The following is a 507,309-nucleotide window of genomic DNA, read 5'->3' as shown; positions in this document are numbered from 1 at the left end:
AACCATGTCCACAAATACCTTCACAGCAACATCCAGGTACGCGCTTGATTGAATCACCGACACGACAGCCTGGCTCAGCCAACACGTAAACCTGACCATTCCCGGTCCCAAACTTGGCATGGGACCCTTCTGCCCTTCCTCTGAGGGCCCTTTCTTGTCAGCCCTGTTGGAATTCTGCCTGGATGCACAGCACTCAGCACGTCTGACATTTCCCTGCTCCTGGTCTGTGTGCCTTTTGAATCATCGGCTCCCAGTACAGTGTGAGCTCCGGAGAGCAGGGAACTTGTCTCTCATTCGCAGCGGTCCCTATTGTTCACAGTGAGCAAGTGGATTATGAATTCATTCCCTCTGGGGCTTTGCACACCCTCATTGCCCACCAGATGCTAACTGTGATGGTGACACTGGAGATGACTGGGATGTGCATCGTGAGGCCAAGACACTGAAGGGCAGCACCCAGACAAGCCCTGAAATGGAAGCAGCAGGTCGAATCTGGCATCTTTCCAGCTAGGCCTCATGGGCTGGAGTATCTCACCTCCCAGGATGGCTGAGGGCTTCAGTGTAAAATGGTTCAAGTCCCAGCCCTACACCTGCTAGCTGAATGACTTGGGCAAATCACTTGTCCTCTCTGAGCCTCACTGTTCCCATCTGTGAGTTGGGCACAGTAATACTGGTAACCCCCAGGTTGTTGGGAGGGAGAATGTGATTGTGGGCTGGGTCGCCATGGGCAGGCGGCCCCAGGCAGAGGCCAACGGGGGCTGTTTGGGAAGCCAGAGGTGGCTGGTGGGACATTTTCTGCCTGGCTGAGAAGAGCTGAGACAGAAAATTGGAAACAATGAGAAAGATATTGCAAAGGAAGAACTGATGACTGAAAGGGAGGGACAGATCAGGATTTGCTTTTTTATTTTATAAATATCTGGGTTTTGATAATAAGAGAAACCCATGCTCATTGCAGAAAATCTTAAAAAGACAGAAAAGCAGAAAAAGATAAAGGCCACCCATAATCCTGCCATGCAGACATCCCTCTGTGGGGTTGCTGTAGCCAGCTCAGTCTTCACTCCCACCCCAGACACAAGGCTTTGCTTCAATTAAGATGATTTAAAACTTCTAATAATTATATTTTAATGCACTAGTCCTCTACTTTGATGATTTTATTTTATCAATTCTAGATAAAGTGCTCATATCTAAATATGCATTTATATTTAAACCCTGTGGAGTGGGCTGCTGCTGAGCCATTTCACAATGTTCTCTAATTTGCCATCATGGATCTCTTCTGGAGATTCCAGGGGTGACTGGCAAAGGTTAACAGCATTTTCAGGGCTACAGATACACATCAAATTGGCTGCAGTCACAGGCGTGAGTGCATGGGCCTGTCTCTGATGCTCCAGCCTCCAGGCCTTCCCAGGAAGCCCTGTGATGGGACCAGGGGATGGATGATGGCATCTCTGATATGAGTTTCAGTAATAACACTTCCAAGGACACTGCTTGTTTTAAAGTATTTAATTCTGATCATCATCCCCATGAGAAGGGTACTATTATCTGAATTTTAGCAATGCATACACCGAAGCTCAGAGAGGTTAAGCAACTTGCCTTAATGGCACAGCCAGTAAGTGGTGAAGTCCCATCTGAATCCAGGCAGCTGGCTGCAGTCGGTCTTGAACACGTGGTGTGGGAGTTGAGGGTGTCTCTCTTTTCCTCCATCAGCCCACTGAAAGAGGGCCCAGAGATTTGCCTCCAAAGGCTGGAACTTTGGGGTGTCAGTTCTGGAACCAGGAATCTGAGCTTGGGGACATGTCTTTTCAGTCTCCCAAGCGAATGGCTACTGACACCTATTTCTTGAAGGTGTCTTAGTTAAGAAGAGAGAATATCTAAGATCCCAGGGACTCTGGGAGGGTTGTATGACTCTTGTGTGACCAGAAAAAAATCCTAATGCTAGCCTCAAGCGGTCAATGCAGTTAGATGGGAGCAAGAATGAGATCATGTGTGTGCATATGTGTGTGTGCATGCATGTGTGAGTAAGCATGGGTATGTGTACCTATGTGATCGAGCATATAAATGAGCATGTGTGAGGGTATGTGTGCATGTGTTAGTGAGCATGTGTGTGTGAATGTGTCATTGCTGTTATCTCTTCCTACATCTACCATGGAACTCCCAGCTAGTGCATGGTAGGAGCTCAGTGCCTACTTCTGGGGTGAATGACAGCATATCAAGCTCTCATGGCTCAGTTTTCCTGTAGCTCATGAGAGCTGAGGACACCTTGGTAAGTGGACAGAATGGGTAACTCAGGGGCCCTGGGGTATGAGAGGGCTCATGAGAGGTGGGCTCAGATGTTTGGCAAATCCACTGGACCTCCACTGGGCATGTAAATCGCTTCTCAGAGTTTATTGGTCAGTGGGTGCTATTTACATGTTACAGACACTGGGACTCTGCAAGGAAGGATATAAACTGAGCATCTGCAGACAATTGGGAGTGGGCTGGAATTTACTGGCTGGCTTCTCCCCAGTAAATGGCCCCCACCCTCCCTGAGCCTGAGGGTGAGATCTGAGCCCTAAACTCCTCCAAAGTACCCCCCAAAAGGAGCCCAGCAAAGGTCACCCTGAGACCAGCAGGCTGGTCACCCCTAGGGAGGACTATGTCAGGGGAGTAAGAATCCAGTGGGTTAAGAAAACCAAAAAGCCTTGCAAAGAAGCATCTTCTAGCCTCTTCCCCACATGCTCCAGTTTATTAAGGAGAAAGCAGGAGGGAAGCCAGATGGAGACCAAGAGTTGGTTCTTTGCCCCCAACCACAGCCCAGTCTGTGTCCCCAAGCGTGCAAGGCTGATTTCACTCAGATCCCTCTTAGCCAGGCAAAAGCAGGGTTAAGTGTGTGCGAGGGGAGAGGGAATCCCAGACTGCCTGGAACTTGAAACTTCCCCGCTGAGCGCGAGCCAGTCCAGGAGAGCAGAGTCAGCGCCCTGCGGCTACTGCGGGCACCTGGGCCAATGTAGTCAGGGAGGACGCGTACATAGCTGACCCGCTACACGCCACACGCCCCACAGCAGGACACGCGGCAGACACCCACCGCTGCCTCCAGGGTAAGTGCAGGCTCCCTAGCTTGGGAGCCGGCTCTGGCACTAGCCGGGACATCGGAAATTAAGTGCTTTCTTTAGGAGTTTGGATATGATGCTATTGGGCAATGCACATTTTTAAATTATTATTAATGCATTCAGACTTGCCATGAAATTATGTGACAAATGCAGTCTGGGAATATCTTTAAGCAAAACAAAGCATTGTTTTCCCGTTGAAATTCCGAGTGTTAGACAAAATGCAGGAGCTCAGAAACAGGGATTCATTTGGTAGGAATAGCGATCTGTCTGCAGTTTGATCTGATGCAGTGAATGCTTCCTTCTTCATTAAGGTTTTCTATCAATTACTGCTTTATCCTTTCCTTTTGTGACATGTCCCTGGTGACAGGCTTGTCTCTCGGCACCCGGGTTCAGACATGCCACAAACAAACTCGATTAGTTAGACTTTTTGTTTTGTTTTGTTTTTTGCTAAATGTGCATCTTGTTACGGCTTTTCTGACCAAGCATGGAGGCAGGGCTGGGTCCCCGCAACTGACCAGGAACAGAATTGGGGTTCAGCAGCTTGCAGTTGTACGCAAGCTGCCGTAAGCATGCTTACGTACTGATAATAAGCTGCCTTTACAGTGTGTGTGAGCTTAACAGCCGCTTTATCTGAGCAAGTTTTCAAAGCAGGTCTCTTCCTGGTGCTTATTGACATGTCTGTTTCCCATTATCAGCTGGGCAGTGAACGAAAGTGACAATCGTGGTTTCCGCACATAAACTTCCTGAAACTCGCTGGTTCTTCCATGACATGCAAGCTCAACCCAACGCTCTCACCCGATGGGGGCGGAGGATGGCCGTCCTCCCCGGGCCTTGAGCTTCCTAGCGGGGAAGGATGGTGGCTGCATTGTTAACAGGGATGCTTGGAGGGAACTTGAAAGTCAGGACAGCAAGGGAAATGGATGGGATTCGCCAGGGCGGTTTCAGAGTTCTCCCCAGTGTCATTACGCTTTGTGTAAAAATCTGGATGATGCGAAATTGTGGTGAGCTATTGCCATGTGTTGGCGATGCCTCATGCCTTCCGCGGCCTGAGCTGTAATGGGAGTGAGGGCGGAAGTGGCTTTTTGGTTGTTGAAAACATTGGTAGGATTTCCCGCCCCAGTGTGGACCGCTAAGAACTCGGGCTTCCTGACCGCCCTGTGGCATTGGTCCCATCTGTCCCCACTGATGGTCAGGCTTCCAGACTGGAAAATGCCGTCTGTCATTCCCATTGGACACTGAGGAGACTTCCTCCAGACCCGGAGCTTGGTTTAGGCTGAAAAGACAGAAACGAGGAGCTGCCGGGACCGTGTATTCGTTCCCACATTGGTTGCTGGGATCCTGTCCCCTAGGTTTGGTGTCCCAGGGCCTGTGCCTTGTGGCTGTGGCCCCAGAGGAGGGAAGCTGCCTGGCTTGGGGCAAAGGCACTTTTTCATGGTTTTGTTTTTTCTTGAAATGGTCTAATTTGCAAGTGTCTGAAGGCTCTGCAGAAGAAGGCGTGGCTTGCCTCCAACGCTAGAATCCTGAGCTCAGAGAGGCCTTCAGGGGCTCAGAGTGCCCTCAGGCACCTGGGTTGGCAGTTTCTAGGGGAGCCTTGTTTCCCCCTTATGTGACTCTAGAAGGAGGCAGTCACCGCTCACCGGGTGGGTGCTGTTCCTCTGAGGAGCGTTTTTCTTGAGAACCTCTCATGAAGGGGCTCCTGGCTGGATACTCTCCACGAGAGTTTGGGATTTGGTGATTGATTAGTGATGTCTGCCGTGGCCCAAGGAACCAGGTAATAGGAAGTGTGCTATGTGGTGTCTGGTGCAAATTTGCTAAGAAGGGAGTAGTCACTGGATCCCAGAAGTCAGGACTGAGGCAAACTGAGAGGACAAGTATTTATACCAACTCCTGTGTGTATGTGTGTGGCCTGAAGGACACGGCCTTAGACCCAGCCGTACAGTCCCAGGCCACGTTTCAGTCAAGCAGGGTGTGTGCGGAGGCCCAGCAAGCTGGTTTCAGGGAGTCTAGGAAGAAGTCATGCCCCAGGTCAGCCACCTCTGAGTAATCGAGGATTTAAAAACCAGAATCCACTGCCTGGTCACATCTGGCAATATTTGGGCCAGCACAATGCATTTCCTTCTTGGCCAGTGGGTCCCGCAGAGGGAGACAGTGTGGATGGGTGCCAGCACCATGGGCTTGGCTCCAGCCTCCCACCACATGTCCCCACACCTCTGAAGTCAGCTTATTCACAGGAATTGCAAGCCGGTCCTCCTCCCTGCACCGTCCGGCCCCCTGCACCTCCCCTGCTCATAACTAACAAACAGTCCTTGGCTGATAGGCGCTCTGGAGGAATTTTCTTCCAACAGAGAGTGAGTTGAGTTCAATAAACTCTCACAATGAGGTTGGTTGCCTAATGGGAAGAACCCTGTATACTTTCCCAAGGGAGTAGGGTGTCTAGAAATTCTAGAACTTTCTTGATTGTCACCTAACTTATCTCCTTTGTTTGCAACCTCTTATTTAACTCTCTTCTTGTGAAAGATCCATTTTTTTTTCCTTAAGAACCAATCCAGAGAGCAAACACCAACCAGAGAGAAGAGTGAATGGTCGGTCCCTCCATATCTGGGTTGGCCAGAAGCTCCTCTTCATGGGTGTGGAGCTGGAGTGTCATCCACCATCTCGTAGCTCAGTGGGCAGGTGGGCTGAACTGGCCCAAGGCTTCTCCTGGTCCCAAGAGGTGGGTATTTAACCTGAGCAGGCCAGGGGGTGGGTGGCTCTACCAGCCCTGAGAGTGGACACTTGATGGCCACCAGCTGTTGATGTGGCAGTGCCTGCGCTCAGGTCGGCCGCCATTCCCACTGCCCTTGTTGACCTTTACCAGGTCCTCAGGGGGCACGTGGCTCTAGGAGCTCTGCCCTCTCAGGCCCACGGGGGGTGTTTTATGACCCCTGTTTAAGATAAGTGACTGTGGTTAAGTTGAAAAATGTCCCCCAAAGTTATCCACGTCCTAATCCCCAGAACCTGGGGATATGTTATCTTACATGGCAAACGGACTTTGCAGATGCAATTCAGTTAAGGGTCTTGAGATGGGGAGACCTTTCTGGACTGTCCAGGTGGGCCCTATGTACTCGCAGGGTCATCATAAAAGGGAGGTGGAGGGACATTTGGCACAGACAGAAGAGAAGGCCAAACGGCCTCAGAGGCAGAGGCTAGAGCAGTGTAGCCACACACGAGCCATGGGTCGGGGCAGCTGCCAGAAGCCAGAGGGGCAGGAGCAGACTCTTCTGGAGACTCTGGCAGGAACACAACCCTGCTGTCTCCTTGATTTTAGCCTCTCAGGGCCCACTGCGAGGAAATCAATTTGTGGAAACCTGTTACAGCAGCCATAGGAAACCCATGCAGTAACTCAGGAGGTCATCAGCTAAGAGCCAGGACCCGAGTGCAGGCTCACTGACCTCGCACCGCTTTTTGTTAATCAGCTTAACAATAACCCACAACCTTCGGACCAACTTCGCACCGCTTTTTGTATCATTTGGAGATGAATGCGTAGAGGAGAAAGAACTTTTTTTCCTAGCATTTTTGTTCCCTTTTCTGTAAGAAGAAATGAGGCCCGAGATCCTCAGCTTATGAAGTCATTTCTGATGGGGAGACCCAGCCACGCGGCTGGGCCGGTGTGAAGGGGACAGAGAGACCCAGCCCTGGGCTCTCCAGCTGCCTGTCCCACTGGTGAGTGCCAGCATGTTGGGGCCGAGCAGGCCCTGTTATGGAGGAACTGCGGCCGTAGGCCAGCCCTCCTTTCCCCATGCTGCCTTAGAGATGGGCGGGGTGCCTCCTGCACCATCGGGGTTGGGGGCCATGAAGAGGCTAAAATGAGAGAACAGGAGAAGCTCTGGAAAGTTAGCAGGGCCCAGTTATTGTGCGAACAGCTTCAGTGAGTTTTGCGGTTAAGATAGGGAAATGATTCCATTTCTTCCTTTTTAGAACATGAACTGCACAAGATGTCACTGCACGGGTTCCTAAAAATAAAGAGCAGTGTGTGAGTGTGTGTGTGAGTGTGTGTGTGGGTGTGTGCACAGCTTGTTTGGGGGGACAGCTCCTCTTGAAGGCCCCCCAGGCTCCCAGACACTCTGTTCTTGGCTCTGGGCATCCCAAAAGCTAACTCTCTAGAACCGAGTCAGTACTCAGCTTATTCTGGCCTGTGGTCTGCATTTTCCCTTGGTTCTGAGCCTGTGTGTTGCGAATTCCAACATGAAGTGGCTCAGGGGGAAGAGGGTCCTGTGAACACAGATGAACCCAGGGCCCAGCCTAGTGCTGCATGGCTGTGGACGAGCGTCTTAGGCTCCAAGACTCACTCTTCTCATCCGAAAACAAGGGCAGTAGTAGTGCAGTTTCCAAGTTCAGCACCTTCATCATTAAAATAATACTGCCCCCTGGGATGGAGGCTCACTAACAAGTCCAAGCGTCAGCACATCTGGTTCGCCCGGCCCGGCCCCGAGGAGGGCACTCTGCCCAGAAAGGCTGGGCTGCCACCCTTGGGAGGTACAGTGCAGCCTTGGGGCTGGGGTCCACAGTGGCACCCACTATTTATCATTCTACGTGTGCTCATGGAAACAGCCGCCAACGGCAGGATGGGAGAGCTCAAGGCAAGGACGCTTCCAGGTTAGAGTTCGCACCATCCCACTGGCTCTGCTATCAGTGTGGAACCTCTGGGGCCCGGGGTGGGGGTAGGCAGGGGGCGCCGAGTAGGGCAGTGCTGGGGAGTGAGCTTCCTGATCATGCCAAATCCTCCTGTGTGACAGGGAGCTGGCCGCTCTTTTAACAGTGAAGACTGTCATACAAGACTGTGGGGAAGGGCAGTGCTTAGGACGAGGAAACTTCAGGGCCAAGCAACTGGAGTAGAGACAGCCTGGGCTCCTCCTGTCCTCCGTCAGCCTGGACAACCTCAGTTCAAGGGTCTCATCCTCAGAAGACTTTCTGGAGAGTGGATTGTGGGTGCTGCCCTGTGGTATGCAGATGCCCCCCCAGGACTGGGAGATGCCTTCTCTCTGGGAGGTGGCCCCAGATTGCTCTTGGTGAGCCTTGCCTCCCATGGTCACACCACACAGGGGAGGCACTGAGGCCCAGCCAACAGCCCTGTGAGGGGGCCTCCTCCAAAGTGGATCCTGCAGCCCCAATCCAGCCTTCAGATGACCCCAGCATGACGTCTTGATGGCGGCCTCCTGGGAAATTCCATGCCAGAGCCAACCAGGCAAGCCACACCCAAATTCCTGACCCACAGGGGCTGTGAGATAATGAATGACCATTGTCTTTTCAGACACATAGTTACACAGCAACAGAGAACTGATCTGCCAGTACACCCAGGTGGAGGGAGGGGCTGATGGCTACAGCCAAGTCCCCCTTTGGAAACTGCTGTGTTGCCCACAATTATGCCTTCCCTGGGGCACTCCAGGGAAGCGGCTGGTGCATGACAGTGTAAGTGTAAGTCATGCCTCTACTCTGTGTCCCAGCTTCAGAGCCCAGGAGAGAGACTCCGCTGAGGCCTCGGGCCCAACCCCATGCCAGCCCACGTGTGCTGTGCCCAGGCCCGCCTCCCTCACTCGCTGTGCACGTGGCTCCTGCGAGCACCCTCTGAGGAACGTTCCCGGCCTCATCCCTGCCTCCATTCATGTGCTGGGCCCCAGACCTGGCAGCTGCTCTAGGCCCTCTGACGTCGCAGTGACCAGATCGGATTGGGCATTTGTGTCCGTGTTCCTTCTCTTTCCTCCCTCCCCGAGGACAGGGGCTTTGTCAGCTCATCACACTTTACCCCCAACACGTGGTGGATTCTAACACATGTTTGGTGAGTCGATGTGAACAGGTGACACAGAGGCGGCCGTCCACAGGGCGATTCAAGAAAACATTCTGTATGGAATAGTGTTCCTCACATGCCTGGAATTTTCGCTGTTAATAATCCATCTTTGCCCTCATTAATCATCTATGGGAACACTACAAAGAAGAAACCAGATGAAATGATTAACATTGGCTTTAGGTGCGAATCTAACCAGCCTCCTGAAACCACCTGGCCAGAGCCTCTCAACCAGAGTCTCAGAGTTCCCTGGGGACCGAGGTAAACGGTGGCAGGTAAACAGTTACAATCAGAAGCGGAGGGGTTTCCATTGGGCCGGTCTCAGGCTGGCCTGGGAATCTGCATTTCTAATGCGTACCTAGTTGTGCTGTTGCTGCTGGCCGGGGCCCCACTTTAAGACCCCCTCGAGCTCCTGGTTCAGCCACTACCCCTCTGCGATTTCCACTCCCGGTTCGGGGACAGGGCCGGCGCTAGGAGTGGCACTGGGTGTACCCAGCTGGTTGTGATACAGGTTATTACAAGGTCTGCCTTTAAGACCCGTGGGCCAGGGCACAAATGAACAGTTTCACAGGCCGGAGAGTTACCTGCTTGAGGTCATGCAGCCCTGGAACCCGGCCTGCTGCCACTGGGACCTGGTGGTTTTCATGTCATATCCCTCTGCCGCAGTCTGAACCGCATGGAAAGTTCTCCTAGCGTGTGCGCTGCAGCTCTCAGCTAAGGATCTTAAAGCACACTCACTGTAAGGAAACTTCTCCGGAAGAAACAGCTTTTCCACCCCCGGTGGGAATCGGAGTGGCTGGACATTGAAGAGGGGCCGTTGCGGCCTCGCAGCCTGGAGAGGAAGCTGTGTGGTTGGCCACCCTGGTGAGCTCACCCTGAACTCATTGTTCTCCACGGGCCCAAGGGAGCTAAGAAGAACACACTCGTGCAGGTGCTGCCCCTCAACCGCAGACCTAGGGGAGGGTGCTTCCTGCTTTTCCAGCTCCCGGAGGCTCCAGGCATTCCTTGGCTTGTGGCCACATTGCTCAGGTCTCTGCCTCCATCTTCACGCGTCCCCTCCTCTTCTATCCAAGCCAAATTTCCCTCCTCCTTCTCTGATAAAGACATTTGTGATTGCAGTTAGGGTTCCCCAGGGTAATCCAGATGGTCTCCCCATCTCAAGATCCTTAACTCAGTCACACCTGCAAAATCCCTTCTTCCTGGTAAGGTCACGTTCACAGGCGCCAGGGGTGAGGCCCTGGTGTCTCTGGGGCTGTCACCATCCTGTGAGTTGTTTCTCTACGAAGAGCTGGCTGGTGCTCCGCAGGCCCGCAGGCCTGGCTGTCCCTGGCACTGCCGGTCAGCTTGGGCAAGAATGGCGGGAGAAAGAAAGAGATGACCCTGAGAAGCCCTCTGCACAGGGTCTGGTGCAGAGAGTGCGACACGCAGCAGCCCATTTTCCCGTTATGTGTCCTGCACCATGCTGTCTGCATTTTCCTTCGGTCAAAGGTTCTATGAGCCACCAACAAACCACTTAAGTTAGACTTATTCTGAGAAGAAGCCTTTTCCTCACTTCTCCACCCTCCCTTTAAATAATTCTGGGAAGGCAATTTTTACTTAAAAATGCGACAGTAGTCTCTCCTATAATGGGGGAGGAGTTCTCAAGGGGGGCTCAGCCAGCAGCAGCACTGGGGAACTTGTTCAAAATGCCTGAATCAGAAGCTCTGGGTGAGGCGGCCATCTGCATTTTGTGGGCCCTCAGGTGCCTATAGGTGCAGGAGTTCAAGCCAGGCTTCTAAGGAAAGCTTCCTCCCACGCCACGCCCCGCAGGCACAGCCGGAAGGAGCAGCAGAAGCGGAGGAAGCCTGGGAGAGACTCTCTGGGCTGGCTGTGTGAATGTGCTGGGGGGGGGACAACTTGAGGAAGCCAGCATGGAGGGCCACCCAGAAGGCCGCGTACTAATTCGAAACATGAGTGTCCAGGGAAGTCCAGTGTTTAGCCGCCCAGAGCTCTGGGAGCCTTGAGGCACCACCAGGCAGGGGTCGCAGAAATGCCCGAGAGAATGCAGGTCGTTTCAAATGCTTATGTGAAAAGGAGAAAGTAAGAACCTAGCAAGAATCCTGTCAACATAGACACATTTACACAGAAGGGCGAAGAACCTAGAAGAACTAACAGGATTTTGGAAAAGAAGACTCAAGCAAGAAGAATCACTGTGCCTGATAAGCCAGCACATAAGAGGGACGCCTTCGAGGCTATGTGGTGTTGGTGGGGGGACAGGCACAGAGATGGATGGGACAGACTAGAAGGCCCAGAATCGACCCGCACAGACATGCCCAGATGATTCTCTGTGAAGGTCAGAGGCTCCGAGGAGGAGAACAGCCTTCCCACAGCTGGTGCTGGAGCGGCCACATCCGGGGCAGAAAATGAGCTGCAGGTTACCCTGCGTCTTCTCCCAAGACCAATGCACAATAGGCTGCGGATTTAAGTGGAAAACGGTGAATTACAAAACTTCAGAAAAAAGAAACAGAAAAATCTTTAGAACCTAGGGGCAGGCTAAGAGTTCTTAGATGCTCAAAGCATGTATTGAAGTCCATAAACTGGACTTGATCAAAATGAAAAACTTTGCTTATTGACAAACTCCGTTAAGAGGATCAGAAGACAAGCTAACTAGTGGAGAAAATATTTGCAAAACAAATGTTCAGCAGAGGGCCTGGTCTCCAATATATAGAGAACACTCAAAACAACTGGTGAAAAAAACAAACACTTAGAAAATGGGCAAAAGATATGAACACCCAGAGAGGAGATACGGATGACAAATAAGGCCACGAAAAGGTGCTCTGTGTCACTGGCTGTCAGGGAAACACAGTGAGATACCAGCACATACCAGTCAGCATGGCTGCAGTGAGAACCGTTAGCACCAAATGCTGCCAGGATGCATCCTGGGAGTGCAGAATGGTACCCCACTCTTAAAGACAGGCAGTTCTTTCTAAAACGGAACAAGCCACCCAGCGATTACACTCTTGGGGCATTTATTCCAGGGAAATGAAGCCCTATTGTCATACAAGAACTGTACACAAATCTTCGTAGCAGCTGTATTCCTAACAGCCACAACCTGGAAACAACTCAGATGTCTTTGATCACCATGGAATACTACTGGACAATAAAGAGGAACAAACTCTCAGTAGAAAGCGAAACATGCACACACACACACACACACACACGTGCGCTCGCACACACACACATGCACACACACACATGTATGCACACAGGACTGGTAGAATCTGAGTTCCTCTGGGGACTGCACCAACCTCCTGGTGATACTGATGTTGCAGTTGTGTCAGATGGTAACACGGGCGACAGGCGTAGGGAAAGGGTGTGTGGGACCTGCTGTACATTTCTTTTCAATCTCCTGTGAATTATTTCCAAATTGAAAATAAAGAAAGGGGGAGGGCAACCAAAGAAAATGCACCACCAATTCTTTTGTCCCTTTACTTTTAAAACTTGGAGAACCGACTGAGATCTTTAAATAATTAGCGTCTGAGTCACTAGAGGGCTCCGGGAGGCCCGGCTGCTGGGAGTCAGGCTTTTCCCAGACAGCGATGGGGAGTGGTGGGACTTTCCCCGGAAGGTCGTGACCCTCCCTGAGCCTTGGGAACTGATGAGGAACCCACGAAGCTGTCAGTTGTATTACTCTCTCTCCCTTTCCTTTCGCAACCTCCCTGTGGCTGGATGGAAACGCTGCCCCTGAGCTCCCAGAGGCGATAGGTTCCCTCCAAGTGGAGCTTCTCTGGCGGCACTTTGACTTTGGTCACCACGGCCCTGAGGAGTGAAGGCTGTGGGCGGCGGCCTCGAGTCAGCTCCTCAGAGACAGACAACGGCAAGGGCAGCGGTGTCCCGTCCACTCCACGTGGAGGGGCCGGCTGTGGGGGCTGACCGTGGATTTAGGAGCAGAACCTTGCTGCTCTGGTTGATCCTCTGCTTCACTCCTATGAGCTCATCTGCAGAGCGAGGACCGAGGAAAGCACAGGTGGCAGGCACATCATGGACCTGCCAGACAGGCTCCTCTCCTCTTTCCTCTGGGCGGAGTGGGCTGCGCTGGCTCAGATCCCCGCTCTGCCGTTTACTAGCAGTGGGACCTGGGGGGAAAGGATCGTTTTTAAAAGAAGATAAAGTTCTGACTCAACCAATGTGAAATGCACACAAGTCAGAGATTTTATTTAACTCACGAGCTATGGAGGGGTCCAGTAGCTGTTGCTAGCTTTTCAAAGGAGGCAGCGAGGAGTGCTGGGGTGAAAAGCTGGCCAACCCAGGGCCAGAATTCACGTGCCACCCACACAATTCGTTTGCATTTTTTTTTTATTTAAAAAAATGTATTTTATTGATTTTTTTACAGAGAGGAAGGGAGAGAATAGTTAGAAACATCATTGAGAGAGAAACATCCATCAGCTGCCTCCTGCACAACCCCCACTGGGGATGTGCCCGCAACCAAGGTACACGCCCTTGACCAGAATTGAAGCTGGGACCCTCCAGTCCACAGCCCGATGCTCTATCCACTGAGCAAAACCGGTTTCAGCTCGTTTGCATTTCTATGGACAAGGATCACTTGCATTATCACCCCTTTCTATCACGTAGACTTGTCAAATAACTGAGCTGATCAAAGGCAGAGACAAGACAGGACACTCAATCATTGCTGTCAGCCCATTCTTAAGTCTTTTACAAGTTGTCCTGACACTTGTAACTGTTGAATAGTAATGACTTCTCTCCAATCCTGAAATTGTGAGGTGAAAGAAGGGCACATAGGGAGGATGGGCTTTGCAGAGGCGCCTTTGTGTAAGCTTTGTGCAGGCTGGGGTGGTGGTGAATGCAGTTCTGGCTCTGGGTCCAGGTCAGCTCTGGGTTTGGCTAAGACTCCCCACTCCCTCTCTCCAGTGCTTCTCCCTCTCCTCCTCTCCTTCTCACACCCTTCCTTTAGAGGCATGACCCCTGGCCAGCAGCCTTGCACACAGCCTATGGTGCATCTGTCATTACTAAGTGCACTGCTGGGAACAACACAAGCGAATTGCTCCTAGACCAGATTCTCAGCAGCCCCTCACTCCAGGCGCAGAGATGGACAACCCTGCTACCTGGCTCAGGGGCCAGCACCCGGGGTGTGATTCCCACGGAGGGTGAGGCTGAGGCACTGGAGATGCAGGTGTTGGAAGTTAGCCCGTGAGAGGTGGCTGTCCACCGTGCGGGCGATGCCCGTCAGCCCGTCTGGAGGTCCCAGGGATGTTCTGTCCCTAACTGGTCTCCTCTCCTGGCCTCTCCACTTGTCTGGGAAGCGGGGAGCAGGTCCAAAAGGAGTGTTGGCTCCACTCCCTGAACCCAGGCCTTTGGCAATTGGGAAGATGGGGTGAAAAAATATGGACACATGGATTCTGCTCTGACCACCGCGGTGGAGCGACTTGAGAGTTTGGTCAGACCCGGACTTGCCACAGTGGGAGTCGGCTTGGAGAGCCTGGGCCCGGAGTCCTGCCCCAGCTGCTCCCCATGTAGAAAGCCCCTCTTCTGCAAAGAACTGGCCAGCCTTTTCCTGGGTCTGTCACTAACAGAACCCAGATGCCCCCCAGGTCTGCATGGGGGTCTGGAGAACAAAGCTAATGTCAGCTGGTTCCATGGTGGGTGGACGCGGCCCGTGGAAGGTGGGGAAGCGTTCGCCCCAATCCATTCTCCAGCCCTGAGTTTCCAGAGAATGCTGGATGGCCAGATTGGCTTTTGAGGATGGGAACAATCTTCAAAGGAAGCCAGAGCCGGCCAGGGGAGCGTGTCCCTTCCTTGGCGGTGCCTCTGAATGCTTACTCTCCCCGGGGGCTCTCGAAGGAAGCCACGGCCTCTCTCTGTGTGCACTTCACAGCAATGGCAGCCGATAAAGCGATCTGTGCCTCGAAGCTTTGTTTTCATTCCACGTGGTGATGTCATCGGGCCCTTTGGGGCGGTACTTTTAGCTACAGAGCTGGAAAGGATACTGAGGTGACTTTCCCCAGACCACGGGCGGCTGGTGGAAGTGGCCGGATGTTATAATGGTCATCTGAAAATGCATTCATGGCAGGCAGCTGGGCTGGAGGCTGGGCGTCCCCGGGCTGTTGGCTGCTGCAACCATGACCTGACCCTGAAGTTGGTGGCCAAGTGGAGGTGGGTGTCAACCCTGGGGAAAGCACCACCCTCGGCGGCCACTCAGCTGGGCTCATGGTCTCAGTCCTCACCCCGCAGAAAGCCTGTGTCACCTCCTTCCGGGGAGGACACGTGGTTCCCAGGCTCCGCGGGTTGGCTCCTGGCTGCGGAAGGCACTGATCGTTGGCTGGAAAGTGCTGAGGAAAGGGGTTGGAGGACAGACGCTGTCACTGGGTCTGGTATTGGTTGTGGAGGAGACGAGCCTGTGGGGGCAGTCAGACAGCCAGGCCTAGCCGCCAAGGCACCCCCTGCAGCCTCTTGCCCTGGGCCTCGGCGGGAATCGGTGTGGTCTTTCTTGGATCGCTGCCAGGGGGGTTTGTTTTTGAGGTTTGGAAAAGCCTCGTTATAAGGTGTTCGATGTTTGTCTCCTCTCCACTGAGTACCAGGCATTGCCAGTGCCGAGGTTTTCCTTCCTCTGGCCTTGTCAGCACCCTACTAGAGCCCTGGCCAGGGGCGCGTACGGGAGGCAACCTATCGATGTTTCTCTCACACCAACGCTCCTCTCTCTTTCTCTCTCTCTCTCTCTCTCTCTCTCTCTCTCTCTCTCTCTCTCTCTCTCTCTCTCTCTCTCTCTCTCTCCTTCCTCTCACTCTGAAATCAATAAGCATGTCATCAGGTGAGAATTAAAAAACCCTCTTAGAACCCCTGGGCTGTGGGCCAGGAGACACCTGATTGGTGGTGTTACTTTTATATCAATCAGGGGCAAAGCAGCTATGCAGTCCTTAGTTCATCCTAGCTTGATGCCTGTGTTGGTGGCCAGAGCTGTTTCATGCCTGAGGCAAATTAAAACAAAAACAAAAACAACAACAACAAACCCCCCCACAAACCTCTAAGAGGTTAACTCTATTATACATTTTTTTTTTTTTAAAGATAGGCTCAGAGTTTAAGAGATTTGTTCAAAGTCAGAAAATAGAAACTAAGCAATGCAGTTAAAGCCATATCATGGGCTGTAAATTTCAAAACTGTTGGTGATGGCCATGGGGTGGACTAATGGGCTCAACAATCAGAATGACACTATCAGCAGAGAAACAAAACTGTCCTTGAAAGGAATTCAACTTTGGCTGCACAGCCCTTGAAGTCTGGCTGTAAAATCATGATGCTGGCTCATATATTTAAATCTGGCCCTCGGCCTGAGTGAGAGTGAGTAGGTGAAATTCCACAAATAGTTAAGCATATCTATGTTTTATTCCAATGACCTAAGAATAATAAATCATTTTGCCTGTTGTTCAACAACCTTTAAGTCTTGCCTTCCTAATCCCTAATTGGCAAAGCAGTTGCCAGACCAAATTACATAGTTCTGATGTAACTACATAAATATTAACGAGCTAGGTCTCTGCTTTGGTCAAGTTCACCCTTTATCATTCTGGCTTTATTTTGTCAAAATATGTCTTTTCTTTCTTACCCCACCAATACTGCTATCCTCCCCATCAAGGCTATTTCCCTTCCTTTTTTCAAACCTACACAGAAGTAAAGCAAAGAATATGAATGAGTAACTCCATCACCAGCTGCAACAATGATCAGCAGGTTGCAATTCCGTTTCCCCAATCTCACCCCCCCCCCCCGCCCCGACCTCCCATGCACACCCAACTCCTCTACCTGAGTATTTACAGCAAATCCCAGCTGGGCTCACGGGCAGGTTGGAATGTTGGCCTGCTCCGTCCATTACAACATCCCTCCAGCCCTTCTGGATATTCAGCAGCAGGTGTGCGTGCCTGGACCCATAGCTGTGCACAGGGCTGCATGACGGTGATGGTCTGACTCTATCATCCTTCTGTGTGTCTCAGCTATGGTTCTTTATGGAGAAGGACTTTTCTCCATTAACCATGAGGCTGCCCAGTTCACACAGGATCATGCTGGGTCCTAGCAATTGGTAAAATTGGGAGAGGGTGACCAGGAATTTATCCTGATGAACCTCCAAAAAGCCAAGCACATTTTAATATGATTTTGACATGAGGGTTTGTATACACGTGTCTGCTTTCATCTATTGCCGTTATTGCACCTTTGATACTCAAGTGGCTCCATTGTTGGCCAGTGGGGAACCCTTCAAGATTCTACTGGGTCCTTTTAAATTCCGATTTTCTTATTTTTTTTAATCTGAAATACTTTTAATCATTTGAATTATACATATTGACTAGAGGCCCAGTGCACGAGTTCATGCACCAGTGGGGTCCCTCTGCCTGGCCTGCAGGATCGGGCTGAAACTGGCTCTCCAACATCCTTTAGGGCTCCCAGATTGCAAGAGAGTGCAGGCAGGCTGAGAGAAACCACCAGTGCATGATCAGGGCTGGGGAGGGACATGGGTGGGAGGTTGGCCAGCGGGAGAGAGACCACGGGAGGGCTCCAGGACATGTCTGGCTTATCTCACTCAGTTCTGATCAGCCGGACCCCAGTAGAAAGCTCACCTACTGGTCAACTATCTGTCCCCTGGTGGTCGGTGCACATCATAGCAAGTTGTTGAGCAGCCTTAGCATATCATTAGCATATTATGCTTTGATTGGTTGAACGGCTGACTGGACACTTAGCATATTAGGCTTTTATTATATAGGATGATTTTGGACAAATTTATACATGCATGTAGCCAACACCACAATTGAGATAAATTATTTTCATCATCCCAGCCTATGGCCACATGCCTGCTTTCTCTCCTATACATTAATATCTTTCTAGAATTTCATATCAGTGGAATCAGACAGTAGACACTTTTTGGGTGTCTGGCTTCTTTTACTGCATAACATTGAGATTTATCTTATAGTATTATCAGAGGTTTATTCCTTTTTATTGCCAGTAGTTTTCCATTGTTTGGATGTATGACAACTTATGTGTTCACCTGCTGATGGACATTTGGGATATTTCCAGTTTTGGTCTATTAGGAATAATTATTATGAGCATTCATGTACAAGTCTTATTGTGGACATGTGTTTTCATTTCTCCACTTTAGGAATGCAACTGCTGGGTCTTATGATAAGCATGTGCTTAATTATAAGCTTTTCCAAAGTGGCTGCTCCATTGTGTGTTTCAACAACAACACACCAACAGCAGGGCTCAGGCTAGGGCGAAGGTAGGAGGCACCTTGCGGCAGAATTTAGGGAGGGTGCAGGCACATCGGCCTGAGAGGGTGTGCCTCTTTAAATGTTCACCCTAGGTACCTCCTTGCCCCACACTAATTCTGGTGCTGCCAGGTGCCCCACGTTCTTGCCAGCACTGGGTATTGCCAGTTGTTTTAAAATTGTTTAGCCATTGTAATAGATGTGTAGTGGTATCATGTGATGGTTTTAATTTTCATTTTCCTGGTGACTAATGATTTTGAGCATCTTTTGATGTGCCCATTTGCAATTTTTGATGAAATGACTACTTAAATCTTTTACTCATTTTAATTGGGGTATTTGTATCCTTATTACTGAATTTTGAGAGCATTTAAATGTAGTCTGGACACAAGTCTTTCATGAAATATGTGTTTTGTGAATATTTTCTCCCAGTCTGTGGTTTGCTTTTTTAATAATATCTTTTGAAGAACAGAATTTATGATGTTCAATTTATCAATTTTTTAAATGACTTATGCTTTTTGTGTCCTCTCCAAGAATTATTTGTCTAAATAATTTTTCTTATGTTTTCTTCCAGAAGTTTTATAAATTTAGCTTTCCCATTTAGTTCTATGATTCATTTCAAGATAATTTTTGTATATGGTAAAGTAAGGGTTGAGATCATGGGTTTCTCCCACATTGATATGCCCTGTGTCAAAACTGTTCATTGAAAAGACCATTCTTGCCCTGGCCAGTTTGGCCCACAGACTGAAGGGTCCTGGGTTTGATTCTGGTCAGGAGCACGCACCTCGGTTACAGGCTCGGTCCTTCTCTGGCCTTGGTTAAGGGGCATGTGGGAGGCAACTGGTTGATATTTCTCCTCCTCCTTTCCACTCTTCTCTAAAAAAAACCAATGGAAAAATATCCTTGGGTGAGGATTAACAAAAAAGAAAAGACGATTTCCCCCCCCCATAGTATTATTTTTGTAACTGGTTGAGAATATTGATCATTTACTTGTGGGTCTATTTCTGATTCTCTTCCTATATACCTGTCTTTACACTAATATCACAGTCTTTATTATTGTAGTTTATAGCACATTTTAAATAGTATGTTTTCTAAATTTGTTCTTTTTTCAAAATTCTTTGGCTATTACACACCTTTTTTATCTCCGTAGAAACTTTAGAATAGGCCTGTGTGCTTCTACAAAAACAACCTGCTTGTCCTTGACTGGGATTGATTCAAATCTCAATCTGCAAAGAGTTGTCACTTTTCTATATTGACTGTTCCATTATCCTTGAATATCGTTGGCCTCTTCTTTTATCCAGGTTCTTCCTTTATTTAGGTCTTCTACAGTTTTTCTCAGCAATGTTTTGTAGTTTTCATCATCAAGTCTAGCACATATTTTGTTGAATTTATCCCTAAGCATTTTATGATTCAATATTCAGTGTTTTTTAATTTCTAATTGCTTGTGCTGATATTTGATATTGACCTTTATCCTGTGACCCTACTTAGTTCTAGTTCTAGTGGCATTTTCCTTTTCATTTCTTGCGGTTACCTAGGTGGATGTTCACACTGTCTGTGAATAAAGTTTAACTTCCTCCTTTCCAACCTGCATGCCTTTTATTGTCACTCTGCACTGTCCTCCACCTCCATATAACATTAAACAGAAGTGAGGAGAGGAGACATCCTTGCCTTGTCTGCTTCTTAGGTGAAGCCCAATATTTCCCCATTAAGGATAATCTGAGCATCAGAATTTATATATAAGTCCTTTATCTGATTGAGAAAGTTCTCTTCTATCCCTAATTTGCTTGGAGTTTTATTATAACTGCATGCTGAGTTTTGTCAAAAGTTTTTACTACATTTTAAAAAAGGATCTTATTGTCTTTCTCCTTTCCTCCCCATTTGTGTAGTGAACTAGGCTGATTGATTTTCAGATATTAAACTGACCTTGCATTCCTGGGACAATCCCCATCTGGTAATAATGTGCCGCCCTTTTCAAATGTTTCTGGAACAGATTTGCTCATTCTATGCCTATGGTCGTAAAGGGTTTTGGTCTATTAATTTCTTGTAATAACTTCATCTGGTTTTGGTATCATAGTAATAGACCACATAAAATAAATAAGAAAACATCCCTTCTTCATTTTCTGAATAAGTTTGTATAAGTCTGGTTATTTTTTCCCCTCAAATGATTGGCAGACTTTAGTGCTGAATGCACTGGATCTCAGGATCTAGATAGAATTGAATAGTATCACCCTGCTTTTACCTTTATGAGTACTTACTGTTTAGTCATTGATTCCGATGTTTCATTTGCAGTGGCAATGTCATGGTTGATTTCTGTACACATAGGGTGTTCCAAAAAGTATAAGCACACTCTGAATAATTATAAAGGCAATTTTTATTAAAAAACATTTCATTTTAAAAATTAAGCCATCAGCTGTTAAAGTGTGTCAACGGTTTTGGGCTTACACCTAAATCTGTGTAACGTAAGAACGATAGCATGGGGTGTGCAGATGAGATAAGAGTTGTGCACAGAGATGGAAAAATGAAGGGAGAAGATACTGAGCACGCTGAGCCTTGGGGGGTGGGAGGCCTTGGGGATACCCCGCCTCCCAGGTGGAAGCACCAGCCAGGTTCGGGCTGTTGGTGGGAGAGGGCCTCCTTCTGATTGGATTCTATATTTGAGACGAAGAAGATTAGATTTGGTGACAACCAGACTGTGTTTAGGAGGAAAACTTTGTCACTTGAAGCAATGCTTTCCCCTGATTACCAGAAGATCTTTCTAACTCCTCATCTCAGAATAAAGGGTCTTAAAGGGGCTGTCTTAATGCTGAATGTTGAAGCTGGTTCCTAAATGCCTTCCCAGCACATACAAGCATGAAGCTCATCTGTGTAAAGGTGATGACACACTAAGCTGCAGTGTGAGACATGTGTGTCCTGGGAAGGAGGGGCTGGCACCCCCTCACACACATGGGAGTGAGGGTGTTACCGCCCATGCCCAGCAAGGACAGAGGTCAGCGTCTGTGCAGTGACCCCTATGGCGATTTGGGGCCACTGGCTGGTGCAGCCCTCTGCAATAATAGAATTTCTTTAAAGTTTTACATTTAATCCCATCAGACAGCCATAATTTTTAACATATAAAAACAATGTTTAAAATAACTGACAAGTTGAATGTGTTTTATTGTTCTTACCCTCCAACTGTCCAATACAATGATGCTCTGGGAAGATGCATCACTGTTGTTCATGATGCATTGGTCCCATTTCACCATGCTGGCTTGGAACATTCTGGAAGTTCTCTACACCCGTAGGAACCTGAGCTTCTAACCAAGGACTGGGCGCACCCTCTGTGGTGTGACACCCTTTCCCCAGGGACTCAGGGACTCCCGCTGCCCGCCTAGGCTCCTCTGCCTGTGAATGCGAACATTTGCTCTGGCTCTCTCTCTGCCACCTGAGAAGGTTGTGCAAACCCCTCTAGGCCCTGTGTTCTCAAGGCTCCCTGGCGAGGGGTGCGTCCTCTCCTGGAGGAAGGGACACTCCTTCAGGAGAGGACGCACCCCTGGCAGCCTTTCCCAGGATCTGCTGCCCCTTCCTGTTCGGTCACGGGCAGGGTGCTCGCTCCCCGGGCTGCAGGGCACCTCTGAGGGCAGAGTGAGCGGGCTCCATCTCAGCAGCATCGCTGCCCTCTGAAGGGCACGTTCAAGGCGATGAGGTAAAGGACGAGAGAGTCCTTCACTTAGGGAAAACTCGCACCATGAGGTGAAAACTCAAGGTACATATTTTTGCTTCTAACAAGGTCCTGTGCTTATAAATATAGTGTAAGTGGTTAAGAGTAAGCAAAACGAGTTACTAAAAACAACTGTAATGTAGTGATACCGTGTAAAATCTCCCAAGGACGCGGGCCTGACTCGTTGATTCACGGAGAGCTGTGTTCAAGGCACTGCTCTGCCGCTTGCTCTGTGTAAATGTGTTCAAGTCCCTGAGCCCCCTGAGCCCCCCGATCCCCCCTGAGCCCCCCTGAGTCCCGATCCCTCACCTTGTGCTGGGGTCACTCAGGCTGTCACAGAATGTCAGTGGCTGGAGGGATGGTGTGGGCGGAGTCTGGCAGTGGCAGGAGCTGGTGACTCAGGGGAGGCAGACTCGGTGCTCTCTGCAGCTGAACATTGCACACCTATTATTTATTATCGCAAGTGCTAGGTTGTGTTATGTTAATTTATGAGAGCTCCTGTTTCTCTGTCTAGACTCTTGATCTGGCTTGATGGCCGGTGCTTAGGATGCAATAGGTGATAAATAAATGCTTATTCAACTGAGTTAATTGCTTAAGCAGCTGTTGAAGTGACTCCGAGTGAATCCTCAAGTTCTTTGGTCTTTGAAGTTGCCAATTTGGGGCTGAGCTCTTCTTACTTTTCATCAAAACCCTGTCAGGTGGCAGAAAGAGAGTTTTGTTGTTTTTAGTGGAAAAGGCTTGCATGTCAGATTAAATGAACTACTATACAGTGTATCTGAGGGGCCCTTTACCTACTGTTATACAGAAGATAAATGCCAAACTGCAACCTGTGTCCTCAGCAGTGAATCAGGGAAAGGGAGCAGATTGCCATCCCCCACCCCCAACCCCAAGGCAGGTGCCAGGAGGCTCTCTGGGTCCTTAGGGAAGATGAACCAAGGGTGTTTGTTCTCTAGACCAGTGTTTCCCAACCTTCTCTCATGATGAGAATCACCTGGTGGAGTTGTTAAAATACAGATTCCTGAATCCCAACTAAGAAGTGCTAAACTGGAATTTTTGGGAACATATAGGTAAAATTAGAGCACTAGTTATGTATACAGTTTTATTTATATGTTCCCCAAAATTCTAGAAACACTACTCTAGACAAACCACCCATCAACACACGTAACATGGACGGTCCCGCTATAACGTAATGAATGAGTTCCTAACCATCACCCAGCTGTGCAACGTCTCACAATTAAAAGCCACAGGGTTTGTGGGGAAAATGGGCACTCATCGGTGACATGTAAACATGGGAACCTAACAAACACGGCAGCCAGCCTCATGCGTTAAATGATTAACTACACATCCAGTACAATGAACTACCTGGGAGGGTTCCTCTGTGCGGTCAGATGCCCAAGGTTCTGGGATCCGGAAGCGGAGGGTGTGGCCCTCTCCCTCGGGTGCCCTGGGGCCACCATGGGCTTTGCCGTGAGCAGGTGTCACGGTCTTGTCCAGGGCTCGTGTGCCGATGTTTCTGCCAGGTGGAACGGTGAAAGGGAACGTGCCATCAGTGCTGTGTTTGAACTGCTCCCTAATGGAGCAATCGTGTTGGAGCAATTCTCATTCTCACAGGCTTTGCAGCAGGCCCGCTGTGCTGGGGCCCGCTGTCTTTTCCGGTCTCTTTGTAGAGTGAAAAGTTACTGCACACAGTCATGCGCTGTTGAGTGATTTAAGAGTGACCACTTTTCTCAGCCAGGGACTGTTGAAAAAGTGAAAAGCAAAACATAAGAAGGCAAACAAAACACAGACTTGGAGCACTGTCGACGTCTGTGACCCGGACACATGCAGCCCCAAGGCCAGTCGGTGCCTCTCTGCCGTCCACTCCTGGGAGGAGGGGCGTTCCCGACCCCCCCCCCCGCCCCCGACCTCCCCCCTCTCCCCAAGGTCTCCTGACCCCTGTGGCTTCAGGTTTCTGAAAAGCATACCAAGTCCCCCCCGCTGAGTGTTCTGCAGACTCGTGGGGAATTCACACTGGTGAGCGAGGCGGGCTCAGTGAGGTTCCTGCAGATGGGGCATGTTTGGTGGGGCGTGGGAAAGCAGATGAGAGAGGCAAAGTGGTGTCCACGGGGCATCTTAGGGGACACTCCTCCAGGAGAGGGACACAGACAGGGGCCAGCCTTGTCCACTGCTGATGTGCAGGAGGACATACATTCCCTTAGACCTGCCTGTGGTCAGGACCCACCTCTGTGCCCTCCTAGAGGGTGGTTTGGAGCTGCCAGCTGCCTGCCTATGACCTGTGGGGGCAGGACCTTGCTGCTGCCCGTCCCTCCGCCCATCTTCAGGGGAGCTGAGGACAGTGACGCTCACTCTTGGCCCCTCAGAGGCCCATCAGCTGTTGGAGGACACTCCTAGCCTCCCCATCTGCTTTGCATCGCGGCCCGGAGTGATGATGTGTCCTCGTCACGCTCGGCCACATGTTTTGGAGATTGCCCTCCCCAGGCTGGCCCTGTGATGACTTCAGCTGGCCGTGCTCCAGTGTGGTAACGGCACAGGACCCACCGCCTGCCGCCCGTTCTTGCTCAGAACTGGGAGGGTGCTCAGGCCCCACAGTCTCCCCTCCAACAGCCCTGACCTCTGGCTCCCTGGCCACAACCAGCTCCCAAAGAGAGTGCTCGGCTCCCATGTCCTAGGTCATCCATCCACTGACTCAGCCATGAGGCACACTCCACATGGGTGTCGTGGACGGGCTGGCTTACCGCTTCCCTCCCTCCATCCCTGGGACGGAGTCATGACTCAGCCCTTCCCCGCCCAAGGTTTCTCGCGTGAGAGCTGGATTCAAAGCAGCACATGCTCAGGCTCTTGGCAGATGCTAGCATTGCGTTTAGTGTCTCCATGTGTTTGTCTTGTCCTCCTGGATGGACCTGAAGATCCTCAAAAGCCAGGCTTTGGGGTTAACACTGGTGACAGCCAGAGCCCGGCCAGAGGACAGGCTGGGCCCCCTGCCACGTGCTCCGTTGGGGCAGCAGCCTAATGGAAAGACTGGACCCCGGGCTTCCCAGATGTGTGTGCCCCGGGCACTGGGCTGCCCTGATTGCAGGCTCCTCATTGTGGGTGGTGGGCGGCACCTGCCTGGCAGAGCCCGTGTGTGCACTGGCCTCTCTCAGAGCCCCGCCCAGCAGCAGAATAATGGCCTGAGGGCGTCTGTACCCTGACCCCACTACTTGTGGACTTGTGGTTACATAGAAAGAGACTTTGCAGGTGTGATTAAGGGTCTGGAGATGAGGAGGTGATCCTGATCCTATAAAAGGGAGGCAAGAGAGTCAGGGAGGAGAGGAGATAGGATCAGAGCAGAAGAGTTGAGAGATAGACAGGAAGGTGCTACACCTCTGGCTGTGAAGACGGGGACAGGGGCCACGGGCCAAGGACTGCAGCACCCATAGAAGCCGGAAAAGGCAAGGAAATGAGTGCTCCCCGGAGCCTCCAGAGAAACCAGCCCTGCGACACCTTGGCTTCAGCCCAGGGGGACTATGTCCGACTTCTGCCCTCCAGACCGAGAGAAAATCTACTGTTGCTTTAAGCCACTCTGTGGGCATTGGTTCCAACAGGCACAGGACACTGAGCCACCCCCCTCCTCCGTTCCCTCTCTTTTCCGAGACTGTAAATACCAGCCAAGGAGCAGGACTGTGGAATGCTGACTCTGTCACAGCTCTGTTCTCCGATCAGAGGGTATTGGCTAAGACCTACTGCCCTCAGCTTTGCTCTGGCCGACAGACGTCGTAACGCCTGTCGAGCTGGGTGATGTTCCGGTGCCTGGTGCTCGTGTTGCTTCCAGTTCACCTAAGTGTGCCTGTCCCGTGTCAGACCGGCCAGGACTCCCAGGGCAGCTCCGAAGCCGCCCGCTCACCCCAGCTCTACTGCCACTTACCAGAGTATTTTTGGAATCCTTAAAGCATCCATATTTCATTCTTTTGGGTGTTCTCAATGGTGACAAACTTTTTAAAACATTTTTTATTGACATGTGTCTCCTTTCCCCCCCATTGACCTCTCCCCAGCACCACCCCCTGTCCTAGCATCCCCCTAGTGTCTATGTCCATTGGTTATGCTCATGTGCAAGCATACAAGTCCTTTGGTTGATCTCTTATCCTTTCCCTCCACCCCCTTATCCCCCGCCTTCCCGCTGAGGTTTGACGGTCTGTGACAAACTTTGATCTCACAAGGGTGGATTCAAATTTCAGGACAAAATGGAAATGTCTGGAGTGGAAATTCACTGAGGGCCCTTGACAAGGACCGTGCTGTCCATCCGTTTCTCTGGCCGCCGCCTGGTGGCCCTGAAGGGGTTATTGCATCTGGACTCCCCACAGGTCAGCAGGTGCTCACATACAGCGGTCCCGGCGGAGCCCCTGGAGCCGGTGGAGGTTTCCTGTGGCAGCTGGTGCGGTGGGTGCCCCGGGGGAGACGCGCAGGCCCTGCAGTCCAGTTCCCCTTCGAGGTGTGTGCAGCTCCATTAACAGATGCAGCTTCACGCCCCCGCTCCCAGGCACGGCGGGCCACACCGTTTGGCCTCTCCACAGCCGCGTAGGAGATGGAGGCTCTCTTCCTTTGTCCTCGTTTCGATGCCTAAGAATGAAGTGCTCTTCCTGATGTTTCCTGCCACCAAACGATGTTGCCAGTAGCCCCACATTCAGCAGCTCTTTCCCTTGGGAGCATTTTCACTCAGTCCCTACGTTCCCTTTTCTCCCCTCCCTCTCAGCCACCCCCGAGCTCCATGGGGTCAGAGACCAGGGACCTGCTGGTGGGGAAATGCAGGCCAGCCTCGGGATCCAAGTCGGAAGGAAACACTGTGCTTCTGAGATATTCAGGCGATACCATAATGCATGTCCCATATTGGAAATGTCTGTCTGGCCTTCTAATAGAATGATATTGATAAAAAAATTGAAGCAGCACGCTGGTGCCAGTGGCTGAGTGTTGAATGCATCCTTTCTGTACGTCTATGGGTGCCAACGGGTTACTCTGCCCACTGCCCATGCACTTCGCAGTCGCTGGGCACCGTGGCCGTCCTTCCCAACAGGACGGAACCATGTCTGTGAGACCTTTTCAGTGGCCGCCTGGTGAAACCTCTGGTATTCAAGCTTTCAGCAAACGTGGGTGGAGGGTCTCCTAAAATGCACCAGGCACTTTCTGGGTCTGAGGATACAAAAATGAAGAAGAAAGGTAAGACCTGCATGGGTGCACATTTACTTAATACACCCCAGCCAGTGGGTTTGGGTAATCCAGTGTCAGCCAGCTACAATGAGTATCTTTACTCATCCATCTTGTTTAAATGTCCTATCGCTGCCTCAGGATGAGCTCCCAGCAGCGGGGTCACAGAACCAGGAATAAGCCCACTTACAATTTGGACACATATCCAAGTAACTCCTAAAAAGCCTGCACTAGCTTCCATCTTGCCAACCCAGTGTGTCCCCACCCTGTCACAGGGCATTGGCACCGAGTGGCTCTGCTGTCTCCCTCAGGACATGCCTCATGTCAGGTACCCGTTGTCCACGGTTAGTCAGGAGTGGTGACTGCTGAGTCTCCCTGTGCTTCCTGGCGTGACTGTGGGAGGAGGCCCTCCCCCCCCACCCGGCCCCGGGAGGGAAGGCTGAGGCCAGGCGGGTGAGCATTCCTTGGCACCGGACCATAGCAGAACCTCTCAGGTCCTCAGAAGTGCCCTCGTCTCTCCCTCCTTCATCTCCTAGGCTCCTTGTCCTGAATCCTATCTGCTGGACTTGTCTCTGGCCCAGGCCTCCTGGTCAGCCACTTTGTGCCCCTGTGCCAGGTTTGGGGTTTCAGCTCACTCAGATGTCATCTGTTGGGAAGAATGTGAGGCGAGTTGACTTTTGTCAGTGACACCACTGAGCGAGTTCAGGCAGGTGCGTGGAGTCGGAAGGGGCCTGAGGGTGGGAGGAGCTGTGCTTGCCTGCAGGGCTTGGGGTGTCTACACTGCTGGGAGCCGGGCCCGCGCATTCCCGGCAGTCGGTGCTGCTTATTCCTGATTATTTGGTTGCTCAGCAAACGCTGGCTGAGTGCTGGGACCTCATGACCAAAAGGACACGGGTCAAAGGGGCAGTGATGTGTCTTTGTATTCCACGTGGTCAGCGACAAATGGCCCCACACGATGTGCCAGGAGCACAGACAGTGTGACCGGCAGCAGCGCCTGTCTGTGATGAGCTGCAGGTCCCTGTGTTGAACAGGCTTCCCTGCCGCTCCGGGGAGGCCCATGAGCAGTCCCATCTGGTCCCCTTCCCAGCCTGGCCTTGCCTCTCCGCCTCTCCTCCTGCTTCTTTCTACAGACATGGCACCCTCCCTCTTGCCTCTCTAACTTCTGTGACTTCAAACACCAATGGCTGCCATAGAACCAAGGCCTCCCAGGTGCACACCTGCCCTGGGGCCTCCGGAGGGTGGGGGCAGAGTCCGCTCCAGCTTGGCCACGAGGCTAGGTCCACGTGGAGTTTGTTCTGGCTTCTGGTCTGGGCAAAAGGTGGGTTGGGAGCCCGTGAGGTGGGGGCTGGATCTCTGTGGGGCTGTGTCACCTCCTCCCTGCCTGCCGTCTCTCGGGGTTCCAGGAGGGCCTCAGTTGTTACTTGGGAAGAGAACTGCGTGTCTGGGCGCCGTGTGCAAAACCAAAGCACTTCTGGAATGTGAGTGGAAGCCAGTTGGTTGCAGGCTGATGGGAGGCTTGGTTTGCAGGAAAGCAGTTAACCAGACGCGTGCCTGTGGATGGAGAACGAGAAGAATGCTTTTGGACCCTTCAGGTGTGCCTGTGTCCTGGCAGCCTCAGCTCAGGAGGCGTGGAGGTCCAGGATTATGGTCCCTCAGAGACCCCTGAGGACATCCGTCAGCTACGTGGCCTCTTGGGCCCGTGAGTGTACTCTACTAGCCTCAAGCTCTTCACCGCACAGGGGACCGCGACTCCCGGGCCCAGGCTAAATGCGGAGGGCTCACTGTTTGGTGCAGCTTCGGAGGGTCTGTCCAGTGCCCCTTGAGTAGTGCTGGGGAGACCCGTTTCCTACCCACATGGAAATAGACCACTTTCTCTTTTACTTCCTCTGGCTGAATCGATACTCTGGGGGAAAATCAGAAACACTAATCCTTAATTTATTGACAGTCTTATTTTGCAATTTTTTATTTTTAAATCCTCACCCAAGGATTCCTCCCTCCCCCACCACCCCCCCCCATTGATTTTCAGAGAGAGTGGAAGAGAGAGGGAAAGACAGAGAGAAATATCAATGTGAGAGAAACACATTGATTGGTTGCCTCCTGCATGCATCCCTACGAGGGCCTGGGCTGGGGAGAAACCTGCAACCAAGGTATGTGCCCTTGACCAGAATTGAACCTGGGACTCCGGTCCACAGGCTGATGCTCTATCCACTGAGCCGAATCGGCTAGGGCTTATTTTGCAATTTTCTCAGCCACACAGCTTCTTGAGTTTCTTATTAAAGGGCTGAAAATATAGATAAATTCTGTGTTCCTGGCAGGCAGTACAATAAAATTAAGCCGGACAGATGCATTGTGGGCACTTCCACTGAAGACCAATTTACATCTGCTAATTGCTAAGTGGAGGTGGAGACCTGGGTGACCACCCTGACACCGTTAATCCAGCCGTCTTCTCCTGCCCACCGTAAGTGGGTCTCCTGGGCAGCCGCAGCCAGCCCACCCCTTAATCCATTCTATTTCCCTTCTTGAGAGGATTAAATGGTCTTAACGTTTAAAAAGGCCTGGTGCAGAGCGTGACACTTGATAAGTGCTCAGACTTTTGGTGCTGAATTAAGATAAGTGCATCTGAGTGATGACTGTGGGTAAGCTTTATCTTGAGCCTGGCCACTGGCGAGGAGGACGTATAGATGAAATCTGCCTTCTGAGCTCAAAGACCTCAGCATCCATGGACACACTTGTGTATGTATAACTACCAGTGCTTACCACACACATGCCTATAATTTCAGGTGCCTGCAACTACGGGCACCTACAACTATGGGCACCTACAAGTATAGTGCCTGTAACTATGGGCACCTACAACTATAGTGCCTGTAACTATGGGCACCTACAACTATAGTGCCTGTAACTATGGGCATCTACAACTATGGTGCCTGTAACTATGGGCACCTACAACTACGGGCACCTACAACTACGGGCACCTACAACTTCAGGTTCCTACAACTATGGCACCTACAACTACACACGCCTAACAACTCTGAATGCCTATAACTGCAAGTGCCTACAAACCTCGGTCCCGTCAGGGACCTGGGCAGATACTGTAACGTGGGCTGAAAACCTCTGCTCGTCAGCCTGGGGAAGTGATGAGGAAACTTGTTGTCATCCAGGGATTGAGCGGAGACAGGCAGTTTGCCATGAAAAATAAACTCAAACCTGTCCTGTGTGTGGGTCTGGTGACTGCATTTATACTGTCTGCATGGCACAGAATCATGAAGACAGGAATTCACATAAAACCGAGGCCAGAACCCGGGGAGCTGGTAAACACATATACATTTCCTCCGTTCTCCATCCCGGGGACACACCCAGAAAAGAGCTTCTTCCAGAGAGAAGCACAGGAGAAAACCGTATGAAGAAATAAACTCTCACGAGGAAAAATTAACCAACACAGGACCGATGCTCTGTCAATAACAGAAATAACAGAACAGTATGAAATAGGTGTGTTCATTTAAAATGATGACACATAAAAGGGGTCAGAATGAAAGACCAGAACAGGAGAAACGGTTTTCCGGCAGAATTTATTTAAATGAAAAAAAATGTAGCCATTAAAATTAACAAAGCTGACGAGAAAAGCAGCCGACTTGGAAGTCAGACCCGCGAATATTACAATACAGAAGAGAGAAACAGACACACGGGAAAGCAGACAGACCTTTAGAAAGAGGAGGACGGAGCGGAGAGTCAGCTCCGGTGGCCGGAGCGCAGGAGAGACAGAGCCTGGGAGAGGCCAGGCCGGAAGACGCGGGGGAGGCAGGCGCCTGGCCCTCGGAGTCATCACGCCGTGCTCAGGTGTGCACAGCCGGAAGCAGGGTGCAGAACACAGGTAGGTGGGCTTTTAAAAGTGCATCGAGTCCAGCATGCGATCCTTGAAAGGGGAGAATTCCATTTAGGAAATCTGGTCACATGTCAAGTAGAGGAAGGATGATTCAGAAATACTGTTGGTACAATTAATCCACCTTTTGGAAAAACAGGAAGTTAGAGTAAGGTGACCAGACGTCCCTTACGCTTTTGGCGTTATTGTTAAATATCGGGAATGTCCCGTCAAAAGCGGGACGTCTGGTCACCTTAAGTTAGAGCCCTACCTCACACACAGAATAAATTCCAAGCTCATTACCCTGCCATCCCCCGCACGCCCTCCTTACGGTGGGAACGTCCCTGGACCGTTTCTCTAGAAACCGGCCTCACTAGGGCGCCCTGTGCCTGGAGCAGCATCTGCAGCCTCTGGCGTGGGTTCCAGTCTCCTCCGCTCGATGCCGTGTGACCTCGGGCACATGTGGTCAGAACAGGCCTCCACCCTGTTTATAAGGCGGGGAGAGGTCCACTCCAGCCCCGTAGGGCCGTGTGGAGGGTTGACGCGCCTGCGTGGCAGTGGCAGTCTCAGTCCTGCCAGCTAAGCTGTTGATTAATTCTTCAAGCCGGGAGCTGCTGGGAGAGTGTGAAGTTTCGGTCCTTTTCGGAAAATGCTGACGGCCACCACGCCGTAACATGTGCCGGGCACGGCCAGGGCCCGTCTCGTGAATGGGCAGCGTGACCTCAGCTGGGGAAATACTCTGGTAATTGTCTCCAGGCCCCCGGACGGCCTTTGATCAGGAAAATCTCTGTTTATTCTATGATATAAATATGGAAGAAATCCGTTTGTTCCAAACTGGACGCAAATAAACCAGCGGATATGCCTGCTGCCGAGCAGCCAAGAGCAGGAGGGGAAGGGCATGCTGAGCTGGCCTGGGACCGGGGCCTCTCGCCCGCAGCTCAGATCCGCCTGCCCTGCTCACGCCACCGGCCCTGGCCTTGTCCCTGAGCTGCTCCAGCTCATGATCCCGGCCCTCCTTAGGCACCGGGGAGGGTCACTGGCATCGTGTGGGTCCTCAGCCAGAGCCGGGACCTGCTGCTATTTCTGTGTGTGTATTAGCTGCCTGACTCTCCCCAAAGCCCCTGATAGCATCTGGCCCCAGGCTGCCCATCCTCCCTGCCTTTGTTCTTTCCACTCCAGACATTTACCAGGAGCCGGTCCTGTGCCAGGTGCTAGAAAACCAGCAAAGGCTCAGAAGCAGAGCCAGTCTATTTGGGGAGACAGATGAGCAGTCACACCAGGAGGGGCGAGATGGTAGAGATGAGCCCGGGCGGTAACGGAGAGAGGATATGGGAGCAGGGGAGCACCGGGTCTGGCCTGTGGGAGTAAGGAGCAGCAGGGAGGGCAAAGAGGGGGCAGTGGGAGCCAGGGAGTGTGGGGAGGACAGCCGGTGGAAAGTTCAGCACAAACTGTTAAGCAAAGAGCAGAGGGGGCAGGTGAGAGGGGCAGCAGGGCCAGAACTGTGCAGGCCCTCGAAGGCTTCAACGCAAAGAAGCCCCGACTCTGTTTGTTGGGCTTAGAGGAGGCTGCTGTCAGCCATTTGCACTTTAGTATGAATTGAAGCCAGGATGTTGCTTTCCGTAGGTCGATCTTCGTGTTACATTCGCTTCCTGGTTGAGGAACGAGAGCTCTGTGCTTCCTGAAAGCATTTCAACAGCCCTGGATCGGAGGGGGCGGTGTTTGGAAGGAGGAGAGGGATAGAGGATCCATGGTCCTAACGAACCGGGGTGGTTTGGCTCCATGGCGGAGCCCAGGTACCTTTTGGGGGGGAGGCCAGACCGCGGGGTGCACAGCCCAGGCCTCTCCGGGGTGGTCCGGGACAGGCCCTCGCCCCTGGGAGCCAAGCTGTGTTACCAGCCGCAGCTGTGTCTGTTTGTTGATCGGGTTGTATCTAACTTCAATAACCACGCACGGTGTTGCCATGAGATGCTGTAAATAGAATAAAATATTACCAAATATTGGCTCGGCGTCAGCCCCGCTCTGTGAAGTCCTGTTGGGGGGCAGTGAGGAGATAAGGGAGCACACGTGACGGATGCTGGCTGCCGCTGCGCTCTCCAGGGGCTGAGATCCGTTTGCCCCGCCAGCTACCTCCACCGTTCCTGCTTTCCGTGTAAGTTCTTTCTTGCTATTCGAGGCTCATTTTTCTATCTCAGTTTTCAAGCACAGATGAGATAATAGGTGCAACACGTGCTGCAGTTGAAATGTCTCAGGCTAGTTTTTGCCCTTGATCCCAAAGGCTGTTTAAGATATGCGTTTTCTGAGTTCACCTCTTTGGCCTGGCAAAATCTATTCGTTCTGATGAGAAGGCAGAAGTATGCCCTTGTTTCTCAACCTAAGATAATGAAAAGAGAAGTCCAACCTATTGGACTTGGCAACAGTTTTCATGTTCATTTCTGCATGTGTCCCTACATTTTGGACTAGATTCCCTCGCCTCGTCAGTTAAATGCCATTGCTGCCTTTTTTTATTTATTTTATTTATTTATTTTTTTTAATTTAAGTGGCCTGAAGTCCCAGGGAGAAGGGATGAAACATACTGTAGGGGACAGTGTGGCTCTGTAGTTGAATTGGTCAGGATGAAGGAGACAATTATTTGGGAAATTTCAAACGTCTGTGCACACAATGAACGCATGTGCATCTATCACTCAGATGCTGGGTGATCACCCCATGCTCCCTGCTCCCCCCACCTCCCCTCCTGCTGGGCCACGTGGGGGGGGGGCGGGATCCCAGACACCCTTCCCAAATAGCGCACAGACATCCTGGCTTCTCCATGCAGGTGCAGCCCAGCTTTGCCGTCTGCCCTTCGCCTCACGTGGCCACTCTGTGCTGGCGTTCAGCTGGCCTCGAGGGTTTGCTGCTGTCTTCACAGAGGCACCTGGAGAGACTCAGGGCGTGGCTCCTGCTGCCCTGTCTCATCTTCCAGAAGTCTGAAGGGAGCCCCACCCACATCCCCAGGGCCAGGCCTGGGCTGGGCCTCTGTGTCCCAGAGCACCTCCAGAGCCAGGTGACGCCAATGCTGGGAGTTGAAGTCCCCCTCGTCGAAAAGGCCTGTTTTTATTGAGCTCTTGCTCTTCCCTTTATGTGCAAAATAGCAAAATGTGCAAAGACGGCTTTCTGTGGGGAGGCAGAGGAGGGGCTGGCACCCAGGGGTCCAGAGGCTGGCAGGTTAGCGGTGAGCGTGTGGCCCTGTGAGCATGCCCGCATGAGAGGATTGTGTGGGAGCATGCTGTGCGCTCAAGCAGCGCCTGGTGCACGGTAGGTGCTCGAGAGGGCTCTGGCTGTGGTGGGTGAGAGAGGGACACTCGCGGGCAGGCCCCTGGCAGGCCTGTCTCTTCAGAGTGAGGTCACACCCCTTCTGGATTCCCGGGTGCTTGCTCAATTTATTAACTCAAATTCTCTGCCTCCCCTGGGGGTCAGGAGAGGCTGGAGCTGATTCTGTTGTCATTTTTGGAAAAAACTGAGCTCATGTCAAGGGGAGAGTTCTCCAAGGTCACACTGTCTGCTGCCCCTGGCTGCCAGGGGTGAGAGCCAGGACGTCCCCCAGCGAGGCAGCACCCAGGCCCGCTCCTCTGGCTGCTCCTGGAGGGAGAGGTGCAAAGGCCACACAGGACACCTGCCCGTGGCTCTCCCAGCTCTTCCTCGTCCAGTCACTTTGCCCGGCGTCTGATGGGTGGGTGGGTTGGCTCTCACAGAAAGGACCACAGCCGTCTGAGCGCCCCTCTCACCTGCTGGGCTGGCACGTCTGTGCCTTGGCAGAAACCATTTGTCCAGTCCCTGCCCTCCTCGGCCCTGGAACTGCGGCACCTGAGCAGAGATGAGAGACCCCCTCGCTTTTGCTCTCCACCAGCTCGGCTGTCCTGCAGGGCTCGGCCCAGCTGCAGAGGAGTTGAGTGAAGATGAGGTGGGTGTGAGACTGAAGCTAAGAGAACACCTTCCACCAGGAAGCAAGAGGATGGACTTGCCAGGTGGTCTCTCCTCGAAGAGCTGCCCCCTCCTGCCCACAGCTCCCCTGGACGCAGGTCATGCTGGGTGTTGGGATCAGCGCGCAGGTCCGGTCTTACCGCTAATACGTGCTGGGAAGATTCTTTTCTCTCTTGAGGCCCCAGATTCCTTCTGGTAAAACAGGAGGCAGAGCTGGTCTTTAAAACCTTATACACAGCCGAAACCGGTTTGGCTCAGTGGAGAGAGTGTCAGCCTGCAGACTGAAAGGCCCCAGGTTCGATTCCGGTCAAGGGCATGTACCTTGGTTGCGGGCACATCCCCAGTGGGGGGCGTGCAAGAGGCAGTTGATCGATGATTCTCTCTCATTGATGTTTCTAACTCTCTATCCCTCTCTCTTCCTCTCTGTAAAAAAATCAATTAAAAACAAAGCAAAACACAACAACAACAACAAAACCTTATACCCAGAAAACTCCCACATTTCCTTCAAAGCCCCACTCAGATGCCTCTTCTCTCAGGGTAGGCTTGTTGGCCCCTAGAATCTGCCACGTGTCACGTACCGCTGTGTCTGTCACTCCCCATGGGCGGGGGGGTAGGTAGCCCCTCGCCACGTCTGCACATTCAAAAACCCTTTATTGACTGAACAAACGCAGAGAGGACAAACTACCTCAACGCGGGTGGTCTCCTCAGGGGTCCTCATGGAAGGGGCCTGTGTTTATTGAGCTCTCATTCTTAATTTATGGGCAACGAAGCACCTGCCAAGGCGGCTTTTGGGGAGGAGTCTGTGCTGTGCGGCTGCAGCAGCACGTCCCCGGCCCCCCTGGAGGGGCTCTTCCCCACGCCGGGCCTGGGCCTGGGCCTGCTTTCAATAGGCCCAGATGAGCCCTCATACACTTACCTTCCTCCGGCGCTTTGGTCCGGTCTCCGTCTGACCTCCTCACCCACCAGCCTGCCGGGTTGGACCAGAGTGCTTGCTTGCTGCTAACTAGATCTGGGTTTCCGGGTGAGGGCCACTCATCAAGAGAGAGGAGGAGAATGTCCTTGCGGGGCTGCTTGCTTGGCCAACATCCCTGAGAGGTTGACGGGGTGTGGCTGATACCTTCTCAACTGCCTGACCACTATCCCCCGCCCCCTTCCCTGCAGGCAGGAGGCCCGGTGAGATCGACCCCCTGAATCCAGGGGAAGCTTACACTTCACGGTGTGGCAGCCCCCCTGCCCCCACCGCAGAGGAGCTGTGACTTGGGGCCTAGGTGGGTACCGAGAGCAGCAGGTGGCCCTGGCAGCAAAAGTGCTGCGTGAGCAGGACTGTACTGGGCTCCAGCTTTGTACTGTGGCCTGGCGGCCTCGCTGGCAGGTGAGAGGGCTGGTCTCATTGGCCTCGCCTGAGAAATTTAGTGATTCTATACATTTTCGCCACCAGTCACTGTTTAAGAGTCACCTCTAGATCAACACCTTTTACAAAGGTTATGACAGTACAGAGACCTGGGGACTTAAAATATTACTGAGTGTGCTTGTGAAAAGCAATTTCGAGTGGCTTTCCTGTCTGGGATTGGACCAGAGCTGGGTTTTGGTTTGTGAATCAACATTTTGAAGGGCAATCTGGGTAAAGGATCTGCCCTCTGTTTGTGTGGGCATGAGAATTATGCAAGGTGCTTGCTACAAAGCAATTGAGCCCCTCCACTCTGAGATCTATTCCTGGTGCCCAGGAACCTGCATTGTTCATCACCCCCAGCGGACTCTGCTGGAGGTGGTCTCTGACCACACAGTGAGGATCCCTGCTCAGACCTTAAAGGGGCCACGTGAGCAGGATCATTGCTCCCAGGGTGCCAGGCGGGAGGGAACCTTGGGCTTTCAAGCCCCCAGGGTTCCTGAGAGACACTTCATACATCCAGGCTTAGGTGGGGAGGACTTTGTCTGAACTCTTTGGTTTATCTATTTTTGCATTTTTATTGTGGTGAAATACACATAGCATAAAACGTAGCACGTTAGGCATGTTTAGGTGGACAGTTCAGCAGCACTGAGCACATTCACACTGTTGTGCAAACATCACCACCATCCACCTCCAGGACTTACTCTTCTGCCCAGACCGAAGCCCTGTGCCCATTTAACACTAACTCCCCACCTCTCCCCGCCCCTGCAGACCCCCGTTCTGCTTTCTGTCCCGATGACTCTGACTCTTCTAGGGCCGTGTCTGAGTGGGATCCTGCACTATTTGTCGTCTTGTGATGGGCTTAGCTCACTCAGCATCATGTCCTAAAGGTTCACCCATGCTGCAGCCTGGGTCAGGATTTCCTCACTTTTTAAGGCTGAATAATACACCATGTTGTGTTTTTTCATTCATCATATTGGTCTTGGCTATTGTGAATAATGCTGCTATGAACACAGATGTACAAATTTCTCTTTGAGACCCTGCTTTCAATTCTTTTGGATATTTACCCAGAAATAGAATTGCTGGATTGTATGGTAATTCTATTTTAACTAGAGGCCCGGTGCACAAAATTCATGCCCTTGGGGGGGGGGGGTCCCTTAGCCCAGCCTGGGCCCTCTTGCAGTCTGGGAGCCCTTAGTGCTGCTGCGGAGGCTGGAGAGGCTCCCGCCAGAGCCGCTGCACTCGCCAGCCATGAGCCTCACTTCTGGCTGAGCGGTTCTCCCCCTGTGGGATCACACTGACCACCAGAGGGCGTCTCCTGCATTGAGTGTCTTCCCTCTGGTGGTCAGTGCACATCATAGCAACCGGTCACTCTGCCATTTAGGCTATTTGCATATTAGCCTTTTATTATATAAGATTATATAGGATAGGATCTTTTGCGGGAGCTGTATTCTTGGTTTACTTCACACTTGGCATGCTCTGCGACATTGGGGAAAACCTTCCCTGTCACCTGTCAGAGGCGTAGTCCCCTTGAGCCTCAGCAGAAGGTGTTTACGCCTTGGTTTTGCTGCTGTGGGGCTTGGGCAGAGGCAGAGGGTGGGGATTCCTCAGGCCTCCAGAGGCGACTATGGCCATCGGTTAAAAACTGTGCTCTTGGAACACAGGAGGAACATGCGTACAAAAGTGCTTGGGACACACGGATTTAAATGCACAGAAATGCAGTTTGGACCTGGAACCGGTTTGGACCTTTCAGAGTGAAACCCTGTGGGACGAAGCCTCCGGAACCGGAGCGCTGCTCAGCTGGCCCAGGCCAAGGGCAGACCCTGCGAGGAACACCGTCTTCGATGGACGCAGCACCAGGTGACCCAGACACCCCGGACCCCTGGCTGACATTGACCGCTCAACTGAGTGAGGACACATCACCCGGGCCCCACTGCCAGCTTTTTCTTTTATTAAATGTGACAAAGGAGACACATGGTGTAAGAAAGTCAACTAATTGTCATGATGTTTATTCAAGTGATGGATATTAGCCTGGACGTTTCTTGTTATCCAACAACAAACAAGAACAAAGCAGCAAAGAGATCTATTTTGCCCCAAGTAACTTCAGCCAGTTATTGGACACCAAGCACGCCCCACCCCTCTAGGTTAGTAGTTCTGAGAAATGGCATAGAGTCTTGGTCACTCAGCTCGAGCTATTCAACTACTTGGCAACAACTTAGAATGCGGCACCTGGAGGACACTGGGAGTTTGAGAGTGTGCGTTCCTGGGGGAATCATGCAGCAGACGGGCCCCGGATTCCCCTGCTTCAACAGTGCCCCTGGGTATGCCTAGTACTGCAGAGGGTTCGGTGCATGGAAAGTTCACTGAAATGTGGGCGGAGACTCTGCCCCCTGGAGAAGGCCTGCTCAGGTGACAGGTGTTCAACTTACAACTGCTCAAGTCATTGTCACAGTCACAGCGATCACACCACCATGCCTAGTATCTTCCACATGGGTCATCGGTGCCGACTACGCGCTGTGCTCATTCATTAGAAACAGCGGACATACTCTGGTTTCTCTTCAGATCACATAAATCTTTCACCCTGTGCTAAAGATTTCTGTGGAGAGGAATAATTAAACACACACACAACACAAAAGTCAAACAAAACAGCTAACAATGCCCTGTGCACCCATTGCGTTCTGGTACCGGTTCTCAGCAAGCTGACCTGCGGTGCAAGAAGATCCTCATTCGGCCCCCCTCCCCTCACTGGAAACCTCAGTTCACAGGAACAGGAGCCAGAGCGGGGTGGGAAGCAGCAGATAATTTTTAAAGCCTTAGTATGGGTGCTCCTGAGTTAATCGCGACTCAAGCACAGACGTTGCTACGAGTGACAGAGTTGTGGGACCCTGGAAACTCAGAAAACTCTTGACTAACCAACACATTTACAAAAGACATGCTTCTGCAGAGGAGAGAACTGTCCCAGAGCAGCCGGAGATTTTCTAAGTTCCCTCAGACAGTGAGCATTTTAAAAGTTAAAATTCCTGCTTCCCCAGCTCTCAGGGGCTGGGAGTGGGTGAACCCAGCTGAGATCCAACTTGAGAGAAAGCTGGCTGAAGGGGTGAGGAGGTGGGAGGAGGGGGGAGTTGATGGAAAAACAATTCTAAGAACTGCAGCAAAAGGAAGGTTTCATCTTTAAATGGGCTGAAAAAATTACCATTTGGCTACCACCAGGCATTGCTTTGCTCTAAAGCCGGTTAAAACCTTTGGAGGGGCTTCGGCGGGGAGCAGACCCCAGGCCGGTCTCCAGGCTCCGCTCCGTAAGGTTCCCCACGTTCCTGCAGGGTATTCACTCCTGTGGGGTAGGGGTGTGGAGCACTCTGCACGCCGGGGTGCTGGCCGGCTGAGGTGCTGGCCGGAGCTGGGGCCGCAGCAGCTGTGGATTTTGGCTGCGTCGGGGGCCCAGGATCCGTGCGGCCGGTGTCTGCCCGGCCCGCTGACACCACACCGGGATTTCTCCAGGCCCGTGATGGATACCATGTCCGCCAAGTCACAGGGAGAGGGCTGCCCTCTGAGACACTTCATCCAGAGTCTGTGCTAATTGGAAAAAAACATTAACATCTACCTGGGTCTCTGGGTGACCTTGGGGGTTAACTGGTGTGTTTCTGGTTAACGTGAATCACTTAGGAAATGGTAAATCCCTTCCCTCCATTCAAAACAACTTCCCTTCCAGAGACCGTCACTCCGGGAACTCTAAAATCCATTTCCAGAAGACCGGCACGCAGCGCTGGGAGGCTGCCTTTGCTGTGACCACTCATCACACGTTTCTTACACAAGCGGCCGTCTGATGCGCTGCCAGACTTAAACCATTTGGGTTTTCAATGATGCTTTTGGACCGGGGGCAAGTTTCTGTCAAGGGGATTTGCTCCAAATGCTGTTCCCTGCATTTGCCTGCTGCGGAGGCGTCCCAGCACGGTGGGTGCCCCCAGCACCGCCGGCCCCTGCCTCCCCACCAGACGGGGAGCATGGAGAAGGCGACCCAGTTCTCACAGTCAGGTTCCTGTGATATGATCCCTGAGCCCCGGGTGAGGGGACAGAGCAGGTGTGCCAACAGCCCGGCTCCACACAGTGCTCTCCTGGCGCCCGGAGCCTCTCTCACTGTCCGAGCAGGATCCCGGGCTCCACACTGGTTCAGGGGGTTCTCGGCTGCCTCTTGTAATGCTAGCACCTTGGAGTCAGCGAGGCTACCTGGTGTTTGGGAAGGAGAAAGACAAGTGGGGAAAGAAGAGGTATTTGCGGGTTGCCCTGAAGATTTTTCTCCCATTGGGCAGACAGACGTACCCTCCTGTTGCAGGCGAGGTCGATCTTCGTGTTTGCATTTTGAGAGGAAGAGTGAGGTGTGTGGGCCTGGAAGGGGATCACCACCATCAGCAAGATTCCGGATCAGAGATTTAGGGCTACATCGGTTTAGCTGTGGCTGCCACTACAGAATGCCACCTACTGGGGACTTAAACAAAAGACACTGATTTCTCACAGCTCCGGAGGCTGGAAGTCCAACATCAAAGTATCGGCCAGGTTGGGTTTTCCAGAGGCCTCTCTCTGCCTTCTCTGTGTGGCTTCACATGGCCTTTCCTCTCGAAGAATGAAAGCTCTGTGTCTTTTCCTCTTTGTATAAGGACACCAGCCCTGGTCAACCAGGGCCCCATCTTTATGACCCCATTTAACTTGGATCTCTCCCCTCAGGCCCCATCTCCAAGTGCAGTCATGTCGGGAGTCGGGACTCCAATGTGCAGGTTACAGGGGACACAATTCAGTGCCTAACACGCGAGGATTTGTGTTTTCAGTCTGTCGCCACCACAGCACAGAGCTCTCTACTTTTCTAAGTATCTTTACAACATGCCACCATCTCAGCACAGGCCCCCAAGCCAGCATGCATGGGCAAACTGAAACCGGGTGTCTTTTCCGTTGGTCTAAGGAGAGACAGATCCAGGCAGGAGCTAAATTCTCTAACCCACCAGCCTGGCACCTTGAGGACCCCAAGGGGCCCTACTGACAGAGCCCAGGGTGAGAAGAGGTATTGGAAGGCTTGCTGGTTTCTCTATTCTAATGCTATAGCGAAGTGAGATTTGTTGAGATTGTCATATTTGTTGAGATTGACAATATTTGTTGTTTTGGGTAAGTCATCTATGCACCAGACAGAAATTCAGGGGAGGGAGTCTCTCTCTTTAAAATCCCCCTCACTTCTCTCCTGACTCCTTTGTCCAGAGATCATCTATACCCGTAAAAACCTACGGTCACGTAGGTTTCCTCTAGTGCTCACACCCATGCCACCCCTGCTGCTTCCATCTAGCTTATCCCCATCAGCTGACTTCACACTTTTGCACAGCTGTGGCGCATTCCACAGTGAAAGTGACCCATGCTGACTTCACCCGGTCCCTGCTGGACACTGGGGCTGTGCCCATATCTTTGTAACACACATACCTAGGAAGGCGATGCTGTGCCCACGTGCCTTTTGGATATTGGTGCATGCGGTTAGATCCTCAGTTGCAAGGTTGTCTGCACTTCTGTCGACACCATGCACCAACTTTCCTTCTGATCTTTGTTAGTCTGACGGGCACACGTGGCCTCTCCTGGTTTGGGTTGGCCTAATGGCAGTTCTGATGCTGGGATGACAGGTGATGGAAGGCCGTCTGTTCCCGCCTACGGGGAGTGTGTATCTCACGGTGCAGGTATCTGTGTGCCTGCAGTCACACGCGCGTGTGTGTGTGTGCGCGCGCGCACACACACACACACACACACACACACACACAAACACACACACTGGGTTTGGTTGGTCTCTGGGAAGGCGCATCTGTCCCCGTGTTGGACAGTGGGCTGGCCCATTCTGGAAGAATTGGGGGCTCTGCTTGAAAGAGGACTTCCAGGGTCCTCTTTGTGCCATTGTGTCTGGCTGTCAGCAGGGGCTTTGCACTGGTGTGTGTGTGTGTGTGTGTGTGTGTGCCCCTGCACATGTGTGGAGGGGATGCTCACAGTGTCTACTCCCAGGAAGGCAGAGGACATGTAAACTGTGTGTGCATTTGCAGTGGGAAGTTCCTTCCCAAACCCGTCACAGAATCAGAGGGGGGCTGCAGCCCTAGCCAGTTTGGCCCAGTGGATAGAGCTTCGACCTACAGACTGAAGGATCCCGGGTTCGACTACAGTCAAGGGCACAGGCCCTGTTCCAGGCTTAATCCCCAGGAAGGGGTTTGCAGGAGGCAGCCAATCAATGATTCTCTCTCATCATTGATGTTTCTATCTCTCTCTTCCTCTCCCTTCCTCTCTGAAATAAACAAAAATATATATATATTTTAAAGAGTGGAGCTGCAGAGAGCACTGGAGGCCCAATAGGGAAGTGGCTCCTCTTTCAAAGCAAGGGAAGCAGGGCACCGGCCGCAGCCCCTGGAAGTGTGAACAGGAGCGCGGAGACTTGTGGAGGCTCACAGCCCTGCGGATGGTGCAGAGCTAGGTGCTGCCTGCTTGGAAATGGGAGAGGCCACTGGGAGCCATAATTTCTGATCCTGATGTTCCCGAAGTGGAGTTCGGACAGAAAATATGAAGGAAAAGCTCCTTGTTGTTCCCAGGTGCCTCTTTAATCAGAAGCTGTTAACATGTGCACTTTGGACTGCCCTGATGGCGGTCTCGTTCTTCCATTTTTCTTATTCATTCATTTGAGTCGCAAACATTGACCGAGCTCTATTCCATATTAGGAATGGAGGAGAGTCCTCTTCGGAAACATCCACTTATGTTCCTGCTCATGGCTCACTGCTTTTCACAAAAGAGAGTAGACTCTACTGGAAGAAGCAGACTGTCGTATCCACTTCTGCATTTTTTTAATGATTGTTCAATGACTGACACACAGTAGGACTTCAAAGCCACTTGCACTGGAGCCTCCATCAGGCACACATTTAGTTAGCTCCCCGGTTGAGAATTTGCCCTGCGCCATAGGACACAGCTCCGTTTATTTTCATCCACTGGATGAATGCTCCACCTGTCCACGTGTTACAGGATGGGAACTCGGCAGGGACAGAAGCGAGTGAGTTTTCCTGGTGAGCAGGACAAGGATTCTCGTCCCTGCATCTCCATTCCCCGTCACTCCCATTATATCTTCTTAGGCTTGGCCAGTCCTCTGCAAAGAACGGCTCAAATGCCCACACCTCGGCTTGCAGCCTTTCCTCTGGGCCCGTTCTTTGCCTGGCCCTGGGGGTCTCCACCTTCAGCGTGCCAGACTTAGAGTCAGGGATGTATACACCAAACCACTGTGCTCTGCAAGGAAAATAGAAAGGGCTGTCAGGGAACACTTAGACTGCATGACGGTGACTTAACTCGCTGACTTTAGAATCTCACATGTAAGATGTGACTCCGTGGAGCCGAATGAAAAGAGGAAGAAAAGAAATCATTCCTTTCCTACCCTTGTGGGTCATTCGTTTCCAATATGTGGTGAGTTAGATTCACATAAACCTCTGCCTACAGCACATGGCTCTGGGGGTTAGCGTTGCACATTGATGTGTGTAGCTGAGGCATGGTAGGAATGGTTAGGACTGGAATCACAGAGGAGAGTAGCTTTTGAATTTAGTCTTGACAAGGTTCAGGAGGAATGGGCCAGAACAAAAAGGGGATGGGAGAGTAGTGCTAACAAAATGGTTCTAATGTTATAGTAATAGTAACAGCTATTGTTTACTGTGTATTCATTATGTACCAACTGGTTCTAATGTTATAGTAATAGTAACAGCTATTGTTTACTGTGTATTCATTATGTACCAACTGACACATTTACTTATTTAATTCACAAACAATCCTTTGAGGTAAAGCCTGTTGTACTATCACTAGAGGCCCAGGGCATGAAATGTGTGTACGGGTAAGGTCCCTAGGCCTGGCTGGCAATCAGGGCTGATCAGGGCCTTCTGGCTGCCGGCCGGGGCCTTCCTTCCCCGGCTGCCAACTGCTGGTATAGGCCTTCCTTCATTCCGGCCACCCTTTCATCCCATGCCACCCCTGGTGGTCAGCGCACGTCATAGTGAGTGATCGAACTCCTGAATGGTCATACTCCTGGATGGTCATACTCCTGGATGGTCAAACTCCGAAGGAGACAATTTACATATTAGCTTTTTATTATATAGGATATACATGAAGAAACGGAGGTCCAGGGAGATTAAGTAAATACTGAAGTACAACTATTGAAGTGTCAGGATTGGAATGTAAGCAGCTCCAGAGCTCGTGATGTTAGCCAATTTCCAGAAGCAAGGATGGACTAAATTGTGAGAATTTAAAGAGAACTGCAATAATGGTAGCTCTGATTTTAAAAACACACTTTTTTTAAAAAAAAGATCTTGATATGTAGGACTGATAACCTTTCTTTCAGAAAGGGCATTTGTCTAGAACAGTGGTTCTCAACTTTTCTAATGCTGTGACCCTTTAATACAGTTCCTCATGTTGTGGTGACCCCCAACCATAAAATTACTTTCATTGCTACTTCATAACTGTAATTTTGCTACTGCTAATGAATCATAATGTAAATATCTGTGTTTTCTGATAGTCTTAGTCAACCCTGCTAGCGGTTCTCAACCTGTGACCCACAGGCCTCCACCGGCAGTTGGCAATCTGTGACCCACAGATTGAGAAGGGCTGCTGTAAAGTCTAAGACCATTGGAAAACACAGATATTTACATTATGATTCAGAATAGTAGCAAAATTACAGTTATGAAGTAGCAACGAAAATAATTTTATGGTTGGGGGTCACCACAACATGAAGAACTGTACTAAAGGGTGACGTCATTAGAAAGGTTGAGAACCACTGGTCTAGAAAGATGAGCTGAAACCGGTTTGGCTCAGTGGTAGAGTGTCAGTGTGCGGACTAAAAGGTCCCAGGTTCGATTCCGGTCAAGGGCATGTACATTGGTTGCGGGCACATCCCCGGTGGAGGGTGTGCAAGAGGCAGCTGGTCGATGTTTCTCTCTCATCAATGTTTCTAGCTCTCTATCTCTCTCCCTTCCTCTCTGTAAAAAATCAATAAAATATATTTTAAAAAAAAAGAAAGGTTGAGAACCACTGGTCTAGAAGGATGAACTAGCTTTCAGTAACAAACCAAAGCAGTCTATCAGTGGATGGGAGCAGACAATGGGGGATGGACAAAGACAAAAATGGGGGATGCTGCCAAGAAAGTAATTTATTTGAGTAAAAAGTCACATTTTTCCATTGCAAAAAAAGATACCATCGTTGTCTTTTGACTCAAGCATTTAGTAAGTTTATATATATATTTTTGGATTTCACAGTTTATTATGAGTATCACTTAAAAAACACTGATCCATTAAATCATGTAGAAATAAGTATGCAAAAAGTTTGCAAAACAAAGCATACTTTAAACATGTTTAAGTAGAGAGATTATCTGCAATTCCAGATTTTCAGTCACTTCATTATGCTGTGGCAGCCAAGTAGTCCTTAACTTCAGTTGGAGTGAGCCTCCTAAATCCAGCTTCATTGCCGAGTCCAACTTCTATGTTACCTTCTGTCATCTGCCCTCAAAGCTTTCCTTTAGGGTTACTATGGATGTCTGAATGGCATCTGCAAGTTCTAGCTCTTCATCATATCTTTTCTCAAGAAAAGTTTTTCCATTCACATAGCTCTTCCCCATCGCTGTGGCTTTCCTGGCAAAGTAAGCTCCTAATGGATCTGACTGAAATAAATATGGTCGCTCCTCATTCCAACTACAAATTAGTAAGGAAACTCCGAATGGACAAACACCACCTGACTGGGCATATTCTTGCATCACAGAAGCCACTCTCTGCACCAGCTGAGCTGAGGGAATGGGCTCTTGGTAAACAAGTAATGTTGCTGAGCTAGTCTCCGAGCTCTGTGCTCAGCGCTCTGTAATCTGGGCCCAGGCCACTATATACCAAGCCTACGTGTTTGATAATTGGCTACACTTTGTGCACACTTCCCTCATCATACAGAATGGATTTCTGTTTCTTCTCTGTTGCTAATACCACGGAGCTTTAATTCCCACTGAAGGGGCTCCTCCAGCTACAGCAGCCAAAGCATATTCAATCTGAACAAGTTTACTGTTTGGGCTGAAAGTAGTCAGTGAAAAGCGATAACCACGCTCCGCCATCTTCACCTGGAGAGCTAGTTTATATTTAATGTGATGACTGACATATTAGAGATTTTATCTAGCATTCCCATCTAGCTAAGTTACTATGTGCTTTCTATTGATCTCAACCACTGTATGTTGCTTTTTCTCTTCTCTCTTGACTTTATAAATGATAGTTGTTAGTTAGTTAGTTAATGAAGTGGCACAACTGGAACTTGAAACCAGCTCTTTTCATTGCAAATCAGTGTGTTCCTCACTACCATGGTGACCCATACCACAAACAAAGAATAGTTGGCGACTCCTTCTGAGGCACTTATATGAGGAAGTGAGGGATGTAATTAGCCCCTTAATGTGGATATGAATTTCCTGTGGCTCCAGTTAAACTGCAGATTCTGGTCAGCCGGTCTGGGTGGGGCCTGAGATTCTGCACTACTAACTGGCTGGCAGTGGCTGTCCATGCTGCTGGACCATGCTGAGAATATTCTGGGGCTAGGTCAGCAGTGATGAGGAAACCCAGGGGTGAGGGATCTTACAGGGGAGATGTCAGTCAAGAAGAGGTGATAAAGAGCTTTGACCTGAGGGCTTGAGTCCAAGTCCTGCCTCTGCCCTTTGTGAATGGGGCCCATTGATGACTTCCCTGAGCCACAGTTGTTTTTATACAGCCTTATTTAAATATTATTTACATACTTTATCATTCACCTATTTGAAGCATACAATGCAATAGTTTTTAGTATATTCGCAGAGCTGTGCAACCATCACTACAATTAATTTTAGAACTTTTCATTACTTGGAAAGGAAACCCATTAACAGTCATTCGCCATATCTCCCTCCCTCCTGACCCTGCAATCTACTTTTTGTCTCTAAGGATTTGCCCTTTTTGGACATTCTATCTAATAAAAGAATAGTATGCAAATTGACTGTCACCCCAACACACAAGGTGGCTGCCCCCAGATGGCCAGCAGGAGAGGGCAGTTAGGAGGGACCAGGCCTGCAGGGGAGGGCAGTTAGGGGTGATCAGGCAGGCAGGCAGAGGCAGTTCGGGGCGATCAGGGAGGCAGGCAGGTGAGCGGTTAGGAGCCAACAGTCCCAGATTGCAAGAGGGATGTCTAGTTGGAGAGAGTGCAGGCTAGGCTGAGGGAAACCCCCTCCGTGCATGAATTTCATGTATTGGACCACTATTATGTAATAGTATAAGAGTAAACTCTGTTTCACATATTCAAACTATAAAATTACTTTTTCCCACTGTGTATTCATATAGTTCTCCTTTTATGGCTTTCTGCTTGTAGAACAGGCAAAAAATCAGCAGGTTTTCAAGTGGTGGATCCTGAAGATGGGCCCCAGGGATTCACTTTCTTTCCCTCATGAGGTTGTGTTTCAGCTTCTGTCATCTTTTGATCTAATTCATCCAATATTGGCTTGGTCAACTCCCTGCCCACTGGGGGAGCTTTTTAGCTTCTTTTGACTTTAGGTATTTTTCTCCTTTGCCAGGGTAGGGAAATTTTCACCATTATTTATTCAAATAGGTTTTCTGTCCCTTTCTCTCTCTCTTCTCCTTCTGGTACTCCTATGATGTGAATATTAGTATGCTTGATATTGTCCCAGAGGTACCTTATGCTATCCTTATTTTTTAAATTCTTCTTTTTGATCTTCAGTTGGGTGATTTCCACTATCCTGGTTGCTGGTCCATTCTTCTGCGTCAACTGACCTGCTATTGATTCCCTCCATTATATTTTTCATTTAAATTGTTACATTTTTCAGTTCTGACCAGTCCTTTTTGTAATTTCAATCTCTTTGTTGAAGTCCTCAATGAGTTTATTCACTTGTCTGCAGAGTTTGATAAGCATCTTTATAACTATTTTGAACTCTTTATCTAGTAGACAGCTTACCTCCATTTCATTTAGTTCTTTTTTTCTGGGATTTTGTCTTATTTCTTTATTTCTTTTTTTTTTTTAATATATTTTATTGATTTTTTACAGAGAGGAAGGGAGAGAGATAGAGAGCCAGAAACGTTGATGAGAGAGAAACATTGACCAGCCGCCTCCTGCACCCCCCCCCGCCCCCCCCCCACCGGGGATGTGCTCGCAACCAATGTACATGCCCTTGACCAGAATCGAACCTGGGACCTTTCAGTCCGCAGACCGATGCTCTACCACTGAGCCAAACCGGTTTTGGCTTATTTCTTTGTTTGAACATAGGCTTTTGTCTCTTCGTTTTGTATCTTTGTTTCTAGGTATTAGGTAGGTCAACTACATCTCCTGGTCTTGAAAAAGTGGCCTTATTTAGAAAGTGTCTTGTGTGACCCAGTGGTGGAATCCCCCTTGTCACCAGAACTAGATACTGCAAAGGTATTCCCTGAGTGGACTAGTGTGGCCTCCTATTGTGGACACACTGGCAGGCAAGCTGGTCCCTGGCCCACTGGCTGGGAGGCCTGGCCAGAACTGCTGTGGGCTCACTGGTGCACTGGGCAGGCCTGTGGTGTAGCTGGCTGTGAGCCCAGCCACACTGTTGCAGACACACTGCTGTGTGCTGGCGCCAACTGAGATGTCCACCAGATGTGTCAGGGAAGGAGCTACCTGGAGGGGTGACAGCCTGACTGGGTCCTCAAGGAATGAGGTGAACAGTGTCAGCAAGGTTAAGGTGCCTGCCAGGGTCAGACCAAGTAGGTGGAGGAGAGTCAAGATAGAAGACATAATGGTGCCCAACAGCAGACAGTTCTAATAGATCCTTGTTCCTCTAGCACACACCCTAAAATTAGTCAGTGCATCACCTTTACGAATGACCAAGGTGATTTTCTTTATTTTTTATTGATTTGAGAGAGAGGGGAAGAGAGAGAGAAAGAGAGAGAGAGAGAGAGAGAGAGAGAGAGAGAGAGAGAGAGAGAGAGAGAGAGAGTCATCTATTGTTGTTCCACTTACTTATGCATTCATAGGTTGATTCTTATATGTGGCCTGACTGGGTGTCAACCTTCAACCTTGGCATACTGGAAGGGCACTGTAACCAACTGAGCTACCTGGCCAAGGATGACCCAGGTGCTTTTCAAACTGCTGTCTCTGTGCTGGGACTCAGAAAGAGAGCAGCCTGAGTTTCTTAGAGCCTTTTGGCTGTCCCTGGTGTAAGTCCCACTGGTTTTCAAAGCCAGATGTTATAGGGGCTCCTCTCCCTAGTGCGGATCCCCCAGGCTGGGCTTGTGCTCCTCACTCTTCACGGACAACCTTGCAGTTGTAATATCCCTCCCACCCCCTGGGGAATGGGGGCAGGGTGGTCCTGACCGGACAGTCTCTACCCCTCCTACCTATCTCAGTGTGGCTTTTTCTGCACATCTGTAGTTGTGGAAAATCTGTCCTGTGAGTCTTCAGGTTGTTCTCAGAGACAGCTGTTCTGGATGAGCTCAGGATCTTCTTAGTCTGACATCTTGAGCTCAAAGCCAGGAGCCTTGCTCTTGAATGCCAATTTAACTTGACCATGAGAAGTTATTCCTCTTGGTTGGTACCCTGCCCCACAAGAAATGTGTTTCTGGATTGCCAAGTTACTGCCCTCTGTCTTTTTACTGTTAATGATGTCATTTGCATAAAAAATTTAACTGTTGACTAAGTATAGTACATCTATTTTTTTTCTTCTTGTTGGGCTTTTGATGTTGTATCTAAGAAACCGTTGCTATCAAAAGAGAAACCACGGCTTAATCCAAAGTCATGAAGATTTGCTTTCTGCTAACAGTTATGGTTTTAGCTTTTACATTAAGGTCTGTGAGCCTCTGTGAGTTAATATTTGTATGTGCTGTTTTGTAGGGCTCAAACCTTATTCTTTTGCATGTGGGTGTCCAGCTGTCAGCACCGTTTGTTGAAAAGACTGTCCTTCTCCCACTGAATTGTCTTGGAATGTTGTTGAAAAATCAATGGACCATACGTATGAGGATTCAGTGCATCAGATTTTTATCTTTGAACTCAGGATAAAAATTAACACCAGCGTCCTATTGCTATTCTGAGGGTTAAGTGGGATAATTCTTGTAACGAGCTTCCTGTACATGGCCTGGCACCTAGAAGGCACGCAGGCATCGGACAAGGATGCGGTGAAGAGGGAGACAGTGTGGGTGCAGGCGGTGGGCTGTTCTCTCCTGGGAGGAGTGCACTGCTCCGGAGCCACAGGCTGAAGGGAGGGGCCGGGGCCGGGGTAGTGGGTGGGCTGGTGGGGGGGAGGCTTCACTCCTCGCAGCCCCACGCGTCCTTGCCATGCCAGCAGGACCTGGCCCATCACACCCAACCTGGCCAGCAGGCATGGAAAGAATGACTCGTCTTTTCACGAAGATGGACGATGATCTCAGGTGAGGGGTAGGGGTTTGGAACAAAACGTCCTTGGTAACAAAGGCTTGGAGAAAACATGGCCCCAAACAGTGGTTTCCAGGGAGGCCCCTTCGCCCAGATTTTCTCACTGGGCCCCTGGCCTGCGGAGCAGCTGCAGGAGGCATTTCTTCCCTCCACTGCCTGGCTCACCCTCAGGCTTCTCCAATCCTTGGTGAAGTGTGTGAGGGCACCCAGGTAGTGTGTGCCAGTGCCGGCTCAGGGCCGCACTCGCGTTGCTCTGCTGTGGGCTGGGGCTGAGGCTGAAACCGCGTCCCCCTCCCTCCTTCTCCCCCCCTCCCCCCCAGCTTTCTCAGCCATTTCCAGAGGCCTGGCATTTCCACATTCTCTCTAGGAGAACGCTCTGTGCAGCTGGACTAGATGGAGTGCCTCCACTGAATGGGAACCCATGTCCTCTCTGCCCCACCTCCTGGGCAGAGTGGGTGCCACCTCCTTTCACATGGTGACACCATGCCTCTGGCCTCAGGGAAGACCTGGATTCTAAGCTGCTTCTCCTACTCTGGGAATCCTGCTTGCACCGAGTTCTACTTCCTGTGCAATATCACATGCAAAATTAATGAGCTAGCATCCTGGAGAATTATTCTTCCATCTGAGCTGCTGCTGCAGCCTCTGTTGTCCCCTCAGAAGCAGGTTCTCGTCCCTCGAGGGCGGGCAGTGTCCTTCTCTCAGAGGCTCCCCCATCTGCTACCCGTCCTGAGCCCTTAAAACCTGGCTCTCTTCGTGACCACATGCAGACCCTCTCAGGGACCAGATATCGCAGTGGTGGCACTGCTGGGAAAGTCCGACGTGGGGCTGATGAAGAGCCCAGGTCCTCCCTCTGGGCAGTCCTCCTTGGCCAGAGTCCCCACGGCGCCGGCGCAGTGTGCCAGCCAGCCAGGACAGGGTGTCAGTCTGGCCTGTCCCATCTTTTTTTTTTTTTAATGTATTTTTTTAATTTTAGAGAGGGAGAGGGAGAGAGAGATAGAAACATCGATGATGAGAGAGAATCATTGATTGGCTGCCTCCTGCACACCCACTACTAGGGCACAACCCAGGCATGTGCCCTTGGCCAGAATCGAACCTGAGACCCTTCAGTCCGCAGGCTGACGCTCTATCCATTGAGCTAAACCAGCTAGGGCTGGCCTGTCACATCTTCTTCCAAGATGCAGCCCTTGCCGCTCAGGGTCAGGTAGCCTCAGCCCTGCAGCCCCCGTGTCAGTGCCTCTTGGCTCTCTGTTGTCATTACGGGGTCGTACATGCCTGTGAGGGCTGGGACTGGCTGTCCTGGTCACTGCTGAGTGGTGGCAGCCGGTGAGGACTCTGGGGTCTTACTGAATGACCACTGGCCATTGTCAGGTGTGGCCCCTGGAGCCTGGCTCTTCCTGTGCATTCTGTCCCTCCCTTCATCTGCTAGGGAGGGACTTTTGTAGCACCTTCCTCACCTGATTCCTTCCTCCAGGATAATATATGCAAGACCTCCACTGCCTCCCACTGGCCTAACTCCATCCCAGGGAGCTGGTCCTGCCCACTCATCCACTTGGCCTGTCCCGCACCTTTGTGGGAGCCATACCTGCCCACTGCCCTGCCCTGCCCTGCCCTGTCCTGTCAGGATGAGACTCCGGAGCAAACAGTCTGGGCCGTGGTCCCTGAACGGCCCCGGTGGCTTGGCCTGAGGGGAAGGGCATTGTACAGAGGCAGCAGGGGCTGACGCTGGGCTGGGCACTGGCCTCAGTGTACTCAAGGGTGTGGGCATAGTCGTTGTCTACAGTGGATACTGTGTACGGGGAGAGAGCAGGATCCCTGCTTGTGCCTGGCCTTTTAGGAGAGCCTGGGGGGCTGGCCATCATGTCACCCTGGCACCTGTGAGGGGCATGGCTGTCTGCCCACTGTCCCTGGAGTTGCTAGGGGACAGTGTGCTCACTGTGGGAGCTACTGGGAAAGAAAGGACTGAATTGATGAATATGGGATCGTGGTTTGGGGGGTAGGTGGGACGGAAAGGATGGCTTCTGCCCATATGTTCTTGCATCCAACTTGGCTTCTTGAAGCAAAAATAGCAGCTGAGCCTGTTTTTTCAGCTTCTCATTTTCCTTCAAAACAGAGCTGCATTTCATCAAAACCTCTAAATATTTATTTTAACATTCCTCCTATAATTTAAAATTATTTGCTGTATTCATGTTTGCTGTTGGGCAATGGCTTTTTATCTCCAGCAGTCTCCGTACCTTGTCATGAACAGTGGGGGCAAAGCTGTCATCTCCCAAAGCCGGGGCGTCCCCTTTGCACGCAGGAGCTTCAAGAATCACGACTGGATGGCAGAGGCGAGGCCACCTCTAGTGTCCTTGGGCAGCCTATCGGGGGAGGATGAGGATGAGTAGGGTTCCGGTTCTACCTGGGTGGCCTGGGGTAACCTGCTTTGCCTCTTTTTATTTTTTCCCCAAAAAATTTTACAAGGGAGAGAGGGAGGGAGGGAAGGAGAGAGAGAGAGAGAGAGAGAGAGAGAGAGAGAGAGAGAGAGAGAGAGAGAGAGAGAGAGAGAGGAGAGAGGGAGAGAAGGAGAGACACCCAGGTGACACTCTCAGCTGCCTCTTGTATGCACCCCAACTAGGGATTGAACCCGCAACCCTTTGGTACACAGGATGACACTCCAACCAACTGAGCCACACCAGCCAGGGTCCTGCTTTCCCTCCGGCAAGTCATTTTCTTCAAGTGTCCACTCCTGGGGTTTCCCACATCCCATCCCATCCCATGTGGTGACTTCAGGGTGCAGCATCCAAATGCCCTGCAAACAATCGGAAGGGACCAGCTTCCTGTTCATTCTAGTGCCTGGTTGTGGCCAGGGGAGAGTGGCCACAGAACAGCGAGGAGCGTCTAAAGCTCACGATCTCCCTTTTAAGCAAAGAAGCAGCACATCTCAGGCAAGAGGATCTATTCTAACTAGAATTAAGGATTTAAAAATGATTTTTTTTTTTTTTTTTTTTTTAGGGTGTGAAGCCCACTGTCTTGCCAGCCTCCGGTTCCTGGGCCCTGTGCCATCCCACCAGTGGCCCGCGGGACACAGGGAACCCCCGGCTGGCAGGGGCAGTAGGGAGCCTAGGAAATATAAAAACGTTTGTTGATTCAGTTAAAAGTTCAATGCTGAAGGTACAATGATTTATTCTTGCAGAGTTAACATAAATTCAAATTTTGGTGGCATAGTAAAAACAAGATTTTTGCTGAATTCGAACATCTATGAGGCAGAAATATGCTTGGAATCAATGCTGCCCCACAAGCAATAATTGCATTAGAATGTTCTCCCAATCACAATAGAAGCTGAGGTTGTCCAAACGTAGAACCATTAAGTAGAGAAATGAGACCACAAATCCGTGTGATGAAGCCCACATGGCGTAAGGAGCAGAAGCAGCCTAAGCCAGCAGTCCTGCTCGCTCCCTGGGCTGTCTGCCCCCCGTGGGTCCAGAAGAACCCCAGCCTGTGGCCTACAATGGCTTTCAGTTGCTTTGGGAACGGGTCCTTACATTTTGTTTGCATTTTGTTCAAAATTTACTGGAAACATCAAGTTTTTCCGTGAATGTTGTACTAGACAAATGCAGTTCCTGAAACTTGATGAAGTGCTTCATGGGAAGATGCTGAATCGCTTGCCCTACCAGAGCCGGGGAGGGGCGGAGGCTGGCACCTGGGGCCGGCTCCCTGGGCAGTGCCACAGTCTGGCTCTGGAATGTCCTGGGCTCAAGAGTCTTCTGATGAAGTTCACATTTCTTAATTGGATACATTTACTAGTATATCCTCTACGCAAATGGAATGTAGCTGAGACAGCCCAAGATTTTGAAATATTTCAAAAATATCCTAAGTTGATGAGTTTTGGCTTGTGGAATATTTGTTGATGAGACGTTCTCTGAATGGAGACAGACAGACAGCACCTGCTCAGATATCCAGGCGGCAACAGCCACAGGAGCCCACATGGGACAGCAGAATGGAGAAACCCTCCATCTCAGCCACATCTCCTCCGCGCTCCCCAGGTCTCATCGGTGCTGCACACTGCCGATAAGAAGAGCAGCTTCTCACCCTGGCCGGGTGGCTGGGTTGGCTGGGCGCCCTCCTGTGTGTGGAGGAGTTGCCAGTCCGATTCCCACCCGGGGTCCATGCCTGGGTTGTGGGTGGGTGAGGGGCATGGGGAAGGCGGCCAATGGGTTGTTGTTTCGCTCTCACATTGATGTTTCTCTCTCTTTCTCTTCCTCTCCCTCCTTTCTCTCTAAGAATCAATAAACTATTCTTTAAAAAATTATAAAAAGGTAAGTAGGCAAGGCTACTTATTCGTATCCAGAACTTAAAAAAAAAAGAGCATTTTCTCAATAAAATATTACACTTTACACAATCAGCCAAAGGTTTCAACACTTTTGAATTTATCAATGACAAAGTTCAACACTGAAGGAGATTGAGAATAATTTATGAAAAAGAAAACTAATAACTAATGAAAGCAAATTCTTTAAAAAATACCAGTGACATAGTGTTAGAGGCAGATATGCTTGCATAATTTATTTTTGATAATAGTTTAAATAGACCTATTTTATAAGTCCACCAACAAAGAAAATAAAAATGTCAGGCAATAGTTATTTCCAAAAGTGTATATTTTAAAACTTACTTTTATTTTTTTTAATACATTTTTATTGATTTCAAAGAGAGGAAGGGAGAGGGAGAAATAGAAACTTCAACGATGAGAGAGAATCATTGATCAACTGCTTCCTGCACATCCCCTACTGGGGACTGAGCCTGCAACTTGGGCATATGCCCTGACCGAGAATCAACAGTTCATGGGTCAACACTCAACCACTGAGCCACACCAGCAGGGCTTACACTTATTTTAAGTGCTGCCTTTTACTCTCCCACGTGTCTTGGTTTGCTTGATAAGTTGTATTGTCACGTGTTTGCATAACATCTCCTCTGTGGCATTACTCTTTTGTTCCCTTTGTTTTCCTTGCTCCTTAAAGATACACAGATATCTTACTCATTTTTGTTCATTATTTACATAATCCAAATGTCCAACAAATACTTAGTGCCTACTCTACGACATATACTGTAACTCTGTAAACCCAGGAACTAGTAGGTTTTAGCAATGTAAGGTTCTTTAAAGTTGGATGGAAGGAAGGGTACATGGAAGGATGGGTGCATGGCTGGCTGGCTGATCTTCGGTGTGTGCATCGATGGATGAGAGTGAATTAAATGTAGTAATTAGTGAGGGCATCACTGATACTTTAAAAATGAGTTTTCTCCCTTTCTAAGTCTGAAGCATGTTCTCTTGGCTCATTACAATGCAATCTCATGGTTGGCTGGATCATTTCAAATGTGAGCCCCTGTTCATCAGAGAAAGTGGGTGAGAAACCAAGAGTGTGTCAACATAAACCTCCCAAACCCTCGCTAGGAAACAGATGGACTTTGGTTTTCTGAATGGTGGTCTGTGGGATGCGTTGTGAATAGTCAGGATACTTGCAGGGGCTGGACAGGGGCCCTTTCAGTGAGACAAGATCATTCTGTACACCAAATGCGGCATCCAGATTGACTCTGAGCAGGTAGCAGGCAGCGGAGACTCACCACACTAGTGGTTGAGAACCTTATCTCACACAGCATCTTTCACCCAATCTGGGACCCATGACCACATACTGAATACCTCTCCCAAGAGGCCGCCCATCGCTTGTGCATATACAACACCCCTCCGCCTGCCCCGGGCTCCCCCAGCCCTTGGCTCACACTGCCTCAGGTGACCATGGCTCATCTTATAGTATTCATCCCGGTCCCCATGAGCTTGGTGTCCCCTGGTGCTAGCGAAGGTAATTGAATGAGGGTGTGGCCACAGGATCGGCTTCCTCTCCTATTTACCATTTCGGTGAGGTGCTCACTCAGGAGTCCCACGTTCAGAAGCTTTGGAAATCCAGGCCTTTGAGCTGTGTAACCAAGTCAGATCCCAACTTCTCAGACTCTGGAGTTTTAGGAGGAAACGACTGGTCAGAACACTGATGATTCTGAGCACTCGCTGTGCTGGGACTGGGCCCAGTGCTCTGTGCACATTAGCTCTGTCACCCACACAGAGCCCAGAGCGGGGCTGCCAGCACTCACCATTTTTAGTTGGGGGAACTGAGGCACAGAGAGGCGAAGAAGCTGACCAAGGTCCCACAGCTGCTGGAACGGCACGGGCAGGATCATAACAGACTGGCTCGCCCCACAGCCTGCATTTGTTCTTTCTTCTTGCATTTTATTATGAAAAACTTCAAACACACAGAAAAGTTAAAATAAATTTACAGCAAATAGCCACCTACTTACCCACTACCAGATCCCATCATTAACAGAGAGCTGAAATCACTTTATCATGTCTAGCCATCTCTCCCTCTTCTTTTCATCAGCAAATCCATCTTATTTTTGTATGCATTTCACAAAAACAATTGCCTTCACCCCTAAACACTAGAGCCAACATTTCATCAACTACAGTTCAATATTTGTTTATGGTTTTAAGTAAAATTCCCATGCAATGACATGCACAAACCCTGGGTGTACTATTCTCTGAATTCTGACAGAAGCAACACCCATGAAAAGCCTTCCGTGTGTGACCTGGAACTTTCCCGTCACCCAGGAAAGTCCCCTCATTTACAGTCAACCCCTGTTTCCCTGCTCCCACTCAGACAACCACTGTCCGGGTTCTTTTCATCAGAGGTTAGCTTTGCCTGTTCCAGAACCTCATGTAAATCAGAATCTGCACTTCTAATCACTAGTGTATGCTACCACTTGAATGTGTTTCAAGGGCCAGCCTTGTGGAACTGGTAGAATTTTGCTTTCTCTGTGTATCAGCCAGGGTTCTCCAGAGAAACAGAACCAATAGGATATCTATCATCTAACTCATCTCATCTCATCTCATCTCATCTCATCTCATCTCATCTCATCTCCCATCTAACATCTGTCTATCTATCTATCTATCTATCTATCATCTTTATATCATTTGAGAGATATTTTCATTTGAAGGATTGTGGGGCTAGCAAGTCTGAAATCTGAAGAGCAGGTCAACAGACTGGCAGCTGGCAGGATTCATAGTCCTGAGACAGAACTTATTCTTTGGAAAATCTTGTTATTTTTTCTCATAAGAACTTCAACCGGTTGAATGAGGCCCACTCACCTATAACCGCCCTTCCTCAGAGCCAGCGGACAGTAGATGCTGACCACATCTACTGAATACCTTCGCAGCACCATTAAGACTGGTGGTTGACCAGACAACTGGGCACCAGAGCCTCTCCAAGTTGGCACATGAATTAGCACTCACTGGTGTAATGCTTCTGAGTTGATACCTCCAGCCCTGGCCCTGGCTGAGAATGTGGGATGGTGGTTCCCAACAGGAGGAAGGTCCTCCCAGAGACCTAACTGGAAGGGAAAAGCCATGGCCCTGGCTGGGAATCTTGGCAGTCATTGGGGGGAGCTTTGCTGGGCCAGAGCCAGGCGGCATGGAAGTGGTGGTGGAGGTGGAGGTGGAGGTGGTGGTGGTGATGCAGGTGGTGGTGGAGGTGGTGGAGGTGGAGGTGGATGTGGTGATTGAGGTGATGGTAGTGGTGGAGGTGGTGGAGGTGGTGGAGGTGGTGGTGGTGGAGGTGGAGGAGGTGGTGGAGTTGGTAGTGGTGGTGGTGGTGGAGGTGGAGGTGGAGGTAGTGGTGCTGATAGAGGTGGTGGAGGTGGAGGTGGTGGTGGTGATGGTGGTGGTGGAGGTGGAGGTATTGGAGGTGGTGGTGGAGGTGGAGGTGGAGGTGGAGGTGTTGGAGGTGGTTATGGAGGTGGTGGTGGTGGAGGTGGAGGTGGTTGTGGTGATAGAGGTGGTGGAGGTGGAGGTGGTTGTGGTGATGGAGGTGGTGGAGGTGAAGGTGGTGGAGGTGGTGGTGGTGGAGGTGATGGAGGTGGAGATGGTGGAGGTGGTGGTGGTGGAAGTGATGGAGGTGGTTTGGTGGAGGTGGAGATGGTGGAGGTGGTGGAGATGGTGGAGGTGGTGGAGGTGGAGGTGGTGGAGATGGTGGAGGTGGTGGAGGTGGTGGTGGTGGAGGTGGAGGTGGTGGTGGTGGTGGTGGTGGTGGTGGTGGTGGAGTTGGTAGTGGTGGTGGTGGTGGAGGTGGAGGTGGAGGTGGAGGTAGTGGTGGTAGTAGAGGTGGTGGAGGTGGTGGTGGTGGTGATGGTGGTGGTGGTGGAGGTATTGGAGGTGGTAGTGGAGGTGGAGGTGTTGGAGGTATTGGAGGTGGTTATGGAGGTGGTGGTGGTGGTGGAGGTGGAGGTGGTTGTGGTGATGGAGGTGGTGGAGGTGGAGGTGGTAGAGGTAGTGGAGGTGATGGTGTTGGAGGAGATGGAGGTGGTTTGGTGGAGGTGGAGATGGTGGAGGTGGTGGAGGTGGAGGTGGAGGTGGTGGAGGTGGTGGAGGTGTTGGAGGTGGTTATGGAGGTGATGGTGGTGGCGGTGGTGTCTAAACCTCCTTCCTCAGCCCCACCGAGCGCGCAGCTGTTGTGTAACCAAAGGGATTCTTTGCGCCGCTCTCCAGGATGACTCGCTAGTCCCAACAGATGATCTGATTGTGTTTTAATGAGAATAATATTTGCTTGGAGGAAGGATGAACCAGCCACGTTTTTATGTCAGCCAGATGTCTTCAACTATTTACCCCCTCCCGACACTGGGGTTCTGGCAAAACCTGCACTGACGTTCGGTCCCAAGGATCCTCTCCCCGGACCCCACCTCTCCCGCCACCCTTTAAGTGTTTCCAGGGAATGTACACCATGTGCAGCTAATTCATTGACACGTTGCTCATCAAAATAGAGACTTTTGTGAGAACTCATTGGCGCCTGTGTAGCATTTTAAATCTTTTTTATGAGCCTCTTACTGAGCCTGCTGTTGTGAGCCAAGTGTTAACAGAACCTCAACTTCAAAAGACTGACGTTTGGTCCGAAACACGGTAGCTCTGGTGTTGGAGTGGGCACTGAACTTGGCCGCACATTTTGAGTGATTTTAGGCTGAGCAAAGCCAGGCGAGGCGGTTGGGAAAGCCTGGACTCAAGGCAAAGTTATTAACTGTTTTTTCCCCTTTATATTTTTCAGGTCGACAACAGGCGTTGAGCAGGAAATCCAGGGCCCACAGCTGTGACAGGTAGGACTCAATGCCACTCATTCCTCTGTGGGTCGGGATGCCCAGTGTGTGGCTATGTTGCCTTGCGCCGGGCCTTGAGGAGTCTAGGCAACTTCTATTTTTCTAGCCTTTTTTTCTTCTGCCAAAGAGTGAGATATAGAGTAGTAATTTTGTCTGTTTCTTTACTCTAGAACTTCATTCTTCATTCACTTCTTCATTAATTTTATTGAACACCTATCACGTGACAAGCACCATAATAAGGGCTGAGCATCAGTGATCACCGTGGGGCATTATGTGTGTCCTCCTAGAGCTGACACACACGTGGGGCAGATGGGTGACTAACAGGGAAACAGCTAAACGAAACTGTGATTGCAACAAAGGGGAAGACCCAAGAATGACAAGACCAGAGGCGCCTCTGGCAGGTGGTGGGAAGGCTGACGTCTGAAGCTTGAGGAGGAAGGTGTGGGGAGGGGAGAAAGGAAGAGCATTCTGGGCGGGGAACAGAGTATGCAGGGTCCTTGCGTGTCTGGAGGACTGGGTATGTTCAAGGACCTGAAAACTGACAAAAAGGAGGAGGCAGGCTCGGCTCAGAGGCAACTGAAAGGAGTTTGCATTTTACCCAAAGAGTAAAGAGAAGATATTGACACGTCTGCAGAGGGATTTGGTCCCATTTTTGTTGTTTAAGTCAGGTGTGTTGAGATGTAATCCACATCGGTAGAATCCACCCTTTTGCCATGCTGTTTTGAGTTTCCACAAATGCATACAGTTGTGTATCCAGCATCACAATCAGGATCCCGAGGGTTGCATCACTCCTCCCACCCTCTTCACCACCCTCCCCTCGCTGCCTTTGTAGTCAACTGCTTTCCATCCGCCAGCCCCTAGCAGCCCTCATCTGATTTCTGTCACAGCGATTAGTTTTGCATTTTCCAGAACGTCATCAAAATGGAATGATACAGAACGCAGCCCTTTGAATATCTGTCTTCCTTCACTTGTCACAGTGCATCAGACGGTCAGGCTGCTGCAGGCATCGATAGTTTGCTCCTTTGATCACGGAGTGGTAGTCCGAGATTCAGACGCCCGAACATCAGCTTATCCAGCCACCTGCTGAAGGATGTCTGGGCAGGTGCCAGTTCTTGGCAGCCGCGTACAGAGCTGCTCTGAGCTCTGTGCTCAGACTGGTGTTACTGCTCCTCTCTCCCACTCCTTGCCAATGCTCCATTCATATCTGCAGGCGGTGCAGGGCTGGATAGTAAGAGTATAGTTAGTGTCATAAGAAACAGCTGAGCCATTTTTGAAAGAGGTTGCACCCCGAGGCATGTCCCCTGGTGACGCCCACAGCCTCACGAGCTCGGTCTCTTCGGTGTCTCTGTTCTTGGCCGTCCTGTCGGGCCATCCTGTGCGGTGGCTCCTCCCTGGGACTTCTGCCGGAGAATGGGGGGCAGAGAAGTCATTTTACATTTGTGTTTCCCTCGTGACTGATGTATTGAGCATCTTTCCTTGGGCTTCCACTGTTGTTTTAAAAAGGAATTTGTATTGGAGCCCCGGAGGGAGGGAAGGGCGGGGGGCGGGGGGCGGGGGGAGACAGAGGTCTGAGTCCTGGTTTTCCCTCAGCTGCTAACCTGCTGTGTGATGTCGGGCAAGTGCCCTCCCCTCTTCCTACCTCATTCCCTGCAACTGTCCCGGGGATGACAACGCGTCATGAGCTGTTGTGAGGACAGAGGCCACGGCAAGAGGCGGGAAAGAGCCACAGTTTCCTGCTCGTTCCATGGTCGTCGTTAAGATTCCTTGTCATGCTATCACTTTCTGGCTTCCTTTCTGTCCGCACCCTGCACAGTAATCATGATGGGATCAATAGCCAGGACGTGGTTAACCTAGTGCAGTACTTTTAAGCTAGCTGCTCCCTCTCACATGCCCGTCTATTCTATTTCTGAGGAAAGGGAGGAACGTTGGTACACAGGGACCCATTCTCTCTGGAAAGCTGTTTGCCTTCTCCATCCTCAATCCCACCTCCAACCACCTGCCCCCTCCCGCGCCTCCCATGAGCCCCCTCCTGAGCAATCCCACGCTCCCACTTTCTGGATCCAAGAGCCTTGGGATCAGACTGGACTCCACCCCCTTCTCTTTCGTGCCCACATTCAGTCCTTCAGCAGGGCCTCTGGCAGCATTGTAAAGATAGAGCCAAAATCTTGTCATTGCTTCCATCATCTGCACCCTGCCCGTCCAAGCCCCTCCTCTCACCTGGACGATTGCCATGGCTTGCTGACAGGTCTCCCAATCCCTCCTGGCCCCTCGGTCAGTTCTCCAAATTGTGGCCAGAGAGGTTCCCACCCGCTGCCCTTCCCTTCTGCCCAGGTGGGCATGCTAGCACTCTGGGTGGGGACCTTCTGCCCAAACCCATCATTGCCCGCTCGCTCCTGCACTCAGTTCAGGCTCTGCTCACTCCCCGCCCGCCCCCCCCGCCCCTCCCCCCCCACAAATACACACACATCTTCTGTCCACCGCTGCTGATTACCTGCTGTTTTCCTCCTGGCACACAGCCCGCCAGCACTTCACTTACCTCCTTAGTACTTAGGGTCTGTCCTGCCTCCAGGATATCAGGCCTGGGCTGCAGGGCTCTTCTGTTCACCACTCGATCCCAAGACCCACCTTGGCACACGTGGGGCCCAGGAGCACTTGCCGAACAAACAGACACAAGCATGACTTGAGTCAACCCAGAGCCGGTACAGCCCCGAGCTGCGGTAGACCCAGGGGGAACTCAGTGTCAGGAGGGCAATGCTTTTTCCGAAACCACCAAGGAGTCGGAGGTGGCCCTGGAGGTTGCGGCATCCCCGTGCTGGGCTGCTCCTGAGCAGTCGTTTCCATGGGGTGCACAGATGCCCCACTGGGCTGTGAGAGAAAAGATGAAAACGTCTATGGCCTTTTGGGTATCGTTCTTCTAGCATCTCAGTGTGTGTATGTGTTTCACAGCATCTGCAGTGGCATGTGTGTATAACTGATAAAGGAGACAACTTTGATTACCGCTGGAAATGTGCAATTAGCAAGATTGAGAGATTTGTTTTAGAGCAGGTCTCTTAATGGGGCAATTTTTAGGGCTGCCAGATAACATAGAGAAAGGCTGGGGAAGCATAAGTATATCCCAAATATTGCTTGGGACATACTTATACTACAACTTATTTGCTGTTTATCGAAAATTCAAATTTGACGGAGCCTCCTCCTATATTTTTGTTTGCTAAAGCTGGCAGCCCTGCCCCAGGAGACATCTGGCAAAATCTGGAGGCAGTTATGTTAACAAGACAGCCCCATTCTAAGGTGGTGGGCCTGCTATGGCTACAGGTCTTTTTGAGACTTTGATGTGGTAATGAGATTTGGTGCTTACCTGGGCACATCCAGAGGTGTGTGGAGGCCGCTGCCCTCAGAGCATGAGTGCCTGTTTCTGATGGTGCTCTTGCCCCCCGCCTTGCCCCCCGCCCCCCCACTTCTCCCCTCTCTGGCCCTGCACATCCAACAGCTCCCAGGCAGGGGCTTTAATTCTGCCAGGGCCACACATGGAAGGGACAGGCTCACATCAGCTTCAAATACACACATCTAACAACAACAACAACAATGTTTCAAACCTCCTATTGCCAGGCATTGTACCTCCACCATCTCTAATTGATATTGTCCTTGTATGTCAACCTATAAAAGGTGTTTATAGTCTGTGGTTAAATAAGGAAATTGCAGAGAGTTTATAAATTGATGTAAGATTCTTAGGAGAAATGCCGTTTATCCTGATGTTATGTACTTCTTCTTATTTGATGAAATGATAATAGAGGGTAATGACTTTTAGGGTTTTAAAAAATATATACATTTTTATTGATTTCAGAGAGGAAGGAAGAGGGAGAGAGAGAGGTGGAAACATCAATGATGAGAGAGAATCATGATCAGCTGCCTCTTGTATGCCCCCAACTGGGGATGGAGCCCACAACCTGGGCATGTGCCCTGGAATGAAACCGTGACCTCCTGGTTCACAGGTTGATGCTCAACTCCTGAGCCATGCCAGTTGGGCTAGAGTTTTTATTTAAAATATGTAATAAAAAAAATACCATGCATACATTAGACCAAAAAACTCTTCTGGAAATTTTACTGAGTTTTTGACATCTGACTCCGGCCAATATGGAGTAACAGGAATGGAATCTACCCTTTGCTGTAAAAAAAAACACACACAGAAAACTGGATGAAATGTTCAAAGCACCATTTTCACACATTGGAAAACAAAGAAGGCCCCGTGATTGCTCACTGCAGGGAGGGGATGAAACAGAGGGGGTGGTCTCCCTGAGTGGGAGAGAGAGAGGGTGGAGTTCAGGGAGAGCCAATTTAGCAAGAACTGGAGGACAGGGTGCTGGAGAGGAAGACGCTGCCAGGCAAGAGCTCCAGGGCCTGCAGAGAGGCCCGCAGGCCGTGCGGAGAGCTGCTGTGCGTGTGGGTGTCGAGGAGGCTGGGAAGGCACTGCCCGAAGGAGTGGGCAGAACAGTCCTTGGGCTGGGATGGTTGTATTTACACTGGTCAGGGCAGACAGACCTCACCATACACTGGGAATTGGTGGTGCCTCAGAAGAGTCTTTTCTGAATAATGGTGGTAAATTAGCTTTAGCCTGTCTGTCCTGGACCCATCCTAATAGCAGATATTCAATTAAAAAAATTATGCATGAAAAAGGCAGAAAATTAAGATCAATAATCAGGAGGAAAAAAGAAATAAAAAGAAAGCTATCCACAAGTGGCAGAAATGATGGAATTCACAGATTAGGATGTTAAAATAGCTATTAAAATATGTTCTATGTGTTCAAAAAGGAAGAGGAATACATCATAATCATGATTACAAGCGAGATAAGAGATATGAAAAGTCACAAGTGGAACTTCAAGAAATGAAATTTTAATAGTATCTGAAATGAAAAACACACTGGATGGGATGCACAGCAGACTAAATACTATAGAGGAAAAGATCAATGAGTTTGAAGGTACTGATATTCAAATCAGAACAGAGATTAAAAAAAAGACTTAAAAGAATAACATGACAATACCCTGGTGGCCTGTGGGGTAATATCCAGTTGTGTAGCCTCTGTATAAAAGGAGCTCTAGAAAGAAGAGAAGCAGGGATTTGAAGAATAATAGCCAACGTTTTCTGAATTCGACAGAAACTATAAACTTACAGATCCAAGATGCTGAATAAACTCCATCTATTAATACAAAAAAGAGAAACATGCAAATTGACTGTCAATCTGCTACACCCGCCAGCCAATCAGGAGTGATTATGCAAATTAACCCAACAAAGATGGCCACAGCCATGGAGCTGGAGCAAGCAGGAGGCTTGGATTTCCCTGGCAATGGAGGAAGCCAAGCTTTCAGCCTGCCCTGGTTTCTGCTGAAGGAGGGGCTGGGAGCCTGGGTCATCTGGGGGCATGGCGAGTCTGAAAATGGCCCTCAGCCCCTTACCCAGGCTGGCTATACCCCCATGGGGTGAGGGTCCCTGTTTGGGGGCCTGGCCAGCCTGCAAACAGCCATCAGCCCCTCACCCAGGCTGACCAGGCACCCCAGGGGGACCCCCATCCTGAAGGGGGTGTGCCCAGCTTGAAAACAGCCCTTAGCCTCTCACCCAGGCTGGCCACACACCCCCAGCCGGGACCCTCACTCCATGGGGATGTGGCCAGCCTGCAAACCACCACAGGCCCTTTACCCAGGCTACCCCACACCCCAAGGGAACCCCCACCCTGATCTAGGACACCCTTCAGGGCAAACCAGCCAGCCCCCTCCCATGCACCAGGCCATTTTTCTGGACAAAGCCATGGTGGCAGGGCTGAGGTTGAGGCGGTTAGAGGCCAAGAGGGAGGGCAGTTGTGGGTGATTAGGCCAGTGGGGGGGGCAGTTGGGGTGAGCAAACCGGCAAGGGGGACAGTTGGGGATGAGCAGGGCAGCAGGGTGGGTAGTTAGGGGCAAGCAGGCTGTTAGGGGGGCAGTTGGGAGTGAGCACACTGGCATGGGGGGGCAGGGAGTTGGGGGAGATCAGACTAGTAGGGGGCATTTGGGGGTAAGCAGGCCAGAGGTGGAGGAGGGGGGCAGTTAGGGGCAATCGGGCAGGCAGGCAAGTGAACTGTTAAGAGCCAGCAGTTTCGGATTGTGAGAGGGATGTCTGGCTGTCAGTTTAGGCCCGATCCCTGTAAACATCCTTTGTTGGACATCCTTTGAAGGGTCCCATATGGGAGAGGGTGCAAACCAGGCCGAGGGACCCCCCCCCACACACACACATGAATTTTGTGCACTGGGCCACTAGTGTAAAATAAATATGAGGAAAGTCATATTGAGGCACATTATAAACAAGTTGCTGAAACCAGTGCTAAAGAGAAATCTTAGAAGCAGAAGGATAAAATGACACACCATGGATAGAGGGACAGCAGACGTCTGGACAGAAACCACGCAAGCCAGAAAATCATGAGTAAGCATGTTTAAAGTGCTGAAGTGGGGAACCTGCCAACAATGATTATATTACCCAGTAAAAAATATGCTTCAAAATTGGAGGTAAAATGAAAACTATTTCAGACAAATAAAAAGTGATAGAATTCATTATTTGTTTCACTGTCAGCAAATCTGCTGTACATGATATGGTAAAGGGAGTTCTTCCAGGAGAAAATAATTCCAGATAGAAATTTAGATCAACACAAAGTTGTGAAGAGTACCAGAAATAGTAATCACATAGGTAAATGTAAACGGTATTTTCTCAGTTCTACATCTCTTGAAATGACAATTCTCTGTTTAAATCAAAAGCAATTAACCATGTATTTGGGTGTGTGTTTTTATTCAGTATACATGGAAGTAAAATATATGACAATAATTGCACAAAGTATGGGAAGAGGACATAGGAGTATATTTTTTTGAGTGATTCTTACATTATATGTGATGTGAAATAATGTTATTTGAAGGTAGACTGTGATGTTATAGATGTATAACTCCTGGAACAGTAAGTAATAATAAATTTTAAGGTATAGCTAATAAGCCCATAAGTGGAGATAAAAGAGTAACATTAAAATAAAATTCTCAATTAATCTGAAAAAAACATGACTATACCATGGAAATAGATGCAAATCCAACCTTGTTTATTACAATTATAAATAATTACAACAAATGTAAATTGTCTAACATTCAAAATTAAGGCAGAAGCCTAGAGATAGGATAAAGAAGAAAGGTCTAAGGAAATACTGCCTGAAGAAGTGCAATTTAAATAGAAAGGCACAAGTAGGGTCAAAATAAGAGGATGGGGAAAAGATTTACTATGTTAACATGAATCAATAGACAGATGTACTGACTGTGTTAACCAAAGTAGATTTTATACCAAGGAAGGTTTCCAGGGATAAGGAAGTCAAGTCTGCAAGAAGATACAAATGCTAAATGGATATGTTTCTAATAATAGCTTTAAGATATATGAAGCAAAAACAGATAGAACTGAAAGGATAAATAAATAAATAAAACAACCATAGCTGGAGGCATCAATATTCCTGTATCAGTCAAGGTTCAATCAGAGGAGCAGAACCAGTGGAAGGTTTGTATGTATCAAGAAATACAAGAAATTATTGGCCCATGTAATTGTGGACTGGCCATGAAAGTTCGACTTGAGTGTAGGCAACGCCAATGCTATTCTTCAAAGGAGCAAATCCTTTGAAACCAAAGCCCAGTTTTTAAGGTCTTTCTACTGATTAAATCAGGCCCACTCCACATCATCCCCCTCACTGAAAGTCAACTGATTAGGGACTTTAATCACATCTGCCAAATCCCTTCAAGGGCATGTACCTTGGTTGCGGGCACATCCCCAGTGAAGGGTGTGCAAGAGGCAGCTGATCAATGATTCTCTCTCATCGATGTTTCTAACTCTCTATCCCTCTCTCTTCCTCTCTGTAAAAAAATCAATAAAATATATATTTTTTTAAAAAGATGTCAGGAGAGTTCTCCAAGACCAGGCAGTGAGGAAGTGCTGGATCTCGGATTTGAACACAAGCCTTTCTGGCTTTTTAAAGTCGCACCTACTTCCTGCTACCCAGGCTGTGACTGGACTGCTAGAGAGGGAGTGGGTCTACTTCCGGGGCCTGGAGACATCTGGCATCCTGCACCAATTCCGTCCTTACTTCTACATGTTATAAACTCTAAAATACATTGCTACCATCTTTGCTTCAGATAGTCTCTCTTCTTGTTTATGTTTTTGAAGTCTTTATTGAGATACAATTCAATGTAAAGTGCACATAAGACACCTAATGCTTAGAGTGCCCAGAGGGAACCTTTTAAAATGCTTAAACTTGTAGTGGTACTGTGTTATTAGTACCAGACTACACAAACAAATGCATGAATTTCAGCCTCATGTCCATCACCACAAAGGGCCTCATGTGCTCCACCCCTGGGGTGTTTTTGTCTTCAGAGACCCCAGTGGGAACTGACACGGGGGCGGTTCTCCCTGGAGGACCCAGAGATGCAGTGCAGAAAACATGATGGTTAGCCAGGGCCCAACAGGGGAGCTGGCTGGGGAGCCTGTGTCCTTTCGGCCAAAGTTCAGAGGCCTAGGAGAAGGAGACTGGTTCTGCAATGGCAAGGAGCTTGGCCTGGATCGTCCAGTATCCTCCCGGCATTGCCAGCATCCTCTCCAACAGAACACGGGACAGTAGGGGTGGTGGTGCCCCGAGCCAGCGTGGACAGCTCCACCCACCACCCTCTCCCCTGTGAAATAACAGAGCAGGTCCTGCCCCAAATATCTTGAACTTGGAACTTGAAATAATAACTGAGGGAAGTGTTAAGGTGGGGAAGTTTTCTATTGTTATCACTGTCTTTGTCCCTGGGCAAGTTTCCAAGCTGCCTGTGGTAGGTAGTTCTGGGACCTGACAGTCCATTCATCTATCAAAACTCACAAATGACCTTCTCATCATCTTTCTTACTCATCTGCTTTGGTAGTAAGTTAGGGTAAAAGCGACTTTGAAAAAAAGAGACAATGAAATCCCAGCAGATGTTACATGAAATATGTATGTAAACTGTGGATGATAAACTGACGGTTCTCATGTCCAGCCATGAGAGCTTGAGTAGGACAGGGCTCCCATTTCAGAATCCTGCGAGCCTTACCAAGGTCACAGAAATCTCAAAGCAAAGGAGAGGGCTTCCATGTCCTTATCCGGTGATTGACAGGTGATAATGCTTTATTGGAGCAGAAACATTTCCAACTAATTTATTCCTTCACTCATGTGGACAAAAGGGGGGGCTGCAGGGGGAGAGAATGAGAAAATAGAAGCAGATTAGGGGGCTAAGTTGAACTTGCTTGCCAAACTACACATACCCTGTGCCCAACTTCCACAACTAAAATGAAATGTTGAATTAGTCACAACAAATTAAAACACTATTTATTGAGAGATGGAGGGTCCAACTTTTTGTAACTTGTGGAATTTCCTCCTTCCCTCCTATTCCTCTCCCCAGTCCTCGCTCCCCTCTGGCAAGGGAACTTGCTTTTCTTGCCATGTGAATTCATCAAGATCAGAATACGCGTTCTATTGGAAACATCATTCCCACAGCGCCTCTGAAGGAGATAAGTGTGTCAGTTCTCCATCCTGGCACTTAGCATCCCAAACATAGCCCCGGGGACTCGCCACGGCGCCCTGCTTGCAGCTTCTCCTGCCACTGTGGCAGCCACGGTCACAGCTTTGCCAGTTGTTTTCATCGGAGCGAAGTAAGGCGCACTCATCAGATTTCTTCCACATTGAAACTGCCACTGGCACAGTCCTCACGGCGGTGGCATTGGCTCTTGGGATCCAGAGCTCCTGAAAGTTCCTGGGCTGCACCGTAGGCGACAGGCGAATTTGACAGTTAATTTGCTCTTGTAGGAGTTTTGTGACTTTTTATCCGATTTCATTGGACAAAGCACTGCCCACCTCCCACTGACACGTGATGCAGAATTGGAGATGGGAGGGGAGAACTGGAAGTTATAGAAGAAGTGGGTAGAAATTCAGTAAGGTTGTAGAAGTCCTAATCACAATATCACCCAAGTTGATCTAATTGACATTAATTGGACAATCCTCCCCCTCCATATCAGTAGAATACACATTTTTGCAAGTGCACATGGAACATTCACCAGAATGGACCATATTCTGGACCATAACACAAAACTCAACAAATTTTTAAAAAGTGAAATACATTATTTGGCCACAACAGAATTAAAGTATTTAAATCTATATCCAAAATTTCCAAATGTTGAAAGTTAAACAATATACTTTTAAATAGCCATGGGTCAAAACATAAGAAAAGAAAGTAGAACAGAATTTAATTGGGAAAAAAAGAAAACACAATGTATGACAATTTGTAGAATGCTACTAAGTTCACATTTAGGAGGAAATTTATACCATTAAATGATATATTGGAAAGGAAGAAAGTTCTCAAATCAAGCTTCCACAGTTAAGAGACTTGAAAATGAAAAGCACAATAAATTCAATAAGCAGAAAAAGAAAACTATAAAGGTAAGAGCAGAAATCAATGAACTTGAAAACAGAAAAACAATAGAGAGAAAAAAAAATGCTGATTCTTTGAACAGAACAACAAATCAACAAGCCTGAAGCCAGGCTGATCAAGAAAAAAGGGAGAAGCCACAAATTACCAATATCCAAACTGGAAGAGGGACATCACTACAGATCTTACAGACATAAAATGGAATAGTAAGGAACTATTATTATTAAGGAACTATTAATTTTATGACAATAACTTTAATAATTTTGATGTAATGAATAAATATATTGAATGACACACACTACCAAACTCAACAAAGAAGAATTAGGTGTGTACTTCAGAAAAGAGGCCATTATGGCTGCCCACCTTGTCTATTTGGGGGCAACTAGAAAGGAATCCTGTAGGAGAAGAGGACCGGGTGGATGTGGATGAAAAGAGGTGGTCCAGACAGAGGAGAGATGCCTGCCAAAGGCAAGGAGGTGGGAACACTGGCAACGCCGTCTGGGAGAGTGTGTGCTGGGAGGCATTTGGGGCCCAGGGAGGGAGGTGGGACTCACTCCTTGAGTTTCCAAGCTCTGATTACTATGGTAAATGGTGGGGACTATCAGAAGCTCTTAAACTCAGGGCAGAGCTAAATGTCATGCCTCTTGTGGTGCAGCCAAGATTTTAGCTGTCTCCTAACTCACTCTCATCTCCATCCAGTGGCACTGCTGTGTCCTCGGGCACAGCCCCAAGATATCTCCTTGGAGAGACAACACAAAATCTCAATAGCCTTGACCACAGGCTGGATCTCTGTGAGCCAAGACTATCCTCCGCCCCTGTTCTGAATTTGTCATAGACCAAGGCAGGAACAGCAAGCAGGCTGCCACACCTGTCAGAACTGCCTGTAGAGAGAGGAGGGGAGGATGGTGTCCCTGAGCTGCTGCTGGGAGAACTGGAGGCAGCAGTGTGAGGGGAGGAGTGCTTTCCCAGGAGCAGCTGAGGAGTGGAAGTGCACACAGGAGATGCTGGAACAAGACGGCGTAAAATGCTCAGATCCACTTACACATGGATCTTTAAATGGCACCGTAGGTGTATTTTCTCTATGATTTTGTCAATAACATTTTCTTCCCTCTAGCTTACTTTATTGTTAGAATACAGTACATAATATATAAAACATACAAAATATGTGTTCATTGACATGTTATCAGTAAGGCTTTCAGCCAACAGCTGGCTATGTGTAATTAAGTTTTTGGGAAGTCAGAAGTTAGATACAGACTTTTTACTGTTCAGGGGGGTCGGCACCCCTAACCCTCATGTTATACAAGAGTTAACTGTATTTGAAAGCCATTTTCGGTATTTACTTAAGCAGGTACCATTAGGAGACAGATGCTGAACCCCAGATACTCGAACTCCCGCCAGGAGCACCCCATCCTTTTCCATCCAATCTGCCTACAAACACATTTCCTTCTTACCCATGTCCTTTCCCAACTTTCTGCTCTGAACTAGGAGGTGGAGATTTCATTCCAGGCTTTCCAGGGAGCTCCAGCCGCAGGTGGGAAGGGAGCCAGATGTGAGGACTTGTCCAACTGACCGTGCCCCCGAGAGCTCACCTAATGTTAAGCAAACTTGTTTTCCCAAAGATGCCAACCTTCCTCCTCCCTCCCTCCCTCTGGCCGAGCTCTTTGGCAAAGCAGGGTGATGTCATGGGAAACAGAATTCAAACGTGTTGTATCACTGTGTGAGGTGCAGCAAGAGGTTTCGTGAAAACCGGGGCAGGGGTGTGGGGAGACGGTTAAAGGAACCAGGCGGGTGCGAAGACAGGATGGGCTGACAGAAGGGTGAGAGTGGCTCAAGCAGGCTAGTGTTTGAATGGAGCCCTAACTACTTTGGGGAGGGGCAGACAAAGAAAAGCTCCAAGTCAGCACGCATCTGCCCCGCCTCTGGCATAGACGGCCAGGAAGGCGGGCATGCCCCTGGTCCTCCCTTCCTGGGAGAGGCGGAGTGGCACGTGGCCTTGATAGATTAGCAAGGCTCCATCTTAAGAAGGGCTGCTCCCCACCCAGGCTGCTGGGGTGATCGCAGCCTGACACAGCCCCAGCCTGGCAGTGTGGGCAAAGGGCACCAGACCTCCCAGAGACACAGACAGGAGCCGCTGATGGAGAAGGGCAGGGCTGCCATCTGCCTGCAGCTGGAAAAGCTTTGAGAGGAGGGGACTCAGCTCTCTCCTGGGTTATGTCTGTGCCCCCAGTGAGAAGGCTCTTTCAGCAAGAGACTGGAAGGAAAAGGGCAATTTCTCTTGGCTGCGGGGTCTCCTTTTCCTCTACTTTGGCGATGAGTCTGTTTTCTCTCCTCACTGTGGGCGGCAGCGGTGCCGGGGCCTGTGGCCTGCAGCAGCGGGGGCTCCACCCAAGCCCTTGTCATCCTCCTGCCAGTTCAGTCACCTCTGAAGTTTGCAAGGAAGCACCGCCGCCCACACCAGCGAAACAGTGGGCGATGGAAGACAAGCACAGGGGCACTTCAGTGGGTGTGCCAGGCTGGGCAGCGCAGACATGAGAGCTCAGTGCGGTGGTTTCCACGACCTTGTCACTAGGCAAGTGCTGCTAATTCCCTTCAAGGGACACACCCTCTTGCTGGTTCTCGTGTGCACCAGCACATGTACACACACAGGCACAGGCTCACACACAGACTCACATGAAACACACATGCACACACACATGCACACACTCACCGATTGATATGAAACACAATGATAGACACATGCACACACATGTACACACACACTGAGACACACACAAGACATACACACTCACTGTCATACACTATCTCAGACATACTTCAACAGACCAGAACACTCTTGCTCACACGTTCACGCACATGCACACGATCACACACACGCACACTCACAGGTGTTGTCCTGCGGCTAAGGGAAACAGTGTAAATGCCCTAAACTCGTAAATTACAATATCGCTTCGACAGTAGATGCTGCTGCTGCTGCTGCTGCTGCTGCTAAGGAAAGCACAATAGATCCCAGCGACACCAGCAGGGCGGTGCTTTTGAGGCCCCGGGCTGCCTTGGTGGCCTTCCTCTGGGAAGAGAGGTCTCAGTCCCGGCTCTCAACATCCGAGGCGCCCTGTCCTGGTGGGACTGTGTTTGTCAGAGGTTCAGGTCAGGCCCTGCTGGGGGAGGTCTGAGCTAGGCCTTCCCCCGTCCCCCATAACTGGGCCAGTGATGGCAGCTCCTACACTTCCTTTAGGAGCCTGTGCAACACGAGCCACTCTTCCCCAGACGCCCGGGGTGAGGATGCAGGTCTGGCTGCCCAGCCCGCTTCCCCCAGGCTTGTTGGCGGGAAGGTGAGCCGGGCTGGTGTCAGTGCAGGAAACCTGGTTTCCGCGCCACCTCTTCCGAACCGTTTAGCCACAGGGTCGCTGGCCGTCTTTGCTCCTGGAGGACCAGCTGCGGTGAAGAGTCAAAAGATGGCTCTAAAAATATGTCCGGCCCTGGTCCCCCCAAACGTGGTGGGGTGATTTCTCTTGGCCCTGTGGTCCCCGTGTCCTCTGCTCTGGCGTTGGGTCTGTTTTCTCTGCTCACTGTGAGCTGAAGGTATCTATGTCCAAGAGGCACGGCTGCTGCTAGAATATGTCAGGGAGGGCTTTGGGCTTGCACGTACTTCAGCTCCTTTGTGTGGGAAAAAATGTATGCAAACTAGAATAAACACTGCCTCTTGGGAGGGCTCCCTGTCAGGGTCTGGTCTGCTGCAGGGTGGGGTTAGCTAAAGGATCGGAGGAAGCAGCTGTGACTGAGGGGGGTCAGACCCAGAGGCACTGCCGTAAGACAGACCCTCAGGGACCCTGGGCTGTGGACATCCCCAGGGCTCCCCGGGGCAGAGTTGGGGGTGGTAGCAGGATTTGTCATGGAAGAAAAAGGTGGGCAGTGAGAGGTGCCATCTGTCCTAAGGGGGAGCCAGGGGGAGTGTGGCTGCAGGCCAGCTGAGGTCTCTGCTGGAGGTCCCCCAGGTTTAGCGCTCCAGGCAGCTGAGCCCTGAGCAGATGGAGTGGGGTGTGGGTGCCCAGGAGGGTTCCTCCCCGCCCTGCACCCGGCGTTATCCAGGAAAACCCGTCAAAACAGAGAGCCTCGTGGGCTTTGCCAGGATCCCCAGCAGCTCAGCGCCCTTTGTGCCCACAGCCCAGGGGACACCGGGCCTGCCCTGGTCATCTCGGCAGTCCTGTTCACCGAAGAACGCATGCTTTCTATTAATAATCAAACTCTGATAAGAATACAGGCTGTATGGAGGAGGTGAGGGAATTTCCATGTCTCCCAAGCACAGCATTTCACAGCGGTAATTAGAACAGCACTCAATCAAAGTAATGAAGGAAAGTCTGCCTCAGGCTGTGGGATGATGCTCTTTGTGGGAATAGATTACACAGCATGGACCCGACAACACCCCCCTTCCCCAGAGCTTATTTAGTTGTGCTTTTTTTACTTGAAGAAGTCTCTGTAAACCGAATCTCAGCAATGCTGAGAGAATCCCAAATGTGGTTTATAGAAACAGTCCAAAGTAGTCCAACTTCTTTCCAGAGTGCCTGTGTTTTTTTTTTTTTTTTTTTTTTACATCTGTGAAATCAAAACCAGACAGAATTCTTTATTAAAATGCAGTGCCTAATGCTAATTTTTCCCCCCATGTCTAATATAATAGGTCCTGACTTTTCAGTTTCGCTGTGTGTTTATCTTGGAGTGTCTCAAATCTTGTCCATCAATGCTCTTTCTCTCCACCTCCCCCGCTTTGCTGCCTGTCCCCTTCCCCCTCAGGGGGGTCTCAGGGCAGACAGGCAGAGTGGGCGGGGCGGCCTGGATGGCGCAGACCCCCCTGCACGGACTGTGGCGTCCACCCCGCTGGGCTCTGCCTCTCTCACACAAGGCTTCTGGATCCTGTCTCACCATTCCTCCGTCCCTGACCCCATTTCCACTTTGGAGCTCCGGTCTGGCCCTAAACTGATTCACACTCACTGTTTCCAAGCAAAGCATGAGTTTGTACCCCCCTTGGCCCATATGCTGCCCCGCCCCAGTCCTTCCCTGTCAGCCTGGGGAACTCCTACCCGTCCTCCTAATGTCCAGTTCCCATCCCCTCTCCTTGGCGATACCTTGCCCACCTCAAACACCACGAGTTGCTCCCTTCCCCAAGCTCCCATGTCATGGAGCATCCTGATATTTTAGCCTCTGTCACATGGTAGGACCCATCTGGTGTGTTTACTGCACCCAGAGTGCCATGGGTGGCCTGGGTTGCTGTGCTAAAAAGGATTCTGGGGCCGAAACCGGTTTGGCTCAGTGGATAGAGCGTCGGCCTGAGGACTGAAGGGTCCCGGGTTCTATTCTGGTCAAGGGCATGTACCTTGGTTGTGGGCAAATCCCTAATAGGGGGTGTGCAGGAGGCAGCTGGTCAATGATGCTCTCTCAGCGATGTTTCTAACTCTCTATCCTTCTCTCTTCCTCTCTGTAAGAAAATCATTAAAATATATTTTTTAAAAAAAAGGATTCTGAGGCTGAGAGTGACGTTCTGTTTAGTGATGTCATCGTGTGCAAGGAAGGAGGAAGTGGCAGATCCCGGACAGACATCTGCCAACTGGTCTAGACCTGCCGGACTCATGCCGCTAGAGCATCCGACTCCACTGGAGGGCTTGTCACGCACAGTTTCCTGGGCTCCACCCAGAGCTCCCGACATAGGGGTCCGGGGAGGAGCCCCACCGTGTTCACGCTAACAGGCTCTCAGGGTTGTCAGTGCCGCTCGTCCCCCCCGAGGGACACTGACACTTGTTCCAGGCTGGCCACCTCCGCCTTTCCAGACATGCAGACCCTCACCCTGCCCAGACCTACTGCAGAGACTTCATTTTAAAAAGAGCCCAGGTGGCTCCTGTGTGTATCAGCGTTTGAGAAGCGTGGGGTCTCAAGTCCCTGCTGCCGGTACGGTTATTGCTGTGTCCTTGTGTCACGAGTAGCTCTGCACATGGGAGGCTCATGCATGCTTACAGCATGAATGTTTGGTAACACGTGCTGCCTCATCTTCCCATTTGAAAAGGGAGGCCCTTCTTTACAAAACCTTATGTATAAAGTGTTCCCCGATGAGGGGAATCTGCTCTATTAAAAATACTAGAAGCCACCTTAGCTGGTTTGGCTCAGTGGATAGAGTGTCAGGCTACAGACTAAAAGGTCCTGAGTTTGATTCCAGTCAAGGGCACATGCCCGGATTGTGGTCTCAATCCCCAGCAGGGGCGTGCAAGAGACAGCAGATCAACAATTCTCTCTCATCATTGATGTTTCTATCGTTCCCTTCCTCTCCCTTTCTCTCTGAAATCAATAAAAATATATTTTTTAAGCCGGGACCGGTTTAGCTCAATGGATAGAGCGTCGGCTTGGGGACTGAAGGGACCCAGGTTCGACTCCGGTCAAGGGCATGTACCTTGGCTGCGGGCATATCCCCGGTAGGGGGTGTGCAAGAGGCAGCTGATCGATGACTCTCTCTCATCGATGTTTCTAGCTCTCTATCTCTCTCCCTTCCTCTCTGTACAAAATCAATAAAATATATTAAAAAAAAAAAAAAAAAAAAAAATATATATATATATATATATTTTTTAAAAATACCAGAAGCCATTGCTTACTCAGTAGCTCTTTTTACAGTTTGTGAGGGTTGGGGGAATTGTAGCTTTAGCAAACAGACGTAAAATAAAATCAGGCCTCACTGATTCCATTATACCTTTATTGGACCTTCCAGAGTCCAGAACAGCACTGTCACTTGTGACTGCAACAGAACCTGAATGCACTTTTTAGAACAGCAGCAGAGAGGAGAGCTGCAGATAAACATGGCAGTGCCTGGATGCTGCACCCGAGCAATAGAGGGGCACAGAGGTCGTGTGAGGGTCATGACCCTTAGTCTCAGTTGTAGTCTCCTGGTACCATCTGATCAGTCAGGGAGGGATGTTGGGCCACGTGGACGTGTGTGCCTGCACAGGTCAGGGAACTTTTCTTTGGAAAGCACTGGATGTGCTCATCCACTCAACACACATTCATTATGCTCCTACTGTATGCAGGGCACTGGGCCGGGTCCTGGGGAACCACTCAGGAGGAATTGTTCCCTGTGCTAGTTGTCAATGAAGGAAAGGTCCCAGAAGTAGTAACCACGCAGGAAGGACACAAGCTCCAGAGGAATCTCATGAGCCTCATGCACAGTTCCTAACTCCTGGAAGCTGCTGCCTGGACTATCTCTCTCTCATTTCCTCATCTTGACCCTTTGCACTATAAGGTGCTCACACATGGGGTTTTGGTTTCGTGGGTCAGAATCCACATAAGTAGCAAATCTGGGTATATCAGGCCAAAACCTTCCCATTTTTCTGTACAATGTACTTATTTTCTTAATCTGAAAAAAAAAATTTTAAATCTTCATTCAAGGATATGTTTTGCTTGTTTGTTTGTTTGTTTGTTTACTTGGTTGTTTTAGAAAGAGAGAAACATTGATGTGAGAGAGAAACATCGATTGGTTGTCTCCCATACTCTGCCTAATCAGGGGTCATACCTGCAACCTAGGTATATGCCCCAACTGGGAATCAAGCATGCAACCTTTTATGTTGTACTGGACAATGCTCCAACCAACTGATCCCTGAGTGCCATGAACTGTTTTGAGCATTGTGGACTTGCAGGAGCTGGGAAGACCTCTGCAGGCTCCTTTCAGATCTAACACTGACTTTGTTTTAGAGGAGAAAAGAGGAGCCCTTAGGTGCCTTGGCTGAACCAAGGCCATTGGCTTGCTCCTCTCTACAGCCCCCCACTTGTCAGGCACTGACCTGGCATTTTGCACTCCCACCCTCTTAATTTGCACAATGGGAGAGATGACATGCTTGTAAAATTAAAGGAGGTTTGTGTTAGCTGGAGGAGAGAGGGTGGGGAGGAGAGGGTAGCAGAGACTAAAGAGAAAAGTAAACTGGGATGAGATTACATTCCGCCATATAGTGCCTGTTTGAGATTAGTTGTTATGGGCAAGAGGGGGCCATGGAAGACTCTAGGTGGGAGCAACACTAGCAAAACTGTGTGTTAAAGCATCTCTGTTGGGTTTGGCGGGGCTGAGATGGAGGCTGAGGCACAGCTGCTGCAAAACCAGGGAGAGGAGTGGCGTTGGCTAGAACCAGGGAAGTATGTATAAACAGGTGTGTAAATTATTGCAAATTGTCAGTCTGACTTTCCAATTGACTTACCTGGAATATTAGTTTCCTGTCACCTCTGGAACAAAGTACCTCAGTGGCTTTAAATAAAGGAAATGTATCCTCTCACAGATCTGGAGGTCACAAGTCTGAATCAAGGTGTGGACAGGGCCACATTCTCTCCGGAGGCTCCAAAGGAGGAACCCTCCTGCCTCTCCCAGCTCCTGGGGTCCAGGTGTCTCTGGTTTACGGCTGTGTCACCCTGCCCTCTGTTTCCATGGTCACATGATCTTCTTCGTGAGCGTGTGTGTGTGTGTGTGTGTGTGTGTGTGTGTGTGTGTCCCATCTCCCTCTGCTTCCCTCATATTTTTTTTTTTTTTTTTTTTTTTTTTTTTTTTTTTTTTTTTGTGATTGCATTTAGGCTCACCCTGACAATGCAGGGCAATCTCCTCCTCCCAGGAGTTGATCCTTGATACCCAAATCTGCGATGCCTTAGCCATGTGGGCAGCATTGCAGTTTGCAGGGATTGGGGCCTAATATCTTTGGGGCCAGTGTTCAGCCCCGACCTGTGCCGAAGGCTCACCTCTATTTAGTGGCTCTCCAACAGGTGGAAGTGTGGTCTCACCAGACCTTGACTTTGGGGAATGCTTCATGGCCTCTGATCCTCCCAGGAACCTGCCAAAAGGGGCAGGCAGCTGGCAGCTGCATTCATGCCTGGGCAGAAGTGCAACTGACAGAGAGGGTAAGCAACTTGCCCAGTGTGCCCGGTCAGAGAGGCACCAACAAATGCAAGCCACGTGCTCTGATGAATGGATTGCAGGGGGGAGGGGGAAGGGCTTAGAGGCAGGACCCCAGGTGGCTGGGCCACCTGGAGAAGCAATTGCAGAGGAGCTAGGCAACCCATCGTGATGGGGAAGCTAAGGGACCTTTTGGCTGCCAGTAAAAGAAATCCAGCCCAGCTGCTTCGAGGACAGAGGGAAAGGCTGATGGGGTGGCTGGTTTCGCAGCTCAAAGGTTTGATGGGCATGTTTCCAGGCTCTGCTTTCTTCTCAGGGGGACCTCTGGAAGGTCCTGGTTTACAGCCTGTGTGGCATGAGCTCCTTCTCAAGGACCCCAACCACATCCCAGGACTCACCTATTGGGCCTGACTCGGCCCCTGCCCCTCTGGACCAGTCCCTGAGACCAGGCGATGGATGTTCTGATGGGCTAGACCTGTGGTTGGCAAACTGCGGCTTGCAAGCCACATGCAGCTCTTTGGCCCCTTGAGTGTGGCTCTTCCACAAAATACCACCGCCTGGATGAGTCTATTTTGAAGAAGTGGCATTAGAAGAAGTTTAAGTTTAAAAAATTTGGCTCTCAAAAGAAATTTCAATCATTGTACTGTTGATATTTGGCTCTGTTGACCAATGAGTTTGCCGACCAGTGGGCTAGACCATGTGCTGTTAACCAATGAGTTTGCCAACTTCTGGGCTAGCTGCTGTTCACAGCCCTGCCCAGTTCCTGAGGAGGATTAGGGGCTAGGGGGGGCCATCACCAGAACTGGGGCGTCAGTGCTGGGTCGAGCTGTGGCCAGCAAGCGAGTATCAGAAGGGAAGGTGGAGTCTGTGCCCTCGGGAGTATCTGTGACACGGGATGCTTTAGTCTTGAGACTCGGGGTGGCAGAGCCTGTTTCAGAACCTGCCTCCTGACGGTATTGATGATGCCTGTCCCCTGCCTGGCAGAGTCCGAGGAAGCCCCACTGCAGTGGGCATGCCAAGCTTGAGCAGGCCCAGCCTCCACGTAGGTGTTCCCTCCTGAGCGTGGGGGACAGCGCATTTGGAAACAGCTACAAACGTTTAAGACTCCAGCGACCACATCACATGTGCATTGCGAGAAACCGAGGGAAGTATCATGTAAATACAATTTCACATGCCTGCCTTCAGCTCGGTTCTCTGTAACATCAGCGAAGCTCTGAACTTTACAGGGAGAAGGCTCAGCCGTCTGTGTTCTCAGGACAATCCTGTGCAGGAGGAGGGGGAGGGCGGAAGTGGGGGCGTAAAGTTGTGAGCCTTCAAATCTCGCCAAGGGAAGGCAGAAGGGAGTGAGTGTTCATTGAGCCTCTGATCCGTGCCAGGTACTGGGCATCTGCCAGACATCTCACTTAACCCCCAGCAAGCTTGAGAGGGGGTGTGGTCCTCTCATGCATCGATAAAAACCCCCGAGGCTCAGAGCGGACCAGCTTTGTCCCAGGATGCCTGCAGCGGGCGCGGAGCGGGGAACGTGTGCTATGCAGTTCGGATCTCCTTTCCATCAGAAGCTTTTCCTTCCTGTGTCCTCAGATGCTGCTGGATCAGAATGCCATCCCTTCCAGACAGTCTCCCAAGTGTCACCCCTTCCCGGCACAGGCGCTGAGTGTGGGACTGAGAGGCTCTGGGTTCCCTGTGAGGCTGGGAAGAGAGTGCAGTGGGATGTAGCGCACGCTGCATCTAAGGGGTCTCCTTGGGGAGCAGGATCTGAGTACCCTGAAATATTTCCCCATCTTTGAGGACGTCATCCCTGGAGTTAGCAGGGCTGCCTTGGAGGCCAAGTCCACACGCTCCCCTCTCCTGGGCTCAGTGCTATGATCCCACTTCACAGACCTGGGCATGGGATCAGCGGGGACCCCACAACCCAACAAGGTGGCTGCCCCATTTCACACACAGCGACCCCGGACTCAGGTCCCACAGCGAGAGGGCCGGGCCAGGGTTCACACTCAGATCTTTCGACTCCTAACCCGCTACTCTTCCAATGCCCAGTGGCTTGTCCTCCGAATGAGCATGGTGGCCTCACGTGATGTGAAGGTGCTTCTGCTTTGCTTTGTTTCCTTGTCCAGAGATTTCATTTTCTCCCCTGTAACGAGCGCCCGGAACACCGCTGCCCCCCTCGGCTCTGCAGGCTCTAGCGTGAGATTGGAACACCGCTGGGGACTAGCTTCCACGCACATGGCCCGTCTGGCCCCCACAACCTTGTGAGGTTGACATCACTATCCCCGCTTGGCAAGCAAGACCCCTGAGACCTAGAACACTCGGACCGGAAGTTCAGCTGCCGCCCAGGCCAATGCGGGCTACCTCTGCAGGGGGGCCGCTGTCTGGCCCAGTGGCTGTGTCAGGTCTCACAGGCCAGGATAGCATGTGCGCTATGTGGGTGTGCCATCCGAAAGCTAGCTCCTGGGCAGGGTCTCTGCCCCTTCAGGGTGCTGTAGCAGACCTGCCAGGCCCCTTCCCCCACCCCTGAGCTTCCTGTTGGAGGTGCTGTGTCATCAGTAAGGATAGATATGGCCATCCTGCACCTTCTCTCCTCTGCCCTGCCTGCCCCTCTCTGTCCAACCCCTCCCTGCCATTCCTTCTACCCATTTATTTTTTCCCTTCCCTTCTCTTCCCTTCCCTTCCCTTCCCTTTTCTCCCCTTCCCTTCCCTTCCCTTCCCTTCCCTTCCCTTCCCTACCCTTCTCTTCCCTCCTCTCCCCTTCCCTTCCCTTCCCTTCCCTTCCCTTCCCTTCCCTTCCCTTCCTTTCCCTTCCTTTCCCTTCCTTTCCCTTCCTTTCCCTTCCCTTCCCTTCCCTTCCCTTCCCTTCCCTTCCCTTCCCTTCCCTTCCCTTCCCTTCCCTTTCCTCCCTTCCCTGTCCTCCCTTCCTTCCCTTTCCCTTCCTTTCCCCTTCTCTTCCCTTCCTTCCCTTCCCTTCCCTTCCCTTCCCTTCCCTTCCCCTCCCTTCCCTTCCTTCCCTTCCCTTCCCCTCCTTCCCTTCCCTTCCCTTCCCTTCCCTTCCCTTCCCTTCCCTTCCCTTCCCCTCCCTTCCCTTCCCTTCCCTTCCCTTCCCTTCCTTTTCCATTCCTTCCCCTCTCCAGCCCTTCCCTGCCCTCCCTCCTCTCTCTGAGGAGAATGGCTGGCATCCTCCTTGCCTCGGGAGGGGGTTGTCGGGCAGATTGCCCTCTTGCTTGTGAAATCAATTAGTTTGGCCTCAGCGCCGCAGTAGTTGTCCAACTCATCCTTCATTGTGTCAGGCTCACGCCAAGCACAGCACAACACATTGCTGGTGAGGGCCTGCCAAGAGTGCGAGCCACCGAGAATGGCCAAGCGGTGTGGGTCCAGAGGGCGAGGGCAGGGAGACAGTGCGGGGACTGTCTGCTAGTGAGGGGAATGTTTGTGCCTCAGCCTCAGCATGTGCACAGGTGGTCCTGAGAGAGAACGGTGTCTGCGATTGTTGGGGAGTCCATTATGTGAACTGGGGGCAGCTAGCAATTCCCCTGAGGGGCCACTTCCTTTCCTTCTGGGTCCTTCTCTCCTTCTGACTGAAAACCTCCGAGGGCCCCTGTCCTGCTCTCCCCGAGGGCCCCTGTCTGATCATCCTGAGTCTGCTGAGGCCCTTGGACCAGTAGAGAGTGTTTGGAGGGTTCTTGAGGAAAAGCTTGAAAGTTACACACAGGAAAAAAAAAAAAAAAAAAAGATGTTGAGTGGATAGAAATCGGTGTATAAACTGATGTCTGAACTGCCTTCTGTAAGTCCTCACTTTTTTGTTCGTTTGTTTGTTTTTTGTTAATCCTTACCCGAGGGCATTTTTCCCATTTCTTTTTGTAGAGAGTGGAAGGGAGGACACCAATGTGAGGAAGACACATCAATTGGTTGCCTCCCACACACATCCCCACCGGGGCCAGGGATCCAGCCTGCCACCAAGGTGTGGGTCCTCCACTGGAATCAAACCCTCGACCCTCCAGTCCACAGGCCTGGCAGGGCAGCACTCGCTATTTTGAAAGAACATCTCCTCACAGGTACCAAGTCACTAGCTGGGGCACTGCTAAATTTTTCACTAGCAAAACTATGTAAACTTTTTAATATATTTATTATTTTTTTCATTTCTTTTTTTTTTAATCTAGTCACAGAAAAGGAAAGGGCTGAGGGATATAAAGCAACAAGAGTAGGAGACAGGCAGCATTGAGGGACAGGGAAAAGAAAAGGTATGCACTGGGGCAAAAGGCAGAATTCCAGCAGTCTCCCCTGAGAGCCATTTGGGAGGCTTCATTCATTTATTCATTTCCTAGACAACGGGACAGGTACCAGGCCTGCTGAGGATGTAAAAGGGGAGAATAAACCCCTGCTCTCACAGAGTGGAAGCAGATAGGAGAAACGATTTGTTCAAGGGCCCAGGTGATGGCTTTGGAGCGTTACTGGTCACTCCTGCAGGGGTCTTCTCGCTGCGCAGGGAGCTCAGCGGCTTCTCTCAAGGCTGCCTCTTTGAGCTTAATGTTTGCCTCCCCCTAAAATTCACCGGTTGAAGCCCTGACATCCAATCTGATGGCAGCTGGGGGTGGGGCCTTAGAAGGCAGGTATGTGGTCATTAGTGTGGGGTCCTCGTGATGAGATTATTACCCTTAAGAGAGGAGGAGGAAGTCTCTCTCTGTGTCTCTGTTTCTCTTTCCCGCACCCTCCCCGCCATGGACAGGTGAGTAGGCACCATCTACACACCAGATCCCACACCAGAACTTGGCTCTGCTCAGCTGGCCCACCCACCCAGGCTTCTGGTTCTTGAGGGGCAGGGAGCTGAGAGCCAGTAAAAGCTAGAGACACTTGTGAACTCAGATTTCTGGGATGAATCCAATCCTTGGGCCTCCCACCGTCTTTCCCTCATATAACTTATCACCTTTACCTGCAGGGTGGGCCAGAAACATTCTGTCTCTCTTGTCTCTTTTTCTTAAGGTACCGGTACCATAGTGAGGACTCCACCCTCTCACACACCCCACTATCCCCCCACTCCCCAATCACCTTCCAAAGGTCCCACCTACAAATACGATACTTTGGGGATTAGGGCTTCAACATGTGAATTTGGGGGGGAAACTTTCACCCAGCAGATGGTGCTGATGGTGCTGATGATTATATGGATGGTGATGGTAACTATAGTGCTGCTGACAATATTGATGAGGGTCAATATCTGTTGAAGCATGGGATTTATTCCAGACACTTTTCCAAGTTCTTGATTACTTGGTTATTTCCCCTCACAAATCTGTGAGGCTGGGGTGATTAATGATTCTCTTCTTCCAGATAAGAAACTAGAGGCCTGGAGATGAAATAACTTGCCCAGTCACTCAGCCAGCAGGTGGCAGTGTGGAGGCCAGTGCAGAGTTCTCTCTCAATCCCACCAGCACTGTGTGGTCATTCCAGCGAGGAGCCAGGGAGTGACGGCTTTAAAAAGGAGAGGGGGTGCTGATCTGGGCACCACTCAGGTTTGGTAGAGGTCAGTCCCTTTGCATGTACTGGGCAGTGGGACGAGGGAAGAAACAGCCCGCATTCACTCCTCTCATCTGCTCTGCGGGATGCTCCCAGCTCCCAGGCCTGGTGGCTTTGGGCATCAGGTGCCACCAGAATCTGGGAGCAATGAGCTCACACAGGAGAGACCATTGGCGCTTCCCATCTCTGCCTGGGCCGAGAACGGGGCAGCCTAGGATTTCTCGATGCCTCTTCGCCTTCCCCACGCTGTCGTCGTTTGATCTGGGGCAGATTTATGCTGCTCATGATTTTCCAATCCAGTGGTTTGTCAACATTTCAGCGAAGTTGCATAAATCTACCTTGCCCATGCCAGGACAATGCCGGTCAAAAGGGAAACGCCAGCTGCCTTCCTGTCCTCTTAAAAGGGATGAGAACGGGGTTGTCTTTTGCGATTTGAAGGAAGCTAAGCACATTGCGTGGAATGGGTCATGCGGTAGGCGGTGGATCTGGAACACTCAGAGAAGTTTCCAGGGAACAGCCTGCTTCTCTCCCAGGGAATAATTCTCTCTAACTTCAGCCCCGACGGAGAGCCAACTTGGGCACAGGCTTCAAGGCATGGCGGCCTAGCGGCAAACTGCCTCTTCTCAGAATACAGCTGGGCTGTGTCGTAATCACACACAGGCCTCGGCAATAAATAACGTGCACACGGACGTGCTTTCAGATGAGTGTGAATGTTTATAGTGTGTACAGGCGAAGCCTCCCAGCCTTAAGGAAGCTGAGAAAGCCAAGAGAGGTGGCAGGGCCTACCCGCCTGTCTCGTCTTGCACAACGTGCATCCTGTGGGCCAGGCCTGCGCTACGAAACGTGGTTGGTTTGGGGGCCTCCGTGAGTGCTTTTCTGGAAACCTATGACTCAGTTCACATTGGTGGTCTGAGAGGAGGCTGTGATGAGGGGTGGTTTTCTGAGGAAGTGAGAGGTTGGTTGGGAGGAGTTTGGAGGTGTGGCTATGAACCCCTGCAACAGTCCAGGGATGAGGTTGCAGGATTGGTTCTGAAAGCCAGGCCTGATTTACAGGGTGGGGCAAAAGTAGGTTTATAGTTATCCATATGGAAATAATACAATAATTCTATATAATAAAAACAAAGTATGCAATTGTCCCCTCGACCCAGAGGTCATCTAGGAGTTTGACCAGGAGGCAGGGCCAGCTGGGGGAAGGGAAGGAGTACCTGGCCAGGAGCCGGCAGCCAATAGGGGCCCTTGCAGTGCACAAATTTCATGCACTGGGCCTCTAGTTAATAAGTAATAATACAAGAATAAACTCTGTGTTTTGTGTACACACAATTGTAAACCTCCTCTGACTCAGCCTGTATTGTCAGGGCCTGGCATACAGGTGCTGATGGTCCTCGCCAAATGGATGGAACCAACAAGCTACAGCATCTGGAATTCTTTTAAAGAAAGGGTGGAAATGGGCAATTGCTCTGACAGCCTGGGTGCGACAGAGGTGCAGACAAGAGCAGAGCTGGGCCCAATGACTGTTAATGGTTTTTGTACCCTGAGCTATCTAAACAGAAATCTCTTCCAAAGTAATTTATATTCTGTGTAAACTGGTTGAGGACATCCTCTGTGGGTTTGGGAAGACAGGACAGAGCTCCAAAGAGAGCTGTGAGGATGATTTGATGGCCGGATAACCAGTCCCATGATAACTGACTGGGAAACTGGAATTACTTCGCCCAGAGGAGGCTGCGGCACCAGCCACAGACATCGCCCATGTCTCGGGCCAAATCAGCAGTAATCTATCTTCACTTCAGATTTGCGCTCTGACTCGTCCCTGTCTGCCCAGCTACACTCAGAACACTGGCACCTCTAAGGCCTTCCCCACCCTTTCGGTTCTTTGGGAAATTGAGGCCCAAAAAGAACAGGGGTAGGGCTCACCCAAAGTGACACTGACAATGTGAAGTTGTGCTCAGAAGCTGAATGCCCTGAATCCCAGTCTTTATTTGTCTAGCTGGCACCCAACCTTGTTGGCCATCAACTTAGAGATGTTGGCCCAAGGTCGGGGCTGCTGCTATGACCAGCAGGCATGGTGGGAGCAGGGCATGGTGGGAGGCTGCCGGGATCAGGTAGGAGGAGGCCCTGAATGGGATTTTTTCTCATTAGTGATCTTACCAGGAAAGGGGCCAGCCTGTTCAGCTCTCCCTGGGTCCTCCAGAGCCATGGCTGGGGAAACTGGTGCTCTGCCAAGCACGGATCCATGAGGACTTGAACAGTAGGAGAGGAGGGTTTGGAGGATTCCACTGAGACTCAATTGTTGAAAGCAGCTGGAAGATGCCATAAGGGAATGGAGTGTGGCATGGACCAGTTGCCTGCCATGGATATGAGGGTATCTCGCACTTGCTCTCTTCCTGGGTCCTTCCACGGCCCTTTGCACCGTGGTGTCATCTGCTTCTTGTAGACAGGAAAGTGAGTCTCAGCGACAGCAACAAGTGGCCCATGGCCACCCTTGCACATGGTTTCATCCCACACCAGGTTTCTCTCAGAGACCATGTGGGCTCGGTGCTGAGCTTCTCCCCACTCTTTAGGGACAATAAGTACTGCCTGTGTGTGCTTCTAGCGGGGTGTCCCAGAATGGACAGCTTGCTTTTCAAAAGTCAGTTTCTTTTTGTCTGGGTCACGTTCAACTTGGGTTCTCCAGAGGAGGAACATTCTGTTCAGCTAGTCATAATTTGTCAGTTGGTTTCTGCCACCGAACATCTTCAGACATGGCTGCCGCCCATTCCATTGTGATTTACTGACCTTGAATAACATCACTGAGGCCATCACATCTAGGAAGCTGGCTGTTCCCTCTCTTGAGGTCTTTGGATAAGCCTTGCTTGTAGGAGGGAGCTGCCATTTTGGTCTCCTCAGGCAGCAAGAACACCAGGAAGTACATGCAGGGAGAAGACAAGAGCCTTCAGGAGTCTTGCCTCCTTGTTCAGAGAGATGGGGCTCCCTGGCCACCGGAGCAGAAACTGGCAGGGACAGCCTCTTCACACTGAGTCATGCACAAACTGGTTTCTTATTCATCTGTTCTCCGTGCTGTATACTCAGCAGGCATAGTCAATGTGTGTCACGTGGGATCAAATGCAGAACAGAAAGTGGATGTCTTTCCTAAAAGCCTGAGGACCACAGTTTGGTGATAACATGACCATGTTTATATTTCAGAGAAAGCATTTCCCATTGCGTTAGTTGTCATTGCTGCATTGCAAATGACCCAAAAACACAGCAGCTGAACACAATCGAAGTTTACCATCTCATGGTAATTTCTTTGGGCCAGGAACCTGAGAGCAACAGCATGGAGCAACAGCTGGCTTCATGGTCCCTTAGTCAAATTGTCAATTGGCCTGTAGTCATTTGAAAGCCTGCCTGGGCCTGGAAGGTCCAGCTCCAAGCTCATGCCTGGAGAACTCATGCACTGGCTGTTGGCAGGAGGCCTCACTCACCACCACATGATATCTCCACGAGGCTGCTTGAGCATCCTCACAACATGGCAGCTGACATATGCCAACAGCAAGGGATCAGGAGACCCAGGCACAGCCTGCAGTGACTTTGATCTCATCTTGTAAGTCACATAGCATGAGCAGTGAGTCAATAAGTCTAGCCCATATTCCAGTAGAGAAATAGGCTCTGTGTTTTGAAGGGAGGAATGTCCAAGAATTTAAGGGACATTTTAAACTCACCACATCCATCAAATCTAGATAGAGCGAGTTCATCCATTCATTCAAAAAACAATGCCTGCTGTGTTCCGAGGACAGAGCAGACATAAGTGGCCACCATGCCATAGTGGGTGAGATGGACAATATATGGTTATATTCTATATCATATGTGCTGAAGAAAAAGCTGTTTAAAGGATGAAGAGTGAGAGTGGAGATTCTATTTTAGAAAGAAAGGGCAGGGAAGCCTTTGTGGTAGGTGACACTGGAGCAGAACTTGAAGGAAGTGATTGAGCATGTAGATCTCTCCTTGCCATGTTTAAAGTCTCACTCTGCCTGCTGGAGGGGTGGGGGGAGGGGGAGAGGAGACTGCAATGAGATGCAAATGCAGAAGCAGAGACCAGTTAGAGGCTGCAGTGGTAGTCCAGAGCAGTGCCCTTCAGTAGAACTTACTGCCATGGTGGGCATGTCCTACACCTGCTGTTGTGATCGCCCCTAGTCACATGTGGCTACAGACCCCTAGAAACGTGTCTTGTGCAACTGAGGAACTGAACTTTAAATTTTATTTAATTCTAATCACTTTGGCTTTAAATAGCCATCTAGGATTGGCAGTGACCACAGGGGATGGTGCTAGTCCAGATGGCAATGACTTGGGCCCAGTTGGCAGTGGTGAAGGAGGTAAGACATGGCCAAAGCTATTTTGAGAGCCGGGCTGACAGATTTCTCGATATATGGGTGATGAGCAAGGTGGGTCATAAATGGTCCTGGCCTCAGGATTGTGAAATCTGGTTTGAATTCTGGCATTTTCATTAGTAGTTCTGTGGGCTGGTCAAATCCCAAAACCTCACCACGTCTAATAAAAATAGGGGCAATCAACTTGCTTCTTGGGGTGCAGGCGACTCTAGCAAGCAGCCACAATGAGAGCCCCACCCACCCTTTATCAGTACTTGTTCTGTTTACCAAGGAACATTGCTGCCTCCTGGTATTCTCATGGTGACCTGTGTTGGCAAGGTTCTTTAGTGCATTTGGGGGAGTACCAGGATCTGTGGTAAGCCATGGCCTGATGGCCTGATGGCCCAGCTCTGACCCTCCGCCTCCCACAAAATACCTCTGTGGACTCAAACTTTTATTCCACCTGAGAGAGAGACTTCATGGGGCCCATCGAAGGCTTTGCTGGTTCTTCTGAAGTGACTGCAGAGATTTTCCAAGGGCAATCTGTCAGCTGCTATGCACCTGCTTGTCATGTTGATAGGGGGTCCCAGGCCACACCAAGGGCTCCTGGCCAAGCCCCTGGTTGCGTGCCCCTTGGGGTCCTAGTGTAGGGGGAGCTGCCGATGAACACAAGCTTCCAAAGGAAACTCTCCTGGCCCGCCGAGAACCTCTGCAGTGTGTGAGTGTGTCCCCAGCATGTCCCCCAGCCTCCTGACACCTGACAGCCCCCAAGACAAAAGAACTATGTGAGAGCAAACAGTGGAGCTTGCCAGGGAAAGATGATACCTTTTCATTACAAAAAGGTGGTTTGGGAGAAAAATTCCAGCCACCACGGGGCAAGTGTCTGATAGCTGAGAGTAGATCCGCTTGGCCCTGCGGTGCCCTTGTCTGTGTGGTGGGAGTGGGCCAGCAGGAAAGCATTCCACCTCGAGCCTCAGGTCTCCAAGGATGCGGAAAGTATGTGGATCTGAGCGGTCATCTCCTGCCTCCATGCCAACTGCTGTTTGAATAAAGGCGCCCTTGCACCCACCTCTGTCTCCTCGGACATTCTTTGGTGAACGTCCCATCTTTTTCTCAAGAACCAGTCGGCCCAGACCACCCACATATTTTCACAGCAATGCAAGATCTAATCGCAGGGCTCCTGCTATTTACAAATGGCTCTTGTTTGGGGATGTCTGCTTAGGGGATGGTGGCCAAGCGTGGTGCAGACAAGGGCAGCGCATGCCCACAAGGCTGTAGAAACCCTTGGCTATCCCATGTTCCTGCATTGTTTCTCTCCACTCCCAACAAGCTGGGGGCCTTGAACAGGAAATGATGGGAGCAGAGTTGCCCACCTGGCATCCGTGGGAGTGAGGAGCCGCCTGTCTTTAATCGCCCAAAGCAAGCTGTCTGAGCCCTCATCTCTCTTCAGTGGAGATGAGAAGCAGACACAGAGCTGGTGTCTGCTTGGTTTTCAAAGTGACCCTGGAAGAGATCCCTTCATGTCCAGGAACTGCTTCTTAACCCTAACCCTAGCCCTGACCTTAACCTTGACCCTGACCCTGACCCTAACCCTAAACCTTCCCTTGAGGAAAGCTGAGAAATCATCACTCTGACTTTCACATTCCAGAGGGTAAACCAAGGGATTGCAGAGGGGACAGGACCTGCCCCCTGTCACCTGGAAGAGAAGGTGGTTTTGGGAAGAGAGTGCTTTCCACATACTGCATCTTTCTGCTCCCCAGCTGAGCTGAAGCAGAAAGACCTTGTCCCACTGTGACCAATGGATGATCTGATACAAAGAGAATTTCCCAAAGATTCGTCCTAACTCCGCTTTGATGTGTGCTGCTGCTTCCTGTCTGCCTGGCTCCCGGCTGGATGTCTCCACCATGGCCAGGTGAGGGTAGCCTGGGCTAGGGAGCGGCAGCTTGTTTTCCTTTGCCTGGCCTCACTGTCAAAGCCCTTGGAGCGGACCCACATCAGATGTGACTTTTCAGAAGAATTCTAGTGAACAAGGTATGTTTCCAGTCTTCTGCGAGCCGTCTAAGACTCTTTCTCGCTATGTGTGAACCACTGACCTCTTTACTGTGCTCCCACAGATGCCCTCCTTCCACTCCAGCCCATGCTTCCCGTGCGGCCCCCGCTGCTCCAGCTGCGGAGAGGGGTGGGCAGCTCTGACCTTGGAGACCTCTGGCCCTGCCAGCATGGATCCCCTGTGTGTGTGGCGAGGTGGCCAGGCTGTGCGAGCTCACAGCCTTCTTTTCCAGCACATTGTCACTTGGGCAGGGACCTGGGTGGTTCAGTGCTGCCAGGAGAGGGAGGGCCCTTTGGGTTCACCAGCTCCCTAGCTCTGTGACCGGCTGCGAGCCACTGGCCCGCTCTGTGCCTGCTACCATCTGACCAGAAGTGGCAAGCTTTTCTGTAAACTATTTAGCCAGATGGTAAATAATGCTACTATCACTTAATCTTGCTTTGCTTATTCTTTCTTTATGTCATTTAGAAGATTGGTAGAATATTAATCTTCGTTTACAGGTCACACACATACAGATTTGGTCGTGGGCCACACTTAGAATCCCCCCAGAGTAGATAGCAGGGGTGAAACAGCGGCTGCCTCAGGGTCGCATGAAAGTGCCTGGAGCAGTACCTGGGACTGGGAGAGTATTAGCCCTCATGGTCACTTGCATTGTCCTGTGTTTTACCAATGAGTAAACAGAGGCTTCAAAAGGGTAAGAATTCCTACAAAGTGTGCTGGCTTTTGGTCAGTAGGGGCTCCATCCAGGCTGGCCCTGCTACCCCGTCATCTGTGCTCTTGACCGACACACGGGTTGTGCAGAGGCCTCTGTGCTGTCACCAGGGGCTCGGCCTGCTCCCCTCCTCTCCTTTCTCCTTCTGGGAGGAGACCACTCCCCAGACTAGGGATTCCAGTGACTCCTACAAGGTCGATCAGGAAAATTTGCATCTCAGTGACTGCCAGATTGTTATGAGAATGATCACCTCGCACGCCATACACCCTTCACATTGTGGCTGCAGAGAAGGTCAGCACTCACAGCCAGTGCTTCACTTGGGAAATGAGGCCCAGAGCTACCAGGCCGCAGGAGGCAGCCAAAGATACAGGTTGGAGATCAGGGGTGTTCCAGCCATCCTGCCCCTGTGTTACCACAGAGGCTCCTCTGGGTGGCAGTGTCCATCTGTCCCAGCAGTGGGCCCACATCTGGGATGCTCCTGGGATTGCCACCTGTGCCAAGCAAGGTGGGGCCATGGCTCAGAGCCCAATGGGGACTTCATCCCTGAATGCCTCGGGAGCAGGTGACATCTCATCTTCCACTTCATCACCCTCATGGCAAAGCGGGCAGCACTGGGGAGCACTTCTAATCCAGCTTCACTTTTCCTTAGAACCTGAGATTTGGATCCTGAGAACCTGAGATAGGCTTCATGGCTCTGGAGAGGAACTTTGGAAAACGAGTTCCCACTTCCAGGGTGGGGCCTGATGAGTGTGTGTCCTTCCTCACCCTCCTCCCACTCATGACATTCTCAACCCCCCACCCTGAACTCTCTGGGCCAGCACCTGGGGTGCGGAGGGGGATCCTGAAGGGTTTTGGTGGGCTCCAGCAGCCCAGGCTGGGTGAGGTCCCCCAGGGCAGGCTTTGAGCAGCTGCTTGTGCGAGGGTCCCGGGGCCTCTGTGCCAATGACCACAAACCATGGACTTTAAACCACAGTTTATCCTCTCACAGTCCAGGATGTCCTGAGGGATCCAGGGGAGGATCTTTCCTGCCTCCTTCAGCTCCTGGTGCCTGCTGGCATCCTTTGGCTTGTGGCCACATCCCTCCACCTCTGTCTCTGTCCCCACCCGGCCTCCTTCTCTGTGTCTCTCTGCCTCCAAGTTCCTCTCTTCTTACAAGGGCACCAGTCACTGTGCCAGGCCCGCCCTAATGACCTCATCTTGACTTAGTCACATCTGCAGAGACCCCATTTCCAAGCAAGGCCACATTCACAGATACTGGGGGTAGGACTTTATTATTCGGCATAACTCAACCCATAGAAACTATAAACTGTGAAATTAGAGGAATTTTTTAAGAAGTGTGTCATAAGCTCCATAGAGTGGCTAGCAGTGACCAGAGCTTTGGCTCTTCGGTTCCTGGGAACGAAGCAAAGTAGAATTTTGAGCTCCTGTGAGCCGGGCGGGACCTGGTAGAGCCATCGCTGGGCTCTACCGCCTCCTCCAGGCCCTCCTCTCCCCTCGTTCAGAGGGAGACGGGTGGAGGAGAAAAGATGCCTATTAAAACGGCTGGAAACCAGGTCAGCCAAAACACAGGCGTACCTTTTCGAGGGGAAATCAGGCATAAGGTGAGGACAGAGCCTGGGCAGCGGGGCATTTTGGGGTGGTTACACAGGTCTCTGCTACCGTCCCCACGTGATTCAACTCGGCCTCTGACGGCTGAAGGTCGTAGGTGGGGCGTCGTCGTATTTTTCCTTGAGAAGCCTGCAGCTTTTCACTATCACTCGGGAGACCTGGAACCAACCCGACATGGAAAACGGAGTCATTTGCTATGAAGTTAGGTCGGAGTTCCAACTTGGAAGCTGGCAGCCCGACTCCGAGCGTCTAGGAAGTTGGCGAGCAGCGTGCGGCCGGCGTCCAATAGCAACCTCCGCATGTGCCAGCTCTTTATTTATAATGTAAAAAGCAGTGAAGCACATTCAAAGGTGTCATTGAGGGAGCAGAGGCCTACCGTATATCATCGGAATGCTCCGGACTGGCTCTCGTGTGGCGTCCTTGCACGAAGCACGCAGCCTTTCCCAGCACCCGGATTTCACCGCAGACGTTACTGGAAGCTCCTTGCCACAAGAATCCGAGGGAGCTGATAATTTTAAGAAAATAAATGGTGAATGAGGAACATAATATCCAAATACATAACCTCAGACCGCATGGAGAGGCTTCCCAATAGAGAGTCAGCATCTAATGACCCCTGCTGATTTCCCTGCTCTCTCCACGGCCTCCTCCTGGCCCCGGACGGAGGGAGAGCCCAGAGGTTTCCCCACGGGTGTGCAGGAGCCCCGGACAGCGGGCTGGGAAATTTGATTCCTGGCGGAGTTCCCCATTTCGGCTGTATTTTGCGAGGGCAGTGTTTTTTAGGGTTCTAATCCTGTGTTCCAACACCCTTAAAAGCCGGCCGTCCACCTTATAATCTTTCCCTTCACATCGATGGAACGGGCTGGGCTCCAACATGGCAACCCTGAAGGTGGAACATAGATCCCGGAGTTCTGCCGGAATTCTCCATAAGGCTTTGCACAAAGAAAACACCCCGCTGGCCCCACACAGAACCCAGGCCGGGCCCCGAAGCTCTGCGGCCTCTGCCGCCTCTGCCTCAGCGCCCGCCATGGCCTTGACGAAGTGTCGGAGAGGCGCTGTCCTGTCAGACGCTTTTAATGAAGAGGAAGCTGGGTTTTCCGAGCCCCGGGAAGGGGGGGGGGGAAGAGTGATGTGTGTCAGGACGCACGCAGGCCAGGAAAGTGATGGCTTTAACATGGATCTGGAAAGGAGGCCTGCAAACCAAGGAAAGCGGGGAGGGAGGCCAAGCCTCGGGAAAGTTCCAAGAAGGAGAAGGAACAGGGGCTGGGGGCCTTGGAGGGTCCTAGACGGAGGGAGGGCCCAGCCACGTGATAAGGCCCCAGGTGGCCTTCAGGCGAGTTTGTGTGGTCAGGGCAGGGGGCGCTGCCTCCCCCCAGGATTCCAGGAACTTGGAGGGCCCTGGGCAGCAGCCTTAGGAAAAGCTGACGGAGCCCGGCACACAGAACTGCAGTGCAGACAGTTTGTTTTTGCCCACAGCGTGCGGGGTCGGACGGATCTGTGACTTGCTCTGGTCTTTGCTGCATTTTCAACCCCACACCCAGCCCTGGGAGGAGCAGAGCCAGCCCCACTCTGAAGGGAGGCTTCCTGCTGCTGACCTGGCCCTGGGCTCAGAAGGAGGGAATGGAGAACCTGGCCAGCCCGGGCCTGGCTGAGCAGATGTGTGGCCCAGACGAAGCGGGGAGGTGGGGGGAGGGCCAGGGAGCCTCACCTGGAACTTTTCGTTTTATTCTCACTCCCCCCCCTCCTCCAATCCTTCAGGTGTGTTTCCTAAGAATAAGCATAGTCGCTTCCATGGCCTCCCCCTCCTGTCTGAGACCTCCCTTTGCTTCCTGCTGTAAGGACGTGAGTGGCTGCCATTAGGCCCCGCCTGGATAGTCCTGGTTTCATAGGATGTGGAGCATGAAAACATGTGCTCATTTGCCATCTGTTATCTCTTCTTTGTTGAGGCATTTGTTCTGGTCTTTGGCCCATTTTTAAATCAGGTTATCTGTTTTCTTTCTTTTTTTTCTTTTTTTTAAATATATTTTATTGATTTTATACAGAGAGGAAGGGAGAGAGATAGAGAGTTAGAAACATCGATGAGAGAGAGTCATCGATCAGCTGCCTCTTGCACACCCCCTACCGGGGATATGCCCGCAACCAAGGTACATGCCCTTGACCGGAATCGAACCCGGGACCCTTCAGTCCCCAAGCCGACGCTCTATCCATTGAGCCAAACCGGTCCTGGCAGGTTATCTGTTTTCTTATTAGCTTTAAAGATTCTTTGTATATTTTGAGTGACAATCCTTTACCAGATTTGCCTTTGGCAAATATTTTCCTCAGTTTTAGCTTGTTTTCTCATTCTTTTGAGCAGAAGTTTTAAAATTTTAATGAAGTCCAACTTATCAATTATTTCTTTCCTGGATTGTGCCTTTGGTGTGAAAAAAAAAAATCATTACTAATCCCAAGTTTATTTAGGTTTTCTCCTATGTCATCTCCTATGAATTTTGTAGCTTTGTATTTTACCTTTAGGTCTATGATCCATTTTGAGTTATTTTATATTAAAGGTGTAGGTCTGTGTCCAGATTATTATTATTACTAGAGACCCAGTGTATGTAAAAATCAGGCACTGGAGGGGGCATCCCTCAGCCAGGCCTGCCCTCTCTCACAGTCCAGGAGCCCTCAGGGATAGGAGGCCACCCCATCACACCTCTGCTGCTGCTGCTGCTGGCAGTGCAAGCCTTGGCCAGCCCTCGTTACCTCAGCCTCAGGCGGCCCTGGGTTGCTGGGGGGCTGAGGGGACTGGAGGACTCCAGAGGCAGGTACACAGAGTGCCAGGGCCTGCCCCTAGGCCTTGCCATGTGCCTGCCACCATGGCGGGGCTGAGGGGACTGAGCACTACCATCTGTGGCTGTGGGCATTGCCATCTTTGAAAGTGTGACAGTCATTTAGCATATTCCCTCCCTATTGGCTATGGAAGCTGCCATCTTTGAGGTTGGGGCAGTTATAATAATTAGCATATTCCTTCCTTATTGGCTATGGGGCGCTTCCATCTTTGTGGCAGCATGAGGGTCAATTAGCATATTCCCTCTTTATTAGGCCCATCCACGCCAGGTGTGGAATGCTTGACTCATCACCGGGGTGACAACATAAGCCTTCCTTGCCTTGGCCTGGCTAGAGGCCCACCCACAGCTGGGCACAGAACACTTGCCTTGTTATCATGGCAACAAAGCAAGCATTCTGCCAGGCCACTCGCATTGTGCACTCTCAGTGGCTGCCCTCTGGGACTCAGGGGAGTTCAGTGGGGCTGAGAAGACTGGGCACTGTCTTGTGGCAATGGGTGCTGCCACCTTTGTGATGGAGTGATGGTTAATTTGCATACTACCCTTTTATTACAGAGGATTATTTTTTGCATGGGAATGTCCAGTGTTCCAGCACCATTTGTTGAAAAGAATACCTTTGATCCATTGTATTGCCTTTGCTCCTTTGTGAAGATCAGTTGATTATATTTATGGGAGTATAGTTCTGGGCTTTCTATTTTTCCCCATTGATATATTTGTCTGCTCTTTTGCCAACACCACACTGCCTTGATTACTGAAACTGTAATGAGTTGTAAAGTCTGTAGTGTCAGTCTTAGACTTTGTTCATCCCCTTCAATAATGAACTGGCTATTCTGGGTCTTTTGCCTGTATATATAAACTATAGAATTAGCTTGTTAATATCCACAGAATAACTTTCTGGGATTATAATTGGGGTTGCATTGAATCCATAGGTCAAGTTGCAAAAAACTAATATCTTGACATTATTAAATCTTCCTCTCCATGAACTTGGAATATCTCTCCACTCATCTAGTTCATTGATTTTGTTCATCAGTATTGTAGTTTTTCATATATCGGGTCTAGTAATAATTAATGTCGTTTATAAACATTCATTTAAAATCTTGCTTGGCGTTGACTTGTATTGACATAACCTTCAAACACGTGGTATCTACAGAACGTGTGAAGTGCAATTAACAAGTTTTGCTTGAAAAAGTTTGTGTTTGGTTTGGTTTTTGTTGCAAAACTAGGGCTAAGAAGATGGCGGATGAAGAGCATATTCGGCACTGCATGCTTTACGAGTTCCAATTAGGAAGAAAAGCAAGTGAGGCTGCAAAAAACATCTGTAGTGCTCTTGGTCAAGATGCAGTTAGTGCCAGAAAATGCCAGCGTTGGTTTGAGAAATTTTGCGAGGGAAATTTTTCGTTAGATGACAAGAGTGGTCGAGGCCGTGTGTCCAATTTTGATCAAGAAGCTCTTCAAGCTCTTTTGGTGCAAAATCCTCAAATTACCCAACAAGAGCTTGCGACAACTTTAAATTGTTCACAAAAAACAATTTCCAATCAATTGCGTGCACTTGGCAAAGTCCAAAAGTTTGGAAAATGGGTTCCTCATGAGTTGACCGACAACAACCGTAATCAAAGAGTCACAATTTGCAGTTCGCTCCTCTCTCGTCAAAACCGTTTGCTGTTTTAGAGCAAATTGTTACCGGAGATGAACAATGGGTGCTGAATGTTAATTTGAAAAGGCGGCCTCAATGGTTGGACAAAAATGAGGCTCCGCAGCCCACGCCAAAACCTGACTTGCATACGAAAAAAGTGATGTTGTGTGTTTGGTGGAATTTTAAAGAAATTCTTCATTATGAACTTTTACCATCTAACCAAACCATTACAAGTGCAGTGTATAGTGCCCAATTGGAAAGGTTAGCCCAAGCTTTAAGAGAAAAAGAACCCGCGCTGATTAATCGGAAGAGCGTAATTCTTCACCACGATAACGCACGACCGCATACTGCAAGAATCACTGCTGAAAAACTGCGCCAGTTGGAATGGGAAGTTCTCCCTCAACCTGCATATTCTCCTGATATTGCCCCTTCCGATTACCATTTGTTTCGTTCTTTGCAAAACTTTCTTCTTGGAAAAAAATTTAATAATGAAGAATGCCTCAAAAATGCATTGACCGAATTTTTTGCATCAAAATCACAAGAATTTTACAACAGAGGGATTAAAATGCTTCCTGAGCGTTGGGCACAAGTAGTAGAAAACAACGGCAACTATATTGTTGATTAAATTTTGTTGTATTGTTTAAATAAATTCGATTTAAAAAAGTATTAGAAAACGACATTAATTATTACTAGACCTAATAGATCTTGTACCTGTTTTGTTAGATTTATACTCAAGTATGTCATTTTGGGAGTGTTAATGTAAATGCTATTATATTTTTAATTTCAAATTGCATTGCTAGTATTTAGGTGATGAACTCTTATGTACTAACCTTGAATTCTGCAACCTTGTAATCACTTATTAGTTCTAGGAGATTTTTTTTTTTTGTCATTTCCTTCATGTCACCTGCCAACAAGTACAGATTTATTCCTCCCTTCTCATTATGAATATATTTCATTTCCTTTATTTATCTGAATGCTCTAACTTAGGGGTGTCGAACTCAATCAGAGAAGGGGCCAAAATCTAAAATTCAGCCTAAATCGCGGGCCGAATGGTTTACTGAACAGTCATAAACTGTCATTGTGATGGAAACGCAGCGGAGTGCAGTGATGACAGCGCGGTGCGGGCCACATTGCAAGGCCTGGCGGGACGGATTTGGCCCGCGGGCCTTGTGTTTGACACATGTGCTCTAACTAGAACTTCAGTATGATATAGAAAAGGAGTGGCTAGAGAGGACATGCTTGCCTTGTTCCTGATCTTAGTGGGAAAGCTTTGAACTTCACATTATTAAGTATACTAGAGGCCTGGTGCACAAAATTTGTGCACTGGGGATTGTCTCTCAGCCCATCCTGCACCCTCTCCCATCTGGGACCCCTCGAGGGATGTCTGACTGCTGATTTAGGCCCAACAGGGATTGGGCCTAAACTGGCAGTCAGACATCCCTCTCACAATTCGGGACTTCTGGCTCCCAACTGATTGCCTGTTTGCCTGCCTCATTGCCCCTAACAGCTTCTGCCTGACAGCCTGATCACCCCCTAACCACTCCCCTGGCAGTCTGATCAATGCCTATCTGCTCCTCTGCCAGCCCGATTGCCCCCAACTGCCCTTTCCTGCCAGCCCGGTTGCCCCTAACTGCCCTCCCCTGCTGGCCTGATCACCCACAACTTCCCTTCCTTGCTGGCTATCTTGTGGTGGCCATCTTGTGGTGGCCATCTTGTGTGAGGGTGTGACAGTCAATTTGCATATTACCTCTTTATTATATAGGATGTTAGTTGTAAGCTTTTGTAAATAGCATTGAAAAAGTTTCCTTTAGTCCTAGTTTACTGGGAGTTTTTATCATGAATATGTGTTGGATTGTGTCAAATGTGTTTTCTGCAGCTATTGATATGATCATGTATTTTTCTTTTTCATCTATAGATGTGATGGATTACTTTAATGGATTTCTAATGTTGGAACCAGCCTTCTGTATTCTTTTATACTTTGTTGGATTAAATTTGCTAATATTTTGTCGAGGATTTTTGAGTCTATGTTCATGGGAGATATTGATAATGTCTTTGTCTGTGGCTGGAGAGAGTGATGCTGGCCTCACAGGGTGAAGCATTACTTCTGCTTCTGTCCCCTGGAAGAGCTTGTAGAGAACTGACATAATTTCATCCTCAAATGCTGGTAGAATTCCCCAGTGAGCCAGTATGGACTCATGCTTGCTGATTTTAAAGGTTATCAATTATTGATTAAATTTCTTTAATAGATATAGACATATTCAGATCATCCATTTTTTTTACAGTTTTGGCACATTGTGTCTTTCAAGGATTGTTCCATTTCATCTAGGTTATAGTCATTCATAATATTCATTTTTTATGCTTTTAATTTCCTTAGGACCTATAGGGATTCAATTCTGATATTAGTTATTTTTGTTTTCCTTTTGTCTTAGTCACCCCAAGGCTTACTGATTATAACGATCTTTTCAAAGAGCCAACTTTGGGTTTGTTGGGTTTCTCTATTGATTTTTTTTTCAATATCATTTATTTCTGCTGTAATTCTTATTATTTCTTGTCTTCTGGTTACTTTGGGTTTAATTTGCGCTCTCTCTCTCTTTAGTTTTCTAAGATAGATATGAATATTGTTGATTTAGATCTTTCTTTTCTAATACTATGCTATATACTTCCCTCTAAGCACTGCTTTTTTTGCATCCTACAAAGTCTGATAAGCTGTGTTTTCATTTTCATGCAGTTCAAAATATTTTTAAATTTCTCTTGAGATTTCTTCTTTGACCCATGTGTTATTTAATCACATACTCGAAGATTTTCAAGTTATCTTTCTGTTATTGATTTCTAGTTTAATTCCATTGTGGTCTGTACTTTTAAAAGATTAAACATTTAAAACATGACTAATGTGCTGTATAATATTGGATTCTGCAATGTTCCTCTGATGTGTGTTGATTTTTTGTGTCTGACTTAGCTGAACAGGTTCATGCATAGTTCAAGTGTCACAGGGATTTGGGCAGAGTTTAATGCACAATTTTGGTCTCTCTCTCTCTTTCTCTTTTCCTGAATTTCCTCATTTACTTTCCAGCTCTATGATTGCTAATGCTCTCCTTCGTTTTTTAAAGCCAGTAAGATTGTGTGTCTTCTACTAGAATGTCAGCCATTTGTGTGGTGCCAACTGGGTCATTAGGCAAACACCATAAAAATGGAAGCTTACCCAGTGTCCTTCCCTTCATCCATGTGTAAACTCTTTTCATTCCATTTTCTGCTTCTTTTAGATCCTCCCAGTTCCTTCAGGTGTCTAGTGCTTGTAGTCATTATTTGTGGGAGAGTTAATCTTATGGGAATTAATTCTACATGAGTGTAAATGGAATTTCAGTTGCCTTGCTTTGTGTATCACTTGGTGCTATTCTAATTTATTTATTTATTTAGTCTTTTAAAGTTATTTGATATTTTTCTCGAAGGACTTGGGATTTTTTCTTTAACTAGAGGCCCAGTGCACAAAATTCATGCATGGGGGTAGGGGGGGTGTCCCTCAACCCGGCCTGCATCTTCTTCAATCTGGGACCCCTTAAATATCCCTCTCACAATCTGGGACTGCTGGCTCCTGACCACTCACCTGCCTGCCGGCCTGGTCACCCCCAACTGCCCTCTCCTGCCAGTCTGATCACACCCAACTGTCCCCCCTGCCAGCCTGATCACCCCCAACTACCCTCCCCTGCTGTGATCTGCCTCCTCAGTGGGGAGCCGCCTTCTCCATGCTGCTCAGAGCTGTGGGACCCCAGGCCTCACCATGCACAGCGGCCACTGGACCCTGTCTCCACTGTGCGTGATGACATTGTGTGAAGGCACCGCCCAAGGGCATGACACCACCTAGGCTTTTATAGGATGTCTAATAGTTAACTGAGATATGTCTGAGAGTTTTTATTCCAAGTGAATTTTTCCAGGTTCCTGCTGGGTCCAGGTGTGTAGATTCACATTTTCTATTTCTGAAAAATTCTATTAAATTTTAGGTTTTTCTTTCGGTGACTCCAATTATTCATAGTTGGCTCTCATTACCTATTTTCTATTTTAACTTCTTTCTCTCTGACACTTTGTGTTTTTTTACTTCATCTCATTTTCATTCCTTTGGTTGATTTTCTGTTCTCTATCAATTGTATCATTCCATTTTCACTTAAATCTATATTTGTTTGCTGACCTTTTAATTTAGTCTTTATTTTTTATGTGGGGTTTTTTTGTTTTTTTTTTTTGTCTTTTTCTTCTATTTCTTAAGTTCAATCAATGTTTACTTTCATTTCTTCCTGCGAGTTCTTTTCTCTTTGGTGTGCACCCATTTCTGTTCTTAGTTTTTAAATTTATATCTCAAGGTGAGTTTCATATATTCCAATGCTTTTTTGAGAATACATAATGTAATTTGGAGTGTTTTTTTTTTCTCTTTCCTTCTATTTTATTTTTAATTGGAGGGCCCAGTAATATTTAATCACTTAAATGTTTTAAGCTCTAATAATCTGTTTTATTTTTACAATAACTTTTTCCTTTTGTTAACATTTTCCCAAAATCTCAACTCTTCCATCTCACAGAGAGAGTGTGTGTGTATACACGCATGCATGCACACACTGTCTGACCCTATAATGGCTCTGAAAGTAGTGGAGTCAGGATGAGAATAGAAAATCTGGGAACTTGGACTTCTAGATTATCTTTTCTTTTGACCCCCTTCAAAAGGGTCAAATTCTTCATTTTGTGGAGTAAGACCTTACATATTTGCATGTTATGAACAGGGTTGGCAAGTTGGGGTGGTGTACAAGATTCTGCATCCAAGAGTACTCTCTTTTGTCACTATAGCCAAGAGCCTTTGGGGTGAGCATGGAGAAGGGATTCCTCCCTTCGTGTTTTGTGTGATCCTGTGTTTCCCTCCTGCAGTCATTCCCTCGCCATGCCCTCTCCACAGGGCACAGTTCCTTCCCCCACAGACTTGCTTTTCTGAGGCAGCACCTCAAATCTCATGTGCACATCTAAGCCTTTCCTGTCGTCAGTCAGTGCCTGATTTACCAGGACTCTGGAGTTTTCCCATTTATGATGGATTTTCTCTTTCTGGAAGTGCTCTTAGCTCAGGTTCCACCTCTGTTTTCCATGCAGCCTTTCCAGACTCTGTGCCCACCCAGCCTTCTGCAGCAGAAGCTGGAGAAATCACGCTATTTGAAATTAGTGTTTATTTTTCAATCTGAAGGTAATTTTACATGTTTAGTATTCTTTGTCATGTAGATACGCTGAAGTCATGGAGTCTGTGTGGCTTTGCCTGTCAAGCTGCATGCTGCTTAGAGGACTTTGGAAAGATTCAGATGTAGGTGGCCACTATTATCTTGGCTGCCAAGAAGTCCCAACCCCTAGGCCCACATTTTTTAAATAGGGAACTGTTCAGGCCTTGAAATGAGTAACCTTGGGGAAGTACTGAGGTTACTTTTGAATGAAAAGAGCAATGAATTTGGGCACAGGAATTAAATACAAGGGAACGTGTGTCCACTCAAAGCTAGCCTGCTCCATAAAGAGGCTGTGTTCCTTCAGAAAGGATTCATTGATCACCTCTTGACAAGAGCATGCCCAGGCTTTCTCAGTGAGTGCCCATCTACAGTTGGCTCGCAGCAAGGATTTCTGATGGAGAGGATGCTCCAGGGGAAGCCTGGGTTAGCTTTTTGCTTAACCTTTTTAGAAGTTAAGAGTTTGTAAGTGAAGGGACCAGCATCACTCTTGTGTCCTCATGGAAGTGTGTTAATATCCCCACTATGTAGGTTTCTCTACTTGTCCTTCTGGTTCTGTTGACTTTAATTGAGTAAATACAAACTTAAGATTCTAATATGTTTTTCTGGTGGATTAACCATGTTATCATGAGGAAATGTTCCCCTGTGTCTCTGGCAATGCTTCTGTCTGTAAAGGTTAATTTATGGAATATTTGAACAGTGGCACCAACTTTATTTTGGTTACTGTTTGAATGATTCTTTCATTCCATATATTTTATTTTTAAAACTTCCTGTTTTCTAACTAAGGTATATCTATTATAATAAGCAAATAGATGGATGTTAGTGTTTATATTTTTAACTAGTCTCTAATAATATTAGTCATTAGATTGCAGTAGACTATTTACATTTAATGAATTACTCCAACTATTTGATTCATCTCTTTTATTATATATGCTCCCCTTTACATGACTTGTCTTTTTTTGTTTGTTTGTTTGACCACTACATTTTTTAACTTCCATTATTTCCATCTATTAACTTTTACAAGTCAGGGAATAAAACAGACACATTTAGCCGAGACCGGTTTGGCTCAATGGATAGAGCGTCGGCTTGGGGACTGAAGGGTCCCGGGTTCGATTCCGGTCAAGGGCATGTACCTTGGTTGCGGGCATATCCCCAGTAGGGGGTGTGCAAGAGGCAGCTGATCGATGACTCTCTCTCATCGATGTTTCTAACTCTCTATCTCTCTCCCTTCCTCTCTGTACAAAATCAATAAAATATATTTAAAAAAAAAAAAAAAAAAAAAAAAAAAAAAACAGACACATTTATTTATTACAATCTAATAGAAATTATTACCTTTGTAATTTGTAACTCCCTTATAATATAAACTTAGAATAAACTCCTTTTAAAATCTACTTCCTTTTGTATTTTTGTGGCCATGCATTTTAATTCTACATGTACTTAAACCCCACAATTTATTTTATTGTTGCTTTGTGCAGCCAATATTCAGGAAATACTTACTTGTGTTTATTCATATATTTGCTCTTTCTGGTGCTTTCTATTTCTTCCTTCAATTTCATGTCTTTCTCTGGAGTCATTTTTCTTTTGTCTGAAAAACTCTTGTTACTTTTTTCTGTAGCATGTTTTCTGGCAACAAAATCTCACCTTTTCCTTGCCTGAATATGTCTTTATCTCACGTTCATTTTTGAAAGGTAATTTTAAGTAGGCACCGAATCCTAAGGTGGTACTGCCTTTCAGCACTTCAAATATATTATTTCATTGCCTCTGCACTTCCATCCTCTCTGTTGAAAAGTTGGCTGTCCATCTCACTACTGCTCCTTTGAAGGTAGAGCTTTTTCTCAGGCTTCTTCTAAGATTTTTGTCTCAGTTTTTAAGAAGACTTAATATGATGTGCTGAGATGCATCTTTCTTGGTCTTTATCATGCTTTGGATTTTATGTGTTTGGGAGGGCTGGTTTTGTTTATTATCTTTCAAATATTTTTTCTTCTTGTTCTTTATCTCTTCTCTGAGACTCCAATTACTGCATGTTAACCTTTAACATGACCCATTTCTCTCCAAGATTTTTTTTTTCTATGTTTTTCATTAGTTCTTTCCTCTTGCTTCAATTTGGTTATATTCTAATAACCTATCTTCTAGTTTGCCAACTCTGTCTTCTGCTTTATCTATTATGTGTTCTTCCTCTTCAGATATTATATTTTTTCTTTAGTTCTAGAGTGCCCTATGGTGAATTTCTCCTTCTTCTCCTCTATTTTCTTGAACTTATTCAGCATGCTTATATTTAAAGTGCTTTCTTTCTAAATCTGATACCTGGATTATTTCTGGGTCTGTTTCTAAGATCTGTGTTTCTTCTTGGTTTTTGATCTTGTGGTCCTGTATTTTGTCACACAAGTAATTTTTCATCTAATGCTAAACATTTTGAATAAAGTGCATTGTAGAGGCTCCTGTTGGTGCTACTTCCTTAGTTCTATCCTCCCCCCTGCTAGGATGATCTTATTCCCACCAGGCACTCTGCTGAGTCCAGTCAGCTGCAGCTCTGGCATGCTCAGTCCCCCTCTGGCTGCCCACTGGTCCTTCAGGATTTTCAGTTGATAGTCTGATGTGTCTTTTGACCCCTCCCTTTGGTGCATCCTGAATTCTAAACTTTTTTGTGACTACTTCTCTTATATATCCCATTTCCATATAATCCAAAACTCACCATGTGACCCCAGGGGAACAATTGACAATATCTTTGAAACCCTCCAAGTTCCACTGATTTTCTGTCCCCCAGCAGTGGCTCCTGGGCATAAGGCCATGGGGATTCTCAGTCTCCCTCCAGTGTAGACAATTGGCAGATGCCCCAGAAGAAAAGGAGCAGCATGGGGTAGCACACTTCCCTGGTCCTTCCCTCTTCAAAGTCCTCCTCCTGTTCACAACACCTCAGCACCTCCTGGTGTCTTCCTACACACAGTTGTGTCCTATAGAGTTTTTTGTTTTTTACTTGTTCTCAGAAAGAGGATGGCCCGTGCTATCTCCCATTCCCACCTGGAACCTAATGTTGGGATCTGGAAGCCAGCAGCTCTGTGGTTCCCTCTGATAGTGATCCTCCAGTGAGACCTGGAGGGTGCCTGCTATGTGGGCCAGTGACATTCCACCACGTGCAAAACCTGGAACATTGCTTCAAAATGGAAAAACCAATGAGGTCTCAGCCTGCGGAGATGAGTTGGGATTCACACTGGGTAGGGGGCATAGTGAATCTTGCACTCCCCACTGCCAGAGAACAACAACGCTGGCTGCTTTCTTGCCCCACAGAAATGTGGTGGACAGGCCAGGGGTGGCTCTGCCACAGGGTGCCCTCTCTTCCTAGCCTTGGTTTCCTCATCCTAAATCTATAAAACCAGCTTCCCACAGTTGGGAGAGGTCAAGTGGGTGACGTAGAGGAAATGCTCTGTCACTTGTAAAACGCTCTCTGTAGGCTGTTATCACTCTCTGTCTCCTCTCCAGGCCAGCAAAGGCCTCACTGGTCACGTGGATATTTTTCTCTGAGGGGAGTATAGGGCCAGAGTACAGGGTTTTGCCGAATTGACGAATGGGGCAGTATCCAGAGGGAAGGGAACCTTCTGCATGCCCCCTCCAATCTGTGGCCCAGGAGGGATCTTGCCAGAGCTCTGTCCCAGGTGAGAGCCACTGTCCATCCAGCCTGCCAATATCTGCCACCTGAGGTCAGCTAGAGCCTGGGTATTCATTTCCTGTGGCTGACCATAACTGGGGCTGATGGTGCTTAAGACACCAGAAGTTTACTTCCTCACCGTTCTAGAGACCCGGAGTCTGAGATCAAGGTGTTGGCAGGTTTGGTTCCTCCTGGGGTTTCTGCAGGTGAATCTGTTCCTCATCTCTCTCCCAGCTTCTGTGGTTCCAGGTATTTGTTTGCTTATAGATGCCCTTCCCTTTTCTGCTTCCATTGACCCAGGCCTCTTTTGTGTATCCTTTCTCTTCTCTTATAAGCACAGTAGAGGCCCTTGGCCTGGCCTGCACCCTCTTGCAATCCAAGACCCCTCAGGAGATATCAGAGAGCTGATTTCAGCTCAATTCCCACAGGCCAGGCTCAGGAACCCCACCGGTGTACGAATCTGTGCACTGGGCCTTTAGTGTGCATATAAGATGTTTGGTTAATCTCTTCCCATCCTTCCCCTTCGAGAATTATCAGTCTGTTCCATGTTTCCATGCCTATGCATTGAATGTCTGCCTCCTGGTGGTCATTGTGTATCATAGCTACCACAGCTGGTTGGCTGGTTGGCTGGTCGCTTAGGCTTTTATATATATAGATTGAATTTAGGCCCCACCCACATCCAGGATGATCCCATCTCAATACCCTTTACTTAATTACACCTGCAAAGACCCTTTTTCCAAATAAGGTCACATCCACAGATTCTGGGGCCTGGGCATATCTTTTCACCTTCGATACATTGCATTATGCTTTTAAACTCTCAACTGTCACTCACCCACCTACCTCCCACACCCCACCGCTGCCCAGGAATGCATGCTGCATGAGTGCAAATATCATTTGTCTTCTTGTGACACAATCTGGAGCTCCACACAGCCCCAGGTGTGGGGCCCAGCGAATGTTTGTTGAATGATGGAATGACTGAATGACGGAATGACTGAATGACGGCTGGGCGATGGTTCGCATTCCCCTGTTTCCCTGAGCATTGATAATGTGGATCGTTATCTTTCAAATGGCAAGAGTGGTGCTTATGTATCTATGCTTGAAACAAATAAAATAACTAAAGAAGCCGCTGCTTCCCTACACAGGTGCCAGAAGGAAGCTGAGTTCCCTCCTGAGAACAAGAGATCCTGAGGAGGGGGTTGGAAGGACAAAGCTCCCTCCACACACAAGCCGCTGGGTGAGTGATGGCCCTGGGATGCCAGCCTGGGCACCGGGCTGGGCCGCCCTCCCCATGACTCTGGCTGTCCTTTCCTGATCCGGAAGCCCAGGGTCCGCGCAGTATTAGGACGCCACGTGGACGGGATTAGGACACGAGGACCGAGAGACGCCACAGGGGTGAGTCGTCACTTCCCATTTAATGTGACCACCAGCACCAATGCCATGGGCATTGAGTCTCAAGTATGTGATACTGGCTCATGGAAGGAACACCCCTTTCTGTCTGATTCGTGTCACCAACAAACACCAGAGCACACACCACGAGGACTCTGGCGGGCCCTCCTCAGCCTGGAGGAGGCACTGCTCCCATGAGTCACACATCCCTGGCCTTGTCCCAGGGAGAAAACAGCAGCTCTGTTTTAGAGAGGATGAGGTGGGCTCAGAGAGGTTGAGGGGCTGGACAAGGCCACACAGCAAGAGGGACTGAGCTGGGGCCTGGAGCCCGGGCTCTGCAGTGCGGTCCCTCGCGATGCCTCAGCAGGTCTGTGCAGGCGGTGACCTCTGAGTTCATCCAGCTCCTCCTGTTTTGTGCCTTTCCCTTTCCTCCCATCCCTCACCATGTGCTGGGTGTCCCATGGCTGAGGGTGTAATGGGGCGATGAGGTCCCCTGTGTCCTGGCAGGCGTCTAACCTGGCTGGGCCTCAGTTCTCTCAAGTGGGGCTAGAGAGTGCCTCCCCAGGGCAGTCAGAGGGGAGGGTTAACGCCCCAGGGCATCCTCATTCATTCATTCATTCATTCACTCATTCACTCAGCAGGGACTTTGGGGCTGACCTTGGAGGCTGAGGACTGGGCTACTGCCCCCCAGAGCTCAGAGACTTGGGAGGGGGCATTGGTTACACAAAAACAGGCTGCAGAGCAAAGGAGGATGCGTCATTGTCAGTAGGCGCCAAGTGACAGGCTGGGAGGGAGTTCCAGGCAAAGGTCCAGTGCAGCCAGCCCACCCTGGAGCAGCTCCGTGGAATGACCCATCAGTTGACGACGCACAGTCCACGGGCCATTCCCAACAAATATCTGGGTATAGCACCAGAACTGGTTCTGCGGCTGTGCCTTTGAGTGGAAAAAAAGAGGGCATTTTAGAAAAAAATGTGCAGTGTTATATGGAAAAATCATAATGATGGGATGTTGGGGGAGAAGGGCAGAGGAAAGCATCTGTGTGAGTGTGTGAGCAGGGGTGAGTGTGTGAGTGTGAGTATGAGTGTGTGAGCAGGGGTGAGTGTGTGAGCAGGGGTGAGTGTGTGAGCAGGGGTGAGTGTGAGTGTGAGTGTGTGAGCAGGGGTGAGTGTGTGAGTGTGTGAGCAGGGGTGATGAGTGAGTATGTGAGCAGGGGCCAGTATGTGAGTGTGAGTGTGTGTGCAGGGGTGAGGATGTGAGGATGTGAGTGTGTGGGGTGAGTGTGTGAGTATCAGTGTGAGCAGAGGTGAGCGTGGGTGAACCTGGTGTCTGTGTGTGTGAGGACTGACTGAGAAAGTGTGCATGTGGCTCTGTGTGCATGTGTGTGTCTGTGCACAGGTGTGTATGTGCCTCTGGGCTCATGGATTTTGACTCCTTTTACAAGACGCCTCCTGCTTTGGCCCTGGTCACTCTGGGAGGGGAGGCCACATGGCTGTCCCTGGCTGGCTGTTGTCCCCATGCCATGCCCCTGCTCCTCCCACAGCACAGGAGCCTGGCTCTCAGCACTCCACCCCACTCCTCAGTCCCCTTTCCCGGATTCGAATTTCTTTCAATATTTTTAAATTCACTTTTGATGGCACCTGGTGAGTCTCTTCTGGCCCAACTCCCAGCAGTTACTCGATTCTGATTTCCCCAAAGTTAAATTCAAGACCCGTTCTTTACCCTCATCCTAAAAATCTCCCGCAGTGTACCACACTTCGGGGCCACTTAGATAAAGGAGCCTCTCCTGGGTGAAAGAAGGGAATCGGTGGGCACGGATGGGTCAGGGCCGGGCTGAGAGCAGGGACTTTTGCCTTTTGTGGGGAAGTAAGTGCACACAGGGGAAGGAGGAGCAGCTGGGTGCTCCCTGGAAGTCTGCTGGGCCTAGTGCTGGGCCTGGGGCTGGGCCTGCTGCTGGGCCTGTACTGGGCCAGGTGCTGGGCCTGGGGCTGGCCTAGCCTGGAGACTCTCTCTCTAGCACCGGCGATGGGGTGGCTGGGGCTGTGGCGTGCTGCTGTGACAGTCCTTTCCGGGCTTGTACAATGGTCACCCATGAAGCCACACCAAGGGATTTCATGTGTGGGGTGTGGGGTGTGTGTGAGTGTGTGTGTGTGTGGGGGGGGGGTGTGTGTGTGAGGGTTCTAAACATATTTGAGCTCCTCGAAGTCCTGACTCTTGGTGGACAGTTATTGTGGGTTGAACTGTACCCCCAAAGGACATGCTCAGTACTCACACCCTGCACCTATGAATGTGACCTGGTTGGAGATAGGGTCTTTGCAGGCCCTGTTGACCAGGTTAAAGGGAGATCATAGGGGGCGGCCCTTATAAGACCAGGAAAAGGCACACAGGAGGAGAGGCTATGTGACAAGGAGGCATAGTGGGTGACGCATCTCCCAGCCAGTCGCACAGGGATCACCGGGGCCCAGAAGCTGGGAGACACAGGAATTGGTTCTTTCCCCAGAATCTCCGGAAGGAACCAGCCCTGCCCACGCAGACATCTCAGGCTTCCTGTGCCCAGAGCTGTGGGAGACCAGGTTTCTGTTGTTTTGGCCGTCCAGACTGTGGTGCTTTGTTATGGCAGCACCGGGCACGCATGTGACAGGCCCTGAGTGCTCACCCAGTGCCCTCCGTGGGAACACTCACAAAGCACATGAAATGAACACCCTGCTGCACCCCATGCTTGCTTCTGTTTACTTCTCTTTCTTTGTCCTTCGGTCACTTTGCATTCTATTTCCCATCCCTGCTCACCTCACCTTGGAGTTCAGAAGTGTGGGTTTCAAAGCAAAGGACATTTGGAAAATAATTACTCTGCAGGGTTGCAAGTTGAAATTCCAGACCTCCACAGAAAGCTTGGAAAAGGAATTCTCTCCCCCCAGAGATGCCTTCTCCCTCCTCGTCTCTGGAGCCCCCACACTTTACAATTACGCCCAGATGAGGGCTGCAAGCTCTCACAGTGGGTGTTTCTGAAACCCACTTGCTGACCTTGAGTATCATACAGGCAGGAGCCAGGCTTGTCTTACTCCCCCCAGGGCCTGGGACCATGCCTGACACCCCGCTGGGCTTATGTGCCCATTTGTGGAGGGAAGGAGGAGGAAATTCATGCCTCAGAGCCATGCCTGACCTCTGGGCTCCCTACTTCTCTACTATTTTCCATGTGCCTGGCCCAAGGGGCCTGACACCTGGTATCTCACTCTAGTTCCCACCCTGTCATCCCTAAGGGACCATCCCCCCACAATCACCAGACACCAATAGAGGCCGAGAGTGAGTTGGTGTCCCGGGGCAGCCCTCGCCAAGGCCCACAAACCTCTCTGGAAGTTCTGGAGGCAATGATCTGAAATCAGGTGTCAGCAGGGCTGGCTCCTCCCAGGGCTCCGGGAGGATCTTCCTGCCTCTCCAGCTCAGGAGGCCCAGGTGGCCCTGGGCTGGTGGCCACGTTGCTCTGTCACCTGGCACATGTGAGCCTCCTGGGACCTCGGGCTTCATCTTCCTGTGACAATGGGATCACAGCGCCCACTCACAGGAGCCCGGCCCCTGGGGGCTCAAGGGACCCTTTGGTTCTTGCTCTGCCGTGACTTAGCCCAAGCAGAGAAGTAAGTGCTCTCTGGGAAAAGACATTTTTGTAGCAGATTTTGGAAGCTGACCCTGAAGTTTCTAAACCTTCAACTTCTGTTTTTGGTAGCACATTCCCATTAAGAAATTGGAGAAACTGAAAAGTCGATAAAAGGGCAAGAATGAAAAACCACCCAGAGACAACTACTTTTCGTGTTTTATTATTTTTACTTTCAGATTTTTTATTTTTTATCGTGAATTATTTTAATAGTTGAGATTGATCTGGAAAATAATTTTCGAACAGCCCTTGATTGCTGGGAGCAGGGGTTGGAGCTTGTACCGGAGGACAGACCAGCACGTGGGTGGGGAGGGCGCGCTGTCCCCACGCTGGCCGTGGGGGCTAGGTGGGAGCTGAACCATCTGCCGTGCTGCACAAACAGACAGCACCGAGCCAGCCATTTCTCCAAGGGTCGCAGTCTTTTCCGTGACTTCACACATAAACGGGTTTATGTTCCATCTCACTAAAACGAGTCAACCTGCAGGAAAATAACAAGCCAAGCCAGGATAAAGAGATAAAATCAATGTAAACATTTTCACCAATTTTCCAGTATTTTTCCTCATGAAGAAATACCCGAGAGGCTTTGCAAAGGCCTTGACTGAGCAGTGTTTGCACTGAGTTCCCAGTTCACCGGAAACCAATGTCCTGTTAGACGCTGGAACAAACCACTTCGGAAGTAAGAGATGCGCTGATGGGAGCTGCCTGCTTCCGCAGACATGACAGACGTGATCCGAGGAAAAGGAAGCAAGCAGCTTGCTTTCCATCCTGCGATGAGCCATGTGGTGGGGTGAGGACACGTGGACATCACTCAACAGACAAGTCAGCTGGCAGATGTGGAGGGTGTCCACGTGGACATCACTCAACAGACAAGTCAGCCGGCAGATGCCCCCGGGCACGTGTTGGTGGCTGTCTGGCGTGGTGCCCGCACACTGCTGGCCTGACAACCTCACCTGTTTCTGAGTGAGCAGAGTTCTCCCTGCTCCAGCTGCAGGCTGCAGTGAGGACAGGCTGAAGGGCAGGGACAGGCGGGAGCCCTCCTGAGTCCAAGGTGGGGCTCCTTGTAATGCAGTTTGTGCCTGAGAGAGCATGAGCGTATATGCTGTGAGTGAGCGTGTGAGTGTGTGTGAACATGTGTGTGAATACCTGTGACCATGTGTGGTCGATGTGTACATATATGCTGTGAGTGAGCATGTGTGTGGTATATGAGCATTGTGGAGTATGTGCACGCATGTGGTATGTGCACATTTGTAATACCCGAGCATGTACGCACACACACGGCGTATACATATATGTGGTGTGTGCCACACACACATGTGCGTGGTGTCTGAGCATAAGTGCACATGTGTGGTGTGTACGTACATGGTATGTGTGCACATGTGTGGTGTACATGCACACGTGTGGTGTGTGCTCACACGCACGCAGTGGCTGTGCACATGTGTGGTCTAGTGTGTACATGTGTGTTGTGCATACACACGTGTGGTTGTGTGTTGTGTATGCACATGTGTAGCGTGTGTGTGTGCACATGTGTGGTGTGTGTGATGTCCTCCCCCCTGTCTCCCCACACACTGCTTCCTCCAGCAATGGCATCTGCATGCTTCTTCTAGTAACTCTTTGTGCCCAAAGTATCCAGTGACCACCCAGCCACCCCGCACATCTCAGACCTGCTGTCCCCGATGGGTCCCTGAGAGAATTTATAGGAGGTTGGCCCTTCCCCTGGGCTCACACTCTGCTTGGGGAACTGTGGGCTGCATTGGTGGGATCGGGACCCCCAATGGTGGAGGCCCTTTCTCGTGGTCCTTTCTACTTCCTGTTTGCTGTGCCTTCATTTGGAAGGGGCTCCCCATGTCTTACATTTTGAAATTCTGGGTGTTTCTAAGCGTCATTGACAGTGGAATTGGGATCGTGGATTCTAGTCCCACTTACTGGTTTCCCTGATACTTCAGGAGGAGAGGACGGAACTGCCTCCACACCTATGGCTGCACCTGGGCGTGGTGGGGAACAGCCCATCCAAAGGTGCGGTCGGCAGTTTGTGGAGAAACCACAATGATGGGTTGAGTTGACCCTGAAAACACTCTTCTTGGCAGATGGGTCAGGCAGGTGTGCAAAGTTACCCAGAATGCAACTGACATGTCCTTGAGCAAAGTCCATGTGTCTTTCCCTCTGGACCCCCTTGACCACCTGACCAGCTGCTTCCCTGGGCTCTGTGCCTCAGCCCTTCTTAGATCAGTGGCAGCTAGGAGGGCATGGATGGGGTTTCTGCTTTGGTGGGAGAGTAGGCTGGCATGGCCACAGCCCCGCCAAGTGCAGGCCCACTGGGCCACAGCTGCCCTTACCTGCTGCATGTTTGGAAGCCTGTGTGCCTTGTTCTGGAGGTTTCTGCAGGAGGGAAGCTGTACCCCTGTCCTCGTAGCTCTGTCAGCCTTCGCAGACCCAGCCCTTCCAGTCATCCAAGGAGGAGGCTGACGGCCTGCGGGACCCACGCCAGCACAGTTAGAAAAGACTGAAGGAAGACCTTGACCAAGGTTTTTGCAGGAGGGAAGCTGTACACACAGGTGTCTGAACGTGAGCAGTTAGTTTCCCTAGTGACAGGTGACTTGAAAGAGGGTTGTTTTTTTAAAATATATATTTTATTGATTTTTTACAGAGAGGAAGGGAGAGGGATAGAGAGTTAGAAACACCGCTGAGAGAGAAACATCAATCAGCTGCCTCATGCACACCTCCTACTGGGGATGTACCTGTAACCAAGGTACATGCCCTTGACCAGAATAGAACCTGGGATCCTTCAGTCTGCAGGTGGACGCTCTATCCACTGAGCCAAACCAGTCAGGGCAAAAGTTTGTTTTTGTTTTTGTTTTTTTAAATATATTTTATTAATATTTTACAGAGAGGAAGGGAGAGAGATAGAGAGCTAGAAACGTCGATAAGAGAGAAACATCGACCAGCTGCCTCTTGCACACCCCCTACCAGGGATGTGCCGGTAACCAATGTACATGCCCTTGACTGGAATCGAACCTGGGACCTTTCGGTCCGCAGACCAACGCTCTACCACTGAGCCAAACCGGTTTCGGCAAAAGTTTGGTTTTGATAAGAGAGTTTGATTAATCTAAAAAAAAAAAAAAAAAATTCTATCTGGCAGAGGTCGGAAATGGGAGTCAAAACCGGAGCCTTTGATTGGCTCATCTCCTCCTGAGGGGAAGGCGACCTGCGGAAGCAGTGCTGGTCTGAATGTGCCAAGATGCTCAGGGACAAAACAGCCGGGGAATAGTTTGGCACATCAGTGCGGGGACTGTCCCTGCCCGGCAGGTGGAACGGAGCCGAAGCCGGCGAGAGCCTGGCCTGCTTGTTGGCATGGTGCGGGGCGCGCTGCTGTGGTCTGCGCAGCGTGGTCTGTGCATTGGTGGACCTTCTGCCTTCTCACTCTGCTCTCTTGTCCCCCAAACCCTCAGTGCCACATGAACCCTCTGCAATTCTGAACCTCGGTTTGGGGATTTGGCCCGTTCGTCAGTGGGTTTTCCACATCTGGTTTCCCTGGGAACTTTTGCTGTTTTTCTGAAACATGAAATTGTCTTTTTTCTGTGGGAGTGAGCTCACTGGTTTTGGTGGGGCTGGTCCATCTGAGGGGTCGTGTGCTCCTGAACCCAGAGGAAGATGCTGTGGAGCCTGAAGGTGCCGGGATACCCACCCACCCAAGCAGCGGCGTCAGAGACCCTCCGTGCCTGAGATCACTGTAGATTCCCAGTGAGAGCCCCAGGAGAGGTTAGCATTCGGATGACAATGATCTCAGCTTCCCTCTCAAGTGATTCACAGGATTAAACTGTCAACGTTAAATATTAAAGATGGGCTGGGGCTTAATGCCCCACAGAACCAGGCTTCCCAGGCACTGAGGAGCAGCTTGGGGGCAGGAATACCCTCAGCTCAGAGGGGCAAGGAGCCACACTGAAGAAGGACTCAGCTCTGGTCACCCACCGAGGGTGCCAAGGGGCTGCCCGGGCCAGCTTATGGGGCCGGCCTTCTCTTCTGGGTGTAACAACTTCCAGGGGACCCTCCTCATTGGGGAGGTTGAACTACAGCGCCTCTGGGTGGCCACGGCTGGGTTAGCTGGTGGGTGTTTAATAAGAGAGGGAGGGCAGCCCTCTCCCCGACAGAACGTGGAGTCTAGTCATCGCTGGTGTTTATCTCTCTGTGTCCTGAAGCCCTCCCAAACCCCGCGTGGCTGTCAGCAGGGCCCCGTGCCAATCAGATAAAGGCTGGGATGGTCTGGCCGGAGTGCAGATTTATCCCAGCCTGACTCACAAGGAAGGTAAAAAAAATCAGGAATTTGGGCAGAAGTTAGGATGCTTTCCCCCCTGGACCTTCCCTGGGCTCTGGGAAGCAAGTGAGGGATTGACAGCTGGGCCTCGCACTGCCCCCCCCTCCTTCTCAGCACTCACCCGTGTCCATGTGACAAATGCCTGCCACGTGCCCCAGACTCTGGGACAAAGGCAAAGAAAGAGGCGTCAGCCCAGGCCTCAGGTGCCCCAGGGCACGGGCTGCTGTCCTGGGTGAGTGACAGGAGGCCAATGCCCGCACCCTCTTGGAATCCTCAGTAATTGTTGGTTCTGCACCATGAATGACGAAGTCCCGAGAGTCACTCCTCAATTCCTCACTGTCTCTGTATGCCCCTCCCTGTCTGCAGAATTTGGGATGTTAACCTCTATTTCTGTCCATTATAATAGCTCATTTGTTTGAGTTGTCTCCTGGCAAGATTGGCTCAAGAGACGGGTCTTATATTCCCATTTCCCTCCTTTTGCATGCGAGTGTCTCCCCCTTCCCCCACCTCCCAAGCACACGCTGGAGCCCATACAGGGGCCAGCCCTTCCTGGCCGCCCGCCCTCCCCACGCCCTGAGCTGGAGGCTTTGCACCTCCTGTTAACCACAGATCAGACCACAAAGCTGGGCTTGAAACCAGCCCCGTCAGACCCCAGCGCTGTTTCCCCTTCAACTGTATCAGTGGGTTTTCAGAAAAAAGGAGACGGGACTCCAGAGGATGCTCCGTCCTGTCTTTAATCTCTGCCTCCTGAGTGAGCACTTTGAAGACCAACATTTCAAATGAATTTCGATCTAAGCAGAGAGAGACACCAAACCATGGCTCCCTGACGGGACAAGATGAGGGGCATCGGCACACACCCCGCCTCCTTCGTTTTCTTTACTTAACAGATCTCCTCTGTAGAGCGGTTTTAGGGTTAGTCCCCCTCCTTCTCTCTCCACCACTCTCCCACCCCATCCCTCTGCTGCTGAAGTCTGGTCTTAGCATAGAGCACTTGTTGTCCTCAATGAGTCCGCAGTCTACATTCGGTTCATTCTCGGTGTTGTACATCCTGTGGGTTTGGACAAATGTGTATTCACCATCACAGTTTATACAGAGCAGTTCCACTGACCTAAACTCCCTCTGTGCTCCATCTGTTCATCCCCACCCCCAAAATCCCGGAAACCACTGATCTCACTTGTGCATAGCGTTGCTCTTCCCGGAGTGCCATGGAGTTGGAGTCACACAGTGGGCAGCTTTTTCAGATTGCTTCTATCCCTTAGGGCCGTGCCCTTACAGTTCTTCCCTGTCGTTTCAAGGCAGATGGTCATTTCTTTTAGTGTAACTCATCTCACATTGTCTGGATGTGCAGCTTATTTACCTGTTCATCCCGTAAGGACATCTTGGTTCTTCCAGCTTCTGGAGGTTTGAATGAAGCCACCCTCTAATCTTTACCTGCTTGCTTCTCTGTGACCATACCATGCTACAAGTCCCAGGGGAGGAATTTTGGCCCATTGGTGTCCATATGCCCAGCAGCACCCACCCAGAGTGAGACACAGTAGCTGCTCCATCAATAGTTGTGGAACTGGATTGTGGGGGATGGCAGAGAGGGAAAATTCTGGCCAAGAGGAAGAGAGGAATTGGCCCTTATCCCTGTGGAGGGATGGAGAGCCACACTATAACATTGGGGGGAGGGGGGAGGAGGGTGTTGCCAGGGGAGGCACAGACCCTAAAGAAAGGCCACTTTGTCCAAACCCATCTCAGACTGCTCAAGGCCTCCCTTCAGATCTCTTGGGGTTAGAGGCTAGGGTTTGCAAATATCCGCTTAATTTAAACTCTTTAAAATGTACATATCTGAGAATGATGAGGACCAAACTGCAGTTGAGTGAAGTTGACATTTTTTATTGGTCCACTCATGATCACTGAGATCCCAGTCTTCTCTGGAATTTAGGGCGTGTGACCATGACCAAGATCACACACCAGAGCCTCCAAAAGCCCATCTTCTTTCCTTCTTTGAAAAAAGCAAAACGCTCTGCTGTAGCAGAATCGTTGTATAAAGAACAAGAGGCAAAAAAAAAAAAAAAAAAAAAAGAACAAGCGGCAGAAGGTTCCTATTGTTAGTCTTTCATTGGCCAGGGCACTTCTCCTGGGGACATTGCCCTCTGCTGGTGCCGGTCCAACTCCCTGTGTGAGTCACCTCCCCTTTCTGGGATCAAATGAGGTATGAGTGACAGGTTTCCTCTTGCAAGTCAGCTGGGATTGATTGGTAATGACTGCCCAGAACACTGGATCCACACTCCATGGTGGGTTAGATATGTCTGCCATGGTACAGGAGTGGACACTGGCTAACGCTCAAGACTCTGCCATTAGGTACTGCATGCTCTTGGGCTTTTGCTATAGATCCTCCTGATTTCTGTTTACTTTACAATCCAAAATTGTGAGTCGGTGAGGTAGGCCAGGGAAAAAAATTGAAAAGTGGTTAATTTCATTTTTTTTTCTTTTATTGATTAAAAAATAAGATGAAAACGATTCTTTACATTTTTAACATTGACTTGTAAGAAAGAAAATAAATGTCCATGAAACTTTGGGATTCTCTAATATGCTGCTTTGCCTTTAAATAAGACCTGGGACCAGTGATGCGAAGGCTCGTGTTGGAGCTGGGTCTGCCTGTGAATTTCTGTGTTCTCACTGGCCCCTGGCAGGCTCTGAGCACTCCCACCTTAGGTCATTTCATGACTCAGGTTGCCAGCGGGCAGGTATTAGGCCCTGGTATCGAAAAGGCAGGCTGGCTGGACCGGGACGCACCTGTCATGGATAGGATCTTCTGTCCCATCCTCAGAGCCATCAGCCCCCCACGCCGAGGGGAGCCCAAGGCCAGTGCACTGACTGTCCTGGGTGGTGATGCCAGCTGCCTGTGACAGTGTACGGGGTGGATCTTAGTGCCCGCTCTGCCCAGCCTGTCCCAATCTGCTGGGGGCCGTGCTGCGAGTCATCTGTTCTCAGTCACTGTTCCTCCTGGCATTTAGAAATGACCCTCCTGAGGAACAACAGGACAGATTCCAATATTTCCTCTAATAGCTGTGTGTTGAGGAAGAAGAAAGGAGAGAGAAAGGGATGCAGGCGAAGAAGGATCATAGCCAACAGCTGGCAGTAGCCAGGGTAGGGGTGCTGGGTTCCCTATGAGCTCAGCTGTTGTGTGCATGCCAACCACTCAGCCTCAGCACCCAAATACACACACTGCGTGCCAGTACTGAACAAGGCCCATAGTGACGAACAGGGCAGAGCTGGAGGCTGCCAGCATGGGGATATGGACGCGTCCGCCAGGAAGCGCAGACCAGCATTTCTGAGCCGGAACTGGGGCTTGAGACCTGCAGCTGCAAAGAGGGGTCTGCACACCCCAGAGCATGGGGGCAGTGACCCTGTTGGTGGACTATGACGCAGGGACATTTTGGAGCCGGGGCATATCCCCAGCTGCTCTCTATAGCCAAGTGGCTCCCTCCCGCTGGTTCAGAGGAAAGAGAGGGCACGTGTGGTGTGGAGAGCTCCCCCGTGGCCCTCAGTGTTCACCAGGGACCCTCAGTAAGTCCCTAGCACAGCCCCTGGCCTCTCAGTGGGTGCAGTGATGGGTGCGCCAGCCCTTCAGCCCAGGCCCACCAGAGGCTGGTGCAGACCCTCTCCTCCTGCAGACCTGCTGGCACCAGCATTCTCACGGTCCTGGAACAGCTGCTCACACGTCTGCACAGCTCACACATCTGTACACATCGCATACAGTACTTCTCATGTACATGTCATATACGTGCTCACATATGTCTTGCACATGCTCATCTGCTCACATAAACATCTGCACAGCACATGTCTGCTCACACATTCGATTGGTGAGCCATCGTTCACTTAGGCGGTGGTGTGGGTTAAAAGCACTTCACTGTTGCATGAGAAGTTTATCTGGGACCTGGGAGGCTCTGGAGAACGGGTCCAGGTGCCACACCCAGAGCCACCACACCAGCTGAGGCCAGGGACATAGCCTGAAAGGGGACAGGTACATGCCTGGGCCCCAAGGGCAGGGATAGGTGGCAGCAGGTCTACAGACCTCCAGACAGAGTGACTCATGTCCCACACATCCTGCCACACATGATATGAGCTCTGCCTGCAGAGCCGGAGCTAGGGTGGCCAAAGCCGTCCTCAGGAGGAGAGCAGGTGGCAAGGAATACGGGCTGTGCCACGTAAGTGACTGAACAGGGGCCCCGTCTGCCTTTGTCTAACTCTCAGGAGGCAGGCAGATCAGGAGCCCAGTCCTGGGGCCGCACAAAGCACCCTCCGCACTGAGGAAGGTTGAGAGGGCTCCGAGCAGAGCAGCAGGTCACGCTGGGACACAAGGCTGCGGGGAGGCAGAAAGGCCAGGGAGGAGAGGACTGAGGGGCCTGACATTCTGGAAATGCCTGGAGGCACAGGACACACAGGAGGGGGAGGAGCTTCTCTGTCTCTGCTTTGATGAGACGGAACAGGGGTGGGGAGATAATCTGGACTGTGTGAGCAAGGCCCATTCCAGGAGCCCTGGCGCCCGGACAGATCTGCGGTGTGCCTCCAGAGGAAACACAGCTGGACTTGGAGCCAGGAAGGTTTTTCCCAGAGATGGCAGACACACCGCCACCCAGAGGCGCCACCCAGAGGGGCCACACCAAGCCAGGCCCTCTGGGCAGTCAGGGCCTGGGAGCCTCAGTGGCCACCCTCTCCTGGGACTCTGTGCTTCCCTCTCCACTTGAAGGGTTTGCTGGAGGCCCTTGTGGCCTTCCACGAGCACCCCCTCATTTCCCTGCAAGCCCTGACCCTTTGCCCCCACAGGCCAGAGAGAGGTGACATCAGAGCCTCCCTCTCATCTCCCAGCCCTCCCTGTGCACAGGAGCTGTGGGCACAGGCCACGCCCAGGCAATGCATATCTCTTCCCTGCTGGTGTCCTGGTCCGTTTCTGAGGGGATAGGGTGTGTGTGTGGGGGGGGGGGGGGGGAATGTGGCAGTGAGCCCATTCCTGAATACTACCCCTTGCACATCCCCACTCCATAGCCCTTCGGGCCTGACAGCCGCTCAGAACCCAGACAGCGCTCTGTGCTGGCAGCTGGGATCTCAGGGCACTCAGCAGGGTTTGTGCAAGCTGGACAAAAGGGCACCTTCCCCCGACACCACACCTGTCAGGAATTCACCCACGAGCCTTCTGGTAAACACCAGTCACTGTCACTGCTGGAAATGGCCGCCGTGACTGTAAAACGCCCAATGGGCCCGAAGCTGGGAGCTTGTCCAGCGCCTGCCTTCACGCCACCACCCGGGGCTTCCCTCAGCGCATCGTCACAGCTCAGACAGTAGCTGCCCTAAGCCCAGCCTTTCTCCCCTTGTCCTTCCATGCACCCGCCCGAATGGGGGGCTCTGAGGACAGCCCTGCCCCTCCTGGCCCTGGGCCAGCCCACAGGCCTCGGCTGTGCCCCCGCTCATCACCACAGTGGCTGCTGCTTCCCGAGCCCCATTTCCCCACCCCAGGCGCTGAGTGCACATGGGGCACGCACGAGGCCACTGCCCTTTTTGAGTTGTTGCTCCACTGGAAGGACACACACATATACACATTCATAAAGCACACGCTCACACACACATACTAACACACACACTCTTCAGAATGCACATATACACACGCACTAAAACATACGCTCTTCAGAATACACACATACACGCAAACACAGTGTTACACACACAAATCATACACAGAGACCCTACAGAGTCTAAGAGCTTTAATAGGGCTGTTAGCAAAGTGTCAGGTGAGCACAGAGTAAAAATTAAACATGTATGCCTGGCAGAGCCTCTACGTGTTCAGAGGAGGTGACAGTCCACCAGGGTCTTGAAGTGATTGCTGACAGAACGAGTAGGAAGGCCAGAGGGAATGTCCAGGGAATGCGAGCAGCTTGGTCTGGTCAGGGCCGGGGCTGTGCTGCTCCAACATCTGTGGGTACAAGGGGGCCTGGGGAGCATGTTTAAGTGCAAATTCAAGGTTACTTCTCCAATCCAGGGGTGTCTGGGGTGGGGCTCAGTACACGGCATGTTTTGTGAGCACCCCAGCCTATGGTGATAGGTCCCTGGCCGCACAGTAAGACATGCTGGCTGGGTTGAGGGTGGGAGGAGAATAATGAGATGATGCTAGAAAGGCAGTTTGGGGCCAGGTGTGACATGCCACGTCCTCTGGGGTCTGTACCCATGTCCTGCAGGCCACACAAAAACCAGGGCGTCAACACAGCAGCAGTGCCTGACCCCCTTGTCAAAGGTGGCCAGACTCCTCAGGGACAAGCTCTTCTGGAAGGTTCCTGGGGTAGGCTGCCTGTCTTCCTGGAGCTCACAGTCTGGGCACCAGGACCACCAGCCCCGCCCCGCCCTCACTGTCACCCGGAGATGGACAGGCTGTGGGGAGGCTGGAGTTTGGCCAGCCCCAGAGGAGGCAAGGCTGGACCCGGCCTTGAAGGAGAGCTGTGTGTGACAGGCGGTCTTCCTCCACCCAGAGGTCCAACCAGGGCAGTTTCGTCCCCAGGGGACACAGCATGTGTGGAGGCAATTTTGTTTGTCACAACTTTTGGGGGTGGAGGTGCTCCTGGCATCTAGTGGGTGGATACTGCTCTACATCCCACAGTGTGCCCCGCCCCCTCCAGACAGAGAATTATATGGCCCTTGTTTCTTGTAGCTGCTACAGGTGACCACAAACTGGGAGCTTGACACAGCAGAGCCTGCTCCCTCCCGGGTCTGGAGGTCAGGACGCAGATGCAGTTGTGGGCAGGCCAGGCTCCTCTGGGGCTCTCGGGGGGACTCTTCCTGCCTCTGCCAGCTCCTGGGGACTCCAGGCGTTCCTGGGCTTGTGGCTCATGACCCCAACCTCTGCCTCCATCACTGCGTGACCTTCCCCCTGTGTTTGTCTGGCCACATTTCTCTCTCCAAATACAAACACATCCTGAGGTCCCGGAGATTAGCACTTCAACATATGCACCGGGGGTGGGGGCAATGGCATGATTCCGTGAATGACAGATGGGTATGAAGTTCCAGCATGGCCATGGCTACCTTCCCAGGCCTGGGCCCTCTAAGGCTTGGTAACCAGCAGACCTTGCCAAAGGGTCAGCCTGGTGCCCCCCGCAGGGATGCCAGCCGTTGCCCAAAAGCACGAGGAGTCTCTCACCCACGAGGTTTGGCAGCCCAGCTTCAGAATCCCTGGGTGTTTACACATTCCTGTAATGAAGGAAAAAACCCGAGAAGCAAAAACCCAGGGCAGTTATTCACTCTTGCTTTCTTAAGCTGCAGAAGGAGCTGGTTGGGAAATCATGAGTCAAACGAAATCCTTTATGGAATGAGCAAAAACAAAAGGAACAAAAGCCGTTTGACTCACTCGCTGAGCCCCCCATGGGGAGCCGCTGACTGGGAATGTTTACCATCCCAGCTGCTCCCAGCTCGCTGCCCTGCCCGGACCCTGGCTGTCTGCATTCCCCTGGACCCGCTGTCCAGATGCTTAAGTCACTGCTTATAATGGCACAAGAAGTCAGGAGGTGGCTTTCGGAGGCTGGAAAAACAGTCAAGTGTCCTTGGCCAGCAGCTGACTCACTGGCTCCGCACAGAAGCTCTGCTTGGTCCCAAGGCAGCCACCTGGGGCAGTCTTTGTCGGTGCCAGGGACGCTGGAGTGGCGAGTCTGTTCTCAGCCTTTGAATGCTCGTTTGTGGGCCTGCCCATTCATTCATGCTGGTCCTATAGAACAGTTCTGTGTCCACACAGACATATTCCAGTCCCTCTATGGAAGTGGCTTCTGACCTCAGTTGGGATGCAAGACATACACAAACCCTTCTGGAAGTTTTTCTCATTCCCCTCAGATAGAGTGGGTGCTCATCAGTGGTATCCACACTTGGCACTTTCCCCTGCTCTGCAGTTGTCTGCTGGTGGACAAGGAGAGAGGCAATCCACCCAGCCTGTGTTCCCAGGAGAGCAGAGGGAATGCAGCACCTCAGGCAGCCCTGTGCTCCCAGTGCGGGTATAAGGAGCAGCACAGAGAAGCTGCTGTGTGTGTGGTTTTTGGATGAATGGGTGGTGGGTGGATGAGTGGGTGGGTGGGTGGATGGGTGGATGAATGGATGGGTGGGTGGGTAGGTGGGTGGTGGATAGAGAGACAGGTGGGTGGATGTATAGATGGGTGGATGGATGGATGGATGGATGGATGGATAGGTGGGTGGGTGAATGGATAGGTGGATGGATAGATGGGTGGGTGGGTGGATGGATAGATGGGTGGGTGAATGGATGGGTGTGTAAATGGATGGTTGGGTAGATGGATGGATAGATGGGTGAATGGATAGATGGGTGGGTGGATGGATGGGTGGGTGGATGAGCATAAAGCAGTCACCTAACTGTGACAATCTGGCCATGTTATCTGCCCAGTGTTATGGCTTAGAAAGCCCATAATCTGGGAAAGTGGAAAAACAGACCCTCCCCAGGAGGCCTGAAGTTTACTGCCAATGAGAAGAAGAGATCCCCTACCAATAAGTACATCACTGCTAAAGGGAAGATCATGAACCAAGCCAAGGACTTGCCAAAAGACTAGGCTTTGCCCAGGCATTTGGTCTTTGTGTGATACTGGCAGCTTCTCTGAGAGCCCTGCTGCTATTGGGGAACAAAGGGAGAGGGCGACACCCTGAGGGCACTGCCACCCTTCCCGATGAGGCTGTTCCTCTGGGGTCAGCAGGGGCCCAACCACGGATGCACGGAGCTGGCTCACTGTAGCACGAGAAGATCAGGGCAGACAAGTAAGAATTTCAGGATGTGAGGATGGCTGAGTCCACAGGCTGCAGGGGCAGGACCATTTCTCAGAAGTGGGAGAGAGGATGTGTCAGATCCTGGCCTTTCCCACCCTGGATCCTATCCTCCCACGGCTCCCTGCTGTCATCTCCTCTGAGTCCTGGTGATATGTCCATCCCGAGGCTGGGAGGTCAGCTGCCCGGGAGAAATCAAAGGCTGATGGCAGTGGTCATCTCTGAGAGTTCCCAGATGAGTCACCGCGTGACTGTCACCTTCCTCATCCTCCACAAACCCAAACAAGTCATCCCTGAAGAGGGGAAATTCTCATCCCATGTGTCCCTCCCCCCATGAGTCAAACCTCCCCGCCTATTTGTAGGCTATTTCTCCCGAGCATTGCTGTAGGCAAGGCTTATTTACCCTGGAACAAAGCTGCCCTTCGAGCTCTCTGTCCCACCACGGGCTCCAAAACAAAGAGCAGTGAGGAAGGTCAACTGCCGTGTGCCCTAGTGACAATGGCAGCCTGACCAGAGCACAGGGGTGGGGCCGGAGCAGCCACTTGACACCTGGACATCCTCCAGCCTGGGACGCCACCAGCATGACTGCTTTGGCTCACCCGCTGACAGCAGTTAAGAAGCACCCATCCAGGCACTGTACAAAGATCCCTGGACACCAACAAGTCAGCAGTGCTCAGGGAGCAGCTACCTGAGGTCAATCCTAGCCCATGGACTGGCTTCATCCATTTCTCCCCCCTCTTACAATGGACTGAGAGCACCCCAGGCGTTTGAACCTTGTTCATAACACCAATTCCTATGCCAGAAAAGGCTTGATAAAGTCTATATTCATTCACTCATTCGCTCATTCACTCATTCATCCACCCATGTAACGTTTGTTCTGCACCTGCTGTGTGAAGTATGAGTTTCATCCTCAAGGAATTTGCCCCAAGACCAGCAGAAACATGTACTGTGTGTGTGTGGGGGGGGTGTTGAAGGGGAGCTAGCAACAGGGCAGAGGGGATAGGAGGGGATGTTCTGGCACAGTAGTTCCCACCCTTGAGCTTGCATTGAAATCTGTCAGGTGAAGCGCAGATGACTACCACCCCCAGCCTCTGACTCACAGGTCAGGGGGAGCCCAAGGATTTACATTCCTAACAAGTTTACAGAGATGCTGGTGCTGTGGGTCCAGGGACCTCACTTTGAGGCAGAGAGAATAGCATGTTTGAAGGATAGAGGTGGAAGTGGGAAGTGTGAATGAATGAATGAACGAATGAGTGACTGAATGAGTGAATGAATGAGCAATCTTAGAGTTGCTTTCCCATGATGAAATTGGGCCTACAAGGATTAAGCTTATATCTTATAGACAAGGTCACGTGTATATGGTCTTAGGCCTACAACCACGTTCATCACACAATTGGAAGATAGCCTTTACTTGGTCTCCTCACCCCATGGATAGGGGCCAGGGCAAGTGCAGAGAGGGTGCACAAGTGTTTCTGTGATAAGCCCAGAGAGGATCTCTGTGTGGGTGACCCCACAAACATGTGGTGCTTCCTCCCTGGGTCTCCTCCAGCCTGACTCTCGGCTACTGTTTATCAAATACCATCCCCTCCCTGTGCCAGTTACTTTCTGCAAAACCAGCTTCATGAATATTATTACCAGTTGAGGTGGAACCTTGTGGGAACATTGTTGCTCCTGCTTCCCCAGAGCAGGAGGACCACTTGCTTCCCAAAGATAGAAGCCGGTGAAGGCAGAGGGGCTCTGGTGAGGCCAATGGTCAGGGTCCCTCCCCCGCCCCCCAAACCCTAGGGAGTCAATTCAAGTAACCCCTGAGCTCCAGGGAGCAGGCTGTTGGCTACTGCGTAATTTGTTAGACTATTGTTACTTCTACATTGAGTAGTTCACTGCACTGAGCTCCAAAGTTCCTCAACGAACCACTAACAAAAACGGAGACTAATCTGCATTGCCCACAGGAAAATTGGGCTGAAATGGCATGCTCGTTTGGAAAACCCAAGGCAGAAGAATTTGCCAGAACTTTTAAAAAATGGCTATGTTGGGGGCACTACTTACTTGTCACGGCAGACCCTGAGCGACGGATGAATGATTACTCTGACGCACGTTTCTGTGAGAGAGGGCTAAGGGACTGCCCCATCCCCCTGCCTCCTTAGGTGTTTATTGCAGCAACAGCTTGAACTAAAATGAACTATCAGATACTATCAGCAGGGTAAGCATACTTGAGAAGACACATGCATCTGCAGTGTTCTTTAAGCAAGGACATTTTGAAGTCTAAATATAAAGATTCCAGGAAAATACCCAAGAGCTCAGACGTGTTTGGAAAAGTCAAGGCAGGGGTTGCCCCCTTCAGCGAGGCCCCCAACCTTTCAGAGATTCCTTCTTACAGACTTTCCAACCAAGTCCTGTGCTCCCCTACAACCCTAGAATGGACAGCTGCTATGTCGATCACTGGCCATTCTCAGAGTAGGAAGCCCACAAAGCTGGGTGCTACTAGCCTCCAAGTGGGTAGCTGTGCACTGAGCGGCCTACCTGAGGGCAAAGGAAGGAGCTAGAGTCTACCCCAGGATGTCAGGAGAAGGTCTTAATTAAGGCAGCAGCAAGCTGATGCTCCCTCTTGTCACTGAGTAGAGACCAAGCAGGCAAAGGTTTAAAACCTGTCACACCTTCAAGAGATGGGTCTAGTCTATGTCTAGGTCTTCTCCTTGAAACTGGACCACATATCTTCTCTAACACGTGTGATGGATGACACAGCCAGACTGTGGAGGCTGGGGGAGCAGTCGGCTCTCTGTTCACTGGGACTCGTGCTGGGGCCTGGGCATCTGCATGAGAAGCCTGAGTATTCTGGGGCCACCAGGCTGGAGGAAGTCTGGCTCGGTGTGGGACGGAAGGGTGCCCCATCAGCTGGGGGGTCATCTCAGCCCTGCTAGAGAACCAGAGGAGGATCCCCTGCCCTGATCATTCCAGCCTCCTAGGGGAGTCATCTTGGCCTTCCGGTCTCTCCGGCTGGCCCCAGGTGTCCACCTTCTGACCCCCAGCATCTGTGAGCATCATTCAGTGCAGATTCTAGGCTGGGAAGTAATTGGGACAGAGGCTGCCATGGCTGGCCAGCCTGCCTTGCCCGGTAGGGGGCCACTTGCACTGCCTGGATGGAGTCAAATGGACCATTCAACAGCCAGGTCCAAATCTGAACAAGACCTAGTCCGACTGGGGAGCTTCACTTAGACAGGGAGAGACATTTAAAAACCACTATGGAAGGAAGAAAGTTCATGTATGAATCAGGCTAAATATTGCAAAACGTGCAAAAGTGGGTCAACTGGATCTGTCTGATGAAGCCTTTGAGCAGACGTCTCAGATTTTGCAATTATCCTAATATTGCTCCAATTTATCTCTCAAAGAGTTGCAGTACTCTTGAAAAATTCTTCCCAATTAATTTTAATCTACGTCAAGTTTGTAAAATTGAATGCATGCTAGAATAGTGCCATTTGGTGTGTGTGCGGGGGTAGGCTAATTGTGAAATCAAATAAAAGAAAGGGTGTTTCTCTAACATGTCTATAAGCTCAGTATGAGACCTTAGAGTTGGGAACCTTTGCGATTATCAATTCCTGTGTGGGGCAGACAGGAACCTCAGGTGCCAAGAGAGCTACCTGTGCAAACGGAACAGCTGGGCTCTGGTGGAGCTGGACTGGAACCCGGGGGGTGGGCTGAGGAGGTGCCCTCCTCTCTACCTTGAGCTGGTTTTCTTTTGCTCCCACCCCACAGTCTTGCCAGGGGCCCACCCACGCACGCCTAACCCTATTTCTGTGTGTGTGTGTGTGTGTGTGTGTGTGTGTGTGTGTGTGTGTATGTGTTAGTCCTTGATCTCTTGTCTGCCTCTCTTGTCTTTGCAGATCACTGTTTGTGTACAGACTGATATAGAGGCTCACTTTCTTCCATTGGATATTCAGTTATCCCAGCACTTTTTGTTGAAAAGACCTTCCTTTTCACATTGAATTGCCATGACACCTTTTTAAAAAATAAATTACATGTATATTTGTATTTTATTTCTGGATCCTTTATTTTCATTTTATTGAACTATCTGCCTCTCCATACGCCAATACAATATTTTGTGCATTATTGTAAATTTATAGTAAGACTGAAAATCACATAGTATAACTCCCTTCATTTGTTCCCTTTAAAGATCATTTGGCTATTCTAGATTGTTTGCATTTTCATATAACTTTTAGAAACCATTTATTGATTTCTACCCCCCAAAAAGGAAAGTCTCTGGTATTTTGATGGGAGCTAAATCTGGGGTAAGGTTGACAACATAATGAGATTGAGTGTTTGAATCCATGAACATGGTATATCTTTCCATTTATTTAGTACTTCTTTAATTTCTCAAAATAATGTTTTGTCATTGCAATGTAGAATTCTGCAGAAGCTCCTTAAGACATAGACATCTAGGCCATGGATCCTGTTCTCTGGCTGTTGGAAGTCTGGTAACAGAGAGAAGCTTAAAACTTAGACATCAACTGCACCCAGTTTAAGACAAGTTGTCATTCATGGCCGAGTTGTGGGTTGCTCTTGCTGTACACATTGTCTCAATCATTCCTCAAACATGTATCAAGCATTGGCTATGTGTCCAGACCTGGGAATGTAGTGCCAAACCAGGTGCAGTCCCAGGGGGAACAAAGCTCAAAAACAGTGATAATTAAATAACATCTGATGCTCCTGTGCTAGGCCTTCTCTACCTGTTTTCCATGTTCCTTCATTTACTCTCTACCAACCAAAAAGCAAGTGCTTTTTTGATGCCATTTTAGAGATGAGGTTTGGGGAGGTTAATAACCTGACAAAGGCCCCCAGTTGGTCAGCAAAGGACTCCAAACCCCTGCTCCTTCCCAGAGGACTAAGCTGGGCATAACTTTGGGGGAACTCAGTTATGTATAAGACTCCATGGAAGTCTCTAGATTCGCTTCCTTTTTAAAAAATACATAAATACATAAATACATAAATACATAAATACATAAATAAAAAAGCTCCCTTCCTTGACTCCAGAATGAGAAGAACGGAATGATGGCCAGAAGCTTCCTTTCATTCTGCATTCTCTGACCACTATTCTCAAATGCCCTAGAGCTCTAGTGCCTTCTATGGATTATAAAGAAACAGTCATAAAATAACTAACTGCAATTTTGCTCCAACCAGAAGTCACTTTAATAGAATCTTGTACAGACCAATGAAAGTGGGCAACAGCAATTTAAAGCAAAAGTTATGGGAGACAGCCGAAACCGGTTTGGCTCAGTGGATAGAGCATCAGCCTGCGGACTGAGGGTTCAGTTCTGGTCAAGGGCATATACCTTGGTTGTGGGCACATCCCCAATAGGGGTGTGCAGGAGGCAGCTGATCAATGTTTCTCTCTCATCGATGTTTCTAACTCTCTATCCCTCTTCCTTCCTCTCTGTAAAAAATCAATAAAATATATTAAAAATTTAAAAGTCATGGAAGACAGACATAATTGACAAAGTTAATTTGCGTGTGCATTAGGGAGTGGCCACTAAGCTCCACCTTTAAGCCCCAAAGTTTAGGTCCCAGAGGGAGGGTTCTCAAGACCGCTTGGATGATGATGGATTATTTTGTCCAAAGAAGGTTTCCTGGAAGGGCCGTTCGGCTCAGCAGGGCAAAGAGTCACACTTCCATGCTCAGGGCTCTGTCCCACTTCGCTGATCAGCTTTCACTGTGTCCGCCGGGCCCTGTAGCCATCGCTGGAGGAGTTCCAGCTCAGAAGGAGTCTGAGTTCATTCAAGGTTCTGGGCTTGAAATCTCAGGCAGTAATGTCGGAGGGCAGACGTAGATCTCGTTATGGGATGCAAAGCCTGTAGCATTTGGCATGAACCCACTGTTTCTTTTAGAAACTCGGAGGTTGAAGAGTTTGGGTTAATAATAATAATAATAGTCACTATGGTGGTGACAATAGCAACTGCCATTTCAGAGAGCGGGCAGCAATGAATGGGAAAGACAACTCCAGGGCCATGGACTTGCATCCTAGCAGAGGGTGATGTGCAAGGAATCGTTCTGACAATAATCCCGAGACACAGATGTTATTCTTATACTGTTTTACCCTTGAGGAACTTAGCCTCAGAGATGTCTGGAATTTTCCCAAATCACACAGCACGCAATGGTGGAGCTGGCCCGAAGCCCTGCCTGGGGAGAGCCGAGGTGCAGGCTGAGCACAGCTGCTGCGGGAGCTTCGCTTCGTGGGAGCAACTCTCCAGGAGAGAGCCAGCCAGGGCTTCTTCTTGTTGTTGTTAATCCTCACCTGAGGCTATTTTTTCTATTGATATTTTTAGAGAGAATGGAAGAAAGGGAGGGAGGAAGGGAGAGAGGGAGGGAGGAAAAAAGGGAGGGAGGGAGGGAGGGAGAGAGAGAAAAAGAGAGAGGGAGGGAGGGAGGGAGGGAGAGAGAGAGAGAGAGAGAGAGAGAGAGAGAGAGAGAGAGAGAGAGAGATTGAGAGATTGATTGGTTGCTTCCTATACATCCCAAACAGGGCAAGGATCAAACCTGCAACCTAGGTACAGGCCCTTAACAGGATATCAAACCCATGACCTTTTGGTGCATGGGCTGATGGTCTCTCTCTCTCTCTCTCTCTCTCTCTCTTTTTTTTTAATATATATTTTATTCATTTTTCTACAGAGAGGAAGGGAGAGGGATAGAGAGTTAGAAACATCAATGAGAGAGAAACATCGATCAGCTGCCTCCTGCACACCCCCCACTGGGGATGTGCTCATAATCAAGGTACCAAGGTACATGCCCTTGACCGGAATCGAACCTGGGACCTTTCAGTTTGCAGGTTGACTGCAGGTTGCTCTATCCACTGAGCCAAACTGGTTTCAGCGTGGGCTGATGTTCTAATCACTGAACACACCACCCATGGAGAGCCATGTCTCTCTCTTTAAAAATAAATAAATAAATAAATAAATAAATAAATAAATAAATAAATAATTCTTCGTTGTTGAAAGTATTACATATGTCCTCTTTTTTTCCCCTCCCATTGACTCCCTCCAGCCCACGCTTGAGCTAACTTAGCTCAACCCTGAGAAGGACCAGAGAACAGTGTACGTCTGTTGGGGACCCTGGTACCTGGAGTGAGCGAAGAGCAGGGTGGGCGAGGGTGAAAGAGGTAGTGGTGGGGCCATGGCACTAAGGGCGTGGCTGTAATCGTGGGGTCACAGGAAGCAGGAATCTGGGGTCTTTCCGAGGCCTGGGAGCAGGGCTGTGTGGAGGCTTTCTCTTTCACCAAACTATTAAAAAAAAAAAAAAAGTCATGCCCACAAGCCAAGGAGGGTCTTGGGAATAAAGCTGTTAGCGCTCAGCCTCATGGCCACCCACCGGCCTGTGCGGAGAGGCTTGCGAGGCAGTTTTCAACAGATGCTCGCAGGGCAGGTCCGATCCCGCAGGCAAGAGCAAGCTGCCCCCTCCCCCCCCCAAGGCAGGGGCCACAGCAGGCCCCGGAGGGCAGGAGGCCAGGCACCTGACCGGCACCTCTGCTCTCCCCGCACCTCCCACCAGCACCCGCACCCCGTCTCCCCCAGGAAGCCAGCCAGGGGAGCCTGTGAAACAAAACCGCCATTGTTTCCAGGCGCTCCTTCCCGAAAAACAACAGGTTTTTCCACTTTGGAGCCTTTATAGGTTTAGATACACTGCATGCTTTCTCCACACAAGAAAGCTGTGGTCTTTGTTCATGTCGTGAGGAAGCACAGGACACAGGAGGCCTACCCCTCTCCTCCCCTCTCCCCTCTACCCCCGCCCCTCCGAACTGTCTCAGGGTGACAGCTGCCAGGGCCCTCCAGCCTCCACACAGCCCTGCTCTCCAGGCCCCGGAAAGACCCCAGATTCCTGCTTCCTGTGGCCCCACGATTACAGCCACGCCCTTAGTGCCATGGCCCCACCGCTACCTCTTTCACCCTCGCCCACCCTGCTCTTCGCTCACTCCGGGTACCAGGGTCCCCAGCACATGCCTCTGCATGAGGTGCCCTCCCAAACACCTCTCCTCACCGCCTTCCCAGCAACAGAGCTGAGTGTCCCCACGGAACCCACAGTCTAAGGACTCATGATGACTGCTGTCCCGGAAAAGAAAAGGACATTAGGGGGAAACTAAGGAAATCTGAGCAAACCATGGACCTCAGTTAACAACAGTGTGTCGGTTTCAGTTCACTGGCCGTAACAAATGTACCACGGTTACAAGGGGTGTTCACAGGAGGGGAACTAGGTGTGGGGCATACCATTTTTGTGTAAATGCAAAAATGTTGTAAGATGAAAGTTTATTTAAAAACACCACGCTACATGAAGGGACGAGCGGATGTGTGATGTGATATGTGCCAGCTGTGCCGACAGCCCTGGGGATAGAAGGTTCTCAATAAGCGTTTGCTCTAGCTACCGGGTGGTAATTGCATTTCTGTCCCTGGCGCCATTGCCTTCTCACCTTCCCAGCCCTCCTGGTGGTCAGTTCCATGCGCAGCATCTCTGACTCGTCCCTGTGTCAGATCACCCCGGACCATGGGGCCACAGAGCAGGAGGGGTGGGGAGGGCTCAGGCCAGGCAAGGAACTGACCCCTGGTGGCCTTGGACTGGCCAAGGACGCTCAGCTGCAGGTGGGCCCTGGTACCTCCTGCTCGATGTGCTGTGGCCTTCAGCAAGGCCCTGACACAGGGACCGTGCTGTCTAGGAAGGACATGCAGCCAAAGCGTTGGGGTTTGAGCCATCTCTCCTGAGGTCCATCCGGTTCTGAACCTCACACTTAGGATTGTCTAAAATGGCACACAACCCTTTGGGCACCACACGCGCCCACTGTGTTTGCTGCTGGAATGACACCTCTCACAGGGCAGGCATTGAGGAAACACAGAGTTGGGGTGAGGATGGGGGGAGGGAGGAGGAGGGGCCAGCTTTTATGCATTCAGGGGTCCAAGCTTTCAGCAGATGCTCGCAGGGCAGGTCGGATCCGAGCCTCGGCCCCCGGCTGACTTAGGGTCACACAACCACGGGAAAGGCTCCCTGGAGGGCCACAGGCTTCTCCCCACCCCTGGACCCTTTCCAGAAAATCAGCGCCTGCTGCTCAGAGGAGCAATCCCTGTGCTTCGAGAAACTGGCCGGGATTGGGGTAGAACAGAGACGGTAGTCTTTCACAAAACCGCTTGATTTTTAACATTTTTCTTCTCAATAATATACAGTGGTTCCTATTTATTATGATACTAGAGACGCGGTGCACAAAATTCGTGCATGGGGGTGGGGTCCCTCAGCCCGGCCTGGATGTTCTTGCAATCTGGGACCTCTTGGGAATGTCTAACTGCTGGTTAGACATGGGGCCAAAACCAGCAATTGGACATCCCTCTCACAATCCAGGACTCCTGGCTCCTAATTGCTCACTTGCCTGCCTGCCTGCCTGATCACCCCTACCTATGATGTCTGCCTGATTGCCCCAAACTGCTCACCTGCCTGCATGATTGCCCCTAACCACTCTGCCTGCATGCCTGATAACTCCTAACCACTCCGCCTGCCTGCCTGATTGCCCCTAACCACTCATCTGCCTGCCTGATCACTCTTAACCATTCTGGCTGCCTGATCACCCCTAACCACTTTGCCTACCTGCCTGATCACCCCTAACTGTTTGCCTGCCTGCCTGATCACCCCTAATAGCCTTTGCCTCAGCCCCCCTGCCGCAGCTTTGTCCGGAAGGTCATTTGACTGTCTGGTCTAATTAGCATATTATGCTTTTATTATAGATTGACCTAAATATCATCTTTTCTTTCTTCCAGTATCAAAGCCCTAACCCAGTGTTTTTCAACCTTTTTTAGGCAAAGGCACACTTGTTTCATGAAAAAAATCACGAGGCACACCACCATTAGAAAATGTTAAAAAAATTTAACTCTGTGCCTATATTGACTATATATAAAGTAATTCTCTTGAATAGGAATCAAATAAACACAAAGAAAGTATTTTATAATTACTTTATTATGAAATATTAAGTAAACAAAATAGTGAAAAATTATAAAATTCTTGTCTTGTCTGCACCTACGGCACACCAGGCAACATCTCGCGGCACACTAGTGTGCCGTGGAACAGCGGTTGAAAAACGCTGCCCTAACCTACCTGTAATGACGTCCCAAGATATCAGGTCATATCCCGGACCTGCGAGTGTGACCGTGTAAGAAGAACAGGTCTTTGCAGAAGTGGTTGAGTTAAGGATCCCCAGGGGCTTCCTTATTAGAAGGAGACAGAGAGATTTGAGGTGCATAGAGAGGGAGAGCCCTGAAAACAGGCAAGTTGGAGTGATGTGGCCACAAGCCAAGGCTTGCCTGCAGCTGCAGGTGCTGGAAGAGGTGATCTTTGTCGGGATTCAGCTGAAAATGGGGGTCTTAGCTGACATATGGAGGGCCTCCTGCCTGCAGGGTTTCCGGGTTCTGTAAGCTGGGGGGAGGAAGGGAGGAAAGGGTGCAGGTTCTGGAAAGGTCTGAGCATGCTGTGACCAGGAGGTCCCTGGAGTTCTCCTGCATAAGAGGAAAGGAGGGGCACAGTGGGCCACTTGGGAGCCATGACCCCTGGGGGGTGGAGATGTGGGAGCCTCGGTCCAGGATGCAGGGAGTCCAGACAGGTCAGTGCCTCGAAGATACTCCTTTTCCCTCATGAGACCAGTGCTGGGCCTGCCTCGCACCCACTCCCCTGAGCCCTCCCATTGCCCTGGTTTCCTCTCCCCCTAGGCAGCCTTTACCCACACCCAGTCAGGGTGGCATCCCCATCCACTCCGTTTTTGGGTGGGAGAGGCTCGTGGTACATGGCGAAGGGAGTGCGTGTGTGCCCACCACCCCCTTACATGGCCTTTCTCACAACCCCTCGGGTGAGGGATACGATGGCCCGAGGCCACGGCACTGTCTGAGATCCCAGAGCTTGACCCCTCACCTCACACGTGAGTTACAGACATGTGGAGAGGACCCTGCCCCTCCCACCAAAGACCTGCTGCAGGTCACCCCAAGTCCTTGACCTCGTGGAATTATAAACCTACCAGATGGGATGGAGGCCCGGCGCCCCCAGAGCCCAGACCACTGTCCTGGCCTTGAAACCAGCTATGATGGGATTGAAAATACCGAGGAGCAAAGCTCACCAGCAGGTCCACGGTCCGCAGGCTTCCTCTCCAGCCTCCTGTGTGTCCTGCTTGCTGAGGGTCCCCCTCGGGGGCATATCGGTTTGATGTGTCGCGGGTAGGAGCAGGGAACACGGGGACCAGAGGATTCCATTGGATCTCCCTCCGGGAGGGCACCGCTTTCTTGGAGGCTTCCTGCTGGCCACGAGGAGGCGTCTGTGGGGGCCCCTGAAGTCAGCCTGTGCTTAAGGACTTGGGGACCATCACTCTCAGGGCCAGGGGAAGGCCTCACACCCGGAGAGAACCGCAGATCAGAAGCCAAGACAAAGGCTCTGGCTGGAAACACACACACACACACACACACACACACACACACACACACACACACACGGGTCGGCCACTCCTCTGATCCGGCCTGGAGTCCCAGGCTCGCCTGCAGGTTCCATGGGCTCATCCCAGCCCAGGCCGGGTGACCTCAGCCCTGTGCCAGTAATTCCAACCACGCAAGCTGCCCACCCTCACATTCTCTTGGATCACATAGGCTGTTTCTGCCCCAAACCACACTCGGCTTTATTTAAGCAGTCGGAATCTTGGGATTGTGGGAATCGGATTGGGGGGGGGGGGGGGCTTTTCCATCCCAGTGGAAACAGAATGGAAATCTGGGCTGAAAGTAAAACAACCTGAAATAACAAAGGCCTGGGCCTGCTGCAGGGGCTCCCGGAGACAACATTCCACAAAGCGGGTGTGTGTGTGTGTGTGTGTGTGTGTGTGTGGCCACTCAGAGGCCAAAGGGCGGGTGCTGGGGAGGGGGCTGTGCCTCAAACCCAAGTAGCGGGGTAGGCCCTGGGCTTTCTCGGGGGCAGGAGGGACAGACCCCATCCTGAGCTATAGTTGGAAGGCAAGTTCCCGTACAGGATTTAGGGAAATGGGCCCCTCTCCAGTAAGCTGTCCAGGGCCCATGACAGAACTTCTGTTCTGGAAAAGGCAGCCACGAGCCCGTGTGGGGCCCCTCCTCCACCCGGTCTGGATCCCCAGACTACGGGCAGGCTGATGGTGTCACTGCCCAGCCGAGCTCCCCAAGTGGCGGTGCAGGGCAGGGAGGAAGCTTCTATGAGTTCTAAACACTCTTAGCGGATCAAAGATTCTCATAAACAAAGGCCTAAGTGCTTACAAGGAAACTCTTGAGGGTTTATCTTGGGAAAGCATTCAAAGCACAATAAAACAGCGTCTTCTGGCAAAAAAAGATGCGCATCAAGTGGTGGCATGACCAGCACAAGGAGCCCTGTGTGGCCGATCTGACTCACGCGTGGGACTGGCCTCAGTGTGGAGCGTGTTCCATTAGAGACAGCATCGCGTTCCACAAGTCGTGGCCTCCCAAGTGTCGGGCCTGTGGAAACCCGTCCTCCCACTCGGGAAGGAGCATCAGGACTGTGTACGCTCTCGGTCTTCACTAGGATTTGTGTTAGGGTTCCTCTCACCAAGGGAGCAGCTGTTCTGTTCCCCTGAAATTACAGAGATTCAGGGTACATCTCCACAGCATCATGCAGGACCACCCCACCAGAGGGCCATGGGGTCATCGGGCCATGGAGTAGGAGGCCATTCACTGGCCTAGTCCCAGAGGGCTGGGGTCAGCCTGGGTCCTACTCTTTGAGTTGGACTCTCTACTCTGAGCAGAGGGACCTTCTGGGCCATTGCATGGAGGATGGCAACACAACAACAAGGTGGGCGTGGTGGGCAGGTGGGAGCCCATCCGTGCAAGCAGAGAGGTCCCCGCATTCCTAAAGTTCTTGGCTCTCTCCTGATGTCAGCAGCTGGAAGTTACTGAAGAGTCAGGAGAGAAGTGGACAGCTTAAAGTTACCTCCCAGGAACAGGTCTGGAACCCGTCAGACAGCCTGAGCCTCATCCAGCAGGAGTAGCGGACTGACACCAGTTGTCATCCTCCATGGAGGAGCTGGGACAGGGGAGGAAGGCCCCTGGACAGGGAGCTTGGCAAAGCTCAGATGGCAGACCTTCTTGCTTTTGGCAGGACTCAGCGCCCTCCCTGTCCAGGGAAGCTGGACATGTAAGTCATGGCCATGAGACTTGGCGGGGGCGTGCTTGGGGAAAGTTCTGGGCCTTGGTCAGGCTGGAAGCCAGGCCAGGCTCTCGGCTTCCTCAGAAGTTCTTGTGCACACGGTTCGCCCTGGGATGTTTTGTTGGTTTGTCAACATGAGGAGCCGTGTTTTCCTCCAGGGGGTGACTGCGCCTCCCTGATTCCCTATCTTGTGCAGTGACGCGAGATCGCCGTGGTTACGGGAGGCTGCGGTCCCTGTGGGAGCAGGCGTGGGCACAGGCTGGCATTGGGTGGTGGTGCATCGTGAGAGGAGGACCGGAGGGCCCTGGCAGGGGTATGGGTGGAAGGCCTGGCCTCTCCAGTGCCTTCCTGGCCCCCAGGGAGCCTCCATTCCCCGCCAGCCTCCCATCTCACTTGACATCAGCACCCAGGGGCCCAGGTCCTTCTGTTTCCCGGGTGGAGATGTCCCTCCACCTCCGTCTCCCAGCTCTTACTCACCCTGCAGCTTCTAGAACTTGGTGCCCAGCCTCATCTCAGCATTGGGGACCTAACCAAGCTGGCTCCTGCTCTTGGACCCACACATTGGTATTTCTTGGATGCTCCCTGGGCTGCATTTTCAGTAAGTTTTGGGGGGCAGGTGACATAAGCCATGGCCTCCTCTTTCCTCCCTTCCTCATTAGGGACAGAGGCAGGATTGGCCTTTCTGTCTCACCAAGACAACTCACTCCCCTGCAAGGCTTTCGAAACCCCAACACTGACCACTCAGAAGTCTGAAGGTCCAGGGGTCAGGGTAGGGTGGGGAGAGACCACACGTTTCCGCAGCCACCGTGCCACCCCTGTCCCTGCATGGGACACATCAGGCCGACGCTCTGTTTTGGATTCCAGTGGAGTGATGAGGAGCTGTCCTTCTGATGGGTTGCCCCCCCCCCCTCTCTTTCTTCCCTCTCACAGCTGAGTCACCACTCCATCCTCCAACAATGACCGCATGACTTCACCAGGTTTGGCTCTAGGACCCAGTATCTTCCCCAGAGAGAGGAAAACAACCCGAGGATGAGTGTAGAGTAAATGGAGAGCACACCAGGGGCACCCAGGACCCTTGGTGCCACAGGGAGGCGCCTGCCAGCAGACCAGCCCCAGGACACAGCCCCCTGAGGGCAGCGAGGGCACTGCTTGAGTCCCCGCCTAGGGCCTCAGTGTTCCCATCTGCAGTGGGGCAGTGAAGCCCCATGTGGTGGGGAGGGCCTGGGTGTGCCTGCGGCCCAGCTGGGTGCATCCCACTCAGCTTCTCTGCTGCCTGCACTGGGTCAGGCCCCAGAGGCACTTCCACATTCCTTGGTTTGGACGAAGTCCAACAAGCTCATCTGACCGGCAGTGATTTGCCCAGTTACTCCTGTGGGGTCCTGACTGCCTGGTTAGTGTCCATCCCCAAAGATGGATCTGCCTCGTCCCCCGGATGGCCAGGCCTCGGCATGTACCACCATCCAGGATGGTGAGAGCCGCCATCTACACTGACCAAAACAAGGGGTGCTCTGGAGCTGTGCAGCCAGGAAATCAGGGAGCAGGGCACACCAGCTGCTCCCTGTGCAGAGATGGCCAGGGTCCCGTGTGCTCCAGGAGGCGGCGGCATCCAGTGTGCACACAGGGACCCAGGCTCAGAGAGGCACACTGATCCCCCTGAGGACACACAGCCATTTGAACTCAGCGATGGATGTGCTTTTGCCTTCTGCTCTGGGACCCCTCAAAGACAGGTCACCATTTTGTCCCTCCATGTAGCTTGGGTGCCTCTGCACACCAGCCACTGGGTGCTGGGTGCTGGGGCCTGGAGTGCATGAGGTGTGAGCCCAGCCTCAAGGACAGCGAGCAGTAGCACTGTTCGGGTGGCCAGGTGGAGAGGAGAGAGGCAGGGGTACATGGGGAGACTGGGATCATCAGAGTTCCTGTGGCAGAGAGGGTGCCACGGCCTTGTCCCAGGAGCAGGAGGCCTGGAGCTGGAGCTGGAGACCAGGCCCCGGCCACCCTGCGAGAGGAGCAGGGCTTCCTGTCAGCGCCAGGCTGCCCAGGGCACAGAGTGCCACTTGCTCGGTGTTTGTGAAATGTGGGGATGAAGTGAGAAGTAAAGGACACGGGCCATTCACCCCAGCCTGGGGGTTCGGGTGGACTCTGCATGTGTCCCTCTGGGGGCGTGCTGGTGTGGTGGGCCCCTCACTGCAGTGTGAGCAGCCAGATGGGCGGGTGCTGGCCAGTGGGTTGACTCACCCATATCCACGGGGACAAATGGCTGCACTCAGAGCCCTCTGGGGAACAAGGGAGCCAACGAGCTACTGCTCCCAGGCCTTGCACGGCTTGTTCGCAGGCGGCTTTCTCCCAAGTGTGCGCCTCTGCACTCTTTCCTCTTGCTCGCCTTCTTCCGAGGAGCTCTCAGAAATGAAAGGTGCAGCCCTATTAACCAGTGGCACCCCAAACAGTGAGTAAAAAACTCTAGGTGCATTTTCACAGCAGCCCCGCCTGGCAGTTATGGGACGTGAAAGGCTCACGGGCGGCCCAGCTCCTAGCTTCCTCGTAAAGCAGTCTTGTGGAGTGTCAGTCACATACGAGTTCACTCCTCATTACAGATACAAGCCTCTGCTCGGTCTTCACGGGGTTACACCTCCGTGGCCTCACAGCCTCCCAAAACCTCCCTGTGGCCCGGGGGTTCCCTCCGGTCAGTCAGCCCGGCCCAGCCTCAGGCGACCACTACTCGGCTCTGTTTCTGTAGAGCGGCCTTTTCGGGGAATTCCATGTGAGCGGAATCCTGGGGTTTGCAGTTTTCTAATGTAGCTTCTTTCACTTAGGATAACGCGTTTGCAGCCTCTCCATCTGTTCTGTGTCAGATGCTTGCTCTTTGTCACTGTGAGTCCTATTTATTCCCGTGGATGAGGCAGCACACTTTGCTCATCCATTGCCAGCCAGTGGGTGCTGGGGCTGCGGTCAGTTCGGGGACGTTCTGAATAATGTTGCCAGGAACCCGCGCACAAAGATGTCCATCTGGACGGTTTTCACTCCACTTGAGTGGGTTATTAGGGGTGAGACGGCCAGGCCCTGGCTAAGTGTCTCTCTACCATTTAACACCGCACCAGCTACCACCACGGTCCATGCAGGAGCTCCGGTTTCTCCACAGTCTTGCCAACTCCCTGTGGTGGTCGCTGTGGTTAGAGCTGTTCCAGCAGGTGTGAGCTGGAATCTCTGGACGGTCTAATTTGCATTTCCATGGTGGGTAATGAGGTTTTCTTCCCTTTCATGAGCTTATCTGCCCTTCATATGTCTTCTTTGGCAAAATACCTGTTTGAGTCTCTTCCCTATTTTTTAAAAACAAACTTGCTATTTTGGAAAAATTTTAGACTTACAGAAAAGTTGCAATGCTGGTACAGAGAGTTCCTGAATACCCCTCACCTGGCTTTCACGTTCAGGAACATCTCACGTCAACATTCGGAGAACAACACTGGCACTGAGTGCCAGTGAGCTGAGTGCCGGTGAGCTAAATGCCGAACTTCGTTCAGGGTTCAGTAGGTTTCCAGCTGCCGTCTTTCTCCTGTTCCAGGATTTCATCCAGATCCCACATTGCACTCCGTCCCCCAGCCAGCTCTGTGCTCTGACATGGCTCAGGCGTTTCTGTTTGTGAGGACCTGGGTAGTGCTGAGGAGTCCTGGTCAGGTATTTTGCAGAATGCCCCTCAGTCTACATCTATCAGATAGTTTCTGGTGGTTAGACTGTGATTGTGGGTTTGGGAAGAACACACAGAGGCTAAGTGCCCATCCCTCCCTATCGGGGACACACTCCGTAACCGCGACTGCCACTATTGATGTTGATCTTGGTCACCTGGCTGAGGTTGTGCTGCCAGGTTTCTCCACCCTGAATTGCTCCATTTTTAGAAGCAAGTGACTAAACCCAATCATGCCTCAACTTTGAGAAGAAGAAGATGAGAGTAAGCCCCACTGCCAGAGGGAAGGAACCTGCATACATCATCTGGAGTTTCTTTGAATAGGAGATGTGTCTCTTCTCCCTGTGTATGTAGGCCCTCAGTCTTTTTCTCGCTCAGTGCGAACCCACAGAAGCTACTTTGCACATTGGGCCCTAGTCCCATGGCCTCTATTTTGTTATCAGGTGTCCCAGCTTTGCCAACAGGCCTTCCTGCAGGTTGGCTCCCATGTGCTTGGGACACACCCACTCTTTTACTCTTCCAGCACTGCCTTACTTACAAGATGCTCCCGGCTCATCTCGTCTATTCACTGATCCAGCCCTAGAGTCGGCTGTTCCTCTCTGGCACCCTTTATGGAAGATGGCATTAGAACCCAAGCTCTGAGCATCAGGAGTGCCCATTGCTACAGCATGTCACGCTTTCTAGGCCACCTGAGCAGATGGCACCAGGGAGCATACAGAGCACCTGTGTCCTAGCCCAGGAACACAGATCTGTAAGTTTTTCTGTCCATCCGTATCTATTAATATATCTATCTATGGATAGATTGATTGATATACATAAAAGTTAAACATGGCCCTGACCAGTTTGACTCAGTGGCTAGAGCGTCAGCCTACAGATTGAAGGGTCCCAGGTTTGATTCCGGTCAAGGGCATGTACCTTGGTTATAGGCATGTCCCCAGTTGGGGGTGTGCAAGAGGCAGCTAATCGATGTTTCTCTCTCCATGTTTCTAACTCTCTATACCTTTCCCTTCCTCTTTGTAAAAAAATTTTTTTTAAATAAATATATATATATTAAACATGGGTTTATGCTGATGTCCTTGACTAACCCAGTGGATCATTCTGGCCTCTCTTCCTTGCTCTCTGCAACCTCCTTCTCAAATAACGAGACCCATGGTGCCCACCACCCACCATTTGTTTCCTCCTTTTCTCAACTCCCACATCCATGTCAAACAGTGTGAAATGACCCTATCTCCTCCTGGAAGCAACTCCACCATCTCCGCAGTGATGTTCAGTTAGTTCCTCTGTCTGTACGTCAGTGTCCAGCCTGACTTAGGTCCACTCCTTTCTTCTCCACTTTCCTCTGAGGCTGTGTCAGTGTTTGTGATACAATCGATTCTCTGGTCTGCTCTGCATCCATCCTGGGACCGCAAACCATCCGGCCCATTTACTTTTAATTAGCGTACATTAAAGTTCACTCCTTGTGGCATGACGTTATCTCTGAGTGGTAAATACCTGGAGTCATGTATCCACACCCCCTGGACCATGGCATCCACCTACATGTCCTCTGGTGTGTGTCTTGTATTCAGCCATTGTCATCCCTCCCAGCCCCAGTGATCACTGACCTGATTTCCATCCCTGTAGTTTTACCTTTTCCAGATGTCATAGAAAAGGCATCATACAGATGTAGCATGTTGGTCTGGTATCTTTCACTTATCAAATTGCATTTGAGATTCATCCATATTCAATAGTTCATAGTATTCCTTGCTATCACTGGATACCACTCTATTGTACGGATGTACCATGCTTATTTCTCCACAAACTTGTTGAAGGACATCTTGGTTACTTCTAGTTTGGGGTAATTATGCATAAAATGGCTATAAATGTGCATACACAAGTTTTTGTGTGAACATGTTTTCAGCTTTTTTATTAAATACCTAGTATACATGTACTGGGTTGTGTGGGTGCGTTGATGTAGACACTGCTGAATTGTCTTCTGATGGGGCCATGCCATTTTGCCTTCTCACCATCAATGCGAGAGTTCCTGTTGCTTCACATCCTCGCCAGCATTTGGTATTGTCAGTTTCTTGAATTTCAGCTGTTCAGATGGATATACAATGGTATTTCCATGTTTCAATTTGCATTTCCCTACTGACAAGTAATGAGCATCTTTTCAAACACTTGTTTGCCATCTGTATATTTTCTTTGGTAAAGTTCAGGTCTCCTGCCAGTTTTTAAATTGGCTTGTTTATTTTCTTGTTAAGATATATATATATATATATATATATATATATATATATATATATATAAATATATATATATATTTTATTCTAGATAAGAAATATGGTTTGCATATACTTTCTCTTGGACTGTGACTTGTCTTTTCATTCTCTTAACACTGTCTTTCACAGAACAAATTAAAAAATTTTATATAGAATCCATCAGCTTTTCTCTTTCGTGGATCATGCTTTTGGTGTTGTATCTAAAAACTTATTGGCAAATTTAAGTTCAAAGGGAATTTCTCCCTTGTTCTCTTCTATGAGTTTCTGCTTTGCAGTGTGCATTTAGGTGTATAAACCGTTTTAAATTGCTTTGTATCTTTGTCAAAACCAGTTGACTATTGTGTGGCTCTATTTCTGATCTCTATTCTGTCCCATTGATCTCTGTGTCTATCTATCCCTTTGCCAGTATCACATTGTCTTTATCCCTGTAGATCTGCAGCTTAGTACACGTTAACTTGCATTTCATTGGTTAGGAGTGAGGGTGAGCCATTTTCCTTAACCATCTGCTCATATCCTTTACCCGCTTTTTCACTCACTCACGGTGTTTTAGAGGAATATATGTTTTAGAGGAATATCTGTTCTCTCCAGTTCAGTAGCCATTTACTCATCCCGCTGATGCTCGGGGTGTAGGGGTGGGGCAGGGGGCTCACTTTGCAAAGAACACACAGGTTTGCTGGCCTGGTCTCTCCAACCAAAAGCTTTTTTAAACATCGCGTGTCATTTATAAAACCTGGCCAGGGCACCAAAACACGAACGTTGCTGCCCTTGTACCATCCCAGGGAAAAGGTGGCCGCAGTCGTGTCTGCCCGTCCACCCACCCCCACCAAGACGCCGTGGTGCCAGACAGCAGATGCCTGAGCGTGGCTCTGTGGAGAAGCAGGGAGGTACCGGGCAGAACCACAAGAAGCAGGCGCATCACGCTCTTGGCTTAAGCACAGCCCCTGAGGCTGTAGCCGGGGAGGCATCTGCCAGGCGGTGGCAGCATGACAGACATGCTTTCTCAGAGACTCCGGGTGTCGGGAGGGGTGTGGCGTGCACCCTCACACCAGCTCACTAATTTGGCAGTGGGACTTCAGAGAAGTCCAGGGGGAGCCAAGCAAGGCCCGGCAGCTGGTGCTGCCCACAACCTGGCTCCCACTGCACCCACATTTCCCCTGCCTGTGAGGCCGCCTGCCCGATGCTGGGACCTCATCCCCACCACACTCGCCCTCACTCGCACTTGCATGGCAGCCACACCAGCTTCGTGGGGCCTGGGGACCCTCCCATCTGACTAGGGAAAGCCAGTGGAGGAAGTGGCAGTGGCAAATAATTGTTTTATTATTTTTTTTTTTTAACCAAACTGACCCCTGGGCTTCAGGCCAGCTTGGCTACAGGGTGAGAGAGGAGGGGAGAACATAAATGGCACCCAAATCTGGAATTGCCTCACTGGTTCAGGTCTGACATGCTCTCTGGTGGCCCTGTCCCTTGGTGCACTGGTTCCAATTTCATTGCCCCAAACAGAAGGGGGCAGTGGGTAGCTCTGTCTTTGGGGAGGAAGCCCTGGGGTCCTGCTGGGGAAGAGACATGGGCCTGGACACAGGGGGGGTGGACAGGCACAGCCCAAGCAGAAACAGGGGCCACAGGGACTCCTAAGGAGATGGGGCCCTTGAGGGGAGTGTGACGGCTCAGGGAAAGGCGGTCCCCACCACCTGCTGCCTGACCCAGTGCCTCCCTCCAAGTCTTACTTTTCTGAATTTTCCAGCTTCAAGGCTTTGAACTTCAAGGCCTCTGTCTGGGGTCTCTGACCTTGGCAAGCTGCCTCCCACATTCGTGCTGTAGTTGTTGTTGCTTTTGCTTTGGCTTCTTTTGCTTTTCTTGATGTTGTCTTCCCAAAAATGCCTGCTTGGCCTCGGCTACGGCCTGTCTGGTCTTGCAGACTTTTTAACTTTCGTCTTCTATCTGGACCCTTTGGAAGGCTGATGCTTTGTTGGCTCATCGGTATGGCTCCGTGTGTTTATGCTCCCAAACAGCCATCCCCCAAGGGTATGAGGGACCCTCCCAGCCCAGTAAGGTTTGGCAAGTGTCCCCAGGCTCCAGTGGCTCCGGGTCCCCTTGGATTCCCAGGAACCAGGCTCCTGCAGAGCCCGCCTCTGAGCCCGAGCAATCCGCCCGTCCGCCTAAAGCGATGTGGGGAGACCTTTGCCTCTCTGGCAGTGCAGTCCCAGGGGCCGGAGCTCAGCTGAGACAGCAGAGCTCCGGGAGCTCTCTCTGCTTTTCCAATCCTGTGTCTCCTTGATCCTTGCTCTATTCATTTGACATGTTACTCAGCACAAAGAAAATGAGAGAATGAAGGTCTCCATTAATAAGAAACATGTACCCACCGTAGTCACTGACCCCTCACCGTCTCTAGGCCTGCATCTTCCTCTAGTTTCTGCCCGTCACTCCCTTCCCCTGCAGCCATCCACCCTGGTCCCAGGGACCTCTGTAGTGAGAGCCGGGCCTCTGGTTGCCACAGACACAGGGCCAAGGGAGAGCGGCAGCTCCCACTGCGTGCAAGGTGGGGACGCCACGAGGCTGTAGGGGCATCTCCTAGCAGCAAGCCCTGCACCAGGAGCCTTTAAGCAAGACTGGGACCCTGCTGGTTTGGTAGCTTGATGGGTGGCGTCCCCTACGAGGAAAGGACTGCCCCTTGGAGCACCTGCAGGAGAGAACGGAGGACAGGCATCTGCTCAGCACTTCGCTCTCATTCCTACTGGCTGGGTGGGCTCCATAGGAACAAACCTCCTGCCCATCCACCAGGGCCCCTCAGGAGCAGACTCCACGCCCAGGGGTGCATTTTATCCACATCAGAAAGCCCGGGGAGACTGGTGCGAGTGGAGAGCTGCCCAGCACAGTGGGGGAGGCAGGAGGCAGGAGGCAAGAGTGCTCAGGTATGTCCCCTCCTCTACCCTCAGGTCAGACTCACTCAGTGTGAACCCAGCTCTCTGTGCTCCTGACTGGGGCGCACCACAGCTGTTTTCCCTGGAAAAGTGCTAAGAACCCTAAGGTGGATGAGGTGGGTTCTCCCACTGCATGTTGCACTCAACACTCACCTCACCTCATGGGTCCAAAGGGACCCACGACCTGTTTCTGAGACTTCCCATGCCTGAGCTGCAGTGCTCTAGCTGGGAAGACCTATGCCAGTGGTCGGCAAACTCATCAGTCCACAGAGCCACATATCAACAGGACAACGATTAAAATTTCTTTGGAGAGCCACATTTTTTAAACTTGAACTTCTTCTAATGCCACTTCTTCAAAATAGGCTCGCCCAGGCCGTGGTATTTTGTGGAAGAGTCACACTCACGCGGCCAAAGAGCTGCATGTGGCTCTCAAGCCTCAGTTTGCTGACCATGGGCCTAGGCCCTGGGGGAAAGAGCTTCCCAGCCCCAGGCTGGGGGTCCCCTCACCCCTTCTTGAGGAGAGAGGATTCTGTATTCGAGACACAGAGTGTGAGCTCTGCGAAGGCTCATAACCCCGGACCCGCCGTGCCTTCAGAGTGAGCGGAAAGCAGGAACCGCCAAGGGTTCTCAGGACCCTTGGGCCTGTTTCTCAGGACCTGGGCCTCCACGGTGCGCGCTCCGATGAGCCCTGGTCTCATCTGCCTGTAGCAAGTGAGAGAGAACACAGTTCCCGACCTGGTGTGTGGGCATCTGCACCCAAATTCCAGATATCCAACACAGTCACGCTCGCCCGGGGGAAGTTTCCAGGGCTATTTTTCTCTGCTTATTTTCTCTTGGCTTTTTCTTTCTCCACTTACTGCTCTTGTGGAGGAAGGAGAGTCTGTGTTACTGGGCGGTCTGGGTCAGGTTGGAGGGCCCTCCATTAGTGGCCAACTGCTGAGCCCTTCTGGCCTTGATACCGTGCAGGGTGCTTGAATTCTCCCCCGACCTTTCACTCATCTATTCTGGTTTTGGCTCATGAACGTGAGGCCCTGTCCCCCGTGCAGGGCGGGCATGCACTGGGGAATCGCAGAGCCAGCCCATCGCTCGCTCGCCTCATGGCTTGGGCACATTGCTTTGCCTCTCTGAACCTCAGACAGAGATCTCAGTAGAACCCGCTTTCCAGGGTGTTAGGAGGAGTCAGCAAATGCTGCATGGAATGCTCTGGACCAGCCTTGGCTCCCAGCAGAACTCAGCCACATCAGTCACTACCATCATTGTCGTCATTAATAATGGATTCCATGGAAAAGCTCCTGGCACAGGCTTGGCAGGCACCTGGGAGCACAGAGACAGGTGTGGCTCATTGTTGCCAGGGAGGGGCAGGGAAGGGGCTCAGACAGCTCAGGGCTGAGGAAAGTGGGTTGACTGGAAGGAGAGCCAGCCAGGACCAGCACAGGCAGGCTGTGAGCCTGAGTGTCCAGCTCCAGGTGAGGGGTGTAAGCTCATGGCGGGCCACCTGTGAGGGCCTCCTCTGCCCTGGGAGGGAGCTGGTACCGTGTGTAGAAAGGAAGGCTCCTGCCATGGAGACTGCTGCTGCTTCGACTTAGCTGTGTCTGAGACACGAGCAGTGGGGTGGGATGGGGGCTGTGTCAGGCTGGAGATGTGGCAACTGCTCTTGGTTGTGCATGAATGAATAAATGAGTGGACGGATGGATGGATTTGCTAGTGGAAGCCATTTCCTGCAATCTGCATGATGCTGTATTAGTGGGAAATGATCTTTGGAGAAAGATAGTCATAGCTCTGGCCTTTATACCATTTTCTCAATACGTATTCATCCAACAGAAGACCTTTATGCAGAATGTGTTTTTAGAAACATCTATAAACCAATAGCAAAAAGACAAAGACCCCAACATAAAAATGGTCAAAAGTCTTGAATATATACACTGAGTAGTCAGATTATTACCATCTCTGAACACATGAAAATCTAGCCACTCAGTGTATATCCAATATAATAAAAGGCTAATATGCAAATTGTCCCCTAGACCCAGAGCAGGCAGGCCAGCCAATTGTCCATGTTCCCTCCCCCTGGCCAGGCTGGCTACACTCCACCAATGCAAGAATTCATGCATTGAGTCTCTAATACACACACACACACACACACACACACACACACACACTGAGTGGCCAGGTTATTATGCGGTCAGAGATCATAATAATCTGGCCACTCAGTGTATTTCACAAAGAAGGCCAAATGGACAGTAAATATTGGAAAACATGCTCAGTTATATTAGTCATCAAGGAAACATAATTAAAACCCATGAGATATGGCTGTCCATTCACCAGAGGTTCTAACGTGAAACCCCTGGGCCACAATGAATGTCCAGAGAGCACAAAGCTCCGGGAAGGTGTGCACTGGGAAACCCTTCGGCTTTCTCTACCCACAATCTAGCGACTGCCCTCCTGGTGGGAATGCTCACCTATGTTTGCAAAACACATGGACTGGAACCTTCTTCAGAGCCCAAGCTGGAAACCACCTGAATGCTCATCAGTAGTGGACTAGACAGATAAACTGTGTTCACACAATAGAATTCACACAAAAATATGGACAGCTCTTACCCAGGAAAACATCATGAATCATCACAAAATGCAAATCAAAACCACAATGAAAAGCTACTTTATACCCATTAGGATGGCTACCATCAAAAAGAAAGAAAATAACAAATATTGGTTATTTTGAGGATGTTGAGAAATTAGAACCATTGCGTACAGTTAGTGGGAATGTAAAATGGTACAACCACTGTGGAAAATGGTACATTTCCTCAAAAATCTAAACATAGAATTACCATATAACACAGCAATTCCACTTTTGGATGTAAATCTAAAGGAAGTGGAAGCGAGTCTCAAACATATATGTGTATACCCACGTTCACAACAGCCTTATTCAAAATAGCTATAAGGTGAAAACAAACTCAAGTGTCCATTGATGGATAAACAAAAGATGTGTATGCCTTTCATGGAATATTACTCCGCCTTAAAAAGGAAGGAAATTCTGACCCAGGCTACCATGGAGATGAGCCTTAAGAGCATTAAGCTCAGTGAGATAAGCCAATCACAAAAAGATAAGTGTTTTATGGTTCCACTTACATGAGGGACCGATAACAGTCAGATTCATAGAGACAGAAAGTAGGATGGTGGCTGCTGGGGCTGGGAAGAGGAGCGAGAGTTTTTGAACAATGGGGACAGTTTCAGTTCTGCATGATGAAAAGAGCGATGAGATGGATGGGATGATGGCTGTACAACAATTGAATGCACTGGATGTCATGAATTCTAAACGTAGAGATAGTTAGGATGGTAAATTTTATGCTATGTATATTTTATCAAGTAAAAATAAAAATGTGATGAATCTCATAGGTATAGGGTGAAATGTAATGAAATCTCATAGGCATAGAATGAAAGAAGCCGCACCCTGTGATCCACCAATAAAAGTGGCCCCGCTGACCGGCCCCTGAGCTGTCAGCCAGGCCCCTCCTGGGCAGGTCCAAGGAAAAGGGGCCATGCCTGGCTCGATGGGGCTCTGCTCACCAGTGTGCTTGAGTGGAGTGCAGGGAGCTGAGGCTACGTACTCACTTTTCCGACTCTGTTCTACTTGGAGAAAAGATTTAATAATTCGGAAGGGCTGTGCTGGGATAAAGTCAACAGCTGCATGGAGGACTCAGCAGGCTGCCTTCAGTCTTCCCTGGAACACAAGAACCTCCTCGGAGCCCCACTGTGGCCCCAAGACCTGTGCTGGAGAAGGATAGCGTCAGGGGTCCCACTGCCCCGTGCACACGGCCAGGCCATTTTACAAATGCACGTACACTCACGCACACACGCACACCTGCATTCTCCAATGTAAAGACTTTTTAAAACACACACACACGAATGCTCCCTAAAGGGAGAGTGAGCGTGGGAAGGGGGGCATTCTCCAGAAGGCCTGTCTGTCGCTACGTCGACATCTGTGCGGGAGAGATGGAGGCCAGATGTTCCCACGGGGCCACCATGACCTGGAAACTATTCATTAGACGGCGGATGAGATAGGAGCGTGTGGTGTTTGGCCACGGGAGGCAGCTATTTTTTATGTTTTGCTGACAGTCTAAAACGATCCTACATAAACCAGAGGATGGAAGTAGCCAGCGAGCACCTGGAGAGGATAAACCCAACCAGCTTCCGGAGAACACAGCTGTGGCCGGGAAGCCCGAGCCGCCAGCACTCATTTTTAATGAGAGATATCAGCGGAGGGTAGGAGCACATCTCTGTGGGGACCCCTTCAGATTAGTGAGAGCTTGTTCTGATCATGGATGCCACGGAGGGCAGAGAATGGGAGCCATCGCCCGGAGGATACCCTTGGAGCTTGTAACCCCTGCAGCCATTGGCGTTCCCCGAGCGCAGCTTCGACAGCTGGGGTGGGAAGACACCTCCTAGGCCGATGGCGCGAAGGGTTTCTCAAGTCCTCACAGTGTCAGTCCCCCGTTGTGACAATCCTGAAAGGAGGGCACAGTCTTTATCTTTGGGTTCTAAACGGACCAACTGAGGCACGGAGAGAGAGGGCGAGTGCCCGGGCTCCCTGGAAAGTTAGCCCAGAGGCTGGGACGGTACCAGGTCTGTTGACTGTGGATTCGGCAGTTTTTAAACAAATGTTTGTCGCAGCTTTGATTCTTCTCTTCCCCAAATGGCTGCAGCCTGTGGGTGGGAACGGGAGAGTCCTGGGCTGCCCATGGGACTGAGAGGGGATGAGCACATTAACAGTCTGAGGACCAGCCGTGAGGCCAGGCAGGGGAACAGAGAGGGGAGGGCAGGGCACCGACCACGAGCTGCCGGCAGAGAGGTCCAAGGTGAGACCCAGCATCCTGCAGGATGAGGCCAGAGGGGCTAGAGCGAGCAGCAATGCAGACCTATCAGGACGAGGGTCCTCTCCCGGAGCCTGTGGGAGAGACCCACTGCCCCACAAGGTGCCTCCAGCAACCTCAGTTAGCCCTGCTCAGGGCAGTAAGTGATGCCATGGTGAGGGGACAGAGGGTCACCCCTGCCTGAGTGACACCCTCCTCTCGGGGACACCATGCAATGACCAACAAAAGCACGTTAGAATTGGGCCCCTTGACTGCAAAGGGGCATATGGGGTGGGAAACAGAAGGAAGGCACCAAGGAAACAGGGGCATGCCAACCTCGATGGCTGTGCCCGTCGATGACAATGAGCACATCTGACCATCCCTTGGGCGTGTGGAGAAAACGGAGACACACTGGGTGTACACGTGGGCCTGGGGTGGGCCCCGTAAAGAGGACTGTGAGAAGGATGGGAGGAGAGCATCAGACAGCCTCTCCCCATGTGGCTTCACAGCCCCCGCCCTCCCCTGCAGCCCAGGGGCCTGGATTACAGTGGCTTCCTGAGAGGAAGCCCTGGTGCCGCTTCTTCATGTCTCTGTCTAATCGCCTGTTTGTCCTCTGCAGAGGCTGCAGTGGCTGAGAGGGAAGAGCTGCAGAGGGCGAACCAGCGGGCAGACTGGCAAGTCCTTCGGGGTGGAAACAGCAGCCTGAGAGCAGGTGTCAAGGTAAGAGGCAGCTCTCTCTTCTACTTAAGAGTTTGATTTGACGCCACATCCTGTTTATTTTGCTCCTGCTGTTCCCGCAGGCTCCACGGACTGGGCTGTGTGAGGGTGTTAGTGCTGCCCTGACGATGGTGCGTGGCTAGCACTGAGCTGGTGGTAGTGCACCGTTAGCTTTGAGCTGATAGAGGTTCAGGGGGGTTCATTATTTGTCAATGTCGGCGCATGGTTAGTACTAAGCTGACACTGGTGCACCATTTGGGGTGGTCGTGGACAAGAGATGTGACCCAGGCATTCGAGTGGCTCTTAGAATGGACCAAAGACAGGAAAATTGTCTTCAGCCAAGTCCAAGCCTTCGAGGCAGTGGCTCAGGGGGCCGTGCTGGCTGTGTCCACAGGGGGGCGGAAGGCAGCACTGGGTGAGCGGTGTGTGTGTTGAGGGTGGTTAGAAATAATGCTATCTACCTTCACCTTGTGCTCCGGGCTGAAAAGTGGGGTCACGTCTAAAGCCAGAGCTGGGCACTGGGTGGCAGCCACTGGGTGGCAGCCACATGGTGCTGCATTGAGGAACTCCCCGGGCTGCCTCTGGGCCTGGCAGAGAAGCCCCTGGGAGCCACGGGGAGGAGAGCAGCCTGCGGAGCATGCCCATGTGGCCTGCTGTACTCTCGGCCCCGCCTTCCCATTGTCCTTGGGAAGAAAGTGATCTTCTGATGTCCACGCTGCTGAAGATGCTGGGGACATCTGGAGGCAATGTGTGCAGCGGCGCCTGCGCACGAGGTGCGGAAGGCGGCCAGGTCTGAGCAGAGTGCGAGCCCTTCTTGTCCAGATGTCAGCTCTCCAGCCCCGACCCTTGTCTGCGGGCTGTGACAGAGCACCCTGAGAAAGAACCTGACCGTAAACTTGTAAGGTTGTCCTGCCCACAACAGTAACCCTGTTACAAGAACCAGCTACATCTGGCGTCTCCTAATGAGATTGGGGAGGCGGGGGGCGGGGGGATGCTACGGCTATAAAGTCGGCCTCTGGAGAGTGGCTTCCTCTGAGTGGTTTCTGATAAGTTTGCATCTCTCTCTGGGCGGGTGTCCCAGGAGCGCACGCTTCCCAGCAGCCCCAAAGCCCCGCAAACAGGCACGCAGAATCCACTGCAGATGGACATGGAGCGTAAAAGGGACAGCAGGGCCTGTGCAAGTCCTTCAGGAATGTGGCCAACACATTATGTCACGAGATCCGCCATCCATTTTCTCATTTCTGGTGGCTGAAGACATTGCTGCTCACATTGTTTATTGTAGCCTTTGACGTTTATTGGAGCAAACGTTGGGTGGTAAGCGGTTGGCTGTGAGAGGGGCCAGGAGATTGATGGGGAGGAGGCGTGAAGGGACTTTCTGGAGTAATGGAAGCCACATATATCTTGACAGGGTTTGGGTCACACTGGGAGATGCCTTTGTCAAAACCCACTGGATGATATAAGTAGGATGTGAGCATTTCATCGTATAAATTAAAAAAAGCAAATGTTGCACTCTAGTTAATGCAATTCATGCTGCAGTGTTCAGGGATGGTGTGCATGGATGTCTGCTTTGCCTTTTAAAATGCCTCAAAAAATAAGACGGGCAGATGTAGGGAGGGTGGGGGGCAGGGGAGAGAGGCAGGCACATTTGTAATAAGATGCACAGCGAAATGTGACTAATTGTGAACCAAGGTGACAAATCTGTAGGTGTTTGCTGCTCTGTTCTTTCAGTTTTTCCGTGTTTGAGAGTTTCCCTAATACAATGCTGGCAAAAAAAATCTGGGTGGGGTGGGCGGAAGGTATGGGTACCTGTTATATTATCTTTAGCCGTTCTGTACTTGTGATCCACAGGGATTCATGGAGTCGATATGGGTTCTCAGGCAAGCGCCTTTGCTGATCACTTGCGAGTGAGCCGCAGCCCCAGGTTAGCTGTGGACAGCAAGGGGAGGCGGTCCCAAGTGCACCCAGCTTTGCCAGGTTCCTTGATGCTTTGATGATGTTGCTCCAGGGGTCTTGCAGCTCCACAAGCAAACACAGGTCCAGACTCACCCTAACAACAGGCTTCAGCAAGGACAAGCATGAAATTGACCACCAACAGCCGAAACCGGTTTGGCTCAGTGGTAGAGCATTGGTCTGCAGACTGAAAGGTCCCAGGTTCGATTCCGGTCAAGGGCATGTACCTGGGTTGCGGGCACATCCCCAGTACGGGGTGTGCAAGAGGCAGCTGGTCGATGTTTCTCTCTCATCGATGTTTCTAGCTCTCAATATCTCTCCCTTCCTCTCTGTAAAAAATCAATAAAATATATATATTTTTTTTTTTAAAAGAAAAAGAAAAAGAAATTGACCACTAACAGTCCCAGGGTGGGGGCCCCTTCTAAGGAGAGCCAAGGGGTGGTGGGCAGGTACCGAAAGGTGGGAAAGGGACACCTTCCCTGAGAGGGCCCTGTCCTTCCCCACAGAACCCTTTACAGGTTGATGTGGCCCACCACCCCTGAGGCAGGATCAGAGCCTGGACCAGCAGTTCTGGTGGCTGACATCTGCTATCATCAGAAGAGTCAGTCCCAGGTGGTGGCCAGGGCTTTCTGCACCTGCCCCTTTGTTCTAAGCCTCCGGCACATTCCTCTCCCTTCCCCTTCCTCTGCCCATCCGTCTGTCTGCAGAAGCCAGTTCCTCATACCACCCTCTCACAGCCGGGCACCTGGGGCCACTGATCTGGGCTGCAGATGGCTGTCCTCTTCCTCCCTGACCTTCTGTTCTCTCCTGGTGCGGCCTCTGCCAGGGCTTTGTCTTGAGCCGATGTGGGAGGGAATGCAATGTCAGTGCTGATGAGATGGCACCTCTCACCTGGGGCTGAGACAAAGAGGTGCACTGTTGACCTCAGCTTCCTGTCCATGACACAGGGGAGCTCCCAGTGTTTCGTCATCACCAGTGAAGCTGGTGTGAGCATCCTGAGCTCCCTTGCGTGCAGAGTTCTCTCTAGGTGCGAGCATGCACCTGGATGTTGCACATGGAGGAGGGGCATGGGCAATGGCACCCTCAGAGCCAGGCATTTCCAAAAGGGCTGCACCACTGTCCATGCCCACCAGAGGGCAGCCCTGGCTCCAGGCACCCGCACAGCCTCCGTTCCTCCTTGTCTTCATCAATTGAGTGGTGGCAAATTGTATCTCACTTTTTATTTTACTGTTTCATCGTATTATAAATACACATCATTTATCAATAGAATGCTAAATAGTCCTATTAGGCCTGTATGAGAAACAAAGCCCCTCCTAGGCCCTCCATCCATCGGCACCACTTCCTGTCCTTGAGTATTCAGGCCCAATTCATGGAGCTGCTGCTTGGGGCCCTGCCTCTGGCACAGAGGATATTTGTATCCTGGTACCTCGTGACGCTGTTTTAGACACCATGTGTTCGTCCTCCACACTAGACCTTTTGCACCCACGCTGGTTAGCTCCGTGTTGCCTTCATGGCGATCACATAGCCATGATTCATGGTCGAGTTTTGTCATGTGCACAAGTTCCTTTTCTCACGGCACATTTCGTTGTAAGTGTCTTGGCATCTAGGCTGGTTGGCTATGGTTGTCTGGCTTGCATTCCTGTGCACTCATCACTAGTTCCATCCCAAACTCCCTCCCAGCCACCTCATCCCTGGGGGCTTCTGCTGCCCCAGCCTGCCTGCAGGTCCCCATGCCTGGGCCCCTACTGATGTTCTTGGAATTTCCTTCCCATCTTCCTGGGAAATATCCTCACCTGCTCTTGTGTGGAATCCTCTACTTCCAAGATCCGCATCTTGAGCTTTTTTTGTTTACTCCCTTGTTTTCCTGGAGTGCATTCCCCTATAGCTTCCCAACAAGGATTCCAGGGACATACGTTTGCTGAGAACTTGCATGTCTTCAAATATGTTTATTCTTCTTTCTTTTTTTCCCCTCCATTGTTCAGAGAACAATAAAGATTTATTTAAAAATAAATAAATAAATAAATAAACAAAAAACAAATATGTTTATTCTACTCTGTCACTCAAGCTTCTCAGTGGCAGGACCTCTTTGGGATTTAGCGTTTGTTCATTCTGCTTCTCTTGCTTAGAATATTATCTCCTCCGCTTCCACCCACCCAAACTTTTTCCAATCTTTAAGGTTAAATCCACCTGCCTCCTCCTTCAGGAAGCCTACCCGACTTCCTCAGTCCTAGGTGATTGCTTCTTTCTTCTGTCCCTTATGCTGTTTATGATCTGCATTATAGTTATTCATTAATTCAGCACACTTCTTGAGCACCTATTATATGTGTTGAAGGACTTCACAATGAATCAAAAACAAATTCTAGAAGATGCCTAGAATTTGGAGCGAGAAGGGACCCCCGATACCATCCCATGTAAGCCCTTGTCATGTAGGTGGAGAGACAGAGACCCACAGGATCATAGGACTTCCTTGCCCACCAAAGACCCAACCCAGTTCTCCTGACTTCCAGATGCTGGTACCCTGATAACAACTATGAGCAAAGGCAACTTAATGTAAAAAGGGGACAAATATTGTTAAAAGAACAAATACAAAAACCTACCCCTACTTCATGGTGGACGGGGGAGTGTATTGTCATTCATTTGCAAATAAAGAAACTGAGGCAGAGAGAAACAAAGTGGCTTATGAGGGTGGAATGGGGATCTCACTCCAGGCAGTTGGACGCCAAAGAGAGGTGTGTGCGAACGAGTATGTGCTGAGCTCTCTCTTGGCCCATGTGCCTCCAGATCCTCATAAGTGGTGTTAGAAGTGCACCGACGAGCAGGCTTCCATTAGGATTCATGGACCAAATACGCAGCCTTCCGGGTCAGGTGTTTGTTGCCTTTCTCATATGGAGAGGGTGACTCCCTGTGACATCGCCTCACCACGAAATAGCTTCTGTGGCCAAGAAACCTCATGCCATAGCTCAGGGCACTGGACATTCAGAAGTGTCCGAAGCCTGGGGCTCTGTCACAACACAAGAGAGACAGACTGTCTGGGCGTTGGTCGGGACAGCTGCTTGTTCCCGGTCCCAGTTGCGAGGCACACAGCGGGGCGCACACAGCGGCTGTCTACCGGGCAGCTCCATCCCAGAGAGCTGAGGCACTTACCGCAGACGGAGCCATCACCACGGGCTTATTCACACCAGCAGGAACCAATCTGTGCTCTGAGCTGCTGCCCGGCATCAGCCCGGCGATGCGTTTCCTCTCCAGCGGATGGATTTCCAGATGAAAGGCGAAATTTCCTGTGCCATTGATCTCAAAGTTGTCTCTTGGATACTTCTCACTTCCTCTCAAACAGGGCGCACAAAGGGGAGAAATAAAGATAAATTTTTTGCAGAAAAGGGGCGGACGTTGGGAGTTCTTTGAACAGGCTGCTCCCAGCTCGGTGTGTGAAGCCCCTTCCTCCACAGGCAGTTCCTCTGCAGCCTCGGGGATGTGACTCCTCAGGGCCGTGTTCAGTGTCATGCAATGAGCGAGTGGGATTTGGTTCAAAGAGCCCCAAGCAGCATCGCCTTCGCAATGCGCAGACATTTCCTTCCTAAGAGATTCCTAAGAATTCTAGGGCTCCATCCTGTCATATTCAGTTTTACATTAATAAAGGTTGAGAATCTAAACAGCCTTAACTCTGAGCGTTGTACATTAAGTAGAACTGTTGCTATTGGTTCCTATCTAGCCATCCCCCTCCCACCTCTAAACTAAATCACAACAGAAGCTCTCCAGGTCTGCTCTCCCACACCCTTGCAATCATCATGGTTGTTTTTTTTTATGCTGTGGGTTTTCAACACATGTCTGCTGAATAAATGAATGAATGAGTGCAGGAGTAAATGAATGGGAGAGTGAATGAATGAGTGAGTGAATTAACAGCTACTAAGTGGCCAATTGTTCAGAATCTGATAAAAAAAAAAAAAAAAAAAAAAAAAAAAAAAAAAAAAAAAAAAAAAAAAAAAACCTGGTGGATATCAAGCCAACCCTGTATTCAGCATGCCATGTTTTCCGTGGGAACCCATACCCTCTGCCTATTCCTGATGTGAGTGCGGAATCGTGTGTTCCCCCACTGAACTGAACTCCTCCCTTCTTAGGGGGCACCCAGGGAGTGACTTCCAGGTGCTTCTCCATCCAGGAGCTTCCGTTTCTCTCTCGGAGAGATGCCCAGGCTGAGCAAGCCCAGGTGCGTGACTAGAGTTGCTGTCTGAGAGCATTGCTCTGCAAGTGAGCTGCACGACTGTACACACAGACATGGTACCCAGTGCACACATGAGGGGCGCCCAGGGAGGGACCAGACGATGCCAGCAGTTCGGTCTCGTCCATCTCTGTGTTCTGTGGCTCTGGGAGGGCTGAGCTCTAGAGAAGCCATTTCTCCCGGAGGGTCTGGTGGAGACAACAGGACCATCTGTGCTCCTGCACACGTGGGACATGGCTGCCTGTGTGCCTGTGCCCTCTATGTGCACATCACATTGACACGAGTGAGTCCTGCAGCCAGCATTTGCCCGTGGGTGCCCGGTGTGGTAAGCCTCACCTCCCTTGCACTCTGCAGAGGACACTGCCTTTGAGGGGCAGGAAGTGACTTGCCTGGTGGTACCCTGTGGCCTCCCCTTCCTCCGCAGGTCATTCCTCCAGCAATTTCCCCTCCAGATCAGCCCTTGCAGACCTAGGTGTTGCAATAGCCTCAAGGCCATGGGGCGGGGGTTCTGATAACTGGTCCCAGACTCCAGCTGGCAGGCCAGCGGCCTTGGCAGGGATGTCCCTGTCCTCCAAGGGCCCAGGGCTCTGGCCGCATGGGGATGGGACGGAAGGCAGGGAAGGGCCGTTCTGCCCCCAGGCAGAAAGATGGCTCTGGTGTGGCTCTTCAGTGGGGTCGTTTGGTGCTGGTTGGGTCAGACTTGAAAACAATGGCTGTGGAAAAGTGATGTGTTCAACAGGCATGTCTCCCAAACTTCAGAAAAATCATTTTTCTGTTAGAGAGATGGAGCAGACATGTAGCCAACACACATCTACCTCCCTGCCCACGACCACAGCCCCAGGTCCCGTCTCCTCCCGCGGGGATTGCACTTGGCACGAGTCTTGCAGCCTGCATGCAGTCTGCTCCTGAAGTATGGAGGCCAGTCTGTGGCCCGGCATGGCTTGGGACAGCAGCTGGCAGCAGGTGAACAGGTCACCTGATCATGTTAACAACCCAGACGCTAAAGGTGTGTTTCCAGGTTCCATCAAGACGTGTTTCAGTGCCATGTGAGGGTGATCCCACCTGGGTGACAGGCCTGCTCTGTCCACACCAACTTTGCCCTGCTTCTTGTTTCCTTTTCCTTTCACCTTCTGTCATCACACTTACTGTGAGGCACTCTGTCTGCCTCCATGAGGGGCAGGGCCCACAGGCCTGCCCAGGGCCCTCCACGTCTCTCACGGTGCACAGCAAGCAGCGAGGAGGCAGTAGCAGATGATGAGATGACTTGCCACCTCCCATGCCTGACATCCTGTTCACACCTCTTCTTGGAGCTGTGACGCCCCCTGACCAGGGATGTCCCATGAGCAGGAAGGAAGCTTTGCCTCTGAGTTGAGGGGAATGAGGGGGAGGAAGATGCAATTGGGGTGAGGTGGGGACCTCCAGGACAAAGTCCCTGCCACTGGGAAATCAAGTCCCTCTGTGTCTTCAGATTCATAAATGGTCCAGGTGCTTTGAATCACAGTTGCAAACAGGGCTCTGCCATCTCCTTTACCGTTCCCCACCAGGGCCACAGCCCACAGGGTTGGGGCTGGGAGAGCTGGCTTCCAAACACGTGAACTCCTGCCCCTCACTACCACCAGTTCCATCTGGACTTCAAGGCAGGGGCTCTGGACCGGTGGCTGTCCTCCCCTGAAGGCGGAGCTGCCCTGCGATGGATGAGCAGGAGCACCCCAGCCAGAGGCTCTTCCTCAGGGCTCCCCCCTCCTCCTGGCGCTGCCACACAGAGGCGCCTTCAGGGAGACAGGCGGGCCTGGCACCAGAGCCAAGTTTCCCCCGGTCCAGCCACTGGGCTCTGCGAAGAGCCTGTCCCCTCCGAGTCGCCCACGCGGGAAGTTCTATTTGGAGCAGGGCTGATGGGCGGCAACCCTGGGTCAAGGCGGCCCATGGAAGGCAGAACCGAGCATGTCTCTGTTGTTTTTAACGTTTCATGGTAGGAAAATGTAATAAAGTGCACAGGGTGTGAAAGCATTTACGACTGTTATGACTTGGGGTTTACACACTCTGTGTATCAGCCCTGCACCCCGAGAGAGGCAGTCTCCCAAAGGTCACAGCACCCCTCTCCTCTCCCCTGGATGGCCCCTCTATCCCACCCTCCTGAGAACTTCTCCAGACTGCGTGGGATTTCCTACTGAGATAGAAATCACAACTATGCAGGCAGGAGGATGTTCTGTCTTTACGTAGACAGGCGTTCTGGAAATTTCTTCCATCCTTGAAGCCAGACCCCACATCCTTGCAGGGCCCACCCACCTGGCCCCGTGGACCCCTTTGAGGGCAGGCCTTCTTCTGCATCTTGGCAGCTCTTCCAACATTGACCTTTGACCGTGAGCTTTCCCCAGAGCGAGATGAGTGGCTGGGAGATATAGGCACACAGCAGCTATCTGGGGAGTGGAAAGAACCCAGGCCACCCTCTAGGAGTCCCCAGCCCACAGAGTTATAGGCAGGTGGTGCTTGCGTAGCAGCAGGAAGGACCCTGCAAGCTGGGGCTGGGTGTCAGGGAGGAGGTGAAGCCTGGGTGTCCAGATAGATGAGAGGGTGGGGCAGTTCATGGTGCTGGCAGAGATTGCTCCGGAAGTGGGAGCGAGAGAGCAGGGACCAAGTCTCATAGCTCTAGATGCCATGAATGTGCGAAGGACAACATCTTGGACAATCCAATGGGGGCTCCTCTGTGGCTGCAGCTTTCTGGGGCCACAGGACGAACCCAGAGAACAGTCTGAGCAGAGGGTCCTAGAGGCAGAGCAGGCAGATCTGCTCCTGGGCGGTGAGTGTGGGTTAGATTCTGCAGAAGCCACCCAGCTGGGCACCAATCCCTCTGGATGCACTTGGTGGGCTATGCCCAAGCCTGAGGTCTTGCCAGCATTCCTGGTGCTTCCACTGAGCGAGATGGAGGAACAGGCTGGTGGCCCTAGGCCTTTCCCTCTGGGGGGACTCTGTCAGGGAGTTGCCCATCTGCCAGCTGTGCCAACTTGTACACCAGGGGCTGAGCACCCTGCCTGGAGCTTCCCCCTCTGTGTAGGCCAGCACTGCCCGGGGGGAGGCGGGGGCAGTGTCATGGGGACTCGTCTGAGCAGGACCATAACTTTAAGTGGCAGTGTTTGCACAGTCCCTCACCAGACGCCTCTCGGTGCCGCCTGATGTCGCGGTGGAGACAGCAGGGCAGGGCCTCTGCAGAGGAGGAAGGAACTGGGTGGGTCCTGGACGCCTGGCAGCCCAGCCAGGAAGGCCCAGCTCCAGGCGGTCTGGCTGACATCACTTGACCTTGGTTGTTTGACCCAGGAAAACGACACTAGAATTTCTCTGCTCTCTGTCATTAGCCTGCAGACACTTTGATTTCAACAAGGCCGATTCTCCCCCAGCAGCCCGTGGTCCCCTGGCAGCACCTCCCCATGCTGTGCAGACATGGAAAAGGGGATCATGGAGGGACACTGGGTCTGTCACAGGGAGACCCACTTTCAGAGCTGGGCTCCACCCCCAGGAGCCAGTCACCTGACCAGCGGTCTCAGCACCTTCAGCAGAGGCTGGTAGAGACATGCCAGCGCCCATGCAGAGCACAGGGCACGGTCCCGTGGGCAGTTTTGAGAGCCCTGCTGGCTCTGCACTCGGTGGCGCCCTGGATATTTTATCCCAGCCAGGAGCCGGCCACCCCCCAGCGGGGGCTGTCTTCCCAGCGGCGGCACTGCTGTGCACAGAGGGAGCTCGGGCTAACGCTTGCAGAGTGGACATAAGCCCCTTGAAATAATGAACAGGCCGATCTGCAAGGGTCTGCTTCTAGAAAATTCCCATCCCTGGGGCCTCCCCAGTGACTCCTGAGAGGACTCGGTCAGAACATAGCCATCAGGAGTGCTCGGACGTGAGAGGCCAGATGGCCGCTCTGAGGGGCAGCCTTGCTCCTCCAGGGGATAACTCTGGGATGAGAACTTCCCTCTGTACACAGCGGAACTTTGGGGGTGGAGGGGAGCACTCCATGAGCAGCCCCTTTAGGGAGCCTCCAGGCCGGTGGGGGCAGCTGGCCATTTGTAAATGGGAATTCCCAGGAGCCACCGGGAGAAACCTGTGGGGTGATGGTTGTGAGCCAGTGTGGGACCCCTTCAGGTCCCCACGGGGCAAGGCTGGCTGTGCCGCTGCCATCCGCCTGCACTCTGTGCCTCCGGGCCCCACCGGGCCCCACCGGGCCCAGCCGCCCAGGCTGTGGGAGGGTGGGAGTTGTTCAGGAGGACGATCTCTGGCAATTGTTGCTGCTTCCTAGCTCATCAGCAACTTCCAGGCCCTCGTCTGCAAACAACACATGTGACGTGGTCTTCACTGTGTCCCTTGAAGACAAGGAAACAGAGGCCCAGAGAAGCCCAAGGCCTCGTCTCAGCAGGGCCAGGGCCTGCTCACGCGCTGGCCTTCCCAGGCAGAGCACACGCCCAGAGACCCCGCTCAGGAGGGTCCCTGCGTCTTGGGTCTAAATCTATCAGACCCAGACGTAACCAACATCACGAGGAGGTAAGACAAGGCGGGGACCGGGGTCTGGCCACCTGCTGCCTGACCCACTGTCCTTGCTGCTGGCCCGGGGCCCCAAGCTTTTATGAAACGATTACATAGGAGCCCAGACGATATTAATGGTAAAAAAAAAATTTTTCATTTCTGAGTCTGGCAGACAGAGTCTCTGAAGATAAATTTCATTCCTTTTTTGTTTTTAAGAGCAAATCCATTAAAATGCGGAGCTTCGTGTGTCTCAAAAATCTATTTCGGGGGTTGATTCCTTTGGCGGAGTGACCGCGGCCCACCCTGCCTGACTCCCAGCCCTGCTTCTCGGCTTCCTTCCACCCGAGGACAGTGCGTCCCGCCGCCTCCCCTGCTCACGGCCTCTGTGCTCACTCCTGTGGCCCGGGAGGCGCCTCACCACCCTCTGATGGAGGAGACACTGGTCAGGGCTGTGCCTACAGAGGCCTCCCAGATGCTTGCTGGGTGAGAGGGAGTGGACGTTAGGACATGGGAGGCAGACGCGCATCTTCTCCCTGGCTCAGGCCAACCTTCTGTCAGATTCTGAGCCCCTGGCTGCTGCTTCTCAGGCTCCCCATCTGCCCACTTTCCAAAGACCCCAGGCTCTGCCTCCCTGTTTTCCATGTCCACCTCCCAGTTCTGTGCTGCGGGGACTGTGGGGGCTGCACCTCAGCACCTCTGCCCGAGGCTGCTGCGGAGCGGCCACGGAGGGGAGGCTGCTGCCAGGAAACTGCCGAAAAGACCAAGGGTGTGGGGAGGGCTTGGAACCCCTCAGCGCCAGCCACCTCTGACCCCTGGCACTCCTGGTCCCTGCCTGGGTCAGGGACACCAGCCTCAACGTTGTCTGTCCTTCAGGGGACAGAGCCAGGAGGTTTCAATTAGAACCTGCAAGGCAGAGGGGAGCTTCCTTACTCCCTGGCCTTCATCTGTCAAGTCAAAACATCGATCCCCCTGTAAGCTCTGGGCCCCAAAATAAAGCGGATTCTGTATTCACAGACTGTCGTCCTCAGAGTAGTCCTGAGGTGCACCCTGCGTGTGGCTGTTTACAGCTAAATAAACTAGAATGAAATGGGGTTAAAATCCACGTCCTCAGTGACCCCTGCCACCTTCAAGAGCGCCGTAGCCTACATTCTACTGAGTGGTGTGCTGAGGGCTTGGAGATGCCTGCTCCCCTGCTCTAACCTTTGCCAGGGCCATCTACACCCCACGGGCTTCCTGTTCCCGAACCCCAGCCTGCTACCCGGAACCCAGCTTTCCAGAGCCGCACTCCCCCCCGCCCCCCGCCAGCAGCCCCGCTCTGCCTGCCCCGCACAAAGCCTCCTGCTGACTGCTCCTCCGGAGCCTGTTTGAAGCCTGTCAGGAGAAAGCCTTGGACCTGCACAGACAGGGGAGCAAACCCCCGAAGGACCTGGGGCTCAGCTCCGTCCTCCACAGGCTGTCCTGCCGTCCTCCAGGAGGATCGCAGCCCGTTTGCCTTGCGTAGTTTTCTTTCCCACGCCTTCTACTGCCAGACTGCAAGCCTCCTGCAGGCAGACCCAGCACCCCTTCATTAAGAGCTTAATTCTGGTCAAACCCCAGTCTCCTCTGGAGAACGGGAACAAGACGTCTCCTCTCTGGGGGAGGGGGGGTGGGCTGTGCAGGCCACCACGGGGCCAGCCCCAGCGACGTCAGTTCTTCTCAAAAGTTGCCGATGATTGCTGAAACCCGCTTGGCTCAGTGGATAGAGCGTTGGCCTGCAGACTGGAAGGTCCCGGGTTCAATTCCGGTCAAGGGCAGGTACCTTGGTTGTGGGCAAATCCCCAGTGTGGGTGTGTGCAAGAGGCAGCTGATTGATGACTCACTCTCATTGACGTTTCTAACTCTCTATCTCTCTTAATTCCTTTCTGTGTAAAATCAATAAAATAAAAAATAAAAAAATAAAAAAAAGTTGCCGATGATGTGGGAGAGCTGCCCCTGTTCCCCTCGGAGACACGCCTCCGGAGGGAGCTGCCCACCAGGCCCCCGTGGGGCAGCTTTCCAGAGGAACCTGAGGGGCAGCTTTCCCTGAGCTGGCCCTGGGGCCGGAGTGAGCCCAGGTGGGCCTCCAGAGCAGGGGGGGGTGGGGGTGGGGGTCTTACCTGGCACTCTCAGGAGCCTGAGGGTGTGGGAGGGGCTGAGAGGGGGTGAGACCATGAATCTTTATCCGGTTTATCTAGCGGTGGTCGGTGGTCGGTGCCCTGAGAGCCCAGTGCATGGACCCAGCCCCACACGGCTGCACAGGGTTGACGGAGCCCCCCACCCACACCCCAGGCTGCTGCACAAGCCGAACTGTCCAAGATGGAAACTGAGAAGAGACAGGGCAGAGGACCCGGCGGGGCTCGCCTTCCCAAAACAGCGGAAGGGTGCTGGACTGAGCCGCTGAGTCACCGCTCACCCTGCTGACCCGCAGGGCCCGCGTGTCCGGTGCTCTCGAGACTTGGCACAGGAACTTGCGTATCCGATTGGCCAGCTGCTCGGGTCTCCGTGGTGTGCTCAGCCTAGGGAGCTGGGAGCCAAGGAGCATAAAAGGCAAGCACCAGCCCAGCGCATTCTTTCCCATCTTATTAGCATTTTATTCCTCCCAAAGAGCAGCTGCTCCTGGATGTTGCAAAAGCAGTTTATGGCTTTGGGCTGATTCTTTGAGGAATTTGCTTTGTCTCATCCGGCTAAGGAGGAAATGGTGAGCTGCATCGTCCGTGGAGGGAGGGGCCCTGGTGCTGCCCGTGCCCTGGAGGCCAGTGGACGTGCCCCCCGTGCTGGAGCGGGTCCCCCAGCCGAGGTTCTGAATTCTGGTCTCTTCAAGTCATGCCCACGTTCCCTCTAGGAGGCCCCCAACCAGCTTCTGAATGGGTTTAGGGGTTCCTGGATACCACGCCAGGAGCCGGTCGGTCTCCGACACCCACACTGAGTGAACTCAGAGCCATGAACGTCATTGGGGCGGAAAACCTCAGGGGGTTCTGACAGCCCTGCCTGGCGTGGGGCAGGTTAAGCTCAAGGGCTTCTGCACGTCCAGGAAATGTGAGTGCATGCACAGTCACACACATGTGCACACCCACCTCCCACTACCCAAGCCACTCACACATACATTAATGGGAACATTACTCACCTTGTTTTCACTTCCCTGTGGGAGGCCCTGGAGGTACAGGAGTTAGAAGCTCCCACCAGACCTGTGAGGGCTAAAGGAAGACACGAGGAAGCACCCTGTCCTCCGTCACTGACTTCCTCAGGCGCTGACGCATGCCCACACTGCGCTATGCGTGGCCACTAAGGGCTGAGTGTGCTTATCTGATGAGCATCCAAAAAACCTGGGTGGGAGCTGTCTTTTGTTCCAAAAACAGGTTTTAAGGTGCTCTGACTTTATTATATCTTTATTCTGTCCCTGACTTCACTCTCTCCTGGTGCAACAGAGTAGAAAGAAGTGAGTTTTTTCAAACAGTTTTATTGTATTTAGCTACTAGAGGCCCAGTGCACGAAAATTCATGCACTGTGGTCCCTCAGCCCAGCCTGCTCCCTCTCACAGTTTGGGAGCTCTCAGGAGATATCCTACTGATGGCTGGCCCCGCCACCCCGCCAACCTGTCATTCTCCTGTTCCATCAATTTGCATATTACACTTTTATTTTATGTAGGATAATTCACACACCATAAAGTCATCCTTTTAAAAATATGTTTTTATTGATTTTTTTTAAGAGAGAGAGGAAAGGAGAGGGATGGAGAGATAGAAACATTGATGAGAGAGAAATATTGATTGGCTGTCTTCTGCATGTCCCTAACTGGGGGTGGAGCCCACGACCTAGGCATGTGACATGGCCAGAATTGAACCAATGACCTCTTGGTTCAGGGGTTGATGCCCAGCCACTGAGCAACACAAGCCAGTCCATCCTTTTAAATGTACAGTTCCTCCTGGGGGATTTGGTGTATTTATGAAGTTGTGCAAACCATCACCACTAATTCCAAAAGAATTTTCATCACTCCCAAAAGAAACTCATATCCTTCAGCCATCACACCCCACTTCCTCCCCTCTATCCCCACTCCAGCCCCTGGCAACCCCTTATCTACTTTCTGTTTCCATGAGTTTCAACAATTAGCATAAATAAAACTGTATACTATGTGGCTTTTTGTGACTGGCTTCTTCCAGTTAGCATAATGTTTGCAAGATTCTTCCATGCTGTAGCCTGTGTTCGTGCTGCATTTAAACTGAATAACACTGTTTATTATATCACAACAGAGTGTTTGTCTGTTCATTCATTGATAGATACTGGGGTAGTTTCCACTGCTTGGCTATTGTGAATAACACCACCGTGAATATTCATGTAAAGTCTTTGAGTGTGCATAGGGCTTCATTTTTCTTGGGTATATACCTAGGAATTGCTGTCGTATGATGATTCTATGTTCAGCATTTTGAGGAACTGCCAGCCTGTTTTCCAAAGTGGCTACATCATGTTACATACCCACCAGCATTATGAGGGTTCCAGTTTTTTCACATTCTCACCAACTTTTGTTGTTTTACTTTTAGCCATCCCAGGGGGTGTGAAGTGGTTCTCACTCACAGTTGTTTTGAGTTACATTTTCCTGTAAACTAATTATGTTGAGCATCTTTTGATTGTACTTATTGGCCATTAGCATATCTTCTTTGGAGAAAAGTCTATTCGGATCCTTTGCACAGTATTGAATTGGACGTTTTGCCTTCTTATTATTGAGTTGCAAGCATGTGTTTCTTAAATATATATTTTAGACTCAAGTCCCTTAGCAGATAAATGATTTGTAAAAATTTTCTCCCATTTTCTGGGGTACCTTTTCACGTTCTTGATGTCATTTGCAGCATAAGATTTTTAATTTTGATAATGCCCCGTTTATTTTTTCTTTTGTTGTTTTTGCTTTGGGTGTGATGGCTAATAAATCATTGTCTATCTCCAGATCACAAACATTTATTCCTGTTTTCTCCTAAGAGTCTTATTGTTTTAGTCATTATTTTTAGGTTGTTGGCCCTTTTTGAGGTAATTTTGTGTACAGTGTGAGGTGGGGATCCAATTTCATTCTTTTGCATGTGGATTTCCAGTTGTCCCGCACCATCTGTTGTAAAGATCCTTTTTTCCTCATTGAGCTGTCTTGGCACCCTTGTCAAAAACCAATTGACTGTAAATGTGAGGGTTTATTTCTGGCCTCTCCATTCTATTTTATCCCATTAATCTGTGTATCTATTCTTATTCTAATTCCACACAGTCTTGATTACTGCAGCTTTTTAGTAAGTTCTGGAATCAGGACGTTTATGTCAACTTTGTTCTTTTTCAAGATTGTTTTGGTTATTCTGGGTCCCTTGCAATTCCATATGAATTTTAGGATCAATTTGGCAATTTTGGCGAAAAAGACAGCTGAGATTGTAATAGGAATTGTGTTGAATCAGAAATGGGACTCTAAAACCAGATTCTTTGGGTAATTTGGGGGTGACCTAGAGACCCTTTTTTCACTAGTGAGTTAAAACACAACATCTCATTTAATCCTCACAACCCCTTGAGTTGGGTGCTGCTGTCCCATGTCAGAGAGGGAAAACTGAGGCACCAAGAGGTCACATCAGGGGCCTGGGCCACAGGCGCAAGGTGAAGGGAGATCATTGGGGACAGTTAGATGCCCACAACCACAGGTCCAGCAATTGGTGGCCACTCTCTTGGCTACCTGTGTGCCTGATACCTGACTAGGTTCTGCAGAGTGGTGCTTACCTCTCAACTAGTGGGAACAGAAGCTTCCATTTGTTCTTTGCTGAGCCCGCTTGCCCCTGCTGGCTCATTTTTATCACCATGTAACCAGAGAGTGACCAAGTGACTTTACAGAAGAAGGCAGGCCCAAGAGTCAGCCAGGCTTTCCTGTGGCCACAGAAGGCTGCAGCCTTCCCAGGCGGGACGGGTTCCACGGCCGCAAGCTTCCGAGCTGAAACGCACAATGTGTGTCTGCCTGTGCAGGAGCAGGGAGAGTAAAGGCCCTCTCCTGAGAGCTCGGCTCCAAGGACCCCAGGAAGTGGCACCTTTCTACCTCTTGCCCAGAAGTGGGGTGCCAAGCCTAGAGGAGAGGCTGGTCCTGCCGGGGTCCTGGGAGGAGGCAGGTCGGGGGTGAGGGGGTGAGACAGGCAGAGGACTGCTGGCTGGCCAGTTTTCTTGACCCTCTCCCTCTTCCTGAGCCACTGAGGGAACAGGCAGGGGTCTCCTGGGAATAAGGGAGCCTCCACATGCGGCCTCCACTGTCCGAAGGCCATCCGCTCTGGACACTGCAGGAGCCCCAAATGCCTGCGCCCCACCTGGTGACGACCTGCACGCCAGGCCGGGGCGTGCTGAGGAGAGCCTCCTGGGTGGGTCTCTGCAGACCACAAGCACACAGAGGGTTGAACTGAACAGGCTGCACCACTGGCTCCATCACCTATGCAGCTGCAGCTCCACACCACTGCTACTCGCAGCCCCAGGTGTGAGAGGAGGCCTCTGTGCTACACCTGCTCTGCCAGGGGAAGCCAAGCCCAGCCCTACATGGCCCACCAGCCACCGGGCCACCTCACCCCTACCCCGGCTCCAATCCCCAGTACATCTGCACCTGTGTACACCGGGCCAGCGTGGCAAGGGGAGCCCTTAGGAGAGGGTGGCTAGTGAATGGTTGGAAGAGGTTTGCATCCCCTCGAAGCAGGAGGAGGAGTGCGGCATGGGGTCTGCAGACACCCACCCGGGGGCTCTCCTCAGCACGCCCGGCCTGGCGTGCAGTCGTCACCGAGTGGGGCGCAGGCATTTGGAGCTCACAGAGCCACTCCTTTGTCGCCCTTATGCTTCCTTCCTTTTAAGGCGACCTCCACCGTCCCAGTGTATCTGCCACGCTCCCTCGTCCCCGCCCCGCGCAGTGTTTTATTTCCCCCACTCTGGTTTCCAGCCACAAGTCTTTTCAACCTCAGGAAGTCTGTGCAGACATTTCCCAACTGGTTCTCATTGGCCATTACCCCAGGCCCTAGGAACTCACAGGAACCTTCCAGAAATCTCCCTTTATCTCCCAAAGTCCATCTGGTTCCGTTTAAGGATTCCCCATATTTCCTCCTGTTTTCGGAGTCGCAGAGCCGGCCTGTCTCCAGGCTCGGCCATCCTCCCCCCGTGGCAGTGATGAGCCCAGACTTCGTGAGCTGCAGTGGGGGCTCCCATGGCTGCACGCGTGGTGGGCCTGGCTCCGGGGCTCACGGGCAAGGCTTTCTTACTTCCCCTGCTGACCCGGTTGCCATCCCTGCCCTGTCCCCGATCTGCAATTTCTTCATCGTCAGTTATTTATGACCACGAATTCCAGCATGGGAGACGTGTCCACATGTGGTGAGAGGGTCCTTGGTCCCTGGGAGTCTGGGCCCAGCCACTGTGGGTCTGATGGCAGGCACAGTTACCTCCACCTCCGCAGGTTCTGTTGGCTCCCAGGGCGGCTGGGCTGCCCGGGGTGGGGAAGAGGCCGAAGGGGACATCCAGGGAGTGGAAGCTGCCCCTTTGAGGAACAGTATGTCCCGCTGCCTCCTCCCCTCTGGGGAGGTCACCACTATTGCCCCCACCTGACACTCTTTAGGCCCCGGCAGGCAGGAATGTGCCTCCCGGGTGCAGGCCCTCTGCCTGGCTTTGGGACTAGAAATTACATCATCGGGTCGGGTGATTTTCCCACAAGCCCTTTGGAAAGTTGAGAAGCAGTGGCTTCTGCTGGCAGAGGGCGGGGGGCCGGGAAGTGAGCCTCTGTGCTCTCTTCTCATGAATAAGGACGCCTGGGCCCGGCCCGCAGCCACCGGGGCCTGCGTTCCCCCCTCTCAAATGGACAACCTGACAGCAGTGTTTCAGAATTTACCTGCTGCTTGGCCAAAGGAAGTGTCTGCGAAAGGGCAGTGTCTGTGTGGGAATCGCCGGCACGGAGGGGCAGTCGCACACAGCGGGCTAGAGTCTGTGGGAAACTGCAGCCTCTCTCGTGGTTGCAGTCCTCCCACCGCAGCCCCAGCCGTCTCAGATATCAGCGAGAAGACCCGGGACAGCTCGTGGTTGGAGGGAGCTCGTTATGGAGGATGTCAGGCGCTGAGTGTGTGGGGAGAGCTGGGCAGGCTGACCTGGGGCGTTCAGTGGGTCCCCTGGTTAAGGGTGTGTCCGTGAAGCCAGGGTCAGGGCGGGGCCTGCGCACACTGGGCTGGGCGGGTGGCCACCCAGGGTTCGTTGAGGTACTCTATCGTCTCCTGCTTGGGAGTTTAGCCTTTTCAGAGACAGGGATAGGGCACCGGGGGTGTCTGGGCCAGGCGATTGCGTGGACCCCCCTTTCTACAGGCTGAGAGCCTCCACTCGTGGCACCAGGTGTCCTGAACCTTCAGGGGTGAGCCTGGGGCGGGTGACTCAGGAAATCGGGGGGCCTGGGCAGCTCGATCCAGACCCGCCCCTCACTCCACGTTGGCCGGATAGTATACAGTTGTTCAAGTCCAGTTTGGAGGTGCATGCGCAGCAGGGTGGAGACGCTTTGATGCAGTGAATTCAAAAAGCTGACGATGGCCGAAGCCGGTTTTGCTCAGTGGATAGAGCGTCGGCCTGTAGACTGAAAGGTCCCAGGTTCGATTCCAGTCAAGGGCAAGTACCTTGGTTGCGGGCACATCCCCAGTGGGGGGTGTGCAGGAGGCAGATGATCGATGATTCTCTCTCATCGATGTTTTTAACTCTCTGTCCCTCTCTCTCCCTCTCTGTATAAAATCAATAAAATATATTAAAAAAAAAAAAAAAAGCTGACGATGGGCAACATATGTTCACTAAGTGAGCGGCAAAGGAAATGAAGGGCTTAAAATGTCACCTTCAGTATGTTCCTGCCCTCATAATGGAAATCATATACTTAACAAGGATAATTATTGTTACTAGTAATGCCATCATTTTTTAAGTGACAACTGTGAAATTCTCTACAGTGCCTGCTGGTGTTGACTTTGACCTGTTGTCTTGAGCCCCCCGTGGTCCCATGCACTGAGTTCCCGTTTCCTGCACAGAAGTCCCTCAGGCTGGCTGGCCACCACCTGGTGGGAAAAGTGATAGAGGATAAGGGACTGCTAGTCCAACTCCAGTATTCTTAGAAAAACAACCAAACCACAACAAAGGGATTAAACAGCCTGTCATCCAGTTTACCGACCAACACTCAGCCTGGGGGGTATTGCCAGGTGCCCTTGCGTGTCACCCGAGCGTACTGGACCTATAGTCTTTGATTTTGGGGTGGCTATGCCCAACGGGAGTCAACAGAGGGCATGATTAGCTCCCAGGACATTGCACACGAGAGAGGACCCTGGTACACTGAGGTATTGATGCAGAAACAGATCAAGGAGAGATGACACCTTGTCGGAGGCTGCCTTGCGACTATGAAATGTTGGGGGTCAGGGCCAGGGCCTTGAGGGTCCCCCGGGGTCTGTCCTGGACTGACCAAGCTACAGCACAGGCCCCCCTCTCACTGTGCTTCCAGGGGGGCAGGCAGACAGGAGTGTGCCCTTGTTGGGAGAAGAGGACCCCAGGAAGACAGCGAAGCTAGAACATGGCCTGTGCTGACCAACGGAAGGAGCTGGGCATGTGCTCTGGCAAGAAATGAAAACGCGCCCTGACCTTCCAACATCGAACGTGTCTCACAAACCTGGTCTGAAACGGGATGTAGTCAGGGAAAGGGGTGGGCTGATGGCAAGCAGCCCGAGGGTTGAGCGGGCCTGGAGGGGCCCAGGTTTGTGTCCCCGCACGTCCAAGGTCCATAGGGCAGGCGAACCACCGACGGGAGCTGATCCGCAGTCCCGAGGTGAAATGTCTCAGGGAAAACTCAGTTTGTTCTTAAGGCCTTTGTCTGACAGGATGAGACCTGCCCACATCATGGAAGGTCATCTCTTTTACGTAAGCCAGCTGATTGTAGGGGAATCTAACCTCCAAAATGCTTCACAGCAACACCCAGATGAGTGTTCGACTGAATCGCTCGATCCTCAGCCTGGTAAATTGACTCATAAACCTGATCCTGTGATCGGGATGGAGCCCTCTGGCATGCAGGTCACAGGGTCACAGGATGACAGGCAGGAGGAGCCCAGGGCCCCCTGGACCCTCCCCGTGCTGAGGCCTTTCCTTCCCAGAGTCCGGGTGGCATCTCCCTGCACAGACAGGGTCACAGAACTTCAGAGCTGGCTTCTTCGTCTCCCCACTCATTAGACCCTAGAAAACTGAGGCCCGGAGGAGGAGAATCTGCCCCAGGCCCCACTGCCAGTGTGGGGCGGGCCTGAGCCAGCATCTGCTGCGACTGTCCCATGTCACACGAGTGGTGACACATGAGGCAGCCTCAGAGCCATTGATCACTTGCTGGTTTTCATGGCCTTCCAGGCCCCGCCCTCTCCCTTTCTTGAATAATTATTCTGGGCGCATAATCCTGACAGCTTCCTGGCAGGCGCTGCCTGCAGCTGCCCTCGTTAATGGGGAATGCCAATTGCAATTTTCTCTAGATCAAGCTCCGGCCCCAGATGGCAGGAGCAGCAGCGGGCAAACCCAGGTATGCCGGGGAGGGCGTGTTTACACGGAGGGTTTGTGCAGCGTGGGCAGAGTGGACTCAGGGACCCTCGGGAACCCAGGGCACACCCTGCAGAATCTCCTGCCTGCTGAGTGACCACTGCCCCCACCCCTCAGGAAAGGGCATGTGCAGCCGGGGTGCTGCTGGCCCAGGACAGGGAGACCAGGTTCAAGCTAGCGCGGACCCCAGGGGCTAACCCCTCAGAGCCTGAGAGCCCCGCTCCTTATGGAGGAGCAGTCACAGTCCTCAGGGCTAGTGTCCCTCGGAGGATCGGAGCATGGTTGAGGCACCTGGTCACAGCCATCAGCTGCTTTATCATCCAATCGAGTGGGGCCTCAGTGCCTCATCTGCAAAGTGGGACAGCCATCGTTTTATGCGTGGGTTCCACCCTGTGCCAGGCTAAGCGATCACCACCGTTTTACTCCACGCAGCCTGCCCCAGGCTCTCCGTGGGCTCAGCAGAGGCGGCTCCTAAGTCCTTGCAAGCTGAAAAGTGCCATGTCCCCTAAGTGATGGGTAAACTGCAAAGAGCCGAGCCCTAGGGCGGCTGAGGCCATCTCCTCCTTGTGCTGTCTTCCCACACCCGCTAGTCAGCCCCATGCCCAGCCCCTGACACTCTCCCAGGCCTCTCCGTGGCTCAGGAGAGCCCTGTCAGGATGGAGCCACGTCCTGCTGCCTTACATGGTGGCTGTTTGACTAATGAACTACAAACGCTAGCAACCACCTCCCTCCTTGCCTGCTCCCCTGCTGCGTTTGTGTTTGGAGAACCTCTGAAGTCACACAGCAGCAGGAAGCCGTTGTGAGCAGGAGGGCCTCACACCGGGCCTTAAGAACACGGGAAACTGTATCTGAGCGCCCAGAGCTGGTGAGAGATCCTGCAGCCAACCACTGACCTGGAGAAGTTCAGAACAAGCATCCCTCACACAAGATGAACGCAAAGCATCTAACTGACATCACAGGCAGGGGGGTCCTGAAAGCACCAGCGAGCAGGGAGGTGTAAGGCAGGTGTGAGGCAGGTGCTGCCGCTGACAGCCTGCCGGGGGTGACACCTTCGCGTGATGCAATCGTGGTGTCAGAGTTCCTGAAGTTAGTGGGCGGTGTGACTCCAGTCCCGGGCTCTCTGCGGGGGCTGTGGGAGCAAGCCCTCCCTCTGTGGTTCAGGAGGAACACCAGGCCGTCACTGAATGGGGATGTTTCCGGGATTGGCCCCACCCCAGGGTCGCGGCTTAGGGTGCCAGGAGACGTTGAGAGCAGAGGGCACAATGGATCCTTGCATTCGCCCTGGGCTCAGACCCTTGTGCCCATAGCCTCTGCTACAGGCCCGAAGGGTACCAGGCACCCTCCCCAGCTGGCTGGTGACAGTGATTGCCTGGGACACCGGCTGCTGCTGGGCCCGGTGTCAGCTCCTGGTTCCCATTAAGTCATTTGTCACAACTTAAACATGAAATCGCATTAGCTAACAGAGTCACACCATGGCGACATGCCTCAGACTCTTTGGTCAGCTCCGGGCCGTTCCGGCCGCCTCAGAGGTCAAGCCCCTGGCCTAGCCAGGGCTGTGCTCCGACACACACTGCCGGCTCCCTGGCCTCTGACCTCACACATTTGTCCAGGCCCCTGGGTGTTGGTCAGGGCTGAGGTGCAGGCCATTTCTCAGATATGAGCCCGAGTTTCAGAACAATTAAGTGACTCACCAACACCATCGTCTGCTAATGAGCAGGAAATCCAATTCATGTTAGCCTTTCAGTTCCTGCACGTGACCTCCCTGCCCCCTCGCCTCCAGTCATCGAGCTGTGAGCCATCCAGTGCTGTCACCATCAGCCACATGGGCTCTTTAAACTTAAATTCACTACCCTGGCCAGTGTTACCAAGTGGTTAGAGTGTCAGCCAAGCACCAAAGGGTCATGGGTTTGATTCCCGACTCCGGTCAGGGTGTATGCGGGAGGTAACCAATTGATGCATCTCATATAGGTATTTCTCTCTCTCTTCCCCACTCCTTCCTTTCCTCCCTTCCAATTTTCTGAAAAAATATATATATCCACAGGTGAAGATTAACAAAACAAAAAAAAAAACAAAAAAAGCCCCACAACCTAAATTAACTAAAACTTGATAAAATAGGAGATTTAGTACCCAGAAGCTACATGTGGCTGGTGACAGCGTATTGATCAGTGCATGTCTACAACATTCTGTCATTCTGTCATCTTTCAAAGTGCTGTGGCCATGCTGACCGCACCCTCTCTTCATCACCAAGGATGTCACATCATTCATGCTCAGGGAGGCAGAGAAGCCATGCCGGCTCCCGCCTCGCTGTCCCGGGATCCCCACCTTGTCTTTGGGGATGAGGGGGTCCTTCCCTCAGCCCCGTTTCCTCCCACTCCCACTCATTCGCCATGTTCGTGACCTCGGCTTACACAGTGGGTGCCATTCTCAGACAGGGAGACAGGCCCAGCGAGGACCATGGAGTTCAGACCCAGGGCATTCCCACCGGGTCACAACTGTCGGTGCACATCAGGCATTGTACGGCTTCCTCTCAAAACATCTTAATTCTCAATTTATGCCAAATGGCAGAGGATACATTTTCCTGGTCAGATAGGATGGCCCAGGAGCCCAGAAGACCAGGAGAAGGCACGGCCTCACCACCCACCACCAGGGGGCACCACGGGCAGTGACACCGCCAGCCTCTGCCAGAGGGACCTGGTTCTCAGGAGCTGAGCTGAAGGGCCGGAGGACTGATGGCTCTGAGGCAGCCATGGTCCTGAGGCCAGAGGGAGAGCGTGCTTCCTTCCCCAAGGCCACCCCCCCTTCGCAACCCACAGCAGAACCAGGACCACCCTGTCTGAGGGCTTGTCCACGCCCTTCCTGCTGAGCTACAGCACCTGCCTTCCTCCTTCCCTCCTTCCTTTTTCTTTCCTTTTCTTTTCTTTCCTTTTCTTTTCTTTTATCCTTCCTCCTTCCTTCTTTCCTTCCTCCTCCCTTCCTTTCTCCACACACACTGCATGCTGCACTCCCGGGCAGTACTACAGAGGACGTGCTCTCTGCTCCCCTGGACATGAGGTCTCCCCTTCACCTCTCCCCTCAGTGTCCTTGCTGTCAATTGATGATGAAAACTGAATAAACAATTCCAGTCTCAAAGCACTGAGCTCTCTGCCCAGCAGTGAGAGCTGCTCCTGCCATCATGTCCCCCTCCCTGTCCCGCCTACAGGTATCTCAGACTGGATGAGTCATAGGTTCCGCTTCATGGTACAGACAAAAGTACCGGGGGTGACCAAGGGAGCTGGGCCTCAGGCAGCAGGAGGGCTGAAATCCCAGGCACCCCGTATCTGCTGCTGAGGCTGCCTCCACCTCTCTCTGCCTTGCCCTCCTTCTCACTCACCCATTTTTAAAGGCCCAGCTCTGATGCTGCCTCTTCCAAGAAGCCTCCCTGGATTACCCCGTTTCCTCAGCAGCATGTTGTCTGGCTTCCCCTTCCCTGGGCACCACGGCTCCATGCCAGCCCTGGTCTGGTGGTGCTGAGACCGTGTGGGGGACTAGCAGGGACTAGCCCCACCTCCTTGTGCCCCACTCATTTCCTGACACACTGAGTCTCACTCTGAGGGCAGTGCATACACTCAACAACTAGAATTAGGGTTCACTTGAACACTTTTTTTTTGGGGGGGAGGGTCGGTTATAAAATATACATAACAAAATTTATGATTTTAATCATTTTAAGTGTATCATTTCTTGATGTTAGATACGTTCACACTGCTGTGCAACCATCACCACGAACTTTCTCATCTTCCCAAACTGAGATTCTGTACCCATTCAACACGAATTTCCCATTTTCTCCTCCCCCAGCCCCTGGCCACCATCCTTCTACTTTCTCCATAAATCTGGCTCCTCTGGGGCCTCTTACGAATGGCACCATGCAGCATTTGTCCTGTTGTGACTGGCTTAGCCTAAGGTCCTCCCGGTCCATCCATGTTGCAGAGTGTGAAAGAATGTCCTTCCTCTCACGGCTGAGCAACATTCCGCTGCAGGGATGGGCACACTGGGTTTATCTGTTCGTCTGTCTGCAGGTCCTCGGCTTGTTTTCACCATTCGCCGTCACGCTGCTGTGGGCACGGCCGTACAAGGACCTGCTGAAGGCCGTTTCCGTTTCCGGTGCATACCTAAGAGGGGCCTGCTGCCTCGTGTGGTCGTTCTGTGCTTACATGTTGAGGAGCCCCCGTGCTGTTTTCTGCAGCAGCTGCTCCATTTCACCTCCTGCCAGCCACGCGCAGGGTCCCGGCCTCCCCAGCACTTGCCTCCCGTTGTGAGGGTGTTTTATAACAGCCATCCTAGTGATGTGAGGGGGTGTCTCGTGGTTTTCACCTTTTTCCCCCTGTCCATGTGTGGACCCGTGCTGGGAATGGGGGATATTGGTGATAACAATTGCAAATATGTTCTCCCATACAGTGGGCTTTCTTGTTGTTTTGTTGATGGTTTCTTTTGCTGTGCAGAAGCTTTTTATTTTTATGTAGTCCCGTTTGTTTATTTTCTCTTTAGTTTCCATTGCCCTAGGAGCTGTGTCGGTGAAGATATTGCTTCAACATATGTCTGAGATTTTGCTACCTGTGGATTCCTCTAATATTTTTATGGTTTCCTGTCGTATATTTAAGACCTTGACCCATTTTGAGTTTATTTTTGTGTATTATTGATGGTCTAATTTCATTTTCTTTTTAATGTATCTGTCCAATTTTCCCAACACCATTTATTGAAGAGACTATCTTGACTCCATTGTATGTTCTTGCCTCCTTTGTCAGATATTAATTTAGCAGAGTGGTTTAGGTCAATTTCTGGGTTCTCTAGTCTATTCCCATTGGTCTGTTCTTGTGCCAGTACTAGGCAGTTTTGAAAACAGTGGCTTTGTAATACAGTTTGATATCTGGTATTGAGATCCCTCCTACTTTGGTCTTCTTTCTCAGGATTGCTGCAGTTATTTGGGATCTTCTTTTAATTTTTATTCCAGATGAATTTGGGGGGAGTTCATTCTAGGTCTGTGAAATATGCCATTGGTATTTAAATGGGGAGTGCATTGAATCTATAGATTGTTTTGGTTAATATGGATACTTTAATGATGTTGATTCTACCAATCCATAAATATGGTATGTTCTTCCATCTGTTTATGTCTTCCTCTATCTCTTTTTTCAGTGTACTGTAGTTTTTTGAGTACAGGTCTTTTACCTCCTTAGTTAAGTTTATTCCTAGATATCTTAATTTTCTTGGTACAATGGTAAATGAGATTATTTTTGTGATCTCTCTTTCTGTAAGTTCATTATTGGTGTATAAAAATGCCATAGATTTCTTGATGTTAATTTTGTATCCTTCTACATTGCTGAATTCATTTATTAAGTCTAATAATTTTTTATTGAGTCTTTAGGGTTTTCTATGTACAGTATTATGTCATCTGCAAATAATGATAGTTTTACATGTTCTTTTCCAATTTAGATGCCTTTTATTTCTTCTTCTTATCTAATTGCTGTGGCTAGTACCTCCAGAACTATGCCGAACAGGAGTGGTGAGAGTGGGCATCCCTGTCTTGTTCCTGTTGTTAGATGAAATGGTTTTAGTTTTTGCCCATTGAGTATAATGTTGGCTGTGGGTTTGTCATATAAGCTTTTATTATGTCTAAGTATGATCCTCTATTCCCATTTTGCTGAGAGTTTTTATCAAGAAAGGTGTTGGATTTTTTCAAATGCTTTTTCTGCATCAATTGATATGATTATATGATTTTTATCTCTCAATTTCTTTATGTGATGTATTATGTTTATTGATTTGCAGATGTTGTATTATCCTTGCATCCCTGGGATAAATCCTACTTGATCATGGTGTATGATCTTTCTGATGTAATGCTGAATTTGATTTGCTAGAATTTTGCTGAGAGTTTTGGCATCTATGTTAATGAGGGATATTGGTCTGTAATTATCTTTTATTGTGTTATCTTTATTTGGTTTTGGTATTAGGGTAATGCTGGCTTCATAGAATAAGCTTGGAAGTGATCCTTCCTCTTGGATTTTTTTGGAATAGTCTGAGGAGGATAGGTTTTAGTTCTTCCTTGAATGTTTAATAAAACTCCCTGTGAAGCCAACTAGCCCCAGGCTTTTGTTTGCTGGAAGCTTTTTGATGACTGCTTTAATTTCCTCCATAGTTATTGGCCTATTGAGATTTTTAGATTCTTCCTGACTGAGTTTTGGAAGGTTGTATTTCTCTAGGAATATGTCCATTTACATTGTAGAGTTAGATGATTTATTACCATTTTTTCTTGTTTTTTGAGGTAGGCCTGTAGAGCTATAAACTTCCTTCTCAGGACTGCTTTCACTGTATCCCATAGATTTTGGATTGTTGTGTTTTCATTGTCATTCGTTTCCAGGATGTTTTTCATTACTTCTTTGATCTCTTTGGTAATCCAATTATTGTTTAATAGCATGCTATTCAGCTTCCAAGTGTTTGGATTTTTTTATTGTAGTTTATTTCTAATATTATGCCATTGTTGTCTGAGATGATACTTGATATGATTTCATTCTTCTTGAATTTGGAGAGACTTTGCCTGTGACCCAATATGTGGTCATCTTTGAAAATCACCCATGTTCACTTGAGAAAAATGTATATTCTGTAACTTTATGGTGAAATGTTCTGAAGATGTCAATTAATTCCATCTGATCTAGTGAGTCATTTAGGATTGCTGTTTCTTTGCTGATTTTTTGTCTAGAGGATTTATCCAGTGATGTCAGTGGGGTATTAAAATCCCCTACTATGATTGTATTATTGTCAATCTCTCCCTTGATATCTTCCAGGAGTTTTTGTTTTTGTTTTTTTTTGTTTTGTTTTTTTAATGTATTTGGGTGCTCTTGCATTGGTGCATATATGTTTACTGGGGTTATATCCTCTTGTTGTATTGATCTTTTTGGTATTATGAAGCAACTTTCCTTATCTCTTGTTAGGACCTTCACTTTGAGGTCTATTTTGTCAGATATAAAAGTATTGCTATTCCAGCTTTTTTTTTTTTCTTTTTTCTTTTTTTTCCCATTTCCATTTGCCTGGAAAAAATTTTTCCATCCCTTCACTTTCAGTCTGTGTGAGTTCATTGTTTGAGGTGGGTCTGTTGTAGACAGAATATATATGGGTCATGTTTTTTATCCATTCAGCCACTCAGTGTCTTTTGATTAGAACATTTGGTCTGTTTGCATTTAAAGTTATTATTAGTAGGTACTTATTTGTAGCTATTTTTATCTTTTTGTGCCTGTGTTCCTTCTTCCCTTTTTATTTCTTCTTTTTACACCAGTCCTTTTAGTATATCTTGCATTGCCGGCTTGGTAGTGATAAACTTCCTTAGCCTTATTTTGTCTGTGAAGCTCCTTATTTCCCTTCGATTTTGAATGATAGCCTTGCTGGATAGAGTATTCTTGGATTCAGTCCCTTGCTTTGCATCACATTGCAAATGTCCTTCCATTCCTTTATGACCTGATGTGTTTCTGTTGAGAAATCATTTGATAATCTAACAGGAGATCCTTTGTACATAACTTTCTGTCTCTCTCCTGCAGTCTTTAAGATTCTCTCTTTGTCCTGAACGTTTGCCATGGTAATTATGATGTGTCTTGTTATGGGTCTTTTTAGGTTCATCTTGTTTGGGACTCTCTGTGCTTGTGTGACTTTTTTCTTCCCTATTAGGGAAGTTTTCTGACATTATTTCTTCAAATAGATTTTCTAACTCTTGTTCCTCTTCCTGTTATTCTGGCACCCCTATTATCTAAGGTGACCAGATGTCCCGCTTTTGGTGGGACAATCCTGATTTTTAACAATTTGTCCCACGTCCCTCGGCGTTTTAAAAAGTCCCGATTTTTGGAAAGAATGCATGACAAGCTAGGGAACGGCGAGAGAACGGGAAGGGAATATACAGTTTTCAGTGGCCATGTGGATATTTAGCCAGAATATGAGTTTTATATTATTTTTGTTAATTTTATAATGTTAAACTTTAATAATAACAAATAATTGTTGAGAACTGGTTATTGAGAACTGCTTATCAAAGTCCTCATTATTGATCAGTTGTTAGAATTCACTCAAATAAGAAATATGCCAAAGAATAAAATACTATACATAATTTTTTGTTTATTATATTTGTAAATTGTACTTATGTTGAAATTTAAAAATATATATTACAATACTATTTTTGCATTTTATGAAAATTTTTGTTGCTCCACATAGACCAAATTTTTAATCAAGAACCCCACCCCCGACCCCCACGCCAGTCAATGGTGTCCTGCTTTACCAATATTAAAATCTGGTCTCCTTACTATTATCCTTATGCTGCTTCATTTCATGTTGTCCTCATGCTCCCTTAGGTTCTCTTCCTGTATTTTAATTTTTTTCTCCAATTGCAGTTCAGTTTGGGTGTGTTTTGCTTCCCTGTCTTCTAATTCACTAATTAGGTCCTTCACTTCTCCTAGTCTATTGTTGAAACTTTCCATGGTGTCTTTTATTGAAGCTATATCACTTTTTATTTCTTCTTGATTCTTACATAAATTGTTGATTTTTTCATCCATCCAGTTTATGAACTATATGAACCTTATTCTGAATTCTTTTTCTGACATATTGCATGGCTCCATTTCACTTAGCTGCTTTTCTGGTGACTCCTTTTTTTTTCCTTTGGGGGTTTCTTTGTCTCCCCAACTTGGCTCTAACTAAAGGGTCTAGGTGTCAAGTTGTGCAGGAGCTGCTCCTCAGGTAGCAACAGTTTCTTAGGTGGCAGATGCTCCTTGGGTGGTCACAGCACTGGCTGCTCCTCAGTTAGTGGTGACTCCTCTGGTGGGCACTGCTCACAGCAGTAGTGGCTCCTCTGGCTGGAGGAGAAAGCTTCTTACGCAGCTGCTGCTCTGCAGATGAGGGCAGGATGTTCATGAGGCTGCTGCTCTTCAGACAGGGGTGGGCTTCTCACACAGCTGCTGCTCTTTGGACTGGGGTGGGCTTCTCATGCATCTGCTGCTCCTTGGACAGGGGTAGGTTGCTTGCATGGCTGCTTCTCCTTGAATGAAGGAAGGCTGCTCATGAGACTGCTGCTCCTCAGACAGGGGCAGGCCATGTGAGGCTTCTGCTTCTTTGACTGGGGTGCACTGCTCATGTGGCTGCTGCTCATGTGGTTGCAGTGCTTTGGGCTAAAGCATTGGGCCAGCCAGAGGGGAATGTGTTTCAGAACTCACAGGAACCCATGCTCAGGGTGGCTGAAGTCTTAGTGACCATGGGACTGTAGCCGAGGCAGCAGGTCCCTGGAAGGGGGAAGAAGGGGACACTGTGGGGTCCCAGGTATTATCTGAAGGCACCCTGGGTGGAGGTGAGGCTGGGCTCCCAGTCACAGCAGCTTTCCCCTTCAAAGAGGCATGGCCTCTGTGGAAGAGCTGGCCACTCCAGGACTGTTTGAAATGGTAGCAGAGGCTGCCTGGTTAGGCAAGCCCAGTCAGCCTGCCCCCAAAAGTCCTGCAGAATCTAACTGTCACACACAGACACACACACACACACACACACACACACACACACATCCACACACTCCTCTTTTGCTCCATCACTCTCTCATGCTCTCTCCCTCATTGTCACCTTCTTCTTGCCTCTTCTGCCACTTCTCTGTTGCTAGGACTGAAGGCCTCTCTCTTTTTTTTTTTTTTTTTTAAATATATATTTTATTGATTTTACACAGAGAGGAAGTGAGAGGGATAGAGAATTAGAAATGTCAATGAGAGATACATTGACCAGCTGCCTCTTGCACACCCCCCACTGGGGATGTGCCCGCAACCAAGGTACATGCCCTTGACTGGAATCGAACCCGGGTCCTTTCAGTTCGCAGGCCAATGCTCTTCTATCCACTGAGCCAAACCGGTTTAGGCTGAAAGACTCTCTTTAGGCCTCTCTTTAGGGCTCTCAGGGACTATTCAGATTTTTTTTGTATCCTTTGTGCCACTCCAGGTGTAGTCTGGGTGTGGCTTTAGTGGTTGCCTGGAGACTGCAGGGAGAGGATATCTCTTCAGGAGAAAATGGCTGCCTAGATCTGGCATGTCAGGAATGACTCAGCGCCAGACTCACAGCCACCTCTCCCCAGACTCCACAAGTCCACACCTCTGCCTGCACCTCAGCCACAGGTGAGTGTCTGTATTTGAAAGGTCCCATGAACTAAGTTCAGCGAACAAAAGCAAAGGCCAAAAAGAGGGGAAAGAGCTGCACCGCTGCGAGCCCCTAGACCCCTGGCACAGTGCATCCTGGGCAGTGGTCCAGGCATCCCCTCTGAGCCCAATCTTTCGTGACTGTGGACCCAGATCTATAATCCCCTGCAGCTAACAGTTCTGCAGACCTCCTTTCGACAGTCAGATGCTGTGCCTGTCCCACAGGATGCAGCCTCAGTGCTGGTTTCCCTCGAATCTCTGGGCTTGGAGGTCTCGCACCTCTCTCCAACCCAGACCCCTGATTTTACCTTTCTCCAGGCATCCTCTGCCCTTCCTAGCCAGTCTCACCAGTTCGGGGTGGGTGTTATTCGATTTAGTTGCTCGTTCTATCTGCTCCAGGACAAGGCTTGGGGACACATCCGTCTATACTGCCACCATTTTGTCTCCTCAAAATGTTTTATTATTTTATATTAACTATATTTCAGCCCTTTGTATTCAGCATGTCTCTATTGAAACAAACCTACGTTTCTATGAAAATTGAAGCTTTAGTTTTTTTGCGGCCCACATAAACTTAAATCTTTTTTATTTGGCCTGTGTTAGCCTTTGAGTTTGACATGCTTGCCCCACAGTCCTGGGAATGGCAAGCAGCACACCATATTATGTCTGAAAGACAGGGCTGGAAGGCCAGGAGCATAGCGTGAGCTCGGGGCCTCCAGCCCGTGGTCTCCCCAAGTCCTGCTGCTGCTAACTGCCCCTGGGCTGAATCTCTGTCCAAAGGGGTGGGGCCATAGAGGGTGCGGAATGTCGGGAATCCAGAGGGTCTGGGGGAAGGTTGGGAGCTCAACTTTCACCGTTGTCCAAGGCCAGGAACTTAGCTGATGTCCCTCCCCCTGCCACTCAGGCAAACACCCTGAGTCTGCATACAGCAAGCCCTCCCAGGACTGGGCTGGTAGTGAGGGGCAGCCTGCAGGCCACAGCATCCACCAGCCCCCAGGACCCCCTGGACTCAAGCAAATCAGAGAAAAGCTGGAGCCCCTGCACCATGGAATTCTGCAGGATCTGCAGCCTCTCGCTGACCCTGGGCCTGGACTGTCCTCCTTTTGTTGGAAAGAGCTTGAAGATGGAGCTGCCGGACTGGGGTGTTCTGCTAGAGGTCATCTTCCAGCCACCTTGCTCTAAGACCCAGGAGTTTAGCACCCAGACACCTTTAGGTGTTTGCATCAACTTCCCTGATTCAGACTCAAGCTGAGAAAGTGTCTTACAGGCTTTCCAGAACAACCTAGTCCGGGGGCCGGGAGTCGGGGGCAAACCCAGGCCTCCCCTGGACAGGCAGACTGTGGTCTGACCCCCCAGCACTTTCCTAACTCATCCCTTTCCACCTACACTAGGGGTGTCGAACTCAATCAGAGAAGGGGCCAAAATCTAAAATCCAGCCTAAATCGCCGGCAGAATGGTTTACTGAACAGTCATAAACTGTCATTGTGATGGAAACGCAGCGGAGTGCAGTGATGACAGCGCGGTTCGGGCCACATTGCAAGGCCTGGCGGGATGGATTTGGCCCGCGGGCCTTGTGTTTGACACATGTGAACACCCAGGGGCACCCAGACAATGTCTCCCCAATCCTCTGCCTCTGATTTGATGCTTATGTGAAGCCCCCTCCTCACCCCTATAAGAACAGCCTCATTTGGTGTGATGCTAACTTCTTCCTTCGTCCCCAGCATCCTCCTGTGGAGTTTCCAGGCAGAAATGTCACTCAGCACCCCACAAGTGAGATCCATTCTTCCCACTGGTGCGGGGGTTAGGGAGCATCCAGGGCCTCGGCTGTGGCTGCCCCATCACTGGGGCCAGAGTGGTGTGAATGGGGCACAGTGAGCACCCCCTCCCAGGGGTCGTGGACCCCAAGAGAGTCTATTGTCCATGTAACCGGACATTTGGAGCAGATGGTTGGAGGTTCCCAGTTAGTTCACGGAGCACAGGATTGTTCTGACTGGGTTTTCCCCTTGCCTGCTGCTTATCAATTGACAAGTAGCCCTGTCTCAGATCATGCCTGGCTTGGAGGCATCGGATTTGCCCTTAGCAGGGGTGGTTTCCTCCCCAAGGACTCAGCTGAGTAGAGGTTTGACCCCTGGAAAAAACGGGGATTCCGTCCACTAAGAGAGATGGGGGGCAAGGGGGCACCAAGAAGTGCCAACTGACTGAGGTGGAGCTGCTGACAGGCCCACTGGGCCCCTCCCTCTCCCCAGGGAGACCCAGGTGTCTTCACCCCCTCCCTCTGCAATATGAAGGTTCTTCATTGCTTGAGCAGAATTTGTGAGAGGCAAGGCCAGGCCTGTGGGGGCCGAGTGCTCAAGCCTGGTGTTCAGGGCCTCGGGGCTGTGCTCCATGCCCTCCTCTGGTAGGCAGGGTCACTGGCTGGATGCGCTCTGTGGTCACCTGGGCAGAGCAGTGCATCCTCTCCCTGACTCAGAGGGCCTGTGCGATCCAGCAAGCTCACGGTCCTTCCTCCACCTCCTTGTTCTTCCTCCCGCCTTCCTCAAGCACATTCTGGAGACCGAGGAGGAGGCCCACTCTGTGGTCAGACCCAGGCCCCATCCTGAAAGCAGAGGAGCTTGCCCACTCGGCAGTGGGAGCGGAGCAGGGAACAGCATGTTAGACCAGCCATGTCCACCGCGCTCAGCATAGGTTGCCCATGACAATGGGCCATGGCCCCAAACCCCAGCCGTTGGCTGTGGGGTGTGGCACTGCGGAGGAGACTAGCCACGGCGGCCGCACAGAGCAATGCTCCCAGGCACAGAGAAGCACTCTCACAGAGTGTGCAGCCCTTAGCCCTGAAAGAGGAAGCTGGGGGGGGGGGGGGGGGGGCGGCACTGAGGGGAAGCGCAGTCTGGGGTCCAGGACAGGCACCGTCTGCTCAGTGCTGGTTACTGAGCTGACTCGTACGCTGAAGAAATTATGTCCCTCTCTGAATATGCACTGTATTCTATTTTAAAAGTTTATTTTGAGTGTTTTTTTAAGAGAACAAAATTCTCACTCTGCCATGAACTGCTTGATGGTGGCTAAGCCAACGAGCAATCTGAACATCCACGTCCTTACCTGTAAAATGGAAATTACAGGGCTTCCTCACAGCATTGTTGGAAGGTCACGGGAACCCTCAGCCCAGGGCCTGGCGGCGCTGTTCATGTCCAGGTGCTGCTGCGGGAGTCGGCGTTGCCATGGCCCCGCTAAGAGCAGCAGCTGACTAGTTCTGCGGAGAATCTGAGCACATGAGAGAAGTGACGCAGCATCTCCACGGTGTCCAGGACCTGGCGCCTTCTCCCCGATGCTCAAATTTGTTCAACTCTCAGCTTTCCCTCCGAGCCTAAGATAACTGCCTCGGCGTCCGCATCACAGCTCTTCTCCGCTCCCCAAAAGCTGGGGGTGCACTGCCCGGCATGGCACACACATTCCTTCCACACACGAGGCCACATCGGGCTGCTAGGAAAACTGGGAAACGGAGTCTTCCTCCGTATCCAGATGCCCACACGACGCTCCAGGAGAGTCGGGCAGCAGCCACACCACACTGCTCCAGTGACAGCTGCGGTTGCTCCTCCGGCATCCGCCGAAGGGCAGGCCCAGCTGCAGAAACAAAGGTGAGCCAGACATAAGGCAGGAGCGGGGCCGGTGGCTGCCTGCAGCGGGGAGAAAGAGAAATAGCGCTGCGGAGCCCAATCCAGATGGTTTGCTGCCAGTGAGGGCGAGCACCTTGGCTGCAGCTTAGTCACGCGGAGGAGAGTCAAGATTCCCAGAGAGAGAACGGAGAGAGCAGTGCAAGGGAGGCAGATGAGATGCGGTTTGGCCAAAGCAGCAGGGGCAGAGAAGAGAAGAGAGGCAAATAGAGCTGAAAGGAAGCTGGGGCTGATCCTGCACGGCCTTTATTGCAGCACCACGGGGCCCTGACTTTTGACGTAAGCGAGTCCCTCAAAGGAAGTTCAGAGACCACTCCTTTCCAACATCCTGTGATTTTGTTAAAATACAAAGCGCCTAAGCCCTGCTCCCTACCCACTAATTAGGAACTTGGTGATGGGGTCTGGCAGCAGTAGGGAGCCGTTGAAGGTTCATGAGCTGCGAGGAGCACAATCACCGCTGTACTGACCGGGCGGGGAAGGACTGTGGACAGGATGGGGGAGGGGCGCCACTGCGCTTCACTGTCTGCCGGGCACTGCTTCCCCATCTCTGAGAACTCAGAAATGCTGCCAGAGGGAAGAGTCTGGGTCAGCACCAGTCCAGATGCGGAAACAGGTGGCAGATAAGACAGGAGGATGAATGTGATGTGATTGAATTCCTTCCACGAAGCGCTCACCATGACCCAGTGGGACGCTTTCTGGAGGATTCTGAGCCTGACAGAGCTGGAGCCAGCGGTGTGGGCCGTGCAGGCGCGGGCACCGAGCCCCAAGGCGGAGCGGGTCAGGTCGGAAGATGGAACAAAGTGCTGCGGAGGAGGGGTACCATGGGATCTGAACCACGCTCTTCAGAGGGCCTGCTGCTCAGAGGCGAGTGTCAGCTGCTCCAGCTCACATGTCAGAGGATGGGGTCCCCAACTGGACCTACGTCCTGGGAACCCTCGGCCCCTGACAAGCCTGGAAGGGGCTCGCTCTGGCTGGGAGTTGACAGTGATTCCATCTGGTGGGAGGGAAGCGGCTTTCCCTGTGTGTTTGATCTTCTCCCACACGGAGTAAGCATTACTTTGGTAATCTTTAAATTACAGAAGAAAGTCTTAAAATCAAAGCAAAGGAACATGCCTGTAGCTCTGGCTTCCGTCAGAGCGGGAACTGACGGGCGCTGCAGCGGTGAGCAGTGAGCTGCGATGATGGTTATGAGGCCTCCAGCCAAAGGTCTGCAGGCCAAGTGACAAGGTTATGACCTCGCTTGACTGTTTTGCTGGAAGGAGGGAATTCAAAGAATTTAGGGATTTCCAATCCAGATCAAACATTCACATTCCTGAGTAGATGGCCTGGGCAGCCTGCAAGAGCAGGGACATGGAGGACTGTCCGAGGGCTTGGCTGCAGCTCTAAGTTCCAGGAGGGCAAAGAGGGAGGTTAGTCTGTCCCCGAGTCCCCCTCAATGCCCTGCATCCCCCTCAATGCCCTGCGTCCCCCTCAATGCCCTGCGTCCCCCTCAATGCCCTGCGTCCCCCTCAATGTTCTATTTCCCCCTCAATGCCCTGGGCCCAGATCTGTGTCCAAGTCTCCAAAGGGTGGGAGCCCACACAAAGGCCATTTGGACTTGGCCCCCACCAGGGGCACAAGGAACAAGACCCCAAGCGCCTGCTGCAGGGGAGGTCCCTCGGGGACTGTAAAGGGGATGCTGCCCAGCGACTTTGGGGCCAAGTTTTGCCTCCAGGTGCCTCATTCCCATTAGGCCACTGCCAGGTCTCTTTCTTCCTGTCTTTTCTCTCTTTCTTCAGCCAGCAAGTGTTCAGCTTCTGCCTAGCTCTGCACCCTGACCAGAGACGTAGGCCAGGCTGCTCAGACCAGCTCAGCAAAGGCGACAGCGCATCCCAGGTGGAGCCCAGGCCTATTCCCCACTAAGCACTATCTCAGCAGCAATTTCCCCAAAGCAGATGACAGGTAGCTGTGGTGGCAGGGCCAGTTCCATTGTGTGGGCCAGCCAGCCTGCCTTCCCTTCTCTTCCCCTCGCCCAGGACAGCTCTGGGATGTCCCCCTGTGAGCTGGGGGAACCTGGCCCCAGCCCCGCTAGTGATGGTGCCTCTGAGAAGGTTCGTGACTTATGCCAGCAGTTGGTGGCCATTTTCTGTTTAAAGGGACCATGGCTGGTTTGGTTATAAACTGACAAGGAAATTCCAACACTCAGGAGGTGGGATGGAGGCAGAGGGAAGGACACAGTCCTGGCCCCTGCGGCAGTGGGACATGGAGACTCATGTGGAAGGTCAGCATGGGGCCTGATCCAACGAGGCACTGGGTCTCTCAGCATCTCTGAGATCTCTGAAATGTGTCCCAGCTGTCTGTGTGGGAATGGGGAGCACACAGAGACTCAAAATGAACAAATCATTGTAAGAGACCAGTGGTGTGTCATCGACCCCCTCCTCATCCCCTGCCCAGGGACCCAGACGTGTGGGAGCAGTATCACCAGGAAAGTGTCCAGTGAGGCCTCTGTGCGCCTCCAGCAAAACTACACCCTCAGTCAACAAGGTACTTTGGGGTTTTCCTGAGAAACTTAGGGAGAATAATTCTTGGAACCAGATGGTATCTTAGCAACCACCTAATCAAGAGTATAGTGGCTCCTGGTCTGTGTCTGAGATCATGCCCCCAGCTCTGCCCTCCTCTGATTGGTACCTGTGCCCCTCCTTGCCCCCTCATCCTCCTAGTGGCTTTCAGCTCATGCTGACCTGCCTGGTTTGGGGCTCCATGTCCATCTTTCACTGGGCCAGAGCCTGTCTAACAGAGTCACCACTGTACCCATGATTCCAGTTGCTTCAGGGAGGACAGACCAGGGGCTCCATGGACCCTGGGCAAGTGGCTGGCCCTGGGCTGTGGCCAAGGATCCTCCATGCCCAGGACCCCAGGCAGCCAGGCCAGCCACAGGCTTGAGATAAGCCATCTGTGATCTGATCCTGTCCCATCAGCCAATAGGCAGCCACAGAAGGGTGTGAGATGCCCCAAGGTACCGTATTTTCCGGCGTATAAGACGACCTCCTAATTTTTACAGTTAAAACATAGGTTTAGGCCTATATTCGCTGTATAAGACTACCCCCCACTTCAGAGGCAACACCAGTTATTTTTTTAATAGACCGCCTCTCTGACTCTGGCCAATCTGAGCAGGCTTTTTACTAGAACACAGTGTAGCTTCGGATACAGAATTCAGCCCTGACTGCTGTGTGCCGTGGTTCCTTCTGAACCTGCTCCCTGCACCCATCCCCTGCTGTGGGAGTGGGTGAGGAGAGGGCTGGTGGTCCTGCTGTTCCAAGAATTCTGCTGCTGAGTCCATGGAGTTGGGAAGACAGGCCCTGCCTGTGGGAAAGTCCTCAGGCCTTTGCCTTTATTTGTGGCCATTCTCCATCTTTTTTCAACCATCATTTCTTCCCTCACCTGACTAATTAAGAAGAATTGGTGCCCTAGGCAATTTGGCTCAGTAGATAGAGGGTCAGCCGGTGGACTGAAGGGTCACAGATTTGATTCTGGCAAGGGCACATGCCTGAGTTATGGGCTCAGTTCCCAGAAGGGGATGTGCGAAAGGCAGCCAATCAATGATTCTCTCTCTCCCCTCTCTTCCTCTCTGAAATCTATAAAAAATATATTTTTTTTAAAAAAAGAAGAGTTGGAAAAACTAGGGAGCAGCAGGGCAATAGCTGTACCACACGGAACCGGTGCTCAGTCCTTCTATCCATTCTCTGGCTCCCCTAGGGACACACAGACACAGGTAAGACTCAACTCCTGCCCAAATGAGCTCACAGCGGAGGGAGACCCAGTCCTCCCCTTGTGCAGAGAGTTACGTGACCCCTGTCATGTGCCTCTGAAACTGTCTGTGCCTTGATGGACATATGGTGTCTTTGTTAATGGTCTGAAAGCACATCTTTCACTTACTACACCAGTGCACATCATCACCATCATCATGGCCACCATCATCACCATCAGCACTACCAAAATCATCATAATCATCACCATCAACATCATCATAATCATCACCATCAACATCATCATCATCTCCATCATTGCCATCACCATCACCACCATTACCATCATCATCACCATCATCACCATCACCATCATCATGGCTACCATCATCACCATCAGCACTACCAACATCATCATAATCATCACCATGAACATCATCATCATCTCCATCACCATCTCCATCACCATCACCATCATCATCACCTATCTCCATCACCATCATCATCATCTCCATCATTGCCATCACCATCATCATTGTCACATCATCCCCATCATCATCATCATCACCATCATCACCATCACCATCCATATTTCCCTCTGTGGATGCACTGGTATGTCCTGGAGATGCAGGACACAGGCTTTGGAGAGGGTCCCCTCTTCGTTCACAGGAAGACTGAAGCTAAATGTGGTTGCCAAGAATTATTTCTCTGAGAGCAGAGCTGGGTCTAGTCCTGGCCCCTCAGTCACAGACCCTCTCCCTCAAAATGGGCCTTTGGAGCTCCAGATCTCCTTCAGCAGATGTTCCCCTAGTCATCTTGAGAACAGCACAATGGGACAGGGCTCTTGCCCTCCCCCCCTCTCTTGTGTTTACTTGTCATCAGAAAAGCCACTGGAAAAATATTTCAGAAATACACAAAATTTCATTTTTGACAGATGGAGGATGGAAAATGACTCACAAGAAACAGCATTCCGAATGTGCTGTCCCCTTAGGTATTAAGTGGGTCAGGTTTCAGTGTGGCATCCAAAAATGCTGTGGCTTATGGCTTATTGCAAGAGGATGACGCTGTCTGTGTGGGGAGCTGCGGGAGTGCCTGGGGCCTGGAAACACCATGCCCACCCCCCACCAGCTCTCACAGCCACTGCTGCATAGGCACCTCCACACTGGGCACAGCCTCAGAGCTGGCATCAGCCATGAGCAAGGGGTCCTCATGAGCATGGCTGGTGCTGGTGTTGATCTGTTTCTGACTCTGAGTCATGGGCTGGGGGGCATTTAGTAGAACAACCCTTTCTGTGCAGCCACCAGGCAAGTGACATTTGGGGGGTATGGCTAGAAGGCACCACTAAAGTGAATGAAGCAAGGCCTCCCTACTGAATCTCACAGAATGTGAGTTGAGAGGGGCAGGTTGGAGGGAGGGATGCTGGGTAACATGGTAGGATCCCCTGTAGTCCACACTGCCTAGGACTATCACTTTATACAATAGTTTGCAAAGATCTTCCCATAGAAGATCTACATTAACAATCTCTGAGGGAAGTTTATCACCCCATTTCACAGATGAGAAAACTAAGGTCTCTGGTTGACCCTTCAGACTGGGATCCTACCTCCAAGCCTTCAGCTCTTCCTTGACCCCTCAGGGCCACTGAGCTGTGCTCCCAGCAAGTGGTGCCCCCACTACCATGTGCTACTGTCACCTTTGCTGCTGCAGATTGATGACTTTGTTGTGTGGCTCACTGGAAGGAGACCTCCTGGGCTCACATCACACCCCCTGACCACAGTCTGGCCTTATGGGTAAAAGGGGCTGAGAAACATCTCTAGATTTGCCGGTCATGGAGAGGCCCACAGGGGGACTCACTGCAATGGTTAAAACCTGGGGTATTTCCTACCAGTCTGGTGCAGATGGAATAGGGATGGGTGTGAAGACAAAGAAGTCGGAAAGCTGGTGTGTCCACGATTCCTCACAGAGACTTTGCTCACCTTCCACGAGGAAGAAGCTTCTATTCTTCCAGTGGCTGTGGGCCAGGGGGGGTGAGCATGATAAAAATAACACGGACGCTGAGAGACCACACTGAGCATGGCAGAAGGGAATGAAAGCGTCTACTCAGTTCGTTGCATCTTACCTCGGACCCCTCGGTGCCAGGCTCTGAGACCAATTCTGAGGATGTAATAGTAAATAGAATAGCCAAAGGCAGGGAGGGCCTGCTGGGGGAGACACCTACCCACAAAGTCCGCAGCCGCACAGTGTGAGAATCTAGGTGGGCATGGCTCCCAGAGTCTGGAGCGGTTAACCTGCCTGGGAGAGGTGGTTAGCGGGAAGGGGCTTTTCTATACATCCACTTAGAACCTCCCAATGTGCCCTTATTTGAAATAGAGTCTTTGCAGATATAATTAACATAGGAATCTTGAGACAAGATCATTCTGGAATTATAGTGAGTTCTGCATCCAATGGCAAGTGTCCTTTTAAAAGTGACTTAAAAAGACAGAGCGAGATTCAAAGCAGACACAGAGAGAGACCTTGTGAAGACAGAGGCAGGCTGGAGGGATGCAGCCACAAGCCAAGGGACACCTGGGACCACCAGAAGCTGGAACAAGCCAGGGAGGACCCTTCTCTAGAGCCTTAGAGGGAGCATCGCCCTGCACCCTCACTTCAGACTTCGGGTCTCCGGAACTGAGAGAGAATGAATTTCTGGGTCTAAGCTGCTGAGTTTGGGGTCCTGTGTTGCAGCAGTCCCAGGACCCTTGCAAAAGGGTCAGATCACCATCTGGGGAGGACATGGCCAAGGCTGGTTCGTTCTCAGGGCTTCTGCTACGTGCAGAGCAAGCTGCGGTGCACTAGCCCCAAATAAGCCCTCAGCTCAGGAAACCCAAATGAATTCCTCAGGAGATAACCACGCCCATAGCATGTGGAGGCCCCACGCTGGCTCTGAAACCCCTGACATTCTGAGAGTTTTGCTTCCCTTTGGGTGTCCCTCCAATAGGGACTGGCTGATAACAACTCTGCAGGCCTAGCATGGCTTATCAGCTCTTATTTAAATCCTCCTCGTTCCCTTTAATCACATTCCTGGTCCTTGTTGCTGCCTTGGGGCTGAGTCTCCTGAGTCAAGATGTCTGTCTGTCCCTTCCCTGCAGCCTCAGACCCGCCCTGAAGGATGAGGCATGCTTCTTGGTCCATTTGCTCCCTTTTGTAAATCTCCCTCTTTAGCTGGCCGCCGGGTTTCTAGTGAAGGCGGGGATAATGTTTTCTGAGCTGTCTGGGGCAGTCGACAGCCCTGGGTGTCGGGCTCTGGAGCCTTCCAGAGAGGGCGTGGGATGGGGACGGACTGCAGCAAAAAAGCTGGAGGGGGGCCCATGGTCTAGAAAGGAGAACCTGGCCTCTTGTCCTGTGTCACTTATACGGCCCTATCCCAGGGGTCGGCAAACTCATTAGTCAGCAGAGGCAAATATCAACAGTACAACGATTGACATTTCTTTTGAGAGCCGATTTTTTTAAACCTAAAGTTCTTTTAACGCCACTTCAAAATCGACTTGCCCAGGCCGTGGTATTTTGTGGAAGAGCCATACTCAAGGGGCCAAAGAGCCGCATGTGGCTCAAGAGCCGCAGTTTGCCAACCACGGCCCTAGAGTCACCCTGACTGGTCACCGCGCACCTCGTCCCTCCACCAGGTGGCCAGCAGGGTGCTCATCAGACCACTCAGGTGGTGCCTCCCTCCTCAGCAAGATGGAGCAGCCAGGGGCACGGCCCTGCCCCTGCCGTGCAGGGGGTCTCCTCCCATTTCCCCTTACCTTGTGGAGTAGATATTTCACATGTTTTAATCTCTCACACTCTGGAGCTCAGAAGCCTGAGGTCCAGGTGTCAAAGGGCAGTGCTCACTCGGAGGCGCTAGAGAGGGGTCCTTCCTGTGTCTCTCCAGTCCTGGTGCTGCCACAGTCCTCAGAGCCTTGTCTTGTGGCCACTCTCTGTCCCCACTTTCCTGAGGCCTCTCCTCTATGAGTCCCTTCCTCTCATAAGAGCACTAGCCTTCTTGGGTCAGGACCCACCCTACTCCAGGATAACCTCACCTGAGCTCTTTGCCTCTGCAAAGACCCTATTTGTGCCCAGCTGGTGTCAACCTATGAACCAGGAAATCAGGGTTTGATTCCCGGATTGTGGGCTCGATCCCTAGTACGGGGCATGCAGGAGGCAGCTGATCAATTATTCTCTCTCCTCATTGATGTTTCTATCTTTCTCTCTCTTCCCCTTTCTCTCTGAAATCAATGAAAATACACTAGTATCTATTTTTTAAAGACCCTATTTGTAAATAACGTTATGCTTACAAGTTCCAGGTGGATGTCAATGCCAGGGGACACTACAGGTGCACACAGGGTCAGTAGGGTAAACTGCCTGAAGGTCATTCAGCAAATCGGGTGACCAGAACCCAGGACTCTGGCTCCCAAAACCGAGGACTCCCAGCTCTTCCAAGCACCATAGCTAACAGCTCAGAGCATGCAGAGTGAAAGGTGCAGGGCCACTGATGTGCTGCTGTGGCTTCTGTGCTTGCATGTGTGCAGGGCGTGTCCTGCTGTGGGAGCAAAGCTTGCTGGCCGCTGGCCTCCCTGCCCAGCCCTGGGCTCTGGGCCTTCCTGGCTCCGTCTGGGGCTGTACTCAGGACCATCCTGGCAAAGTCATCAGATGGGGCTCCACCACCACTGCTAACGATGATGCCTGGCGTAGAGGGTCACTTTACAAAGCGCTTTCCCAGTCCTGCCTGCTCCGTTCTCAGTCCTTCCTGTGTCCCCTCCTCACCCAGGCAAACCCAGCCCTCTAGCGATGGCATGTCAGCACTTAAATTCTCCTCCTTCCCTTTATGAGAGATACAAGCCAGCACCACTAGTGACCTTACAATAGGTGAGGATAATAAACCCAGCCTCCAGGGGAGCCCCTCCTTAGGGAAACCCCAAAAGGACTGAACTCCTGGCAGAGCCATAGAACCGGCTTATAGTGGAAACACCTTCCAGGCAGGGGTGAGGGGACGTTGAAGACTGATGGGGGAATGGGACCAAGAATCCCATCCTAAATCTCCCAGATTAGAAGCTCCAACCCAACAACTCCCCAGCGTGGGTGTTGGCAAGTACTGAATGAATAAATGAACGAATGCATGAATGACATTTTCTAAATTGAGATATATTCACACATAAAATTCATCCTTTTAAAATGTATAATTCAGTGGCTTTTGTATATTCACAAAGTTGTACAACCATCACCACCATCTAATTCCACAACATTTTTAATATCCACACAACCTACCCCATTCATACCCATTTAGAATCACCCCCACTCCACGCCCCAGCCTCTGGCAACCATAAATAGACTTTTCTATCTCTGTAGATTTGCCTGTTCTGGAAAGTTCATGTAAGAGGACTCATATAGTATTCTTTTGTATTTGGCTTATTTCACTTAGCATAATGTTTTCAAGGTTCACCTACATTTGCAGTATGTACTAGAGCTTCATTTCTTTTTATAGTTGAATAATATCCCATTGTATAGATAGACCATATTTTATTTATTCATTGATCACTATGAGCGTTTGGGTTGTTTAATAGCTATTATGTCTAGTGATGCTACAAACATTCATATGAAAGTTTTTGTATGGACATGTGTTTTCATTTCTCTTGGGTATACATCTAGGAGTGGAATTGCCAAGTCTTACAATCACTCTATGGTTACCATTTCAAGGAACTGCCAAACTGTTACCCAAGGGAGCTGCACCATTTTACATTCCCACCACTGTGCAGGAGGGCTCTGATTTTTCCGCCTTCTTACCAGCACTTGTTTTTGTCTGGCTTTTTATTCTAGCCATCCTAGTGACAGCTCTTTGTGGTTTTGATTTTTTGTTTACCCAACAGCAAATGAGGTGTGCTTGTTTTTCTGTGCTTGTTTTTATGTGTTTGGCCACAGACACCTTCTTTAGAGAAATGTCTATTCAGATTCTTTGGCCTTTTTGTGGTAAAGCTGTAAGAGCTCTATATATAGTCTAGATCACACATGTCAAACACAAGGCCCGAGGGCCAAATCCGGCCCACCAGGCCTTGCAATATGGCCCGCACCGCGCTGTCATCACTGCACTCCGCTGCGTTCCATCACAATGACGCGCAGTGACATAGGAGGCTTGTGATCTCGCCGGCCGCCTCGCCGGCCGCCGTACTTGCTATCTATTACGTATGCGCATAGATAACAAGTCATGAGAGATTCAGGAGGCGTGACCTATAGTCTGGCATCCGATGTGGTTGTGCAGGTGGCAGAGCAGAGGAGAGAGTGAGTGTGCGGGCATAAAAAATACACAGCAGAAGCTGCCAGTTCCTGGCATAAAGTGCAGGCATAAAAATCGCAACAGAATCTGCTATCTGTACCCAGCCAGGCATTTATTGACTGACTTTTTTTTTCTCCACTCTATCTGCCAAATCAAGCTATCCCTGTGCAGTTTTCAACTTTTTCCTTCTAACGCAGATTTCCAATAAACTACATCTTTTACTGCCAATATTGATCCCAAAATGTCCAGGAAAAGAAAAGTTGATGGTGAAGGCAGACAATTTAATGACAAATGGGAAAATGAATACATGTTTGTGCTTAGAGAGGGCAAACCAGTGTGTATATTGTGTTATGAGACAGTGTCGGTGATGAAAGAGTACAATATACGTCGTCATTTTGACACCAAACATAATGTTAAGTATGGCAAATATACTTTGGAAGAAAAGCATAAAATTGTTAAAGAACTAAAAGGCAAACTACAATCACAGCAGCAAATGTTTACAAAGGCTACAGCGAAAAATGATGCTGCAGTGAAAGCAAGCGTTATAGTGGCTGAAGAAATTGCCCGTACTTCAAGGTGTTTTTCAGAGGGTGCCTTTTTGAAGCAATGCATGCTAAAAGTGTGTGAGCAAGTATGCCCAGACCAGATACAGAGTTTTCAAAATGTCAGTTTGTCAAGAAACACCATTGCAGATAGAGTTCAAGAACTCTCAGGAAATCTATCATCACAGCTGGCCGAACAGGCATGCAGTTATCTTGCTTTTTCACTTGCTATCGATGAAAGCACAGACAACACTGATACAGCGCAGCTGTCCATCTTTATACGTGCTACGAAGACCGACCTCTCTGTCACTGAGGAACTTTTGGATGTAGCTGCCATGCATGGGACGACGACTGGTAGAGATATATTTGAGGCTGTGGAGAAATCTATAAATAATTTTAAATTACCCTGGGAAAAGTTGGTAGGGCTAACTACCAATGGCGCACCTTCAATGTGTGGAGAAAAGAAAGGCTTGGTTGGACTAATGAAGGAAAGAATGCAAAAAAGTCACTGCCACACACCCTTGATTACTTATCATTGCATTATCCACCAAGAGGCTATGTGTGGAAAAGTTCTGGACATGAATGACATAATGACCACAGTCATTAAAACTATTAACTTTATACGGGCACGTGGCCTGAATCATCGCCGTTCCAGCAGTTTTTACAGGAGGTGGGTGCAGAGCATGGAGACGTGCCATACCACACAGAAGTAAGATGGCTGAGCAAGAGCGCAGTCCTCAAAAGATTTTTTGAGCTTGGAGAACAAATTGCTCTTTTCATGGAAAGTAAAGGAAAGCCCTTGCCTGAACTGTCGGATCCCGCCTGGCTATGTGATTTTGCTATGATGTGTGACATATGCGAGCATCTCGCCCAACTGAATCTGAAGCTGCAGGGACGCAAACAAGTCATCACGAAGATGTCTGACATGATCACAGCATTCCAGCGTAAACTTCAACTATGGAAGTCCCAACTGGAACAGGACAATCTTGCCCACTTTCCCGTTTGTTTGAGTATCTCAACCACTATTTCTGGTACTTTTCCTTGCAGTCGGCTGGCTACCAAAGTTAGCCGTTTACTAAGTGAATTTGAGCGGCGCTTCTCTGACTTTAGAACACAGCACTCAGGCTTTGACATCTTTGCCAATCCTTTTACAGTTGATGTCAACAATGTGCCCCATCACCTTCAGATGGAGATAATCGAGCTTCAGTCTGACAGTGGCCTGAAATCAAGGTTTCAGGATGTTGAAATTGAGGACTTCTATCCCCTACTGCCCCCTGACTCAATGCCAGAGCTCCGACTTCATGCTGCCAGTATTCTATCCATGTTCGGGAGCACCTATCTTTGTGAACAGATGTTTTCAATAATGAATCTGAACAAAAACAAGCACAGATCACACATTACCGATGACAACCTCCATGCTGTTTTGCGGGTTGCTACAGCCCAAGAAATACAACCGAACATTGACTCATTGATCCGGGGAAAACGGTGTCAGACATCTAGCCAGAAAACAAAACAATGAGCATTTTATTGATAGGTACATTCCAATATTACTGTTTTGCTTGATACCAATATTACTGTTTTGCTTGATAGCATGTGAGTTGGTTAACAGCACTGTTAAGGAAAAGATTGTTCCACTCATTTTAAATTCACATTTCTGGTTAACATTGTCAGTTTATGACTGTTCAGTAAACCATTCGGCCCGCGATTTAGGCTGGATTTTAGATTTTGGCCCCTTCTCTGATTGAGATCGACACCCCTGGCTGGACTCTTATCAGATATACCATCTATAATAATAAAAGTATAATATGCTAATTAGACCAGACAGCCGAACGACCTTCTGGACATTATTCCAGATGTCCTTCCAGATGAAGATGCCACAGTGGGGGCCAAGGCAGAGGTGGTTAGGGGCGATCAGGCAGGCAGGCAAACAGTTAGGAGCAATCAGGCAGGAGGTAAGCAATTAGGGGAGATCAGGCAGGCAGGTGAGTGGTTAGGGGTGATCAGAAAGGCAGGCAAGGTGAGCAGTTAGGGGTGATCAGGGAGGCAGGCAAGTGGTTAGAGACGATTAGACAGGCAGGAGAGTGGTTAGAGGCAATCAGGCAGGCAGGCGAGTGATTAGGGGAAATTAGACAGGCAAGCAGTTAAGAGCCAGCAGTCCTGGATTACAAGAGGGATGTCCAACTGCCAGTTTAGGCCTGATCCCACAGCAGGATTGGGCCTAAACCAGTAGTTGGACATCCCCTGAGGGCTCCACCACTGCTGTGAGAGGGTGCAGGCTAGGCAGAGGACTGCCTCCTCCCCCCACACGAATTTTGTGCACTGGGCCTCTAGTTTGTATTGTAAATATTTTCTCCCAATCTGTGGGTTGTCTCTTCACTCTCTTGGTGGTATCCTTTGAAGCACAAACATTTTTAATTTTGGTGAAGTCTGTCTGCTTACCTGTGCTTTAGGTAACATATCAATATATCAGAAAAATTATTGTAATGTTAGTAGTGGTGTTGGCTTTTATTTCTCATAGCCAGGATATTCCACAGGCCACAGGCAAACTGTCTGGCTATCCATTTCCATACTCTGAGTAGCCCATTCAGATCCTCTGAGAATAACTGGGAGAGACCCTCTGGCTCCAGGAAAGATGGTCCTGGGCAGTGGTGATGCTGCCTGCAGGGCTGAGGCAGGGCTAAGCTGCATTCAGGCCCACAGGAACGTGTTCTGTGATTTATTAATAATGTCTGTCCTGGCAGGAAATGAACCCTGACAACCAGAGTGCCACCCAAATGGTGTCTCTTGTGACACACTGGCTATTTGATTAGGAAAGGCCGTCTTGGGACACACTATTGCTTCATTCCTGCAGGACATTTTGTACCCTTCCTAGTGACTGGGCCATCTTCAGGGATTTTCTTCTTCTAAGAACCCTAGAGCACTCATCTCTCTCACAGCTTTCACCATGGAAGACCCAGAGGCCCGGATGAGGAAACAAGTCAGAGCCCTGGCATGGCCTCAGTGCTGGGTGAACAGTGTCCCCCCAAATCCACGCCCCCCAGAACCTGTGAGTGTGACTTTGTTGTGAAACAGAGCCTTGGCCCATGCAATTGGTTATGATGAGGACATACTGGTGCCCTTCTCAGAGGGGACGTTTGGACACAGACACACACAGAGGAGAGGCCATGTAACAACAGAGGCAGGGATTGGAGGGATGCTGCCCCAAGCCAAGGAATGTGAAGGAGTACCAGCAACCCACAGGGGCTGGGAGAGCAAAGAGCATCTTCCCCTTGAGCCTTCAAAGGGAGTCTGGCCCTGCCCACACTTGACCCTGCACTTCTGGCCTCCAGAGCTAGGAGAGAAGAAGGCTCTGTTGTTTGAAGCCCCCCAGCTTGTGGCACTTCATTACAGCATCTCTGAGACCTAACATAGCATACGTGCACCAGAGTGCTGCGGGCTGCATGAGCTGCCTCCCCCAGGCACTGTGTCCTACGGAGGGAGAGCGTAAGCTGAGTGTGCAAACCCCTGGAGTGCAAACCCAGGCCTGCCAGGCAGGGCCAGGTGTGGGCAAGGCTCCTCCTCCTGAGTCCCACCCCAGTGGGGGGGAAGCCTGGCCTCCATTTCCTTGGAGAGGGGGGTGCACATGCAGCACCACAGAAGGGACACAGATTTGTCCAAAACAGTCAAAGGTATGAGAATTGGTACATCCCTTCTTTCATCTGCTTCCCAAGGGCATGAAAAAATGCTTGTCTGTCTATCTCTCTGCTCTCTTTATTATTCTGAAATGTTTCTGTGATTACAATGGGTGTTGAGAAGGAGATAACTCCACCTATATACCCCACCCAGCTCAGGCACATGACAGTCCAGACCCTGCATGATGCCCCATCCTGTGAGGAGGAAGACTAGGCAGACAGCTCTCCAGGCCCAGCGATCCGGGGGCTGCACCAGAGGGCAACCTTAGCTGGCTGTTTTCTCTGGGGGAATCCAGGGCTTGGCCCTCAGAGACCCCCCCTGCCTTGGACATGCAGCCACTGAGGAGCTGCAGAGAGTGGGTGGGGCCCCCATTTTTTTCCAAAGCACCCAATGCTGACTGAGCACCTACACTGAAGCTCCTGAAAGGGTGAGAGAAGATGTGCCAGCAGGGCCCGGGCAGCCTTGGGACGCAGAAGCAGAGGTCCAGAGGCTGATGCCTTGGGAAGAGCATGACAGCCATAGGGCAGGGGACTGAGCCATGCAGCCCCTTTCCCGGCTCGAGGGGCCCTGACCATGAACAGGAGTCTGCGTCGAGGGGTAGGGGGCAGCACATCAGACAGAGTGGGGAGTTCGCACCACCAAGCCTGGGCTGCAGGGCCACCAGGACAGAGGAGGCCAGCAGACAGGCCACCTGACTGAGATTAGAAGTTTGGATTCTAGCCCAGCCGGCATGGCTCAGTGGTTGAGCATCAACCTATGAACCAAGAGGCCAGGGTTCAATTCCCAGTCAGGGCACATGCCCCGGTTGCAGGCTCAGTCCCCAGTGTGGGACGAGCAAGAGGCAGCCAGTCAATGGCGCTCCTATAATTGATGTTTCTGTTCCTTCCTCTCCATTCATCTCTGAAATCAACAAAAAATATATATTTTAAAAAAGAAGTTTGGATTCTATGCAGAGGTAGGAAAAGTACTAGGATCTGTGCTAAGGAAACCAGTCTGCATTGTAAAGTAGGGGGAGCAAGTACCCACCCCTCCCACCCCCAGCTGACACCACTATCCACTCCTGAAGCTCCTTCCCAGCAAGGCAGTGAGGTGGGGCTGGCACACGGGACGGCTTCATGTGGTTCTGGCTGGAGTCCTCCCAGGTGGCAGTGAACCAGGTGTCACAGGCCAGGTGTCAAAGCAGGGCCCCTGAGCTCCCAGAGTGCCCCTCCTGTTCATGTCGCTCAGGGTGGTCCTGCTTGAGGGAATTGGAGAATATGGGCATTTGGAGCTGGAAGGGCCTCCGGGGAAGGGGAGTCAGGCCATGCACCGAGCACATGAAGAAACTGAGGCCCAGAGAGAGGAACACCTGGCTTGGGGCCACACAGCTCCATGGCCTGAGCGTGGGGGAGGGGGCTGTACAGGGAGGCGCCCTGGAACAGGATCTGCAGGCCAGGGCCAGAGAGAGCCTGGCTGAGAAGCTTGTCTATAGAACATGTGTTTGCTGGCAGGACTGGCTCTGAAGGGCCATGGAGAGGGCAAAAGTAGGATCTTCCAGAGAAACCAGGCCTGGGTAGGGGAGGTGGGATCCTCCAGAGAGACCAGGCCTGGGGGTGGGGGAGGCGGAACCCTCCAGAGAAACCAGGGTGGGGGAGGTGGGATCTTCCAGAGAGTCCAGGCCTGGGTGGGGGTGGGAGAGGTGGTGATCCTCCAAAGACCAGGCCTGGGTGGGGGAGGTGGGACCCTCCAGAGAGACCAGGCCTGCTGGGGGAGGGAGTTGGGGCCCTCCAGACAGACTAGGGGTCTGGGCTGGTGAGGCTGATGTCCAGGAGGAAGCACAGCTGCAGGGCTCCTGGCTACCACCCAACGCTCCCTCCCTCAGCCTGAGTGCCCTGCCCTTTCCTCCATCCCAGAGGTTGCAAACTTTTCCTTAAAGGGCCAAGTAGTAAATCTTTTAGGATTTGTGGGCCACATATGGTCTCTATCACTTTTTTTTTTTTTCTTAACAATCTTTTAAAAATGTAAAGACCATTCCTAGCTCACAGGCCATACAAACAGGCAATGGCTGTCCCCTTTGGTTATCTTCATGGTTTTATGGCGTGCTTACTGTCTATTGGTGCACATGAGGACCCCACACCCCTTACCTCCATCCCCCTCCCCGCAACGGCCAGGGTGCTCACCTACAGGGAAGGTGAGCCCACACACAGAGGCCTCTGATGGGAAGACAGTAGACTGAATTCTGCTCAAGGCCATGGCTCTGGGCTGTCTCCTATGTTCCAATGGCCAGAGCAGAGAGGCACACGTGCTTGTGGGAATTCAAGAGCTGAAAGGTTCCCCTCACAGTACCACCACCTCAGGGACCTAATGCCTGCACAGCAATGGTTAAAACGAGTCCTTCCTGCCTCAGTCTCAACCGTGGGGCAGTGACAAAGACCTTCCCCCCCAAGAGTGAGCAGAAAGTCATGGGCAGATCACCTCCCCCAGACCCACATAAAGCTTACAGGGCCGAGGAGGGAAAACATGAGGTTGGACCCAACAATGTGGAGTCAGCCTTACTCTGCACACGAGTGTGGATGCACCATCAGTCCTTCCATGTCTGCTCACTTACTCAGCAGACATGCAGCAGCAGGCCCTGTGCAAACCCTAGAGCCAGCTTGATGCACACATGCAGCAGTGGGGGAGGATCAGCAGCCCTGAACTCAGGGAGGCACCCAGGTACACTTCCTGGAGGAAGAGGCAAGTGGATAAGAAATGGCAAATAGAGCCCCAGGCCACTGCTCCTCCTTCGTTGAGTTCTGGTTCGGCAGGAAGTGGAGACTCTAGCAGGTGAGTCCTCTTTTTCTAGCGCCTGTCTGCGGGCCATTCTTGGCATCTCCTGACCACCATGAGGGTGACTCTGGCTCACCAGGACCACAGGAAGGTCACTGGCAGGACTGGTGCTGGGATTCGGGATTCGGGGTTCTCTGCACCTGATGGTGCACCCATGGATTCTTGGGGCCAATTCCAGGTCACCATTAGGGCCTCTAGCCCAGGGGGGGAGGAAGGGAGACACGGGCATGCCTCTCACTGTCCCAGTCACACCTGGGCCAGCCCTCGCTGCCTCCCCTGTCCCCAGCAGCCAGATCCCAGGGAAACACCCCGACACACTAAGCTGGCCAGGAAAGTGCTTTTCCTTCCTCTGAGCTTCCTGCTGCTGCGAACAAGGAAAGAGCAAGCAGATGACCCTATGCTGGGAGGTTAATGCGTTTAAGGAGGAAAATATTATTTCTTCCTAACAGACTTAGAGGGGCCAGCACAGGGCGAGAGCGGCTGCTTTTCTGATCTGTTCTCTTTGGGGGTTTATCCTGGGCCACCTCCAGGTTTCCTCAAATCGAGCCACCCTCCAGGCTCTGACCTAATCCCAGTTTCCTTTTGTAGACTCTCTCCTTGCCCGAGAGCAGACACCTATATTCCACAGTGTTCTCCACTCCCATTCGTGTGCTCCCTGGCTCCGTCGGAGTGGGGGCGCACAGCAGAAGCAGATGCAAGATATGGCTCTGCCCTCCACAGGGAGCGGGGTGCACAGAGGGCAGAGGGGTCAGTACATGGGGCATGAAGGCTAAAGATGGAGGGCTGCTGAGAATGGATGCGGAGCAGAGAGCTGACTTGGGGACCAAGGTCATGACAGCGCCATGGACAAAGGGTGGCCCAATGAGCTCCTGGCAACCATCTGGGATGGGGTCAGCTCAAGTTGACATGTGGACATGAGATGGAAGGAATGCCCACTTGGGGGTGGGAGGGCGGGAAGGGCATGGAGACAGGGGCTCAGGTGAAGGAGGGCAGTAGTCCTGATAAGGCAGGGGCTTGTCCTCAGAGTCTGGGATTGAGGGGCCCTTGAGCAGCAATATTTGAGAGGCAGGAGAAGGGAAAGACCTGGAACAGGAGGCAAGAGGGAAGGGGAGAGGGAGAGCAGGGCTGGAAGGGATGCAGGAGGAAGGGAGAGGGGCCCCTGCTCAGAACCCCTCATTCCACATGACACCTCCCTCCCTCCCAGAGTGAGTGTTTTTTCTAATGTTTCTTCTAATGTGGAATGAGTGTCCGGTGCTGCCACGTAATGACAGCATTGCCCACAATGCTGCAGCCCTGCCCAGCCACTGTCCTCACTCAGACACACGTGGGAAGGGTAGGAGCCCCCACCTTTGCTCACCTGAAGAGGCAGTGGGGTCAGGGGTAGACAGACCTGAGTCCCCACCACCTGCAGGCCAGCAGGCAAGTCTGGTAGGACAACACTGTCCAGGCATCAAAAACACAGCAAGTCAGAGAAACCATCACAGCCCAGAGCAGCCTGGGAAACATGGCTACTAAATATACATGGGAGCTTAGATGGGATCCTGAGATAGAGAAAGGGCATTAGGGACAAACAGGAAATCTGAATGAGGTCGGGAGTCGGTGTTGATGTCTTTGTTGTGACCACTGTACCACACTATGGTCAGAGGTGGACAATCGGAAGATGGCGTGAGGAGTGTATAGGAACAGTCATACTAACCTGCAACTCTCAGTAAATCCCAAACTGTCCCAAAGTTTAAGGCTCGTTTAAGAGCCAGGACTTGGCCCAGCTGGCGTGGCTCAGTGATTGAGTGTCAACCAATGAACCAGGTTCAATTCCCCATCAGGGCACATACCCGGGTCTGGGGCTCAACTCCAGTATGGGGCATGTAGGAAGCAACTGACCAATGATTCTCTCTCTTTATCCCTGCCTCTTTATCCCTCTCTCTTCCTCTCTGAAATCAATACAAATATATTTTTTTAAAGGAGCCAGGGCCTAGGTCAGTGTCTTTCCCATAGGCAGGGATGAGCCACCGGGGCTCCAGGAGGGATCCGTGCATTGAGGGATACCTGGAACTGGGAGCCGGACAGCTGGCTGTGCACAGGCTCTGCCTCTTGCTACCATGTGCCCTCAGGCAGTACCCACACCCTCTCTGAGGCTCTGTGACCACAGCATATAAGGAAAGTGGATCTGGCTCTCCACAGGCCAAGATGGATCTAGGGTGCATAGAAGGTCCCCCAACGCTTCTGGGTTCTAGGGGGCTTTCTGAGATCTCATACTGGACTTTATGGGCTGGAGCTTGGGCTTCCTCCTAAACCACCTCCCCTGGCACTCACACCTCACTCCCAGGAACCTAGGCCTGCTCAGTGTCCCAGGTACCACCCCCTGCACCTACTCTGCCTCCATCACCCAGCACCTGGGATTCCCTAAAACAGCCCAGATTTTCAACATGTGGCTGCTCCCTCCCTGAGAAGATAGTCATGTCTATCAGAAGAGTTGCCTTGACTTTGGGTTCAAGCCCCAAAGCCCCAGAGTCCTGCATCGAGGTTCTAGAATGATCTGAGAACATCCATCTTCCTGACCTACAAGTGGCAAGATTGAGTGGGGGTGAACTGTTGCCAAGGCCACAGAGCAAACTGGTTGCAGACGCTGAGGTGGCCAGTGAACCGTTGCCCAGGCAGTCAGACAGCAGGCTGGCCCACCCCACACAGCTCCGTCCACCAGAACTCTGACATCCCAAGATGTCCTGTATCTCTGCTGCCCCACAGCAGCCACCGGGCACACATGGTTTTGAGCACTTGAAAGGTGGCCAGTGTGAAGAACTTAATTTGTAGTTTTATCTAATTGAATTCATTAAATTTAAATAACCACGGGTAGTTAATGGCCACCCTAGTGGACAGTGCAGATGCCATGGTTAAACACAAGCACTTTGGGAGCATGGACATGGGCTCAGTCTCCAGCTCCACCACTTTCTACCTGTGCTGCCTTGAGCAGACCAGATAATCCATCTGAGCCTGTTACCTTGTCTCAACGGGGGAAATATCCATGCCAACCTCATGGCATTAGAGTGGATCTCTGCTGGAAAAAAATCAAATCTTTCAGTCAAGCTTATGTTGCTATATATCACAGATTCCTTTGTACTATTATTATTATCATCATCATCATCATCATTATCATTATTATCATTAAGTTGGTGCTAGTTTGGGAACAATGGGGGACTAGGAGTGAGGAGACTTGAGTTAGGGCCCCCTTGGTGGTTACTTAACATGTGACTTGGGCACATGACTCTTCTTGGCCTCTGGACCCCGTTGTAAAATGAGGGGGTCACCCAGGCAGCTCCTTAGGATCCACTCCAGGCTGACTTTCAGAATTCAAGTTCAGTTCCAGGCAGGCTATACCTCACCCCCAACGGGTCCTCTTCAGAGCCAGTTGGAGGCACAGGCCCAGAGAACCTCAGGGCTGCAGAGCAGCTAAGGGGCACTTTCCAAGAGGCTCATTGGAACGAGAGCATGAAAAAGAATTTTTATCCCATGCTGATGAAACTCCCGGGGCCTGGAAGGAAGCAGATTTTGTGAGAGAGCTTTCTAGCAGGGCACACAGGGCCAGCACACCCACCGGGCCTGGTGGCCAGTTCACCGACCGTGGCCTCTGCGGGCCGCGGCGTGACCTGGCTGCGCTGCTCCTGACTTTGCCTTTGTTCACCTGGCCTGCCTTTCTCATCATGGCTGTTGGCTCGGCTCTAACCTCACTGTAACCGCCAGGCAGCGTGGGGGCCTGGAAGGACCAGAGGAAAATGGCTCCTCTTCCCATGATTCCTGGACCAGGCGGGCGTGTGAAAGGCGGGCTTTGGAACGGGCCACAGTGTGAGCACTTCGCTCAGATTTCTGGCTACAGTTCTGAACTTAGCAGCCGAGAGCATGAAAAAGAATTTTTATTCCATTTCTACTCTTTCTTTGTTGGTGCCCAGATGACATCTCAGGGGGTAGGGGTGGGGGGTGCCTGGCTCTGTCCCAGCCTCATTTCTCCAGATGGCTCTCCACCCCTGGTCCCGCCAGCTAAGGAGCTGGACAGGGCAAAGCCGGCCTCTGGTCCATGCACTTCCCAGGAGCCTCTGGTGATGGGAGCCCGGGGGCTTGGGGTCAGCCACCCTTGTCTGCTCGCGCCCCTGGCTGGGTTCCCTGGGAAATGTCACGTCCCCTTGCCAAGATCTCCTCTGCCCGACCCTGGCCTGGGCCCTTCACACAGTGTCACCTCAAAGCCACAGGACAAACCCTGGAGGCAGGGACTGGAGTCCCTCCTTTTAAGAAGACATGACAGACGACCTTGCCCCCCTCACTGTCACCTCGGGGGTTCTGCACACACTGTTCCGTCCACTCTCCTACACTTCTCATCTCGGCTTAAGTCCTCTCCACCCCTCACTGCCCTCCATCCTGGCCTCCAAGACCAGCGGCTTTGTTCGGGTACCCCAGGAAGTGATGGGACCAGTTCCATCACTTCCTGGGGTACCCGAACAAAGGTTTATGGGGAGAGGCCTGGAGAGGGGCCAGAGGTTTATGGGGAGAGGCCTGAAGAGGGGCCAGAGGTTTATGGGGAGAGGTCCTGGAGAGGGGCCAGCCTCCAGTCGTGCAGGGCTAACCCCTGAGGGAGGGAGGGCAAGAGCAGTGGTGGAGGCCCTCAGACCCCGTGCCCTTCCCTGAGGGACCCACCAGCTGCTGCGCCCGATGCCAGAGACCCTCTGGCCCTGCCTCCCGGCGGTGGGCCCGGGGCAGACCGTCAGCCTCTCTGACCCCAGTTTCCATCACTTCACTCGGAAAGATCTGAAGGTGCGGCGGCGCTGCAGGCCAGTGCGGCTCCGGCCAGAAGGCAGCGGGAGCTTCCAGCAATCTGGAAAAAGAGCAAACCAGCCGCTCACCTCGTTCTTGCCAACATCTTGATTCCATATACACAGCCAGTCAGCGGCACACGTCCCATTGGACAGATAAGAAAACTGAGGCTGGCAGAGACAGGACCAAGTTTCATAGGGAAAGAACTACTCGAAGGCCTGCCGGGTAGCTGCACCCACATGCATGCTACACATACATGTGTTGCATGCATGCACGTGTTGGGTACACGCTATACATATTTTGCATGTGTTAATGCACGTGTGACACACTTGTGTGTTGTGCATGTGTGCTCACATGCTGCATACATACATGTTGTGCACATGCTACATACGCAAATGCACAGGCATGCTGCATACCACACATGTTGCATGCAAACCCAATTGCAGCATCACCATCACTTTTCATGCCCCAGAACACCCCCATCACAGAAGTCGGCAGGATGCCCTCTCAACAGCCAGCCTCACCTTAGCAAACCCCATATTCCAGATGTTTTCCTCCCACTTGCCCCCAGCACAGGGGCTGATGGTACTAGTATAAACACAGAGCTGCTTTAGTTACTGAAGGAAAAATACTTTCCACATTTACCCACATTTCCTCCTGTCTCCCTCCTCTGCCTGTGAGCACCTGGGCAGGACCAGCATGGGCTCCAGCACACCATCACGTCCCCAGGGCAGCCGGTCTCTTGGCCCAGGCCACTCCCAGCCCCAGGCTCAGCCCTCAGCTGGCCACTCACCAGCTTCTCCAGGACAGCTCCCCTCCCCTCAGCTCTCTGAACCTCCGTTTCCCTTCTGCGAAATGCCCACTTGAGAGGCCGAGCAGCCTGAGTTCAAGCCCAGTGGCACCAAGGACATGGAGGCCCTAAGCCTGTGGATGTGCGATCTCACATGACAAAGGGACTTTGCACCTGTGATTGGGGCGATGGACCCTGGATTATCCACCCAGGTGGGCTCAAGGTCATCACAGGATCCTTAGGAGGGGAGACAGGAGGCTCAGAGACGGAGAAGAGGCAACAGAGCAGAGGCTGGAGACTGCCAGGCCGCCAGCCAAGGCCAGTGGCACCTTCAGAAGCTGGAAAAGACAAAGGAACAGACTCTCCCCAGGAGGAAACAGTCCTGTGACGTTAGTCAAACCAGTGAGACTGATTCTGGTCCTCTGACTTCCAGAAACATCTGAATAAACACATGGTTTTTAGTCACCTCTGTCGTGATTTGTCACCGCTCCACAGGAGCCCCTGCCGTGGCTGTGTGACCTTGGACAAGTGTGGTGACCACGCTGGGCCTGGTTTCCTTGACATCAGTGGGATGGCACAGTCTGGCCTCGTGGCGGGGGGATTCAGCAAGGCCATTGCCTTGGGCCCCCGAAAAGGAGACAGCTCTGGTCAGTATAGCTTCTCCCAGGTCTGTGGGAATCCCTTAACACGATCCACATGGTTCAGGGCCCGCTCAGGGTCCGGTTTCTGGAGAAGGCCGCACACTAAAATGAAGAGACTGGAAAAGAGTTAATTTGGGAAAATGGGCGCCAGGCAGGAAGTCCACCTCTAGTGGGAAGACTAACCCCTGCTCTGGCCTTTTACCATTCCTTTTATTGAGATTCTGAGACAAAGACATCTCTTAGGTGGGAAGTTCCAACAACAGAAAATCAACAAGAATTTACATTTATTATACATATTTGGTTTCGGTTAGCCAGCTTTTTTTACATTTTACCTCCAGTGGCTCAACTTAGAGTCAATGAGTTAATAGCTCTGACCATTCAGAGCCATCAAGCCTGGCTAGCTCTTTTTACATTTTATTACCAGTGACAATGTTAGGTTTCGGTTCTGGCACAGGTCCACACACACTGGCATCTGGGTGCCCTGGAAAACATGGCACACAGAAAGGGGCCCCTCCCTGCCATGGCCCCGGGCGCCTGCCAGCATGTCACGGTGCTGCTCTGAGCCTCGGCTGCCCCTCCGTGAAGCAGGGCGATGGAGACGGTGACTTCCCCAGACCTCCCCTGCCTCGCAGGCTCACTTGGCTTCCTCCCTGGGCTTCTGAGGTTTGTTGTCAAGAAAACATAAGTCAGAGGAGGAGGCCTCAGAAGAGCCCTGACTGCAAGGGGCTGCCCCCCAGATGGTGACTGTGATGTTCTGGTTTCCCCTGAGAAAGCCCAGGCCGTGCTGACGCCAGATCACCGATCACAGATCCCATCAGGCTTCTCTGGGCAGAAGACAGCCCTCTGAGGGGGTGGGGGGTGGGGGGAAGGTGCCCACACAGCACTGCCCAGCTGGCTGGAGATGAGGGGGGCTGTCGGGGTCCTTCCACCAGGAAACTGGGGGTCCATCCAGCCCAGAGGTCCCAGCCCACCACCCACACTCACCTCCCATGCATGTCTGTGTGGGTGAAGAGACTTACTCTAACATCTGATCTTGACATCTTATTTTGACAAACCTGGGTCATTCAAGGGAGAATGAGGGAAGAAAAGTGGCACGTCATCGTTGGAATGTAACTCAGCCATCGCAAGGAGTGAAGCTCTGCCATTGGCTGCAACATGGATGAGCCTCAAGACCTTGTGCAAAGCCCGAAAAGCCAGTCACGAAAGGCTACATATTGTGTGATTCCATTTTTCCAAAACAGGCAAATCCATAGAGGCTGGGAGTAAATTAGTGGTTGAGGAGTAGATTAGGGGTAACTGCTAATGGGATCAGGGTTTACTCTGGCCGTGATAAAAAGATGTTCTGAACCTAGATAGAAGTAATGATTACACCTTGTGAATGTACCTAATGCCACTGAATTGTGCACTTTAAAACAGTTATAATAGCTCTAGCCAGTGTTTCTCAGAGGTTAGAGCATCATCCCACACACTAAAGCACATGTGTCAAACACAAGGCCTGCGGGCCAAATCCGTCCCGCCAGGCCTTGCAATGTGGCCCGCACCACGCTGTCATCACTGCACTCCGCTGCGTTTCCATCACAATGACAGTTTATGACTGTTCAGTAAACCATTCGGCCCGCGATTTAGGCTGGATTTTGGATTTTGGCCCCTTCTCTGATTCAGTTCGACACCCCTACACTAAAGGGTTACAAGTTTGATTCCAGTCAAGGGCATGTACCTTGGTTGCAGGTTCAATCCCCAGCCCCAGTTAGAGTGCATACGGGAGGCAATCAATCATATATCTCTCTCCCATTGATGTTTCTCTCTCTCTCTCTCTCTCTCTCTCTCTCTCTCTCTCTCTCTTTCTCTCTCTCCTCCCCCTCCCTCCATTCTGCTCTCTATAAAAGTCAATGGAAAAAATATCCTCAGGTGAGGATTAACAAAAAAATAATAATAAAATAAAATAGTCATAATTTTTATGACTGTGTATTTAACTGCAATAACAAAGCTCATGCAAACCTAGAGAAATGACAAATGAAAATTATATAATTCCAGCAACCAATCTTTTAAAAAAAACTATTTTTAATTTAAAAAAATAACTGGGTCATCAACCTTTGGAGGTACCACAGAACCAGAGAGACATGTTCTCATCACCTGCCGAGTGCCAGGCATGGTGCATCCACTCAAACATGCGTGGCAGGGCTAAGCATGCCAGGCTGTGGGTCAACTCCTTAGGCATCCAGCCTCGGTGTCCTCATGGGTACCATAGGGGCGAGCATAGGGCCGATTTCACAGTCTTTGGGGGGGGGGGGGTTTAAGTGATAGCTATGTTGGTAACAAGCTGCCTTGAAAGGAGCTCCCCACGGGGATGAGCTCATCACCTCCACGAGCAGCCTCATCCCCGAGGGACTCTGCCCCCTCCTCCTTTCTTCCCGGGCGTCTCCAGGTTATGGACAGGTGACCATACCTGGCTGCCCCTGGCCTCCCAGATCTGATGACCACCCAGCTCCATGGAATGTGGCTGACCCACGGGCATGCTCTCCTGCCACCAAGTGCATCGGCTCCTCTGGGCTCTTGCCCCTGAAGGTTTCCACCAATGAGGTGCCTGGGTGCTGGTGGCCAAGTGCCATCCCCACCCAGGGAAGTTAGACTGATGCTGCTTGTCAACTTCAGGATCTGAGGCTGCCAAGCCCAGCAAGCCTCCAACAGGGTGATGGCGCTGGCGAGGGAGAGACAGGCTTCAGGCCCAGCAACCTGAGGCAGCACAGTTATGGGCATTCTGCCAAGGAGCTGGAAGTCCAGAGAACCTTGGGAGAGAATGGGCACGGCCAGGAAAAGCCAGGTTCCTTAACAACAGTCAGGCTGACTGTGTCCCAAATCTCACACAGAGAGCTTTCGGGCCCCAGGTCTGTTCATTCAGGACCACAACCCAGGAGTGCCATCGGCAGCCTGTGACTATGCCCAAGGAGACCCCTGACTGGGCACTCAGTGAGCCAGCCACATCTAGCTCACCCTCAGTCCCCCCGCTGGTCTCCTTCGTGGTGGTCAAAGCCACCAGCGGGTTCCTGCCTCAGGGCCTTTGCAGGAGCTGAGTCTCTCCTTTCACTCTTTCTCAGCCACATGTTGCCTTCCCTGAGAGGACTGCCCTGCTCACGCTGTCTACAGCAGCTCTCCTCCCCCAGCCACTCTGCCTCTCTGCTCTTTGTTTGAAGCACTTATCACCTGTAATGGATTGGACCGTCTGCTCCAAAAATTCATGTTCACCCAGAACCTGTGAATGTGACTTTATTTTGAAATAGGGTTTTGCAAATGCAATTAACTAAGAATCAAAATTAGATCATATTGGATGAGGGTGGCCTTAAATCCAATGACTGTGTCCTTCAGAAGAGGAGAGAACTCAGATAAGAGGGAACAGGACCAGGGAGTAGTGCTGCCGCAAGCTAAGGAACACCTGAGCCCTCGGGAGCTGGAAGGGGCAGGAAGGACCCTCCCCCTGAGCCTTTGGAGAGAGTGAAGCCTTTTCACACCTGGACTTGGGCTGCTGGAACTGTGCGAAAATAAATATGTTGTTTTAAGCCATGGTAGCATGGAGAACCAACGCACCACTTGAGTGGTGCCAGGCCCACCTGCCTGACCCTCCCCCTTCTGGAATATAAGGACACTTCACTTCACATATTTACCTTTTTTTGTGGTGAGAGCAAATCTACTCTCTCAGCCACTTTAATGTACTATAATACGGATTGATAACTCTAGTCGGCATGCTGTACATTAGATCCCCAGGATTCTTTATTCATCTGTAACTGGACATTCCTACCTTTTGACCAACATCTCCCCTTTTTCCCACCACTCAACTGCTCCTATGAGTTTCACGTTTTTAGATCCCACATATAAGTGAGATCGAGCAGTACTTGTCCTTCTGTGTCTGACTTATTTCACTTGGCCCAATGATCTCCATGTTCATCCAGGTAGGATGGCAGTAAATGGCAGGAATTCCTTCTTTTTATGGCTAAATTATATATACTCATATATGTGTATGAATTAATAAATATATTCATTTATATTACATTTCTTTATCTATTCATTCATCCATGGACACAGCCCATGTCTATGAATAATGCTTTAGTGAACCTGGAGGTACAGATATCTCTTCAATGTCTTAATTTATCCCCCCCTCCCCCACTGGATATATACCTAGAGGTGAGATTGCTAGATTATATGGTAGTTCTATTTTTAATTTTTTGAGGAACCTCATACTGTTTTCCATAGTGGAAGCACAAATGTACATTCCCACCAACAATGTAACCAGAGTTCACTTTTCTTCACATCCTCACCAACACTTGTTATGTCTTGTCTTCTTGATGATTGCCATTCTAACAGGGGCGTGGAACTAGCTCATTGTGGTTTGGATTTCCTTGTGTATCTCCCTGATGGTTAGTGCTGTTGAGCATCTTTTCATGTGCCTTTTGGCTGTATGTATGTCTTCTTTGGGAAAATGAATATTCAGGTACTTTGTCCATTTTTTAATCTGGTTATTTGGGGGGTTTTGCTATTGGGTTCTATGAGTCCTTACATTTTTTTGGATATTAACCCCATATCAGAGATGTGATTTGCAAATAGTCTCTCCCATTCTGAAGTTTGCCTTTTTGTTTTGTCCATTGTTTCCTTTGTTGTACAAAAGCTTTTTAGTTGAATGTAGTATAACTTGTTTATTTTGAGTTCTGTTGCCTGTGCTTTTGATATCATATCTAAAATGTCATTGCCAAGACGAACTCAGTCAAGGAGATTTTTCCCCCTATGTTTTCTTCTAGAATTTTTAGGGTTTCATGTCTTACATTTTAGGGTTTCATGTCTTTCACATTTTGAATTGTTTTTGTGTATGGTGTAACATAAGGCTCCAATTTCATTCTTTTGCATGTCGATATCCAGTTTTTCCAATACCATTTACTGGAGACTGTCCTTCTCCATCATGTATTCTTAGTGCCTTTGTGAAATATTAATTGACCATATGTACATGGATTTATTTCTGGGCTTTCTATCCTGTTCCATTGATGTATGTGTCTGTTTGTATGCCAGTATCATGCTGTTTTGATTACTAATGCGTTGTAATGTAGTTTGAAATCAAGATGTGTGATACCTCCAATTTTGTTCTTTCTCAAGGTTGGTTTGGATTGGGGACCTTTGTGATTCCATACAAATTTTAGGATTTTTTTATTTCTTTTTTAAAAAGTGTGATTGGAATTTTGCTAGTGATTTCATCAAACCTGTAGATTGCTTTAGACAGTACAGACATTTTAACAATATCAATTTTTCCAAATCTATGTTTACAAGAATCTTCCCAATTATCTGTATCTTCTTCAACTTCTTTCATTAGTGCTTTATAATTTTCAGTTTATAGACCTTTCACACCTTTCACATATTTGGTTAAATTTACTCCTAAGCAGTTTATTCTTTCAGATGCTATTATAAATGGTATTATTTCATAATATAGTTTTCAGTTTATTGATTTTTTTTCACTTCCTTGGTTAAACTTCTTTCGAAGCAGTTCATTCTTTCTAGAGTTATGATAAAGGGGATCCTAATATATAAAGAGCCAGGGTCCGTCATGACCTAAACAACCAGACGAATGACTGAACACCAGGCTAAGGTCCCAGCTGCACAACAGAAGTCAATCCTGGGTCCTGGCCACCCACAGTGCTGTGGTGGAAGGGAGTTATGGGAACGGAGCCATGTTGCCATCGGACTGGCCTCTGGGTCCCTCCCCCACAGCCCACAGGCTCCGGGGAACCAGAGCCATGCTGCGATGGGACTGTACCCTACCCGAAGGGTCCTGAATTGTGAGAGCATGCAGGCTGAGCTGAGAGACACCCCCCCTCCATGAGTGCATGAATTTTTGTGCATCAGGCCTCTAGTTGTTTCATATTTTCTTTTCAGATAGTTGGTTGTTAGTAAATAAAAATGCAAGTGGTATTTGTATGTTGACTTTATATCCTGCAACTTTACTGAATTAATTTATTAGTTCTAACAGGTTTTTTGTGAAATCTTTAGAATTTTCTATATACAAGATCATATTATTTGTACACAGAGACCATTTTACTTCTCTTCAAATTGTAATGACTTTTTTTTTTTCTTGCCTAATTGCTCTGGCTAGAATTTCCAATACTATATTGAGTAGAAGTAGTGAGAGTGGGCACCCTGGTCTTATTCCTGATGTTAGAGGGAAAACTTTTAGCTTTTTATCATTGATTTTAGCTGTGGGTTTGTCCTACATGGGCTTTATTATATTGAGGTACAATCCCTCATGTCTAATTTGTTGAGAATTTTTATCATGAAGGGATGTTAAATTTTTGTCAGGTGCTTTTTCTGCATCTATTGAGATGATCATATGATTTTTATACTTCATTCTGTTAGTGTGTTCTATTGTGTTGATTGACTTTAGTATATTGAGCAATCTTTGCATCTCTGGTACGAATCCCACTTGATCATAGTGTATACTCCTTTTAATGTGTCTATAATTTGGTTTGTTAGTATTTGGTTGAGAATTTTTAATCTATATCCATCAAGAATATTGATCTGTAGTTTTCTCTTCAGATAGTGTCTTTGTCTTGTTTTTACTATGAAGATAATATGGCCTCTTAAAATGAGTTTGGAAGTGTTCCCTCTTTAATTTTGTGGAATAGTTAAGAAAGATTGATATTAAATTATTCTTTAAATGTTTGATAGAATTCACAGTGAAGTCATCTGGTCCTGAGCTTTTCTGTGTTGGAAGGTTTTTAATTAATGTTTAATCTTCTTATTCATTACTGGACTGTTTAGATTTTTTTTATTTCTTCATGATCTAGTCACTGTAGGTTGTATGTTTCCAAGAATTTATCTATTTCTTCTAGGTTTTCAAATTTGTAGGCATGTAACTGTTCATAATGTTATTTATGATCTTCTGTATTTCAATGGTATCACTTCTAATATCTCCTCTCTCATTTCTGATATTATTTATTTGCATCCTTTCTTTCTTCTTAATCAGGCTAAAGGTTGGTCAGTTTTGTTTATCTTGCCTAATAATTAACTCTAATTGTTTTTATCTTTTCTGTTGTTTTTCTAATCTCTATTTTGTTCACTTCTGCTCTAATCTTTGTTATTTCCTTCCTGCTGAACATTTTTTAGTACTTCAAGAACAATGCTTAGCACACAGTAGATACCCAATAAACACTTGTGGATTTAATTGTTGAAGGAATAAATAAAAAGTCAAGGCACCTACCTCCCTTTGATGTCCCCCCTGAAATCTAGTTCTCTTCTAGAAATGGGCCCTCAGGGAGAAAATGGCAGGAATCCAGAGGGAAATGGTGGGAATCCAGAGCTCTGCATAAGACAAAGGCCTGCCAATGTCTGAATCCACATCCATAGCTTCCTTGGGGCTAGGGCAAAATGAGGGATGGCTCCTCATGTTCTGAGGACAGGTGCTATCTCCCGCTTCCTGCTTCTCCGCAGCTCTCTGGAGCCCAGGATGCAGTCTGAAGCAGAGATGTTGGTGTGAACAAAGACTGAAGGCATTGGCAGTCTGCGCAGTGGTTGTGAGTTCCCCCTCTAGAGTCAGAAGGAGCCTAATCAAGTCCTTCTTTTGCCACTTACCAGCCGTGTAACCTCAGGCAAGCCATGCGAGCCACCCACACCTGAGTTTCCCTCTTCAGATAGGGATAATGAAGCCTTGAGAGCACTGTTTTGAGGATTAAGTGAGAAGATGTATGTGGAAGGGCTTTGCGCCATGCCTGGCTCATTGGCACAAATGAAATAGCACCTGTATTATCATGCACTAATTTATCTAAACCCTCCTTGAATTTAATTTCTATTTTCAGCCTAAATGGCCTTCCAAGGGGACCAGATTCCCCAAGCTTCCTCGCAGCCCATTAAACAGTGCTTCCTTGTATGTGTCCTAGAGCCACCTCTGTTGACTTCAAAGGGGGCCTCTTAGTTCTAATATTCCTAGGTTTGATGGGCAGCTGAGATCAATGTGAGGTGTGCCAGGGAAGAGCTGGAGATGAGTCAAGTTCGGGTGGTCCCAAGCGGAGGGCACCCAGGAGCTGGAGAGACTTTCTGTGCTCAGTTCCAGCCCTGCTTATCTCCTCTGGGCTCATATCTCCCCCCACTGATATGCAGGGAATGTGGACATGCAGCCCTGTTTCCCACAGGTCTCAGGTGTGCCAAGGGCAGTTGGGGGCACATGATGCTGGGCAGAACTAGATGCTGGGTCCACCTCGGCCCATACGATGAGCTGCTAAACACCCAACCCCACTAAGCCTCATTTTCTCAGCTCTAAAATGGGACCATGACACCTCCTTCACAGAATCCATGGGACAGACCTCCGAACTCCCAGTCTGTAGCTCTCAAGAGCCATCTGATTTGTTGCTCTGACTCTGCAGTGAGACCCTGAGTAACCTCTTAACCTGCCTGGGCTTGGCTGCATAGCACTGAATCTGAACATGGTATCCACACGGTTGCGTCAGCTCTGACCTCAGTTCCCTCCCTGCGTCCAGCCGTTCGCGGGGACAAAGCAGTGGCACATTCGATAACTCATTGGCTGGCCTGAGGGGCTGAGCTGAGGAACATGAAGAATTAGTGTCAGTGACTTTGGCTCCCACACTCTCAGTGGTAGTTGCCACCAGCCTGGCACATACAGCCTGCCTGTCCTGCTCCCAGCCTGTGAGATGTGTCTACCACAGGGAGGGGCCCAGAGGCCAGGCCTCTGATCACTAAAGGGGTCCTCGGGTTGTCCGGCTGCAGGTGAGCAGATGGGCATTTCCATAACCCATAGGAGGCCCGAGGAGGCCCGAGACAGGCCTCCCTTGAGGGACGTAGAGTCATGTGGAGGAGAGAGGCCTCCAGACCACTCCCTGTGCACCCAGGTGCCACAGGCCCTCTCAGGAGGGAATGCCAGAGGTGTTGGGACCGGCCCAGAGGAGGGGATTCCCCAGGGAGGATGAGGAGAGGCTTTGGACAGCAGACATGCCCTCACCAGCTGATTCTCAACGGGTCAGCCTCTAGGGCAGGCACCATCAGCCTGTGTCCTGTGGGTCCCATGTAAAGTCTGATGAAGCAGGAGCACAGAAGAAGGATTCGGCCTTGTAGGGTCTCCCTGATCATCCCAGGCATGGCCACATCACCTGAGCCTCTCCCAGATGGAGAGTGCCTGCACGCTGGGACCACTGGTCCTCATAACCTCTTTCAAATGTCAGCCAAACAGACTGCCGCCCTCCACCACTCCATTTTACATCTCTGTCTTCACGAAAATCAGATTCATATGCTTGGTTCCCTCACACAACCAGGCTCATGGCTTTGAGGGGCTTCTCCTGTGGCACAGGGGTCCTTGAGGCCCCGAGTGCCATACCTACCTACCAGGTAAGGGGGCCATGGCTTGGAGGTCAGTGTGGAGGGGTTGGGGTCAAAGGCTTTGGGGTAAAATCTCCCAGCTCCATGTGACCTTGTGTGTTTTTCACTCTGAGTTTCAGTGGGCTTCTGGGGAAACAGGTTCAATAAGGGAGCCTCTGCCCATGGGAAGAGCTGCTCCTGGTTGTCAGTAGGTGTGTGTGTGTGTGTGTGTGTGTGTGTGTGTGTGTGTAAAAACCTGTGTGTATTGGTGTGTACCTGTGTGTGTATACCTGTGGGTGCTGGTGTGCATGTACCTGTGTATGCTTGTGTGTTGGTGTGTGTGTGTACTTTTGTGTGTTGGTGTGTAACTATGTGTGAATACCTGTGTGTGCATGTACCTGTGTATGCCTGTGTGTTGGTGTGTGTGTGTACCTTTGTGTGTTCATGTGTACCTGTGTATCTGTGTGTGCTGGTGTATGTGCAAGTGTGTGTTGGTGTGTACCTGTGTGTGCTGGTGTGCATGTACCTATGTGTTGGTGTGTGTGTACTTTTGTGTGTTGGTGTGTACCTGTGTATCTGTGTGTGCTGGTGTGTGTGCAAGTGTGTTAGTGTGTACCCATGGTGTATTGGTGTGTATCTGTGTAGATGTGCATGTTTGTATATACGTATACACATAATTATTCTTGTATTCATCATCATTTCCTGCCAGCTGCCAGTAGATCCGGTTCAGAATTTTCTGGAGGGGCCAGACAAAGAGTGGCAGGTAAATGAAGAAGGTAACATGGTGGAAGGGCACTGCTCCCTCCTCTGTGTCCTCGAGACCCTGACCGTGACCCAGGCCCACATGCAGCAGCCAGTCCTGGGACAGCCCGGCAGACTCCCATTTCCTCTGCCAGCCTGGAAGCTCCTCAGGGCAGGAGCCACGGGCAGTGGGAGATGGAGCAGGATGCACCAAGCCCAGCTTGGTGGGTTTGTGCTGAATTTTGTTCTCTTGTAACAGCTGTGCAAGCTTGGGCAAGCTCAGAGAAACTTCTGAGAGCTTAGTTTTTTCTGCTGTGAAATGGGCATAGAGCCGTGGTTGTTCTCAAGTGTCTCCCTCCCTACTTGCTGTCTCTTCTGGCAGCCTCTCCGAGCCTTAGTTTTCTCACCAGCAAGATGGGCATGACAACCCAACCTCAATAGTTGTGAGGGCCAGGAATCAGAGGGGGGTTTCAAAGCCACCAGAGGCAGGACCGCTGCCATTGCAGCCTGACCACCCACCTCCCTCACCTGCAGATCAGCACCTAATAGTTGAGTCTTTGTAAAATGGCCTCCAAAAGGGTACCAGGAGACTTAGGTCCTAGTCTGAGCCCAGCCCTAACCCCGGAGCCCCTTCCTGTCCCATGGCCTCAGAGGCAGTAGGGGGGAGGTAGACGTTGACCCTGAGGTCTTTCTTAGTCTCAGTGTCTGGGGTGAGCTGGCTCCACTTGGAGTACAGGGAGGGGCTGGGCTTGGGGCGGTAGCCCAGACGATAAAGAAACGGGTGGATTTGGTTTGAGTTAGCTACAACTCAGCTGAAAAGCACGCCAAGTCTATTTCGAGGCAGTGCAGAGTTATTTCCCATCCACATTATGGGAGATCATGATTCAATTAATGCTTTTGTTGCTCGTGCAATGAAAAAAATGTGCAGCGTGCTTTAAATGTTTCCCAAACTGTGTTAGTTATTAAGTGAGTGACTCAGGCCAGGAGGTGTAGACAAGGGAGGCAGGAGGGAGCGGGTAGGGAGGACTCAGTATGGACCGAAGCAGATGGGCGGAAATGAGAAGCTGCTCTTCTACCAAATCTCCTTCATCACCCCCTCGGGGCTGCTCAGAGCAGGAGATCTTGCCCCGATGTTCATTTGGCCCAGGAGGAAACAAGCACAGAGCGAGGGAGGGGAGAAGGAGCAGGCGTGTACACGTGGAGAGCTGGGGTGAGACTGAGGTCTGCCTTCCTCAGGCTCCTTACATCCATCCTCAATGGGCTGCCTGAGGGGCCACCTCCTCCTGCAGCATAGTGCATGACATCAGCCCAGGAAGAACAGAAGGAGTGCTGTGAGGAAGCCCAGCTAAGTAAACAGGCTACGCGTGGACTCCCCAGTGCCCATGGTCCTGGACCTCTGACCCCCAGGACCCACCAGCTGGAAGGTCCCTGCACAGGGAGGGGCTGGCCTTCCTGCCCAGCCTCCCAGGCTGCCTCTGGGCCATGAAGTGAACACATGTCCTGTAGGAATATTGTAGAATAATTATGTACAAAATAACTCAAATGTTTACAAAGTGAATCCACACACCCACATAATATCACCAAGATCCAAACACTCCAGCACCTGGGATCCTCTCTGCCAGGACCCTCCCACTAGTTGCCAACATCTGCCCTCCGTCACCAGGGGTTAGGCTCATGAGTTTAGATGTTATATACGTGAGGTCATTCAAAATGTATTCTTTTGTGTCTGGCTTTCCCCTCACCAACATTATGTCTTAACCTTAGGAGATTCATCCACATCTTGAGTGTATCATATCCATTGTGTAAGAGTACCGCATTTCCTTATCCATCTGCCATTGGTGATGGCAGATGGGTTGTTTCCAGTTTAGGGCTATTATGACTCGTACTGCTCTGAACATTCTTGAGCATATCTGTGGTGCACACAAGAATGCCCATGTTTGTGGGGACTATCCCCAGAAGTGGAACCACTGGGTCATTGAATAAGCATGTTCTTGGCCTACTTAAATGCTGCTGAACACACATTCAGGGTATTTGTAGCAGTTACACTTCCACCAGCCACACCTGAGCATTCCAGTGGCTCCGTATCATAGCTAACATTTGTTATCATATGCTCCTATGAATTGTTTTGTTGTTTTGTTTTCATTTTTTTTTAAATGTTTTGATGTGGTTTTTTTAAAAATATATTTTATTGAATTTTTACAGAGAGGAAGAGAAAGGGATAGAAAGCTAGAAACATCGATGAGAAAGAAACATCAAACAGCTGCCTCTTGCACACCCCCTACTGGGGATGTGCCCGCAACCAAGGTACATGCCCTTGACCGGATTCGAACCTGGGACCGTTCAGTCCACACGCCGAAGCTCAATCCACTGAGCCAAACCGGTTTTGGCTTGTTTTCATTTTAATCATCCTGGTTTTTGTGGGAATACATTGATTTCACTGGCATTTCATCATTGACTAAGGACATTGAGAACTTTCAAACATTGTTAGCCATTGAAATATCCTCTTTTTATGAAGTGTCTGCTCAAGTCCTTTGCCCATGTAACTAAGAAGCTATTGTCTTTTGTTGATTTTAGAAGTATTTTAAAATATTTTCTGGATACCAGCCGAAGCCAGTTTGGCTCAGTGGTAGAGCGTTGGTCTGCGGACTGAAAGGTCCCAGGTTCAATTCCGGTCAAGGGCATGTACATTGGTTGTGGGCACATCCCCAGTAGGGGGTGTGCAAGAGGCAGTCGGTCGATGTTTCTCTCTCATTGACGTTTCTAGCTCTCTGTCTCTCTCTTCCTCTCTGTAAAAAAATCAATAAAAATATATTTCATTTAAAAAATATATATATATATATTCTAGATACCAGCTCTTTGTTGGAAAAAGCATTGCTAATACATACTCTAACTGTGCAGCTTACATTGATTCTTCTTTTCCCCCCAACATTTGATTATGAAAACATTCAACAACAAAGAAAGAAGCTTGAAAGAATTCTTCAGTGATCACCCATATACTTGGATCTTAAAATTAACACCTAATATACTTGCTTTATCATATCTCCATTGACCCATCAAAACATCTTATTTTTGTATGCATTTCAAAATAAGTTGCAGACACTAGTACACATTGCCCAAAATGCTTCGACTTATATATTGTTAACTAGAAGTCAATGTTTGCTTATGGTTCTTGATTTTCTTTTCAGGTAAATTTCACATGTAGTTATATGCACAGATCTTGCCATAGCCCATTTGGCTCAGTGGATAGAGCATTGGCCTGTGGACCAAAGGGTCCCGGGCTCGATTCCAATCAAGGGTATGTACCTTGGTTGCAGGCTCCTCCCTGGTCCAGGCCCCAGTTAGGGCTCATGCAGGAGCTAACCAATCGTGTTTCTTTCACATCAATATTTCTCTCTGTATTTCCCTCTCTCTTCTACTCTCCCTAAAAGTCAATGGGAAAATATTCTCAGATGAGGATTAACAACAACAAAAATACACAGATCTTCATGATGTCAATGAGTTCCAACAAATATATATATATATCTGTCAAGGTACAAAATCTCAGCTAGTTCCCTCTTGCCACATACCGGGTAGTCTGCGCCTCCATTGGCATCCCCCAGAAGGAGTATACAGTGTATGATTCCATTTATATAAAGATCTAGAAAATGAAAAATGAATCTCTAGCCGGGACCAGTTTGGCTCAGTGGATAGAGCATCGGCCCATGGACTGAGGGGTCCCGGGTTCGATTCCGGTCAAGGGCATGTGCCTTGGTTGCGGGCACATCCCCAGTAGGGGTTGTGCAAGAGGCAGCTGATCTATAATTCTCTCTCATCGATGTTTCTAACTCTCTATCCCTCTCTCTTCCTCTCTGTGAAAAATCAATAAAATATATTTAATTAAAAAAATGAATCTCTAGCGAGAAAAAAATTAGAAATCTTATGGCTTCCATTGTTTTTCATGCAAATTGAGTGATAATTTAGATCATTAGTCAACTGGATTTTTGGTGTCATTTATCTTTATTTGCTATTGAGACTTCTCCTTTATCTTTGGTTTTCAGAAGTTTTATTATAACATTTTCATTGGATTTCTCTTGTTGGGGATCCAATAAATTTCTTAAATCTGTAAATTATGTCTTTCATTAAATTGGGGAAATTTTCAGTTATTGTTTGTTCAAATAATACTTTGTCCATCCTTACTCTCTTCTCCTCCTGAGACTCCAATTATGATATACATATTGTAGACATTCTGATATTGTCTTGTAGGTCCTGAGGCTCTGTTAATTTTAATTTTAGTCTTTATCTCTCTGATTTCAGATTAAGTAATTTCTATAGTCTGTGTTCAAGGACATTGACTTTTCTGTTATCTGCATTCTGCCATACAACTGACCTAGTGAATTTTTTATTTCAGACATTTTATATTTTTAGTTCTAGAATTTCCAATTGCTTCCTTTTTGTAGTTTCTATTTTTTCTGTTGAGGTTTTCTGTTTTTTCACTTGTTACAAATATAATTTCCTTTATATTCTTGATCATAGTAAAATAGCTACTTTAAAATCCTTGTCTATTGGTTCTAACATCTGGTTCACATCATAGTTGGCTTCTGTTGGTTGTCTTTCTCTTGATAACGTGTCATGCCCTCTTGTTTGTTCATATTTCAGGTAATTTTGGATTGCAGCCTAGACATTGTGAGTGACATGTTTTAGAAACTCTACATTTCATTATATGTATTCTTTAATATTTTCACGTAAATTTTAGAATGAGCTTATTGATTTCAAACAACCTGCTAGGATTTTAATTGAAATTGCATTTAATCCATAGACCAATTTAGGAAGGATTGACATATTTACACATTTGAGTGACCCAGTCCATGAAGGTGGCATATCCCTACCTTTATTTGGTTCTTATATAATTTATTTCAGTGATGTCATGCAGTTTTTCTGTGTAAGGATCCTGTGTAAATTTCTTCATGAGTTTATTCCTAGTGTCATTTATCTTCATTTGATGTTTTGTGATGTTTCAAATGGTATTGATTTTTTTAAATTTCATTTTCTAATTGTTTGTGGAGACATTGAAATAGCACTGTTTTGGGGTCTGTGAGCCAAGCCCTAAACCTGCTAAATGTTAGCTGAGTAATCTTAGGCAAATCTCGGTGCTGGATATTTGCTGCATTTTTAGCCATCAACATCCAGTCTCCCTTCTTTTTTGGTTTATGTCATTCTACTTATCTTCCAAGGATCAGGCTGGTATTGACTCCAACCAAAGCTCAAGGGTGGGCCTGCTTCTCACCCACTCCAATCCAAATAACACATCCCCTGCCAGCCATGATTGGCAAGGGGCCATTCAGAGGTAGTGTCCAGGTGCTCTGGTTGGAAGGGAACCAGGCTTCTTTTGCTGCTGAACCAGAATCAGAAGGGCTAGTGCTGCGGTGGCTTTCTGCCTACCTCCAGGGCTGCCATGGCTCTCAGTTATGTGAGCCAAACACTCCCTTTCTAGCTTTGGTTCATTTGGATCGGCTCTTCTGTCACTTGTCACAGCCCACCAGAGGGCCTGGCCATGAACAATCAACTCCACAGGATTATTGTAGGCCACAAGGCTGAACTTAGTCATAAATGTCCTCACCATCCTTGGTACTCTTTTTTTTTAATTTCTTTATTGATTAAGATATTACATATCTGTCCTCATCCACCTATTACCCCTCACATCCCCCCCCACACACTCATGCCTTCACCCCCCCTGTTGTCTGCGTCCATTGGGTAGGCTTATATGCATGCATACAAGTCCTTTCGTTGATCTCTCTCCCTTACCTCCACCCTCCCCTTCCTTCCCTCTGAGGTCTGATAGTCTGTTCGATGCTTCTCTGTCTCTGGATCTGTTTTTGTTCATCAGTTTATGTTATTCTTTATATTCCACAAATGAGTGAGATCATGTGGTATTTATCTTTCTCTGGCTGATTTATGGTACTCTTAACAAATAAGAACTGTAGTCAGAACAAGTGAGGGGAGGGAGGCGAGGGTCCCATTTAACTTATTACTACAGAGAAGTTGGCACCACACAAACCATCAGAAGGAGCAAGGAGTTAGGTTGCTGGGTTCAAATCCCAGTTCCTCCATTCCTGCCTCCATAACACTATGAGCAGCTGACTTCACCTCACTTTTCCCAGTTTCTGTATCTGTGGGGTGGGGTGGGGATAATGTTGGCTATCTCAGCATTCTTGTGGAGATTAAAATGTTAACAATACTAGTCACAACAGCCAGTCATGTGGTTAGCACTTGAGACAACCAAATTTATTATCATCACCACCACCTCACCCACTGTGTGAGTTTGTTGTGGCTGCTGCAACAAATGACCACAAACTTAGTGGCTTTAAACAACACACATTTATTTTACAGTTCTAGAGGTCAGAAGTTTCAGGGGCCTAAAATCATGATGTTGACAGAACCAATTCCTTCTGGAAGCTCTAGAAATGAATCCATTTCCTTACCTTTTCCAAGTTTCTAAAAGCCTCCTACATTCCTTGGCTCCTGGCACCTCCCTCCATCTTCAAAACCAGCAGTGTAGCCTCTTCAGACCTCCCACTTACTCTGACTATCCTGTCTTCCTCTCACAAGGACCCTCATGATGACACTGGGCCCATCCAGATTATCCAGGATCATCTCCTCACCTCTCCAACTTAGCTTTGCCACATCTGCACAATCCCTTTGCCATGTACTATACCTACCCACAGGGCCCTGGATTCAGGCATGGATATCTTTGGGGATCATTATTCTGTTCACCACAGGTGCTTCTCTTAGAGGGCCCCAAGGAGGAGAAGGGTTGGGGCTGGGAGCTAAAGCTGAGGAGGGGGCTCATAGGATCTACAAGTTGATGGAATTGCAGAGAGATGGAGGGAGGGTCCTGTCAGCTCTCCACCCCCTAGCTTCATCCCTACTGTGTCCACAATGTCTTGAGGAAAGATCTTGGCCAACTGGAGCGCATTCAGAAGAGCATGACCAGGATAGTAGAAGTATCTACACTCTGCCTTAGGACAAGAAGAATGGAGATGCCGAGGTCTGGGAAATCATGAAGATTACAACTAGAGGTTGTGAGATGTTTGACTCTGGCCTTCTTGTTTGTTTGTTTGTTTGTTTGTTAACAATTTCAATTGTACGAGTAGCACAGAGTTCTGATGTACCTTTCCCCAGCGTTCCCTAATATTAACATGAGACATAACATGGGACAAGTAATGTCGATATGCTACAATTCATTACCCCCCAGCCCTTAGTAGAACTTCACCAGTTAGCCTGCCGATGATGTTTCTCTGGTTGAGGACCCCAGCCAGGGTCTCACCTGTGTTTGCTGGTGGTGCCCCATAGTCACTTTCAATCAGGCCCATTCCTCAGTTTCCCATGACCTCGGCACTTTTCAGAAGAGAATGTTGGCCAGTTATTTTGATAATGCCCTTCAGTATGTATTTGATGTTTTTCAAGATGAGACAGATGGGTTGTGCCTTTTGGCAGGAATCCCACAGGCTCTCGCATCCTTCTTGGCTCAGGATCAGGGAGCACAGGATGCCAGCGAAGTCCCTTTCCAGGTGGTGGTAACTGATCACCTGGTTAACTGGTTTTGGACTGTAAACTACTACTCCTTTTCTCTTTCTAATTAGTAAGTATCTTAATTGTGTGGCCCTTTGCAACTATGCAAATATTCTGTTTCTCCTTGTACTTTGGCTTGCCAATTTTAACATCCACTGAAGGTTCTTGCTGACAACAGCTATAATGCAGTGTTGGACAAGTAACGATTCCTCTGTGCCATTCCCTCTCAGCTTTACTCGGGATGTGCTGTAACAGGAGTTGTCTATGCCATCCATGTATGTACGGAAGCAATTCCTTATACCACTGTGAACTCGAGGCCATTCATTTTATTCTATTGGTTATAACCACTAACTACCATTTTTACTTTTGTTGCATTATTACTTGTCTGGCCTTTTTGCACTTGAATTGGAACTATCAGAGCAGCTGTTTTCCGCTCAAAGTGAAAACAAACTCTTCTTTTTGGGGGCAGGAAGCTACACAGCTTCTGCAGACCACATAGGAGTTGTCTCTGCCGAGGGAAGTCCCGTCTGCGCCTGGAGCCCTGGCACCCCAGAAGCGCAGCATTGTAACAATTTGAAAAGACACGCAGGACAGACCATGCCTCAGCAACAGTGTTCAGTTCTCAAGGGATGTGTGTGGGTAGGGAGGATCTGGAGTCACCACTTGGGGGACCCCAAAACTGTGGGAATATCATTTTCACAGCGGAAATGCGTCTTCTCTGTGAGGAACTGTCGCTGCTGCCTGTGGAGCACTTTGCAGGACGTCCAAGCAGGTCTAGTCTCTGCAATAACCTTCATTGGACTCCTGTTTCCGTCCAACACAGTTGTACACAATTTTAACTCACACTGACTTTTCCAGGGTTGCAACTGTTGAGTACATCTAGAAAAGGCAGCACTTTTGCTTTTTAGAGATTTGACTGGAGCTCCTTGTTCCCTTGGGGCAGTGGTCGGCAAACTGCGGCTCGTGAGCCGCGGTTTGCCGCTCTGTTGACTAATGAGTTTGCCGACCACTGCCTTGTGGCATCTCATTGGCAATGCCATCTCAGACTCTAAGCCCCCCACATCCTGTAGGCACATCTGTTTCAGCCACTGCAATTCTACAAACAGGAGCCAACGGCTGGCTCGCCATCATGGGTGCTGTTCATGGCACTGGAAAATACCTTTGAAGATGCATGTGCTAAAGGATCTAAGATCATGAAGATAGTTGTTATTACAAACAAGTTGGGAAGGCCTTGGGTGGACCAGGGTGGGAGCCGTGGAGGCTGGTCGAGCTCCCTTTGCTCTTGGCTGGCAATAGTTTTCCCGACTGCCCCCTCTCCATGCTAGTCCGGCTGATTAGCTAGGGAAGGCGTCAGAGGCTGACTTGGATGACCTGTGGTATATAGGCTCTGAAAGAGGGGACTCCCTGGATTCCCCTGCTACTAGCAGAATGCCTCAGAGAACCAGGATGCGATGGAGACGCAGAGGCCCAGGGAAGAGGCAATTTGCCCAAAGTTACCCAGCAAGTTGGTGGCAGGTGCAAGTGAGAAGCCAGGACTTGCGACTCCAGATGACTGCTTTCTTCCCAAGCCCTCTTACCCTGAGCCGAGCCGCAAAGGCTGAGTTCTGTGCTCCAGTGAGTGTCAGAACACAATGATGCCAGCCCACCCTCAGAAACTCTGGTTTTAACTAGTCTGGGGCAGCCTGGGAATCTGGATATTCCCAAGCCTCCCAGAAGAGTTATATCAATTTCCTGTAGCTCCTATGACAAAGTACCACAAACTGCCTGGCTTGAAACAACAGAAAGTTATTATCTCTAGTTGTGGAGACCAGAGTCTGAAATCAAGGTGTCTCAGGGCCTGGCTCCCTCCAAAGGATCTATGAGAAGGTCCTTCCTTGTCTCTTCCAGCTTCTAGTGGCTCCAGACATCACTCCAGCTCCTCCTCTGCCCTCGCATGGCCTCCTCTCTGTGCCTTTGTCTCCTGTCTCTCTCTCTCTCTCTCTCTCTCTCTCTCTCTCTCTCTCTCTCTCTCTCTCTCTCTCTCTCTCTCTCTCTCTCTCTCTATCTCTATCTCTCTTTGCCTCTCTTTATAAGGACACTAGTCATTGGACTTTAGGCACACCCAGATAACCCAGAGTTATCTCAACTGGACATCCCTACCCTAATTATATCTTTTTTTCTAGGGGGGAGGCGGAAAGGCACAATTCACTATTATCACTGTCATCATTGTCATCATCATCATTACAATGATCATCACTATCACCACCACCATCATCACCATTATCCTCACCTGATATCATCATCACTGTCATTGTCTTCACCATCCTCACACCATCACCACCACCACAACCATCATCATTATCACCTTTACCATCATCACCGTCATCACCTTATTTCACTTCAGGACAAGATCCATGTTTTCTCCCTCTTTTTGTGTCCTTGGTACCCACCATAGGGTCTGACTCACAGAGGGTGCTCAGTGAATGTCTGTGGAATGAGTGAAAGAAATTGGCATATCAAGTCCAACTACATAAATGTTTCTTCATTGTAGTAATAATAATAGCATTATGTACTGAGATAGAAGTTGGGCCCTATGCTACCTTATCTCAATCCTCACAACAATGCTTCCAGGTCAGTATTTTTGAGCCCATTTGACAGGTGAGGAAATCAAGGCACAGTAGAGCTTAAGCCCAAGCACTAGTGGTGGGTGGAGCTGGGATTTGATCATGGGTCTGAGTGGCACGGAAGCCTATGCTTCGCCTCCACCAGGAAGCCCATGATGAATGACTGCCCTAGCCCCTGAACTCCTAGGGCACAGAACGCTTGCCATGATGACAAATACAGGGGGGCTCTGAGAACCTCAGGAGGAAGTGTGCCTCTCAGCTGCTGTCACAAACTAAAACAGCACCGAGGAATCAAAGCAAAGCGACCAAGCTGCAAAGAGAAGGCTGCTGTGGGAGTGCTCTTTGTGCTGGACTCAACCCGAGGACGTGCTGACCACCCACTATGCACCAGGCACCACCATCTCCCAGGGGTGCCTTCAGAGCCAGACTCGCAGTTGGTTGCCAGCCAGTCACTGGCTCCAGTCTCTGGGGTCCAGGCTCACAGCCCCGTCCGGAATGCTGAACAATCCAATGAAGAGACCAACTTTCCAAGAGACATATTCATTAAGAAAACAAAAGCAGCCCTCTCCCAGGGCAGCCCCCAACGCTGGCCGATGTGGAGAGCGTGGCCAGCACAGAGCCCAGCATTCTTATCCGCCACACCGGGAGGCAGCGCACAGTCCCCGGTGCCCGCACATGAAAGCATCCCCATCCAGCTCAAGTCCCGACGAGTGTCCTCCCTCCAAATTATGAGAGAGGAAGTGCAATATTATTTTAGGACTGGCCTCTGCATAATAGCCAACGAGGGCAGAGAGAACAATCCAGCGCTTATATCAAATACAAACAAGCCTGCTTGCTCGACCTGCCTCTGCCCCAGGAAGGGGGTTCGGCATCAGGGCCTGGCCTTGTGGACAGATGGCTGAACCTCTGGGTCACAGTCTGGAGGGAACTAAGGAGCGGTGAGGGGGGAGTCAGCCGAGGGTTCTCCTGGGGACGGACAGGGCCCTGCCCCAGCAGCAGACAGAAAGCAGAGCTCCCTGCAGGGCACTGTAAGGTGGGCAGTTCTGTCCTTCCTCTTTGCAGCTTTCCGATGCCTCTGGACTCTCCTTCTCCAGGATGGAGCCTAATCACTGGCTGAGAGCAGCTGTGGGAGAGTGTGGCCCAGGGAGCGTGGCCTCCGCAGTGGCTGTTGGCTTTTTGTGCTCCTCTCATTCCTTGAATCTGAGTGGCATGTCCCCATGACCCAGCCATTCTCCTCTGGGAAGGTGAGGCGTGAACTGCTGACCTCAGGGAGCCCTCGGGCCAGGGACTCCTGTGCCCCCATCTAGGAGTAAGCCCTCCCCCAGGTTAGCTCAGATCTCTCCTGGAGCAAGGGCCACCACCATCATGAGCCCTCTGAGCCTCAGTGGCACTTCAAGGGGACCTGGTCCTGGCTGGCCTCCAGCAGGGGGCGGGGATCCACGAGAAAAGACTGAGCAGGTGACATGCGTCTCACACATGGCTCTGGCCGCTCATCAGTGACCTCAAAGGTCCTTCCCTGGGCCCACTCCCAAACCCACTCCCAGGCCATGCCTACACCCACATGTCAGGGAACCACTTCCCAGCCCAGCATGCAAGTGGCATGCAAATCCACCCCTTTGGACCAGGCCGGTTGTTTCTTCCCTGGGCTCCTCCACACTCCTTGGTACGTCTCAGCATGTGGGCTGAGCCAAGTCTGTTCCTTCTGGTGCTCCAACGGAGCGTGTGGCCAGCCCTGAGGCCAAGGCGGGCACTCAGCAAGACAGAGGCCTGTGAGAACTCCTCTCCCTCTTCTCCAAAGCAAGAGCTGGAAGCCATGTGGGAAGGACATGAGAACTGACTTTGGACACAGCAAGGTTTAATGTTAACCCACAGCCCACAGACCTTGACCAAGTCACATGGCCTCTCTGAGCCCAGCCCTCATCTTGCACTGAGGTGTTCACGTCACAGCTCACATGCACACAGCACCCTCCCACACATTAAAGTTTTCATGACAATCCTGTAGAATGACGCTGTCCCTCGGATGATAGAACAAGCTCTGACGGAGCGGGGCACAGACCAGCTGAAGCTCAGTCACAGAAGTGCCCACTCCTCGGCCTTGGCTCCCAGGGCGGTCTGCACAGTCACAACAGCCTGCTCCTGCTGGGCCCTCAGAAACCACCGCCACCTGCTCTGTCCCATCCCGTGTGCCACTGCCTGGGCAGCGCTGGCCTCAAGCACTTGGGCTGAGGCCACTGTTTTTAATTGCATTATTTTCCTGCCTCAAAAATAATACCTGCTCTTTACACAGGCTTTGGAAACTATAGCAAAACCCAAACCGGGAAATTTCCAAAGGACCCTTGATCCCCAGGCCCAGAGAGACCCATCACTGGAAATTCTCCCACACACTTCCTGCCCCAGGAGCGAGCATTTGTTTTTGTTGCCTTTTTAATGAACAAGACGTCTCTTACTAGTACATCTGGCTTTTTGCACTTGCACAAAAGGGGCAATTTCCCAGGTCTGGAGCAGTGTGACTTCCTAGTGCTTCCTGTCCAGGGCACATGCAGTTAAAGCATCTTCTATTGTGGGCATCTATGTGGACTGCCCACCTCTGGCACCACCTCTCCCTGAATCCGATTCTTCCTCAGGATGAGTTCACAAAATGGAGGAACATGTCAGATAGATAGCCGTGTGGGAGCTCCCACTGTCTCAGACCCTGGACGACCTTGGGGATCTCTGTGTGCTAAACCTTTGACTATGTGTTAAAGAAAGCGATGCTGTATCGTGTCTCTTTCAGGGACGGGACATTTATGTACACTGGCCGCTAATCTTTCTTGTCATGTTGCCTGTTGGGGTCACTGGCCCACCCCTCAGTCCTTGGGTATCTTAGTGTCCTGGGCTGCTGGAACGAATGACTACAAAATGGGTGGATTAAAACAACAGAAACTGCCCAGCCGGTGTGGTTCAGTAGTTGAGCGATTACCCATGATACAGGAGGTCACAGTTCTATTCCCAGTCAGGGCACATGCCTGGGAGTGTGGGGGAGGCAGCTGATCAATGATTCTTTCTCATCATTGATATTTCTATCTCTCTCTCCCTTTCCTTTCCTCTCTCTGAAATCAATAAAAACATATTAAAAAAAAAAAAAAACACCACAGAAATTTATCCTTTCATAGTCTGGAGGCCAGAAGTCCAAAATCAAGATGTCATCAGGGCCACCTTTCAAAGGCTCTAAAGGGGACGTCTCCTCCCTCTTCCAGCTCCCTCCTGCCTTTGTGAGCACATGGAGTCTGGGATCAGGTTCTCCTCTTCTCCTAAGGACCCAGTTTTTGGATGGGGGCCGTCCTGGTCTGTTGTGACTTCACCTTGATGACGTCCATAAGATCCAATTTCCCAATAAGGCCACATTCACAGGTACTAGGGGCTCGGACTTGAGCACATCTTTTAGGGGAACACAACTCAGCCCAGTACACCATGCTCATTGAAAAGAGAAGTCTCCACACAGAGATGACCGATCTCCTGAGAGCCACTCTATTAGTTCTGAGAGGAACTCAGAGTGGAGATCTGAGAAACCAGCTCTCAGGTGACCACGGCTGAGGACCTCAGGCACCACACCCTCCAGGAGAGAGAAAGAAGTAGGCATTGGGGAGGACAGCCCATGAGGACAAGGATGAAATCTGCCCCTTCTTGGGTGTGTCCCAGTCTCTGAAACGGCCTGGTAGAAGGTTGGTGTCCCCAAGCCACAGGCTCTGAACCCAGCCCTACCCTGCCTTCTTCCATGTATCCTCAGGCCTCTTTGAGAGGTGAAGATAATAAACTCAAGGAGGAAACTAGGTTCATGGGGTTCAGAATGTGCCCATCGTCACCCAAGTTCACCCAAAGCTAGAGTGGTCAGCTCTATAGAGCATGTCACCCCAAGTTATGTACCTGCTCATTCCTGTTCCTGGAGATGGAGCGGGGCTCCCAGGAAAATACAAATATCTCAAGGAGGAAGCAGGATCCCTGCAAGACCAATTGATATAATAGAAAACTGATCCTCAAGAACCTTAAACCCAGAAGGACCCTTTAGGTATCACCCGGTTCAATTGCTCACAGGTAGGGAAAACAGCCCAGAGAGGGGAGAAGCTATACCAGTGTCTCTCAGAACACAAGTGCCCAGTGTGTTCCTGCTGTTGAGCTTTCTCCACTCACACACACTCCCATACCTGCCGAGCCCACCAAGAGTTCGGCATCCCATGAAGTTCTATGTTTTAAGCAAGAAAAGCAGGAAACAGGAGCATTCTTTGAAGGAGAGAATTTGGTAGTAATAAAAAACATCATCATCATTATCTTTTTTTTTCTTTTTTAAAATTTTTTTAATATTGATTTTTAATTATTGATTTTTTTTTTTACAGAGAGGAAGGGAGAGGAATAGAGAGCTAGAAAAGTCAATGTACATGCCCTTGACTGGAATCGAACCTGGGACCTTTCAGTCCGCAGACCAACGCTCTACGGCTGAGCCAAACCGGTTTCGGCTATCAATCATTATCTTTATCACCATCATCACCACCATCATTATAATCACCCTCATTATCACCATCACCATCATCACCACCATCACACCATCATTATAATCAACCTCATCACATTGTCATCATCACTATCATCATTATCACTACCATCACCATAATTGCCACCATCATCACTATCACCATCATCATCATCATTGTCACCATCACTGCTATCATCACCATCATAATCATTATCATCTTCACCATTATTACTATCACTGACACCTTCGCCATGATCATGATCATCATCATCATCATCATCAGGAAGAAGAGGGACAGGCGCTGAGACTGGGAACCAGGCTTAGGGCCTGGTGCAAAAAGGCTTTAGGTCTCCAATTGAAGGTACATGAGAGGCTTGTGAGCAGGTACATGACATGACAAAGTTTGTGTTTTAGAAAGATCATTTCTGAGGTGCCCCTGAGCATTTTTGCAATGGGTAGGACATTGTTCTGTTAACACTAAAACACATTTCTACACATCTAGAATTTCATTAACAAACACAAGTGTGTGCAATTGTGCTGGGGTTGGGGTGCTACTGAGTTCCAAGAGGCTGCATCTGTGCCCTGGAAGCATGCTGGCTGTGCTTCAGGTGTAGCAATGGTAGGGTACCCTGTGTGTTCCAGAGCACACATGATACATGAATGTTTTGTTTGCTCTAAGGAAACACCTAGCAGTGAAATGCCCTGACAGCATGAGAACTGGTTATATTCATACAAACCTCACATGTCAAAAACACCAGGACCATGCATCGGGCCAACAGTCAAGTGCTCTGCATCCCAAGTTAGGCCTGAGGGTCTTTAAGTTCTGAGGTTCTTGGCCAGGTGGCAGGCTCAGCACAGGTGTGAACTTGTGTGAGGTGTCCTCGCCCCTCTGTGGAAGAGCTCCCTGGGAGGCACAGTTCAGGAGGACTGGGAGATATGAGGGGTGAGCACCCAGTGGATTGGTGATGTCTGCCCTGGGTACTGGGATGTCACTCATTCACTTGAAATGTGACGAGCTCACCTGGGGAACTGAGTTTTACTTTTACTCAATTTGAATGTAAACAGCTGCCTGTGAATACCGGCCACTGTATTGGGCAACTCGGCCTGGGAGGAGGAGGAGGCCAGGGACTCCCCTATGATCAGTGAGGCCAGAGCAAGGCTGCTGTTTACAAGATTTGCTCTTCTCTCCAGAGGCTCCATAGCCACTGGGAGCTCCCTGAGGAAGGGGCTGGCCTGGGGAAGGGGTTGCAGATGGACCACCCTCTCCCTCTGCAGGCTGGCCCAGGGACAGTGTAGGATGAGAGGCAGGTAATCTGCATCCAAACGTGGAGGAGGGGCAGGATAGGAGCCGCCACCGTGAGAGGGGCAGCAGGGTGTTGGAGGAAAGCAGGATGTGCAGGCAAGGCCAGGAGGCCAGTGGGCAGGACGTAGAAGAGAGATTAGCACAAGAACCAGGAGGAGTGGTCACACTGGAGTCTGAGGCCCGGGACTGGGAGGACTTGGGAGTAACAAGGAACTAGGGCCAGAGACCTCTGTGGGGTCGGGTAATAGTCACTGAGCCATAAACCCACTGCCTCTTCCCCGCTCCCACCCAACATCCAGACATCAGGATGGGCCTGCGGTCCCTGGGTTTTATTTGAAAGGATCTCTTAAGTCAGCCCCACTGAGCTAAGGCAGAAAGCCAGGAGAGTGCCCAGCCTGCGTGGGAGTGTGTCCCCACGAGGACCCTGGGTAACTGAGGCATGGGCAAGCAGAAAGGGCTGGGGGCGAGGCAGGAGAAGCCAGCCTTCTCTGACTGTCGTGTCAGGTATCTGCGGGGCCGGGGCTCTGGGCTTCGCACATCACTACACTCTGAGCACACATAGACACACACTGGCACACACTCACACATACATATACATACAAATGGATATACATGCACAGTCATCCTCATACACATCTACATACATGTAAACACATATATATCCACACTCATGCACACATACACATTCTCTAACACATGCATATACCTACACTCATATAGAGAAAAACACTGACACACATATTTCCTTTCACAAACATACACATGTACATACACACATGTACACACTCATACACACATACACTCACGTGCATCCACATGCAGATCGATTTGAAGTCAGGCCACCCATCTGTCCATCACTGCCCCTCTTGTCCTGTCATCAGCATTCTCCCTGGAGGAGGTGTCTTCTGAAGGACACTGCCCAGGGCGGAGAGGCGGCATCCGGGCAGTGCCTGGCAGGGTTGGTTGGGGACATCAAGGACAGCCTGTGCCCAGGCTGGGGGCCATCTGAGTATCTGCTGATGTCCAGAGTGGGGCTCACTGAGCTGGTTCCCCCTGGCTCTATGCTCAGACTGGAGCCTGATCACCTCTGTAGGTGCAGTCAGAACATGGAGCTACACGGTCACCTCTCAATGTTTCTTCAAAGACTCAGGGAAATGTCTGATCGCCAGCCTTTGTCCCCCATGAAGTCAGAAGGGAACTATTGTTGGAACCACGGCAGCAGGTGGCAAAAATGGAAGCACGGCTTTCCTTTAATGTCACTAAAGTAAAGAAGAGCTGCCTTACGTTTGGGCAGGACCAGGATGGATAAGCCTTCGGCAAGAGAACGATCTCAGGGAAACTTGCCACATTTTTTCTAGAAGAATGTTGGAAGTTTTGGTGGCCAGGTATGGAAAAAGAAAACCTCTGTACACTGAAGTCATTCATGGCGAGCGGCGCGGAGGCGTTTGCACAGGCCCAGGTGGTGAGGGCAACGCTGTTCACAGAGCCGCCCTGGCTAAAAGGGCCAGTGTGTCCACGCACCTCAGCCAGTCACCCCAGCAACACAAAAACACACATCAATGCGCCTTTTACAGCCTGGCCTTCCACGCGGGCTCTGGATAAATGACCGAGCTGAGCAAAATGTAAATTTGTAGTTATCCCTCAGAGACATAATTATAAGAAAAAATAAGGACAGTGGCATTTGGAACAGGGAGGGCCGGCTCCTTCCGGCAGCCAGACTTGGTGTCATGGGGCATCCAGGACAGAGGGGAGGAAGCTGGGCTCCGAGGCCCCGAAGACAGAGCCTGAAGCTAACGGCCGAGATCCCTCTCCTCCCTGCCCTGGGCTCTGCCATTCCTTAAGCCGAACACGGATATCTCCACCCCAGGCCCTCACTCTGTGGCCATCCCATGAAAGGGCCCATTCATGCACCAGGCTGCTGGCTTGGGTTACCGTGGCTGGGCTGGTCTCTGCTGCCTCTGTTTTCTTTTCATTAGAAGGATTCCCATATTGAAGGCCTGTGAGAGGCTGAGTCTGGGATGTTCTGCTGAGAGTATCGGGAGGTGAACAGCCACCCATGGGCCCTAGTCCATTTGCTAAAGAGTCTGATTTACCACAGCAGATGGGGAAACTGAGGCTCGGTCATACAACTGGCAGAAGGCAACGTTAGGGTTTGGACCCCGGCTGCCAACTGCCCTCTAGCCCTGCTCAGAAAACATGGAAGACGTGAGCCTCTGTGCCGGCAGGGAGGACTTCCTGGAGGCAGAGTAGCTGGTGCTGGGAGGAGAGGAAGAGGTGGACTGCCAGTCCTGGGAAAGAGTCTGATTCTAGGAAGAACTGTACACCTAGACCCTGCCCTGCTATGCGCTCCATGGCTTGGGCTGGCTCACGCTTTTGAAAGCGTGGCGAGTGGCAGGAGGGCATGCCTGTGTCTGTGTGGAGAACCTCCTCTGGGCACCCCTTTCCTTGCCCTCTTTTTGCTCACAAATGGGACTGTTGGGAAGACAGGAAGACAGGGGCAGAAACAACCTTGCTTAGGGCGCTGAGTCATGCGCCGCCGTCAGTCTGGAATGTCTCCTTGGAAAGAGGTTCCAGGACTCCAGCCCCACCCACTGGGCCACTCTGGGGCTTTCCTACCTCCTCTCCCCCTCCTTACCTCCTCCTGGACCCCTTCTCCCAACCCTTCCCCTCCTCCTCTCTTTCTCTTTCCCTCCTAACTCCCTCTCACTCCTTCCCACCATTTACCCCCACTTTCTGGAATGAGCCCCACCCCATCACAGCAGACCCTGCAAACATACCCACAAAACTCATCAAATACAGGTGCTGCGTGTAACCACTGAGGAGCTGCATGCAGTTGAGCAGTAAAGCTAATGCTATGCCTGGCAGATAAAAATTCATTCATTTCCATTCCTTTCTGTGCTCCAGAGCCTGCGTTTTCTTTTTTCTGATGTCTGAGACCCTGGGTAATTGAGGAGATGCAGGGGTTGTGTCAGAGCCAGGGAGGGTCTGCTCTGAATAAATGCCGGGCATCAAGGTCCTGTGTCCGTGGGGTCACTGCCCCTTCGCCCTGGAGCACCACTATCATGCCTCAATCCTCGGAGACCCCGAGGCCCCATCCAGTCTCAGGAGGAGCTAGGGCTGACCCCCACACCTCAGGGGCCGGCGCCCTTGGCCTTTCAAATCCTCTCTGAGTAGTGGGTGTCACCACTTCTAAGTCCCAGATGAACAGGCGGGAGCTCAGAGAGGCTGCTGACTTGCCCAAGGACACAGAGCTGGGAGGGCACAGTGGGGGACAGAGGTCAGGCCTGCCTGTGCCAGGCTCCCTGAGTTCACAGGCTAATTGGTGAGTATTGCCAATGTTGATATGTTCCTAATGTGGGTTCCCTGGATCCTACTTTCTAGAAATCGGGGCCAGTGCACAGATAATTAGCGCTGATGGGTCCCGTCGCTGATTCCTAGAGAGGTCTCAGGTTCTATGTACAATACTTCCGTATTTGCTGTCACTTGTGCTGAAGTGCATCTTAATGGGACAACAGTCAACAAATTGGGGAGAAGTGGGGTTACCAGGAAGCACCTCTGTGAAGCTGAGAATGTGCGCCAGGGTTCAGGCAGCCACTGGCTGCCCCACCTCACCCTGAACTCTGCGAGGAGACCAGCAGCAGGCAGAGGAGCAGAGAAGCAGCACCCAGACAGCCTCTACTGCTAACGCCCATGCCCTTAGGGTGGACTCCATGCCTCTTCCAGCCTCAGTTTCCTCATCTGGAAAATAGGGCTAAAGACCCTGAGGCATCTCAAAAGATCACAGGTGAAACTGCAAACTCTCTAGGAGAGCTTATACATCTGATACCCCATGGCACGGCCATAAGCCCGGTCCATGTCAGAAACCTCATTTCCCAGGGACAAGGTCTTGTCCTTGGGGACCCACTGGGTCTGGCATGAACCTTCTCACCAGGCAGATGTGGGACATTGCTTTCCAGGTGTGAGGCTATCTGGACAGACGTGTGTCCACATGCCAAGGGGCTGTTGGTGTCCAGCTAGGGCGGCCATGTGACACTATGCCCCTGGAATTTGCTGGAGGTTTCTCACTCCCCCCATCCCTGCTCTGGCTTTGGGTCCGTGGTTTCATTTTGACATCAGGCAAAAGTCAAAGGGATGACTCAGGAGCGCTGACTGGATCTCCCGGCACTTGCGGGGGAGAAGGGAGCAGGGCAGGGGGGCTCTGCTCCTTGAGGTTGGCAGGAGTGGGTCTCGGGTCCCAGGCGGCATGGGGGCTGGCCGGGGGCACTGCAGGCACCTCCTAGCTCTGGTAGGTCTCAGAGCAAAGGGGCAGGGACTCCCATGTGGGACCCTGACAGTCCACACCCCTCCTCAGCACCCCGGGCGGTGTCCAGTGTCAGACAGCTCCTTCCAGGAGAGATGGATGCAGCTATATGTTCAACTTTGGAAACTGTGAAGAGAAGGTGCCACCTGGCCAGACAGAGGAGTGCTGGGATCCAGGGCCTGGACCACCGCCTAACCCTAGCAGGCTACAGACACCAGCCTCCTCACCCTCAGCTCTGTTGGCATCTGGGGCCCAGTCATTTTTGTCATGGACTGTCCTGTGCCCTAGTTGTGAGCACCAAAAATGTCCCTAGACATTGCTGAAGTCCCCTGGAGGGCAAAGTCACACACACACACACACACACACACACACACACACACACTGAGAAGTGCTGGGTTATACAAAGCAGGATTGAGGTGGGAGGTCAGGGGCTGTCCAGGGTCTCAGCCTGAAGGGCTGAGTTCCCAGCGCTGTGGATGGTGACACTGGGGTCGCATGCCGCGTGGCCTGGGACATGTGCTAAAGCTCCCTGTGAAATGGGAAAAGCGAGGTTGTGGGGTTCATTCATCTGCACAGCACCTGGTCCAGGGGGTAGGGGTCCATCAGCTCTTAGGACTGTGGTCTTGGGCGCCAACATTAAGTGGGGGCTTCTGTCACTGCCGCACACTGGTGAGAGAACTAGCTTCTCACAGCCAGGTGTGCCATGGGCTGGACACACACACACACACACACACACACGCACACATACAGGTGAGTTCTGAAACTAGCTTTCTTAGAAATAAGAATAGACCCCATAGGAAAGATCAGGTAGGAAATACCTTCTGGGAACTTTGTCTGAGCCAGGGGACCCTCAGCACTGGAAACTTTAGGAAACCAACTTGATTGAAACACCGATTAACGTGAGGGGGTTTCTCGGCCCTTTCTGTGCCACTTTCCATGGAGAGCGAGCGCCCAGAATGATGCCACGGAAATGTGAGCTGAGGCTGGGTGCCTCTCAGTGCCAAGTAGGGCCAGGGGCAGGGGCCTCGGAGTCCCTTGTCCCATTCAGATTTTCAAGTCAACTGGCAGGAGTTTCTGGAACCTTCTTCAGATAGTACAATGAGCAGGCACAGGAAAACTCTGACTTGCCTTGCACTTTAGCTTACTGTAAATTGTTGGGGGGCGGGGAGGGGGGCTCAGAGCTCCCTCACCTCGAGCAGAACCAGAGTGCCACAGGCGGGGCCAAGGGCCAGGTCCATTCACTCGTTTCCAAGCTTCGTGCAGGATCCTGTGCGTTACCTATACCGTGCTTTACATAATAAAGGTGTTCCTAAGAGGGTGTGAAACTTGAACTTGTGTAAGTTAAAGCAGCTTGAGCACTCTCAGGGGGAACTTTGTTCAAAGGACTGATTCTGAAAGGATGCCTTTCTGTAAAGTGAGGTATCCCTTACAATTTCGCCTCTTAGAAGTGCCCTAAGTCCACACCTCGAGTTTGTCTAGAGTGGGGGACGGGCCAGATCCATCCGTGGACACCTCCAGTGAGGGCTCTCCCGACCTTGACAGACACCCACCAGTCCATCCGAGGGAGTAGCTGCTCGCTCCTGCGTATCCCAGGACAGCCAGTGTCACTCACACCGGGTTCTGTGATCTTCAGCAGGTCCCTTCCTTCTCTTGGCCTCAACGTCCTCATCTGTGGTTGAAGCGATTAAATAGATGACTTGTAAGGGCCCTCCCATGCAGGGAGCCTGCGTGATCCCAGCTCCCACCATCTGTGTTCCAGAATTCACCTGGTCTGTCTGTGATGGGCTGAGGCTGGACAAGGGGATCCAGAGCAATGGTGCCAAGATTTTAGGGACCATTGACTCTATCCTGGAGATGAGCACCTCCTCCCAGGGTTTCCTCAAGGTGCCAACCTGGGGGACCTCAAAGTGAAGTTCTGCAGGCAAGTGCCCTGTGACCATTGTGGCATGGCCCCTCATCCAGAGGCACAAGAGGAAAATGTTTGCTGTGTTGATACCTACAGGGGGCTGGAGACAGGCCAGGACGGGTGAGGATAAAGGAGACATGGCAAACCACACGCGTATACTTTTGAAAGTCACACTACATCCGGGTTTGCATCTGAGCAGCACAGCCCTGCCAGTTTGGGGGTGGGCTGGCAAGGGGGCATGGCATGGGGTTTGGTGGCTTCCATACCTTTCCCACCAGGGACACCCATCACTGAAGTGTATCCCATGAAAAGAACACCTAGGAAGAGCGGTGCTAAAAATAGCAGGAGAGGGTGTAGAAGAGGAAGGGGTGGCGAAGTCTGTAACCGAAGCCTGGGGGCTGACCCACGGGCTGCCCGAGGCTGGGCGGAGGGCTCTCTGCGCACCCAGCCGCTGCCGCTGCGAGAACTTGTTTGGAGAGGACTTGGCCTGCTCGCGCGCCGGCCTGGGAAGCGGGTGGAGGTTGCTCTCCTCCTCTCCCCACCCCGCCCCGCAGGGGCAGAGCGCGGCGCGGCGGCGGCGGGGCGGCTCGGTGCCCGGCGGGCGCGCGGCCCGTCTGCACGGCCCCGGGCGGGCCTGCGGTCGGTCGGGGATGGGACTGCGCTCCGCGCTGCAGCGCGCTCGTCTGCGTCCGCCAGAGCGGCGAGCGGAGCGGGGCCCTCGGAGCGGGAGGTGAGTGTGGACGCGCCGCGCCCCGCGCCGCCCCTGCACCCGGCAGGGACACCCGCTCCGGTTCGGGTTCGAAGGGACTTGGGTTCGAACCCCGGGGTCATCTGGCTGTCCGTGCCCTCGTGGCCCCGACCTGGCTCCTCCCCGCGCCCTGGGTAGGGCACCCCGGCGGGGTCAGACGGACCCTCCCGCCTCGCTTCCCCGAGGCCCCTTCTCGACTCCCGGACCTCTCTCGCCGGGCCGGGGACGTGCGGCGCCACCAACGCCAGGGTGCCGGGGGGTCTGGGGGGCCGCGCGCGCCGGCCGGCCGGCCAGCCTCTGCCCTGCCCAACGCCGTTTTGCACGGCTCAGCCAACACCTCCGGGCACTTTGCAAAGTGCAGCCCGGTTGCCCAGGGCTGCGTGCCCACCAGGGCCACTGAGCGGGGACGCTGGGGGCAGGGTCCGCCCTGCTGGACCTCGGAGAGCCGGAGTGCATGGCACCCGGGATTCTGGGGGTGCGCGGCCGCGGGCTGGCTCATTCATTGAGGACTGGAGCAGCCGGTCCGCTGCCTCCTCCGGGCCGCCCCCGGGCATGTTGGCCCGCAGCTCTGGGAGCGGTGGCACGGGCAGCCCAGGGCGGGGTGGGGTCTTTGGGGCCGACCCAGGGACTCCACGCCGCTGAGCTCCGTAGGGAAGGCCACGCGGCGCCCCCGCCCGGCCCGCGCCCCGGGCCGACTCCCGCGCGGAGGCCGCCGGCTGGAGGGACCCGTGGGGACGCGGCGCCGCGTGGCGGCGGCCGGAAGGGAAGGCCAACGGGGCTCGCGGGGACTCCTCCGGCCACCCCGATCCTGCCGCTGCGCCTTAGGCCTGAGCAGCAGGGTGTGGGGGGACAGGCAATTGGGCGCCGGGGAGACAGGCGTTAGGGGGCTTTGAGGTGAGTGGCCTCCTGCGCCCTGGTGGTGGCTGCACTCCTTACACCCGGCACCACATAGAAACGGTGCCACGTGTTACTGCTTTTAATCCTCATATCATGGGATAGGAGGTGCCCAAACTCCAGATGAAGAAACTGAGGATAAGAGAGGTCAGGTAACTGTGCCAACGCAGCACAGCTAGTGAGAAGCAATGGCCGGTAGTCTCTCTCGATCTGTTAGACTCTGCCTGTTGGTGGAAAAAAATGTGTATTGAGCCCCCTCTGTGCCCCACACTGATCCAGACACCCCCAGACCCAGCCTTCTTGATAACAAACTAAACCAATAGGTAAATGCCAAGCTAGTATCAGAGTGGAAGCTAGGCAGTTACAGTTTGGGGAAGGGCAGCCTCTGGGAGGGTGTGCCCTCATGTGCCATATGCCCACCCTGGCAGGCCGTGGACCTGTCAGGGGGCAGAGCTTGCCAAGAGCCTCACCTGTGAGTGGGAAGAGGGAGGAATGGGAAAGCTGGGTGTCTTGAGGGGAAACCATGGCCCCTACAGGAAAGCGTAAGTGAAGGGTGTATGGCCTCTGTACCTGGGCCTCAGGCTGGTGCAGCCCCTGGCCCTTTGGAAACGTCCCGGGATTTCATAGTCAGAAGGAACTTAAAGGTCATGAACTTCAGCCCCTTTGTCAGGGCTTCATTCTCCACTGGACTCTGCTTTCCAGGTTACTGACTCTGCTTGAATACCCCCCAGCGATGAAGGGGTCACTTCTTATCATAGCAGCCCATCCATGACACCACCCCTGGAATAGCCAGAGGGCTGTGAGAAAAGGCTCTCTGGCTGAGCAAAAAGCCTCCTCCTACCTGTGTTTCCTGTCACCCAAGCCCCGGTCTCATGGGCAGCACACCGGACGTCAGGTTAACTCTTATGCACAGCTGCCTTTAGAGAATGTTAACACAGAGGTTGTGGCCCCTTCAGGCCTCATCTTTTCTGGTCTTGCACCTTTTCTGACCTGACATTTCCCAGTCAGGCTCCATCCTGCCTCCCTCCCTGGGAGACAGTCGGTGTGTCTCTACCCCATCTCCACGTTGGCTGAACACCAGGGTGGCCTGGAAGCGGAGACCTGCTCTCACCTCCTTCCTTCTGGAAACCTGCCACCATTGGGTGCCAAAGACGCATGTGCTTCTTGACATCAGTTCACACTGTGGATTCCTCTGGAGCCCTAGACCTCCGAGCCAAGCCCCGCCCCACTTCCTCCTGCTTTTGCCTCATCCTAAGAATTCAGTTACTTGTCTGCTTCCTCATCCAAAATGAAGGACCGAGAGTGAGGAGAAGGTGGGGTACTGACTAAGAGTGTGGGCTCCAGAATCAGCTGCTCAGGGCTCTATGCAAGTCACCAACATCTCTGACCTCAATTTTCTCATCAGGAAAAATGGGAAGAACTCACAGGTTTTGTGGGATGGCTGAGAGATAGAGGCTTGCCACACCAAGGTACTACCCACGGGTCTGGGGAGCCTTGCAGGTTCTGTGGGGAGAGTTTTGAAGATGTGAAAGACTTAGAAGGGTACAGATGCCAGCTAAAAATCTAGGGTGGCCCAGGCAGAGTAGCTCATCCTGTGTACCAAAAGGTTGAGCATCAATCTGTGCACCAAAAGGTTGCCAGTTCGATTCCAGGTCAGGGCACATACCTGTGTTTTGGGTTCAATCCCCAGTTGGAAGGCAACTGATTAAATCTCATTCTCTCTCTCTCTCTCTCTCTCTCTCTCTCTCTCTCTCTCTCTCTTCTCACTCTAAGTATGTCCTCAAATGAGGATTTCTTTTTAAGAGTCTAGGACGGAGGAGGTAGTAGGAAACAGTAATGCAGGCAAGGCAGGATACATCCCAGCCCTGTTGGATGCTACCTCCCCAGAGAGCGGCTCACCCAAGCCAGCTAGCCATCTTTGCTTTGGTTCATTCTAGAAGCAAGTAGTTGGGAAGAGACTTAGGAAAGAGGGTGCCCAGCCCGCCCTCCCGCCCACTGCACACAGAGCTAGAGCTGGAGCTGCATTCAAGGCCGGCCTCTCTCCAATCCCGTTTTCCTTTCCCAATTCAGTCTTCATCATCCATTCTCAGAACACTGGCTTCCTCTTCCCACCTCTCGTCCTGGACACTCTGGCTTCCATCTCCACCAGCCAGCCTCCTCCTGGCCATGCTACATGGTCCCACTCTCCCCATCAGAACGCCCCTCCCTCTGCTCTGCCTTCTGCCCTTCCAGATCCCACCTTAATAGTCTGTGTGCTCCTGATAGACCGTCCCTCTTGAAGACACCCTGTTCAGAGCCCCATCCTGCTCAGCCAGGTACAGCAAGCAGTCAGCACATACTGGCTGGGGGACGTTCAGGATCTGGTTCTCTGGTGGAACTGGCCCATTACGTAGTGAGCATGGGGAGGTGAGCTGGATGAGGTGGCTGTGCAGGTAACCAGGGTCTTCGTCCTCAGTCTCTCCTTGCTAGTTTATTCTTACCATTCACCTGTGGCCATGGCTGGGGTGGCAGATGCTGTCCTCGGGGACTGACTGCGATTTTGTAACTCAGCCCCTTCATGAACTCAGCCAAGGACCCATCGTTTCCCTGAGTGGAAGGAAAGATGGGCCTGGGCAATGGCAGGTTGTTCGTTGCACAGGGCACCAGCCCACACTGCGCTCACCAGGCCTTGGTTTCTGGGACTGTGAACACCTTCTGTTTATACCCAAAGGTACCAGAGCACAAGAGGCAGTGCCACGTTAGAGATGTGCGCTGTTCACGGCCTCTGTCCTTGATCCTGGGATGTCACACACAACCTGTCATGTATGTGTATGCGTGCTGCTGCTGCGCCTCCAGAGGCCCTGAGAGCGGAGGCATCTGTCACTGCTGACTTGGGACGCCCTCCTCCCTCGTCAGGTGCTGTCAAGTATCTGGGCCCCCTCTGCATTTTTCTGGGTCAACGTCATCCCTATAGATTTCCCCTTGGCCCAGGAGGGCCAAGACAGCTCTGGGGAGGGGTGGGCAGCAGGGCAGCAGGCGGGCAGGGACCCACCCCAGGAGTGCCGGGGACTTGGAGCCCAGCTGCGGTCAGCACAGTGAGTTCCTGCCTCCAGATGTTCTTCAAAGCCTCCGGGCTCCGCCCCCTCATACAGCCGCCTGCGGTTGCTGGTCCTGACTCCCAGCCACCAGAACGTGAGATCACTGACTGCATTGGCCGGGGTTTGGGGGCTGTGACCCCGGCACCAAACTATATGTTCTCGGCTCATTACTCATCCCGCTCTTGTCGGGATTGAAGTGGTCGCTGCGAATTACATCCTTGTTTAAATAGAGCTGGCTTCAGGGAGGACAGTTCCAAATATAAGCATCGTTTATGACCAGTGTAGGGGGGGGGGGGGAAGAGCCTGAAGATGAAGGTTAGAAGGCAGTGCTTGTCTGGGGAATCTGGGGCCTTCCTGGTAGACCCAGGCCCCCTTCTCTCCCTGTCTTCCCTGTCACCCAGCACTTACAGCGAGAGGGGGCCACACCATCGCTGAGGAGCTAACAGACCGCTTTCCTCTTCTCTCCCAGGGAAGCTCACACCCAGCTCTCCACCTCCCAGACTAGGTCAGGTGAGGTCCTTGAGTAAAAACCAATGGCTTAGAGGGGTCTCAGGGTAGGGGCCATGAGGCCAGAACCAGGCCCTGACCCCGTGGGGGCCCTGGTTTCAATACAGAGAGGGCCAGGTAGGCCTTCCTTCAAGATGCAGTACGCAGCTACGTGTCCTGGGCCACCCCCGGGACCCCAGAGGAAGGAAGGAGGGGGTGCCCATGGACAGTGAGAGCAGGAGATTAGTGACTGATGCACATGAATGAAATGGCATTCACACCAGCCTCTCCTTCCATCCTGTCTCCTATGAGTGGGCAGGGGGGAGAGAGGGGATAGAGTGTCCTGCTAACAGCCTCTGTCCTGACTCTGGGCTGCTCACAGGGCCAGTGTCCCACCCAGTGGCCAAACAGAATCCGCATTCATGAGTGGCCATTGAGTCTTTCCAACGGCCTGGGCACAGCCTCTGCCTGCAGAATGTGCCCGTTGCATTTTCCGAATTCCTCCAGGCGGCTGGGCCAGGCGGTGTGTGTAAACAGGGCCTGCTCCTCTGAGCCCTCACTTGGCCGGCAGGGCACTGCCCTCTAGGGATGCTGCCGAGGGGCTTCTCTGGGCTCCTTGCAAGGGGTGTGAGTGGTGACTGATGCAACACACCAGGGAGTGGTCAGTGTGGATTTACCAAGGCCATGGCCAGACAGAGGAGAGGAGCCAGGACCAGGTCCCGGTGCTGGAGGTGGTGGCTGCGGTGCCGGCTGCTCGTGGGCGTCTGTGCCCTAATCAGCGCGCCACTGCAGGAGCACAGCATACAATTCACCCCTTTGAAGTGCCCAGTCCCGTGGGTTTCAGTATATTCACAAGGTTGTGCAACCATTACAACCATCTCTTTCTAGAGCAGTCTCATCACCCCCTAAAGAAACCCCATGTCCTTGGCAGTCACTCCCACTCCCCCTCCCCCAGTCCCTGGCAACTACTAAGCTACTGTCTGTCTCTGCGGGTTCGTCTCTTCAGGACATTTCCTATAAATGAAATCACACAGTATTTGCCTTTCTGTGACTGCTTTTCTTAGCTTGCCATAATGATTTCAAGGTTCATCCATGTGGAAGCCTACACTAGGGCTTCCTTCCTTTTTAAGGCTGAATAATATTCCAGGGTATGGATGGACCGCGTTTTGCTTATCTGTTTAGCGCCAAGGGACATTTGAGCTATGTTCACCTTTTGGCTATTGTGCGTAACGCTGCTGTGTGCAGTTCTGTTTGTTTGTTTGTTCGTTTGTTTTAATATATTTTTATTTATTTCAGAGAGGAAAGGAGAGGGGGAGAGAGAGATAGAAACATCAATGATGAAAGAATCATTGATCCGCTGCCTCCTGCACGCCTCCCACTGGGGACTGACCCGCAACCTGGGCATGTGCCCTTGACTGGAATCGAACCTGGGACCTTTTGGTCCGCAGGCTGATACTCTATCTACTGAGCCAAACCAGCTAGGGCTCATGTGCAGTTTTTTTATGTGGATGTGTAATTTCGTTTCTCTTGGGTAGACACCTAGGAGTGAAATTGCGGGGTCATGTGTTCAAGATCACCCTTTCAGAAGGTTCCAGACTGTGCCCCACAGCAGCTGCAGCATTTCTCATTCCCACCAGTATGAAGGGTAGGGGGCCTCTTCAGCCCCTTTCTATGGACAGGAAACCAGCACAGAGAGGCAGAAGCACTGGCTCAGAGCTGCACAGCAGAAGCGGGGCCCAGGATTGAACCTCAGCCCGGGCCCCCGAGCTCTGAGCACGCAGATGGGGAAATTGTTATCTTGCCGACATGCCTAGAAACCCAGAAACCAAAGCCTTCTCTTGTCCCAGCATGTGGCAGTGTGCAGTCACCAGGGAAGTGTGTATATGAGTGTGCTCCATGCATGTATGTGTGTGGACACGTATGTGCACATCTGTGAGCACGTGCATGTATATATTGTGTGCTCATGTGTACATAATGGTGTACACCCACATGCGTGTGAGTGAGTGCGTGTATATGTGTGCTTGTGTGTTCCTATGTGCATGCACATGTGAGCGTTTGTATGTGTGTGCCATGCATGTGCGTGTGCGTGTGTGTGTGTGTATATGTGAGTGTATATGTGTGTGAGTATGTCATTGTGCCTATGAGTATGTACATGAATATAATAATAATATAATATAATCTATAGTAATAAAAGGGTAATATGCAAATCCACCCAACGGCCATCCTGCCGCCCTTCTGGACGACCTTCCGACGAAGCCGAGGCTGCAGCCACGGGATCGAGGCAACTGCTGTGGCTGCGAAGGCCTACTTTTGCACGAATTTTGTGCTTCGGCCTCTAGTATATAACATAAAATGCAAGCCACAATTGCAAGGTACAAAGGTAATTTTAAATGTTCTTGTAACTACATTTAAAAACATAAAAAGAAACAGATGAAATTAATTTTAATACACTATATCCAAAATATCATTTCAATATGTAATCAGTATAAAATCAGTGATAGGGTTTAGGTTCTTGAGGTCCCGTGTACACTTCACACCTAGTGCACGTCTCAGTTCTGACCAGCCACATGCAAGCACTCAGTGGTCACGCCTGCACATGGCTGATGTGCACCGCAGGCTGTACGTGCTCTTCAGCTGTGGAGTCTCTGGCATGCCCCCTCGCATAGCCCCCTCTGCCCAAGCCCACCTGGGCCTCTATGACACCTGTTCAGGCTGCTCTTCCTTCTCTGAGCCTTGGTTTCTCAAACTGGAGTCCAGGAAACTGAAGTCTCTCTCCTCCCCTAGGTCTGCTCAATCAGAACCACTGGAAGGGCCTGAGATCTGCATCTTAACTAGCTCCCTGGTGACCTTGCCCACAGTGAAATTTCAGACTCTCTTAAGCCCTTACCTTTTTATCCTTAGATGCCATGTTTGTTCTGGGCACCCTGGACAGGAGCTGTCCAGAAATGTACCATTTCCTTGATCACCACCATACTATTTTTCTTTTCTTGGGATATTTGGAAAACTATCCTTCAAAACCCACCTCAAACATTGCCCTGCCTTTCCTCCAAGGCAACGTGAGTTCCCTCCCCTGCATTGCTCCTTCTTAAATCTACCCTGTGCACGGTGGTCCCTGGAGTGATGGGACCTGAGGAGGACCGAGACTGCCATCTCCTTTCTGAAACCCCAGGTCCTAGCCAGGCCCCAGCTCGGAGCAGTCTCCAGGCGTGTTGTGGTATGAATCTGGGCCTGCGTGGGTGGGTTGGTCTCTGCAATCTCAGTAAACATCTGGCCACAGGGCCTGGCAGGAAGCTGACCTCGAGGGTACCACTCGCCTGGCAGCCGTGCCCTGTCTATAAATATATTCTAAACGCCGAGCAGCCCACAAGCATTCCTGCTCCCGCCCGCCCGGAGGGCCCTCCCAGCGGAAGAAAGGCAGCCGGAGGCCCTTGAGCCTGGCGGTGGCAGTCCCTCCCGGTGAGTGGGAGCGTGCCCACTCCAAGGTCAGCTCAGGGCCTGCCGAATCCGATTGTTATCTGAGCGTGCTTGCCGACATGCCTAGCGCCCAGGCTGCATTTAGCTCTGGGAAAGGCTTCCCATACCGGCAGCGTGCTTTTCTTGGATGTCTAGGCTGTATTTATGCCGGGCTGGTGCCTGAGGAATAATTAAAGTCTCCGAGGCCACCGGAGGGGCCTGCCTGCTGCTGGGCTGTAGGTGCCTGGGTCTGCGCGCCCAGGCCTGAGGCCCCCTGGTGCCACATTGCCCAGAGCCTATTGAGTTAAAGATCAAAGCTGGACTTTGACCAATGCGTGTGTGAGCTGAGCCCCGCCGGGACAGGAGACGTCGTCATGTCTGGCATGAGGAATGCTCAGGTGGGAGTCACCCAGGCAGCTGCTGGGCTTCATCAGAGTGCCTCACCTCTTCGAGCCTCAGTCTCCCCACCTGGCCCGAAGCATCACAAGTCCTGCCTCCCCAGCTGGGAGCGAAGACCTGTGTGATCGGCCATCAGTCTGACAGTGCTTTGTCCGCCCAGGCCAGGCTTGGTGTCTGTGGCTGGTATCGTTCCGAAAGCAGTGGGCGCTACTTCACCAGCCTGCTGGCAACCAGGTGTCTTAGCATGTGCCTTCAGGAAAGACTGTCAGGCCCCAACGCATAGCTCAGCAGTGGAGCTCACAAAGAAATGGCTCACAGTCTGCACCAGCAGCATCAGTGGACATGGGATGCCAGCCACAGGGGTCATGTCAGATTTCCCAATGGCTGCATGGGGGAAAGAAACAGGCGATACAAACATTCATGATACGTATACTTAATTAACCAGCATAACCAAAACACTTCCATCTTAACACGTTGTCTAAAAATTATCAATGAAACAGCTCACATTCTTCAGCCACTCAGGGCTGCCTCGGGGTGCAGGACGGCGACACTCAGGTCCCAGCTTCAGGGCATCACTATGTCAGTTCACAGGCATTAAAGTCTCCGAGGCCACCGGAGGGGCCTGCCTGCTGCTGGGCTGTAGGTGCCTGGGTCTGCGCGCCCAGGCCTGAGCTCCTGACATCCACTGGGCTTGGTCATTTCTTGGCCCCGCAGACCAGGCAATGTGCTAGTGCTCAGCGAGACAGATGCGGTACCTGCGGGAACAGGGGCTCAGGGAGTCCCAGCACTGTGGTTCACCATGTGGTCTCTGTCCTGGTGGTCCCGCAGGCACCCATGCCCCTCCAGGCACCTCTACCTTTTGACCTGCCCTGCACCCCATCTCATCCATTTCCTCCCTGCTCCCCAGGATAATACCTTAGCCTTAGCAGCTCAGACTGGCTCAGGTCCTAGGAGTGAATCAGCCCTGTGACCCTCCCTACCTGGGGGCAAACTCTGTAGGCAGGGCCTCAGGAAGTTGTGGCAAGGAGAATGTTTCTCTTATGACCACGGACAGCCAGTTACAAAGCACTGGAGCAGTGGTTCTCAACCTTTCTAATGCCGTGACCCTTTAATACTGATCCTCATGTTGTGGTGATCCCCAACCATAAAATTATTTTCATTGCTACTTCATAACTGTAATTTTGCTACTGTTAATGAATCGTAATGTAAATATCTGTGTTTTCCAATGGTCATAGGCTCTACAGCAGCCATTCTCAACCTGTGGGTCACATTCTTCAGGCACTCAAGGCAGTTTCAGGGTGTGGGGATGGGGCGAGAGGTTGAGAACCACTGCACTGGAGGGAGGTGACTACACATGGGTGAAATGCATGTATACATGTTATTGTAGACATATACACTGAGTGGCCAGATTATTATGATCTCTGAGCGCATAATAATCTGGCCACTCAGTGTGTGTGTGTGTGTGTATATTAGAGGCCTGGTGCATGAATTCTTGCGCAGGTGGGGTCTGGCCTGGCCAGGGGGAGGGGACATGGGCGGTTGACTGGCCTGCCTGCTGGTTGAACTCCTAGTCTAGGGGATAATTTGCATATTAGTCTTTTATTATATAGGATATACACTGAGTGGCTAGAGTATTATGCATTCAGAGATCATAATAATCTGGCCACTCAGTGTATATTGGTCTATATATTGTTATATATCATTGTACACACTTTATATATCATATACAAATTGCGTATTTAGCTTACTGGGATTGGGTGCCATTGTGGGGGACCACAGACCAGGCACAGTGCTAGGACTCAATCCAATTGGTACCTATCCCACAGCACCCCTCAGGGTGGTTAATGCTATCATAGTATATTTCCTGCTGAGGCTCTGAGGTTGCACACACAAGGAGAAGGGCCCACATGTGTGAATCTGAAGTCTATTTCCGTCACTCTTGTAGGTCACCCCCAGCCCAGTGACAGCTGTAGTCCCAGTGCCAGGAGGTGGCCCATGTGTCAGCTCCACTGTGTGGCCCCAAGAGCACTCACTGCATTCAGACTGCCTCCCCTCTAGACACATGTCCTGGAAGGTCACGACCCTGGGTCATCCCAGGAGAACTCCAGAGGCTCTACTCAAGCTGGTCATCTCACTGCAGCCAAGACCCCTCCACCCATGCACTTACTCCTACTAGAGGCTTAATGTTGGATTTAGGCTGAACAGGGCAGAGTTATCCACAAGGTTACCCACCATCCATTCGCTCATTTCCAGTTCTTACATCTCAACTCTGTGTCCTTTTTCCTTGTCACCCCGTTTTTAGCTTGGCCGTCAGGCTCTTTTATGTATTCTTGTGCTTTGGGTTGTCTGAGGGCAAGTGATGGTAACAGCCCGCCTGTGACACAAAAGGGTATTTATTGGCCTGTGGGACTGCAAAGTCCATGCACTAGGAGGTTTCTGGTAGAGGTGGATTCAGGTTCCCAGGCAACACCTCACGAATTGTCCTCTCTCTCAGCAGACCCTCCTGAAGGGTGGCAAAGAGGGACCTATGGCTTGGGTCCAGCCCAACCAAAGTTCCCAGGGAAGCCCCCATTGGTAGATCCATGCCCACTGCCCACCCAGAGTTCATGGCCCAGGCACATGGTGCTTTCAGGAAGATCTGGATCGTGTGCCCAACCCTGGGACCTGGGGGTGAGATCAGCCCCACCCAGGCCTCATGGCCTGGACATACCCTTCTTTCCCTCTCTTCCATTCTCTGATGCCCCTCCCACTATTTGGGAAGATAGGGGGAAGAAGAAGGGCGAGTGGGCTGCAAATTTCAGGATTCCCAGAGAGGGGGAAAGGGGGGGGGGCACGCAAGGTGGTATATTGTCCTATCTTGGTAATCTTTGCCCCAACATATAAATATGGATTCAAATATTTATATAGGCAGTGTGTGTGTGTGTGTGTGTGTGTGTGTGTGTGTGTGTGTGAAAAGAGAGGGGGACATAGAAAAAGATGGTAGATAGGTAGGTAGATTGGTAGGATGATACATAGATAAAGATAATCTTTTATGTAAAACTTCTTTGGACATTTGAATCATGTTTCAGTGGCTATACAAGTTGGAAACCCCCAGCCTACGATGATCTCAGACCCTTTGCATCCCTGACATGCTGGCATCTGGAAGTCTGGGAGTGACAGTCAAGCCAGGAGCTTGGTCCTACCTCCCCAGCCTCCCTTGGGCACAGGCCCCTGGACCCTCGGGTGCAGGGCAGAGGCACCTCTCTCCCTGCCCAGAGTCTTGAGTAAGAGATGGCATCGCTCCCTTCAGCCTGGCATGGAAAGGCTCAGTCAGCCCACTGGGCAAAGACGAGTCAGCGAAGACAAAACACAAAGCACGTCCTATCAGCAATGAGGAAAATGCTGGAGGGAGTGACACCTCTCCTTCCTGGGACAGGGCCTTTGATCCTGCCTCCCAGCTGTGTAGTCTGAAGGGCCCTCTGTGATGTCCGGCTCCTCACAGGGACCAGCGTGGGGAGCTGGGTCCTCCCCATCCCAGTTCTCATCTCTGGTCCCTCTGCTCAGGAGGCAAATGCAAAGACACGGTGGCTCCTGGAAGAAGTCGGGTGACCAGCACAGAGGGAGATGTCAGCTTTGGGGATGAACTTGAATTTGGGTCATTTGCAGCAGCTGAAACATCTGGGATGGGACTTGTGACCAGACAGATGAGGTCCAGGTTGCTTCCCCACAGAGAAACAGCCCTTCTCATAGGCCCAGGGGCAGAGGAGGAAGTTACAGCAACAGCCATTTGTCAGCCCCACTGTGCTGAGCTTGACCTGCACCATCTTGTTTAACCACCCACCCACCCCCCACCAAGACCCTAAGGGCTCTATTTTATCCCCGTTTAACAGACACGAAAGCTAACGCCATGAGACATTGACCACTACAGCTATCTGTTGCCATGTGCCAAAAGCCCCAGACCTGGAGGATTCAGACAACAGTGCTCCATCGTTTTTCGCGATTCTATAAGTGGGCAGCATGGCTTCTCTGCTCCAGCCTGGCCACTTGGGGGCGGCTGGCTGGTCCCAGCTGGCTTTGCTCATGCTGTATGGGCAGAGACAGCTGGGTCATATGAGAGCACCCAGCCAGGCAGTCCCTTCTCCTAGGTGTCTTCTCCCCCCAATCTGCTGGGCCTGGACCCACAGGGCAGCAGGAGCACTGGGCATCCAGGAGGTGGGGGCCATACTCCAGGCCCCTAATGACCTCAAAGTGGCACAAGCACACTGGGCCCTTGACTGTGTGACCCTAGGCAAGTCTCCACACCTTTCTGGATCTCAGCTCCTCAGTGAGGAGATGGGAATTCACTGTTGTGCCAGCCTCACCAGTTAGCCTGGGAATCAGCCGGGTGATGGAGGTAGTGTGTTTGGGGTGAAGGGAAATGGAGCTGCTTCTCGTCCATACCTCCCTCATGGCCGCCACTGGGGAGCACACAGCCATTGGCCTAGTGATGGAATGGGACATGGATGCCAGTGAAAGAGCCTGACCTCTGGGGTCAGCACACCCAAGTCCCATTTCTGCCCAGCCCACAGCATCACCTTTGAACTTCAACATACTTGTGATCCTACCCAGCACATCTGCCATAGAAACTCAGACTGGCACCCCACCTTCCTCCAGGTCTGGCCGGTCCAAAGCTCTGCTACACAGTCACCATCAGGGTGACAGCACTGTATTCCAGCGGGGGCACCAGGCCCACCTGCTGGCAGCGGGGCCCACGCTCAGCCTTCCAGGGCGGCTTCTGCTGCCCCCAGGAGAAGTTCCTCCAGGCCGCTGAGGCGGGAAGGAGCCCTGTCACACTGGGCTGGGGCTCCTGGAAGCACTTTGCTTCTGCCTGCTTTTCAGAACCTCCCAGCCCGGGGGCCTCCAGGAGCCAGGGCCAGCCTCCCCAGATCAGTCCCTCGCTCAGCTGTGAAAACAGCAGCAGCCCTGGGAGAACTCAGGGCTGCTCGGCTGTGGGTCAGCTGGTGGCTGCAGTGCAGGGGCCCTGGTCAGAGACTGAGTGAGCTGGGACCACACCTAGCTTCTTCTCTGCTTCTTGGCATCTCAGTGGACAGGCAGAGTTGGCCCTGCTCTCAGGGCACTTTGGGTATCTTCAAGGACCCAAGCATGATGGTTACGGAGCCCAGGACTGAGCCAACTCAGAGAAGAGGCTCAAGACAGTAGACAGGAGACTCATCCACCCAGGGGGAAGAACAGTCAATGCCAGAGTCACAGCTGGCTCTTCCACCCCAACCCCTTGCCAGCTCTTTGGCCCCTGAGTTTCCAGGACTCTCATAGATTCAGGCAGAAGGGAAGACCCAAACCCCAGATGACTCCCCACACAGGACCCCAGTACTGACGAGCACTGAGCCCAAAGGAAGTAGAGGGCTTTTCCCCTTTCTCCGCCTTGGGATAGAGCTGTCAGTGATAGAGCTGTGGCACCCATGCCATCCAGCTCGTCATGTAGGGAGTGGTCATATGGTGGGGCAGTTGCTTAATCTAGGGCAGTGGTCGGCAAACCGCAGCTGGCAATCCACATGTGGCTCTTTGACCCCTTGAGTGTTCTGACGCCACTTCTCCAAAATAGACTTGCCCAGGCGAAAACCGACTTCTGCACATAGGCCACAAAGTTTCAGTCACACTTTATGTGCGCACCCGCACGTGGTATTTTTTGGAAGAGCCACACTCAAGGGGCAAAGAGCCACATGTGGATGGCCAGCCGCAGTTTGCTGACCACTGGTCTAGGGTGTTGCAGCGGCAGTGAGCCAGGGGCTAGACTATAGCACTCAGGGCCCCCAGGGCCTGAATTCTAGTCCTGGAGACGGATGGATGGATGGATGGATGATGAATGGATGGGTAGTGGATGGAGGGATGGATGGAGAATGAATGGTGGGTTGCCCCGGTCAGCAGGACAGCAACGTGGGAGCGAGGAGACACCTGGAAGAGAATGAGGGAGGACAGGAGATGCGGAGAAATGGAGGCAAGACAGGTTCTGATCAAGCCTCAAATTTTATTTGTTGCAGCCGCAATATATGTACACAGGTTGTAGGGGGAAGTTGCCACGGAGACATTTCAGGGCGGGGAGGGTTGTGTATCAGCAGGATGTGTCTGCAGGGGAGGATACAGCAGAGATTCTCCGGGGGGGGGGGGGGGGGGGGGGAGTTATCACAACAGGTGTGCCTTGCTCAATGGCCAGATATGCTGCTAGGCATCTAGATTGTTTCTAGTTAACTGCCACACCGAAGCTTGTCACACGAGTTCTGGTAAGTCAGAAACTCAGTGTCTAAGATGGAGGTGTCTTTTAAGATGTAGTCACTAATTCTTTTTCGGCTCCCGATAGTGGGTGGGTGGGTGGGTGGATGGATGGGAAGATGGATGAATGGATGGTAAATGGATGGATGGATGCAAGATTGGATGATGGGTGAATAAATGGGTAGATGGATGGAAACATCCCAGACAGATATTTTTGCATCCCAAAGGCACCCTGGATTCCCCTCTCTGAATAGGAACTTGCCCTGGTCCCTAGTCACAGCTCTGATTCCTCACACCTGTGCCCCAGACTACCACTATTATTTGCTTTCTCTGAGTCCTCACGGGATGCTGGCTGGCTCTGCCAGGAGCAGGGGGTAACAGAGATGGGCAAGTCCCTCCTGCCAACCCCAGGCATCATTCTCCTGTCCCTGGGCCTCTCTGTCCAAGTGTGTTTAATCTAGGGCAGTGGTTGGCAAACCACAGCTGGCAATCCACTCATCTCCCCCTGTATTTTCCTGGTGGGAAACAATTCCTGCAGCTTTGTGAGGAGAAAGCTGGACAGGGTGGCAGGGGACTAGCCCAGGGCACATGGCCAGTTAAGCTCTCCCAAGTCTGCTGATTCCCTCACCCTGAGGGAACAGAAAGATCTCATAAGAATGTCAGCTTGCCCTAACCAGTTTGGCTCAGTAGATAGAGCATCAGCCTGCAGACTGAAGTGTCCCAGGTTCTATTCCAGTCAAGGGCATGTACCTTGGTTGCAGGCACATCCCCAGTAGCGGGTGTGCAGGAGGCAGCTGTCAATGTTTCTCTCTCATCAATGTTTCTAACTCTCTATCCCTCTCTCTTCTTCTCTGGAAAAAAAAAAACAATAAAATGTTTTGTGTTTTTTTAAAGGTCAGCTTTCCCTAGGAAGATAAAAACATAAATGCAGCACCCAGCCTCACATGTCAGAGTTCAAGTATGTTCAACTACATAGATCAGTACGCTTTCAACTTTTACAAGGTCCAGACCCTTAGGAGGGAGGAGGAAGGGGGTGGAATAAGGAGCCTATGAGCTGCTATCTAAGGCAGAGTTCCAGGAAGAGTGGGTTGGGTCAGGTGTGGGTGGTGGGGCTCCCCCAGCCCATTCCCAGAGCTAGGGGCAGGCTCCTGTGGATTCATCCCATTTTCTTATGATGGGAATCTCTACTTGCTTTTATCTCCTTGGGTAGGGTTCCTTTCTATTTTGCAATTTTTATAAATGCTTAACTTGAATTATTTTACTCTCAGAAGTGTTCAGTTTGGACAACACATTCTGTGATCTGCCTACAGGCCAAAAAGGGGCCCCATACTGAGGGACCCACCAGAAATTTTTCCTTCCAGAGCTGATAGTGCGGATGGAGTTCATGTGCCATGTAACATTCCTGAGCTCCCTTGCAATTCTGGGATCCTAAGGAAAGCAGTTGGAATTTTTGTGGTGGTAGTTGTTTTATAGGATAACTGGCCATATGTTTTTACTAGAGGCCCTGGGCGTCTAGGTGTCCCTCAGCCCAGCCTGCATCTTCTCCAATCTGGGACCCCTCGAGGGATGTCCGACTGCCTGTTTAGTCAGACATCCCTCTCACAATCCAGGACTGCTGGCTCCCAACTGCTCACCTGCCTGCCTTCCTGATTGCCCCTAACCGCTTCTGCCTGCCAGCCTGATCACTTTAACCACTCCCATGCCATCCTGATTGATGTCTAACTGCTCCCCTGACAGCTTGTTTGCCCCCAACTTCGCTCCTCTGCTGGCCTAGTCACCCCTAACTGCCCTCCCCTGTAGGGTTGATCGCCTCCAACTGCCCTCCCTTGCAGGCCTGGTCCCTCTTAACTGCCTACCCTTGCAGGCATGGTCCCTCCCAACTACCCTCCCCTACTGACCATCTTGTGGTGGCCATCTTGTGTCCACATGGGGGCAGAATCTTTGTCCACATGGGGGCAGCCATATTGTGTGTTGGAGTGATGGTCAATCTGCATATTACTCTTTCATTAGATAGGATAGAGCACATGTGTCAAACACAAGGCCCGCGGGCCAAATCCGTCCCGCCAGGCCTTGCAATGTGGCCTGCACCGCGCTGTCATCACTGCACTCTGCTGCGTTTACATCACAATGACAGTTTATGACTGTTCAGTAAACCATTCGGCCCGCGATTTAGGCTGGATTTTAGATTTGGCCTCTTCTCTGATTGAGTTCGACACCCCTAGGATAGAGGCATGGTGCACGGGTGGGGGCCAGCTGGTTTGCCCTGAAGGGTGTCCCAGATCAGGGTGGGGGTTCTCTTGAGGTGTGGGGTGGCCTGGGCGAGGGGTCTGTGGTGGTTTGCAGGCCAGCCACACCCCCCAGCGACCCAAGAGGAGGCCCTGGTATCTGGAATTTATTTACCTTCTACAATTGAAACTTTGTAGCCTGGAGCTGCAGCCATTTCTGTTTGGATTTGTTTACCTTCTATAATTGAAACTTTGTAGCCTTGAGTGGAGGCCTGGGCCAGCCAGGGTGTGTGGAAAGCTTGGCTTCCTCCATTTCCAGGGAAACCCAAGCCTCCCTCCTGGTAGCCATCTTGGTAGGGTTTATTTGCATACTTGCTCTGATTGGCTGGTGGGCGTGGCTGGTGGGCATGGCTTCTTGGTGCAGCAGAGTGGTGGTTAATTTGTATATTACTCTTTTATTAGATAGGATGGTAAACTTTTTTAAACATACACAAAAGTAGAGAGAAAAGCACCCAAACTCTTGCCCATCTCTCAGGGATACTAACACCTGGTAATCCGCCTCCATTCTTTCCTGCCCTCTGCTTACTCTTGCTGTGTCCTTTAAAGCAAATCCCAGATGCCACGTTATTTAGCCTATAAAGACTTCCAGAAAAGCAGTCAGCCCTTCAGATAAACTGGCAATTAGCATAGTGTTTGAGTAGTGTACTAACAAGTCACCAGTGTGAATGAGCTGTTTGTCTTTTTAATGGGAACTAGAATGAATTTGAGGTCGTCCACCACCTGTGCTTTTGCAGTCACGATCTTTTAGGCTCTCTTAGCGGGTGAGGAAGGGACGAGCCCAGAAGCTGTGGGTCTCCTGAAGTAAGGATGTTGTCTGTGCCAGGTCTCACAGAGAGACCAGGAGGCCTTAGGACAGGTGGAAATCTCTGGTGGAGGATAGTGGCTTCCCGGCCCAGGACAGGCACACAGTACACACTAGTGTTTGGATGAATACGCTCTCAAGGGGCTCCTCCTTCTGAGTGGCAGGGCAGGGAGAGGGGAGCTTCAGGAAGGACACACACTGGGAAAGGGGCAATTTGGTGGGCTATGTGAGGAGAAAGGTTACAAGCAGGTCATAGGGCATGTTGAGTCCCTCAGAACAGCCAGAGGCCAACCCAAGAAGAAGTCAATGCCCAGTGGGGTCACCTCTGAGCCCTATGTAAGGTTGTATTTGGTCAAGATGCTTTTCAGCCACAGGGGGACAGAACTCAACTCAAAATAAGATAAGCAAAAGTGAGACTCTATTGGCTGCCATAACTGGCTATGCAGAGCAGGCTTCAGGTGTAGCTGGATCCAGAAACTCAAACAGTGGCTTCGGAATCCAGTCTAATAGAGTGAGAGGGCCAGCCCTGCCAGACCGCCTGGACAGAGGGCAGAGGAGGGTGGTTCCTCAGAGGAAACACAAGGTGGTCTTGCCAGAAATAAGAGGATGGGTGCTGGGCAGGCAAAAAACAGATTTTCACAGAGGGAACATTTGCAGCACTTCTCATTGCTCTCCAGCTTGAGACTCCAGCGGGATCACAGCTGAGCCAGGGAGTCCAAGCTCAGGGGCCTTCGCTGAGCAGGTGAATCGGCTTGGGTGGGCCAGGTGCAGGTGGCTGACACAGAGCTGCCTTGGGTCTCGTCTTAGCTCTGTGTCCACTCCCACCTGGTCCATGAAGACCACATCTTGAGGAGATGCAGGCTGTGGCATCCCACAGACTCAGCTCTGCAGTAGGGTCACCCCCCAGGTTATCAGCCCCCAGGTCAGGGTCATCCCCAGGTCAAGGACATCCCATGTCATAGGGTCAACCTAGGTCAGAGTCACCCCCAGAGTCACCTGTCTGCAGAAGAATGTGCCCCACCACGTTCCTCCCCATCTGACTCCTGGGCCTCCAACAATCTGGGCTGCCAGTGCTTCCCCCTAGCAGGATGAGCAGCCGCCAGCAGTCTGGGCTGGCAGGACACATGTGGCAGGTCTCCAGGCCCATGGCCTCCAGGGCTGCCCCACTTGGTTTGGGGAAGGACCTGGGCTGAGTGCAGTGGGGCTGCATCGCCTCTCTCAGGTTCGTGGCAACTCATGGTCCTTTCCTGGACATGAGATCAGACAGGCAGCACCGGGCCAGGCCTCCGTCCCTCAGATGGGGGATGTGAAGGATGAGCCTGGCCCCTTTCCAACATCCACTCTCCACACACACACTCGCTGTGTGACGACCTCTGCAGCCATGGACCTTTCTGGGTCTGCTACCTCCCCTGAAGCACCAGGGGTAGGGTCCACTGCCATTGAGCGCTCACTATGCACCAGGCATGTGACACCTGGCGTGTCTTTTCATCCTGCCTCAGTGCTGTGAGGTAGGGATTGGTTAGATTTCCAGAAAAACTGACCCATGTGTGCTCCTCCTTGGTCAGATAATGGGAGAGACAAGTCTGCTGTGCATCCTTCCTGAAAGATTCGGAGTGGGCCGGGGTCATGCACCTATGCCATGACGCCATGGTGTATCAAAAGGATTTTTATTTCAGCCACCTGGGTGCAGGTGGGCTGAGTCTGAAAAGGGAATCAGTAGAGACTGAAGGGAGAGGCAAGTTTTTATTCACTTCTGCTGGCTGCAAGCTGTTCTGCTAAGGTAAGAGTCCTTATGGGAGCCAATAGAGTCCTTCGCTCTTCCTGTCGCCAGATGACTGGTGATTAGCTAGGCTTTGCCGAGCTCAAGACTGCAAGCTTTCTGCAAGATATCTGCTAAGCACAATAAGTTTTCCTCTGCCCGTTTTATTCTCTTTAACCCTTTCACTTCCCTTTTCGCCTTGATGGCCAGGAAGCTCAGAGCTCAGTTTGGAGCTCCTGTGAGGTTTTTGGCTTTCAGTTTCTGTCTTAACCACCTTGTGGCTTAGGCATCCTTTTCCCTAAGCCACGTCAGCCCTTTTTTGGAGGAGTATACATTTTAAAGAAAGTTGGGAGGAGGGGAATTAAAGAATGAAAGGGAGGGGCTGTCGCCATTGGGCCAGTGTGAGGGGATGGCTCTCGTAAGGAGTTAGGGTCAACAGACTCCACAGGGTCAGAATGACTTTTCAGGCCAGCAAACACTTACTGAGCACCGACTGTATGCACAGCACTAAGTGGTTATCGCTTCATTTGTCTTTCTGGAATCTTCTCTCTCCTCTGTCTCTTTCAGGCCCACTTCTGGTTCCCAGTGGTTGGCTCACATGGGCTTTGAATCCCCCGGATCCACCCCCCACCCCCAACCCCTGTTTCCTGCAGACCCATGCTGACTCAAGGCTGGCTCATCTCTCTCCACTTCTACCTTAAGGGCCATAGAAGGAGACTCCCTGTGCCCAGCACCCCACTCGCCATCAAGATAAACACGATCACAATGCCTTTTTTAGTCCCTGGCAAAATACCCCGCTTTCTTCCTTTCTTCCTACTTTTTTCTCCAACTGATGAAAGAAAAACACCCAGAGGGCCAGGGAGGGAGGGGCTCTCTATGGGGTCTCAGCCAACACCACCCTCTGAAGCCAACAGAGCCTGGGCTTGTCTGGGATGAATATCGGCGTTATTCAGCCCGCACACCGTCGCGGCCAGGCCGCCCCTGCTCCCAGCCAGCCCCTCTGCAGTGGGCCCCTCTGCAGGCAGACAGGGGGCTGAGCTGGGCCTTTGAGAACCAGAGTGGATCTCATGCAGCCAAACACACACACACACACACACACACACACACACACACACACACACATCTAGAGTGTGGATGGAGTAGAAGGCTCCTGCCTAGGAAAATTCCCCCCATGGCACCCTAGGCTCAGGTCATCAAGCGGGAAAGGAAATCCCAGCCTTGCCATGACTCAGTTTCCTCTCATGCAAAGCAGGAACAATGTCAGGGCCTCGCGGGACACCCTGTCAGCCATGAAATGGTAGGATGCATTCCTTCATGATGCTGGCAATCAGGATGGTGACGGAAATGCAGGGAGGAGGTGACGACAGTTGTCCAGAAGGTGCAGGCGCCGGAGGAAGTTGATTCTGGGTTCGGTTGAAGGTGGAGCCAACCCGAATGCCAATGGACTGGATTGGATGTGGGGGCAGAGAGGGGCATGCGTGACTCCAAGCATTTGGGTCTGAGCAAGTTGTCACGGAGAAGTAGACAAAGATCAAGGCCATGCTCTCTTCGGGAGCTCCTGGGGACTCCAGACATCCCTGGACTTGTGGCCGCCTCTGCCTGTGTTATTGTGTGGCCTCTCCCTGGGTCTGTATCTTGTAAGGACACTCTCACTGGATTAAGGCCATGCTAGCCTAGGATGACCTCATCTTGGCTTGATTACATCTGCAACGACCCTCTTTCCAAACAAGGTCACATCCACAGATTCAAACGTACCTTTTGGGGGACACAATTCAACTCACAATGCCCCCTACCTCCTGTCCTCTGTGCTGCCTCGTCAAAGACAAATTCAGAGGGCAAAGGAGCCACAAACAATGAAACAGATTTGAGGGTGAATCACTCCTGTTAAAGCTCCAAGGAGGCAGCATCTGAGCTAAAGCATCTAGACCAGACACAGCCTGACGTGGGAAGGTCTAGGAAAAACATCTCAGGCAGAGGGAATGGTGAGTGCAAAGGCCCTGAGGCATGTGTGAGATTGGTGCTTTCTAACCCTTTTTTTAAATATTTTTATTGATTTCAGAGAGGAAAGGAGAGAGAGAGAGAGAAACAACAGTGAGAGAGAATCATCAATCAGCTGCCTTCTGCACGCCCCCTATTATCAAGTCCACAACCCAGACATGAGCCCTGATGGGGAATCAAACCATGACCTTCTGGTTCATGGGTCAACACTCAACCACTGAGCCACACCAGCCGAGCAAGATGGCACTTTCTAGAAGGCCCAGGAGGCAGGGCTCTGGTGGTGCAAGGGCTTGTAGGCCAGGGTGGGACTTGATTCCAATACCACAGAGGCCGTTATGCGGGAGCCTCGCTTGTGTTTGGAAAGATCTCTGCTGCTAGGGGGAGAACAAGATGTGGGAGCCACCAGGAGAGCCGAGACAGGGCATTGCATTTGTCTGATCAGAAGATGTTGGTGGCCTGGCCCAGCCAGCGAGGGCAGCAGAGTTGTAGCAGGACAAGGGCCAGCCCAGGTTCCTCAGAGCCCTGGCCCATGGGCTGTGTGGTCCTGGGCAAGTGTCTCCACCTCTCAGAACTCCGTTCTCTTATCAGCAGAGTGTGGCTGAGCACCCCACACCCAAAGGTCCCCTTTTTGTCACACAGCTGGATGGGCCCATAGTGTCATCCACGGCTCAGACCCCCTCTACCTTCCAGTGTCCTGGGGACTTACCAACCCTGTCACCAGGCCTCCCTCCCCCAGGAGGGGCTGATTTCTTACCACGAGGAGCACCTGGCAGTGGGTTGGGAAAGGGGCAAGGTCTGAATGCTTGTTGTGGGAAGTCAAGGTGACAGGGCAGCTGCCGGCCATAGCCACCTGGGAGGAGAGTCCAAATGCTTTGGGAAGGCTGGGAGACAGCAGCCCGGTGCCAGGCACACCTTGGACTCCTGCCTCCCTTCCAGCTTTGCTCCTTCTCTGGCTGGAGCCCAGTTCAGCCTTAGGCCAGGGAGATGCCCAACTGGGGGACCTGGCACACCCCAACCTCCACAAGAGCCCTTTGAGGGGGATTCAGCACTCCCCACCCTCCACAGAAGCCAGCAGGCTTCTGTATCACACCCACACTGCTCACCTCAGCCCCTGTCTGCACAGTCACCACGAGGCCCCAGTCTCCCTGAGCTTGCCGTCCGAGGCCCCTCTGCAGCTCACTATGTGACCTGAGGACATGGCCTCGCCTCTCTGCACCCTGCTAGCCTAGGAGGTCCTGTACCAGTAAGGGATTTTCCTCCTCCAGTTGGGGTTCTAAACATCCTGAGAACTTTCCAGAGCACAGGGTCAGCAGACATGTGTTCACGTCCTGATGGACCTAAATTAGGCCTTGTGGGATGTCAGTCCGTGCGGCGGTGGGTCTGTGCCTGTGCCATCTATAGCCCAGTCCCAGCACCTGGCAGGGAGCTTGGTACACCCTCCGCTTTGTCAAAATTCAATGAACGTGTGAGTGAATGAGTGAGTGACCGGAGAGCCTCAGTGGGTGGGATAGGTCACACAAGACCAGCCACGGGTTCAATCTGGCCACACACAGTAGTTATTTTGTTTTATGTGAACTTGTTGCAAAGTTAAAAAAAATAAGGAGATTTCACTTTAAAACCTGGATTTCTGGCTTTTCCTGAAAAATCGGAGAGCCTGCCACTGTGCTGGATTTCCTGGCGGCCGCAGTTGGCAGAGCTTGGAGCAGCTGCCCGTCAGGAGAGCGGGATGTGCCATGGTGCAACACGTGCCACCGTGAACCCTTGTCAGAGGGACAGATGGGTGGTGGGTGGACACCACAGGGTCCCGCTTTCTCCCTGGCACTGTGGACATGAAGGCAGATAAAACTAGTCAGAAGCTTGGTCCTGGGGATAAATAGTCAAATATGGTGTGTGTAAGGGGCTTAGCCCAGCCAGGAGAGGGGGGGGGTGCTTGAGGCCTGGAAGGACAGGTGACAGGTGACGCTAATGCAGACAGAGGAGAGTGAGGCAGGAGACAGGGTCCCATCTCTGAACAGCACAGACCCACCCAGTTCTCCCCCTGAACGTCTTCTTTCTTTTCCTGCACCCCCACCCCAAAAAGCTATCTTTGGCTTTGGCAGTGTTCTCCCCCTTCCCCCACCCCCTTTCCCCCGAAGCCCAGCAGGAGGGCTGTCCCTCCAGTGATGCACCAGGCAGCTGGCAGAGCTGAGCAAGTAAATGGCAGGTACATTGAAGGCCCAGACAGGAGCGGCTTTCAGGAAGGACTGTCGCGGCTGTGTTCCTGGCAGCCCCTTTGTTTTCCATCACGGTGTGTTTGCTGACTTTTTATGAAAGGAGAGGCACCGGGTGGTGTGGGGCCCCCCGCTCTGTCCTGAGAGAAGAGGTGCCCGTCAATGCCCGAGACTCTGGGCCACAGCACCGTGACTGTGTGTCCGCCCCACCAGGCCTCAGCTTCCCCTTCTGCACAGAACTGGTGGGTGCTGTGATGGCAGGAGCTGGGGGAGATGGGCTCACTGCCCAGGCTGAGGCCAGTCGAGGAGGGTGTCCTGCAGAGGCAGGGACAGCTTTATGCAGGCGACGGCTTGGTCCTGGGTTGCCTCCGGTTTTGTGGCCCTGGCCTCAGCGTTCCCCTGGGTAAAAAGGGGTGATGGTGACCGGAAGTTGGTGAAACCCGTCTGGAGGCTGTGGGTGGAGGTGTCCTAGGACCTCTCAGTGTCAAGGATGGGAGCTCCCTGAGGGAAGGGCAAAGCTGCAGGCCCCTCAACCAGCTCCCTGCAGTTTGTCACACCCCTGCCCCATAAGGCCTGGATCCTGCAAGTCCCCTGGAATATTGAAGGGTCTTATCCCCGGAGCCAGAAACCCCCACCGGTGTCTGGGCTGCCCCCACCTAACCTTTTCACCCCCACCCATGGGACCTCTCAGATCTAACGCCCCCACAGCTCCCACTATCCACAGGCTTCAGCCCAGCAATGGAGACTGTCACCACCACACAGGAGCACCTGCTGTGTGTACGTGTGGGCAAGGAGGACACAGCCTGGCCCAGAGGCCATCCTGGCAAGATTCAGCACTCATTTCCTTCACACAGAGCCCTGAGTGTCGAGAATCCCTCTCCCCTACCCAGCTGCCTGCCAAGCAGCATGTTTCTAATCCTCTCATCCTTAGGAAGTGAAATTAAAATCACTTTTAATTGAAAAATGAGGCTGATAGGATTCTGAACCTGACGAGAGAATAATTAACTGGGCCTCCGGGGAAGCTCATTAATCTTGTCACTCGGGAGAGACAGCTCATTAAAACCCACCTTCCCCGCCAAGCACAGGATGGAAGCCTTGCGCGACCTCTACTCTGATCCTGTTTCTCATTCAGAGGCCTTGCAAGGGGCGAGATGGGCTGTTTCCAAAAAGCCGGAGCAGACAGCCTTCTTCTCTAGGGTCTCAGGGGTGCAGAGGCTGTCCTGCAGCCAACACCCAATTCACATACCCTCCCTCAACCTCAGTTTTATCACCTGTAAAATGGATCTGATGCCACCCCACCCCCATGGCTAGATGATAAGAAGACTGACCTAAGGTGACTTATCCTGAGACCTGAGTAGTCAGAACCACGCCTGGCTCAGCCACCCAGCCCCAGGGAGGCCCGCAGAGCATGCAGGGAGGCCCCATATGTCCCAGGTCCTACAGCTCCACTCTGCAGTCTCCCTGCCTCCCCCGTCTCTCACCTGGGTCCAACCTCCATGCAGATCAGTTTCTCACTCCGTCATACATCAGGGTCACGGGGTGGCAGGTGACACCATGCAGGATTCCCAAGGCATGCTCTGGGCCCAGAATAGGATTTCAGACCTAAAGGGTCTGGGTAGACCCCAGACTCTGCCTCCAGATGCTGGTCCATGGCCTGCCCTGGGCAGCGAGGGTCTGGAAACCATTGACTCGGCTGAGGGTGGTGGGAGCAAGAGGCACACTGAAAGAGCCGCTTCAGATGAGCCCTGGAGATCGTGACAAAGCACTGGGACTTCATGTCGAAGTTACAGTAATGGAAAATAGCTGACTTTTATAATGAGCCATCGCGTGTTATGGTTGTTTGGGGGAAGGGATAGTGACAATCTTTCCCACAAAAACAGAATCACATGAACCCTTGAACATCCTCTGCCCTCCAGGGCTTTTCCTAGCGAGTCCCAGAGCCCAAAGACAAGGCCCAGCTGAGGCTGGGGTTCTGAGCTTTCTGCACCCTCTCCTGGGGCCCTCTGGGTTGGGGCGGGGTTCATTATGGAGGACTGAGGGCCAAGGCTTCCAGATGGACCAGCGGCTCTGGGCAGAGCCCAGAGCAGCCTTATTGGGACAGGGTCCTCTCTGGGGCCCCAGGGTGCAGACCAAGACCAGCCACCCCCAACCCTCCTGACTTTCTCCTCCTGGTCCCTCTGAACATCTCCCTCTCACCCACTGAGTCCTTGGTGACAAGGACCACAGCTCCTGAGAAAGGGCAGTCCTGGGTCCTGGCAGTCCTCCAGAACTGCTACTCGCATTAAGGGTGGTGTCTCCACTCCCTTCTCTCCCAGCTCTTGGCCTCCTACCCAGCTCTCCAGCAGTTGCTAGTGGCTGCTTCAAGCAACACTAGGTGCTGCCCCTGCCAGGAGCTCAGAGCCAGAGGCACCAGGAGCCCATGCTGGCTTCTGGGCAAGCTAGTACCTTCTTGGAGCCACTGTTCCCATCTGTGAAGTGAGCATACTGAGCTAGGCGTCCCCAGAGATCCTTGCCAGGCAAATCTGAAGAAAATGCCCTGCCTACTTTGGTTTTCAAAGTGGGTTCCATGGAGCCCCCAAGTCCTGCTGGAGTGGGCACTGCTGTGTGTCCCAACACCTCCTCTGCCCTCCATACCCGGACCAGCCTGCCCTGGACAATTGGCACGTGCTGTTCACCCGGGCTTGGTTAGGAGCTTCCTGGGGCCATTGAGTCCCAGTAGAATCCCTGCAGCCAGATCCAGGCAGGAGAGCCCCAGATAGTCCCTTGTCCCTCTCTGCAGGGGAGAAGGACTCTCTAAGGTAGGGGTGTCGAACTCAATCAGAGAAGAGGCCAAAATCTAAAATCCAGCCTAAATCGCGGGCCGAATGGTTTACTGAACAGTCATAAACTGTCATTGTGATGGAAATGCAGCGGAGTGCAGTGATGACAGCGCGGTGCAGGCCACATTGCAAGGCCTGGCGGGACGGATTTGGCCCGCGGGCCTTGTGTTTGACACATGTGCTCTAAGGAAAGGGTCAGGGAGCAGCCAGGGTGTGTTGGGCTGACGTTGGCACAGTATTAACGTTCAGGGTGTGAGATGTGTTCCTAAAACTGAGTGTTGGCCTTGCCATTAGACATTTCTGGACTGGGGGACAACAGCAGAGAGAGAAGCTGAGGGCACTGTCTCCAAATCCCCACATCCACCTTCTCCAGGCAGACCCTCCTGCCTGCTGGCTTGTGCACATGGAACATCAAGGGGGCTTTATTTAGAAACTAGTGGCCCGGTGCACAAAATTCGTGCACAGGAGGCAGGGGGAGAGTCCCTCAGCCCAGTCTGCACCCTCTCCAATCTGGGACCCTTCAGGGGATGTCTGACTGCCTGTGGGATCGGGCCTAAACCAGCAGTCAGACATCCCTCTCGCAATCTGGGACTGCAGGCTTCTAAATGCTCACATGCCTGCCTGCCTGATCACCACTAACCACTTTGCCTACCAGCCTGCTCACACCCATCTGCCCTCCCTTGCCAGTCTGAGTTCCGCCAACTGCCCCCCACTGCTGGCCTGTTAGCCCCCAACTGCCCCCCTGCCTGCCTGTTGGCCCCCAACTGCCCTCCCCCCTTCCATCGCCGCCAGCCTGATCACGTTCAACGGCCCTACCCTCCTGGCCTGGTCACCCCTAACCACTTCTGCCTCGGCCCCACCACCATGCCTTTGTCTGGAAGGTCTCCAGAAGGTCTCCTGGTCTAATTAGCATATTGTCCTTTTATTAGTATAAATGAGATCCAGAGGCAAAATGTGTGTCCCCTCCACAGCCTTGGTGAGGTGCATGCATGCGTGTCTGTGCTGTGTGCATATATGTGTATGTGTGTGCTGAGAGGAGGGTCTGGCCCTTGTCCTGCACACATCCATGTTGGCCCCCTCAGAACTGGAGCCCCAGGTCTGAGAGAAGACCCCTGGGAGTCCCTGCAATGACAGCTCCGGGCAGCCTCCCTCTATGAGGGCTGGGCCCTAGGTTCCCCCATATATGTCTCACCCTGTTCTGTAATGCTGTGTTGAGGTGGGTGGGGGCACCACCACTTCAAAGATGGGGTAACTGAGGACTGCAGAGCTTTCCTGAGGCACCCAGGGAGGTTAGCAGCAGGACCAGGCAAACCTGGGTCTCCCCTCCCCCCAACCCGGGCAGGAGGGAGTGGGGAGTGGGGCCTGAGCCAGCCTGGCCCAGGTGCTGCCTGTGGTGAGAGGGAGGGTACTGCAGCAGTGAGCCCTCAGCATCAGTGCAGGAACAGGATATGCCGTGAGAGACTGACAAGCCTTGGAGGGGCAGAGAATGACCTTGGGCAGGGGATGTGCTAGCTCCATGTTGAGAAGGGTTTCCTGGAGGAGATGGCATTGGTGCCAGACCAGAGGAGAAGGAGAAAGGGGCACATCCTGAAGAGGGAATGATGGATTCAAGGACCTAAGGCAGGAGCATGCCTGGCATGCAGGGACATGGAGGGTGACAGAGTCAAGTAGATGCCAGGGAGAGTGGTAGGAAGAGAGGGCAGAGGGCAGGAGCATCCAGGCAGTGCAGCATGTAGGCCTCTGAGGTGTGTAGGTGCCTGAACCAGGAGCTTGGGGACAAAGGCACAGGGTCACAAACACACACACACACACACACACACACACACACACACACACGGCACTGAGGGCTGTTGTCTGGGTCCCCCAACATCTTGACATCACATAGGACTCCACCCTCCCTTTCAAGTCTCTGATCTCACTCCTTAGCCCTTCCACGCTCAGTCTATATGGACAGTATGGTCATCCCTGTCTTGCAGGTGACACCACCAAGTGCCCCTAGAGAGCCAGGTCTCTCCCACCCTAGACAGCTGGTGTCCAGGGTTCCAGACAGTGCCAGTCAGTGCAGGTGTCAACACGGCCCCTGGTTGGACTGGTGACCAGGCTGGGAACCCTGCCTTGGATTTCTGGCAGCCTCCTGATGCCCGGTGGCCAGCTGGGCCAGCAAGCACTTTCCAGATACACACAGGCCATGGAGATGCACCAGACGAGGCCGCCACTGTCTAGGAACTGAGGCTCATGGAGAGGCTTCTCAAGGCAGAGCAGGGTGTGGGCAGCCAGCGCTGTCTCCTCCCGTAGCCACCCAGCCCCCAAACCATTCTGCACCCCCATCCAGCACGATCCTGTAAAACATCAGTCGGACCTGCCAGGTCCTACTTGAAATTCCAGAGCGCCCACCACCACACTCAGAATGAGGTCCTGCTCCTCAGTCGTATCCAGAATGAAGGTGTGCATTGTCCCGGCAGGTTTTCGGTTTATTCTAGGAGGAGCTTGGCCAGGGCTCCGGCTGGCCATCAGGCACTGGAGGAGGCGTCAGCCGCCTCCTGGAGAGTTGGCATGTAAAGTCTGGGAAATGAAGAGCTACTGTCAGCAGTGTTGTCATGCACCCCATGATACTGGTCCTTGAGGAACAAAAGAACAGAGTGGTCGGTGCCACGCCAGGCCTCGGTGGGCACCAGGTGCTGTCTTTAAACACACATCCCTGCCTCCATTCCCACCCCCCACCCCCAGCACCTCCCTGTCATTTTCGAAGACATCATTTTCCCCCTACGTGCTCCTCTTATCTCCCTTCTGTTAAAGGATCTCAAATATGCACCCGATAAGGTGGGACAAACACCCGCTTCCCCAGCCCCTTCCCAAGCCAGCCTCCACTTTTCCCCCAAAGTAATTAAGATAAATGCAGCTGATAATTTGCACCGTGTTCTTAAACACACCCTCAGGCCATATCTCAGATATAATTTTACCTGCAGAGGTTTATCTGCATGCTTGGGTAACAGATAGTTTTTAAGCAAAGTGGCAGTGTTTGAAGGAAAAGGAAAGGAGGATATTTGTGAAATAAATGTCAGAATGAGCCACACCGCAGCCCCTTAGAACCAGGACAGCGAACTGGGAACCCCGGAGCTGTCCTGGGTCCCTCCACTGGGCTCGGCTGCCCCGGGTCTTAGAGCATGCCTGGGCTTAGCCAGCTGGAGAAGGGGCTGGGATGGGTGGGGACACCAAAGAGAGTGGCAAATGTTGTCATAGGGCAGTGGGTGCAACTCTGCTCTTCTCACTTCTCCCAGCCATGTTTATCTCGGATAATCTGAAAACAGAGGCCCCTACCCAGCAGAGCTGGCATTCAGAGCACCTGGCTTTGCCCACAATACTCTAGGGATCAGGCTGGTGGCCAGAGAGGCCAGGCCAAGCCTCAGGCCAGTTATGCACAGGCTCCAGGGAGTCCAAGTGGCCAGGTTAGTGCTCAGGAAGGCAGCTTAAGAGGGTGGGCAGCTGGAAACACAGCAAAGATCAACAATAAGAGAGGCCAGACTAGACCCAAGCTAGACAGGGGCCTCCTAGAGGCCCAGGAGCAGGGACCACTCGCCATGTGTTGGGGGTGCAGGGTCCACTCACCATGTGCCCTGGACAGGCCCAGGTCTGCTCTGAGCCTCAGTTTCCCCAACTGCACCTAGGCCAAACTGGAGCCCTGCTGGCCTTCCCAGCCCATTCTGCCTGATGGTGCTTGTCTTGCCTCCTGTTTGGTATCTAGGTTGGGGAGCAGAGCCTGGGGATGGGTGTGGACATGAACCTCATGCATATCCACAGCACCCCTCAGTGGTCTCCCTTTACCAGCCGATGACACCCACACCAGCCGGTCCCCTCCCCACACCACATGCTCCCAGCCCAGCTTCCCAGGCAGGAGTCTCACCCTGACCTGTGCTTGAAGCCCCTTACCCAGGGCTCAGCCATGCATGGCTGAGGGTTACCTCCTCACAGAAGCCTGTGCCCATTGCCCTCTCCACACCCCCACTCACTAGCTTTGCCCCATTTACAGTCCACAGCTGCATTTTCTGCTCTAACTCGAGGCAAACCTGTGCTGGGCACAACTGAACCTCTCTCGGGCTGCACAACCTGGTGAGAGAGTCCCCCTTCTCCGTGCCTCGGTTTTCTGTCTATAAATTTGGAGAGCAGCACCAACCCTGTGAGGCAACCATAGAGACCAAGTGAGAAATGAGCACAGAGCATGATGGGTGTGTGGACACTGTCGCTATCATTGACCTTACGCCGAACTGCCTCCTGGTGCTGGCAGCTCTGTGGGGAAGGGTGGAAAATGAAGAAAAGCAGACAGCATCTGAACCTATCTCCCTGTGCCCCCTGACCCCGCTGGCTTACCTCTCTGTGCTTGTCCTGTGCCCAGCACTTAGCACGTTGCTAGACCAGTGAAAACTAGTATGGGCACTGAGGCCTGGAGGCCGGGATGAGCCTGGTGGGGGGCTGGAGGGCTTACCCAGGGGCCTCCTCTAAGAGGGGAGCAGGACCAGGGCCAGAAGGGGATGCCCAGGGCACCAGCCCACCCTCACAGCCTCATCTAACCCTAAGCACCCCCAAAAGCCCCACCTCCAAATACCACTGCCCTGGGAGTTAGGGCTTCGATGAAAGATTTGGGGACACAAACATTCAGCCATGACAGCCAGGATGCAGGGACGTGGCTTCCCCCACTTTGCTGGGGGCGGGGCCAACATCCAGCTCTCAGGCAGGGCAGGAATTGGGAGGCCCCACCCTTTAAGAAGGTACAGTCCAGCCCTGATGAGAGACCTAGGACAATTAAACCCACTCCATGTATGGACAGGTGGGAGGCCGAAGAGACCACAGGGCAAGGAATGAAGCTTGGGTACAGGGCCCTGGCCAGGAAGCACAGATGGTTAGTGAGTCATCCCAATACACCAAGGATGCAAGTTCAATCCTCAGTCAAGGCACATATAAGAATCAACCAGTGGGTGTAGACATAAGTAGAACAATGAATTAATGTTTTTCTCTCTCTCAAATCAAATTAAATCCCAGCCAGTGTTTCTCAATGGTTAGAGCACCAGCCCCCTCACAGAGGGTCACAGGTTTGATTCCTGGTCAAGGAGTCAAGGGCACATACCTGGATTGCAGGTTTGATCCCCAGAGCATGTGGGAAGCATCCAATAGATGTGTCTTTCTTCTCTCTCTATCTCCTCCCTCTCTCTCTCTCTCTCTCTCTCTCTCTCTCTCTCTCTCTCTCTCTCTCACTTCCTCCATCCCTTCCACTCTCTCTAAAAGGCAATGGGGGAAAAATATCCTCAGGTAAGGATTTAAAATAATAATATTGATAATAATTTAAAATAAAATTTAAAAAATATTTTAAAAAAATAAAAAAGGCTTGAGTGCTGACTGGGGGCCGTGAGAAGCCACGACACTGGTCATGAGAGACAGAGCCAGGATGGGCCTGAGGAGTCCTCGGGTTCAGCTTCTCATTTATAGTTGGGGAAACTGAGGCCAGGACGATCGGGGTTGCACATGGAGCTCTGACTGCACAGTGGCATTGTGGGTACAGAACTGCTCCAGGCCTTAAGGATGGGGGAGGACAGTCTTTGCCTGAGAGCTTATGAGATCCCTGATACCTGCTGGCTACAGCACTGCCTCCTCAACAAATACCGCTCAGATGGACTCAACACACAGCAGGGAAGGCTTCTCGGAAGAGGTGGGCTGGAGAGGAGCCCAAAGAGCAGTGGCCATGTTCAGAGCAAACATCTGCTGAATGAACAGTTTAGGTGTGTTGTCCCATTTCATCTTCCTTGACAATCCTCTGAAGTCAGGACTTTGATCATCCCCATTTTACTGCTGAGGAAACTGCTCAGAGAGACTCAGACCAGCCCTGGCCCCACAGCCTGGAAGAGCTGGAACCAGGATGTGAGCCGAGCACAGATAAACCTGCAAGGCTCCCTGGAAATGGGTGAGAATCGGAAGACCGGAAAGAAAGCTGGTGTCCTAGGCAGTGGAACTGCTTACGCTTAGGCAAAGGCCTGAAGTGGACTCAAGACGAAGGGCTGGGATGTGCCCAATAGAGATGGGGAAGAAGGGAGAGGGGAGCCCACTTCTAGGACAGAGATGCCACAGCCCAAACAAGGCAGGTTAAAGAGGAGGTGAGGGGAGAGGGTCAGGAGCAGAGGCCTCTGCACGAGGGGCTGGGAGATCATGGGGTGGGGACACAGGGACGGCAGGGACCAGGCCTGCAGCAGGACTACCCTCACCAGGAGCTGCCGCCAACAACTGCACTGGACGGAGCCAGCCAGCACCACACCACTGTGGTCTTGAGTTACCTGGAGCCCTGGGACCAGGCCTGTTAGGATAGGAGCCAGGTAGTGTTTCTGAGGGAAAGGAGATGCCTGCACTGCTGGGGTTCCCTGGGGCAGCCCGGATCTGGGGGATTGGATCTCCTGACTTCAAAGGGGCCCAGGCTACTGAAACCCACACCAACACACACTAAGGGGCTTTGCCAAGAGCCTGGGCAGGGGTGGGAACCCGAGACCTAGGGCACACGCTGCCCTGTACCTGCCCCATGGTCTGAGCACCAGAGTCTGGTCCTCAGACCCCTGAAGGGGCAGCTGGCTTTAAGAGGCCTGGGTGTTGTAAGCAGAACGTCAGGCCCACTACCGGGGGGCTGAGGAGAGAGAATGATGGGGTGGCTGAGCTCTGCCCCAGGCTCGGCATTTGGAGGCATGGGAAGGAGTCACTGAGGCAGGACCGAGGTATAGAGTCACTCTGTCTGGCATGGGCAGGCATCGTCCTGGGCAGGCCTACTTCATCTCCTTGTGTGCTTCACTATGTGCTATGTGACTTGGACAAGTACACACCTCTCTGAGCCTGGGTTTCCTCGTCTGTAGTCATCTGTTGATTTTTCCTGTAAGCTCCATGACACAGAGGCCATGAATCAGTCACTCACTACTATACACCCATCCCTAGTGCAGCATCTTACACAAACATGCAGATCTGTGATTGTGAACGAATGAATGAAAGCTCTTTCACTGAGTCGCCAGTGACAACCCGTGGTCCTCCTCCCTTTCTGGCCTCTGCTGGGAAAAGGTACACTGTGATGCCAGGACTTATATGAAAGCCCAAGGGTTCTCTGCTTTATCAGGAGGAATGCAAATCAGTGCAACCCACGCAGGGGGGGGGGGGGGGGGGTTGCACTAATGGATTAATTGTCTGTTGCTCTGTAACAAATAGCAGTTTGAAACAATACCATTATTATCTACAGTTTCTGTGGGTCAGAAATTTGGGCACATCTCAGCTCAGCCATCTGGCTCCAGGCCACTCAAGAGGAGCTGGAATGTCAGCAGGGGCTGTAGTCTCATTTGAAGGCTCAACTGGGGCTGGAAGAGCCGCTTCTGAGGTGGCCACATACAGCTGTAGGCAAGAGGCCTCAGTTTCTCCCCATGTGGACTCTCCACAGGGATGCTTGTGTGTCCTCACAACATGGTTCCCTGAGTGAGTGACTCGACAGAGAGCAAGGCAGAAGCCACAGTGCCCTTCATGACCTAATTTCTAAAGTCCAACACCCTCACTTCCACCTTATTTGGTAATTAGCAGCAAGTCACCAGGTCAGCCCACATTTGAGAAGATGGAATTGGGTCTCACCTTTTCAAGGAAGGAGGATCAAAAAAATTGTGGCCAAATTTTAAAATCACTCCAGGGATTAATTTGACAAATTACAAATGCACTTGCCCTTTGACCCCACCATCTCTTTTTAGCATTTACCCTGTGGGTCTCACTGGCATGCAGAGTTATTGCTCTGCTGTTTGTAAGACCCAATATAGGACAACCCAGTGCCCGTCTGGACACGTAAATAGCTGTCCATCATTCTGCAGAATATTCTGTAGGTACAGAGACAGACAGATAAACAGGAATCTGTAGCGTGCTGTGGAATTATCTCCAAGATGCGTTGCTAAATGCAAATACAGTGGAATCGTGAGTGCAGTAGGCTATCTTTTGTTGAAGAAAGGGGAAATGGGATCTACTGATATTTACATCAAGAAACTGGAAGGAAACCCACAAAGTTCCCGGGTGCTTACACTGCAGGACAGGAAAGAGGGCCAAGAGGCCAGGGCACAGAGTGAGACTTCGCACTGGCCACCTTTGAACACTGTCTCAAGTTCGGGAGCCATAAGAATTTAACGAAAAGAAATGGACAATAGTCAACAAACCTGGGGCAAAGGCGGCCAGCTGACCCCTAACCCTGCAGGGCCAGGCTGAGCTGCCTACTGGCCTCCTGAGCTCACCATCTCTCCTTGACAGTTTCCTGGCACCCTAAGGCCCCTGGCTCTGCGTGGCGTTGGGGTGGCGGGCCTCACCTGGGAACCGCTCCCGACTTCTCCCGGGTCTCTTGGCCCCCAGCCAAGCACCACATGGATTCTGACACAGTTTCCATTTTCTCTGCAGCCAAGAAGTCCTCATTCCTCAGGAAGCTGTGCGGCAACCCAGCTGAGGGCCCCACTTGCGAGGTATGTGGAAGAGGACAGCTGGCCTGGAGGCTGGCAGTCTCCACCCGGCCGGAGATGCCCTGGGCCCAGGCTCCCCACCCGCCCCACCGGCCCGTCTCCTTCCGTCTCCCCGCTCAGGCGGTAATTGGGGCTGCCAGCTGCCTCCCTGAGAGACCTTCTCCCCGAGCCAGCTGTCAGGAGCCGCTTCGTGGCTTCTAACCGCAGCGCTGAGCTGGGGTGAGACTGTTGAGGGCGGCAGCAGCTCCTGTCAGCTAAGTTCTCCAGGGGCCGGCCTCCTCCGATCAGACCCCTCCTTTCCTGGGGGCAGGCTGGAGCACAGCTGTTTCAAACCAACAAATTAGCAACTTCTTCCTGTTTTCAGACCCCACTCAGCCCTCCCCACAGCCTCTTTCCTGTAGTCTCCTCGCCACATGGCCTTTGTGCTGGTAAGCGAATCGGGGCCCAGAGGAGTGACAAGACTTAGCAGTTACAGGACTAACAGGGACAATGCATTGGTCTGCACCACCCTCTCTGCAAAATGCTCTATGAAGAGGTTATTCACTGATTGCTCCCTTGCCACCGCCTTTGAGATAGACTCCAGTGTTGTTCCCAGGTCACAGTGGAGAAGCCGAGGCTGATGGAGCCTGGAGGTGAGGGTGGTGGGGGGAGGGAGTGCCTGGCATGTGCAGCTGGCACTATCGGGAAATCAGAAGCAGGATCCCCACCTACCCTCTCAGAGGCTGCCTGGAGCCTGGGCCTGTGGGGCTGTGTCTAACGATGCTCTGGCCTCACCTGCTGCCCCCTAAAAAGCTCTGGAAGCTGTGGGGAGCCCCAGACTCTCCCCATCCTCTGTACCCGTGTCCCAGCAGCAGCCTGTTCGGGGGCAGGTGAAGGAGGCCCTGCAAGGTCAGAGGCCCTCGGAGGTCAGAAGCCACGCCTGACCCCATGGACTTCGCTGCCATGCAATTGGAGGCCTGGAAGTCGGCCTGGGGCCTGGGGCCTGCCCACATAGTCTGTCTGAGGAGTTCAAGATGGGAGGTCCCACAGGCCAGAGCCCCTCCTGCTGGTTCAGAGCCAGCTCTTGGCCCAACTTTTGCTGGGTCACAGCGCTGCGTGAGGTTAAAGAGCTTTCCCTGTGGTGTGTACCTGCAGCCAGTGGCAAAGGGGGGCCCTGGGAGACTTCCTGGCCTGAGTCAGAGTACATGGAAAGGCAGGCCACCTCCCCAAGTCGCTGGTGCAGCCTGATACCTGCTCACGTGAGTCCCACTTGCCCACCCTGTAAAGACCTCAGTGTCTTTCAGAAACTGGCCCAGCCCCACACAGGTCCTTCCTCGGCACAGAGCTCTTCCTCCCAGTTTTCCCAAGCAGCCCTGCACCTGCCCGTGCTCACAGTGCCCACCCCGAATGCCTTCTCCATCCACGTGGCCAAAGCTGATGCCATCTCCTCTACGAAGTCTCCTCTGATTGCAGCCAGGCAGGAGCCCCCTCCTCTGATGTTCCTAGACCCCAAGTTAAGTTACACCTAGTATACAGTAGGTACTCAATAAATGCCACTCCCTGACCCCCATGCCCAGCCTCTGTGGGCCCCACAGGAGCTCTGAGCCCCAAAGCTATAGTCTCTCCCCTGAGCACTGGGCCTGGGGCAGATGTCCAGAAGCGCTCTTGTGAGTGTGAATGCATGAACAAGGGGTTAGCCCTAGTGACTGGCCTTCCAGCCAAGAAAAGCCAGTGCTAGTTGCTGGAAACAAAAGGACCCTTGGGGATAGCTTGGTCTGACCCCCTCGCTCTTGGCTGATGGGAACAGGAGCCCAGAGATGGACAGTGCCCCACCAGTGACCAGGTGGCCACAGCTTGTGACCTCAGTCCTCGAAAAGGCAGCAAGGCAGGTTTCCAGATCTCTGCTCTAAAAGTCTCTGCTCAAAAGTAGCATGAGTCACTGCAGCTCACAGCCAGTAGCATGGCTCTGGATCGAATGGAGCCATGTGGCCAAGGCTGCCAGCAGCCAGACATATTGAAACCCTCCCACAGGGACAGCCGGATCTTAGTAATATGACCTATGCCGTCAGCCCCAGTGGGGAGCTTTCTGGCCAAAGCTCGGAGGTCCCTGGAAACTGCAGGTGTTTCTGAGGGCAGGTGGGGCCGTGGGGTCAGAGACTTCTGCTCCCCTTTAAACGCCTGCTCAGGATGGCCCAGGTGTAGCTGCAGCCTGGAGGGCCCACAGACCAGGCTCCCATCTGGCTTTCAGCAGCGTCCCAGGAGAAGGAATGCCACAACCCATCTGTGCACAGATGGGGACACTAAGGCATGGGAAGGGAGTGCCTCTGCATGCCGGGCCATGGCAGGTCACAAGGATGTTGAGCCTTAGAACAATCCAATGAGAGTGGCACTGTTACCATCCCTACTCAAGGGTGTGGAAACTGACCTTTCCTCAATCTTGAGTGCCTACTGTGCGCCAGACTCCATGCTGTGGGGATGAGGCAGAGAAGAAACCACAGGCTCCCTAGTTTGGGGGCCCCAGGCTCAGACAGAAACAAGGATAGTCAGAAAACCACACACCCAGCAGATGATTCACAAGGGACCTAATATACAGTTTGGACACAGTGGCCCGTGTCATTTCACAACAGCCATCAGGGGGCTCTCCTGGGATCCCCATTTTTCAGGCTGGGGTCCCACAGCAGGTCAGTGGCTAAGCCAGGACTTGCACTGGGCAGTTCAAAGTCCAGAAGGGAGGGTGGCATCTCATAGGCTTTGCCGTCTCTCATGCAGGAGCTTCATGAGGGGCCAGGCTGCTGCTTTCTCCACACGGGGCACAGCCTGGCCCCAATCTGGTGTCGAGACCACGTGTGGCAAGGCTGGGGGAGGCCCTGCCTGGGACCCCAGGGCTCTCCACTAGCTATGAGGCCACATGTGAGTTCCTCACCTCTCCGTAGCTCTAAGGGTTCTGACCTCCAGAGCCACCGTGAGGACAGGAGAAGTGACTGATGGAAAGCTCTCAGCTTCTGGCCCCCAGCCAAATGTTCAGAAGGAGCTCATGCTGAGGTTACTGCTATCATTCATTCATTCATTCAACAAACTTCACCCACAAGCCCTTGCTCCAAGGGGATGGAAGGGCTGGCCCCAGGCAGTGGGGCCCAGAAGAAGGGGCAAGACCTCTGCTTAGGAGGGAAGGGGCACACAGGCTGCTGGGATCAAGGAGGGTCCATGGGGCTGGCCAGAAGGGGAAGAAGGACAGTACTGGAACCACCCCCACCCAGGAGAGACAGGGATGCTTGTGCCCCAAATCAGGCTATGATCCCTGGGAGGAAGCACCAGCAGTCCCTGGCGCTGCCTAGAAATACAGGTGCAGACCCCACCCAAGGAGCTGGCCCGTGGGTCCCAGGGCGAGTGGCTTGAGGCTTTCCTGTGTGCAACAGCCCTAAGACCATCACAGGACCAGGTGTGAGCCTCAAGCCAGACTCAGGTGTGCGTAGCTCACCCCTTATTTCCCAACTCCGCTTCTGGTGTGAGGCCCCTCCTCTCAGCCGGTGAAGGTGTCCCCTCTGTCCTGCGTGGGTTGTCCCTTGACCCCACCTGGGCTGTAGCTCAGGTCACACAGATGGCCACCAGGTGCTGTGTATCCCTGCCGCGGCCTCTGTAGTTCTAGGGCCTTTTACTCACAGGCTGGCCAGAGCCACAGAGGACTGCTCCGAGGTGGCCGGGGGTCTTCTGAGCACTCTCCTTTTTCCCCTTTCTCCTTCTCCCCCCACCCTGACCCCCTTGCTCAGTCTGGCAGGAAGGCTTTTCTCCTCTTGTCTCTCAAAATGGCATTGGAGCTGAGCCCCTTCCTCTAAAGATGGGGGCTTTGGTGCCCGCTGCTTCTGCTGCCAGCCTGTCACAGCTTCCGTGGGGGCCCGAAGCCTCCACAGCTCCCTCCTCACTTCTGTCCTTCCCTTTCAGGCTCAACCCAGGACCATGAGAGCAGGTTTCTCCAGGGAACCCCAAGGGGCAAGGATGGCCACGCAGCCCTCTCCCCACGGACCCCCTCGGACCACCGCATCCTCCTAGCGACCAGACGGAGGGGCCATGCCTGGAGAGCAGCCCCGCGGAGCACCACCCCCAGCCATGACCAGAGGCCTGCAATCCTGCCAGACAGCCAGCGGCATGGCCAGCGGCACAGCCCCCCGGCCCCTCGGCGAGGACAGTGCCCTGGCCAGCAGGACTCCCAAGGCCAGGAGGGAGCCAGGCAGTGGGACCCAGGCCATGGAGCCCCCTGATACCCAGCCTGGGCCGGCTAGGGAGGTGGAGCCCAAGGCCACCCTCCAGAGAGCCCAGCCCCTAAGCAGCCCCCCCAGGAAGGGCGGTGGCCCCCGGGCCCCCCTGGGGAGGAGCCACATACAGGCTCCCACTGGGCACACAGGCAGGGCAGACAGCAGCCCCCAGCAGCTCTATACGCTGAGCGTTTCGGGCTCTAGGGCCAGACCCGCTCTGGATGAGACCCCTGAGGGCCCACAGCGGGAGGGCCCCCGGCCCCCAGAAGCAGAGGCCCCTCCTGCCCCGGAAGAGCTCAGCTTCCAAAGGTGCTTCCAGGAGACACCCTCCAGCTTTACCTCCACCAGTTATACCTCACCGAGTGCCACCCCGGGGCCCCCACCCCATAGGGCCCCCCAGAGCAGTGACGCCAGTCCCTGCAGGCCAGCCTCCTATTCAGAATTCCAGGCCAGTGGGGCCGATGCCTGGCTTCCCGCTGCTGAAAACAACTTCCCAGGTGCTAGTTTCAGGGTCCTTCCCCCAGAACCGGAGCCCTTCCCCAAAGGCGGCAGCCCCAGGGTGGCCTCCTTCCAAATCCCCTTCCCAGCACTGCCTGGGGCTGGCCCAAAGCCCTTCCCCGAGGACACGGCGGGGCCTGAGTACTCTGAGAGGGCCCTGGTGTTTGCCTTCCACCAGCCTCGGGGAGAATGGCAGGAGGAGGCAGTGGGCACAGGCGTGGCCTACCCCCTGCCCACCCAGTCTGCTCCCCCACCCCCGTCCTGCTTCTCCAGCCAGCCCGGGCACCTTGACCCCACCAGTGACCTCGGCCGTGCTCTCCCCACAACTGGTGCTGCTCGCCCGGTCCCCAGCCCCTTCTCAGAGAGCACGGTCACCTTCCCAGACAGTTTGCACAAGAGCCTGACCACAGCCCTCCCTGAGAGATCACCTTCAGCCCAAAATGGACTGGGGAGCCCCAGGGGACCCCCAAACTCTCTGCCCCAGAGACACTTTCCAGGGCAGGCTTATGGAAGCCCGGGAGCCAGTGGGGTAGGCGCCAGTCCTGGTTCTCTGGACACAGAGCTGGCCAACCCTGGGCCCCCGCCCACCAGGCTGCCCCAGCTGTGGGATCCCACCAGAGCCCCTTACCCCACTCCTCCTCTGGGCCCCCCAGTCACCACCAGGGGGGTGTTCTTTGAAGGCCAGCCCAGCTCTGGACAGAGGTTTGGCCTTCCCCAGAGCCCCCCGCTGCCCTGGCCCCAGGTGCTGCCGGCCACCAGGCCCAGCCCCCATCAAGTAGAGATGCTGAACCGGGTGCCTTTTTCCCCAGGGACCCCTGAGTGGCAGGGGGGCTGCCAGCTAGCCCTGGGTGCTGCCAGCAAGACGCCTGGACCTGGGGAGAAGCTGGTGCTGAGAAACAGCCCCGGCCAGCACAGCAGCAGCTCCCCAGGGCTGTTCACCTACAATGGACTGCAGGACCCTGGAGCCCAGCCCCTGTTCTTTGGGGTAGCCCAGCCCCAGGTCTCACCCCAAGGGACCCCCAGCCTGCCCCCACCCAGGCTGGTGGGAGCCTCTCCCAGTGAGTCCCCACTGCCCTCACCCGCCACCAACACAGCTGGCAGCAGCACCTGCTCATCACTGTCACCGCTGTCCAGCAGCCCAGCCAACCCCAGCTCGGAGGAGAGCCAACTCCCCGGCCCACTAGGGCCCTCTGCCTTCTTCCACCCCCCCAGTCATCCCCAGGAGAACAGCAGCCCCTTCCCATCCCCTGACCCCTCACATGCCCTCCCCATCCACTTCCAGCCAGAGCCAGTCAAGACCTTCTCTTTCCCCACAGAGGTGCTTGGGGCTGAGGGGACCTTCAAATGCCTGGAGGAGGTCCCATTCCCCAGTGCGGTCCCCGAGGTGGGCAGTGGGCGGCTGGAGGGCTTCCCCCGGGAGCCGCCCCCCTACTCTGCCCACCACTTCCCCCTCAGCAGCGCCAGCCTGGACCAGCTGGACGTGCTGCTCACTTGCAAGCAGTGTGACCGGAACTACAGCAGCCTGGCCACCTTCCTGGAGCACCGGCAGTTCTGCAGCCTACTCTTGGCCAGGACCAAGGACAGCCGCCAGCAGCCTGCAGAGATCCCCAGGCCTCCCGCTGCCCCCTCTGTGCTGGCTGTCCCCAAAGCACCGGCCCCCGGGAACCCCAGCCTTCTCAGCCACGCTAAGACAGTCCCCTTCCTGCTAGGGGGAGACCTCCGGGTGGATGGCAAAGATGACCCCCTGAGGACAACGTTCTTGCCCAGCCTGCCCACTGCCCCTTTCCCACTCTCCGCTGCGGACCTGGACCTGGAGGACGATGCCAAGCTGGACAGCCTCATCACCGAGGCACTCAATGGCCTGGAATACCAGTCAGACAACCCCGAGATCGACAGCAGTTTCATCGACGTCTTCGCTGATGAAGAACCTTCTGGCCCCAGAGGTATCAGTGCTGGGCTGCCCCCGAAGACCAGGGTGGGTGGAGCCACGCCAGAGAACAAAGCCCACCCCCCACTCCCAGCCACGGAGTCCCAGGCCCCCTGCCCTGGGGATGGGGGCTACACAGCCTGCAGCCGGCCCAAAACGCGATCCCTGGGCCCAGTGCCTGCGGAGCCAAATGGGGCCAGCCTGGCCAGCCAGCAGAGGAGAGGGAAGCGGTTTAAGTTTTCCCAGGGAGAACTGGGCACAGCCAACACTGCCAAGAGGTCGGGCAGGGGCACCAGAGCCTCCTGTCTGAGGCCCAGGAGGAAGGGAAACAGGGCTGAGCCAGCCCCACACCGCTCCTGGGACCTCAGGACCAGAGCCCTCAAGAGCCACACAGATCCCTGTGGAAGGCTCCTCCCGGTGGAGACCAGGAGCTCTAAGCGCCTCCGACTGTCCCTGCGGAAGGACTCCAGGAGGAGGAAGGTCTGGGGTGGCACCTGGAGCAAGGAGCTCATCCACAAGATTGTGCAGCAGAAGAATCAGCTGCACAAGCAGCAGGCACAGCAAGGCCAGGGCAGCTGCTTCTCCCTGTCAACCGAGGGGGCCGCACCCAGCGCCCCGGACGGCAGGCTGCAGGAGTATGACTATGCTTCAGAGTCCGAGGAAGAGGACAACGTGCAGCCACGGGGCTCCCGCCTCAGAGGCTGGCCTCGCCACGGCCGCCGGCGGTGGCGCCGAGGCGAGAAGAGGAAGGAAATGGACTTAAGCCTGGGTCCTAGAGAAGAGCGAAAGCAGCAGAAATCCAGGAAGGTCGTGAAGCCGGAAACCACAAAGCCAGGCGGGCCTTGCCTAGGCCCCAGTCAGAGCCCTGAGGGCCAGGGCCCACTGCAGAGCCCTGAGACCATAGACAGCCCTAAGGAGAGAGACCCCGAGTGTCTCCTGCATATTCCCACCAGCACCAATACCCCAGAAGAAAACCATCCATCGCTAGACTTCCCTCAAGAAGATGTTCCTCCTGACACCACAACGCTTCTCAGAGGCGCTTCGGGCTCTCCTCCGTCCACCTGTGTGGAAGGAAGTCCCTGTCCTCCAACCCCTGAGCAACCACAACCACGCAGGGAGGACACCACGGTGCCCCACGGGAGCTCAGCAGTGCCAGGTGCAGGCAGTCAGCTGGGTGTCCCCCCGTGCACAGAACCCCCCATCTCTCATGACAAAGAGGACCCCCCTGCCTGCCTGCCAGGAGAATTGCTGGTCCCCATCACTAACACTACTGCTGCCTACCCCGAGCCCAGCACCCTGTTCTTAAAGACCCCTGATCTTGGGTGTGACTCTGCTCTTTTTAATAGAGACTCCCTGGTTTCAGCTGCCAAAACAGAGCCCCAGCCCTACAGCAGTCCCCCCAGAAAATTGCTCCTTGGACCCAAAGACCTGGCTGGCTGTCTCCCCAAGGACTTGTACTCCGAGCCCTTGGATCCAGACACTCCTGCAGCCAGTAGCATGCACCTGTGCCAGGAGGGTGTGGACTCCAGTTCCCTCCAGCCAAAACCTCCCGGGAATCCCCCCTTCACAGTGGACACGGACCCAGGCAAAGCCGAATCACCACTGACCTTGGAGTCCACTCCCCTCCTCTCAGGGCTGCCCATGGACGACTTTGACCCACCGATCTACAGCAGCCTATCCGAAAACGGGGACACACAATCACCGCCTGCATGCATTGATCCACCCCCAAGGAAACCCCAGCTGGACCCACCATACCCCTCATTTCTGCCAGAGAAGGGCTGGTCTCTGCTGGAGGAAGTCTCCTCAATGCTATCCAGCCACCTGGATCATTCTCCTGACCTCTCAGGAGCAAAGGTGTTCAGTACGAAGTGTCCTCCTGAAAGGACAAAAGCCGCCACCCCTCCCCCTTTGCCATGCAAGATTAACGAGTGTAGCATCACTTTTATGAGCAGCCTGTCTGAGGATGAATTAGAGATCAAAAGGTTGGTTACCGAATTAGAAAGTCAGCTGCAAAGTAAAAGTGTGCATGAGGCCCCAGGAGAGCCGGGTGGAGCCCAGCCCACAGGCAGAATGCGCTCTGGCACAGGCACCCCGCTGCCCATCCATGAGGCTGCTTCACCCCAAAAGGACTCATTCTCCACAGCTGACCTCGCTGATCTTGGGGAGTTGAGTCCACACCAGGAAGGGGCAGAAACAGCCATGACCACCACAGAGGGGACCCTCGGGAGCTCCCAGGAGGAGTGGCCCTCGTTTCACCTGGGAGAAGCAGCCCCTCCCCCTGCCTCCCACGAAGACCAGGTTTCTGGAGCTTCTTTCAGCCCCACTGGGGCTACCCTCAGTTTCCAGCCAGTGCAGAACACCAGAGTCTCCAGCAGAGGGCTCCCTGAGGCAGAAGAGGGCTGCAGGGGCTGCCCAGAAGCCTGTCTGGACCCGGAAGAGCCACTCAAACCCCCGTCGGACGGAGGGAAGTTAGTGAAGAGCAGCCCAAACCATGAGCCTTTATTTTTCAAAAATAACAAGTCCACCGGAATCCATCACAACGAAGACGAACTGCTGCTCCTCCCCTGCAAGGCACGGGGGCCCGGCCAAGAGGACCCTGAGCTGGAGGGGCTCAGCAGTCCTGTTGCCCATTTGGCACCTGACTTGGCATTTCAGGGTGCTGCAGTTCTGCATCTGGGTGCCACTCCGCCTTCTGGTACCAGGCACAGTGAGGTCCTCGAGGGACATTCTCTACGCAGTGCAGATGGGACAGAAGAAACAGGTCCCCTCCACCCTTCTGAGGGTAACAAGAAGGCTGTGCCAGCAGGGGCCTCCCCAAGTCCTGGCTGCATGCCTGACATCAGTCCTGGCACGAGGCCCCAGGACCCAGCCGAAAGCCCCCTATGTCAGCTCCAGCTCCTGGTGGCCAGAGCAGCTGAGAATGAAGATGATGACCAGAACTTACTGGGGCCCCAGCTTGCCAACACCCAGAGCCCTCAGCAGAGCAACCCTTCAGATGTGGAAGGGGACATCATGGAGTGTGGGGATGTGGCCCACAGCCCTGGTAAGGGTTCTGATGGGGGTGTGCAGATGACAGCTATCTCCAAAATGGCCGGATGTCAGCTGAGGCCTGAGGCAGGTGACCATCTGGGCTCACTCGGCCAGGCTGAGAAGCTCAAAGACCCGGGCGAAGCCAGCCAGCTGCAACCAGAGAACTGGGGGAGCCTGGGGAGCCCAGACAACTTCGCCACAGTTAATGCCGATCCTGAAACTACACTGGCCAGCCCCGCTGGGGCTGCAGACCAGCTAGGGGGGCAGGTCCAGGGAAGCAGACCGAATGTGAGACTTCAAAATGAGGCAGAGTCCACTCCCAGCCCCCGCTCCTCTGATGTGGAATCTTTAGTCCCGGCCTTGACAGCAAACCATACCCAAAATGGGCCTGCGGACTGGACTCCAGAGGCAGCCAGTCCAGGCCTTAAGAAACACCTGCTACTCACTGACAAGAGCCCAGAGCTCCCCATGAGAGACCTGGCCAGCTGTGCCCCCTTACCCATTTCTGCAGCCACCCCTGTTCCCTGCAGCCTGGAGCACCTGCTCCAGGAAGACCCGCCCACAGTGCCCTCAGGTGAGCTGAGGGGGCTGCTCCCAGTGTCGCCATCGCTCGGGGACCCTACCAGCATGAAACACCTGCCAGCCTATTCCTCTGCCAGTATAGCTCTAAAAGGGGCTGACTGCACCCCAGCTCCCACAGATGCTAGGGCTGGAGAGTCCCTGGCCACCTCTTCATCTTTGAGGACAAGCCCTTGTTGCCTCGAGGAAAGCCTGGTTTGCCACTCTCTCCTAGGGGAACAGAGCCCACTGGAAGATGCTTCCGCGGGCCAGCCCGGTCTCAGCAATGCCTTCATTTCCACCCATGAGGGGGACCACCCTGAAGGCCACATGTCAGGATCCCTAGAAGGTTCTAGGAAAGAGGAGCTGAGAGAATCTCCTGCCTATGACGTCCCGTCTCCCCCATCAAGGGCCATATCCCCAAGAGTGACCATCCAGGCTGCAGCCCTACCTGGCATTCCTGCCACAGATGGCATGGGAGCAGTCAGAGGCCCCAGGGCTGAGTGGCCAGACCCCCACTGTAGGGGAGCACTACCCCACAGCAGCCCAGACAGGACGCCCGAGGGCCCCCCCTCAGAACACCCAAGACACAGGGACAGCCAGAGCATCACCACTGTGCCCGCTGACGCTTCCTCCCAGAGGACAGCAGGGCCAGAGCCTCGTGCCTGCCAGGAAGGTGAGGCTGGGGCCAGCACCCAGGGCGAGGAGGACCTTAAGATACCTGGGGCTGGGTGCCCTGGCATTTCCAAGGCCTCAGTAGCTGGCCCAACAGTCGCCTGCCCTGGTGAAGTGCTCCAGCAGGACAGAGCCACGTCTCTGAGCAGCACAGCCAGCAACTCCAGGCCCAACTCCCCACAGAGCCTCAGAAACGTCCCCCAGCAGGTGCCCCAGGGGGACCCTCTATGTCCCCAGGACCCCAAACAGAAAGCTGGTGGCTTTAAAAACAGCCCCGTCTCTACTGAGAGCAGCTGCTGGAAGAATCGAGACCACAGCGGGCGGCCTGTGACTTGCGAGGTCTGCTCAGCCACCTTCCGATCCAGACCAGGCCTAAGCCGCCACAGAGCCAGGAAGCACAAGCTACAGGCAGTCACCTCCCAGCCAAGCCCCCCAGCCCCGGCTGCTCCCCAACCTGGGGAGCCTGCAGCCCAGATGAACCACCCCCCTGGGAAAAAAAGCCGCAGGGCACCTGGGAAGGAGAAACCGAGGCACAGGCTGAGCAGCCCCAGCCTCACCGCTGGGTCACCTCCGGTCCAGGGCTCCATGGCTCCTGAGGATGACCCGGCTCCCAAGGTGTCCAAGGGGCTCAGAAGGGGGGCCAGCATTGTGAGAACACCAGTCTGTCCCCCCAGCCGGGAACCACACACCCCAGGCCTGGTCAAGCCGGGAGTGAGCTCAAGGCCTGCAGAGCCCAGGAAACGGGACTTGCAGCAGAGGGATGGCCCCTGTCCCAAACGGGCAGAGGGAAGAGGAGGCAAGAGGCGGGGTAGAGCGCCCATGGACATCCCCCGCGAGCCAGAGGGGAAATCAAATAAGAAACCGAGAAAGCCGAGAGCGAGAAGGTTCCGGGAGGAGCGCGGTCCTCCAGTCTCTCCAGATGTGATTTCAGATAGAAGCCACTGGGATCCATCAACTGCAACTGTCAATTACCCACCCCCCTGCCTCTCACAGGAAGCAGAGCAGGAGACTGAGGTCACACAGCTGCCTCTCCTCCTGGCCACAGAACTGGAGGGGACATCCGCACAGAAGTCACCTGGGAAGTTGATGGCACCTCCAGGGAGAATGGAGCGGGTGCCTCCTGCAGAAGAGACGAGGGAGCAGAAGGCAGCCTTGGCAAGGGGTTCCTGGGGACCCAGAGAGACCAGGACATCGGATGTCTGCAGAGAACTGTCAGGGGCAGCTGGGGGTACACCTGCAGGGCGCAGCAGTGCAACCGAGACTGAGTCAGGGCAAGCTGAAGAGCACAAGCCCCCCTGGGGACCCTCAGGCTCCCCGGAGACTTGTGGTTCTGAAGCAGGTGACACCATCAGCAGTTGCCTCCCAGGCCCCTTGGACCCCTGCAGGGTCCAGGAGCATGAAGGTGTCACTCCTGAAGCCCCCGGCCGGGGTCTTGGGGACCCTCTGAGCTTGTTTGATGACGAAGCCTCCTTTTCCCAGCTCTTCCCTCTGGGCAACCACTTAACTCGGAAGAAGAACCCCCGAGTCTATGGGAAGCGCTGTAAAAAGCCAAAACCTCTGCCACTTCCAGAGCCCTGGGAGTTCCAGGGCAGTGAAACTCTGCCCTCTGCCCACATGCCCACAGATCTCAGTGACTCAGGCTCCCTCTGCCTGTCCCTCGAGGACCCATGGAGTGATGAAACCATGGGCCTACCTGAGTCCTTCCTCCTGGAGGGCTTCCTCAGCAGCAAGATGCCTGGCATTGACCCCTGGGCCCCGGGACCCAGCCTATGGGCCCTGGAGCCTGGCCCAGAGGCAGACTGTGCCAGGCAGGAACCCTCCTGCAATGCCAAGGACCACCCGTCGGAGAACATCCCTGAGCTGCACATGGTCCCAGCGGCTTGGCGAGGCCTGGAGCTGCCGGCCTCCGCTGATGAGACCGCCTTTTCTCTTGGGGACATGAGCCCTGAGCCTCCCAACCTGGAGCTAGAGCACTACAACTGCGGGCTCCCGGGCGATGCCATAGCTCTAGAGAGGCTCAGCTTTGAGATGCAAGATATATGCTTTCTGGGACCCTGCGAAGACCCTGTGGCTCTCTCCAACATGAGCTTCTTAGACTTCAAGGCCACAGTCACCTCCCAGGGGTCACAGAGCAAAAGGACAGAGGAGGGGACCAAGGCCAGAAGGGCCCCAGTCAGAGATGGGAATGCCAGGGCCAAGGGGACACCCTACAAGTGCAGGGTGTGCTTCCAGCGCTTTCATGGCCTGGGAGAGCTGGACCTCCATAAGCTGGCCCACAGCCCCTCGCCGCCCCCCACCTGCTACATGTGTGTGGAGCGCAGGTTCGGTTCTCGAGAGCAGCTGAGGGAGCACCTGCAGGAGAAGCATGTGCAGGGCCGGGCGGGGCTGTGGGCCTGCGGCATGTGCCTGCGGGAAGTGGCCGATGTCTGGATGTACAACGAGCATCTGCGGGAACATGCCCTACGATTTGCCCGAAAGGGGCCAGCACGGAGGTCCCTGGGAGACCCATCTGGACACTGGGAGGGGGACGACACGGTCACACACTTCATGAACAGCATGATGGGGCAGGCATCCAAACCCCAAAGGGGCAAGTGCTCAGCTGGCCAGACAAATAGGAGCCCTGCAGAGAGGGAGAGGGCAAAATCCAAAGCTCGTACCAAAAACTCTAACCAGGATGGCACTTTGATGCCAGACAGCACCTCAGCCAAAAGCAGTCCATCAACCTGTGCAAACCCAGCTCTACCCAGAAGTTCTGCCCCTCTCCCTGGCTCCACCAAGACGTACCCCAGCTTGTCCCCTGCACCCTGCCCCGACCGAGAGCCCCTACCCCACACCATCCCAATGCATCAGGACTGCAAGGACCCCTCCCGAGACTGCCACCACTGCGGCAAGCGGTTCCCCAAGCCTTTCAAGCTGCAGCGCCACCTTGCGGTGCACAGCCCGCAGCGCGTCTTCCTGTGCCCCCAGTGCCCGAGGGTCTACCCTGAGCCCTGCGATCTTCGTGCGCACCTCGCCAGGGAGCACGGGGTGAGGGAGGAGCTGGAGCTGCAACACACCCCACTGTATGACTGTGAGCTCTGTGCCAACGTCACCCACATCAGCAAGAGGTCCTTCATCTGCAGTTCTTGCAACTACACGTTCATCAAGAAAGAGCAGTTTGACCGACACATGGACAAACACCTGAGGAGGGGGCAGCAGCCCTTCAGATTCCGCGGGGTGCGGAGGCCAGGCGCCTCTAGGCAGAGGGCCCGGGAGGGCTCGCTACCTAGTAAACGGCGCAGAGTGGCCACGCCCAGCAGCGCCCCTGGGCTTATGGTGGACAGCTCTCTGTCTCTGGGCAGCAGCCCCACCCTGAGCGAGGCATCCATGCCAGCCCTGCTCCAGCCCTGCCTAGAGGCAGCTCCTGGTGGCACCCAAGGTCAGCCCAGGAGCCCAGAGAGGTCCATGGATCTTGAGGGCCACCTGGCCAAGGGCAACAATCTGCCCTTTGACTCCCAAGAGTTTATTCTCCCAGCCCTGTCTTCTTTCCCAGCAGTCTCAGCTGATGGCAGAGATGTCCACAAGCCAGACCAAGCCCTGGAGAGCCCCACAGCTGGGGCTTCCCCAGGCATCCCTGGGCCTCTTCTCCAGCAGGCTCTCCCTCTGGAGGGATTTCTACCCCATCCAGGGGCCAGGGGCCAAGCCTCAGAGAGCCTAATCTCAGGGAAAGGCAGGACCCCAAGTGCCCCTGGCAAATGTGCTCCTGACAATCACCCAGAAGCCTCCTCCATGCTCCGGAAGGAGAAGCAGGTGTCCACGTGCTACATGGTGTCTCAGGGGGAGAAGGGAGTCCCCTCCCACAAGGGGAGCGCCACCAAGCACTCAAAGGACAGGCCAACTCTGTCTCTCCTCAGCAAAGCCCCCAAGTGCCCGGTGCAATCAAAGAAGGCCATGGCCAGCCCAAAACCGGGAGAGCCAGCCCGTGGCACTGAGGACAGGCAGAAGGCCACTGCCCTCAAATCCAAGCCAGGCCCCAGCTCCCAGGGCAATGGAGGCCCACAGCACAGCACCAAGACAGCAGGTGGCAGCCAGCCTCAGCCAGCCAGTGGGCAGCTCCAGAGCGAAACAGCCACTACCCCATCCAAACCCAATGGCCCAGCCCAGAGCCCCACCCCAGACAAGCCCCCGACTCGAGCCCCAGCCAAGGGCTACCCCAAGGCCCCAAGGGAAGGTGGTGACCAGGGGCCCCAAGGGAGCCTGGTCCCCAGGGAGGACAAGGAGGGCAAAGAGAAGAAGAGAAAGGGCCGCGCCCTGGATCCAAACAAGAGTGAAAGTGTGGGGAGCTTGGGAAGGGCCCCTTCAGTGTCTGACAAACCCCGCCGGGCTCCCAGGAAGCAGGCTACTCCCAGCCGTGTGCTCCCTGCCAAGCCCAGGCCCGGTGTTACACTGCCTCAGCCCTCAGAGCAGCAGAGGGGGGAGCCCAGCCACACACACCGGGACTTCAGACGCAGCAGAGACGGACTAGGCAAAGCCTTTCCCCAGGCGAGACCCCTGCACAGGACCCCCAAGAGGGGCAGAGCTGTCCGAGGTTCTGAACATGCCCATCGCCGAGCCTGCTGGACTGCTGAATCCCAGAACGATCTCCTCAGCCAGCTCTTCGGACAGAGACTAACCAGCTTCAAGATCCCTCTAAAAAAGGATCCCTCTGAGTAATTTATAGGAGTGAGAGACTGCATGGGAGAAGGGCTGGGGGGTGAACCCAGTGAATATGGGACTCCTGTCTACACTGGCAAGCTTCAGTACTCAGAGATAGTTTGACTGGTGGCCACATCTTAATCCACCTGACTTACCATGCAAATGCTCAGACTCCAGTGTTAGAGCTGAGACTCTCATGCTTGGAGTAGGGCCTGGGGTTGATGGACAGCAAAACCCTTCAACCTAGAAGGTTGGGGCGAGGGGCTGGCCAGCAGCAGGCTTTTTGAGGCCACACAGCTGTTTTTTCAGTACCAAGAACTTGAAGAAAGAGCAGCTCACGCCTTGCATCCCTTGTGCCCCCTCCTTTGAAGGCCCGGACAGGGTCCTCCCCTCCATGTCATCTAGTAGGGAAGCAAGTTGAGGCAACCACGGTCAGATAACAGCAGGACCTCTCTTGGTCTTGCTGCTGTTGCTGCAATTCCAAAGTGGCCTTACAAATCAAATGGGGAGGGGAGTCCTCTCCACCTAGTGGTTTGTGAGCTACCTGGCTCCCCAAGCACATGGTCGTGATGGCCACTATCCATACCACAGACAAAAGCACTGGTTTCCAGTGCACCTTGACCCCTGAGGACCAGGTTCCCATTGGGACTGGGAGGAAGCTGCTCAACAGCCAGCTCCCACCAGTTCTTCCTCCCCATGCCCCACACACACCCCAGCCTCTGTGGTTGCCTTTCTAGAGTTTTCCTCCTACACAGAGCTCTCAGCTGGCAAGTATCAGCAATGTAGCTCTGAAGTTTCTGGTGCTATTTTCATGTTGTAATGTGAATACAGGCTTCCTTGATTTGTCTTACCTGGGTAGATTGGGAGGGAAGACAGGCTGGAGAGGTGAGAAGGGGGCTGCATGGAAGGCCCACAAGCACCAGCCGCCCCAAGAAGTCTTTCACTGGCTCCCCAGCCAGCAGGCTCCAGCCTCAAGGTTGCAGTCAGAGAAGCTGGCTGGGACACTCAGGGCCAGGTGTGGCGCTGCTGGCATCTCATGCACTGAATGTGACCCAGGGCTCCGTATGCACGTCCTTTTCACAGAATCGTGTCTTCAAAGCGAGTAGGAGTGTGGGAGAGACTTCCTTCTGTTCTTGGTGTCTGCGGTTCAGTTTGTTTCCTTCTGTTTTTTTTGTTTTGTTTTGTTTTGTTTTTTCATTTTTACCTTGGGTACAATGTGCATGTCAAAATTTTTTATTTTGGTATTTTGAAAGAGACCAAATCAGGCCCAAATCTCCTTTCTAGCAGGTGTTGTGTGCCCCTCAGAACGCCTCTTTAGTGCTAATAAATAAAACATGGGGAGCTCTGAGGCTGCGCTCTGCAAATCACCGCAAACTCATCCTGTCAAATACATTCCCACTATTCTCACAGAAAGCCTCTGGCACGTGGCGTCGGTCCTCCCACCAGCCCCGCCCTGCCTGCCACCCGGGCCCACACCTGACTCATGGAGTGTCAGCTTCCGCTGCCACTGTTGTCCTGATACCAGGGCCATCTGGCCCTGTAGAGTCTCCCCCAAGCAGCAAAGCGGTCCCACCAGCCCCTCCAGGATCGGTAACACGTGCCGATAATGCCATAGAGCAGCCTCACTTTGTTTCTGAAGCTTTCAGTGCAGGAAAGACAGGAAATCATTAACTCAGCTCAGTTTAGGGGACACAGGAAGGCAGCAGAGGCGGCATGAGGGTTAAAACCAGGAGACCCTCCCGCATCTCAGGCTCAGACACGAGGGGCTCACTAAGACCTGAAGACCCCCTCAAGGACTCCAGTGTCTGGGAAATGCGCCTGGAGGGCAAGCGAGGCTGTCTAGATTCAGGTACCCATCTGGTCCTGCCCATGACAAACACCTGGGCACAGCATGAGGGGTACTGCTCAGAGCAGGTCCCAAATAACACATGCTGGGTAGAGGAGAAGAGCCTCGCCAAGCCCTCTCCGCAGAAAGAGGGATACCACCTGTGAAATGGTAGCTGGGGCCTCATCACTTCTGTCCAGGCCCATAGACCCCTGCCCCAGCTACACACCCCTGTCTGCCCGGCTCACCTTCATCCCTCCAGGCCTTTGCCTGTGCATTTCCCTCCACCAGGAATGACCTTCCCAGGTCCTCTTCCTAAGTCTTAGCCTCTCCCATTGGTGTGCCCCCAGCCCCAGGTGGGCAGCCATGAGGGAAAGTGAGGGGCCCGGCCATTCACTTCCCATTTATGCACCTGGTCTGCACTGGGAAATGAGCCAGAGGCAGCTCCCACGCTCAGAAATTTCCAAACAGATTCTGTCAGGAGTAAAGGGGCTTCAGTCTCTTTGAGAGGTCTCTGTGGCAGGGCCTCTGACAAGATGGGCGATCAGGGATGGGAAGAGCCCCGACTGCCACACAAAGGAGGGACGAGTGGAGTTGGGATGTTGGGGTGAGCCATGTTTGAGACAGGCTGTCTGGGGACTCGGCATGGAGACCCATGAGGTCCAACGTGTTTGCACGACTGGATGCTCACATTCCTGAGTGCCCTCATTTAGCCCACCATACCTCTGTCAAGGCCTGGGGCCAGCAGCATCTGTATCACCTGGGAACATGGTAGACATTCCAGACTCTGCCCAAATTTCAATCAATCAGATGCTCTGGGGTGGATGAGCACTCTGTGATGCCACATGCCCTTGGGGTGCTGATGCTCACAATATTTGGGAACCTATCATGGCTCCAGTCTGCTCAGGAACTGGTGTGAACAAGACACCCCACTCCTGTGGCAGTAACCCCCTCTGCAGCCAGAGCCCCGAGCATGCACATGCCCAACTGGCCAGCAGGTGGCAGCATTTGTCCAGCAGGCTGGGCACCAAGGCCACTGGCAGCTGAACTCTAGACCTAGAGTCACCTACCGCTTTCACATGCAAACACAACAGACATACGCCATAGCGCCACCCCCTTCCACAGGTTCAGAAACCAAGCTTACTGCACATATGTGTGCACCCTTCCATAGCCTTACACACACCGGCACGGCATACAGACCCACACACCAGCAAACATGGGACTTGCCCAGACACACTGAGGCATGAGTGATTGTGGGTGTGTCTAGGAGGACCTGACCCTTGAGAGGTCCCCAAACACATCCCAAAGTGCCTCTTTGAGCCATGGAGTGGGCTGGATGAGGATTGGTGAGGGTTTGGGCAGGAGCAGGGCCACTGCTCCCTGAGGACCTAAGGAAGTGCCTGGCCATCCTGCAGCTGAGAAAACAGCATAGCCCACCACCCCTCCCCGTTTCTACACACACACACACACACACACACACACACACACACACACAAATGTCCTCAGGCAGTGCTGCTGTTTCTGCCCTGGTTCACCATCTAGGAAGCCAGCAGGGTTCCTCCAGGGGCTGGCTGCCCTGAGGCAGGCAGGAGGAGTGCTAGCAGAAAGTAACATAAATGTCTGCATTGTTCAACTGCATCCTCCAATAGGCTCCAAAGCTTGACCCCAACAACCTCTCTGCCCCACCAGCTCAGAGACAAGCAGGAAAGAAGATGGTGCTTATGAGCAAATGAGCAGGTGGAGGGGGGAGGCTGGGAGAGAGAAAAAGCAGGGGTTGCCTGGACTTTGGTGGTGGTCAAGGCAGCCAGAGGAAGAGCAGCTGGTGGTAGAGTGGCAGGCCAGCCTCCATCCCCCCAGACACCATAAAGAGGGAGCTTTGCTAGGCACACCCGCCCCAGGGGAACTGACTAGGGAATGTTACTTAAAGTGGGCTTACCTCAGCTTCTGGGGCCACAAAGGCCGTAGAGAGTCCAGTCTCCTGGGAAACTGTGTAGATGGCGCACAGTGGGAAGAATCCAGTGGAAAGGATCCCACAGAGCTGGCCTCAGAGAAGCAGACATCCACCAGGGAAGGGCAAATCCTTGGCACTCCGGAGTGGCCATGGTCAGGATTCCTTGAAGCACCCCCAATGAGGGGATAGGACTTGGAGACTCATTTGTCCTCCCTGCGTCACCTATGAATGTGCTGCGTGTGGGCTCTGAAAATCCAGCTCTGAAACCACTTGACTCGTTTCTATGCCGGTCCAGTGGGTGGGCAACACATTTCTCGCAGAAACCTAACCACAAGGCCCAAGGTCCTGCTGCTGTGGGAATGGAGGCCCCAAGCAGCCACACTGAGCCCCTCGGGTCATCTCTCCTCTCCGCCCACTCTGGGCCTGGGTGCCCAAGGCCTCTTTCCCACAGGACACTGCCTACCTCACTGACTGGCTGGTATGGCCTTGGGCTGCAGCTCAAGGCCACAGGTCTCCTCCCCAGATCCCCCAGGCAGAGAGGAGACAGGACTGGGCCTCCCAAGGGCCAAGGTTTAGCTGCACCTATACAAACTGCACCTTTGCCTGCCCTGCCGAGAGACCCCCAGAGCCCTGCCTGAGGCCTAGGAGGGAGACAAGTGTGTTCAGCCATAGGCATAGAGTCAGGTACCCATCTGAGCCAGGAGACAGCATACCTCAGGCTCATCACCATCCATCCACACCTCAATTTTCCCACTCATTAAATTGGCACAATTACCAAAAACCCTTCTAACCATGACACTTGGAGACTCTTAGGCCTACGTGTTGTGGCTAGACTGGTGGGTCTCACTCCTCTGCCCTCCACCCCCCACAGCATGCACCTGGCTCTTCCTTCACGTATGTACTCACATGACACCTCCCATCTGTAGCCTCTCCTGTGGCAACTGCACCCGCAGTGCCCTGGCAGGCCTCCACCCTGCTTTATAGCGTGTTCGACCTTCTGGTGTGTCCCAGGGCCCAGTCCTTAACTGTGGCTATTGGCGTCCTGCTGCTAGGCTGTGTGTTCACAGTTTTACCTTTAATGACTAGGGTAGGAGCTCAATACATGTTTGTAGGTGAGAAGAAATGAGGAAGGGACAAGGGAGAAAGGAAGGGAGCAAAGCCAAGGAGTGGAAGCAGAGGAGGAGAGGAGGGAGCAGGATAGGAGGGGGGGGGGGGGAGGGAAAGGGAGTGGAAAAGGGGAAAAGAAGGAGAAAGAAAGAAAGAAAGAAAGAAAGAAAGAAAGAAAGAAAGAAGAAAGAAAGAAAGAAAGAAAGAAAGAAAGGAAGGAAGGAAGGAAGGAAGGAAGGAAGGAAGGAAGGAAGGAAGAAAGAAAGAAAGAAAGAAAGAAAGAAAGAAAGAAAGAAAGAAAGAAAGAAAGAAAAAGAAAGAAGACCTCCTGTGGGTAAGTGTGCATTTCCTCTCTAGTGATATAACCACGTAACCCCAGCTCTCAGAGTTGGGAAATGTGCAGATAATACTTCCTTCCAGATAACACTTGCTCCTGGTACTGCCTTGCCTCATGGGGTCAATGGGCCACACTTGGGCAGCTGCATGAAACCGTGGCTCTAGCTAATACCCAAGGACCTAGGACGGTCTCCAGGCAACAGCCTTTGAGCCCAAGGATATCAGAGGGGTGGCTTGTTAGAGATGCTAGCTCTATAGAGAACCACCATGCCCAGGAGAAGTGGTCCCAGGACGACTCTCCCTACTGCCCCTCAGATGGAATCCACAACTACAGGCAGAACTGCCTGAGCCCAGTCTCCAAGCCAGAGCCACCCACCCTCAATGTGGGCAGCCAAGGCAGCAACCCCCCAACGTGCTCCCACCAGCCTGGGGGGCCCAGACAGCATCTAGTTGTCTTTAGGCCAACTCCTTCTCTGTGTCTTTTGCAGGCAGCCTCCTGATTCCTAACTTAATTTATTTTGACATCCTTGCTGCCTTTTGACCTCCTTACGGAGTCACATGGTGCTTAAAACTCATTATCCCCCCATTGAAACAGGAAGTTAATTAAACCCTTCACAGAGCCAGTGTTGATGAATGTCAGGATGGGCCCCTGATGCAGCTACCCAGAGGCCTTAGGCTGATCTGCAGAGCTGGGGGAGGGGTGGGGATGGGGGAGCTGAGTAAGGCCTGGCCCTGGGACAGACGGGCCCCCTTCTCCAACACAGCAACCAGTGTTCATTCTGGAGCAGAGGGTGTGGATTTCTTAGGGAGAATCCAGCTCTGCCACGTACTTGCTGTGTGGCCTTGGGCAAGTGACTTCACTTCTCTAAGCCTCAGTTTACTCATCTGGCAAATGGAAATTCTAACAGTCTTTCAAAGAGCCATTATAAGCAGATGGTGCATTGACCTGCCCAGCACAGGGCCTGGCACCGAGGAACCCCCCAGGACATTTCTCTCACGTCTGCTAGTGTTAGATGACAGAGCACTGAGTGCTGCGGAAAGGCCTCTGGTCCCCACAACTGGAGCAGAGAGGAAAGGCCGAGTCTTGTCTGGGAGCAGTCAGGGGCTTCCCTGAGGAAGGGAAGTGGGAGGGAAGTGCCAGGCGGTGGGAGAGAAGGATGCATGTGGCAGCAGGACCAGCTTTCACAAAGGCCCAGCCTGCAGGACACCTGGACTTTAGTACAAGGAGGTTCAGAAAATAGGGTAAGAGCAGGGCAGGCCAGGGCAGAGGTCATCACCAGCAGCGGGTCAGGAGTGGCTCTGGGGGACCAGTGGGGTGGGGACAGTGGTTAGGGTGGTGACTGAGGGAGGCTTGAAGCACGATGGGGTGGTGGTGATGTGCCAGGGGGCATTTGGGAGCTATGACGAGATGAAGTCGCAAACAGTGGAGGGACAGTGAAGCTCTTCGTGGGCCTGGTGTCCGGAGACCTTTCATCTAGCCTGGCCTGGGGACCTGCTCTGTGCCATAGACTGCTGTGGCCAGAATCATTTGAGACCCCACCCTCAGCCCTCCCTGCCTTTGCACCTACTCTTCCCACAGCTGAGAATGCTCGTCTCCCATGACTCTTTTTTGAGCATCCTCTTTATTCTTCAATGTCCATCTTAAGTTTGTAGAACATTCTGTGGCTTCCTTGGTCATAGCCCAACAATCAGTGCAGGGCCTGGCATGCAGGAGATGCCACAATTAGCTCCTTCCCCCACCCATAGCAACTGTCCAGCCATGGGCCACCCTCCTCTGGAATTAACCTGCCTGGGGTTACAGGAAACTGCCACTTCTGAGCTGGAGGACCACCCTGGGCCTTAGTGCCTTCATCACTGCCACAAGAGCCTTGAGCACTGTGTCCACGCCCAGCTCTGCCACTTTCTGCCTGGTGACCCTAATGGCTGTAACCAGCAGAGGGATGCACAAAGATTTCATGAAAGAATATGAACCAGCCCAAAGAAAGGGCTTAGAAATGTTCGTGACGGACAAAGGCATCACTCCTAGAGTGGGCGTCCAGAGCAGAGCCATGCTCAGGCCTTTTCTGGGACCAGACACCCTTGGATCCTCCTGGGAGGCCTCCAGGGAGCCTGCTATCAGCCTTGGAATCCAGTGAGCAGGGAACAGCCAGGCCTTGGCCAAGGCAGCCCTGCTCCATGCAAAGCCCCTCCCAACTTCACAGCAAGCATTGACAGCCCCCCATTGAGACTGAATGCAATTCTGTTTACTCCACTAATGACTTTTGGATGTGAATCCTGGCACTCCTCACAGTCACACAGGGACAGGTGGAAATTAGAGTTCACAGTGGGAGGCCCATGGGGATGGAGGTGGCCAGGTGAGACACCTTCAGCAGCCCTATGCCCGCTCCTCCTCCAGACAGCCTTCCCTGATTTCCCCAGGCAGAGGCAGTTGCTCCCACTCTGGACTCACCCAGGCCTTCCTTTCAACAACACTTTTTGTTCTTTTTTCCTCAATATAGCTCCATTATCAACAGACCTCCTCTGAGGGCACAGTAGTGTGTTCAAGGTCCTATGGCATCACCACTGATCACCGGCCAGGCAGTTTCCTCCTCTGTATAAAGGTACAGATAGCCCCTGCAGGGCAGGTTGAGAGAAAAAGCATAGAAGGAAAGTGCTCCAGAAACAGCTCTCACCTGGGTTTGGGCTGCTGTGGCACTTCATGGGCCTGTGCCCTGTGCAGATACATGAGGTCTCCAGTTCTTGGGAAGATCCTTCACTTGGTTTAACACTCTGCTGTTGCCGCCCTGAAATTCTTTTTTTTTTTTTTTTTTAATATATTTTATTGATTTTTCACAGAGAAGAAGAGAGAGGGATAGAGAGTTAGAAACATCGATGAGAGAGAATCATCGATCAGCTGCCTCTTGCACACCCCCAACTGGGGACGTGCCCGCAACCAAGGTACATGCCCTTGACTGGAATCGAACCTAGGACCTTTCAGTCCACAGGCTGACGCTTTATCCACTGAGCCAAACCGGTTTCAGTGCAGCCCTGAAATTATTTTTTTTTATATTTTATTTTTTTATTGATTTTATACAGAGAGGAAGAGAGATGTAGAGAGTTAGAAACATCGAGGAGAGAGACACATTGATCAGCTGCCTCTTGCACACCCCGTACTGGGGATGTGCCCACAACCAAGTTACATGCCCTTGACAGGAATCGAACCTGGGACCTTTCAGTCCCCAACCCGATGATCTACCCACCCTGAAATTCTTAATCTTTGAACAAGGGGCCCCACATTTTCATTTTGCATAGGGCCTCAAAAATGATGTAGCTAGTTCTGGCCAGCAGGTTCTGTTTCTCACCTGCCTCTGCTCCTAAGTCTCTGGGTGATTTGGATGTGTTTCTCCTCTTGGGGCCACAGTTTATGGGCAAAGAAGTGGCCAAAGTGATGCCTAGCTTCTCATCCTGCACCCTAGACAGATATCACTAATATGGCTCTTCCTCCTGCTGACCCTCAAGATCCTCCTTAACAGATCTCCAGCCATTTCAGCAGCACCAACCTGGGTGTGCATGGAGCCCCAGACACAACCCATAGCCACCTCCTCCAAGAATCCCTCTGACTCCCAAGTCTCCATCTTTGAGAAGGTAGTAAAGCCCAACGGGAAGCACAGATAGGTGGGGTGCCTCATTCAGTTGGCAAACACTATGGGAGCCTTGGGCTGAGTGAACCAGTCAGCCATGGATCCTGAGCTCCTCAGTGAGGGGGTACAGCACCAGGCAGCTGTAGGAAGGCTATACCCACTGGCTCTGGGTAGGAATCTGTGTGACCCTGGGCAAGTCTCTTGGCCTCCTAGCCTTAGAGTTTCTGTCTGTCCAGTGGCAGTGAGTGGTCTCAGGGTGGACCTCAGCCTCCTGCCCTGCCTGTCACTCTGCTGCCCAAAGACCCCCTGAGAGTAGTGACAGGGCAGGCTCCAGGGATAACCCTTCTCCTTACTCATGGAGTGGGGGCAAAGGTAACAGAAGTCAGAATGATGTGGGGGTCTCACAGGCAGGGGGCTCAGCATTCAGCCAGCCTTGGCATGTGACAGTGGTGATGATTATCTGCCACTAAGTGGGTGGGGCTCTTTAGAAAAGTCTTCCTGGTAGCCCTGGGGCCCTACTAATTCCCTATTTCTTATGAATATGAGTGAGAGGGGCTAGGCATCTTAATTCAGGCCAAGAACATTAAAATATAAGAATACAATTGTGCTCCTGTTGGGCAATCCTAATGTTGTGTGACCTTGAGCAAGGCTCACTGGAAATGGGGGCCTCTGGGATCCCATAAACATATCCCAAAGGACAAGAGGGTCATCTCTATTTCCAGGATTGGAGCAGACAGTACTGACCCTGGGACCCTCGCTCCTTTCCGATTGCCCAGGAGGGAGGGACGCAGAGATTCGCTCAACCGGCTGAGAGGCCGGCTTCCTGGGCCTCCATCAGGGCGCCCCGCAGAGGAGAGGCTCCGAAGGAGTGACACCGGAGACTGCTGGGAGAGGGGCAGGGACAGGACCCTAGCTTCCGCAACCTCCAAGATTTCCTGCCAGGTCTCAGTCCGAGCGAGGAGGACCCGAGGTCCCAGCTTTCCATTTGAGGGTCTCGGCCACTGGGGTGGCGGACCCTGGGGATATCGCCTCCACCGGAGATTTGGAAGAAAGCCCCCAGCAGCCAGAGCTGGCTCCACACCTCAAATCGGACCCAAGACAAATGTGAGGTGTCAGGGCATTGAGCTTGCCCCTAGGCTTAGGAGCGCGCAGACCGGAGAAACTGGGGGCGGTGTTACAGAGTAGGGGGCGGGGCCATAGGAGGCCGGGGCGGAGCCAGGCCGCCGGGGCGGAGGCGGGGCGGGGCCTTAGCGTCCAGGGGCTAAACCAGATCCCGGCAGGCTTTGGGGCAGGGCCAGCGCTGAGGGGCGGGTCCAGAGAGGCCCGGAGCACGCCGGTTGCCGCGCCGCGAAGCGGCGAGAAGGAATAGGACGCCGAGCCCCAAAGAGGCCTGAGGACAAAGCTTCAGGGCCGAAGGAGGAGTCGAGGCCTGAGGTCTACACGGGGTTGTGGGCGGGTGCTGGGCGGGGCCTGTGCGGCTGGGCAGGGCCGCGGCGCAGAGGGAGAGGCGGGGCCAACCCTTGCAGGCCTGGGCGGGCCCCGGCGCCGGGGGCGGGGCCGGAGGCGCGGCGCCAGTGACCAGCAGGACCCGCCCCTCCCGGCCCGCCCTCCCGGAGCGCCCGGGTCCTGGCCTCCCGGTTCGCTGTGTGCTGCCCGCAGGTTCCATTGAGAAAAGCTGAGCGGCGGCGGCGGCGGCGGCGTCTGCGCGGGAGCCGAGAACCGGCAGCAGCCCGCCGCCCGCCGCCCCGGCGGTCCGCGCGCTTGCAGTGCCGGGGCCGAGCCTCCGGCTTCCGCAGCGGCTCCGAGCCGGCCGCGGCGGGCTGGGGGCGCGGGCCGGGGCAGCTGCGGAGCGCGGGGGCCGAGGGCATGAGCCGTCCCGTGGCTCCGCTGCGCCCCCGCCGCCCGCCGCCGCCCGCCAGGGGCTAGAGGCGGCCGCCGGGAGGGCACGCGGCGCCGGAGACATGTCCAGAAGGAAACAGAGCAATCCCCGGCAGATTAAGCGTGAGTCAAACTTTGCCCGCTCGCCCGCCCGCCGTCCCCGACCCCCGCCGTCCCCCACCCGCCCCCCACCCGCCCCGCTCTGTCCGCTCCGCCGGCGACCTTCACCCCGCGCCGCGCCCCCCGCGCTCTGTGCCAAGCGCGCCGCAATCTAATCTCCGCGGCGGGCTGGGCCCCCGCGTCTCGGCTCGGCACCGGGGGTCTGGCCGGACGGGAGGGGTGTCCGCCCAAACAGTCGGGATCCGAGTGGCGGGGGGCGCGCCCACCTCGTGGCGGACCCCTCCCCCACACCCCCGAGATGGTGCGGCGATAAGGCGGCCCCGATCTGGGCTCAGATAAAGTTTAAAATATTCCATTCTGCAAGTCCCATCCTGATAAGATCGCTCTGTCGGGACGGGCTGAAATTGTGATCTTATCTCTCGCAGTTGACTCTCCCAGGCTTTGTATCTAGAGGGAGAAAGAGAGAGACCTGGGAGGAAGAGGGGACACCCGAGGCCGCGTGGAAATGCATGGTCCAGTGGCGGGGGCGCGCTGCCACCCACTGCCACTCCCGCCGGCCAGAGAGCCACGTGGCTTGCGGGGTTGTGGGGACAGGAGCGTGCAGCTACTCAGACCCCTGTGTCCTGTAGCCCTGGTATCCAACTCCAGCCTTCCATGCCTGGAGACAGCCTCTTGGAGGTCCGACCCGGTCAAGGCCGCACCGGCCGCAGAAGGCGCGCTCAGATGCCTGCAGGAACACCCACCACCCCTCCAAGTCAAAAAAAGAGACTCTTTCCTCCCTCCCCACCCCCGCCAGGGTGCCCCCGCGCGCGTCCAAGTTTCTCTCCCCTCCGCCCTGAGGGCCCCTCCCCGGGGGTCTCGGTGGCCACTGAGTTCACACGGCTGATGCCCCGGCGGTGAGAGCGCCCCGCACTCCCGGGGGCCACGCGGCTGCGGGAAGAGCCACAGAGCCAGTGCACAGGAAGCGCGGCTCCCCGCCCCGCGCCAGTAATAACTTGGAGCTTCGGCATCCAGGGCGGAGGCGCGGGACTTCCTCCGGGGGTCGCATCTCCCAGGCCAGACAGACGGGCAGGGGAGTCGGGGCCAGTCCGCTGCCCAGCCCCAGGCAGTGGGCACTGCCACTTCTGTCCGCCTGACCACTGCTACCAGAGCCTACTGCGCGAACTCCTGGGGGAGTGTCTACTACTCCCGAGGTTGGGGGTGGAGGGGGACGCCAGGAGGAATCCGGATTCCCGTAACCCGACTCCCTCCATGTGCAAGCGGGACCTATTTTCAGAAAGTCGCCTTCTCTCAAGTCAACTCAAGTATTAAAACCACCCACAGGTCCCGATCTGCATGCTGCGTTCTCTGGTTTCTTCCTCCCCTCCTCCCTCGCGCGCGCTACCGATCGGTCTGTTCTCGTGTGTGCGTATGTGTATGTGTTTCAGCGCGATGAGAAATGCAGATAGCGCGGGCAGGGAGATCGCAGGTTGGGAGCCGATCGCCAGTGCCGATAAGGCCCAGAGCGGGGCGAGCGCCCTGGCCAGCTGGGTCGGCCGAGCAGCGCGCTTTAGGGACGGGGACTGCGGCTCGCACACGGGTGAGCCCCCGCTGCCCGCCCTCGATGCTCCGTAGACTCAGGCAGAGGTGGGGGCCGGGCCTGGGAGGCGGGGCCGGGCACTCTCCCCGCAGCCCGCGGCCCCGGGAGCCGCCTCCTCCCCGTGGCAGATCTCCGCGCGTTAAGATGCGAGCGCTGATTGTCACCAAGCGGCGGCGCCCGCCCGCCTGTCCTCGGCCCGCGGCTGTGCGTGCAGCCCTCGCAGCTGTGCGCCCGCCGCACCGGCCTCACCTGCAGCCAGGCCGCGGGCAGGCTGAGCTCGTGGGGCCACCGTCCCCCGCTCCCTCCCCAAAGCCGGGGCGCAGCTGCCCGCGCCTCTGTGTGCCTTTTGTTCCGCGCAGAGATAGATGTGCCGCGCTGATAAGGCGAGTAACCGATGGCGGCGGCGATAGGCGCTTCCATTTATTAACTTCAAACGTGGGAGCGGGGGAGGGCGAGGCGGGAGGGAGCGCGGCCTTGGCCGGCCAGATGGCTGACACGATAGGCTCGGCTGAGCCGGCGGGGAGCGCTGGGCAGAACGAGGCCCGGGACCCCTGGTCCCCCCACCCCTCTGAGCTTTCCTCCCGCCCGGGTCGATGTGAGCTCAGATAAACGCCGGGGCCGGTCGGCCGGATGGTGATCGCCAAGAACGATAAGAGTCCTTATCTATGGTCACCAGGCCCCGCCGGTTCAAGGCAACAACAGAGAGGAGGGGGTGTTTCGCCTGGGCGAGCGGGGGCCTCGGACGTGGGCAGGGGTAGAAGCCGTGGGCCTGTGTCCTCGCCAGGGCTGGTCTGTCTGGGCGAGTTTTCATCCCAAACACACTTAATTGCCAAGAAGTTATTCTCCCCCTGCGGGTGGTACAGTCCGTCAAAATGAAAGGAAAGTGACTGTGTCGGCCAGGAGGGGGGAGGATACCCCGCCCCTGATTTCTATTAGATGGTGTGAGACAGCCAGAGGTGGGGTTGGCACCTCCAGCAGGAGATAGGGTGTTTTTCCTCTTGAATCATGTTAGGGTTGGTGTGGTTCCTGGCAAGTGTGAGGTGTAACCTGCTTGGAGTTTACTTGAAAACACACACACACACACACACACACACACACACACACACACACACCGTGAGTTCTATTGCCCAGGCTGAGTTTTGCCCAGGGGACCCAGTATGCTGGTTTCTTTTTTAGCGTGCCCCCCAAATTAGGAGAGAAGGTTTGTGTACATGTGTACATCTGTCTTGATTCACTCAGAACGTCTTTATTGAGCACTTGCTGTATGTAAGCACTGGGTCACACCACACTGGGGAGATGGGAGTGGGTGAGACTGGGAGCAGTGTGGGAAGTCAAGACAAGGTAAGGGGTAGAGTAGAGAACAGATGGGTAGTCAGGGACACTTTCTGGAATGGGGGTTAGGAAGAGGCTTGCCATGGGTTGCCAGGGACAGGGGACAGTCCTCACTTTCCAACTCTGAAAAATGGGGTGACGATTCCTGACTGTTGAGGGGAATAAAGGGCTGAGAGTCACGAGATTCTAGGGGAGGGATGGCCTGTGTGAGGAGGCAAGAATGAGGTGTGTGTGTGGGGGGGGGGGTGCACTGGGCCTCGATTTCCCTTTCTGAAAAAATGCAGATAGGAGTGAACCCCCAGGTCAGATGGGCTGTCCAGGGGCCACAGAGTCGCTTCATAGTGGGAAAGCCCTTGGGGACCATGGATCCAGATACAGGGTGAAAGCCGAGGGCAGCCAAGGAAGACACTTCCAGAAGAGGCTGGGCTTTGCCTGGCTGGACAGCCCCCACCAGTCCCAGCCCCAACAGCGACTCCAGCTCCGTCACAGAGGATGGTGTTTTTCACACATTCTCGGAGTTTGATTAAACAAATTATTGGTGGCCACAGGATGACTCATTTACTCCGAGCTTCAAAGTCACCCGCCTGCTCTCCGAAGCAGCCTGACGCCCACCAGATGGACTGGCTATGCCTTCTGGCGAGGGCCAGTTCCAGGAGAGCCTGGGCTAGGCCCCAGAAGGAAGCGAGGTGGTCTCTGTGTGAGCTTTTATGAATGTAAGCGCAGTTATCTGTACAGAGCCATGCACACTTTCTTTCCATGTGTGGGAGGCACCTGGAGTCTGCCTGGCTCCCAGGGGCCACCTTGAAATGCTGCTGTGGTGGCAGAGAAGCTGGAAAAGAGGGACCGGTGGCAACCTCGCTGCCCCTGACTTGAGCCACCGTTGGCAGGTCACCTGACCTTCCACAGCCTCTGAAAAACAGGTGTGACTGTGCCTGCTGCCAGAGGTTGACAGGCACTAAGTTCTGCCTTCAGCTGGCTTTGGTCCCCTCCCAAGCAACCCTGGAAGCATGGGGATGGAGCTATAGTGAGTAAAGGGGACAGAGGATTTAGAGACCCGGAAGCATTTGCTCACAGTGCCTGCCCCTGAACCTGGACTTGAACAGAGCTCTCGTGCACCTGAGAACTCAGCCTCTCACTCCTGATGGTGGGACTTCACCCAGCTCTGACTGTTCTTGGTTTTCCTTTATTCTTGGGCCTCAGGAAACATAGTCAGCTCATTTGATAAATAATAATAATAATAATAATAATAATAACAACAACAACAACATAAATAATAGCTAATCCAGAGTTTACTCTGTGCCACACTACATATAAACTTAAAGCAGGTCCTGTTCGTATTGCCATTTATATATAAAAAACTGAATCACAAAGAGGAAAAGTTTCTCACCCAAGAAAGTGGCAGAGCGAGAATTGAAATACAGGCAGCGTGGCCGCTCACTCTGAACCAGTATGTCTGAACATCACGATGCTTTCTTGTAGTTCTCTCTTCTCTACCTGACTCTGGGCTTCTCAGGCCTCAATCTCCACACCTGTAGAATGGGCCTCTGGGAGCAGTGACACTGGGGTCTTTCCCAGCCCTGCCCTTGCTGCATCTCCCATGGCCTCCTTCCTGAGCCATTCCTGTGCAGGAGTGGTCTCCGGGGAGACTTTACCCAGCCCTACCCGGGGGCCTGAGCCTGGCCTAGTCCCGGCTGCCCAGCCAGCCCCTCCCCGGAGGTCACCGGGAGCCCAGCATGGCACCAGCACCGCCAGCAATTTAAATGGGTCAGTTGGGGAAGAAAGGAGGAGGGAATGCGATGCCATTAATTGTACCCCTTATCTCCTGTTTCTATGCCAACCAGACGTTCCTGGGGCTTGACGGGCTCGTGAATAATACTCCCGGCCAGCCTATCTGCCATCGACAGGCCTCCTCCTGGAGGCAGCTGTTGCCTCGCCGATTGGTATCACCTACCTCATAGACCCAGGCCTGGGCCCTCACATAGGATGGCCGAGCCACACTCGGGCACCTGGCTGGGCTCCTGTCCACTCGGCCACCATACCGCTGGATCTCCCTGGACCTGTCCTTGGCTACTGTCCCCATTTCACAGAGGGGGAAACTGAGGCCACAGCCACATGTGTATTCTCTGGACCTAGTCTGCTGTTCCCCATTCAGGCAGGAGTGCCCTGGAGAAAGGGTATTCTGCCTGCAGAGGGAGTCATCCTCCATATCCCCTGGCCCTCTGTGGGCCTCAGTGTCCTTGGCTGTGGCAGGACGGGGCAGGTGGTCCCACTGGTGAGAGATCAGCTTTCTTCAAGCTGCGCTGCGTGTGGCCCTAGGAGAAGAGGAGAGCCTGCACTTGCAGCAGTTCCCGTCAGAGCTGAGCCCTCACCAGGGCTGTTCACAACCAGAAGCTCCAAGGATATCTCTCTTCTCTTCTCTTCTCTTCTCTTCTCTTCTCTTCTCTTCTCTTCTCTTCTCTTCTCTTCTCTTCTCTTCTCTTCTCTTCTCTTCTCTTCTCTTCTCTCTTTCTCGTCCCTTCTAGCCTCAGTGTCTTTGCACAGCTGCTCAGGTCTCCACTCAGAGCCCCTCACAGGCAGATCATTTCTCATCTCCACACCCCACTCTTCCCACAGAGACCTCATTGGTCTGCTTGATCACCCACTGCCTGGGAGCGGGGACTGAGTCTGTTTTGTCCCCACAAAGAGGGCCTTCCAGAACTCTGTTGGATAAATGGTCTAATGAATACATGGCATGAAATGGACATGGCTGGGATCCCGGCTGTGCCACTTAGTGGCCATGGGACTAAGGGCAATGCCTACCCCATGCGAGCCCTGTTTTCCCCATTTACAAAACCAGGTGATGGCATTGCTGGCCCCTGGGCACCACTGTGAGGATCAGAGAGAAATACACATTTTCAGAAACAACTGCTATGAACCATCCTCCTCCTCCTCAGTATCTCTGGTCATTCAGGTCAGATCTGTAGTTTCCAGCTTATGTGAGATGGAGAAATCCCTTTTCCCAAACTCCCAGAGAGTAAAACTCCTACAGGGCCCTGCCTGGGAAGATCTCCCGCCGTCTCTCTGGCCCTGTGGCCCTCAGAGCTCGCTGTGCCAGGCCCCTGGTGACCCGCCACCCTCTTCCTAGCTGGCTCATTCCCCCACGACTTTCTAAGTGAGTACCCAAGCTGTGCAATCTTGGCACATTGCTTGCCCTCTTTGGGCTGGAGTCTTTCCTTTGTTAGAAGAGAAGGAAAGAGGAGGGGCTGTACTGGTGAGTGGTCAGTGATATTCCTCTACCTCCTCCTACCACCTCCTCACCTCCCTACCTGAACTCTGGATAGGTCTAGGCCAAGCCAAGTGAGAGTCTCCTATGTCCCTGTGCCCATTTCACAGATGAAGTGGGAGCTAGAGGCCTAAAGAGGGAGGTGGGCTTACCAAGTGTTCCCAGCCAGCAGCTGCCTGGGCCAGGAGAAAAGCAGTGGGCCTGGGAGAGCAGATCCAGGAGGAGCCGGGGAGGGGGGGGGGGGGGGTGTGTCTCTGCAGCAAGGCAGCCTTAGTGGTTGCTGTCAGGGTACCAGGCAGCATCGGCGTGGTGCTCCCTCTCTGCTTCAGTTTGCCCATTGGTTCAGTGGGCACGGCGTGGTGCTCCCTCTCTGCTTCAGTTTGCCCATTGGTTCAGTGGGCACATCCCAGTTCCAGACTTGAGTCCTGGCCTGGGGCAAGGAAGAAAAAGGGGAGATGGTCAAGTTCTGAAAGAGGTCTGGGTCCCAGCCTTTCATCTCCACACACAGCTTCCCAGCTGAGCATGTTGAGTGTCTCCTTCATCCTTAGCCCTAGTTCTCTCATGTGCAGAATGTCTATAACACCGAGCCTGCTCCAGGGGCTATGCTGAGAGCTCAAAATGGCCGGGACACAGCAGCAACGGTTGGAGCACACCTGAGGCCCAGATGGGGTAGGGACCTAAGCTTTGTGCTGCTGAGTAACATGTTGCTTCATGGGACCACCAGGTGGGCTAAGTAAGAGACTCTTTTCTTAGGGGCCTCTGGATTCCATCCTCACCCCCATCTTTTACATCGGAGCCAGGGCTCTGAGTTCCAGGCCCGGGCCATACTCAGGGCTGTGGGCTGCAGACCAGCCCTCACCTCCAGAGCGGGAGACCACTGTAGTGGGGTCCACTGCTCAGCCTTGAGTCTTGGCCTCATTGTGACCCTGGGGCAAGTGGCTTCTCTCATGCCTCAGTTTCTACTTTTGAAGGAAGAGCTTAATAAGAGCAGATTCCTCCTGGGGCCTTCATGAGGGGTTCATGAAATCCCAGGTGCAAACTATGAAGTGCTGTCCTGGGTATATGTCCTGGGTGGATACTGGGGTCCTAAGAGCTGCCGGCTATATTACTGATATTTTGCCAGATACCCCAAGAGCCCATCACCCAACACAGAGCCCTAACTTCTGCCTTCCTCTCCTTTGGAAGTTCGTTTTTGAAAATGGAGGGATTTTTGGGCAGGGTTACCCTGACTGTACCATGCCCTGGGCTGCGTCAGCCCCACACTCAAGCCCTCTCAGTCTTTTCCTGCACAGGGGTCTTACCTGCTGTTATGTTCATCATCATTGGTTGGCCCATTTTACAGGTGAGAAAACTGAGGCCCTGGGAGACTGTAACATGTCTGGGTCTGTGACGTAGAGGTGGGCAGAGGTTTATCTGGGCAGTGCCTGCTCAGCCCTCCAGTGTTCTGTATCCTTCTGAGGCCTCTCCAGCTCCCCCACCCCTCCTTCCCCTTCCTCACAGCCCCATGTTTGGGAGAAGGCAGTGGCCCCGCTGGGACAGGAATGTGGTAGCTGACCTTGGGCCAGAGCCTGGTAAAGCAGATAAGAAGGCCCTCCCCTTGGCCTCCTGTCCCTCCATTCTGTCCTCCCTTGACTGAGAGGCTGTGGACTCTCAGAATTTTGTTTTCCCCACCTGTAAAAAGGTGATGGGATGATGGGGTGCACTTTCCATGAGCCCAGGCCTAGTCAGAGCCCAGCCCAGCTGCTCTTGCTTCCTTCAGTCCAGTAGCTGGAATGGGACAAAGACCCAGTCAGCCAGCCAGTGTCTGAAATCTCCTACCTGCTAAGCACTTTGCAGACATCCTCTCTGTGGTTCTCTGGAAGCACACTCAGATTGGGGTCCCCAACCTATTTTGCACACAAAGAAATGGAGGATCAGAGAGTGGGTGGCTGCACCAGAGTGACACAGCACATAAGTGCTATGGAGATGGGATGGATGGGGTCGTCTGTGTGAGCCCTGCCCCAGCTCCCCTGGGCGCCTCATTCCAGTCCCCCAAGAACTGGCAGGTGTGTTGCTTCCTGGCCAGGAGGGTAGACCACAGGGGGATCTCTGAACATGGGTATTACTGCCACAGACAGGTAGAATCCTGGGGTTGAGGCTCTTGGACTGTGGGTGTGAAGAAATTACTTTGCCTTCCTGAGCCTCTCTCCACTTCTGCAAGATGGGGACGCTGGGCTAAGCTCTAAAGTACCTGGGCCTCATGCAAGTCATTGAGCCTTAGTTTCCCCCTAAAAAATGAAACAGACCTCTTGGGCATCTCAGTGAAACAGATGAGGCTTGACCTAGGAGGTATAGCTAGGGCCAGAACTGGTGTGCCATTTTTATTGTTTTACAAAATTAAAAAGAAGAGGACAGACGGGTACCTCTCCCCTCTCCAGGCTCCCTCGGGCGGCTTCCTTTCGGTTCCCTTTGATGCCTTCAAGCCCTCTGGCTTTCCCAATCTGCCCGGCACAATCTTCAGCCTCAATTTCCCTTTTCTCCATCAAGCCCCCACCCTGTGAATCAGGCCCAGGGAGTGGGAGGGGGAGGGGCCCAAGGCCAGGTGGTCTTGGCTGCTTCCTGCAATAGGGTTTGGAGGAAGGACTTCCAGAAGCCCCCAGTGAAACAGGACCTTGCAGGCCCTAGTGAGTTCATCCTAGACATTGCTGGATTCTCAGCTCCCAGGAAGGAATTGAGGGGCCTGGGGCTGCCCTCTCAGCCGGTCTTTGGGGTGCTCTGGCAATAGGCACTTAGCCCCTCAAGAAAGGAGAGAAATCCAAGGCAGAGCTATGCACAGCCATAGGGCCTCTCATGGCCTCCTCCATCCGCCCTCAGCTTATCTAGAACCCCAAGTTCATTCTCGATCACTCCAGGCTTGTTGGTCATTTATCATTACAGCAAGCATTAGCCAAGCCTTTACTCTGTGCCGAGGACTTTAGCTGTGAGCTCACAGCCTTCCACCACTTACCTTCAAGGGAGGCTCGTTGACTAGCCCAGTGCACAAAAGGGAAATTGAGGTTTAGAGAGTTTGAAGGTCAGACCTAACACTGCACCAAGTTCCTGGGGGGAGGGTAGAGTTCTGGGCTCCCTGCTGGGCCTGGCCATGTCCAAGTTCAAGTTCAGAAGTCCAAATTTAAGCTCAGAAACTAAGGCCTCTCTGTGGTTCCAGGCAGCATCCAGCTCTGGTCACCATGTTATTCCTCACTGGCTGTATTCACCTTTGGTGAGTCCCTTCCCCTTTTTGGGCAGAGCCCACTGGGGTGTCCCCATCCTATTGATATTTTTTGCTGCCAGGGCTTGGGCCTAGAAAAGGGTCTCAAGGTAGGAGGACAGACTGTTCACAGCACAACCCCACTTGTTGTGCCCCACACCACCATCCATCTTTCCACTTCATGGGCCTGGCACAGCTCAGGAAGGCCTGGGACAACCCAGCCCACTGGGACCTTGCGGTGGCCTCCGGTCTCAGTGTCCCCTCCCATTCGATATACTCATACCTGGCTCCACCAAAACCAAACATTTTCCCGGAGAGCAGAGGCAGAAGCCCGAGACTCATCTGGTGGCCTTGAGGGTCGGCTGGCACTCAGGCCCTTGGGGGCCACAGCAAGGTCAGTGGTCCCTCTCTCCCTCCCGGCCTTGCCAGCCGGAGCCCAGTCTGCCCCGAACTGTCTCCTGGTCCGGGCCTCTGGCAGGCGCAGGTTTCAGCTCCTGTGATAACTCGGAAAGTTGAACTGGCCCCATTACTGCGCTGAGATGGTTGGCGAGATACCGCCTTGATAATGGGGGAGATACAGCCTCTCCGTGGCCAATAGCCCAGCCTCTCCACCCATTAACATTCCCCACCAGCGATCCGCTCCTGCGCCTATCTCCTCCATTTCCACTCCTCCCGCAGATAAGAATGGAAATTCTGACTTCATAGCTCACTGATTAAAGTGTCTGGATTTCTTGATAATACACAGATAAATTATGTTTTTGAAAAAGAAGGTAGGGGGGGGAGGGCGGGGACCTTGGAGGGGAGCCCTTGGCTGTCTTTCCAGCCTTTCCTGGCCCCCGGGCAGGCCGTGCACCTCGGAGTGTCCAGCATGCGCCTCCCAGGTTTTGGTACAAAGTTAGCAAACAGAGGCCAGCTGGGAAGGCAGAGCAGGCCTCCCTCAGAAGGAGGAATCACATTGGAGGGAATTATGCCCAGGCCTGAGGGTCAAGCCCTCTGTGGAGGAATTATTGGGCACCTACTGTATCCAGGAGACACAGTTCTCGGTGTCCAGGAGACACAGACCAGAATAAGCAAAATTCCCAGCGGAGCTGGATGGTCCCAAGGCCTCCTGAACTATGCCAGGCCTGAGCCAGGAGTTTACCTGCCTGCCTGGACTCTTAACTCTTAGGGAACAGCTCTGTGCCTCAGTTTCCTCATCTGTCAAATGCGCACAGGCTGAGGAGAGGATGCACCCCCCCAAAGGCAGGAATTTTGTTTGTTCAGGTCTCTGTCTCCTGGACACCTAGAACAGGGCGTGGTTACACAGTAGGTGCCCAACAAATGTTGAGGGACCAAGCAACGCCCCACTTGTCTCCCTGCCTCATCCCCAGCCATCCTGCCTTTCGAGGCCTGCCCGGCTGCCACGAGTGACAGCAGCACCCAAATGGGACTGAGGTGCCATCTCTGAGTCTGTCTGGATAAAGCCGCATCCTTCAGCTGATCCGAGATCCTGCGCTGATGGTGCGATTAGCAACGATTAGGGCTGGCGTGTGGCTAATCCTCCCGCTGAGGGACAGGTGTGCCTGCAAAGAGACACCCAGCTGTTTGGGAGGGGAAACCAGGGCCCTGGCAGCCTTGACATGCCAGCTGGGCCCGTGGTCAGGCAGAGACCACCTCTCTCGCTGCAGAGAGCCTTCCAGAGGGACTGCAGAGGCTCCCGGCAGGCATAGAGCAACTGGCCATTTCCCCCCTTTCTGCAACTCTTTCAAAAATGAGATTATCTGTGAGCCCAGAGGCAGGAAGCCTGAGTGGACAGTCAGCAGCATTTATGGATGGCTCTGGGACTCCCCAATTATAATAATCCTAATAGTGGCCATTGTTAGATAATACCTCCCTTTACTAGGCTGTATGCCAGGCCTGGACTTGACCTGTGTTATCCTGACGAGTACTCCCAGCAGCCCTGAGAAGGGCATCTCTGACCTCATTTCTCCTTGGAGGGTTCAGACTCAGAGAGGTTGAACAATTCACCCAAGGTCACACAGCTTGAGAGGGAGCCATAAAGACACTGGCTTAGAGGCCTGGTCAAGATGAGCTACTGCTCTGAACCACACAGTCATGTCCAAAAGCAGTAGGTGATAGGTGCCTCTACATCTGCCCCCAGAAAATTGGCTGCTTTTATGATAAAGTTGGTTTCTTTCTGTCTTTGGGAGTTTGATTTATTTCAGTGTTCTAACGGAAGTTAGCTACTTTTTTGTAAAATGGGTGCATATATCAATATCGATATTTTAGTAAAATGGGTGAGGGGGCAAGTATAGAGTAGGGTACCTGGAATTTGATTCCTGCCCCTTGGGCAGGTGGTCTGGGCAAGTGACTTAATGTTTCTGAACCCTAGTTTCCTCACCAGAACAATGGGCATAATCTTAATTCTGGCCTCCGTGGCTTTTGAGGAATGAGACAGGAGAGAAATAGGAAAAGCATCAAGAACTCAAGGGTTCTCTGAGGGACATGGACAGAAGGGGCAAAAGTAGGTTTATAGTTGTGAATATGGGAATCAGAGTTTATTCTTGTATTATTTATTAATCTCTATTATTTTCCATATAAACAACTGTAAACCTACCATTGCCCCACCCTGTGTGGGTCTGCCTGCTGCACATGCTCCACGAATGCTACCAGCATTGTTCCTGGACTCTTTTGGGCAAATAGCTCTGGTTTGCAGAGGCCCAGGGTCCTGTCAGTAATGCAGGTGGTTCTGGAACATTTGTCCTATGGGCCTGGGAGTCCATTCCTTGAAGGACCCTCCATTTTCACCAGAGACAGAGGGAACATAGAGTGTGGGGTCCAGCCTGCCTCCTCTCTGTGGCTCACAGGCACTGCTCTGTTCTGAGCCTCAGTTTCTACATCTGTAAAATGTGACTGAAAATACTAAGACCCGCCTTGCAGGCCTTGAGCTGGGAGTCAGGCACCTGCTGTGGCCAACTCCCCTGAGGGCTCCCTGTTCCTATGCAGCTGTGCCCATCCTGGCCTCACAGGATGCCTCAAAGGAGGAGCTCACACCCAGTCTCAAGGCCCAGATTCAAGTCCCAGCCCCACCTACCTTTGTCCTGTATCCTCTCTGAGCCTCCCTGCCTTCCTCCTCGGGAGAGCCGTTTAGTGAGCTAATGAGAAGGGTCCAGGGTCTCTTCCCTCTGCAAGGACTGATGTGTCCAGGACTCCTACCCCTTCCAGCTGAGAATTCTGGGTAAAGATCCTGGGTGTGTTGGACACAGCTGGAGGGAGCCTGAGGGAGGCCCCACCCCCTTGGTTGCCACACTTGGGGGGCTGGGTGTGGGGGTATGTCCCACCCTACCGCTCCCCAACAAGAAAGGAAAAAAGAAAAGGGAACTGTGATAAAATGGGTGGTAGGCTTGTGTGGTGGAGGAGTGCTATCGCTGTTATCTATCTGCCTCTGCTCTGAGCAGTTCTGTTGTTTCCCTTATCTCATCCACCAAAATGCCAAGAACAAAAGCGTGAGCACACGCATACACATCACACACACACACACACACACACACACACGCACAGGAGCCCACCACTACACAACTCGTGGAGTCCCTAGAAAGTGGTGAAAGCGAGGGGGTTCAGGTTCTCTTAAAGCTATGACCATCATCATTTTGCAAAGGAAGTCAAAATACAGCCCTCCCTGAGACAAGGCAGCTAAAATTAAGAAGTTACCTTGGAGGGAAGAACCTAGCCTAGCCTGTGTGTGTGTGTGTGTGTGTGTGTGTGTGTGTGTGTGTGTGTGTGTGGGGGGGGGGGCGGGGGGGGAGGAGGGAGAGAAAAGGTTCTAGCTGTGCTGCTACATCCTGGCTGTGACCTGGGGTCAGTATCTTTCCCCCTCTGAGTTGCTAACTAGGGGTAGGGGGAGTAGGTAGAATATGAGGATTTAAGGGAACCTTAGAGGAAAAGGAAGAGCCTGCACTGTAACCAAAGTCTTCCCCTGGCTGCAAGCGGCCCATTGTGTTACAGACTTGGGGCTGGGGCAGGCCAGTCACCCAGAACCTGGCACTCTCAGAACCTGCTCCCACAGAATGTAGTCTCCCCCAGAGTGCAGCCTAGGCCCTCAGGGCCCAGGCCTCCAGCCTGGCATCCCAGAGCCCAGTACCCCCTCCAGCTTGACGCCCCCTAGAGTCCATCATCTCCATAGCACAGCCTCCCCTTGCCTGGTCTGGCACTTCCAGAGCCCAACCCAGCCCCTCACAGCCCAGGTCCCTCAACTTGGCACCCTGAAACCTGGCATTCCCAGAGCTCAAGGCCCCCAGACCTAGCCTTCTTCCTCCTCTTTCCTCCCTCCCCCCCAACCCCTTGCCTGATCTCCCAACCAAGGCTCCTCCAGAGTTCAGTCTCCTGAGCCCAGTAACCCTAGCCTGGCCCCCCAACCCTGCCTACTCAACAGCTTCAGGCAGGCACCCCCTCAGCCAGGAAACCAAGGTCCTAACTTGTATGTTGGCAGCCAATGGAAGCAGGGTATGCAAATAAGCATGAGTGTGACACAGGGATTGGTTGTTCACTGAGGGGTGGGGCCGCCTCCAGTGTCCCAGCCCAGACCTTGCCCTCCTGGTGGAAATCCCTCCTTTCCCAGCTTTGGAAGGGCTGGCTTCTCCAGACCTTGCTGCTGAGGCTCTCCATTTGCATGGGAGCAGAGGAATGGGCAGGTTGGCCTTGAGATGACCTCCTGCTGACCCTCAGAGCACAGACCCTCACAGCCTGAAACTGGGGACCAGGATTTATGTGTTCTGAGATCAGCACCGACAACTCTGACTCCCAGATGGGGACACCAAGTTCAAAAGCTGGGTGGGGACAGTTCAAGGCTGGCCAACCTCCCCTTCTACTCCCTATGTCTGGCACCTCCAGACCATGTGCATGCTGTCCCCTGACTCGCTGCCCTCCTCCAGCTATGATTTTTATTTAGAACTTGGCTCTGCCAGGCTCTCTGTAGCACCAACTTCATGAATGACAGGCAGTTCCAACCCGTTTGCCAGACCTGCTCCCCCCTCTGTAAATCTGAGGATCTGGTCTCTGCCTCCCAGGGCGATTTCTCCTGAGCCTCAGTTTTCCCATCCACACAAGGAAAAGGAAGTTCTCTGGGGGCTTCCTACTCTTTCTGTGACTGAAGCATATTCTAGAAACTTGGGGTCTTCCAGATTTCCCATTTTCAGAAATTTACATGACAGGAAACCATGTCTGTAGGAAGTATTCAAGCAAGTTTGGGACATTCTTGTGTTCAAAGTCACTTTGCACCCCTGGGATATCTTGTCAGCAAGATTGGGCCCAAGTAGGCCCAGCCAGAGCCCCCACCCCCACCCCTACCCCAGCTCTCATGGCACCAGCAGGGCTCGGTGACCCAAAAAACAGCCACAAGCGTGGGTGTTTTCAAAAATGCGTAAGTGGAAAATAGCAGAGGGGTGAGAAGGGAACGAATTTGGGCTGAGATCTAAGGGGAGGAAACGGAGGGGGCCGTCGGGCCAGTACCAGACTGCCACTGTATGACCTCAGCTGAGCCCCTCACCTCTCTGGGTCTGGGCCTCCGTCCCCTACCCTGTAAGATGGGGTGATGGTGCCTCCCAGGGGTAGGGAGGGTGAGGGTCACAGGGACTCAGTGCATGAGAGTGGAAGGACAGTCTGGGCAGCTTCACTTGGGAGGAGTCTCCTAACACCTGCCTGGAAATCTCTCCAAGGGAAGTCCCCATTCTGCCAGCATCTCTGTCTTCCCTGGGACAGTGCCAGGCATACAGTAGGTGCTCAATAAGTTATCCCTCAACTGATTTCTAAATCTATTTCCATCCTGGCCCCTCCCAGAAGAATAAAGCAAAATCAAGGGGAAAAGGAAACTGGAAGAAAAAATTAATGCCTGCAAGAGAATGTGTTATAGACAGAGCCCTAAAGTGCAGGAGCTGGGGTCCTTACACAGTAGACAGCAAGGTCCCCGTCCCCGAGGCAAGATTGGGACTCACTCCTTCAGGGACTGGCTGTCTGGGAACTGGGACATATAGATTGACCTCTAACTTGTAATGACTATCTATTGGCGGGGACGGGGGGGCAGTGAGGGGTGGACCAGGGACCTGGTGACCTTCACAGGTGGGGCCTCAGTCCCTGCCCTCATGGAGACCAAGGTTGATGGGGAGGTAGAGAAGGAAAAAATCCCTAACAATGGAGGGATCCCCTGTAGCTGGAGGACTGGTGGTCAAGGAAGGCCAGGGGGCCTCAGTGAAGCAAACTTTGGGCAGAGACGTTGGGGTGGTGGTGTGTGAGGAAGAATGTTCCTGGCAGAGGGAACAGCAGAGGCAAAGCTCTGAGCAGGGAATGAGATGTCATGGTGAGAGAAGTGCCAGGCCCCTGCCGTGCATTGACCAGCACAGTCAGGGCCCAGTTCAGTGCCAGCACCACCTCAGTATGCCGCCTAGCCCTGGCTCCAGGGCAGTCACATGACCTGGGGTCCAGGATGTGAGCTGGGATAGAGGAACTGTGCATAAGGCTCCCCCTTTCCTCCTCCTCTCCTTCCTCCTCTTCCTCTCAAGTACCAGACTTTTCCTCTCCACTTACTCTGTCCTGGCCCAGTGGGCTCTGGGAATCCAGACGCAAGCCAATGTTGGACAAGTCAGAGGGTGTGGCTCAAAGCTGTAATGTCCAGGCCTCAAGGCGACTGTCATCACTGTAGCTCTCATTCACCCTAGAGGGGTCAAGGTTGACAGTTTTGGAGCCACAGGGCCTGGATGCAAATCCCAGCCTTCCATTCATTGAGGCCCCTTAGGCCAATCTCTGAAACCCCTAAGCCTCAGACGGGGCCCTCCAAGGTGGTGAGGAGCCCATTAGGGGCTACATGGACTGCTTTGCGCAGGCCTGGGGCTCGATCCAGTCTCACAGGGTATTCCTGGGCTGCAGGCTTGGAGATGGATGCCAAGGAACTCTTAGACCCTTCATCGGGGCCTAGCAGGGCCAAACTGTGACCAGCAGCAGAACTTTGCCCAGGTCAACTGGTCTGGCCTGCCTTCTGGACTCTCCATGACCCCTCAGCATCCCCATCCTGTCCATGGATGCAAGACCAGACCACAGAAAGCCCTGGCCTCAGTCTCTGCATCTGGCAGATGGCCTGAGGCAGCATGATGGTAGGGAAGTCCATATCACTGTAGAGGACTATGCACCAGGGTAGGGATCTGTGTCTCTGACTCCCTGGGGAAAGGAACAGACATTTAATGGAGCATTGCTGTGTGCTCCTTGGCACTAGGTCACAGATTTTTTTTTTTTTATTGTAGCAAAATATACATAAAATTAATCATTATGACTATTTTAAATATACAATTCAGTGGCATTAAATATAATACATTCACAAGGTTGTGCAACAATCAGCACTATCCATTTCCAGAAAATTACCATCATCCCAACAAATACTGTCACCATTGAACAGTAAGTCCCCACCCTCCTCAGACTCCCACAGCCTCCATTCTACTCTCGGTGTATGAATTTAAAAAATATATATTATTGATCTAAGAGAAGAAAGAAGAGGGAGAGGATATAGAAACACCAATGATGAAAGAGAATCATCGATTGGCTGCCTCCTGCACGCCCCACACTGAGCCCACAACCCGGGCATGCGCCCTGACTGAGAATTGAACCATGACCTCCTGGTTCATAGATCGACGCTCAACCACTGAGCCATTCCAGCCGGCTCTGTGTATGAATTTGAGGCTGTTTTAGCCCCTATTAATTGAGGTAACAGGCTCAGTGTAGACGGGGCCCTGTCCTGCAGGATTTGAGGGCAGGCTTCTTCCACCCCAGATTCCTGGATGCTGTGGCTCTGGACCCCATGGGGATGAGGGCTGCCCTGAGCCAAGAGGTACAGTTTCAGGCCTTGCAGAGTCTCCAGCTCCTCACAGGACTGGGGAGGTGCCTGGATTTCCCCATCTCTGCAGGGAGAGCAGAGTAGTTTGCTGCTTGAGACCTGGCCAAACCCACTGGGAGGAAAGGCCTGCCCAGAGAATCAGCTTCTTCTTTCCTCCCTCGACACTAGAGTCTTCCAGGTTTGGGGGGGTGTCCAGAGCATCAGGGCAGCCTGGGGGTATGGGTGCAGGACTCCACCTCCTCAAAGAGGAGGTGAATGGGCCTAGAGTTCCCACAACTCCTGGGGCCATAGATCTCTGGTAAACTGGTGATGACAGGCCCTTCTCACACAGTGCAGGACCTAGTGTAGTGGTGTCTGAGGGCCGGGAGCCCCAGAGGTGAGAGGAGAAATCTGGAGCTGAGGAGGGCTCAGCACCTGCCAATTTCCCTCGGTGTGTCCTGCTTCCCCTATCAGATGGCAGGGCCCTGTCACTCTGGAGCCCTTGTCCCCTTCCAGGAAGCAGTCTGCCTCCATCCATCTGACGTGGGGGCCACCGGGCGACGGCTCCATTAGCTGCAGCCCCGCTCCCATCTATCAGCCTTATCAGCCCATCGGGAGAGAGGATCTCTTTGGAGCCCTCGGTGTTTCATTCTCTCCGTACTCTTTTCCTGTCTCCTCCCCAGGCTGCCTCCTGCTTGCCATTCTATGCTGTGGCCTTGGCTGCTTCTGCCATGCCCCATGGCCTTGACCACCACTCTCACCCCATGCTGCGTCCTCTCCCCTTCACCTCCCATCAGTCACATGCCGGGGTCCTTGCCACACGGCCCCACGTGTGTTCTCCAGGGCCCACGAGTGGCCTGGCCCCTCCCCACCCAGCCCAGGCCACGTGGTCTGCACCCCCTCCCCTGGGAGTATTAGTAATCTGTCCTCGGAGTGAAACAATCTCGTGTAATCTATCAGTGGCTATCAGGCCCATCAGAGGGCGGGGAGTGGCCAGGCCCAGAGATGGCGCCAACCTCCAGCGTTGATAAAGTTTCTGAGCTGAGCGGAGATGAATGTTGAGTAAGTGCAGGCCGCGCGATAGGATGTGGACTTGGCAGGCCCGCAGCTCCGGCTGAAACCAATCTCTCCCCTATCAGCCAGGCTGGGCTTTCTCAGGCCCCGCTCTTTCTTCCCGCCTCCTCCGCCTCCCCTTTCTCTGCCTTGCCCCGCCCGGCCCCTGCCCCTGAGGACAGGGGTGGGAGGTGAGGGGGGCGGGGGTGAACCTGCCTGATGGCCCTGGCCCTAGAGAGGGGGCAGGTTTGGGGCAGGATAGGGTCCTAACCGAGGCCAAGGGGGTGACACCCAGTTACCTGGGTGGCTGGCTGAAGGTGGTGGCCATCCACAGCAGCTGACCTCCCTCCAGTACAGAGCCCGAAGTCTTTGCTTAGCTTCTCGGGTGCTGAGAACAAACCTCCAGCCAGCTGCCTAGTTCTGTAGCCCCACTGCTTCTCCACCTCCACAATCCTCAGCGGCAGAGCCAGAACCCACCAACTCTTCCCGCTTCCGGGGCTTTGCATTGGCAGTTCCCTGTCTGGAGTGGTCTTCCTCACCACAGTTGCAGCTTCAATGTCGCCTCCTCCTACAAGAATCCCTTGCTCCACACCCACTTGCTATTTTTCTATCCTATACTGTCTTAGGTGTTCATGGTATCTGAGATGCCACAGTGTGTCCACCCCCACCCTAATGTACACACACACACACACACACACACACACACCGTCTGAACCTGTTTGCTCAGGTTGACCTAACAAGTGGCAGGCTCTCAGGAACCTGGTAGAAGGAGTTATATACTCTTAGGAATAACTCACATCTGGGGAATCTTCACCTCCTGCAAAGCATTTCCCATCCACTCCACTAACAGCACTACAAGGTCAGTGTGGCAGTACCCGTTTGCCAGGTGGGTAAATCAAGGCCTGGGCAGCTTCCTAAGCTCAGAGCCATGTGCCTCAGAACCTGGCCCAGCTAGGTTCTGCCTTGCCCTGAATAGCTGTGTGGGCAGATAGCTCAAGACCCGTGATGAGGCCAGGTGGGGGCTGGTGTAGGGCTCTCTGACTCAGTTTCCCCATCTGCAGAGAGGAACCAGTTTCCCCACAGGCCAGTATTGAAGAGGGTCCTGGAAGAGCTTCATAAACTGTCAAAGGCTGTGCACTTGTGTCCCAGCTCCTGGAGGGAGGGGCCCTGGGTGCCAGTCATTGTACACCCCTGCCCTCCCTACACTACAGCAGGGAGGTAGGTGAGCACCCCCATAGAGTGGAAAGAGGCATGCTGGCCCTGGCCACACAGCAAATAGCTGAGAGAGTCTGGGCTCTGGTCTCAGGGAACAGAGAGTTGGAAGGGAGGTGGCACACCCCAAGATCCAGTCTCAGCCCCTCGTCATCCACCCACACATGGGCTTAGACCCCAAGGCTCCCCTCTGGGGCCAAACAAGATTCCTCAAGTCCCCTCACTCCTCTACCCCAGACTTCTCCCGTGGGAGCCCGGCAGGCTCCCAGCCACACCCTGCTCTGAGCCAGGCCATCTGTGAGCAGTCTGTTTCCCACCCCCAAACCCATCACACTTACCAGTATTCGTTAAGCTCCTACTATGTGCCCAGTGCTATTGCAGAGCTGGGATACTGGCATGGGCTGAGATTCAGCTCTGGCACTGAAAGAGATGGGAAGCCATGGGGGCTGCTGGGCAGAGGAGGGCGGGTCTAGGTGTGGAGGGTTCCAGATGAGTACAGTGGAGGACACGGGTATAGACAACCATCCATAAGAGAGCGTGACCTTAGTGTCTGTGCTGACAGCGCTGGGAAGAAGGAGCTGGGAAGCTGACCACACTGGCCAGGAGGGTGAGGCCTAAGGAGGAGAGGGTGGCCACAGGGAGGCCTGGGAGGAGGTCCTCCTGTCCCAGAAGCTGCACAAGTGGACGGTGGGTCTCGTTTTTGGGCCTGAGGCTGTTCTTGGTGACAGCAGCCCCCAGGCATAATGGGGACACAGGGACAAGATATCCACATGAGTGTGGGTGCTGGCCTTTACCTATCATCCACCCACCTTCTGCTGAGAGGAAGGTTTATTTTGTCTTTGGCATCTAGGCCTCCTCCACACCCTTCCAGTGGGGTCTGGGCGTAGCCAGCCCAGCTGCCAGGATTATGATCAAGAGGGTGGGAGGGGGGGGGAGGGGGAAAGGGACCTGGGAGAAAGGAGAGAAGCTGGGACAAAGAACATTCAGGTGCGAGGAGGGAGACCAAAGGCATGGGCCTGGCTGGGTTTAGGGCCAGGGGAGAGGCTCTGGGTGGCTGGGGGTGTGGGAGAGTTGACAAGGAAAGGTGCTAGTGTCTTTGCATGAGACTGGGCCACAGCGGGCCCTGGGTTTTATTTGGGCACATGTGACTGTCCCTCCCAACTTTTAATAAACACTGTTCAACGCTGAGTAACACTCTATTGTATGTGAATTATATCTCCATAAGATCTTTTTAATTTGTTAGCAACTGGAGTAGGTCCCAGTGGCTCTTGTCCATGAGAGCATGGTTCTGTGTTCCGAGAGAACATGGGGCCCCTGCTTGGCATGCCCCAGGCACTGCAGGTTTGTGCTTGATGCTGAGGGCATCTCTTTGCCCTCAGATGGCCCAGGGTGTGTTGCTTGTGACAGCCACCCTCCTCCAGCATGGCTTACTGGGACAGTCTCGTCACCAGCACTTTCAGGCGTGGCCTGGGTGCCTGCTGAGCTGAGGCTTACAGCCTGGCGGATACACACGGCAGATGTGATGGGCACACCAGGACCTGAGAGGCGCAGGGCCAGGGACCCAGACCTGCACCTCTGGAGGAAGAGTATGAATTCTCTGTCACAGAGTGCGTTCAGTCAGCGCCTGGCTGATCCTGGTTGGAGAAGTAGAGAATCAAGCTGCTCAGTCCCCATGTTTCCTCTGCCCCAGGCCCACTCGTGCAGGCCAGGAAGGGGGGGGGGCAGGGGGGCAGGGCACAGGACCAGTGAGGGAAAGCGTCTGGGTTCAGGTCCTCATAACAGACAGAGGTTCAGATGCTTGATCTCAGAGGAACAGGCTGCCCCGCTCAAATAAGCCAAGATTATCTTGCCAACATCCTCTTTGTGGTCACCCTAGCTGTCATTGGGACTGATCCTGGGTTGATGAGAGCCACTGGCAGGCCACAGCAGGGGCCTATGGGCCCCTCCTAGTTTGTACCTATTGAGGCTCCTTCTGCACTGTGCTGGGACCCTCTGCGTCGCCACCAGCACCCTTATCCTCATGGCCATTGGTGCAGTCCTTGAACACCCCATTAGGGTGACTGGGGCAGTGCCTTCCTTGAAGTTGGTTGCAGGTAGGTCACCCTTCATCCTCCCTCTGGGCACTTCAGGGCCAGCAAGGATCATCAGCTGATCAACTCTCCCACCCCCAACTCTCATGAAAATTATACAAATGGCTTGCAAATAAATGTGAGGCTCCAGGGACACACAGACTGTAGGAGGAAGAGTTAATTGAGTGGTAAGAAGGCCTTAACCTGGCAGAGATGGGGCAAGAGAGTGTCCTGGCAGAGGGACAGCATAGGCTGAATCGCTGTGGCTAGAGAGCCAGGGCAGTGGAAGGGGTTTGGTTGTCCTTCTGGGATTAAGGGTGGAGCAGGGAAGAACTCAGGCCCAGAAGAGGCACCTGCTCTGCTGATGAACTAGACCCCACACTGGCAGTGGCGAGGAGAGAAGCAGGCAGTTGAGGCCATATTGAGGGGAATGGGGTGGGTAGGAGATGGACCCACTGAGATGATCAGGCTTTATGTGATATCTGTGGCAGCTCTCAGCCTCCTGATGGGAAGTGGGCATGAGAGAACCCGCCAAGAGGGCTGCTCAGTGTCAGGGCCTGGCTGGGTGTCCAAGAGGCCTCCCCCCAGAGCTCCAGCCTCCCCCTGTGGGTGCCTGTACCCCTCAAGAGGGCCCCCACCCCTCTGCTGCTGTCATCTCCAATGAGCCAATAGTCCAGAAACCTGCCTCTGTTCGTGTTAAAGAAACTGTTAAAGAACTTCTGATTAAGTGATCCTTTTTATCAGAGGCCCTACTGCCCCTGTCCTCTGGATAGCACAAGCTGACCTCATCAGACCCCCCTGGACTGTCTGGGGCCTTTCCACTCTAGGGATACCCTGTCTTCGCCAAAGCCCCATATACTGGGCTCCCTCCTGCTTCTCCAGGCTTGGTCCCTACCCAGCACTCACCTCTTCTAACCTGCTTCTTTCCGTCCACCTGGGCCTCAGCTGCCTGTCAGAAATGCGTATAAGTACGAGGTACTTGGTCGTAACAAGCCTTGGACAGTGAGTGGAGACTGCAGGCTGTAGGGTGCAGCTAACAGGCGGGTGCTTGACCAGGGCAACCAGCTGCCCCTGCACTCTGTGCCTTGGTTTCCTGTCAGTCAAACGCTAGCTGGACTAAAGCCCTCCTGTCTGGGAAGGGGTTTAATAGCATCCAGTCGTGCTGGCCAGGACCCAGGGAGGAGAGGTCACCAGAGGTCACGCTGCCTCCTGATGAGAGGTCAGGGTTCAGATCCAGCTCTGTCTGCTGAACCCCCAGAATGACTGGGTCCCTCTGACCCTGAGCCCCCTAGAGTATGGCTCCATCAGGGAGAGCAGGGCTGTCCCTACCGCCTATCTGTCCCCACCATGGCCTGAGCTGCCCGCGGCCCAGCGGTGGGAAAGTCTGAATCTGTTGCTATTTTCTCTCTGTTATCAGGGCCTTATCTGGCCACTGTGCCACCCAGAGGCCAGGGTCTCTCTCCTGGCAGCACTGAGCCCCCACCTGTCCACTGGCTGCCCAGAGCCAGCAAGACAGGAGGCCAGGCCTTGTGCCAGGCTTCTGCCTGGACTGCTCTCCCCAGCCCCCAGCCCCTCAGCACCCCAGCCCTTGTCACCTCCATCTCCACCTCTAGAGGGCCCGGTGGCACTTCCATGGAGAACTGAAATAATAACGATTGTAATAATAACTACAAGTCTGTGCTCAGCACCTACTGGCACCATCTTGTCTGAACCCTGACCCCAGCCCATGACAGGAGGTTACTGTCATACCAGGCTGTCAGCAAGGAAACCAGACTCAGGGAGGCAGGACCTACACAAAGTCACCAGCCTCAACATCCTGCTGTTCCTTCTGCCTGGAATGCTTTTCCTTGACCCCATTTGCAGGCAACCTCCTTTGGTCCCCTTCTAGGTCACCACTCATTTGTTGCCTCCTCCCAGAAGCCTTCCCTGACTGGCACCTCCATCCCTTCTTTGTGGCAAAGGCCACACCTGCATTTTTCGTATTTCTTTCTTGGGGGTACATCTTAGTTGCTGCAAGGTCTCCAATGCTTGTGGGTTCTGGCACTTGGTGGACTCAAAAGTGAGTGAAGAACTGAGCTAGTGAATTGATGAGTAAGTGAATGAAAGAACAAGGACTAAAAATGAGCCATCAGATCCCAGGCTTCGCCTGGTGACCCTCTCCCAGCTCTGAATTTCTCCAGGCAGCCCAGGATATTGGTGAGAGAGGAGCGGGGCACATAACCCTGCAGGGACCACCTGCCCCCCAAGCCAGTGAGCCTGCATTTAAAACCCCACTCGGACACAGGAAGGGGGTACCTGGCAGATGCCTGTCCCTGTTTCCTCCCCTGTAAGTTGGGACTACAGAGGACGTTCCCAGAGAGGCATAAATGGCCCATGCAATAGGCAGGCATAGGGCAAGAGCCAATGCAGGTGGGGGCTCACTGGACCTTGCCCTTGTTCTTTCACATTTCCAATGGCCTGGTTGGGGGATGGTCAGAGTTGCCCCCATTCAACAAGGTGTAGTCTGGGGGGTGGAGGGGGTGGCAGCCAGTGCTTTAAGCCATCTCCAGCTGCACCCCCCTGGAAGGTCGACCTGGGAGCTGAAGTCCGGAGGGACTTTATTCTCTCCTCGGCTACCAGCTTTTGCTTTCTTCAAGGCAGTTATTCAGAAGGACCCCTCAGTTGCCTTGCTATCAAAGCCAGGAGTGCGTTAATCATTGCTGCTCCGGGAATTGGAAAGAGTTGGGATCATCCCACTGCACAGAGGCTGTCTCTGTAATTCAGTTTTAAAGCATGAAAAAAGGGAGTTGATGAAATTCCACTATCAGTGCTGAGCCAATATGCAAAATATCTCACCCCCAATCAAATAGCTATTATGTTTTCATTCCATTTCGGCATCAGCTTAATGAGCAGGAGACTGATCGGAGCGCTGGCGTCTGCTCACCGTGATAACCAAGGGTCTCTGGGCAGCGGGGGCCATGCCCAGGGCTGCCCTGGCTGGCGGTGGCTGGCAGTGACCACTGACATCGTCCGTGTGCACCCCCCAAACAGGTGCTCAGCCTTGGGAATCGGCCTCTGGACCACACCAGGCAATGGGGTCAGCTTCGTCCCTGCTCTAGGTCATTTGCGGGTTGAGGAGGTGTGAGGCTGCACTCGCACAGAGAAGGGCCTTGGTCTGAGCCGGTATCTGGAAGGGTGGCTTCTTGGAGAAGACTCCTGCCCCCCCCCCCCCCCCCCGCATCACCACCACTGCTTCCTCGCCCAGGCCCATGAGCAGGTCAGTCCTCCTTGCTGGACCTCAGTTTACTCATCTGCAAAGTGGGAGTGACTCAGGTTTCCATTTTGGGAGGTGTTGGGAAGTGCATTTGCCCATCATGACTCTCATAATAGCCCTGCCTCCCCCTCCACCTGGTCCTGTCACCTTCCACTGTCCTCTCCCACCACTCCTCCATGTATGGTAGAAGTGTAACCCTCCTCCCCCCCCACACGGTCCCCATCATCGCTGTACCCCTGGCTACAGGGGGTTGGAGGGGTACAAAGGATATTTACAAAATGCTGAGCACAGGTAGTGCTTAATCATAGTGCAATCCCCCTCCCACCCTCCCACCATTTCCTGGGCCCTGCTGGGAGGTAGATGGTAGTAGCTAATGATGATGTGATAGTTGATGTTTGGGGCATATGTACTGTGTGCCAGCCTTGAGCTAAGTTCAAATACAGGTGTCACCACATTTCATCCTGTAAGGTAGGAGCTGTGCGATTACTGAGCACAGAAAACTAGAGTTCCTTGTCTGAGGTCACAAAGCAAGGACACTTCCCGCCTGGCTCAGCTGTTAGGTCTCTGGGCAGAGAGGGTCCCATAGGGGCTGGGCAGGCTCTGTCCTAGCCCAGGGCACCCAGGAAAGCATAGCATCTCAACAATCACCCTTGCCAACTGAGAAACCCTCCCCCGGAGCCCCAGGTGGAAACAGGTGTCATGGGCTTAAGCGGGAGCAGCGTGGCATGCTCTCTGCGCCCCGGGAGTGTGGGGCGGAATTCTCCCGAGCTGGTTGTGGGGTTGTAAGCGATTTGCTGGTTGGCAGTTGTCTCCTGCATTATCAGAGCCGTGTTAATTGTGCTGGAACTGAATTAGCGGCATTAGAATAAATTGCCTCTTTCTTCACGCTCATTGTCACGCCTTTGTGCAGAGTGGATGCAGAGCGGATGCCTTTGTTCTCCAGTAAATGGACCCAACGGGAGCTCAGGGCCTCCCTGGGTGGCGGAGGCCCACCTGAGTGAGGCATGGAGAGTAGGGGACCTCCCGGGGCCTGACAGGCATGAGGAGGGGAGTGTCAGTCCCACCCCAATGCTCTGGTCCCTGCCTTTTCTGAAAACAGGTAGCTTCTTACCCATTCTCCAAAACCGGCAACTGAGGCCCTGAAATCCCATGGCCCATTCAACAGGAGGGGCCACAGCCCTGAGGCAACCCCTCTAGCTCTGAATGAGCTTCAGAAGGCACCAGGGCTTCTAGAAAATGGCCAGCAAATGGGCTGACCTCAGGACTGTGTGCTGACCACAGTGATGGGCAGTGCCCACTCAGGGCCGACTCCATGGGAGAGGGATCAGAGGCTGGCCTCCACTGCACCCAGAGCTTCCCACCAAGGTGCGTGCCGAGGGAGGTTACTGCGGGTCAGGCCTCCCACCTGTCCCAGGGGCACAAGCCCGACCGGTCTGGGGTGTGCCCAGCCCAACACAGAGCCTGCTTGTGTGGGCGCATTGACGAGAGCACAGAGGCTTAGCCTGGGGCTGGTTCTGTGTGGTCTGATTAATTATAGCTCTGAGGTGTCCTGGGAGGTTAGAGCTAAGTCCAGGGGACTACCGTAGGGAAATGACCCTGCTGCCATGTGTGGACGCTGTGTGCCTCAGGGTTAGGATCTACCTCCCCTTACCCTCCATCGCTGTCTCCAGGCTAAGAGGAGGTCAGCCCTACTCTCCTCTTAGCCTTGACTCCCCACTCCTCCTTCCTATATCATATCGAGGCCTGTCCGGATTCCGGGCTTTTGCACAAGCCGCTTCCTTTGCCCTCAGCTGTCAGCCTCGCACCAACATCAACCCCTGAGATCTGCTGGTAGCATCTGTCTTTCTCATTTGACTCCCTCCCTCACACCACATTTATCATTTTCTGTTGTTTCGGTGTGGGGCCTGTCTATTGTTTGACTATCTCCCTGGCTGGCATGGAAGTCCCCAAAGACTCCAGAGGTCCCAGCACCTCTGCTTTCTAGAACAGTGTCTGCCCTCAGCTGTCCATGGAAGTTAGGAAAGGCATCTGCCCCGCCAGAAACAACTCGGTTTTCACTTCTGTGGCGGGCCATCACCCACCTGTAAGAGAGGTGCCCTGAAATGCAAAGAGAAAACCGGCTTTGCACCTCCCTGCTCCATGTAAATTGCTAGGTTTTGAAAGTAAGCCTGGGAACTCGGCCACCACATTTTATCATAGCCTCATGGGTCTCCCTGTCCTGCTGCCTTGAGCTAGTTTCCCTGGCCGTGTTGGACACTGGCTGGTTGCACAGTGTGACTTGATGGGCAGGCATCGGAAGCATCAGCAGGCCCTGCCTCCCTCCATCAGCTAATTACCCACCTTCCTTCACCCCCTGGAAAACCTTGGCAAAGCTGGAGAGTAAGGGCACCAAGGAGGACACGAGTAATTCGGTGAAAAACCCCTTAAGCTGGACAAATTGTTGTGGGGTCGAACCCTGGGTTCAAAATAAGACCATCAGAGGCTGAAGATTGATTAAAAAAGCAGGCAAGGATTTATTGAAAAACTGGCCAGGACTGCAGCAAGAGCACCACACGCAGGTGGACTCCACACAACTGCACCATTTCAGGTATAGGCAGTCCTTTTAAAGGCCTAAAGCACAAGAATTTTCCTTTGTTCTAAATTCCAAAGGCTGGAAACAGGGTCCATCCCAGTCACATCCTGCTGGACATTGGAATGTGGCCCTATCTTGTGATAGCCGATAACACAGAAGCAGAGCTCAGAGGTTATCTACAGTTTCTATCTCTGAAGGTTATCTACAGTTTCTATCTATGAAGGTTACTGAGTGAGTGGGAATCAATCTCCTGTGGTCCTGGTCCCAGGCAAGGGAAAATTGCCTTAGGTAAACATCCTGTGTTTAATCAGGTGCAGGAGCCAGACGAGAGGGGTTAAAATTCAAACCACAGTTTTTACCTGAGATGTATATTCTTAATGTCGTATTTCAAAATTTTAGTCCCTCTCTGTGTTTTTCTGGGGAGAAAGCACTGGATTTGATCGGATTCCCAGAGGGGTCATGACCTACAAAAGATCAGGAACCACCAGCCACTGAGGTGTGAATCCCAAGCAAGTCTCCCTCTACTGCTGCTTGCCTGCCTCTGGGGCGGGAGCTCGATGGCCCCTGAAAAGTGGTTATTCCATTCTCTTAGGTTTCCTTCTAGTGCTTTCTATTCCTGTCAAAACAAGCCCCATTCTTCTCCATCAAGAACCTCTGACATGTGAATTTGCAGATGTTGCCACAGCTTCTTGCTCATTTTCCTCATCAGCAGGAGGGTCTGGATGCTTCAGGCTCAATAGCTTGAGACCAAAAGCCCCCATTCCCTGCCCCCCATTCCATAGTTGGGGTTTGAGTCAGGATCCTCCCCCACACCACATCTGGATGATGAGTGTCACCTCCCTGGTGACTGGTGGGTGGGGCAGGGCAGGTGGCTGCAGAGGAAGATCTTGGGGAGGTACAGTAAGTCCTCAATGTCATTTATAGGTTCTGTGACTCTAAGTTCCTTGAGGTATAACAACCAAATTTGCCCTAGGCGAGGAGATATAACTGGAGTTAGGTTCCTTTAGTATCTCATCCATGTTGTTCAAGGACCTGTTGTAATTGGAGCAGAGGTGGCCCCACTCCGGTACCTGTCCTAGGGCCCAGGCTGAGACAGGGATAGAGGGCTTAGGCAGTCTGGTGAGCAGGAGGGGGAGGGGCACCTGTTCACCACTGTTCTCTCTGTTTTCTCTGCCCACTGTACGGCACCATCTGTCTGATCTCGGAGCAGAAGTTGCCAACCTGGCCTGCACTCAGGGGCTCTAGCGGGTCCAGCTTTGACACCCTCCCAGGGCTAGTCCGGGGTCAGGTCACCTGGACTCCCATCTGCCTTCTCACCTGTAATGTGGGCTCCATGGGGTCCCCCTTGTAAGAGCCTCTCTGGGAAGGGTGGGGATTGGTATTAGGGGGCCCTAGCCTCCAGAGGTTGACTGTGTTCACCTGTGCCCCACCAGCTGTTTATTTCTGGAATCGGCTTCTCTGAGACCTCCTGTGTGCTGGATGCTGGGGCTCACCCTCAAGAAGCTCCCATTCCTGGACCCTGAGTGCGGGCTGCTTCCCACAGGAGGGGTCAGGGTCAGAGGGAACAGTTCTGCGAGGCCCAGGAGCTGTTTACCCACAAGAGCTGTGGACGCACACTGGGGCTCTGCAAATCCCTCCAGAGTAGGGGTGTCGAACTCAATCAGAGAAGGGGCCAAAATCTAAAATCCAGCCTAAATCGCAGGCCGAATGGTTTACTGAACAGTCATAAACTGTCATTGTGATGGAAACGCAGCGGAGTGCAGTGATGACAGCGCGGTGCGGGCCACATTGCAAGGCCTGGCGGGACGGATTTGGCCCGCGGGCCTTGTGTTTGACACATGTGCTCCAGAGCATACCTGTGGGACGAGGAAGGGCCACAGCCATCAGGTAGCCTCCAAGAGCTCCCTAAGCCACAAGAGTGCCCATAGTTGCTACCATAATTTGGAGCAGAGGGGGGAGTCTGGGACGATCGTCCTGACAAGAGCAGTTCACTGGGCCAGTAGAGGCTGTAGGGCAGGTGAGATGTAACCGGAAGGCCAGTGACCCCTAGGTGCAGAGGTTGGGCTGATATGGTTAAGGTTCACACATCAAGTCACACTGATGGCTGCCCCCTCATGTCCTCTGACTCCATGGAGTGGCCAGGGCATACCATGAGGGAGCAGAGCCTCACGATTTCCCTTGGGCTGTGTCTGCAGGTTCCCTCGGAGACATGGAGGCTGGAGAGGAGGCTCAGGCCGCAGACATCGGCCTCCCAGAGCCGGAGGCTGCAGCACCTGAGCCCGAGGCCAAGGAGGAGCCCAAGCCCCTGAGCCCTTCCAGTCCAGGTGAGTTGGGCAGTGGGTATGGTGGGCTGGGGTCTGGCACTTGGAGCCACATCTTTTCACATTCTGGCCTGTGGCTTCGTGAGAGCCAGTCCCTTTGAGTTTCCACGCCTGTGAAGCAGTGTTGAACTTGGTGTATCTGGGCTAACTGTACCTGATAGAGCGAGGAGAAGCCAGGGTGGCTCCCAGATAAGGGCTTGATCCCAGGGGCTGGAGGGAACTGGGAGTAACCCATTCTATAGATGAGAGAATGGGGCCCTGAGAGGTTAATGAGTTGCTCAGGGTTGCACATCCTACGCACCTGATCAAGGACCTGACTCCCAAGTCTGGATTCACATTGATTCTCCCTGTCTCCCCACCTGCTCTCCACCCAACCTCAGGCACCGGAATCTCTTCTTGGGACCTCCTGATGGCAGTTTCCCCAGTGGAGGGTGGGACTCACCTCTTAAGCTGAGACTAAGTTTTGGAAGGAGAGGCAGCCCTCCTCCCAGGGGTGAATTAACCTGACACCAGGAGGCTGGCTCAGGATAGCTGTACCCCCAGACATCCCCAAGACCCCTAGGAGGAGGGGCCTCACTGAGCAGAGGTGTTGGGGGAAGTCAGCACCTGACCTGTTTTCTAGAAGAAACATCCTGGAAGGCTAGTAGTGGGAGGACGAGGGGGCGGGGCCATCTACTGTGAGCCCAGCTCCCTCTCCTCCACCTCCCTGGATCCTCCACCATGGCCCTGGGTACTCCCAGTCCCATTTCATACCATGAATGCACACCGAGGCTGAGTTACCCCCAGGCCGTATTCTGATGGAGGAAACAGCCACAAACTGGACCATTTGGGAGAGTGGTAAGTGGGTGGGCATTACTGGAGTGAAGAAGAGATAGGGAGGCAACATTGAACAGAGAAATAGAGTGTCAGACAGCAGGAGAGCTCTGCAGGGGAGGAGGGGGCAGCCAGAAGCTGAGGAGGGGCAGGAGGTGGGCAGATATCCCAGACAGACCTTTGTCTCTGACAGGGAGGTTCCGACTCATTGTGGACCCTCCGACCCCCAGCATTTCCCAGGCTCAGAACTCGAGGTCACCACAAGCTCAGGAACCCAGCAAGCCTGGTCCTCTGAGACCTGCTGGCCCCTGTGTCCCTTTCCCCAGTAGCAGGCCCATTGGAGTCACCAGGGCTAATCAGTGAGAGGAGGCGGGGCCAGCGGGAGTTGAGCCCAGGGCTGGGGCTCCCATCACCCTCAGCTCACTGGGGACTGAGTGGCCATGTGAAGGGATCAGGAGCCTGGGCTCTGGTACCAGTTCTGATTCATTGTTGTTATCTCTGCCACCATCATCATCATCTCACATTGCTTGATGGAACACCAGCCTTCCCTCCCACTGGTCCCCAGCCCATGCACCTGTCTTTTCTGAGCCGGTTTCTGAATCTGTAACTGGGCGTGAACCCCTTGGGGTGGCTGATGGGGCCGAGGGAGTGTGTGAGGGGCCCCTTTTCACCATCACGATTACTATTAGCTGCTGTGCACTAATGAGAGGCCTCGCAGGGGCCTTGATCTGCCAAAGGGCAAGTGACTGGTTACTTATGGACTTTGACCCAGTGGCTTTCCTAGGGTGCTGGGCCCCTTATCTGATCTGGGAGCTGGGGCTGCACGGGGGCGGGGTGGGGAAGGAGCTGGAAAAAACAGCCGGGGTTGCACCTGGCACTGGCTGTGGTGATAACTCGGTGATGGGCGAGATAAGGCAGCAGGAGCAATATCTGCCTCTCGGGCGGGCCCAGCCCAGCTCCCTCTCAGTGGCTGGAGCTCAAATGCCAGCCACGTTGATTTATAGCCAAAAATAATAGGACTTTTATACTGTGTGATTGATTTATTTGATGTTAATCATGGCCCTTATCTCGGGTATTAATAATCTGCTGGGCACGTGACGTCACGGAGGGGGGGGGCTTTTATGGGAGCTCATCGATTGGGGGCTGAGGTAGTTATCAGGCCAGCAGGGAAGGCAAATATGCCCTTTGGGCTGGAATTGGGTGCAGGGCCTGCTGGAGAGGCCCCCAGCTGCCTGTGGAGCAGACAGGGAAGGCGGAGCCCACATGTGTGCCCCTGGCCTGGGCGTGCCCAGTAGGGCATCCTGCACTCTAATTATTAACAGCAGCTGGAATAGCAATTATTATTGCTACAATTAATGAAGGGAATGAGGGGTTTTAAAGGCCAAGGGGAAAAACTGAGGTGCCTGATCCTCCCCAATTAGAGCAAGTCTAGGGGTGGGTGACCTTAGGCACATGCTTACCTGGGCCTTCGTGTCCTTCCTGGCCACCAAGGATAGGTCAAGAGGTCAGGCAACTTGGTACCCAGAGCTTGGTGGGGCCTGATGGTGTTTTCCTCTCTGCAGAAGCTAATCCCCTGCCCCCACCACCAACACCGCAACCCACATCCCCTGAAGGCTCCAAGGAGATGGAGGGGCAGGAGCCAGAGACGAGTCTGGAGGAGGAGTCCAGCAGCTCATGGAGTGGGCCAGGTAACCATGCCTGCGGTCATGTCCGGCAACATTGGGTGGCCCCCGACCCAGCCTTCTGGGAGCCCTGGAGCTGAGCGCTCTGGCGGCTCACGTGGGACAGGCCTGGCCTGCTGGCTGGAGAGGTTGGTGGCAACCCCCCGGGCCTAGGCCTGTTCCAAAGTCCAGCTTATCTATGGGGCCAGGGGTATCGCTGGAGGCTAGCACCGAGCTGTGCTGATGCTCAGAGCTGAATGCCAGGCCTGGCAGATCAAAGTGGACCCCTAGGAGGGGAAAGAGGAACAGTGTTGAAGGCAGGGAAAGACATCCCAGGAGTTGGAAACAGGCAGGGCAGAGGGGTTAGGGGAGGGCCTTCTGCCTGGGCTGGGAATTTAGAGCTGTACAGGTGCTCAGGCCTGGGCAGGGTAGCCTGCCCCCCCCCCCCTGCCCCAGAGGTGGCTGTGGGCACCCGGGAGGTGGGAGGTAGCTGCAAACTGCCTGGCCCTGGACCACAGGGAATGTCTTTGAGGTAGTTTTGGGCTGCCAATCACACGCCCTCCAATTTGCAACTGAAATTCTGACCTTGGAAGTCCAATCAAATGTGTTCTTTCTGCGCCCCCCCCCCCCCAACCCAGTTCCACTCATTTGTGAAGAGAAGGAAGAATGCCGGTTGTCTCCATGGTTCTTTGGTTCAGGGACACGGGGTGACGTGCGGGAGGACTTGGCGGGGCTGCATCTCCAGGCGCAGGTACAGCTTGCCATGGAGGGCTGATGGTGGGAGCTGGGGAGGAGGAGGCAGGGTGTGGTCCTCGGTGACTGGAAGGATGGAAGGGAGACTACTCATGCCAGGCACATGCGTGATGCAGCAAGCACTTATGGAACACCAGTTATGTGCCAGAGTCTGTTAGCACAGTCTTCAGGGAGCATGCACACACACAGGCATAATAATAAGCGAGGTTCATGACCGACCAGTGGGAAGAAGGTACATGGTGAGGGCCTCACCTTGAGGGGGGTCAGGGAAGTCTTCGCCGGAGCAGAGGGGCACCCAGTGGCCAAGAGGATTGTCCAAGGTGATCAGCTGCGAAGTGGCAGAGCTGGGTTTGGACCCACCAACTGGCTCCAGAGTCGGCTATGGGTTTGTGAGCTCCAGCTTGAGTGATCACCCAGGCGGTCCTGTCCACCCTGTAGGGTAATATCATCATCTCATTTCACATAGAAACATAAGCCCCTAGAGATCAGAACCTGACCCCAGGCCAGGGCTGGAGTACCCCAGGAGCTTCCTACACTATTTGCATCCTTGGGGGCCAGGGGACTCCCTATCAGCTCCCACAGATATGAAATGGGCAGCGATGGGCTGATAAGTGGCCACTGGCCAACCGCCGCGGTGGCTGCCCCCTATCAGACCCCAAGCAGCCACACTTATCGCCCGCCCAGGGAAGCCAGAGAGGCCCAGTGGGCTCTTATCTCACAGGGGCCACCCGTGCCAGCAATGGGGGTGGCAGGGCTTCATCGGGCCCAGCTGGGTTGGTGTCCCGGAGGGCACTGCCCAGCAGTGACCGCATGCAGGGTAGGGTGCCACCAGTGCCTGGTCACCTTCATTGGTGACCGATGTCCTGGTGCTCTTTGCACGTTTAAGACCCTCTCTCTTGTTCTCTGTCCCTCTGAGCCCCTCTGCCTGTCATGTGTGAGCATCTCTCTCTCTCCTGCCATGGGGAGGGTCAGGTTCCACAGGAGAGGAGGTGGGGATGGGAGCTGAGCCTTCAGCCCAGCTCAAAGGGAAGGGGGCAGGCTACAGGAAGAGGGAGAGCTCAGAAGTTTTATCTTTGAAATGACCTTGTTTGCTAGAGGGGCTGACTGTTTAAAATTCTGATATGCAAATAGCTACAAGCTGAAATCTATAATCCCCAAATCCTGGCTGGAAGGGCAGGTGCCACTGCCTTTGCTCCGCTGTCCCTGCGCTCTCTGCTCCTCAGGGTATGGCTCCACCCACCCCACGTCCCTCTCTGTGTCCTGTGCCCATCCCTACCACTACCCTCGCTCCCCTCCACCTCTCCACTTAACATCCGGAAAAAGCAGGTCAGACAGATAAGCACCCCCATTAGCACTGAGAGCCCTGAGGCTCCCATCTGTGTGGGGGTCCTAGGCCTGACACCCACCTCATGGTCCTGTCCAAGCTTCTGACTAATGGCAGTCAGCATGGCCTGGGCCTGCCTGGCAGATCACGAGGAGACTGATGAAGGCAGCTTCAGTGTTTGGGGTCCCCTCCCCTTGGTAGTCCTCTAGGGTTCCTTCCCACGGAGCAGCCTCTCTGCCAGCACTGACGTCCCACCCTCTCTGCCCAGCACTGAGGGGACTCCATAGAGCACAGTCTCTCTCCAGCTGCCTGTTTAGAGGAAGGGTGATCCAGATGCCTTGGGTGCTGAGCATAGGGTGGGTCACCGTGGGTGCTGTACTCACTGGGGAGCAGGAGAGGAACCAGGAGGCCTCTAGGGCTCCCCCCCCCCCCCAATCTGGGGACATCAAGTGATCATGAGGACAGCCCAGGCTTCACAGGCTTAGGGAGGAAGGCGGTGGCCAGGGGTACATTTCGTGGTCAAGGCACCCAGCCTGTGGCCTGCCTGTGTGGTCAGGGCCCCGGGAGCAGCGTCCCTTTCACCCATAAGGTCTCAGGGCCTGGAATTCTTTCCTGGTGACCACTGTTTACAAAATAAAGCCAATTGGGCAGAGCCTTGGGAGGGTGGGGACCAGGATACAAGGTGAGAGGACACTGACGGGTGAGAGGACTGTGGGCAGTGGGCAGCCTCCTGTGTGAGACTGATTGCTGGACCACAGCCTGGCTTTATCACAAGGGCACAGGCTGGCACTGGGTAGGAAGAAATTGAGCTGGAGCAGGAAGCGAGGGGGCGCAGAGCTGAGGACCACCTGCCACCACCCTTCACTCATCGACACTTTACAGCAACCTGCCCTGAGCCCCAGACGGGGTAACAAACAGTCCCCACAAGGGCCATAGTCTGTTGCCCCTGACTCCAGAGGTGAGTTGGTTCTGCTCCCCCAAATCCAGGGCTTTTGGTGGGGGAGTAGAGCTGAGACTGAGATGGACTTTCCTGTGCCTCAAAACCCCTGCCTGGGGCAGCCCAGTTTCAAAAGAGAGGGGCATGGAGTGGGGGTGAGGACCCACACCAGCCAAGAGAAGGAGTATGGAGCACAGCGTGGCCACGTGTGTGCTCAGGACCCGGTGAGAACCACTTTACCATTAGGGAAACTGAGGCCTGGCAGGATGCAGAGGCATGGCCAAGGTCATCCAGCTCTCAGTGGGCAGGGAGCTGGCATCTGAGAGGCTGCGCCTGTTTGGTAGGAAGTGTCTCTAGGCTTCGTTTCAGTGCCCTGCCTCCACCCCTCCATCCCTGGCTGTGTGATCAGGGTCCCAGGAGTGAGGTCCCCTTTACCCATCAATTCTCAGGACATGGAGCTCTCTCCTGGGGACCACTGTTTAAAAAACAAACCCAATGGCCCAAACATCCGTGTCACCTTCTTTGTCCCCAGCTCCATCCCCAGCCCTGGAGGGAATGATGGGTAGGCTGGCCATGTTCCCACACACTTGCAGGTCGGCAGAGGGAACAGCCAGGCGGTCAGGGCCAGGTCAGCACCTTACCCCTAACCCCCAAGCCTAAAGGACAAGTTGGAGTGGGGCGAGCGGTCCAGTGAGGAGCTAGCAGGAACAGGTCCTGAGGTTTAAAGTGTGGGTGTGGCTCAGGCATTAGAGGCCGGAGTGGGGGTGGGGAGAGGTAGGATGGGGCATGCATGGGCTCAATGCCACGGACTGTGGGGAGACGCCTCCATTTTCTTGGCTATAAAATGGGGGGCTGCAGGGTTTTAAGTGGGGCATTTGGTCAGCTGCCATATGGTGAATAGGTTGGAAGCGGCTGCTGTGAGGGGCTGGAGAAGGCGTCTGCCAGCCATTTCCTGCTGGGGTGGGGAGGTGGGGGGGGGGGGGATTGGAGCCTGGTTCTCCCGCCCGCAGGGATCCAGGGGGCCTGCTGGAAGCTGGGAAACCTCGCCCTGGAGGGTGAGTGAGGGCATAGTGCCGACTATCTGGGCTGCGCTCGGCTGACTAATCTTGTTGCCTGGAGTTTCTATGCAAACCTCAAGGTTTGTTATCGGGCAGTGGGCGGGCAGGCGGCTGAGGCAGGACGGCCTGTCCTGATGGACAGCCCAGGAGATGGGCCGATACTGCCCGCCACAGTCCCCTCCCGCCAGCCCTGCATGTGTGGGTGGGAAAAATCATTTCAGCTATTTTGCTTTATCACCGGGCCTGGCAGTGCAGCCTGATAGGCCTATTTGTCTTAGATTAACCGATAGGGGAGGGCCATGGAGGGGGATGATGGCTGATGTCAGGGGTCAAGCTGGAGTCAGCTCCAGAGACCAGATTCAGCGGCTGGGTCTTTCTGGATATCCCAGGGAAGGGGGTGCACACCAAGTGCCCCAGAGGCACGTGTTCCCCAGGATCACCCAGCGGGCTCCACATAGCCCTGACCTCCCACTTCATGGCTGAGCAAACTGAGACTCCGGAAATGGAGCAGACTCCCAGGGAGCAGTCTGAGTGTCCCCACGCTGGCCATTCTTTCTTCCCAGGTGTTTCCTGAGCACCTACAGGGCCAGGCGCGCTGCTGGTGCCAGCAGAGTCCATCGGACAGGGACAGCATGGGATCTACAACCCAGGAGTGGGCAAGGGAAGGGAAGGCAGTAGTTTGTTCATTCAACAAACACTTGTGTATTAAGCTCCTGCTTGGTGCTGACAGAGTCCAGGGGCCCAGGGAGCTGAAGATCTAGTCAGGGAGACAGAGACTAAACAATAAGGATGTAAAAATCTCATGTGTTCCAGGGGGTGAGGCTCTGGAATAAAACAAAGAAGGGGAGCAATTCTGAATCGGGTAGCCAGAGGAGGTGTTGCTGAGCCCGTGTTTGAGCAAAGACCAGAAGAGTGAGGGGAACCGGCTGCTGTCGGGGAACAGTGTACCAGGTGGAGAGCACAGTGCAGGCAGGAGGTCTGAGGCAGGAGTGCTCTTGGCTGGGTCTGGAGTGAAAGGATGAGGAAGTGAGCTCAGAGCATGGGGGCCCTATCTGTAATGGTTGTCTTGGAAACGGAGTTCAGAGGTCACAGGCTTTGGCCAGCACAAGCTGAGGGTGGCTGGCTGACTGATGGATACCTAGGCTGCCGGCCACCCCACACCCCAGGCTTTTCCCATGACCCCTCCCCAGAGCATCGGTCCCCAAGCCAGGGCAGGGCCTGCATCCACCACCCAGAACTGCCCACCTCTGAACAAGGCCCTGTGGGCGGGACCCCCAGGACAGGGCTAAAGTGGGACTATGAACCCATGGCCTCTAACTGGGGTGCTGAGCACAGAGATGGCCCTGGCTCCCCCTATGCACAGGCTGTTCACCCCCCTGGGTCCTGGGTAGTCCCTTCACTGTGTTCAGCAGTTCCTTATGCAGAGGAGCTGACCACCTGGCACCCTCATCAGCCCTGCCAGGCAGCTGTCCTTGGCCTGTCCTGACTCCAACTTCTGCTCACAGCAAAGGCTCCTGGGCCTTGGGGTCACAGGTTTTGGGGGGCGGGGGGTCAGAACATCTGGGAGGGGCAGGCTATCAGTAGGCAGCTCTTTGGTAAGACTCCCATCCAACTCTTCCATAGGAGCTTATCCCGCTCACTCGCTAGTACTTTTATTTACTGAGTGCCTACTGTGTGTCAGCCCCTGTTGTAGACACTGGGGGTGTAGCACGAACAAAGCAGACCAGCCACTGCCCTCTAAGAGCCAGTAGTACAAAGAGCAGTCATCGGGGGCCACAGGCTAAGCAGGGAATGTGGGCAGGAACAGAGGGTGGTTAGGGGGCTGGGGTGAGCTGCCCCTGATCTTCAGAGGTTTGCACAGAGAGCTCAGAGGATCCCAGGAAAACCCGCACAGAGCACAGCGTGCAGAGATCCCGCACGCAGGGGATCTGGAGGGAGACAAGGACAGAGCAGGAGAGGGCAAGGGCTGATGGCCGGGCTGGTTGCCATGTGGAGAAAGGACTAGGGGATCAGGGTGAACATGGAAGACCCATGAAAAAGCTGAGACTTCCTCAGAGGTGGAAACAGGCCCTGAGAGGGTAGGCGGCTGCCCCAGCGCCACGACTGGACGATTGAGAGACCTGAGCCTGAAGTCCACCTCCCCGAGAGAGGCCCCAGCCCATTCTCTCCCGGCCCAGTTCCAGCTGGTTCTCAGGGGCTCCCAGAGCCCCTCCAAAGGGGCAGACACTGTGTGGGTGGAGGGTGAGTGAGCCACAAGGGACCCGGTGAAGAGGGTGGCTATGGCCCAGGTCCTCGGCTGTCCCGGCGTCTGGGGGGGCCCAGGCCTGGCTGCCTGCCCATGCTGCCCGCTGACCTCACCGGCCTTCCGGGAGCGCCTATCTGTGGCCAGGGCAGCCTATCTCGGCCGCGGGTGCTAATCAAGCCCGGCTTCCTCCTCCGCCCTCCCGCCGGCTTCCTGCCTCAGCCAGCCCACCCAGCCGGTTGGCCGTGTGTCTAGCATCAGCCTTTGCCCGGCCTGCCCCTCCCAAGCATCACTATGGTGCGGGTCCACCTGCCCTCCTCCAGGGCCCCGAATCAGACCACCACAGCCTGGGGTGCATCAGCTCGCTTCTCTCAGCCTCCTGGTAAAATGGCCCGAGGTACACACAGAGGCAGGGATGGCCATTACTGGCACGACTATTGCTGTTCCTTTGTCAGTGCCGATGCTAGTGCTGGCACGGTCCCTCCTCCTGGCACCAGTACTCACGCTGCCACTCTTCCTAGCGCTGTCACTGTTGTTGGGATTAGTATCGTCATGGTCAGTGCTGCTGTTGCTAGCGCTATTGCTGTCCCTCACTGTCACTAGCACTGTTCCTTCACCAGTAATGTTACTGCCCCATTACCCCTTGCTGGCATGACTCCCACAAGGCACCAGGGAAGTCTTGGCTTCCAACTGTCACCTGTCTCGCTGGGGGCCTTTCGGTACCTACTCCAGCTGCTCTGTGGGGTGAGCACAGGCTGTTCAGGCTGTCTGGAGATGCCAGGAGGGTGGTATAAGCCCGGGCAGGGCAGGGAAGCCGGAAGGCAGCATGTGCAATGTGGTGGCTCTCTCCACGCATGCCCAGGGCTGTGCAGTCCCCGGGGCTGTGGTCCCCGGGACATGGTGTCGGGCTCTCCCTGGAGTTAGGTAGCCTCAGAGGGGGTATGTCAGGGTCACCAGCAGGCAGTGTCCTCCCCTGTACCAGCTGGCTCTTGTTGCCCAGGAGAGAGACAGAGGCAACTTGCTGTCAATCGTAGCCACCATTTGTCAGGGGATCTCCCTCAGTCCCGGGAGTGGCTCTCTGACCACACCCACTTGACAGAAGGAAACTGAGGCTGGCCAAGCTGCAGTGTTTCTCTCGGACCCAGGATGGGAACCAGAACCCCCCCCCCCTCATCCCACAGGCCCGCCAGCCCTCCCCCATGTGATTTAACACTTTGTTCTCGGAAAGCCCCTCCCCCAGCCAGATGAGCGGGGCTCCTTATTTATTTATTTATCACTCCTCTATCTCTGTGCGTAACTTTTGATTTCCTCGCTGTGTTTTTCCATTACGGCGGCGGTGGATGTAGCCGATAAGATCAATCCCGGGAGATGGGACAAAGGGGCCGCCATCGGCTGGAGGGTTGGTCATATCCTGCCCGAAAGGGCCGAGCAGGGCCTGAAATGAGGCACGATGCTATCTCCGGGGCTTATTATGTGTCATCGTGGGGAGGGGGCTCTGCCTGCCTCAGCCGCTCCCCCTTCCCCATCAGAACCCGCCTTTGCCCCCCCCCCAGACAGACTCCTGCGTCCCACCCACCCCCAGCCCCATCCCTCACAGGACCCCTGAGTGCCCTCGGCAGGGGGCCCTTGGAAGGGCTTTGGCCCAGACACCATCTGGGCTGTCCCAGTGCCCTTGGCCTCCTGGGCTGTTCCTTCAGCTTCCCTGAGCCTCAGTGTTCCTGTCTGTCACCAAGACTCCCTCTGCTCCTGGAGCCGCTGGGGGCCGTGGTCTCGGAGACCTACCCCTTCCCAAATAAGCACTCACACACCGCGGCGCCCAGGCCGGATCCTGCACGGTGCTGCGATGTTCTTGCCTTGACTCAGCAGTTCAGCTTCTAGGATTTTATCCCAGAAAAATAATCTCGGCGTGGACAGGCCTAGGGTGGTGAGGATAGCCATCACTCCATGTCAAAGATAGCAAGCCGCTTATTTTAATTAATTAATTTATTTATTTATTTATTTATTGCTGGCCTGCAGAATTTCCACAAGAAGAGGGAGAGATTATTCTAAAAGAAGCCAATTCTGCACAGACATCCCTACTGCTTGGCTGGTGTGTGTATTTCTCTACATGCACACAGTGGATCAGACGTGCCCAGTGCTGAATGAAGGCCATGGGCAGGACCACAGCAGATCTGGGGCTGGCCTGGGGCAGTCCCAACAGCACCCATCCCCTTCCCCGGCCCCTGAGCTTTCCTGGTCCTGCCACAATTCTGCCCGTCCCACCCCGGGGACCTTGCTGGGTCTCAGAGGGCACACGCAGTCATCTTGGCAGGAGCAAGGAGTGGAGGTGAGGAAGCACCGTGCCCCTGGACAGGGAACCAGTGGAGCCTGGCTGTGGGCTCAGCGGGATGGGCCCCGTGGGCAGCCCCAAGAGTTCCTGAGCTACGTCTGGGTTGGGGACCAGCCTGTGCCTACTGTGTACAGGGCAAGACTCTCTGTACTCCAAACGTCCTTGCCTTTCTTCCCCAGTGCTGCCTTGTCCTAGTCATTGTTCTCTCTGCCCTCCCCCGCCGCCCCTTCCCCCCGCCCCAAGGGCATGAAGAAGGACATAGCATTGGGCAGGGTCTGGGGCCTGGGTGTGAACTCAGTCACCTGCCTCACTCTGTGGCCAGGTCCTCTCTGACCCCGTCTCTTAGTCTATAAAGGGGATAATACAGTCCCCATGGTACTGGGGGGGAAGGGGACAGAGGAGGAGGTTTGAGGACTGAGTTGATGCACCATGAGAGCAGGTGTGTACTGGATTTACATAGTGCAATAAACACGCACGGCTTTCACAAGATGGGGCTTTAACAATTCCCGGGACTCGGCCTCATGCTGGGTTGTCTCTAGGGGACCGTGGAGCAAGGGGCCAGTGCCCGTTATTGCCGTGGGGTGTGGGCAAGCCAGAGGCCCCCCTGTAGACCTCAGCCTCTCTCCCATGTGTAAGCGCCTCCTTTGTGGGCAGAGCACATGGGAGGTGCTTGGTGCTCAGGGACTGCTGCCTTTTCTGGGAGGGTCTTTGTAGTCCCCGCGGGGCTCACCCTGCATAGGCAGTGGTCATGTCCTGATATTCTCGAGTGTGTTGGCTCGATGCCCACTGCTGCCCCCCAGGCAGGACAAAGCGAGGGGCTCAGCAGTAGCAGCAGGCCTTCCCTTCACCCTAGTGACCACCAGCCTCTGCCCAGACCCTCATGCCCACACCCCACCTCCCTACGCATTTACAGCAGAGAGACGGGGCCCTGTGAGGACCGTGTCCCGGCCTCGCTCAGGGAGCAGAGTGCACTGGCCAGGCTGGGGGCTGAGAGGCGGGGAGTCGGAAAGAAGGAAGGGCCCTCTCTGTGGCATCGGCCTCTGGAAAAACAGGGGCCAGGGGCCAGGACGCCCAGGCTGATAGGGGCCAGATAAGCTATTTGCACAGGAGGTATTTTCTTTACCTTATCACACATCCTGCTTCCAGCCTGCCTGCAGGACAGAGGCAAGGCTCGGAAAGCCATAGACCCCGACCCCAGTGCTCAAGCCTCAGGGTCTCCTGAGACCACGTACCAGGGCCCGGGGCTGGAGAGGCTTCCGCTGCCCACTTCGCACGTGAGAAGATTGAGGCCCAGGGACCAGGACAGTTAGTTTTTAAGAAGGCAGGAGAAACCATGAGTCCTGGAGCTTGGAGGCACCCAGGAAGCTGTGGTTCTTAGGCTCCATGGGGCCAAGGGGAGGCTCCATCCAAAGTGGGGAGCAGAAAGGAAAACGCAGCAAGGGCAGGACAGCATCCTGGGCCCAGCACACGGGCCCTAAAAAGTCTCAGACCCACTGCTTACCCCATGGCTGCTCCTGCCAGTCAAGCTGGTCCTCTCGGCTTTTTCTGGAGCGGGCAGTGTCTGAGACACATCCCACCCCAAAGAGCCAGATCTCTAGGCAGTCACCCACCACACCCTCCCCCAAGACTCTGAGCTGCCCACAGGGCCTCACTTCTGGGACTGAGTGTGGCCCCCCTGCAGCCCTTTCTACCCACCTGGGGCCCAGTCAAGATGACCGCCAAGGCCTTGCCAAATCCCAGCCCCACAGACACCCCTTTCCCTAGGGCCACCCCCTTACCAGGATAGGTCTGTGGGCCTGATAGTGGTGAAGGGGCCCCTATAGGTCCCGGGTGAGCAGTGGGGCCCCACCCTGCTCTCTGGCTGCTCCCAAGCGGTCCCAGCTCCACCATTAGCCGAGGCCAGGGTTCAGCCCGATAAAGATGGGCTGTTGTTCTCTATCAAAAAATCAATAATCCCCATGATCCAGTGATAGGGAGAGAAGTTCACAGGCACCAGCTGGCGGTGGGGTGGGGGTAGGGCCAGGGGCTCCAGCACCTGAGGCTCCCCTCCCTGCTTGTCCCTCACCTGGCTGGCTGGCAGGCTGACTCCTGGTGGAACCCGGTCTCAGCAGTCCCCCTCTTTGTGGGTGGGCAGCCTGAGGGCCACCCCTGTGAGGAAGCCCAGAGCAGCGAGGCCCTCCCCAGGGTCAGGAGGTGAAATGCTGGGAGGTGAGAACAGAAGCAGAGGACAGGCCAGCACGGGCCCCTCATGCTCAGCAGGACCAGCTGCCCCAGCTCCCAGGCCTATGCTTTTTTTTTTTTTTTTTTTTTTTTTTTTTTTTTAATATATTTTATTGATATTTCACAGAGAAGAAGAGAGAGGGATAGAGAGCCAGAAACATCAATCAGCCGCCTCCTGCACACCCCACACTGGGGATGTGCCCGCAACCAAGGTGCATGCCCTTGACCAGAATCGAACCTGGAATCCTTCAGTCCGCAGGCCGACGCTCTATCTACTGAGCCAAACTAGCTTTGGCAGGCCTATACTTATCGATTAGACTGGAAGATCCAGCTCCAGTTCCACCTCCTTTCACTGATGTCTAGACACGGACGCTCCCTAGGTCCCCAGCGGTACTGGGACCATCAGGACACAGCTGCTGGCAACCCCGCCCAAGGGGCTAACATTCTAGTGGAGAGACAGTTAACAAAATATAAGGGTCAACTCCGCAGTGCTGGGGTCAGTGGCCAAGGGTATCACCCCTGCTCATGCACAAGGTAACTGGGCACTGAGGCCCTAGAGCTCCCCACTCCCCTAGTCACTGTGCCTGCACCCACTGGCCCACTTTGGAGCCGACCACGGTGTCGTCCTGCCAGCCCCCCCTGCCGTTAGTTCCCAGTCACCTGCCTGCTCTGCCTCGTCTCAACCCACCCCACGTTGTCCAGTGCTGTGCAGAGCTTGACAGGAGAGGGCAGTTCGAGAGAGGGCTGTTCAAGAGATGGCGCTTTGCCCAGTGGGCGGGCATTCAGCCCAGGTCCAGTGGAAAAAGAGTCTCGGGCAGGTGCAGTGGCCCAGGCAGGCTGCTGTGGTTCTCCTGGCAGGTGTGTCCCCCAGGAGAAGGTCAAGATGAGGCCTCAGGGTCCATCTTGCCCCTGCAATCAGCTACTGTGAGCACAGGATCTGTGGGAAACTTATTAAGAAGGAAGATTCTGGGCTTGAAGCCCTTTGAAAATCTCTGACCTGGGATGAGAGGGAAACCCCCTCCAGGGCTCTGCACACTGTACTAGCCTGAGCACTAGGGTAGCTGGGTGTTAGCAGAGGCTGGGCACTTATATCCATGCCCAAAGGCCAGCAGGGGCCACAGTGAGCAGAGAAGCTGGAGACTTCCCCAGGCGATGGTGGGACCAGGTCGGGGACTCTCAGGAGGCCCCATGCAGAGAAGTTGGGAGGTTCCCATGATTGTTCTCTATTGGTGGAGTGGGCATTGGTCTTGGTTATAGTCCCATCCACATCTCCAGTGCTGGGCACTCATTAGCGTTAACACAGAAATTATCTGATGGAAGTGTGGCCCTGTGGCCTGTGGCCAAAATAGGGGTAAGGGTAGGGATTGAGGCATCATCTCAAGGGAGCTTGTCAGTGTCTGAAGGGCAGCAGCCGGCATTGAGCTCAAATGGTTCCTGGCTCTCCCAGGGCATCTTATATCTCCCTCACAGCCAGAGGTCCCAGATTGTATGTGCTCTTATTTTTAAACTAGAGGCCCGGTGCACAAATTTATGCACCAGTGGGGTCCCTCGGCCTGGCCTGCAGGATCAGGCCAAAACCGGCCCTCCAGCATCCCCCAAAGGGTCCCAGATTGCGAGAGGGCACAGGCCAGGCCGAGAGACCCCACCAGTACACGATTGGGACCAAGGAGGGTCACAGGAGGTAGGCCAGCTAGAGAGGGACCCTAGGAGGGCTCCAGGGCGTATCTGGCCCATCTCACTCAGTCCTGATCAGCCACACCCCAGCAGCAAGCTAACCTACTGGTCAGAGCATCTGCCCTCAGTGGTCAGTGCACATCATAGCAAGTGGTTTAACCAATCGTATTACGCTTTGATTGGTTGAACAGCCTACTAGACACTTAGCATATTAGGCTTTTATTATGTAGGATGATGACAACAGGGCCCCGTTTTTTTTTTTTTGTTTGCTTGTTTTTGTTATTGTTTTTGTTGTTGTTGTTGTTGTTGTTTAGTGGGGAGGGACCTCCGTTTCTGTTCATGTCCTCAGCTCACAGTCCCCAGCTCCTCTTGCACCATCTCCGATACTCTGGCCTTACTTCCTTGGAATGGCAGAGGGCAGGGAAAAGGGACCCCACTGCTTTTCCCCAAAAACTCTTTCAGCTATGTCCTCTCAGCACTCTGTCCCCATAATTCATAGATGGGAACTAGAGGTCTTAAGATGGGGCAGGATCTATACCCAGTGCTGTAGCCACTGGTGACAGAGCCAGGGCTGAAATCAACTTCTGCTCCTTTTTGTTTCCTAATGTGACATTCAGGTGGGCTGGCTGGCAACCTATAGCTCGGGGTCTCCAGGTACTGAGGCCCTGGGCTGGGTGGGCATGATAGCCTTTTTTGTGCCCTAGAGGGTATGAAAAGGTCAGCAGCAAGCCTGTCAGCAGTCCTGGCTGGTAGTCTTACTACTGCCCCAAGCCTGGAGAAACCAGCCCAAATGGGAAACGCTGCATAGATCTTGCAGATGTGCAGGCCTAGGGGAGAGCTGGCAGCAAGGGTGGGCCTCCTGGGAACAGCTGGCCATCCATAGTGCAATGTGACCTCACCCCATGGCCCTCCTCATGCCCCAGTGCAAAGATCTGCCTCCACATGGGAACCCTGAGCCAGGCTTCGCCTCCTCTGAGCCTTGTTGTCCCTTCCTTCAATGGGAAGCAAGAACAGGAGCCAACTAGATGGGGCCCAGCGGGTGGGATACTCCAAGAAGCTGCTGGGGATTAGCCTTCCCCTGCCATTTCTGCCCAGGCCCGGATTTGCCCCTGCCAACCAGGTCATACAGGAGGGACACACGTGAGCAGGGCCACAGCATCCCTGTAGAACAAACCTTCCCCTCCCAGTGGGCATAGAACAGAAGGGAAGAGAGCCTGGCCAAGAATTTGCAGGGACTGCAGCTTGGCCCAGCTGGACCTCACTGCCTGCCTGCAGGCCGTGCTCTGTGAATGCTCATGGAGCACTGACTGTGCAGGCCCCATCCTTCATTACCATACTCATTGTGCCATTTCACCCTGCAACTAATGTGCTCTCATACCCATTTCACACAAGAGGAAGGGGAGGGGAGTGACCTGTCCAGCTGGGAGATGGCAGTAGCAGGATACAAACACAGGTTCTAGAACCAAGGTCAATTGCTAAAGCCGCAGAGAAGACAGACGCTGGATGATGACGGCCACATGGGGCCGGAGGCGGAGCCGCTCAGCCTCCACTCTGTCCTTGTTTCTGTCCTTGTGGGGTTTCAGCTACCACTCTGCTCATGGCTGTCTCAGGCAGGAGGGTTGAACTGAGAATAGGAATTTTAGAGCTGGTGGCCTTGGACAAGTCACATCACCCTCAGTAAAATGGATACAGTGGCCAGTGTTCCAGATCATGGGGGCGCAGGGCCATTGAGGTGTGTCTATAGTGGGAGGTGCTGAGCAACTGTGTGAGTGAACAGGTCTGCAGGACATTTCATTGCAAGAGAGTTTGTGCCAGTCAGTAGAGGGAACAGCCATAATCGGCTGTGTGACCTTACAGAGCCTCTTGCCCTCTCTGGTTTCCATGTTCATACAGGATGTGTTGGAAACACACACTCAGGACCCACACAATCTCCAAGCTAGCCCAAATCTGGGCCCACACCCAGGAAAACTTTTAGAACCCCACCAGGAAGACGGGGGGCCTGCTTACCCTGGAATTTCCCCCCTCTTGCCCTCTCCCTCCCTCTCTCCCTCTTGCTCCTTTTTCTCTCTCTTTTCTATGACTTTTATCAAAGGCAAACAGCATGATCCCTGAGATAGGGCCGCTCCCCAACAAAGCCAGGGCCAGCTGGCCCACAGGAGCCACAGGGTGGGGCCGGGTGGAAGTGATGGGGCTGATTAGATAAGTGGGTGCTGGCAGTGACCCCAAAGTGAGCACCCACATGCTGATCCCACAGCCCACCATTCAGGGCGGAGAATGCCCAATGGTTGGGCTCTGTGCTCTGGAGTCTGCCAGCCATTAGCATGGAGGAGGAGCCAGCCAGCAGGGTACAGGAGGCAGCAGCCCCCAGGCTCATGGACACTCCAGCAAGCCTACAGAGCCGCCCCAAGTCAGAGTTGCAAACCAGCCTGCTGAGGCCTTTGCTCAGGGAAACTGAGGCCTGGGAGGCTGGGCATCGTAGGCTTTGGAGCCAGATGTTCCAACCTGGAGCCCTGGATCTTCTGTCAGAAAGGAGCTCAGGTTGGTCTGGGTGGGTACCTGCCGTGCCACCCTGAGGGAGCTGCTCAGGTTCTCTGGACCCCCTCTGCGGCATGGAGTGGGAAGAGTGGGACCTTCTCATTGGCTCATGTTGTTGAGGGAGGTCACCACCGGCTCCAGGGTGGGACAGAGCTGGGGACAAGGCTGAGAGCAGCAACTCAGCGGCAGGCCTGGGCTGGGCCCCAGCCCTCCTGGGATCCCGGGGGAGGAAAGCAATGCTGCCCATATCTATTAACATGTTGGCCTCTGCTCACACAGCTACCGACACAGCACGAAAACTGAGGCTCAGCAAAAGGTGAGCAGAGGCAGGCCCTGGCCCCAGCCTGTTGATTCCAGACCCCAAGTCTCTCGCTCAGCCACCCCCTCCACCAGGCTCCCAGGAGTGGGTCCTCACTTGGCCTGGGTGGCAACACTCAGCCCTGCTCCCTTCACTATTCCCTTGGGATGCCATAGGAGGGTTTTGAGACCTAAACAGACGTGTAAATCATATAAATATGCAAAAACTGAATTTTCTCATCTGGTTCCTCACAGATGCTTGAGGGTGAAATTGAATCCTGGGCTGCATGTTTGTTCTGGAAATAACATGTGTGGGGTTGTTTGCCAGAATAAATTAGTCTTTGTCCTGATGCTGTGCCTATAGTGATGGCCCGACACCCATGGGGGTGGGGAAGCCGCCCAGGCAGCAGGGCCTGCCCCACCGCCCTGAGGAGGTCATCTGCAAGTGGGGAAACTGAGGACAGAGCAAGAAGTCAGCCACTGGACAGGGGAGCTCATAGCTGGCCCACTGTACCCCCCACCTCCTTTCCAACAGCCTCCCTATCCTGTTTTCTCTATCACCTCCTACTTCGGCCCAGAAAAAGGTATTGAGCCTCGCCATGACCATGGCTGGGCTCTAATTCAAATCCCACCTATTTACTGTGTACCTTGGGTTGGTTGCTTAACCTCTCTGAGTGAGTCTCACTCTCCTGCTCTGTACACTAGGGAATTGTTCATTGTGACTCTGAGAAATCCCCATAGATTGTGTCAGGCCCTCGGCTAAAACTCAACAAATGGCAGAAATCGTGTGCAGATTGTGACTTCTTGGGGCCAAATGACACCGATCTCACTCTCCAGCTGAGACCAAGGGTAGATAGAATAGGAAGAGTTGGCCAGTACCTGACTGGAGCTGGCCTCTCTCTGTGCCTCTCTTGCCCCAGCTGCTCTGGAATTGGGGAGGAGGAAACAGAGAGGCTTCTGGACACTTCCACCTGGAAGCCTGCCATGACTGACCCACCATTAGCGATGTCACCTGTGTTTCCTGGGAGCCCTTAAGGACAGGCACTGTGCCTTCTTTGCCCTTGCCCCTGGTGCCCACATGGGGTTTTGTGACTGAGTAAGCACTAAGCCACAAATCCAGAGACCTGGATTCATCCCACCTTTACCCTGAGCTGGCAGTGTGGCTTGGGTGCTCCTGGCCTCCCTGGGCCCTGGGTTTCCTATCAGTGGGGTGGAGAACTGGCCATCTGCACGGCTACCACTGTCTGGGTCCTCCAGCTCTTGCCGAGGCTGTTTAAAAATAGCTGCATCTTCCTGCCTGTCACTCTCCCTGTCAGCTGCCACCCCTAGCTCCACATCCCCACCCCTGAGCCCCTCGCCCTCGCTAATTTCTGCTTTCACTCTTTCTCAGCCTTGAACTGAGCCCTCATGAAATACCCAGTCTGCCATGAGTATGTGGTCCCACCCACCCCCATTTTTCTTTTCTTTTTCTTTTTTTCTTCTTCTTTTTTTTTATAGCAAAGGTGGCGATTTATTGAAGAACAAGTAGTCCCCCACGTGGGGAGAGGGAAAGAGTTTCACAGAATGGACTCCCAAGTAGGGAGGGGGAAAGGGTTCCCTGATGCAATTTTATCGATACTTCTGGCTGGGAAAGGGTCTCTGCTAGGTGCTGCCTGGTCTTTGAGACTTGCTTGACCCCATTTTCTGTGGGGGGGTTTGGGCAGGAACTGGAAGCTGGAAATAGGTTATCTGAGCAGACAGCTGTTGAGCATCACTAGGGTCACCATGAACAGCTGCACAGGTTGTACGCTGCACAAGGGTCCTGGGTGAGCTGGGCCTTAAATCCTCACCACGCAGGGCACCTGCCATGGCCCTGCATCCTCCCACAGTGGCTTCCCTGGACCAGGGAGGTGGGTTGTCATATGATCATTGCCAATTCCCAGCCCAAGTTTCTCAGTCCCCCAGCCTCCCCTCCTTACCAGGCCTTGACCAGCCCCCAGCAAACCCTGGCTGGTGGGTTCTGTCCCCAGGCCTGCAGAACGGCCGCCTTTATCAGGAGCCAGCCCTCTCTGGCAGTGCATGATACCCAGGAGATGGAGCCGCTGCCGTGGGGAGCGCTGTTATCTGGGAGGCTCGGCCGGCAAGCCGTGGGGCTCCGATTAGGGAGCATGGCCGTTTGCCTGTGGGTGCCTGTGTGGGCAGGTGGGGGGCAAGCCAGAGCCAAGGTTCCGGAAAGGGACCATGGATCTCCACAGGTATGCCAAGCAGAGGCAGCCTGGGAAGTCTGGGCTGCCCCACCCTTTCTGTTGCTCAGGGAGTGACCAGAGCCAGCTGGTTTCCTCCCGCTCCGTGTCTCCAAGACTTGGCCCACACATGGGAAGACTGAGTTGATTTCTGATTCCTCCTCCCACAGGAAGGTGGGCACCAGCCCCAGATGGAAGGTATTATCTCCTCCTGGGGCTCCAAAAGGACAGGAACGACTCCTACCAACCTTCTGCACACAGAAAAGAAAATATGTGAAAACAGGGAGTCATGGCCACTGTGCTCCCCTGTCTGTGGCCCCAGCAGGGAAACTAGCGTCCAGAGGAACAAGAGGCCCAAGTGCCGGCCAACCCCTCTGTGGCTCAGTACATATCTGGTTGTCAGGATAGGGGTAAGCCATTGCGTCAGGATTCTGGATGCTTCCCCCTGGATCCCACACCCCTGCGTAGGCAGTGCACAGACTCAGCCCATGGCTGGCTCCCAGCCAGCCTCAGAAGCAGCACGTGGACCTGGCTGGACAAACACATGGATGGACAAATGAGTGCCCCGTGAGCTCAGCTCTAGACCGCCTCTTCCTTCCCCCATCTCTCCCTCACGCACCCACCCACCCACGCATCCTAGGTGGGTTGCAGAAGACTCAGACCCTTGTGGGCAGGCCACGAAGTGACAGAGCCACCCACTGCCCCCCCTCGTTGCGGGGCAGATAAAGGGGCGCCGGTCTCCTCGGCCTCGCCCTGGTCTCCTGCCATCTTATCTGCCCTGGGGAAGACAAGGACCCAGTTGGAACGTTTTAGCCAGGCCTCCTGGCATATTTACACGTTATCTCTGCCATTAGGCCGGCAGTTATCTGATAATCGGGCCCATTAAGGCCACAGCCTGCCCAATCGGGGCTCCAGGAAGTGGGGCCGCCACAGCAGCGCTCACTCAGAGACCAGGCCAGGCCACGTGAGGCCTCCGTGGGCGCAGGCAGCCTGTATGGCACCTGAGGCATAAGGTGGCCTGGCCTTCTGAGCAGAGGCTCTGCAGCTGAGGGAGGCGTGGCACAGCCATCCGAGGGCATGGCCACCACTAGCCCCTTGTCCAGTGAGGACACTGAGGCGGGGAGGGGGGTAACATGCAGGTGTGATTCTCCCAGGGCACTCTGACAAATTTGTGCAGGCTTGGTGGCTTAGAAATGTATTCTCTCACAGCTCTGAAGCCAGAAGTCCCAAATCCAGGTGTTAGCAGGGCCTCCCTCCATCTAGAGCACATGTGTCAAACACAAGGCCCGCGGGCCAAATCCGTCCCGCCAGGCCTTGCAATGTGGCCCGCACCGCGCTGTCATCACTGCACTCTGCTGCGTTTCCATCACAATGACAGTTTATGACTGTTCAGTAAACCATTCGGCCCGCGATTTAGGCTGGATTTTAGATTTTGGCCCCTTCTCTGATTGAGTTCGACACCCCTAATCTAGAGGCTCCAGAGGAGGGTCCTTCCTGCTTCTCCCAGCTCCTGGGACCCAGGTGCAGCTTTCTCCTGGCTGCATCTCCATCTCTGCCTGTCTTCACACTGTCTTTTTCCTCGAGTCTCTCTTCTATGTCTTTTTTCTGTGTCTCTTATAAGAACACTAGAGGCCCGATGTATGAAATTCATGCAAGAGTAAACCTTCCTTCCCTCAGCTGCAGACACCGACTTCCCTCGCAGCCCCTGCTTTGTCTGGAAGGATGTCCTGTCTAAATAGCATATTATGCTTTGATTATTATAGATTCTTCATTGATTTAGGGCCCACTGGATGATCGATGATGGTCTCATCTTGAGATCCTAACGAATATATCTACGAAGACCCTTTTTCTATGTAGGGCACAGTCACAGGTTCTGGGGGAAATGTCTCTTGGGGCCACCATTCATTCTATTTCACAGGTCATATGGATCATGTGACAAGCCTGGGCTGAACCTGGGAGCCTGATGTAGACCCTGTACGAACCCAAATTGCCACCCCGTGGGAATGACCATTGTAGGGCCTCACAGCTGAGGTCCGTCTGTCCGGGTAAACGTAACAGAATCCTAGCTCTACAGTGCATGCCACTCTTCTAGCTGTGCTATGGAGTCGTGGCCAACACCACACAAGCTGGCAGAGCCCAGAGAGTGTGGCCCTTCTCATGGCACAGGGAACCTTAGGCCCCTGGAGCCTTACAGCCTCAGCTAGGAGACAGGCCATAGTTAGCCAAGGACCTCAGCAAGAGTCAGGGTCCAGATTTTCCAGAGAATGCGCAGAGGTCCTGAGAATGGTGAGGGAGCCGCACATTCTGGGGTCACCTCTCATCTTCAGGGAGTAAATGGAATTGATCTCAGCACCACCCAGGCGCAGATTCTGGCTTTGCTGAGACCTTGGCTCTGGGCCTCAGGTGCCCCACCAGGCACTGTGCTAAACATGCTAGGTGGATTAACTCATCTAATCCTCATACCACCCAAGGAGGTAGGAAGTATTGGGGATCCCATCTTATCGATGAGGAAACCAAGACTCAGCATATCTACAGCTGCCCTTACAAGCCAGCTGTGCAGATTTAGGGATTCTGCAATGGGATGGGGGTGGGTCTCAACATCATCATCCTCTGCTCTGTGCCCATCCATGGATGCATCCTGGGTACAAGCAGCTTCGCCAATGCCACCCTGGGCTGCAGGAGGGTCACAGATGTCCCTGATACGGCCATGTGTGTTCCTGATAACAGTGGCTTTGGTTCTGAGGCCACACATGTCCCTAACATGAGCAGCCATACACCCCAAGCAAAGCACCTGCCTGCTCAAATCCAGCTGAAGGCACCCCTCATTGTCCTCTCTGCAACCCATTGTCTCCAGAAAAGGTCTTGCCCCAGGGGCTGGCCCAGCCCCTGAAGCAGGCACCAGCCAAAATCTCTAACTCAGGCCTAGCCCACAGAGCAGTATTCCCTGTGGAGGGCTGAGGCCGCAGAGGCAGGCTGGACATGGGCAGGCAGCAAGGCTGGGCGGTCACCATGGCTGACACTCCTCACACCTCTGATGTCTCTCCCCACAGACGAGCTGGAGCAGGTCCTGCAAGATGGGCAGAGGTGTGTGCGGGCTCGACGCAGCCTTGCTGAGGGCCTGTCCTGGGGCCCATTCCACGGAAGCATCCAGAGCAGAGCCTCATCCCCCGGGCAGACAGAACCGGTAAGGAGCCCCAACCATGGCTAGCCCACCCTCTGGCCACAGGGCAGCAGCCAAGGAAGCATCCCACTAGAGCACAGGCCCCTCAGACCCCCGGAGCCAGTCTGAGAGCTCCCACCACTTCGTGTGAAATACATCAGAAGATGTGGGTGTTAGACCAGGACGGCTTCCTGGAGAGTTCAGAGACCAAGGCCACTAAGGGACTTTGGGTGAACCCAGAAGGAAGGGTTTTTAAGGGGCCCTTAATGGAGGAGTAGAAGGTGGTTAGGCAGAGAAGGAGAAGGGCTTTCAAGAGGAAGAAGCAACAAGGAGCCCAGTGGTAGGGCTGGACCCTGTGCGTGGCCATGTGGCTGGGAGGAAGTCAGGGGCATCACTCCCCTCCCCCAGGCCTTTATGGGGAGGGGCCCTCCTGATGGTAAACCAAGTGGCATTCTGGGCACTTGGGGACAACTGCAGCAGAAAGCTAGAGATTCATTCTGGTTTTGTCCCCGTGCGTCTTCTGAGGACAAGGAGAGGGCACCTGTGGTGCCTGAGTGTCACAGCACCTCATCAGCATTGCTCATCTCCCTCTTTAACGTAGAACCCCCGCCTGGGCAGCACCCTCCCCCTGGATGAGAAAAGCACCGGGGTCGCTGGGCAGGCAAAGAAGTGACCCACCAGGGCCTACCACAGGGCTGGGCTCAGTGGGCACAGAGCCAGCAGCCCTGCAGCAGGGATGGTCCCCTTGTCCTCTGGCCCCAACCAAGGAGGAAACAGCGGAAACTCCAGGATGGATTCGGCTCTGCGGAGGGAGCCTGACTGGGGCTCCTCAGTGGCATGGAGGCTGTGGTGTTTAGTGCAGCCTCTGGAGGCAATGAGCTTCCTGTCACTGGAGACATCCAAGCAGCAGTTGACTCTTCAGAGGTTAGGCTGCTGGGAGGCAGTTAGTAGTTGGAAGGAGGAGGGGGTGGGCTGGGAGCTCTGTGGCTCTGGTCTCTGAACTCTCAAAGTGTAAAGAAAACCTATGAGCAGTGACAGGACAAAGGCAGGCTGGCTGAGGGCTTGGGGGTCTCAGCATGTTCTGAGTGGAGTTTGTGCCTCTCTTCGTGCTCCCTCCTGGGGACAATCAGCCCCTCCTGGGGACAATCAGCCCCTTCCAAGGTGGACAGGTGTGTGTTCCAAACTCTCCCCACACGGTGCTGTGTGCCCATGCTTACACACAACACCTTGTTTCCTCCCTCTCCCGCCCTGTGAGGCAGGATTGCTGCCCCTGTGACAGATGAGGAAACGGGTTAAGTGGCTTTCCAAAGCCATCCAGATCAAATAGCAGAGGGAGAACTGGAGCCAGTGTCTGCCCAACCCCAGAGACCCCGGCAGGCTCCATAAGGACAGGGCTGAGTCCGGAGACGCAGCTGTCCCCTCCCACCTGCAGCTCCTCTCTGGAAGTTTTGTCCTCCTGGGGCCTAGGGCACAGGTCAGTCTGGGGAGACTTGGCACGAGGCTGGAAACGCTGTCCAGGCAGAGATAATGTCCGAGGGGAGTGAGGGAGCGAGCACCAGAGAAGCCGGCAACCTTTGAGGCTCTGGCGGAGGAGCCCAGGGAGGAAGGAGCCTCGCTTGCTCTTCCCTGCAGCTTTATCTTCCGCAGAATTCAATCCTCGATTAACCCTTATCTCCCCAGCAGGCACTATCTCTGCCTTGGCGCCGAGTGTCCAGACGCAACGTACAAGATGATTGATTTCTTAAAGATACGCGAGCCTTTCTGATACTTCATTTATTGTCTAAATATTTTTGCTAACGTTTCAGCCGGCCCCTTATCGAGCTCAGCTGATGGGTCCCAGTTCTCTCCCCCAAGCACCTCCTGCCCCAGATCATCCTATCAGCTACCAGGCGCTATTCACTCTTTCAAAAGGGGAGAGGGGGAGGGGCGCCGAAGGAGTGTGTATTGGCCCTTTCCTGCTGCGAGTTAGGGGCGGCGGCTTCTGCTGCTTCTTCTTCTTCTTCTTTTTCTTTTTTTTTTTTTTTTTTTTTTTTTGCAGTGGCTTCTTGCAGTCTGGAGAGGGGACAGGGTGGCCGGACTCTGTGGGTGGGAACTTTAGGAAGAACACAGAGGGCACAGAGCCTGGCGGAGGATTAAGAGTTGGTTCTGGCACCAACCTGTTGTGTTCATTCAGGCAGGTCCCTCCCTGATCCAGCAGCAGTTTCCACTATTGGAAAGGAGGGCTTGGAGGCCCAGCCAGCTCTAAAATTTGCAGTCAGTACAAAAGGAATGTTTAGGACGGATGGTGGATGGATAGATGGATGGATGGATAGATGAGTGGATGGTGGCTGGGTAGATAAATGTATGATAGATGGATGGGTGGGTGGATAAATGAACGAATGGGCAAATGAGCAAATGAATGAACAAACTTTCACCCTTAGCTTGGTCCACACTGGCTTGGCCCATCTGTGTCCAGGGCTCACCCACTTTAGCCATAGCACCATCACAACATCAGTGAGACCTGGGAGGGACCCCATGGCTGCCAAGCAGGGCAGCAGGTTCACTGGGGAAAGACCCTGCCTGAGAGGTTGAAGTGGGACCCCCTGGGCCCTGACCTACCGTGTGGCCCCAGGTGTCTTTGCCCTGGATCAGTGTAGAGGGTGGGCCTCCTTGGTCCTCCACCTGGAGACAGAGATGGGCCTGGGACCCTTGGCTCTGAGCAGCTCTCCATGCAGGAAGCCTCAAAGGCTGGCATTAGGGGTCACTGCCATGGAGAGCCAAACCTCACAACAGGGCAAGCCCTGGCCAAAAGCCTTGGGGGCGGGGTTGGGGGTGGGGGTGAGGCAGGGCACCTGGATACACTCCTAGTGATCCCCTCTCCCCTCTTTGATTCTCATTTACATTTGTTTGTAATAAGGAAGAATGCCCCCTGCCCATCAGGGAACTGCTTTTCCCTGACGTCTGGGACACCAAACCCGGGCGTGGGGTGCTGTGGGTTCTTTACCAGGTAGGGAGGCACTGCAGGCTGCCCTGCATCCAGCTTAGTGCACCTGCTGAGATGTCCCAGCATTCCATGTCAGAGCAGCTTCTTCCCCAGGGCGCCAGGTGCTGCTGGCTGTAGCTGTCCAGCCTCCATGTTCCCACCTGGACATGCTGTGGACACACCTTAACAGCAGGCGGTTCCTACCCGCTAAGATCTGGGCACAGCAAGGCAGCACTGGAGCTGGCCTGCCAGCTATGCCTGCCCACGTCCCTGCCCCGCCATTGCCTCTTTACTTGCCAACCCCTGGGCCTGTCCATGCCCCTGCTGCTCCCAGGAACCTGTTCCAGGCACCGCAGCTCATTGTCCTCTGTTCAGTATACCCAGCAGCCCATGGGACCTCACAGGAAATGCCCTGTGGCTCTGCTGCTCCCTTCCCCTTCCCACATTACTGAGGGGTAGCCTGGCCCAGACCTGGGTGCCAACAGGTCACTAGGACCATGATAGTCAGGTCCTGGACTAGAGCTTTACTGGTACTGTTAACTCACCTTGGCCATGAGACAGCTGCTCCGACTAACCCTATTGTACAGGTGGGGAAACTGAGTTCAAGAGGGGGCCCCAAAATGCAAGGGTTTCCTGTGGCTGCTGTAACGAAGTGCCACGGCCTGGTGTCTTAAGCAGAATTATATTCTCTCCTAGTTCTGAGGCCAGGGGATGGCAGGGCTGGTTTCTTCTGGAGTCTCTGAGGAAGAAAGCATTCCAGGCCTCTCCTCAGCTGCTGGTGATCCTTGGGGCTCCTCAGCTTAGAGATGTATCAGTCCCACCTCTGCCTCTTCTCCTTCCTTTGTCTTTGGATTTAAGATCCACATGGATAATCCAGGATGATTTCACCTGGGCTATCCTTAATTCAATCACATCTGCAAAGACCCTCTTTCCAAACAAGGTCATATCAGGCTCTGAGTGGACATATCCTTGGGGGCCACATTCAGCTGGCTCCACGGAGCCAACAGCCAGCAGAGCGAGGGCCCAGCCAGGTTGGCCCCTGGCTCCGCATGGGACAGCCCCGAGGGAATGCTCTGGTCTGGGCTTGGCTGGAACACCAGGGTAGGGAAGGGGGCATTGTGGGGTGTCCTGGAGACAAGCTCCAGACAGGAGACCTACTGCTAACCTTCCTGAGTCCCTGGCACCCTTCCCTCCATGCCTCAGTTCCCTACCTGCAGCTGTGGGAGCTGGGAAAGTGCCACAGGGTATGGGAGGTGCTATCAGCAAGAAGGGGATCAGGCCCTAACCGGTTTGGCTCAGTGGATGGAGCGTCAGCTTGCGGACTGAAGGATCCAGGACATGTACCTTGGTTGCGGGCACATCCCCAGTAGGAGGTATTCAGGAGGCAGCTGATCAAGGTTTCTCTTTCATTGATGTTTCTGACTCTCTATCCCTCTCCCTCTCTGTAAAAAAAAAAAAAATATATATATATATATATATATATATATATATATATATATATATATAGATATATTTTTTTTTTTTTTAATTTTTTTTAAAAAAGAAGGGGCTCCAGCTACAGAGTCAACCCAGACTGGCCTTCAGGGGATCCAGGAGGAGGATTCAGCTGGTGTCAAAGACCCAGGACCCCTCCACCACACCAGAAAGACTATTGTCCCATCCCCTATTGTCTGCCTCTTCCAAGTCCCATTCCCACTGATACCCACACAGTGCTCCTCCTCACCCCTCCGGGCCTCACCCACTGTCCTGGCTACAGCTGCCCATACCCAGCTCCTGCCCCCACCAGGCCTCAGCCCTTCCCAGGCTTGTCCTGTTTCTCCAGCACTTTCCCTTCCAGCCTCCACGGCTTCTTTCTTGCTGGCCTTTCCACTCCAGCATCGTGCTGAGACATCGGGGACCGCGTGTTCTGTTCATGGTGCCCATGCACCTGGCACAGAGCATGCCCTCATACATTTGGGACTAGTTGCTGAATGAGTGAATGAATGAATGAATGAATGAATGAAAAAGCTGCAGTGATTCATTGGAGACCATGCATACCTGGGTTATAATTCTATGTACAGAAGCCACCACCACCACCGCCCCTCCCATAGCCTTGGGTGCCATTAGCCTCTGTGGGCCTTAGTCTCCTCTCCTGTGAAATGGGTTCTTCACAGGATCTAGGGAGACAAAGGGGCCTGAGGACTGAAAGGCCATTGCCTCTGGCCAGGTGAGCTGGGGACGTGGGCGGGGCTTCTCAGGATGGGCTGAAGGACTGAGGACTGAGCTGGGAGGGCCCAGTCAGCCCACCCTGGCCTGCCCCAGTTCTGCCCTCTCAGGAACCTACCTGTGATAACCTGGGGGAGGGCCAGTGGCCCTGCTGACCTTCTCAGGGCTGTCTGCTCCCTGTGCCAGACCACCCGCCCCCAGGACAGGGCCCCCACCTCGCCCTCCGTGCAGCTTCATGAGAAGCACTGCAAGGTTTGGGAACAGCCTCAGATAAAGTTGTCACAGCGGATGCGGCAGAGATAGGGTTTCTGATGGTTATCGGTGGGCACAGAATCCAGACACTGACCTCTTTGTTGGGGAAACAAGGAGTGTTCTCAGATGCACCCAGAGAATTTAAAGTGGCCGCCCGTTATCCTGGGGCTGGGTGGGGCCGCCCTAGAGCCAGGAGGGAGGGACAGGGGCAGCCCTGTGGGGCTGTAGGCATGGCAGGCAGGGCTTCTCCCTGGATCCTGACAGGGCTGAGAGCGAGCTAGACCCAGACTGGGCACCCAGCCTGGGGGCACCCATGAGGAGAAGCAGCTGGCGGTACACACAACTCTGTTAGTTTTGGCTGGAGGACCAGGGGGAAGTTGTGAATAGTCCCCCCAAGCTGGCTCCCCCTGCCCAGGGCAAGGCGGGCTAAGAAGGGGGCCTGTCTCTGCCCAGAGCCTTCATCACCAGAGAAAAGGGCTTCTGGCCGAAACTGGTTTGGCTCAATGGATAGAGCGTCGGCTTGGGGACTGAGGGGTCCCAGGTTCGATCCGGTCAAGGGCATGTACCTTGGTTGCGGGCATATCCCCAGTGGGGGCGGGGGGGGGGGGGTAGTTGCAAGAGGCAGCTGATCGATGACTCTCTCATCGATGTTTCTAACTCTCTATCTCTCTCCCTTCCTCTCTGTACAAACAATAAAATACATTAAAAAAAAGAAAGAAAGAAAAGAAAAGGGCTTCTGTTCCAAGGCTGCTCCAATCGGGGAGAATATAGTAGGAAAAAGAAAAAAGAAAAGAAAGGGGCAGCCCTGTGTTATGTCGGCCCCTCCACAGGGGAAGTGGAGTGAAATTTGCCCCTGGCCCTGGGCTCAGCATGCTCCCGGAGGCAGGGAGGTGGCCCTCAGGCTGCAGCCAGCAGACGTGGGGGTCCAGCTGCCTGGCACAGGCCTAGGGGCTGACTGGCGGGTGGGGTGAGGGCAGGCTGGGCAAGGCCATGCTGCACTCTCCAAGAGCCAGGGGTCCCTGCACCCCTAGGAGCCAAGTGCAGGCATGTGCCCCCACTCAGGTGGTTGTGCGCCCCTCCCCCCCTTTTTCAGCCTTCCCTGTTTAAATAGGTGCCCAGCCCACCTTGGTGTTAATAAGGGCTGAGGGAATGTGGGGGTGAAAGTCAGTCATAAAGCTCTGGATCTCCTGACCCATCTCCTCTTGGGAAGTGGGTGTAGGGTACAGGACAGAGCCCCCTTGAGGCCCCTGCATCCCCCCACAACCCCCTCACAGTCAGGGGCTGTCACCCAGGGCAGCGACCAAGCGCAGGTGCTCAGTACCCACTGGGACACAGAGATGGGCTGCTCTGGGCAGAAGGCACAAAGCTGGCTGGGGACATGGCGCCACTGCCATCCGTCCCTCAGCTTAGAATGTACATGGAAAATTAGGGGTTCTGCAGCGTCAGCAAAGCTGAGCGCGAGGGCTTTTATCATGCTGCGAACACGCGCTCCTGAGAGTGATAAGCATTAAACCAACCGGGAGGCTGTCAGTCTCAGTGTGAGGGTTTAGAAATATTGGGACGAATAATTAGATTTCATATCGTTACCGCAGCACCCATCGGAGGATCAGGCAGATTAATTTTTTTTCACCCTCCTCTACTCATTAATATTCATTAGAGACTCAAGGAGACCCAGCCTTCCTTGCTGCTGGTTCACCCACCACTGTGCCAGCAACCCCCTTCCATTCTACTGTGCCCTAGGCCTGACCCCCTGCTGTAGCCTCAGCAGACCTCCCAGCCAGCAGGAACCCCTAGCTGGTGCCCAACTCCCACCCCTGCTCTGCAGTGTCAGAATCACCAGGTGTCAAAAGGAGGCAGCTGCCTGCCACAGCCTGCCTGAAAGCAGTCTCATTGGTGGAGATGTCCACCCCAAGTTGCCATTTAGCAATTGCATTTATTTAGCAAAGGCATTTATTTGTATAAAACAAATCCCCAGTGGACACCAGCCTCTTGGCCCCAGAGTCACAACGGCTAGTTGGTGTGTCCTATTGGCCAAAAGGAATGCAAAAGCAAGGGTGATAGTGGAGGGGCTTGTTTGCCATGTGCTGGTCACTTACCAGACAGGCTCTACTCCAAAGGAGGGCTTCACACAGATTGCTTCTTCCCAATGCCTGAGGGGAAACTGAGCCACAGATGCAACATGCCCTGCAAGCAGGTGGCAGGGCAAGGATGGGTCCAGAATGAGCAAGCAGGCTCAGGCCACAGTTCCAATCAGGAGGGGAATCATCCATTTGCAGAGAGGGGCCAAGGCCCAGGGAGGGCTTCATGGTGCTGGGACAGGTATTCTCTGCTCACCTGTTCCATGCAGGTGTTCTGACCTGGCTGGGAGTTCTTACCGGGCGTGCTGGCATACTGGCCTGATCTCACAGGGTCCCTGAGTCTGCCACAGGTTGGGGACAAGATGCAGAGGTAGTCAAAGGGCGATGCCCTGCCCAAGGTCACAGTGGGAAGGTCAGGCCTGGACTGGATACCAATGCCCAGCTCCGGAGCCCCTGGGGTCCCCATAGCCAAAGCCCAGGAGAGTGGTGTGGGCTCAGACCTGGCATGGAGGTGTCCGGAACCCATCAGAGGACATCCCACCCACCATGTCCTGCCCTGGGCATCCCACAGCATCCCACCAACTGCCATGTGCATGAAATCACTACCCTCTCGGTGGTAGCATTTTCAGGTGACAGCAAGAGACACTGATTCTTAAAAGTCCTGATGCTCAGTTTCTAAGTAAAAGGCATTTATTTGCATAAAACAAAAAGTACCTAAATGTTTTCGGGTGCCGTAACTTTCCATGTGGGACTCATTTGCTAAGCTTAGGGACCTCCAGGAAGAGGATCCCAGAACTGGGGCCCAAGGGCAGCAGCAGTCACACCCACTTCTTTTTTTGTTGTTAATTTTATTTTATTGATCTTTTAGAGAGAGGGAGAGAGATGGTTAGAAACATCAGTAAGAGAGAAACATCAATCTACACATCTACTGGGGATGTGCCTGAAACCAAGGTATATGCACTTGACCGGAATCAAATCTGGGACCTTTCAGTCTGCAGGCCGACACTGTCCACTGAGCAAAACCAGTCAAGGCTCATACCCACTTCTTTTATATATATTATTGATTTTCCACAGAGAGGAAGGGAGAGGAATAGAGAGCTAGAAATGTCGATGAGAAACATCGACCAGCTGCCTCCTGCACACCCCCCACCAGGGATGTGCCCGCAACCAATGTACATGTGACTGCAATCGAACCTGGGACCCTCCAGTCTGCAGGCTGACGCTCTATCCACTGAGCCACACCGGTTTCGGCTCACACCCACTTCTTCAGGCAAAAAGGGCCACGTTCCTGCCCTGCTCACCAGCCAGCCATGGGTCTGCACCACAACCCCATGTATAACCAAGAGCTGGGCCACAGAGCGGGGCTGCAGGCCGATGCCCGGCCAGCCGTTGCCAGACACAGGCTGCACTGGGACAGGGGACACGTGTTTCCTCTGCTTAGCTCGGCTCCGGAAATCAGGCCACCCCCTCCGAAGCCCAGCGGACAGCAGCCTTGAGCCTAATCCAGAGCTCTTTCCTTCCGGATACTGGGGGCCCAAGTGGGAGGAGCCCGTGCTGGTGCAGCCCCATGCACCCTGTGGTTTTTACGAAAGCACCCAGCAGCCTGCTAAAATGGGGATAGAGGGGATGAGGAGAGAACACAGGTCTGTGTGTGAATTCCCTGTCACTGGCTGCCTATGTGACCTTGGATGTTACTTGATCTCTCTGGACCTCAGTTTCCTGGAGAACCCAGCTCCCGAGCTCTGAGAGGTGTCACTAGCACAGCATTTGACAAGAAATAGGCCCACAGCCTGGTCCAGCCATCCTACCAGGTAGTCTCTTGGGCTTTCCCGCATGTGCCCCATGGAGAACCCCTAGCTGGGCTCTTCCCCTGCTCTGTCCTTGCTGACCCCTCCTTTCTGCCCCCCAGAGCCCGGCCCTGACCCTGCTGCTGGAGGACGAAGCCTGCTGGCTGAGGACACTGCCCCTGGCCCTGACGGAGGCTGAGGCCAATGTGGAGATCCACAGGAAGGGTTGGTATCTGGCGCCTCCCTCTCTGCCTTCCGGAAGGTGGAAGTCCTCTCCCAGGCCCGGCTCTTAAAGGGAAATCAGCCTGCTCTGAGCCGGGCCAAGGGACTGGCCACCACACCCCTAGCACCAATTCATACCCATCAGGGGTCGCACAGATGTCTGTGTGATGGGGGAGCAGGGTCTCAGGAAGCCAGGACGCTTTCAGGACCTCGGGGATACCTCCAGGGCAACGGAAGAGCCCAGGCCAGGGAGGCCAGGACCCAGCAACAGGTGCCAACTGGACCTGCCTGTGCATTTTGGCCACTCCTGCCTCCCTGCACCTTCTAGAGGGAGGGTCCCTGGAGCCAGAGCCTGGGTGGGGAGGAGGGAGAACAAGATGGGGGTCCTTGTCCCCCTCACCTTCTCAATTCAGAGTTCAAGCCAAGCATATGCAGGGGCTACCATCTCCATCACCACAGCCCTGCCTGCCCCAATTGGTCTTATTCCTGAGGGAAGTGTGGCCTGGCTTCCAGTGTGTGAGGGTCAGGGTGGTGTGGACCCTGCCCCCCACCCCATTGCAGACAAGGCTCAGGTCCCAGGGGAGAATGTGGAGACATACTCATGACTTCTACAGACAGCAAAGGCTGTTTGCCACGTGACCAGCCAGGAGGGCTGTGCATCTACTGACTACAGGAAACATACCTCATTCCCTGTTTTGCTAAAATGTTCTGGGGGTTGTCACCCTCACCACCACCTCCTGAGCACACAGCACATTTGGCTAACACCCAGTGGAGGCAGAGCTCCATCCTGAGGGTGGCTTTGATTTCCAGACAGAGCCAAAGGCCATTGGAGATAAGGAACAGTCCTGTGACCAGCTCCTCAGCCCAGCCCCTACCCACCTGGGGGCTGCCAGGGCCTGGCAGGGGTACAGAACGAATGCTGGGCTCAGCATTTGGGGACCTGAGCTTTCCACCCTGCCCTGCAGTCAACCATACACCTGGTCCCAACACTTCACCTGTTTCCCCATCCACAGGGGGGAGAGAACCCTGGCCCCTCCTCCCCACCAAGGAGTACTCTTAAGGACCCAGAAAGCAGCTAGAGGAGAGAGCTGGGTCTTGGTAGTAAGTAGTCAGCATTGAGACTATACACCCAGCCAGGACGTGGGTCAGTTAGCACTGCTTGGCCCACCCTTCTTAGCCTGGTCAGCAGGAATCCGGCCACCTGTGTCTGTCCAGGCAGGACAAGGGTCCTTGTAGCTAGTAGCCTTGTGCTGGGCACTGGGGGTAGATTATCAGGCAGCTCGCCAGGGTCCTGTTGGATAAGACTGCCCCCTGCAGGGCACCTTGAGAACAGTGCACCAGCAGAGTTGAATGGAGCAGGCTTGCCAGTCCAGAGCCTGGCCCAGTGGCTACCAGGCGCTCTGCCACCTGTCCTACATGCCACCCCTCTCCTGGAAAATAGACAAGCTCTGCTGGCACCCTCAAGTTCCACTCAGTGGGCTCAGAGAAGGGCAAGAAAGCCCAAGGAAGGCTTGGGTAGGCCTGGGGGACCACCCATCTGCCCCACAGGTGCAACTTGTGGAAACCAACCAACCACAGCTGTGCACCAGGCCTGGTCACTCCCTAATTGTGGCCTTGGCTCCATACCCCATCCTGGGCTTCAAAACTCTGGTCTCTAAGATGAGGGGCTCGGGAAGATAAGAGGGGAGTCTTTGCAGAGGTGGGCCTGGAGCTGCTGGTCCTCCCATCACTGTGCCCTTACCCCTGCAGATGGAGCCCTCTGGTGCAGGCTCACCAAGCCGGTGCCAGCAGGGGGACTGCTGAGCGTGCTCCTCACAGCCGAGCCTCACAGCACCCCTAACCACCCTGTGAAGAAGGAGCCTGCAGAGCCTGAGTGCCTGGCTCCCTCACACACTGACATCCAGCTCCTGCCCCAGCAAGCCGGCATGGCATCCATCCTGGCCACAGCAGTCATCAACAGTGAGTACCACCCTCGGGCCACCCCAGGTGCATGGGAGGACCAGCACAGTCCCCAGGCGCAGGACTGCAGGTGGTACTGAGGAGCTCAAGATCTACAAGATCTGTGACCACTGGCTCTGAGCAGAGGAGGAAGTGTGCTGCAGTAGACATGCACGGGGAGCTTGAAAGAGGTTCCAGGAGGGAGAGGGGCTCCAGGCTGCAGCCAGCTCATGAGAACAAGGTTGGCTCACGAATAGTGACCGGGCAGCCCTGAGCAGGCTGCAGGGAGACGGGGCAGCAGTGTGCACTTAGCCAGGGCAGAGGCAGCAGGGTCCTCAGGGCCCAGGTCACACGCTGAGAAGGGCCCAGGAAACAAGCCCAAACCTGAGCCCATGCCTCCCTCTTTGGAGCAGAGCAGGTTTCTGTTTCTCAGCCTCTGCTGGCATATGGGTCACCCCTGGCCCTGCCCACTAAACCCTGGTACTGCCCCCACTTCTCAGCACACACTAAGCCTCAGAGAGTTGTTGTGAGAATTAAGTAGGTTTCACACATTCAGCAAATACTTGTTTAATATCCACACTGAGCCAAGCAGTGGAGGCACCAGCATCACCGAGGTAGGATTCTGGCCAGCCCTGAAAGGACCCATACACCAGAGAGGTGGCCTTACTTGGAGGTGGTGGCAGCGGTAGAGGGTTCATCCCAGGAAGGAAAGCAATGACATGGTCAGACAGTAGCAGGGCTACTTTATTGGGGTGCCTGGGAAAGTTGCTCAGACATGAGAACAGTTAGCTTTGGACCTGCATGCCAGGGAAGAGCAGCTGAGCGGTCCCCCACCAAGGCCCAGGAGGTGGTCACTGTGGTTGGAGCCTAGCAGTGCACCAAGCGCAAATTGGGCAAATCTCTGAGGGTAGTTCCAGGCAAGAATGGGATTTTTCTCTGAACAATGAGAGGTCACTAGAGGCTTTAACCAGCAAAGGGTGTGATCCAATCTGGTTTTAAAATCACCCTGGCTGCTGGGTGGTAACTGTGGGGTTGCAAAATTGTAAGAGGAAGCTTTTGAGCAAGTCAAAGGTCATTTGATGCAAGTGGATGCAGCTAAGGTATAGCCTGATGGGACACTGGAGCCCACAGTTGGGTGGGTGAGGAGATGGCGGCGGCAGCAATCAAGAGGCCAGGAACTTCTTCGATGTGGCTGGCTAGGTGGATGTGGGTCTGTACCACTGCTGGCAGGGGAGTCAGTGAGGAGAGCTCTGCTGAGCATCCTGACCCCTAGGTGGCTGGGAAACATGTGGTGGGGCTCAGGGCACAGTCAGAGCTCTCCCTGGGGAGCCCTGGGGCAGGAGGAGACTCCCAGGGAGAGACAGGGCCTGTGGACACTAGAGTTGGAGGGAGAGTGTCTGCTGTGTCCCAGTTTAGTTTTTGTGTGTGTGTGTTGTTGTTTTTTTAATTATTGATTTCAAGAGAGAGGAAGAGGGAGAGAGAATAGATTTATTGTTCCACTTATTTATGCATTCATTGGTTAACTTTTGTGTGTCCACTGACCAGGGACTGAACCCACAACACTGGCTTATGGCTCTAACCAACTGAGCTGGCCAGGGCCCCAGTTTAATTCTTGAGACTCCACCACTCTGGGAAGTTTCCTCACCTAATAAGTGGGAATAACGGCAATACCAGCCTGGAGGTGTTTGTGTAAGTTACTTGGGCTGTGCCCACCAGGACTATACCATTGGTCAGCCACTGTGGTCAGCCCTGGGTTGCTGTGGCTGTGGCTTAAACTGGCTTCCAACACTCTGACCCCCCTCTTGACTCTGAGGCCAGCAGCACAGTCTCCAGCACTGACCTTGCAAATACATTTTTAAACACTGGTGGCCTCAGGTTCCCATCTCAGTTCAAAGCCTCAGCTGATACAGAACAGAGCTGCCTTGGCCCCCAAATAAAAGGGAACTTGAAAAGCAGAGTAAACACAGTAGGAAGGGAACAACCAGAAAACTGCAGGTAGGGGGCACAAGGGTGACCACCTCATCCAGACAGATACTAAATTCCTCAAGAGAAGTGGGAAAATGAGAAACCTGGCAGCCTCCTGGGTGGAGGAGGAGCCCCTGTGCAATAGTTATGGGCCCAGGACAAACATCAGAGAAGCCAGGCTGAGAAACACATCCTAACCTGCAGAAGCAGAAACCAGGTGATAAGGAAGCCCAGGACCCTCATCCCTCCTCTAAATCAAGGTGCAGAACAAGCCCTCTCCTGACCATCTTCAGCCAAGAGGCAGCTGGCCACAGCAGGGGCAGACAAACAGAACATTCCTTTAAATTCCTCTATAAAAACACACTGAGAACCAGAGAACGGGTGAAGCATCCATCAGAGAAATCTTCACCTGCTGGAAAAATCATCCCTGCAACCCAAACTCTTATAAACTGAAAAATCAGAGGCAGCTTATTTGTGGTAAATTTGGTGGATTCAACTGTGACCATTCAGTCAGTAACGGATGTGGACTCATCCACCTGTGTGTGTGTGTGTGTGTGGGGGTGTAACACAGGGACAGAAAGGGCTCCTCTTTCTTGCAGCTTCTGGCTTCACTGCCCACCCTTACCCCAGAAACCACCCAGAACCATATTCAACTCTCATCCTGGTGCCTCAGTGCAGGGGATTCGTGCACCTGGTCCCTATGTGCCTGGCCACACACACACCTGTTCACATGCACACACCTGTTTCATCCTCCACCAGCACCAGGGTCCACACCATCCCTCACAGCCCCTACCAGCACAAATGCACCTGCACACACTTGCCCTCCTTCCTCACCTGTACATGGTCACCCCCACTGAATAACTGACACAACCACATCCTGGACCCTAGTCTCACTCCTACAGGTGTCCACTAGCATGCCCATGCTCCTCCCATGAACACCCATGAAGCCACAGCATCTCATTATGGGGCTCACTGTTGGAACGCAGCCTGGAAACCCATAGAGAGAGCACCCAGGTTATAAAAGGACAGATAAGAAAGGGCAGCAGTGATGGGAGGAGGAAGACCAGGTCACAAACCAACTGCTTAAAGCAGAAAGACGGCAGAGCCCTCACTTTGCGGAGTCCACTGCCTGGCCCTGGGTTCCAGGCTGCCCCTCTTGCTTCCGGAATGTCCCCTCAGGCTTCACCCACCTCTTGCCCCACAGAAGATGTCTTCCCCTGCAAGGACTGCGGCATCTGGTACCGCAGCGAGCGGAACCTGCAAGCTCACCTCCTGTACTACTGTGCCAGCCGCCAGAGTGCCGGCTCCCCTGCCGCAGCCGCCGCTGACGAGAAGCCCAAGGAGCCATACCCCAACGAGCGTGTCTGCCCCTTCCCTCAGTGCCGCAAAAGCTGCCCCAGTGCCAGCTCCCTGGAGATCCATATGCGCAGCCACAGCGGTGAGGCTCCACGCCCCCCCCCAGAACCCCCGTGTTCCCACTGCGCCCAGGCGACAGAGGCGCCTGTGTGGGCCTCCCACCATACCACTTAGCCTCCCAGCTCCCGGGGCATGAAGCCCATCTGTGGCTGGCTGGTCAGCTCAGGGCTGGGCCCTGGCCGGGGTCCTGGGAGGCTTGAAGAGCCCTCCACACACAGCCCAAGTCACGGCCCCTCACGGCCCTGTGTTCCAGGCGAGCGCCCCTTCGTGTGTCTCATCTGCCTGTCGGCCTTCACCACCAAGGCCAACTGCGAGCGGCACCTCAAGGTGCACACAGACACACAGAGCGGTAAGCAGGCTGGGAAGGGGGCAGGAAGCAGGTCAGGGGGAGTCTGTGGAATCTGTTGGCTCCAGGGCCCTGACACCACAGACCATCTGCAGGTGTCTGCCACAGCTGTGGCTTCATCTCCACCACAAGGGACATCCTCTACAGCCACCTAGTAACCAACCACATGGTCTGCCAGCCAGGCTCCAAGGCTGAGATCTACTCACCAGGGGTCGGGCACCCCTCAGCCAAGCTCCCACCAGGTGAGGCTCGGGGGCCCCCTCTGAGGGCTGGGGAGAGGGCTAGCCCATGAGACAGAGCCAGAGGTCAATTCGGTCTTGGCCCCTGACCACCTCTGCCCAGCCCAGCTCTCCCTTCCCACCCTGCCCCTTCCTCAGGTCTGGCCCAGGCAGGTCCTGCTCCAGCCCTGAAGTGTGGCCTTTGGGGTCTCCCTGCAGACAGTCTACCCGGCTTCCAGCAGCTCACAGCCCTCCACGGCTCCCTGGCCTCCTCCGACCTGGGCCTTGGGTCCACCTCATCACCAGGACTGGACAGGAAAGCCCTGGACGAGGCCACCAATGGAGAGGCCAGAACAGCCCCCCAGAACGGTGGCAGCAGCGAGCCCCCAACAGCGCCCAGGAGCATCAAGGTGGAGGCGGCCGAGGAGCCAGAGGAGGAGCCAGGGCCCCCAGCCCTTTCGTCGCGGACGCCCTCACCACCCAGCTCCGCTCCCGTCCGGGTCAAGGCTGAGCTGCCCAGCCCCACACCCGGCTCCAGCCCAGGCCCCGGTGCGCTCTTCCTGCCACAGTTCCCCGCCGCGCCCCCAGCCTCGGAGATCCTGGCCAAGATGTCCGAGCTGGTGCACAGCAGGCTGCAGGTGGGGGTGGGCGCGGGGGCGCCAGCCGGCCTGCTCGCGGGGACCCCCAAAGGCGCTACCTGCTTTGAGTGCGACATCACCTTCAACAACGTCAGCAACTTCTACGTGCACAAGCGCCTCTACTGCTCTGGCCGCCGCGCGCCCGACGACGTGCTGCCCCCCGCCCGCAGGCCCAAGGCGCCCCCCACCCCGGTGCGCGCGGCCCCCGCCCCGCCGCCTGCTGAGCCGGACAAGCCAAGTTCGTCGCCAGGCCCCGGGGCACGCGAGGACCTGGCCGGGGGCGCGACCACGCCCGAGGCAGAGACCGGCGGCGGCGGCCGGGGCAGTGAGGGCAGCCCAAGCCCGGGCAGCGGGGCGGACGAGGACGACGACCCCCGACGGACGCTGTGCGAGGCCTGCAACATTCGCTTCAGCCGCCACGAGACCTACATGGTGCACAAGCGCTATTACTGCGCCTCGCGCCACGACCCGCCTCCGCGACGGCCCGCTCCCGCCGCGCCCCCAGGAAACCCCGGAATCCCCGCGCCGGCGCTGCCACCCGTACGCACGCGCAGGCGCCGGAAGCTCTACGAGCTGCAGGCGGCCAGCCCCGCCCCTGCAGCGCCGGGCCCCGCCCAGCCCTCGGCCGCCCCGGCTCCAGAGACTTCCGCTTCGCCGTCGCCGCGGCCCGGAAGCGGAAGCGGGCCGGACTTATCGGAGGGCCCCATCGACCTGAGCAAAAAGCCGCGGCGCCAGACCTCCGCCGCTCCCGTGCCCGGCCCCGCGCCGGTGCTGCCTGCCCTGGCCGACTACCATGAGTGCACGGCCTGCCGCGTGAGCTTCCACAGCCTCGAGGCCTACCTGGCGCACAAGAAGTTCTCGTGCCCCGCCGCGCCGCGGCGCCCGCGCGCCCCCGAGGATCCCGCCGTCGTGTGCCCCTACTGCCCCCCGAACGGCCTGGTTCATGGGGACCTAGTCGAGCACTTGCGCCTGGCGCACGGCCTGCTGCTGGGCAAGCCCCTGACTGGCCCGGGCCCCGGCGCAGAGGCCCGGACGCCCTCCCCCGCTGCCCCCCGCGATGGCCTTAACGGCCAGGAGCCACCCACCGGCCCTGCAGACGGCAGTCCCCGGCCCGGCCCGCCCTCAGCCCCACCGACGCCTCCTTCCCACTCGGACAAAGGCGTCCAGACCCCCAGCAAGGGGACGCCGACCTCCCTGCCCAACGGCAACCACAGGTACTGCCGCCTGTGCAACATCAAGTTCAGCAGCCTGTCCACCTTCATCGCCCACAAGAAGTATTACTGTTCCTCGCATGCCGCCGAGCACGTGAAGTGACCGGTGGCCACACTACAAACTGGAAATCGCTTCTCACGCCCGCTGCTCCCCAGGAGCCAGGGCCTGCCAGCCTGCCGTGCATAAAGACGGAATCATCCCCAGGTCCCAGGCTGCTCCGGCTCCTGGGAAACGCACCAAGCACAGGCCTCAGCAGAGGGAACTGCAGTGGCAGCACCCGCCTGGATCCTTGGCACTTAATAAAGAAGTTCAGTTGATTAGCAGCCTAATTCTCTAAGCAGAGGGCCCTGCAGGGTGGGGTCCACACTGACCAGCATTTTAGGCACTGTTATCCAAGCACCTAGAGGCCCACCACCACCACGTCCAGCCTGCACACAGGCCACTGCAGTCTGGAGTGACCAGGCCCCCTGCCAGAAACATGTTAATGGTCCTAAGAGCTGGACCAAGCTCCAGGTCAGTCTGATGCAACCACACATACAGAATTGCTGCCCTGCCAGCTCTGTACTCACTTGGGGCACAGGAATTACTGGAACTGATAGGCCCACTGCTGGCCCATCCCCTCCCCCACAGGATCTAACCAGAAGCTCTGTTTTGAACACCAGACACACACAAAAAAGGGGAGCCTTAATTCTACCCAGCTGATAGTCTTCCCACCCTGCTTGGTTCCAGGGACCTGGGTGTCAGCCATCTAGTCACAGGCCACCAAGGTTCGAGGGATGGGAGCATCTTGGGGAGCATGAGGCCCTGTTGTTAGCAACGCTGGTGGGAGAGATGGGGCAGTGAATAGTCACCAAAGAAGAAGGTGGACAGGGGAGAGGACACCATGACCCCTGGGACCAGGCGGACCAAATCCTGAACTAGGTGTATGTAGCATGGCACCTGTGGTGGCTGTAGGGGGGATAAGGAACAGGGGTACCCCGCCTCAGTCTGTTCTGGTTCATTGGGGGTTGCTTGTGCCATGGCTGGACTGGACAGTGTTAGCCAACCCAAGCAGAGTCTAGCCATGCCCTTGCCATTTGGCATCAGGGTAACTGAGCCACCTTCCAGCCTGGTGTCCCTGCTAGATAACACACCATCGGCCTTTCCCAACTTTGCTTGAAGTAACAAACACAGTTTCACTAAGCAGTCTACAGTGGATAAATGTGAACTCTGACCTTTGACCTTTCTCCATCTTCTTGCCATCCACCCACCCAGATTCACTCTCGAGGCTCAAGGCAAATTTCCCTCCCACCTAGCCCCACAGAAATGACAGGCTAGCGTAACAAGCCTGTATTTGGACAAGAACAGTCTCCATGGCATCATCCACAGGCAAGAGCCAAACACACACCTCCTGCTTGCTCCGAGCTGGTCCTGTGTACCAAGGCTTGACCAGACAGGATTACTTGGCCAAGGCCACCAGACAGTTAGGATTCCCATGCTGTTAGGGGCCTGGGCTCCAGGAAAGGGTTGGGGGAGTGTCCCATGGGAGCCCAGCTGTCTTTCTAACAGAGGCCTGTCCTCTAAAAAACCAACCTGGCCTCAGCCCTCCTGGGTTGTGGTGGGAGAGGCACACAGACTCTCGGCTCTGCTCCTCCTTTGCATTGTTCTGCATTCATTTGCAAGGAACATTCAGGAAACTCTGCCTCTGAGCTAGACCACTGAATGAAGGGGGACACTCTGATGTCCTCACACTGTTCTCAAAAAATTAAACCTAACAGTGAATTTTGCTGTGTATATATTTTTAAATTAAAAAAAATTTTTTTAAGATGCTGGGGAACACAGGGATATGGCTTAGATGCTCAACGGGGGCGGGGGGGGATGCAACACAGTGTCATCAGATGGGGGAGACCATTGTCCAGCTTCTTTACCCCTCTTCAAGAGCCACACCCCCACCTTACATAAAGTGGCCACAGGAGGACAGATGTGAATGGAAGACAGTGCCATACAGAAAATAGCCTGTTTCCATACCTGCAAATGTGCTTGGGGATGTGATCAATGGTTGTGCATTCCCTGCTGTGAGCTCAGTTCAGCAGGCAGAGCCAACCCTGACCCCTGACCCAGACATGAACTGCTGGCCTTGTCACCAGAGCAGTCCTGGGCTCTGTAGCCTACTGCCCTCACCCAGGCCTGGAGAGGTGGCTCAGCCTGGAGGTTCTAGGGCAGCACCACAACTCATTAAGGGCCCTACAACTGGGTCCTTCGCCCCCTAGCTATCTGCCTTCCGCCCCTCAGGGTAGAGCTAAATACCCCCCTGCCCCTTCCTTCTCAGACCCTGGGTTTCCCACACCACAGACTCCATCAGCAGACCCCGTCTCCTCAAGCCTCCCACCCAGCAACTGCACCACCTACACCAAAACCTGCCTTCACTACCACCACCTGCTGCAGCCACTGTCCCAGGGTCTTGTGATGGCACTAAATGACCAGTCCACACCCAGATCATTGCCATCCACCGCGCTGCTCAGCCACATACCCCGGGACAGCCTAGCTCCAGGAATCGCTGCAGGTGAACATTCCTGGCACCAGGGGTCAGCAGCAACTCATTTATGTGGGCCAGCAAGCCAGGGTCAAAGTCTGCTTTCCTAGCACGCTGCAGACTGGCCAAACCTTCAGGTCCTTTGTCTCCTGAGGACACAGAAGAAGTGAATGGGAGGGGGCACTGAGGGAAGGAAGGTGGCCCATCACACCCAGGAGGGGCCTCAGGAGGGCAGGGAGATCGATGACCTTACAGAGCTTGGAAAAGAGTCAATTTCCACAGAAAGGGAAGGAGCAGCAAAGACCAGCCAGGGCAAGAGGGGCCCAGGTTGGGATCAGCCTAGGATGAAGGGAACATAGAGAAGCTAGGGGGCTCCCCAGGCAGAGTCCCAGCAGGTGTCCACTGGTAATCAAACTGCTTCCACAACACCCGAGGTAAGGCCTGTCCTGTCACTGTTCTTATGGGAGGGGCAGCAGGCTCAGGGGGGTGCAACTTGCTGCAACAGCCCCCGCCCCCTGAAGACTGCTGGGAGCACTGAAGCAAAGTGCACACCTGGTCCAGACTGCCTCGCACATGGCCACCACCTGGCTGCAACCGGGATCTCCTCTGTGCCAGGGCCCCAGCCTGGCTCAGAGACCTGCCCTCCCCAGGGTTCTCAATGGTGACAGCTTGGGATAGCAGGGTTTGCCTGCATGTCTTTCCTGCCTTGTCAAATCAGGCCCCTTTGTCTAACAGCCACCTCACTGATAGGGACAACTTAGGAGAAAGGTTCTCTGAAATGCAGTTGGTCGCAGGTCCCCAAGAGCGCTCTTCTCCCAGATGGCTGCATATGCATCACCTGAACTGGTGAGGAATCCACATTCTAGTGCTCCCATGGGGGCTGAAACAGGCCGGGCCCGAGCACCTGTGTTTAATCAGCTCCCAGCAGATTCTTCACTAACAGGTTGGAGAAATACCCACACAAGAGGAGCACAGACTCTTGGCATCTTTCTAGCGGGTACAGATGGAGGGAAGGGAGGTTCCCCTGCTGAGGAATGCTTGTCAGCTGAGTCAGGGACAAGCAGGGAGGGGACTGGATCTTGTGACCTGGTCAGGATGACTAGATCACTGCTTCCCCTTCAGAGTATGTGGTTGACCACCCCCGTGTCCTGGACACTCGTCCTGATAGCTTTCTGCCCTTCATCCAAGACACAGACAAGCCTTGATGACACCAGTGCCCAGAACAGCCAGGGGTAACCAGCCCCAAACATGGAAAACACCCTGAATGTACTGGTATAGAGTGTTGCCGCCCTTCCCATCCCAGAACACAAACTCCAAAGGAAACGACCACAGTTCTCCTGGCCACGGAGCACCTCTCCTAAAAGCTGGTCTGAGGAGCCACAAATTTGTTTCCGCCCACTAATGTCCCACGGGGGATGTCCCATGGGGGATGCCCCAGGAGTATTAGACTTTGGGTGTGTTCCTGACCAAGTACTGATGACGCTGACTGTGGATTCAAACACAGGTAGCAAGGATATAAAAAGCTTCAAGGGATGGTGTGATTGGTGGAATAATGGCTCCAAAGCTGACCATGTCCTATGCCCCAAAACGTATGAATCTGTGTTCTTACACGGCACAGGGCAATTGAGAGTGCTAACCAGATGACCTTGAGACAGACAGGCGACTCCAGAGGAACAAGCACGTGCAAAGCCCAGCAGGGCCCTGGCAGACTGGCTGGCCACCTTTGGGGCACGAGAAGAAGCCAGCTGTACTTTCCACATCCATAGGTGGTGTGCATATCTGAACCTGAGAGCTAAGCTCAATCCGCTCCCCTAAGGGCTCCCTGAGGGAGAACAACTGGAAGAAAGATGTCTCAAATCCTGGGTGGACAGAGTTCAGTCTTAGCGCCCCATGGGGAGAGGGGCCTGAGCTCACCTTCCAGACCTTTGAGACCCACGTCAATGGGATGTAACCAGAGCTGCATCCAACCCTCATCCAACTCCATTCCTGGTCATTTCAAAGGTAACAGCCCTGCAGAGGCAGGGTAGGTGGATTGGGGAGGGAGGTAAGGGTGCTGAGAAGCAGAAAGGAGCTCCCCAGGATGCTCTGTGCTAGACCCAGAGCCCAGCTGGAGGTTTAGAGCTGCAGCCCCCCAAAGCGAGCCACACCCACGGGGCCTTGCCAACCAGCTGGGCACACACATCAATGTTTTTCTCTCCCCCCACCCCACTTCCACTCTCTCAGAAAAGCAATGGAAAAATGTCCTTGGGTGAGGATTAATAAAAAAAAGAAAAAACAACGTATCTCTTTCTGGCTTTAAACTTTTTAAAAGTAAAATATCAACATAAAAATGATACCTTAGGTTTATAACTTATGTAGAGGTGTAATTGTGTGTTTCACTATGCACAAATTACCTCAACATAAGGAGCAAATAGGCCCTCAGCAGGACACTACTGAACGTGAGGGACAAGGCCTGGGTGCCATAGCCCGAGGGGACTCAAAACTCCCCTTGGAGGGTCTGAGCCCTGCAAAGGTCTCCTGAGCAGCAGCCACATCATGTTTTACTTTCTTCCTGGGCACCTGCCTGTGTCTGTTTCCCATGGCTGCCTTATTTGGAAACAGGGTCTTTGCAGATAACCAGGTTAAGATGAGGTCACTCTGGATTTGGATGGGCCTGATCCAATCGCTGGTGTCACAAGAGAAGAGGACACAGGCACACACAGGAAGGACTAGGTGTGAGGACAGAGGCAGAGATTGGAATCACGCATGCACAAGCCAAGGAACATTAATGACTGTCGGTCACCATAAAAGCTGGAAGAGGCAGAAGGAACCTCCCCTGGAACTTACAGAGAGACTGCCTACACGTTGACCTCAGACCTCTGGCCTCCAGACACAGGGAATAGATTTGTGTTATGCTAAGCTACCCACCTGAATGGTACTTTGTTACAGCAGTCCCATGACACTCGCCCAGGGGCCTTATAACTTTATCTCATGAATTATTGTGATTTATGTGCAGATTTTACCTCCTGTACCAAACAAAAGATTCCTTAAAGTCAAAGCCCGCTTTTGTTATTGTTACGCCTGGCACTGAACATTGGCTGGGGACAGTGGGAGGACAGTCAGTTAAGGCCCTTATGGGCCTTGCACCACAGATGAGATCCAACAAGAAATATTTTGCCAAGGCATTCAAAGGCTAATGTGCCTCAGAGTGCTCATTATTTCTTCTATGCTTTTTCTTTTAAAATATTTTTATTAATTTTAAGAGAGAGAGGATAAGAGAGGGAGAAAGAGAGAAACATCGATGTGAGAGCTGAACATTGATTGGCTGCCTCCTGCACAATCCCCACCAGGGATCAAACCCACAATCCAGGCATGTGCCCAGACCAGGAATTGAACTGACAACCTCTTGGTGCCCAGAAAGATGCCCAACCAACTATGCAACACTGGCCAGGGCATCTATGCTTTTTATTAAAGCCACATTTTGTCAGCATTGCAAGTGAAATGCTTTTATCTCTTTAACTCAAACCGGCCATGAAAGGCAAGTTCAGTGGTCATCTGGGAGGTGACAGATTCATTATTCAATAAAGCAACAAAAGCGTACATTACTTCAGCCAGTGTGCAAGATTAAAGAGCTTATAAACTTTCAATTAAAAGATAATGTATGTGGAATGTAATGTGCTAAGCAGAGAGTCAACCCTGTTTAGGGAGATCTGGGGAGGAAGGAGTAGTCTGGTCAGGGTTTCACGGAGATGGGTCTCATCTGGAAGGACCCAACTTGCAGAGCTGGGGGGGACGGCCCACGCTGGGAAGGGGCTCCAGGGCATATGCTGGCTTTCCAGCACTGTCCCCCCTACTCTTCCTTACAATCGGTCTCAATAAAGTGACAGGGCAATGATCGCTTCAGTAAAAACTCTGTTTTAAACTAAAAGCTCCCTTTTTAGGATCTTCCCATGAGGTCTGGCTACTGTCAAGGATTTAGTGTCCTGTTTAAGAGCACCTGGGTGACATTCTGCTTCCAGCCCTGTTTACAGGTAAGGATAGTAAAGCTTGGATGGTTCAGTGAACTTGTCACTGGGCTTGTGAGTAGAGAGCAAAGGCATCAATTCAGGTCCGTCCAACTCACAGCCTGAGCTAACCTCCATTAAAGTGAGAAATTAGAGCAAAGAGGCACACTTCGCCACCTGAGCACATGCTAAGGAGCCACTATTTCTTGTTCTTCTCTAACCTCATGACATCCAAGCACAAACTAGCTGGTAGTTTTCAAGATCAGAACTTAGTCCAGTGGTTCATACTCACTATGTTTGGCCACCTACAATCCCTAAAATAGGCCAGGTCTTCAGTCCCAGAACCTATAAATGTGATCTTATTTGGAGAAAGGGTCATCGCAGATGTGATTAAATTAAGAATCTTGAGATGGGGCAATTATCTTGAATTATCTAGGAGGACCCAGTGTCATCTTGCAGATCCTTACAAGTGGGAGGAGTGACACAACTCAGAAGCAGAGAATGCTAAGGGACCATGAAGGCAGACTAGAGTGATGTGGCCACAAGCTAAGGATATCTAGGGCTCCCAGGTCATGATAGAGGTAGGGAGAATCCTCCCCTAAAGCTTCTGGAGGGAGCACAGACCTGCAGAAACCTGGAGTCTGACCCACTGCTACTGATTTCAGACACTGGCTTCCAGAACTCTGAGATTATAAATTTTGGGGGGGTGTTGTTTGTTTTTAAATATATTTTATTGATTTTTTACAGAGAGGAAGGGAGTGAGATAGAGAGCTGGAAACGTCAATGAGAGAAAAACATTGACCAGTTGCCTCTTGCACACCCCCTACCGGGGATATGCCCGCAACCAACGTACATGCCCTTGACCGGAATTGAACCTGGGACCTTTCAGTCCACAGACCGACGCTCTACCACTGAGCTAAACTGGTTTTGGCAATTTTGGTTATTTTAAGCCCCCTGGGACACAAAGACACTCACACATTGTCTTACCTCAAAATAAACCCTCTATTTTTAGCAGCATTAAATCAAGATAGCAGGAAGGACAGCTGCCCAGCAAAGCCTGTTTGAATTATCATTTTTTTGTAAACTCTCTAAAATCATGGGAGTGATTTATTGTAAAAATCACGGGAGTGAGCCAGAAATTTCCCACTGTGACAGGGGTGCTGTGGCTGAGCCCTCGAGTCCCCTCCCAACCCTGGACTTGGAGTTAGACTCTAGAGACACCTGCAGGATGCACAAGGGTGAGACACAGGTATCTGAGCCATCCTTTGCCTGCTGTGAGAGGACAAAGAGCCCTGGTTATAATCAAGAAAACAAAACCCACTGCAGATGCCTCTTGGTTACTAAGGAGATAGTACAATGCAAGCAAGCCAAGCAGAGAAGCCTGAATTTGAGAGAGATTTTGCTGTGAAAGACTCCAGTCCCATAAGCATCAGGTCAACTGGGGCCCAGAGCTACAGTCGTTAAGTGTCCTTGGGCAAGTCCCTTCTTCTCTTGGGGCCTCAGTTTCCCCAGCTGTAAAATTAGAGCTCTGTTCTGGCTTAAGTAGTTCTCAAATTGTGGGCCTGGACTCTTGGGGGCCTGTGTTTATGGCCATCAATCTTATCTGCACCTGCATTTGACCTGCTTACAGGAGACCTGCATTCATTGTCAGAGCAGCTCTCCTTCCTCACCACAGATGTTCTTATTCAACAGACACTTCAGTTCAACTTTCTGAGGTGGGGGGCTCTCATGTTAGACTTTTTAAAAATTTTTAATCTTATGTTGAGGTCAAGAAAAACCAAGGGGGCAGTGGAGCAGGCTGGAGAGGACAAAGGTTTGTAGTTAAAACTGGGGATAAGTCCTGCCTCCTCTGAGTCCTATTGGTGTGATGCTGAGCCAGGCATGGAAATTCACCAGCTTCATTTCTTTTTACTGTTCCAAAATCACAGAAAGAGCAGAGGTACATGCAGCCCAGGCTCTGTGCAAACATTAGTTGGATTGTATTCCTGTTCTAAGACTCTAATTAACCAACGACACAGAAAGCGATCGACCAGAAACCGAATTAAGTGGATCCTGGAATCTGTTTCAAAAGGATTCGGTCAGCTTGGGCTTCTCCCAGGGACAGCTCAGTGCTCTGGTGGCCTGTGGCTCCAGGCTCCCAATTCCCCAGTCAAGAAGAGCCAGCACCTCTGGAACTCGATGACACCCTGCCAGTTCCTCACAGGTGTAATGCTCCTGAACTAACATCTCGTCAGCCTCTTCTCCATGAGACCTGTCCCTGCTCCAGATGCAAGCTGGCTGGTTCCCTCCAACCCCCTCAGGATACCCTGATAGGCTGGGCAAGAGCAAATACACATCAAAATAGGGGGGACATTTCACTCTCTGGGTGCAAAAAGGGAGTAGAACCACCTCCTCTCATTTCTTAGATTATTTAGAAACTTGTAAATTCTTGCTCTGCCTCTTTTGAAATGTATATAATTTAAAATATATAAATAAATATAAATATTAAAACATATATGTTTTATAACCCAGGATTGTCTCTCTTGAAGACCTGGGAGCTGCCTCGTTGAATTTGATCATTAAGAAAAAGGCCCTACCTCCCAGTTTCCATGGAGGACAGGATGCTGTCTAAGCAGGTGCCCAGCTCTCAGCTGCAAGCCTGGACCCTGTCAGGGATAGAAGTGTTTCTATTCCCTTAGAATAGATAAAGGCAATTAGCAGGCGCAGATGGCCCTCCCATTACCAGGTGGATTCAGCATGAACTACGTCTGTTTTGATAACACATATGTCATGGGCTGCATCTCTGCTAAATGAAAGGGTGGGCTCTCCTATATCCCATTCCCTAGCAGATGTGACACGCATGACATTCTGGGGTCATGCGTATTGGTAGTGAGACCATCCTCTCTCTCTTCTACCCTGTAGAGAGGTTTTCTGGGTGGGCAGGTTTACTTTAATCACATTTCTTCAGATGCAGTGAGAGTGTAAGCCCGGGTCTGGACTTCTGACTGTGGACAGTCCCCTGAACCTCCTCAGCTCGCAGATGACAGCATGGGTAACTGCTTCAGTGGCCTGGCGGGTGGGGAGGAAACGCACATGGGATGATGATTTGAATTATAGTTGACCCTTGAACAACACGAGTTTGAATCAAATGGGTCCATCTATACACATTTTTTTTCCAATTGACCTATGTAGTTCAATCTCATGTTCTTCGAGGTTCAACTCTGCAGTTGGAATCTGAGTGTGCAGAGGGACAAGAATTTTCAGCTGCGTGGGAAGTCGACACCCCTCACCTCCCAGTTGTTCAAGGGTCAACTATACCTTGTATTGTAACATATTAGATAAACCTAAAGGAACTCATTTCAGTTTCTCTTTTTCCTAGTTTTGCATAATGAATGCATATTATTTACAGCTGAACTTCGGCAGTGATTATGTTGTGGTCAGGGTCACAAATGTAGGCACGGGGTTTCTCTACCTCTGAAGCCCCTGCAAGGACTTGCCCTCCTGAGGCGTTTCCAGGTGCTGGTGGCCTCTGAGGAGAAGGGGTAGATTCTGAGTGAGTGTCATGAGGCTCCAAGCTGCTCAGAGAAATACTACGCCAAGATGCCTTTGCTCGGAAGCCACAGGGGTGGGGGCCAGGGCGAGGAGGCAGGTGGCAGGAAGAGGGCGGAGAAAACAGAGCAGGCATTCCCTGGCTGGGAGTCTGGTAGCAACCTGGTTCTGCCTGTGTCCATAGGTGACTCTCCTTTCTAAACCTCAGTTTCCCCAAAAGTAAACCAGAAGGAAAGAAAATGACAATTTATCAAGAACAGTATTTGCCAGGTACTATTGCAAATTAATTTGTATCTATTGTTTGGTTAAGTGGTTCACAATCTTTTAGTCTCTGGACCCGGTTTACACTCTTATAAATTACTGAGAACCCCAAACAGCTTTGATTTATGTGGGTTGTATCTATAGCTATTTATCATATTAGATGTTAAAACTGACAATTTTGAAATACTTGTTTTATTTAGAATGAACAAGAGTAAACTCATTACATGTTAATACAAACAATGTTTTTACAAACAATTAGTAGTTCCAAAACAAAAAGAAGATTCAGTGAGAAGAGTCTCGATTTACTCTGATGCAATGCATTACTTTGGTTGACGTATACAAAAAAACCTGGCCTCACATGACATGTAGTTGGAAAAGGAGGGGTGTCATACCCTTGTCAGACAATCTTGGCTGCATGAAAACTCAACACGTGGCAGATTCCTAAAGAATAGCTTACATGTGGAATCTGCTGCCATTTGACTAAACTTTTCATTCTCTGTTTCATTAAAATAATTTGTTCCCAGGAAGTGCCCGGCTAGCTCAGTCTGTAGAGCATGAGACTCTTAAAATAATTTGGTCCCTTGATTGGTGTGTTCAGTGGTTAGCGCACCATCCCTCGCACCAAAGGGTCTCAGGTTGGATTCCTGGTCCAGAGCATGTACCTGGGTGTCAGGTTCGATCTCCAGCCCCAGTCAAGGTGTGTGCAGGAGTCAACTAGGTAATATGTCTCTCTCAAATCAATGTTTTTCTCTCTCTCCCTATCCCTCCCTTCCACACTCTCTAAAAATCAGTGGAAAAAATATCTTCAGGTGAGGATTAACAACAACAAAAAATCCATTGCTCAACTGTGTACTTTGAAAGGTCTGTTACCCAAGAGGCATGACTTCAAACATCCCACACTGGATCATTTGGAAAATTTAAGTTTACTGAGTCATACTAATCTTCCAAACGGTGACACGCTTCATTGTATAATAATGCAGAGCACTCATTAATATCACCACCAATTTCATCAGAAATGTCACCAAACACTACAAAGCTTCAAACTCAGACTATCCTAAATTTTAACTTTCACTTGAGAGCTCACATTTTATCATTAGCCACAGATATTGTCAGCTGTTCTCCTTGAAGCAGCAGGCTCATTGGTGAGCCTTTGGGAAGACTAATTCTGTGTCACCATGGCCTGTGGAAGTCATTGCTGCATGTGAACACGCGCTGCATGGGAAGAATGGCTGGCTCAGCTCATGGCACCGACCTGGCACCCAAGCCCTGCCTCCACACAACCTGCACACTTCCCATTTTCTCACCAAAGACATTGAAAAGACAGAATTTAAGAGGTGAGATGATGCCGGGACCGGTTTGGCTCAGTGGATAGAGCATCGGCCTGCGGACTGGAAGGTCCCGGGTTCGATTCCGGTCAAGGGCATGTACCTTGGTTGCGGGCAACAAGAGGCAGCTGATCAATGATTCTCTCTCATTGATGTTTCTAACTCTCTATCCCTCTCTCTGAAAAATCAATAAAATATATATTTTTAAAAAGTTGAGATGAAGTCATTATTTAAAAAAAAAGAGTTGAGATGCAATGCAATTAATCATTGTTGCTGCCTCGTCAAGGGCAGTCTCGGGAGAAGTGTGTTTCTTTGAATGTGTGAGTGTGTAGGGCACGGTGACATGAGCACAGCTTGCGGCCCAGCCTCCATCCACTCAGACATCAGCAGTTTCACCACGTTGCTCCTGCCCTGTCAGGGAGAAAGTCAACTGGTGAAAAGGCAAAAGATGTTGCCCTGGCTGGTGTGGCTCAATTGCTTGGGCCTTGTCCCATTTTCTGAAAGTTTGCTGGTTCAGTTCCCAGTCAAGGGCACATGCCTGGGTTGTGGGCTTAATCCCCAGCAGGAGGCAGCCGATTGATGTTCTGCTCTCACATTGATTTTTTTTTTCTCCCCCTCCCTCTCTCTTCCTCCCTCTCTAAAAATCAATTAAAATATATTTTTTAAAAGGTAAATGACATATAAGTGGTTTGGATGGCACAGACCTTGAGGGTTCTGCTGACCACACTTTGAGAATTGCTAGATTAAGTACTCACCAGCACCATCCCAGATCATGGAGGTGATATCTCTATTTTGCCAAAGAAGGAGCTGGAGACTCACTGACTTTAATGTGGTGTCTAGACACACAACCAGTCAAGGCACAGCCCAGTGCTCCTCAAGTCCCCGCCCTTCTCCATGCAGGGCTGTGCCCCTCTGTCTCTAATGTAGCGAGAATATGAGTGACACTCTGGCCCCCGGCCCTCACTCCAACACAGGCCAGGCAGGGAGCATCCGATCCTGGAGCACTCAGCCCAGTGGGTCTCTATCTAACTCCACACAGGTCCAGCACTCTATCCTCTGCCCCTCCAGCTCTCCCTAGGTCACTTTCTGGAGCCTGGGACCCCTGCAGTAAGAGGTTTCCTCCACCAGCTAGTTAGCTGGGGCCTTCAGAGGCTCAAGCAGAAGCTTCCAGCATGCCACCAAATGACTCAGTGCATGGGGGAAACTCATACACCAGGACACTTCACAGTTTACCACACACATTTCATCCTCCTTCCCCCTCAGGACCACCATGTGGATCCATCCAAGTGGAAAATGAGAGACGGAGGCTGGGAGAGGGCCCAGAGCTACTTCTTTCCGGGAGCATGGCTCCCCAACACCCACCTCCTCCACCCTCCCAGCCTCTGCACCCACCCAAACTCTCAGACAGAAACCACTGCTGGGGCTGATGCCAGAGACAAGACCATAGGAAGGCCCTTAGTTTCATTCACTAGGAGAGCTCCATGGGCCTGCCAGGTGGCTTTGCCCAGGAAGCACATAGGGGGCAGGTGGGTGGTCTGCAGGTGGGGAGTCAGGGTCAGCTGAGCAAGAAATGTTTTCCTCTGCATCCATCAGGGGGACAAACAACTCTAATCTCAGGCAATCAACCATGACACAAAGAACCTGGAGTTACAGGGTCAGGATCTGGCCTGGTCTCAGGTAACCGAGGGGGTCCTCTGTGGGTCTATGAGGTCATAAGAAAAAGTAATTTGGGGAAGGGGTTCTTTGCAGTAGGCCATCTCCGAGGATACTCCCAAAGCAAAAGGGTTATGGGGCTTCTCCCATCCCTGTTTTCTGAGAGCACAGGCTGAGATAGAGTCTAACATGGTGCTAAGTCGGCTCAGAGGGGCCCACACACAGCAGCACCCATGTCCACTAGCTCAGCTACAAGTGTGCAAGTGCGGCTGCCCTTCCCTCACGGAGGCCCCGACCTTCTCGCCCTCCCAACCACGCCTCAGGCCCTCCTGGAGACACAGTCCCATCATTGCCAGAACCATCCGCTGGGTTGGCCCAGCTTAACGATGCCTTTCCACCCTTGCTGACCCTCCTTCCACCTTACACAGGCGTCCCGCTGCCAGGGCTGCATGGGCTGTCTCTGAAAATGCTTGCCTCCCAAACAGCTCTCCACCAACGATCTGCTTTCAATGACCACTGCAAGGGCCCAAGAAGAAAATAATCTCAAGAAGGACAGAAAGCAGTCAGGGGTCTGCACCTTTGCCGTGTCTGGCTCTGGGGTCAGGAGCTCCTTGGCTCACCCACAGAGGAACAAGTGGCTAGGCCTGAGGGTCAAAGTGGGCCCCCTAGACGGAGCTTGCAGGTTTGGAAGTGAGGGAGCTCAGAAATGGCTTCCCATTTCTCATTAAGTCAATTGCTCTCCTGTTTATACCCCAGAAGCCATCCCACTCGGGGAGTTTGGCCCAGGGACTGAACTCTAAAGGGAGGGAAGCAGGAGTCCTATTTCTGGGTGGTAATTAGCCCATATAAGTGGCAATGTGGAAATGGCCTCTGGGCAAATGATGGGGCAACAGGAAGAGTTTCTGAGGAAGCTGGGTACACTTTCGATGTGGCACCAGGTGGCACTGTCCACAGCTACTCCGATGGATGGATACTAGCAAAGACCAGAAGTGCATCTCTTCGATATCCATCAAGATTTCCCCCCTGATTTAAAAAAAAATGCTTAAAGTAAAAGTAACGATGGAAGGTCATAATTTTACACTGATGAAGGCTGGGTCCTTTGAGCTTCTGCTTATTTCTCACCTTCCCCACTTACGGAGGTGAGAGAGCGACTCAAATGCAGTCTAGCCTTGAACCCCCACCACCTAAGCCAGGACACTGTAATGTCCTTGTTCATGAAGAAAGTCACTGGGGACCCAAAGCTGAGAGCCACTGGCAACAGGGGTGCCTGCCCTCTCCTGGCCCTGCCAGCCATGGTGGAAGGACAGACACCTGCAGGACCCAGGAGTGAGCAGGCAGAAGGAGAGGAGGAAGAAGGGGCGGAGAGCAGCTGGGCAGCAGCAGGGCAGCCGTCAGACCTGCTGAAATCAGGCTCCTGCAGCTGGCGCAGGGGCACAGCGCCTGAGGGCCTGTCACCTCACTCCTGCCAGTCTGCATCTTCTGGAGTGTCTCGTGCACCACATTGGAGCTGGTTCAGTGGCTGTGCACCTCTACAGCCCCTCCACCCTGCACCCTGCACAGCCGCTGGAAGCCAAAGGAACTCTGGAGCATGAGGCTATAGTTGGCAGGTGGATGGCTCTGTGGGTACAGACATAGGTGCGACAGAAGAGAAGCAGCGGGGGGACTAGAAAGGCTGGGCCATGAAGGAGCTGAGCAGCACTAGAGTGCGCAGGGCATCCACAGGACAGCAGCATCTGGAGACCTGGGGGAGGTGGAGCCCCTGAAGCACAGCTGGTGGCCACTGGAAGGTGCAGCCACAGCTCCTGCCCCAGGACATGTTTCCTGAATAAGTGATGAGAATGTTACTAAAATAAGGACTTAGATGATGACTGCTTCTCTTCTGGGCTACTGTGCTGAACACTTTCATGCAGGAGCCCCGGCTGCCATCCAAAGCTGCGCTGGTTGATAAGATCATGAAATATTTCCACACGGGGTGGTGAACAGCCACTGCCCTCAGCCCAAGTGCACACTGCCCCCAGCCCTCTCAGATTCCCACCAAGCGAAGATCGGTCCTGGAGCAGGGCCTGAAGACCTGGGTGCCACAATGGCTGACAGCCCGTTGTCTCCCTGCTTTGGACCCTCCTCACCGCATCTCAAGACGGTGCTGTTATCATCTTCCTTCGGCAATGAGGAAGCAGAGGCACCGAGAGCTGATGGATCAGACCGCACATGCCACCATAACTCAGCTTTTCCCATAGTCCATCTGCACCCAAGTCTGATGGCCCCTTCCAGCTACAGCCATGTCCCTTTGGGTGGAATCCCATTCCATTCATTCAGCCCAGGAATGAGTCCCCAGACTCAGAAAGACAATACCGGCAGGAGACAGGTGGGCCCAGGGGCAGGGGTTTTACTAGTACAGCCCAAGGATAGTCTATTAGGGTCATGGCTTCTTTGTGCAAATGTCTGAGGGAGGAGGGATATCAGGGAGGGGAGGGACATGTCCCCTGGCCCATCTCACCAGCTACCATGTGGTCCGAGAGAGGGCCCAGAAGATGCAGAGGGCAGGCACCAGCCTGGCCCATGCAGGGAACTTCCTTGGAGTCCCAGAGCTGAGGGAAGGTCTCCCGGGGTCCCCTCATTTACTCTAGTCCTGGTGCCTCTCTGCTTCCTCCTCCAGGGGCTGGAGCAGGCAGGCCCAAATTAGATCCCTGCTCCCAGCTTCCTAGCTGTGTGGCCCTAAGCAGCCCATCTAACCTCTCTGGGCCTCTCTTCCCACTTGTAGCACCATGGATGCTGATGAGGAAGAGGGACACCCATGAAGTCATCACTCTCTTTGTCAGGAACTTGGACTTTCTGTGTCTGCGGCTGTGTTACACCCAGGTGTGAGCACAGATCTTTGCGGCTCAAGTATACCTGACTGCGCTCGCTCTCTCTCTCTTTCTCTCTCTCTCTCTTTTCTTCCCTCCCTCCCTCTCTCTGTCTTTCCTCTCCCCCTTTTCTCTCTCTCTCTGTCTCCAACCCTCTTTCTCCCATCTGTGTGTGTGTGTACGTGCGCGCGCCTCTCTCTTTGTCACTCTCTCCTGTTTCCCCCACCCTCTCCTTCCTCCACTCACATCTCTTGCTCATTTACAGGTGCCCTCGATGCTCAGTTTTCTCCCTGCCTCAGTCTCTCTGAGTGCCCATAGTGGTTACATGTGGGAACTTGTATATACCAGTCTTGGGCTCCAAACATGTAAAGATCTTGCTAAAATATCAGGCAGATTCTGTCCCTCCATTCAGGATGTCCTAGATACGTGCCCCTCCTGCTCCCTCTAGTCAAGCCAAGTGCTTCCAGCCCACAGCCTGGCCCACCCCGGACACTGCCACCCCCGCCCTTCTCCTTGCTCATCTAGAGCCAGACACCTCCTGCCTCAGACCCCGCAATGCCTTCTTCCCCACCTGAAATGCTTGGCCTGGATATTTGCTTGGGGGGCTCCCTTGCCAACTTCAGATCCTGTTACCTCTCAATGAGGCCTCTCCAAACTTTCCCCTAAACTCCCTCTCCTCCCAGCTTTGTATCTTTCCTTATTTCCTTTCTGTTTGTGTATTTGTGGTGCTCATGCTGTCCACCTGCCATGAGCCCAGAGGGACAGGATGTCTGCTTGTCATGTTCTCCCATGTCCCAGCACCTAGAACCATGCCTGGCATACGGTAAGTGTTCAGTAGACACTCGTTGAATGAATGAACAAATGTTAAGCTTGCATCCTTTCTCTCTCTCCACTTACACCTTTGCTGTATCTCCCTGCCACTTTCTGGTGCTAATTCCTCCCATGCTCCAGCACCCACCTACCAGCTCACCCCACCCCCAAAGGAGGCATCCATTACCTGCTTTCTGAAAGATGGGAAGCCTTTGGACTTGGGCAGTAGCCCTCTCTGCCCTGGCCTGGCCTATGGCATGGCCCCTACTTGGTTCCTGCCTCTGTCCAGGCCTCATTGGCCCTGCAGTGGAGCAGGTGGGACAGGGAGCTCTAGAACAAGGTTGTCCCAATGAGCCCGTGGATGACTTGGCCACCAGCAGGGGGTGACAAAAAAAGATAGTTTAGTAGGGAGATGAGGAGGTAGAGGCTGAGGACACCTTGTAGCCACACTCCAGGCTGTGGTCTCTCTGATGCTAAGGCCACCAGGAAGATCCCCAGCAGGCAGCAGATGACGCCTACCCCCCCCCTCCCCGATGCTGGTGATGATCCACTTGGCTGGGCCCACTGTGCACATGGTCTGTGCCTACAGCCCCAGGACAGCCAGTTGCCCCAGGGCCAGTGTGTGATTGCCCACTAGTGTGTGATCGGACTGCAGTGGGGACACCTGATCCAGCTTAGCTAATCAGATTCTCCATCTGGGGAAACTGGAATGGGAACACGGTGGTTCAACTGGTCCTTTCATTGGAGAATGTGAAGGCCATCAAGATTTGGGGAGCCGGGTGGCCATTCTGAAGCAGCCAGGGAGGCTTTCGGAGCAAAGAGAATCAGAATTGAGAGGGAGGGTGAGTGGGAACTCGCCTCTCAAGGACCTTTGTCCCTGAGGCTCATCAGCTGCAGCTGCATCTGCTGCAGCCCAGGGACCCCAGTGCCCTTCAAAGGCCTTTGACCTTGTGCCAGTTGCTGTGGGTTTCAGGTGCCCATCTACAAAGGTCACTGCCTCAGGCAGCCAAAGACATTTCTTGTCCCTCATGGCCAGGCTCACAACCTAGACCTGGGTCCCCTCACCCCGCAACACCCAGGCCATCAAGGCAAGGAGATGGAGGCTAGACAGGCACAGCCAGGGAGAGCCAGGACAGGGACAACACCTGGATGTTAGAAGGTCAGTTATGTCCTAGTTCTGTGTGGCCCCGAACACGCCACCTATAAGCTTAAGGCCTGGAAATGGAAGAGCTGGGTTTTAATCCAGGCAGCAAGCTTCAGAATCCACATGCTCCACCCGAGGCTAGAATGCCGCTCAGGTGCTAAAATCAGAACTGGAAAAGACCCAAGAGACTGTCCAATCTAAATGTCCACTTTCCAGATGGGGAAATCGAGACCCAGAGGAATGCAGGGATTGACTTGGTGTCCCACAGCTATTTACCAACAGAGGTGAGATGAGAACCCCACTTTCAACGCCTGCTCCTGGCACCAGGTTCTTCCAGGGTCCCACCCAGCTCTCCACTATGCTCAGCAGAGCCTCAGTTCGCCAAGGGTCCCAGCCAGGAAGTCCTGGCTGCATCGCTTTGTGGTGAGGGAAATGGCATGCAGGTGGAAGGCTAGAGCGCCTACCTCTCCCCAGTGAATGGAGCAGGAGGAGACGCTGAGGCTCAGATACTTCAAGTACATGCCTGTAGATGCCCATATGTCAGTGGGGATAATAACTAGCTACTCCCACGGCTCTGTGAGGAGTGAGTGAGATCAACACACCAGGGTCTGTGGATGCAAAGGCTGGTTTCCCAGGGGCAGAGCTGGAAGCAGATGACCGGCTCTTGCTCTGTCTCACTCTGGAAAGGGAGCCGCAGTCAGCCAGACCCCCTTCCACCTGTTGTTCAGAGGTGCCCCCTCCCTTCTCAGGCTTCTGGGGATAACCGCAATGGGGGTTTTATTATGAGCTGATAGAGCCACATCATCTGCTCAATGAGTGAAGTCAAAGCTGGGACTTGGGCAGACAGGTGAGGGCACAGGACACACACACACCACACCCATACCTCACACACATAAAATGCAACACACATACACAACACGTACAACATGCATACATATGCTACACACACCACACCCATACCTCACATGCATATGTAACACACATATACAACACATTCAACATGCACATATATGTCACATATATTGTACATACAACATATATATGTACACAACAGTCACACGAGACACTTACCTACACATCACATGCACACCCCTCGATTATTTTTAAAAATATATGATTATTGATTTCAGGGAAGAAGGGAGAAGGAGAGAGAGATAGAAACATCAATTATGAGAATCATTGATCGGCTGCCTCTTGCATGCCTCACACTGGGGATCAAGCCCAAAACCTGGGCATGTGCCATGACCTGGAATTGAATTGTGACCTTCTGGTTCAGAGGTCAACACTCAACCACTGATCCATGCCAACTGTACCACCCCCTACTCTTTAATCCTGTTATTATAGTATCATTGGCCTGAAGGGCCACATGTCAGCTCCCCTCAAAGCCCCAGATTGGCATGAGAAGCTGGGTGTGTGCAGAGCTGGCCCATGGCAGCCCCACCCCACCTGCCCATTAACCAGGCCAACCCCTACAATGACCAAGAGTGAGCAGCACATGACCATATGTGCATATGAAGCTGAGGCTGAACCACCTCCCAGAGCCAGCCACCAGGCCAGGTGCTCAACCCACTCCTGGCAGCCCTAGTGGTCAACAGCCCCCAGAAACCCACTGCAGCCCTCACAGGCAGGTACCAGGGCACAGAACTGGGGCAGGGCTGGAAAAGAGGTGACAGTCCCTAGGACACTGCCCAGACACCTGCACACACACACACACACACACACACACACACACACACACCATAGACACACAGCATACAACACATACATAAAACACACACATAACACATATGTTGCATTTCCTTGCACACAATATACCTGCGACACACCTGCACACATATCCAAGTATGCACATGTGCATATCTGTGCAATACAGTCACATCAATGTTCCAAACACACGCTGTACACACAGCCCATAAGTCTCCCCCATGTATACCAATACCCAGAAACACACACATATACACACAAAATTGCTCATAAACCAAAACTTCCCTCCACAGCATATCCAACACACACAAACACAATAAACCTCAACACACACATGTGCAGCACACATTTCTTCATTAATACACACTTGCACTCACCCACACACACCCTTTCCCCAAAACCCAGGGACCTAAATGCACTCATGCATACAACATAGCTCTCTCACACCCCACAAACACAGGTGTATGTACTGTAAACATGGATACACACCATCTACTCTCCCACACCCACATGCACAAGTACACAGAACACACACCACACCCCTGTACTCACAGACACCTGCATAACCCCACTCATGGATCCACTGGACCCCCAGGCCCATCGTTTTCCTGAAAATGAGCCTCCCTTTCTGTTTAGGAGAGGAGACGATCACCACAGAGTCCCAGCGTGCCACTGCACGCCCCCCAGTCCTCCCCCCCCCCCATGGCCTCATGCCCCTTCCAGCAGAAGAGGCTCTGCAGCCTCGAGAACTGAATCCAGAGTTCTCACGGCTGCCCCTCCAGATGTGCAAACCCCACCACCACTGCAGCCATGCCTGCCACCTCTGCATTTCAGTGAACACCCCTCCTCGCCTCCCCCTACTGCCCGCACACTGGTCTTTCTCCACAGAACCTCCCACCAGGTGGGCAGCTGGGACTGCTGTCTCCCAGGCCAGCCCCAGGAGAAACTCTCAAGTGCTGAGAACTTACTCTGTGAAGAGCCTTTTCCTCCTTTTCCTGAGGAGAGAGAGAGAGAGGGAACCAATCCTGTGACTCAGCCCATGGACGAAGGCTTCTCATCCAGCAGGCTGCAATGCCACATACATATGCACAGACACAGGGGCCAGCCCACTTCTCCCCACTCCCTCAGGTCCCTGTCCCCGCCCCCCCACTCCCCACTCCCCACTCCCCCCACACACACACCTGCGTAGCTGAATGTGCCAACCCCATGTCAGCTGATGCAGCCCACCCAGCAGGGGGGCCTGTGAGAAAAAAGCACAGGGCCCTCCCCTCCCAGGCCTGGGGTTCAGGTTCCCCAGGAGTTCATCAGGCTGGGAAGAACCCCCACTAACCAGGTGTGTCTTTGACAGGTGGCCTGACAAGAGGAGGCAGAGACTGGGTAGGAGGAGCAGGGACAAGTCCCCTTCTCCAAGTGAGGCCAGGATGGGACTAATTGGCAGTGCTCAGCCGCTGGAATCTGAAGGTGACTCTGGTGTGGGGGCCTCGCCACAGAGGGCCCTTCACAGTGATCTGGGAAGGAAAGAAGGACTTACTACCTCCTGTAGTATGTGCTAGAGGGGAAACTGAGGCTTGGAAGTGGGAGTGGCCGGCTCAGGCGAAGGAGTGGGACTTGGGCCCAGGGCTGGAGGCTCTGGGGGGAGGGGTGCCCAAGACCTTCCTGCTGAGGCTGGGGCTTGCTGCTGTGCACCCCAAGAGGAGCACAGTTGGTACCACTTCTCTTGGGAAAGGACCCCAAAGGGGCCTCTCAGCTAGCTCAGAAAGCAGGAATCCCAGACCATTTCCCCTCAATAGGGAGGGGCTCAGCTCTTCCCAGGCTTTTAGAATGCAGATTCCAAGCCAGGGCTCCTCCTCAGAGCCCAGGTGAACCCATTAGAATGCAGGTTCCTGGGCCCCTAAATCAAGTACCCAGGAGCAGTGCCCTGGAATACGTGTTTTAATAGCCTTCTCCCCTAGAAACTCCAATGGCCACTAGTGTCCTTCTCTTTCTTTGCATTTTAATTGTGAAATGTAATAGTATAGAGAAGGTATACAAAAGAGAAATTCATGATTGAATGAATAAAGTGAGGACATCACCCCTGCCTTCCCAGCTCCTGCCCTCCCTCCAAGGAGGTGGCCACTTCCCAGCCTCACACTTGCAAACAGCATCGTCTCTCCTGCCTGCATGGGAGCCCTCTATAACCAGGACCCCATGTACTGGTAGCTGTGTGTGTCCTGCTAATGCCACTTGCATCATCGTGCTGAGAGACTCATCCCCACTGTGTGTGACTGTAGCTCATCCATGTCCACCGCTGTGTAATATTTCACCATAGGACTAGGCTGCAAATGTTCGTGCATGATGCGCTGTTGATGAACTTCTGTACAGGAGCTCTGGCTCGGTGGTATTGTCATTAGTTTGGTGCCCAAAATGGCTGATTTCCAGGACCTGGCTGAACAGAGATGAGTGGAGAGGAGAAAGGACTGATGGGAAGAAAAAAGGGTGGAAGGTTGTGGCCCCTAGTGCCTCTGAAACACAGCACCCAGCTCCACACGAGGGCTGCCTGGAATAGCTAGGAAGGCTATGACTCCAAGGGCTATAGTCACATGGAAGGCTCTGCTGCTCCATCTCTCAACACACCCAGCCCACCGCCCACACCTCTCTTGCCCTCTCCTCCTGCAGGAACTCCCAGGAATTCAGTTCCATGGACAGCACCAAGGGTGCTGTCCCCCCTTGTTGGTACTGAAACCACCCTGCTGCCTTCCATGCAGCCTCTCCGAAGCCACAGGCTCAGTGGCCTTGGAAGAGAACAGAATCCAATGGCACAGAATGGGGCTATAAAATTGTCTGCACCAAGAAGTGAAAATGAAGGTCCAGAGAAGGAAAACAGTTTGCACATTCACACAGCTAACAGCAATAATGGATGAAACTGGCAATGAGAGCTGAGATCTGATGAGTATTTGTACATCCTCGATGCCTGGCTGTCTCTGTGGGGACTGCCTCAGTCAACTCACACAGCAGGCAGGTTGAAAAGTAGGATGCGATCCTCCTATCCCCTCTGAAACAGCAGAGCTGTGACTGAAATATGCTTCTTCAGTCTCATGCTGGGCCCTTCCTCCACACTGCTCCCCTTGCCCTTGATCTTGGGGGGTTCTTCCCAGGAGGACAGGAGCAAGACAGCCAGAGCAGCAATAGCATCCCTGCCTAGCACCTACGTAGAGAGTGCTTTCAATCTGCCTTGGGTTCTCATGCTCACCTGTGGACAGGCCACATTTCACAGATTCTCTCATGTCCCCACCTTCTGCGTGCCCCAGGAGTCCTGTAGTCAGCAGCAATCCTTGCCCCCCAACCACCAGCAGTAGCAAAACAACCTTTAGTGGCATCTCTCAGGAGTAACATAGCTACATAGCACTTAGATATAATAATAAAAGCATAATATGCTAATTAGACCAGACAGCCAAATGGCCTTCCAGACGACCTTCTGGACAAAGCTGGGGTTGCAAGGGTCAAGCCCCTTGCACAAATTTTGTGCATCAGGCCTCTAGTCTATATTTACATATATAAAAGGACAATATGCAAAGTATCCCCTCAGGAGTTCCACCGGGAGACCAGGCGTTCGCTCTCTCACTATGATATGCACTGACCACCAAGGGGCAGCATGGAACAAAGGCAGGCCCCAGCCAGGCAGCCGGAAGGCCCCGATCTGCCCTGATCACCGGCCAGGCCTAGGGACTATGCACCGGGCCTCTAGTTCACAATAAAACAACTGACTGTCAAATGTCCATTCAGGCGTCTTCAAACTACGGCCCGCGGGCCACATGCGGCCCGCAGAGGAGTCTGATCCGGCTCGCCAGGTTTTTTGGGCAGTGAGCGCAGCCGAGGTGTTACAGTAGGAATTAGTAGTTCATATAGTCTGGCCCTCCAGCTCTCTGAGGGACCGTAATCTGGCCCCCACTTTAAAAAGTTTGAGGACCCCTGATTTAGAGTGTTAAGAACTTGATGCTGTGTACCCACAGCAAAGATCTGACTGTTAAAATTGATGTCTTGAAAAAGTATAGTATTTCCCCTTATCCACAGTTTCAGTTACTCAAAGTCTACCATGGTTCAAAAATATTAAATGGAGCCCCAGCTGGTTTGGCTTAGTGGATAGAGCATTGGCCCAAGGACTGAAGGGTCCCAGGTTTGATTCTGGTCAAGGGCATATACCTCGGTTGCAGGTTCTATCTCTGGTTCATGTGTGAGGCAATCAATCTCTCTTACATAAATGTTTTTCTCTTTGTCTCTCCCTCTCCTGTACACTCACTAAAAATCAATGCAAAAAATTTTCAGGTGAGTATTAACAAAAATTTAAAAATTCATATGTGTTAAATTATGCACTGTTCTAAGTAGCATGAAGACATCTGCCAAGCTGCCGGGGAATGAATCGTCCCTTTGTCCAGCTATCCAACCTGAAGTTACTTAATGGTTGGCCAGTTATAAAGTTGATTGTCATGGTGTCACCATGCTTATATTCAAGTAACCTTTATTTTACTTAACAATAACTCCAAAATGCAAGAGTTATTCTGGCAATTCAGAAATGCCAAAGAGAAGCCATAAGTGTCACCATGGAAGAAATCGCAGGTCTTTAGAAAAGTCTCTGTGGTAGGAACTGAACTTCCACCCATCCATCATCCATTCACCCAAACCAGCCTGCAAGGGCCCAAACCAGGGAGAGGGGTTTGGGGGAATGTTGGAGCTGAAGAAACAGCAGAAACTCCCAGCCTGAGGTCCTAGAAATACTTCCCCCAACTTCTCCCGGAAGCCTGTCAAAGAGGTGGGCAGGCAGTTTGAGGGCCACCCCTGGATGTTTCCAGGGAGGGAAGGAAGCCAAGTGGGGCCAGCACTGGGTCCCCAACTGAGACTGAGTAGGAGCCTGGAGGGGACAGGGTCCACAGGAATCAGGCCCCTCTCTTTCTCACCCTCAACTGCGTTTGGGTAAAAGCTGTGATGTGATGGGGGTCCCACACAGAAGGGGGCAGGGACTTTCCTGCATCCACTATGTGTCTCTGAGCAAGTGAAAGAGGATGGACAGAATTTGAATGTCTAGACTGAGCTTTCTACACATCTTCCGTGCTGTGACCTGGAAATGAGAAGGATGGACAGGACTTGGAAGCTAAGACAGCCCGATCCACCCTAAAGCAATGGATGCCCTGGCCCATTCCCAGATTAAGTAGATCCAGACACCCCAGCCCCAGGCCCATCCAGCGTCCGCCTGTCCAGCACATCTGGGTTGACATACCCTCTGGCAGCACCTTGAGAAACAGCAAAGGCGGACCTGGCATTGGGTAAACGTGGAGAAGGGAGAGCCTTCTAGTGCTCTCCTCTCAGTCATTTCCAACATCAGATTTGCCTTTCTAAAATGCTGCTTTCAGGCCTTGGCTGGGCAGCTCAATTGGTTAAAGTATCCTCAAGATACGCCAAAGTTGCAAGTTTGATCCTTGGTCAGGGCACATACAAGGATTAACCAATTGATGTTTCTCTTTCTCGCTCTCTCCCTTGCTCTCTAAAAATCAATAAATCAATTTTTAAAATGGGTAAACATAGATACACATGCTGAGGCGTCTGGAGGTCAGCCAATACTGATAGGGCATGGATCTCTGGCCCTTGAGGGAAGGGAAACAACAAAGTGACATACATACCCTTCAAGCTGTAGGCTCTTCCCTCCCCCAGCATAAAAGCAGCAGATACAGGCTTGCTGAGCTGAGCAGACAGAGGTCTAAAAGGGCTGGGGCTGGAAGAGAAAACCTGCAGAAAAGGAGACCAGATACTAGTCCAAATCCTCCGAGACCATGGCCAACCCTAAACTGCCCAAGCCAGGGGAAATGCAAGAAACAGCAGAAAAGAGCACCTGGCCGAGACCGGTTTGGCTCAATGGATAGAGCGTCGGCTTAGGGACTGAAGGGACCCAGGTTCGATTCCGGTCAAGGGCATGTACCTTGGTTGCGGGCATATCCCCGGCGGGGGGTGTGCAGGAGGCAGCTGATCGATGACTCTCTCTCATCGATGTTTCTAGCTCTCTATCTCTCTCCCTTCCTCTCTGTACAAAATCAATAAAATATATTAAAAAAAAAAAAAAAAAGAGCACCTGGAGAATAAGGAGCTGAGCACACATTCAGCAGCCCCTGTGGCTCTGGGAGAAACAGGCTGCAGCTCACACCTGCAGAGGCGGAGACCAAGCAGATAGTGCAGGCTTTCCTCTGAGATCAGAAGGTACACTTTACAGGAAGACCAGCCACACTCTTGGAAACAGACCAGCTCTTATGAGGCCTAGAAGTAAGCCTTAACCAGGGCCCATCGATCTGCTGAAAATATCTGTCCGTAAGAATAAAGTCCCACCCTCTTTGTGAGTACATAATTCCATCCAAATGCCCCCACAATAATTTATCCACAATATTCAACATCAAAAAACGTACAAAGCATGCTATAAAGGTCCCTAAAAAGGGACCCGAGCACTGAAAACCAAGAGGAAAAGCAGCCAGTACACAGGTGACTCAGATGTAGGAGCTATAAGACAGGGGCTTTAAAATCACCAACATGCCACTTTCTTCATGTCACTCCCCTGCTCAAGAGTCTACTATGACTCCCCATTGCTCCTCGGGGGGGAAGGGGTTGGTCAAGGTCAATACCCTCCCTTAGAAACAGCTTCTGAGAGTGCAAAGAAAACAGCTTCACCAATCTGTAGATATTATACATATATACTTGAGATTCACGTATTACAATTTTTAACAATTACAATATTGTGTAATATTACAATCACCTATAAACACTTGGGTCATTTGTATGTGTTTTTTTTTTTTCCCCCTTCGGTTATTACTGAAATATCTTTTTTTAATTCCTCACCTGAGAATATTTTTCCATTGATTTTTAGGGAGAGTGGAAGAGAGAGGGAAAGACAGAGAGAAACCATGATGTGAGAGAAACACATCGATTGGTTGCTTCCTGCCTGAGACTTGACCAGAGCCTGGGCTAGGGTGAAGCCTACAACCAAGATACATGCCCTTGACTGGAATCAAACTCGGGGCCCTTTGGCCCACAGGCCGAGGCTCTATCCACTAAGCCAAACCGGCGGGGGCACTGAAAGATCTTCTATGAATATCCTTGTTCATGTTTCCTGGTGCCCATTCCACGAAGCAGCAGGATCCCTGTGACCTTTTAACTTACAGACTGCTGACCCCACTAGCAGAGCTTCTGATGCGGTAGTTGTAGGGAATGGGCTCAAGAATGTGCATTTTTAACAAATCCGCATACTGTTGCTGCTGCCCATCCAGGGACCTCACCTTGAGAAAGACAGTCTAGGGGCATGCCTGGGATGGAATTTCTGATCACCGGGTACTGCTCTCAATAACGCCACACTGTTCTCCAACGCCTTGTGGCCCAATGTAACTCACCACCTTTGTTAAATTCAGACTCAGTAGCCCATGGCCTATCACAGTTCAGTGGTAAATAATGTGAATTCAGGCCAATGTCCTAGACCGACCCAGTAGCCCTGTGGGATGTCAGCCCTCAGAATGTGGGGAAATGTACCCATTAGTATCAGAGTGACTACTAGTGACAGTGATACTAAGTGATAAAACAAATGTTTAAGTTTCTCTTACATACGCCACAACCAGAGTAACATAACCTGGAGACAGTATTGTTCATTACGCCATAAAAGGCTTGGTTTTGTGGTCTAAGTTTACACCTCTATTTCCCCAACTATTATATAAAGTAGAGATATCTCTTCATTTCCTGGAGAGAGAGGGAGGCAGCTGGTGTAAAAAGGCCCACTTTACAGAGCAGGAAAGCTGAGGCTTAAAGGAATGATGTTGGCAGGCTCACACCCAAGGTTTCTGGCTCAAAGATCAGAAGTTCAAGCCCATGATTCAGGGAGACCTAAGATTTTAATCCCAGCTTAATCATTTTCTTAGTCTTTCTAAATGCTCCCCCCTAATACACACACACTCCAGATGTTGCAAACATTGTGATTAGCAACTCAGTGCCTGGCCCAGGACCTGAGCCAGGGTTACAGGGTGACCACTGCAGTCCTGCCCTCCAGGAACTTGTGCCTAGCTGCAGAGACAGACAAAGGTTCTGGGAGGAGGCCCATTCAAAGTGAGATATGAAAAACAACTAAAGGCTAGCCAGATGAAATGGGAATGGTGTTCCAGCCAGCGGGAATGACATGTGCAAAGACATGTGAGCAAAGGAAAGTGTGGAGCAAGTCAAGGGCAAGGGAGGGAACAAAGGGCTGGTTGGGAGGGATTGTAAAGAGCAGGTGCATCGGGCTCCTGTGTTTAGGTTTCATCTGGAGGCAGAGGGGGCCACTGGAGGGGCCTTAGGCTGGAGTGGTAAGGGTGGAACCAACCTCAGATTACAGAAAGGTGGCTCTGGGTGCCTGAGGGAGGATGGGGGATCAGCGGCAGTAACAGAACAGAGAGCCAGGGTACAAGCTGGAGCTGTGGCATCAATCCTGATAGGTGGTAATGGTAGCTGGAACCAGAGTCAAAGGATATGGAGAAAAGGGAAGATTCAGTTAGGAAGTAGAGCTGTGGACTGGAGTCCTCCCCGTTTTCCCTCTCTCCCAAATCCTGTTTTCCTCCTCACCCAGCCCTTCTGCCTTCTTCACCCCCACCTCCTCTCAGCTCTCACCCTGCATTTTCTCCCTTTCTCTCCTGCCTCCCTTCATTTTTCATCTTAAAAAATAATAGCTTGCCCTGGATAGTGTTTCTAAGTGGCTAGAGTCCCAGTCCTCATACTGAAGGGTCCGAATTCACAGTCAAGGACATGTACCTGCGTTGCAGGTTCACTCCCACCTCCAGTCAGGGAGCATTTGGGAGGCAACAGTCGATGTATTTCTCTTACATCAATGTCTGTCTGTTTGTCTCTTTCTCTCTCCCCCCTCCTTCTCTCCTTTCTACTCTCTCTGTAAAAGCAATGAATAAAATATTCTCAGGTGAAGATTAACAAAAAAACAAATAACAACAATACAACTTTATTAAGGTATAATTGAGATGCCACAAAATTCACCCTTTTTTAAAGTGCACACTTCAGTGAGTTTTAGTATATTCACAAAGCTGTACAGCCATCACCACTACCTAATTCCAGAATGTTTCCATCCTAAAAGAAACTGTACCCATTTTTCAGTTACTCCCTATTTCCCCCTCCTTCAAGCCCTGGTAACCACTAATCTACTTTGTGACTGTATGGATTTACCTCTTTTGGATATTCCATGGAATGAAATGTGTTAGTCAGCTTAAGCTGTCATAACAAAATACCATAGATTGGGGACCTTAAACAATAGAAATTGATTTTCTTTTAGTTCTGGAACTTGGAAGTCCAAGATCAGGATGCTGGCATGATTGGGTTCTGGTCAGAGTCCCCTTCTGGGATTACAGACTCCACCTTCTTATGTCCTCAAGGGAGAGACAGAAGGAAAGGCATCTCCCTCTGATATCTCTTCTTAGAGAGACTTCATCCTACATAATAAAAGCCTAATATGCAAATCGACCAAACAGCGGAATGACCAGTCAGCACGGTGCAGGGCCAGAGAGCAAGCAGCACCAGGCCAACCAAGGAGGATGTCAGCAGGCAGAGGGAGGGGATGGTGATCAGGGGCAGGGAGGGCGGCAGTGATGACTGTGGTGGCAGAGGGGTGATGAAGGGTGGGGACAAGACATCCCCAGAGGACTCCTGGTCTGCAAGAGGACACAGGCCAAGCTGAGGGACCGAGGGACCCCTCTAGTGCATGAATTTTCATGCACCAGGCCTCTAGTTTCTTTATATGGCTGGAAAATATTCCATTGAATGCATATACCACATTTTATTTATCTGTTATCAGTTAATAGACATCTAGGTTGTTTCTACTTTAGAGCTATTGTAAATAATGCTGCTATGAACAATTGCATACAAGTTTTTGTGTGCACATGTTTCATTTATCTTGGATTAGCTACCTAGAAGTGGCTTTGATAAATCATGGTAATTCTATGTCAGTGCCCTCATTTCTTCTCTTGCTCCTTCATTCATGCATATAATCTGGGGCAAACATCTATGAGTTCATTCAATTATACTGTGGGTCAGACACTCATATTTGTGGATGGAATAGTGACAGGCTGTGCCAAGGAAGTTTTCCTGGAGGAGGAAGATGGGGTAAGGAAAGGCCTGGTCTGCTCACCATACCCCCAAACCCTGTTACCCCCAGAACCACCTATATAATTTGCAGGGTCTAGTGCAAAATGAAAACCTGGCCCTCTTCTTAAAAAAATGATTAAGAATTTTAAGGCAGAAAGGTTCTAGGTCAATGGTCGGCAAACTCGTTAGTCAACAGAGCCAAATATCAGCAGTACAATAATTGAAATCTCTTTTGAGAGCCAAAAACTGACTTCTGCTCATGGGCCACGAAGTTTCAATTGCACTGCACCTGTGCACCCATATGTTGTATTTGGGGGGAGGGGCCAAAGAGCCGCATATGGCTCGAGAGCCACAGTTTGCCAGTCAGGGTTCTAGGTGATTCTACGTGAGTGGTCTGGAGTGGGGGGAAATTGATGGAAGCAAGACACCTATGTTCTACCAGGCTTCCAGAAGCCACCTGAAGTGGGGAGACCTGGCTGCCTGGGGTTTGCAATCCTGAGACACAGAACTTGGGTCTGGGGGGCTGGGAACTGAACTTAAATCTCAATTTGAGGTCTTTGGTTCTGCAAGACTCTAGATGTTCTGGAAAGCTATAAAAAGATTCTTGATGTTAGAAAGCTGTAAAAGTACTCCAAATACCACATAATATCCTTCTGATCATGAAGAGGTTACATAGCTAAGCTGATCACATTTAAAAGACACAGCTATTTAATCTGACAGAAATAGTTTAAAATCTTAAGCTTTGATATTTGAACTGATCTCAAAAATGATTTTGTTAAACTGATTATATTTAATAGAGCAGAAGCTGTTTAGTACCGTTCTGGAAATACTTTTTAAATGTTTATTCTTTGATATTTAATCTCAGTATCTCAAAAATGATTCCTTTTTGTCGGGTGCTTACGTTGAACAGAACGCAAGCTCTTTAACCTGCCTGAAGCTGTTAAACTCCCAGGGGGAAGCCACCCTCCCAGTGCAAAGGGTGGCCCTCCCACCCTGTACGCAAACCTGCGGTCACGTGATCACGCGACTCCGCAAGCCCTCCGGCGACGTTGTCCCGCGGCCGCCACGCGCAGACTCCGACTCGCCCCCCAGGGGGCGGGGCTTCCCGAGCGCTTGCGCAGTGAAAGGTTCGGGCGTCCGCCGCGCGGGGTTGAGGCGGCGCGGAGCGACCGCGCGGAGGCCGGAAGAATGCGGGCGAAGGGCGGGGCACGCAAGGGAAGCGAGGGAAACCCGCTTGCCCGTAGAACGACCGTCGCGGCCTGATGACGTCGCACAATGGCCGGCCCCCGCGGGTAGTGGAGCCCGTTTGTTCCGCTCGCGTCGCGCCTCAAGCCGGAGTCTGTAAGGAGCGGAAGGGCCGAGGGACGCTTTCCCCGCGCCGCCCCCTCCCCAGCGGAACCGTGGCCCCCTCCCTGTCCTCGCGCTGAGGTAGGTGCCGGGGCGGGTGGCCGGCGGGAAGGAGGCCGAGACCGTCAGGCAGGGATCGTGGTGGCGGTGCGGAGCCCAGGCCCAGGGAATCCGCCGCCTCCGCCTCCGGGCAGCGCTCCGAACTGCTCCCCCTACCCCCGCCCGAAGCGTGGCTCATGGACGCGGGGCAGAGGACGCTGAGACAGGCACGATCCCGCGTTCCGTCCGCGGCGAGCTGGCCCGGGGACACTGGAACCCCTCAGAGCCCGAGCTCCCCGCGGCTGCCTCCGCGCCCGGCGCTGGGGTTGGTTCTCCTAAACCTGTCATTTCTCTTCCGGGATATTCGAGTGACACATGTTTGTCGTCCACAAAGGTGGGGGGGGGGGGGGCGGCAGGAAGCACGTAGATTCTCCTTCCAGAGGCGGCTTTCCCGGACTGGGGTTGGGCTCTTTCTGAGCCTCCTGGAACTTGCCCCCAGCTTCACAGTGTGCACAGGTTGGAGGTATTGGCCGTGCCCGGAGTCGCACACCACTCTTAAGAATAACTAACTTCCTTGCCCCTTTGGTTTGGAGCTCCAAAAAAAATGCCCGTCCTTGGCATAAACTATAGCCACGATGCTGGAAGAACCTACTCTCAGGCTTGCTCCTGCTAAAACTTAAGTTTTCCTAAATACTCAATGACAGCTGAGTTTGCTGGGTAGAGTGGCTGATCATTTTAAATACCAACGAACTAAATTGCAAGAGTAGATCAGTTGTCGCATCTATTTGGGAAAAATTGAAGAAGGTGTTTGACGTGTGAAGTACTCTTCAGAGGCATAGCAAGCGCTCTCATCATTTCTCCCTTGCATACCCCTCGGAGTGGTCCTTGCCTAGAGCAGAGGTTGGGATTATGAGGGTGAGCCTGGATGCAGGCTGAGTCCCACTTCCAAGCCTGAGGAGGGATCCTTGCCTGATAATTTTACAGTCTGATATGTGTGGAGCCCAGTCAGCTCTGGTAACCAGTGTGTCCCTAAAGCTAGAACTCCTCTCTGGTTTGGGGTGGGAAATGCTCAAACTCTGTAAGAATGCTTTGTGGACTCACTCCAGAGAGCAAACAGGTAAGCTGTGGCTTTGTTCATGTTTAAAATGTTTTTGGTATGTGTGTGTGTGTGCGCGCGCTTTACTTTTTCAACAGCTATAGATCATTTCAAGGTGAGTGCTTCCTCCCTGAGTTTTTTTGGTGGTCAAACTTAGTTTGGGGGTGATGTCTTTCCACAACCTCGCCAGCCTTCCTTCAGATGTTGTATGTACATGACGTTATGAATCAGGATTTTAACCAGATGTATCAGAACTTATAGTCATTCAAATAGGGGCTTCTCGATTTAAAATTGTTAGCCTGAAAGGTTATGCTTGTAAGTCATTGGTGCTCCTTTGCCAAAACCTCCTGTTTTGGTAGTAAAATAGGTAAGCCGTATGAGGAAATATATCTTATTTAATAGTCATACCCCATATTTGACCCAAAATTGTCTTACCTTGGTAACTCACCTCACTTACTAGACCAGGTTCTGAATGTCTTCCTGCAGTTTCTCAAAGTGACCCACCTTGAGAGAAGGAAGATTTGCTGCCACTGAGAGCTCCAAGAGAGGGTTCTGCAGGTTCTAAAGGATATTCAAAAGAGAAGTTCCCAAAGTGTTTTTTGTCCGTGTCTCCCCCCCCCCCCCCCCCCCCAAAGTGTTCTGTCCTTTAGCAGTGCTGTTGGAATTGATGTGCAGCCTCCAGGGTGATTGCTGGGAAATGAGACAGCAGCTGCTATACTTGAGTTCTGGTATAGTCTTCTAAAAATTAGGCACTTATTTCAAATTTATTTCTGGTATGTAACAGGTAGTTGATGAAGTAAAGAGATTTTGTCATTTCTTCATTCAGCGAATATCACTCACCATCTGCCAAATGCAGTAGGCAGAGGAAACACAGTGATGAATACTTGTTACTGTTCTCTGGGCAAGTTCACCATTTTATGCATAAAAGGACAAAAGAATTCGCTCTAAACTTTACCAAGAATCCTCTATTACAGGATGCTTGTGTGAGAATAAACAGTAAAGTCTGTGTACCTGGCAGTTAGTGAAGACGTGACCAGAGGACCCTCCATTTCATTGTCTACACTTAACAGGCCACATGGTTTTCCTAGCACCTGCCAGAGAGCATGCACTTAGTTTTTTGCCAAATTGAATTAATCTCAAATTAATTTAGGACGCAGACGCCTAGAGAGAAGTTTAACCTGCCCAGAGCAGACAGTGGAACACAGCCATCTTCTGACCCCCAGTGACTCTCCTCTTCATTGCAGTAAGATTGACTTGGGTTGCTTCTAATAAATAATAGGGAGATAGATTCTTGGGCATATTTCTCTCTGCAAGATGTTCACCTGTGAGCAGCCTCAGATTATAAGCTCCCAGGTGATCACACAGGGCCTCCTAGGGTAACTAGATATCCCCATGTGCCTTGGACAGTCCATGTTCATGCTTGTTTTAATTGTTAACAGTGCCCCCTATCAGTCTCAAACATGTTCCAATTTAGACAGTAAATTACATGGGAGCTCTGCTACCAAGTGCCAGACGTTTGCTGAGCCCAGGGAATACAGAAGTGAGTGTGAGCCTTTCCACTGAGGCACTTCGTGGGGTACAGGAGGGCCTTCCAACAGGCTTTGCAAACACATAATCTCCGTATAGTATGGTAAGTATGAATACATAACAGAATAATGTACAATATATTTAGGGCAAGAGTTCTTAATCTGGGGGTCATGGGTGGACCTCAGGAGGTTTTGAATTCCCTAAAGTAGATGATAAATTGTGTTTGTCCAGATTTTTCTAGGGAGGGAAGCTGACCCTTCATTTTATTCTCAAAGTAAACCTTGCTCCCAAAGGCTAAGCACCACTGACATAAAGAGCACTGAGCTTTGCCTGATAGTAGCAGGTGCTCTCAGGACCTTTGGCTTCATCTCCCCTGTCTGTTCAGTGCTGAGAACTACCTTTTGAGAGTCGGGAAGTTATCTTTGCACCCTTAGAATATTGAAGTAATTTCCATAATTCAAACTGTGGAGGACATACCTATTTAGTTTAAGTATCTAAGATTCAAATTTCAGCCAAGTTTAAAAGTCATACAATGGTGTCATAGATTGGACCTCCATATGATCATCACTATTTTTTAAACTAGTAGTCTGGATCAATGTTAACTTTTACTTTTATATGAAAAGGTGTGTTTTGCTTCAATAAGGGCTAAGATAGGAGTATAGTTGGATCAGCACAAAACTGTAGAAGGGAGAAAAGAAAAGTAGGCAAAATCTACTGGTGCAGTAGAAGTCCACAGCTAATGGATGAGCTGTGTTCCAAAAAAGAATTTATAAAATCAGTTTGGAACTCAGCTCCCATTTTCCTATAGGAATAATAGCAGAAAATGGGGTTAGATCCCAGGCAGGGAGCTGAAGCTCATTTGCTGCAGAGTCTAGGGCTCTGGGACAGTACTTGCTTGAGGTGCAGCTCTAAGTTGCAGTCTGTGGATAACCATTCAGTGGCTATATAGCCTTGGTTTCCTTACCTATGAAGGGGACCATCACTTATTTGGAAGGTTGATGTGAGGAAATTGATCAAACTCCTGACACAGAGTAGTGATCTCTCAGTGGACAGTGGTAGCTGTTGAATTTTTGCAGAAGGCTTTTTTTAGTAATCTAGTCTTGCATTAAGTAGATAGGTTATTTGCTGCATGAAATAGTGAATGAATTATTACTGAGTGCAAGAGACCTGAACTGAACCTGACAGGAGTATTACTATTGGAAGTTGAGGGTTGCCTTTACTCACCTTCACATTCAGTTTAAATTAAAACATGCTGGGCAGTCCTGGCTGGATGACTCAGTTGGAGTGTTGTCCCATATACAAAAAGTTTGGGAGTTCAATTCCTGGTCTGATTGCATATTGGAGGCAACCAATCCAACCAATCGATGTTTCTCACATGAGTGTTTCTTTCTCTCTCTCCCTTCCTCTCTGGGGGGGAAAAAAAAAATCAATTAAAAACATATCCTTGGGTGAGGATTAAGAAGAAGAAAAATGTGCGAGGCACATTATCAGGCTCATGTCATCTAATTGTTCCAATGGTCTTGTATAGTAGATACCGTTATCCCCATATTTGAGATGAAGAAACAGATCTGTCGAGTTTACATAATTTTCCCCAAGATCGTTAAAGCTTGGAAGCAAATAGAGTTGGGGGTTCAAGTTCTGACTCAGAAGTGCACACTGGCCGAGACCGGTTTGGCTCAAAGGATAGAGCGTCGGCTTGGGGACTGAAGGGACCCGGGTTCGATTCCAGTCAAGGGCATGTACCTTGGTTGCGGGCATATCCCCAGTGGGGGGTGTGCAAGAGGCAGCTGATCGATGACTCTTTCTCATCGATGTTTCTAGCTTTCTATCTCTCTCCCTTCCTCTCTGTACAAAATCAATAAAATATATTAAAAAAAAAAAAAAAAAAAAAGAAGTGCACACTGTTTGCACTGGCCCATGTACCCCCACAAAGATACAGTGTACCAACAGATAAATGTTCCATGTTACTTGCTCACTTCTTAGATTATTTGAAGTTTGGCCCTCTCTCCCCCCCCACCCCATTTCTTATTCTAACGTAAAAAGCAATTTGGGTTGGATCTAATCAAACAATGAAACCAAAACAAACCAATTTGCACCTGGGCCCAGAAAGAGGGCTGTTATAGGTAATGAGAGTTTATGGCTATGAACAGATAGTATGTTGCAAGGTCGGAGGAAGTTTTTCAGACTCTTAGTTGTGTGATATTTTTTAAGAAACCAGTTTGAAATTACATTCAATTTTGGTTGATTAGGAGGTAGCTTTGTGTCAAGGTTGCCACTAGACTATAAAGTATGAAAATCAGGATTTGGTTTCAAGTAGTGATGTATATAGGTTCAGTAATCAGTTTCATATGACTGCCTGCCTACAAGGTACCAGGTGCTAGCTTAAGCAGCTGGGGAGATGCAAGTCCCTGCCCTTCTGTGAAGATTTCTTATATACAATGTAATAAAATGTGTACAGAGATAGGCATAGGGCAGTGGTCGGCAAACCGTAGCTCTAGAGCCACATGCGGCTCTTTGGCCCCTTGAGTGTGGCTCTTCCACAAAATACCATGCCCTCGGAGAGTCTACTTTGAAGAAGTGCCATTAGAAGAAGTTTAAGTTTAAAAAATTTGGCTCTCAAAAGAAATTTCTGTCATTGTACTGTTGATATTTGGCTCTGTTGACTAATGAGTTTGCCGACCACTGGCATAGGGTATTATGCACAAAGGAAAATCTTATGTATTTTATTATATAATTAACCAAGGGACCAGCTGCCTGTTTGCCAATGGCCCTTGGCTGATTGCTATAACTGCCCGCATTCTCTGTCTGGAACAGTTAAGAGTATAGGGGCCCTTAACAGCCAGCCCTGTCCTTAGTATCTTTCTCATCTTTGCTGATGCCCTGGACTATAGAAGTGGGCTATGTGCAATGACAGGCTCTGCCTGCACAAGGAGACCAGGAAGTCACAGGAGTGGTGTTTTTGTTTTTTTTTTTAAATATATATTTTATTGATTTTTTTTTTTACAGAGAGGAAGGGAGAGAGATAGAGAGCTAGAAATGTCGATGAGAGAGAAACATCAACCAGCTGCCTCTTACACACCCCCTACTGGGGATGTTCCTGCAACCAATGTACATGCCCTTGACCGGAATCGAACCTGGGACCTTTCAGTCCGCAGACAGACGCTCTACCACTGAGCCAAACCGGTTTTGGCAGTAGTCTTGAATTTTTATTTTCTGCAGACTGTATCATACAAGGACTAATTTTTAAATAATTTTTGCAAATGGAGTCATTTTCAAAACTATATATTTAAATGACTGAATGAATTGATTGGTTCATAAATTTCTCTTACTGCAAACCACTTTATTTATAAAGTGATGAATTATAAGTGATTTGTCCTAATGTGTGCTAAATTATAATGATTTACATTATCAGTCCAAAAGGGGGAAAAAGAGGGGCGTATCTGTAATACTCTCAACAATAGATTTTTTTTTAAAAAAGCAATAGAAGATTTTCTTGATAAATGCACACAAAAATAATAACCCCTAGAAAAACAACTGTAGGTATAGTTATGTCATTATATAAAATAATTACATATTTAATTATGTGTGTACTAGAGGCCCGGTGCATGAAGTTTGTGCACTTAGTGGGGGAGGTACCTCAGCCTGGCCTGTGCCCTCTCGCAGTCTGGGAGCCCTGGGGGGATGTCCAACTGATGACTTGAGCCTGAGCCATCAGTTGGACATCCTTAGTATTGCCATGGAGGCGGGAGAGGCTCCCAACACTGCTGCTGTGCTCACCAGCTGTGAGCCCGGCTTCTGGCTGAGCAGTGCTCTCCCTGTAGGAGTTGATTGACCACCAGGGAACAGCTCCTGCATTGAGTGTCTGCTCCCTGGTGGTCATCATGCATCATAGTGACCGGTCATTCCATAGTTTGGTAATTTGCATATTAGCCTTTTATTATGTAGGATGTTTCCAGATCTTGCTGAGATGTCAAGCAGCATGGCTGTGACATACATTTTTTTTTAAAATTGATTTCAGAGATGAAGGGAGGGGGAGAGAGAGAATCATTGATCTGCTGCCTCCTGCATGTCCCAGACATGTTCCCTGTCTGGGAATCAAACCATAATCTCCTGGTTCATAGGTTGACATGCTGGCTGGGCCATATATTATTTTAAATTAAAAATTTGAATAATCAAGTGACCATTTAACTTTTCACTATTACTAATATTTCAAACTAACTCAGTGGTGGTGACTTGCTACACCTTTCATTGGTGAATGGTGTTTGCTTATAGATTGTTTGGTTTTGGTGTCATGAACTCACAATCTTACTCCACCTTGTATAATCTGTGTTTAAAACAAATGGAACTGCCCGGCAGTATGGCTCAGCAGTTTAGCATCAATCCCAGGAACCAAGAAATTGCTGGTTTGCTTCCCAGTCAGGGCACTTGCCCAGGTTGTGGGCTTGATCACCATTAGGGGGTGTACAGGAGGCAGCTGATTGATGATGTTCTTCTCTCATCAATGTTTCTCTCCCTCTTCCTTCTCAATAAAAAAATGTTTTAACAAAAATGGAACAGTGTACTATCTTTGTACATTGAAGTGGTAAAAACCAGAAAATATTCACTTTGTAATTAAATTTAGATTAGTAAAATAGAAATGAAATCTAAAAATGACAAGTTGGTCTTTTTACAGAATCTGCAGTTGACCCTTGAACAACTTTAGGATCAGGAGTGCTGACCTCCTGAGCAGTCTAAAAGCAGTGATAACTACAGTCGACCCTTTATATGCCCAGACTCCCAACTGCAGAATTGACCCCTGAATAGTGTGGGTTTGAACTCCATGGGCCAATTAAAAACATATAATCAGACCCTTGCAGTTCAAAACCATGTTATTCAAGAGTCAACTGTACGTAAATATATAAAATGTTCTGCCAGAGTTCTTTTCCAAAACATAGTGGTCTTTACTTTCCTGTTTGAATCACAGGGTACATGAATGCCTTCTTCCGGGGCTTCCATTGGCAACTCCAACATATAGGTCTGGTGAGGCCCAAGATCATGCCAAGTGTATCTATCTGATAAGGAAATCAAGGCCATATTTAGAGACTTGCATTTAGGAACAGAAGACAGCATACAACCTGGGGACTCTTAAAGATAAGCTGGGTTTCTGTTCTAGAACCTTCAGGATGACTCCAAAAAAATGGTTAGATGCATGTCTTCAATTTTGCTGCCTTATTCCATAATTACATTTTCCTGAATTTCATCAGTACTCTAAGAATCCAAAAGGCTGTCTATCCCCTTGCAATGCATATCTTATCACTCATTTTCTATACTTTCTATTAACTGTTTGAGTTGCACTAATGAGAAGAGGTACACTAGGTGCTTTTCTGCCAGACTGATGCAGGTGTGAGATACTTAGCACACAGCTTAGCAAGCACAGTTCACCTTGTGAAGATGCTGTGTGTGGTAGAACAGCTAACAGTAGTGATCTGTGAAGTGGGAACTAGGTGGTTTGGAGGACTTGTGCAGGACTAAGCAAAATGCAGATCCTGGTACCCCCTGCAGGTCAGGAGTAAGTGTGGGGCCAGGAGAACCAGGGCAAGAGTCACTTTACATTTTCATAAATTATATAAATTCATGTTCTCTCTCCACCCCTGTCCCTCCCAGAACTGTGTGTACCGATGGATGTGGCTGAGAGCCCTGAACGGGACCCTCGCTCTCCAGAGGACGAAGAAGAGGAGCATCAAGGGCTCTCGGAAGATGACATTCTGAGAGAAAGTGGGTCTGATCAGGATTTGGATAAAGCTGCAGGGAAGGCTTCTGATTTGGAGGATGAGGAAAATGCTGTCCTGGGACTGAGCCAGGAGGAAGAGGAAAGTCGCTCTGATGAAGAGGATCAGGACCAGGACTCTGAGCCTCAGGAGCTGAACAGGGGCCCTACGAGCCCCCCTCATGCAGAGGAAGGAGATGGGGGGGAAGAAGACCGCACAAGTGACCTGAGGGATGAGGCCTCCTCGGTCACCAGGGAACTGGATGAGCATGAGTTAGACTATGATGAGGAGGTTCCCGAAGAGCCAGCCCCTGCTGGGCAGGAGGATGAAGCAGAAAAGGCTGGGGCAGAAGATGATGAGGAGAAGGGAGAAGGAGCTCCCGAGGAGAAGGGAAAGGTTGATGTCCACAGTGTGGAAGAAAAGGAGCCCCTGGAGGCTGCCAAGGAGAAAAAAAAAGAGGATGACGATGGAGAGATTGATGATGGGGAGATTGACGTGAGTATCCCTGGGGTGCATATGCATGTAGATAGTGCCCAGAAGGACTTCTTGCCACCAACCACACCTTGGCCTGGTGCCAGGGGGAGAGCTCTTCATAGGATTAACTTAGCCTCATTTCAGAACAAGGAGGTGGGATGGAGGAGTGCAGGAAAATGAGAGGATTGTCTGGGAGCAGTCGCCATGGTAATTAGGAAGTGCTAAATAAGAGAAGTGGTCTAGATTCAGAAAACTTCTGCCAGTTGGTAGCTGGCAGAATTTCCATAGACCCTCATTCATCTATCTGGTGCTATTATATTAGAATTCCTGGCCCAAATTTTTTAATTATTATTTATTTCAGAGAAGAAGGGAGAGGGAGAGAAATATAGAAACATCAATGATGAGAGAGTATCATTGATTGACTGCCTTCTGCACACCCCCCACTGGGGATCAAGCCCGCAACCCAGGCATATACCCTTGATCAGAATCGAACCCATGACCCTTCATTCCATTAGCTGACACTCTATCCACTGAGCCAAATCAACCAGGGCAGTTTTGGATTTTTTTTTTTTTTTTTTTTTTTGACAAGTGGATAGATAATTTCTCCTTTTATCTTTGCTATCTTTAAATCCTAGTTGAGTTGAATTCTACCAGAACCATCATGAATCTGCAGTCCTAATCAGGTTCTTGAGGGTCAGAGCAAATAATCAGAGTTTTTAAAGTTCCCCAGAGAAGAAATTCTTATTATCTGAGAGTCATCACAGTTAAAGGTGTGTAGAATATCTCTCAGAATTGTTTTGTATTTGGACGGAAAAGGTTACTAGTTAAATACTTAACCACAGGTTTACTGTAAATACCACACTTTTCTAATAGCTTGTGGTGGTGACCATGGTGTGCTTAGTGAATTTGAGGGTTTTAGACATTGCTTTTCTGACTTTAGTTCATAAGAACAGAACTTTACAGGGTATGTGTGGGGTTATAAGCTTAGAATTTTAGATCTTTTTTTTTTTTTTATCATCTTTGTTTGATATATTTTATTTTCATCTTCACCCGAGGACATGTTCACTGATTTTTAGAGAGAGAGGAAGGGAGAAAGAGACATGGATTCAGCTGCCTTCCTCACATGCCTCAACAGGGATTGAACCTACAACCCAAGTAGGTGCCCTTGGCTGGGAATATAACCCACAATTCTTTTATGTACAGGACAATCGTCCAACTAACTGAACCGCCTGGCCAGGGTTATTACCTTATTTAAAAGGGTGTTGTTGGAACATTATCATGCAGGTTCCCTTAGGTTTTGCCAGCTAGGCTTCCCTTCCACTTTGGAAAAGTTCAGCTCTGTCACAGGGTTGGCAAAGGGAAACATGGTGTCATGACACTCAACTTAATCAATTTGGATGAAATTTTGACCCGAAAATGGTCGTTGGTTGAGATTTCTTGTGAATTTGGTGTTTTAGCCACTAGGGAATGTTGGAGAGCTCCAGATAGTGGCCTAAGGGTTCTGGACAGTTCATTTCCCATTAAGAGAGGACCAGTCATGAACTCACCTTGCTTCAACTGTTGAATAAGTCCTTTATTAAAAAAAATTTTATTGTTGAGATTATTACAGATGTCCCTCTTCTTCCCTCTCCCCCCCATTGCCCCCATCCACCCAATTCTTGCCCCAGGCCTTCGTCACCCTATTGTCTTGTGTCCATAAGTAATGCATATCTATCTATCTATCTATCTATCTATCTATCTATGTATATAAAAGGCTAAGTGACCTTGAGACCAGTCGACCAAACAACCAGTTGACTTGTCTCTATAATTTGCACTGACTACCAGGGGTCAGATACAACGCAGGAACTGCCCCCTGGTAATCAGTGTGCTACCACAGCCAACCTCCCGTGGCTCGCCAACTTCCCACAGTCCCTCTCTGGCTGGTCAGCTGGGTGGTCAGTGCGCCCCCACAGCCAATCTCCCACAGCCGGCTAGCCTCCCTGCAGTCCTTTCCCCAGCTGGCCAGCCCTGATTGGCCCCAGTTGGGACTGGGTGAGATGGCCCAGATCAGTCCCAGTCTCCCGCCAGGCCAAGGGACCCCACCCATCCATGAATTCATGCACCGGGCCTCTAGTATGCATATAAGATTTTTGTTTAATCTCTTCCTGACCCCTCACTCCCCTTCCCTCTGAGAATTATCAGTCTGTCCATGCTTCTCATTCTATTTTATTCACCAGTTTATTCTGCTTATTAGATTTCTTATTCCTTTACTTTGATTTTTAGATTCAGTTGTTGATAGGTACGTATTATTGTAGTTGCCATTTTGTTCATATTTTTTATCTTTTTCTTTTTTTTTTTTTCTTCCTCTTTTTAAAGAATACCCTTCAGCATTTCATATAATACTGGTTTTGTGGTGATGAACTTCTTTAGCTTTTTCTTGTCTGTGAAGCTCTTCGTCTGGATTTCCATTCTAAATGATATTGATAGTTTTGCTGGGTAGAGTAATCTAGGTTGTAGATCTTATTGTTCATCACGTTGAATATTTCTTACCACTCCTTTCTGGCCTGCATAGTTTCTGTTGAAAAATCAGCTCGAATGAGCATTCCCTTCTATATAACCAACTGCTTTTCTTTTGCTGCTTTTAAGATTCTCTCTTTGTCTTTAGCTCTTGGCATTTTAATTATGATGTGTCTTGGTGTGGTCCTCTTTGGATTTCTCTTGTTTGGGACTCTGCCCTTCCTGCATTTGTAAATCTATTTCTTTCACCAGGTAGGGGAAGTTTTCTGTCATTTCTTCAGGTAGGTTTTCAATATCTTGGTTTCTCTCTTCTTATATCCCCATAATGTCAATGTTGGTATGTTTGAAGTTGTCCCAAAGGCTCCTTACACTGTCTTCATAATTTTGGATTTTTTTTTTTTTTTTTTTGCTTTTTGCTTTTCTGCTTGGGTGTTCTTTGCTTACTCGTATTTCAAATTATTGGTTTGATTTTCAGAATCCTCTAGTCTACTGTTGAATCTCTATAAATTATTCTTTATTTCAGTCATTGTATGCTTAATTTCTTTTCCTTCTTTTTTTTTTTTTAGGTTTCTAGAAGATTCTTGAGTAACCTTATAACCGTGGTTTTGAACTCATATCTAGTAATTTGCTTTCTTCCATTTCTTTCACTTGTGGCATGTTTCTTTGTCTCTGCGTTTTGGCTGCTTCCCTGTGTGTGTTTCTGTGGATTAGGTAAAGCTGCTATGTCTCCTTGAGTTGGTAGAGTGGCCTTGGGGAGTAGGTATTCTATAAGGCCTAGTGTCTTAGCCTCCCCAGTCACCTGGGCTGGGAGCTCTAGGTGCACCCCTTTGTGGGCTGTGAGCACAGTCTTGTAGTTGAGGCTTGATTGCTATTGGTGACACTGGAAGGAATTGACCTCCAGGCCAATTGGCTGTGAAGACCAGCAGCGACTACAGTGGGAGAACTCTTGTACAAGAGACACTTGGACTTGCTTGTGGAGCAGGACTTGCTTCAGTGGGGCTTTGGTGCTCACTGAGTTTGCCCCTTGAGTGTGTTGCTTAGGGATGCCTAGATTTGTAATCTGGTATGGTCTGGTACTAACCGCTGGGTACACGGGTTCTTGGGTTTCCAGGGAGGTACAAAATCAGCTCCCTGCCCCAGCTGCAGCTTGAGAGATTTTAGTCTGGGTGACTAAAATCCATTCATATACAAAAGCCACTACACACAGCTTGGGTAGGGTTGTAAATTGGATGAGGCAGGGTCTTTGGGAATCAGCAGGGTGGAGAAAATAGAAATGGCTGCCAGTCAACTCTGTGACTGGGGAAGTCCCAGCATAGGAACAGTGATCCTTGTGAGCACCTCGGTCTAAGAAAAAGCTGACTCGGAGTTCCTATTCCAATGCCAGACAATCCAGTTCTCCTCATATGTGTCTGTGTTCCCCAGAGCCTCGCCCTGGTGCTAGAGCTTAGAGGAAGCAGGACCTTATAAGTTCAGTTCATGGTGCCAGCCTTTTTAAGAGGAACAGCTAGGTCTCCAGCAGCCTCTGTGTCACTGAGCCCCAATCCACAGTGGTTTTTACAGCCCAAAGTTGTTCTGCCCATAGGGACTTCTTTTCTCAGCTCTGGGACCCTGGCTGAGTGTCTGGTGTGGGGCTGGGACCCCTTGCTCCTTTGAGTGGCCTCCACAGAAAAGATCTCCCTCCCAATTAAAAAAGCTGCACATGTGGGTGTCAGACCAGCTCATTCCACCCCTCTGCACCAGTCTCCATGTGCTTCCTTCTTTATTTCTCTAGTTATATGACTTCCATTCAGCGGTTCTAGATGATGGTTGTTCTGTATTTAGTTGTAATTTTGATGTGGTTATGTGAGGCAGCGAGTACAGGTGTTTACCTACACCACCATCTTTTCCTTCTTAAGAGGAAATTTATCTACTCTCTGTCTTTTCATGGCTGTATGGGGTCAAGTATCTCCCTGCCTGTCCCAGGGGACTTTGGCGTCATCCCGCCAATGGGCTTTCCCACTGCACTTAGACGTGGTGGTGTGGGACATTGAGTTGAGTTGAGCTTAAAGACACCCATCCTCTGGAGATTAGTTTCCCCTAGAAACAGCATGTGAAATAAAAATTCAGTTTGGTTTCTTACCCACTCAGATCCCATGGTTGATGGGGTGGTTTGGCTTGTTTTGCCCTGTATGACACCCTCTTGTCAGGGGCCCTACACGTGGAAATAGTCTGCTGCTGAGGAGACCTCAAGAACATAGTTTCTTTCAGCTGCAGGAAGCGGTTTCCTTCCCACACCCCACCCAGTGCCTCCTACTCAAGTCACCCCTGCAGTTCTGTTTTCTTGGACACAGCGCCAGTAGGCCCTACTGTGTGCCAGCCTTGCCCCAATGCACTGGGGATAATGACAGGTTAGAGCAGAGTCTTCCTCCAACTCAGGCCTAGACAGACCTCACCAGGGGGAGGCACTGGTAACTTGGGCCCTCACAGCAGCACACCTGGCCTGCAGTTGCCCAGCTTCTTTTTGAGATCCTCCCTATTCTTTAAGTGTTGGTGCAAATGTCGCCTCCTTAACATAGGCTCTCCCTCCTGCCCCTGCCTCTCTGTTGCACCTGGCACCTTTTTTGCACTGCCACGGTTAAATTAACTGGGTCATCAGTATGTTTGTTCCTTTCACTTCCCACCTCTCTCTTCCCACAACCAGGAACACAGTTCCCTACTTCTGGGACCTACTGGGGTGGCTTTCTCAGTATCCCCAGGACCTGGCACATTGTAGGCAGCCAATAACTGCCTTCTGAGCAAATAGAGAAACCTGTTGCTTAGGGGTACGTTTAGTTTGAGTGCCGCTGAGATGTGGAGTGCCAGAAGACAGAAGGTTTACACTGAGAGCCATTCCCATAGAGAGGGCCGTTTAAGCGCTGGTTGTGGCTGACCAGCACCAGCCCTAACCACCATTGGGAAACCCAGTGTTAGACACCTATCAGCTTGTAGTTCAGAATGACTATTGCTGATTCGTTTTTCCTGCTCTCTCTCTCTGCCAGTTCTAATCCTTCATTTCCTGTCGATCTCTGCTTGAGTGTGTGCCCTGTGTCCCTACTAAGTACACTATCCTCTTTCTTTCCCAAGATGCCCTGTCCCCAGCCCCAGCTACATTTCTCTGACAGAGCAGGTAACAAAGGTGTGTACCTGGGTCCAAGAACAGCCTACTTCTGGCAGGCCTTGGTCTGGTCCCCTTTCGTTTTAAATCCCTCCTAAAAGTAACCTCTGGTCCTAATGGAAACTACACTTTACAGAGGGCTTTTTCCTAGTGGCTTCAAGCACAGCTCTGCTATCAGGTTGAACCACCTGAATATTATGGGGAGGAAATATGCATTCAATGAGGCCCCTGAGTGGTTCCATGCACAGTAGGTGACCTGCTGGATCAAGAGACTCGCTCACAGTTCAGAAGACCCCTTCTGCACATGTGGCTGCTCTGTCTCCTCCCTCGATGTTTGGCCCTGTGCTGGCAACAGCTGGGTTTGAAGAGTCTAGAATGCCATGCCGCACATCCTCCTATAGTGAGGAGCTATTCTCTTCTGTCATGTGCTTTGTCCTCCTTTTCTCACTTTACATTGTGGGTCACTGGGACAGGTGAACCGACAGGAGGAGTCACCCCACCCTCCCCAACTTTTCTACTCTTGAAAGCTTCCTTTTTTTCTTCTTCTTTTTTTTAATATGTTGCTTTTTTACAGAGAGGAAGAGAGACGTATAGAGAGAAACATCAATGAGAAACATTGATCAGCTGCCTCCTGCACACCCCTTACTGGAGATGTGCCCACAACCAAGGCACATGCCCTTGACCAGAATCAAACCTGAGACCCTTGAGTCTGCAGGCCGACACTTTATCCACTGAGCCAAACCAGTTAGGGCGGAAGCTTCCTTGATAGTGATATAAATTTGTATAATAAACCCTGCTCATGTAGCTCTAGTTTGTCTCTCAACAGAATCATTTCTTTTTGGGTTTGATGAATGGATCAAATGATCTTCGTGGGTAGTTGATTCACCTTTGCAGACATGTCTTCCCACTTGTGGTCTGTTCATCTTCTTGTCTTGTTTATGTGGTTCTGTTTTTATTGTATATCTTACTTGTCATTCAATTAATAGAACTTTAATCACCTGGAGTATATCATCCCCTTGGTGTGTATATTTTGTTCTTTTTATCTAAGATTCTCATACTGGTAGAATGGCCTCTCCAAGAGCAGGACATGGCCTGAGTAGATAGTCCATGTAACTCCTTGGTCAGAAGTATTAGTTCTTAATCTATGCACATGCAAAAAATACTTTGAAGCATTTTCTTTGCAGGTGGTATTTTATATTTTCTCCTATTCAATTACAGCTGTTCCTTTTATGTCTGGGTATGCACTAAGTGGCCAGATTATTATGATTTCTAAATGCATAATAATCTGGCCACTCAGTGTATATTCTATGTAATAAAAGGCTAATATGCAAATTGTCCCCTTGACCAGAAGTTCAACCAGCAGGCAGGCCAGCCAACCGCCCATGAACCCTCCCCCAGGCCAGGCTGGCCGGACCCCACCCATGCACGAATTCATGCACTGGGCCTCCAAAATACATATACACATACACATACACATACACATACACACACACACTCTGAGTGGCCAGATTATTATGCATTCAGAGATCATAATAACTGGCCACTCAGCGTATACTGTCTTTACAAAGGTCCTCCTCAGCTTACCCTATGGCTGAAGGTTTATTGTCTGAAAGGCCCACTTTCAGGTGGTACATTCCCTGTGTTCAGTCCTCCAATTCACTTAGGTGAGGGGTAGTATCAGTCCCCTTGCCAAAGCCTAGGAAGCCTGCACAACATTTCAGAAGAGCCCATGCAGAATCTGCCACCTGAAGGCCTGGTCAGCACAGCAACATGAGTAAGCACAGGCACAGTCCATAGGAGAGCCCAGGAGCTTTGAGAGTGAAAAGCTTTCCTTGTTCCTCACAGCTGATGCCAGGCTGTTTGTGGTCCTATATTTACTCCTTTGTGATGACACATCTCCCCACAAAAAGATTACTGTGACTTCAGGTGCTGCTTCAGACCACGCTATATCACCTTGCTAAAATCAAAACATTTTGAATTCCCAAAACATCTGCCTGTGAGGTTTTGGGGTAAGGGATTAAGACCTGTATTGTTACCCATTTTACAGATGCAAGATCCAGGTGTGAGGAGATTGTGAGTGACAGTGTCAGGTGGTGCCTAAGTCTCTGTTCTGGTGCGTGTGTTCATATGCCAAGTCTGCTTCTCCGCACAGCAGCGCCATGTGGTGACCATGTCCTTATCTTCCATTGCTATGGGAGCTGCCCTGTTGGAAACAAGTTCTTACATGAGTGATATATAGGCTTTTTTTTTTTTTTTTTTTTTTTTTTTTAAGGAAAATAAAAACTTGCTCAAAGAAGCAAAAACAGCTTATGCTACCATTGCTTAGAGATAATTGTATTTTGGCACATTGTCTCTGAGGTATTTTTCCATTAAAATAGTGATTGCTGATTAAGTGCGCACTGTTCATGTTTTGTATAAGGCACATGAGCTCTCTGAATGCAGCCCTGTTCTTCGGAAACCGTAGCTCAATATGGAGCGATGTGTCCACAGCTGTGCCATCAGAATTTGAACTCAGGCCTTTCATCCAGTCATACGTATTTTATAAAGGCATTGAAGTTAGTGTTCCCTGTGCACATTGACCCTGAGAAAGTGCTGATGGAGGTTTGCCAAGGAGCCATAGAAGTTCCTTAGATTTGTAAACTGTAGAGGGCTTTGCACATTCCCCCAAGTTAGATATCTGTACTATTTTAGCCATTGGGGGTGATGTTTGCTGAGAACTTCACAGGCACTGTCCCTCTCATTGACCCACCAGTTTGCTTCTGGCTGGACCACTAAGACCTCTCCTTTGTCCTCTGCTATCTGCTGCCTCTGCTCTAGGTCACATGATCAGGAGACCTGAAGTAATTCCCAGGCATTACTTGATGTAGCAGCCCTCAAACAACTGAACATTGTGAGTTTGTCTGTAGAGATCCCTTTCTTGAGTTGTATTTACATGAAACTCTTTAAGATTTAAGAACTCGTTTTAATCATCTATCACTTGAAAAAGTAGTGTGTTAAATGAATGGTTGGTTGAAAATTCAGGATATTATATTGCTGAGTGATTTATTGATTGTTTTTTTGTTTTTTAGTTAAAGTAGAGACCATAAACGCAGCAAACCAGTGTGTACAGCCCTTTGTTTATCCTGGCAGTATGGGGATTAAATGGCAGTGTTCTCTGTTCATTGGTTTGACATTATGTTGTGTGCTTTACTATGCATTTCTAGGTCTGTTTACTGATAGTTTTTAGAAGCTGCATATACTCCTTATGGTTCTTGTGACTGCTTACCAGTCTTAAGTTGGGTAGGTGGTGGTTCTTTTTACGCTTGCAAATTTTGAAAGTAATGCCTTTCCAGAAACACATATCTCTCTAAATCTGATCTAGTATAATACTGTGATCCTGACTTTGAAAAACTATTATTGTATACTCATTATTTCACTTCCATGCATTAATTTCTAGCTGAAGCAGGGAGATTTGAACGGGTTCTAACCTATCAAAAGAGCTTTGTATTTTTTATGAGAATGGAGAGAATTTGCTTAAAACTTAAATTTGAGTTCATGGGAAATACTACATTAAGGCTTTAGAATACAATAGTAATCATTACTATTAGAAAAGAAGAAGCAAATATTAAGACAAATCATTCTGGAGTTAGAGAAGATGGGGAGATGTTCAGAGGGCACAAATTTTCAATTAGTATATAAGGTGAATTCTAGGAACCTTAAAAAAGTGAATGTGAATTCATTTAATCTTTCAAAAAATCATTCTGTTGGCTCTCTTATAGGATATAACAGGTGACTGTTCTTTTTGTTACAAGATTCTTTTTAATAACTCAGATTTCCAAGGCAGAAATTATATATCTATTATTAAGCTTTAAAAACAGTCATCATAGCCCTGGCCAGTTTGGCTCTGTGGATAGAGCATCAGCCTGCGGACGGAAGGGTCCCGGTTTAGTTCTGGTCAAAGGCACATGCCTGGGTTGTGGGCTCGATCCCCAGTTGGGGGCATGAGAGAGGCAGCCAGTCAATGATTCTCTTGTCATTGACATTTCTCTCTCTCTTTCCCCTCTCCCTTCCTCTCTAAAATCAATAAAAATATTTTTTTTTAAGTAGTCCATAAATCCAGGGTTTGACTTTAGTATTTTCTGCATTCAACAAAAACTTTCCATTTAATATGAGCCCAGCACTGTGCTTGGACCAGCAGCACATAGTGAGCAGACAGACACAGTCCTGAGTGGTGTAGCCTCCAGCTCCGTTGGGCAGGCCAAGGTGGCGGTGGCCAGTGCTACAGGAGGGGGCTGTGGGGACCCATTGTGAAGGGAGATGGGTTCCTCGAGGAAGGGGACTCAGGCTGCAATCTGAAAGTAATGTGTGTTAAGAGAGGAGGGAAGCCTTGGCCAGTGTTCTCAGTGGTAAGAGCTTTAGCATGTTCACCCTTGGGTTTTAGGTCAAGGGCATGTAAGTAGATTGGTTGCAGATTGGATCCCCAGCTCCAGTCAGGGTGCATGCAGGAGGCAAACAATCGATGTGTTCTTCTCACATTGATTTTTCTCTCTTTCTTCCTCCCTGCCTCCCACTCTCTAAAAATCAACGTGAAAAAAATCCTTGGATGAAGATTAACAAGCAAACAAAACAAAGAAAAAGAGGAGGGAAGAATATTGTCTGCTTGGGTTTTAAAAGATCACTGTGCGTTTGGGAGATGTTTGGGAGACATGTGGGGGATACCAGTTAGGGAGTGCTTCCCCTCACCAGGTGAGACTGAGTCGTATTCTGGAAGATGGTGGTGCTATAGGAGATGGGGTGAGTGACTTCTAAAACTCTGCCCTGTGGGACCCCTTGGATTAATTACCCTAGGGCCCTCTCAGATAGGCTGGGATATAGGGCATTGAGGAGTTTCATCCTGGCCAGACCAGCAGAGATTCCAGCAGGGCAACTGGATACCTTCTTGGGCTGGGGTTGGTCTCATCTGAGAGGCACAAGTGAGCAGGATTCTATAAGTGACCAAGGGGAGTACGTGGAAGTCTGTGCAGGTAGGTCAGTGGTGACAGACCCGCCGGTAGTGGGGGCTGTGGAGGGCACAGAGCAGTGGTCCAGGTTGTGGCTGTTCTTTAGGGTTTGGGGTTACGCTTCCATGTTATTCTAAAGTTTGAAAACCAAGATTAGGAACTCTGGTCTAAGAAAAGAGAAGGGCCTAGATCTGAGATGAAAGGTGGGTTCACAAAACGGGTTAGGTGGCATTGCCAACCTGAGTCACCTAACTTCCCTCCTCCCCACCCCCCAAAATTTTAGGTTAGAGAAAGTTAGTATTGAATTTTAAGGACATACAATGTTTTGTTCTAAATGTACAAAATATTAAAAACCTGGAATGTAGCCATATCCTGCCCGGAATTGGTAATTAAGAGAAATATAATAAAACCCAGGTTTGGCCCATGGGTTACATGCTTCCTAGTGTCTTTACTTAGTGTTCTTTCATGGAATTCTTCAGCCTTATAGGTAAGCTTTGAGATTTCCCATTGTGTGTGAGGAATCTGAGGTTTGGAAGATGAGTATGAATGAATTGGTGAGTGGCCCAGACATGGGTCTTATGACAGTATCCTTTCTGGTTTGGTGAAAACCGTGCCTGCTGTTAGATACCCCTCCTGCCTCTTCCCTCTTGTTAAAACGATTCCCTCTGCAAGTCACATTGTCCTCTGTTTCAGGATGATGATCTGGAAGAGGGCGAAGTAAAGGACCCCAGTGACAGGAAGGTGAGGCCTCGTCCCACCTGCCGATTCTTCATGAAAGGTAATTGTCAGAGTGAGGGGCCTTTGCATGGCCCATTTGTGTGGCCTCAGCTTTTTCTAGGACTGTAGTGATGGTTCAGCCTTGTCGAGTGCCCTCGAGCCTGTGTTTGGCTATTCCTAGGGCCAGAGTATGACAGTTTGGTGGCAATAGTGGTGGTAGTATTGATGTGAACAATCGATTCTTTTATTTGTCCTTTAATCACTTGAATGACTAACTTAGAGGGGAGCCAGCCTAGTTATTTTTACACTTGTGATTCCAAACCCAGTTGTTTATAACAGACCCATGACTTTAATGTAGACAGTATCAATCATTTTTCTAAGTGGTTCTTTTTATAAGGCCAAGCCGTAAGTACCAGTTTTGACATTTCCCCACCTCTTAAGGAAAATTACCATTCTTCCACAGGATGTATTAGAAGTATATGCTTCATTTGAAATGGATTTCTAAATAGCAAAGGGATGGCCCCTGAAAGCAGCAAGGCTCTCTCTCTCTTCTGACAAGTAAATGGTGTGATTCAAGAAGCAGTAACAGGTGGCAATATGATAAAATCTTGTTGAAAAGTCTGGACTAAAGTCTTGGGAGTTTTGGAAATGGAAATGAGACTTTCCATTCTTAAGGTTTCTTTGATATACAGCAGTAGTTTGGGTATGTTTTGTAATTTAGCGTTTTCCTTGGATAGGTAGGAAGATGCTTTTCTCTTAATTTTACTCTGACCCTTGCCTTTGCTCACTGACCCAGCCTGCATGTGCCATCTAAAGTTCACAAGAGCTTCCTGTACTTCTTTTCCAGATGTTGTGACACCATTATCCACTCTTCTTCCACCAATATCAAATTCCATACCATTCAGAGACCAGGTTAAAGGTACAAAATATATAATATTCACTCTCTTCAGTCCCTCAAAGTCCCCCTGCTCCAGAGGCCAGACTGCTTTCTCTTGGACCCAAAGTACTACTGTGAAGCGAAAAGGAAGGGGAGGCTTGCAGGGGCAGAGAGCTGTTGTGAGCCTTAATAATTAAAGGCATCGATGAAGCTCGAGGGAGCTGTGTGCTGACCGCACAGGGAGGGTGGGATTGCAGGGGCACAGTAAGAGTTCCATCTCATGGAGAGGCAGCTCTGCACCTCCCATGGCCCTTGAACGACCCCATCCTATCCCTAACAATGAGGGATGACCTGGTGATGGGGATGCATGGAAGCTGAGGGACCGGCACACTCAGGACCCAGGTCACCTTGCACCTCAGGGAATGTGCACTTGGCCTGTACTATTTACATGTTTATTGTTTCTGCCAAGCAAAAAACAGTTTGATTCGTCTGTATGTGATGGGCTCTACCATGCCCAAGGGGAGACAGCCAGCACAGCCATGTACTGTAGAGCAGACGCTATATCATGAGCAGCAGAGCCACCCTAAGATAAGCCACCCTAAGATAAAGTATATGAAGTGCAATACATTTTAGAAAGTATATGAAGTATCTATTTCAGAAAACAAACTTAAGCAGAATACCACCTTTCCATAATGATTTGAGAAAAAAATGTCACTATATATCTCTGAAATTGCTAGGTTAAAACAATGGAGCAAATTTGTACACATAACATAAATATAGTTGCAGTCATTTCCAGTTAGCACTGTTCACAAGTGAGGGTCAGAAGCCTGGCCAACTGGTTAGAACTAGCCAGAGGCTCCCACAGTGGGGGAAGCAGTATCCACCATTCATGCCACAGAGACTGGTGCTGGGGTCACAAACTGGAGTAGTTTCCAGAACTTAGTGAGAAAAGCATGCATACAAATGAAGTTGTTGCTGGAACTGCAGATCAGCATCATGAGGAGATTCCCGATGGACCAGGACGGGACACCATCTCCATGGATGCAACAGGTCACCTCAGAATAGGAGCGGGGTTCCTCCAGGGTCAGACTGAGTGCTCAGTTTGGATTTCAAGGAATGAGACCAGTGGTAAGGCTTTCTGCAGTAGAAAAATCTGAAGCTAGTGGCAAGCAGCCTTTTTACAGCTTAGTTGAGCATGATCAATAACTTGTACAGGAATATTATTTAAAATATATTTTCCTTCCTATACTATTTGTTTATTCTATGGAGGATTCTAAGGAAATGGTTGATTTATTTATTTATTTAATTTTTTTAGTGTTCTAGAAAAGCTCCTGCTTTTTCTTATAAAAAAGTTTTGGGATGTAAATGATTTTACGTACTTACCTGCAATTTACAAGTTTGGTGTTACATTGAGCTGGGTATGTTCCTTCCAATAGAAGTCGTTTTAAAAATGAAGTTCGTCGTGTTTGGTGAAGATGCATAGAAATGGAACCCTCATACACTACTGGTGGGGACATAAAATGTCAACTCCTCAGAAAGTGAAGAATAGAGCTACCGTATGACCCAACAATCCCATTCTGGATATCCATTTAGGAGAAATGAAAACATATCCACACAAAAACTTGTACATGAACATAACAGCATTATTCATAACTAGAAGCCCAATGCACGACGATTCATGCTAGAATGGGCTTTCCTTTCCCTGACTCCTGGCATCGCCTTCCCACACTGCCCAGAGGCCCTTAGAGACCAGAGGTGGGGCGGAACGCCTTCATTATCACCATGGCAATGACACAAGCATTCTGTCCACCCCAGACGCCTGCATATGCAAATTAACCTCCACCTTTGGTTAATTTGCATATCGCTTCTGATTGGCTAGTGGACATAGCGGAGGAATGGTCAATTTACATGTTTGTCTATTATTAGGTAAGATAGCCACAAGGTGGAAACAACCTAAATGAAAGGAATACAGTACAACATGGGTAAACATTTGTTTCAAATGAAAGAAAGAAACCAGACACAAAAGACTGCATATTGTACATTTTTGCCTGTGTGAACTGTCTAGAATAAGAAACAGAAAGTAGATTAGTCATTAGTATGGGCCAGGGGGTGGGAATAGTGAGGGGGTAATGTATAATGAGTACAGGGTTTCCTTTTGGAGTGATGAGATATTCTGGAATTAGTGCACAACTTCAGATATACTAAAACTCACCAACTATATATTTTGTTTTTCTATTTTTTCTGACTATATACTTTGGTAATATTTTGTGGTATATGAATTATATCTTAATGCGGGGACGGGGGAGAGGTCTTTTAAGTTTGTTAACTATGTTTCTGTTACAAGTTCTGATCTTCACATTCATCATTGAACTGCCCAAATGGACACTTTAATATTTGTGACCATTGAAAACAAAATGTATTTAGGAAAACAAACTGAAACATTTTAAATCACAAATATTTTGTTTAGGGTGTTTTTTTTTCACATATTTATGTTGAATCATCAATACACTGAGTTCTAGACACAAAGGCATAAATAGCGTGTTTTTTTTAACTGTGCCTCCTTTGGATTTCTGATTTCCCCAGCTGGCAGTAGGGCCTACCCTATTCTATTAGCCAGACCTCCTTGTCTCAGCTGCTTCCTGTTCTCTCTTTTTTTTTTAATGGTGGTAAAATATTCATAATATAAAATTTACCACCTCCACTTTTTTGTTGTTAATCCTCATTGGAGGGTATTTTTCCATTGATTTTTCTTTTTTCTTTCTTTTGAGGGTCCATTGATCTTTTAGAGAAAGTGGGAGAGGGAAAGACAGAGAGGAACATCGATGTGAGAGAAAGACATCGATTGTTTGCCTACTGCACATACACTGACCTGGGCCTGGGCTGGGAAGGAGCCTGTAACCAGGGTATGTGCCCTTGACCACTATTGAACATGGGATCCTTTGGTCCACCAGCTGACACTCTTTCCACTGAGCCAAACCAATTAGGACTCAATCATTTTTAAGTGTACTCAATTCAGTGACTTTGAGTATATTCATATTGTGGCCATCGCCACTATCCATCTCCAGAACTCTTTTTTTTTTTCTTTTTTAATATATATTTTATTGATTTTTCACAGAGAGGAAGGGAGAGGGATAGAGAGTTAGAAACATCGATGAGAGAAATACACCGACCAGCTGCCTCCTGCACATTCCCCATCGGAGATGTGCCTGCAACCAATGTACATGCCCTTGACCGGAATCGAACCTGGGACCTTTCAGTCCACAGACCGATGCTCTATCCACTGAGCCAAACTGGTTTCGGCCATCTTCAGAACTCTTAATCTTATAAAACTAAAATTCTGCCCCTATTAAACACTAACTCATTCTTCCCTTCCCTCAGTCACTGGTAACCATCATTCTACTTTGGTTTTTACCGTATGAGTTTGACTATTCTAGGTGCTAATGTAAGTTGAATTATATAATATTTGTCTTTTTGTGACTGTCTTCATTTAGTATAATGTCCTCAAGGTTTATCCATGTTATCGCATGTGTCACAATTTCCTTTTTAAGGCTAAATGTGTATGTATAAATTACATTTTGTTTATCCAATGTGTATATAGACTACATTTTGTTCATTCATCTTTTGTTTTTATTTAATAATTTTAAAAAAATATATATTTTATTGATTTTGTACAGAGAGGAAGGGAGAGAGAGAGTTAGAAACATCGATGAGAGAGAGTCATCAATCAGCCGCCTCTTGCACACCCCCTACTGGGGATATGCCGGCAACCACGGCACATGCCCTTGACCGGAATCGAACCCGGGTCCCCTCAGTCCCCAAGCCGACGCTCCATCCATTGAGCCAAACCGGTCTCGGCTTTGTTCATTCATCTTTTGATGGATACTTGAATTGCTTCAATCTTTCAGCTATTATGAATAATACTGCTGTGAACGTAGGGGTACAAATATATTTTTTAAGACTCTGCTCTCGCATCTTATGAGTATATTCACACAGATTGCTGGATCATTTTGGTAGTTCTGTTTTTAATTTTTTGAGGACCTGCAATACTATTTTCTAAGGCAGCTGTACCATTTTACATTCTCAACAGTACACAAGGGTTCGTTTCTCACATCCTCACCAATATTTGTTAATTTCTGATTTATTTTATACTAACCTAATGGATATGAGGATGGTATCTCCTCACATTGTTGTAGTTTTTACTTGAATTTCCCTATTATTAAGTTTGTATTTATAGTCGGGTATAAATGACTATTCACTCACAGTTAAATAATGCCAACTGTACTTAATGATGTCTGTGATAGAGCAGTAAAAATTGTAATTGTTTTATACCTGAGTGCAGGTTTTTTGTTTTTTTTTTAAGATATTTTAACAAGGTATAATTTACATACCATAAAATTTGCCTGTTTCAAGTGCACAATTCAGTGTTTTTTAAATTAAATATACCAAGTTGTGCAGCCATCACCACAATCCAGATATAGAATATTTCATCATCCCAATAAGAGCCCTCAATATATGTCTTTGTTATGTTCAGTATGACGAAGTTGGAAGTGCGCATGAAGCCCCCTCTGCTGCACTCTGAAGTGCAAAGGTCATCTCCAGTGAGGGCACATTCGAGGTTTGCACTGTGAGCTGAGCCAGGGGCTCTTCCCATGGAGTGTGTGTTCACTTGCAGGAAGGACCACAACATACAAAGGTGGTGCAGAACCAAGTCTTCTCAAAGACTCTCCAATGATACTCCTGCTTCAAGAAGAACAGCTGACAATATCTATTCTAATGATAAAATTCGAGCCCTCAAGTAAAAATTAGAATTGTGGAGAGCCAAAACTCCCCTGTGAGTTTGACAGCTTTTTCATTTTTAATGAACTTTTCCAGACATCCACTGGGTGTCACAAAATTATACCTAGGTAGAAGATCCATTCACAGTTCAAGATAGACTAGTGGCCTGCAGTGAAATACAGTTATAAAAGTTCAGTGATAAGGTTACAGATTCCATATTGTGGCTAACTGAAGAAGCATTCATTTGTTGAGTTTGGTGTAGCATCAAAGGACATCTACGAGAACATGAAAAAGCTATTAAATTGCTCCTTCCTTGTCCAGCTACATCTCTGCCTATGGCTGGATTTTCAATCAGAACAACCGGATACAGCAAATTGAATGTATTGGGTCGGCAGCTAAGTAATTGCGGATTTTTTAAAGAAAATCAAAGACAATTTTTTCATGGAACTAAATAACTTTATTCTGTAATGTATTGCCCATTTTGATCAATGACCTTTTGCCATCTTTCAGGCAGCATCATAATCCCACGTTCAAAAAACTTCTGGTTTTTATTAGCAAAAAACTGAATCAGGTACGATTTGACATCATCATCATTATTGAAATTTTTACCATTCAAAGAGTTTTGTAAAGATCGAAACAAAAAGTAATCAGATGGTGCAAGGTCAGGACTATATGGTGGATGTGGCAAAACATCCCAACCAAGCTCCATTAATTTTTGCCGAGTGACCAAAGATGTGTGTGGCCTTGCATTGTCATGATGGAATACAACACCTTTTCGATTTGTCAATTCGGGCCGCTTTTCTTCAACTGCATTGCTTAATTTCGTTAGTTGTTCAATGTAGACATCAGAATTGATCGTTCGGTTGGGTGGTAAGAGTTCAAAGTAGACAATTTTTTTGTAATCCCACCAAACTGATAACAAAACCTTCTTTTGATGAATATCAGCTTTTGATGTTGTTTGAGTTGGTTCACCTGGCCTGCTCCACGATCTTTTCCGCTTGATATTGTTGTAAACAACCCATTTTTCATCGCCAGTTATCAGTCGTTTTAAAAATGGATCATTTTCATTACGTTTCTTTAGCAAATCGCAGCTGCTAATGCGTTGCGTTAACTGTGATTCTTTCAGTTCGTGAGAAACCCATGTATCGAGTTTTTGAACGTAGCCAAGTTGTTTTAAGTGATTTTCAATGCATGTATGTGATACATGAAGCTTCTCTGCAATCTCACGTGTTGTACTGTGACAGTCCGAATTGATTATTGCTTTGATTAGGGCGTCATCAACTTCAACTGGACAACCAGAGCGTTTTTCATCTTTGAGTGAAAAATCACCAGAACGAAATTTGGCAAACCAATTTTGACACTGCCGTTCTTTTAAGGCTTCGTCACCATAAACGGCACATAACTTTTTATGAGCTTGCGATGCGTTTTTCCCTTTGCGGAAATAAAAAAGCAAAATATGACGAAAATGTTCCTTTTGATTTTCCATTTTTCAACGAACGCCAAACGAAAACTACAAAACAGATCAAAAAACTTTTTTTACTGATTAACAGCTGAATAGCCAACTATCAAATAACAAAATGTGTTTTACATTTGTACTACGTCTGCAAACCTAAAAATTCAACTGAAGCCATATATGTGTGAAACCCGCAATTACTTAGCTGCCGACCCAATAAAAGCAGACACGAGAACCCAGTTATCTTCTATTCTGTGTCAACATTAAAGAGATTTTCAAAAAGGAAAATAATGCTACTCATATCACCAAGTATTTTCTGTTCTTCATAAAACATCCTATATAATAAAAGTCTAATATACAGATTGACTGAATGGCAGAACAGGTTGCTATGATGTGCACTGACCACCAGGGGGCAGATGTTCAACTCAGGAGTTGCCCCTTACCACAGGGGGAGCACATTACTACAGGGAGAGCACCACTCAGCCAAAAGCTGAGCTCGTGGAAGCAGTCCAGAAACTATTTTAATTTTTTTTTAGCTACCATAATGAATTTCTTAAAGAAGTTAAAATATCTCAAAATACTGCTGGATGTGACTGTTGCTATCTACCCATTTCTGACAGTTCTCTGTGACATGGGTAAGGAAAGGATATAGGAGTTCTTGGTGGTATATTATTGCAATCTTTTATGCAATTGTTCTTTGGATTTATGCCTTTTAGAATATGCATTTGTAGAGCTTGGGTGTGTTCTTAATATTTAATTATTAGACTTAAGTACTTTAAACTGCTTTAATTTATTTTCACAATCTGATTATTTTCTATTCTGAGTTTTTTAGACTTATAGGAAATTGGAGTGAGAAATATTTAAATAAGGCCACTATGTCTTATAGATACTGTAAAATTATTTCAACTGTTCTAGTAGGATATATGCATATACAGTGACAGCACAGCCCAAAACGGTAATCAGTACTGCACTGTGCTGATCAGTGGAACCAGCAATCAGTAATTTTAAAATCTGGCAGTGTTTCTGGACCTCCCATGCACACATGCTCAAACATATGCTCATAGACACAGCGTGCTTGCTGCTTCTGACATTTCACACCATGGGAGACATGAAATTCCTTGGGCTAGTGTAGTGTATGAGTTGTGATCAATGATTTGCTGGCATGGGAGATATGGAATTCATTTCCTGTCCTGTGTCAAGCCAGTTTCCTGGATTTCTACTGCGGTCCATTAGGTTTCCTGCATATATCGTCTGTTTCACTGATAAGAGTTTGGCTTTATTGCTGTTGAGCCTGCAGGTTCCTTCTTTTGTAGATATATAGTAAAAAAGAAAAAAGAAAGAAAAGCAGGGTTCAACACAAAATGTATAATATAACCAGAAGAAAATAGGGATGGCTATAGTGATTTGACTGATTTGATTGATTGATTATTTCCTCAAAAATTGATAATTGCCTTTATAGAGGGCCCTGAAAGCCTAGAATACCTTTTAAGAGAAAATTTTTGCTTAAATGAATTCCTTTTATTTCATTTAATTATGAAATATTTTATATAAAAATATGTTATTATAAGGCATAGAAAATAATAAATGAGTAAAACAATTACTGATGAGCCCACCATCCAGTTAAGAAATAGAACACCATCAATGAAGAACTAAGTTATATGGAAAAAATAGTAGACTTATTCTGTGTTGCGCTAGTTAAATTAAACTAGACCCATAAATGAAAGTAAAAAAAGAAAATAAATAGAACACTATCAATGCCTTTGAAACCCTATGTGTGCCAAGATGAAGGAAACTTGTCGCCCTAGCTGTTTTGGCTTCGCGGAATAGAGCGTCGGCCTGTGGACTAAAGGGTCCTAGGTTTGATTCCGGCCAAGGGCGCATGCCTGGGTTGCAGTTTCATCCTCCCCTCCCCAGTAGGAGGCTTGCAGGAGTCAGCCAATCAATAATTCTCTCTCATCATTGATGTTTCTATCTCTCTTTCTCTTTGAAATCAATGAAAAAAATATATTTTTAAAAAGAAACTTGTCCCACTGAACTGCCTGCTACAGCTGTTTCCATTTCTTCTATTCTCTTCCGGCTCATATTCATATCCTTATATAGTTGTGAGCCTATTTATTTATCCAGTCAGAATCATAATCCACATAATTTCTGTGTTTGTGAAGTTTCATTCAGAAGCTAACCACTATATGATTTTAAAACCAGAAGATCGAATTTTGCTTCCATTTCTCGAAGAATTCTTTTCCCCAATAGCTTTTTAAAATTACAAATGTAATATATGCTAATGAAAGTCAAGACAATCTATAATAATAAAAGCTAATTAGACCAGACATCCTCCCAGTTGTCCTTCCAGATGTCTTTCCAAATAACCTGGATGAAGATGTGGCAGTGGGGACCGAGGCAGAGGTGTTCACCGTGGCGGGTGGAAGGCAAGGCAGAGGCAGCCACCGAGGTGGTGAGGGCCAAGACCCTTGCATGAATTTCATGCCTCGGGCCTCTAGTCCTATATAATAAAAGCATAATATGCTAATTAGATGGGAGGTCCTTCTAGACAGGACTACCATTCCGACAAAGTGGGAGCTGCAAGGGCCAAGGAAGAGGGGGGCGGGGGCTGAGGCAGTGGCAGAAGCAACTGTGGTGGCCCTAGGGGCCAAGCCCCTTGCACAAATTTTGTGCATCAGGCCTCTAGTAAAATAAAAATCTTTCTCCTTTCACAGTCTTAATATCCTGTTTCCCCGAAAATAAGACAGTGTCTTATATTATTTTTTTCTCCCAAAGTTGGCTAGGTCTTATTTTCAGGGGATGTCTTATTTTCGGGGAAACACGGTAGTTTGGGATGTATATTTCCAGACATTTTCTACACAAATAAAATTTTACTTTAAAAGGGCTAATAGGGGTGCACTATTCCAACTGCTTTCTTTTTTGCTTTGCTTTGGTGGCCAGGGGTCCAGACATATCAATATATTCAGCAAGGATCTTAGTATACCCAAGGAACAGGGGGCTTTGAGGGGTTGGGCTTCTGTCACCAGTGTTTCAGAGGGGCACATGCCCCGGCTCTTGTGTTTCTTCTCATCTACCTGTTCCTCTTTTCTCCCCTTTCCAGTATGAGTAATATAGTATCCTTTTTGTCATTTTGCTAGCTTGTGGGTAATGTTTTGTTTTGAAATTATCAATATTTTAAATAAAAGAGCAATATAACAAATATCCATTTATCTATCATCCAGTTATATATTAGGTTTAAAAATTATGGGAAAGTTGTTTATAATCATACTTTTATATACTTGAAATTTTCTACAGTGTGCTTTACTTTTTTAGCTACAATATGAAATGCAGTAATAGTTTTGTAAGAGTCAAATGATGAACTTCATAATGTTCTGAGATTTTTTATTTAGATGTGTGACTGCATCGCCTTTTTCTATAAACCTCCTGAGATTTGGGGATTTTGAACCCCCTTGAGTACAGTATTTTCCCTCTGACTTATATGTGATTTCTCAAACACTTTTAGGAATTTTAAAAATTAATCTGTCATTTTTACATTCTCAGACAAGCAATTTTAAACATGCTTTCTTTCATATTTAATTTAGATCAGTGTATTAAGTTGGTTTTAATATAAGATTAAGAATTCATAATGTTTAAAAGGTAAAATTTAGCTTGTCCCCAAATACCAATTTATTGTTTCTCTTTAATTTACATTGCACAAGGAAAATGGTTTTGTTGACAAAAATATTCAAATGAAATATAATGTTTAGAAGTGAATATATATTTTAAATAGTTTAAAATTTAACTACATGTTAACCCATTGAAGAATTTTTTTAAACTAAGATATTGTGTGCCATATTTATTTTTAAGTCTGTGTACATGTTACTTACCTACTCTAAAAAATTAAAATTTTTAAAGTGATTTACTCAGTGATTAGATTTAAAGCTTTGACTTCTTCCTTCCTGTGCTAAAAGGTAAGTGGTTTTCTTGAATAATCCTGACTGTCTCATCACTAAATAATATTAAAAGATGACTTTTTCTGTGTGAAGTATAAACATCTAATATATTGTCATTGTTTATGTGTTTTAAGTACCAGAAATATACTAAAATGGTTTGTGAGTCTTTTGATAGGAAAAATGCAAATTTACAGACAAGTTTGGAGAATTCTGTTCGTTTTTATGCTTCTCGGTTTCTATTTCAGTGTGAGTGGGTTTGAGTCAGAATATGGTTCTTTATATGCACCTGTGACCCTCCCTGGGGGTGTAGTATCTCTGAGCAGTAAATCCACAGAACCGGGGCCACCTCTGTCTGGGAAGCTCTTGGACTTTTCTGTTTTGAGGGGAAAATTATTTGCATGATGACCTTGGAACAGGGGCTGTTTCCTAACACATGACCAGGAGCCTTTTAGGAACTACTGCTTACTCCCCAGCTGAGGGTCAGGTCTGTGACTATTCAGGTCTGCCTGACTTGGATGTATATGCAAGTGGGGTGAGGGGCTCAGGCACACACACACTTGCACTGCGGCTGATGTGCTCTGGCATGTCTGTATTCAGGTTCATGCACCTTACAGGGTGGAGGGTGGCGCCGGTAACCGATGAGTGTGCTCAGCATACTGTCTGGCATGTCACAGGCCCTCAGGAAAACCCAAGCAAAGCAGGCAGGAAGCTGGCCTCATGCACATGGGCTCCTGTAGGCACATTCTGACCTAACTTTTGTTTCCTTAGGGAACTGTACCTGGGGAATGAATTGTAGGTTTATACACCCTGGAGTCAACGACAAGGGCAACTACTCCCTAATCACCAAAGCCGAACCTTTCCCGCCTAATGGTGCCCCACCTCTCGGACCTCACCCACTGATGCCTGCCAACCCTTGGGTGCGTGAACACTTTTTCTTTCTTTTCTTTTTCTTTTTTTTTTTCAATCCTCACCTAAGGATTTTTTTCCATTGAATCCTAGAGAGAGTAGAAGGGAAGGAATAGGAGGGAGGGAGAGAGAGAAACATCTATTGGTTGTCTCCTGCACACACTCCTACTGGGGCTGGGAAACCTGCAACTGAAGCACATGCCCTTGACCAGTATTTGAACCCGTGATCCTTTGGTCCACAGGTCGAAGCTGTAACTCTGAGTAAAATTGGTAGGGCAACACCTGATTTTTTAAATTGCTATCAAATCTGATATCTAAGCTGTTCGTGACTCTCCAGCTTAAGGCACATTACTACACCTTGGGTAAAAAGGCATCTTTGTGATGTCTGTCACAGAGCTGCCTTCCAGATGCTTCCAGGTGTTTTTGCTCTCATTTCTTTATAGATTTTAAAGTTTTGCTTGCTTTCTCAACTTTTCCCTTCTCATTTTTTAATAGGGTGGGCCAGTAGTTGATGAAATTTTGCCTCCACCCCCTCCAGAACCCCCCACAGAGAGTGCCTGGGAACGAGGACTTCGTCATGCAAAGGAGGTAACAGAATTTGGCAGAAAACCTAAGAAAAATACTAGTGGTAGTCTATGGACAAAATTAGTATTTTCTTGACCTGGAGACAGTGATCCAAAACTCAGTAGAGCCTCTGAAGTGAGGGGTATATTTCTGAGGCTTCTTTGAAGAGCTAGAGAATAGAAAATTATTTCTAACTCTCTGTCTAAGGCATGCTAGGTCGTGACCAAGCCCAGAAGGCCAAGGAGACTCAGCCTATGTGGCTTGGCAGCATTGAACAACCACAACTGGTACTACAGCCCCAATTGCTCAGAGCCATTCCCCAGAGTCAGTACATACTGCTACCCCCAAATGGCCAGGCTTCTGGAGAAACTGTCTTCTCTCTCAAGCCAGGATGTGAACTTGGGCCTCCCCTCTTCCCACTACTTTTTTACTCCAGGTCATGCTTTGGCCCTGAATGTCCAGGCTGCTTTCTGAGCCTCCTAAGTTGGTTTCTCTTCAGTGAAATAACAGACTAAAACAAAACCATTCTCCCTCCCATAGCACATACTTCACCGCCCTCCTTTTCTCTGAGACTTTAATGGCTCCTTGTGCCTTTTATGCCATAAGCAGATTTACCTTCCTCTCCACACTCAGTCCTCATCATTAATGAATATCTGGGGCTCCCTGGTTCAGTGCCAGGACTATTATTAAGAAGCGACCAACTACATCACCCCTCCTCCCCTTCCCCCAAGGTAGGAGTAAGCTCTATGGTACTGCTTAGATGCAGCTCTGTGCAGGGACATGGCACTCTAGTCCCACAGAAAGGTACATGGGGTCCTTTCTTTGTCTGCCTGGGGTTAAAGCTGAGGCACAACTTGCCCACTGAGCACTCAGCCATGCTGCCTAAGCCTCCATGGGTCAAATCAAGATAGGCTTCCTTTTGTTTTCCCTAACAGTAATGGTGTTGGCTTTTTCTCACAATGGTAGGTTTTAAAAAAAGCAACCATTCGAAAAGAACAGGAGCCTGATTTTGAAGAGAAAAGGTTTACTGTGACCATTGGTGAAGATGAACGGGAGTTTGACAAAGAAAATGAAGTTTTCCGAGATTGGAATTATCGAATTACAAGAGATGTCAGAGACACAGTGTAAGGAATGGTTTGCCTCTTCATTCCCTTTTGAAAGAGAATTAAATTGTGTAGGACTTGTGTCCTGGAGAGCAGTGACATGTAGGTTCCCCAAGGTGTATGGGGGCAGGTACCTGTCCACTCTTTATGGACTGAGAATGCTATCCCTGAGATAATTTCAGATGTTTTGGCAATTGACTTACCTTAGTACTTTGCTTCCATGAAGGAAATGTTTTCTCTCAAGGCCATGTGACTGGGAGAGCTCATGCCCATTTGGGCTCCTAAAAGCTCTGAGAGTTACTAACAGCCGTTCTTGAAGTCCCATAAGTCTTTCCTCACCTCTCCCCAAGTAACCCAGGCAGGAACCAGGAAAACTTATGAAATTTGTCATTAAAATCCAGGAGCATGGAAGGTGTGACTTTTTTTCATTGTAAATGCTGATTTTATTGTTTCTTCTACCAGATATTTTATTATTGGCCTTTTAAAAAATAATTACAAAGGAAGTACATGTGGTTGAAAATCGTAGTCATATCTTTAGAAACTAGAGGCCTGGTGCATGAAATTCATGCACTGTGGTTAGGAGTCCTCACAGCCCAGCCTGCACCCTCTCCATTCTGGGACCCTTGGGGGATATCCAACTGCCCTCTCATAGTCGGACATCCCTCTCACAATTTAGGACTGCTGGCTCCCAGCCACTTATCTGCCTGCCAGCCTGATCATCCCCTAACCACTCCCCTGCCAACCTGATCAAAGCCTAACTGCTCCCCTGCCAACCCGATCACCCCAACTGCCCTCCCCTGCTGGCCCAGTAACCCCCAACTGCCCTCTCCTGCTGGCCCGGTAACCCCCAGCTGCCCTCCTCTGCTGCCCCGGTCACCCCTAACTGCTCTCCCATGCCAGCCTGGTGGCCCTCACCTGCCTTCCCCTGCCGGCTTGGTCGCCCCTAACTGCCCTCCCCTGCTGGTCTGATCACCCACAACTACCCTCTCCTGCTAGCCATCTTGTGGGGGCCATCTTTGACCACATAGGGGTAGCCATCTTGTGCGATGGAGTGAGGGTCAATTTGCATATTACCTCTTTATTATATAGGATTGTGTAACATGATGAGTACAGCACTTTTCCCCAGTGCTCTTCCCAGGGGAAAGTCCAGGTTTGTTGCACTCACCTCTAAGCAAACGAAAGAAACCATAGGCCAGGTTTCTCCTGAGCAACCAATGATCTGAACTGACTTTAACACCATCTTAGACTTGTAGCAAGCAACTCTTTATTCATTTACATTTGCTACTGGAAAATCACAGTTGCTGGCTTCTGGAAGAAATGACAGTAAAAGGTGCAGAAAAAAGGAACACAAAACAGTGCTGGTGTTGCCAGATTCATCATGTTGACCTGAACCCACTAGGCTATCTCCAGGCCCTCTGCCCCAAGCTATGCTCCCTTGGGCTTTCTGGGTGCACAGAGGAGAGGGGGGGATGCTCTAGTGCCCACACCTGTTGTGGTAGCCCATAGCTCAGAGGTAGAAGGGGTGGAGGTTTAAAGCAGCGGTCGCCAACTGGTGGTCCAAGAGGTCTGAGAGGTTTGTGATCACTGGTTTAAGGAAACCTTTGGAACAGTGCTTGCCAACCGGTAGTCTGTGAGGTCCAAAAGGTTGGCGACCTCTGGTTTAAAGAGTAGTTAAAAATGTGTTTCCTAATTGGGTTTGGGGAAAGTTGTTAGGTCACAGACAAGAGTGTCTGAGTGAGAATTGCATTTGCTGCTAAGGGCATATGGCCACAGGTGTAAGGCCTCACCTTTTTCTAGTGTAAGTGAAGCTGTTGACACTGTCTTCGTCTGGGAGGTGTTTGTGGGAGTTACAGGAGCTAGTTATACAGATCTGCTCTGAGTAAGGTTCTTGTGAGTGGTGAGAGAAGAGGCTTTAGAACCACATGGTCCATCCTTAACACTCTTATGTTTCCCGTCCTGGCTAGAGCATGGGCCCAGGAAATGTGCCTGATGAGCAGTCTGGCAAGTCTGGTTCTGTGGTGGCCTCGTCTGCACAAGCAGCTGTGCTCTAGCCCTGCCTCATGTTTGGTATCTGCCTTCTTTCACAGGGAAGGTTGATGCTTCAAGACTCTCAGATTCTGAAGCTTCTGAAAACGGGTCCTTAGATCCAGGCTTTTACTTGTATTTTGTTTGTTTTTTCAGCATTTGCTGTGACAGGTACGTGCCAGGCACCACACCCAGACCTGGTCCAGACCTTTGGGATCAGGGTCCTGAAGTGTGTTAGGTAGGAAAGTGGCCCAGCTGTTTCTATTGGCAGTCAGTGAAAGGGCTATGTTAGCGGGGTTCACCATCAGAAACCACCTGGCTATTTTAATGGAGAGCATTTAACATAAAGACATGCTTTCTAGGTGACTGCAAAAGCAGAAAGAGATAGCGACTGCAGGAAGTGGCTGTCATGGTGGGGAGTACCCAGTGACACGACGGGCCCTGTGATCAAGGTTACAGCCCACGTGGGGAAAAGTAAAAAAAGCTGTGGCTCTCTGGAACTGGTCTCTGGACCAACAGTAGCATCACCTGGGAGCTTGTAAGAAATGCATTCTCTCAGAGTTACCCTATCAGAAGTTCTAGAGAGGGTGGAACCCAGCTGGATGTTTTTAGCAAACCCCCTAGGTCAGTGGTTGGCAAACCCAATAGTCAACAGAGCCAAACATCAACAGTACAACAATTGAAATTTCTTTTTACAGCCAAATTTTTAAAACTTAAACTTCTTCTAATGCCACTTCTTCAAAATAGACTCTCCCAGGCCGTGGTATTTGTGGAAAAGCCACACTCAAGGGGCCAAAGAGCCGCATGTGGCTCCCAAGCCGCAGTTTGCCGACCACTGCCCTAGGTGTTTCTGGTGCCCACTGAAGTGTGAGAACCACTGATTTCAATTCAGAGACATCGGGTGTTGGACCTGATGCTGAGTTGTAGGGATAGAAAAACTCTGAATAGTTGTCACATAGAGCCTAGTTAATGTGATTAGATCTGATCATGTGGAGCTAGGTACTTGGTTATAGTACCCATAGGAAAACTGCCCGTTCCAAGAATTCCTGAGGAAGTATTCTGAGATGGTATAGAGCAGGCGTCTTCAAACTACGGCCCACGGGCCACATGCGGCCCGCAGATGAGTCTGATCCGGCCCGCCAGGTTTTTTGGGCAGTGAGCGCAGCCGAGGTGTTACAGTAGGAATTAGTAGTTCATATAGTCCGGCCCTCCAGCTCTCTGAGGGACCGTGATCTGGCCCCCACTTTAAAAAGTTTGAGGACGCCTGGTATAGAGGATGGGAAAATTATTATTTTTTTGCTTGTGGTTTTTTGTTTGTTTTTTAACTTGTTTTTGGAATTAGAAAGAATTTACTGTTTAGTTAGTGTGGCTCAGTGGTTGAGCATTGATCAATTGAACCAGAAGGTCTTGGTTTGATTCCTGGTCAGGACAGTGCCCCAGTGGGGGGTCTGCAGGAGGTAGCTGATCAATGATGCTCACATCATTGATGATTCTCTCCTTCCCTCTCTCTTTCCTTTCCTCCCTCCCTCCCTCTCCCCCTTCTTCTCTGAAATCAATAAAATATGTATATTTTTTTATATAAAAGAATTTACTTAGCAGGATCACTTAGTAAATTCTTTTGCTTTTTAATAATGCTTTCCTATTTTTGTTATTTTTGTAGAAGATCAAGCAAGAACTTATTGACTGCAGCAAAAGTAATTTAGGACAGTGAAATAAGGGAAGGCATAGAAGAAGCAACAGGAGAGCCTAGGCTGGGCTGCTTTGGCTCTCTGGGAAGTCAGAGAAAAGAGGGCCTTGAAGACAGGTTCAGTGGGTTAGCCTGGGATGAGCTTCCACTGCCCATTGCTCCCCTGCTTGCAAATCTCATTGGGTCCCTTGGAGTTTGTGAGATACATGCCTGTGAGGGAAGGCAAAGAGGAAAGGAATGGCATGAATATGCTCCCTGAAGGAGAGTGCTCCACTTCAAAACTTAAAATTCCATTTCTACCACCTCAGGCACTTTATTCAGACACCATTTGACCTGTAAGACCTCATGTATAGAAATCATTAAGAAATGTCATCTCTGCATGGGGCTCTGGGGCACTGTACTCCACTAAGTCCTGAAGGAATCAATGATTCAGAAGACACGGGGTCTCCAAAATGCACAGGGTGTCAGCTTTGAGGAATAAGGTCATTGGCAGTAGATCTGCCTAGAATAGAGCTTAGTAAACCAGAGCTAGACAGTAAGGCCACATGCTCAGGGCCTAGGAATGCACCCTTGCCAGCATTCATCCTTTGAGATTGTGTCTGAGGAGATAGTCATTATCAGATTGAGTTCATGACAACATTTTATGGACTTCTGCAGATCAGGCCCTATGAGCTGGTGGGCAGCCCAGGTTTGGTTTTGAGGGAGGCAGCCAAGGGAATGCTACATGCCCTTGCCCAGTTTGAGGAATACTGTGACTAAGAAATCCTGCATGAGAGGGGTCTTTTGCATTTGCTTAGTTTCCCCAAAACAGATTTGTCCGTACTCCCTCCTTTGAGATTGCACATACCCTCATGCATTTTGGGAAGTGTTCTGGGTCTTCATTGGCTATGTATTGGGTTGGTTTTGTAATTTTACTAGTAAGGACACAAGAAAAGTCTGTGCCTCAGAGACTGTATTCTCTCCTTTCTGGGTAGCAAATGTGGTGCTGCAGTTATTGATGGTTGTCATTAAATATTATTTGATTGGCCCTAGCCAGTTTGGTTCAGTGGATAGAGCATCAGTCTGTGGACTGAAGGACCCCCGGTTCGATTCCGGTCAAGGGCACATGCCCGGATAGTGAGTTAGATCCCCAGTGGGATGCAGGCAATCAGTGATTCTCTCTCTTCCTCTCTAAAATCAATAAAAATATATTTTTAAAAATTTGATCTGAGTGGTGAGAGGTTAGGTTGTTAGAAAGATATCTGGCTGTTTGAGATGAAAAAGAACTATGTCCATTTGGCAGAGCCAGCCTTGGATTAGCTCTGCCAGGTGCACTGAAAACACCAGAGGAGAGATTTCCTAGAAAGCAGCCAGCGGAAGGCCATGAAGCTGACTAGAGATGGCCATGACTTGTGTGTCTTTCAAGAGTTTTTTAAAGTTTTCCTCAAATAGGTTCTGCATACTTCTGGTCAAATGTTTTTTGTTACTAAGTATTTTTTTAAGTATATTTTTATTGATTTCAGAGAGGAAGGGAAAGGGAGAGAGATAGAAACATCAATAACGAGAGAGAATCATTGATTGGCTGCTTCCTGCACGACCCCTACTGGGGATCCAGCCTGCAATCCTGGTATTTGCCCTTGACGGGAATTGAACCCAGGACCCTTCAGGCTGATGTTCTTTCTACTGAGCCAAACTGGCTAAGGCTGTTCCTAAGTATTTTTCTTCTTCCTTGCTGAAATGAAGTTTTCTCTTTCCTCTGTCTCCTAGCTAGTTATTTGTGTATATGAAGGTATTCGTTTCTTTCTCTTTTTATCTTTATTATTCAAAGTATTAAGTATGTCTCCTTTTACCCTCATTGACCCTCTCCAGCCCTCCCTGCCCCAGGCCTTTGGTTTCTATTATTAATTTTTCTCTACCTACCAGCATTGACAGTGCCTTCAGCACAATGGTCATTGAGGAAGCCGCAGACCTCCTTACCTTGTCCCAATCTTACAAAATTTCTCTCCTATTCCCCTGAAGTAAGATGCTGGCTTTATCCTAGAATCCTATATAATAAAAGGGTAATATGCAAATAGACTGAACGGCAGAACAACCATACAACTAACCATAGCATAATATGCTAATGATATGCTAAGGTTGCTCAACCGCTTGCTATGATGTGCACTGACCACCAGGGGGCAGATGTTCCAACTGGTAGTTAGCTTGCTTGCTAGCTGATTGGAACATCGAGATGGGCCTGACATGCCCTGGAGCCTTCCTGAGTCCCTCCCCAGCCCGATCGGGTAGGGTCCCTCAGCCTGGCCTATGCCCTCTTGCATTCTGGGACCCCTTGGGAGGCCGCTAGACATAGGGCTCATGGCTGGCAAGTGCTACTGCGGCAACATGAGCCTCTCCAGATCGGAACTGATTGTGCGCGAGCCCACAGCAAACATAGAGGGACCAGGATGAGTGGAAGTGGCAGGTAGGAGCTGCAGGTGGCATTGGACTGTGGGTTTCAGCCAGATCCCTTCAGGCCACCCAGAGGGACCCCACCTGTGGACAAATTGGTGCACCGGGCCTCTAGTATATACATACGTTTTATCACATTAAGAAAGCATTATTTCCTATTTTCTTGAGTATTTTCATCAGGAAGAGGTATTGAATTTCCATCAGACATTTTCTTCATCTGTAGATGGAATCCTTTTGATTTTCTCTTTAGGTCTATTATATGAGGTTTACTCATAAATTTCCTAATATCAACTCAACCTTGCATTCCTGGAATAAATCCCACATAGTCATGCTATATTATTTTCTTTTTCTTTTTTAAAAAAATATATATTTTATTGATTTTTTTTGTTTTTTTTTTTTTTTTTTTTTTTTTTTTTACAAAGAGGAAGAGAGAGGGATAGGGAGCTAGAAACATCGACCAGCTGCCTCCTGCACACCCCCTACTGGGGATGTGCCCGCAACCAATGTACATGCCTTTTACCGGAATCAAACCTGGGACATTTCAGTCTGCAGACCGACGCTCTATCCACTGAGCTAAACCGGTTTCAGCCTATATTATTTTCTCAATGTGTTATTGGATTCTTTTTGCTAACATTTTTATATAGTATGTTTGCAATACTGTTTTTATGTGAAAAGATTTACTTTATTTTTTGTTTTTGTTTTCAGACTTGAACCTTATGCAGATCCTTATTATGACTATGAAATAGACCGGTTCTGGCGTGGCGGGCAGTATGAGAATTTCAGGGTGCAATATACAGAAACAGAACCGTACCAGAATTACCGGGTAAGTAAGACTTAGATCCGCAGCTCTGAATTTCACTGATTGATTTTTTTTTAAATCGCCTGCTTTTTTTATTTCTAGGACTTCATGTGTGCTTAATTATGTCAGCACAGTGTACTAATTTCAGCCCATTGACTGAAGAACTAATGTAGATCCACATATTAAATTTGTAGTGATTTGAACAGAGACTTCCTTGGATTTATCTGTGTTCTTTCCCTTTTTTTAAATTATACTTGGTGATCTTGGTGATTGGGGTATTGATACAAGCTTGCAGGGGAGTGTGTTTTACCCTCTTAAGCATATTACTTTTTCAGGCTCCTTAGTAATATCATTTATAATTATCATGCTTAACCAATTCAGTACATTCCTTTGGGCCTCTACCAACCATGTCTTTGTCTTAATGGAGAACTGGCCTATAATAGTACTTCTCTTGAGAGTTTAGTGTATATTTGTGAATATATGTGCTTCAGCCTTTGAGTTGAATTAGGGTGATATGAAAAAGCTGCTACTAGAAAGAGATTAGTTAGAAGCAGTTTAGTAGTTTTATGCTATGATTTATGTGATAATCATGTGTTTTTAGGACCAAAGGAAGGTGACTTCCCTGGGAACCCATCAAATGGCAAGCTTATAGAGAGTCAAGGACCCTGGTTGACCATCGGTGCCCCTGTACCCCGTAGAGCAGATTCCTCACTGGGGTTGGGCTATAAGTGTGCAGTGCCTCATGCCAGGCAGGGCTGCCTTGAAATGTAGCAGGGACCTGCTGGGGTCCCTTTCCAACACATTCCCCCACTGTGCCCTACAGGTGGGCCAGCATGAGGTCAGGAGTGCACTTCACTTCTTCCCAGCCACCTAAAGCTCAAAACCTGCCAGTGCGCTGTGATCTTGGCATTCACTTTTAATTTTGAATATTAAATATATGAATGAGAACAAAGTAATAGTTCAAAAAGTTGTTCAAGGATTATGCTTAGAAAAACAAGAGCCACCATTTTGAGGTGCCTACTTTGTTTCAGATACCACTAAGCAGAGTGCTTTAGGTGCCCAGGCCCGAGCCTGTGCAGAGTCTAGGTCGTCTCCATCCTACATGTGAAGAGCTGAGGCCAGAAAGGCCCGCTGTCTGTGTGCTGGCAGCTAGAACTCACACCAGCCCTTGGGATGCTGATTAGGTTGTAATTAGGGGTTGGAAGAGTTCACTCTTAGGTTGTGTTGTACCCAATTTAGCATCTAATTCATTCTTTAACAGTGTGTTTTAAGGAGAAACCGTAACAAAATTACCACCAGAGATTATTCCCTAATCTTCATTCTCGTGCTCTTTGCATTTTCTCTGTACTTTCCATTTTAAGTGTTTCAATCACAGCTGGTGTATGTTTGTGTGTTTGGCTTTTCCACAAAGGAACGGGAAAGGGAAAGAGAGCGAGAGAACAGACAGCGAGAGCGCGAGCGGGAGCGAGACCGAGAACGAGAACGAGAGCGCCGGCAGCGGGAGCGGGAGCGGGAGAGGGAGCGAGAACGCGACAAGGAGCGGCAGCGGAGGAAAGAGGAGTGGGAGCGAGAGCGAGCCAAGCGGGATGAGAAGGACAGACAGCACAGAGACCGAGACAGAGAGAAAGAGCGGGAGAAGGAAAAGGAGAAGCCAAAGCCCCGCTCCCCACAGCCACCAAGGTAGGCCACCCAGCACTGGGGCCCTGGAATAGGGGCCTGCAGCTCCACTGACTTGGCCCTGCCTGCTTCCCACACTCCTTTCCCTACAGTCCTGAAGAAGTGTTAATGTGTCTTGATTAGTAGTTGCTGCCCCATCATGTGTGTTGTGAAGCATGCACTGTGTGCACCACACTGTTATTTCCTAAATCAGTAAAGTCCTGGATTCCCAGTTCATCTGGGCTTAGGAGAAGAATTTAGGAATTGCAGGATGTGCATGTTTGTTGGTGGCCACAGTGTGGTGCTCTAGCATCTAAAACACAGGACCAGGTAGACTGCTGGCCTCTCCACTTAACTTGTTCTATGAGGGGCAGATTCCATGCTGTCCCATGAGAGTTGGGTTACTGTGGGCAGTGAGGACATGCTCCACAGTAAAGGCCCAGAGGGCGAGGCAGGCTCAAGCTTTGCACAGCTTTTTTTTTTTTCTTTTTTTCTTTTTAAACGTATTTAAATACTGGAGCAGGAAAGGTGGTCCTCTTTAGAAAATCATAGAATTTGATGAAATTTAGTGTGTGCTTTTTACAGCTTTATTGAGATATAATTCACAGATGATATAATACCCCCATTTAAAATGTACAAATTGAGCATTCATGGACTTGTGGTGCCATCACCACAATTTTAAAACACCTTTGTTGCCCCAAAAGAAACCTTGTACCCATTAGTAGTAACTCCACATTTCCCCCAAAACACCCATCTGGTTCCTGGCAACCACTAATCCCCTTTCTGTCTCTGGATTTGTTCATTGTGGACATTTCATATAAATGGAATTCTCCTATATAATAAAGGGTAATATGCAAATTGACCCTAAAGATGGAACAACTGGGTTGTTATAATGTTCAGTGACCACCATGGGGCAGATACTGAATGCAGGAGCTGCCCCCTGGTGGTCAATGCGCTTCCATAGGGGGAGCGCAGCTCAGCCGGAAGCCAGTTCATGGCTGGCCAGTGCAGTGGCAGTGGTGGTGGTAGCCTCTCCCCACAGCAGCGCTATAAGGATGTCCCCTGAGGGCTCCCAAGCTGCCAGAGAGATGTGACTGCCAGCTTAGACCCAATCCCCTGGGGAGCAGGCCTAAGCTGGCAGGTGGACATCCCCCGAGGGGTCCTGAACTGTGAGAAGGCACAGGCTGGGCTGAAGAACAAACACACACACACACACACACACACACACACACACACTCCCAACCCCCTCCATCCCCGAGTGCACGAATTTTCATGCGTCAGGCCTCTGGTCATAATATATGGTCTTTTGTTTAGCTATCTGTTGAGCATTTGGGTTGTTTCTCCCCTTTAGCTATCATGAATATGAGCATTCATGTACATCTTTATGTGTGAACATGTTTTTCATTTCTCTTAGGTGAAAACCTAAGAGTGGAATTGCTAGGTCATGTGGTAAATAACTATCTTTAACCTTTTGAGGTGCTCTTGACTTTTCCAAAGTAGCTGTAACATTTTACATTCCCACCAGAAATGTCTTCCTCTTCCTTGTTAACACTTGTTATGTATTTTTTTATTATAGGCATCCTAATGGATATGAAATGCTATCTCATCATATTTTAATTTGCTTTTTCTCTGATAACTAACGATGTTGAGCATTTTTTCATGTGCTTATTGGACATATATATATATATATATCTCCTTCGGGAAAATATCTATTCAAATCCTTTGCCCATTTTTAAATTTGATAGTCTTTATTATTGAATTGTAAAAGTTATTTATAGATTCTAAATACAAGTATCTAATTTGCAAATCCATACTCTAATTCAGTGGTTTGTTGTTTCACCTTCATTGTGAAGTTTATTTTCTTATTTTTTTTAAGGGGAGGCCTCTTATTTTTTCCAGCTTTATTTAGATACAGTTGACATGTAATATAACATTGTGTAATTTAAGGTGTATAATATGATGATTTGACACATTTATGTTGTGAATGATTACCACACTAAGGTTAGTTAACACCAACATCACATCACGTAATTACCTTTTTTGTGTGTGTGGTGATAAGATTTAAGGTGTACTCTCTTAGCAACTTATATACACAATATTGTATATAAGTATTGTTAATTCTAGTCACCTATATGTTATATGTTAGATCCTGAAAATTTGTATCATTTGACCAACATTGCCCCCACCCCCTCATACATGACAACCACCATTCTTTCTGTTTCTATGAGTTTTTAGATTCCAATATGAGACTCTACAGTGAAAATAGTCTTTATCTGGCTTATTTTTCTTAGCATAATGCCCACAAGGTCCATCCATGTAGTCCCAAATGGCAAGATGTTCTTTTTCATGGTTGAATAATATTCTATTGAATATATCTACCACTTTTTAAAAATCCATTCATCTGTTTGTGGACACTGGTTATTTCCATGTCTTGGCTATTTTGAATAATACTATAGTGAATATAGGAGTGCATATACTCTAGAGTGATTTTATTTTCTTTGGATATATATATACCCAGAAATGGAATTGGATTGCTGGATCATATGGTAGTTTTATTTTTTTATTTCTTGAAGACTACATATTGTTTTTCATAGTGGCTGCACCAATTTACATTCCCAACAGCAGTGCAAGGTTCCCCATTCTCTATATTCTCATCAACCCTTATTTCTTGGATTTGTTTGGGCTTTTTGTTTGTTGGATTGTTTGCTTGCTTGCTTTGGATAATAACCATTCTAACAGGTGTACGGAGATAACTCATTGTGGTTTTGACTTGCATTTCTATGATAATTAGTGATGTAGAACATTTTTTCCCCCATATATTTGTTGATTGTGTGTCTTTGAGAAATTGTCTAGTCAGAAGCTTTGCCCATTTTTTAATCTGACTATTTTGGCATATTGCTACTGAGTTGTATGAGTTTCTTATATTTTTTTATATTAACCTTTTTTTAAATATATCTTATTGATTTTTTACAGAGAGGAAGGGAGAAGGATAGAGAATTAAAAACATCGATCAGCTGCCTCCCGCAACCAAGGTACATGCCCTTGACCGGAATCGAACCTGGGACCTTCCAGTCCGCAGACGGATGCTCTATTCATTGAGCCAAACCGGTTTCGGCAATTTGTTATATTTTTTAATGCTTTCCTAACACTGGGCAAAGTAATGTGCTTACAGAACTTTCAGGGTAAATCACATATTTTGATACACTGAGAGAGTTCATTCTTTAAAAGGCTGCTTTGATGAATCTTTCTATTACAATAATCACTTTTTTAAATTTAAATTCTTTATTGTTTAAAGTATTACCTATGTCTCCTTTTACTCTCATTGACCTCTCCCCAGCCACTCCCAACCCCCAGCACATGCGCTTACCCCCCTACTGTCTGTGTCCATTGGTTATGCTCATATGCATGCATACAAGTCCTTTGGTTGATCTCTTATCCTTCTCTCCCACCCTTCCCTGTCTTCCTTCTGAGATTTGACGGTCTGTTCAATGCTTCTATGTCTCTGGGTCTATTTTTCCTTATCAGTTTATGTTGTTCATTATATTCCACAAATGAGTGAAATCATGTTATATTTATCTAGTAATCACTCTTTATCTTGGAACTTTGTGTATTTATTTGAACAGAAAAGCTTGATTTTTATATTTCTATTTTTGCTTCTTTTGAACTAGTAGGTTGGAACTCAGGAAGCTTGATTAAGTGAGTTCTTCCTAAAATCAGATACAGCTTTTTTCACTAAACTAGGTAGGTCTGTTCTCTAGCCTCTCCCCACCTCTATCCCCCGTTTCTAACCTGGTTTTTCCCTTTTCCTCCCCAAACTCTCACTTATGCTTTTTCAATGGTCCTCCACCCCAGCAGCAACTGCCATCAACAGAGGTGGGGGTGCTCTGGTCACTTGGTTGGGATTCAGCCTGTCTCACTGGTGCAGGGAATCTTGAATTCCGCTCTTTGATCCTCTACTACTAGCCTTAAGGGCTGGGGTTTCACAAGAGCAGAATTTCCCAGCACAACCTCCTTAGTTCCTTTGCCTTGATCAGCCAGAGCTCTTCTGTCTTCTATCTTCTGTATTTAGTGATTGCATAACTCTTCACCCAGGGCTTACTTTTGTAAGTATGTCTTTTAAGAGCTTTTGCCTTCCTGTAGTGGTGTTACTTTTAGATAGGGCAGAACCTTTTAACAATAACATTTATGCAATTCTATAGAATGCATATATGTAGCTAGGGGGAAATTCTTTTGTGAAACCTCTGTCCACTCTTTCTAGTCAAGCCAGTGGCTGTGCTTTCCTTGTATAGCTGAGGCAGGAAACTAGGATGTTCTTTGGCATAAGAAGTTAATTTCATTCTAGATGTAAATAGTAACTGTGACCTTCCCAGAGGAATTTCTCAAACTGCCTGTCATCTGTAAAGCTAGTTACCAAATATTCAGATGTGCATTTGAGATTTGGTGCCCCTTGGGGTTGAAATGGCAGGCTCATCATTTCCTAGAAGATTTGCTTAATCCTCATAAGGGAGCACCTGTCCCTGTCCCTTTTTTCACACTCACTGAAGCCTGGTTGTTTCCCAGATGGGCTTCTGGAGTCTGGGGCTGCCAGCATCCTGTGCATGACCTGTCAGTACGGGTATGTGGTAGGCTGTCAGTTCACCCTCATAGTTGTCCATACCTTGCAGGTCTCCAGTTTGAGGCACACCAGGCATCTCAGGGTGCATGTATATCCTTCTTCAAAGGAATTTGTAACTCCCCTACAAAGGCTCAGAACCACTGTCAAGGATCACCCTCTGGGGCAGGAAATATGTAGCTGAAGTTAGGGAGGGTAATGGCAGTTAAACGCAATTGCTATCCTGTGTGTTTCTTTGTAGTTCAGGCGTGCCCTTATGGCTGTGGCTGAATCTGTGTAGCCTTCTGTCTCCCTAGAGTAGGGGTGTCGAACTCAATCAGAGAAGGGGCCAAAATCTAAAATCCAGCCTAAATCGCGGGCCGAATGGTTTACTGAACAGTCATAAACTGTCATTGTGATGGAAACGCAGCGGAGTGCAGTGATGACAGCGCGGTGTGGGCCACATTGCAAGGCCTGGCGGGACGGATTTGGCCCGCAGGCCTTGTGTTTGACACATGTGCCCTAGAGAGACGGTGATGTCACTCAGGTCCTGACTAGTCCATGAGACTCTGCTGGTCTTTTTTTGGGAGAAAAATATATGTTGGATTTTCCTCACCTTATGGTGGATTTTCTCTCCCTGTTTTCAACTTCTCCTCTGGTTGTGCCCAGTATGGTGCTGGTCCTCTCGGTTTCCTCTCTGCTTAGTCTCCAGCAGTGATTGGTTTATCATCACCTTTCCGTGCCATCCCATTGATATACCCTCTTATATGGTGAAATTCATTGATTTACTGAATTTGGACATCACTAGTTGGGATTGATTATATCTAGGCCCACATGATGGTGTTGTATGCATTTGCTGATCCTGAATGTGTCAGACACCACACCTGGATGTGCATTACTCAAGGAAACAGGATGACACTGTCCTGGTGTTCTGTGATGGGCACGTCACCCAGCTTCCCACTCCAGGCTCTGTCATAACACTTACTGCTCTGATGAGCCAGGTGTTGAGACTGCTCAAGATCCCCAGCATGCGTTAGCCAGTGTAGCCCAGTTGGTTGGGTGTCATCCTGTGTACCAGGAGGTCAGGATTCAATTCCCCATCAAGAGTACATGCCCAGTTCCCAGGCTTAATCCCCAGTGGCAGCATGCAGGAGCCCATCAATGTTGCATTCTCACATTGATGTTTCTCTTATTCCCTCTCCCTTTATCGTCAAAATTCAATAAACTAATTTTTAAAAGAAAGAGGGGGGCCGAAACCGGTTTGGCTCAGTGGATAGAGCATCATCGGCCTGTGAACTGAAAGGTCCCAGGTTCAATTCCGGTCAAGGGCATGTACTTGGTTGTGGGCACATCCCCAGTAGGTGTTGTGCAAGAGGCAGCTGATGGATGTTTCTCTCTCATCAATATTTCTAACTCTCTATCCCTCTCTCTTCCTCTCTGTAAAAAATCAAATATATATATATATATATATATATATATATATATATATATATATATATTTTTTTTTTTTTTTTTTTTTAAAGGAGAGGGACAACAAATCAATGTTTTTTTTTAAAAAAAAGATCCCCAGCACTTAGGCTCAGCTTTAAAACAGTCACTGATCTTTCTGTTGTCCTGAGAATTTAATATGTCTGTTTTATCTTTCTAATCTCTCATTATGTTCTGTCCTGAACAGGGCTTATTTATTTGGTTTGGAGAAAAAATTTGTGCCCAGGACTTTTTTTTTTTTTTTTTTTTTTTTTTTTTTTTTTTTAGAGAGAGGAAGGAGAGAGGTAGAAAGAAACATCAATGAGCTGCCTCCTGCATGCCCCCTACTGGTAATCAAACCTGCAACCTGGGCAAGTGCCCTGACCAAGAATCAAACTAGTGACCTCTTGGTTCCTGGGTCAATGCTCAAACACTAAGCCACTCCGGCTGGGTTGAGATAAAGTGTATTCCTGTTTAATTTCTTGACTCCTTACAGACTGAATTATCCAGTACATGCCCGACTATTTGATATAGATGAAAAACTAAATAGTTGTCTCTAATGCATTCATATAGATAGGATATGGATAGGATTTAGATAAGTACAGATTAATACAAATACAATTCTGAATTAGAAAGAAGCATTGTTGAGCCTATGTGAACCTTACTCCGTTTATAGTGATAGCTGTGTATTCACTGTGGGGACCAAGGATGATGGGATGTAGATAATTACATGAAACCTAAGTCAATGTTCATAGTCTTGGAAATTCATAAAATGTATTCAAATGACAAGCCCTCATCTTGGAAACAGAAAGTCTTAATTATATCTGCCCACCACTTGAAACAGTACAGATACATTTATTTCTGTTCCCTTAGAACTTAAAAGGTAACTTGTTAGTAGTTACCTCTCTCAGGTTTACCTGCTTGTGGTTAAGTTTAAATATGTTTTCAGAATCTGAGGATTAAAGCGATGGATCTTTTATCCCCAAGTTCTTCCCAACCGGGGAAAACTTGTCCCCACCTTCCCTTGGAAGGACTGTCGGAAAACCCTACTCCATCACAGCCACCCAGTCAGGGTTCTGGGATTTGCTATGGGCCTTCTGCTATGTCCTGTGAGAGAGACACGGTTGAGAAATGGAAATAGGAAATACAAGTTAGATCACATTCTTATTTGTGTGTAGGTCCATAAGAGAGGGCCACACAGCATGGTAGAGGTTGGAGGAGGGTTACAGCCAGCTGGGTGGATCGTAAAAAGTAATGATAATCCTTGGAGGGGAATGCACGGTACTTTACGCGAGGTGGGCATTCCAAAGGAAGGGCGGGATTTAGTTTCTTCTGCTGGCAGACATCCACCAGGTGAGCTGGGAATAGGAGCCTCCTGCCTTGTGTGGCATAGGGCAGGAAGGGATTCAAAGGCAGTGTGCACTTGGAGGCCAGGCAGGAAGGGCCACTGGGTAGTCCAGGAAAAGAGCGTGGTAGCCCCTGAGCGCACTTGGGGACTTCCATGGTCAGTTCTGCTCGGTGTTAAGGAGGTGAGCAGTGTAATGTTCCACAAAAGTTCCTGGATGAAATAGCACAGCGGAGCTGCCATGAAAAGTATTCTGAGCTTCTCCAAACTGAATGTGAGTTCAGTTGAGAGAATATCCATCCGTGTACTTGGAATTCCCCCGTTAAAAAAAAATATATGTGTGTGTGTGTGTATATATATATATATATATATATATATATATATATACACACACACACACACACACACACACACACACACATATGATGTGTGTCCTTTTATTTTAGAAAAGAACTTTCATTCCTTTTATCTTTTTTTACCTTTGACCCCAAACCTGGCAGTTGCCCAAGTCGGAGTTTCCAGACCCGCTCACTATGGTCACCTTGCATCATTGGCACTCATACCTCTGTCAGTGATGTAAGATGTGAGCTCCTCCTGAGCTGACTCAAGGCCCCTTTGTTGTGTCTTGTTGTGATATTTTATCTGACAGTCATAAAACAGATGACATCTGTTCCTTGGAGTCTTTCTCCAGGATGCCTGGGAGATAAGATTGTGTCATAGCTGTGCCTGGGTACAGCCACTTCTTTCATCAAATATTACTGAAAAGTCACCCTCCCCCTCCTTATCCCCCCCGCCCCCAAATTCAGAAGTGTTTATGCAAATTCCAAATCTATTCCACCAGCTCTCAATGGCAGTATTTCTAGCTGAGGTCCTACTTTGCCAGCTGTTTCCATTCAGCTGGATTTTCTTCCCCTTTACATCTTCGTCTTTGGTGGGTGGCATGGCAAGCCGGTTGTTTTCCATTTGGGTATAGTTTGTCTCTAGTTTTCCAGGCTCTTCTCTTGGGATACTATCATTCAGTGAGAGAAAGGCTTCGGTTTCCAATGTCTTGTATTCTCAGAAAGCAGAAACAGCCCTACTTCTTTGCCATCAGCTTGGGCACCAGAATGACTTCACAGCCTGAGCAAACCTGTTTGGGGACCTGGCTCATGGACTCTATGGTCAGAGGTGCCAGCCTCACCAGGATTTCCAGGGCACATCAGTCTAATCCCTGCTCTCTAGTTAATGTTCCCTTACTGACTGGGTCGTGTTTAATTTGCTTCTGTGCACAGGACAGCTTTTGCTGGCCCTGATGGTGTTTCGTATAGACACCGTTGAGGACTGATATTTGTGGCATTGTATTGTTTATGAGCTACTTTAGACTCAGCGCCTTTGTTCAGTGGGCAGGGGCACTTTCCTTCTTCTTTGAGGTTCCTATAAGAGGTAAGAACACATCATTAAAACCAATTACTAATAAAATCCCTAAGAGTTACGTACTTGCCAACAGTATTAAAAGGTTTTCTTTGCAGAAATGGGGAACTTTTAGATAACGTTTGAGGTGTTTTCTGTAATAAATGGAAACCATGATGATTTCCAAAAGATGGCCTGGAGATGACTGCTACTGTTGCGGTGGGTCCATTTCCACGCTAACTGAGGGAGATTTTGGGAGCATACCTGATTTGCCTCTTCCCTGTGCCCTTCCCCAATATAATATGAACATTTTTCCCAAATGGAACTTTTAAAAAATATGTGTTTTCTATTGATTTCAGAAAGGAAGGGAGAGGGATAGAGAATTAGAAATGGTTTGAGAAGGAGTTGGAGGAGGGTTACAGCCAGCTGGGTGGATCATATAAAGTAATGATAGTCCTTGAAGGGGAATGCACGGGACTTTACGTGAGGTGGGCATTCCAAAAGAAGGGAGGAATTGAGTTTCTTCTGCTGGCTGGCATCCACCCAGGTGAGAGAGAATCAATGATGAGAGAGAATCAATGATTGGCTGCCTCCTGCACATCCCACACAGGGGATATGCCCACTGAGTCCACAACTCAGGCATGTGCTTGTGACTGGGAATCTAACTTAACCGTGACCTCCTGATTCATAGGTCAGTGCTCAACCACTGAGCTATGCCAGCAGGCCTAAATGGAACTTTTTTTAAAATATATTTTTTATTGATTTTTTTACAGAGAGGAAGGGAGAGAGATAGTTGGAAACATCTATGAGAGAGAAGCATCAATCAGCTACTTCCTGCACACCCCCTACTGGGGATGTGCCCACAATCAAGCTACATGCTCTTGACAGGAATCGAACCTGGGACCCTTCAGTCTGCAGGCCGATGCTCTATCCACTGAGCCAAACCGATTAGGGCCCAGATGGAACTTTTAATGAACTTTTTATTCTTTATTAACTCAGTCATTCTTGTCAGACTTAAAATAGATATTTAAGTTTGCATCCAAGTCTGAAAACATTACTTTCTGTTTTGGGTCCCCAAGTCAGGGGAGAGAAACCAATTGAGGTTAAATTCATTATTATTTGACTTTAGTGGTCTGCAGAGTGACTCAATAAACACAGTGATCCCTGATCTTCATTTTGTTCCAACTGCATGATTTTAAATCCAAGTACCACCTGTATTCGTGCACCGGTAGGGTCCCTAGGCCTGGCCAGTGATCAGGGCCTATCGGGGCTTTCTGGCTGCTGGCCAGGGCTCCCTTACCCAACTGCCAGCTGGGGACTTCCTTTGTTCTGCTCCTCCCACTGGTGGTCAGCGCATATCATAACGAGCAATCAAACTCCCAAGGGGACACTTTACATATTAGCCTTTTATATATACAGATAGATTTTCAGGGGGAAGTTGAGCCAGCTATTTGCTCCCTCAGTGTAGTGCTTGCTCTAGAGGTGGTATGAGTTCAGGCCCAGCCATGGCACCAGCCCAGAAAATGAAAGGCTTTAGGGACATCCAGGTCTTGTTCCAGCACTGTTAAAGGAGCCAGCCTTGTTTGAAACCCATAGCCTTATCTCCAGAGTGAATAACAGATTCTTCCTGGTGAGGCAGCATTTCCTCTAAAAGATTATGGAGGCCTGTGTTGGCCACTTGTCTGTGGTCTCAAGTAGTTTTCTTTTCTATGCTGTGATGGGGCAGGGTTTAGTAGCATTCTTTCTCTTTCCCAGTCACTACAGCAAAAACTTTTAGTACTGTCACAGCTGTGTTATGAATCATTCCCTTGATTTCCATCTATTCTTCTCTCCTTGTTAGAAGGACTGCAAATTGATAGAGCTGGGCCACTTGATGACTAATGAAAAACCTAGTGACCAAGGTGTCCCATTTCCTGTTACATTTTTAGAATGAGAATACACAGGAAGTATAAAGGTGAAAGCAGTTCCCTGATGGCCTATGACAGGCTGGAATCCTCAGACAGGTTTTGCTTCCTTCCTGGATTACTTTTCCAGGAAGACATGTTTGTGAGCTTTTGTGGTAATAACTCTCGGGGTTTGGGCCAAGATAACGGATTTTATACCTCAATTCAGTGTGTCCTTATGGCAGTCTTTAAATGTTGGGTGTTGCTCTTGATATGTTACTCTTGGCAAATAATGGAACTTGCTCGTTGGTGAATTGATTGATTAAACAGTTCTGAAAATATCAACAGGTAATGGTTTTTATATGCTGTGATATAATATAACTAGATATCAAAATGCTGGTGAAGAGAATTTATAATAGAAACTAAAAATCTACCCCAAAAAGGCAAGATCTTTAATAAAGAAAACTATTCTTTGTTGACACCCACAAAAGAAGACATTAATAATTGCAACATGCTATTAATAAGTTTAATAACATTGTAAACCAAAGCCCAGTGGAACTGGGGGAGCAGGGTCTGTTACTAAAGATCTTCTGTAGATAAACATAGGCAGGACCTACCACAGAGTAAAAGTCAGAGTGTTTGGAATTTTAAGTACAGATGCTTTTTTTTTTTTTAATTTCTTTATTGGTTATGGTATCACATAATTGTCCTCATCCCCCTATTCCCATCCCAAACCCCTCCCCATATATATGTCCCCACCCCACTGTTGTCCATGACCACTGGTCAGGCTTATACAAGTCCTTTGGTTGATCTCTCCCCCTTTTCTCTACCCTCCCCTGCCTTCCCTCTGAGGTTTGACAGTTTGATCAATGCTTCCCTGTTACCGGCTCTGTTTTTGTTCTTCAGCTTATGTTGTTCATTAGTTCCCTTAGATGCGTGAGATCATGTGATACAAGAAATGCACTTATAAAAACCAAAAATGAGACAAGCCATAATGGTTACTTGCTGAGAGGCAAATTAATCAGTCTGTAGTGAGTTTCTTTCTGGGCCAACAGTTCTTTTGAGTACCAATTTCAATGTCGAACATTTTCTTGTGTGTACATGTCAGCAATGATATTTCAGTTCTGGATGGTGGACAAATGGTGGTGATGCAGGTTCGACTGTCTCTGGTTTGGTCCTGGGCATCCTTCAGCGACGCACAGCTGCTGTCTGCTAGTATGGCAAGGCGTTGTCAGCATCTTCCATCTCTGGACTGTTTCTCTCTGTCTTCCTGGCTGGAGCAGTCCTGTCAATTCCTCTCTATTGCAGGAATCCACATAGTCTTGGAGTTATTTTCTGAAAGTATATAAACATATTCTCCACCAAAAGTTAGTAAAGGAATATTTTCTATATATTTGACTGGGGTCCTTTTTCATTTTTTTGCCCAAATGATTTTCCTCTGGCTTATTTTGACACCATGTGTGTTTTTCATGGGTTTCTTGCTATTAGCATTACAAATGAAACTTAATTTTCTAAAGTAAAAATTTTCTAGGTGTAATTTACTTACAGGATATTTTTCCTTACATGATATTCTCCTATCACTGCCTTTTTTAAATTTAAATATTAGGAGGCTTTTGGGAATTTTATAATGTAGTCTTGATAGCTTTTACATTTTAATTTTTTGCTCTAAAATATGACTGCTTTAGGTTCATTACATGTTATGCAATTTTACCATGAGTTGAATTGTCAGTCAAAATTTTTGTTAACACTTTAAGAACAGCTTTTGGTATAGTACATTCAGTTTTTCTAGAATATTCGCTTATTTCAATTAGCCAATTTAAATTACTCTGAAAACTTGACTACTATTCTACTGTCAAATTCAACACCCTAACAACAATCTTATTTTACCCTGTGTATATTAGTGGAAAGAATTATTTGCCTTCTTAAGTAGGCCCTCAGCATTCTTGGTTCTAGGCTGAATTTGGATAGCAAAAACCCATTTCCCCACGCCATGTCTACAAGACATCTCAAACAAATCTTGTTGCAGTGAGAGGGCATCTGCTGTCAGCCAAGCCTCTGTTTGTTGCCTGGGTCCTGATTTGAGCTGTGCATGGGAAGCAAAGCAGCCATTGGGGCAGGAGGCCTCCCTCAGAAGGGGTGAAGATTCAGGATCCTGCAAAGTTGGGGGATGGGGGGGTAACAGACGCTTTTCAACATCCCAATAAACCCATTATAAATTGAAAATATCATGAGTCATGTGGCACAACGGTTGAGCATCAACTTATAAACCAGGAGGTCATGGTTGGATTCCTATTCAGGGCAACTGCACAAGTTGCAGGTTTGATCCCCATGAGAGGTATGCAGAAGGCAGCTAGTCAATGTTATATTTTCACAACATTGTTTCTCCCTCTCCTCCTTTCTTTTCTAAAAATCAATTTAAAAAAAAAAATTATTTTTTTTTTTTAAAAGATGGTATCCCTTTCCTTTTCCTCTTCCGGGGATGGTGACTTCAGGTATTCACCATGGTTCAGAGTTTGACATACCGCCGGAGGCTGTCCTACAATACAGCCTCTAACAAAACTAGACTGTCCCGAACCCCTGGTAATAGAATTGTTTACCTTTACACCAAGAAGGGTTGGGAAAGCACCCAAATCTGCATGTGGTGTGTGCCTGGGCCGACTTCAAGGAGTTCGTGCTGTGAGACCTAAAGTTCTAAGGAGGTTGTCTAAAACGAAAAAACACGTCAGAGGGCCTATGGTGGATCCATGTGTGCTAAATGTGTCCGTGACAGGATCAAGCGTGCTTTCCTTATTGAGGAGCAGAAAATCGTTGTAAAAGTGTTGAAGGCACAAGCACAGAGTCGGAAAGCTAAATAAATTTAAAAATGAAGCTTTTTTGAGTAATAAAAACAAAAGTCTCATTCTGTTAAAAAATAATAATAATAATAAAAAATAAAAATAAAAAGATGGCATCCCATCACAAACCATTTGTAAAAGCAGTGCTGCTTTGACAGTGCTTCAGGAATGGTTGAAAAAAAGAAACTCCAGATCAACTAAAAGAAAAATGCAAGTGAATATGACTTGGAATGGAGACGGACTCTATAAGCCTATAGGAAGCTATCCAAGAGAAGGAAAGGAATTGCTTTGACAGTTAAAATGTTACACTATGTTAGACACCACCACCCAACACCTTAAAAAGCAAGTTCCAATTCTTTGTAACTGAAGAGCTTACTAGAAAATTGGCCAAGAACAAAACAGACGACCAGAGCTCACAGGTATCAGTACGTATAGAAGACAGAAATTTTCAGCCTTGGCGGTAACAATAGGAACAAATGGGAACCAATTTCTGTATTTGCCATTGTTGGGTTTCAGTCAAGCTCATCAAACAAAATTCTGTGCTATATTTTAACATTTAGCAAGAACAACATTTAGTATGAACCATCTACACCTTGAAGACCCCACAGTTGCCAACATTTGGGGTTTATTTTTATCTGGTGGTGTTTATGGTGTTTCACTGGTAACACAGGAACCTAGCATAGTTGAGAGTCAGATAACATGGACACCTCATACTGGTGGGATATTATGAGTCGGTTTTTCACTTTAGGATAAAATTTTTGACAGTTTACCACAAACCTGTGAATGCTCTTTTCTATTGATGCATTGGTTTCACTTCCTAGGCATTTAACCTTAAAAAAAGATGTCCATAAAATGTATATATAAAGGGTCATTTTAATGTTTTGTGTTTTCTAAAAGTTAAAAAACAGCTAACCATGAGGAAACATTCAGATTATATAAAATCTGACAGTGAATTGCCACACAGTCAAGAAAGACCACATCTCCACAAATGGATGACAGGAAGAGTTACTCCTACTGCTGGCCCAGCAGTCACAGGCAGGTCCCAGAGTGTGAGCACACGTGCAAGTGTGATTGTAGAAAATGAGAGATGGAGAGGACATGCAGAGATGCAATGTTGGCTGTCCCTGGAGAGTTGAGATAGCAGGACTTTTATTTTCTTATCTTTCTGGTTTGTTTTTTAAACTTTAAGTGAACTTATAATATTTGAATTTTTAAAAAATCACAGGACCAGCAGATACCTTCATATTATGCTGTTAGTGGGAACTCTACTTCGGCTCATATTTAAGTGGGGATGTTAGGTTTGTAGGTGTTTCTGATTTGGAGCTGAGCTTCTTCCAAAGGGCTTCTGAGCCTCCCACTCCCACTTTCTCTGCACCCTGAGCTCCTGGACAGTAGTGGGTGGGCTCCCACAGTTAGGACTCAGTGACTGCCGCCTCCCTTCACTCCCAGTTCTCCTGTGCAGAATGTGGCTTTCACGTTTAGGCCTTGATTTGTTTCCAGTTGGTCTCATCTGCCTATCTTTAGTCAGTATTTATATAGTTTGGCCAGGAGTTACAAGGAATTGCCATTGAGCTCAGTAGAGTCTCCTCTTGATAACTTACCAGCCCTCATTTGGACACTGGGGATTTAATCGGGATGTTCTCTGGGTGAATTAAACCAATGTCTTTAAGAGTTGGGTTTGATAACTCACAAAATTTCTAATGAAAAAAAATACTTTGTTATCCTTTTAATTTCATAAGTATTGTGTGCCAGCTCTAGAGAATATGTTACATAAGGCTGATTCCATCCCTGTCATTCTCAGAGCTTACATTCTAGTGGGAAAAATAAGAATTCAATAAGTAATTATATTGAAAAAAAGGAAACACCAGTATTAGGTACAGTGAAGGAGAAAGATGGGTATTTCCCTGAAAAAGAAACGTGAGCAGAAACCATTTATGGAAAGAGGTATGCTGTTTTGTTCAAGATCATACTGTTGTAAGTGGAATATTGGCTACCTCTACTAGATGATCTGTTATTTTTTTTTATTCCATATATATTTTTAATTTAATACATTTTTATTGTTCATATTATTATAATTGTTCCTCTTTTTTCCCCCATTGCACCCCGCCACCCAGTTTCCACCCCACCCTCTGCCTTTACCTCCCCCACTGTCCTTATCCAAAGGTGTGCGATTTTTGCCCAGTCTTTTCCCGCACCTCCTATACCCCTTTCCTCCCAAGAATTGTCAGTCCACTACCTTTTTATGCCCCAGATTCTATTATATTCTGTTTTTTATTCACTTGATTTTTTTATTCACTTTTTGATAAATATGTATTTGTTGTTTATAACTTTTATCTTTCCTTTTTTCTTCTTCCTCTTCTTAAAGAATACCTTCAGCATTTCATATAATACTGGTTTGGTGGTGATGAACTCCTTTAGCATTTCCTTATCTGTGAAGCTCTTTATCTACCCTTCAATTCTGAATGATAGCTTTGCTGGGTACAATAATCTTGGTTGTAGGTTCTTGCTATTCATCACTTTGAATATTTCTTGCCACTCCCATCTGGTCTGCATAGTTTCTGTTGAGAAATCTGCTGACAATCATATGGATACTCTCTTGTAGGTAACTAACTTTTTCTCTGGCTGCTTTTAATATTCTCTCTTTGTCTTTTGCTGTTGGCATTTTAATTATGATGTGTCTTTGTGTGGTCCTCTTTGGCTTCCTTTTGTTTGGGGTTCTCTGTGCTTCCTAGACTTGTAATTCTATTTCTTTCACCAGGTGGGGGAAGTTTTCAGTCATTATTTCTTCAAATAGGTCTTCAGTATTTTTTTGCTCTCTCTTTACTTCTGGCACCCCCATAATCCAGATGTTGGTATGCTTAAAGTTGTCCTAGAGGCTCCTTACACTATCTTCATATTTTTGGATTCTTTTTGCTTTTCTGGTTGGGTGTTTTTTGCTTCTTTGTATTTCAAATCTTTGACTTGATTCTTGTGATACTCTAGTCTGCTTTATTTCAGTAAGTGTATGCTTAATTTCTAGTTGGTCCTTTTCCATATCCTCGAGGGTCTCTCTCATATCCTTGAGGATCTTACTAAATTTATCAGGCTTTTCTAGGAAATTCTTGAAAAACCTTATAACCATGGATTTGAACTCTATCTCCAGTCATTTGCTTTCCTCCATTTCTTTTATTTGTGATCTGTTTCTTTTTCTCCACATTTAGGCTGCTTCCCTGAGTTGATATAGTGGCTTTGTGTGCTGGGTATCCAATTGGTCCCAGTGGCTCAGCCTCCCCAGTTACCTGAGGTGGACACTCTTGGTGCACCCCTTTGTGGGCTGTGTGCCTTGATTGTTGTTGGTATCACTTGGGAGAATTGACATGCAGGCCAATTGGCTGTGAGGATCAGCTGTGTCTACGCTGGGAGAACTTCTGTGCTGGAGACACCCTTATGAGACAAGACTTGGAAAAGCCTCTGTGCTCAGCTTGGATGGGGCAGAGTTTCAGGGCAGAGCAGACAACATTGGTTTCCCATCAGCCCTGCCCTAATAGGCCCACGTCTCAGTGTCCCATGGTAATCGCTGCAAGCTCTCAGAGAAAGCTGCCCTCAAGTTCCACCCACTGCTAGACAGTCCAGTTTCTCCCCAAATGAGTCTGGGTCCCCAGAGTCTTGCCCAGAACTGGAGTTCAGTGCAGTTGGGAGCTTTTGTCTCCCGCTTGAGAAAGCTAGCCTCATACTCAGTTGCCACTCCATGTGTGCGCATCTGTACCTCTGCCTCCTGCAGCTCCTCTGAGTCTCAGTGTGCTTTTCTCTTTCCTTCTAGTTGTAAAATTTCCCCTCAGCCAGCCTTTCTGTGGTTCTCGATGATGTCCGTTTTGTCTTGTAGATACAGTTTTGAAATTGTGCGAGGCAGCAGTTTAGGTGTTTACCTATGCCGCCATCTTGGTTTCTCCCCAATGACCTGTTATTTTTCAGGCATTTCTCAGATAAGTCAGTTAGATCATAATCTCACCTCTCAGTATCTTTCACAAAATAGCAGTATACTAGCAAATGGCAGGTTGCCCGAGAATTGCTAACCTCTCTGTGTTTTTTAGCCGACAAGCTGAGCCACCAAAGAAGGAGGCAGTCTCCACTGGGCCACAGGTGAAGCGAGCAGATGAGTGGAAAGACCCTTGGCGCCGGTCCAAGTCTCCAAAGAAGAAACTTGGAGTATCGGTCTCCCCTAGCCGTGCACGAAGGCGTCGAAAAACATCAGCCTCATCAGCCTCTGCCTCCAATTCCTCCAGGTAAGGAGGCAGGCTGTGCATAAACACCACAGGAATGATATTGTCGTGGCCTGGGGAGAAGTCAGTAAGACTCAACAGGCATTTGTTGGTTTCAACTTACTGAGTAACTGGGTGCTACAGCATTAGCAGCAAACTAGACTGGCACTTAGAACCATGTTACAGCTTCACATATTGAGATCAGCCAGGATTTGGGCAACTCACAGTGGAACACAGACCTGGCCAGTGAACCAGAGCAGGGAGGGTGTCAGGGGGTGTTTGTCTGGGGAGAATGCTTGCCTGAGTCACTCCGGGAAAGACACTGAGAGGAGAGACCAACAGAACAATTTATTGTGGGAGCCAGGGTTAGCAGCTCTGAAACCTGAGTATATACTAGCTCTGTGCAAACAAGTGAGGATGTCATGGATGGTGAGAGCTGGATCTTTTCCCTGCCAGAGAGACACTACAGATCGGAAAGGGGGAACCCAGGGGAGCCACAGTGTTAGACGGGAAGTGGAAATGTCGTTGTGGAGTCAGGGTTCACTACATGCACCGTTGGACAGATAGAGAAATATATAGACATATCTGTGCACAGACACCTGTACACACGAGCACACATATCCTGGCTCTATACACTGACGGCCTGGGAGCTGTGTCACAGCAACAGTGAGATACATAAAACAAAATGAAAAGATAACAGTGAGATACCCAGTATCCAGGTCTTGGTTTCTAAACACCATTCCCACCAAAAGGAGGGTGGGACTAAGCATGTCCACAGAGGTGTCCAAAGGGCAGGTGTGTCTGTATGAGTGTGGTGAGGTATGTCTGTGTGTGTTTATATGAGTGCGGGGGATATATCTTTGTGTATGTATCTGGGTAGGTGTGTGTGTGTGGAGGGAGGTATATCATCATGAGTATATCTGTGTGGAGCAGGTGTATCTGGGTGGGTGTGTCTATGAGGGGGATGTGTCTAGAGGGGTGTATTTTGGTGGGTGTGTCTATGAGGACAGCAGGCCTGGTATCGGTGGGCAGGGCTGGGTGGAAAAAGACCTGGTCTCTCTTCTCTCGCCCTGATGCTCTAGGTCGTCTTCACGGTCCTCCTCCTACTCTGGCTCTGGTTCGTCCAGGTCTCGGTCCCGGTCCTCATCCTACAGCTCCTACTCTAGCCGGTCTTCCAGACACAGCTCCTTCTCAGGCAGCCGGTCCAGGTATGTCCCACAGCTTATTGGGTGTAGTGAACTTGGGCACCTCTGGTTGTGGCCCAAGTCTCTATTGGTGTGTGTGTGTGTGTGTGATGCATATCTGAGTGGCTGGGTATGTCTGTGTGGCATGTCTCTATCCTGACAGTGTTCTTCCAGGTGCTGTTGTTTTCAGAATAATCTCACCAAGTTACGTGTCTTGTGATAAATTCTACGGAATACACAGTGAGGGGCCAATTAACAAACTGCACACACTGGGAGATCTTAACATACAGTGCATATCAGGGGACACAGAACCTTTGGAGGCATGCTAAAATCAGAAATGAGGCATCACACACATAAACACACACACACACACACACACACACACACACACGCGCGCGCGCGCTTCTTTGAGAAGCATATCACCAAATGTTTGGGGAGTGAGTGGACTTGTTTATTTTGCAGTGGTTTGTTGTCCCACAGTGGCACTATTTCCTGGCAGCTAATCTTACTTTAGGGCAGTTGTTAAGAGGATTAGAACAGCATTAGATTATTAGAGCTGTTAAATCTGGAGGTCAAGTTAACATTTTAAGTGGGCTGTAGAACAAACAGTAGATGATATGTGGGCCTGTTTTCCATGAATGTTGAATCTTGTGCATATTAATAACCTTGAAAAAGAAAAGCAAACCCGTGGCTTAGTAGATTGGGCGTTGTCCTATGCACCAAAAGGTTGCTGGTTCAATTTCGGGTCAGGGCACATGCCCAGGTTACAGGCTCAGTCCCCAGTACGGTCATGCAGGAGGCAGCCGATGGATGTTTCTCTCTGATTGGTGTTTCTGTCTCTCTTTCCCTCTCTCCCTCTCTCCTCCTCTCCCTCTTTTCATTCCTCTCTCTCTTTAAAAAAAAAAAAAAAAATCAATAAAAATATATTTTACAAATAAAGAAAACCTTTTTCTCAGGGGTCTAGAGCACATGTGTCAAACACAAGGCCCTCGGGCCAAATCCGTCCCGCCAGGCCTTGCAATGTGGCCCGCACCGCGCTGTCATCACTGCACTCCGCTGCGTTTCCATCACAATGACAGTTTATGACTGTTCAGTAAACCATTCGGCCCGCGATTTAGGCTGGATTTTAGATTTTGGCCCCTTCTCTGATTGAGTTCGACACCCCTAGTCTAGAGGGTCAGCTATGGGTCCTAGGGCCTCATGATTTCCTGCCGGAAGTTGAAGCAGTACCCAGAACAGCTGCCGGTCATGGAGCAATCATGGAATGCTGCCTGTAGGAGATGAGGTGAAAGACAGAAAGCTATTGATCAGAGCATCAACAATGGGAGAAACCTTTGCTTCATTTAAGAAACTAGGCTGGAAAGCTGCAGGAAGAAGCCTGAGACTAAGCTGGGAAACTTAGAAACATTAGAAATCACATGGGAAGATCACCTACAGTTTTTCTTGCATGTGTTCTATGGACACAAGGAGAGATGAAGAAGGCCCCATGGCATTAAGTCCCTAAGGTCAGGGACAGGACTGAGACAGCTATGACAAGGCCCATGGCGACAAACAAGAGAAAGAACCATCCTCAGCCTGGTGGGCTTACCAGCCTCTTCATGCTGAGTTAGGCGTGGAGGGGAGGGGGCTGCAAGCAGGAGAGTCAGTGGAAACCTGGCTGCGCTTTCAGGAGGTGGACCCCAAGGAGGATGCTTGGCTTCCTCATCACCCAGATCTAAAGAAACTCCACTTAGGATGCAGCCTGTGTACTGGACCAGTTTCAGGATGTTTTCTGTTTGGAAATAAACTTCTTAGCCATTTCCACAAAATTAGGTGCACCTTTTCTCCACTTTCCCTTCCTCTTGACTTGTGTTTATACTGTTCCAATGTCCATCACTGAGCACACTTCTCCCCTGGCTCCAGGCCTCTGCTGGCTCCTGGGCAGGCCCAGGTGGTACCTGAGAACATGAGCAGAGTTCTGCAGCACACCAGGTGGGCACTGGCTATGCAGCAGCCTTCTGAGGAATGGGACCCAGGGATGAGGTTACTCTGAGGAGGTGACCACCCCCTCCATGTGGTGATTCCGAGCTGCACAGTGTTATAGAAGCTTCTTGGAAGTGAGCCTGGCATTCCTTCCTGTCTCCCATGGCAGGCTGCCTAGCCAAAGGCAGTGAGTGTAAAGATAGGAGAAATGAGCATTTTTCCTATGAAGCTCTGTCTCTATACATTGCAGCATATGTGACTGCAAAAGCCCTGATCTTAGTTTAGCTGTTGGTGTTTCTTGGCTGAAAGTTTTACGTGACCATTTCCATTTCTAAGTAGAAGAAAAATATAGCAAACCCATAAACCTTTTAAAGGTTGGCTCCTTTGTGATGTCGTGTGAATCCTGAATGGTGGGGCCAGCAATCTGAAAAGGCCATGCTTCCACCTCGTCCAGCGCCCCTTTCCCAGGACTTCGTCATCCTTCTGACCCCTGCATCTTGTATCCAAATGAGCTCATCACAGTTTCTTTTAGCTGTAACACTCCTCGGGCCAGACAAGTCTCTGCCGCATAGCACTGCCACGTCTGTTCGTGGGCCTGTGCTGCTGGCCATTCTTGTAGCCACTCCCACCTTCCAGCAACCTGAGTGTCAGGTGTCCCACTGGGCCTTCCATTTCTCCCATGCTGCCATGGCCCGGTCAGGCTGTGTGTCTCCTCGTTATGATTTTATACACACACAGTAGAGCCCGTGCCCTTCCGGTCCTGCCCACGCTCACATGCCCCACGGCTCAGGGCCTCAGAAGGACTCAGCAGTGCTGTTAGAGCTATCCCCTCAGCATTCTCCTTTCCCCTCTGGCGATGTACTCTATGAAATGACCAAGAACTGTCTGAAATCCTGTAAATAAGTAGGAATCTGAGGCAAATAAGTAGAAATTCATGGTGGCCTTCTCTGTGAATTTGAGGTGGCATCCCCAGCATGCTCAGACTTGGACAAGGGCACTGTGGTGCTCCCTTTTCACAGTTCTGTTTACTCCCTAGGTCCCGGTCCTTTTCCTCATCCCCGTCTCCCTCTCCAACACCTTCTCCACACAGACCTGTCAGAACCAAGGGGGAGCCAGCTCTGCCTCCCGGGAAAGCAGGGTAAGTGCCTTGTGGTCAGGCTGGGCTGGCAGCATCCGGCCTTCTCCCTCCCTCACATTTCATATGTGGAAAAGTCCTTGGGAACTCTAGATAGGACCCCTAGAGGTGGATGTGTAGACCTAGGGGCCTACACGTAATGGCCCCTAGGTCTACATGTTCCTTGGGGTGTGTAATGTCCATGCTCCTTGGGATTCTAAGCAAGTGCAGCCACCAGCCCCACTCTTACCAGGCAGGCAGATAGGAGGAGGTTCCTGCCATGCTCAGCCCCAGGGCTGTGTCTGCAGTGCATGAAAGGGAGCTGCCTGCCAGACTCTGCCTCCTCTTCCCCTTTGCTGCTCATGGGAGAAGTCAGAAACATAGAGAACTGTACCATCACCTAACTTCTGTAACACCTGACGTGCAGTGTCTCAGCCAGGCACTTTAGGGAGGTCGGTAGTTAATTCTCTGTGACATCAATTCTGCCACCTAAGGGGCAAGGCAGCCTCTGTGTGAGCAGACTGGACCTGCGTGCCTGCCTTGGGCCCTGTCCTTGCCATAACCCCTGCTTCCTGACTTGTTCTTATAGTAGTTACTTGTTCAGTGGGGAAAGAGCCCACACCTGCTGTATAACGGGCGTTGAAAAGCTGCACACTACAAGTGTTTTATCCTAAATGGAGTAAGCTAAAAGGTCTCAGAAACATTTAGGAAATCCTGAACAGCTCACTTTCATAAATGAATCGTATTGAGGAATAATTTTTGTGCAACACAACTCATCCATCTACATTTTACCATTCAGTGCGGGTTAACAAACCTGTGAGACTGCATAATGCAGATACTCGAGCCCCTGCAGTGGCTGTTTCCCTGCCAGGACTTCACACACATAGTCACGCATGACGCACGCTTTGCTCCTGCGTTTTCATCAGCAAAGATTTGACTCATCTGACACTGTGCTTTTGACCAAGACTCTGTTTGCTGCTGAGATCACTTTGTTGGCAGAGTCTCTGATAGGTACATGCTCTGTACTCCAACTGAATCAGGAGTGCTCAGCACCACCAAAGTGATTAGCAGATATTAAAAAAAAAAAAAAAAAAAAAAAAAAAAAAAAAAAAACGTAGGGAGCTGTTTTCTTTGGTGTGGTTTCCACATGTGAACATGCTGCAGCACTCTCAAAGGGCCACCCCACATGGGGGACAAGAGGTTTCGGGGAGCACAGCGCTAGCTCTCTGCGATTCTCAAGAACTCTCAGATGAGCCATCTTGCTTCTGATGCACCTCCGGCTCCTGCCTGTGGGGAGAAGTAGGCCTATAGCTTCAGAAACATTCCAAGAGCCTGGTGTGATATGGGACCAGCAGCCCACCTAGCCTTCCTGGCGATGCACCCTGGGTCACACCCTGAGGTCGTTGGCTGGGCTCCTCCACCAGGTCTGACTTCCTTGCATCTCATGACACAGAGAGAAGATGGTGAAGAAGCCAGCCCCACCTCCAGCCCCACCACAGGCCCCCAAGACCGCTGCCCCCACCCCTGAGCCTGCCAAGCCAGGAGACCCTCGGGAAGCCAGGAGGAGGGAGCGCCAAGCCAGGACCCCTCCCAGGAGGTAAGCACACGACTCTCACGGAGCCTCGTGGGGATTTCTGTATCTTTGGTGCAAGGGCTAGGGGAGGGGATCTCCTGGACAAAGCAACCCAGGCCAGGAACCCATCCTATCCCTGATCTGTGAGGTTTGGGGCTAGTTATGCCACCTCACTGAGCCTGTTTCCCCATCTCACTGTTCCACCTGAGGAGGGAAGGCACTCCCTTGACAACCAGAATCCATCCTGGAAAGAGGCAGTTGGGGGGGGCGGGGGGCGCCAGACGGGACACTGAAGAGAAGTTTATTTTACTTTTTGAGGGGGGAAAAGTGCACATAAAAGAAAAATAGAGCTCTTCCCACATCTGGGTCTGCGGCAAGTTACTGGTTAAACATCTGTCTTGGGCCAGTGATTGGCCCTAGTTTTGAAGAGAGTGTCTGCCTTTTGTCAAGTCTGCAGAGATGTGAGTGGTGGGACTTTTGATTGTGTTGCAGGCGGACCATCAGTGGCAGTGGCAGCGGCAGCAGCTACAGCGGCTCTAGTTCCAGATCCAGGTCATTGTCAGCATCTCTCTGGCCCCCGTCCTCATCAGCTTCTTTGCCCTTTCTCCTGCCTCCCAGTCAAGATCCAGGACCTTAGGAGAGGTCCCCGCGGGTGTGAGGCTTTCTCCCCTCAGGCAGCCTGTGGCTAACAGCTGACAGCTGTCAGTCAATGCTGTTCAAGAGCAGCGTAGTTGGCTGGCTATCTCCATCTGGACACAGAGAAGAGAATGGACTGATGCTCACAGAGTAGGGAGCCTGGTCTAATGGTTCCAAGCATGTGGAGGGGCTGGGACACCCTCTGTCCCCATAAGCACCTGGCGGGCTTAAAGCAAGGGTGCTCCCAGTTCAGCAGGATTAAAAGAGATTAACATGGAGGCTTCATGCTCGTTTTGTGTGGAGTATTGGGTTCTGCACTGTCCTATTGTGCCTGAGACAGCTAGGGACAGCCAATTTTTTTTAATCTGAGAAAATAATTGGAAAAGAATTCTGTTATTTGGGTGTTTCAAAAGAAGACAGTATTGATCAGTCCTTAGATCTCTTAAGTTGAACTTTCTCTTATTTCTAGGCAGCAGGTGGTTTATGTACATTACCCAAATCTTTCTAAAGACCTAACCTTAAAAGAAAAAAAAGTATTGGGCTCTCTTTCCCCCTCCATTGTCCAGCAATTGATAATTTTAGGGAACAGTGATTGGTGTTTTCTCAGAGCTAATGAGAGAGTACTCAGCAGACACTGATATAGCAGCTTTGTGCATATCAAGTCCTTGTGCAGTGTGGGCTGTGAAAGAACTAAGGACCCGTGAGATTGGCCGTTGTTGCATGCTTTCCTGAGACGTGCAATGGGTTAAGTGATCTCCCATCTAGTGTCTGATGTCTGCGGGTTGAAGCTCTCTCAGTACATCATTAACCAGGACTCTCAGTTCTGTCATCACTAACTCTTGAGTCATGCTTAGTCATATGTCCTTGTCCAGCAAATAGCGTGAGCATCTCCACACTATGAGGCACCTTTTTAAATTACCCAGAGTCCCCTCTGAAATTTCAGGTTTTCCTTAAGACTGTGAATTGGGAAAAATAGATATAAACACACCACCACCACCACCACCCAATCAACCCGTCCTCAGTCGGCGACATGCAGGCACAAATGGCCTTTTATATGTCTAGGTCCCTGAGTGTGAGCAGCGTCTCCTCAGTGTCCAGCGCCACATCAAGCAGCAGCTCGGTGCACACCGTGGACTCGGACGACATGTATGCAGACCTGGCCAGCCCTGTGTCCTCAGCCAGCTCACGGTCCCCCACCCCAGCCCAGACCAAGAAGGAGAAAGGTATGGGGGCTCCTTGTGTCCTACCTGTTATGGCTCCAGAGGAAAGGCAGGCTCTTCATGTAAAGAGGGTGCATGTAGCCTCTGTCAGCACTGAGTGCAACTGGTCAGACAAGAATGTGACCTCCCACTTTTGTCCCTGCACACATGTTGCCTTCTTGATAATGCACCACTCCACCAAGTGGCACTCCACAAGAGAAGCCACTGTGGTATCAGTGACAATGACCAAGCATTTTTTGTCAGCAGGAAAATCTAAAAAAGAAGACGGCGTTAAAGAGGATAAGCGGAAAAGGGACTCATCCACACAGCCACCCAAATCCTCAAAATCTTCCACAGGCAATAAATCCTCCCAGCAGCCCACAGCCCCTCAGCAGGCACCCTCTGGGCAGCCCCAGCAGGGTGCTTTTGTGGCACACAAGGAGATCAAGTTGACACTGCTGAATAAGGTGAGGCCCTGGGCACACCTGGTGAGAGCTCCAGGGAGCCACTTACCTTCGGCTCATCCTGGGACTGAGACCAAGGGGGGACCAAGTGGCCATTTGAACTTGGTGGCCAGGTGTCACCCCTGCTCATCTGCCTGCCTTGATGGTCAGTCCTGTGGGAAACGGAGAGGCGTGTGGGCATAGGGTGGACGGGTTCTACAGCATGTCCTGAGGCATTAGCATCCCCTGGCGGATGCTCTCCCTGTCCGAGAACCCGCACTCTTCGCCCTCCTCCCTGTGCCTGGGCTGGCCAGTCCCCTCAAGTCAGCACCGGGACAGAGCAAAGCAAACTTGGCTTCTGTGAGCTGATGTTTCCAGGGCCCCATGGGACCTGAAGGGCGAGAGGTTGAGTCTGCTAGAGTCCCATCCCTGGCTCGCGGCCCCCCAGTGAGCACAGCATCTTTGCTGCAGAAAATGAAGGCCCCAAAACCATGCACCTTGCTCGCTTCACTCACACCGCGAAGAGGGAGCCAGATGAGGGGAGCAGGTCCTGGTGTGAGGATGTCACACTATGTTCCTTTCACTGAGTTTTGCCTGGTGGCCAGTAGCTCAGACCCTGTGTCCTCACTGTGCTCCCTCCATCTTTTCAGGCCGCTGATAAAGGGAGCAGAAAGCGATATGAGCCCTCAGACAAGGACAGGCTAAGCCCTCCTCCAGCCAAGCGGGCCAACTTATCCCCAGACCGAGGTGAGCTCGATCCCTGCAGGGGCCTTATGGGCGGAGGGACTAGGACCTCATCCATTATTTTAAAATAAGGGCCCCAAGGAACTTCTCTGGTTTTGTGAATTATCAGCACAGTATTAGAAGTTAAAACTAAGAAAAAGTTTTACTTTTTTTCAATGTTTTTATTAATTTCAGAGAGGCAGGGAGAGCGAGAGAGAGAGAGAGAGAAACATCAATGATGAGAATCATTGATTGACTGACTCCTGCACGCCCCCTACTGGAGATCTAGCTCGTGACCTTCTGGTCCATAGGTTGATACTCAACCACTGAGCTACACAGGCCGGGCTTTAATATTTATTTATAAACTGTACTATTTGAACACAAATAACTTTTTTTTTCATGAAAAATAACTAGGAGTGGCATTGTTGTTTTTCTTTAACATCTGATTGGCAGATAATGGCGGGGTTCGCATCTCCTGTGATAGTACAAAACACGAGGGCTCTGGAAACTCCACCCTGGGCTGTGGGAAAGGAGGGCACAGTGAGTGGGCAGGGGCTCGGAGTTAGTGAAGTCTGGCTGCTCAGTGTCTGTTTAGATGCTAGCCCAAATTGGAGCTCCGATTTCGGGGTTTTCCTGGGCTCTCATTCTGACATGATCAGAGCTTCCCCTTCCTCCTTTCTCACTGGTTCTGCCCTTCTGCTGCTTCCTTTAAAAATGAGGAAGCTGTGCTGATCTGTCACAGCTCTTTGGAATGGGGGCACTAGTATCAGTAAGGCTGCACCAGACCATATGTAACTGGGACCCTGGTCTTACGTTATCCCAGGTTCTCGGGACCGGAAGTCAGGTGGGAGATTGGGCTCTCCCAAGCCAGAACGGCAGAGAGGCCAGAATTCCAAGGCTCCCGTGGCCCTGCCAGACAGGTGAGTGCTTGCCTGCGCCATGGCTATTCTACGTTGGCCCCTTTGCTCCGCAGACCCAGAGGTACCTGGGGAATGTCTTAGATCTGGGGGGAAGAAACCAAACACATGTCTCACTCTACACCCTCCCCCCCTTTCCTGCATTGGGTCCTGGAATGAGGAGCAGCCTAAGGCACTTTGTTCACAGCCTGAGGTGGGGGGTCAGTTTGGGTGCAGATGGTCACAGCTCTTTTATCTTCCATTTTAGGCATAGGAAGTAGGAGAGTAATTTCCCCAGGAAGTCAGCTCTGAGTCCCTGTGCCCCTACACCATACAGTTCACGGTCAACGGTTGGGTGAGGGAGGATATGGGGGGTCAGGCATAGGACTCAGAGAGCGGTACAACCCTCCACACACACATGGGCCCAAGACCTCAGGGGCCCTCCTAAGTCAGCAGTATGGCCACAGAGGGAAGTTGCATACAAAGCCCAGAAGCAGGAGGGACAGGGTTTGGCTTGACAACACTTCTTGACCATTCACTGAGAGGGTGCCTTGTACCTGGCAGGTATAGCTTACAGGGTCCAGGTCCCCAGACTGGGCCTCGTGTCCCCCACCTGGCAGGAAGCTCAGCAGGGAGAGACAGGCACTTGGACCCCTCTAACAACCTCCCCACCCTCACAGGAAGCGTCAACTGTCACCCCAGTCCAAGAGCTCCAGCAAGGTCACAAGTGTGCCTGGTAAAGCCTCAGACGCCGGCGCCGGCACCGCCGCCTCCGCGGGCACCAAATCAGGGAAGGCCAGCACGCTGTCGAGGCGGGAGGAGCTCCTAAAACAGCTCAAAGCCGTGGAGGATGCCATTGCTCGCAAGCGGGCCAAGATTCCCGGGAAAGTATAATGGGCCTCGCGGGCTCGGCTCCCCTGCCAGAGGCAAAGACTCTGTGTTTTTATAAATAGGGTAAGCGCAGCCATTTTGGATTTTGCAGTTAATGTCTTATTTTGGCTGTGATTCTTTTTAAAAATTAAAAAAGAAAAAAAAGTTTCTCAGCTGGAAAAGAAGCCACACACACATAATGAAGATGACGCTGAACCTCAGCCTTCTCCCGACCACACTGACCAGTCCTTCCCAGAGCAGAGACAGGCAGGCAGGCAGACAGCACCGAGCGAGGACATGGCACAGTTTTATGTAAATTTTAAGTCCCAGATGCCCGGATCAGCCGGCCCATACATTTTTTCTTCCCCATCTTCTTTTCCTCCCTCTGGTAGTCAGGCAAGTTCGCGCCCTGCTGTGTGCCGTGTCCTCACCACACGGCTCTCCTACTGTGGACAGGAACACCTAGTGCTACTGAGCAACCTCTTCCCCACCCCTGCCCATCCCTAGGATCAAAAAAATATATATATATTCTTGACTAAAGTCTGACTGGGAAATAGTTCCTGTCTTTTATTTTAAGCATCAAATTGTTTTAGTTGATTTGAAAATGAAAATATACAGAAAAGACCAAAAAAAAAGGCCATGGGTATTGTTGGGCGTCTGTCTAATGTGGAGGGTCTTTTTTTGAAGGGTCTCCTAAAATAAAAATATTTTGATAAGCAGCTATCTTGCCCTGGTGGTGCTGTTTGCATGTGCCTTGGCTCCATACCCTCTACCCTCCCATGGCATGGGGCCCAGCCACCTCACGACATCTGCTGGGCCCACCTGTTATTTAGGGGCCCCTGGCTGCTGGAGGCTGAAGACATGGAGTTCAGCAGAGGCCCCTGTGCCATTGCCTGGAGCCTCCAACCCAGAATGGAATTGTTCACTCGCCTGTTAGCCCAAGCACTGGCCGCGGCCCCCAGGGAGTGCTATTCCTGTTTCTTCCCAGTGGGACTGGCCCTGGTGGGGCTTCGTGGACACCTTTCCCAGCAGAGGGCCCTGGGGCTACAGAAGTCAGAAGGGTGTTCCTCAGGCCAGGCTGTAACATCCATCCCCAAAGCCAGTTCCCTCCTCAGAGCCTTAGATGCACCATCCAGTCCCCACATCACTCCGTCCGTCCATTGCAGAGCAGAAATGTCAGCAGTTGGTTGTTTTTTTTAATATAGTTTATTGATTATTTTTTTTTACAGAGAGGAAGGGAGAGGGAGAGTTAGAAACATCGATGAGAGAGAAACATCCATCAGCAGCCTCCTGCACATTCCCCACTGGGGATGTGCCCGCAACTAAGGTACATGCCCTTGACCAGAATCAAACCTGGGACCCTTCAGTCCGCAGACCAACGCTCTATTCACTGAGCCAAACAGTTAGGGCAGAAATGTTAGCATTTCTGAGAGCAGCAGCTGATATCTCCAGGCAGGGCACGACCAGTGCTCACTCAGGGTCCTTCCTGGTGGAATTAAACTCAGAGTGGTACACTGGGCCTCTGGGTGCCCTGCCACCCTGAGGTTACCATATAGCAAGTACCATAAGGACTTGTGGACAAAATGCCCCCCAGTTCCTGTTCTGCTTCCCTTCCCCATTCTTTGCCAGCTCCATGGCATTCCTCTGCCAGCCTGAAAGGACCCTGCAGGGCCAGTGTCAGGAGGCAGCAGTCTGGGGTTCTCATCTCTTGCCTGAGCTGCGACCAGCTTACAGGGTGCATTCCACGGCGCCCTGCCCCACAGCTACATGGCAATTACACCGGACATGCAGCCAGGCCTCCTGAGTGTACTGTTTTCATTTCATGTCTGTGCCCCTCCCACAGCACATGACATCAGATACCTCTTACATCACAGCAGCTTCAGTCAAGTTTTAAAGGCTTATCTGGTTTGCCATTAGATCAAAGCCAAGTGCAAAGGGAATTCCCATTTTCTGAATGAGTAGCTTTCAAGGACACTGAGTCAGGGCACCTTTGAGTGTCAGCCTGTCCCTGTGAGTTCTGTGCCCCAAGCCACTAGGTCCTGCAGTCCAGCTGGGGCAGCAACTGTCCCTCAGCCAGGAGCCCGCAGGTGAGCCCACTATATAGTCTGCCCTCAGCCCTCCTTGCTCACCCCACCAGCCCCTTCTGGTCCCAAGAAGCTGACCTGATCCTGACCTCTAATGCCTAGGCTGGAGCCATAGCACTATGTCCCTTTGACCCAAGCTAGGTTTAAACTAGGAGCTCACCTGGGCTAGGCTGGGCAGGTGGCTGCCTTGGGAGGGGCGAGGACCACACCCGGAGCCAACTTTCCTCTCCCAAGGTCTAGAGTAGGGGTGTCGAACTCAATCAGAGAAGGGGCCAAAATCTAAAATCCAGCCTAAATCGCGGGCCGAATGGTTTACTGAACAGTCATAAACTGTCATTGTGATGGAAACGCAGCGGAGTTCAGTGATGACAGCGCGGTGTGGGCCACATTGCAAGGCCTGGCGGCACAGATTTGGCCCGCGGGCCTTGTGTTTGACACATGTGGAAGAACAGTCCAGATCAGGCAGCTGAGGGAAGGGAGGCCTCTGCTGTTTGTTGGGATGCTTGGGCATTTTTGCCCTCCAGGGAATGAGGACTGATCCTGACAGGTGGTTAACATTGCAAATAATGGGAATAATTATGGGTTTCTCAAGTTCCATCCCTGTCCACCAGACTGCTTTTCAAGTCCAGACCATTGTGGATCCCCTTCCTGCCAGTCCTCACTCCACAGCCAGAGCGACTGCAGATGCTAACCCCTCCTACCTGCCTGTCATTTCTTCCACCCTAGGGCCTTTGCACATGCTATTCCGATTCCTAGAACTCTGAGCTGCCTGACTCGTCCTGTTCCTCTCAGCTCAGGCAAGCTGGTCCCATCCCCTCGGTCCCTCCATTGTCTGCTGCCACAGCACTGTTCTCAAGTTAACCTGGGAAGCACTAGGCTGGAAGCTCCTAACACTAGTCCTTGAGGAAGGGGTCAGGTCTTGATTTCCATCTCCCAGCCCCTGCTGTTTCCCTCAAATCTTGGGCCTCCACCTGCCCCCTCTCTGCCCACTTCCCAGAACCATGACAATTCCCCTGCCAATTTATAAGCCCCAGGAGCTCTGGCTGAAGGCCAGGCCCTGGGTGAACAAGCAGGGACCCCTCTTCCCACTCTGGACAGGATCCCCCTTGGGCAGGATGAGGTAAAGAGGTCATTTCTGGCAGCACAAAGTGCTGTGGGAACAGGAAAACTGGGCTGTGGGATAGACTGACCAAAGGCAGGCTGCCTGGGGCTGTGGTTGGGAAGGGGGAGCCCCACTTTACAGATTAGCAAACTGAGCCCTGCTGGTGGGCCTCCCTCCGGGATATGAGAAAACTTTAAGCCTAGAGCCCAAAGAGCCTGGAGCAAACCCCTCCTGCAGGCCCACGTGACTGCTTCTGTCCCGTCAGCGCGGGAAGGGCTCCGAGCCACTGGCTGGGCCACACCCTAGGTACTTGATGTGTCTGTCCCTGTTCTCCTGTTTTTGCCTTCCCTCCTTAGCCTTTGCCTTTTCTCTCTCCCCTGCCTTTCCTCTGCCAATCTGTTCCTGGGCACCTGTCTCCATCCATTCCTCCTCCTGCTTCTGAATCTCCTCACACATTCTTCCTGTATCTCCATCCTCTTGGTTGTGTGTCTCTGGGACTTGGGGGCGTGGCCATCGGGGTGTGGCACGGTGGGCGTGGTTTGAGGGGGGTCTTCCCAACAGCACCTTCAGGATCCCTCCTGCCTTCCTCTGGCAGTGCCTTTCCAGTCTTGCCCAACTTGGGACTTCTGCACTTGCCTCAGCAGCCCAAGAATGAGGCACCGCCCCGGTCCGCCCTGTGCCCTTCTGGCCTCGGCAGGCATTGCTGAACCCCTGACTCTCAGTCCCTGGGCCAACTTCCTCCAAGAAATTAGCCTTCAGGCCTCTGGGGAAACCGCGCTGAGCGCTCCCGAGGCCCATCGTGAGGAAGAATGAGTATGAATTCAGGGTCGAGTTTCCTCCACCCAGTCAGCTGTTCAGAACAGAAACAGGAACACAGAAAATGCAGACACCCTACCGGATTGGCCTGGACAGGGGACACCCCCTGCTCCCCCTGCTGGACTCAGGCACAAACAACGGTTTCACAGCCTTTTCATTTCCTAATTGAGCACCTGCATGAAAGCAGCTGGACTTGTCAGCCCAAAGGAAGAGCACTGCTGCCCACTGGCCTCTCCCTCGGCTCCCTCCGGCTCCACCTCAGCTCTGGGCCTGCCTGCCTTGCCAGCATGCGCCTCCTAGTGCCCCTGCATGGAGCACATTGTCACCCTGTTTTTCCCATGGGGGCATCCAGGCTTATCTCCCTTTTGTTCTGTTTTAATGGAGCACCTAGGTACCTGGGCAGGGGGTGTTGGGGACATTATCCCTGTCCTCAGAGCGTTCACACTACCTTTGGGGGGCAGCAAGAAAGAGCTGGAATTTTTCTGAGATCCAAGTGCCCTAGCAGGGGGATAGGTCTCAGTCCAGCCCAAGGAGGGTCTTTCTCTTGACCTGACCTAACCCACCTGGTAGAGGGAGTACTGGGCTCAGTTGTGTCCCCCTGAAAACTATGTTGGAGTCCTAGCCCCGGCACCGGTGATGATTTGTGTCCTCATCTGAGAAGTGGGTCTTTGCAGACATAAAGTATGGGTCTTGAAATGAGAACATCCTGGATTAGGCAGTGTCCTGATAAGAAGACAGACACCGGGGGAGGGCCATGTGAACAGGAAGGCAGAGTCTGCAAACCAAGGACTCCAAGCATCACCAGCAGCCACGTGCAGCTGGAAGAGGCAGGAAGGAGCCCCACTGAGCACCCAGAAGGAACCAACCTGCTGACACTTCGTTTTTTGATTTCTGGCCTCCAGAACGGTGAGAGAATCATTTTCTGTTGCTTTAAGCCCCCTGGTTTGTATGACTGCGGCAGCCCTAGCAAACTAACGAGAGGGTGAGCTTCCCATTGCAGGAAGCACGCAGCAGAGGGTGGACGGGTAGCGGCACAGTAGGAGAGGCCATCCTGGGGACTCGGTGCATCTCTCCACCCCTCCACCCATCGTTCAGAATAAGCCTCACCCTCCCCGGCGGGCAGCATAGCCCTGCTTACAGGTGCAGATACTGAGGCCCAGAGAGGGCAAGTCCTCGCCCAGAGGCGCACCCTGCTGAGTGGAGAAGCTGGGAGAGCCTGGGTGACCAGGGGCTTCTTGGGCCCTTACTCAGGGGGTCTCCATGCCCATCAGTTGTGCAGTTTCAAATTTAAAGAGAATGGCGATGTAATGGTATGTACATTCCGGCACCTGCCAGCAGCAAAGAAAGACACCCTCCCTCCTCAGACTCCTCAGCTGGGCATTTTAGACTGATTTGAGAAGACCAGGAGAGACAGGCTCTCAGCCTGGACAGTGCCCAGACCCCAGGCAGCCCTCTCCAGGATAACATTCAAAACCTTGCAAGATCTGGCTACAAACTCCTTTTCCGGATAACAAAGGCAACCCCAGCACCCCTCTTCCCTCCAGCAGCACTGAGCGGGTGGGATGCAGGTTTTCCTGGGGCCCCCTTACATAAAGCCTCCTGACACAGGTGCACTGCACTTTGTGTCCAAGGCACACCTGGCCTGTGTGCTGTTGGTTGGAGTGTCCTCCGGTACACCAAGACGTGGTGATCAGTTCCCCATCAGGGCACGTGCAGGAGGCAGCCAATCAATGCTTCTCTCTCCCTTCCCCTATAAACAAACAAACAAACAAATAAATAAATAGTTTTCAAGGCATTTTCATACCCTCCATCTCAATCATTTTAGCTTGAACTTTTGTTTAAGGAAAAAAGGGAAGGAAGGCAGGGAGGGAGGGAAGGAGAGAGGAAGAAAACGGATGCCCAAATATAACGTGGGGCTTCAGTAGGTTTACAGTTGTTCATATGAAAAATAATGCAATAATTAATTAGTAATAATAAAGCATAAGCTATGTTTTGAATACAACTGTAAACCTACCTTTGCCCACCCTGTACAAACCTGAAGTAGCCCACTGGCCCAGCCCCCCAGTCTCTCCTGGAACTTCTCCCACCGGTGCAGGTAGATAGATGCTGGTGTTCGCCTGATCGTGATCATCTTAGATAAAAAATGGCACCAGCCTCATGTCCCCTGACAGGACAGGAGAAAGCAATCCCGGAGGAGCACTGCTGCAGCGTGGGATGAGCAGGCTTCACCCAGGTACCCAGGTCAGCAGGTCCAGAGAGTAAGGACATACCAGTGGGATCAGAGAAGCGAGCCGCGAAGGCTCAGTAAAAACCCTTTTACAGAAAGTTCAACCCTTTTACGTAGGCAGGACCCGTTTTCAACTCCATCCTCAGGTGCCTAGCCTGGGGCGGAGTCCCTCTGAGTGGAGGAGGGAGAGTAATAGGACATGAGAGGGCGTCTGGAGTGAGGGGTGGGCTCCTTCCCTGGGCTGAGAGGAGGGGACAGCCAGCGGAGACCCAAAGGGAGGGAAGGAGGAAGCTGGGCCTGGGCACTTCCCAAGGAGGAAGCGATGATGCCGGATTTCCCCCAGGTGTGGCCAGAGGTATAAAGGGCGCTGTCAGCTGGCCACGGCCAGGCCTACCACCTGGTGACTCCAGAACCACAGCCAGGTGTGCTTGGGACTGCCACCGGGCACACACCAGCTGCTCAGAGCCCAGCTGCCATCACCACCACCGAGATGGTGAGCCGTCTCTCCCCACACCCCCACCTGGATGGTGCCATCTGGCCCGAAGGCCTGGCAGTTCCCTGAGCGTTAGCCCGGGATGGGGCTCAGGAAGCCCCTCCCGATCTTGGGGCAGGAGGGAGTCGGGACCCAGGAGCTCTGGTCCACTGGGGAGCGTGGGCTTAGGGTCTAGCCTCTCTAGGCCTCATTTTCCCCAACTGTAGAGAGTGGGCTATACCCTACCTTTCCACAGAGAACAGGGCAAGCTAGGGTGGCAGCGAGGTGCCTTCTTCACCGGGCACCCCCTGACAACTCACCGCCTGTTTCACCAGCTCCTCCCTGGCCTTCTGCTTCTGCTCTGGCTATCTGCCAGCCTGGCCCGCCATGGTTCCGCACTCTGGGGAGGCCCCCACATCCACGCCCATGGGAACCCACGCTGCTACTCGGCCGAGGAGCTGCCCCTGGGCCAGGCTCCCGCACACCTGCTGGCTCGAGCTGCCAAGTGGGAGCAGACTTTGCCAGTAGCCCTGGTGTCCAGCCTGGAGGCAGTGGGCCGTAGGAGGTGGCAGGAGAGGCCCCCAGCTGGGACCCAGTGTCCGGTGCTGCAGTCTGAGGAGGTGCTAGAAGCCGACGTCCACCAGCGCTCCATCTCTCCCTGGCGGTACCGGTGAGGGCTGGGCTCCCTGGGCACTGGGCTCCCCACTGTGGGCGCTGGGCTGCTCCCTCCCCTTTCCGGGCACCAGCTTCCTGGAGACTCTGCGAGTGGGTTTCACCAGTTAAATCGGATGAGCACCCTGAACTGTCCAGCTTGGGCTCTGCCCCGCAGGGTGAGGCTCCATCAGATGAGCTCCTCCTTGCCACTATTGCCTCGAATCTTAGCTCAGACCTTGGGTGCCAGCGTCACCTGGGAAAATCTGGGCCCTCACTTGAGCCCCTGCAAGGGCTGGGCTGGGCTCAGAGGGCGGGAGGGAGGGAGGCCCCTGGAAGCCCCTATCCCAGCTCCTGTGCTCCCAGGGGAGACACGGGCGAGCATCCCTTACTGGGCTCCCTGCAGCCTGATGCCTCAGCTCTCACTCAGGCCAGGAGCACCCCTGAGTGTGTGGGCAGCCACGGGGTACCTGAGGGAAGGAGGAAGGGGCCTGCAGAGGCTCTCAGGAGGGCCTCACCAGTCTTTCCCTGCAGTGTGGACACGGACGAGAACCGCTACCCACAGAAGCTGGCCGTCGCTGAGTGTCTGTGCAGGGGCTGCATCAATGCCAGGACCGGCCGCGAGACAGTGGCGCTCAACTCTGTGCCCCTGTACCAGAGCCTGCTGGTGCTGCGCCGCCAGCCCTGCTCCCTGGACGCGTCCGGGGTGCCCACACCCGGGGCCGTTGCCTTCCACGTGGAGTCCATCAAAGTGCCCGTCGGCTGCACCTGCGTCCTGCCCAGGGTGGTGCGGTGACCACCGGCCTCAGCGGGCCCCGTGCTGTGGGCGGGGATCGCCTCCCAGACTGGACAGTGGGGATCGCTCTGCAGAGGGCCCCTCCTATTTATGTGTATTTATTGGCTATTTATATGCCCTGGGTGGCCCTGCTTCTGCCGCCCAGGGTCCCTGGGCGGGTACCAGGGCTCCAAGCCTCTAGTTTGAGGGAGGAACAGTGAAGACTGGGCGCGGGAAGGGCCAAGTGACCCTGCGCTGGTCAGCCCCTCTCAACACTGTTACCTTTCGCACAGACAGTGAGCTAGAAGGAATGTTACTATTTTTCTATAACTTCTTAAAACAGAAAATGTGTTCTGATGGCCCCCACCTTGGTGGTCCCTCTGGGATCCCCGAAGCTCCTTTTTCCCATCACCCCTGTATTTCTAAAACTATTTATTGTAAAGGTATGTTTTTAAATTGATAAACACCCCCTGGAGCACAGCATCGGATGGCAGACTGCCTCCTCACCTCACTTCTGCCTGGCCCTGGCTCCCAGACGACCCTGCAGCCCGATTCTGGTGTGACCAGAAGTCTATGTAGGAACCCCCGTACGACCAGGGTGGGGAATGAGTTTGTAGAGTGGAGCACAGGTTTGCCCTGCTGGCCCCTATAGTTTCCACCTGGCGATACCCCCTAGCGATGGCTCTGGGCCCGGGGATGGGCCTCACTCCCACAGCCCAGCCGTGCTCTAGGCTGGCCCTCCTCTACTGACAGGCCCAGGTGTGGCCAAACCTATGCAAGGACAACGAGCACCCTCTCCAGCCCTGGGACAGGCATCTCTGAGGGTAACTCCCAGGGGGGTGGCTTTGCAGCCTAGGGGAGTGCCTTCACCTTCGGGCATCTGCGTCATGCTCCCCAACCCCAGCAGAGCCCCAGGCAGTTCCAAAGGCCACCCCAGGGCCCAGGCATCCCCTTGGGCTTCTGTCCACCACTGGTGACCTGCCAGACCAGGGGCAACCAAGCAGGCCAACACCCCAGGCCAGGTGCCCCACTGGCTGACAGCCCAGCCTGTGCTCTCATTGCACAAGCCCCGTATCTGCCCATCCAGGCACATTACTGCTGGAGGCGTCCGGTTCAGGTCCAGGAGCCTGGCCTAAGGCAGCTGTAGAAGGGGCCCTGGGCAGCCTGTGAGGCATAGGCCCAGCCCTCCAAGGCTGACTTGGGACCTGTGGTTTCCACCCACTGATTAACGCCTATTGTGTGTAAGTGCCTGGGAAGAGCCTGGAAGGACTGAGATCAGCACATGCTTATGAGCTTCTGTGTGTGTGTGGGCAGATGGAACAGAGCAGTGAACAAAGCGGACAGCTCTCTGCCTGCCCGCACACGGGTGACTGACAACCACCCAGTAAAGTGCTCCTCGGTGGTGAAGGAATTAAGGACAGTGATGCAGGGAAGGGGCCGAGGCTGGGAATCCAAACAGAGGGCCAGGGAAGCCATGGAAGCCATCTGAGCAAAGGCCGGGATGGCCAGCCAGAGGTCTGTGCTCCTGGCAAAGGAAATGGCCTGTGCAAGGTGCTGAGACGGCAGCCTGTGTCTGAGGGTCAAGGGTGCTCAGTGTGGCTGGAGCTGAGGAGCAGGGAGTAACTGTGGGGCAGGGAGTGGAGTATCTGTCCTAGACCGCGGGAGTCTGGTTCTGAGAGGGTGCCAGCAGGTCAACTGCAGTGCTGGGAACTGCCTGCAGGGGCCAGGGCAGAGTGGGAGGTGACAACTAGCAGACTTATGAAGACAGAGCCCACATGGGGTGTGGGGCTACGTACAGAGGTGTCAAGGGGCGAGTGGTTTTATTATCCTGGAGGCTAGAGTGGCCATTTCCTGGGGCAGGGCTGGTCCAGTGGAGTGTTGGCCCTGGAATGTTAGAGGACCCCAGTTCTGAAAGTAGGATTTGCTGAGAGCAGGTGGGGCAAACAGAGGCAAAGGGTTTAAGGGCTTTTCCAGACCCTGGGGGAGTGAGTGCCTGGAGAGCCCATCCATCAGGAGGAAGGGGCTTCCAGGCTGGGGTGTGAGCTAAAGCCAGTCAAAGGGGCTTTCAGAACCAGGGTCTTCTAACACTCCAGCCCTGCCCCAGGAAATGGCCACTCTAGCCCCCAAGATAGTAAAACCACAGGCCCCTTGACACCCTTGTATGTAGGCCCCCCTCCCCCCCATTTGGGCTCTGTCTTGGGGCTCCTGGCTGGGGAGCAACAAAGGCTACTGGGCTCCCTGGGGCCTCCCCTCGCTCAACTGCTTTCCCTCTTCACTCAGTGGCTCAGGTGGGACTGGGGTTCTTGAAGGGGAGTCTGGGCAGATCCAGGAGCTCATGTGGGGCACACACTCCCTCCTCCCAGGCCTGGGGACTTCATTGCCAGAGTAGAAACTCAACACTTGGAATCCCAGAAACTATTTCATGGATTCATACAAAAGATGCTTGTGATTTCAGGTACCATTGAGAAAAGATAGGCTTCTGGGAATGACACCAAGAGAGGGCCTGTGGTTCCCAGGGCAGGCAAGGGGGTACCTGTGGGGTCTGGGTGGGACCCCCACTGAAAAGCGACACGAGACAGCAGCCACTCAGGGAGTACTCAAAGGCACTGGTCACACCACCTCATCGGTCACTGGGATGGGGTTCTCCTGGGGGCCACTGGAGACTCCTGCCCCCGCCGCCTCGTCTTGCTCCTCGCTGGGCTTCTTGCGGGCCTCGGCTGGGGGCCGGGGTGGGGGGTTGCTGGGTGGCTGCTTGATGGTACCCCCCACCTGCGGCCGCTCCTTGGGCTTGGACTCAATGGGAGTCCACTGCTCACCGCGAGTGGCCGCCTGCAGGACACAGAGTGGCTGAGTCCTGGGGGAGTCTCAGGGGTCCATCCCCAACATGGCCCCCACCCCTATCGGGGGGGGGGGGGGAGGGGAGTCTTGCAAGAGGGAGGGAGCTAGGAAAGCTCCCTGGAGGTGACTTCCAGGTATACATTCCCAGACACCCCCAGGAGCAGGGCAGGGAGGTCAGCCAGTGTGTCCATCAGGATGAGTCAAGAAGCCAGGAGCACACAGGGTGGGAGAGGCCAGGGAAGGTAGTCGGGGAGGGCAGGAGCCCCTCTCTGGAGCCTCCCGGGGGCACCCAGACCTGTTGGGTGGGGTTGGAGGGAGCATCACTGACATCCCCGTCACATGACAAGGACACAGCCTCCTGGCCTTGGCTCAGCCTGCAGGTGGCTGCAAGGACTGAGGTGTCATGGCATCAGCAGGCTGACCACAGACACCACTCACCAGCAGATAGATGCCACTTGCTATGGCCAAGCAGGCTGTCCCCAGGATGGTGGCAAGCAGGAAGCCGGCTGGTACTGACAGCCTGGGAAAGGGGGAGACGATGGGAGACTCAGAGAGCAGTCAGAGGGGGTCTGCAGGGGGTCCAGGTCTTGGGCAGAGGCCATAAGATCTCAGGACAAAACTGACCTTAAGTGTGCTGTCCCCATGGCCCTGGACTCAGGGAACACCTGGCCCTGCCAAGGCTGGGCTTTTAAGTCTGGGTCCCTGGAGCTGTCCTCTGCTTGTACCCTAACAATACTGGAACCCGTGCACTTGGTCCAGCCGACATGCTGCGGGGAGGCCCCAGCAGCTGCAGGGACACGGAGTGTTCTGGCCTCTGCAGTCACCACCAGGACTACCCAGCTGGGCTCCGTCTACCCCAGAGCCCTGGCTGTTCCTGATTTAAGTTGCTAAGGTTTGGGGTGAACTGTTACTCAGCAAGAGATGATGGGTACGGGTTTGGGGAACCCCTGGCAGAGCCTGGGACCTGGGTTTTGTTTGGAAAAACAAAGCTAGGCTGAGAGGGGCCCCACTTGCCCCAAGCGCCCCTGTCCAGGCAGCCAGGCCAGGAGGGAGGATCTACTCCAGGGCCCTCCTGAGCCTGAGCAGGCAGGGACTCACCCAAGGTGCAGGAAGGCCCGGACGTAGTAGTTCCTGGAGAGGGGCCCGAACAACTTCACCACTTTCGTCATGTACTTCTGTCCACTAGACCAAGCGAGGGAGAGAAGACAGATGGCTGTACTCGGCAACCCCACCTCCCACCCTGCCCCAGAGCGCCCCAGCTTCTCTCCCGCAGGGACATGGGCCACAGCGGCTGTGCAGGCAGGCACCAGCCTCGGTTTGCCCAGGAGGATGAGGGGTTTGGTGCTGGAGCTTTGCAGTGTCCTGGGATGAAGCCCAGAGCAGGCGGGGACTCACCATCTCTCCATGGTGGAGCCCTTTCTCCTCTTCCCCCGGGGATACTCCAGCAGGCAGACGAACACTCCTGCGACACTGAAGCTGCGGTTAAGGAACAGCTCAGCCCAGCCAGAGGCGCCACAGCGAACCCCGCTGCTGATGAGAGACAGGTGCAGCCGCTGCTGAGAGCCACATCGCGGGGAACAGCCCGATGGGATTCAATGGGTCTGGCCACTTCACTGCCTATCCTCCACCTCCCTCCCCGATGCCTGTCTTGGGTTTCAGAGGACCTGGAACAGCCAGCCCACAGGGTGGCTGATAAAAGAGGGCACAGAAAGGATCCCTGGGGGTGCTGACACTTCCCACTCCCTGCCAGCGCCAGACAAGTCAGTGCCTGCTGAGCCCTGGCTTCCAAAACTACAGCTGAGCCTATCCTGCTGAGTCTAAAGGGCAGGGGATGGGAGCAGCTGTCTGCAAACTGTGACGTGCGGTGCCCCCAGAGGCAATAGATCTCTGTTCGCAGCCCTCTAGTGCCACCCCTGGCAGTGCCACCTGCCCCATGGGGTTTACGGTGGGAGGATACATGGAGTAGGCGCCGAAGTACCACTGGGTGAACTGGCCAGCAGTGGCCACAATGCCGCCCGTGATGAGGACTGTGGGCAGAGAAGCAGGTTAGTAGAAGCACTAGCCCATGGAAGAGACAAGCCCACATCCCATCCTTGCCCGGCTGGGGCCCACAGGCGGCTCTAGCCTTCTCCCCTTGTGCCCCCCCACCCCCCACAGCTGGCCACCAGCTCACCACAGAGCTGCCCTTCAGTCCCTCAACCAGGAAGTGGACTCAGGTGGCTGCAGATGCCCACAGATAACAGAGGATGCCCTCCCCTAGGGAGAGGTATGTGAGCTGAGGAAGGGGTGAGGCTGGTGGATCTGGCCCTGTGTCCCTGGAGCAGTTGGGGGACAGCCAGGTCAAGCCCTGGGCAGGGAGAGGGGCCTGGACACTCACTGTTGAGCTCTGTGACCCCATTGTTGAGTTTTTATGGTGAAAGATTACACCGATGGCAGCTGATGTGGGATCTGCTCCATGGATGGTCGCTCCTGTTGCATGGTATTCCTGTTCTGTCTCTACACCTGTGTTCCACCTTAATTTCACTTTTGTTTGATATTGATAATCATTCATGCTTCTTTGGTTAGGATTTGTCAGCTGTCCCCTCCCTTTATTTTCAGCTCTATAGGATCCTGTTGGACCTTTCCTCCCCAGTAATTGTTTTTATTGTGGTAAAATATACATAAAACTTTCAAGATACTGAAACATAACTAATGCATACAGTATAATATAAAGGCATAAGATTGCCATCAGCCCAGAAGCTCTCTTGTGCTGGTCAACACTGAAACCCTAGATCTGGCTTCTTTAGCTCAACAGGAGGTTTCAAAATCATTCATGTGGTTTGGATGAATCACTAGCTCATTCTTTTTGTGTAGTTTTCTATTGTATGAATCAACCTCAATTTCTCCATTCTTCTTCGGGAAATTTCAGTTGCTTCCAGTTTTTGACTATTACAAATAAGCAATATAGCTGATTTTTAAATATTTTAACCAGCCTGATAGTGAATTTAACAGCTTTCATTGACTGTGGTTGCTAATAATTTGAACTTGTTTTATCTTATTTTGTGTTTCCTCTTTAAGTGTCCTTGTTATTCCTCTGAATTGAACTTTACTTTTAAATTCCTCTTCCTGAACTACATGTGGGCTTTAGACTGTTACCCATTATTATTAATTATTTACAGACAATACTTAGTCATTAATGTCTTCATTCTTGCATCCCAGTCCTTTCTTCTGGATTCATTCAGTTCCCTTCTTGCTGAAGTACATCCTTTAGTAAGTGCTTTCTGTGAGGGTCTGTTAGCAGCAACTCTGGATACCTGACAATGCCCTCATTCTAGAATAATAGTTTATCCGGATACTGAATTCATGTTTTTGTCTCAATATCAAAGTTATTACTTCATTGTCTTCTAGCATCTATTATTGATGATAAGTCTGAAATAAGTCAGATACTAATCCATTTTATTCTCTGGTAAATTTTAAGATGTTCTTTAAAAGGACTGTATTTTCATTACAATGTGCCAAAAAGGGGTTTAAACAAATCCCTTTATTCTGTAAGGAACTTTGTTTTCTTGTTAAATTCTGGAATTTCTCACCCATTATTCCACTTACATTACCTCCTTCCACTCTATTCTCTCCCCTGAAACCGCCATTATATAGATATTGGACCTTCTTATACTACTGTACAGGACTCAACTTCTCTCAGCTTCATCTGTGGTTTCCTCAGACCCACCTTCGATGTCACTCTTCCAATCCTCTCATCTCAACATAGTGTTTAACTCATCCATTGACCAAAAATGACTTTATATTTTATTTCTGGACATCCTATAATAGTCATTTTTTGCATTGTCCTGTATAATTTTCTATCCTTTTATCTCTTTGAACAGTTTCAAACACACCCTCAAGTTTAAACATGTACCCATATTCTCAAGTCCCTTCTTAGAGGCCCCAGTTCTAAGGAGGACATTCTCCAGTCTACGGTGTCTGCTTCCTCAAATGGTGGGTGACTGTGAGCTGCGCCCATCAGGCTAGTCTTCCTGTGTCAGTCTGTGCCCTGGTGGAGGAAATGCCCTTACAGAACAGTTTCACATTTGCCTCTGTGGGGGCCTATAGGCTCCTCCAGTCCTGGATGGGCTTTATCCGAATTTCTTGGTCAGTGGTCCTTGCAGCAAAGGGTAGGGTTCAGCCTGAGTTCCTGGGGTTCTGTCTTATTTGTGACTTTGTTCATCAAATGACAAGCTTCCTTGGATGGGATAGTTTTCCGGTCTGTTCCATACAGGCAACCTTTCCTGGCTCTGGCTGGAGGCACGCGGCTCCATTTCAGCCCTTTTTCCACACAGAGGCCCCCAAGTCCCACTGGGTAAGAGCCTGAGCCTCTGTCGGTCCCGATTCCCCTGGTGCACCTTCCTTCCACCCCAGCGCAGCGCCTTGAAACCTCACTGCTTTTGTTGCCTGAGTTCCTGTTCTTGGAGCTGAGCTCAGCTTTGTAATAACTCTTCTGGTTTGCTCATCGTACTTCCATGAGTTGTCAGAGAGAAGGGTGTTCTCCCATGCGTTCAGTCAGCCTGTGGTCTACTTATCTTTGGGCTCTACTTATAATTTTCTCTTCTCTAGCCTGTTTGTTGCCTGCCATTAGCAAAAGGGGAGCAAGACACCACTGGCTGGCCAGGGAGGCCTGAGAGCAGACAGCACTACTGTGTACTGGGACTCACAGGTGCAGGGGACTAGACAGAGAAGGCCTGTGCTCTCCTGGGGTGCATGTTCTCAGGAGGGAACAGAAATAAACATCAGGGACTGTGCACTAGGACAGGGACTGTGCAGAGATGTCTAGGTGCTCTGGGAAGACTTCTCTGAGTCGGTGATATCTGAGCTGAGAAATGAGTGGAGGAGCCAGCCAGGGATGTTTCAGACAGAGGAAGTGCTTCTGCAAAGGCCCTGGGGTATGTCCAGGAGATCCCAGAACAGAAAGGAGGCCTGTGCAGCTGGAGTGATGGTGAAGGGAGGGGGGTAGAGGCAGAGCAGTCAGAATCTGGCTTTTATTCTTCACAATCCACTGCAGTATTTTCAGCAGGAGGTGACATGTCCTGATTAGATGGGCTTTTCTGCAATAAAAAAGCCTGTTGGATGCACCTGCTATTAGGGCCCAGCCAGGCCTGAGCATCCCAGGAGCCTGCAGTTTATCCTGAGTCAGGGAAAAAAGTCAGCAAGAGGAGGAACTCAGTGTGGGAAAGGTCTGGGAGACCTTCCCACAAACTGCCTGATTTTATGGCGGAAATGGAGTCACAGCTTGTAAATTCTCTAGGACTTGACTTTATTGTCTATAAAGTGGACGCAAGAACAGCTCTGGCCTCACCAACAGGACATTAGCTAAGGCAAGAAAGGGACAACCTTACACAGTGGGCATGCCATGCATGGGGACACTGGGACGCTCACTGTCTGCATGCACTGGGGCTAGAACCCAGGCTTCTCAGAGCTCCCAGTTGGAGCCCTGTCTCCTGCTCCCTGGGGGCAGGGGAGTGTTGGGGGGCTGTAGGACAAAGGGGGCTGGTCTGCAGCAGTCTAAGGCCTCACAGCCTGTGGCAGGTGTGGGGGACAGCCTGGAGGCAGCTCTGGAGAGAAGCGAGAATGACCTGTGCCTGGCCAGCATGGCTCAGTGGTTGAGCATCGACCTATGATCCAGGAAGTCACGGTTCGATTCCTGGTCAGGACGCATGCCCGAGTTTCAGGCTCAATTCCCAGTGTAGGGCATGCAGAAGGCAGCCGACCAATGATATTCCCTCCCTCTCTCTCTCTCTCTCTCTCTCTCTCTCTCTCTCTCTCTCTCTCTCTCTCTCTCTCTCCCTTCCTCTCTGAAATCGATAAAAAAAAAATTTTAATTATTTAAATAATAATTTAAAAAATTATTTGACTCACTGAACTCTCAGTACTTTAGGTTCCAAAAGGGGGGTGACCTGCCTGGACACAGAACAGACCACTGGGCCTCACCAAAGCTGCTCACACCAAAGTGTGACCTTCCAGTTTGGGGCCAGAGGGACTTCATTTACGTCTACTCCCTTCCCCCGCGGAGCTTTGCCAGGCTCCTCCAGTCCCCAGCGGGCAGGGGGTCTCGGGGTGGTTCCCAGGGCCATGGTAGTGGGCTAGGACCCTCCTCATCACCACACATTCCCCACAATCTCCGCACCCCCCACTCCCACCAGGTGCAGGTCCTTCCTGGGAGTGGCAGGTCCCCGGGGGCGGGCAGTGCCTCTGGGCGGCTTCCTCTTGCTGCAGACCCTGCCTGGGCCCCGCTCACCCACACCGCCTGCAGGTTCCCCTTCCGTGCAGCACAGGGTGCAGAGCCGCTGCCTTCTTCACCAGAGCTCCCGAGCACCGGCCCAGGGTGACGGGCGCCTGCCATCCTCCCCCAGAAGCAGGCTCTGGAAGCTGAGCTGGGAGGTTCCCTCTGGGCAGGTTTAGAAATCCCGGACAACTCAGAGCGCGCGCCTGGCGACCCGTGGCGGGAGCCCCACTCCAGGCAGGAGGGGCGGCGGGAGCAGGTGGCTCCCGCCTAGTTTTCCCAATCCTGGAGGGGGAGTGACTCCGGAAACCACCCGGGGCGACAGCCTCTTCCCCTGAGGCTGCAACTTCCTCTATCTGGAGAGGTCGGGCCGGGGTGGAGAGATGAATAGGAGACCGTCGGGGGAAGGGGGGGCCGGGGGCAAGCGGGTCTCAGTCGCAAAAGGCTTTCCGCTGCCTGGCGCCTCCAAACCGGCCCACCCTTGGCTCACCTCCCCCGCCACCAGCTGCAGGTCCCCGCAGGGGTCCCGGGCCCACCTCCGGCCTGCAGCCTGGAGTCTCTGACCCCTCAGGACCCTGGCTCCCCAGCCCCGTCCCGGCCCACCCAGTCCCTCGGCCCGCAGCCTGGGGTCTCGGCGCCCCAACTGCCCCAGCCTGCAGCCTTGGGTCGCTGATCCCCCAGGTCCTCGTCGCCAGCTCACCCATCCCTTCCTCGCAGCCTGAGGTCTGTGCCACCCGCCCCGCGTACTCACTCAGGCCGGACGCCAGCGCCTGCTCGTTGGCCCACATGGCCCACTCGATCTGCCCCATGTCGGCGGCCGACGCGGCTGGCTCCGCTGGGACACTGAACCCGCCGCCCCGCAGCCCGAGTTCCGGCACCTCCCGCCCCCCAGTTCCCGGGGCAGCCCGGCCCCGCCCCGCGGAACCGCTGTGCATCCGAGTTCCGGCCCCGCCCCCGCCCCAGGAGACAGGCAGGGTGAGCTGGAAGCAACGTCTGTGGGGCTTTGAGGAAGCCTGCCTGACCCCCAGGCCTTCAAGCTTACAAGTCTGAGGGGCCCCGCCTCACCCCCTCCAGCGCCCTTGGGCCCACCGCAGGCCCCACCCACTTGCATGCCTGCTTGGTGCCAGGAGTCTGCCCTGCCAGCTCCACCGCAGTCAACCTGGAGCGCCCTCAGCACTGCCTGGGTGAGTGGGCACCGGGAAGGGGCACTGGAACCCGCCCCAAAATGCTGAACTCCTGCAGGTGCCAACAGGGGCTCCTTTGGAAGGTGCTAGCAGGCCAGGTTCCTGGAGGGGCTTAAAGGTCCAGAGCCCAGGCCCAGACAAGGAAGGAGCCTCTGAGCCTTGGAAGGAGGGGGCCTCCATGGAAGTCAATGTTTGCTACTTAGGACAGTGGCAGGTCCACCCTCACGCCTCTGGCCCTGGGCTGGCCCGATGTGGTGGGCAACCCGCTCATAGGACTAACTTAGGGGAGGAAAACAAGGTGAGCAAAGTCGGGGAGACCTAGAATGTAGGAGTGCTCGGTCCTGTCCTTTGGTCATTTCCCTCCTCTGCCCTCTCCCTTAAGGGTCAGCAGCAGCATCTGACCCGCCTGCGGTGGAGGAAGGGAACCAGAAGGCAGGTCAAAGGGCACAGGTGTCTGTCCACCCCTCCTTTTCCCACAAGCTGGCAGTGCTGAAGCTGGGAGTGGGGAAGAGTGCGATGACTTGCACACTGTAAGTCCAGCCATTCATACAAGTAGCCATTCCTGGGCTCCAGAAACCATAAGCTTCTGGGCTGAGGGAACCTCCCTGAATCAGTGCTGTCTGCACGTTTCCCACTTTTGTAGACAGGAAGCGGAAAGCCAGACCCGAACCATGTCCCCATACCCGTCTGAGCCCTAGTGACTGTCTGCCATGGAGTGTGGCCTGTGGCCATGGCAGTGGCTGGTGCTGAACACCCCACCGCAGGGCTGGGCAATTGAAGGGGAGCTTTGGGTCAGAAGGCAGCTTCTTCGGGACCAAGTGGCAAGTTCCAAGTTCTTTTGCAAAAGCAGCACATGGCCCTTGCCCTCCCCAACCCTCCCGATGAGGGCTGCCCACTGCTCACAGGAACGCTGGTCACACAGAGGCACGCCAAGCCCGATCAGCAATTCTGGCTTTATTCCCAGTTGCCAGGGCTCCTTGTAACAGTGGGGCTTCCGTATAACAAGGCATCTTGGGCTGCTCTCCATCTCCCTCGGAGTCACACTCCTGGTCTTTTTGTGAAGAAACATTCTAGCCAAGCTCTGGCAGAGGAGCTAGGTGACTGTCATGCTCTAAGCACTCTGTAGAGGGGTCCTCGGCTTGCAGAGGTTGCTTCCTGAACAATGACCAGTCCTCCAGCTCCAAAGAGGGATGCCAACTCCCCATCACTCAGGTGGAACAGCTCCTTTTCCGTCAGAGACCCTTCACGAGGGACACACCAGCAGCTCAACCCAACGGGCTGGATCCACCAGGTCCCACATCCCATCCCAGCCATCTCAGCACAGCATAGGCGGGGAGTGAGGCATTTGGTGGAGTGCCTGTTCTGGACGCCTGGGAAACTGCAAGTGGTCATTTCATCGCCCCCACTTGGCCACAGCACACTGACCAGCCCAGGGCCAGGTAGCCATGCACCAGTCCCAACAAGCATGGCCCAGCTGCTGCCACACCCAGCTCCCCAGTCCCAGCAAAGCTGCCCCTTTTCCAAGTGGTGGCCAGGGCTCCCCTCAAACTGTTGGCTTCGGCAGGCCGTCCGGGCCCAGGAGGTGAGCGTGAGGGTGGTCCAGGACTTGAGGTCCGGGCCCCACCTGGCAGGGAGAGAAACCAATGTTCGGTTGGGTGACAGGGAAGGACAGGTGTACCCTCCGGCCTCCCAGGAAAGTACAGCTCAGAAGCTGACCACCATGTGGTGATGCCCTGGCCCTATGCCAACTCCCTTAGGCAAGAGCCATGTGGTCCCAGCCTCCATTACCCAGACCTGAGTGAAAAGCAGAGATAGGGAGTCATGAGGACTTGGAATGGAACCATCTGAGTGAAATCCTTGCTCAGCCGCTGAGCAAGGATCCTGATCTGCCCTCAATGGGTGAGGGCTCAGGTCCCCAGGATCCCCATCTCCCCTGAGCACTGGAACACAGCCCCACAAGTCAGTGTGTCCTGAAAGCAAGTGAGTGAAACAACTTTGAAACTGCTGTTATTCTTGACGAAGTGGGGGTGAAGGGAGCCCCTTCACCTGGTCTCACCTGGTGGACACACTGGGTCTAAGGCCATGAAGTCCATGTACTGGATGGGAACTTCCCTGGGTGTAGGGCTGGGATGTAAGGGCCCCGACCCTGGTGTTGAGGGCTGGTACCAGGCCTCACCTGAGTGGCAATGATGTATTTGATGCCGCCGGGGGTAGGATCCATGCCCAGTGCAGCTTTAAGCTCGTCTGAGAGCGGGGCAGGCTTCACCGGCAGCCCCTTCAGAAACCTGGGGAAAGGAAGGCAGGAGTGCTGGGTACCCATCGACAGGAGCATGCAGACCAAAGACAGGAAGGGTGACTGACAATGGGTACAGGGTTTCTTTTGGGGTGATAAAAAAAATTCTGGAACCGAAAGAAGTGCTGGTTGCACAACAACGAATATACTTAATGCTGCTGAGTTGTACACTTCAAAGTGTATTTCACCACACCGAAGAACTGAGCAGGAATGACCAGGCTGGGGTCACTGTGAAGCGAGGTTTCAGGAAACCTCCCTGAGGTTTTAGATTCACCCATGGCCCATGGCTACTGCTCCACCCAGTGGGGTAACAACTTAAATGCCTCAGTTCAGGCATGAGTCCATCACTGTGTTCCTCTGCCCGCCACCCACTGCGGTGACAAGGGCCATGAGTACAGAGCTTCTGCTGAGGGCGCCATGGCCTCCCAGGCCATCACAGCTGTCCCATTTGGTGAGGACGTTAGTACTCTGGCTTCCCACCCACTAGCCACCAGTGCTGCCAAATGATAGCACTGTCCCAGTTACGGAGACAGGTAAAACCAACCCCCTTCCTGTACCCCTAAAGCAGGCGTCCTCAAACTTTTTAAAGTGGGGGCCAGATCACGGTCCCTCAGAGAGCTGGAGGGCCGGACTATATGAACTACTAATTCCTACTGTAACACCTCGGCTGCGCTCACTGCCCAAAAAACCTGGCGGGCCGGATCAGACTCCTCTGCGGGCCGCATGTGGCCCGCGGGCCGTAGTTTGAAGACACCTGCGCCTAAAGGAACGTGTCCCCACATCGAGAAGGGACCATTAAAACGGGTGCGAAGAAATCCAAATGCCCTGTCCCCACTGCAGGGCTGTAGCCACTGTCCACACAGGAGCCATGATGCCATGTGCGTGGGTGTGTCTCTGTGGCCACGGGCTAAGACATGTGCTGGGGAGTTCCCGGCCACAACAAGGCGCACTTGGTGACACACTGCCTGAGGTCCACAGGGGGTCAACACTTCTCGCAGGACTCCCCATTCAGCGCCACAGCCTCAGGAGCAGCTGTCCCTGATCCCAATAGGGGACCCTGCTCCTCCTTCCATGGCTTCCCAAATGGGGGGGGACCACAACTCACTTGTCTCCATTTGACTCAGGGGGAAAGCTGTGCCTCACGGCAGCCACGAACTCTGCCACAGTGTTGTCCCGGGTAAAGATCACCGCGTTGGGGCCTGCGTCAAACGTGTACGCCACCTGGAACCCATGCAGCCATCGTCACCATCTGCACAGTGGCTCTGCCTGGCTCAGACCCTCTAGACCGGCGGTCGCCAACCTTTCGGACCTTAGGGACCACCAGTTTGCGACCGCTGCTTAGACTGCCCGGAGACCCAGGGCCTCCCACAGCGCCCGCCAGGCCAACCCTGAGTACAGCAGTGGCACTTCTGCTGGACAGCTCAGGACTGAGGGCGAGGGGCTCCCCAAACCAGTGCTTTAAAGTGCAGGCTGGGATCCCTTAGTGGGTTTTGCAGCCAAAATGAAACAGAGTGAGACGGAAATTACTGCTGCTCTGCACGCAAGAGCATAAGCAGGTTCCGTGGAGCTCTGCTCTGTCACGGACAAGCATGGGCTGGTTTTACTGAAGATCGTGGCCGGACGCCTCTTCTGGGTTTCCGGCGCTGCCCTAGCCCCACCTTGCCTTGGTCTGCCCATGGTGGGCATTGAAGCGGTGCACCAGGTGGATGATACGCCTAGAAGTGTCGTTGAGATATGAGATGGGCGGGAAGGTGTCTAGGCAGGTGGCATGGAACTGGTTGCTGTCCTTCATGGTGAGCTGGCCAAAGCCCTGGAAATTTCTCTCTTTGACATAACGGATCATCTCTGCCATGCGCGCCGGCACCACCGCCTCAGCCCGGAACTGCAAGACACAGGTGCTTCCCAATGAGGTGCTGGCTGCTTCACAGCACAGCGGCCTGCGGGGAGGGCCTCCCCCAGGCCTCAGGCTCCATACACCCAGCAGAGCAGATGGCTCAGCTTCAGAGGATGTGGGTGGAGCCTGAGTGAACCCTGACAAGCAGGTTGTTCCCTGGGGAGCTGACACTGCCCCAGTGCCCGCCTTACCTTGAGCAGGGGGCTGGTCTTCACGCTGGTCTGCATGCCCACCGTGCTGCCAGTCAGCTTCTTCTCAGCGCTTACCTGCACCGAGGGAGAGATGGCCCAGATCTCACCCTCAGGCCCCAGCCCTAAACACCCATCCTGTCCTGTCCCGCCCCTCAGCTAGCACAGGCAGTAGGATGGAGGCCTCCTGACTGGCAGAGATGACAGTTCTGAGAACAGCAGCGTATAGATCAGCAGCCCTCTTACTACATGGGCGTCATTCCTGAATGCTCATGGAGAACCATTTCACCTCTCCCAGCTCAGCCCAAGAGGTCCCCGCACTCCATGCTGTCTCACTCACCACGAGGATGAGGACTCGGAGTTCAGGCCAGTGTGATTCAGGGGCCACCTGCCGGGCGATGCTGTCCTTCCCATCAGCCTGCTCCCCCATCTGCCACTCCACGAAACCGCCATATAGACTCCGGCAGGCGCTGCCTGAACCGCGACGAGCCACTTCCGAAAGGTCACTCTCGACCCCGTAGACTCGGGCCAGGGCATAGGCTGTAGGTGCGGGAGGGAAGGTGGACAGGGGAGGGGGACTAAGATATGCTCAGCACCCTAGGAGAATGTGCCTTATAGGAAATTAAAAATTCTGAGATGACAGAGTTTCAGCCACCAACTTTCCCAGTTAGCATGCACCTACTCACCCATGTGGTCACTCACACACACTCAGCATTCCCAGAGGTGCACTCTGGACACACAAAGAGGGCAACCACTCTTGGGGAGCTGAAGGATCGAGTGGCGAGGGGCCAAAGTTTCTCCAAGGAGTGGCACAAAATTGGGCTTTCAGGGGTGCTGTTTGGGGCAGGAACCAAGGCACAAAGGCCTGAAAATGTACACGCTTAGGGTAGCTAGCATGCTGGGCGTGAAGGAGCAGGGCTGGGCCAGGTCAAGGGTCTGGTGTCAGGATGCACAGCTGGCATCCACAGTAAGAGCTCTGCCCGATGCTGGCACCCCTCCTGGCTCGGCTCACCCACCCCCCGGCTCCTGAGGCGTTCAGGCCTGGATACATAAGCCACGCCAAGCCAGTAAGCATCATCCCTGGGGCTCTCATAGGCCATTGGTCTCACTGGCTATGAGGACGGTGTGAGCCCAATGATCGCCACTGTGGTAACCAGTTTTGCCCCTGAGTAGGGAGATCCTACCAGAGAGTGAGTCAACAGAGGTGAGATTTCAAAGGAGAGAAATGGATGCCCAAGGAGGCGGTGGGAGTCTGGAACCAGCCACACCAGAAGGCAGCTGCACTCCTCGGAATTCTGTTACATAGGCCAAGACATTATCCCTACTTGGGACGCAAGCCAGTTTGGGATGGTCTTCTGTCGATGTAATCTTTTGGGTCTGATATATGGAACCCTCAGAAGGCTTTAACATTCAGATGTGAGACAACCAAGGCCTCTGCCCTGTGAGAAGAGGGCTCTCCGAAAGCTGGAGAGCATGCGTCCCCCGGTGGGCACCCACCTAGGCAGGCGTAGCCTGAAGCGGAGGAGGCGAGGCCTGCGGCTGTGGGGAAGTTGTTCACCGACGCGACGTGGACCTTGTAGTTGAGGCTGAGAGGCAGCTGGTCCTCCTCATCACCACTCCTCCGCTTCCGGGCCAGGCGGCGAACTGTGGGGAGGGGAGAGAGCCACTGGGCGAGCTGCACCAACCTGCTCCTGGCATCTCGCCTGCCAAGGGTCAGAGATACAGCTGATACCGGCCTCTGCCTCAGATTTCTGCCGACCTCCTTGTTCCGGAAAGCCCCAGACCCGAACCTGGCTGTGCCAGCAGGTGTCCCCGGTCCCCAGGGGCTCTCAGAGCCAGGTGGGGCGGGAGCAGCACCTGCTGTGCTCTGACTCCGCCCAGAGTAAGGAAGAGATGGGGGGGAAGGAACAGGCTGGGACTGGCCCCAATGTCCCATGCGGGACCCCCACTCACTCTCCCTCAGGCAGGCCTGGATACGTGGCTGCCCTATGTCCTCTTCCCGGCCATTAAGCCAAATCCGGTCCTCAGTGAAGTCCTTGCTAATGACAGCTGTCGTAGTGGTTTTTAACTGGGAAAGAAAATGCAGGGCCACCTCAGGGGCAAGGCACCCCTTTTGCTGAGGAGGCCTTCCCTGCCATGGCCCATCACTGTCACCCCCGCAGGGGCAGGAACAGCCTTGCTGGAGAACAGGAGGTTGAGGCCAGACAGGAGGGGGTCAGGCAGTGTGGTAGGTAGTGTCGGCCCCAAGCCTGGTTTCCCCATACAGGGTGAGGCTGACGCTTCCACCTCCCACAGCAAAGCCACTGGGCGGGCACAGGTGTGAAGGGACAGAACCTCAGAGGAGACCTGGGGGTGCGTGTGCGATGAGCATTCCTAACAGTGGGGCATGGAATGGGCACTGTTCATGGGCTGGGGATTTATTACCATCAATTATGAAACAAAAGTTTAGTAAATTTTTATTTTGGTGTTTACTGCCAGCCCATACTAACCTGGTCCTGGTGTAAAGTGACACTCAGAGAGGAGTTGATGGGCAGGATCAACTCCTCATCTCGCTTCCCCCCTGGAACAGACAATCCAAGGTAAGCGAGTCAGTTTCCCAGCCCCGCACGCCAGGGCACTGTTTCCCCCACCCACCAAAGCGTCACTTCTCCCCACGGGTGCTCCCCTGTCACCCCACTCCCATACCACAGTCCCCCATCCGCCTGGGCCCGGCTCTCTCACTATGTCCTCTTCCTGCTGTACCCACTCCTGCAGGAAGCTCTCCTGGATTGCTCCCCACTTCACTGAGCTCAGGTCCCTGAGCAGAGCTGGAGGCTAGCCATCTAACTGCTTCATTATTTTTGGTTTATCTTCTTTCACCCATTGGACAGATCACACTGTAGTGCCTACTGGGTATTCAGTGCTTGACCGTTAGGCTTTTGTCTTTTCCTCCAAAACAGGAGCTGCCTCAGTTAATACCTCGTCTCCCTGCTCGGACGCCCTGGAGACACCCCAAATCGCCCCACATCTGCTGAGCACTTCTCCTCCCAGTGCCTTATGGCAGACAAAGTAAACTTTCTGGAAATTTCAAAACTCTTTGTTAAGCACATACAATGTTCGGGGGAATAGCGGAGTTACAGGGGTAATAAGGATTCATACCCAGCAGGTGATCTTTGAGACCCAGAAGGAGTCCCCATCAATAAACCCAACTGATTTTTTATAAAAGTGCAAAAAGCAATTCAATGGAGGGACAGCATTTTTGGCAAAAGCTGCTGGAATACCTGGACATCCATAGGTCACCAAATGAACCTCCACCCAAGTCTTATATCTTATACAAAAATAATTCTAGGTGGATCACAGACTTAAATTTAAATTGTAAACCTTTTAGGAGATAATCTCCAGGTTGTAGGGCTAGGCAAAGAGGTCATAGACTTGACACCAAAAGCATAAATGGAATAACTAATATAATAAACTTCACCAAAATGTTTTCAACTTTGGCTGTTTGAGAGAACCTGTCAGGAAGATGAAAAGATAAATTGTAGAGTGAGAGGATTTGTTTACAAACCACGTATCCAACAAAGAATTAGTATCTAAAATTATAAAATGAACTCTCGACCAACCAAAGGACTTGTATGCATGCATATGAGCCTAACCAATGAACACAGACACCAGAGGGGTGAGGGCATGAGTGGGGAGAGGGGGGTAATGGGGGGATAAGGATACATATGTAATACCTTAGTCAATAAATAAATAAAAATAAAATAAAAAGGACAGTAGACTACACTATAGTAACAGGGAAACCTGCCTTCTATGGTCCTTTCTCCTCTCTATTCTCCACAAACGCTCCCCTTGGATGTTCATGCCCTTAAATGCCCCCTCCCACCCGCCGGTGTGGTTCAGTAGTTGAGTGTCTGCCTATGAACCAGGAGGTCATGGTTTGATTTCCAGTCAGGGCACATGCCTGGGTTGTGGGCTCCATCCCCAGTGTGGAGTGTGCAGAAGGTGGCTGATTCTCTCTCATCATTGATATTTCTCTCTCTCTCTCTCTCTCTCTCTCTCTCTCTCTCTCTCTCTCATTCTCTCTCATCATTAATATTTCTCTCTCTCTCTCTCTCTCTCTCCCTCCCTCCCTCCCTCCCTCCCTCCCTCCTTCTTCCGTCCCTTCCTCTTTGAAATCAATAAAAATATATTAAATAAATAAAATTAAAAAAATAAAATGAACTCTCAAAAACTCAATGGTAAAACAAACAAACAATTCAATTAAAACATGGACAAAAGATATGAAAAGACATTTCATCAAAGAGTAAACAGAGATGGCAAATAAGCCCATGAAAAGGTTAGCCAACAGAAAAATGCACACTAACACCACGACGATGTATTCCCTAAAACAAAAAACAGAGACATCACCAAGTGCCAAAAAACAATGTGCAATGGTACAGCCACTGAGAAAAAACAATTTAACAGTTTCTTTTTGAAAAAACAACTAAACATGCAACTATGACCCAGCAAGTGCACTCCTGGGCATTTACAGAGAATGAAAATTGATGTTCACTCAAAAATCCATATAAAACGTTTATAGTAGCTTTATTCCTAACAGACTAAAGCGGGAAACAACCCAGCTGCCTCTCAGAGGGTGTAGGACTGTGGCCGGGCCACACCAGGGAACAGGACTCGGCACTAAAGGAGCAAAGTACTGGTGCCACTACCACCTGGATGAACCTCCAGAAATGACAGCGAGTGAAGTGCGCCAATTCCAAAACGCCACATGCTGCGTTCACTTCTCAATTACGAAGTATTCTTGAAAAAGAGAATATGCTAGAAAGGAAGAGCAGGTCCCAGGTGGCTGGGGTGGGCGTGACCGTGGGAGCTGAGTCCCACCTTAGGGATGGGCATCCTGTGTGGACCATGGAACCCGACCCGGGCCCCCAAGGGGGTGGTCATGTTGTGTGGACCCTGTCCATCAAGTGTCCCGGGACCCGAGAAGATATACATCCTATGCGGGCTGTGTCCCCACCTCCGCGGGGATGGAAGTCCTGTGTGGCCAGTCCCGGGGGGTCCGGGGCATCGCCTGCCACAGCGCCGGGCCGGGCAGACGGCTGGAGTGAGTGCTCACAGCTGTACATGGACCTCCCTCCGCGTTATCGCCTCTTCCGCCGCCCACCGCGCCCGGCTGGAGGCCCCGCGGCCGCCCGCGGCCCGCGCACTCACAGTACTTGATGACCGCGATGTTGACCGGCGCGGTGCAGGTCACCGCCAGGTACGGCTTCTCCGAGGCCATGGCCGAGGAACACTAGAGACCCCAGCCCACTGCCGTCAGGCTTCGGAACCCGCGCCCCAGCAGGCCTTGCCATTGGCCCACGAGGTCCCAGCTGTTCGCACGACGTCCAATCAATGGCGGTGACAGTCCCACGCTCCACCTCTCAGCCAATAAGCGGGATCGAACGATGGACTGCCGACGCTGAGCCCGCCCCTCTGTCCCCGGCGTGCGTGCTCGGGCTGTGCGTAGGCTCAGGGTGTGCACAGGCGTGGAACCTCCTGTGGCGCGCGGTCGCGCAGGCGCGGGGCGTGCGCAGGCGCAGAGCGGCGGCCTTCCGGAGCGTTGCGGACCCGCGGGCAGACCTTCCTGGCGGGCGGGTTAGACCCAAGGGGTTCTCCTGGCTGGAAGGAGGCTGAGGGGGGTGCGGGAGCAGCCGGGGTCCAAAGGCTCCGGTGACCAAGCCAGAGTGCCCCCCGGCTCCCCAGCACAGTATCTCGTTTCGCCTCCCCCCCACCGCGCCCCCCCCCCCGGGTTCTCGGCCCGCCACCCAGTCCTCCCTGCTGCCTGGGGTCTCCTGGAACCCCGCCGCCCGGTGTCCCGCAGCCCATGTTTCCTCGCTGGCCCAGTCACGGGGCGGGGGAGGGGGGGGGCCGCGCCTCGGGGAGGGGGGGGGCCCCTCCCACGAGCTCCGCATTCCTAGCTGAGCTAACCTGTGCCGCCGGGTGGCAGCTGCTAAGCATGAGAGAGAGCAACTTTCAAAGCTCAGTCTCTCTCTCTTTTTTTTTTTTTTTAAATCCTCACCCAAAGATGTGTGTGATTTTTTTTTTTTTTAATACACACACACAATTGATTTCAGAGAGGAAGGATGAGGGGTTGTTTACAAGCAGTGGGAAAGATTTAAAAGGCAAGAATATGGGTGCCACATCAACTGAATGAAAGACAAATGGGAAATCAAAAAGTCACGAGTAAAATGTTGCTTCAACGGCACAAAAGAAAGTCTTTTCTGCATGGCATTGTGACTGGCGATGAAAAGTGGATTTATTTTGAGAATCCCAAACGCACAAAATCATGGGTTGATCCAGGTCAACCATCAGCATCACCTGCAAGGCCAAATCGCTTTGGAAAGAAGACAACGCTCTGTGTTTGGCGGGATCAGGAAGGTGTGGTATATTATGAGCTTCCAAAACCAGGTGAAACCATTAATACTGATCCTTACCGACAACAAATAATCAGTTTGAACCACGCTTTGATCGTGAAATGACCAGAATGTGCCAGAAGACACGGCAAAGTAATTTTGCTTCATTATGACACACCACTTTTCAAAACCAGTTAAAGACACGTTAAAAGATCTTGCCTGGCCGAAGCCAGTTTGGCTCAGTGGTAGAGCGTCGGTCTGCGGACTGAAGGGTCTCAGGTTCGATTCCGGTCAAGGGCATGTACATTGGTTGCGGGCACATCCCCGGTAGGGGGTGTACAAGAGGCAGCTGGCCGATGTTTCTCTCTCATTGACGTTTCTAGCTCTCTATCTCTCTCCCTTCCTCTCTGTTAAAAGTCAATAAAATATATTAAAAAGATCTTGCCTGGGTAGTATTAACCCACCGCTGTATTCACCAGACCTTATTCCTTCAGATTACCACTTGTTCCAATCGATGGCACACACACTTTCTGAGCAGCACTTCAAAACGTACAGAGAAGTGGAATATTGGGTCTCTGAATGGTTTGCCTCAAAACAAAAGAAGTTCTATTGGGACGGTATCCACAGATTGCCCGAAGATAGGGGAAATGTGTAGCTAGCTATGGACATTGCTTTGAATAAAGCACTTTTGATGTTTCTCTTGAAACCATTGTGTTTTCTTTAATTACAAAATTCACATTTTTAATAGATATGTCTAGTTACCTCCTGCACGTGCCCCAGCCAGGGCCCAGGCTGGGGTGGAGACTGCAACGGAGGTACATGCCCCTGACTGGAATCAAGCCTGAGACCCTTCAGTCCGCAGGCTAACGCTCTATCCACTGAGCTGAACTGGCTAGGGCTGCTACTAAATAAA

General features: G+C 51.6%; 6 protein-coding genes, 2 long non-coding RNA genes and 3 pseudogenes across 23 annotated transcripts; 8 read left to right on the top strand and 3 right to left on the bottom strand.

Moving 5' to 3' along the window:
- Positions 1 to 15,733: 15,733 nt before the first annotated feature.
- LOC118721042 lies at positions 15,734 to 15,879 on the top strand (annotated as a pseudogene).
- Positions 15,880 to 45,495: 29,616 nt separating this feature from the next.
- On the bottom strand, positions 45,496 to 46,332 carry LOC118720550 (annotated as a pseudogene).
- Positions 46,333 to 107,845: 61,513 nt separating this feature from the next.
- On the top strand, positions 107,846 to 295,689 carry ZNF469 (zinc finger protein 469). Of its 2 annotated transcripts, XM_045582609.1 has the most exons (4): positions 107,846 to 108,093; positions 152,312 to 152,412; positions 278,593 to 278,654; positions 282,570 to 295,689. In XM_045582609.1, the coding sequence occupies exon 4, from the start codon at positions 282,696 to 282,698 to the stop codon at positions 294,258 to 294,260; it is 11,565 nt and encodes a 3,854-aa protein (XP_045438565.1). In that variant the 5' UTR covers positions 107,846 to 108,093; positions 152,312 to 152,412; positions 278,593 to 278,654; positions 282,570 to 282,695; the 3' UTR covers positions 294,261 to 295,689. The 2 variants fall into 2 exon arrangements, with proteins under 2 accessions (XP_045438565.1, XP_036296128.1); XM_036440235.2 differs by lacking the exons at positions 107,846 to 108,093; positions 152,312 to 152,412 and adding an exon at positions 243,467 to 243,710.
- Positions 295,690 to 304,681: 8,992 nt separating this feature from the next.
- ZFPM1 (zinc finger protein, FOG family member 1) lies at positions 304,682 to 375,574 on the top strand. Of its 7 annotated transcripts, XM_045582607.1 has the most exons (11): positions 304,684 to 305,082; positions 332,102 to 332,313; positions 334,670 to 334,798; positions 337,171 to 337,296; positions 357,911 to 358,044; positions 367,427 to 367,529; positions 369,276 to 369,485; positions 372,634 to 372,867; positions 373,099 to 373,194; positions 373,287 to 373,433; positions 373,569 to 375,574. In XM_045582607.1, exons 3-11 carry the CDS (start codon positions 334,684 to 334,686, stop codon positions 375,359 to 375,361), a joined length of 2,958 nt encoding a protein of 985 aa, XP_045438563.1. In that variant the 5' UTR covers positions 304,684 to 305,082; positions 332,102 to 332,313; positions 334,670 to 334,683; the 3' UTR covers positions 375,362 to 375,574. The 7 variants fall into 7 exon arrangements, with proteins under 7 accessions (XP_036296134.1, XP_036296130.1, XP_045438564.1 ...); XM_036440237.2 differs by lacking the exon at positions 332,102 to 332,313 and having other exon boundaries at positions 304,683 to 305,082; positions 372,637 to 372,867; XM_036440236.2 differs by lacking the exon at positions 332,102 to 332,313.
- On the top strand, positions 366,443 to 367,046 carry LOC123652473. Its single transcript, XR_006741836.1, has 2 exons — positions 366,443 to 366,524; positions 366,733 to 367,046. It is a non-coding gene; the product is annotated as an uncharacterized LOC123652473 (long non-coding RNA).
- Positions 375,575 to 406,341: 30,767 nt separating the features above from the next.
- On the top strand, positions 406,342 to 477,970 carry ZC3H18 (zinc finger CCCH-type containing 18). Of its 9 annotated transcripts, none has more exons than XM_036440863.2 (19): positions 406,342 to 406,572; positions 414,797 to 415,395; positions 426,676 to 426,760; positions 427,496 to 427,618; positions 438,506 to 438,654; positions 439,139 to 439,231; positions 440,174 to 440,331; positions 447,155 to 447,272; positions 448,660 to 448,928; positions 466,484 to 466,675; positions 467,734 to 467,859; positions 470,834 to 470,935; positions 472,365 to 472,508; positions 472,977 to 473,036; positions 474,183 to 474,343; positions 474,584 to 474,786; positions 475,413 to 475,509; positions 476,309 to 476,405; positions 477,062 to 477,970. In XM_036440863.2, exons 2-19 carry the CDS (start codon positions 414,811 to 414,813, stop codon positions 477,273 to 477,275), a joined length of 2,976 nt encoding a protein of 991 aa, XP_036296756.1. In that variant the 5' UTR covers positions 406,342 to 406,572; positions 414,797 to 414,810; the 3' UTR covers positions 477,276 to 477,970. The 9 variants fall into 9 exon arrangements, with proteins under 9 accessions (XP_036296756.1, XP_045438560.1, XP_045438562.1 ...); XM_036440862.2 differs by lacking the exon at positions 406,342 to 406,572 and adding an exon at positions 409,338 to 409,895 and having other exon boundaries at positions 414,796 to 415,395; XM_045582604.1 differs by lacking the exons at positions 406,342 to 406,572; positions 467,734 to 467,859 and adding an exon at positions 407,021 to 407,647.
- On the top strand, positions 409,904 to 411,120 carry LOC118720700. Its single transcript, XR_004988508.1, has 2 exons — positions 409,904 to 410,802; positions 411,046 to 411,120. It is a non-coding gene; the product is annotated as an uncharacterized LOC118720700 (long non-coding RNA).
- LOC118720696 lies at positions 462,035 to 462,461 on the top strand (annotated as a pseudogene).
- Positions 477,971 to 479,781: 1,811 nt separating the features above from the next.
- On the top strand, positions 479,782 to 485,847 carry IL17C (interleukin 17C). The gene is made up of 3 exons (XM_036440923.2): positions 479,782 to 483,973; positions 484,288 to 484,622; positions 485,138 to 485,847. Exons 1-3 carry the CDS (start codon positions 483,971 to 483,973, stop codon positions 485,397 to 485,399), a joined length of 600 nt encoding a protein of 199 aa, XP_036296816.1. The 5' UTR covers positions 479,782 to 483,970; the 3' UTR covers positions 485,400 to 485,847.
- Positions 485,848 to 487,778: 1,931 nt separating this feature from the next.
- On the bottom strand, positions 487,779 to 495,387 carry LOC118720692 (cytochrome b-245 light chain). Its single transcript, XM_036440924.2, has 6 exons — positions 495,218 to 495,387; positions 490,174 to 490,243; positions 489,612 to 489,686; positions 489,315 to 489,398; positions 488,655 to 488,736; positions 487,779 to 488,207 (listed from the first exon to the last, which is right to left on the bottom strand). The coding sequence occupies exons 1-6, from the start codon at positions 495,273 to 495,275 to the stop codon at positions 487,989 to 487,991; spliced, it is 588 nt and encodes a 195-aa protein (XP_036296817.1). The 5' UTR covers positions 495,276 to 495,387; the 3' UTR covers positions 487,779 to 487,988.
- A 1,197-nt stretch (positions 495,388 to 496,584) lies between these two features.
- Positions 496,585 to 505,368, bottom strand: MVD (mevalonate diphosphate decarboxylase). Its single transcript, XM_036440912.1, has 10 exons — positions 505,213 to 505,368; positions 502,515 to 502,585; positions 501,979 to 502,093; positions 501,523 to 501,669; positions 500,366 to 500,565; positions 500,029 to 500,103; positions 499,607 to 499,825; positions 499,049 to 499,164; positions 497,827 to 497,935; positions 496,585 to 497,274 (listed from the first exon to the last, which is right to left on the bottom strand). Exons 1-10 carry the CDS (start codon positions 505,280 to 505,282, stop codon positions 497,194 to 497,196), a joined length of 1,203 nt encoding a protein of 400 aa, XP_036296805.1. The 5' UTR covers positions 505,283 to 505,368; the 3' UTR covers positions 496,585 to 497,193.
- Positions 505,369 to 507,309: the final 1,941 nt, after the last annotated feature.

This window comes from Pipistrellus kuhlii, unplaced genomic scaffold (genome assembly GCF_014108245.1).
Source record: "Pipistrellus kuhlii isolate mPipKuh1 unplaced genomic scaffold, mPipKuh1.p scaffold_m20_p_17, whole genome shotgun sequence".
Classification (NCBI taxonomy): domain Eukaryota; kingdom Metazoa; phylum Chordata; class Mammalia; order Chiroptera; family Vespertilionidae; genus Pipistrellus; species Pipistrellus kuhlii.
The sequence above is the reverse complement of the archived record's forward strand: the minus strand, read 5'-3'. Positions and strand labels throughout refer to the sequence as shown.

Bases quoted from the DNA above. Each gene is read 5' to 3' on its own strand.
- ZNF469 (XM_045582609.1), top strand. From the start codon at position 282,696: ATGCCTGGAGAGCAGCCCCGCGGAGCACCACCCCCAGCCATGACCAGA.
- ZFPM1 (XM_036440236.2), top strand. From the start codon at position 305,043: ATGTCCAGAAGGAAACAGAGCAATCCCCGGCAGATTAAGC. The intron at 334,799-337,170 runs GTGAGTTGGGCA...TCCTCTCTGCAG, and splicing joins CCTGAGCCCTTCCAGTCCAG to AAGCTAATCCCCTGCCCCCA. The intron at 367,530-369,275 runs GTTGGTATCTGG...TTACCCCTGCAG, and splicing joins TGTGGAGATCCACAGGAAGG to ATGGAGCCCTCTGGTGCAGG.
- ZC3H18 (XM_036440862.2), top strand. The intron at 447,273-448,659 runs GTAAGTAAGACT...TTTTCCACAAAG, and splicing joins AACCGTACCAGAATTACCGG to GAACGGGAAAGGGAAAGAGA. The intron at 473,037-474,182 runs GTCATTGTCAGC...TTATATGTCTAG, and splicing joins GGCTCTAGTTCCAGATCCAG to GTCCCTGAGTGTGAGCAGCG.
- IL17C (XM_036440923.2), top strand. The intron at 484,623-485,137 runs GTGAGGGCTGGG...CTTTCCCTGCAG, and splicing joins ATCTCTCCCTGGCGGTACCG to TGTGGACACGGACGAGAACC.
- LOC118720692 (XM_036440924.2), bottom strand. From the start codon at position 495,275: ATGGGGCAGATCGAGTGGGCCATGTGGGCCAACGAGCAGGCGCTGGCG. The intron at 489,687-490,173 runs GTATCCTCCCAC...CCGCAGCTTCAG, and splicing joins TACTTCGGCGCCTACTCCAT to TGTCGCAGGAGTGTTCGTCT. The intron at 488,737-489,314 runs GTGAGTCCCTGC...CCCCTTTCCCAG, and splicing joins CGGGCCTTCCTGCACCTTGG to GCTGTCAGTACCAGCCGGCT.
- MVD (XM_036440912.1), bottom strand. From the start codon at position 505,282: ATGGCCTCGGAGAAGCCGTACCTGGCGGTGACCTGCACCGCGCCGGTC. The intron at 502,094-502,514 runs GTTAGTATGGGC...TTTCTTTCCCAG, and splicing joins TCACTTTACACCAGGACCAG to TTAAAAACCACTACGACAGC. The intron at 499,826-500,028 runs GTAAGGCGGGCA...TGTGTCTTGCAG, and splicing joins AGACCAGCCCCCTGCTCAAG to TTCCGGGCTGAGGCGGTGGT.